Source organism: Trachurus japonicus, chromosome 9, assembly GCF_045865225.1.
Source record: "Trachurus japonicus isolate A0001 chromosome 9, Traja_1.0".
Lineage (NCBI taxonomy): Eukaryota > Metazoa > Chordata > Actinopteri > Carangiformes > Carangidae > Trachurus > Trachurus japonicus.
In genome coordinates this window covers 38890897-39467612 of record NC_140915.1, presented here as the reverse complement: position 1 = coordinate 39467612, position 576716 = coordinate 38890897, and the positions used below count along the sequence as shown (strand labels likewise).

General features: G+C 43.3%; 13 protein-coding genes and 1 non-coding gene across 76 annotated transcripts in view; 8 read left to right on the top strand and 6 right to left on the bottom strand.

Annotated features, from left to right (window-relative positions):
* fbrsl1 (fibrosin-like 1) overlaps positions 1-113725 on the top strand; it is a 271719-nt gene extending 157994 nt beyond the window's left edge. The window contains exons 5-21 of one of the 15 annotated variants that reach the window (XM_085787867.1): positions 12701-12730; positions 24802-24831; positions 79333-79381; positions 96889-97207; positions 97238-97342; positions 98150-98412; positions 100054-100304; positions 103793-103843; positions 104044-104139; positions 105743-105814; positions 106049-106078; positions 106376-106447; positions 107241-107373; positions 108154-108237; positions 109513-109596; positions 110394-110664; positions 111225-113725. In XM_085787867.1, coding sequence (XP_085643993.1) covers positions 12701-12730; positions 24802-24831; positions 79333-79381; positions 96889-97207; positions 97238-97342; positions 98150-98412; positions 100054-100304; positions 103793-103843; positions 104044-104139; positions 105743-105814; positions 106049-106078; positions 106376-106447; positions 107241-107373; positions 108154-108237; positions 109513-109596; positions 110394-110664; positions 111225-112524 — 3240 coding nt within the window. In that variant the 3' untranslated portion in view covers positions 112525-113725. Of the gene's footprint in view, positions 1-12700; positions 12731-24801; positions 24832-79332; positions 79382-96888; positions 97343-98149; positions 98413-99719; positions 99881-100053; positions 100305-103792; positions 103844-104043; positions 104140-105742; positions 105815-106048; positions 106079-106375; positions 106448-107240; positions 107374-108153; positions 108238-109512; positions 109597-110393; positions 110665-111224 lie in introns of all 15 variants that reach the window. The other 14 variants (XM_085787866.1, XM_085787865.1, XM_085787864.1 and 11 more) reach the window with 14 other exon arrangements.
* Positions 113726-130495: 16770 nt separating this feature from the next.
* On the top strand, positions 130496-141605 carry chfr (checkpoint with forkhead and ring finger domains, E3 ubiquitin protein ligase). The gene is made up of 18 exons (XM_085787882.1): positions 130496-130617; positions 131653-131773; positions 132506-132605; positions 132790-132899; positions 132997-133056; positions 133150-133338; positions 133788-133850; positions 134072-134246; positions 134358-134512; positions 134682-134844; positions 135498-135697; positions 136453-136569; positions 136882-136965; positions 137259-137329; positions 137533-137620; positions 137825-137932; positions 138105-138177; positions 138817-141605. The coding sequence occupies exons 2-18, from the start codon at positions 131668-131670 to the stop codon at positions 138857-138859; spliced, it is 1905 nt and encodes a 634-aa protein (XP_085644008.1). The 5' UTR covers positions 130496-130617; positions 131653-131667; the 3' UTR covers positions 138860-141605.
* Positions 141606-142204: 599 nt separating this feature from the next.
* On the bottom strand, positions 142205-163088 carry LOC146982212 (uncharacterized). 2 transcript variants are annotated; one of them, XM_085787880.1, is made up of 8 exons: positions 162878-163088; positions 153193-154169; positions 150634-150685; positions 150049-150081; positions 148890-149013; positions 147154-147296; positions 143974-144219; positions 142728-143679 (listed from the first exon to the last, which is right to left on the bottom strand). In XM_085787880.1, the coding sequence occupies exons 1-8, from the start codon at positions 162956-162958 to the stop codon at positions 142963-142965; spliced, it is 2373 nt and encodes a 790-aa protein (XP_085644006.1). In that variant the 5' UTR covers positions 162959-163088; the 3' UTR covers positions 142728-142962. The 2 variants fall into 2 exon arrangements, with proteins under 2 accessions (XP_085644007.1, XP_085644006.1); XM_085787881.1 differs by lacking the exon at positions 150049-150081 and having other exon boundaries at positions 142205-143679.
* A 2292-nt stretch (positions 163089-165380) lies between these two features.
* On the top strand, positions 165381-181356 carry golga3 (golgin A3). Its single transcript, XM_085787862.1, has 24 exons — positions 165381-165440; positions 166579-166879; positions 168048-168329; positions 169255-169367; positions 169996-170714; positions 170868-170976; positions 172067-172373; positions 172468-172670; positions 172799-172936; positions 173479-173640; positions 173740-174108; positions 174975-175052; positions 175947-176210; positions 176338-176432; positions 176709-176925; positions 177266-177409; positions 177562-177759; positions 177865-177981; positions 178078-178217; positions 178359-178491; positions 178806-178928; positions 179157-179321; positions 179630-179796; positions 179910-181356. Exons 2-24 carry the CDS (start codon positions 166708-166710, stop codon positions 180100-180102), a joined length of 4608 nt encoding a protein of 1535 aa, XP_085643988.1. The 5' UTR covers positions 165381-165440; positions 166579-166707; the 3' UTR covers positions 180103-181356.
* Positions 181357-182551: 1195 nt separating this feature from the next.
* Positions 182552-194738, top strand: ankle2 (ankyrin repeat and LEM domain containing 2). 3 transcript variants are annotated; one of them, XM_085787855.1, is made up of 13 exons: positions 182552-182654; positions 184786-185292; positions 186732-186926; positions 187326-187510; positions 188851-189039; positions 189143-189265; positions 189633-189696; positions 190278-190457; positions 190600-190702; positions 191369-191559; positions 191716-192571; positions 193171-193302; positions 193792-194738. In XM_085787855.1, the coding sequence occupies exons 2-13, from the start codon at positions 184797-184799 to the stop codon at positions 194000-194002; spliced, it is 2925 nt and encodes a 974-aa protein (XP_085643981.1). In that variant the 5' UTR covers positions 182552-182654; positions 184786-184796; the 3' UTR covers positions 194003-194738. The 3 variants fall into 3 exon arrangements, with proteins under 3 accessions (XP_085643981.1, XP_085643983.1, XP_085643982.1); XM_085787857.1 differs by having other exon boundaries at positions 182558-182734; XM_085787856.1 differs by lacking the exon at positions 182552-182654 and adding an exon at positions 183559-183698.
* Positions 194739-195753: 1015 nt separating this feature from the next.
* On the bottom strand, positions 195754-201042 carry pgam5 (PGAM family member 5, serine/threonine protein phosphatase, mitochondrial). Of its 4 annotated transcripts, none has more exons than XM_085787860.1 (6): positions 200506-201042; positions 199621-199793; positions 198644-198769; positions 198195-198283; positions 196704-196837; positions 195754-196301 (listed from the first exon to the last, which is right to left on the bottom strand). In XM_085787860.1, exons 1-6 carry the CDS (start codon positions 200745-200747, stop codon positions 196151-196153), a joined length of 915 nt encoding a protein of 304 aa, XP_085643986.1. In that variant the 5' UTR covers positions 200748-201042; the 3' UTR covers positions 195754-196150. The 4 variants fall into 4 exon arrangements, with proteins under 4 accessions (XP_085643986.1, XP_085643987.1, XP_085643984.1 ...); XM_085787861.1 differs by having other exon boundaries at positions 196704-196834; XM_085787858.1 differs by having other exon boundaries at positions 198195-198290; positions 198645-198769; positions 200506-200797.
* A 779-nt stretch (positions 201043-201821) lies between these two features.
* Positions 201822-269466, top strand: zdhhc8b (zDHHC palmitoyltransferase 8b). The gene is made up of 11 exons (XM_085787846.1): positions 201822-202140; positions 253400-253521; positions 257233-257390; positions 258097-258269; positions 258399-258501; positions 258986-259077; positions 260949-261081; positions 262642-262747; positions 263949-264055; positions 264976-266027; positions 266543-269466. The coding sequence occupies exons 1-11, from the start codon at positions 202037-202039 to the stop codon at positions 266673-266675; spliced, it is 2283 nt and encodes a 760-aa protein (XP_085643972.1). The 5' UTR covers positions 201822-202036; the 3' UTR covers positions 266676-269466.
* A 235-nt stretch (positions 269467-269701) lies between these two features.
* Positions 269702-274226, bottom strand: ranbp1 (RAN binding protein 1). The gene is made up of 6 exons (XM_085787853.1): positions 274118-274226; positions 272423-272556; positions 272102-272259; positions 271594-271722; positions 271326-271394; positions 269702-270919 (listed from the first exon to the last, which is right to left on the bottom strand). The coding sequence occupies exons 1-6, from the start codon at positions 274130-274132 to the stop codon at positions 270774-270776; spliced, it is 651 nt and encodes a 216-aa protein (XP_085643979.1). The 5' UTR covers positions 274133-274226; the 3' UTR covers positions 269702-270773.
* Positions 271093-271220, bottom strand: LOC146982207 (small nucleolar RNA SNORA77). Its single transcript, XR_015036728.1, has one exon. It is a non-coding gene; the product is annotated as a small nucleolar RNA SNORA77 (small nucleolar RNA).
* Positions 274227-275066: 840 nt separating the features above from the next.
* trmt2a (tRNA methyltransferase 2A) lies at positions 275067-281214 on the top strand. The gene is made up of 12 exons (XM_085787847.1): positions 275067-275126; positions 275638-276312; positions 276500-276608; positions 277218-277399; positions 277945-278059; positions 278154-278269; positions 278353-278464; positions 279339-279461; positions 279771-279846; positions 280174-280290; positions 280373-280469; positions 280609-281214. Exons 2-12 carry the CDS (start codon positions 275645-275647, stop codon positions 280784-280786), a joined length of 1893 nt encoding a protein of 630 aa, XP_085643973.1. The 5' UTR covers positions 275067-275126; positions 275638-275644; the 3' UTR covers positions 280787-281214.
* Positions 281204-292428, bottom strand: dgcr8 (DGCR8 microprocessor complex subunit). Its single transcript, XM_085787844.1, has 14 exons — positions 292291-292428; positions 290925-291891; positions 288404-288566; positions 287906-288048; positions 286337-286676; positions 286049-286246; positions 285580-285681; positions 285365-285463; positions 285099-285181; positions 284803-284903; positions 284542-284648; positions 284166-284293; positions 283633-283746; positions 281204-283110 (listed from the first exon to the last, which is right to left on the bottom strand). The coding sequence occupies exons 2-14, from the start codon at positions 291606-291608 to the stop codon at positions 283027-283029; spliced, it is 2346 nt and encodes a 781-aa protein (XP_085643970.1). The 5' UTR covers positions 291609-291891; positions 292291-292428; the 3' UTR covers positions 281204-283026.
* Positions 292429-294873: 2445 nt separating this feature from the next.
* Positions 294874-313602, bottom strand: tango2 (transport and golgi organization 2 homolog (Drosophila)). Of its 5 annotated transcripts, none has more exons than XM_085787848.1 (10): positions 313479-313602; positions 312857-312920; positions 312465-312588; positions 307364-307452; positions 304939-305058; positions 304619-304736; positions 297746-297813; positions 297445-297598; positions 296226-296330; positions 294874-295730 (listed from the first exon to the last, which is right to left on the bottom strand). In XM_085787848.1, exons 3-10 carry the CDS (start codon positions 312518-312520, stop codon positions 295610-295612), a joined length of 831 nt encoding a protein of 276 aa, XP_085643974.1. In that variant the 5' UTR covers positions 312521-312588; positions 312857-312920; positions 313479-313602; the 3' UTR covers positions 294874-295609. The 5 variants fall into 5 exon arrangements, with proteins under 5 accessions (XP_085643974.1, XP_085643978.1, XP_085643975.1 ...); XM_085787852.1 differs by having other exon boundaries at positions 297445-297595; XM_085787849.1 differs by having other exon boundaries at positions 313531-313602.
* Positions 313603-314409: 807 nt separating this feature from the next.
* arvcfb (ARVCF delta catenin family member b) lies at positions 314410-539803 on the top strand. Of its 39 annotated transcripts, XM_085787821.1 has the most exons (22): positions 314412-314776; positions 361500-361584; positions 403840-403935; positions 457440-457598; positions 458082-458102; positions 460441-460584; positions 463418-464058; positions 472398-472903; positions 484646-484829; positions 493090-493207; positions 493329-493500; positions 495454-495471; positions 497937-498008; positions 524748-524875; positions 527026-527176; positions 527826-528018; positions 529287-529398; positions 530348-530435; positions 531677-531730; positions 533471-533562; positions 536049-536161; positions 539687-539803. In XM_085787821.1, the coding sequence occupies exons 4-21, from the start codon at positions 457473-457475 to the stop codon at positions 536148-536150; spliced, it is 2922 nt and encodes a 973-aa protein (XP_085643947.1). In that variant the 5' UTR covers positions 314412-314776; positions 361500-361584; positions 403840-403935; positions 457440-457472; the 3' UTR covers positions 536151-536161; positions 539687-539803. The 39 variants fall into 39 exon arrangements, with proteins under 39 accessions (XP_085643960.1, XP_085643963.1, XP_085643965.1 ...); XM_085787834.1 differs by lacking the exons at positions 458082-458102; positions 460441-460584 and having other exon boundaries at positions 314410-314776; XM_085787801.1 differs by lacking the exons at positions 314412-314776; positions 361500-361584; positions 403840-403935 and adding an exon at positions 411525-411740.
* Positions 539804-544233: 4430 nt separating this feature from the next.
* txnrd2.2 (thioredoxin reductase 2, tandem duplicate 2) lies at positions 544234-566853 on the top strand. Its single transcript, XM_085787843.1, has 17 exons — positions 544234-544333; positions 544933-544998; positions 545096-545152; positions 545245-545389; positions 545789-545863; positions 547230-547308; positions 547656-547718; positions 547944-548014; positions 551740-551759; positions 552171-552262; positions 552356-552530; positions 557703-557839; positions 561073-561168; positions 561743-561835; positions 563449-563520; positions 563950-564047; positions 564449-566853. The coding sequence occupies exons 1-17, from the start codon at positions 544258-544260 to the stop codon at positions 564576-564578; spliced, it is 1545 nt and encodes a 514-aa protein (XP_085643969.1). The 5' UTR covers positions 544234-544257; the 3' UTR covers positions 564579-566853.
* Positions 566854-576716: the final 9863 nt, after the last annotated feature.

Below are 576716 nucleotides of genomic sequence, written 5' to 3'. Positions count from 1 at the left end.
TAGACTTAATAAATGGCTTTTTCCTTGGCTTCCATCTCTCCTCTCTCTTTTCCATCCTTCTCCCCCGTTCTCTTCTACCCTGCTCCCCTCGTTCTCCCTGCTCCTGAGCCGATAACCTGACCTCCCCAGGGGCCCGGCCCCCATAATCGCGTCAGTTCACGGCCCTCTTATTCCAGCAGAATTGCTTAATTGGTATGTGTTCTACATAACTGTTGGAGTATTAGACTCACAAATGAAGGTTAGAACCTCAGTGCTTGTAATCGACTGAAAGAAATTGATTTGTGCTCAGCTGCCCTTCTGGGACGAGACTTTATGGTTCTCTGAAGAAATGAAGCTTTTATAATTGTGTGTTCTTTCCCCCTCTCCTCTCCTCTCCTCTCTCTCTCTTTCTCATTTCTTCCCTGCTAACTACTGTGTTGACATTCATCAAAAGGCAGGACGCCGGCAACTTAAAGGTGATACGTCTGGTCTTCCGTGTCAAAGTGCACTTGGCATTCGCTACATAAGTTCCCTGGTTGTAAAGCAGGTGCAGATTGCTGAGCAGTGAATATCGGTGTGTCTTCCCCCTTCTCCGCACGGGAAATCTAATCATAGTTTAGGTAGACCGTCAATGGAAATCTGATTGCATTATGTGTGATCATGCAGAAGGCGCGAAGCAGCGTTGTATTAACCAGGCCAGACCAACCAGCATAAATTGTTTTATGATTGATCCTCATAGATTGTGTGGCGCTTTAAGGCTTTGCATCAATAGCTGAATGTGTGTAATTAACAAGGGCCTTGTCACAGCTTTGTGGTGGAGCAACTACAGTGGTCAGCAGGGGAACATGCAGGGACGCTGACCAACTGGATAAAATGATACTCCCTTTCAACTATACAGTTTCCTCTACATCTGTTTATAATATGTAGCTTAATGATTCACTTGGGTGCTTGAGACTGACAGGAAGTGTGCTGAATTACAGGGGTTAGGAAGTGAGACAGACCCCCCCTCCCATCAGCAGGGATGAAATCAGCTGAGTTTAACACAGTTTACACTGCTGGACTGCGCGGCCGCCGCTGTCTGGCGAGTGTCTTATGCATGAAATCTCCCTCTGACTTAGGTGACCGTAGATTATTCATGCCCGCTTTCCAGGTGGGCAGACTCAGATGTGCTCTGTGCAGAGGTTTGCTCGACGCTAAATCACATTTCACGCTTGCGCTAATGTCACCTGGCAAGAGAAGAGGAGTGAGAACTGGCAGGTGGTGTTTACAAATGAGAACACCCCAAACCGCAAGCCACCCTGACACCAGATGCTGATTTGATTATGGGATGGCATGTAAGTGAGTATAAATGTATAGAGCGGGCAAGGTGCTACATTCAGAGTCGATTAAGTGAAACAGAATGTTGCATTTATTTAGATTTTATCCAAATGGAGCTGTTGTCGTTGAGAGCGACACAGCTTTTCACAACGCTGAAGAGACGAGGTGCGGAGATGTTTCTGAAGTTTTTGCTTTGGGTGCAGTCTGTTTGTGTTCAGATAAGTTTTGCAGAAAATTAGCACCTTCGTTAGTTCAGTACTTTGATGTATTTTTATGCCCCTCAGTTACTCAGATTGTAACAAAGAAACTTTGTTGAATATTGACAGCATGTCATTATTCAAACACATACAGTAGGTGTTTACGACTCATCTGAAAACTATTAAGTCTTTTTTTAATTATTTGTGATTCATAGAGAAGTTTAAAAGCTGCCATGTTGTTTTTGTCAGAAACACGTGTGAAACATTTCATGACATTTCAAATAAACCTTTAAATAAAAAATAAATGAAGAGTTTACTGATTATGACATGAGGCTGAATGATGAGTGCGTTTAAAACGCTTCTTAAATGCAAGGTCAAGCATGCAACTGTCCAATCAGCCAATCATCTGCTGAGGCATGCAGATGGTAAGAGCTGAATTTGGTCCAATCTGCCTTGTGTCAACAGGGCTGCTGGATGTGTAATGGTGTAGCAAAAGTTCTTTTGGCAAACACTGGCCCCTTAATCCCAATCAATCTGATCAATCTTACTGCAAATGTGTTGTTGCCATGACCATTTGCATCTCTTTATGACTCTAGTGTACAACCCTGGCGCTATCTTATCAATGTAACAATTTTCACATGACATAAGATAATATAAATGTTTTTATATGTGTGTGTGTGTGTGTGTATGCTCGCTGAGTGCATACTTCTCACTTAACATGTGATAAATAGTGTCTGTCCAGGTTAATGTGCTGAGCGATGTAGTGATGTACATTTTCTCCTGTATTAAAATATGTTGGCAGTTTTTAAAGAACGATCGTTTATAGACCCTGATGACCCTCTCACATCCAAGCACTCTCTCTCTCTCTATATATGTTACCATCCATTTTGCTTTAGTCCTTGGTAATTAGCAGCAGATGCAAATCAAGTTTTGACAGCCCGTAGCAGCAGCACCACTCAAACCCAACCCCCTAATCAACTCTGTGTGATTTAACTGAGCATCCTGAGCATTAGTATTCCAGAGCCCGATCCCTCTTGGATCCAGGCTAGGATTATCCAAGCTCTTAACATCTTAGCTAAGCTGGTTAACACCTGTTTTTATTGACATCCGAACACCATCGCAGGCGCCTCGTCCTCTGTGGTTTTAAAAGATCTTCTCTCACTCTCTCCAGTAGGCTTGTCACTTCTCCGGCAGCTGCATAAATGACTGTTTTTCCCACCACATGTATTGGTAGCAGGTCAGTGGCTTCACTCGGGATATTAAGAGTTAAATATGTGAATTTACATTCTCGCAAGTATTCTTATTGCAGCCCTATTTGTAAAATGGCTCCATTAGTGGGGATGTTTAGAGCTAATTCTCGTGAACTTAGAGTGATGTAGTTATGTCTTGCCGTGTCCAAGTCTAGACATGAGCTACAATTTCAAGAATCCCATACTTGAGTCTATATCCTTGCTCGTGTTTCATAGTAATTTTCCAGAGAAAAAGAAAACAGGCTCTCTTTCTGTTTATTATGCTTAATATTTCCACTGGGGCCCATGTTTGCCCCAGTGTAACTGATGTAATATTCTATAAAAAACCATTTAGGCTGTTGATACAGCATGGGGGGATTCTGGTTAGCAGTGGCTGTGCAGACCCAGAGAATTCCTCAGACTGCTGCTGTGTGTATGTGTCTCAGTCTTTCCAGGGTCAATGGGGAAAACTTTCAAGAATGTCCCAGGATTTGTCTAAATCATGGGGTATGGATCCTCTTAAGCGTCGCTGGCATGAGAACTGAGCCCTATCAATGATTCCATTAACCTAAATTCCAAACCAGGCTTCACAACATGACCATATTAACCCCTCGGATTTCACCAAGCTCTTGATCCCTCACTATTTAGACAGACGAGAATGAGCGGTCACTCATTTGTCTGGCTACCGGCTGTGTTTCCTGCCCCAGACAGGGAATTATCTGTAATATGACCCCGTGTTTATCTTTGGCCTTTATGTGTCCACATGTTTGCTGATGTTCTTTTTTTTCCTTCCCTAAAACTGTGACAGAAGCTGATTAGACAATGGCAGTGGTGATGGGAGATGATAAGGTATTTAGAGTGGACATGAACAGAATCCCAATCGGCTGCTTTTTACCTTTCCTCGATGAACAATAATCATTCCAGGCTAACGGCGCTGTGAGGAGCTGAGAAGAGAGAGAAGCGAGTGTCTGCCTTCATTAGGACAAAGGGAGGGTGAGCAGGAGAGCATCTGACAAGCCAGTAACGCCTCATTGTCCCTGATCTCAAGTTTCATAAATTTCCACGGCTCTCGTTAAAGGACGTGTCGCTGCTGTCACCAGGCGCTAACTCGTTATCTCCTCAGCACCGTAAAACGCTGTAATTAACATTCAACAACTGTAACCGATCCGGCATTCGTCCCCTCTAGCCGCTAATTGCCACACTATTGTGCTTTTTCATAAGTGGGCCTTTTGTGTGTGCATTTGTGGGTACACATTCCTGTGGTTCATTTTGATTGTAAATAGAAGTGAGGAAGAAGTTTGTTTGAATTTAAAGGTGCTCGCTCTGTTTTTCCTCACAGAAGTCGCAGAGTTTCTGCCTCAGTCAAAGATTCCTCTGAAAATTCTTTTTGCATATTTTTGCAGACATCTGGACATTTTTAGTGGCTTCCATCCAAGAGCTTTTTAAATTAAAGCTTTGTCGACGGATGCTTTTGGTAGACTCCTCATGGATAACACAACCTGTATTTTTGCCGTTGAAGAGCGTATTGGAGACCCATTTGTCGAAATCACAATTACTGTAATTACAAATTTCAAGGCAATGCCTGCCTGTGGTTGTGAGGACACAGTGTGTGCTATTATTTAAGGAGCTGCACCATTTTCCTTTCAACCATGCATGAGCACACCTCTTAAATCACATCTTCCATTGCATCAACTGCAACCTCCATTTGGGAACGTATAGCTGTCATGCTGCTATCCACTTACAGCACACAGAGAGCTCACTACTTTTAAGGATTTTTTTTTCCTTTTGAGGCATCAGATTTTCTGTCAGAGTTTCCTGTGGATACCCAGCGGTGTCAACTCCGTTTTGGAAGGAAATGTTTTTGTTTTCCTCTTAACTGCACCTGCCTGACCTTACTGGAGCAGCAGCCATCACAACAAGGCCTTATGAATAATTAGTCTGGGTCAACTGACACTCGGCAGCTCCACGCACCGCCGTCATCCACCCCGCCAGCCCCAGCCAATAGCCAGTGTACTGTGTGCAATTCCACTCAATCGAATCAGTTTAAGATGATGCAGCTCTTGTTATTGGAAGGGAACCGGTAAGTTGATACGGGGGCTACCCTCGAGGCCAAGTGCAGAACAGGAGAAGGGATGTCAAATTAGCAGTGTCACAGGGGCCACGTCTGGGGACTGCAATGGTGGTCAGTCACAGATATACAATCACTTGATGCTTTATCTGTATGCTGCTGGCCCTGCATCTCATTCTCTGGGGATTAGAGCTAATGCCAGGGTAAGGTTTCCCAGAGCCAAGATGGCCCCAGGAGGACAAACTAAACCAAATGGTTGCATAGTGTTCCTTGTCCAGGTTTCATGTTCGGGTCAGAGGAGATGTGGTGCAGGTGTCTGGGGGTTTATGTTTATATCTTGAATCGGTCTTAGCGCTTTCTTGTCAGGCACATGATGTGCATGTCCACTGTGTCTACCCTCGCTCCTTTTGAGAAGAACAGTTTTGCTCAGCAGAAAATGTCTGAGCCAGGTGCTACAGGAGGATGTCATCACAAGCAGCAGCGTCGCTCCACGGCAAAGTATCTGGAAGTCTTCCCTACATTATCATGATCACACAAAATATGTACATGTCCTATACAAGACAAACCATCCTGTACATAGTATAGTAGACGTACTCTTTTATGGTTTTGCACTTTGTGTACGTGAAACTGCCAGGAAACTGAACTTGTGTTTCACAGGATACAGCTTTAGTTGATTTGGGGTTGTGACCTTTGTGGCTTTATATATACTGTAGATAACCTTATTTTTTAGTAACTCACCCTTTTGTGGGTTCACATGTCTGTACAATAGTCACATAGCATAGGTTGTGGTCTCACATTCTCACAATGATTCAATTCCAGCATCAGAGTTTGAAATCTCACCGCCCTTCCTCCCTTCACACAGTTAAAGTTCTGTGAAAACACTTTCTCAGAAAATATCAATTATTCACCACAAAGCCGACATCAAGAAAGTGAAACAACTTTAAATATATATATCTTACATGTTGGTCCTCTTGCTGTCAACTCTGTGGAAGACACTGAATAACGGTATATTTTTGATAATGGAAATAATAAACTAATCTGTAGTTGTTTACCTAGTGGTAAAACGCTTCATGCCTCTGTTCATTACAGGCAGACCTCAAACTCAGGCCATGAAAGAAGCCTGCCTTCTTTTTAGCTTGTTTATTAGTGTAATCTGCTGAATACAGTATCAATGTCAGCTGACGTGTGGTGAAGACACAAAGACATGCCTTAAACCAGAGTGCTAAATTGTGTGCTTAATTCATTTTCGTGCTCATATTGCCTCTAATTAGACCTGCAACATCAACAAGCACTTTCCACACTTTGTTGGTTGGACATAAATCTGGAAAAAATTATCACTGATGAATTTTATAGATAGGGACTGTGCTGGCACAGTAGCCAAAGGATCTTTTTACAAGCACTATGAACAAAGGAGAATTTATTCTCTTCAGGGGTTTGCAGAGGAGAAGATGGAAAGCATAAATGAGGGAAAGTGTCATCATATGGCTTTTTTTTTATTAGGTTGTTAAAGATAGATCTAATTTTAATTTGGGCTAATGCGAGGAACACTATCAGCCATTGACAGAGGGTGTCTTATGACTGACTTGACGTACTTCGCTCAACAGTCTTGTGCTTTTACTCTGCAGTTTCAGTTCAGAGACCAGGCCAAGTCCGGAGACAGGGTAATTTTAAAAGCTCCTGTACCCGCAGTTCAGTTCATGAACTTCAGTGCCCCACCTCTTTCTCCCTTCAGCTCGTAGAAGCACAACTATATTAGTATCTCCCAGAGAGCATCAAGCAAGTCTGCTGCTTGTGTTTACAGGCTGTTCAATCACTCTACAGTAAGTAGCAGACTGATTTTCTTGGAAATACATTTGCCCCAGTCCCCCCTGGCTCCTTACATACAAGGTATTTATCATATGAAAATTTGGAACTGACTGACTCGCCTATTTTACTAGCCTTGTCCTAGAGCTGGGACTGGTAAAACATTGTAATATATGCACTGCATAAAAAATGAACATAAAAATATCCCAGAATACTGTGAGATTTACACTCTGTCAGAGGGAAGTGGTTACTTTTATAACACCATTGCACTGGAGATAACATCTCACTGCTCACATGTAGTCAAATGGTAAAAATGGGTCATTCGTTTTTATTTGTTTTAGTTCCCAGTGACACACACAGAAAACAGTTGTGTACTTTAAGCAACAATCCAGATGAAAAAAGTAGCCGCCGTGCCAATTTTTTTTTTTTTTTTTTTTAGCCTGTTTTGCATATGTGGCTGCTGGAAATGCTGCAGGGTGCCACCTCATATCACACATTGTGCATAGCGTGTGTGTGTGTGTGTGTGTGTGCGTGTATGACCTCAAACCTGGCGACAGCCCCGGCTAACAGCTGGTTTTCTGCCAGTTTTTCTGCAAGCCTATGAGAAAATGAGCTGAGCTGTGTGGTGGCTTGTAGCACCTTAATATAGCATTAAGCAGCGTGACCGGGCTCATGGAAGATTGATGACTGTTGTCTCTGACCACACTTTACATCTTTAGCATAACGCCTTTGTTCTCAAGGTCGCAGGTCACATTCATAATCCGACATGCATGCAGTCTCTTCACGCCACAGCGTGGTCACTCCCAGAGGTTAGACAGAGGCTAAGGTATTAATAATAACAGTGTCATGTAGGTTATTGTGAGGGGATTGAATGTCGCCACTTGGAAGTATAATTTCACATCCACAGTCTCTGTCACCACTGTGTCATAATAGCAGAAATGTCAGTTTAAGTCATCACAGAGCTGTAATAAAGGGTCAACACGTGGACCCACCAGCATCCATGTAATAAACAACATGCAGTGAGTCTCAGCATGTTTTTAATCATGTCGGCTCTGTCTGGCGTCATCTCTTTCAGCTTTGCTCTTTTCTCTTTGTCCGCCTCCCCCTGACCTGCCTGTTTACCCAGCATCCCGCTCTGTAATGAGGAGCATTCGTTCATCAGCCATGTTTAAACTGCAGACAGGATTAACTTGGCTAAAGACTTAATGCACATGCACAGTCACCCTGTGCTCTGTTTGCTGTTTCCAGGCCACAAATCGACAAGACTCTCCGTCAGGCTTCCCTCCCTTCTTCACTCTCTGTCTTTCTGGGCTCCCTAGACTTCCTCCTCTCTTGTCCTCATTTTGCCTGAATTAATTGAGTTCTCATTTTTGTGAGAAAGCTCACAGGAGGCCCGTGTGAGGAGAGAGAGAAGACTGATAGAAGAATGAGAGAGACAGAGGGAGATCAGTGGCAGAAGCCTCGGGGGCACCACTCTCCCAGAAGTAGGCAGTCACCGGGTTCCTGAGGGATGCCCAGGCCCCTCAGCACTGACTTATATCTTTATCCTCTCTGCAGTCCCCCATCAGCACTTCAGGGTAGTCCTATAGGCTGGTGGTCAGGGTCAGGCAGATGTGCTTCATCAACCCCCCACCCCACCCCACCCCCATGTGGACTCAAGGGAAGCTGCTACCTAATTTAAGCTCCTCGTTTCTGTAAAGCTTAGAAGTGGAAAAACTTGAAATGTTTCTGCTGAAATAATAGAACTACTTTGTCATTGCCTCAGTAAAGACGCAGTAAGATGCACACAAAAGTAGGCTACACACACATAAGGTATATGGTGCTGTGTTTCTTTTGCTGCAAGCTGTGAAATGAACATATTGGGCTCTAGTTTCATAGACCAGGCGCAGTCTAGGCCCAGTGCAGGTGAGTCCAGGTGAACGTGCACGGCGCACCCCGGCGGTTTAACACAGCCGACTCAGATCTTCACCAATCAAATGAGCTCCTCTCCTCACCTCTAAAAGCGCTGCGGGCGAGGCGCACTGCAATTTTGTCATTTTATATTTCAACATGGATGAATTACAGGAGGAAAGTGATGTTTTGGTCCGGGAGGTCCAAGCTCAAAGTGGCGAGACACGAACAGACCTGCACGGAAGTCTGGGAGAGGTTACTCAGCTTTGTCCTGATGCACTAAGAACCGCTGCCCAGTGTGAACAAACAAACAACAAAACACACCCTTCTTCCACTAATAAAGACACTCACATGTAGTAACCTATATTTAAACCCTGTGTAACAAAGATGGGTAGTGTGCACAGATCACAACATAAACAAATACCATGCGTAACAGGGATGAAATCAGAAGCAGCTGTGCGTAGAGGACGCATCGCTGAGCGTCTCTCTTCTTCTCTTTTCTTTTGAATTTTCTGAGATGAGAGATGGTGAACATAACCTCACTCTCTGAGGCCGAGGCTGTTTGTGGTTGGCTGAGAGAGATGGGAACTTGTTAGTTTGCATCACATTTTAATCTGTGTTACGTAATTCAGTCAGGACGAGTTCCCATTACGCCTTTGATCTGAGGTCGATGTGACGGGAAAATCGATATAGATATAAATTTACGTGCTGATTCCATTAGTTGCATTAAATAGTGATTGTTGTGATTAATTATTGCATTTAAATGTGCCTGAAACTGTGGAAACTGCCTGTGAGGTCTTGGTGACGTGAGCACACTCTGCACCGGTCAGCCAAACTACCACTGCGCCGGCTGCGCTTCGCCTTGTGCCAAGAGTAGACCAGGTTGGAGCAGGCGAGCTTTCAGCGCACCTTCACCGCAGCTTTTTGGTACGAAATTGTCGCTGCGCCAAGTTGAATCTGTGACCTGATGCGCCACCTCATCCATCTCGGCGCACCGCGGCCTACCAAACTGACAGTGCACCGCGTTGCGTTGCACAAAACTTGCACTGCGCCACCTTACGCTGCGCCACGAAACTAGAGCCCATTAACAACAACCGAGCTGACTGTATTTAGTTCAAGTGAAAGTACATTACAAACAGCACTTTCACATTCAGAGCACCAAATATGTGACTCATGGCCTGGGTGGGACTAAAACTATGGAAGTGGCTGACAGGCATGTTGTGATATTGTACGTTCCCATAATTGCACCCATTACGAATACAAGGGCGGGGGCATGATATGCACCCATGGACTCTACCTTGGTCTGAACCCTTTCAGTTATGAACCATTACAACTTCTCCCCTTGCAATATTCATGCACGGGCAGATCACGCCTTCAGATGTCTTAGGTTGCTGTAAGTTGAGATAAACACTTGCTGAGTTGTTGCAGCCAATCGCCCGACTCAGTTCCTCAATGTCACTGCCTTAGCACTCAATAATTCAAAGCTTGGCGGTAATGAGCTCCCTGTAGGCCCTGTCCCCAAGGAGCCTCCCCACTGAGCCTCCACTGTAATGTAGTTATATCTCATGTCAGCTTTCAAATCAATTACATTTCTATCTGATGGCTATGTAATTGCGCCTGATTGAGTTTTTGGCACGCCAGCCAAGTGTGTGGTTCCCAAACTCAAGCCAGTCAAAACAGGAAGCTTCATCAAATGAAACTGTATTTCATCCTGATTGAGGCTGCTTGCATGATAAGCACAGCTGTAATTATGATAATAATAACAATAGCAATCTGTGTTTTCTCAGCTTTGTTGTTTTTTTCCCCTTGCTCTCCAGATGAAATTTTGCCCTAAGGACTGCGAACATTTGCTTTACTCAAGATTCAAAAGGCTGATTTGATTGTTTGTAGCATGTGCAATTTAGTAGATTAAATGCAAACCATAATGCTTTTGTGTAAATATAAAGTGTCTGGAGTCACGCTTTGTTGTAAAGCAGCAGAGATTTTCTCCAGGACCAACCTTTTTTGCTTAGTGATCTTTACACACTTTGCTTAGATTCAGCAGAAGTGATGTTGCCCATAGTACTCAGACATAATGCAACCTCTTAGCTGCAGCAGCAAGCTGACAGCCAAGGTCAGAGCAGGGCACCACTCGATTCACACAAGATTGAATAGATTGATAGATGAATATATGGATGAACAGACACATGAATGGATGGACGCATGGATGGACGGATGGACAGGTGGGCAGGCGGATGGATGGATGGATGGATGAATGGATGGATGGATGGATGGATGGATGGATGGATGGATGGATGAATGGATGGATGGATGAATGGATGGATGGCAATACAGATGGATGGATAGATCAGCAGAATGCATGCCTGGATGGACAGAAGGAATACTCTAATGGAGTGGTATTGAGATAGATGAGGGGGAGGATGCTGTGGTTAGGTGCATCAGCAACTAAATAGTGATGAATTGTGGCTGCTGTCAGCAGCACTAAGTATAACAGACATAGTAAAGCAGCCTGGCTCATCCATAATCAGCAGACAGAGATTGTCTTCATGCCAGAAGAGAACTTCTCTGGAAATAAAGCACTGAGAGTATCAACGAATCTGTCTTGCTATCCTCACTTCATCATCCCCTTTTCTTTTTATATTCTCATACTCTTGGTGTTCTTGCCCTTTAAATCTCTTCACTTGTATTATTCTCTCCTCATTTCTCTTCTTAAAGCCTTGCATCTCTCCGTCTGTCTGTGTCTCTCTCTCTCCCTCTGACACTGTCTTTTGTGTTAACAGCCTTCCATTTTTTTGCGGTGGGGGAGCCACTGGGTGCACATCTACAATCTTGCCTTTCATTTCATGGCTTCTGGAAATGGATGTTTTACTGCCTTCATTAAGGCATGCAGCAGTCAGCGCCGTGTTTTCCCTCTGAAGTTTAGCTCCATGAACCTCGCCATTAGAAGACATTATGGCCCCAGATTTCAGGGCACAGTGGAACACTGTATAATTTGATTAGTGTTATTAATCAAGTGGAATACCGCTCCTTTCACCCCCATATCCCTCCCCTCCTCCTCCTTTTAGCCATTTCATTTCTGCTTTCAAACCCTTCAGACATCGCCTTCCGTCTTTCTCCTCCCCTTATCCGTGCACCTCTCTGTCGCCTGCACTGTAGCACACATGCATGTAGCACACATGGAAAGTGACTGTCGGCCTTATGCCTTACCTTTCCTTTTAAAAACAATGATTTACCACTTGTTTTTTCTCCTCCTTCACAACCTCACCCCACCCCCTCCATTTTTAGCCTGGGACATAAATCAATTGAGATGAAAGTTCCATAATTGTGCTTGCTGGGAGGGATTTGAGCAAAATTGCACTATGAATTTTTTAAAGGGAATTTTTACTAGCTGTTCAGTGAGACTTGGGCGACGGAGGAAGGTGAGGCCATGAGGATTTATGGGCCTGGATTCTTCATTACTGAAGTAATTTTCCTGCAAATGATAGTGCAGCACCCTGGAGGGGGAGCGCTGCCCGCCTGGGAGAGTACAAACCTGCTTAATCTCTCGTGGAGAGAGAGCAGCTCAGAGCACTAATATCATCTGTAAGGGACTGAGACTCCATTTGTTCACATCTAAACCGCAGCTAGTATATTTGTGATTCATAGTAATTGATTGCTCAGATTCGTTCCAAGAATAGCTGTACAAGTTGATTTCATTATGAAGCACAGTTTTGTTCGAAGTACTAGGAAGCAAAAAGGCTCAAGCATTGTTTTTATTTTTTTTATTCTTTTATCATACACTGTTATGCACAAAATATGTATATATTTTTTCAAAAAGATTAAGATTTCAGAATAATTTGGTCTAATTGCAGACTGGCAGGTACATGAGCTGTGCTCCACAGCAGCTTAAGGATTAACTGGGCTAGACATTACATAATCTTTTGTAAAAAATAAAGATGGGGGTGGGAAAGAAAAAGGAATTTAAAGGGGGAAGATCACTTAAATGATACCTGATGCTTTCTCCCTTTTCTCTCAATGGTTGACACCCTGTCATCAGTTTGTAGTGTGTTTGTCCATCCTCCTGCTGACTTAGACCTGCCTTGCCAAGCTGTTATATTGTTTTTGTTTTGTTTTTCAGGAAGGCTTTCCACCTTTCCCTTTACATTTGGTCTGTCCTCCCTCCTCATTTTAACCTTCCTCATTCCAATATGGTTGACGTTCTGTCTCCATCTCTTTAGGTGCAGCCAGCAGCAGTGGCCCTCCTCAAGGTTAGTGCGTCCACGATGCCAGGTCTCATTCTGTATCCTGCCTGCCGTCCACTCAATTTTACAGCTCAGTAGGTTGAGAAGCAGAGGGGGTAAATCTGCTGCAAAAAGGAGAAAGGGAGAGAGGGGGGGAGGAAGGGAGAAACAAAATTATTGTGCACCCTGTCACAGATTGAAGTGGATCTCATTCCAGGCACACTAACAACTCAAGACAATTAGTCACTTCTCACTAGGCCAGACCTGAAACTCACTTTAGGGCCAAAAAGAGGCAGGGAGTAGAGAACCCACTAGCATGGCTAAGCACTTCAGTTACAGGAGTAGGTCAGTGGAGAAAGAAGCAACTTAGAGATGAAATGGCTCTGAGTTCAGCTAGAACAGTCCTCTGGGAATAGAGAGCTTGGAAAATTGGAGTGTTGCACTGATACGTCATAAAGATCTGTTGAAAATACTGCACCTTAAAAATACATAATTGTCTTTTTCATTCCTGTGGTCAATTGATGTTAGCAGATTCTAATGTTAAGATCACATTTTCCCAAATCTGAAAAACGTTTTTCATGACTATTTATCTTTGTTGAGTGGTAAATAGTGTGTCATGCACCAACCCTTTTCAAAGCATTCTCCCAGATAAACAAAGACAGCAATGTCAGTCGTCTGTAACATTCCACCTATTAGTCTGCAGCCAGAGATAAGCCCCGAAGCTCCAGCTACCTCATGCTCCTGAACAAAAGTGAAGCATGACTAAGGTGGGTGGTGCATGGAAGATCAGGGGGTGGAAAGAGAGAAAAGTTTGTCCTGGGCCCTCTGCGGAGACGCAGCATGACCAATTGTGGTGAAGGGGATGAATGAGGCCATTCACTGGGCCTAATGAAAGAGCTCCTGCGGGGCCCTGAATGAGGGTGGGCGCATCTGCACCACATAGGCGTGCACAAACCAGTGACCTCGAAAATTACCCAGGAAGCACTTTGGGACAGTCACCCCAGCAACAGGCTGGGGTTCGCATGGTAACCAGGCGCTTCAATCAGTGCCTGGCAGCTTCTTAAACAGAGCAAGGTTTTTTCTCTGTATTGAAAGAACTCCGTGTGAAATCAACTTCGGGGGATACCCCCCAGTTTTTTAAAGGAGCGAGCTGCCAGTGATTGTCCCATGTGAAAACGTCCAGGAGCTCTCACAATCTTTGAGAGGTGTGGGATGCTGCCCTCGGGACTTTTCCTCTCAAGACACAAAGATGTGTTTGTCCAGGCAGCACATTTACATTTACATGTGCTGCCTGGACAAACACGTGGACCGACACCCAGGTGTGCCACCCTGGCAGCACACACACACTCTGCCTGGTATTTATGCAGGTTAATTAGGTTCAGGGGATGTTCGGCGGCATGTCTCGGAGGCTGTGCAACCGATGCGATTAGAGATCCCAGATAAGGAGAGAAATTCCTTCAACAACCCCGGGGACTGGACATTAAGTTTACAAGCATCTTCAAGGATCTGGTTCACTGGATTTTATCTGTGTTATTTGGTTTAATATATTCAGTCTTGATGAGCCAGAGGCATGCAGGTCATTGAAGTTCCCTTCCTGTCTCCGTTCCCTCACGGAACTTTTGACAGTGTGAAATGACAATCCGCCCCTGCATGCATCTCCCACGTCAAAAAGTAATGAGATTGTGCTGCTGGAAATATCACTACAAAGCATCAGGCCTGCACTCAGGTCTGACTGCACCTTCAAACAGCGCTGCCTGCCAGCTCGCCTGCCTCGTCTGCCTGCTGAAAAAGAAGCGAACAAAAACAATCAGAATCAGAGACACAGAAACGGCAAGGGAAGCTCCCCACGCTGAGACAAACGAACACGCCAGGGCCTTTCATCCTGAGAGTGATTAGCCATCCGAAACGTTTTAAAACCCCGCTTTGAGTGTGTTCCTCAAACGAAAGAGTTCCATTGAGGAGTGGTGGTGAGATGTTTCTCGCTGGGAAGCGCCAGTGATCTAGTCTCTAATTGTGGCAACGCTGACAAGGCTGGTGTGGCTGGGAGCTTTTTAAGCGGGGCTTTTTGCTACGCTCTTGTTCCCCTCCTGTCAGATCCACCACCAAAGGCACCAGGGAACAAAAAGGCCCCTCAGATTCTGTTCTTAGATCCATCTGCCTATTGTTTTGTGCATAAACACGGGCCTAATTTAACACGCTAATAGGCCCTGATGCTGGCCTAATGTGACCAAAACTACAATAGGTGCTGTAAACGTGGTGTTTGGTTACAGATATGTGATATTATCTAACACAGTTTTTCGATCTGTGTAATAGCTATCTTTGTCTCTCTCGTGTTCTTTCATACTTCATTGATCTAAGTCTCCCGGCTTCATAGAGGATGCAAAGAATCTGACACACTAGCAATAGCGTTGTGTTTCTTGTGCACTATAGCAGGAACACAGTCATTTTCAAGGTCTTTGTGTGGGATTCAGTAGAGCTGGTAGGAGCTTTAAGAATTGGAGTGGAAAACTTTTTAGATCCTCAACTGTTCAGAAGCCAGAATGTCGAAGGTTTGAGGAATCGAAGAGAAGCCGTTTGAAGAATCAAAGCCGGGGGGAGGAGGGAGGGAGGAGTTGTGGGGCTAGAGAGGAGAGGAGAGGAGAGGAGAGGAGTGAAACCCTAGCTCATAAAAATCAGTATTATAACAACATTAATTGATGCTGCTGAGTGCCATATGTGACGCCATATGGAAAAGCTGCCCCAGAGGCCTGCTATAATAGACAGCCTGCAGTGGTGCACACAACTTGGCACATTTACAAACAAGGGACGTCCCATTAATATCAGCCACGCAGACCAAGCAGAGACAGCAGCGAGGGAGGGAGGGAGAGGATGAAGCAGGGAGGGAGAGGGTGAGAAAATAAAGAGAGGAAACCAATACCTTGTGTTTTATTTAGCTGACATCTTTAGTCCTCATTATTTATTATGTATCATACTCCCATCATGCTATCACTCCTACCAGAAGAAGCGGTAGCTACTCTGAGTGCACTTACATTCTGCTCTCATGGTTCTTTAATTACTGTAATAAATGGCCCCTCCCTCCTGGGTTGATCAGACTGCCCTCTGTCCGCCCAGCTGACACTCCCCCCACAGATGCCCCGTGGTTCTTTCATCACTGACACACACAAAGACACACATTTCAGCAGGTGAGGTGATTCATGGCACCTTGACAAAAGGCGGTGTGAACGAGCTCTGTTTAACCTCTTCTGTGCCTAATCATGGGGCAGCTGTTATTTACTGCTGCTGTCCAGAGTGTCCGCTGCTCGGCTGCTGTCGCCCCCCCCCTCACTCACTCACTCACTCACTCACTCACTCACTCACTCTGACTGTGTTGATATGGCTGCAAGTCTGCAAGAAATGAGGAACTGACTGGGTGGTAAACATTAGATTAATTATATATTCATTAAAATAGGATTAATGAAGTGAAGTGAATCATTTATATCTCATCAGTAATTTTAAGCTTTTAAAATGCAATGGGCACAATGTTTGGGGAACAGTTATTTTTTTTTGCAAAGCACGTGCAGCTAATGATTATTTCCATTACCGAATAATCTCTTTGTCATCGTTTCCTCACATTTAAGAGGCGCGGTGTTAATATAATGCATTTTGTTTGGTTAAGATTCATTTAGAATTAAAACTAATTTGTTTTAATATTATTGGATTGTTAAAGCTGACACAAATGTTAACAGAAGCCAGCAGCAGCAAGGTGGCTGAAATCAAGTTTGGTTTCTTTAAAGCCGGTGCTTTCAGCTGTTTGTGTAGATGCTCCCTCTCATATGATGTGATGTTGTCATTAGTCCTGTATGTGTAAGGTGATCTGTAGGCCACTGGCCCATATATAGCCTGAATTTATACACATCCATTTTGCATAAGGCTCTTCCGACTCCTGTGATGTGCCCAGAGCAGGCAGGGAGAAAGAGAGATCCTTGTGAAACGGAGTTGTCAGCCATTCTGTTGAGTTTCATAGAATGTGAGGCGAAACAAGAATAGCGTACAGCTGTTTCCTCCCTGACACAGAGGGAGGCAGATGAAGAGCAAAAGAGAGAAAAGAGAGAAAGAGGGAGGGAGGAAAAGGCAGAGTGAGAGAGAGCTCTCCGCTCTGTGATGTGCACTGATGTAGCTGCAGCTCTAGGTCAAACGCTGCCAGTGTTTTGTGTTCATCTTCGTCTCGTCTCCCCAGTGCTCCTCTAAATTATTCACAGCCTGAAGATGTGCAATGTGGCTTGCCTCCTCCCTTCCTCTCTCCTCCTTCACTCTACATTGCTCTCTGTCTCTCTTCCTCTGTTTCCCATCCCTTCCTTTCTCTCTTGTGTGACGGCTTGTTTCAGAGGCAATGAACAGAAGTTTCTCCTTGCAAGCTGGTTAATCCCTCCCCCCCTGCCCCCCCTCATCCCTTCCCACATCCACTCATCTTCCATCAACCACCCAACTTTCATCACTTGACTTCATATCTCACACTTCTGCTTTCATCCCTGCTCATCCCTTGCTTCCCTCTCCTGGCTGCCAGACTAGAGCCAGTCGCTTCTTTTTTAAGGGGAAGGCAGCCAGCTGTTAGCATCCACTCCTCCGTTCCCCTACTCTCCCCCCGCTTCTCGCTACCTTCCTCACTCTCTCTCATTTCATTGGATCTACAATGGAGGGGTCGGTCTGACAGGGTGTTTTTTCCCTCTGTTTTTTTTCCTCGTCTCAGCTCTTTAATGATTTCCAGTGACTTTGTGCTCATTTTATCTTGGCGAGTTGAGAGATAAACCCCGAGTGCACACCAAATCCTCAGGGCAGTTGATGGCGCTGATTAAAGATTCGCCTGTCAATCATTTCACCTTTAACGGACAGTCCTGTGAAAAGGGAAGATGGAAGAATCCAAGGACATGTTGGGGCTAGGGTTAGGATAGATATGATGGTACTGTATATATTATGAGTCAATCCGTTTGTCTGCCATCAGAGATTTCCAAGTAATTTTTTACTATTTTTCATATAGAATATCTGACAGAAAGAGACTGAGATTTTATCCATACTGCCCAGCCCAAATTGGGCCAAAGTGAAATTCACGGCATCTCTGTGGCTGAGTGTGTGGGCTTCTAAACAGTCTCTGTGGCAGATTATTATTGTCATGTTAACCAGGAAAATGCAAGTATTAAATGGTGTTGGGCAGCGGGGGCTGCAGGATGAGGTGCTGGCCTCATGGCCACCTGAGGAGAGAGCAGAGCAGTTGCATCCAGTTCCAGCCGTTGCCACAGGACACTCATTTGTAATTCTGTACCCTGCCTACAATAACGTTTGATCATTGCAGAGGGGGGACAGGAGGTACAGGGAGGAGGGGGGGGGCTGAAGCTTTCCTCCCTCTCACTTCACTCCCCCCTCCCCAAACCCCCTACCCGCCCTCTCGCAATTGCTGTCACCCAGTATGAATGCCCCCTCTGGCCCGATGACAAGTCTAGCGTGAAACGCTTGGCTGCCCCCTGAAATTAGCAGTAGAGCCCCCCGGCAGCACATGCTTCTCATGACCAGCACACAGTGGGCCGCCGCCAGATTCTTTTCATTATGGCTGTGGCCTGCCAGCCCCCTGACTCTACCTCCTTCTGCCTCGTCTTCCATCCCACCCCCCCACTCCCCCTCCTTCCCCTGTGAGTCGGCCAGAGCTCAGTAAACAGCATCTGTAGTGCTCATCACATTACTGTCGCTGGGAAGAGAAGGAGGGAGCCAAGCTCTCTGTGGGTGTTGCTGTTATTTCTGTGTGTCTAAGTGTCTTTATGTGTGCATACAGTATGTGATTCTGTGTGAGCGTGTATAGCATGTATATGCATGCATATGTGCTGTGTGTACATGTCTCTGTGTGTTGACTTGACAGGATTAGAGAGAGTGAGACAGAGCTAGTAGTAGCAGTACAGAGAGTGAGAAAAAGCCAGAGAGGAGGGGAGTAGCAGTACAGAGCGATGCCTGGAGGCTCAATCTGTTCCTCACTGAGCTACATCAGTGTTAGAGACGGCGGCTCGGGCCGCGGGGAAGCCTCCACTCGCTCCATCAAACTGTCAGGCAGCCAGCGGAGCTGCACAGGGAGACTCTCAGCTGCCCCCGGGGCCACTTCAAGTCAACATCCCATTTCCTTGCCTCCTCGCCTAATTTCTCCTACGCCCCGACTTAAATTTCCAATGCCCAGTGTCTGCTGCTGCAGCTCAGCTGCACCGGGCCCGGGGCCATGTCAAAACACTGGGAGGTGCTGAGGGCTGTGTGTGTGTGTGTGTGTGTACGTTTACCTCTGAAGGAAAGATAGCGAGCTAGCTCCAGCTACAGTCACACAGTCAACAGAGACAAGACCAAGCAGAAGGGAGCCAAATGAAAGACGAGGTGCAAACAGAAAAAAAACATAAATCAGTGGGTTTTTTCTCTCATTCTCCCCTGCCTTTGTCCCCATTTTTTTTCCATGACTATATTCATAACACAGTTGTGTATTCCCTGTCCCATTGGGTTTCTGTCAGTTTTCTTCTTTCTCTCCAAGCTGAATAAATGCTCCCTCTCCCCTCGTACATCTGCCATTACTGTCTGTTTTTTCCTCGCCAAACTGCTCCAAAGATCACACCAGCAGCCCAGCCGGCACTGAAGGCAAAGGTTGAGGGATTTCTTGTTGGAAGTGACAAGGCAGTCCTTTGATTTAATGAAGAAGGGGGACAGCTCTTCAAGTTTACCCCCACTACTATCACCATCAATCTGTCTATGGACCTCCTCCTCCTTCTTCCTCCTCCAGCTAACCACATACTTTGCATGGAAGTGAAACAGAGCCCTGCCAGGACTCAGTGCTGTTTACATGGACTCTGGGTAATGTTAAAGTCTGCTTAGTTTGGCCTCAGGTCAGGACTATATCTTTCCTCACCCCGGCTTGATTTACATGGCCCCCGCTGACTCTTCCCTTAAGTGTGTCAGCCCTGAACCAGAGGCCTCTGTGTCTGGCTAATGCAAAGAGCATTTCTCTGAGCTTGTCTTCTTCAATCCTCCTTCGCTCTCATTCTCTCTCTCTGGCCTCTTTCAATGGGCCTCTGTGAGAAGAGCTTTCGCTGAAGCCGTCTCTCTGTTTGCACAGTCTCCTAGGTCCCAAGCTCAAATATGGTTTTACGTGCGAGCCTGTCTAGACCTCTTCTACTGGTCGATATCATTTCTACCCGGCAGAGCTTTTTCTCTCAATCTCATTCCCTCTGGAGCCTACATCTTCACTCAGATCAATACTTTCCTAATCCTGAGCTCCTAGGCTGACCCAGGGTAATCAGCTGACTTCCCATGCTGCCTGCTGGGGAGGTCAAGGGTCAAATGGCTGTATAGATTTGATCCTGTGATCAAATCACTTTGCTAGGTGGTGCTTTCTGATACAGCGAGTGGGGTCAAGAGCAATCACTTTTTCTCTTTCTCTCTCTGCGGTTAACAGAGTCATATGCAGTGCTGCTGCGTGAGCCATGTAAACACTGATATTAATACACCACCACTCCAACTCCCATAGACTTCATTTGTTTTTGCCCCATGCAGGTGCACAGTATGTGTTTGTTTATGTTTTGATTCCAACCAACAACACACATGAGCACATGTACGTGCACACACCACCTGCTTTAACAACGGCTTCCTAACTTCGTTGGAGAGGGTGAGAACATCAGAGTATGCACCAAAACATCCCATCAATACATTTTGAAAGCTGAGTGGAAGTAAGGCTTCACCCTTCTCCACACGGCTACAGAAACCTTCAGACATCCTGCTGATGTTTGTGGCCCAGCGGGGGCCCCCCAGTAGACCCCAGGCTCTGCCTCCACGCCCTATCAGAGTGGTCACGGCGCCTACGTCCCCACACCTCATCCCGTCCTCCGCAGGAGGGAAATTGCAGAAGGAAATTGGTGTTGTTCTACTAGTATCCGACACTGCTTTGGTCCTCGACTATCTAAATGGACCATTACCCCCTCTGTGTGTTCTCACTACAGGAGATCTGGCTTTCTCCCTTACAATCAGGGGTATCTCAGTCTATGTCCCGGGAGAGATGAATTCTGAAATGAAGCCACTTCTTTCCCCTCAGTAAGAAGTTTTTGCATTGTTGGTTTGTCATGTTACTCACTTGGACACAGCATTAAGTGAAGCAGTTGCTGCCTCACTGTTCAGCCAGTCAGTGTGGCCCTTTTACAATATGCACAGAGTTATTTTTTCTTCTTGGTTACCATGTTAATTAATAAAAAAGATAGACACACAGACACACAGACAGACACACACACAGACACACACACAGACACACAGACACACAGACAGACACACAGACTATCTCTCTCTTTTTTATTCATTTGATTTGCTTTATTTATTTTGAGAAAGAAATGACAGTGACAGTTATATGCCAGCAGCTCTGGCAGCTTTTTTTTTTCTTGCAGCGAGCACAGGGCTGCGATCAGTATTCAGACAGACAGTCGTTGACACCATGCCAGCATTTGCGTAGCCGGGCAAGTTCCTCCTCTGTTCCTCTCTCTATCTCTGAGGCAGAATTCATGGCAGACTGTCCTCCGAGTGTGACAAGTGGAACTGTGTGATTAATTTGGCCAGTCGTTTTAATGTGCTCTGGGATGCGCAGCGCTTATTGTCTTCCCCTTGCACGTCTATCGGAATCTGCCAGAGAAAATGTCCAGGAGAATCGAGACATCTATCCCTGCCTCTCACTGTTTTTCCCTCTCGCTCCTCTTTCCTCAGCTCTGCCTCATTTCAGGGCTGAGCTACAGGGTCGTCATGGGGGCCAGCCCAGGTCGAGGCCTGGCTCCAGCGAGGGCCGCTGGCGGAATAAATCTCCTGTCTCTGAAGTGTTGAAAGCTGTGTAAATGTCAAACTTATCCGTCTGATGTGCTGGCTGCAGGGAGGAGGGGCTGGGGAGAGGGTGGGGGAGCCATTCGCTGTAGCTGGTCCCCTGTTACCCTTCGTAGCTGGCGGTTGCCAGGTGCAGATGTTGCTGCTTGCTCCCTGCCTCTGAAGAGCCAGGCAGTTTTCATATTTTTTCTCTTTTTTTTTTTGGTTTGTGAACATCTATGAGAGACACAAACCACAAGGGGCTTGGCTGCTGTCAGGCAGCTTAGTGAGCAGCATATCTCTCCGATTTTAACAATGTCCCCTCTGACCACCAGACATGCTGTTTGGGGAGGCTTCTATGTGGGGTTGTGGTTTTGCATTTTCACCATTTGGTTTTCTTGTATAGGCTCGCTGCAAATCTTTTCCCTGGTGCAGACATTTGAAAAAGCACAGGGTGCTAAATGACGTGGTCCTCTTCTCACACCCACGCATTCACAAACATGAGCCAATCTTGTACTTTCATAGATTCACTGAATCTCTTCCCTCGACTCGACCAAGTGTAATAGTCCAACAGGGCAATCACATACAGTCCTGACAAACCTGCTCTAATACTACTTCCATCTGTCCATCCCCTCGTCTCTATAGCATCCCCCCTGCCTGCTCTTACTGTTGTTTTGTTCCCCCTTTCCCACCTGCCTTTCTCTCCCCTGCTGCGCTGTGTCTCTCTCTGTGTCTGTCTGAGCCGTAGCTAGTATTCCTCTTTATGCTCTGCTGCAGTGCATGCTTCTTGTAAAAGGATAAGCACCATGCTGTGCTCTTTTGATATTATTTTTCCTCCTCGCCAGCTCCAGCCTTGTGAGGCCTCATCTCTTGTGTCATGGCTACTGCTACAACAACAAGGCCAAGCATGCACCCAGGGAATAGACTGAGCCAGTTGTTCATCTCCATCACCTAGGGTTTAAACTCGTCCCCAGTAATAGAGAGGCCGCTGTGAGATGGAAGTCATTCGTTCAGCTGCATGCTAAGAATACATCTACACCAGTAGGGTGAAGTTGGAGATTAGATCAATTTTCCTTTCTTTTGTGTTTTTTTTGTCTCGATGTGTCCAGAAACATGATTTTGAATGTGATTTCCTTCAAATGAAATGAAATGCTGGACTGGTAGGGGTAGAGGAACAAATGGGTAGTGATTACAGGTTGTGATGTGCCCTTAACAAGCAGTATAGAAATGGCTGACAATTAATTTGTCCAGAATCCGCAGTCTGAATGGGGAATTGATTGACAAGAAGCCTAAGCCACTTTCACTCCTTAATGCCCTGCACTCTGTAATGACGGTCTTTTGACAAGCGAAAGCCCAGAAATTAGGGTTTGCAAACATTCCCCTGGAGAAAAGATGTTGTGTAGAAATGTGGCCAATTTCTAATTTCCCATTCCAAGTGCATGTGGGTTTGTTCAGCACTGGAGAGTTCTGTTTTCTCATTCATTATCATCGGTCATTAACTATATGAGCCATGTCCTTTAGTTTTAAGCAAGTATTCAAGATTTTTTGATAAACTTGGAACAAAAAGACATTTTTCTGACATTTCTAATTGTCTTACACAACTACACATTCTGCTCTGTTCACACGCAATTACAATAAAATTGTTTGGCCATTTTCTCTCAGGGATATTTTCTACAATATTACGATGGACCCTTCCTTTGCTTTCACACTACTTTTCTTGATTCTCACTGACAGTTTCCTGAATCATTAACAGCAATCTCCTCAGCCTGCAGAAAGCCTCATATTGAACATATCACTTTACTGCACTTGTCTTCAGACAGGTGTATGTTCTTGTTCTTTACCTTGTGAGAGAATGCTTCAGCATGAACAGTGGGAGCTCAGATATTTCTTGGAGTCATTATTCTGCAGACAGAGATGCAAACACAACAATAAACCCTCCTTAGGGATCAAGTCTCAGCGTTTTTCACTTAGAGTTTCTTTTTTCCAGCAGGGACTCCTGCTGTATCTCTTCTCTTTCCAGTAGGCTGAATCACGGGGCGCTGAACCCCCCACTACCACCCCCCCACCACTCTCCTCTCCTGAGAGATCTTGGCCACTGAGCCCTTGTACTGATTACTCTCGTTACTTAATTATACATTTGGACCCACCGCACTTTCAACAAAGGGCCGCTGTGGCTCCATTGACCCAGCTCCCTCCTCATTGTGCTCAGCTCTGAAAGAGAGTCAAACAAAATAAAGAGGGTCCACTTAAATATGTTGCCACAGGGACTTAATTGACAGATTGAAGGCAGTTTTTCACTGGGGGCCCTCTCTCTCTCTATGTGGCTCTTCGCTTGAATTGCTCTGCTCCTCATGCGTCCTGCTGGGAGGTCCAGTGGGACTGGCCTGCAGCTCCAACACTCTTGTTTCCACAACTTCACTGTCCACTGTCAAATAAGAAATAAAGATTTTAAAATGTCAATCAAAGAAAGTAGTTCAGGATTATTGACTTTTCTCTAACTTCTCAATGCCTGTGCATCTAATAATATATTTTTTAATTATTTGCTAAAAAGATATTCCTGCCTGTGAACATGGGAGAGTTACACCTCTTCTCAAGATATTTGAGCCAGATCACTACATTTTAATGGAGAAATGACTTTTGAAATTTGAAGTGTTCAAGAAAAACTGTTTCATTTCTTAACTGAATAGAAGGTGATTTGGCCTTTGACTGTGCCAGACAAGGCATGTTTCAGAATACAACCTCTCTTGTTATTTAGTTCCTTTATCCTCGTCAAAGTCTGACATACAAATTAAATACTGGTTTGTCACAAGGCGAATTTGAAATACCACATTTAATAGGCACTGTGTTTGAGTATTCAAAGAGTCTGAGCTCTCTGTGTCCTTGAGATACTATCATCCAATTTTAAAGCACACTTAAAAGGCTAAATGACAAGCCGCAGCTGAATACAAAGTCATTGAACAGGCTCTTCATAATAGAACCCAGTGTATAGTATTATCCAGTTTTTCATCTTTTGTAAATCTACAGCATTGAATTTACGACAGGAAGACCACAATGGCATTCTGTGCGGCTGTGCTGCTTTTGAAACTTGAAAAACTCTCTTAGACTACCACACTCTACTTTCCCTCTTCATCCTCCGCCGTTTGCAGTGAAAGCTGTCAGTGAATGAGAGGTTGCACACAAAAATAACATCTGCACTGATTATGAGCTACTGGAGGGAGCCAAATGAATAATTCCTAATATTTCCTGTGTCTGTCTCTTTTCTGTTACAGTGTGACAGCGAGAGTGACATTGACGACAAGGTAAGACTGCTTTTCCTTGTGTTTATTCACCCGCCACATGAAGTGGCAGAGAGTTGTGAATAACAAATTTGAGCTCTCGACTAAAGCAGGGAGACAGTCTGGGTGTGTTGTTAGCAGAAAAAGACGAGGGGTAAAAGACCCTCTGCCGGTCCCACCACCGTTTGTATCTTACACAGAAAGAAAGTGAGAAAAACATGCGGTGCGAGGACAAACTGTTTAACAATCCTAGTTTTCTGTTTTGACGAGATGCCATCTATTATTGTTGAGGCACTTGCCTTTAAACTTTCCTTCTCACCAACATCATAGCATATACAACAGTAAGGATGAGTATGTGTGTATTTAATCTGATCACACGGCACATATCTCTGCTTGTTTCCCCGATAGCAATATCACAGCTGTTATGTAATCAGTTCAATATCACATTTAAGAGTTTTGCGACGTTGATGATGCTTCAGTCACCCAATTACATCCCTGTCTTTCTCAAACAGAGAGCAAGTTGTTGAACAAAGCGAATTTGAATGTGTTTCCCCACCCGGTTTAACAACCGTAAGCTAATCAAAGATGGCAGCCAGAAATCACAGCTGCTCGCTCATGCAGTTTCCTTTTTTTTACTAAATGAAGTAAGGAAGTCACCTGAGCTTCGTGAGTATTTCTTTGAAAGCATTTCTCACTTTTACTTGCAGTGGCTAAATGTGTTGTCAGTGGACATGGAAAATAGTACTACAGGTTTCACCAATGACTTGCGTGTGTAAACACCATGACAGTGGTTATATTTTATGGTGATATCATCAAGTTAGTTAACCATTAGACAATTTGACAGATGTAGTCTATCAGTTCATGTCTGTGTGTTTGTTTATCACAGACTTGGAGGTGGTTAGCTGATGGCAGCCACCTGGTTACAAGATGAAACGCCTTTGGGGAACCTCACGCATCCTAATTCCTCCACAGTTTAGCAATTACTCCCTGGTAAATGAATGAGATAGCATGCCTAATCTCCTGTAAGCTTAGCTCCCAGTTCTGTGGAAATGTCTGCAGCTCTCCCTATAAATAATACATTGATAGCAGGCCCAATTTGCATTAACTGTAGCCTGGCAAGTCAATAGGCTTTTATCTCTTCATTGAAGCGAGAAGGAACCGAGGGCGCTAGCTAGTTGACACGACAGAGAGACGTAGCAGGCCTGTCAGTCTCCATACGGCTCCCTGCTATCACTGTGGGGGGTAGAGGGAAGTAGGGAAACTCTACCAGCATTTCCTTTTCAGGGCTTTGTTTTCCCTCCTGCTCTATCAGTTGCTCCAGACTTGTAACACTTCTATATAGTGTCACAGATTTTGACATTTAATATCTAAAAGTTTGATACAACAATACTAAACAGCACTAGCAACAGAAACACGAGAGAAACAAAACAAGCAATGCTTTGGTGGTTTTGTAGAAATTCAGCAGTGTTGCTGTGTTGTTGGTAAGCTGTCAGCCTCTGTCTGTTCAGTAAAACAGCTCCATATTTGGCGTTTGGCAGCAGTTATATTAAGCAGTTTAGGTGGACTGGGATATAGTTCAAGACACAGTGGACTATCAGACACCGCTGCCAAGTTTTCAGCTGTTTGTTAAATTTTGTACCAATTGTTACACAGTCCACTGTCAAGAGCCAAACGTCTGTTCAGCCCTGTCTCTTCTCATGCTCTTGTGTGTTTTAACACAATCTGTCAGAGTTAATGCAGGATGCATACTATGAAAAATACCAAGGTCATGTTATTAATGTCACTATTCACTATTCAGTATTGTGTAGACATGATTTCTATACCACTAATGAAAAACCCAAACCATAGGCAATATAATGAACCTGCTGCAAATGAAAAACATAATCACTAACAGGAGTGTTGTAACCAAGGCTGCATAAACTAATCTGTGTCCTTGGCTTCAGTTGGTAAAACTACTGATTTTCACTCTTAGATCCATTACCTGTTTTTTCATGTCTCTTCAAGCTCTGCTCTCAGTTCTTAGTTTCCATTCTCAGTTCTGAGCTTCTTAAGTTTGGTCTTGAACTTTTTGTAGAGATGGGGCCTGCTGCTTAAAGGATAATTTCCGTTTTTTACAACCTGGACCTTATTTCTAGCATAAAATAAGATCATTTTACTCACCCAGACAACTTTGGTGTCATTTGGAGTTGTTTTGACGAAATTAGCCCCAGTGGAGCGGCGCGTATATCCGTATAATGCGAGAACACAGGGCACGCAATGCAGCCTGTAAATAACACATTATCCACCGCAAAACTCGTTCATTTCGCCAATATTTTGTTATGATACACTAGTGCTATTCCCCTCCGAGCCTGTGGTGGCATGTTAACAACATGCTGCGCCTGTAGGTTGACCTACTAACCTCTGATCTGGATGATGTCATCTCTGACCGCTACCCGGCGCGGCTAACTTGCTACCGCTAATGCTACGGTTTGTTTCTGTGTGTTTCTGACTTGTCAGAACAAAATGAGCAGCTGGATGAAGTTCAGCTTCCACAGGCTTCCTCTCCTCAACCTGGACTCACTAAAGCTCCGGCTAGTTGAGATAAAAATGGACCCGAATGCCGAAGCAGAATGATTATTATCAGAATGAGCCGGGCGGCGCTCAGAGATGACATCATCCAGGTCAGAGGGTCAGTAGGTCAACCTACAGACCCCGGATGTTGATAACAGCTAACCCCGGACTCAGAGGGGAATAGCACTAGTGTATCATAACAAAATATTGGCGAAATGAATGAGTTTTGCGGCGGATAATGTGTTATATAGAGGCTGCATTCTGCTGCCCCGTGTTCTCACATTATACGGATATACGCGCCGCTCCACTGGGGCTAATTTCGTCAAAACAACTCCAAATGACACCAAAGTTGTCTGGGTGAGTAAAATGATCGTATTTTATGCTAGAAATAAGGTCCAGGTTGTAAAAAACGGAAATTATCCTTTAACGGTTGCTTAAGAAGAAATGATAATGAATGAATAAAAACAAGTCTATAACAAATCTCAGGCAAGCCATAAACATGAGCCTTTTTTCAGTAATGCGTGCAATGCCACTAATACAGAGAAAAAATAAAACCCCAAATATTCCAGCTAAAATACTGCTGTCCTTTAATCAGCATGTGGCAAAGCAGTGATGCAGGAACACAAGGACCTCAGTGCATACATGGACACAATCATCTCATCTCAAATCACATTATGAAAAATACCAACAGGAAATACCACAACAAATATGTATGTATGATGTCCCCTTCATAACAACATCATCACACAGAGCAATAAGAAGCTGTGCCTCGCCTCACATAGCAACACATCAACAAACACAAACAGATTTGATCGCATATTGTCTAAGTAAGAATTGATGCCCAAAGGTAAGTATGAATATTTCCATTGTTATAATGATGGTGGCCATTCCCTGGAGCACAAATAATGAACAAAGAACAGCTTTGATCTGTGGCCAACAGGAAACGGGACTGAGCGACGGTTAAATTCCAAAACAACTTTGACTGTTGTGGAATCTGTGAAAATACACAGTTGGTGTTTTTGCCAAGAGTGCAAGAAGAAAGGAACATCTGGATAAAGGCTAAAGCAGCGCTGACCTTTTCATTTCCTCAGAAACGCACATTATCATAATCAAGGTGATGAGAGTTGCGAATCATCCATGTCAAATTGCTTGGGGAAGAAGAACACTGGGGAGAAATACTCTGACAGGCCATCACCATAGGTAGAAAAAATGAGATGGTGTAAAAATTGGGTTCCATGAGGAGAAAGACAAACACTGTCATTTGTAATTGGCTGCACTCAGGATAACTCGACAGCGATAATTTTCTGCAACGTTTTGCTGAAACAGGTGCCAGCTCCTCCCATATCTTCCCAATGAAAACAAAGGCTCCTTTCACATCAGATTACCAGCCACCTGAACACCCACATTGTCAGGATTTCACAGATTAACTTAATTAGAATATTGCTTCCAGGTGTGCCCCCAGGGTGCAATCAGTTACACTGTATTTGAATAAAACTGACGAGATGCTGCTACAGCAAAGTCACTTTAGATTGGTGCACCTTGTGAAGCTTGCTTGTATCAAAGCAACGCATGCGGTAATGTGTTTCCAGAACATGTCAGACTTGAATTCTTCAGAGACTGCCGGGTCACCTCCAGTTCAGCGCGAGGCTGCTGCGAGGGGGATCTTTATGTAGATTAGTGCAGCCTTGAAGAAACAAGCAATCAGAATCTCAGCGCTGTGTTCTCATCACTGACATTTCTTCTTGGGAGGCCTGTCGTCTGATGTCCAAGATTACATGATGAATTTCTAAGAAAAAAAATAAAAAATAAGAGCCTTGACCTAGCATTGCCATGCTTATGTCTACACCTTGGAGGAATAATCATGGATTCCATATGGAGGAAAATGTTTTCTTTGTCTTTACTGTTACTAAGGCTACACTTGGTGTGTTTGCATATAGCCATGCTAAATTAGATACTGAAGAATGAACTCATCATCACATGCTGGGTAAATGGCTTGCAGTACAAGGACTATGTGTATTCATGTCTGTTTGAGGCCATGCTATGGAACTGGGAACGCCATTCATTCATTCTTTAGTGGTCATTCAGATATTTTGAGTCACTTTATGTGTCTGTGTGACTGTCTGACTGACTGTCTATAATGTACTGAAGAGCTCCGCTCCACGTTAGCTGTGCCTCACAAACATGAATGGTTCTGCTTGTTTAGTGGCGACGGCTGTGATACCAAGGTGTCACAAGGACAACATTTACTGTGTATGTGAATGAGATGTGTTGTTTCACATACAGTCTGGTGAATGTTTTTATTTGGCTTGTGACTAATTTCAGTTTAATGCTTTAACTTGAACTTGACATTTTACTCTGAGGTTGTTTTCTTTGCGCATTCGCTTTCATAACACCAGGTATTATTCAGAGTATCTTTCCAACTACTATAAATGTAGAGACCCAGTTCCCACCCCTCCCTGCTCCATGTGTAATCTATCAACCAGCCAATCCTTGTCAGCCTCTGACATGTCTGAGATACTCCAAGTCAAGACGGTCATTTTCTTTCATTGGAGAGGCTGAGAAATACATAGAGTGGGATTTATCCCTTCTCAGTTTGTTCATGCACTCTCCTGAAGTGTCATCCTATCTCCATTAGGCCCCACTTTGCCATCCTCGCAAGCTCCTCCAATTTCCTCTGTATTCTTTCTCCTGTGCAAATAATATAGTCACTGTCTATCTGTGAGCAAAACGTTAGCATGAGCTTATGTTCTCTGGAGCCCTTAACGCAGCGGCCTCGTGTCAGGTGCGTTACCACGGCCACCGCCGCATCACCATAGCCACAGCGGAGGACACCCGGGTCGGCTAATTCTATTTGGTCCTATTTGCTAAGCAGTCACTCAGCAGAAAGTGTATCTGTCTCCGGGGGAGTCTCCGAGGACCATTACCACATCCTGTCTATGAGCTCTTTTATGGCTGCGGTGTACTCATCTGCCAGGGCAGCACACAGACTCTGATTGACACATTAATTCCTCCTCTACCCCCTTATCTTCCTGCTGTGTGCAGAATGAATGCCATATCACTGCGTCGGAGCGTCTCTACCGGCTTATCGGTAATGGCTCGTCAGCTAGTGGTATCCTCCCTGCTGACGTGTCGGGGGGCTCTGCCCTGTGAAGCTAGTGGTGCACCTGCAACAAGAAAACAAGCACGCAGCGGGGATTTAAATCTAACACCACCGCTATCCTCACCTCTATGTTTTTCTCATCCACTTGTCTACACTGTTTTGTTTTTTTACTCACTACCTGCTCCCTGCCTGTCATTACCAGCCAGTATTTACCTCTTCACCCATGGCGCCATCTTGTAAAAGAGAAATGCAATATAGTCATATATATTCATATAGGTATGTCCTCCCTCGCTCCAGACCCCTCCCCATCCCCTGCTGCTTTGTGAGATCCAGATTGGTCTCTGAGAGTCATCATATTCAATAACAAACAGACCACCCACCAGGCCGCTGACAACCTTAACATTTTTTTATGGACGGGAAAAATGGACCAGCTTAATGTTTCGACACAAGTGATCATCCGTCCTCATCTCTTTAATGAAATTAGATTAAGTGCACCTGGGAAAGAGCTGAGAAAGCAGAATGCCTCGCCACCTCCTTTAATCTAAAACCAATTTGCCAGTAATATTCCTTTCCCCCCAGCTTGGGAGTCGCCGGCCCTGATTCAAAATGGAGGAGGAACGAGATGAGACCAGAGCTGACTGGTTGCATTCAGCTCCCCACAGGCACTGTGAAATTAGAACTGACACCGGCAACACAGGCCTTAATATGGAGATGTCATTTTTCTCCTCTTGCTTTTGTCTTTCTCTCTGCCTCCTTCCTTCTCTCCTCCTTTTTTTTTGTCTTGCTCAGATACTTCCTCTGTGCACTACGACGCCTTTCACTTTCTGGCGAACCCTAGAAGAAAAACAAAGTGAAAAAAGCAGTGAAAAACAAGAACAAGCGTCACACGGCTTGAAAGATTAACCATTCCCAACTAATTTTTGTAAAGTTGATGGATGTTAGGCCTCCAGTAAGTGTAAGGGTCAAGGTTAAGATTAGAGTCATGCTGTAATCAACTTTAAGAAGAAAATGATGATGACTTCCAACTTTCTAGATTAGCCAGAGATAAACATATTATGTTTCCATCAGGTGGTCTCATGATGTTACGCACATCCAGCTATTACAATGAACCTGGAAACATTTATCTCTTTAATTTATACTGAGCTGTTTGCAATATGCTCTCATTCATGGTCAGCTCCAAATCTGCTCTGCAGGCCCCTTTTTTTTTCTTTCTCTTTTCGTGGTTGTGAAGCAACTCATCTGTTGTACATTTACCAAACAAGTATGCAGTGATCAGGGAGCACATTTGGATTTGTGTCTGAAGTAAAGAAGGACGCCCTTAGTCTTAGCAGTACGTGATGTGTGTGTGTGTGTGTTTGTGTGCAAGCTTGGAGGGAAGTGATTGTAAGGGCATGCTTTGCGGTGAAACCAAGCCCCAGTGCATGTTGGGAAGAAGAGGCGTGATGACAGAGAAAGACTTGGAGCTTCTGCAGGGCCAGCCAGCAGACACAGCCAACTGACATCAGCGAAGACGGCTTGTCACTAGCAATGCATGTCATACAGCAGCGCAGGCACAAGTCAACATGGCCGTGGCGTCATTGATGTGGCACCCAATAGCCTGGTCCAGATTCTTTCTTAAAGGTTAGCGCTGATGTTGGCATGGCAGATGAAAATAGAAGGGTTGCGGCAAACAAAGCCATGTCAGCCACTCACAACAGAGGAGGTGTGAAAACAGGGCATGGCTTCTAAGACTGTAATCTTCTTTCATTTACTGCCTCCTCTCTGTGAAGCTGTTGGTGCTGGCAGAGCCTGTTAATAGAACAAATAGTCGGCCCTTTGTTCTGTTAAAATCATAACACACACTCTACCCTTCTGTCTCTGAAACACCAGTGCTCTGCTAACTCTTTGAGAAAATCCTGTCACCACTCAGACATGTTTAACAGCTCGTGATCATTGTTATTGAGGGAGTTGTTGTTGCCTCAGTGAACACTGGGTTTTTGGTATGTGTGTTTTTTTCTCCAACTTGACCAGATCCCTTTTCAGAGGTGGTTTTGTTCAAACACTGTTTTTCCCACCTGAGAGCCCTGGTTCTGTAATAGAGGAGTTTTCAGCCACGGCCAGGTGAAATGCTCGATTGCCCAATTTTCTGCTAGAGATCTCGTCAGTTCAATGATACAGTGATAGAGAGTGTGGCATGCCATATCAAACCAGACAAGTTGTGATGTATTACACCAGCTGTGGTGCTACAATACATCTCAATGCTACTGCTTGTATCTGCAGGATATTGTAAAGTAGAAAAGCCCAAGTACAATTTATTATTTTCACACATCCACATTTTTCTGACAACACTGTTAACAAAAGGTTTGTTGTAGAACTGCTGCTTTAGAACTACATTCATCAAGATGAACATTGTATGACCTCACTGTGTAACCTCATTAAATAGATGGACTTTGTCGACCAAAATAATTAATCACAAAACACAATGTTAGACACAAGACGTCTTATTAACCTGAAGTCCCTGTATGTGTAGTATGCTTCAGGTAATGCACATCAAGTAAAGTGCAACACACAACACAGGGAATAATGCAGTTGTGTGACACAAAGTTAAACAGGCAGCTAAACTGACTAACCCTGTTCTCAGTGTGATTCCACTGTGCTCCAAAGCGGCATGGCACAGCATTCACTGCTTTTCAAGTGGCCTGTGTTTGAATAACAATCCAAGCACTATATACATTTTTCCACATGAGTAATAAAAGTAAAATTGACTCCGTATTGGGTGCAGATGTTCTGTGGAAACAGGAAAAAAAGACAAATGTTTTTTGTGTACGTGTAAGATGTAAGATTTGAGTGTTTCTGATTGTGCATAAACATAATGCCTAAGTGGGTTTTTATTCAATAAACATGGTTGGACTGTAATTACTTACACATTTCTTCTGGCTGGAAATGCAAGACAGTCTTTGTATGCGTTTAGAGCTGGCGCACCAAGACTCATGTCTGTCCCAGTCTTGGCTTGTCTGCACAAGACTTCCTAATGCAAGACGACTTGCTTTTCCTCCACAACAAATGGCATATGCAATCAGGGATAAATATAGAATTCCCTGTTGTTATTAGGAATCAGTGCCATTGTGGATAATGTTTCCCTGAAGAAGCGTTGCTTCCTCTTTGGCCAGGAACACATCAGTAAATGAGCTTAGGTCCACTGTGGCTGCAGCAAGAATGTTTAGAGAGCCTCAATTCCCTTCTCAGACAAAGAGGCCAGTCAGCAAAATAGTACGCTAGTCATATTTTTTATAGAAGTTTTATAAGGAAAATCAACACACATTAATCATGAGGTCATAGACCATTGTTATTTCGTGAGGCTCTGTATTTTGTCTCCGTTTACTAAAAATTTCCTTCTGAAGGGCAGTTTCACAATCTTGCGTCTTTATGAGCGGGATCATCTGCAGGGCTCATAATAGTGATGATGGACAATAAAGGGGGTGAGCTCTGAGCCTGAGCCACTCTCCCACCCACTGAGAGAAACATACTCCATCTCTCTCTTTGCTAACCACTTGAGCATCTCCAAGTCAATCTAAACACTCGGATGCCTGTGGATGGGCTGGCGACTGCCAGACCTCAAGCCTCGCAGGCCCTCGTGTCACTCGGGCTCTGGAGGGAACTTTCCGTGGGCGAGTGTGTATGTGATGTGGAAAGCTGAGAACCCTGGAGAGCACACTAAGATCAGGCCCAAACACACACAGGGGCCAGCTGCCTTCAATTAAGCCAGAAACCCCAGCCTCTGCAGTCCCTTATGCACAAAACCAGCCGGCTTTGATCTGCGCCAGCCAGGGGAAAAGGTACCGAGCTTGAAAGATTACAGGAAAAAAAATAATTATTGTATCAAAGGGTGCTCCATAAAAGTTAACGGGGGGATTTTTAGGCTCAGGGGGCAGCGGGAAGCAGGTATTAACGATGGCTGTCACTCATGTTCATTTGCCAGTTATTTTCCCTTCGTCTTTTCTCTGAGCTTTAATTAGTGGACACACCTGGCCTCTCTCCGAAGGTAACTGTGGAACTCTCACTGCCACTTTAGGTTTTATGGGCACTGAAGATCAATTCTGAGTCATGCAGGGTGCATTATTGGCACAACTGAGGCTGACATGCTGCTGCAGTTGTGGCTTGTCACACAGTAAAGGTATAGCACTTGGATATGTATGAGGCTTTGGAAACACAGACAGAGAGAAGCATTAAAACTGTCCCCCTGCCAAGCACTACAGACGCAGGCGGCATGGGCATCCATTAAATTAATTTGACTTCATTAGTGCAGACTTGCTAGGCCTAGAGTGCCCACAGAGATGCCAGGGGGTGGGAGGTAGGGGGGTGGTGGTTGAGTGGCATCAGCCGCTGTGCTCTGAGGAGAGCGAACACATGGCACTGACAGGCGGAATATGGCCCCAGCTCTTACACCGGGACGGCTGCCAAACAAAGGCAACATGCGTCACTGGCTTTAGGGGAGCTCAATCAACACCCGGTCGGAGCGTTAACGCCGTGCGCGCCGCGCCACCGCCATCAGTGAGGAGGCCGCGGGTCGCTGGGCAGCCTGCAAGTCATGCGTGTGCACACAGTGAATGTGGCAGCGTGATATGATACAGAGTCGGTGCCAGCGGGTTGAGCCACTGCCATCACCTTTGTGTCTGCTGCCAGGAACACTCCTGTTATTAGATTATAAAGCTCATATTTATTCATTGTCATTAAATATTTTATTGTCGTCATTAGTTTTAGCATGCCGAGTGATTGTTCCATACTTTATTCATACTGCTGCATTGTGTTGACAAAATGTCTCTGATAGTATTTAAAGATAAGATGCTTCAAATGGCATAAATGCTGCCATTTCATCAGTGTATGTGGCTTCTTTGTATGATATACTGTACTAAAATATTTTTCTTCATAGCTAATTGACCAAGCATGGGGAATAAATTACTGTTTTTGAATTGAAAGTTGATCATAATCTGTTATTGTTTCTGGATATGAAAATCTTTTCAGCCCAGTTGCATCCACCCTCCAAAAATAACATTACTAGAGTAGGAAGGGTCAGTGGCTTGGCTTTACCGCCATCTCCTTTTAGCCATCAACTGTTTAGCCAACGTGAACTTCACCGGTCAATTAAGTGAGGTTATTTGCTTTGCCTAGCAGAACCTACATGGCATTTCTAACCTGCAGCCTCCCAGTCACAAGCCGGCTCCCCTAACCTCAAGGCAACAGCTGCCAACTTCTGGAGCTGACCCCAGTTCTGTGGGACTGGTGCACCTGATAAATACAGGCGTGTGGAAATAAATAAATAACAGGAGGCATTAAGTCCGGATAGGACTGGAAGGTAGCCTGAGGGTGGTAAGTGTTCTGTCTGACAGCAGCAAACACTTTGATCAGAGGGCCCCGTCTGAAGATCGCTTCCACATCTGCACAGGGGGAACGAGCTGTAAACTGCCAAGAAGCATTTTAATGACAGTTGGATTATAAAATGAAAGAGGGCTCCAGATGGCAGGCAGTGCAGCGGCTGCGGTTAGAGGGAGGCTGTTTAAACTGCTTTTTTATTGATAAAATATGGGGTGAAAAATTGCGTAGGGCTTATTAGGCGTCCCGCTGTGATGTTGCTCAGCTGGCCAAGCTGTTCACCGTGGCCCTCGTCCAAACATGCCTCCATAAATTTTTAGCTGTACCTTTAAATCTGTAAGATCCCTGCTTGTTAAGTTCACCCTTGCTCCCCGAACCCCCCACACCGTATTTGTCCTTTGAAAGACTTGCTTCTGTCCTTTTTTTTTTCCAAGACCGGCTGGATGAAAGCAATGTTAGTAGCTCCACATAGACTGGGGAGGTTAGGGGAAGGAGGGGGGGGGGGGGTTCCCGCAAAGCATGCTCATTACCGTCCAGCAAGAACCAGAGTTTAGCCCTTAAACAACTTAATTCCTGAATGATTTCATTAGCTTTACTCTCCTAGTGATAAAACGAGACCAGCCTTATTAATTCAAGACACTGGTTGTGCTTTCCACCTCAATCCACAGGGCACTGTTCAAGGCAGAAATAGTCATCTGGGCATTGGCATTTAGCAACAGGCTGCAACAGTGGCCAGAAGGGAGAAACAGTTGGACTTGGTGTGAATTGTCTACCGAGCCCAAATTGCATGAATAGTAATCTGCAGCAGACTATAGTGTAATAAAAGAGGTCATTTTAGGCCCTCTAGAGAAGATGTGGCAAGACGAGGGTTTGTTCAGTAATGAATTCCCTTTCAGAGGTGCCAGCTTGAAGCTCTGGTAATGCACATGCTGGATGGGAGTCGTGATGATTCATTAAGGAAAAGGGCACAAAAATGACATTTTTCTGTGATTTACAGTGATGTTGGATAAATCAGATTGTCATCCTTTGAATAAGTGTCTCCTTGTTAATATTACCTTACAATAAATTGGTCTTAGGCACCACTTTGATCTGGAGCTCAGATTGAATTTGCTTGAAATGTGAATTGGCCTGATTCAGACGCTCAGGGGGAAAAAATCATGGTCTCAATAGAAGGGATCAGTGAAAGCCATCTTGACTCTATCAGAATCCATACATGTCACACGTATGCTTCTCTCTCCACACAGTGGGCTCCTCTCAGCTCAGATATGTTGTTAGCTCTCACTGCTCTCACTGCTAATTTAAAATCCATTTAAGCTGATAGGCTGGTTGACTAAAACACTGTCATGATGGTTTCACAAAAATGGATGCCTGAATTTGTCCCCTTACCTTCAGAAAACCGGCAGCCCCAATTTATATTCCATAACTACCACTTCAAGGCCAACCCGCCGCGCCCCCATTCCACCGGCGCGCCTACCCCGCAGCATCACAGACAATTACTGTCGACATCACATCAAATTACAACTGTTGGTTTGCTTGTTTGCCTCGTTATGTGACTTGAAAACTGCCATCTCCCACCCAAGGAAGGTCCCCTCCCATCTGCTCTTCTCCCATTGCCCACCCTTAAGGGCCTTCACACACACACGCACACACACACACACACACACACACACACACACACACATCCCCTTCCAGCTCAGAGAGGAGAAGGGACAGGCAGCCGACAGCCTAATGGACTAATTTGTAATTGCGACTGAGAAAAAGCTGAGTTGTTGGACGTGTTATAATTTGACAGAGAGTGGCAGCTCTGAGCCGGACCATGACGCTTCAACCACAAATCTCTCACCCCCCCCCCCCCCTCCTCTCTCTGTCTCTCTGTCTCTCTCTCTCCTTGAAATGCTTTCTTTCTTCACCTCCGTGGAGAATAGTCAGAAAGGAAGGTGATGGGAGAGATGCTTTCGGCACATTCTGCTGCTCAAAGCTCCTGGCTCTGTCATATTCCTTTTCTTTCCTTTCCACACAGCCCCCTCACACCCCCCCCCTCCCTTTCTACTTTCACGTGGATCCCATAGGATAGAATAGGGAAAGTATCTCAGAGCATTCAGATGCGTTTGAAGTGCAGGACAGATGTGGGGCCCCAGAGACTGTAAAAAATGAATCGAGGCTAGTAATAGGAGAGATGTTTTGAATCCTCTCCCCCATAAGTTATTTATCAGGGGCCCTTAGTGGTGGAGGAAGACTTCAGAGTGCTCCCTTAATGTAGCATCTGATGACTGGTAGGGGGGGGGTTGTTTCAGGAAGTACTGCTGTAAAACAGGAGGGGAACATTAGCGGGGAAGTCTCTCAGGGCCCAGGCAAATAAGAGGAACAGCACACAGGGCAGCTCGTTCCCAGCATGCAACACAGGACAGAAAAGTGAGTGGCACAAGAATATGTCCCGGAGCCCCCCTCCCCTCAGACAGCGATATCACAAGAGGTACAGAGCAAGACACTCTGTTCTATTCCCACCGGCCTAGACATGTTGGAGTGGAACAGTTGTGAAAATAAAGACGCCTGCCTACTTTAGAAATGTCTTCAGAAATGTTTACCATGTCATTTTATCACTTACCAAGTGGTCATTTATTTATTTGTGTGTAGTTTTAAGTTGTTATATATTATTCAAAAGTAAATACAGATTGTATAACATAGTGACTCTGTTTATTATTTTTTATCTCCAATAGTCTACTTTCTTATAAAGTTAAACAGGTTAAAGTTACAACTTGAGCAGTAGTCCAGTTAACTCTTCTGATAATCAATGATAAAACACTGACTTTGGCCCTTGTGCACCATGGTCATTTATCTCTTAAAGATACACAGACTTCACCTTTGACCTTGATAGAGCAGCTGATAGAAGATATTTAGTGCAGTGACCTTTTTTTGTGTAATCGTGTAATTACATGTTATATTTTTTCCCCCAAAATTATACTTCTGTAAGGTTGCAAAAAATGTTTTAACACATGTGCACACCGATCACAATGATCAGTCGACAAACAGGATAATGACTTAATCAGTCTTAATAATAAAAATAGTATTTTACTAACACTCAGTGTTTTTCTACATGTAATCACTGAACTGCTTCACATAAATGATATCAGAAATGTGCGACTGATCAATAGATATTTAATTTTACTGATAATCACACATCTGACCACCTTGAAACACTGAACACACATGATGACAAATGGCAGTAACGGGCGAAGCCATCCAGCATCTACTCTGATCACAGGAGACTAATGGCCTCTGAACTCATCACTGAGGCTAATAAAGACCAGCTAACGACATAGTCGCTTCGTTTGTGCTAATTGCTCTCCCTGGACCTTTGCCGTGGCCCGTGTCTCCCGAGCATCTGTCACCAGACACATTCCCAGACAAAGCTTAGACCCCGGCCTCAGTCTCAGAGCTGGGCACACGGCCAGAAACAATTGTCCTCTGGTGTCCTTTTACTGCGTTGAGGTGTGAAAAGACATTGTCTTATTCTGTTGTTTGTTTTGCTTGATTTACATGTTGGTAAAAGGTCCATGTATATGTCCATCATGAACTCTAACCTGGACCGTCTAAATATAAGTCAACAGGAGGATTACATTACATACCTAATCATTATTGGGGGCAATATTGACTTATTGATAACCTCTGGAGGCTGTGCATTCTTTAAGGATTCTCTAGGCACATGCTCTCAACCTCAGCATGCCATCACTCTGTCCAGCCAGATCAATATCACTTTCAATAAAAGTATACAAGAATTACAAGGTTTAGTGAGTGTAGTGACAGTATGGAGTCACCAAAACAACTCATATTTACATACCACACTTAGTATATGCTATGTGTACTATACACAAGGCAAATACTCTCAGTCTTAGGAAAGTACTGATAAAAAGCTGGAAGCTAGGTAATGCTTCCAAACAAAGGACATACCGGCTTTATGTGAAATCTATTACGGACAAAATGCAGAGTAAATAGCCATGACAGAGATGAACTACAGTGTAACACTGTTACACTCCTCAAATGAATACAATAAATAACCATACATACCATAGGGTCTTTTAAATGTCTGAACATACAGTAGCACCATTGGATGGAAGTGGGTGTCAATTTGCATATTGTCAAAGTGACAGTGGTTAGTGGGAGGCTGCTCTGTGAACCCAGGTGCCATCATTTGCACAGGTATCATGTCTGGGGAGCAGGTGTGAATGATTAACATCTTGTGGTCCAGTTTCCTCTGAACAGACCCTGTTGTTCTGCTTCTGTTCATTCAGCAGATTTAGAAACATTTGGTACATTTTGAAAAGCTGCCATACAAATCAGACTTTCTAGTTACAAATATTTTCAGATTTCTTTTGGCAAACCAAGCTGAAAATTGTTTATCAAAAGTCATTTTTCTCTGAGTGGCACTTAATCATTAACACACATAATTCTGTGCATAATAAAAGTATTGTGCTACATCTACATCTTCTGTAGCAAGAAAAGCAATGCTATTTGTGTTTGATGTGTGCCATATTAGTGAAGTAGTTGTATAGAAAGAAAATGTGAAGGTTTTCTGAAGCAGCAGCTGCTTCACCTTTAACAATTCTGGTGAATACAACAAGGGCATCAAGGATAGTTAAAGGCGTCTTTCACCCAAAACCTTGCAAATGTCACAGGAAACACTAACCCTGTGTGGGTTTGAACAGTGGTCAGCATGATAACAGCCAACTCTGAAAGTGACAAATTTTCACAAAAGGAAAACAAATCTGACTTTAGGCTGGTCACAGCTACTGCTCTCCATCAGTATACTGTATATGAACACACTGTTCTTACACAAGTTATGTAAACAATTTCCAGCCCAAACCTAAATGTCACTTTTTGATATTTGCCTCTGGCCACCGTTGTTAAACATACCTGCTTTGCAAAATGAAATTCACATATATCACAGTGTTAAAGATCAGCTACATTTTATATGGAGGCATTACGTGTAGGGTACCTATATGTTTTCATTGTGAACCTGTGATGCAGATGCAGCAGTGGCCATTTTGAAGCACTGACGCATGGTGCAGCATTACAATGGGCAGCAATTTGCATATCATTTCATGTTGGGGATATTAGATTAATGGCTTGTGACTGGTGTGATGAATACTAATTTAGCCTTAAATCATGTTACCGTTCAAACATCAACAGCCTGCCCAACAGGCAGCAGAGCAGCTGTGCAGCCAGACATTTTATAAGGTCAGGTAACTTCTTTGGGCAAGCTCTTCCTGTCCCTCAATCCTTGTAGCCAGTTATGGCACTTGTAAATGTTTGTTATTCCAGGGACTGTTGGCTTCACTGCTAAGGGTATATTGGCTCACCATAGGGGTTTATGCCATCTCCATTTATCCTAGCAGACAGTAAAATCTGCTGATAGAGTCAGGCCAGCAGTGACAGCCAAGCTGGGTTTGATAGAGATCATAAATGTTGTCCCAGCCCCTCCCCCCAATGGCCCCAGTTTAACTCCCGGTGTGTTGGTCCTCGTTGTAGCCAGTCTCTGTGGCCGCAAAGTGTAATGATATTAATGTTGTGTGAAAAGGTTACATAGATAGGTAGGAGAGCGGAGCATCGTGCTGTGTTTTAATGTCATCACAGACTGTTGTGACTCACCCCAACAGGTTTTGAAGTAAAACAACATGGAGGACATGGATCCAAAGTGAAGGAACCACCGACCAAAACAGTATCACTGACTGTCTATATATGAGTGTGCTTAAAACTGATGATCATGCTGTTATATGACAGCCAGTATGATATTTAAAAATATATATAAAAAATAATATATAAAAAAAAGCTTTTGATTTTATTCCTTAACTTTGTAGCAGAAGTACTGTGATCCTAGAATGTGTTATACTAATGCAGCAAGTGTTAGTCGGTTCTACTCTACCATTTAAAGAGATAGTTTGGGTAATCTGGTGTGGGGCTGTGTGAGGTCAGTGTGTAACCTTCAGTAGATTTGGATGCAAGCTTAGTTAGGAGAAGCAGCATGTGACAAGTTGCACCAGCAGAGCGATGTGCTGCCGTGCATATGGGCCTTTATGTTTTAGACACTTTAAAAGACGCCCACCAAAACAGACCTACATCTGTTTAAATGCACATGGCATGGGCATGAATATTTTCAGCCCATTTTCTTCTTGTCAAAACTTCACTTTCCTCTGGTATCACACTTCTCTCAACCGCTAGACTACCATAGTCCTACACACAAGTGCACCTGTAGTGCAGACTGTATAACACCACAGCCGCAGGTCAGCTGAGTGAATCACAAAGAACTAAACTTCACTCTGTTCCGATGGGAAGACAAAGCGCTGAAAATATCTCCTCTTGGTGAAGGGTACATCTTAATGGATATTGGATTGTTTCAGTGGACGTCTTTCAAAAGCGTCTAAAACGTGTCTCTTCTGCACCACGGTAACACATCACTCTGCCTTTGTTCTGGTGCTTTTTGTAACTGGCAGCACACTGATCTAAATATACTACAGGCACTACACAACCCCACGTCAAATCACCCAGACTATCCCTTTAAATGTGTGTAATGTAAATATGAGCACACAACTAGACAGCTGGATATTGCCAAATAGCGCTTGACCAAGCCGTATAGTTCAGCAGCAGCCAAATTAGACAATGTAGCTGTCCCATAATAATGCTTGTGCATTTAAAACCATTGTCTCTAGTAGCTGGCTTAATATTGCTTTAGCACCGTTTACTATGTTAAGTTACCTATGGTGCTTGAGACGTCTCATCAGTTTGTCATTTTTTTCTAACAATACCACATAATTACTTGTTCACTTGGTGACACAATATTTGAAGTGGGTCCATATGCCGATGACTTGTTTTGTTGCGATCATGTTTATGTCTCTATCTGCTGTCGAAGCTCTTCTGCATAATCTAGGTCCCACCTGCTGGAGTTTCATGTAAAGTCACAGGGTAGACAATAAAACACAGTGCAGCTATTCAAGAAGAAGAATCAACACCATCATTTGTGAAAATATAATTGATTTCATTACAGTTTTCATTTTTAATCATCTAAATAATTTTCATTTTTGTAAACTCCGCATTATAATGTGGAGATTCAGTCATAGTGCATTGGTGCCATATCTGACATCCTTCCTCTTTCTAAAGAGGGTGAACAAGCTCTATACACAGACATATGCATGTATAAGACATTTGCTACCATAGGCAGAAATGTTACTGATGCAGCTCGGTTCAAACCCAGACAACCTAATATACAGCATCATTAAAAATTACTGAAGTATACCTCAATAATTATAAAGGAAGATTTTGAATCTCGGATCATTTTAGTGGCCATCCCTCATGAGCACTAAGAGTGATGAATATTCACATTGGTTTGTCAAGGAAAAAGCCATTATGAGCCAGTGTAAGATGCTGCTATTGAACTATAACCATAGTCTTTGGTTCACATGGTATGACTCTCAATGGTGCAGTAAAGCTTGACTGTGGATTCAAATATGTAGCGCTCATTTCATTATTTTATTCCGCTGCAATAGCCATCTTATCCATTTTGCATGAATTTCTAAATGTTATGCTAAACCGCTTCTTTATCAGTATGTGGAGATTTTATTCTACACACAGGAAAGAGAGAGAGAGTGTGTGCGTGTGTGTGTGCCTGTGTGTCCGTGTGCGTGTGTGTGTGTGTGCGTGTCACGTCATGGCTAGCTGGGAGTATGGAGGGAGGAGATGGGAGGGTGTCCAGAGGGAGCTGTTTGATTGATGTGTTTTGGGGGTAGAAGAAGGTAGTGAGGGGGAGTTTTCAGAATGAAGAGGGGATGGGAGCTTGATGGGACTGCAGCAGGAGGGAGGCAGGGCTCTTAAGTGGGGGAGGAAGGGATGGGAGCTTTAACAAGCACTAGATTGTTAGTGACAGGCAGATACTTCAACACTTAAAGTAGAAGGTTTGATTTAATCACAGAGCTGTCATTTGTTATTTGTCTGGCTTGCTCCACCGGGGCCATGGCTGATCAACTGCCTGGTCCCAAGAGAGCCCTTTTTTCCCCCTGTAATGTCTAAATCCCCTGCACAAATTACAGGTCTGCACCACCTACCATCCCCACCCCCCTACTCCGCTCCCGCTTCAATCCTGCCATGTTAAGAGACGAAGGCCAGAATGAGGGGGGGGGGGGGTCACACAGAGGGAAGCGGCTTGGCGGGTTGCGAAGCAGGGGAGGGAGACAGGTACAAGGAACAAGAGAGAGGGAGATAGAATGGCCTGAGGGCCACTAAAGATCATTAATAGGACTGTCAGGGAGGTTGCCAGTTGGTTAGTGTCTCATAAATAAGAAATGAGCTCCTCCCTGCTCGCCCATTCCAGTTCATTAATAATGCCTGCTGCGGTTATTTTGTTGCATCGTACTTTGAAGGAAGGAGAAACAGAAAGATGGAAGCACGATAAAGGCGAGTTCAGGGGCCTCGCTTCCCTATGCTCTCTGGTCAGCCAATACTGTAGGACGGCCCTCCACCAGAATGAGTCCACAATAGCAAAGAAAGTCAATTATCCCACAGCTGATGAGAATGACTGAAGATGAGACGAGGATTAGATTAGACTAGATCCAAAATATCTGTCTAGTCTGCCACCTTTATCATTACACATGTTTCTTCTGTGAGTGTTTGGTAGAGAAATATATATGACATCAGTTCCCATCCTCCGTTCTTTAGGGATCTGGACAGAGAGGAGAAGAAATTGAAAGTGATTAAAGAGGTGGGGGAGGATTGGTTGTTAAAGAAGGAGAGGAAGCAGGTTCAGAGGGGTCACACTCCAGGTAAAAGCACTGCCTTTTAATTAGGGTGAAAGGATATGATTCTTTTATAAAGGCCAAGAGCCTGGGCACTGTTGAGGCTGATAGCAGTCAATGCCGCTCATTAACCCTCTCTCTTGCTCTCTCCTCGCGACATGACTCCACCTGAGAAGGCGTAGATAAAAGGCTCAGCTGGGCCACAAATGACAGAAGGTTTTCTGGGTTTATGCCCCATAAACCTTCTACTACTCGCTTTTCTTTAACTGTTTATCCACTCTTGTAGTCAGCAGCCGCTCTGTCTGTCACAGTTGATGCTCCATCTTTCCAAGGTGAGCTACGCCAGGGAGGCAACAAACCTTCACTGCACAAGCTCTGTTAAATTTGGTAGCTTCTTTCTTTCACTGATGTTTTCATTATGCAGATTGCTACACGCCAGACTTTCTCCACGGCCTCTTTCATTTGCTTGTTTGGTGAATATCTTCGATGCCATTCATCCGACTGATGAAACTGGGAAGGACACATGCCACTGCTGCTTTCAGGGATCCTCAATAGCACAGTGGTTCTTTCACATGTCGCGTTACAATAGGTCAAAAGAAGGTGACATATTTGTTGCAGATTGCTCTTGAACAGAGCTGCAGAGAAGCACTTGTACATGTTTCTTTCATCTTTTATTTCTTGCTTGTTATCTTGTGTTTTTTTGGTGGGTCCTTGGTGCTTTGTTTTGACCCCCCTCCTCCTTCCCCCTTTTCTTTCTTGCTTGTTATCTTGTGTTTTAGGGTTTTCTTTTTTCTTTTTTTTTGGTAGGTCCTTGGTGCTTTGTTTTGACCCCCCTTCCTCCTTCCCCCCATCTCTTCTCCCTCTATGCAAAGGCTTGCTCTTAGCGCTTCTGGATGTTTCTAGACATCAAACACAGTCAAGAGAGTGGCAGGGGAAAGAGAGAGAAAGCAAGGAAGAGAGAATAGCATGAGGCCAGCAGCCAGCCAGAGAGCCATGATGTATGATTTTACTTATTCCTCCTTCCTGTTCCTGATTAGGGGCCTTTAAAACTGTGATCGATCGAAGCCCAGACCAGCCTCAAATCAAAGGCAGATACTGTATGTGCTGAGTGAGAGGGAAGCACATGGAAGCATTAGAAGCCCGTGGCTCCGAGGTGCACAGCAAGAGGTTGATTCACTTTGTGCAGGCCAGCTACGGAAAGGATGACAGGGAGGGGGTCTCGGGGTGATGAAAGACCAAGGCTCATGCTCACATGCTGATGGATAGAAATGCATGTCTGGACTCCCTATTCCTTCATTCTCGGCTCCACACACACACACACACAGATCAGCCTGACCTCCCTCAGCTCATCCTGTCTGCTGGGTGTCTTGCCCCAGTGGCCATGGGCAGGTGGGATTTCTGGCCTCCACATTAAACTGCCACTAAACAACGGGGAGGAGGCTGGAACAAGCATGTTCAGACATTCCCTCCACCCGACAGCCAAACCCAGATGCTTCTACTCCCCATCCCTCAGTTCCCCACATTTTCCTTCACCTCATCCAGTCGCTCTGTATTTCCTCCAACACCTCCCCTCCCCAACCGCCTCCATCCACTTGAGATGAGCCTCAGTCTTCAATAGATGAACACACTGCAAACAATTTATGATGCTTTTCTAAGGAAGTCAGATCTGGCCTCCATACCTTGGGGACCTTTTTTCTCCCCCCCTCTCTCTCTCTTTTGCGGCGCTGCCAAAAGAACATTCTGATATGTAATCTCTGGCTGGAGGAATGGCAGACAGACAGACACATGTGCACAGTGCACATTTGTTTTCCTGCTCTTGACCTACGATCGACTGTAGAGCTGCGGAGAGAGAGTGAGAGAAAAGCTGCCTTACAACAGATGGTTCTCCTTAAAGAGCCGAGATGAAACTCTTTGTGTTACAAGTGCTCTTTGGTCTTTTTTGAGACTCCAATCGGTTCAGGCTCCCCTGCTGGGCTTCGTTCCAATGTGCTGAGGCCAAATGAGTGCATAGGCATGCATACACATACACACACACACATGGGTATGTGATGAATGGTCTCACCTGTCTTCTCGCTTTGAGTTATTGAACAAACTGAGTTCCAGTCAAGGCTAATAAATTGTCCTCGGAATTGTTCTGGAATCAGACTGTAATTATTGGTCTTGTCATTTGACATTTCAGATAGGTGCATTGGGGCTATGAATTTTCCCTAACAATTCAATATAACAAAGATTAGGGGGATATGCATGGCCAAAATGCATAAAGTTGTTTGTATAGCTGTAAGTACATGTAATGGAAAATGTTTTGTTCTTATTGTGTGACATAGTTGCGCATAACAGACTTCAATATGCATCCAGGTCATCCAAGGTCATATAAGTAACCTTGTTTGCCCTCTGAAAGCAGCCATGTTGAGAGTTCTGCAGACAGACTCCTGAGAGTGATGCTCCTTTGTTATCAGAGTGGCTGTAATGAGTGATCACTGCACACATCTCACCAGCAGCTTGTTAAGACTGATATCTGGAGCCTCGTACAGATTGATGTTGAATCTGAATAGGAAATGGGAGTGCGTCTAGCAGCCAAGGCCTGTCTCACAAGAGTGGGGGGGGGGGCGGTGGGAGGTGGTGGAGGGAGGTGGGGGGAGCAGAGTGATGGCATCACTTCTCAAAGCGCACACACTCGTGACAAGTAAACTGAAATCATCATTGATGTTATTTATTTTCAAATGCTCCCCGCTTGACAGGCGACATCTTGTTCGGCAAGCATCCCAAGGGAGGCCGCGGTGCTCAGCGCTTCTCGGCTCCATCACGCGCAGACAGCCGCTCAGTGCTGACACCAAAGCAGTGGGACTCACTAGAGACTTGCTCTGGAATTTGTCACAATCCTGCACCACACGAGGAAAACACAAATGCACTCAGCTCCTTGTTTACACACATCCAGATCTGTAGCGCTGCTTGTCTCCCACCTCAGCATCTGCCAGCACACTAGAAAACAAGAGATTATTTGCCCTCCAAAAAAAAAAAAAAAGACAGTCCGTTAAAGATTTGATTTTGTTTTTTTATACAAGACAAATACCAACAAAAGTTTAATCTGCAATAAGGAAGTGTGCTACGGACGCGGAAGCACCAACTTCCTGTCTCTGTCTGATGTATGGAACACATGGCATTCTGGTAAACTGATGTGTGTGCCAGAAGCCAAATCAAATCTTTGTAAATTGTTTTTATTGTAATTTTTTTTCTTGATCAAATATTTATCCAGATATTGACTAATGACCAGTGCTAATTGCTGCATCGCATGTGAAGCTCTTTCTCTTGCGCTGTTTTTCCAGAGACAGTGTAAGGTTTTCCTCGCCAGTCCTCTACTGTAATCTATCAAAGACATCCCAGCAGTGGTTCCAACAGCACAATTCCATGCTACTAACAACGTCGGCCCATCAGCGCTGCCTATCTCGGCACAGTCAGGCTCAGCGTGTGTGTGTGTGTGTGTGTGCTCGCACATCGGTGTGTCTTTGGAAGCCGGGCCCATCCATTCATGTGTACATGGCCTCATTATCAGTCAGTAGCTGTCTGAGCTCAGGGGAGGCGGTGCAGATGAAGAAGCGAGCATGGCGGTGGGCAGGTAAACCAGCCATGAGCCAACACCACAGCCCAGATCCCCCCAGCACAGCTCCGCTAAAGGAGTCCATTTGTCAAATGTGCCTCCACCGAGGGCCGCCAGGGAGTACATTACTGGCTGGGGCCCCTGCCGGGATTGGTCCTCTGACTCCCAGCCTCACTCACTCACCAGGCCGGCCGCCCAAGGTGCTTCCTACAGTCAGCAGTGACCAGCCCCCAGCCTGCACCCATTCGATTGGCTCATTAATAAAACAGCCCCCACTCGAGAGCAGAGGGGACATGCTCCAACGCTCTGGACATCGCTCTCTCCGGCTAATGGGCCAGCCGGGAGAGGCCTTTGTCTGCACCTGACTCCCTCACATCTTTCAATGTGTCAGACAAGACAATGCAAGGAAGGATGGAGGGCTTTGACTGTGTAAAGCCCAGATCATGTTGTATGTAAGCCTGGACTGGAGCTCAGTATTCATAGTGGACCTCAATGTATCTTCAGTCTGGGCAAGCGCCTGAGCTTTGCTCCATCAATCCCACTTAGCCTCACTTGGCCGAACTCCCTCAATTGTGTCTCGTCTCAAAATGATTATGGACTGGCTTGCATGTGTCACCACCATAAAACTATCTAGTCATTCTGCAGTGCAGTGATTCCCGCCCCTGTCCACCAACTCTTGTACCTCCTCCCACTTTGTTTAGCCCAGCCAGTGTGCAGCCAGTTTTTCTCTTTCTCTCTCTCTCGCTCTGTTTTACGTGTTGAGTTCAGATAGAAGCTGCTCTGATTCACAACTAGGTTCCTGGGGGAGAAACAAGAGTTTTGTTTGTGTTGTTGTAGGATGTAAATCTAACGAGAGGTGGAGATGGAGCACTAAGGCTTATGGATCCCTCAGGGGTCTTCCCGAGCCCCTCACTAAATAAATCTGAATTGAAAATACATATGGAGCTGTAAACCGTTCGCATAAAGGAGCGCTTGTTCTCCTGGAGGAGAGTATCAGGTTTACTGGCTGCACAGTCTGCGTACTGAATCCCACCCTCTGCACATTAACACGGGGAAGACATGCGAGAAAGACACAGTTAGTGCACGTAAAGTTCATTGGCTGGAATGTTTTTGTGATATATCAAAGCCGTGTCTGCTCGAAGCGTCTGTGCTTTGACGTTCATCTTTGAACCTCTGCATGAGGTTCTGGAACTGAATATCTATCTAGGTTCTCCGCAGCAGCTCTAAAGCCAAGTCTCCAGGGGGCCTCGACCAGGGCCTGTTTAGAGAGCAATTTAGTTAACGCTACTTCCTGTTTGACGAGCACAGGGACAGCAAGTGGAAAGTGCAAAATTGGTGCCATAATAACACCAGACATAACTTAAGGGGAGAGGTGGCTCTCCTCAATTATTAGCTTAAGGAAACAGTCTAGAGATTTATGAATATCCCCAGGTGACTTAGAACAGCTCTAGTCACTTCCATATGTGACCCTGAGGGTGAGTAGCTGACAGGACCCTTCCAGGCCGATTAGGCTCCCAGGCCCTAGCTGAGAGGCCTGCCTTGTTGGCAGCTGGGGGCCAGGGAGCGAGGCTTCTTGAGCTCAATTGGTAAAGATCACAGATCTAGAGGCCCAACGAGGGTAGCCAGTTGCTGCGCTGCCACAGCCACTGAGGCCCTCCTCCTTGACACTGGGTTTACTGTTACCCTCAGTCCCTTGAAGAGGAAATAACAGAGGCGCCAATTAAAGCTTTAAGACATTAAATAAAAACCCTCTGTTGTTGCCTTTAAAACATCCCAGTTAATGCTTGTTTGTCTTTACGATGGAACCCCAGTCAGCTGCCATCGCTCTGCTTTCTATTAAAGTGGGATCGAGTGGTTTTTGTGTTGGGTTTTCTTCCCTCCCCCTTCTACAGTCTCTCCCTTGCTTTCCAGCTCGTGGCTTGATTGCTATATAAACAACCTTTTTATTGCTGAAATACATACTGTTCGAGGGGAGGAAGTCCAGATTTTGTAGACTTTTAGGTAGTAAACCTTACCTCTGTTAACATCTGCAGACTATAATAAGTAAACTGTCTGTACTGTTTAAGTGATTTTGCCAATCAGAATACATTTGCACACCAAAAGGCCTCCTTGATAGAGGTCTCATGATGAGCCATGAGACATCCTGATGTTTGAAGTTTTGTTTAATGAATCAAGCCATTTCTGGAATTCCAGGAATTTGAAAGCTTTTCTCAGATTAAACAGGTTTTAAGGTAGGGTAGAGAAAAAAGCTTTATGTTGGGGGTAAAAGTAGATCCCACCTAATACTCTTAAATACTCATACCCAAGTCCAAACAACAATTTAGTATTTTGAATGCTTTACTTTAATATTTTTTCTTCCTTTTGCTGTACAGCAAGATGTCTACTTTTGTTTTGTTTTTTTCCCTTTCCTCTGTACATCACTTCTGTCTAATGCAGCACAGCATGCATGCACTTAGTTTGGGGATTTCTGTGTTATTGAATTTAGATAACCTGTAAAGTGGAAAGTCTTTACAGGACAGAGCTGCATTATCATGCTCTGCCTATGTATGGGGAAGAGGAAAGTAGAATTCCTTGAGTTTGGAAATAGTGAGCTTTATGCATTACACTTCATTTCATCAAATGAAGCTCGAGGTAAACAGGATATTATAATCATAATATAGTTATATGTCCGTGAAGGCCCAGCGGAACAAAGGAACAAAAGACCAATATGAGACCGATGTCAAAGGCTGTCTGCTTCTGTCTCTGGAGCTATATTGGTGTAATTAGCGAGGAAGGCCCTTGCCCTTGCACCACTCTTCTATCAACCCCCCTACACATCCCCGCTGGGGTCTGGCATGAGGAGGGCCAGGGCAGCTCACTTGGGGGAATGGAAGGAGTGGTTGTGTAGAGTATATGTCCCAAGGGGGTGAAGGGGGGGTGGGGGGGGTCAGAAGTCATGGCAGGCCTGTGGCCAGATGAAGGAGGGAGCTGTGATACAAAGAGGCTTTTCTGGCATCATGACTGAACTCCCTGAACCAAAGTGCCTAATCCATATTACACGCACAAAGGCCCTGCAGATTAGCAGACATCTTCATCAAAATGAATTAAAACTTATCAATTTGAGCAGGGCCATGAGGATCTAGAGAGAAAATGGGCTTTTACCAAGAAGTGCTGAGGAGACATTTCCTTCTAAGGCTCTTTGTAGGTTAACATATTCAGGTTGAGAACCTTAACCTTTGATGTGGAAGCCATTAGTTTGGAGGGGAAGGGTCTTCTGGCTAAAAATATGGGATTTAGGATACAGACACACACAATTATAGGCTAAAATGGAAACCATCTGACTGGTGTTAATGTCTTAACTCATTTGCGGCGACTCTTTTTCACACTGGCTGAGGTTTGATAACTAGGCTAGCAGTAAAATGTGTTTCTTGTCTTGCCATTACTTCCCAAACCCTCACATACAAACTCAATATTGAGTAATAACATGGTCTTAGGCATGACCTCAGCTGGACTGTACTTTATCTAATAATGAGATGTGATTGAATCAAGAGAATTTTCTGTTGATGTGCTGTAAACGGTTGAAATCTCATTTCAGTAATTTTCTTCGTCTCTTCATCATTAATTTGTCATTAGATAGATGATATTCCAGACTCCTCATGCCTCCAGTATAAAGGAGGTATTCTTCAGCCAAATGCCAAACAAGAGTACAACAAGGGTAGTGTATGAAGAGTGGATTCACAAGCTTTGATTTGTTGGTTGATTAAAGTAAAAAACAGTTCATGTGGGTGGTGTTGTGAAATGGCCAAAATATTCCATTTGAAGTTTTTACACTGGGCGCATCGTTGGCTCATGGTTTGGCAGTGTTGGGATCCTCACTTCACCTGACTGCAATTAGCTGACCTGTGGTTTGTTTACCTTGAATTTTCCAAGTATACTGGAGTTTAGAGCAACTCTGAAGTTTGAAACCAGTTCAATAAAGACATCAGTGTAACCAGCTGGCGTCTTGGTCCATGATTAAATTTGAAATCTACTGTTGGAAATTTTATTTTGGATGATAATGTGATATTCATAACTTAATTTAAACTCATTTACTTGCTGTTGATTTGTATTTTGCAAGGGGGACTTTTTTGACCATTTTCCTATGTGATGGAGGTTTGTTTCCTGCCCCAACTTGAGTTAATATTAGATTACTCGGCTTCTCTTTTTTGTTTTGTATGCCACACTCAGAAACTAGGCAGCTTCATGGCGTCTATCATGAGAAAGTCATTGAAACAGTATTATCGGATAACAGTCCGCACACACCATAATAAGTTGAAAACAACATTTTGTAATGACTTCATAAGATTCACTAACTTTATCATCCTTATCTTGGAGCGTCATTATTAGAAACACTCCTCCAGCGAAATGGGCCAAGGTCACTGCATCCAGAGAAAGCTGCAGCATACTAGCTTTTTCTTTTTCAAGAAGAAATTGGCTCCACACACAGAATGAAGAGCACAATGTTCTTGTTTCACATCTCCTGTGAGACAAAACTGTTAATCAATAAAACTGCACAGGACATAGTTAATCTACCCACCACCATCTTAGCCTCTATTTTAAGCACGAGGGAAGCCGGCAGCCATTTTGTTTTCCTGAATGACTCCTGTGAAAAGCAGCCGCCTGCGCATGGAGTTAATTAAGCCATAGTTTTAGAGCCATAATTGATTGAATCATAGAGTCATAATAGAAATTGCGGGACCCCAGCAGCTGTGTCTTACTGAATTAAAACCAGTGGCATCCTCTGCTGGTGAAAGGATATGTTAATAAGGCCTTGAATGCAATCAGATTTTGTTGTTTTTGTCCTTTTTTAAGCCTGGGTGCTCCTTTTTTTCCCCAACACTTTTCCTCAAGGGGTCTTATTATACACTTCTGTAACACTAGAGAGTTAGTGTGCTACGCAGTGGGAAGCCAAAAGACCCTCCCCCAGCTCCCTTAAATCTGTCAAAGCATCTGCCTCATCCACCCTGGCAAATCCTTTGACGTGTGGGGCTAAAGAGCAGGCCTTGTATCATTCATGAATGCTGCTGGATTTCCATAGCTGACACTACGCTGACTTACTGCTGGGAGCACTTGTGTCCACATTCAATCCTCCACCAAGAAGCGCGGCGGCATATGGTGACCGTAGAGACGTTGCATGTGCACAACTGTGCTCCAGCGTACGCAATTATGCACAACCAACAATTTCGCACACGCATCCGCTCAGTTTCTTTTATTTTATTTTTTTAACATGAGGATAATTCACGATGTTGCACCCGTACAATCAAAACCAGAAAGTGGAAATTCCAGGAAAAATACACACAGGGCTTTACACAATATGTAATGCGCATCCTCTGTGGTTTCCATCATCTCTCTTATTTTGCACTTTTCCCTGCTCCTACTCCCTCTGCTGCTTTCCCTGACTGACCCTATCTCAGCAGTGCTACAGTACAGGGAGGTAATGATGAGGAATGGAGTTATAATGCCAGTTGTTAAACCCCAGGCCGCACAACAAATGTGCTTCAGAGACCCTGTATTTGTCTCTGAACGGATTAGGTCTTTGCTGTGGTAACCCTATATTTAATCTCACTCCGGTCTCTGCAGGCAACTCTGTGTTTCTCATGGTAACAAATATTCTGTCATTTTCTTCTCCTTATGTCTTTAACCATTGTTGCACCTGAACCACTGCAGAGTCTTTGTTTGCCCTCCATTATCTGTTGTTTTCTAATACAAGAGAAATGGAGGGTAACATACTTATCTCTGAGAGTGTCTGTTATCAGTGCAACTTGGCCGTGAATGTCAGACGTGCATTAAAAAACAGCTTGTCTGGCCGTGCAGGGTGTTCTCAGCCAGCACCTGGACGCCATTGCTCACCTTGCTCTGCCTTATCGCCTTGTAGGATTCCTCTGTTGGCTCAGGGAGTATCCATTTTTTCCAACAGCTCAGTGTCTACGTATTAGTTATTTCCTGCATGTTTCCATGTTTTCAAGAGCTTGTTAATACTCCATAATAGGAGGTCAGGCAATGTAGTCAAGTTTTCTTTCTTCTCATGAGAATAATGTGTAACTATAATCAGACTGTTTACATAGTTATTAGGAAATCATATTCACTCACAGCCCCCAGCGTTGCCTTTCTGTATTTCTTTTTTTGACAGCACCAACCTTTGACCACCTGATCAGGCAGTAATGGCGGTTTCCTCCAAAGAGCCACAGATTATATGGTTATTATTCTCAGAGCGCAGAGAGAAGTCATAGAATGTTAATAAACTGGTGCCAGTCTGTATTAAATTATCAATGTGCATGAAAAATTCATCTCCAAACGTCTTTCACACTTTCTGAGTCGGAGCACAATTCACTTTTATCTTGTTAAAGGAATGGAAATTTTATTACAAGGGAAAATAACACCACTTGTTTTTCATTTTCCGTTTCACATCCCAAGCAGGGGGTTAGACGTGAGATAGCTCTGATTACTGCGAACACTTCCAGCGTTCACGCATAATTTGGTGGGGTTTTGGTTGTCCTGCGTGTAGGCTCTATAACTCAGGAGCAAGTGGCATGGCTGTCCTCTCACAACGCAACACTGCAGCGAAGCATATCAGAGGTTGTTATTGCAGGCACCCTGCTAAGTGCCCGTAAATTACTTGCTAATCTCACTTCTCCAATTTCCATCTTTTTTTCTTAGTGTAAATTATACCCTGGTGGAGACAAATCAGCGACAAGACCACACAAAGCTGCGTCTTCTGTTTTCATGTTTTCTAGACAAGAGCAGCAAAGTGTAGTTTTCTGCTTCCGTCAATCTTACAAACAGCTCAGGAGGAGGGAAAATGAAAATGCTGTGGGTCCATAAACAATTGTGTATCAAATCCAAGATCTAGTTTGCACATTTTCCTCTGCCAGCACTGTGAAGAAGATAAAGAATGTCAAGGTGACATGTGCATGCTTTTGGAGGGAGAATAAAGACAGCAATGTCCTTGCTGATTCTATCAATGGATGCCATTCTTTACCTTGTTCAGTGAAAGAGGAGGGAGTGGGGGAGGAAGGCCATGAATAAAAGCCAGAGAGAGCATAGCATCCCTCCCAGAAACGCCAGTCTAACGCAACACTGTTATCAGCTCCCAACTGCTTTTCCTCCCTGATCGATCGGTGGTGTTGGGCAATGCAAATGGCTGCAACTAGCCCTGGGTATTCTAGCATCAATGGAGAGTAATTATCTTCGGCAACAACCAATATTGGATTGTTAAGCCTCAGGATAAGGTAGCCGGCAGAGCCTTCAAACAGTCACTCACCTCTGTGGGCTTGAAGGCTGATGGATGGATCAGCTGGGACTGGCTGCTACAGGGGCTCCCGAGGCAAACTAGCAGAGTTACCAGCTCTCATCTCCCTCTGCCCTGGCAGCGCAGCCCTTTGAATCCCAGAGAAAATTCATTTTTAATGTGCCTGGCGGAGGGCGCTTTTTGTTCTACATTGCCTTGCTCAATCAGGACGACTTTTCATGTCGAACAGGAACCTCCAGAAACATTTGCCACGAGGGCTTTGATGAGCCCAACTTTAAAGACGGTTAAAAACCAGCGGCCTGACAAGCTCTATGCATGCAATAGATACAGAAATATGTGCAGTTCACAAAGAGTTGCAAGCTGCACATAAGTGAAAAGCCATCACCACCACCCAAATTAATTTCAACATGGAGTATTATGTTGCTGTATCTTAGTCAATCGCTTGTGTATCTCTACGGCTCCTCTATTACTGTAAAGTCCTTTACTTCTAGTTGGGTCTCCTGAGAGTCATTCAAAGTGTCTGACATCATCTGGCCTCTGTTCTCAGTAACACTACTTGTATTTTGGAGTACGCTGGTGCTCCAAATGGATGACCTAGAAATGTTGTCCGTATTGAAAGATGGGAGTCATTGAATAAGGTGCTCATTCGCACATCGTTGGTCTATGCTACTCGAGCCCCCGTAATGAATAAATCATGGGTTCTGCAAGGCACTCTCCAGATAGAAATTACAATGTACAGCTGCAGAAATAAAATGGAATAAAACATGACTGTGTTCCGTTTTTTGGTGGTGACTGCCTATGTTGTGCCTCTGCACCATCATTACTGATAATGGTGAGGATTCAAAGTAGAGATAGCTGAGATTCAGACTTCCAGTGTAGTTTTATAAGTCGAGCTGGAGTAACTGCCCAGTGCTGTTGTTTAATTGAACAGGAAAAACTACAAGTAATTTTTGAACCAAATTAGCTGTGTCTGTGTGACATGTGATCCAGTATATAGGTTTTGCCAGTTCAGTGAATGCCCCAAGCTTGTATGTTCATCAAAAAATAAACATACTCACTGTAACTATATGTATACATACATACAGTACACATTACATATATACACTTGAAAGCATGTTTGTCCCTGAATGCTACCTCTGTTTCTGAAATTAGCTGCTGGGCTAATTTGTTTTGTTGTCTGCCGGATTGATATCATTAACTTTAAAGGATTGGTTATTTGCTCTTGATAATGTCTCAGTTTTAAATACAGGGTGATGAGCAATTAGCAATAAAATATCATCCCCTAAGTCCATATTCAATGTTCTTTCTGTGGTCACTATTAACACCTGTCAGCGTCTGATCCTGAATCACCATATTTCTGTCTACACTACGAGCTTCTCTCTTTACATAACAGCTTCTACTGTACATGGACCTATTTTAGGAAGCTGTTGAGGAGGGGGGTATTGTATGCCAGATGCTATTTCCACAAGGCAGATATTTGGACCAAGCCTCTAGATCCACTCAGTCAGTGCAGGCTTACCTGAGATTAACTGTTCTCCTGGCTGAGGCTGGCAGCATTAGCGGCCCATCGCTGAATGGACATGAAGCTGAAAGCTGGCTGTTAAAGTGCTGAAGGACAGAAAATACACCCAACCTTTCTCCCAGAGGTGATGTAGTGGTAAGACCCCTACCCTGGGAACTATATGTGGCCTCACCAGCTTAGGTCTGAATCCTACTAGAGTCTCTCTTGTGTCCATCTCAGCTACCTGAAGAAAACGTTAAGATTCTTTTGTCATAAATCGAACTCTACTGAAATAAAGTAGGATTTGAGTTAAAGTTTTTTTTTTTTTTTACACTAAGATGCCTTATGGACACTTTTGATTGCATAAAATGTGATGTAGAAATGTTGCTTTACAGGATATTACTGTGCACTGACTTTAAGGAGCAACAACAATCCACCAAATCCCAATGTTCACTCCAGATTTTCTTTATTGGGACAGAAGAGAGCTGGGGAAAGCTGATATAAAACATCCCCTAGGGGTGGTGGTGCCTTTATAGCTTAAACATCCATTGTTGTTGCTTCTCTAGTATCTAAAAGGCCAGTTTCCCAGGATGCCCTGCTGGTCCAGCATCTGCTTTTCTCTTCCATACGTTGTCCTGGAACATTTCCCAAGTTCGGCGTCATTGACTGTATGTTTGACCTTTTTGGTCACTGGCTTTTCTTAGCTACTTTTGCTAAAGCTGTGATTTTCTAGGATAAACAAAATCACAGCCAACTGCTCCACTGACCAAGGTCCAGTTTAGTGGCGTCTAGCTTTGTGCCGTTGAGTTTGAAATGCTCCCACAGCTTTTACCCTGGCGTGTGTGTGCGGGTTGGTGGGTTGATGTGGGTTTGTATGTCTGTATGCGTAATGCCCGATGTTTTTAAGGGAAGTCTGTAGGCTTGGGGATGACCCTTAATCACAGTCAGCTGGGAAATAATTACAAGTCTTGCATTCCTGACACAAACCCGCAGAGTAAGCCACAGCTCTTATTGTTGTTGCATGCAAGATGGTGCCTAACCTACAGGCAAGATGTGTAGATGCCCAGTTTTGGGTGGATATAACAGTATGTTGTTTATCCTTCCACAATACTGTATTTATCATTCTTTATAAAAAAGGATTTGTTTCACATAACAGAGCTGCCATTCTCTCAGGGGTATCTGTGGAGTGTAACACAGCATGGCAGAAAGTAAACACCAATCTTCTTCTTGTCTCTAGAAAACTCCACAGGGCGCTGGAGTTGTAAAGAAGCCCCTCACTCTGCCTTGGCATTTTGCAAGCACAAGCCTCTTTCAACCCGACTTCAATCACGGCTAAGTTACGCAGGTCATAAGAGTGAACAAGATAACCACAGGGCTAACTTTGTTGGAGACGTCAAAGCCCTATCCTCCTCGTCTTTAGCTTCAGAGAGTCCTCCTCTAAAGTACATTTTAAGAATAACATCTTCACTGTGGAGAAGGAGCAGATGGATAGCCCTGCTTGGCCAGGACCGATGCCAATCCATACTCCCCAGGCTACCCAGAGTTTTAGGGAATCATTGCCGACTGGATGGGTCAATAGGGGGAAATTTTAGATTTTTTTTTAATCATCAAATATATATACATATATATATATAATAAATGTTTCAGATAACATATTTTTTCCACTGAAAGAGTTTAATACAGGAGACTATATATTGCTGTATTATGTGCAGTCAGAAAGTATGCGCTAACTATTGCCCAGTATATTTCTGAGTAGGCTGATACTCCCACATATTCAGCTCCATTATTGAACATATACAGCTCTACTGCAAATACATAATAATAATAATACATAGTGTGGTGTAGTGAAGCTTGCACAGGCTATATAAAAAATAGTTTACATGCTGAAGTAAGTCTCATGTACAGTATAATCCGTATATTAAAAAAGAGTGTGTATACAGCATTGCTCTGAACAGGTCCGTCCAACCTTGCAAAATTAAAATAAAACTGTGGAACACAAAGATGTAGAAATAGATTAAAAACATCCTGGATCCATTATTGGGAATAGTGTTAACAAATCAGATCAAGCCCTCGTACATTGATTGCTCTGGTCTCGTCCTGTCCTCATTTTCAACAGCTGCTGCCACACACACACACACACACATACACACACACACACACCCTGGCTGGCTGACGCGCAGAGCAGTCCAGTCTCTCTCTCTGTTGCGCACGGAGAGCAGGTCGGAGAGGAGCTGAGCGCACTGCGTTTTTCGGGACTCCTCGTCTCACCACACGCGCCCGGATCTTGTGGATAACCTTAAGACAAAAACCCTGATGCACGACCAAGCACCCAGGCGGCTCTTGGATTTCTATTTCGTCGCGTTTTCTGTTTGAGATCGACAAATACTTTGGGGAATCTATTGTGGACGATCTGTCATCGGCGCTTTCACTACCCGAGTTGGAATCGTATGAGCGGTGCTCCGTCTTGACAAAGATCCACTGTGTTCACTCCAGGAGCACAAATAATTGCCCACAGAACTTTGGCGAAGTAAAAGAAACTGAATTTTCATCGTATTTCCTGAAGGTCTCGTCGCTTTTTCTTTCGAGAGCGGAGGAGAAATCCCCTTAGTGAAGATTTATTGTTCCGGCAGGTTGTTCAATATTGAGTTTTCTCATCGTGCAACCGTTGAACAATCTTTTTTTTCTTCTTCTTCTTTTTTTTTATCCAAACTGGATTTAATCTCCAAAAGGTTCGCTCAGATATCTTAATGAATGCGTGTTGTTATTCGCTCCAGTCTGGGTGATTTGGATATCCTCCGCGACCGATCTCAGCGCATTCGGACTCGGTAAGGTTTAATGAAATTCCACCGATGCTTTTTGTTGCTTTCATTGTTTTTCAGGTTCGAATATTCTCTGAAGGGGATTTTCGAAAATAATATGCTCAGTTTTCGTCGAAATGAGTCCCTGTTTTATTTGAATAAGCTGCTCATTGTTAGGGCTTTTTCTCTTCCAGCCGTCTCCGCCGGTGGCAGGCGCATTTTCCTTTCTAGCGAGAGTCTCGCCCTGCACTAGTATTCTAAAACAAAGATGTGCTGCCTCCAATAACATCCAAACTTAGTGTGCGCAAATTTATTCCACGATAGATTTTGTTCAGATTTGCACTGTTTGTAATAATTATGTGTGAACTTCATCGCAAATTGATTGATTGAAATAGGCTAGAGTTACGTAAAGACGAGCGGGTGTTTGGGAGAAAAGAATAAATACATAGAGGCTATAATGTGTAGGTTATTTATTACACTGGTCTACACTGTGTGTTAGAGTGTCCTGGTATAATGTCAAATGTGAGCTACGTGTTTATTTATAATTGTACTATTTACCACACAACATCTCTGGTTGTGTCCTGTAGCCACATTCCTTCTTAAACTCCAGTCTTCAGCTGTTTTGTAGCTCGCCGCCTTGTTATTGCAGTGTACAGTGGGCTGTTATCACGCACTCTTAAATCCACCTCGCAGGACATTAACACAGTGTGAGTCTGTCCCGTGTCTGACTTCCACAACCACGGGAGGAGCTGTTTAATTAGGTTTTCTTCCCCCATCGCGCCCAAGAATCTCAAGCATCAAGGTCAGGCTGGATCACATGTCGCCTGTTAATATTAGTTCAACACTTCGGCCTTTTATTACTGGAGTCTGTCACTTCATCATTGCTCCCACATATCAAAGTGTAGGCTACTGTTGTTTATTAGTCCATCCCACTGAGAAGAATCCACTGCTATATCCCTGTAATAATCCTATAGGGGCTTAGACACGCGTCCCAATTGTGAGTTTATAGTGATTTGCCCTACTTTATGCCCTCCCAGGGTATTATTATAATATTTCCATAGGGACATAAAAGTGTTCAGTAGTGACACCATCCCTTGTTTATCTGTGCTGTATTTTTGTGTCTTTTAATAATCCCAAAGTTGTAAACAGCTTGTCTGTGAATATAAAAAAAAATCAGCTGCAGTGGCTTTTTCTGTCTCTTGTGATATTTCTATAACTGGTATTTTTCTGAGCTAGTATTTGTATTGACTTTTTAATTTTTACACTAGGTACTCACTGGTTAAAGGTAGCTGCTGATAGAAAATCTATCAACATTGAAATAACAAAGATTAGGAGAGGAAAGGATATATTGTTTTTTATATACAGTATTTCATACTGTCTCCTGCCTCACTGAGAAATATTTTTAGGGTATGTGATTGTAAGAACTCTGGTCAATAATTCAATGAAAATATTTAAATTATAAATTATCAAGTTGCAATTTAAATTGTCACTGAGACAGATGGCTGTAGCATTAGTTCAAAATTGGCTAATTAAATATTATTTATGTAGGTGGAAAATGTAACAGAATAATTTTTGAATCATTCTTGTTTTTGTTTGCTGAACGTCCCACACCTCTTCACCTGATAAGACACATGCAGAAATGTGTCATTGTGCTCATTGTTATGCCTGCCAATCACTGTCTTCTACTGTGCTGCAGGCTCTAGATAGGCTATGTTGGAAATGTCATTATGTTCTCATCAGGGCTGGTGCAAAACCAGCAGTGTAACTGATGCGGTCAATGATGAAGTCTCTATAAAATATTCTCAGTCCATTATCTCTTGTTATTGCCTGTTAGTTCTGCACGTCTTTGGCTTGTAGAGTCTATGACATTGTAATACCAATCACTCTTCAACCTGATACTTCTACCACCTACATATTAAAATATGTATCTTTTCCCCGCTCCCCAGCACCTATCTGTAATCTACTGCAGATGGGGCTCTGGAATTAGCTTGCAAAAACCTCTCTTATTCCTATCTTCAAAAGCCCATTTATCTCTAGCGGAAAGCTGATAAGAGACAGGCCTGCTTGCCAAATGTGATAAGAGGGTGAAAAATCCTCCAGCTATTTGTAACGTAAGAGTTCAGGCAGATCGCAGCTGGGGAAGACATGACAAACCCAGCATCATGAGACTAATGCCTTGTGCCCCCTGAAGCCTGGATACCAGATAGAAGAAGAAATGGAGATTTATTCTGGATGTGTGCATGAACTCGATGTGAAAAATGACCTAAAGACACATTCAAGAAAATAGCCCAGGCGCTTGGATACAACACTATGTTCTCTGTATGACAGTGCCTAAAATTTCACCATTTTATCGGTATTGTAAATTATTCTTAAACCTGCTACATTATGTTGTCTTGCTTTAAATATACAACAGTCTGTGAAATAGCAGGGGGAAAAGCATGTCAGTTAAATATGTTGTTGATGCATGTAGAGTCAAAGCTGTGTTTAGGGAGGAACGTGTTTTAAAAGTATTGTAAATCCCAACTGGAACCTGTCTAAAATGTGGAGCTAATCCAAATTGGCTTATACTCTGAGACTTAAGCTGCCCTCTGCGAGAAAGTCTAAGACATATGGAAGCGGGTTGTGCTGCAGAATTGAAAAACAAGGTACCATGCATTCTGTAGGCCAGTTAAAGCCATCGGTGCTGCTAGAACAGTGCTCAGACCGTGTTATCCTGTCTGTGGCTGGTGTTCCCTTCTGATTTACTGGACACAGAGCAGTTTCATCCCTGCTCCTGACTATAGCCGCCCCACTGCATTAAAACTGATGAATGCTTCCCTGGTGCTGAATCTGATGTCTGTAGGTCCACTGACACAGCTTCACCCTTGCTGCCTGTTACATGTAGCGTTAATTCGTTGGCGCAAATAGAGCGTTCATATTCAAACAGGAAAGATACATGAACTGTATTTGTCATAATGTATATGGCCTTTCACAAAACTCACTGTCAAGAAAGCAAGCAGTTCTCTCGTTCACAGACTTATGGGCCACAGGAGATGTGGATTGTTCCGAGGACATGTCATTACTGTATAACAGATGACACATAGCATGTGATGTTATTCATACTTCAAGGACACTCCCCGAGCTCCACCACTTGTGGGTCCACAGTGGGAGATGGAGAATTTATGCTCGTCTCTGTGGCACTTGGATCTACATCTTAATCCTGACAAGGGACTTGCCATAAAACACTCTCTCTACACCAAAAGCAGAGGGAGACTTTACAGAAGAGGAAGCTGCTGTGGAGCGAAGCATTTGGCAGGCTTGTCTTTTAATGCACACTGCAGAGATGTCTCTGTTTTTAACGTTAAAGTTATAAATAACGCAAAGGGCCGCGCAAGGCCAGTTGCTGTAAAGGGACAGGGAGGTGTTGGCAAAACAAAATATATTTTTTTCTCCCCTTTTTATTGCATGGCAGCTCCTTCAGAGCTGGCTGTGTTATTAACTGCACCGGACAGTGGGGGATTTATGTGAAGGTCCAAATGGAAGTGACCAGTGACCTTTCCTGTGGTGTTAGCCAGCTCTCAAACTGCCAGACATTGGACTGCTTCGACAATGAGCCGCAGCTCTTTGTCCCTCATTTCTTCCTATCTGATGTTATTTCCTAGATGTGGGCATCTGCTCGCTGAGAGACCTGGGGCTCGTGTCTCCGTTCATGTTTTTCCTCCTTTGTTAAAATTTTTTCTCTCTCGGCTCAAAATGTCAGCCGTGTGCTGCACAAAGCAGCCATCCATGGTCTTTTGAATACCTCCAGGTTCTACTGAAGTCATAGGTCAGCCAGTCACTCAGTCAGTGGGTAATGTGTGTTTCATGCTCTTGGCTGAATGTGGCGAGCTCTTTACAGGGGCTGCTGAGCAACACAGTGCCTAAGAGACAGGGTTGAAGTGTGCAGGTCACTACACCAGGCCATAGCGCTTTTACATGCGTTCCTCTGTGATGCTATTATTGTTTTCTCCATCCAGCCTTAAAACGAAAGTCTCTCTTGAGTTCAAACAGCTGATAAAATGTATACATATTTCAAAAGTGCTCTTCCTTTAATCCCCCCCAAGTCTTTGTGCAATTAGCCAAGGACAGCAGCTCCTAGTGCAGTTCATGATCTAATAGAGGAAGGGGAGACAAACTACAGGTCCTTTGATTCTCAGCCACCGAGTATCTCCTCCTCTCAGCCTGCTCATTGGGACCCATCTCGAGGAAAGGTGGAGACACTTGAGTGAATTCCCCCTCTTTGAAGCCACCGACCTGGGTCAACCTGTAATTCTGGCTGCTGGCCAGCTCTTCGCCTTCCCCCCATCGCTCTCCCTCTCTTTCTGTCTCCCTTCATGATTTCCAAACAGTGCTTCCCCGAGAGCAGGCTGTGTCTTTTGTTACCTTTATGAGGCGTAATTAAATGTGCACGGCGTGGCACAGTGTTTGAGCAGGAACCCCAGGCGTGCCATTAGCCAGATGTGGCTGCTCAATCCTTAATGATAGAGGAACAGAGGCGGAGGAGACGAGCTCAGGAGTCCTTCATCACGCCATCCCGAGGTGTCGTGTGGGCCTAATTGCGCCATCGTTTTGTGCACCATACGAGCCCCCGTGACACCTAGCTTGATGCATTCATTATGTAGTCTCCTAGTGCTACTTCAGGCGCTGGTGTTCATGTATAACTGGAGGTGGGTGGTACACTGCAGCTAGGCTTTTAGCCAGCAAGTATAATTCCTGAGGGGAGTTCTTAACACCTTTGTTTTGAACATTGCATGCAAGGAGTGGGGTGATGTACTGTGTAATGCAGTGCATTAACGGTTTACAGAGTCCTGGAGAGGGATCCATTGTCATGTGCTGTCATCATGTGAGAGGGTGAGAGGAATAAAAGGCACATTTCCATATGCAGCTGCTGTTAAACATCACCAAAGTTGTAAGTCATTATTTGTGTTGGGTTCCTGTTGGATCGCTGAGTGTTTTTGGCACCGAGTAGAGGCTGTTGAGTTGTGTCACTCCATGTTACACTAGTTGAGAATTGATGTACATGTCCTTGGAAGAGGGGCCAACCAGGAGAGTTAAGAAGCCACTTTTCTAGAAAACAGCCTACTTGTCTGTCTCTGCCTGGGGGCTTTGGAAGTGCTAAGGGATCAGACTGACAAACGCTGACTGATCGGCTCACATTCACACAGCGTTTCCTTCCAGCCTTGCCTGGGATCTAACTATTGAGAGTTCTCATATTTCCTCCTAAGCCCTTTCACTTGCAGTGTATTAAAGCTCCCCATCCCACTCCACCCCTCTCCCCGTCTTTTAATCCAGCCCGCGTGTTTTTCCCCCTTAGTAAGCAGATTTCAGTCGTGAGCTTTAATTAGATGCGTCTTCTCCGGGATGCGGATGTGTCGGGTGGTCCATGCACAGCCTGGGGAGCGTTGGGTGGAAATGGGCCTACATACCAAACATACGGCACCCTCGCTGGAAAGCAGGCCCCTTCGTTAGTGAGGAACTGACGAGCTGCCGCTCACATTTGGGTAATTAACACCACCACAGATTGTGGAACAGCTGTGCAATTTAGCACTGTGGCAACACCAGCGAGTCAAGAGAGACTCTGCAAACAGAGGACGGCTATGATGTAGATTCATAGAGCACCTCGCTCAGGCCTCATCCGAGCTCTCTCCAGTGGCCAAACATAACGCACATTCTCAGCTACTTGGCAGAATGGCATGACAAATTATTAAAATGACATTATTGAAGGAAATTTTAGATGATGAACTCTTAAGCAAAACAACAGAAAAGTATGATTATAACTTGGACGCTCACTGGCTCGTGTATGCTATAAAAACACTTTTATAAAAGAGGAATGGTTCAGTCTTTTTTCGTCAGACTGTGGTCAGTATATTTCAACACCTCTCTTAAAATCGTATCCATGTTTAGCTTCAGCATGGCTGCATCGAAGTTCTGTATCCACGGGCAATGTACAGCAAGGGTTTGGGGTTAGTCATCAGCCTTGTCTACAGCTGTGGAGAATAGATGGACCTTGTGTAAAAAGCCTCTGCACTTTCTCTCCGTGTAATTTAAGTCGCTTTTCATCTTTCTTTTCTTGGCAGCGCATGGTTTGCCCCCACAAAACCAAATTATATGTGAGAAGTAATTAAAGCATCCTGGTCTCCTTTTTGTTTCTTTTTGATTATAGTTAATGCGTACCATTCCATCCTCCACTTTTATTCGCCTTGTTTTTTATCCCCACTGATCCACAACATCTGGTTTTGGGTTTAACCATCGGGGAGTGGTGAGAGTGTGGGGGGAAAAAATGCTCGTACACATGCAGTTTAAGCTCAAGTATTTCTCTGTCGGCCTCTACCTGATTATTACTGCAAAAACACAAACATCCTGGGATATCTGGCTTTCTGTCAAGTTGTAAGCATTTTACAGTGACAGCATGAAGATACTCGTTACTCATACTCATTAAAGACAAGTCGTGCATGTGAGATTAAGGCCAGTTTACATTTGTGTTAGATAAAGTCAGGCTTGGTAAGGGTTTTATGGTTAGAGGCAAAGTAGCAATATGAAGCCGTATGGTTAAGTGTGAGTGCTGTAGGGTTGAGCCCTGTTGCCTCTCCTCCTTTCTCCGGCCTATCAAGTGTCAGTGACAGTGACATGCCCAGGGCTGTCAGCAGGCCGTGTCCTGGCTCCCTGCTCCGTCAGACAGTGAATGGAGAGAGCCCAGGGAACTTGTTAAATTTCTGCTAAGCTAGGCTATGCTTACTTGACAAGAGACATTTCCTTCCAGTCTCCTCAGGTCCTCTGCCGCCATCATCAACCACAACTCAGTGAGTGAACAGGGCAACAGAGACGATGCAACGATAATAATGTGAAAAATGTCTATCTGCAGTAATGCCAGGTGAAGGCAAACGGACAGGCAGCCAGCCAGCCTCTGCAATGTATTCTGGGAGGCTGGGCCAAGCCCCAGCGGGGCTGTCATTTATTTATCTATCTGCAATGTCTTGAGAGGTGAGGAGAGAAGAGATGGCAGAGGCTTCGCTCTACCAGAGGGGGCTGGCCGGCTCTTGAGGGATAGGAAATATAATTGGGCTGCTCTCACTCTTGGCTATGGCACCAATCAGACATTTCTCCCTCCCTCACCCACCCACACTGCTCGCAGGCATAGCTGAGGAGATGAGGCAGTGCTGGCCTTTCAGGCCCTGAGCAGGGACAATCCCAAACAAGACTTGTCACTTGTGCTTACAGTGGCATTTATTTGATCGGAGGAGGTTTTTCCTCCCTCCCTCCCTCCCTCCCTCCCTCCCTCCCTCAGCCCTCTCCTCTGCATCCTGCCTCTGTCTTTCTCTTTGGCCTGAGCTGTAATGCTGGAAACCTGAATGCAGCTTGGCTGGTGCTACCCATGACTACTGCTGTGCAAGGCAAATGACTTTGCTGTGAGGGACAGGCCACCTGTTAGTGACAGGGTGGGGGCTGAGCTGCCTGAACAAGTGTAACTGTCAGAGAAGCAGGTTGAAGTCTCTCCCGGCATGAGGCTGAGGGAGATGGAAGAATTGTTTCCACTGGCCTATCACCACCACATTGGCCCACACATGCCCTCTGCATTCTCCAACTGTGACCCAGTCCTCTGGAGGCATTGCCATAGCAGCTCAAACTACTGAAAGTAGAATTGTCTGCATAGTCTGTGGGAGGAAGTTCCCAGCCTGCCTGTTTTTTGTGAGTGTGATCACACATCCGTGTCCATGCATGTATGTGTTTGTGTGATGGGAAGCAGGGGGTGTCACGGTGGTGGATAGTGAGGGTAGAGCACTGAAGCCTGTGAGCACATCTGTTTCAGCTCCTCTAATTGCATATGGAGGTATTGATCTGTGGTGGGTTTAAGGGAACTGTACCAGAAGTTCCTGCCTCAGCGCACTGGCATCCCACTAGGATGCTGTCAATCATGGCCGTGGGCGATGTCCTGGGCAGAGATCTCAGTATTCAGAGAGGCATCACAGCAACGAGGTCTCCTGTTACATTGTTGTGGGGTGGCATGGGGTGGGATGCCGTGAGGGTTCACAAGGTCAAGTGGGGCAGCCCCCTGCCGCGATGCACCGCAGCATGTTCATGTTTAAAAAACATGAGCAGTAGAAATAGTAACTGGGGTTGGAAAAACACATTAGTCTAGACCCACACCAGCCCACCTTCCTTTAGGGAAAGCTGTGGATCCTTGACTGACTGTGCTTCAACCAGCGTGTTGGGGAATAACAAGAGCAGCATGAATAAGGCATAGCTTAAGCTAACCTCCTACACCCTTTATCGTCCTACTGTGCCCTGCCTCACAGCTTTTAACACTCTATTAAACTGTCTTTTCACTGATTAAATCCTTAATTGTACTGACAGAGAACTGTAAGATGCTCTGAGGGTTTTTCCAAAGGACCCTGCATGATGGGTCATCTGGTTTCTGCCGGCTATAATGTTCACCTTTTTATTTGGGATTCTGTTTACATTGGCCAACAGTCCAACCCCACACATCTTTGCCACTGACAGACATGAAATGCAAACACACTTTTTTTCCTTCTCTGCTGAATGAATAGCATGCAGTATAAAAGCCCCGGAGCCCCAACTAACTAATCCAAGGACTCTCTCAAATGTGAGAAAAGGCTGCTTGAGCACACAAGCTTCTGCTTTGACTTCATCTGTTTGCATATCTCTTATTCAAATACAGACAGGAGCCACCTGAGCCAGGCTGAGTGTTTCTGGACGTGAGGATGTTGAAATGAAGTTCAAGGAAATAGAGGTTGCCATAGAATTACCTTAGAAAAGCAAGCACAAGTTTTTAAAAGACGCAGCTAATTCAACCAGTTATCAGCGCGGCATAGACAGTCAGCGGCAAGTACAGGCGTCCTTTTGAAAACGCAGACAGCTCAACATTTAAGAGCTAGTTTAGGAGTGTAATTGTCAGGTTTGTTTTATTGACAGGAAACTGGCTTGTTAAGGCGATCTGGCGCTGCAGTAATGAGCTGTTTAACCTTGCCTCTTCCCATACACTGCAGAAAAAATCAATCCAGTGCATTATGTACACACACTCCAATAATGTCACTGAAGCCAACATACTGGAGGTGAAAATGACTGGCCTGTGAATGTGACTTGGCGTCCTTTTTACTCATTTAGTCCACTCATGTGCAGAGACTCCCAAGGAAAACAAAGCTTTTAACAAGTGCTAAGATATTCATTGTTGCCATCATGAACAAGCCCAGAAAAGGGTATTAGTGCTCCAGGGAACATTCCTTGCCTGTTGTTTTTTCTTTCCACTTGAATAATTTAAGGAGTTGCATGTAAGACAAAGTTGCTTTCACTTGCTTCATTATATTTTAATCTAGAGCAAATGATGCTCTGAATTTACTTGGCATGGCCAACAACTTTTAATAGTACTCTCTGCAGTGATTGCTCATAAATCTGATCTAGCAGTGCAAACACATTAAATATATCCTCCACACCCTGCCCTTCTCTTCCGTCCAGGGATTTGTGTTCAGATGGATGCCAGATCAAATTCCTCCACAGGTGCTACGTTATTATCGGAGATACCAGCCAGTGGGTTTACACGGAGTTCACCAGGGCTCATAAAAGAAGAAGCAAAGCTCACAAAATAGTCAATTACAACACATTATGGTGTGACTAATTAGTGGAAATGTTGGTTGCTGTGAGTGCTCAGTAATGATCTGAGCTCATGTTAAGGTTAATAAAACTGACCTTTACTCAATAATGACAGGCTGTCGTCACTCTCTACGTGACGCTTTAAGACCACAGATATTATGAGCCCATGCAAGTCAGGGCTATTTCCCACAGAGTTGCAGTAAGCGATGGTCATTGTAACTGAAGACCGCTAGTAACGTGGCCGTTGTCAAGGTCAGGTCACAGTGCGATTTGCTAGAATGACGTTATACAGTAAGTGTCGAGTCTAAAACCATAAGCTCTCTCACAAGGTCTCTGCAGTTGTCCTGTTGGCATTAAACTAGCTTGTGCTGGATTCCCTAGAGGTACACAGTAAGCTCAGCACCTCCTCCCGTACAGAACAAAGCTCCTGGCATGTCCCACTAATATGTCATCATGGTTATTTATATACTCCCACCCACCCCACATTAAGTCACACATCTGGACTGTCAGTGACAGAAGAGCTCAAGCGCTACACCGTGTCACAAGGAGGGCGGAGGGTTCACAGCTCAGTTAAAGCCCTGCACTCTCCCATAGTAAAGAGCCATCACATGTCTGCATTGAGACCATATCACGCATTCATGTCGAGAGAGAAAGGTGTAAATGAAAAGACAACATTAAAGTGCAAAAGCTGCATTGCTGTGAAGAAGCAGTGGGCATACTGTCGGCTGCTGGGGTCTATGATCTATATTAAATTGCCGCTGTAACCTCAGAAAACATCACACTCAACCCACTAACAGCTCGTATACAGCAAGTAGCAGATACTAGAAATAAACATGTTCTCTCTTCTTCAAGTAGCAACCCCGCCATCTCTATTTGGCAACGAAATTAAAGTGTAAACAGTTCCTTATACTGCAGAAAGCGACCCCCAGCAGCCACCCGCGTCGGCCTCCCCCTCGTTTTATAAGAGCAGCTGAGCGGCGTAGGTATTTCTAAAGGTGACTGCCTAGGAGTTGGGTGTCCTGTCCGACCCCACACTGAGGCCCTGGGGAAGAGCTTGAGTTACAGCTGCCAGAAACCTGAGGCCTGATGTCTGCATCAAAAGTAAATTCCACTTAACGTGCCACATCCCTTTCCAACATGACCTGGGGGCTTTGGAGGTTTGAGCCTCCTTTATATAGTACATACCATGTTTGTTTGTGCTAGCAGCGGAGATAGTGGCAAGGGCATGGAGGTGGTGTGTGACCAAGGGGACATTTGGCAACAAGTGCTTGTCTTCCCTGCCTCATTTCCAGTTTTCCACTGCTCCTCTTGCAAGCCGCCTGTCCTCCACTCCCCCCCACCCCCCCACCCCCCCATTCCTCTGCAGGACAAGTGGCTGAATTGACCCTGAGAAGCCCTGGCCGACTTTCATGGTAGCAGCTGACATACGAGCAGGATGCAGAGATAAATTCCTTTAGCCTCATTTCAGCTCCTGTTGTCGTTTAGGAGAGATGCTGTTACTAAGCCAGCATCAACAACTTCGCACCCCGCCCATCGCACTGATAAAGTGTGAGCTCAGCAGAGAGCCAATCTGAAAGGTCAGGGGTCACGGGTGTCCAGTGTGTGTGCACGGTGTAGGGTTTAGGAGGCGCTGGGATGCAGGATGAGTGGTGTGGAGGAGCTTAGATCCCCCGTTGCTTTCCTCACCCAGTCAGCCTCAAACTCCCACTGGTATTAGAACAATATTTATTTGTGTTAGAGGGGAGCTGATTCATATTACTCAAAATCACTGGCATAGTATGGGTGAGATCTGCCTTTTACTGCACATTTTTTCCTCTCATTAGAGGTGTCCGTGCCCAGAGGAAAAAACCAATGCCTACCACACATTTCCATGTAGTGCCAGCTCTGCCTTTTCTTCTCTTTGTGCGCTGTCTTTCACAGCAGAAGAAAAATTCTCTGTGTGTGGGTTGAGGCAAGGGAAAGGGTCACAGCTTTTTTATTGTTGCATTATTTAAGATCCTGACGAGTTTGTTTTTTTCCCCTCTTAGCAAATTCATCCAAGTCAAAAGTGAAGTATAATCTTAAGAGAGAAAGAAGAAAGGGAGACTGTAACTTGTGTAGCCTGAGGTGGGATATGACTCACCTAGACATTGTTCAGATAGAGTAAAGGAAAAAAAAACAAAACAAAAAAAAACACAAGTTCAATAGGAGTTTTCTATTGAGCGGCGCTTAAAGCCACCTTTCTCTTAACAAGCTGCAGTGAGAGGTGGTTTGCCTACCAAGCTTGCCTGCAGCTCTCCGCAGGGCGATTATGTCATGGCGGGCCAGTCAGAATGATGTGTATCTATCTGTTAGAAGGCAGCTCGACTGCAGCAAAGGCTCTGACTAGGAATATTATTATTATCTCCTCCAGGATCCTCTCCACAGCAACAACGCTGCCGCATTGTGAGAGCTCTGGAGAAAGCTGTTTTTGAAATAATCCGCCTGTCTGTTATCCTGCCTCTCAGACAATAACATCCAGAAAGGCTTTTTTTTTTTTTTTTTTTACTTTCCACCACCCACACTGACAATGGGGTAAAGGCTTTACAACAAAAGGATGATGTGGATACGGGGACAGTGAGTTTCCGTGACCTGTCCTATCATACCTCCTCATAGCGGCCTCGAGAGAGCCAGGATTTGGTTGTGGCTGTTGACCAGCCAATCAGGGAGCAGTGAGCCGTGTCTTAAAAAGCTATCTGCTATCTCGGCTGCAGAGAAGCCTGGAGAGCCAGGAGAAGCCACCGGTGCTCTGATCTATATCAGGGCCAGAGAGTAATGACGAACGGCCCCCCTGATTCCACCGGGAGATTACCTGCGCCTCTTATCGCTGCTGGCACACATTTTGACATTAAAAAGGAAAGGAGGCCACACCCTTTCTATCGTCAGCTGTGCTGCGCTGAGCAGAGCTACTGCTATCTCCTCGCTTTTGTTTTCCCTTTTCCCATTGCTCCTATCTCTCCATCTTTCTCTCTCTTTCTCCATTTCCATGGTCCTAAGCAGGACTTAATCAAAGTGCAACAGCTACACCACACTTACCATTATCTAATCCTATGAAAATAGGTACTAACCTTTCCACCCCCTCTCCTCCTCCTCCCCTTCCCCAATTCCCCAATTCTCCAATTCCCCTAAGCCTGACAAGGGAGGAGAGCCACGCATGCTTTTAAACCACTGAGCTCAGATCTGGTGTTGCATTAATTGAGTTAAATGGATTGCGATGGTCGAGATGATTTGTCTGTCGGCTTTTATTGCTGCAATTTAGACTGTGCCTCATTGCATTATGCCACTTAATGAGAGCCCTTCGCAGCCGTTTTGTCTCCGCCGGTATTAACATGCACAGGTTCACTTCACGGGAGAGAGCGGGAATGTGCTGGCCCTAATTTCCTGCAATTTTTAGATGATAATCGATTGAAAGCACTTCCTCTGACTCTCTCACTGACATTTTAGAAATGGAAGTTCTGGACATTTTTTTCCAATCCCATACCTGTTTTTCATGTTCTTTTTGTTACTCGGTAATCTGTGGGGTTGAGATTGTGATTTGTTGCCTCCTCTATCCTTACAACCCCCCCACCACCACCACCACCACCATCAGCCCACCTCCATCCTTCATTCCAGGCCCTTGCAGGGGAGTTTGAGCTGGTCTGGATCCTCTCCGGTGAAATATGCCTTGTCCTTTTTCCTTCATTTCTCCTTATCTGGTTAGTGCTGGCTGTGGGCCCGCTGCGGTGTTGATTTGTGACCCTCTCTGTCTGCAGCAGCGAGAGGCTTTAATGCAGTGCGTGCCTCTGCCCTTCTCCCTCCTGATGAAACAGGCCCCTGCATTCCCCTGATAGACTGCTAATTTGTATACTAAACTGACAGGCAGCCGTGATAAGGGCTAGCAACTGCTGCACAGCCGGGGGAGGGGGAGGGGGAGGGGGGAGCGGCGGCGCGGGGTGCAGTAAGCGAGGCGAAGGGTAATATTTTACACAAAGCTCAAGCCCCCCCCTGCTCCTCTCTTGGCATTCGTTTCCCTGCGTCTGTTGCTAGGGGGAGAGGGAGCAGGAGTTGTCAGCCCCGGCCCACTGTCACACACACACACACACACACACACACACACACACACACACACACACACACATTATTCGCGGCTATGAAAATGGCACTCGGGGCATAAAGAGGTTTCTGTGTGTTCTGTGTGTGTGCAGGGGGGGGGGGCACTTCATTCTACATGGTCACTATGGAATTCATTATCATCTTAATGATGCTCCAGTTGAGGCGAGTATCTGTTGGTTTGACGGTTGCGTGGGAGGTTTCTTCTCTCTTTCCCGTGAATGCTGTACATCCCATCATGCTCGCCGGGGGTTTTTACAGCCTCGCTGGCCCACACCTGTTCTGACAAGCAGGCGGTGGCAGCCGTGGCGGTATAGCGGTGGGTGGGAATCGGAGGTAAGGTAGCTGGTGGCTGTTCCCTACCCTGGGAATGCGTAGCGCTGCTGCGGCTTATAATAAACGACCGCTCGGGAGGTCATTAAGTTTCTGGAACAGCGCGAGGACAAATGCAGGGGAGATAATTAATTTGGTGTCTCCCATTGCAGCCTGGGAGCTGTAGGCTCACTGTGCATGGCTAATGCGGCATTTATTGCTAAAGTAGCATTAGCGGGCGTCTTGGGTGAAAGGTTGACAGCAGTCGACGGCCCTGAGTGGGTGCTGATAGAAGTGTTTATCAAAGCATCAAGCTACTCCCACATGAACAGAGGACCAGGGCCCTTTTTACAATATCACCACTGATAAGCTTCTTTATGTCAGCGTTCAAGATCATTACCTTAAAAAGCTTTCTGAACAAAAACAAAAGAGACAATCAATAGAGTCGGATCAGAAGATCAGGTTAAATCATTGAGGGAAGACGAGCATTTTGAGATTAGTCGGTTCAGCAGTGATTATACACTAGAATAAACCTCATCATCGTGATTGGAGGTTTTTGAAAAAGATTTATTGGTGCAACCCAGAAAAGAGAGGTAACACTGAACTCGTGGCAGCAGCTACAAAATTGGAAGAGAGGGCAGTGAAGGAGGAAGTTGACAGTGATGAAACACCGAGTAGGGAAGCAGATTAACACTGTGTTGGTGTGTGTGTGTGTGTGTGTGTGTGTGTGGAGGTGGGAGGAGGTGTGGGGCGTGTGGCTCCAGGTACAGACAGGTTAGGCCAGGGTAATTGAGAACCTGATCGTCCGTGCCAGGATGTGCCCTCTTGCCCCATCCCTTCTTTTCTTTCTCACTCTCTTTTTTTTTCCTTTAACGTCTCTTTCTTTCTTTAATGCTGCCGGACAGCTCTTTCAGTACCAGGATCATATCACATCAATATAGCACACAGAAACCGTGTATTCTTATGCCCCCCCCCCCCCACACACCAAGACATTCGACCCTCTCATTTAACTGTCAAGGAAGCATGCGTGGTGACGTGCTGCGCTGCTTACCTGTTCTGTTGCTGATGATTACACAGGGCGACAAGACATTCTATCTATACCAGCAGTAGGGATGTTAATTTTCACCTGCCTGTATGTCGTTTGTCCTGTTAAATTGGTTTTGATTCTGAGCTGTCAATCATTTTACGAGAGTTTCCTTTTTATGCAAAGTTCAAGTCATTATGAAAACTCACTTTCTCACATTTGGTTTGTGGTACGTACGTGTTAGAATTAGCCACCCAACCACTTGTCCTGCAGCAGTCTGTCAAGAACAGAACATGTGCCAAATGACTGAAAAATGAATTGTAATTACAGTCTTTGCAGACATGATCGCACAATAAACCCCGCTAACACATTTCTTTGTTTTCACACCACAGCTGTTGTGATAGCACCGCCAGTCTGTAAAAGAAACAACATGTCGACCTGGGAGGGGAAAGGCTTAATGTGCAACCTCTGTCCGCAAGAGTTCCTCCTGTTTTCTAGATCATTTGCTTCCAGAAAGAAAGAGAATGCAAGGACACACAATAGTTCTCAAATCAAAGGTAGATGGACGGCCCTGCGGATCGTTTGATATAAAGCGGGGGGTTGGTGGGCAGGGGGATGGTGGGGAAAGAAATTGGTCTCTCAGCAGTCTTTACTAAATGAGGTTAACTGAATCTTGGTAATTGCTGACTTTCCTGTCTCATTGAAATCACCAGCCTTAACTGATCAATGCCTTTCATAAATTTATGCCTGAAGGTCATTCAGTTTATTATGCCGCCCTCCCTTGCTGCCTGCATCGCCTCGCTCAGTTGGCCCATTGTGCAAAAATTAAGCGTGGAAGCTTTTTAACGCTAAAAAAAATGCAATTAAGCTTGTCTCTGATTTTCTAAATTAATTAGCTTGCTGTGTTGTTAAGTAAAAGCGATGTGGACATGGAAAATTTGCAGATTTTTTATTTTTTTCCCTCTTGCTTCTTTGCTGTGACAGCAAATGCATTTTGCCTCACAGTAAATGTCTAACTTATTGCTAGCGAAGGTTTCTGCCTCTCTGCTCTCCCTTTGCGGCTCGGCTATTATCTGGAGATTTATGCAGCCAATAAGTCATTGCTGTTCAGGGAAGTTGGGGACTTTTTAAAACAAACAGCAGTGTAATTTGTAATTTGGCATTCCCTAAATCTGGGAATTATGGTTGTGCATGTGGCTCTTCAGGGAGTTAGCACTCAGATGGTGGGTTTACTGGCCCAGCTCCCTCCCTGGCCGCCTTCTCTTTCTTTCTCCCCCTTGTTCCTTTTACGACTGCCGAGGAAACGGGAGGATTTCACAGCTGCTGAGAGCTGGGCCCCGGCTGGGCCCTATGACCTCCTTCTTGCTTTTTTCCCCCTCCCTTAGTCTCACTCCCTTTTTTCTCCCTCTCTCCAGCAGTCTCTTTCCTCAGGGAGCTCTTGTGTGGCTCAGAGGAAGCTGAATCATAAAGCATGGCTAATGAATAGAATAGGGAAGGAAAGCTGAGGCCTGCTGACGGCCCTCCAGAGAGGAGGCCAGCCTCCCCAAGCCCCAGGCTCAAATAGCAGACGGCCCCCACAAAGGTCAGGCTTCCTGCGGCCCACTCCAAGGGCTTTTGGCTCCCAGGCAATGTGGCTTGAATTTCCCCCATTATTTTTTTAAATGGTTAAATTTCCCTGTTTCCTTTGGAAAACGTGGCCTTTGCTCTTCTTTTTTTTCTTTGTCTGTCTGCCTCTCTATATATATATTTCCCCTCTGTCTTGTGTTTCCCTGTCTGTTTTTAATGGCACCCAGGGTTGCCTCAACAAAGAGAGTGTGAAGAATTTGTTATACATGACCTCTGCACACCACAACCACAGGCAGCTCAGACTGCCAGCAGCACAGCCCCATGAAAATATGTCAACTTCACCAGCGAAACCCAGAAAGTTCTACAAAAACAACAGCTAGCCAAATCAGGGCTCTGCTTTGACATGCCTTTTTAAGAAGTGCTTTTGTAAACCGGCCTTGTAATTGTGGATTATGCGACTGACTCATGCAGACTTGGCAGGTGCAAAACACCGCATTAAAGGCTAAATATCGGTTGTTGATGTTACTTGGAATATGTTTGGAATATAAAACAGCTCACTGCACACACAAAATGGCCAGAAAAGGAATAAGGAGATCTAGGTCGACACATGGTAAACTCAGCATTTTCTGTTCTCTTTCTCAGGAACATGTTATGTCTGCTCTGCTCTCTGGATAACCACTTTGGTTAGAACAATTGTTTCAACTGTTAAAGTGAGTTATGGGCATGACCTACGCTGTCTTTTTTCTTTTCTTTTTTTTGCTTTTGTGACCCCATGCCACACTAAGCGAGTCCCTGAGCCAGCTCCCGTGTCCATTTGACAAGCTTCATTTCATTCTGAGCCCATATTTTTCTTCAAGGGCCTCCGGGGCCGTGATTCAAGGCTGAGGTTGTGCTGCTGCGCTGCTGAGGCTTGGTACTGGAGCGTTTAATGTCGTCCAAAGCTAACAAAGAGCCTGTGTTGTAGCCTGGCGCCCTGGTTCTGGGAGACTGAAAGAGGGCAATGCACAACACTCTGTCTCTCCTCATAGTCTTCCACCTCGCCTACTGTAGGAGGAAACAGGAAACATCTCTACTCGCTGAGTGTTTTCTCTCCTCTGAATGTTCCGCTCATCAAGATAAAACTGAAGAGATCTCATTTGACCCCTTGTTACATTTCAGATACCTTCAACAACCTGGTTAACCAGTCTTTCTATTTATATAGTGGTTTATCGATCTGACAATCTCACACAGAGAATCTGATAACTATTGTTGCAACTGCTCATGCAGACAGGTCACAGCTAGAAACTGCACTTAAGATTTTAATGATAGAAAGTTGGAACAAACATAACAAAGATTTAAGGCACTAAGTTGTTAAGCTTCTCCATTATTTGTGGTTGTTTGCATTGTTGTTTGACAGTTTGCCTCACGGCTTATATAATATTAGATTTTTTATGTTGTAATAATGTGTTGAATACACATAACCGATTACACGCACGCGGTAAGATACCTGTGATTTACAAGGCTGCAGAGAACCAAGCAGATTGCTGAGAGGTTGTTTGGGCAGGCGTTGTGATTCGAGCTGAAACAAGACATCAAGCGCAGACAGACAAACACTGCGGAGAACTGTAACACAGTGGCAGTGAAGGAGAAATTGGGAGGTCTTGGAAAGAAGAGGACGTCCTCAAAACACTTGTGAAGAACTAACAGGGATGCCAAGGACAGCCATCTGTGTTTACAAAATCATTTGCTTTCTCTTTCTGTCTCTGTCTCTCTTGCACTCACTCTGATTCACTGTTCATTCTTTACATATGCTCCCTTTGTGCTGCATAAAATACATCGCAGTTAAGGACAGTAAGGCCCTTTGGGTGGAACATATGTTCAGCTCTTGCAGTTTTTTACAAGTCAGTGGAACCCAGATGAGAGGAGCTAAAGCAAAGGGAAACCTGGGCTGTAAACAAAGCCCCTATAAGGGCTGATGTTATATGCTGAGGAGGATTTTCATTGTTAACATTATCTTCCAAGCACACTGGCTTTGTGCTACGCTGTTTTGCACAATGACATTTCTTTAGTGTGTGGTTTTACTGCTTTTGGGTCATAGTGTTTAAAGATGTCCAGTCTGGCCAGTGGATGTGTATTTTTGTAAAAATGTATGGTGTGTTTTGATTTAGGTGGTGCCTGCCAGAATCTACATTCATCTAAAGGAGAGAGGAAAATACCTTGCAGTGTTTAGTCTAGAAGTCTCCACTATCACTTCATAGTCAGATGCCTTTCTTCCTCAACTATTTGACTCAGCCTCCGTCTGACTGCAGTCCACCAGACTCCCACCGCTCATTGTCAGTCACATCAGCCAAATCACTGACTGTTTTTGACCCAGGAAATGCTCATGTAACTAACATATCACAGAACGGCATATTGTCTTTGATATGAATGAATTTGTGAAATAGATGTATTGCTTTTACAGAAGAACCACATTCTATTCATGAGATAAGTTTTTTTCCATTCAAAAATATTGCAGAACAAAATGTGGTTTCTGAGCAGGCAGCATGTACGCCAGAGCCTTTGTGCTCGAACGCTGCAAAGCTACATTACTGACTTCCTCTGACTTTGACAGCGTTTCTTTTGAGGGTTTTCAGGTGGCACAACAGTGCCACCTAATGTTACCTCACAAGGAAAAAGCCATGCAGGGACCATCAGGTACAGAGGGAGCTCCTCTTGTTGGCAGATTGGAAGATCTTGACTGACTGTGGGTGTATAATGTTGTGTATGGGATCTGAGCTTTAACTACAAGCATTTGTGGTCATGTTTGTGACTGAATAAGCCTTTCACTAGGCAGACAAGATATGTGTCAGTGCTTGCATTGGGTTTGATGAATGATCTTAAATTGTGTGAGTCATTTTTTTTTAAATAGGATCATCCAAAGTTTGCCTCTGATTCAGACAAATCCACTAAAGGCCTGCCTTCTTGTTTTTCCAGGTGTCTGATGTAGGATCGGAGAAGCTCTTTTCCCCCACCACACCCAAAGGTAAGACCCTACTCTGTTCTCTCCACTCCCTGCTCAGTGCTAACCCATAACAACAACCAGGGTTTACAAATAAGTCAGAATCTAGCCTGCTCTAATCCTGTAGCTCCCATTCAGATTTAAATGTCAGCAGACATAAGCAAGGTCTGGTGACTACATATGCATACATTTTTGCCTGGGTGCCGAGTGGCGTTTCTTGGACGACCCCGCCAAAGGCTTAGCCCTCCTACATATTGGTTCATTAGAGGGGATTTAGAGCCTCCCTGCCACATGCTCCCACAAATGGGAACTTCCCCTCAGGCAATACAAGCTCTCTGACAGCAGGCCTGGAACATAATGGATGCCAAAGGAAAGAGAGAGAAAGAGCTTTGTCAGCCCCCCAGACAACACAAACTCAGTGTGTGCGCATTCACATATGCACATATGTGGATTATAAGGCCTTTGTATGTTCATGTGTGATTTTGTGTGACTTTTATGCATTTGCGTGTCCAACCACATACATGTGTTGGCGCATTTGGCACGTTGCAGACGCCATATGGACGCAGACATTCAGCTGTGTCTATATATTCACTAAACACAATATGCTTGCCAGGTCAGAGCAGAGAAAAAGGTGTCAATTTGTGGATGCAGGGAGGCAGGGAGGGGAGGAGAGGTGCGAGCAGCCGACTAGTGACAGACAGCAGCATGCAGACCATGTCCCCCCAGGGCAGGGACCAGGAAGGAGGGCTATTAACATAAGCAGAGTTAGAAGGAGGTGGAAGTGCAGAACAATGTCAATTATGATTTTTTTTATATTTTTTTCTCTCTCTCTTTTTTTTGGACATAAAGGACAGAGTGGACAAATGTCTCAGCAATAAAACTGTAATAGTAGTGAAACCTGGATTGTCACATAAGCATATTTTATAATTGAGCATATTTTATGATTTTAAGACTATTATTAATGTGACCAAGATCACATTCATTGTCTTGTTGTTGCAATTACTGTAATACTGTAATTACTTGTAGAGCATCAGAGTGAATCTACCCCCTGCCTTTTCACAAGTAAGAGGTTTCGTTATTATATTCACCTTCGCAGCAGAGCATCAGCTGTGAACGTTAGATTTCCCCTCGACAGCGTCTGAAGGTGTTCCTTGGTTTAGTGCAGTAGCTCTGACTGCTGAGTGGAAAAGCGTAGCTGACAACAAGAGAGAAAGCAGGTCTGCCCGGCCGTGTGATGTAGATGACCTGTGACCAGCGTTGGCCTCATGAAACCAGCGTTCACAATGACAATGACTTCCAGACTTGCATGGTTTAGAAAACAACTAGACCACGTCGGACTCCATTTATTCTCCACCGGGCGGCTGGACGACTGCTGCTGTCAGCTGTCAGAGTGTTGACTTATTTTCCCTGCATGCCCAGCGTACACAACATGGCTGCTTATACACATATAGTCTGCCGCGCAGAGCAGAGCTGATAGTACAGGCACATACACAGCCACCGTCTCTTTCTTCCGCTCATCCACTCAAGACAGCTGGTGGATGGAGGCCTCTGTGGATCTTGCTAATGTGCACACACAGGGCTGGAGCTTAGGACCTTGGAATTACATCCAGACAATCCAATCAGAGTCTCTTGTGATTATCACACAGATCAACTAGATCCTGTTTGGGGCAGTGCGGAAGACGGGTACCAGATTAGAGTAAAGGGGTTAGACAGGGTGAAGCAGCAAAGAAATCAGCAGTTTGATGAAGTGATTTAGGGACGTTGAGGAAAAAAGTTATCATGCTACAATTTCAGAGATGCCACCAGCCAGCTGTCATCTGCCATTACAATGTTGTTGTTTTCAGCTCTAATGGATTCTCGGAGAGTGTTTGTTTTTGGCCTAGACTGGTTTTTCTGTGTGTGTGTGTGTATAATGTGTGTGTAATACAGAGCAGCCCACAGGCTCTTTTCCTCTGGTTTAGAATGCAGCGTATGTGTCCCATTACCGGTCTCGCTCACGGTCCTGTGGGATCAATGAAAAGCCTGCTTTCCTCTGATCACCAGGCCTTTTGAGCTGTTGGCTGGGAGACAGATACGCACACACACACACACACACACACACACACACACACACACAACACACATAAATACATAGTGCTGCGATGATGTTTGGCCAGATAGTAAGTCTTGTTTCTTTTTCTTCTTAAGCATGGTGCTCTGAACTTTATTTTTGTGAGCAGTTACGGGTACAAACAGTTGAGGTTAAGTCCAAATTGCACACAGGCCCACAGTCTGTCATGTTAATGAAACGGTTCAGGGTTAATAGAGGAGAAGAAAGACCAACATTGTAATCAGCGAAGGCAGAGCGCTGTAATTATGCACACAGAACATGGTTTTGGGCAAAACCCAGACACCCTTGCCTTCTTTCTCTCATATTTACTTTTCATCATCTGTACATTGTGAGTCTGTTGACAACCTGTTATGGATAAAGGTAGCACTACTGGTGATACCACTGGCTAATAGCGTCTGTAATAACACAGTACACTCAGTACAGTCCTATTTGGATGATGTTACCAAAGTGCCAGCACAGTTCTGCTCAACGTTGGTATGTGTTGGTGGTTATGAGGTAGGAAGGTACAGAGTAGGGCAAGCATTATCTAACACGTATTGGTTTTTGTTTATTTCCTGTCTTAAACCTCCTGCAAATTATTGATTTCCTGGAGGACGGCATGTTTAAGTAAAAGCGCTGTGAGGACTTGTGCTCCACTCAGGCCTAGCCTTATTGAATTGCAGGTCAGAGTTTACTCTTGTCACTTGCTGGAAGGCAAATGAGAAGCTAAATGTAGCTGCCGAGCATGTACACGGCACCTCCACAGAGCACAGATAAACACTTCACTGGTAAGCCTTCTTATGACATTTCACAATGCTGCGCCTATGGAAGTGGTGGGGAGTTAACACCGAGCTGTCAACAGCTAGAAATATTTGAGAAGAATCTACAGTCACCGTGTTGAATGTTGTATCTGCGCGTTTCAGCGTAATAGGTACAGTGTCCGTATGTATAGATGTGTATATAGTCTCTGAGGTCTTGTTGTTCCAGCTAGGTGCTACCTGCCGTGGGCTGAAGGTAAAAGTCATGCAGCGTGCCAACCAACAAACCTGGGGCATCTTAGGATAGCAGGAGGAAGATTGGTAGAAAACCCATTTCTGAAGTGGATTTGTGCCCTTGTAATCCTGATTAATTTTGACCCGTTGTGCTCATTTTAAACAGAGCATTACAGTAAGCGTGAACACAGCAAGCTCCGGGGCGAAACCAGGAGCTTAGCGGCTTTGGGAGGCTTAGCTGCAGATGGCATTTTAAGCCGGACTTAATAAATTGTTTCCATTAAACTTACCGGCCCACACATACTGGATTAGACCAGTGGAACAAAGAAAGGAGAGAGCGTGCAGACGAAGAAGAGAAAACACACACACACACACACATGCCATCGTGCACAGCTAACTCTGCTAACATCTCTCTGAGACCACATGAAAGGTGAAGACAGGGTTACTGTGCGCTTCAGAGAGATAGAAGCTTTTGGACATGAATGCAAAATCCACTCACTTTAGATCTCTTGCTCGTCAGGGATGTCGGACCAATTTGCTTAATTGACATAGAAGTAAACAAACAAAAAAGATGCATAAACCATTTAGCTTGGCAGTGGATTTAGGGCTTATCCTCTAACTGTTTATATATAAACACATTGCCAATGTTGTAGCTTAAGGATTTAGGATCTGGCCATACCCCTTGCTTTTTTTTTTTTTTCTATGGAGCCTTTTTACTCATATATCCATCTCTGCTGTTGTGGGAAATCTATTCCTTCTGTCTCTGCTCTCTCCTGTCCAGCCTCCACTGTAGCTGCTTCCCCCCGTCGGCTCATGGCTCGCTCCCTAAGCTCTCATTATGTGCTACACAGTCCAGGGTCCCCGTGTCGAATCACTAATCAACCACCCTGTCTTTAGGCCCGCTCTCTCAATAGGTGCTGAGTGGCCTTTGTTCCGCCACTGCTGTTTGCTGCGTGTCAATAAAAGAACTATGGCCTCCTCCTCCTCCTCCTCCTCCTCCTCCTCCATCCCTTCATCCCTCCTCTTCCGTTACCGGGGGCAGCCCGAGCTACAGGCCTGCTCCTGCTCCTGCTCCTGCTCCTGCTCCTGCAGTGCAAGCTTACAGGGAAAAGAAACACAGTCTCACCTGCTGGATTGCGAATGCCAGAGAAGGGAGGAAGGATGGTGATTGGAGAGGGAGCAGCAAGGTCAGGGGCAGGGGGGATTGAGGGCGGCTCAGGCATAGAGAAGTAGATGAGAGAGCATGTTTGTATTCGGCCAAGCAGCTCTCTTCTGGCCAGGTCAGTGTAATGTATCACTAACCTCGGCGGCCGGCCTGACTGTTTGCAGCCTCTCACCCATTAAATAATGAATGGAGGTTGACCCTCTGACCAACTAATCAGCTTTTCACTGCAGTTGAATCAGGATAGAGTGGAGGTAGACGGAGAGTGTGGCTGGCTGGCTGGCTGGCTGTCTGGCCAGTAAGCAGACTATATGACTGCAGGGCAGACATGTTGCTGGGAAAACAAAAGGGGCTCGGGAGGCTTCACACGGCCAGATTAGCAAGTGCTGGAATTGAAAGCAGGCATCACTGCTGTGGAATCTAAGCCTGGAGAATCTCCCCTGCTGTACCTACTGTGATTTGTTTGACAAAGTCCAGGCAGCTTGCAGGAAACACTTTCTCTATCAAGAAGACCAATGTTCCCGTATTGACATAACACTTATGGTCAAGCTCTGGAGTGTTAAGGTTTGGTGACAGTCATGCTGTGAGCAAAACAGAGCCAGAGGTCGGTAGTTTGAGGGCGCAGAAAAGAAGCCATTCCTCTTGCTCCTAAATCCGCCTCACTTGTTACTGAGCCTGAGCAGCAGCTCATCTGTTTTGCTGATTTAATTTAGATATTAAAAAGGTACGACCTCTCCAACAGAATACCGACAGCAGAGGGTACGCCAGCACTCTTAGTTCAGGAAGAGAAAGCACTTGGCCGTGGCTATGACTTGTTTCTTTATTCATCTTTGGGATATTACTGTTCACAGACATGGGACAGCTTATGAGCTGGGTGATTTGTTTTTGGAGAAAGGGGCTGATAATAATGCTCCCTTTATTGATGGTGTTAATGCTGTTTGTGCAGCCATCCCTGTCAGAGAGATGAAAATAAATAGGGGGAGCTTGGCGGAGATAAGACATGTGTTTAATTATTAATTGAGCCATTACTGACAGAGATTGCCTTTTTTGATTTAAAGCAGGAAGGCCTGCTTCAGGGACAGAAAAAGCAATTACAGAATTCCCAGCTTGCACCGCTGCTGCCCATCGTTTCACCGCGCGCTGCGAGAGAGGAGTGAAAGGAGACAAAACACCCCCACACACACGTCCTGTTACACTGCGGTGTTCCATAAATTATTTTAATTCTTCTTCAATATTTATAGCGTTTTAAATTACGATTACAGCGTCATGTACTATTTATGTAGAGCGGCAGGCAGTCAAAAGGACCAAGCCACATTACCCACAACCCCTCCATGGCCTGGCACCTTGAAACGCTGACAGGGGGGAATTGTTTGGTTTTGTGTGATTCAGGAAGTGATTTCAAACTGCACCAATTCTGACAAGCTGCCTGTTTTTCAGAGACTGATTTTCTATGCACGGCAATTAGCCGGCTTGTAAAGTCATAGCATGTCAGGCTATCCCCGTGTGCACTCTGCAGCCCCTTTAGAGCACTATTACATCCATTAGAAAAGTGTCTGCTCGCTGCAGAGAGCCCAGCGTGCATGAAATATTAACTGTTCAGGGTACTGGGCCGCTGCTGCTGGAGCTTCAGTCTTGAACTTGAGGCTCTGTGTACATCCACCCCTCGTCCATGTTGGCCACAACATGTCACAGTGCTCGACAGCTGTCAATCAGTCCTATCAGCCTGTCATCTGTGTCAGCAGGCCCGTGGGTGGTGATCAGCTATTGTGACAGAACATGGGAGTCTCGTTGAAAGCTGTGTGATTAGGCTCCATTGTGTGTCTCTGTGTTCATTGACTGAATATGGATTCAGCTTCAACTGTGTTGAGGGAGCAATTACAAAATCACTAAAGGCCATGAGGGACTTTCTGCTGAACTTTTCACCATACATCCGCTGGTTCTAATAGCAGGAGTGTGTCAACCCAGAGCTGTGCTTCCCATCTGATGGTCCAGAGCAGGCTGGCGTATACAGAGAGGCTTTCACACAGTATCAGATAAAGCCAAAGTGAATATATTGAATCACTTCAATACTGAGCATTACTGTGAAGCCTCAGAGTCATCTCCTATATACACAACAGAGACCAGCGCTCCCCTGAGGCCTTCCACTGCTGTCTCTCCAGCTCAGGTTAAATGATAAAACGCGAGGTACTGCCACCCTGCCCTTTCCTTGTGCATGATACCCCTCACCTACTGCACCTCAGCTACCACACCATCAGCCGCGCTTCACGCTAGACCAGAAAAAAAAAGCCCATGCGAATTCTGCTGTGGTTGTAACTCAGATGTGACACTTACACCTCAGCTGACATTTCTATTTGTGCAGCCATCAGTCGCAAGCACACAGCAGCAAGACGGTGTTCTGATGGTGAAACCAGGAAACAGCGTTACTGTAATGGAGGCAGTGGCTGAATTATTATCTGCTACAGTGTTTCAGCTAAGCCGCACACACCGAAGAGAATAGATGATGCAGTAAATATAAATAAACAACAACAACAACAACAAGGCGTCATGCTGGCTGCAACCGGTGGTGAGAACCCTCAGTGTGACGGCCTCTCTCTCTGCAGCACTGACCGGTGAACCAGATAACCAACCCTTCAACTCTTCATCCTGAAGGATTGAAAGTGTTTTTCTTCATCAATACTTTGCATGTTCTCACTATTTTCCCACATAGCCATGAGGCAGAACGTGTAAACAGCACAGGATTGTGGGAAACATAGGAAATTGGTACACTCGGCTATGAAAGACTTTGAAACCTCGACTGTGGACAAGATTTGACAGATGAGCTGAACTCCCTCCAGTTAGTTGACCCCTGTTGCCACTGTTGAAAATGATCTTCTTTATTTTGTTATGTTTGTTTTTTACTGGAGATAAAGAAAAGAATTTAGAGAGGATGACTCCAGAGAGCAGTAGCTCTCATCACATCTTATGTCTAATCTTAATCCACCTCCTCCTCCTCCTCCTCCTGACAGCACAGCCAGCTGCAGTGTAGAAGGCATTTTCATTGTTTACTTGTGAGAATACATGACCAGCGTCTTATCACTGCTGTCAGGCCTGAAATGTAAAGCGTGTCGTCTGTGATCACTCACAGGTTTTCTTGTTTTTAATCCTTTATTCCAAGCTCCAGTCATTCTGCCAGCAGGAGTGGGTCCCCCCCCCCTCCCTCCCTCCTGCCGCCCGCCCTGCATTTGTTTGAAGATCCCAGTTCCCCACTTTTAAGCTCATCTGTGTTGAGCAGTTCAGAGCCAATGTTGTTTGCAGATGAGGCTGTAACGCTCATTGACAAAGCCAGATGGTAGGCGATTGTGGCCAAACACGACGCTTGGATAATGTACAATCTCTGGCAGGGGGACAGTCGTCAGCCTAGATGGATATTACAAACATGCTTGTAATGGATTGGACATTTTGGGAAGCAGTTCACACAGGCTTATAAAGATGGAAAAACCATCGCCAGGAACAGAGCGGATGTAAAATGCTTCAGATTCCATGATGGACAAGGACGTCCATGCATTAGAAGAACATGCCAGAGAGGATTCTCGGGAGAAAGGAGATGAACCCAGGAAACAAGATCCCAGATCAAACACAAATATCAGCCAGCCATGTACATTAGTTTCCAAGTATTTCTAGATGGGTGGTCCTCCTAGGCTGTTTGTTTAGCATTTCTGAGCCCTGTACCTCTCCAGTTCTAGCATATTAGCATCCATGTTTCTATCAGTGACTTATCAGAGACACTCTGTCTAGAAGTATTACCACAGACTTGGACTAATACAGGGTGTTTGACAGAGAGCCGGGTTTGGAGAGGTCTGCTACAGAATTTAGATACAGCCTTGAAGTCAACACAGTAACCTGACACGCACTACTGAGAAGGAGCTTGTGTTTTGTCCTATATTTCACTGGGCGTTAGCACCATTAATCAAACCAGTGTTTGTTAACAGACAGGCGGTAATTCGCTGAGACACAGGGGCTTGCATTTTGGCTCTTTCAGGGTGGGTTTTTTTTATAAAGAGAACATGCACAGTGTGGTCTCCTCCAATATTCAAGCGGTCATCTGTTTGGCTGTTGTTTTTGGCTGCTGCTGAATTCCCTGCACTGGGCCCTGGTGGTGGGGCCCCTAATGGCCTCTGACTGACTGTAATACCCCATTCAGCAGAGCATGGGCTCCAGCTTCCCTGGCTGTTGGGTCAGTGCTGCTGTGTGTCGAGGGCTGAGCAGCAGTAGGACTGGGATTTCACTGCTGTTTGCTTTGGGAAGAAGCAAGAAAGTCTGCTCCAAAGCCACATGACCCATGGAGTATTGTGCACAGAGCTCCTGCAGCAGCATCTACCAGGGTCAGACTCATATATGCTGATATGCTGATACTTGCCTTTTGATAAGATATTTTTTTCTGTGTTTTTATAACACATTTCTATTGATAGTATTCAAATTATGGAACTTATCTGTGCTCTACTCTGATTTAAAAAATAAAGTCCATAACCCAAATTGAGGAATCTTGATTATAATCCACCTGTATGAATTAGTTCTAATACTCTTAGGACTTTTTTTTTCTTGATCTTTATGAGCAAAATGAAACATGTAACATTCAAATGTATTTGGAAGCATAAATAAAAGCTAGTTCTGTTCACGCTCCGTCCCTGAGATCAACCATGAAGAGACCACATCTGTTGTAGCTCACCAGTGACAAATTGCATCAAAATCATGGCTGCCTGTGTTATTGGAAAAGATCAATATACAGCTATTGCTATCACTAATGATACAGGTATTGACTCATCAGCTGTTAAGTGCAGGGCTGGTGCTGAAGTGCCCTGGGCTCCTTATCAGCTGCAGCACACTGTATTAGTGCTGGGTTGGCGTAGCACTGACCTAATCCTGGTAGCAGGTGCTGCTGCAGCCGAGGTAGAGTGGACATGTTATTCAGGGAGGATGAGCCATCTGGGTCTTGATACTTTATGGTGCTTAAAACACACCATCAAGTGTGACACCCCCAGCACTTACCTTTTAGCTGCACACAATAATCTAAGCACTGGCTGCTGAAGGGAGAGAGGAGGCTTTCAGGAGAATTTACAGGGTTTGATGTGGTGTGGAGCCTCCGCTTCGACACGGATTCATGAAACAGCCAGACACATTTGGTGGTTTGATTTTGATTCCTCTAACTCGTTCAGTGTTGTTTTTGTCATCTGCAGTCTGAAATATGTCGAGCAGAAAGAGAAGGGTGTTTGTTTTGCTTTGTTTCCGTCTTTTGCTTTCGTGCCAGCCTGCGTCGCTCGACACTTTTCTGGTGCCTTGTGTTGTTGTTGTCTTTTTTTTTTGTTGTTTCTGTTTTTTTTTTCTTCCTGGTGTAGTCTGTTTCATCTCACAAGCGATTTGGCTCGTTTTGGAGTCCAATTCCGCTCCTGTTTCACCACGCGCCCCCCCCCCCACCCACCCACCCCCTCTCCTCACAGACATACTCACATTCACACATTTCCCCAAACTGACACGCCGCCTTCACACTCCAAACAAATCAATTCTGCACTTGCCACACTTGGAACACCGCAGCGAAACGCGGCCGCTCATTGCAGCCCTGAAAATGTGCAGGTTGTTTTTTTTATGTTCCTTGTCCATGAGGCTTTGGGGGGGCCAGACCCAGATTCTCCTACATCTCTGTGGCCACCTGCATGTGCAGTGAGGGCTTTGTGCAGATGGGAGTAGACAGTGGTAGGTTTGGGTGAGCGCAGCCCCCCCCCCCCCACAGGTCAGCATCCCGGCCTTGTCTCCATTAGTTTACCTGACACAACTCCCTGCCCTCTGCTCTCCTCTGCCTTATTAACTAACCTCTCTTTCCCTCTTTCTCCCCCAGTCTGGGTCACTCTATCCGTCTTTCTCTGTCATGCTCTCTGTCGCTTTAATCAAGAATGATGAATGGGGTGCAAGGAAGGACATTGAATGTTTGCGAACCTGATACACCCTCCAATTGTCATTCTTTTCCTGTGGTGGGTGAGAACATGGTAGTTGGGACAGGGGACAGGGTGTGGGGGGGGGGGGGTTGAGGCTTTTTGTGTGTGTTTGTCTAACTAAGCCCTGTATGACAGCTATTTCAAACATCTCCACCTTGGTCCTCTAAGTGTGTCATCAGCCTTGACACGTAATTCATCGCCCCCCCAAAAAAAGAAAACAAGATTTTTTTTTCTACTTTCACATATCACAAGCTCCGACTGCAGCAGAAAAAAGGCTTGTGACTCATAAGAACGCAGCTCTTTTGGCACGTAGCCATTAGAAGGGGAAAATGGCAGCTCTAGTCTAGTCTTCAACAGCTGCTGGGTCTCCATCTGTAAGCCTAATTATCCAGCAGCACCCCAGGAGCAGCTCAGCAGCAGCATCCTCGTATAGAAGAGGCATTGATTACATCAGTGGGTCTATACCGGACAGTGTGTTTCCCTGGGGGGGCTTACAGATATGTGTAACTTAACCCCAGGCGCTTTAATGCACACTGGGGTGCTATCTTTAGACAAATACGATCTTAACCTATCGCACTTATCATCCCCGAAGATCATGTAGAGGATGCTTCAGACTATAGCTATAAACCAGTTCAAGTGTTTAAGTTGTCAAACTGTAAATGATGCAAGTATGAATTGATTATGTTGTTGATTGAAACAATGGCAAATATTATCAACATCGCTTTTAATTGTCAGTTCATCATTGAAACCTACTCTGGTGATAGTTTTCACATTTGAGAATTTGCTTGTTTGTTTGATATTCTTTTAAGTGGTTGAGTTTTAGAAGGTGGCTCAGAGAAATCATTTCTAATTGCAGTTTGAAGGACGTTTTGTTGGCCTCCATGAATGTCATTTTTAACCATCTGCATTATGGGAAGTTAAACCAGGTGAAATCTTGTTCTTTACGCAGCTGTTTGTTGATGTTGTGGTTACAGGGTTTTTAGTTGAATGCTTGTTCTGCGTACAGTGAAATGTCCCTGGCATTCAGTAATGTACAGTGTGAGAGATGGGACTCTGACAGGCTCTTGAATGACAAGACAAGTAGCCCTGAACTTTGATCGGCGTAGTGAAGATCAGCAGCCTATAGGCTTGTAATAACAGGATGCTTTAACATGTAAACATGACAAAAAGAAGAAATGTGATGGTTGATTGATGATCTGGCTCCCTGGCAGCTGTTGATACAGAGATATTTGTTTTTAGCCGCAGCCACCTACAGAAGAGCAGCGCTTGCTGCCTCAGCATTCTTGGCTATCAGAGGGTATCATATGACGTTATGAAAATGACTTTATACGCATGTAGCAGGTGAGTGGTCGAGCAGCGTCTTAGCTTTAACTTGTGATACTCGTGGTGACAAAACCCTGCATCTGCAGAACACTCAAAAGAAATATGATATGTCGGCAAAGATGTTTGTCCTTCCCCTTTCATGGCTCTAAATTGCAAAGGCTGCATATGTCAAAACAGTGAATGAGGTATGGAGAATGGTTAGGAGCTGTCAGCTTCCAATTGTTGTCTTGCTTTCAGAGTGGGGAGTGAAAATGGAGATGGAGGAGGAGGAAAAGAAAAACATGCAGGCTCTTTCAGCCCACTGTCATGCCACTTAGGATTTGTTGAAGGATTTTCACCCAGCCATTTCCCTTCCATTGAGAAGTAATCAGTACGGCACTGAAAGATAATATTATATCCACTTAGAGGCATGGGGGCTTTATGCATGTTCATACATGAAATGAGGCTGGAAAGCAGTGCCTCTGTTTACATTGCTGAGCACTTACCTCCTCCATTTGTGCTTGGACTTGAAGCTTCCTGGCAAAAGCTCCTGTGTCTGTGTCTTTTATATCTCTTTCTTTCTCACTCTCTTTATTTCCTACCTCTTCTCCTTCCATTCTCTATGGATTGTCAGCCAGCTGGTGGGCTAAAAGAGGATGGTTTCCTGTGGGGCACCAAAGTGATACTGTTAAGGCGTTATGCGAGCTTAAGTAAAGCTGACACGCTGCTCAAGAACTACAGCCCACACTGAGCACCACGGCAGCCCGTAGAGAGACTCTGAAAAGGTCTTAAAGGTATGGGAGACACAGGGAGGCTGCTACTGTCCACTCACCGCTGTGCTGTGATGTGGGAAGCGGGAGTTAAGTCCTTTATTAGAAGTGGCAGGCGTTGTCTCTAGTCACCTCCATAATTGCAGCAACACGTCCACCGCCGTAATCAATTGAGACAGCTGCCACTGCTGCGTTCAAGTCCATAAGGCGGGCGTGTCAGACTAATTAATGAAATGATAAGGCTGGTGCTCGCAGCATTGCACAAATAACTCCTGAAGGCCCCCCCCCTCTCTTAAGAACAAAATTCATCCTTAAAGTTGGGGTGGCCTCTCCCTCTCCCTGCCTGTTGGCTGTCTGTCCTCAGCGGCCTCGGGGTAAGAGGGGTCGCCCGGGTCAGTGACAGTGAAAGGGGTCAGATTCCAGGCTGGCAGGGTGGGCCACGTCAAGAGGAACCATTAGACTTGAGCTTTTCTGTTGAAAGTTCCAAGATGTCCACCCCTTTTATTTTGGACGGCCCAGTGGCACTGACCTTAGACGACCTGGTTGTGTTCATAAGAAGCTGAGACTGATGGCTGTCCCACATGAGCTCTGCTAGAAGCAGCTCTGCCGGGGGGAGGGGGGATAAAGAGATTCTGGGAGAGTGTGAGTGTGTCCCCCCTTCTCTGTGGCACATTCTAACCAGGGGTTAATGAAGGTTTAACACTGTGTTGGAGCACCGCTGGACCGTGTGCGATATAATAGGATTTGGACAGTCAACATCTAGACCTCTGTATTTCTCTCCCCCCCAATCATTTTGTCTCCCACCCACAACAGTGGTATATGTGCCATGAGAGGTGAGTGGCATATGTGTCCTGTACCATATGGCTGGGATTTGAATCGGGATCCGATATGCGCAGGAAAAACTGATTCATCCCACAGCTTGAGCTGCCAGCTCTCTGAAATGAACATTAGGTTCTCAATTTATGCCTGGGCTTTGACTGTAAACGTGTTACAGCTTAACACCCATCCCCATTCTGCTGCCATCCACTCCTTTTGTCAGCTGCAGCGAAGAGACGGAGAGAAATAATTGAAACGTGCCAGCTGTCCCCACTCTTTAGCTATCTTGGCCAGCTTTCTGCTCGTCCACTCCCCCATTAACATCTCTGAGTGATTTGCAAAAACGTCGCCTTGGCTCCCCTCGTTACCAGCTTGGAGATGCTCGAGGCAGATTAAATAGTGTGAGGGAAAGCAAGCCATTGCAAATTTCTCCTATGATTTTATTATTAGCACAATGATTCAACACTGCTCAGCCCTTCTGTTCCTCTCATACCAAATCATTTTGTTGAAATCACCCCACCTTTTTTTTTTATGACTGAATACCTCACAGCAATGAAGTGTTGATTGGCAAGACTGCGGTTTCCTGCCTTCTGCTGGTATCTGTTATAGCCATCTTCCACAGTCACTCACTCGTGAGCTAAGCCTTGGCTCTGTGCAGATTGCTTGTCTAGAGACGTACAAAAACCAAATCATTGTGAGCTCAACCGTCAAGAGCAGCAGAATATTCTGTCAACCAGAGCCAGCAGGAGACGGATCAAGGCAGCGTGCATTCTCACATACCTTCTGCATCCCCCAACGTCTTTCAACAGATATGCCGCTTTATTTATATATCTACCTGTTCGTGTCCTTATTTTATCAGTGCCCTGCCTGTTTATGCTTTGGCAAGACCATGAAGGCGAGTGAACCGCAGTGTTTGCCTAGTAAATGAGAACACCCAGTGGCCTTAAGCTACTCTTAGCCCCTACCCCCTTGTCACTGGTAAAAAATTTGCATACCCTCGTATCTAATCTGAAAAGGCTTTTTGCATACAGGTTCTATTTCCATGGCAGTTGTATACACTGGCATCAGTGTTAGCACTGAGCAGGTAATTTATGTAACATACTGGTTTGCATGCACAGCATTCGTTTGCAGAGGCCACATGAGAATGTTCTCTAGGGCTCTCGTCTCATTGAGGAGGTTGTTGCGTCCATTTTTGCAAGTAGCTAGGTGTGTGTTTCAATTAAAGTGGTTAAAAAAGCTTCAAAGTGAATGCTTTTTAAAGGCTATGGTTTTGTAAAGCATTTAAAATTGTGCAGAGCTGTCCTCCAGGGCCTCCGCATTATGTTCTTGACACGCCGTGTGTCAACAGACCTTACTTAAGTGGGATATCCAGGTCACAACAAGCAGCAATTTTATCCTTTATTGGGGTCTCCTGAATGATGGCAATTAGCCCATCCTAGTCCAATTCAGGGCCAAGCCATTCCAGACTGGTCCAAACCATTCAGAGTGGGGCCATCTGGCTGCATAAAGGCCACAGAGGACCAGGTCTGTGCCAGCTCTCCAGATGTTCCACAGGGACAAACAGGGTCACAAGTGAAGGATATCGGAGGCAGGAACAGCTGTGTAGCGACACTGCGTTCACCCCAGATTCCCCGCTGGACACATCAGTCATCACCAGTGAATCCCAGCGGCCTGTTGTCCGTCTGCTACCTCAGTCTCCGTGCCCCCCCCCCCAACCCCCAACCCCCTACCTCGTATCACTGCAAACCCAGGCACGTGCACACAGGGCAAGGCCCAATTCTCCTGAGTAAGCAGGGCTGCAGGAACAACTATAAAAAGATCAATAGTGGGATGAGATGTCATCTGGTGAGCAGACCTGCCAACACCCCCCTAGGGAATGTCCCTGTCCCCCCGGTGCACTAACCCAGCTAACGGGAGAGGTGGGAGGGGGGCCGCCACCCCCCACCACCGGGCTGCCCTCCAACCTGCCTGACTCACTCGCACCATCTGCTCAGGTTTGTGGGGCAGGGCTTCAGGACAACACATTTTTTTGTACATACACTCGTATGGTATTTGTTTCACATGACTGCCTGTGGCTTGCCCACTGTTTCCCTCAGTATGAGATTGCAGCGTCTTCCATGTCCTGAGGAGAAGACGAACAATACAATGACAAATTTGTCAGTTTGTTGTTGAAACACTTGAAACCCCAGCTGACAGTCGTGTGTGGTTTTTCCGTTTTTGAAGGTTTGTTGAAAAACAGCAACAATACAGCCAGTGGGTGACATGTGTCATAGAAAGGTGTTCCTGTCATCTTGTTATCGCTGTGTCTTTACCCTCAAAATGGCTTCTGCTTTCAGAAAACTAGTGAAAACGGTCATGTGTTAGGTTGTATTCACAGTAAAGGTGACTTACTGATGCTGCTGCACAAGCTGGAGCACCTGTAGTTTAAGGAGCTATCTCACATTAATACTTAATGTGTTTCCATAGCAAATCCACATCCTCGCATTAAATCATGGCATTATGGACATGATGTACCTATTCTGTAGCTCACATTCTTCCTGCTTTGTGCTGCCCTTTTCCGAAATGTAGACTATGGGACTCTCTATGTGTGCTTGTGTGTGAGTAATGTGCCCAGACTGAAAACTTTTTCTGTGTCCACCCTCCGTTGTCTCCAGTCGTGGGTGTGTGCGCGAGTGTGAGTGTCTTTGCTTGCAGAGGGATTTTAATGAGGGATGGGTTGGACTGAGCTGATACCTCCCTGCCTCCATTAGAGCCCATTAGAATCATCATTAAGATAACCCTGGCCCCGGCTTCCCAGCATTAGTATTAGAAACCCCTCTCTATCTCCTAGTGGTCGTAGTGAGACTTCATTCCATATCACTCGCCTCACATTGTGTCTGGGAGAACAGGTTGCCACGGCAACATCACCCAACGGCGACATTTCGACTGTGGATATTTGCTTCTTCGCCTCTGTTTGTCTGTCGGTGTCTCTCCGTCTTTGCCTTCAGTCTTCCTCTTTCTCCTTCGCCTGCAGGAAGAGAGACCTGACAGTTTAATCCAAATCCCAGACCCCTATAAATCTGCAGGTCTATATACACCCAGACCCCAGAATTCATTTGAAAATCGTGACACCTTAGCCAGCCCCAGTTCTCCCATAAAATGCAAGGAGCAAGGGAGGGGAGCTCAACAAATAAAAAAATAAAAGCTCTGCCCTGCCTTTTTATTGGGCTTTTTATGGGTGTTAGGATCCTTGAAAGATTAAGCAGGCTGTTAATAGGGACTGGATATTCCATTAGTAGGCTGCATATCGAGTTCTCACTGGCTTGACAGCAGCTCCCGGCTCTTCTCATTTTTTGTTACCGTTGAGAGTGCCCATGGAGCTTTTTTAATTGCAGCTCTAGTAAGCCTTCTGACTGAAGTACTGCTGCGTCTTAGCTGTAGATTAGAGCCGCCTAGAGAGCCTCATCTGCACCGGGCTGTCTGCTCTCCGCCTCTGTCTCTATCTGTCTCTATCCGTGTGTGAACACATGCTCTTTCTCCGGTTTCTCTATGCATATGATGTGTCTGTACTTAAAACAAATTCCACCACTCACCACTTTGATGAGTTCAGTGTTTTCTCCATTGTAGTTGTGGCTCTAACATCTCCGCAAACTCTTTTTTTTTGTGGCCCATTTGTTCTCCTTTTTCACTGTGAGAGAGCTAGAACATCACCAAATATCTCCATGGCGTTTTCATTGATGCATAAGTGCTATGACATTCTTTGTCTGTGTAAAGGTATCGAGATGCTGCATTTTCTGCCACTTCCATTTTGCCGCTACAACAGCACATAATTACAGTGATTAAATTGCAACAGCCTAAGTATGAAAAGTCGTTGTTGAGTGGAATGCTGATCATAAAAGCTTCTTGTCTGGTGAAAAGACCCCTGATGAATGGTAAAGACAAAGTGGCCAAGTTCAGAGTGCTTTGCTGCGGTTTCCCAAATCCCCTGAAAGATCAGGAAGGGAGGACAGAAAAGCACAGTGGCAGAGAGGCCAAGATAAGGGGCCATGATCTCTCTTCACAGCACAATTGAAACATAATTATTTCATGCCAGATTGTGTGCTCAGCAAAGCCCTGAATAGGGGCCGACATTTAACTTTAATTAGCTGTGATTTATTCATACTGACTGGATCGCGAGAAGAAATTGGATCATCTGATTATAGTCAAGCATGAAAATGACCTGATTAAACACTTAATGGAACCTAGGGAGAGGGAAACAGGAGGAACCTCAGGCAGGAGACATGTGGAGAACATTATAACGGAGGAAAAGGGACTATGTGTTACTCATCATTGATCATATATCATATTATCTGTCATCAGGTGGTGTCAAATCAAACAGGAATATCTAAAACAGGTGAACTTCAGATCAGGGTTTCAGACTCTCTTCTTACGTTTCACTGTTTCTTCTCTTCTCAGGTGTGCCGACGAATGAGAGTCCCGAGTCCAAGACCTGTAGCTCAGCCAAAGTCTCGGGGCTTCAGCGCAGCCAGGAGCAGAGCCTCAGCGAGGTGCCCTTCGCGCCCCCCGTGCCCAGCCCCACCCCGGCCTCGGCGCCCACGGGCTCCCCCGCCCCCGCTGCAGCGGCGGCCCCTCCAGAGCCTCCGAGGTCCCGCCTCCCCACCCCGCCTCCCCTCAGTGTCAAGAAGGAGCTGCCGCCTCCGCCCCCTGTCCCTACCCCTCCCCTGCTGCTGAGACCACCACCCCATCCCCAGCCCCACCCTCCTCACCCGCACCCTCACCCTCACCCTCACCCTCACCCTCACCTGCACCAGGAGCCCCGTGTCCTCCCGCCTCCGCAGCACCACGCGCGGCCAGTAATCAGCCACCAGGTGCATCATCCGCTGCAGTACAACAGCCTCCACGACATCAGGTGGGCAGTTACACGGGGGGTGTTTGTGTCCCGGGGCAGGGACACGCACAAGACTGCAGACATTTGTGCTTCGTTAAAAGTGGCGGGCTACCCAGAGTCAGCAGCGGAAAAGAGGCCAATAAAACACACACTTCTTAATGTGGTTATGCTGAAACTGTAACACTGATGTTGGCTTAGTGGTATTCAGCAACATCTCAGCCTCATGGGGCCAGATGAGTTGGGTCTGTGTCAGACCACTGAGACTAACGGTTACAGAGCAGAGATTATCACTGTACCAACGTATGTACCAGGCCAGGGTGTCACGCTGCTGCTAACCTCTACTTTGCTTTAATGTGTCAGTTTACTGGAGATGGCAATAAAATAAACTGCAGCAATTTAAAAATTAATATAGTATACTCCAACAAGATACTGTGCAATTTATATTCTACACGATATTGGCTGTTGTGAGGTGGATATAGATTCTTTTACCACACAAACTTGCAATAACCAGCTGTCAGATTTACTGTATTTCATTGAGCAGCTCTCTGTTTCCCATTTTATCAAATTTTCTCAGAATTTGCTCTCACCCCTTTTTTTTAGATCAACGTAAGAAGCTTTATTGGAAAATCATTCTTCCGTTGTCAAAACAGAGTGTCAAACATATCAGTAAAGCTGATCTAATACTGAGCTACCAACAAAGCAAGCAAACTAGTGTACTATACCAACAAATGGAAGTTCCACATGCTAGAAATCCTTGCATTGCATACATCATCAGTCCATTAGCAGTAAAATTATCATTCACTAAATTGTATTTTTCTACCTTTTCAGCCACAGCAGCAGTCCAGTGGGACTTCCCAAACAACACTTGCCCCCATCCCCTCACCACCATCACCTCAGCGGGCTCCCATCCTCGGCCCCCGCCTTGCCTCTGTCCATAGCCAATCTCTCTACCTCACACTATTCCTCTCTACGGAGCCCGGCCCATCGCCATCCGGCCATGTTTGCAACCCCAGCCACACTGCCTCCACCACCGACCTTACCGACCAACAGCTTAGTTGTGCCTGGGCACCCCGGCGGCACCCCCTACCCAGGTAAAGCCGTGCACCTCACGTGTTAGATGGTAGCATGCCAATGCAGACACAAACTCATATGTTTATATATCGGTCCTTTGTCAACACCTTCTGACTAAAGGTGCAGCACAAAAACACTGTACAAGTTTCCAGCATTTCTTCCCATAGTTCCCATTTTGTATAAATATAAAATATAGATAGCACTACTATCTTTATGTGACAAGCATGTGACCTGACACTCATTAACTAGTTTTCAGCCATAATAATTAGTTGGTTATTACAGTATGTTGTTAATATCATAATACATGTGTTATATGGTGTTGAAACTTGTCAAGTTTTGATTTGCTGACCAGGTAAGTGCTCGTTCTTTACTCTTTTATCCTTTGATACTGCACAGAACAGTTTATCCAATCATACTCCTGTACTGAACAGAAACAGGTGGTTGCACTCACTTGTTAGAGAAAACACATTTTGGTAAATCATGGTTTTGTCTTTAATGGCTAGTATATGTCAGTTCCTATAAATAGTGAATAGTAAAAAATACAGTAATCATTTTGCATTGATCTTAAAAGCAGTGTATGTCTCATGTAATATACTAAAGCTAGAACAGTAAAGGCAAGTTAAAGAGGTTTTCCTTAAAACCTCGACATAGTCCTTTAATGTCTGCCCATAAATATAAGGAATGTGGTCCACTTAGTGGAGCAGCCACAGATGCTTCAAATAACCAATTACCAGTAATCAATAATTTGACAAAAGAGCCTCATTAGCCAATCACCCTTGTACAGCACAGAGTGGAAATACATCTGATTTAAATGTAAAAATCAACAGTGAGCTGCTTCTCTTAAAAGTCACATGCTATAATGTCAGGTTTTATTTCCACTGGAGAATATCCTGCATCATTTTCTAAGATGGATTGTATTTATAGAAGCATGGATGAGGTCACAGTACAAGGACTTGGATGCATCATAGGAAAATGTCAGTTAACAAGTGGACAGTCATCACAGCTGGAGACGTCCCGAGCACTGGGCTACTGAAAACAGGGAATAAACCTGCTGAACAATGTCATGCAATCTGATCCAAGACCAGCAACCAGATCTGTGTTTTCTCTTTCCAGTAATGTGTGCATTGAAGAGATTTAATAATATGTTTTACAATTTCCTCAAAACGAGCAATTTTATTCTGCAATAGCAGGAAACAACCGTCTCCAGCGACGATGGGTGTCTCCAGAGTGTGTGTTAAATATGCCAGTTGTGCACTGACTTTCTCATAGAGGGCAAGAGTGTGTGTGTTTTCTGCTGGGATGACTCTTGGTTCTCTCTTGTCTTTAGATACCAGTCTGTTGATATCATTCAACCAACCAATCATGTATTGCCAGCCTCATTCGGGGATTCTGATTGGCACATTGTCACAGGCAACTCTCTTACCACCACCAATGAGTCCCCACGTAGAAAACCCTCACAGCATGAGCTGGAGAAACAGAGAATGCCAGGTGACTATTTTCTCTTCTCTTCTACCCTTGTTGTGAAGACTGACTGGGCGCCCGTGCCTTTTTTTTTCTTGTGTCCCCCCCTTCCTTCCCTCCCCCTCCCCTTTTTTCTTTTTCTTTTTCTTTTTTCTTTTATTTCTTTCCTTTTTTTTTTTCCTCGCTCTCCTTTCTTGCAGAGCATGACCTCCTGAGGCAGGAGCTGAACAACCGCTTCCTGGTTCAGAGTTCAGAGCGGGGCCGGGGGCCGTCCGCCTCGCCGCTGGCCCCCGTGTCGCTCCTGAGGGCCGAGTTTCACCAACACCAGCACATGCACCAGCACCAACACACCCACCAGCACACCTTCACGCCCTTCCCCGCCAGTCTGCCCCCGGCCGCCATCCTCACCCCGCCCACCGCACCCCCCATGGTGCGTACCCAAGCCAGAAATGTGAGGATAAGTAAAAAGAAAATTCCAGTAACTTCCCACCCACCCACCTGTCACCCCTCCCGATCTCCCCTCTTCGATCAGTTTCTCCCTTTTTTTCTTTACCCCAAAAATTCACCAAATATGTCCCGTAGCTGTTAGGAACCCCTCCCTTCACAGAAAATAATGCCACTGACTCGGTTTGAATTTTGCTCTTTGATTTCTGCTTCTAAAGCCTGAGAGCTGACAAGAAGCTTAAAGCGTCACATCTGTTCCTCTGTAATAAGGACAAATGCAGGGCAGACACGGCCCGCTGGCTGCCACCTCCCATCACACACATTACATACATCATGCCACTTCCTGCTCAGGCTGCTCAAACCTGACCAAGCACATGTTTATTTTTACAACTTTCAACTTATTCATCCATAGTAGAATCATATATAAAACCCCACATATACAATATAATCATAGAGGTCCTTCCCTGACTCGTAGCACGTCTGCCAAACCAACATTACCAAATTTCATTTAGATTATTCATCTTCTTCTTAACTGTGACATAGATTTTGCTGTTCAGAGTTTGCTGAGGATCAGAAAGGGAACTGCCTGAAGGCAGGCTTCTCAATTGTTTGCATATGGATGTGTTTTAAATGGTTTTGAATGTTTTCATTTGCCTGTTAACAAAGAGCAACGAAGGCGCCGTCAAACAGATCTGTGTGTGCATTTCTGCAGACATAGTTGTATGCACACTCCTTGCTGTTCATGTGTGTGTGTGTGTGTGTGTGTGTGTGTGTGTGTGTGTGTGTGTGTGTGTGCGTTAAAAAGCAACCATACTTGCCAATGACAAATTCAAAGCCGGTCAAATAACTTCAGTGTGGATGACATCACTGCAAAACTGTTTTGATAATGTTTCTAATTGCTTCCGTGCTTTGACTGCCATCAAGTCTGGATATGGGGGGGGGGGGGGATCAAAGTCTGGCAACTCTCAGATTATTGCTGAGGAAAAAAGGTTAGAACTATTCATCCATCATTTGAAATGCACAGCAATCTCTCACAGTCGATTCAGACGGGGGCCCCATTTGTAGCTTTTTGGCATTAGTCTAATAGATCTAATCCATCATGTCATGACCTCTGATTGAGAGCCTGTGGTCCCATTAAGGCCCCGCTCCAAGATTATCCCCATCCTGTACATTAGAAATCAAAGCTCTGGTATTTATGGCACAGTCTCAGATAAGTATTGGGAGCGTTTAGGCCGTCCTTCAGGCCGTCAGCCGACACACACGCCTTAATCTGCTCCTCTGTTCGTTCCTGACATGGTAGGAATTATATACAGTACGCAGTGCTCCCTTTGAAGATGAAAGAGGCGATTTTCCCATCTCACTAATGCTGGCATTATGTAGCCCATGATGTACATACTCCCCCATCTCTTGTTGTGTTGTTGCGATGGGATTTGAGACTGCCATTAATGTCTTCTGCTGTTTTTTTCCCTTTTAATTGAAAGTGTGTTGTTACTTAACTTATGTCTTTTCCCCTCCCCTCCTCTCCTCAGTAACAATGCTGTTTTCTTCTCTTTGGTGCTTGCTTAAAGAGGCAGCAGTAATGATGATGTTGTGGTTGTCTTACTGTTTTGTTGTGAGAAGGCGAGCCACGTATAGCCCAGTTGTGCTTCTCTCTCTCTCCACTCTTTCTCTCTCTCTGTGTCTCTCTCTCTTTTATTTCCTCCTGCTCTCTAGATGTCCCATGTCATTTCAGCTATGTAACAGCCCTTGGCTAATGGCTGTAATTAATGAAATTATGAAGCCTCTATATTTGTTTATTGTTCTACGCCCTCCAGCAGCTGGCTTGCCAAATGGCAGCGGTGTCTTTGCAGCCCCGCCTCCTTGCCCCAGCCTTGTCTTTGGACAAGGAATATCCTTAATTGTTATAAGATGAAATATTAAGCTTTAATTAGCCAAAGCTGTTTACTATAAAACTGTGACAGGCACCATAAATTACAAGGGCAAGAGTTTTTTTTGCTTTTTCCTTTTTCTTTTTTCTTTTTTTTTTTTACAAGGCCATAAAGCAGCCAAAAGCCCTCTCCCAGTGTCAGACATTAAACAGGCCGCGCCTTCAGAAATGCAGAGGAGCTTTTTAATGAGCTCGGAAGCTGGCTCGGCGTTTCCTCTCAATAGGCTATCTGTCTTTGATTTGGGCCCATTATCGCCCACAAACAGGGCCGTCAACACCATCACTGCTGCCGCTGCCATTTTGTGTGCATATGTGAATGGCCCTGGAATGGCCCCTGACCCGGCCCCTGCCTCTCCACCGGCAGCTCAGCCAGCCCCCACGCCCGCTACCCCCTCAGCCACCCGTGCTGCAGCACACGCACACACAGAAACACTGATTCATACCCACTCATTTTCTTGTTTTATGTAAACCCAAAACGGCTGCGCCTGCCAAGAGAGCTTTGTGAAAACACTCGCAAAAAGTACCTGCAAATGGTTTGTGTATTTGCGGAACAGGAATAAGTTACTGTCACTTGTAATTAGCCCATTTCAAAATAGAGGGCCAGTGAACAGACACACAAAGCCCCCTTTCATACGTGGGGCAACATTCGCCGTTCTCGCTCTCCCTCCTCTCCGTCTCAGTTTACTGACTAGATTCCCATGTGTTCGGGATATGATCAGAAACATTTCTTTCATCCAACAACACAGTTTTTATATGGCAAATTCTAACTGAGATTATTCTGGTAGGCAGAAGCTCTGCCACAGAAATGGTTTCCTCACATCAGTTCAGCATTTCAAGGTTATATCAGTTTCATGCTGATCTGTCCTGAATTAGCCCCTAACCATTGCAAATGTCGTCTACTCGATTCAGTTTCAGTCATAAAAGACAGACTGCTCTCACAAGAGGTTCCATATATTCTTTCCATGATTTAATGCATGGAGAATCTGATTCTTTTCTTCACTAAATCTCTTTTGAAGTCTGGTTGTCTAACACCCAAAACAAGCTATATGTCTCCGTGTACTCCCCTCCCGTCTATACCATCATGGAGCATTGTAAAAAAAAAAAGAAGAAAAAAAAGGCCATAGCAGTCAAAAGCAATTAGATTCACATTTCTACAAATTTTCCAGTGAATAGAAACAACTGGTCTGGTTTTAAAATGGTATGATTCTCGAAGCTGGGCCTCCACGCCCAACCTCTGTATGCTCAATTGGAAAATCATGCAGGCTGCCTTCATCTTGGCAGTCTGCTAAAGCGGCTGTATTGTTAGTAATTTAACTGCCTATCTGACCATGCAGTTTAAGTAAACCCATGACTAGTGCAAGCCAGCTGCTTTACTCCTGGGCTTATTATTCTGGAGCACAATCCTGCTTATTACCAGTTACAGATGTTGATCACATGTTATGTTTTTATGATGTAAAAATAATGAGAGGGTATTTTTAAAGAAGGCTTTTGCTTGAAGGATTTTGGTGAAGTAAATCATTTTGTGGACTCCTTTTTTTCTAATTCTTTCTCTCTCTTATCTCTTCCAGTTCGACAAATACACCCCCAAACTGGACAATCCATTCATCAGACATTCAAACGTGAGTTCCTCCTCATACAAATTTAAATTTGTTATTTGCATTCGGCAAATCAAATATTTGACATATTTGAATGTTGCCATGACAGCATTTATTGTGTGTTGTGTGGTTTTGTGTGTGCATATGCTTGAGTCCTGTATGTATCTCTGTTTGATTTTGTTTTGTGTCTTTTTGTGTTTCCCATCCTCCTCTTTTCTCCCCAGTTCTTCCCCTCCTATCCCCCCACCATGCCAGGCATGCCCCCGCTGCTCCCACACTCAGGACCCTTCAGCTCGCTGCAAGGAGCCTTCCAGCCCAAGGTCAGCCCCACATCCCTACCCTCAGCCCACGGTCTACAAACAGACAGATCATGTTAGGAAGCATGGGCACAAAACAACGCACACAAGCTTGTACACAACAAACAAAAACTCAACTATAGCACGAAAGACAGAGACAAAGTTTTTAATTCTCTCAGTGTGGAGACTGTGTAAATGCCCTGCTGCATATAAAGACTTTGCATGAGTGACAATGGCTTCATGTTCCTCACTGAGGGAATAATAAGTAGACTTTTCATGGGGGTTTCAAAGGCAGGTGTGTAATATACTGACATGCCAACAGCTCTATGCCATGTGCCTCTATGAGCCAGTTTTCTGTAGGATTTCAGCCTCACCAAACACTGAAGCAATAGCACCATGGATGATTAGTACACCTCTAACAAGGAGGTTTAGATTTAGATTTAAAAAAACTGTATGCAACTATGTAGTATATGTGAGTTAAGGATCCTTGGAGAGTAAAACCATAGCAGAAATACAGTTTCACACTACACTTACAGTACATTAGATATTTTGATATCAGATATTATGAGTTGAATGAGCGAAGCAGCAGAGCTCTGTTGCTGCTGAGTGTCGATGAAACAAGATTCTAATGCACTTGGCCACATCCCATCGAAATCCTTTTATCATAATCTGTTAGACTTGACTGGAACTGAACCAGGGTCAGAGTCGCGCGCTGACCCCAGCCAGGACAAGCAAGACAGGAGAAGATGTGGGGCGGCAGGGGTGTGAGGGATGGGAAGGGGTGTGAGGGTGTGAGTCTGTCTGGCAGATGCCCAGCGGCTGTGACCTGGTGTAAGCCCCTAATCAAAGCTGCCCTAAATCCGCTGGCCCTATTCCCAGCAGACTGAGTCATGGAAGGGGCCCTTTTGTCAAAGGTCCCTCCAGATGGTTGAAGGAACAGTTTAAAACCCCTGCTAAGTATTCTTGGAGGGGAGCTTGGGGAGGCAAGGCTTGGGATGTGTGTTTGTTTGTGGGGGGCTGGTGACTCAGGTCACCCTGCAGGACCCTGCAGGACCCTCCTGTCCCCGGTATAGGGATGGATTAAGGCTGTTGCGCTTCAGTGACTTAAAGAGGAGATGTGTTACACTGGCTCAGCACCTTCAGCATCATTCCAGTTTAATCTATGACATCAGATATATAACAGCTGTAGTTGAGGATTAGAGATGTATAATGCTACTGAGGGAGGATATACTGTAGAGCTGCGCTGATGTTGGCGTCTGTAGCTGGAGGATCTCCTGCTGCCACTTTCTGACATGCTTCCATGCCACAGACGTCCACCCAGCGCCTGGACAAGGTTTAGTCTCAGTACTTCTGCTATTTATTCAGAGGGAAAAAGTCCAAAATGAAAATCTCTCTACCGAGGACGGCGCAGATGCCTCCAACCCCTCTGAGAATTACTGGATTAAGAATGAATTTACCTCCTGCATAAAGTAGTTACGCAACATGCTTTGGTTTATTTCCCTTAGTGCATTTCTGCTTTATAATGTCTTTCCAGGCTTTAACTACTTAAAGGACTACAGATCTGATGGGTTACCATGTCCCTCTTTCTCTCTGTCTCTCTTTGTCTCTCTCTCTGTCTCTCTCTCAGGCATCAAATCCCATCGACGTAGCTGCTCGTCCTGGAGCGGTACCTCACACACTCCTACAGAAGGACCCACGGGTAAGCGTCAAGTTGACAGTGTCCCAACAAGTCTCTTCTTGCTCTGTCCCTCCTGGTGAACACTCAGTGTGTGTCTCAGAGAGATGTGATGGCTTTGTCTCTGCATTAGCATCTCTCTGAGACTGAATGTTTTCTCCTCATGCCTGTCGCTGCACGCATGTATCCACAGTGCCTGCACTATTTGGCCGCGTTGCTTTGTTGTTGATGATAACGCTTGTCTGTTTATCCATACAGATAACAGATCCGTTCAGGACATCTGTTAGGGTAAGTGGTTGGCTTGTCCATCTCTTGTTAAATGTGACATCTCTCTGGCCAGGCCACAAAGTCTAAAACTGCAAATTCTTCAACAATTCCTGCCGGCTTTTGGCTGCATTTACAGTTAGCTTTGAGGTTTCTGTTGGGTTAAAGTCAGGGTTAGATTTTCTTAATCCGTTGCCTGGTTGAAAATTCTGACGAGTTCCCGCTTTGTAGTTTGGCCAGAAAATCACAATGCCAGAATCCATATTTAGTTCCCCATATTAAAGCCAGCAGGCTAACCTCAGTTTCTCTCTAAATTTTTAGAAACCTGGCAAGTGGTGTGCAGTGCATGTCCAGATCGCATGGCAGATCTACCACCACCAGCAGAAAATGAAGGTGCGTGAGATGGATAATGATGTCTTGCAGGAGTTTTGCTGTCATTTAAACCAGATACAGTATATTGGTAATGGAATAACGACCCAAATAACATACTTGCTCCCTGAATACACAGTAGGTCTTATCATGTCATAGTTGGATCTTTACCAGTGAAACTATCTATAATCGTGTTACTGGGTTCAGAAAGACCATGTGGGTGGGAAAAGACAGATGACAAAATAAGAACAGAAATCTGTTACATGTAATAATGATTCACAATCCAACAAATTGTGTTTCCTCTTGTTTAGTGTTCCCTAAAGCAAAGTAAATGTTCTGTGCGTCGCTCACTCAACCCGAAAAAGAAACGGGCAGATCATGACCTGACACATTAACAGCTGTAACACAATCAGTGATCATAGTGATGGCTGCACTGACCAAATTACAACATGTGAGCACAGACAAATGCTTGTGTGGAACTACTCCTCTCACTGACAGAGGATGGTGTGGCCTCGCCATGGAGATCCTCTGCTCAGGCCTCTGGCCTAGTGATGTCAGTCCTTCTTGGGCTCTGAACCCCCGTAACCAAGGATTTAGTGTCCCTAATCAGCTTACAGATATTTGTTATAACACAGTTGGCCAGAATTGGAGACATGGATCCATTGTTGATGTATCTGTATTCCTCTGATCTCTCACCCAGTGTGTAGCTGAGGATAAATCCCTCTCACTGTTGTTGGAAATGTTAAGTACTGTTGCCTACCGACCTAATTTTCTTTGTGCGTCTCCCTCTGTTTGTGTCTGCCTCTCTGGACTATAGCAAATGCAGCTGGATCCTCACAAACTAGACATGAATGGGAAACTGGACCTGTTCAGTCGACCCCCAGCTCCAGGAGTCTTCCCAGGGTTCCCGTACCCTCATGACCTGGCACGACCCCTTTTCTCCTCCACAGGTCAGTAGGTTCTCTCCGTGCATCTCCCAATTCAAACCTTTCAAAACACTAACTGTAAATGATCCCATTCTCAAGGCTTTTCAACTGCATTTTTGTCTTTAGGCTAATACGCATTTAGAGCTGCATGTCATAATTGTCTCCCCGCCAGTGTGAAGAAATTGTATCTTTTTTTCTCTCTTCTCATGTAATGTTCACTTAATTATAGTGCTTTTGTAGCAAATGTTTTGCCAGTAAAGGGAGTCAGCTACGTCTATGAATATGGATGACTCCCAGTTAGGTAATTGACTGATTTGGCCTGCGTTGGAGGGCAACAGAGAGGCGAATGGCCTTTGACTGGTAATTATGCAGTGGTGTGTCAGAGGCACTCCTGTAATTGGTTCTTTCATTAACCATTCATGGAATATGGGTGATGGTAGCTGTGTTTTGTGAGAAAGGCCAGCATGTTGCACACTCTGGAGCTGACCTCAATAAGCAGTTATAGACCTGAACACAAACAGGCAACAGCTGCAATAAAAACCAAAATATCAGTTGCTAATTCCCTCAATGGCATCACTCAGCCGCCTCTGTGCTTCTATTTACAGCACATTCAACAAGTTTGTGATGCTGTTGCAGGAAAAACACTTCGTATTTACTCACATTTACTTTTTTTTCTGTTCTTGTCTAATCACGGGGGTCAGTAGTGTGATTATCGTGGGTGGACCATCATTTTGTCTAACTGTATGCTCATTAGAGTTCATGAGAGTCTGATAGCAACACTCTTCTCTCCCCTGTCTCCGATAGGCTCAGGCCACCCGGCCCCCTCCCCCTACGGCCCTGCCCCACATCCCAGCGGCTTCCTGCCTCCTAGCCATTTGGCAGGTAAGTGTAAGTAACCCCATGTTCAATTTTTTTTATACATTTATCTCCTCTTTCCCTCTGTCTCTCTCTCACCCACTCTCTCTCTTTTGCTCTCATGTTTTAAACACATTACAAGCCACCGGGGTGTAATTTGAAACTGAGATCCTTCTAGTTTTGATCTCAGATTCGTTTGAAGGTTAATGTGGAATCCAGTTGGCCAGCGTAGACAGTCTGCTGCGGCACTTCTTGAGCAAACTCGTAGGAGAGTGTAGCCATAATGTAATTGGACAGTATGATTCATAACATCGCCTTAAATAACTCTGTGTGGGGTTATTAAAAAGACGAGGCTAGCCTAGTGTTCACTCTTCTGCCCTATTTGTCATCCCTCATTTGTTTGGAGAATGTAAAGGCAGTGCAGCAGCGTATATGACACTACTTCCCTTTAAGCTTGCAAAGTTGATTTCATAATTCGCAGAAGGAGTGGGGTAGTTAATGTTGCTGGATTTACTTGTGCATGTAATTATTTTCATTCATTTGTGTATTTTGCACCATTCTATTTGAGACACTGTTTGGATTCAGAGTGGCAAGTTGATTTCATGGAATAAGCCCTTGAGTCAATCCATTTTGCGCTTGTGAATACACACGGTCCACAGAGGACGAAGACTTAGCAGACAGAATTTTCCTGCCCAGGGAATTCATGTGTGAGGCAGAGGAGATTTCTCAATTGTTGTCTTTTCTGATATATTAACAACCCCCAGAGTTGAAAATCCTTAAACCCTAATCTGTTGATAACTTCTGCATTTCTTGATGGATTTTTGCTGAATTAATATGGGACTGCAAATAATCAGCAGATGAATGTTGTTCACTGACTTCTCAGGGTAAATATTTGTGTCATTACTCTAAATTGAGAGTTTGCACCAGTTGAGCTCATCAGGCCCTGCTTCTCCAGTCAAAGCATTATGGTCTGTCTAGACTAATTTCTGCAGCTTCTAATTCCCCTGCCCTACCACAGTCCATTTTCAGCCAAGCTCCAACAACTCAAAACTAATTTCCCCATCCAGCAGCGTTGTTCCGCTAGGCCCAGCAGGGTCAGGACACTCCACTCCAGTTAGTGGCAGTGAATCCAGCATCCAGTGCCCGGGCTGCTGCAGGATTACCAGGCAGAGAGCTAAGGTGGCAGCGCTTTAAAAAAAAACCACAGCTCGCTTGTAAGAGAAAAGCCGAGTGGAACGGGTTGGTGTTGGGGTGAGCACTGCTAGCCAGCACCCCCCCTTTTGCTAATCCCTGTTTGGCATTTTGCAGATCCTTTCAGTCGCTCCAGTTCCTTTGGCGGCCTCGGCAACCTTTCAAGCAGTGCCTTCGGAGGATTAGGCAACCCCTCGCTTGGTAAGCGCTGGCCCCCTCTCCTCCTCCACCGCTCCCCCCTTCAGTCTGGCCCCTGTGGCCAGTGACAGAACAGAGCAGGACATAGTTAGACCACAGGGAGAGCCAGGAGGGGAGGAAAAAAAATTAAGACACTTAGCTCTAGTTTCTGTGTCAAAAGCAGCCCTAGCCCAGCAAGGCCCAACAAGGCAGCACAGCACACCACAGCAAACCTCCTCCCTGCCTCCACTCCATCCACCAAGCATGGCCCCAACAGCCTGGCTTTAATCTGGCTGCTGCTGCCAACCGGCACTCTCAGGTCTGCTGTTTGGTGGCAATTCATCTATTAATTATTTGACAAGCCCCTTCTGCACCACCACGGAGGGCTTTCTCTTTCCCCCCTGCATCCTTCTCTCTACGCTTTCTCTCTTTCTCTTCATCCCTCCTATTTTTGTGTGCCAAATCCTGTTGTGAAAATGGATGTGATTGGAATAGACATGCCGTGGAATGCTAAGGTCTCCCTTGGCTTTTCACAGCCCTCGACTCCAGAGGGCAAGTGAGTCTCCCCTGTTCATCCGGTGCAAATAGGGAGGGGGGTTGGGGGGCCCTTTAGTCCAAAAGCAAATGAGTATTTTTTTTCCACTGGTGGGGGGAGCCATTAACCTCTAACTCTTTCAAACAGCTTCAGTGAGAGAGCCTCCAGAGACAAAGACAAAAGCAGCTTTTGTTGTTGAGTCTTTCTCATCTTATGTGTCCTCAAGAAGGTTTTGTGCCCAATTAACTTACAGTGGGTCCCACGCCTGTCTCCCTCTTCCCCCCAGGGTCCAACAGTGTGTTTGGCACCAAGGAGGGGCCAGGAGGACTGCCCACGTTTGGCAGCCCCCACCACGACACCTGGAACAGACTTCGACGCACCCCGCCGTCCTTCCCCACCCCGCCACAGTGGCCCAAAACCGCAGACGCTGAGAGAAGCAGCTCGGCCAACAGCCACGAGAGAGAACGAGAGAGGGAACGGGAAAGAGAGAGGGAACGGGAAAGGGAACGAGAGAAAAGAGACTCTTCCATTGGGAAGGAAGAGAAGGATAAAGACAGGTGAGTCTGTGCTCTTATTATCCACCTGGAGAGTTTTATTTGGAGTACATTAGCTTTCAGATGTGTTTTTTTTTGTCATTTTTACTCCTCTACCATATTGTAACATTTGAGATTTCACCTCATTGCACAGGATGTTCCCCCAAGAGGTTAACAAATCTGACTATACACACAATGCATCCACAAAACAAAACTATATTAAATACATTATAACATGGCTGAGTATCCATTTTCCAGCAAGCACACACACACATTCATCAATGAACATCATCAAATCCCCTCTGTGGAGATAGATGCAGTGTTTAAGACAAAAGTGTATCCACCGTATCCTTGGAAACTGAAATAAACTCAAGGCATGGGTCCAATAAGACACACACAAATCAAACAGGCGACAAGCAGCTCAGAGAGAAGGAACTCACATTTAAAGGCAGTAAACAGTATTTGAGGAAGAGCCTGGCAAAATGGGTTTTTTTTTTCCTGTGAGAATTAAAACTCTTATGTTGAAATTGAATACAGCCCACCTCCTTTAACTGGTACCAAACTATTTTATTATGTCATTACAGGGATTCTGTGGATCGCAACCGACACTCCAACCGTTCATCTCCGGCCTCAGCACCGGTCAGCTACCAGATCAGTAGCTTAATCCGCTCCAACAGTCAGAACTCCAACGATTCGGGTCGGCATCACAGCGGCAGCGTGGACCGGGTCCGCGAAGCAGAGAAGGAGCTGCTGGAGCGCCACAGAGAGTCTTCCACACTGGCCGACATCAAGGTGAAGGAGAGCCGCTCGCCGGGCAAGGAGATGCTGGAGAGGAGACCCTCAGAAGACTCCATCAAACCCACCCAGCGCTCCCCCTCTCCGTACTCCAAGGCAGTGATCAATGAGCAGAGCATGAAGATGACAGGTGGGCCCCCCCCTACGCTCAAGGACAGCGAGAGGAAAGAGCCCCCACCTGCAGATCTCCTCCACAAGGTGAAAAATGACATGAAGATTAAGGAGGAGAGGAAGGAGGAGCAGGAGGTCATGGTGGTGAGCTCCGAGCCCGCCCCTCAGCCCCCGTCCCAGTCTCTTTCTCTTCCCGTCGGTCAGCCTTTAAACCCCCACCACCACCACCCGCCTTTGTCCCAGCAGCCCCCCATCCCCTCGCCTCGCGGCAGTGACATCCCGGCACCCGGCCTGCACGGCGTCCCCATGGCCCACTCTCTGCCCCTCTCCATGAACGCCATGCCCCAGATGGGCAGCCTCAACGTGCTGGACCGCGCCCGCATGGCCCCCTTCATGGGGGTGAGCCCCCTGGCAGGGAGGGAGCGCCTGCCCCACCCGGCCTTCCCCTGGGACCCCCTCAGAGAGGCGTACCGCAGCCTGGACCTGCAGAGGCGCATGGACTTCCAGCTCCGGGCCGAGCAAGGACACCGCTTCCCCAGCGTGTACGAACAGGAGCGGGCGTACCGCGAGAGGGAGGCCCACGACTACTCCCACCACGAGCACCTGCTGGAGGTGCGCCGGGAGCACGAGAGGATGCGGCAGCAGGCCGAGGAGCGGGAGCGCCTGCACCTACGGGAGGAGCTGGACAGAGCGCGCCTGCATCAGCTGCACCAGTCCCCCATGGAGGGCCATCTACCCCACATGCCCCCCTTCATGCCCCACCTCGGTGGCATGCCGTACCCCAGACTCAGCCCGTCCACAGGACACAACGGCCCTCTGAACAGAACACCCCCTACTGCTGCACTAAGTGCACCCCCACCCCTAGTGCCAGCTGGCAGTGCCAGACCAGCCTCACCCCGGAGGACTACCCCCCTCACCACACAGGACCCACGGGACTACTCGCCATCTCGCAACCCAAAAGAGGTCGAGGCTCGGTAGCTCCTGAGAAAAGTGTACCAGGTCTCACTAGACGCACTCACAACCCCCCCCCCCTAATCTGACATCCTCTTGTGAACAAAATGCACTGCTCTTCGCCAGAGAAGAGCAAAACTCCCTAAGGGAAAGGGTATGATTGTACAAAGTAAAGGTGTGTAAGGCTGATAAAGCACATGCCATGACTTTACTCTTAGTGGACTGGAGGTTGAATAATGTCGGTAAAAAGAACACAATGTGTGTATGTTTATATCCGACTTAAATATTTGATAATTATTAATATATTAATCCAATACCTTTTTTCAGCTTTGTGCAAAAAGAGAGGTCCTGAAATGAGTTTGTACATTTCCTATCCTTGTTCCATGTATAGATATCATTTCTATGAATTTTATGTATTTTGTGCATCAGTCACACCTTTTACAATATTTATCCCAGTTGATTGTGAGACATATCCATTATGACCCACTGTAAAGACTGGACTTTGGTTTCAACCTTCAGTAATTTAACCTCATGGTACCAGGATATCCTCAATGATTACAATGTACAATTGTTACATTACCGATTTGTTTTGTTCATTTGTTTTGCCTTTGAGATATGCAGATAAATATATATTATGAGGTCTTTGTTCAGTCTCTGTAAAGAAAACTGATGTAAATAACTTGTTGATATTCCTTCACTGCAAAATTACCATGTAAATTTATTAGGCTTTTTAACCATTTCTAGAAAAACAAAATTAAATGAAACATGGGGAATCACTTCCTCGTTAAATATCATGGTAACAGACAAGCCTGGCCAATGGATGTTAAGTGTGACAGGAGGAGCAGGGTGTTGTAAAGGGGCCTACAAGGATCATCTGCAATCTATGCAAAGCAGCACACAGCACCCTAATGAAGAGATCACATGGAGGGAGCAGACGATGACGGTGATACTGAGAGAAACTTGGATCGACACATGTTTATATTTACCAATGAAATAATGATGAATTATTGAAAGACTTCCAAGTCAGAAACTGGACCAGCCCCAGACAGACAAGAAGGACACTTTTTAGTGGGTGGCAAAAGGACTTTCTCTGTCAACCTTGTGGTGTTGTGCAGTTGTTTTTCTTAGACTCTTGTATACAAAACAAGTAGAGTTTTAGGCCTGCAAAAAAATGAAAATGAACATTCATGGTTTAAAATGTACGGAATAAAGTTTGGACCTAATGTCATACATTTGCCGCCTGTCTTTTATCCCGGTGCTCGCTGTCAGCGCCGCCGACACCACTACTGAACGTGTCTGTAAGCCAAACCTGCTGAGGGGAATGTTGATGTTAGCTTGATGGGTTTGCCAATAACGCTCGAGCCTCAGGTTTTCAGCATTTAGAGTATTTGCTCATCTGATATCAAGCTATTACTTTGAAATCATAAAGGCAACAGACTTGGCCGGCAGAGTAGCCTAAGCCATCAGATCATTTGGCCATAATCTGTCATACATGGGCTGCAGAGCTCTTCAGAGGGGATCGATGAGACTGAGCCAAGGCAATACAGGGAGGGACTAATAGGACATTGATTTTGTATGAAAGCAGGTTTTGAGTGTTTGTGTTGCAGGTAACCGGTATTGACTGGCAGCCCAGTGGCATATTGACCCGTGGTCTGGACTCATTAAGAGGAGCAATGCCTGGGAGGCAAGCTATCAGATGGTGGAGGAGAGGCTGCTCTCCCTTCTCACACACCTCCTCTCCTCGTGCACACCACTCATCTGCTTTTCTAATGAGGCCGGAAGGCGCGGTGGTGGGGGCCGCGGAGGGAGCCCCCAGGCACCCTGTCCTCCTATTGACAAGACCTCGGCTGTGCTTGCCGCCAATTCATCCTGATAATGCCCCGACTACTCATCTCGCTGCTGTGCGCCGTGAGACCCACCAATCCTGTCCCATGGTATCAGCCCATAATAACAGCGTGGATCAAGCCGTGGCCAGGTCATTAGGGGATGTTACTGAAAATCAATGGCGCTCCTGTGTCTCACACACTCCAGCAGGGTTTTTTAAAAGGGCTTCTTGAAAAGGCTGCTTGCCAGAATAGGGCTGGCGTATTGGGAAGACTTAAATCACTATCACTTTCAATTTAGGCGCCCGGTAATTGAGCCACATATTCCTCCAACGGGTAGCATCTGTCAGTGGCCAGCTCCGCTTTAGTGCTGTGTGCTTTTAGTCCTAATCATCTAGTCAACAGCAGGTACTTAACCTCTGTAGTTACAGCGTAGTGATTTTTCCTGTAACTATTATTTACCAAGCAAGCATTGGTAGAAGAAAAATCCACACCTTACATTTCCCCCCCGACTCAATCACTCTGTCCTATGCTCTATCCATTTTACGGCTGAGTGTGGAACGGCCCTCCGGAGATGAAAAGCTCCATCAATTTCACTCATCGTCTGGCAAGGTCAATTTATTTCAACACACAGTCCATCATCAGATGGGAATCAATTGACACATTGCCTAGCATATCCAACCCAAGGTGGGTTATTATAGCGTCTCCAATATTGTCAGCTTTTCCAGAGCTATTCTTCATATGTTCAGGGTTTTTTTTAATGCCATTGTTTATGATTTTCTATATTTACTCCTTTATTATTTGGAACACATTTCCCATTTGATGAAACGTTGCTATGACAGTTCTTTATGTATCAGCTTGTCACAAAGAAGCGACTGTGATACAAGATTGTGGGTTGGTTTTTTTTACACATTTCTCCACTATAATCCCAATTAATAGGATACGGTGGTATCTGAGGTAAGACATTGTTTTATTGTTCCACTAATCCTCTTCATTTATCTGTGAGAAAACTCAATGCTGAGGGTTTGGGATTGAATTTTCATGCTCTCAAATACCTCCAAAAAGCGCCTGGCACAGAGCTCACCCCAGATTCAGCGAACAGTGGAACAAACCTAAGGGGCTTTTGTGGAGCACAATGGCCGCTAATAACACAGTGCCAAGCTAATAAGATGGGCAACAAATGAATGGTTCAGTCCAAGCTCCTTTTCTCTCTTGCTTGCTCTTCCCCCGCTGATAAAACATGTATGAAAGCGTTTTTGAGCCGCTATGTAGTGGCTCCCTAGACTTTTACCCCAGCGAGAGCTAATGCATTAGTTCCCATTTGAAGGCTGTTTTGAAATGGAGATTGGTAATGAGACGGGAGGCCCCCACCACTATCACATTTGGATTGCCGGGGCCTCCGCTGGGCCTGGTGATTTGGGAGACCGTGGCTCTGCTCGGAGTTCCAGCCCATCTCTCTGCGGGGAGCAGCAAACCCTAACAACAGCCTTTCTAAACCTCTAAACTATATCTGAACTGTGAACTGAGGGAGAGAGCTCCTAGTCGAGGGCTTTGGCAGTGGAGCGCGGTCACAGCGCCCTTCTTAGACTGCATGTTGTTTTGACCACCTAAAAAGGCTAACAGCATAGATCCGTCCATGTTGCCATCTTTTTTTAGCTTTCAATGTCAACAGAGCGGCAGCTGACAGAAAGCAGGCCAGTCAGCGGTTAAGGAGGTGACTTGGAAACAGCCAAATGGTGTGAATTCCAGACACTGGTGACAAAGTGCTGTCTAATGTCTTTGCACCTCTGGATCTATGACAAGTATTCTGGCCGCCTCACACCACCACGGCTATGGCTGCGTAAGGAGAGCAGCCAGTGCAGCCTCGGAGAAAGAATATGTTGTAAATCACTCACAGAGGAACCTCAGAGAGCCCCATGTGAGACAGGGAGGAGTAGGAGAGAATTAAGGGAGATGGAAAAGGAGGAGGTCCAGAACAGCTACCAGCCAAAATAAGTTTTCCACTTTGATTCAATTTTGAGTATTTTTCCAGCCTTTAGTGGAACCTCACAATCTCCCACACTGGCCATATTATGTACACAAGCCATAAAAAATGAATAACATTTATGCAGCTGGGTGCATCTGGCAGCGATAGTCCTCTCATTCAGGGACCCACAGGATGGCACCGTGCCGCCACACCACCCTCTCTGTTCTATGTATGGGCACTAGACAAGAGAAGACTTAGGGGAGGGGTGGGTGGTGTAAAGGGAAGCTCTCAAACGCTTCGAATGAGTTTTTTTTTTTTAAAGAGAGAGAGATTTCAAGGCAAATGGAGGCCATACGTGGCTCGTCCAATTTGGCACAGCTAATGCACATGATTAGCCGTAGAGACGTTAATCAAAAGTGGCTCAGTATTTGAAGAGGCGGTGAGAGGCACTGCCAGCTGGTGACAACATGGCTTGTGTGCACGGGCCAAGAGTGAAGTTTATTTGAATATGGATCTTGCCGTGACCGTATTTCTCCAGAGCTCAGTTAGCAGAGCGTTCCCTGGCTCATCACTGGGATCGCCTCAGAGCCGCTTGGCACAGGGGAAGGCGGAAGTTTTTCCAAGCCGCAGAATGAGAATTACGATTTAGTCCATCCCCTCTGGTGGTGCGGGCATATTCATAAGCGTTTATTCAGTTTGACGCTGGCAGAGACGCAACACCTAGTTCTTGGCTTCCATGTGTGAGGATTTCCTTTCCAATATGACATTATGAAATTGACAAAAAAGGTTGTTTTTACAGCTTATGAATTAATAACACATTTAAAAATAAAACATCCTATCTTTCCACATAAAACCATGCTATCCACAGAGCTAAACACAGAGCTTACATTAAACTGTCAGTGTTTGGAGCCAGCTAGGGTTCGACTGTGAGTGAGACCACCAGCAGACAACCGGCAACAGAGCACAGTAACTGTATTCAGTTGTGTAATGGAGATTGATCACATCAAGACTCTAACATCTCAGGTACACAGTAACTGCAGTCAGATCACACCGCACCACCACAGGCGTAAACATGATGAGGAGTTCCCTGGAAGCTGGCCCATCTACAAACAAATAGTTACTGTGATAGTTAACCCAACAAATGGAGTGCTGGCTGAAGTTAGCTGTTAAGTGTCTTGGCTTGTATTGAAAATGTTTTACAGTCATCTGTCAAATTTTCACTACTAACTTTTAAGATAGCTACATTTTAAATTTAGGTATTTTTGCAAGTTTGCACTTGTGCTCAAGAGTTCTTTCCAATACTACTGCTGGTTAATGTTGAGTCTGTAAGTTGTTCAGTTCATTTCTTTCACCAGAGAATCTGGTGGAATTGTAACTTGTACAACCAGAACAGCACGCAGTAGAGTGTGTACAGTATGTATCTCTGCCAAGGCCAAACAGTCAGGTTTCTGTTATTATCTGAATTATTATCTGACAGACACATGGGATTACTAACTGGATCTGCACCAGACTGTACAAGCTCATAGATCTCAACACCACAAGAGTGAAAATCTTATTCATGGAGAAACTGACAATTATACTGTATATATGTAGGAATGAAGAAACTGAAAGGAATGTTATGAGAAATTCCTGGATCCTTCTTTTACTGGGTAAGTACCTAAATTTAATAGATTCTTCCCTGGTCCAAGCTCATCCCTCCACCAAGCTGCAAATCTGTTTTACAAAATCCTTGACAAACAAACAGACAAACACAGATGAACGTGTAATTCTCTTGGTGGTGGTAATAAAAAAAAGGTGTTGAAATTAGGCATGTTACAGCTTTGGAAGTGGCTGTCGAGACATAGAAAAATTATAATGGATGTAGAAACTGGAAGCAAATTAATGTTTTTTCATTAAACTAGAAAAAAAGTTTTTTTTACGTAATTCATACATTTTAAAATTGATTTATTTCTGTATAAACCTGAACTCTTTTTCTTGAAGGTCTGTTGCCCCAATGTTACCAAGAAATGGAAATAGGCAAGGCAAGGTTTGGAAAGTTTATTTGTATAGTCCATGTTTACAAACAGTTTGTTTCAAGCGGCTTAACACAGCATCAAAACAACATCCTCTGCCTCCAGACCTCTAAATACAGGTCATATAGTGTTTAGGCAGCACTTGGCCTGACAGTGGTTACTACTCTTCAACATCCAGGTTACAGTGGCAGCAAATGTGAGTGGACAAAGAAACAACACAATTCAGACATCAGTGCTGATGCTCATTGATAACTATGGCTGTGTGACATCACAGTTACAGGGAGAGACTATTAAAGGCTATTCACTCCCGAGCATTTGAATAATATATAAACCAATAAAAAAAGACTACTCTACATTCAAACTGCAGTTACTATTTTATGATTTTTTTCAGGTGCTCCACAGCCTTGCATGAGGTTGCTCTCTTGGTGCATATTGGATTGTTATTGCTTTCATACAGTCTCAGTGCATTTATGTCATTTTCGAGTTATAACCCTCTCACAAAAATACCAAAGGAGGTTATAATAAGGTGGAAAAGGGCAGGAGGATCATATTCTTCATGAGACTGGCTTGAGTGAAGCTCCTCTGCATTCCAGGCCTGGCTTTGCCTGCCTCCCATGCTTCTTTGGAAATTTGTCTGGCAGCAAACATGCTTTGAATGGCTCTTATCTCCTATCTGGGCAGGAGTTCCATGCACCAAGATAACAAACCCTATCTTATCTCGCTGTGTTCGTTAATGTCACAGCTTAAGGGGCTTGTTCTTCCACTTGCAATGGGGCTTGCAGAGCGGATTGTTTGCAGATTAGTCAACAAAGGCCTCTGGAGGTCTTGGAGTGAATTCAAAATGCTTGTCTTGTCACACAGACGTTTTTGTATGCGCACATTGGCGTATTGGCTGCCTCCTGCTTTCCTGTGTCAAATGGCTGGAGTACCACACAATGGTTGGTAGGCATCATTACACACAGAGAGATCTACAGTAATACTTATCTCATCAGACAAGCTCGCCATGCAAGCCAAAACAAAAATGTCCTCGACAGCCACCCAAGGCCAACTATGTTGTTGAATGTTTTGTGGATGACTTGTTATTATTCTGTTGCTGATTAGCAGCGAACCTTAATCAGTGCTACATTTTAAAACAACATCTATTTGAGCTTATCAACCTCGGGAAACACTCAGCCCGCAATATTTCATGTATTTTGTCCAGGCTGTGTGGCCAGATTCATGATCATCCCTTTGTAACACAAGAGACCAGGCAAAGCTCCATTGACTTCAGCCATCTGGCTATCTCACAGAACCCTTGGCTACACAGTGGCTCACTCAACGATTGATTGGGGTGTTGAAGGCCAGCTATTTAACACATCAGAACAACAAGTACTGCTATCAAGCTGGCCCTTCTCATGCCTCGTTTCTGTGCCGCCCAAGAATGTCTCTTATCTTTTCCCTTCTGCTTGTTGGTTTAAGCCAGACAGCATATGCCCACCTTCCCCCTGTAATACACCGTTGTGCTTTTGGTGCAACCCTGACAGACAGACCGGTTGCAGCTGAGATATGATGGGGGGAGGGGCAGGAAGAAACAGGCCTTAAAAAAAAAAAGCTTCCATTTTGCAGCCTCTGGGAGGAATGAACGCCAGAAAAAAGGCATTTTCCTCCGACATGCTCTCCTGTTGTTGAACCAAAAGACTGACAGATGAAAATAAAGCCCCGTGTTCCATATCATTAAATCCTACTCTCTCAGCTGATTACATTCTTATTAGTGCCTCCATTCTTTTCCCTTTATTGTTACTTCTAGTGAAACAGGCCTGATAATGTGCACTCACTCGCTAGGTGCGCAACCTGCTCATTCCCATCTATGATGCTTTGTTGTCGGCGAATGGTTTTTAAATGAAAAGTGTGAGCGCAGTGTAATTATAATTCCGGGGGTATTATGAAATCAAATATCACAATGAATGTAATTTTATTTGCTTGTAATCTCTCTCACCCAGGCTAATAGGCGTTTTCAAAGGCCATGCTTGGGGGGTTTAAACGGCTGACCATCTCTGAATAGAATAGCTGCTCTGCTCTCTTGCTCTCCAGCTCTGTTCTTTTGTCTTTGATATGCAGGCAAAGAGCTTGACAGTCTGGGAGACGTGGGAGATTTGTCGGCCTGTGATCTCCATGCCTCTCTGACAAATGAGCGCCTTTGGCAGGGCTGCTGGAGGTACAGCTTCTCTGCCCTGCTGGAATCCTGATGAGACTTCTCTGGAGCTGCTGGTAATGAAGTCAGGGCACAGGACCAACCTGCTGCCAGAAATGACCTTTAATCTACACACATGCAGGTCATTTGGCATGCACTGACTCAAAATTGCACACACACACACACACACACACACACACACACACACACACACACACCTTTGTGCAATTATATTTAGCCCATTTTCCAGCGAGATGTTACAAAAACAGCCCAAAACACACAGTTGACATCCTTACAGCGATGCATTCCCCTTTGTTTAAAGAGGGAATTTTGACTAGATATAAATTCTGCTTGTTCCATTTTACATCTTGCAACAAGCAGTGATGGCTGATGTTGTATCTGTATTCATATTTGACTAGTAGGGTAATTTCGGATGCAGTCGCCATCCAGTCAATCTTCATTACATTGGACTCAACTGCTCCACCAAGCACACAATTGCTTGTCATTGATTTTGCAGATTCTCTCAGTACATATAATTCTTCATTACAGTGTCTGGTGAAGATCTCTCCTTTGGTGTGTCTGTGCAAAGTAAGATGTTAGATGTTAGCAAATTACAGCCAAAAAATGTGAGTCCCCTGAGGATAAATGTTCCCATTTCAGCTCCACGATGAGCAGGAAATAGCTGATATTGATCCTGACCGTCCTCCTACGACACTGAGGAATCTCAAAACCGAAACGCTCACTCAGTCCAATTCAACATGGTTGCCTTTGATTTCAGCTCCAGGCTTCAATGAGTAATGATTCATAGGAAGAACAAGCACTACCCCTTGTGGCCCTGTTGGCCCAGTGCAGCGTGGGTAAATGGCACCTCCAGCTGCTCATGGGCCCCTCCTGATAAGTTAACCTTGTGATAACATGCTAATGCCTGATTAATGTTGCAGTAATTAGACACAGCTTTTCACACTCAGTTAAGAGGACATCCTCCAGCAATTAGCCTGAGCCGGAGAGAGATAATTTCAGAGAGCAAAGCGGAGTCACGTTCCTCAGCTCGCTTCCATTCCCACTTGGCAACATTAAGGTTTATTTTCTCATTATTTCATTTAATTACTCGTTTGATGTTTTATACAGCTGCCACAAGTAATCTTTGATCCAATTAGGAAATGCTGATTGACAGTGTGGTTGTGGGATTCAATAAGCTGCATTCAATTTGCCATTGTGACCTTATCAGGGGATCTTTAGAGGATTCACTGTTCACACTAAATGCCAGCTAAAAATATAATAATTTCCCCTAAGAATATCCTCTGCCTATAGATGGCACACCTGTGTGTCTATGCATGTGCATGCGCCTACATGCACGCCTGTAGGTATGAGTGTGTGAGAAGGCAGGATGTGTGTGTGTTTTCCTCGCCAGACATCTAACAATGAGGAATGAACGCATTAGTGAGGAGAGGCCCCTGTACTCACCAGCGCCGCACTGCCCATTAATAATGCACTGCCAGGGAATAGATGGGGGTTGGTGCTGAGATTAGTCCTGCATTAAGGACTCGTTTGCTTTTTCTATTAGAGACATGTTGGGCTTTCTAAAACAAGAAAGATCAGCCCTCTTGTAATTGGACTGTAAAACCCTATATCAAAATTGTCAGCGGTCCAGCAAAGCCAGCTGTGTAATTCCTTTTCAGTGTGAGCAGTGACCAGAACTCCACTGGGGTTTTTCTGTGTGGAATTAGTGAATACAGTTAATATCAAAAAACAGGGTTTTTTTTGTGTTTTTTTTGTATTATTGCAACTGCACAGATCACACTGGGACGAACATTTAAATCAATGTATGTCTGTAATTGAACGACATTAGCATTCAGAATTGACATTTGGCATGAATTGCAAAATGGGGATGTATAAACATTTGGAGTCGGTTCAGACAAGGCTCTAATGCTACACTTACATTAGCCTTCTTGTTTCATTCATGGAAAACATTCATCAGCTGTGTAGCTATCGGCTGACAGCACCCGTTCATATTCCTGCTGTTGTGCAGTGTGGCCATCATAACCCGACACTGTTACCCTGCCAAGACCCCCCTCAACCTTCATTTTAATGCTGCAGCTCCCTCCACAGAGACATTCTCCTTATATGATATACTGTCATTTGAATATTAGTGATCCAGCTTTTCCAGCTCAGTGTTTATAGTGGGCTACTTGTTTATTAAATGGGGTATTAAATGTGTTTGGATTGAAGATGCACAAGATCCTGCATTCAAAATCAATCGGCAAGGGTAAAGTATAAAAAAAATAAAATAAAGATCACATGCTGCAGAAAAATGCAAGTCATACATTACAATATTTGACATTATCAAATTATTAATACTTATGCAAAAGAGTGTATGTAGCATTTTCTTGTTGCAGTGACAGTTTGGTATTGTTGCCCCACATCTGTCCACCATTTGACTCTCAGGGTTAGCCTATAGCCTCAAACTTTTGAAATGGCACAATCTTACAAGGTTTGGAAGGGAGAGCTTTGTCAAGTGGAACTGCTGGCAACTCATAAACATTTGAAATGTGACTAAATGTCTAAAAGGAAGAAACGTCATCTAGTTTCATCTCTCCACCACATCAGCTAAGTAACATAAAATTGCATTTGAGCAGTTCTTCCGTTACTTTCTACCAAAATCTAAAAACCAGAAGCACAAAACATTGCACCAGTTATCTTCTTTAAGCCATAAATGAGTCTTGAGCAGCCAAAATGGGAGCCCCCTCTGTCAATATTAATTCATTGCCTATTGACTTTCACTGCCAAAGTATTATTTGTGAATATTTCTTTGTCAACTGGCATGAAACTTCAGTGAAAATGTCTGATTCAGACCACCTGTCTCCTTCTGCAGCCAGGGAGCTGTAGGCTCACTGTGCATGGTTAATGTGGCATTTATTGCTCCAGACATCTGAGGTGAAAGGTTGACAGTAGCTGATTGCCCCGAGTGGGTGCTGATGTAAGTGTTTATAAAGCACCAAGCACTCCCACATGAACAGAGAAAATCACCACTTGACTGACTGGTGTTTTTACCATAATCCTGGTGAGTATTTCATGTCACTGTCAGACTGTTTCTTTAAAAACCTTTTTAAAATGGAAATTAGAACAGAGGGCAATGAGCAAGGAAGTTGACATTGATGCAGATAAACACTCAGTTACACAGGTTTCTGAGAGTGAGCAGCACCACCGTTGCCATCTTGGCAGTTTCTGACTCCATCTAACTCCCTGGTAATCCAAAAATGGGCAAGGGGACTAGATTGATAATTGTGGCATGCACATGCTCCTGTTCGTATTGTTAGCACATCTGAGTATCTGGACATCCCGCTGAAAGGCTAACCCAAGCCTGATTCATTTGCTTGCTAATTGGTGAATTAACAAATTAAGCCAGATATGGTAAGTGGAGCCACTAGTAGGCTACTAGCTAATTGGAGCTAACACATACACACAAAGTGTATGATTTCCACCTACCCCCAAAAGCCGGAGCACAGAACAAACCTATTTGTCTGATATTTACATAAAAATCCTCCAAAAGGTTTCCATAAATTTGAAAATGGCCACACAGAAATAAACATTACAGCATGGAACAAAATAGATTTTGTCAAGTTCATTTCCCCCCATGACTATTGTATTATAATCTAATTTGGAATGGAGAGTTTGTTCAAGCTAAAATGGAGAATGTGTTGAAGCTAAAAACCCTTTCTAAGATGATACAGTTGTAGCTGTGTTTTCTTTCTTTCTTTTTCTTCCTGTTTGACAAAGTATATGTATTTGGTTTAAATTAATCACACTCTGATACAATGAATGATGGCAACATTTAAATTATTGTGATATTATGTTTTGTTTATTTATATCATGTATTTGTCTCACATGTATGTATCATTTCATTCATCATTTATACTCTACTTTAATATGTACTTTCTTTGTTGTACATTGTTTTTACTGCCAAATGTACTGCTTTTGCAGTCTTGTCAGTCCTATACGGCAGACATAGGTACAACATTTGAGAGGAATTTGTCTAATGACAAGGTCAAGAACAGTTGACATTAGAGGGACCCTGTCGTGTCTGAACAGTGACATTGCCTGGGAAACATCCACAACCCAGGAAACAGATAAGGCTGGAACAGACAGAGGCCACTTGTAGTGTTTAAATAGAGGCCAGCTATGTCAACCAAGAAGGAGGTGAAGAAGCCACCTGTTGTTTTTGTAGAGAGGTCAGCATCCTCGAGGAGGAAAGAAGCTGTCACTGCCTCCAGAACAGGAACACTAAACCAAAGGTGAACAAGAGGGGCCTTGCTGCATCTAAGCTGCCTCCTACTCATCCTAGAAGACCTGATGGAGAGAAACCAAACTGTTTCAGTTTGATTAACACCATTATCAGAGGTACATTCATACTGAGGACAGACAGGAATCCTCGTCTTTGAGAAGGCCATGTTGAGGCCCAGCTCCTCTTCTCTGCTACATGCAAGCATGTGTTGCTGCATGCCTCATGGGGGGTGAGTCACTCATCTGTTGCTATAGATAAAAAAGCTTGTTTAAAGACAAATGAATCAAAACTGAAATTAAAATAATTTTGCACGTTTAGTCACATAAATGCAATGGAGAAGTGGGAGGGAAAACACCAGCAGATGCTTTCTTGACAACAATCTGACCCTAAGTCTCTGCACATGCAGCTGATTCAAACCAGTTGTTAGTGCTGTTGCCTTTTAAACCTTGAGGAAATGAACAGAATCAATTTTTAATCTCAGATTTGGTGTTATGTCTTCCTTTAGAAATGTCTTCAGAAACTAATTGAAAATGTCCAGTTCCATTTATGGGCCTAACGTTTGGGTTCTGTCTCCCTCCTGTGCTGCTCGAGTACTATTAGATAATAATACTTGCTTTGTCTTTTTTGATTAGACCAATCCGGTGTTTCTGAACCAGAATGCAGTCCAGTATTCATGTTTACTTGCAGTCTGTCTGCAGGGGGATGAGCACGTACAGGTGCAGCCCAATGAAACCATGGCTTGCTAGAGTTTGGTTGCAAATATCTTATTCATCAGGGACCTGTTAAAAACCCGTCTGACAATGAATGTCATCATTCATGACTGCATCAGTCATTTGTCTGATTCATCCCCTCAACATCAGCGGCCAACAGCTGGATCTTATTAAAGCCAAGTGTCGCACTGATGGATATTTCCACAAGCTGGATGAGATTGTCAAGACTAGGAGAAAGACCTCATCCAGGATTAGCTGGATGCTGCAGGAGCTGCTGGAACGCAGGACACACCGAGTTCCTGGCAAAGAGGGAGCAGTGAGACAGTTCCTGTAAGTCTGAACCTTGCAGACTGCTTCACTGAACCAACTAAAGCCTGAAGACTGCAGCTGTGCTCCAGAGCTGCAGCCAGCAGTGGGCCTGCCACAAGAGGCTGAGGACACCGGCATATTAGCATCACAGCTCTGAAGAAGAAGAATGAAGATGATGGCAGTGCTCCTCAGATGAATACCAGTGCTCCCCTGGCTGTTTCCTTTGCTCTAGCTGGACAGTATTTAACTCAGTAGATGGAGATAGTATCTGAAGAAATCACAACCAATGTCCTCAACAGTGATGATGTGCTGGAGGCAGAGTAGCACATTGTCGACCTTATCAGCACTTTTTCCTGCTATAAGCGCTTGTGAATAGCTATGAATGCAACATTTGAGGGCAGTATCTGTTCTTGAGAGCCTCTTATTCCACAGTTTGCACACAGCCAGGATGCTGCCACCCTGAAAGGCCTGCAGGAAATCCTTCACTGATGCAGCCCACCATGGAAGCAGGAGGTCCCAGCGTGTTGTAGTTAATGAAGATCCTTGCACATATTCTGATACCTACTGTCCTGATGGCACACACATCACCAGCTTACCATTGTTCACATGATCATGACCATCATTGTCAGCTAATGTGTTCCCGAATACATACAACAAAACTAAGTCCACCCATTTCCAATATCAGGAAATGTTGAATGAGACTGTGATTATACCTGTAGTTTCCATTTAAAAACAATTGCTTCCTTAGGTTTGGTCTTGTTTGTGTCTGGTAAAATGCCTAGAACATGGATCAAATAAACAAGTAAGACACCATATTCTGAGTATTTGTTAAATGTGCCTCTGCACTGAAAAATATGACATGGATTATTTGTGGAAATTGGCGTTTCAGTGACTGATTAGACAGTGCATTGTGTAACAGTTCTTCACGAAGAAGAAAGAAGAAGAAAACTAATGCTCCCAAAACGGCAACATTAACTTTGCTGGAAACCATGAAAACGAGGCTAAAATTAAAATAAATCAAATAGGCAGCCCAGATGTAGCACCTTTGGGGAGATTAAATCATAGATGGGATCTGTTTTTGTTGTGGACCTAGCTGGGATTACCACGATGACTGCCAAGACCAAACATGAAGGCAGAAGGCGGGAATGTTTTTCATTGACAGGATGATTCCTGGCATAGTCTAGAGGAAAGGAATTTAGAACAACAATGATCCCAAACAAACTGGAAAAATCAGACATAAGCACATAAAAAATAAAATAGAGAACTATGACCTGGCCAAGTAGGTGATGTCCCTGGAGGTGAACCACATAGAAGCAGTTATATCCAGGGGTGCACATAGCTGGTACGCAGGTACACATGCGCAGTGGCGTGCACAGACTTTTTGAAGGGCACGGGCGAAAAGAGAAAAAAAAGGGCACATACAGCGCGTCCTCGCCACTAAAGAGGGCACTTTAGCATGCAATTTTGGCTCCCAAATACATTACAATAAAATAACATTAAATTGCAGGAATACAGAATTAAAAACTAAAAGAGTTACAGCAATAAGAAAACAGAACCAGTTAAAAAAAAAAAAAAAAAAAAAAAGGCCAGACGATAAAAGCGAGTTTTAAGAAGTGATTTAAAAGAGGATTCTGAGTACAGTGCTTTCCACAGCGGAGGGGCCAACGAGGGGCCCGGGCAGCAAAGGCCTGGTCACCCCATGGTGTTATGTAAGGGAGGAAATAAAACAATATCTCCCCAATACTGTCTTGTCTTTCCGGTGTTAAGATGAGGTTTTCAAAATAAAGTAAAGTAAATACTCGTTTAATCTGACTCCATTTAAAAATAACTTTACTCTTAAATCTTGGTAGAATTAAAAGTTAATCAATCATTTAAAATATAAACCCTTTAGAATTAATTCTATTGTTAAGAAATCTGGAATCAGTCTTAGTTCAGTGATGGAATATATACCACCATTATTAATGATAATAATAATGATTAATTGATTATTAAAACCACTCAGTGACCTTCTTAACATAGAAGAATATCCCTGATGCCTGGGTTGAAGTATTCAGAGGTATAATAACATGATACTCAGTCTTGTCTGTCCAACTCAGAGGTTAAGGGTGTGAATAGTGCCCAGTGAAACTTACCATATAACTAAGATCTTTTAGACTAACTTAGTTCAGGGATGGCAGATATAGACTTAAACTATTCAGTGACCTTCTTAACATAGAAGAACAGCCCAGACATCTAGGTTGAGATATTCAGAGGTCATAAAATATAACTCAATGGTTAAAGGACATGATACTCAATCTTTTCTATTCAACTCAGAGGTTAAGGGTATGAATGTTACCAAATGAAACTTACCATATAACTAAAGATCAAATAAATATCCAATAGCAGATTCTTAACTATTTAGAACAAAAGTCTCAACAAGACAATTTTTAGAAATGAAGGGTTAACATTCCAGTTTATTGTGATATACAAAATAAACAAACCAATAGTAACAATACTTAAGAAACAGATAATGCAACACACTCGACTGTGTGGGAGCTCTGGTAAGCAGATCAACTCAAAGTGAGGTTCTTGTTCTTTCCCTTAAGTATCCAACCAGAACAGAAACACCTCTAATTCACATAACATAACATAACATAATATAACATAACATTACATAACATAACATAACATAACATAACATAACATAACATAACATAACATAACATAACATAACATAACATAACATAACATAACATAACATAACATAACATAACATAACATAACATAACATAACATAACATAACATACTGTAACATAACATAACATAACATAACATAACATAACATAACATAACATAACATAACATAACATAACATAACATAACATAACATAACATAACATAACATAACATAACATAACATAACATAACATAACATAACTTGACTTTGCATGGAGACACCATTCGCATCTGACCTTTGCTCATCAGGGGGTCTTGATAGATATATGACAGTGTATCACCTACACCTTTATACTTGTCGCACTGAGACACTTGAGAGTGATTAGAGACAGTCATCAAATGGTGAAACTCTAACAAAGATAATTGATTAAATCACTAATAACCAAAGGGTGTAAATACACAAAGTGGTTACATCCAGTCTGGGGTAAAACGTCCATTGTTTCAGAGACAACGTTTCAGGGTGGGGGTCTGACTGTCTTACAGTTACTGAGTAATGTTAAATTGAGCAGCTTATGACTGTATGCTCATCTGTGCCTAATGAGCTTGAAATTGTCATGTTATATATATATTTTTTTAGCATTTTTTTTAACACCAAATGAGGTCTTTGAGGGTTTCTGGACAATATTTATTTATATAATAGAATAGAATGCCTTTAGTGTCCCATAGAGAAATTCATTTTATTTTTGTATGTAATTAAGTGTTATTTGAATAAAGCAAGAATCTTTTTCTGTTATTAAACGCTAGGAATATGCCTTTAAGGTACATTTTGAGTGATCTTTGGTTCCTGGTTACCTGTCTTACCAAGGCTCTTCTCCCCAAACTGTTCAGTGTGGCAGATGGCAGCTCTAAGAAGAGTCCTTTGACCCTTCCTCCATGTAAGAATGATGAGGCCACTGCGCTCTCAGAAACCATATCTGAATCTTTTCCTGCAACCTCATGGATCTCATTTTGCTATATGCAAATAAGCTGTAAGGCCTTATTTAGACAGGGCCTACCCAAACTATTCAAATTATCACATCTGGACTCAAATAAAGGTGTTGAATCATCTCAAAGATGAATAAAAGAAATTAACGGCACCTGAACATGCATGCATGCAACGTTCATGTGATTTAGTTTTTCTAAAATTCTAAAATTCTGGGTTTGTGCTGTCAAGATGGGGTGGTGAGTGTAGATCTCCATCCTGGCCTTCAAAGACGCCATCTCACACCTTTTTACAGATTCTTGCAGCTGCTTCCCTACTATTTAACTATTCAACTATTTAACCCTTTTCCTCAGTTTTCTGCTTGTTGCATGCCCATAGCCTACCTGCCGCTGTCGGCCTAGGCCACTTTCTGTGACACACTGCTCTCTGAAGAATCCTGTAATGTCTGTAAAAACCTTGGCTATTTACTCTTTTATGCTTGTAAAAAAAATCTTGTCTTTTTATGCTTGAATATCCTTGTTATTAACTTTTATGCCTTGTTTTCTGCTGAATGTCCTATAGTTGTGCATATTTGCTATTGTCTTTTAATCCCCCCCCCCACCCCCACCCCCCAAGAAGCTTATGCCTCTTGTCAGGCCATCATTGTAAATAAGAACTTGTTCTTAATTGATTCTGCCTGGTTAATAATAAATAATAAAATAGATGGATGAGGGAAAAAAATGAATGTTATTGATTTTAACATAGGCCTAAGGCTGCTGCAACAAACAAAATTAAGGGAATCTGAATATCCTACTTTCCATAATGTAGGCTATGTTAAATAGTGAAACTCCCATGTAAATTTTAGCTATCCCGTGAATACTTCTACATCATGAAGTTAACCATGTGTTACTGTGGCCCAGCAGCCCAGCAGCTGGCTGAGTGGATGGCAGCCTCAGCAGCAGCACATGGATCACCGTGCAGGTTTAAACACCAGCCCACCCTGCCCCTCCTGCCCCTCCACCCTGCCCCTCCACCCCCTCCTGCCCCTCCACCCTGCCCCTCCACCCCCTCCTGCCCCTCCCTCCTGCCCCTCCTGCCCCTCCTCCATCAGCTGATCATCTTGTCACCCTGAGCCAGGCAGGAAGTGCAGCATCTGCAGCTGTAGCTGGATCATGAGGACAAGAAGCGGGTTTGTTCAGAGCCACCGGGACAGCAGCCTCATCTGGTGACGGTAAAGTGACGGTGATAGCCTGAGATAAACACACCGGGGACGGTAGTTGTGTGAAGCCTACCGGTGTGTTTTCTCCTGGGTAGATACTCGGTGCGGGGGGATGCTAGCGCTAGCTGCTGCGTTAGCTTAGTGTCAACCAAGTTGTGTGTTCACGTCGACTGTTGTTGATATCAGCAGCGATGAAACATGTCCCACAGTGATTTCTGATAGAAACCAGGGTTAGTTTCAGTCTGTTAGGTTCAGTCTGTTAGGTTCAGTCTGTTAGGTTCAGTCTGTTAGGTTCAGTCTGTTAGCTTCAGGTTGTGACGGTGCAGGCGGCTGAAGACTGAAGCCCAGGAGCCCAGGACAGGACAGGACAGTGAAGCTAGGTGGTTAGCGGACTGGACTAAGTCCTGGGGATTTCTTTCTTTGCCAAACTTCGTGAGAAACTTCTTCAGTTTAATGTTGTGTTGTGTATTTGAGAGGCTGTGTGTCTGTATGACCGGTTACATTGTTGTATCTGAGTCCATAAAGCGCACATGTGAGTTCGGCAACACAACACCGGAGGTATTTAAAAGCAATGGCGTCAAAATCAAACTCAAACTCACAACTGGCTGCTTCTCATATCTGTGTTTTGGCTTAGGAGAAAGAGAATTAAACATTTCTCAGTTCTATAAATTGTTATCTTATTGAAATAATCACATTTAGTTTTTGGTTTTTGTTTTGTTTTGAGTGAACAGGATTGTGGTTTCTTCTCTGTAAGTGTTTGTATCTTGTTTTATGAGGGTGAGTTTCTTCAGAAGTCAGATTTCTCTACCTAATCAGACATCTGCCACCAGGCCAGACAGAACCGCCTACAACATAAATGGCCAAATAAAATGTTTGATTGTGGTGTGATACACTGTTTACATAATTTCACTTTCTCTTTGTTACCATGTCATGCTCCTAGTAGACTATAAAACAATGGCACAGTGGTAACAATTATGTCTTATACCTACACGGAGAAGAATATTTGTTTAAAACTGTCTTGTTCTGTTTTCTCCTAATTTCCTACAGAAAAGGCCTCAGGAGATGGACGGTAGTCGGAGAGGACGACCCTGGGGGAAACTGGTCAAAGTCGACTCTAGTGAGACTGTCCTGCTCTTCAACAGGGAATGCACCGTCGGTAGAAAAAAAGGTCAGTTGCTTCATGGATGCCATGGAATGAGCAACAGAGATTTGCTTCATATCTTATTTCAGAAAACTAACATTTTTTGTTCTGAGAAGTTGAGAAAACGGGCTACCTAGTAATAAAAGACAATCCTGTCTGTAGCGTAGACGTTACCGCCAGTGTCTAGGACCTTTGAAACCTCCCCCTTGAAAACACAAAGCCTTCTTTAGTGCACCAAACTTAGACAGCCCCTTGTGATGATAACAAAAGGCGTCCATTGAGAACGTGTGTGTGGAATATTAAGTAGAGTTTTTTTTGTATGGGTTTTGCTTTAGAAAAGGTTAGGCCTATATTTCCCCCAGTGTCTGCTTTGTTGGGAGCTTTTGGGGGCTACTTCTTTGCAATGCAAAGCAACTAGCTTTAATTGGTTAGCTTACGTCTGAGCATTAATAGATTTAAAAATGGCATGGCAACAGTTTCAGGTGAATCACAGTGGTGTGAGGTAAAATTTAGTATGTATGTATATATTTTTATAAATTAGGCTGTAGAAGTGCATTGACATATCAGATACAATCACAGAGAATGTGTTTTGTTGTGATGATGATACACACAATATAAATATGTATTATTCATTACACTCCCTTCAGGAGAGCTGAAAACAATTAGTAAGTTGTGGAGTAAGATAGAGAGCCCTATAGTGGTGTTTTATTTAATTTACATCTATTTCTTTCTTTTCTTTTAAAAAAAAATCCTTATTAGGATGTTACCTGTCATTTCCGGCCAGCAAGCTAGTCTCAGGGGAGCACTGCAAGATTGTGCAAGATGAAAGCTCAGGGCTGGTGTGGCTTGAAGACATGAGGTACTGTATGCTAAATGTCAACTTACCTGTAAAAGAGAGATGTTGCATGTATCATGTGTTAACTAGAAGCTTCACTAAACAAACTGTTTGTAAATGTGAAACCATACTTGTCCTTTCATGAAGCAAACACAACACATCTTTACAGTGCACAGGGAAAAATAATTGCACATTTGTTTGTCTGCAGCACTAATGGCACCGTGATCAACACATCTAAACTGGTCAAAAAGCAAACTCACATGCTGCAAAATGGCGATGTCATCTACTTTGTATATAGGAAAAGTGAGCCAGAACAAAGTGAGTTCCTCTTGTTAAATGTTAAATGTTAAATGATATATTTATATGAATGTGTAAGAAGGACAGATGGACAACCTCTTCTCTTGTCTCCCTGTAGACATCGCCTATGTTTACCACTCAATCAAAACGGAGCAAGCTATTTCCCAAGATAGCTATGGTAAGCAGAGTGGCTCTCTTTGTCCAGTTCCGTCACTTTACTTCCACAGCTACACCGGTAACCCGAACCCCTCACTCTGTATCTGAACTTCAGAGATGGACAGACCAGCCTGCAGTCCTGATCCTGTTCCAGCTTCAGATATGGTGCTTTCTGTGGAGCCCGTGATGCTCACAAAGGCTCCAACTCAGGAGGAACCTCGGCCCTCCACCTCCACTTCCCACTTCTGTATCGAGAGCCCTCTCACCTCTGGCCCCATGGCAACCCCCGCCTCTCCTGCCTCTGGTAGGTCCATGCTAATGTACAGTGCTGTTAAAGTGGGGTCTTTAAGGCAATAATAATATCACCATGTCTTGATATCGCAGCATATTGTAAGATCTACAGTGCGCACATATAACTGTTATAGCAGATTCATAGATGTTAAAGGAGTAGACAGATGCAGACAGAGCTTCTTCTTGAAATTACTTTTTCCTCCTCCCAAATCCCAGCTTGATAGTGATAGATTTAGCCAATTCCCTCAAAATATTTAGGAACAAGCTACCCTTACAGTCATCAAACATAATTACTAGATGGCAGGGTAAATGACCTTTGTGTTTTTTAGTGTTTATTCTCTTCTTCTTTGTCTCTTTAACATTCATTAATCATGAATTGTATAGTATGACACATCCCCAGTGTATCACCTATGGAAGTATGACTGTTTGACCCAGGTCTGTTGGTTCTCTTATGTTCATCAGATGAAGCTAAAGAGGACTTGGATAACATGGAGCCAGAAAGCAAGCGCAGGAGAAAAGATGATGGTTGGTTGCTGTTTTTATTTTTATTTTTATTATTGATATTAACCTGGTTTTCATTGATTATTCACAGGAGATTTAAATTATATGGGGGCTCTACTAGGAGCATTTGTTCTAACCCTAAACATGTATTTTCAACCATACAGCTGGCTTAGGAGTTTTTTGTGAGCAAATCTAGTCAATTCCCATAAACATTTAATATAACCTATATATTTCTGTGTCCACAGATCAAGACTTTGGTTCTGGTTTGCCACATACCTCCAGTACTGAAGTGGCTGGTTCAGCCAGGGGAAGTCTTGGGAGTCTTTTGTCTAAACCTCCAGTGGAAGCGACTAAAACAGACAAGATGGAGGAGACCCTGACATGTGTCATTTGCCAGGACCTGCTGCATGACTGTGTTGGGTAAGATCACAAGGGCCATAGAGGAGGGGTCGCACCACATGGATTCTGGTCTTGTAAGGCACTAACATACATAATATGTAAATAATTCAGAGTGTGTTGTTGTTGCTCCAGCTTGCAGCCCTGCATGCATGTCTTCTGCGCTGCCTGCTACTCAGGCTGGATGGAGCGTTCTTCACTTTGCCCCACCTGTCGCTGCCCTGTGGAGAGGATTCATAAGAACCACATCCTCAACAATCTGGTGGAGGCCTACCTCCTTCAGCACCCAGGTCTCAGCACATCAGATCATTTAACACGGTGTAAAACAGGAGAGGAGGAGTTGCACCTGGTCTACTTACGTTATAATTTAGTGGTATAGACTGTAGTGTAGTATATTCCCTCAAATTCTTATTAGATATTGACCCTTTGAATGTTTATGTGCTCCTTTCTGTCCCACAGAAAAATGTCGAAGTGAGGAGGATCTGAAGAGCATGGACAGCCGTAACAAGATAACTCAGGACATGTTGCAGCCGAAAGTTGAGCGGTCGTTCTCTGATGAGGAGGGCAGTTCAGATTACCTCTTTGAGTTCTCCGATAACGACAGTGACTCCTCAGACTTTAGGTAAAAGCTCTGACTTTTTGCATTTACAGGAAACCCAATATCAAATATTTCTAACAACTTGTTGCATAGGTAATCATTAAAGGGATAGTTCAACATTTTGGCAAATTGGCCCATTGCCATAATCCCTATAGTTTTAGGAGTAGGTTCGTTACCTTTTGACGAGACAGAGTTGTTTTCGAGGCAAATGCAGAGAAAAACATCCCAGATGGGAACGTGCATCAGCGGTTTCGCATGAATTTACCTCGAAAACAACTCGGTCTCATAGCGTTCGGTTATTATCTCATAGCGTGGTGAATGTGCAGGTCACAACTTGTCCACCAGAGTGTTTGGAGTTGTTGGATTGTGTATTTGATTAGTTTGATGAGGGAAACCAAGAAATCTCATGAGCTACTGTAGCGTAGCTCTGAGCAGCTTGTGGCTCTGCTCCACCGTTCTAAAAATAACTTGCACCGACAATTAAAGGTAACGAACCTACTCCTAAAACTATAGGGATTATGGCAAGGGGCCAATTTGCCAAAATGTTGAGCTATCCCTTTAAGAATCTATATAGAACAATGTATGTAAAATATCGTGGATGGATCTGTAGTGGACTGATTGATCTAGCAGTGAACCATTTCTCCATGTGCTGAGTTTCCTGTTGTGTCTGTGTCCAGTCAGCCTCTGGTGGTGTGTCGACAGTGTCCCGGCTACAGGAGGGAGGTCAGTCAGGTGCTGTTCGCTACAGGTTCAAACTACTGGTTCCCTGGTCTGCCCGCTCCACCGCCTATCCCTGCCCCTCCCAAAGCAGCAGCTGATGAGGGGGCTGCCAAGCCTGCAGGGGAACAGCCCTCAACATCCACTGATGTCCCCTTGGGTGATTATGAGTGGGGATTAGATGGGATGGTTATTGGCTAAAGTTGAACATTTTACTCACTGGACATTGCAGGATACAGTAGATTCTTCGAATCCTAATACCAGAAATGGTTAACAAGAATTACTGTGTGCTAGGGATGTCACAATTACTTGTTTTCACAATTAATCGTGGTATTAAACGCCACAATGAATTGATTGTAAAGATTCCTAAATACCGTCACTTCCCAAATAAGGTTATGTTGGAACCATATCGGCTGATGTGCGCAAAAATATAGGTGAATGCTCAGATACTGGTCCATTTAACTAACGCAACATTGAATCGGTAGGAATTTAAATGTTAGCGTGTCATTTGTATTAAAAAAAACACAAAATAAAACAAAAAATGATTAAAATAAATGTGAACATTTGGTATAGATGACAATTTATGACCTGAAGATTTCAAACACTTCCCCTGGGGATTGAGAATTGGTCATATATTAATAGATACTTGAAATATTTTGTGTAAACAATGAGTAATGTAATTATATTTTGACTATATTTGATTTTACACATTCATAGTGCTGTGAAATTAATTAATGCATAATAATCGTGATAATCGTAGCACCGTGATTATTTCTCTGACAATAATCGTACCAAGAAAATTTGTAATCGTGACATCCCTTCTGTGTGCTGTGGAAATCGACCTGCCGTCCTTTCACATCACCGAGCTTCAGCACCTGTCTGAAATGTGTTTTCCTGCCCCTGTCCTGTCTGCAGCTCCTCAGGAGTACCGCTGCCCCCCTCAGGGCTGCCATCTCATCTGCGCCTGCTGCCTCCAGCCCATGCCAGACAGACGAGCCGAGCTGAACAGCCAGCAGGTTACCGCTCAACAATGTGAGTGGTCCCTGAACTCGTTGGACCCTCTGAACAAATCAAATGAATACAAATATACCCAGCCAGAACACTAGAGTGAAACAGGCAGGGAGTTAAATGAAATGGAAATGGAAATTCATTAACAAAAAGAAGTCAGTCGGTGTGAGTACAGTGTGATATTATATTTAATAAAGATGTCAGGTTAGTGTTTTTGTAGTAGTGCACATATAATTTTACAGTACAACTTTTCCATCCAGCCTATTCATATGTGTTTAGATTGTTTCATAAACTCCATTATTCACCTTGGATGCATGATGTGTTGTGTGTTGGCAGGTGTGCTGTGCCAGCGACCCTTCTGTCATATGTACTGGGGGTGCCAGAGAATTGGCTGTCAAGGCTGCCTGGCACGATTCAGTGGTATGTATCTGTTCCAGCACAACAGCCTCGGGGGGCTCTCAACTGTTGGCCTTATTACTGGGTAGCAAGCACTGAGCAGGGCTGCATTTGTTTTTGGCTGTAACTAATTTGGCTTTAATTGAGGTAGATACTGTTCTGAATACTGTCATCAGCATCTGTAATTTGGATGACTGTCATTCTCAAATTAAAAAGACAGTGTCTCCCATGAATATTTAACCTTAACACATTGGAAAATTAATGAAACATTTATGCATTGTAGTTAAAATTCACTGTTGTGCATGTTTTTTTTTCAGAGCTCAATCTGACAGACAAATGCTTGGATGGAGTGCTAAACAACAACAACTATGAGTCAGAGATCCTCCAGGTGAGATGGACTTTACATTGGTTTGTATATGGATGACTTAAAGGTCGCCATTTACGTCATCTGTTAGTGGGTGATTCTAAGACACTTTGGGTTTGTGTCTAAACAAAATAAACTGTAAATGTCACTTCTCTCTGCAAACTGCCAAGTCTGCACACACTGCGTGATTTTAAGATGTTTTTCATGTCTCATCATCCTTCTACCAGAACTACCTGTCCTCCAGAGGGAAGTCATGGAGAGATGTCCGCCAGGAGGCTCTGGATGGCTCGCAGCATGGAAACAACTACCTGACAGGTGAGCTCTCACATCAAAACTCAAGGCACTTTCTTTTCTGACAAACTAAGTCAACTTTATGCCGTAGAGGGTTTTAAAACTGATACATATGGAAGCTTTACCGTGACACTCACAGTGACTCATTCACTAAAATGTAACCACACAATAAATACACTGTCATATAAAAGAAGGAACGGTATCATTTTTGTCCTGTCCGACTCTCAGATTGCCGCATCTCTGCAAACACCATCCTCTGCTTCTGCTGCGGCCTGCGGGCGTTCAAGGAGCTGGCCTACAAGTACAGACAGAACATCCCTACATCCGAGCTGCCAGGTCAGTCAAATCTCAATCATTTTTAAGAAAACAGGCTTCATAGGCAACTGAGACAAAAAAGGGAATGCAGCTGTTTTCACTTCAAGATATTCATCCATCCGGAAACAGTTGTAAAAACTTCACATAAGAAGTTGACATGACTTCTTTTCTTTTCTTTTCTTTTTTTTCTCAGCTGCTGTTGCGACTCGTCCTGACTGTTACTGGGGACGCAACTGTCGCACGCAGGTGAAGGCACATCATGCAATGTAAGTCTGATTAGAAACACAACAGCACATGAACTCACTCAGACAGGTGATGGTGGTTGTCCAACACTCCTTTATGACAATGTTCCCTTGCTCCTTTGAGGGTCAACGTTGTCACATTATATTAAAGTGCTTCAGGGTGTTTTATTTGTACGGAATGATAAGTGAATAACTTAATTTCTTTGGGTCTCTTTTCTAATATTCATTTTGCACAGCACAAAAAAATCCATTGAGTTGTAATTGTCTAGTTTGCCCGGGAGCTAACTGCATGCATGCATGTTAACATATCTGACATATTTAATAGATGACTTGGGTATAAAATAGATTCTGAGCCACAGTATTTTACTGACAGTGAACATAGTTATTTGTGAGATTTCAGAGAGATTCCTGAGCATTTATAGTCAATTATTTAAAAAAACAAAACAATTTAAAGCCTGTCCTTTAAGCCATCTGGATGTGACCTTGGTATACATATATTAGTGAGACACGGAGTACAACCTCTCTGCATGTAGTTCACTTATTTTACCACTAGAAGGAGTCATTGTATAAAGCTAATCCCACTGTTTCTTGCTGTGTTGTTAGGCTGTGCAAGGTGGTCAATCATACATTTATATATTTTGCCCTTTTTTATTTTCATTTCAGGAAATTCAACCACATATGTGAGCAGACACGTTTCAAGAACTGAGAGGCATGTTTCTTCACTGTCTGAATGAAGATAACTGAGCATCTAATGCATTGGAGTGATACGACCTTGTTCAGTTTTGTTGTGTCCATTGTAGCAAACTGCCTTCAATATTATGCAATAACTTGATGCAGAAATTACAATCAACATCCATTTACAATAGAAACCAGTGTCTTACTGGACACAGTGAAATATTTCTATGCACATTCAAATTAAAGTTCAGAGTTTAGTAAGGTCTGAAGTTGTTGTGACTTAACAACCTGGGTGGGCATTTCACACCAGCCGCCATTTTTAATCTTGTCAGTGGCTCATGCGTCTGTCAGATTTACCTGATACCCAACCACCTCTTCTTTGTTTTGGGTGGTGAGATGGTTAAAGGTGCTTCCTCTAGCCTGCGTGACAAAAATGTTAGTTTTCCTCTCAGATATAGAGCGATAGAGGCAATCTGTCTGGATTATGGCCATGTACTGTATGTACACTTACAAATGATGGTGCACATTTTTTATATTATATCCTCCACTCTTGGTTATCAAGGCTGAGAGGACCTGATGCATATTTTCTTTTCTTTTCCTTTTTTACTTGTGATGTGTTTTTAACAGTCTTAGAAAATATTGAGTTTAGAATCCAGGTCTTCAAGTAGCATGATGGCAATGAAAACATCTGTTACCTTTACTGTTAAAGTCAAATGACAGATGGTATTGCTGTAACAGTAATACTCTTCCAAGATCCAAAGTGTTTAACTTTAAACAAAACAAACACAGGAGTGTGTCGCCTCTGAGGGTCTGTTCCTGTTTTGCCAAGGCATTACTTTGTTCCCAGGCAAGGGCAAAAAGCCACGTCAAAGCCCCACACACCAACTGATTCATAATCCCATGTGATATTTGTATAGGATTTCATGTCTGTGGGAAGGGGATCAATGTGTGGTAATGCTGTCAGAGGGCACAGGGGCCTCTGTTGTATGCTTTGCTCTGGATAATCATCTCCAAGGTGATTAAAGTAGTGTAGGAGGGACACGTTCTCAGAGCCTTATAGTAAGGCTCAGTAAGCTGTGATGAGAGAACAGTTGCTCCACGTAGACTCCAGGTAGGACAACATAGACGAGCAGCCACTTACGGCTGAATATGCTGAAGCTGACGGTGAAGAGAAATGTGCCAATATGTTCTGTCATTTGGGTTCTGGTTCAGAGTATAGTACGGTTTTGGAGATATTAGTTGATCAGATTTGGTTAGATCACATTGAAGTGAGATAGTTTTTCTCTGGTTCCTCAGGTACACAAAGCTGCTGTTTTGTTGGATTAATTGCAGGTTAACCATGTTCGGTGGTTAGAAAAGTTATGTGTCAAAAATGCAAAAGCTGTCACTGAGAGACGTGTTGAATCTGATAACGTCTAATTTATGACTATCATCATTATCATAGTGTCAGTAAGCCCCCATTATACAGACATGCACAGTATTGTTGAGTGTAAAAGAAATTGACAATTTACTTATTTAGCCAGGTGAAATAAGAACATCCTTTGGTTTCAAGAGGCCTTATATGTTGAAATACCAGGATGAGATTAGTCTTGATGTTCCCGTTATCTTTATTTGTAGGGTCACTGTTGTTTGTGTGTAGAATAGAGGAGTAGAAACGGTTGAGGGCAGGCCTTTGCTTGCATGGCTTCATTGTGTATTATTCCACACGAACGTTAAGCTTGTTTTTCAGTGTTTATTTAGTTTTTTCCTGCTAGTTGTGTTTTTATAGTACAACTGAGGATATTTGCACGGATTTGTTTCATGCATATTTAAAGGCGTCTTTTCTAGTCTACGAGGTGAACCCATGATATGAAGCCAGCATCCTGTCTGTATCCAATGTGTGGGATGTCATCACTCTGGCTTATATCTCATTTGTAATCATATGAAGGATTTTTATTCCAAAATAAGACATCAATGAGAGAAGTGCAAATTAGAAAAATAGACTTTTTTAAAGGTTATCTATAGAGAGTGCTGACATTTAAGAAATGATGTGCATTTAGTATTTATTAGCAGTAGCCTATGTGTTGTTTTGGAATACAATTCTTCATATTTCCATTACAAGACTGGCAAAGTGGGTTTGTGAATGGGCACTTTCTTGGCCTGTGCCTGAGCTCCTTAGTTAATTTGTAGTGTTAGCAAGGTGGTTTAGGTGGGTTTTTTTTTTTTTGGCCCCCTAAGTCATAGTGGGTCCACATTGGCATTCCTTAGCGGCTCAGGCCCTCAGCACAAGCCCAGTCGATCCCCCCGACGGAGTGGCTGAGTTTTAATTATTCCCTACAGGAGATCTGGGGACCCTAAGCCAACAACAGTCTCAAGCCGCTCCAATCAGGAACTGGTATTAAAGAAGCTTTGGAGGAGTGTTTTGCATTCTCCCTGCGGTGGGATGTGCAGGGTTATGCTGTATGTTGAGACAAATATTTACTCACCTTGTGTGCAAAAGTCTGGACCAGGCTGCTCAGCAGGTTTCATTCTACCTCATCACAGCTTCCAGGAATGTGGGAGACTAAAAAGGGCATCAGTCACATCAGTTCACCGCCGGGCATGGATGTCGCAGTATGAGGGATGGACGTCCTCACTGATGCCTGCAAACTTTGTATGCAATGCACTATTTGAACAGTTAGTCTAGATTATAATCCACTTTTAGTTAAATCACTATAGAGTAGCACTAGGCACATGGAAAACATTGTTGAGGACTTAAGTTTGAGAAATATGTTTGAGAGTTTGATAAATGCTTCTTTTTCCTTAATGTTGTATTAGCAATGCTAAAATCTTTGTCTGTCTTAAAAATGCATATGGATCTGATTTGCTTGTTTATCTTAACAAATTAAAAGACTGCTGTCTGTAGAAACTGGCTTGCGGTTGTCAACACTGTAAATGCTCCCCTCTACTTAAAGAAATTTGTGGCTCATTACTTCACTGGATGTTTGGGCTTCAGTGAATTTACACACTTTGACACAAAGGAGGCTGTTTTCACATTCATCTTGTAATAGATGATTTATTGACGTCACAACCAGGCCAGAAGCCAGCTGTGGTCCAATATGCGACTTCTATGAGGGAAGAGGAAACATCTTGCATGTATGTTACAGCAAAGCTAAAATTGTATTTGTCCATTTTAGTAAAAACTGTAGCATCACCTAATGCAATCAATTTTCTATATTTCTATTTGAAGTTAAAGTCAGTGTGAGGCCTCTACTTTCATAAAAACATCTTAATGGTTTTAAAAAACTCACAACTCAGCCAAAAGATCAGCATAAGATCCCGACTTACGATTCCTGTTATGAGTCTGAAGTTCCTCCTCAGTGAGTAAAAACCTTAGTCAGATCAAGAACAAAACACGTGGAAGACATAGCCTTTATTAAACCTTTACATTAATTCATAACTCATTTTAAATACTATTGTGATTGCTAGTTCTCTCTTTATACTAGATAATAGTGTATTAGTGCTGTATATGCTTTTACATTATTTTGATTTCCCTTTTATAATCCAGTATCAGCCATGGGAGTACATACTCTATGCATACACTGTTGCAGCATTGATATTAATGTATGATCTATGCTGTGCAGAACACTTTTGGATAATTGTATAAGCATTCATTAGCCTGTGCTAAAAAAACAAAAACAAAAAAAACACATGAAGAACCACATTAAGGAAAGGTGGAGAGCTGGCACAGCAGCACAAAACCCACAATGAAAGAGCTATTGAAAGCAAAGTGCAATGGTTGGAGTATTATAACTCACTGAATAGCATCAATCTGTTTATAAATCTGGTTGAAAGGTCCTAAGAGTTGGGGGTTATGGAGTACTCACTCACAAAATACTTTTTGTGTTCATGTTTGCAATCAGTCATCTTTTTTCAACATATAAACACGTAATATCACAGCAGTCGGTGCCTGGGCATAGTAAGCAGCATATTATTCAATCTTTGTCCAAACACAACTTTATAAAAATAAACAACAACTAAAGTGAGAAGAATATGTGGTAATTTTGTAAAAGATGATTTCAGAAAGTAGGTTATATATATTTCACAAAGTGGCACTAACAGAGTTCAGAGATGCAAAACCGACCCCCCAGAGTCCCTCCTCCTGTCACCATCTGGTCACATCTGGTTGGTCACACTACACAGTGCTGTCGACTGACCAGTACACAGCTGGCTGTCACTGGCTGCGTGTGACTCGGTCCCAGTGGTGGGTGTGGTGGAGGGGAGTGGGCCGGCCCCCCCTGATGCCTGGCTGCCCCAGGGCCTCCACTCGGGCCGGGCCCTCTGGCTGTGGGGGCTGAGGTCTGAGCTTCCTGCTGCAGGCCCCTTCCCCTCATGAGTTCCCCTCACCAGTCCGTTCGACACAGCGGGGGCAGACGTCTGGTTCAGGTGCTCGGCTGAAACCAAAGGCTGCCGGTCCTCTTCCTCCGAGATGGCGAACACCGGCACGCTGACGTGATCGCCCTCGCCTGGGAAATCCCGCCTCTTCCCGGCCTGGCCGCTCTCCATCTGACTGTGGGTGGAGGAAGAGGAGCCGTTGCTGAGCTCTGAGGGGGACCCTCCCCCCCCCTGGGACTGAGGGACCCCCGAGACGTTGACTGGGTCTGCTGTTCCAGAGAGCAGGCCGAAGCACGGCCCCGTGAAGCGAGAGCGCCGCAGGTTGCTGGTGGAGTTGAGGCGCCGCTGCCTCTGGGCGGCCTGGGACAGAGGGTAGGAGGCGTTGCTGCTGGATGAGTCAGAGTGGAGGCTGCTGTCGGCCTTGGCTTCCAGATGAACCTGGGAGAAGACGTTCCTGTTGCCCCCCCCCCGGCCGTCTGCCGTCAGACTGGATGCAGCCTGCAATGATACGAGACAGTTTTAATGACGGATCAAACACTGATGAGCCAACACACAGAACACAAGGACTGAGTTGTTGTTTTTTCCAAAACCAGATTTTTATCCATGCACCACAAAAGGTAAGGGAAAAATTAATAATTTGGTATTCTGTAATACATTGTAATTTTACAGATTAACTCATTTATATTGGGGGAAAAATGAATTATTCCAAGCAACTGCTGACACAGTGATCATGCCTTATTAACCTCAAATCCCCCCTGGGTATTAAAACAGAGCAAAGGCCGTAGTACTGACGCTGTCCACCAGCTTGGTGAATGGACTGGTGGAGTTCCAGCTGCACCACTTCTTATGCAGCTGTGGGAGTGGAGGCAGGAAGTCCTGGAAGGTGCGTACGCTCCAGGCTCGTGGTCTGGCGCAGCCGCCAGCGCTGCAGTCCTTAGCGGACCGAGCACCAGTGGATGGGCTGCTGCAGTCTGGGGAAGGCCAGTCACCCACAGGGCCGGGACCAGTGTCACTGTGCCGCAGAAACCTCTCCCGTTGCTATGAGACACAGAATACATGAACATTTAAATGAGTATGTCTGTATGAAGCGGGTCCCACAAGAGGGTTGTTGGTTCATGTATGTATAGTAAATAAGGAGAGACAGGTGTATTTCTACATGAGGAGAAAGATAAAGAGGATGAACAAACTAATTGGAAATGAAGGTGACCACACAACATAAATAGCTCATTATCAGAGGTGCATTATGCTCAAGCACTCAACTGGCCACAATGGTCAATGACCTGCACTGAGCAGGGGGCTGCTCACATGCATCTCTGGTATTGAGCATCAATGGAGAAAACTGTACTGTACTACAAATGTTGATGTAAATGGCCGGAGATGGACAGTCCAATCAGGCCACAAGGGGGGGGGGGGGGGGGATCAGATCTGGAAATATAATTGTCTAAGTAAGACATCAAGAAACACAAACACTGAGAAAAATGACCAAAATGGCCAAATGATTACATCTCAAACAGAAAGAAAGTCTTTGTTGCCCAACACGTCGGCTAAGAGCTGTCAATCAGAATTACAACTCTAACAAAAGTATCAGTGCATGCAACAACAACAACATAGTCCTTAGAGTAGGGATATTAGCACCGACAGGCTGCCAGTCTGCTGGCTGCACCTGCTGCATTTCCACCTCACACCTGAATTCCTGCTGACAGATTGTGTTGTGTACTACATTAATGGATTAACAAGAAGGAACTGTGCTGATTAGCTTGGCCCGCTCAGTCACACAGCCAGCCAGCCAGCTGAGCGTGTGTGTGGCTCATGTACCAATCTCACTCATTATTTCTATGAGTCTAAGTATATTAAAGCTGTCAAGAGAATAGCAGGGGCTTTGGAAGCATTTCAGTCACTGTTGTTTTGCACAAGTCTTATCGTCTGAGGAATACATTCCAGGTATAAACAAACCACTATGTGATAGGGAACTGCACTGTACTGTAGCGAAACTTGTGTAGGTCATATTTGTTAAAGCAGAAACTAGTAATGATGGATATGTTACTTTATCCTCCCTGGTCAGTCAGCTGCTGCTGGTCAGGGGAGGGTGGAGGTTTTAGGGGCTGCACCCAACAGACAGAGAACTGGTCCAGATAATCCCTCCCACAGAATCACTCGTTGCTAGCTTTGTCTAGACAAGAATTAGCTAGGGGTTTAGATAAAATGTTCTTTTGCTCACTAAAGCCCCACAAACACAATGGAAACTTTAAGGTTTGACAAATGAAGTGAAAGAAATCAGCCAGCTAATGCAGTCGCTTATAAACCTGGTTCCAAAGGTTGGCTATGAGATCCTTCTGAGATTCAGAGGAGGAACCACATGGACATTTGGATATTTTGATGCAGACTTCCAATATTTGATCTCATGGCCCTGGCTCCTTGAACTTTGTCCTGGGGGTACACAAGAAGACGACCCCAGCTTTATTGTAACTAAATTGAAGTCTTTCTTAGAAGAGGTCCATCGCAACAAAATGTTATGAGTTGGGGATGAATGGCGTAACGAAGCTCTACCTATCTGGGGTGTAAGGCAGGAAACCACCGCGCTAACCTGGAAGCTCACCCGTCAGTCAGCAGAATTAGGCCGTTTTCTCCGACCTTTTCCACTGTTAGCTCATGTAACATTTCTAAAACATTATTTACATGGACCTCTGCATTGAGGACACACACAGGCAGACCACACACTGTGTGCCAAAGTGTGCACTCACCGACACACAAACACACACACAATTGGAGCTGGGAATCTGGCTCTGTAGATAATACTCCATTAGCCTAGGCTGCAGAAAAGCTTGCCAGTCCTTCAAAAAGCTGCCAGAGCTGTTTTATGCCAACTCTTATTCCAAGAGAATACAAAAGAGAGCAGAGGAAAAAATGCTTGGTGGAACCGTTGCTTCTTCCTCAATGCTCCTCCCATCTTTTAATTATCCTCATTTCCCATTTATGTCCTCGTAGTTTTCATAGCTTTAGACTGTACCACGCGTACACCAATAAAATGGTGTCAGTCTTATTAGGAACACTGGGTCAATTCAACGCAGTGAATGCTGTGTCACCTCTGATGTTCAGGGATCATTTGCTTGGAGCGAGGAGAACACCCATGGAGTTTGGCCTTGCGTTTAATTGACAAATAGACAATTAGTGTGTAAAATCAAGGCTACTGCCAGATCCAACTCTTCTCTCTTTTTACCTGGAGAATGAGGAGACAAGACAAGAGTCCACAGCGGTGCTGCTCTGTGAGGCACAGCGATGCTTTGAGCTACAAGTCAACACCAGCATCCTAACATGCTCATAATGCTGATGATAAAGCTCATGTTCTGGCTTTACTGTTTCATATGTCTATTATCTTAGTTTATTGTGCTATGATGCCCAGAAGGTGATGCTACATGAAGATTCAAGGGTTACTAAAGTCACTGGAAGAAGTCATCTCCATGAATGTCTGCACCAGATTTGTGCTGATCAATCGGTGGATGAGGAAGACAATTGACAGTACCATACAACTGATTTAACATATTGCCCCTGGTGGCGATTCCAGCAGCGTATGAGTGTGTGTATGAAGGGATGGATGATACTTTGAGTGGTCAGTAAGACCAGGAAAGCTCTGTAAATGCAAGTCCAAGTCCATTTACATGCTGCTGGTGCTTCAGTGATCCCAGAACTCATTAGGCTTCATCTTTTGGGGATTCTGAATGTGAACTAAATCTCACCGTAATCCATCCAATATTTGTTGAAATGTTCTTGTGTGCCCCAACCAACCAACTAACTCACGCTGCCGTCCAACCTGCCCTGCTGCCAGCATGCAGATTCTTTCTTTCTTTCTTCCTTTACTGTTGTTATCAGCATGCAGGTTTTTAGACTCCTGTGTCTCTACTTCTGGACGCTGCAGTCAGTGTCGTACTTGGAGACAACGTGGACAACTGACATTCTCATGGAAATGGTTCTTACTGTGTGAGGGGAGAAGGGTAGCCTGCTCGGGCTTGGGGCTGAAGAGACAATGAAAACCTCGTCCGCACCGAGGTCAAGTTCAGTCAGACCGCTGCAGGAAAGGTCCAGCTCTGCATTCTGGGAAATGTCGATGGAAGCGCTGACTAGGAAACACAGGAAGAATAAAAAGAAAGGGTTAATCTAATCTGTTGGCATCACTGCCATTGTTATTGACATACACCTGTAGTGATTATACAAATAAGTTAGAGCTCAGAGCAGTTTCAGTAGCTACAGCAGCATGGTGCTGTCTTGATTTAGTGTTACATGTAAAGTCAAACGTTGTACATTTTAATAGATTCTCTTTTCAAAGAAATGTATATTAATGCTCAACATTGATTTCACACGGCCTTCTTCTTCAAGTAGGGACTGTTTACTACTCAGAAATAGCAGCAGAGCTTATGATGCTTTACTGCAACTTCAGTGGTTGAGTGAAATAACATGCAGAGTAGGCTAATCCCAACTCCTTCACCTTCTCCTTCTCTGTTTAGAAGTTGTGTGTTTTGGTGTAAACTCCTAACACCATGACTAGAGCACACAGAGAGGGGGACTGTACTCCTCTGTTGTTCAAACTACTCCCAGGCTGCTTTGTGGGTTAAATGCCACAACCCACAAATCTCTCAGCCTGTGTTCAGTCCCACTGGGGGAGAGAAGGAGAGAGGGAGAGAGGAGAGAGGGAGAGAGACTTTGGATTGTTCCTGGATCAAGCCTGTGTGTGTGCTGCACTAAATCGAATGCAATTTTCCTTTCCATTGAAAACCCGACTGACACACCCCGTCCACAGAGGGCTCCTCATACACAGCTTGTTTTTAATTTGAAGTAACAACATGTTTGTGACCCAGAAGTGATTCAACCTTAAACCACCTCATGATAACTTGTTACACTCAGTGTTAGGTAAGTCTTTCCTAGGAAAACTCCTGTAAGGCAAGAAAGATTTCCTGTTTTTCATTTCCAGAAACAGCTGTGGTAATTTGTTTGAATAAATAGCAGAAGAACTGGGTGGTTTTCATAAGCAGAGATAAACACGGTGAATGAAAACACATAGAAAGAGCACCACCTAGAGATTCTCCTCAGCAGAATATCTACTCTGCACTGTTTGACTGACAGGTCATCTCCTGAGAAACATTCCTCAAACCCTAGGCCTTCTACTTTTGAATTACTGCACTCGCACATTTAACAGATCACCACTTCACCAAGAAATGAATTAATGGCAGATTTATACTCTTGAAGGTGTTATTATCATTCCTGAAATGATTCTAGTAAAGAGTCTAAACATGTGGTGCAAATGTAAATCAAGATGAATGACATCCACAGTTATGAGCATGACGCAGTGCCTCTTAGAGATGTTCTATGTATCCTCTGACTGAAACCTTTGTCATTATTTGAATTAGTAGTTGATCTCTTTTGTTTAATTTATTTTTTTAAATATTTATTTATCTATTTTTTTTTTACTTTATCACATTGTATGATTATTCTTTATTATGTTTTTCATTGTCTGTCTGTTAGTTGGAAGAAAAAGATGTTCTACTGAAAGAAACAGATTTAGCAAACTCTGAGAACATTGTAAAGACAAATGAACATTAACAGCTCTACTTTTTACCTTTAAAAAAACAACAACAAAACACAAAGGTGCACATTGGCATTACAGTAAATCAGCCTGGCTATTGTCTGTGTGTGTGTGTGTGTGTGTGTCCCTCCACCTGTGTGTGGCGGCCTGTCGTCGCTGCTGCCCTGCTCTGCGGTCGTCTCCAGGTTGACCTGATTCTCGGCCATCAGCTGTAGCTCGCGGACCTCGGCCACTGTGTTGGGGGCGCTCTCTGGCACCTGCAACACAGAACAATTCACCTTCAACACACATCAGACCAACACAGACACATGTTCTCCAATTATAAAAACAGTTTCCTTGGTTGTTTATTAAATCATGCTAGTGTTACATCTTATTTCAAGCACACTCAGTTGGCAGTTTATTGAGAACACGAAGCTAAAACTACTGAAGTCTAATCCAACAGTTGTGTAGTAAATCTCACTCCAGGATTGTTATAGTGTTCAGTTTTTGTTGAAACAGTTTTAGAGAGGTGTTGAATCAACTTTATGGCCATTTTGGAGGCTACAGTTTCTAGTGCTGCTGAGCTGCATTGCATTAAACTGACAGGTGTTTCTATTCATGTGTTCATGCAGCGGCTGCACAAACTACAACCTGCCTACGTCCTAAAGTCATCATACAGTCAGACCTGACACCTCTTGAAAACAAAAACTGAACATTTTAACCATCACAATGGAAGCATTTCTGCTAGATATGGCTGCATTATCTGGAGTTATACCTACAACTGCAGATGATATGACAAAGACCTACCGGTAAATGAATTAGGGAACTCTAAAAAGACCATTTCATCTATATTTCAGCCTGTTTTGTTTGTTTTGTTTTGTCTTCATTTTATTTGTTTTGTCAGAAACAGAAATGCTCCTGAAATGTCCCTTTATGAAGATCTACTGTGAAGATGTACTGTTGTTTCCAGAGGTGAAAGTCACCCAAACTTCTAAACAAACACTTAGTGCTGCTGTTAAAATACCTGCAGCTCTGTGTCAGACAAAATGTTTTATACATATAATGTGATTGTTGAATAAAGTTATGTTTGACCAACAGTCCACATGTTTGGTATTTTCTGCTAAAACAAAAAATAAGAAAAAGAACAATTAATTTGACAAATTGACAAATCGATTGACTAACTGCTGCAGCTCTAGATTAGGACCTTTGTAGCATTACACTCCATTACACTACATGTAATAAACAGTTTATACAAACAAAACAGGAAAACAGAACTAAAACTGATACATTAGTACAAGAGATATCATCCTCACATTTTTCACATTTGCAGCAGTACTCCCTGTGACCTGTGAACAGATGTTGATGTGTAAAATTATTTAGTTCCCCTTTAAATAAAAAAATATATCTGTTTGATCACATGTTAAATGTATCATAAAAGGGCAGAGACTTGATCTTACCTTCCACTGACAGAGAAATAGGCTATAAAAGTACTTTGATGTAGTTTTACAACTGGTAAGGATAATGAGTCAAGTCATGTTATCATTATGCAAATGAATGTAAACTATTTCTAATGTGCCCGTATGTCATCCTCACATTTACCCTCCTTTTGTTTTACACTAGTGCGACCTGGTATGAACCCGAGGTGGCGTGGCTCAGTGGGGAATGGAGGGGCAGTGCTGCAGCAGTGTTGGCTTGAGAGGCAAAGAATATTAAAAGAAATGTCCAGTGATCCAAGGTAAAGCTCTGTTTTCAGAGGAATGTCTGGCCGACAAATAAGGCAAAAGACAGAAGAACAGAAGAGAGAAGAAGACAGGTAGGGGAGGGGAGAGAGCGACGTGTAGATCATATGACACGGGCCGAGAGAGATTGGACGAGAGGATGCACGGTCGAGTCTGTACCTCAGAGTTGGTGGACGCACAGGAGCTGGCTCGCTTTGGACACAGCTTGGGCCTGGAAAACATGAAGCACCACAGCAACTCAGTTTATAATTACAGACATATCTGAAAACCAGCTTTTATGAATGTCCTCATTTTTTTCCCCCACTTTTGGCAGTGTTTTCTCAAGTAAATAAAAATCCCTCCGGTGGTGTTCACAATTTGACCAGAAATGTATAAATGAACACTGTTTCATGCAACGGTACTGAAATGGGATCTTTTTGACACAGTAACCACCTCACTCAATTTATAATGGTTCCAACATACCCGTGGCTATTTCTCCCTCAATAGATGCTCTATTGTGGTGTTGAATGATGGAGCAAGATACACCACAATGTTGCATTCACACACATGCCACAACTCCAGCAGTTCACATAGTGGTTGTTTTCTGAGATGTCATTGCTATGCATTGCTTTTTACAGTCGGGATGCGCTGCTGTCTGCTGATTCTCATCTGGAAAGATGTGCGTTACTTAGCAATCCCTGACTGTACCCAAACCATATCGCATATAACACCCAAGCTGCTACCAGTGGTACGCACAGGTACTGATATTAGATCATTCATTAGATTAAACCTTCTGTTTCATTGTGGCATTTTCTCAAATATTTGATATCAGTGGCTTTTCATCCAGGCTTCCTGTCTCATTCTTAAAATCCATATAAACCAATGAAGCATGCAGAAATACATGAGCAAGTGCCCACTTATTAAAAAATTACTCTTATGGCTGAATGAGTTCATTACCAGCAGCTGAGGGCAACCCCTGCTGAGACCCTCATCCACCTTTGGCTGTTTTCTGACCAGCAGGGACCTTGTAAGTTAATCTCACTGCTGCTTTAAACTTCCGAGGTCTGGCCTAGCTCGCCAGGCTCGTTGTTTTCCATTGATTTCTGTGAACTTGTTTAAATTAATAGGGAACAAATGAATGAGGAAAAAACCAGCTACTGAGGGTGCTCATGAGCTTGACGTTTCATGGTAATGCATTTCCTGGCTTCTGAATGACTCGTGTTGTTGTTCTTGCTAATTACACTTTCATTTTATTGAACACATGTTTCCAATTTCCCTGTCATTAATAGTGAGACCCTGTGGAGTTATTGTGCCTGACGGATGAGTTGGAGACACTGAGCTGCATTTGTAATTAACACAGATCATATTAAACAGGGGTGTTTCTCCCAGAGAGCTAATAGGACAGATGCAAATGTACAGTATACCGTTCTGGATGCTGGACATCTGGACATGTGGTTTGTCAGAACAAGTCAGAACAAGTCTGCCAAACCTCCAATCCCAGCTCAACCTACAGATTTACGTCTTGGATCCCAGAGAAAACAGCTTGTCAACTGCATCTTTTGATTATTTGACCATCGGTGCTCACATTCGGTTTTAATTGTCCTTGTTGTTGTCCCCTTTTCCCCGTTTCCCCACCCATTCACTTTCATGCAGCCTGTGTGTTTTTGTGCGCTGGAATTGATGCCAGGTGCTGTACCTTGAATGCCCCGCTGTATATGGTGAGAACGCTCCACATCAAGGAAGCCGCACAGTCGCAGCCAAACCCAACTAATCACTACGGGTCACCACATCAGGGACTAGGGCTTCCAGCTGAGTCAACACAGCAAAGTGGTGGATGCGTATGTGCAAATATGTACTGTACGTATGCGTGTCTGTGTGTGTGTGTATTCACTGTTGGACTACCCCCTTTTCATTCATGATGAATCAAAGATAGGATTTATGAATGATTTTCAAAAACACACAGTTTACTGAGGACTTACTGGGGGTTAGTTTCCACAAGGCAAAGTCAATCTGTTTTCACCAGGCACTGTACATTTTTAACCAAAACTACGATTTAGCAGGAGCTCTGTTAGACACAGCAGCGTTTTGAGCTAAATGCAAACATCAGCATAACAACACATGGAAAAGTGAGCTGAAGATGCATGACAGATCAATGAATAACTTGATCTTGTACAGTCATCCAGTGGGGTCTTTGAATATCTGAACCAGTTTCCATCCAACCATCCAACAGTTGTCCAGACACATGAGCAACAACACTGACCTTCTTGTGGCAGCAGAGCAAAATGATTTATTCTCTGGAGATCACGAATGTAGCTAATGTGATTGAAGTCAACTGAGATATTGTTGTTAAGATATTATGTATTGAATCACAGAGGTAGACTGAGAAATTAAATAAAGTTTCAATCTCAAAAACTTAACTCACCCAAAATCTACATACCTCCTGATGATTCATAAATATGAAACAGAAGCTTAATGTAGTGGTGGATTTCTGGATTTTAAGTTTGAAAATGTAAAAAAAAAAAAGGTTAAAAATGGTCTAAATGTGACTATGACTGATGACAGGTAGCAATTTAATCCAAAAACGTTGCAGTGTTGTTGCTGTTCATTAGTGGCGAGTCGATGACCAACAGTACTGGATTAAGACGACCATCTCGTGGCTTAAAGCTCCTGACCTGGTTGGTTTGTGATATTTTTGTATTTCCTGTTCTTTTCTAAATACAGTCGCTGTGTTTCTGTTACCTGAACACGATGCACAGGGCACTGGTAAGTATCATAGCGAAGAAGGCCGCTCCGCTGACGGCGGCCAGCAGAGAGTCGACCCTGCTGGCCGTAGGAGCCGAGGCCCGGCTGGCCCCCCCCGGCTCCGTCAGGTTGTGGTAGTGGAAGAGCAGAGCGAAGCCGCGGCCCCAGTGCGTGGTGGTGATGAGCTCCATGATCACCTCCACCATCTCCTGGCTGGAGCCGAACACCAGCTGGCTGCTGGGGGGCCGGTTGGACCCGCAGAACCTGGAGGAGAAGGTGATGAGGTCTGAGATGTAGAGCACGTCGTGGGGGCAGGCGTCCAGCACCGGCTGCTGGGTGTCGGGGCTCACGGCTGGAGCGTCGGTGGTGTGTGGCGAGGCCAGGGTGGTCTCCTCCACGGCCGTGCTGGGGTCTGAACCGGGGTTGAGCCCCCCCCTCAGGTGAGACAGGGAGGCAGAGTTAACAGCCTTGTCTTTAGAAGGCGCCGTCTCAGGTAGGAGGAAGAGCGAGGAGGGAGGGGGCAAAGAAAGGCCAGAGGGGGCATCTGCAGATCTTTTGGCAGAATTTGAGACTTTGGTAATTTCCATCTTAGTGGACTGTTCCTGGACCACGACCTGCTTGACCTCTCCGTCCTGGGGGGACGGCTCAGTCTTTGTGACATGGCCTACACTCTGAGGCACTGGACCTTTAGCTGCCTGTGAAGTCTCATCTGCCACCAAGCTGCCAGGGGTGAAGGTCATATCTTCATCTGCCGCTTCCTCTTCAAAATGAGTGGCAGCTGAGTACTGTGCTGCAGAGTCGTGGCTTTCAAACACATCAAAGTCAAATATCTCCAGAATGAGCTGATAATCGACGGGCACGATGAACAGCCAGACGCAGTGTGTCCCCGAGGAGTAGTTGTAGGGGAAGCCAGGGGACAGAATCAGGCCTTGGACGTCCACCACATCCACCTTGGCGCCACAGTCAAAGTACACCTGCAATAGGAGTTACAGAAAATCAGTTGTGTCACAAATCTGAATCTGCTTTTTGTTCCTTTCTTTCTTGTCGGCAGACAGTTCTTGATCTAAGAACCTTATATTTTAAATATTTCAGGCATTTAACGACACCCAACACCCTAGCTCAGAGTAACAACTAACGTGACTCACACAACTCAACAGGTTGAGCACAATACCAGCTCTGCCAAGGTGAGTGCTTTTGATTCGCACCGGTGCCATTCACGTTTTTCTTTGGCATTATGTTTAAAAGTGTCGACTGGTATCATATTACACTCTGTCTAAAATTCTGGGGTGAGTCACGTGTTCAGATAATGGCCACTAGGTGATTGAGTTCACTATGACAAAAGTACCAACAACCGTGGTGTCAGTCAACAAATAATACACTCGACTTGTGGTCTGATTGCTCACTGACATAAACCAGCTTGAAACTAAACTATTCGACCCCACCGATCTGCCTTTATATCAAAGCCTGTGTTCTGTCTGTGTTGCCGGTTGGGTAACCCTAGGGAGGGCATTTCTTCAAACATGCTGGCTATAATTCTTCCCAGGTGTGCGGGGATGTGAGGGGGACTTAGGCCCTAAGCAGCGGCAGATGTGCGGTTGGGCCGGGGAGCTGACGACCAGACCTTTGTAGGGGGCCTGCGTGTTTATGAGCTTTCCTGTTGGCCTCGGTTCTGGGCGGTGGGAATGACCCAGACTGGCAGACCCCAATACCAGACAGGTAACAAACCAACACCCTCGGGCGTCACTTGTGCTCTGGACTGGGCTAAGAAGCACAAGAGATCACTCTGAGAATGCAGTTCTGATGGGAGGGGAAAGAAGGGCAACAGGAAACCTAAAGTCTACGGAGCCAGACAGGCTCTCTGATTGCTCCATGGACCATCTATCCCCCATCTGAAGCCATTTATCACAGGCATTTCTCAGTCACTATATTTTAAGTAGCAAAATCTACACATAATTGACAATCATGACAGAGAGAGGAGCACTCACTCTGCCCTCTGGTCATTCCAATCAAACCCAAAGCTCTCTCCTCTATAGCTGATAGAAATGACAATCTATCATCCAGGCAAGGGCATATAACAGGAGGGCAGAGAGGGCAGAGAGGGCAGCATGGCCTGTGTGAACGTACGTACGTGCGTGTGTGTGTGTGTGTGTGTGTGTGTGTGTGTGTGTGTGTGCTCTGCTGTGTGTTAGTAAGATGTTAAGACTTACTTTATTTAGAGAAGATCAAGAGAATCAGAGCTTCAACTTCTGCTAAACTTCAACCTATTTAATTGACATGGTGATCATGATGACTGTCTACTGTCTATCCAATATTTCTCCTGAGGCAAAACCTGCATTTACATTCAATATTTCTGTATCTCTGATGATCAGGTCTGTTCTTCCTCCATGACGCACCACATGCAAATGGACAGAACAATCCTGAAGGTACAACAAGCTGCTAAAAAATGTGCAGAACATTATTGCATGTGCAGTGCACAAATCACTGGACTGTTTGTGGTAGTGAGCAATATATTTCATGAAATGGTTGCCCCGCCCCCTCATCCTAATATTTATATCGCTATAATTACAGTCCTTTATCATGGTTCTATTTTTCTGTTTTTCTCCCGGACTGACACTTGGAGACAATTAAATTAGCTCTTGACAGGCTACGCTTGCACTGCCCACACACTTTGCTAGAAATTAATGTGCTACAGCAACGAATTACACGGATGGCATTTGAACAGGCCAAATGCCATTCCTGCTGAGGTTAGAGGGAGTAAGCTGATTTGGGGTTTGCAGTGCTTGTAGCGAGGTTGCGCAATGAGGGGAACCGCCTCACAATATGGGGGGATAACAGGGGGAAGCATGAGGACAGCGTGTCCTCTTTTTAAGACAAAAATGACCACAGAGAATTTATGCTTGTTCAGTTTTGATTTTTTTTCCAAATTGCCGCTTTGCTAGCTATCACAAATTCATTTCACACAATATTGCATCCAAAAATGTAAAATCACATTAATAGTCATAATATTCTCATGTATGCTGAGAATGCTACATATGAAAGAAGAAAGTGGGCCATGGGCAGAGACTCTATCACTGGTCCCACCAGGACAAGGTGGCCAGGAGGTCCCCAGCAGCATGGGATGTGCATGCTAGACTACACATTAAAGGGCCCCAAAGTGCCACAGTGTCAATGGAAATAGGACATTCTTATAATGCCAAACATCTCAGTTCTCTTACATCACAGGCCGCTTCACAGGCAGGCCGCTAATTATTCAAGGATGCCTTTTCTCATGGCGAAACAATGGGCCGCAGTGCCGTATTGGTGAGCTACTCCACAAACGGGAAGGGCAGATAATATTTTAATGAAGTGATGCTAATAAGTCCAAGGCAAGCTGGAAGTTTACATAAGAGAAGCCTGGTCATTGCGCCCCAGTTATGCCACTGACAAGGGCTTTCCTGGACAGAAGTAGATCAACTGAGCTCATAATTGTCTGAAATGACTTGTTCAGTGAAACATCAGACCAGCTGCTGTCATTGCTAAGAGGCCCAAAGAGGCACAAATGCTATTGTTCTATTGTTTTCACTTTGTATCAGTACATCTTTAAGAAGTGTTCATATGTCTGTCTAATTACCACAGCGCCAACTTTAAATCCACTGACTTGATGCTGCAGAGCTGATTTGTTTGTACAACACCATTCATTATGCCATATATACAATTACATCAGTTATTGTTTTTAAATCAATCAATTTATTAGTGATTTTAATTGTTTCAAAGTAATTAACACACTTTTTTCCAGTGTTGTCATCTAGGTGAATGGAGAGAAATGGTCAGAAAAGATGAGACAGAAACAAAAAGGAAAACAGTTCCTCTGGTTCAAAACGGTGATCTGCAGTCTGACCTGATTGTTCGCTGTAACATGGATTTTTTTTTTTAAACCACCCAGGCTGACGACACCACTGTGAAAACTCTGCAACACGAGCTGGCTTCTGCTGAAGTACTGTTAACACACACAAGCACACACACACTCTCTGCCTCTCATGCACAAACAGCTCCGGACTGGCTCATAAACAGGCAGGCGGGCCCCTCAAAAGGGGGCAGGAATCCTCACTAGCCCTGTTTACTGGAGGAGAAAAGTGACACTGCTTCACAGGCTAGCGCTCAGGCAGCAGCAGTCCACTCGGGATGCATTACAATCGCACTCAATTTCTCAGGTCAGGACCAATATCAACACTGTAAGGCTTTGTGGACAAGCGGCACGTAACCTGAGGACAGTTTCAATTATACTCATTCTCAGTTTGAGAGCCCTCGAGTGTTTTTAAGTGTGACTTGATTTGAGATCCAAGTGATACACACCTGAGGACAAAACAATGTTCAGAAAAAAATAAGATTAAGAAAACAGCGCAGCTACACATTCATGTGATGGGCTGCACATTAGAGGGGACGTGAAAAGTGAATACTCAACTAGAAGAGTGACAATATGTACTGTAAAATCAACAATAAAGGCACTCATGCCACAAATCAAATCAAAGCTGGGACTATTTTTGTTTAACAAGATTAGGAAGGCCACTAATTTAATTACATTAAAAAGGGCCTTCATCTCAAAGTGCAACAAATGTATAGGAATTTCTCTGAGTTGCACTGGTGAGTTGCAAGATATAGATATCCTGAAGTAATGCAGCACACAACACAACAACTCACCTACTGTAAGACGACAGTGTTTGAGGGCTGAGGTACAACGCTGCGTTGAATTTAGGTGAAAAAGCACAGATTTTTCATAGAATATGTGGGTTAAAGAGAGGAGTAAGCAGGTAAAAAAGACACAGACTAGATCCATGTGGACAAACCGAAAGCAACTCAGTCTCTGCAAGATGCCTCACTTGTGTTTTCATATTTTGTACAGCTGCCTGCAAATGCACAGATAGAAAAGAAGCAGCTTGAGGTCATTCTGCACAGCTGTGAAAAGGCACTGATACTCGAGCCCAGGATTTATCACATATCTCCCCTGTGATGTCAATGCCTCTCCTGGTGGGCTCGTGTCAGCCCCTGCACGTTCAAGCCAGGCTGAGTTTACAAACAACCGGTGTGGCAGTCTGGGGGCATTTCTAGGGTCACCCTGGTTAGTAACTGTAGCGCTGCCTCAGCACATTTTCACCGCCATGAGTGACTTATGAAAAGCCTCTCTGAGCCCAAACTATGTTTGATCAACATTTTATTTACTGACCATCCTACATGGCAATGTGGGACACTGGAAGTTATTCCCCCCGTGGTCCTCAAACTCACACTGATGTGTCACTATGGGTGGGCGAGAGGACGAGCAGATGCAGGCTCTTTCTTCTGTGTTTGTGATGTAAAAGCTATTGAAAAGAAGTGCTGCTGCTGTGGTGGCTTGTGAAAGCCTGTGGTGCATCATGACCTTATCTTTATGGTGGTTTCAACCAATTTGGTGAAATCATTTCCAGATTTTGGAATGTAATCCACTGAACGCATCCATGATAATCAGTCTTTTGGGCAGCACCTTAGTGAGAAGCCCAATCATGTAAACTGGGCTGCACTGCACTGACGCAGATGTTGTAATCACAGACTTTAAATGGACACAATAACATTTCCCTGCGTAACCACAGCATCAAAATGCACCAGCAACTCTGATAGCCGCTTGAACAACAGGATGCTTCCACATCTGTCTTCAGCATCACTGAAGGTCTCTGCTGCAGCAGACCCTTTACTCCTCTCTGCTGTAGACCCTTTACTCCTCTCTGCTGTAGACCCTTTACTCCTCTCTGCTGTAGCAGACCCTTTACTCCTCTCTGCTGTAGCAGACCCTTTACTCCTCTCTGCTGTAGCAGACCCTTTACTCCTCTCTGCTGCAGCAGACCCTTTACTCCTCTCTGCTGTAGCAGACCCTTTACTCCTCTCTGCTGTAGCAGACCCTTTACTCCTCTCTGCTGTAGCAGACCCTTTACTCCTCTCTGCTGTAGCAGACCCTTTACTCCTCTCTGCTGTAGCAGACCCTTTACTCCTCTCTGCTGCAGCAGACCCTTTACTCCTCTCTGCTGTAGCAGACCCTTTACTCCTCTCTGCTGTAGACCCTTTACTCCTCTCTGCTGTAGCAGACCCTTTACTCCTCTCTGCTGTAGACCCTTTACTCCTCTCTGCTGTAGACCCTTTACTCCTCTCTGCTGCAGCAGACCCTTTACTCCTCTCTGCTGTAGCAGACCCTTTACTCCTCTCTGCTGTAGCAGACCCTTTACTCCTCTCTGCTGTAGACCCTTTACTCCTCTCTGCTGCAGCAGACCCTTTACTCCTCTCTGCTGTAGCAGACCCTTTACTCCTCTCTGCTTCAAAATGCAGAGACTTAAAGCAGAAGTAAGCGATCCGGTCGTTTTCGCTAATGCTGCGTTCCAGGCAGGCTTTTGAAACCGTAAATTACAGCTTCAAGTCACAACTTACGACTTTGTAGCGTTCCAGGCAACCCACTCGTGTTTCTCCGACCTGTTTTACCGGTGAAAGTCACTATAACGGCCATTCGTAACTTCTGACCCGTGAACTCGTACCAGATCGAACTGGTACGACTTCACAGGTCGGAAAAACACGAGTTACGAGTTTCCTTGAACGCACCATAACAGTCCTCGTCCCTACGTCGCCACATTCACGGCGTCCCTTGGCTGCACACACAGTCCTTTATGCCGTTCTCTCTCCTCATTGGATAAAGGTTGTAGGATACAAGGAAAGTTTTCTCCTGGGCTCAGAGCAGAGCAGAGTGACTGACAGACCCGTGTTTCAGACCAAACACTCTATAGAAGTGATTGCTGTCGGAAGATATAACTATTTAAGACTTATATTAACACAAAAATATCACTTACTTCTGCTTTAACTCACTCTATTTCTCAAGGCAAGGCAATTTTATTTGTATAGCCTGTTTGTACAGTTTGTCTCAAAGGGCTTTACACAGCATCATAACAACATCCTCTGCCCTTAGACCCTCACATCGACTAAGGAAAAACTAAACCCGTTGAACAGGGAAAAAATCGGAGAAACCTCAGGGTGAGCAACAGAAGAGGGACCCCTCACCCAGGACGGGCAGACGTGCAATAGATAGATTTTACATTTGTGAAAGTCTTCAATCAAAACAATAAATACTGTACTTTCTTTAAAACAACAACACATTACTCAAAAAATCTTCCTGCTGCTTGAATGTCTGTCAGTAATGCAAAAAGCCTTCCAAGCATATGGATGGAAAATACTGAAGGAGCCTTCTTCTATCCAAAAACAGAAAAAATACAAATGAAAACATGAGGTTAAGAATGTTACATCAAACTAGACAAGCATACATTAAATCCCAGACTTTTGCTTCATGTTGTTCACCTCAGGCATCCTGGATGTTATTTTCAACTGCCATGTTTGTTTGGCTCAGAAAACAGTGACAACTTAGGAAAAAGACCTAACTCTGGAAATTACAATAGCAGTTTCTGCTGCTTTTATTTTGAAAGCTAAAATGTTTTTATCAGCCATTAACTCATCCTCACCCACGCCTCGGTCACGTGGTGATGTGTTTATCTGTTGACAGACTGTGGGTATCTGTTGTCCGATAACTCATGGGAGGAATAAGTGAATTCACAGTTCAAAAGGGTCCTACAATTCAGTTCAATTAGAGATGAATGTCCCCTCTTTCCAAATAAAACCTTCCAGAGGACAGAGCGGAGCAACAAAACAAGGATCAAATTCACTCGTCCACAACGCTGAATTGTGGACCAACAGACTTGGATGCCTCCCATTTTTTTCTGAGTGGGATAGAATAAATTCCAAGCTTGTTTATGCTGTTCCAAAAATCAACTTAATACAAAAGGGGAGCAGAGGACAAAGCCATCATTTACCGTGCCCCCTCAGGCAGATAATTGCAAAGATAGTGAGCACCCTATGCACACAGGAACTAAAGCTGGAGACGCTGACAATTCAATATACCAGGGCTTTTGTTGTCTAGTTCCAAGAACTGTGCTGCTGAGCCGAGCGCATCAGCAGAAGAGGACGGCTCTTGACAGGTGGAAGCCACAGAGCTTCTCCTGGCTCACAACACGGTCTTCATGTCCTGCAGGCGATGTGTGCCAGGGGTAGTCTGTTTGTGTTATGACACCAGCTACTGTCACACATGGGGGCATTATGCTGCTGCACACATGATTCACAAATAGAAGAATATGGGATCAGAGCACTGAGTGGGTGGCACAGTTTACAGCTCGGGCACAAAATGTGAAGCATACATCCCTGTCTGTGATCCTGTGACAACTCAGGTTCATCATCAAAACAACTTCTAAACCTCAACCAATCACCTGTGAGCCCCCACAGGCAGTTATGAGGCTGTTAACCTCACAGAGAGGCTACAACATGTCCTGCATGGACGACAGCCGGGCTGGATGGAAAACATCCCCAAGTAGCAATCCCTGACTGTTTGCGTTCCTGTTCATCAGAGACAAACTGTTGTTCAGCAGCACCTCGCATGTCAAGAGTCAAAGCTGGGGAATTTGCTTCAATGAGTTAGAGAAGTGCAACATGAGGTTAACATGCTCTCAATGTGGTTCTCATTTCAGCAGTTTGGGCTCCGCATGCCATTCTCTAACTCTGAGAAGTGCATAACATCAAAACATGCCTGTGCCATCAAAACATCCCTTTAAAAGCCCCAGAGCATATAATGTGCCACATTCCAAGGTTAGACATTTTAAAATAAAGCCCAAACTTTAATAATTTAGTTGTGGATGAGGGTGCGAGGGGAGTCAGTGAGGATGATGTAACGTGATTTAAAAAGTCTGGATATGGCTAATGTTCAAGGAGTCTATTTTTCCAAATTTGACTGTTTTTGGTGGTCAAATAACCACATGGAATATTTTAATAAAATAAAAAAAAATGAAACTGAACTTGAACCTCCCCTTTTGAACTGCGTACAGCACTTCAAAAAAATAAAAAGTGAAATAAAAAAACACCCTCAGTTGATGAACAGAGTTTGCAGGCTACATGAGGCGGATGTGTTGACTACATGTTGTGGACTGACACCACCGGAGCATTTTGACAACTGTTTCATTCACTTTGGTTTGTTTCCTGCACAGATTTGGTCCTTTCAGAGGCAGCATGTGTAAGTCTGTGTTCATGAGGAGGTTAGTTTAGTCCTGCTGTTATCGAACACATCGTGAGCAACACTCAATAGTAAAAACAGTCCATTTTAAAGGCCACCCACCAGCTGCCAGACTCACCTATGCTCTAACACATCAACTTGGACTTTTTCTGAAGAAACGTGTTTTTCTAATACAGTCGGCCTGGCTGTGATTTAACAACAACGTCTGCAATATTTAACTCACAACTTTGGGGAATTGGCTCGTGCGACGTTAAACGCTTCTGCTGCCGCCTGCAACGCTACTGTGTTTCTGAACACAGACCTGGTACATAACAGACTAACTAGATTATAATTTAACATGTAGTTGGTAAACCTGTTCTGTTGTGTATTAAACCTATGCCGAAGTGGACGGTGCAACCTGTTTTACCTCAGGATAACTTCACTAAACTTCTCCCAGGTCATAATATTTGTCGTGAAGTTAAACAATGTTAAATATCAACATTTAGCAGCGGAGTTGGTGACTTGGTTTTTACTCCAACACAAGTTGAGCCAGGGCTGGAGGTAATGCTGGTAAATTATTTCTGCAGTAAACAAATGTCAACTTACTTTCTGTGCAACGCATCCCATCACGAAGAGAAGATAGGTTGTAATAAACACATGTGCCCCAAGCGACGTAACACAACTCATTTTCCTCTAATTGTTCCTTTTTTTTTTCTTTTTTTTTTAAATGCGCCGCACAGTGAACCGTGTCCCGCTCCGCTGCTTCCCTCTCATTCACCTGAAGTGTCGGGAGCGCGCTTCCATCTCATGGGCGAACTCGAACACAGGACCAGACCCCTAAAAACTCCCCTGTCCTCGACCTCACACACACACAGCCTACGTAACCACCCAGTCTATGAAACTGACATGCTTTAAAGCTGATAGGACTATAAACTGCACGTCCAATAAACTGACCAGGTCTATCTATGACATCATTTTGTCTGTTTTTCCCTACCCATCTTGAATCTGAAGAGAAACTTTTTATTTTCATTTTGATGGCCATATAGTCTATCTGCAACCTAATGCATTCTCCAGTGTACACTGTAATTGTTGAATTTACAACCTGAATGTAACTAAAAGTCTAAAATCTAAAAGAATGAATTAGTCCTGTGGAGTCTGGGTAAAGCCATGTAAACAAACTCTATTTCTTAACATTCATTTAGAGTAGGCTATAGGCTATCTTGTTTTGCAGTCTTATGTGATTAACCTATGTATTTTACAATGTGTGTCAAGATTGGTCCAGAAAGGTTAAGTCTATAATATAGCATTGTGTCTGTGTGCCTACTGATGAAACAATTCTATCTGGAAACATCAGCTTTTAAGTCTAAACTATTATTTTATGAGACCTCAAATAATCAGAACAAGTGCTTGCATTTCATTGTGTAAAGATCAGCAGCCCTGCACAGAGAGATTAATTTTTATCCAGACATCTGGATTAAAAAAAAGAAAAAGAAATGCTTGTCTACCTATGTTCTGCAGCATGTCACAGGCATAATAAGACCAAATAATTAATATTTAAAATGTAAGATCAATGCTGTAGATACGCATCAAAACAAAGGCTGCACTTTCCTCTGATCCATTAGACAGTGTCATCATCATCATCATGTTATATCTTCAAGAGAGCATCACAACTTCTGCTAAATCAATCACTGTCACTCAGAATCTCAGACTGGCAGAACATAAGGGAGATGGATAAAAGGAGAGGCTGTTTCTTACACGGACTGCAGACTTTCACTCCTACTCAGTTCATACTCTGATGTCTTGAAGTTGGGAAAAACAAAACCTTCATGGTGAACAACTGGTGGTTGAATCTGATGTTTTCAGTCCAGTCCCCTGTTCACTGTGTTGTCCTTAAGACTGCCACTAGATGGCGTCAAAGGTAGAGAGGTTTAAATCCTATACAGTAGCTTTAAATGAGTCTCATTTTCATGTAACACACATTATGTATTAAAAGTGTTAGTCTTAACCTAAACCTTAGTTTACATTTTATTTGCATTACAAAGTGTATCAGTAGTGGTAATTATATTTTGTAAGGACAAACTCTTTTTGATGATAATGTCAGTAATGTGGACATTGGAGGTAGGATCTAACTTTGTGTCATGTAGGCTGTAGACATGACCAGAGAGCTGGATGTCATATTCCCAACACTTTGCACCTTACACACAGACTCTTCCTTCTTATGGCCTATAGGTATCCTAGCTGGGCTGTGACATATGACCGTCTTATAACCTAAGACAATAAACCTTAGGACTTTATTGTAGCTTATCAGTTGAATTATTGCTTCTTCTTTTTTTTCTTTTCTTTCTTTCTTTCTTTTTTTAATTTTTTTTTAATTTTTTAGAATCCTATATGTGTGAATACCATCATTTTGTTTGTTTATTTTTCTATTTTACATTCCACATGCCAAATGGCATCAGTTTTACAAATATGAACCGAATACTATTATTAGGCCTGTTAGGTCCGGGCCAGGTCAGGTCAGTGGTAGTGTGGTGTTATTTCTGGACAGATGTAATCAAAATTCAACCTATAAGTGATGCTTAACCCAGACTAAAGGGAGATTTAAAAGGAAAGAAGACCAGTGCAATAACTAAATTTAAATCCTTTATGTAGAATCCAGTTTAATCCCATTATACTAAGTAGTGCATGATACAGTGTGCACATTAATGCAATCCATGTAGGCCTACTGTGTGGACAGTATGGCACAGGGCTCAAGAAGTGGCAGCTATGACCTGTGTGTAGTCAGTCACCTCTGCCAGTGCCACCCTCGGTTTCAGGTTCATCGTTGTAGCACAGGGACGGGGGGACGGGGGGAATAAGGCGCTGCGCTTTGGCCACAAGGGTGAGGCAATGTACCACATCCGCCTGATCCAGCAGAACTAATGTAGCCTAGGCATTTCAAATATATATTTCTAGAATAAAATAACAATACAGTAGTTTTTATTTTATTTTATTTTATTTTAAAATTTTAAATCCAAACGCTATGAGCAGGCACAGCCCCTGTCCGCCCCCTGAGCCCCCCCCCCTGCTCTGACAGATAGGCTTGGTCTGTCTGCGCCCTGTGTTTCTAGTCGGACAGGTAACGGGACGGAAACCAAACAGCCACGTAGTAAAAGGCGAAGCTCGCAAAAAGGTGAGCATTTCATGTCTTTTCATACATTTACCGAACATGTCATTTTATCATTTACACGTGGGGTGTGTGACGCCTTGACGCGACAGCAGAGTAATCCGTTGAATCAGCTGAACTATGTCAGAAATCACTGCTGGAGCTGCGATGGCGAGCCGAGCTAACGAGCTAACGAGCTAGCACTTAGCCCGACAGCTCCCGTCGTAAACACAGGCAGCTAGCTTTGTGGCTAGCGCCGTTAGCTTGATTCATTCGCCTCCCATCAAGTCTGTTATCTATGACCATTAGCTGCTAGAGCTTATCCAGCGGCAGGGACATGTAAAGCTGATATAACAGCTAATATAACAGCTAATATAACCACCGTCTATCAGCGACTGTCCTGGTGAAGCCCAGCGACATGATGTGAGATGGTGCTCAGCGGCGGCTAGCAGAGCAATCCTGCTACTGACACATCACAACAACAACTTAGCATCACAGTCCTGCAGTCATCTGTAACATATGGCAAATTATCATAATATAGTGACAGATGTTTAGCAGTTTTGAACAATATCGCAGTCACAGCAGGACAGATGTGCACCTAAGTCTCTAAATCCTGATGTGCTAATCTCTTATGGTCGCCGGGGTGCCGACAAGTGTACAACATTATGTAGAGTTGTTGGTGCAAATTCAACAAACTCGTCTGCATCATTTCTAGCTGACAGTCCTCAGTCTTTCCCGGCTGAAGGGGTTAACTCTAAATGCCCATCCTCTGGTTGACAAGGCGCGTGTCTGACTTATCAGCAGATTCCTGCTGTAATCTAATTACATTTTTACAGACTGAACCTTTTAGCTGATCGTCACTTTCTGCCTGTCATATGTGTTTGCTCACTTGTTTTCTCTGTGAAAGTGAAAGGATTCAACACGAGTTAGTTGCTAGTTAATCTATATTTAACGAGCTACAATCTTCTTAACCACCAGGCCATCTTGTTAGCCCTTTACTTGGGCTTAAAACCAGTTGTGTTGTTACATAACATTAGCACTGTCTAAATGAGATCAGCAGTAAGGAGTCCCACCTTCTGAGATGTGTATTGGTCTTTACTATGATTCATGTTCTGCAAACAAAACCTCCCAATTATACCACATACGAACTGTTTTCTCTCTACAGATCTGCCAGTATTCAGAAGTGTTCCTGGACACTGACACACGCCCAGCTGGCCTGCCTCCTAAGAAAATGGTTTTGTGAGACGTTTTTTCCAAAGCGGCACCAGAAGGACTGTGACTGTCCAGTTTCTTAATGGAAATGGAAACTAACCATTCAGAAGTAGCTCAAACAGAAGCCAATGCTTACCAAGAAGGCAGAGTTATCACATCCAAAGAGATTGAAGCCCATGTCATGGAAGGGGATACACTACTGAAACAACAGGGACGCACAAACACAGAAAACACAAAAGGGAATATTTGTAATGGTGAGTCTGGTCTGTGTGTGTCTGTTTACATGCATATTCATTCTATGCAAACAACACCATGGTAATGTTAAGATATACAAATCCTGTGCAAAGCAGAATGTGTCTTACCAACACCGTGGAGCCTGGTTAAGAAAGTCTATTTTGTTATCTGTGGATTTGTTAGATTAAAAAGATTAGATTAAAAGTATTGCCTCATTTTCACTTCTATTAAATTCATATTATACAGGTATGTTTGCAGCAGTGAAGCAGTGGTTTTAGGTTGAAGTGATTTGGTGACCTTCATAGCCTAGAAATAATTGTTATTTTTTTTGTTGTTGTTATTTTTGATATTCTCCCACTGAGAACTAGCTTCCTAATGCGTTATATGAGCTTTCCAATTTGAAAAGTTTGTTTCCCTTTGGGGATATTACTAGTATCTATTTTATCTAACAATGTGTGCTGCCACGCATGACCTGTTTAGTTGGCTACCACCGGGCCCGAGGCCCTCTGCTGCTATGTGTTACACCGCTCTTTGAACTAACGTGTTAAATAGCTGAGCTGAATTCTAATTAGTTTGCCATCAGAAGGCAACTGTGTTTATTGCCCCAAACACTTAAGTTTTAGGAGAAGAAAACCAAACTGAAAATGTGAGCTTTTAGTACAATGTAGAGTTGGGTTGTGCACGAGAGATGGTCCAAATCAGAGATGGTTCATTAATCAGAGGATCCTTTTCACTAACTTGCAAAAACCTCAAACAATGATAAAGACTTGCTGTGTTTTCCTGTGTTTTTCTCCAATTAGCAATAAATTAAAGCTGTAGAATGACTATACCCCTGATAAATATGCAATGATGATAATTTTCTTTTAAGTATTACCGGTAGATATACAGTAGTATATCCAATGTCCATGACTGAATAAGCAGCAGTCAAAGTTGAAAAACATATTTAGTGCATATTTGAATGTGATTCAAATTTTTTTCTAGCACAAAGAGCCTGGTAATTATTATGGTAATTGTTAAGAGTAGGTGCAGCTGGATGTGCTTCAGTTGCCATATGCTGCATGGTGCTGTAGCTTGACAAAGTTGTCAAACCAGTTTCCTAAGAGAACTGACTACTGCTCAGCGTAGCTCTTGTCTTATCATGGCTAACCGTCACATTCCTTGGGGCTTCTTCTTCCCCTTCTCTTCCAGGTCCTGTTAGTTCAGACCTGATGCCAAATGGAGATGGACTGGCAGAGGGTCTCGTCGCTGCAGGGGATGCCTGTATGAATGGGTCCCTGCTGCCCACGGCCCCCCCACAGAACAGCAGCTCCCCCGTCGACTCCCAGACTCAAGGGCCCTCCCCAGGTGTGGCTGCTTATCCACCCATGATGCTAGAGAAGTCTGAGGGGGCTAGTGCTGGGGTCACGGTTCACACGAGTGATGCATTGCAGTCGCTCAGACTCAGTATGCCTATGCAGGAGACTGAATTGTGTAAGCATAAACTTATATGGAGTGAATGCCCCCTCTATGTCCCCCGTATTTAAACCTCATTTTGCTGTGGGATGTTTGGTTATGTGCATATCCTTTTTAACTCCCTTGTCTGTGTATTATCTGATTAACAAATGGATTCGGTGGGAATTTCTTTTTAGTTGTTTGAGTTTGCTTCCTTTCTGCAACTCCCAAGGCATGTAATTGCCTGTTTAGACTTTGGTGTGGGTGCTTCATTTGGATCACTGTTTGGACTAATGGCTGCATTTTGGAACTAATCCCGCTGTTATGTTATCTGTTACGTGGGATTTCAAAGGCATCAATGCTGTGAGCACAACCTGAAATGTATTTTTAGGGGCTTGTGGTGAATTTGTTTGGCTTTATATTATAGCTCATACACACAATCTATATGTGTTTCACCACATGAAGAATCCTATAATTTACTGACTACAGATCGGCTGCTGTCATAACTGAGGTCAAGTTTTCTATGTGAGTATTAACAAACCAAGCAAGGAGAGAGTGATATAGTGTAGGGAACCACCTCAATAATTCACATAGCCTTTATTGGTGAAGCTTGTGCCTGACAACACCAATGCTGTCACCTGTAGGTGTCATGTAAAAACAGTGCAGGTGTAATCTGTAACTCACTTGTCATTGTTTCCAGCCTGGAGATTAACTGCCTTCCATTTTGAATTATTTGTTAATTGTTGGTCGGAGTTCAAAGCAGTTTATTCTTCTTTACATACGGCCGACATCGTACAAGTATGCCCGACCAGGTATACAGCATAGGGATCACTGCCAGGATTTCCTCTTTTACAGTTGTAGAGAAGCTCGTCCCGTGTAAAACTAGAGTACTTTTGTGTACTTGTGCATGATGTTATACAGATTTCTTTTTTTTTTTTTTTGGCCTAATGTACTGTCCCTTTAGCCAACCAGAAGCCATCACTGGAGATGGAGAACGAGGAGAAGATCCGCCTGGAGGCCCGCCGGCGCCTGGAGGAGCAGCTGAAGCAGTACAGAGTGCAAAGGCATAAGGAGAGGGTGAGTGAGCCGAGCATTCAAAATGTATCCTGACTTAATAATAATAATAAGACTTTATTAAGGACACAATCAGAGGTCCATAGGGACTAGAAATACATAAAAGACAGATAATAAAAAACATGGCAACAGTTAATGTAAAACAAACATGTAGGTTAGCCCTCAGTTTCCTTTCAAAACCCTAGTTTCCTCACCCACCTTTGTCATCCACTCAGCAATCGTTGCCCGTCTATTAGAGATATGCTTCCAAAAGCAATCAATACAATTTGAAGAAGCTTGATAGATAGAGTTGTGACCCGGTGTATTAGTGTTTTCAGCTTTGGATTTCTGCTATTAGATAAGACGTGTGTTCGAGTTGGCATTCAAATCATGTGTCCGCTGAAGCGTGTTATTTTCTTGTGACCCAGGTGATTCGCAGTTTAAACACATTTTCACACTTTGGAGAAAATATTCTGCAAGTGCAGCTTTGGCTCCAATAAGTGTTCTGCATTTGTGTATTTGTTTTATTGATTTTCTGTCATTGCTTGGATTTAGTTAGAAGTTACTGATTTCAAACTGTGCAACCTTCAGATTTCACATTCAGGTTTTCTCAGCGGTGGAAGACCATTGATTCTTTTCATCTGCTTTCCAGTCTCACCGCAGCACCGGCAAGACCAGGCCTTCCAGCACCCTGGACCCAGAGCTCATGCTGCATCCTGAGGCTCTGCCTCGGGCCAGCACCGTGGCCATGACCACGGAGTACTCCTTCCTGAGGACCAGTGTCCCACGTGGTCCAAAGCTGGGCAGCCTGGGGATCCCTCCCTCCAAGGAGAGGAAGTCCAGGTCCCCCCGGCCCAGTAAGATCCACTCCTTAGCCGACTACAAGTCCCCTGAGAGCGACGGAGGTGGAGGAGGGGGAGCGAGGGCAGCAGACAACACTACCAGCTCCTTCCAGTCCACCATCAGCTCCGTGTCCACGCTGTCTGAGGTCAGTGTGGTGTCAGAGGGCAGCGCCTGCGAGGCCGAGTCCCAGCCCGGCGCTCCGGGCTCCATCGTCGGGGACAACGCCTCAGAGATCGACGGCAGCGAATCGGGGACGAGGCTGGGGAACGACGGCAACGACAGCGACAGCTCGTCTTACAGCAGCGTGTCCACCAGGGGGACGTACGGCATGCTGGCCACAGCCGTGGAGAGGCAGCGGGGGCCCTACACGGTGGAGGGGAGGGAGATCGCCCCCGAGGCCATGGGGCAGTTCCCCTCGCTGCAGGAGGTGCTGCAGGCCGCCAGCGAGGAGCAGCAGCTGCTGGAGCTGCAGCAGGACAGGGAGGGGACCGGGGAGCCTCGCAGCCGCAGGGACAGCTTCTCCAGCAGGTACTGCTCAGAGTCTCTGAAACCAACTGTTGACATATTTTGAGAGACAAAAAAACAAAAGAAAGACAAAACAAGAAAGCTTACAATGCCTGCTTAAGGCCGTAGTTTTAATGATATTAACGTTTATCATTTTCTCTCAATCATTTGTTTTAGTGTTTCTTTGGAGAGCTCAGTGATGGGCCACGATGAGATGCTGCAGGTGATGAAAGAGAAGATGAGACTGGAGGGCCAGCTGGAGTCCCTGTCATCTGAGGCCAATCAGGTTATATAACACATTTCTTTTTCTTTTATTTCTTTTTTTTAATTGAACATTTATGCACACATTACAGCAGGAAGTACAGAACAGTATGGGACAAGGGGCAATTACAGAACAAAGAAAGACAGAACAAAACAAAGAACAAGGGGTGGAATTGTGATAAGGGGTGTTGAGCAGGCAAATTGAATTTGTTGGGAATAAAAAGAGAGAGAGAAAACAAAAAAGGATGAACAGTGTGGAGCAGTGGTTGGGCATTAACATGAAATTAGGCATTTCTATAATCATAATACTGTATCTCTTTGTTCTGGAGAAAGTATCCATCCATACACATTTTGTACGTACTACCGACACAAATATCTTTATTCTACTTTCTCTAACAAGCTGCATCCTCAAAAATGACCATAGAGTTGAATAGACTTCTCAAACACAGTTCGTTTTGTAGTAAAATAGACCTTCTTATCTACAAATTATACACTGCACTGAGTGGCATAAACAGCAACCGCCCAAGCTATAATTAAAAAAAGTGTTAGTCATGCTGGTGGCACTAGATAACAGCTTCCTTTCACCGTGAGATACTATGACATTTTTAGGGAACGTACATGGGTGCAAAATGTGTTACAGATGTTCATGGTCGCAATGTATTGTGATTTCATACTTTTAAGTTAAAGTTGAGTTAAAAGCAGGAGCAAAAAAAAAAAAAAAGTAAAATAAAAGAAAATAGATAGAGTTTTAAGTTCTTAAATGCAGGAAGAGAGTGTGGAGGAATGACTGAGTGCTCAGGGCAGGTGGTCGGCATCCCAACCATTTGGCTATGAGGTCGTCCACTTAACAGTTCTTTCTTGCACATTAAGTCTCACACTTCAATATGCTAACAAGGCTGTGTATCATTTGACTTATATCCAATTAATTAGGATCATTTAACACCATAATAAATGTCTGTTCTGCTACTGAGCCAAGTCATGTATCACAGCATCCCAAAAAGATTTATCTTGATGGTTGTTAAGTTACCTGGGCAGGCTGCCCAGATAATAACGCCGTCTTCAAAACAGCGGGAATAACTGAGCGTAAGTGCTGACCACACTGTGCCGTCCTCCAGGCTCTGAAGGAGAAGACGGAGCTCCAGGCCCAGCTGGCCACAGTGAATGCTCAGCTACAGGCGAAGAAGGAGGAGGCTCAGGTCAGCCAGGAGAAGCAGAGCACCCTCACCACCGAGGTCGGCACGCTGCGGCAGAACTGCAGCCAGCTAGAGAAGGCCATGGTGGAGCTTCAGGGAAGTCTGGAGAGCAAGAATGCCAGTCTGGCTTCTCTAAGCAACGACCTGAAAGTGGCCGAGGACCAGTACAACCGGCTGATGGGGAAGGTGGAGGAGATGCAGAGCACTGTGACTCTAAGAGACAATGCAGGTAAGTGATGGCAACCCAGAGAGCTGTAGTGTAAAAAAGAAACCTTCATCATGCCACCTTCATCTGTGTTAAAAATCTATGTTTACTTTTGCAGTTCAGGAGTTGCGTCAGCAGATGGGCGGCCTTCACAGCCAACTGCAACAGGTCCAGCTGGAGCGCAGCACCCTGCAGAGCCGACTGAAGACCTCGCAGGCTGAGATCGACTCGCTGCAGCAGGTCAGACTGTGGTACCAGCAGCAGTTGGCCATGGCCCAGGAGGCAAGGGTACGACTGCAAGGAGAAATGGCAAACATGCAGGTAAGGCTGAGGTCGATGCATTTGGTTTTGTCATCATGTATTGTACTAGACAGACAAAAGTTGTTATGTAAAAGACAAAGCATCCTAAGTGAGGTGTTTCACCTTGGGCTTTTTTTGTTCTTCCCCAGGCTGGACAGATGACTCAGATTGGTGTTATGGAACATCTGAAGCTGGAGAACGTGACGCTGTCTCACCAGCTCAACGAGACCCAACACCGCTCCATCAAAGAAAAAGAACGTATAGCTGTTCAGCTGCAGAGTATCGAGGTACATTCTTCAGGATCTGTTTTTTGACCTTATTCCATCATCATGTTTGTGTTTATATCCTCCCATACACGAATCAGTATGTTGTCAGACTTTTCTAAAGAGACAGCACTGGTTTTAATAAGGAGTGTCGAACTCATTTTAGTTCAGGGGCCACATTCAGTGCAATTTAATCTCAAGTGGGCCGGGCCGGTAAAATAATAGCGTAATAACCTATAAATAATGAAAACTCTTAACTTTTCTCTTTGTTTTAGTGCAAATAAGTACATTATTAAGATGTTTACATTAAATGAACTATTCTTTTACAAAACATATAATGAACAACCTCAAATCTCTGGAGAAAAACAAGTGCAATTTCAACAATATTATGCCTCTTCTGTCTTTAATGTAATTTTCACACTTGGCAAATTCATCCTTAAGGGCCGGATTGGACCCTCTGGCTGGCCGGTTTTGGCCCACGGGCTGCATGTTTGACTTGCACATAAAATGTAGTATGAAGTAGATGGAGCGTATTGTTGTAAACCTTTTTACTGTTTGTGTCGTAGGCTGACATGCTGACCCAGGAAGCTGCTTACAAGCAGATCCAGGATGCAAAGAGCATGGTGGAAGACGACCTGCAGCACAAACTGGAAGAGTTTGAGGAGGAGCGAGACCGTTTAGTGAAACTGGCCAACACAGCCAGCAGCCTGGAGAGGGAACTAGAGCAGGTAGTTACACCGAGTGTAACCACAACCTCATATGTTCAGTAAGATTCTTACTGCACACCGTCTTAAAACTCCCTTCACACCATGCTGCATCTCTCCTAGGTGAAGTTAACCCTTTCCCAGAAGGATGTGCAGCTGCAGGCGCTCCAGCAGGAACATCTGGAGCTGATGCGCCAGCTGACCACCACTCAGGAGAAGCTGCACACCAAAGAGCAGTCCATCAACCAGCTGGAGGCCCGCTACCTGGAGCTGGAGGCCCAGCTGGCCGAGCTGCAGACGGAGAGCAACGCCAAGGACGACAACATCCAGTACCTCCAGAACGAGAAAATTGTCCTGGAGGTAGCACTGCAAGCTGCTCGCGCTGACAAGAGTCAACTTGACGAGGGCGCCGAGCGGCTCGGAGAGGACGTCCTGGTGGCCTCGGACGTCTTAGACCAGCTCAGACAGGAAGTCCAGGTCAAAGCCAATCAGGTATGACATGGGTGGGAGGTGAGCAGAAGTTGGTTTGGCTATTAAGTATGGCTGTCAATCAATTTTTAAAAAATTACAAATTAATCGCACAATTTTCTGTAATTTATCGCGATCAATTTATCGATTAATTAATTGCATTTGTCCACTTCAGAATGAAGCTAATAATGAATATTTATTTACGTAAAATCATCAAAATAATATAGAATAAACACAAAGAAAGAAGAAATTTAAATTCAAAGACTATTTTAATGGCTTTCTTTAAACTTTGAACACAGTTTCTCTCCTGTGACGTACAAATATGGCACAAAAAATAATAACATAACCCAGGCCTACATGTGTTGAAGTGCAGGTTGAATATCAAAACCATCAAGACCACTCCAGACCGCTTCTGCCACACTGACCACATATTGGGATCTAAACGGTTACTTTCTCACATGAAAAATATTAAAACTTAATAAAGTGACGTATTAACAGCTCTACAGGAGGAATTAAAGCAGCTTTTTAGCTGCTTAGCTGCTTTACTGCTATGGGTCAGCCGCCACCGGAAGTAAACCAAACGACTTTTTTTCATGCAAGGTTTAATGCATTAAATGTTTAAAAATGAATCTCCAAAATGAACGTGTTAACTTTGACAGCACTACTATAAAGTACTGCAGAAAATGCTGAGCTACTTGTGACTTAGTCAGAGAACAACTTGCACTTCTCACAGAATTTCTTTTTATGCATGTAGTTGAATGTATCTGTTTTCTACAGTTAGTATTGTCATTAAGTTACTTTAATTTAAATATTATGTAGCATTTTATCCCATTGAGACTGCCTCTCTGTAACTACGTAGTGAATAATAAAAGGCTTTTACTTTGTTACAGATTGAAACGCTACAACAAGAAAATAGTGCCGTGAAGAAACAAGCTCAGAAATTCAAGGAGCAGTTCCAGCAACAGAAGGTAAGACATCTCCACTGCTCCTATGTACAGTTCTCTCCTATTGTGTAAAGATAGTTGAAGGCAGAACAAAGCGTGGACTGTGTGGACTTTGTATAGACATTAGAAGACTTGTCAGAAATCTCCCAGCTTGATAAGACTGACAGTGTTGTGGGAGGATGTATTGTAGACCCAGATGGCTGTCACTGCTGAAGAATGCCCAAAGTGCTGGTTGATAGGTCTCCGTGGACTCGGCGGTGGAGGATGCCATGCGTTCTGGCACTGACAGGCTGTCATCAAGAGCGTGCACTAAATTGACAGAATGACAGAAATATGAATGATATTTTACAGGGTTTTTGTAGACCATCTTCGGACTCGTGCATTAACTTTCCTCTTTGAAATCAGACTGCTATCAGAAATTCATAAAGGGAAAATTGCTGTGCCCCCTCAGGTGCCGAACAAGAAAAAAAGAACTGTCTGTGTTATCAGTATTTGACAGTTTCACTCGCTTTCTCTGTCAATGTTTGATGTGGTCATTTTTATAGCACATCTACATTGAAATCTGTAAATCAGTTTGAATATATTAAACAAGAAAGGAGCTGCTTCTCAGCTCTCCTATGGTGGTTTCCCTTTAACATAATGTGAAATGTCCTTCTTCCTTTAGAAACAAACACAAAGGCTGAAATTTGGGCTGAAAAAAGCACATCGAGCTCTAGACATGATGCAGTGTGGGATTCAAATGTTGTTGCAGCACTCTCTCATTGTATCTCAAATGTCATTTAGCCTGCTGCTTCGGTGGAGACGCATATGAGCGAGCCTACTCCATCGCAGGCGAAAATACTCACTTCATTAACACTTGACCGGTGTTTTGTTTTGCCGTAAACCTCCGTCAAACACAAAATGTGGTGTACTTCACAGGTGATGGTGGAAGCGTATCGGCGGGATGCCAGCTCCAAAGACCAGCTGATCAGCGAGCTCAAGTCCACCAAGAAGCGTCTGTTGGCAGAAGTGAAGGACCTGAAGCAGGAGCTGCTGGGCGTGCAGGGGGAGAAGCAGACGGCAGAGCTGGAGCAGGCCCGGCTGCAGAGGGAGGTGCTGAGAGTCCAGGAGCAGATGAACAACCTGGAAGCTCATCTGCAAACCATTCAGAAAGAAAGAGATCAGCTGGAGACTCAGATCCAGGTATTACATTGATACCGTACATTTCTCACTGAGTTTACTTCATACCATATTTTAAAAACAAGATAAAGAAAAAAAGAAATGTTGAAATTCTTGTATTGTAATGTTAGTTGTTGTTTTCCTGCTGCAGTCTCTGCAGTTCGATCAGAGCCAGCTCGCAGCAGTGACACAGGAGAATGAAGGCCTCAGGAAGCAGGTGGAGCAAATGGAGGCTGGAGCCAAAAAGTGAGTCATGTGCTCATCCAGATTTGCGGAGCTTCAATGATTCCTACAGTAATGACTTGGATCATGTTGTCAGGGGCTATTTATAAACAGTAATGCAGGACATTGATTATACAATTCCTGAATCATTACACGGTTGAAAAGCACATCCATCCACATTGTTACACTCTTTGTTTATCACCTGTATTTGTCAATTAAATGAGATTTGTAACATGCACACTCTTCATTCCAACATTTCCCTGTTGTTAGTAACATTTATTTCTTATACGCATCGAAAAGGGCCATCTCAGAGCAGAAGGTGCGCATGAAGCGGCTGGGGACGGACTTGACGAGCGCTCAGAAGGAGATGAAAGCCAAACACAAGGCCTACGAGAACGCTGTGGGCATCCTGAGCAGGAGGCTCCAAGAGGCCCTGACTGACAAGGAGACGGCCGAGGCAGAGCTGGTCAAACTCAAAGCCCAGGTGTCGGATGAGGGAAACAGCCAGGCATTACAGGTACTGGAACATCCTGTCAGACCTGGGCAGTCACTGTGACCTCTGACCAACATAACTCAGGAATTAATACATTAATTATGACGCTATTTAAAACATGGGTTTAACTCAGGAAGGAGAGGTTGTGGCCGTATTTTCTGATACTTAGCTGGTCAGTTGAAGGCGAACACCCACAAGGCAATGATACTTACTGCAATAAGTAAGACACTAGGATGCTGCTTTAAATTTGCTTTGATGTCCCTTCATCATTAAGATATCTTTCATTTTATTGTGAAAAATCCTGGGTGCACCTGTTTAGTATCAGAAAAATGAAACTCAGTGTGGCTGTACTTCTGTTGTCCAGGAGAAGATTAAGGCCCTGCAAGCTGAGCTGCAGGTTGTGGCCAAAAGCAAGACTATGCTAGAGAAGGAGCTGCAGGAAGTGATCACCCTCACCTCCACAGAGCTGGAGGAGTACCAGGAGAAGGTCATGGAGCTTGAGGATGAGGTAAACTATCAGTTTGTGATAATCCAGTCAGGTTTTGGGAACACAAAACTGCTCTCTGTACCTTTAATAATACAGATCACGACCCTGTAGGAGCTGGAATCACTCAGTTTACATTTGCCGCTTTTTATTAATGACATGAATTCATTTCACAGCTTCAGGAGTCGCGATGCTTCAAGAAACGGATCAGAAAGTTAGAGGATGCCAACAAGAAGTTAGCACTTGAGCTAGAGCATGAAAAAGGGAAATTAGCAGGACTGGCGCAGTCCCACAATTCACTGCGGGAGCATTCCAACATTTTGGAGTCTGCCCTAGCTAAGAGAGAAGCCGATCTTGTTCAACTCAACTTACAGGTGAAAAAACCTGTTTACATCTTATAAATATTGGAATACTTATTTACTTAACAACAAAAACATCCTTTAACAGAACATTGTGTTGACATTTATCCTTTTTTACAGGTTCAAGCTGTTCTGAAGCGTAAAGAGGAGGAGGACCAGCAAATGAAGCAAGTGGTGCAAACTCTACAGCTTGCCTTGGAGAAAGAGAAAACCAAAGTCAATGATCTGAAGGAGCAGGTAAGAGCTCTATGTCATACACCAGAAAGACTTTAAAATAAGTTAACAATGTACATATGTTTGAATGTTTGGGTCTTTATGTGATTTGTCCTGTAGGTGGCAGCAGCAAAGGCTGAAGCAGCCCATAATAAGCGCCACTACAGGGCAGCCATGCTGGAGCTGACAGAGATCAAGAAAGACCTGCAGGCCAAAGAGGACCTGGTCAAAGTTCTGCAGAGTGAAGCGCACAAACTACGGTACACCAATTTGTTTGATGAAAGAATACAGTCAGTCATTTTTGAAAGATACCTTTTTAAAAATCCAATACTTTGTTCCAAAGTCTGTACTAGTTGTACATCTGAGAAGTTATTTATCAGTGAGTGTATGATCCTCTACAGGGCTGAAGATGAGCAGCACACTCAGGAGGTTTCCAGGTTCCAGCAGGAGCTGGCCGAGGCTCACTCACAGCTCCAGATCCTCCGCAAACAGCTGGACGAGGAACTGGCCAAGCAGCCCCTCACTCACCAGGAGGTAGGGCTTCTTAACAAGCAGCCCCTCACTCACCAGGAGGTAGGGCTTCTTAACAAGCAGCCCCTCACTCACCAGGAGGTAGGGGTCCCTAACCAGGGTCACACTGACATGTCTGGCTGATGAATATTGTGACTGCGAGAAGCCAAGCTCATCCATTCTGAAGTTATTCTAATACAACTCTTGAATCGTTGCCCTGGATGATCGTGAAGAGTTTTAAGATCCCAGTTTTTTCAAATTCCATCCAGTCTTTGATCCACAATTTGTTGTTGTGGAAAACAACTGATAACTAAAACTGACTGTTCGTGTCCATACAGGTGGAGGACCTGAAGTGGGAGGTGGAGCAGAGGCAGAGGGACATTGACGCTCAGAAGCAGCAGGTAGAGATGATGGAGCAGTGCCATCATAGGGAGCTGGACAACCTACAGACCGCTCTCCAGGCAAGTGTTCACTTCATTATAAAATATAGGCACAAAGCTGCCAAGTATCGATCGCTGCTTAACCAGATGTTAAAAGTAATTGAAATATTCTTGGATTTATGAATGCACTGCGTTACATGTACTTCATAAAAACGTTAGCCCAGTAAACCGGTAGAATCCAGAGGGAATCGAGATGGAGTGACACTCTAGTCACTCCTCTGTACTAAGAGGATTGTGTCTGGGGTCCAGAACATCAAGGTGGAGCTGGAGTCGGTGCAGGAGGAGCTGAGCAGCACCAGGAAGGATAAGTTCATGCTGCAGGCCAAAGTGGGCGAGCTGAGGAACAGCATGAAGACAGTCCTGCTGCAGAACCAGCAGCTCAAACAGGACCTGAAGCAGAGCCGCCTGAGGAAGGTAACAAACCTCCCTCGCCTTGTGTCATGTGATTATTTTAATGCTCTTGAACTGGCAGTTTGAAAATCCTGTCAATGAATATGAGCAGAAATTGACATCAGACAGTATCACTGAACTAAGAGTATGTAACAGTTTGCTGTTTTGCTGTTACCCAACTGGGCGTACCCTTTAATTTCTGCAGCATGAGTAATGCTTACAATGCCAGCAGCCTCTCTTCAGACAGTTTTAAAGGCCAGTGTTTTCAGTATGATGCAAAATAAGAGTTGCCTACTGATGATAAATGACTAAATACAATGATGTTGGAGCAGCAGCGTATGGAGCTGAAGACTGAGGGGAACCCATCCAACCCAGTGACACCGGTTAAGATCCCAGACTGCCCAGTGCCGGCCTCGTTACTGGATGAGCTGCTGAAACCATCAACTTCAGTCAACAAGGAGCCTCTCAATAACCTACACAACTGTCTACGGCAGCTCAAGTAAGCCCATTTCTGTTGCACATTATCAACATACCTACATTGAGCTTTTTGTTGTGTTGTGGTGAATGTGATTGTACATGAAATGTTCTTTTCTTTCCTTTTTTCTTTCGAAGGGAGGAGATGGACATCCTCCAAAGGCAGATGGAGGAACACACAGTAACAGTGCATGAGTCAGTGAGCTCATGGACAAACACAGAGGAGGGACTGGCTCAAGTGGAGCTTCAAAACAACATCTCCAAATCATCAATGCCGCTAAACAATACGGTGGCAGAAAACAACAACGAGGCAGAAGAGCAGCAGTCATAACAGAAGAACTTTTCTCAGGCCATCAGAGGGAGAGTGGAGTTTTATCCACAAAGGCACTTTTAGCCCCATAATCCCTTTCTCTTTTCTTAACAATTGCTGCCAACATTTGGCGTTCTCCCATCAGCACAGAAGTGCTTTCGCAGAGTAATACTTTATATACCATAGCTTTATTCTTTTCTCTTAATTTGACGGTTGTTTATATTTTGTTATGCTCTTGTCACATTTATTTATTTAGAGTTAAAAGGAATTACAACTTTTATTTGACGGCTTCTCCGAGAGGACCGTTCATCTTCAGTTTTGTTATCATAGATATTAATTAAACTGCTCTGTTGGGCCAGTTTTTCCCCGTTGAATCAGCAGTTTTACTCACTAAAGGGTATTTAGTCATCCTCTTATAATATTAATTCAGCAGCTTTGATGTTGCTTAATGATGACTGACGTTATTTTAAGAAGTGTTCTTGGTGACAGAAACAACTCTGAGTCTGCCACCAGACTGGCAGCGAACTGTTCTTCCATGTCTTTGTGCCTGTGTATGAGTGAAGTCGCTCATCTATGATTTAACTGACATGCTTCTACACTTCCACATGGTTTCCAAGCAGCTTGTGATGAAACATCATCACTTACTTTCATGAAGTTAAAAGTCATACAATTGTGGTCAGTTTTTTGTATGGTCTGTTGTTAAAATGCAGTGTCTGTTGTTACCATATCACCCTGGGTTCTTAAAGTCTAAAAATATTAATCTCAGTTACGTACGGAGGTGTTTTGTCAAGCATGGACTGCAGTAATTCGCACGCAAAAAAGCCTTAAGCAATCTTTAATACGCTGTAAAGGACTAAGTCAGTTTGGAGAAACGTATTTCTGCTGAGGGTGTGTGCAAGATGTTATATGTTTTATTGTTTATGTGTGGAAATCTTTACTGAAGAGTGGTTTATCGTAAAAAATAAGTGGGTGGATCAACTGACATTGCACATGAAGTGATTGCACCTAAACTGAGTGAGAGAGAAAGTCACAAGATAAAGCAGAACAGTTACTTCTACTGCAGGTGCAATCAGATGTGTTCATTTTCTGATGTTACATTTGGTACATACTGTATTTACAAAAAAAAAAAAAGACTACCCTTGAATCAGATGTCATACTTGTTTTATCGTTGTTTCTTGGGTTAGGGCATAAGTTTATTGTTTCCAGAAGTTAATATATAAATACACTTTTGTATGATTGTGAATTCATCATAATTGTTTAATAGTACAAAGAAGATTAAAAAAAAACAAGATCTGAAAATGCAAACCATCAGTCAAAGTGGAGAACCTAATTTTGGTACAGCTGCACTAAAATGTCAGTGTTGAGGGTTCATTGGATGGTATAACTTTGTGCATGCAACTGAGCTGCAGCTGCTGTCAGTGCTCATTCCCATACTATAATTTTTTTTAGACAACAGTGTATGCTCATGAATTTCTAAAGGGACAATAAATATTTTAAGGAGAATGCTAATGGGGGCTAATAACAATAAAGAGATTGGTATAATGTATTCTGAAAAAACCTTTTTTGACTGTATAAACTACCTTTCACTATACGCAGTATGTAATAACATGTACTGGGACACCTGCGCTGTATGCATAACCCTTGCTGTACCTGCTGTTTTTTCTTTTCTTTAAAGATTGGAATCGATTCATTCCTGTTTTAACATTTGTTTGGGAGATGTGATTGTATTTATCATAAAATTGCACTATTCATCCATCCATCATCGCAGCTTGTGCTCATTGCGGGTATACTGCCTGCCTGCCGTCAGGGCCGTTGCTAGGAATTCTGGGCCCCCTTAAAGAATACTAAAGTGGGCCCCTCCCCCTAACTTTTCCTTTTTTTTTCTTAGACTACGTATGTATTATCGTTTTTTATTTAGCCTTCTTTGTTTTGATGCTAATGCAGCATTACACTGCAAAAACTCAAGTATCTTTGCAAGAATATTTGTCTTATTTCTAGTCAAAATGTAATTTCTAGTCAAATGTTGTTGTTTTTAGACACTTTTTACTTCTTTCAAGCATATTTTCACTTGGAATAAGTAGAAAAAATCTGATAGTGGAGCAAGTTTTTCTTCCTTATTACAAGCACAAAAAACTTACTTTCACTGGCAAATTTTTCTATTTATTGTGAATTTAAGTGAAAATTAGCTAAAAAAACAAGTTAATTTTTAGGTAATGAGTCTTATTTTAAGTGGAAAGAGATTAGTTTTGACTAGAAATGAGACATTTGGACAAGAAATAAGACAAATATTCTTTACAGTGTACTATGAGTATTAGTCAGGGTCTTAGGCAGAATAAATCAGTCATACAAAGATTAGACTACTGGGGTTTTTTATGGGCCCCACTGGGCGCTGGGCCCCTAGAGTTATCATCACCTTTCTCCGGCCCTGCCCCCGCCACTCGTCGGGGACCGCCAGGCTGTTTTAGCTCAGGCGCGGCGCTGGACGGCCGCGGGGTCCTCGCCCTCTGCAGTTTGAAACCGTCGCGGACACCTAACGTTACACCTAGCAACAGTAGCCGGGGAGAGAGGAGGAGGTGGGCATGCTGCTGTAAAACCCACCGTATTTCCAGCTTCAGTGTTAAACTGTGGTACGGGTTGAAGTGTCGGGTGTATGGTAAGAAGACCGGACCTGTTCTCACCGTAGCGTTACGTGTTTATCTAGCATGCTACCGCTAACTAACTGGCGGCTGGAGTGGTTAGCTTCTCGCCTTGCTACGCGGCTAATGCCTGTTAGCATGCCTGTCCAGATGAGCTCAGCCCCCAGAAAGGCTCGTGTTGTTAACGTCAGGCTGAATTGTCTTTGCTTTATGCCTTTAAGCGGACAGACACTGATCTGTAAGTGTACCTGCTGTTTGTCCTAGTATATGTGTGACTACAATGACAGGTCGTCATATTATCTTGCTTTGGGCTTGTCTAATGCACGCCGCCTGAGTTGGGTTGCATTCATGGGATTGTGCCAACAAGATATTAAAAATGGTGTTTGCTGTATACTAACATGACATTACATCTCGATCACCTGCCTGTTATTTTTAATAGTTAACATGTTGTTGAGCATCATTTTTTAGACACGACATTGCTAGTTGACCGTTTCATGGATTAGGCAGAGACGTTCTCAAAATACAACCTCAGGTATCATGTGGTGGTTTTTTAACAATGGACCAGTGACGTTCAAATCATGTGTCGTGCTTCATTATAATCTTAATTCCTAAATGGGAAACGCAGTGGCACCGGTTTGTAGAGGGAGTTTAGTGGTGGCGCTCCTCAGTAAAGTGCTGCAAGTCGACGTTAGTCATCGCGCATAATGCTGTTGTATGTCGCTCCTGTGAGTTTAAGGAAGAAACGTCATAATTAACTTTATGTTTGGCGCCTGTCAGTTTCATGTCGTCCGGGTTTGAGTTTTCCCACTGGTCTGAAATGCAGCGTGCGCCCTCCCTTACGACTGAGCATGCGCAGAACATGTTGTAAACAATGAGACTAGTCCAGACCGTCTCAGCTTTGTGTCTGTCCAACAGTTTATCTGTGCAAAACTAACCGCGGTTTCCCTTATCTCTGCGTATACACAATAAAAATGTTCCTCGGTAAGTATAGGGATACATTTGTTACTAGATGTCATCACGTACACTTTGATTTCCGTCGGTATCATCACCAAGAAGACGTATCAGATGTGTTACGTTGCAGCCCGAAAACACCACCTCGCATGACATACTTGGGCGTGACAGTGTGGGAATGAACCGACTAATGTTGTTATCATTTTATACAGTTTTCTACATATTTGTAATCGTTAACATTTCAGTACAGAATGACCGACTTGACCATGTCAGTCCTGTTTTTCCGTCTAAGCGGTTTCCCCTGTGCTAGCTTCGCCCGGCGCAGCCCCGCTGCTAAAGCTGCTGGTTGGTGGTTAGCGGGCTAGCTAGCAGATGCTAGTCCCACAACAGTGCGGTGTGGTCTTCAAAAACATAATGTCTGGGGTTAATAATGTGAAAACCTAGAAGTGCAGTAGCAACTGCTGTGCCATTGCATTACATGTACTTATAGTTGTAAAAGATAGTGTTTTGTTTTTGTACAGATATGTGAGCTACATGTTATGTAGTTGTGTATTAAACATGGAAATATTCGTAACTGCAGAGTACTTTTTATTTTTTTGGGTGAGATCACTCTTGTATATGTTTCAGAGTGCGTGACTACTTGCTGTGGTGTGGTATTTATGTGCAGGCACAACTGTTGCAGGCTGTTGGATGTCTTATTATGAGGAATACTGAGGAAGGGAAACTTACTAAACTCACCAAGGATGTCAAATACACGTGTATGAGCTTAATGAGTAAAGTCAAAGCTGTATTGTCCACTCAGTTATACCAAACCTTAAGAAACTTTATGCTCAGAGTGGTAAAACGTTTCAGACTGAATGGTTTGCATTTATCTGTACTGGCCATGATAATGACAAAATCAGGGGACATTCTCATTTTGATATACAAGTACTACAAATTTGAGAAATGTGACACCTCAAATGTAACTGCAGCTGTGATGTAGTGTTAATTGTGTTATATTTAGTCTGCAACCCTAACAACACTTGTGCTAATTATCACCTTTCCCTGTATGGTAGTTGTACAGCTTGTTAACAACAGCTGCTCCTGATGCTGATGTGTATTGTGTGATGTGTTGCAGGGAGCTGAAGTATGGAGGCGGTTCTGACCAGGCTGAGGGGGCTAAGTGCCGAACAACTGCGGGAGGAGTTCGCCCGAGCGGACGTCAAGTGCGGCCCCATCACAGCTACCACCCGAGCCACCTTTGAGAGGAAATTAGCCCGAGTCCTGGCCGGGCCAGAGAGCAGCGCCCCCGAATCGGACAACAGCACTTCAGCTGGAAGTTCAGACAGCACAGCCACCGTTGCCAACCATGCCAACCCAGTGCCGAGTGCCACCTCCGCTCCCACCAACGCCGCTACAAGCAGGGGCCGCTCCGAGGCCGCGAGTGAAGAGCTGGACTTTGGCTACGGTCTGGGTCTGAACCCCCCAGAGGAAGAGGAGATCTCTGTCAAGGCAACCGCAAACAGTTCTGGTGAAGGCAGTCACATTCAGTCAAAAACAGAAACCCCCTCGAAGCCTGCACAAGTGTCCCCGACCTTTTTTTATGGAGTTTGCCCACTGTGGGAGGACGTCTTGGCTAGAAATGGTGAGAGACACTGAGCTTGTTACTTTGTGTGCTGTTACGTTTGTATGTCGTGTGATTATTGAGTTGACAATAGTTGCAGCAGCATTCAGGATTACTAGCCATGTTGGCGAGAATTTTTAGAAACTGCAGGAAAAAGTTTCTGTAACATGGGCAAAAAATATTTTCCAAAGATAACTACATCTCTTGTATGCTTGTACTTTATCTGCACAATATGAAACAATCTTAAAGATTAATCTTAAAAATGACAGCAAACTTATTACTGATCTCATTGTGTGATAATATGCAGATAATTTTCAGTGGTTGATATTTTTTGTCCATGTAATGCCCATTCTAACTATGAGAAAATGGGACATAGTCACATTGCTTGTTTCTGGTCAACATTTCTGAAGCCATAGTGAGTTTGTGATACTCAAGGAAAAGCATTAATTGCTCTAATTTGAGAAGCTGAAACTTTCAAATGTTTTGCACATTTATTTGAACGAAATAGATTTTTTGTTTTCCTGTTAAGCATCTAGTTATATCACCAGTATCAAAATTAAATTAAAAACAATAACTAAACAATAACTGGCAGGTTGATTAGAAAAATTATTGTCATGCGTAGATAAAGTTTCATACCCAGAACTTTTATGTTGACTTTAGTGCCACACAACAATGATATTATAATGAGGTTAAGGAGTCGATGCTTTGAAAAGACTAACAGCTGGAATTGTAAACATTTGACTCCCATCATTAACAAATTATTTCCATGTTTCTTTTCCACAACAAAAGCTGTAGTACATCAATGTACAGTACTTTCAGCACATTGAAACAAGCATATTGATATACTTTCAATTTAAATATTTATCATAAAACAGTTGTAAACCATTTATCTGTGTTTTTTAACTGATTGGTTCTCTAATATTTTTGTCTGAGCACTATTTCTTTTACAGTTTGATTTTGGCCTTATACTGAAAAGAATCCTCCGAGACAGATGATCCTGTCGGTTGTTTGTTTATTGGTGATGTAGTGTGTGTTGTCCATTTTCAGTATTTATGTTGACTTACTTGCTACTGTCGTGGTCAGACATGCACGTTTGTCTGTTCAGTGGATGACATAATTTGCTGTTGTTTCCGTGGTGGTCAGCAGCAGGGCAGTCCATCTGCCTGACCTCTCTGAAATAGACTATTGATCCTAATGAATCTTGAGCTACTATAAAAATCAATTCTGTTAATGTTAATATGTCAGGGGAAGCGTTTGTTCCAGCTACACTCTGAAGATCCTTATCAAAATGTGACTCTACGGGCTGACTTTACAGAAAAGGAAATAAACACCAACCTCTAAAAGGCACATTAACAATCTGTGATGAGTAAAACAACACAAACAGGTAGTCACTGTGTAGAAAAAATGACAATATGAGAACATTGCTAATTGCTTTTTTTGTTTTGTTTTGTCTTCTTTAGAGAGAGCACATGTATACACAGATAAAAAAGATGCACTTCAAGCTGTAAAGATGATGAAGGGAGCCCGCTTCAAAGCTTTTCCCCACCGTGAGGATGCTGAGAGGTTTGCTAAGGGGATCTGTGATTATTTCCCCTCTCCCAGCAAATCTACACCCTGTGTATCTCCTGTCAAACCAGGCCTGGTCCTTAGTAAAGGTAAGTTGAGAAGATTTAAGAGACGTCCTTGTAGAAATGGCCAAAGTTATGGTAATCATTCTCTAATAAAATATATAACAATGGATCTGTTATATATTTTATTCAACCTTCAGCCTAGGTTTCTTCCTGGTATGATAGTGACCTTGTGAATATTTTTTGCTGCCTTTGATGTAAGTGCCATCTTTGATCTAGTCATTTTAATTTTTAAAAATGTCAGCACAGCGTCAAGATACATCATTTTGCCAAGTTGTGCCAAAGTCAGGTCTGAAGTAGCTGAGACAGCATGTCACAGACAGATCGAGCCAAATCTACACACTGTTTTTGGGTCATTAAGCAGCCTTGAACAGTATTTCAGTAGCTATGCTCATCCTTCATCTGTCTCTCCCCTCTCCATGCTAGACAACATGGAGGTTGACACCATCAACCGGGAGCGAGCCAACAGTTTCAAGAGTCCACGCACCCAGGACCTGACTGCCAAACTGCGGAAAGCTGTGGAAAAGGGTGATGAGCTGGCCTTCAGCGAGCTGGTCCTGAGCAACCCGCGCTATCTCATTGGGTCAGGGGATAATCCCACTATTGTGCAGGTGTGTACTGCCCGTTTTCCTGAGGAATTCATAAAAGCTATAGATAAAGTAAAAAGGATCATTGTCTAAGTGTGTTGCAGATGCATTTGCTACTTATAGATGCATATTCTGACTTGAAAGTTATTATTTGTTCGCTCATAACCCCCTTTTTTTATTTTTTTTATTTACATCATTGCCAAGCTTTTAGCCACTGCATTTGTTGAGAAGAGAGTTTCTAAAATGAAAACATATCCGATCAGATGTATCGAATGACTGCATTCAAAACCCTGACTAGGTCAACACCCTCACTTCATAATTGCGGCATTATCTGACAAAACCACTAAACACATAAGTTAAATGCACAGTGCTGTGATTTCAGCTTTGTTTTCATTTGTTAATGGAGAAAAAGTTTGGGGACACAGACCATCTTTCTTTTTTGTCTCACAGAGAGCACATCCTTCCTCTGGGATCCACAGTAGTTTTGCCTTTATTTACTTTTTGAGGCGGCCTTGTCATAGATGTAGGTCTTTATTTCCATTTTCCTCTTTTTGATATATTATGTATAATAGTCATAGCTATATTTTAGTGCAAAGCTTTGTTTTCAGTCACTGCTCTATATATATTATGGAAAAAAACATTTCCAAGCTGTGACAATGCATCAAGTTGGCATCGCTGTCACTGCAGACTGTAAACACCCCTGTAATAGAAACTGTTTGTGCCAGAGACTCAAACTCGGTGATGAGGCATTCAGCTGACTGAAGGTGGAAATTTGATCAGTCGGTCAGGGCCGATCCAAATCATAGGGCTGGCCTCACCACTGTGGTCCAGCCAAAAGTCTGTATTTTTGAACTCCCCTAGTGTCACGAAGTCGCCACAACAATGTCCAATTCAGATTTGAATGATAAAAATCACATTTAATGTGCATCAGAGGTGGTTTTCTTATCCTGTTAGTTTAATCTTTAACTAGATTTAACTGGTTTCTTAAGTCAGGTCAGATCAGTTTTTTTCTCTGTTATGCCAATTCACAACAGAAGTTATCTCAAGGATCTAGACCTTTCCTCTATAGTGTTTACAGAAAACCAACAATTCCCACCAACACAGCAACAGTAGTGAGGAAAAATGTACTTAAGAGGCAGAAACCTCGAACCACACCCGGGGTGGGTGGTCATCTGCCTCCAACAGTTGACTCTTAAGATCTAATCCTTAGGGGGAAAAAATGGTGAGTGATAAATCCCTAAGTAACTTTAGAAGGTGAAGTTCAGGACAGATGCTGCGTTTGAACAAAATGAAGCATCCTTTCCTGTTGGTTAAAGAAGATTATGTCCTGATCTACACAGCTGTTCCTCTGTTTGTCTGCTTAGGAGGGCTGTCGATACAATGTCATGCACGTGGCGGCCAAGGAGAACCAGGCAGGCATCGCCCAGCTGCTGCTGGACACCTTGGAGAATCCAGAGTTCATGCGCCTCATGTACCCAGATGATCAGGAAGCCATGCTGCAGAAACGTATCCGCTACATTGTAGATCTTTACCTCAACACTCCAGATAAGGCTGTACGTTCTGTCATACCAGCTGAAACCAGATAACACTGTTTCCAAACGAAGTCACCGGACCGTTTTCACATTGTGTTTTGTTGTGTATCTCTGCGTGTTCCAGGGGTTTGAAACACCGCTCCACTTTGCCTGTAAATTTGGGTGCCCAGACGTGGTCAATGTTCTGTGCTCGCATCCTGACGCTGATAAGAACTGTAAGAACAAGGATGGCCTGAGACCTTGTGATGTAAGGAGGTTTATTTAACTTTACATGTACACTCACAATATTCAGTATAGCCTGGACCGCCACTGTGGGAGGTTAATACAAAATATTTCTGAATGTGTGGACATGTATACAATAGCTGTCTGGAAGCTCCTCAGCCTCACACAGGACTGCTGAACACAGAGGACCTGGCAGTATTAGCTGAGGGAGATAGAGTTATGCTCAGTCAGGTTTTGAAGTTGTGACCTTTAAGCTGGCTTTTCAAACCTGGCAACAGTCACTCTGCACATTGTAAGCTAAACTTAGATGAGCAGATTCTTTCCTCAATTGATTCAGCAACAGCTGTATGGCTCTGCACGTACAATTAACTGTTTATTTTTCCTTTCCACAGGTTATTTGTAGCAGAAAAAATAAAACCCAAGAGGTGAGGCAGAAGATAAGTGAATATTTGGAAGGTAAGGGTATACACATATTTATTAAAACAATTTCATCCATGCTCCCCTGTTTCCCGAAGGACACTGTCAAGTACCATTTTGTCTACAAACACCCAACAGTATTATTAGTTTTTAACCTTTTCAGTCTGTTATGGTGTCAGCCCTGTTGGCTGATGGAAGGATTTAGGATTAAATCATCATTAGCAGGTTGAGGTGCTCTGGGCTGGTGTCATGGGTTAGTGTGGCTGCCTCTTCATGAATTATGTTTGTATTCCAAATCCCTTCACAGTTGCACTTTTGGGTTTTTTCTTCTCCACAGAGTCAGTCTGGGGTGTGAAAATGATAAATGAAGCAGTGTAAGACAGGCACGATACTGGATTTGTTGTCTGAGCTTGCTACTTGGCAGTGAGCTCTTTATACAGTATCTCTTGCTGTCCTGTGCAGAGACTGACAGCACCATTTGCAATAGATTTCACAACACACTAAATTAGATCTTGTCTTGAAGTAGACATCCAGCTTGAGCTTTGATTCTCACCGCTGCTCTGTAAAGTGCTGTGAATAAAAGTCTTCTCAATCAAATTTAAATTGTTGTTTTCTCATAGACCGCTGCTATATCCCTTTGTTGAGGGCAACCGACAACACCTCCCAGCCCATCATAGGGGCTCCGTGGTCCCCCGAGGCCTCAGAGAGTCTCTCCCTGATCCAGCGGCACACAAGAAGCCCCAAGGATCCACTGATGACAGTCACCGCCTTTGCTGGACCGCTGAGCCCGTCAAAAGCAAGTTCTTTACCTTAAAATCTGTCTCTCTGTCTGCTTCAGTAGATCATGTCATTAAGTTAGGAGGTTTTAGACCCAAGAATCGTTTGAAACATCTCCTGGCTACAAAATATAATATATAACATACAATATCTCCTTGTAGGCAGATGACTTTCGTCGGTCCTGGAAGACGCCACCCAGAGACCGAGCCGACCGTTTTCACCACATCCTCAAGTCCGATCCTGACCGTGGGGCAGAGAGAGTTGGAAGGTTAGTCCCACATGGTTACCTCACTGCAGTGCTGCAGCGAAACTAAGTTTTAATCTTTTTGAAAAGGTAAAATATTTTAAATTTATTATGCAACTGTCTTTGGACTTATCGGATTGGCAGTCGGTAGTAGGAGAGCAGGTGGTCCTTCAATGCAGCTACGATGTTCAGGTCTGATACATACAGCAGATAAAGCTCCCTCCCTCTCTCTCTCTGCTGAGACTGTGTGTGCTCTTTAGTCAACAACATCGAATTCAATGTGACATTTAATCATGTTTTTAAAAAGGAAAATGAATAAGACTAGCTAGACTAACTAACTAGAGACTTTAATGGCATGCAACACATCCACTCATTGCTTCAACCTACATATTGCACATCTTCTTTCACATCTGTCTGTCATCAGCCACAAGGAGCCCTACTGTAATATAGGGTGAAACCACTAATTGTTTATCTCTACTTTATCTCTACCATCTGATAAATGGTTCACTGCCATGGTAACGGCAAGTGATTCACAGACAAACATGTATAAAGCTACAGAGTAATTAGATCTGATGTTGATTTTAAGTTGGTTTGTGAAAGTAGGTCAGTGCAGCAGCAACATGACAACACCATCTGTGACTAATAAATACAGAGATCATGTTGATTCATTTATGTAATCATGTTTTACAGAGACCTGGCACATGAGATGGGCCACCCATGGGCCGAGTACTGGGACTTCCTGGACAGTTTTGTGGATTTGTCGTCGACCGAGGGCCTTCGAAAGCTCGAAGATTACCTGAGCAAGAAGGATTTTAGCCCACGGGCTCATGAGGAGGCTGGAGAAAACGAGACCAGCAACAGGTTCAAAACCCCCTCTCCAGGTAAACTCACCTGCTCTGAGTGAAGCTTCACCTCCTGTGTTCATTGGCTTACAGCCTCGTGTTGGATATGAAACAAAGCAAAGCTAAAGCTACATGATCTGCTGTCATGAAGAAATGTAGTTGGAATTAAAGAGTTTCTGTCATCCCTCGTTGCAGGCAAGCCCAAAAAATTCTGCAACTCCATCTCCGTCGGTGCCTTCCTGGACGAGGGTGACGACATCAGCCTGGAGGAGATGAAGAACCGCCAGAACGCAGCGCTCACCAGCATCACGGCCTCCGCTGCTGCGTGTAAGGACGGGCTGAAGGGGGCGGTGGGCGGCCACGACTTCCACATCCTGCACCACCGCGGGGCCGACCTGATCGAGACGGCGGCCGAGCAGGACCTGCTGTGCTGCTGCGACGACGGCCTGCTCTCGCCCGGCGCCGTCTGCAACAACGGCCTGTGCTCCTCCTCCTCTAGAGACAGGACTCACAACGGGGACCAGGTCTCCCCCCGCGCCTCCCCCTCCCCCTCCTGCCTGCTGTCGCCCATCTCCAACCTCATGGTGGAGTTCGAGCGCATGTCGCTGCAGGAGCCACCGGACAGCCCCCCCAGCAGCAGGGAGAGGAGGAGCAGCGGCCACAGGGACCCCTACAGCCCCTCCTCGTCCTCCTCGGCCTCAGACCTGAGCTCGGGGCTGAACCGCCTGGCCCTCGGTCAGGGTCCCCAGGACGGAGAGGCCTCGGAGGGTCCCAGCTGGAGGACCGAGGGAGGGGAGTCGGAGGAGAGGCGCAGCAGCGGCAGCTCGCAGGAGTACTTTGACGCAGAGGAAAGCCTCGAGTTACTGGGCAGGACTAGGGGGGCGGTAGCAGGGGGGCGCAACTTCTGTGCGAGGTCCAAGTCCTGGGACCATGGGGGCAGGGACCTGAGCAGCTCGGGGTCTTCTGGGTCTTCTTATAAGTCCTTAGATAACTCCCATGAGTTCCTCCCCAGGACGCCACCGCACATCAGAAGAGGACTTTTCATCGACGGGTGAGTCTCCTTTAATGTGTCATTGGATGATGATGATGATATCTTGATGATGCCCTTAACTTGAAGTTGTGATGACAATGAGGCAGCGTGATCAGTTCTCCATTAGGGATGTCACCATTACTTGTTTTCACAATTAATCGCGGTATTAAACGCAACAATTAATTGATCGTAAAGATTCCTCAATACCGTCACTTTCTGAAAAAGATGATGTCGGAACCATATCGGCAGATGCCAAAGTGAAGGAAAATGCTCAGATACTGGTCCATTTATCTAACGTAACGCTGAATTGGTAGGAATTTAAATGTTAGCGTGTCATTTGTAATCTAAAATAATGATTACAATTAACTTTTGGTATGGATGGCAATTAATGACTTAAATATTTCAAACACCTCCCCCGGGGGATTAATAACTGGTCCTATATTAAGAGATTACTAATGTAATTATATTTGGACTATATTTGATTTTACACATTCATAGTGTTGTGAAATGTATTGATGCATAATAATCGTGATAATCGTAATACCGTGATTATTTCTCTGACAATAATCATACCAAGAAAGTCTGTAATCGTGACGTCCCTGTTCTCCATGTTTTCACAGAGATTCACCAACCAAGTTGGACAGAGAGGTCATGTCGGCAATAGACGGCTTAGACATCGATCCCCAGAAGTATCCCAGCATTCAAAAGTGGAAGAGCACAATGACGTCGTTCTCTATGTCAGACATGCAGAGGTTAGTGTACATTTGACATGTTTACTGGTTTAGGGATCATGTAGAACTGTGTTATCATTTCATCAGAACAGTCTTTGATAAACTGGCTAGTTAAATATCTGAAGCATATTCTTTAAATGTTCATGCAGAAGGAGAATTGTGTAAAAGTACTGAAACTGCAGAGCGGTCCATTAAAAGTTAAAATTCAGAAATTAGGCAACATTAAGGCGAAGAGAAGCCCCATTTTGAATGAACCCAGAAAGACTTAGAGGTTTGCAATTAAAATGCTCTGCAACTACACTCACAGGACGTTTCAGGAGTTCATACTGAGGTGAAATGCCGGTGAATTAAGTGTTTACGGTAAAGACAATTGCAGAAGGTCAGCACTCTTGAGGTCTTCTGTGCTGCAGACTGTAAACCTGTACCGTACTCATTTACCTTTTAGTATTAGTAGCAACACAGCAGTATTGTAAATGTAACCACTGACCAGTGTTGCTGTGTGTCGTCCAGCTGGCCCAGCCCTGCGGTGGTCAAACCACGCCTCAGGATGCAGCATCAGACCCCTGGCTCCCCGGTCGGCGGCCTGATCTCTCCCAGCGGTCGCTTCAGTCCTGCCCGGCACGCCGCCTCACCAGACTTCAGCCCCGGCCGATACAGCCCTGCCAACGCTAGCTACATCCAGCGCATTCGCCTCAAGCACTTGAACGAGCCACCGGTCTAACCCCTCCCCGCCCCCCTCCGCCTTTTATCCCACTGCGGCCATACCCTAACCCCCACCGCCCCCCTCCCCACTACAAACCCAGCTGCACCAAGGTGGCTACACCAACGCTCAGAAACCACATACCTAACAGAAATATGCACAATTGTCTGGAAGAATTTGTATTAATGATGTATGGTACTACTCCTATGTAAAACAGGAATCTCATCACGTTGGGTTGTGATGTACACTCAAGACTTTAAAAAAGAAAAAAAAAACCTTGGTAATTTATGTACTGTATGGGTGTGGATCGTGTGGAATTGACGGTGATGTTAATTGTGGCAAGTGTGAAGCACCTGTAGTCAACTTTTTTGAATATCGTGAATTCAAGCCGCACTCCCCAAAGTTAGTTGGTCACTAAAACCTTGGTGTGCAATCCTCAACAGGAATCTGTCACCGGAGATGTTCTTAAAAAAAAGAAAAAAAAAGTAAAATGTCAATATTTTAAAAAATTATTTTTTGTATGTTGGTCAGTAGCACAAAATTTAAATGTTTTTATTAATGGTGTTAAAACCGACTGCCATTTCCTATGTTTTTCCTCAGTTCAGGAATTGCCTTAATTTTCTGAAGTGATGGACTAGTTCTCTGTCAGTTTGCATCGGTCACAGACGATTACGGCAAACATGGGACAAACTGATACGACTGAGATCTTCCATGTTTTTATTTTGTTCTTCAATAAATGCATACATTTTCTATCTTTTCTCGGTGGTTCCTGGACATGTCTTGACTTTTCCTTTCAGCCACTAACGGCGGCCTTAGACTGTGCAATTTTTATTTTCATGTTTTCCTGAAGTTATCTTTCAATCACCACCATCTCGCACAGTGTGAGTCTGAGTGACAAAACACACCCATCAGTAAAATATATTTTCAAATTTGTCTTGTCTGGGCTGAACCTTCAAAGTGCTCAGTTTGAGACGACCTTAAAGCTGTACTAGGAGATTTGTAACTGCTATGGGGCAGAGAGATGGAAAACTAACTCAACAGCAACAAAATCCTGATATTTTCTGTGGCCTGTTGTGGCCATCTTGTTAACAAAGAACTGCCTTAAGCTTACAGAGAACACGCCTGATACTCGCAACCCTTTTTACATCCAAATAGAAGTGTGATTCAGCGTTAATTTAACAATTAGAGCTCAATAGATCTTGAATTACCATAGTTGTTAGGCTTGAATCTCAAACGGACTCACAGTGAACTCATGCACACGCAGCAGGTTCCTGCACAGTGTAGAAACCTGCTGCACCCAAATTATTTGTAACTTAGGGGGAAATTTGCTGCCGTATCAGGGCTCATCAGATACGTCGAGGACAAAAAAGCCAATCATGTTAAATATTCAGATTGCCACTCTATTTAGGTTGAGAGAAACAAGTGTTCTGAATGTAAATTTTTTTGTGAACTAAACCTTTATCTGAGAGCACAAACTACTTCACTTGAGAAGATTGTATCGTCATCCTCGTGCTCTCAGGTGACAACAGATCTATTTCTGGTCGCTGAATGTTTATGAATGTGGAACTTTGCAAAAATGCACCTAAACAACTTAAACATGCTTCTTGTGCTTTTAGCATTCTGTGCTTTATTACAAAGTAATGGTGAACTCTCTTTCTGTATGTCTAGACCTCATTTGCTTTCAACTAATCAATAAAACATCACTCCTACTTTACTGCCAACGTGTCTACGTGCTTTCATTTCAGTGAGAAAGGAAATGTGACAGAATCTGCTGCAATTATAGTGGTAGTTTATTTACTACAGCTGCACTGTATCACACATATTCCTCACGTCAGATACTGTAAAGACATGTAAAGCTAACAGCATGATTTGCATTTACAACAGCTATACAAATACAACTTTTTTTTTTTTTTGGTTTAAAAGTCAGTCACTTGTGTAAAAATCCTCAGTTACATTCAGCAGGAGTTGCTATGCAGCTGTTAATCACTTCAGTGGGCGTTGTATGGCACAGAAGTAATCACAACATCACCACCACCACTGAGTCTCATTATCTGATGGTAGTCCACTTACAAAATAATAAACATCAAAAAGTAATTTTCAAGACACTTAAGGAGAAACTGAGCTTTGACCCTGCAGCCGACTTGAGTCCGGTGAAGTAGCGGTCTTTACTTAGGTCCGTGTTAGTTTGTCTGGAGGCATGAACCCTGCGTCTCCCAGAGTCCTCAGGGCCACGCGGCCGCTGGGCCGGATGGTGAGCCACGTGATGCTGCCGTTGTTCAGACCCATGCGTAGCCAGCCCTCTGGAGGGAACTGCAGCGCCCTGAGAGGACACGAGACAAGTCTGAGCAGCTGACAATGGACGTCCACGTACATGAGCTACTGTATATTAAAGGCGTTTATTTTATTACTTGTGTGTGCTGTTGTCAGATAAGTAGTCGTATGGAAGATATTTATATTTAGAAGAATGCACTACATCTGCCTTTAACCAGAAGCACAGGACAAACAGTCGCCAAGAAAAGCACAAGGCCGCGTGCAGCAGCTGTGATATTTATATTAAACAGGAAAATTTCCTTTGCAGTGACACAACTGAAGCACGGATTCAAATTAAAAACCTCGTGAGACAAAACTACAGCAAAGTTTAAACACAAAGGTTTAGCAAAGCAAGAGGCCGCACTCTGGCCTCGGCAGAGCAGCGATCACCACGGCCGCCGGCGACACAAACCTGCAGACAAAATAACGGATGACATTGGCATGACACACGATGATCTCATAGCTGTCCTCCTTCTGCTTGGGGTCAGCCCGGTGGATGTAGCGGCGGAAGGCTGCCTCAATGCGAGCTCCATCTTCGTGGTACTGCTGGAGGACGGTAGAGAGGTTGAAAGCCACCGTGTCACATGAAAGGGGTTCGAGTCTGAACCCCTCGGTCAGTATAGAGTCAATACATGATGCCGCTGGGCAGTGCAGGGAATGGACCAAGAGCGTCATGCCAAAATATGGCCAACAACGTAGAAAACATCATTTCAGATCAATCTGAATCACCACTGAATCGCTGCTGCCGCTGCTGCTGCTGCTGCTGCTGCTGCTGCTGCTGCTGCTGCTGCTGCTGCTCTGGCTATTAACATTCATATGAATAACCCCATGTCCTACATTTAGGGTAAGGTAAGACTGACTAACACATGGGTTCTGTATAGGAGCATTGTCTTATGTGCATGAAGTTTTCCAGGATAAAAACATGTTGGTATACAATTTTCAATGCCTTTCGATTCTGTTAAAAAGGGATAGTTCAACATTTTGGCAAATTGGCCCATTGCCATAATCCCTATAGTCATAGCAGTAGGTTTGTTACCTTTAATTGTCGGTGCAAGCTGTTTTTAGAACGGCGGAGCAGAGCCGTGAGCTGCTCAGAGCTACGCTACGGAGGCTCATGGGATTTCTTGGTTTCCCTCATCAAACTCATCAAATACACAATCCAACAACTCCACAACGCTCTGGTGGACAAGTTGTGACCTGCACATTCACCACGCTATGAGATAATAACACAACGTTACGAGATGGAGTTGTTTTCGAGGCAAAAGCAGAGACTGCTTGCGGGAACGCGCATCAGCGGTTTAGCATGAATTTACCCAGAAAACAACTCTGTCTGGTAACGTTGTGTTATTATCTCATAGCGTGGTGAATGTGCAGGTCACAACTTGTCCACCAGAGCGTTTTGGAGTTGTTGGATTGTGTATTTGATGAGTTTGATGAGGGAAACCAAGAAATCCCATTAGCCTCTGTAGCGTAGCCTCCATCATTCTAAAAACAGCTTGCACTGAAAATTAAAGGTAACAAACCTACTCCTAAAACTATAGGGATTATGGCAATGGGCCAATTTGCCAAAATGTTGAACTATCCCTTTAAGAATGACAAAACTACCTGTATGAATGTTAATAAGACTAATGAATAACCTGTATTAACTACAGCTTCATGGCTGCTGCATCTCCTTTAACGTTGGCATTTTGGAAGTTAACTCTTCGTGTGGTCCATCCCCAGACATTGCCCTGATGTATTGGCTCATTTTTGGAGCTGCAAGTGTAAAAAAAAAAAAAAAAAAAAAGCAGTCGACAGGACACCTGCACAGACACACAGGTGGCACAAGGTTGCCTATACAGGGATATGTAGAAGATGTGGCCTACAGCCCCCCTAGAGGCAGAGAGGCTGTAGCTTCTCTCACCACAGCGTCGGGCTTCCAGTGGGTGACGGGGGGGACGGGCTCGATCGGCGCCCCCTCCCTCAGCAGATCACAGCTCACCAGCTCCACTCCTGGACCCGTACCACGGTTGAAGCAAGGGAAACAAATGTTAATATACGTTTGTGACTTTCGGCATCTCTGCTTCAGCTACTGTATGACTCACTGGGGCTGATGCTAAAACATAATAGTGACAGGCACAACAAAGATCAACAGTGACAAATATTTTCTACAGAAAGTAAAGTGAATTACAGTCAATCTCAACACCAGAATGTGTCGGGGGGGTGTGAGTATGAAGAGTAAAGCTAGAAAGTTGACATTTTAAGACCTTAAAAATAAAATATAATTTACTTTCCACAATTTCCTCATCTTGGAGGAGTAAGAAGCCTGAGTGATTGACAGCAGCGCTGAAAGGCAGCGTATCTTTTTACTACCTGGAATGTGTTTGCTGATGATATTTGCGGTCTCTGTGGCCCTGGCCATGCTGGAGTGAATCAGAACATCGTACTTGAGTCCCAGCGCTGCCAACCTCTGGCCCGTCAACTCCGCCTGCTCACGACCTGCAAGTGGAGACAACTGTCATTGTAACAAAAACTACTGATGTGTCAGATTAATATGAATCATCAAAATGTTGGGTTAAAACGAGCAAGAGAAGGATACCCTCACAGAGCAGTCTACAACAACGCCAGACATATATCTAAAGTTGTCTGACTAAAATTACTCCCCAGCCTGCAGAGTGGCATACCTTCCAAATGACATCGACGTACAAGTTTATGGAGCAGTATGTAGGATTTAGTGGCATCCAGTGGTGAGGTTGTAGACTGCAGACAGATGAACCTCAGCTCACCCCTACCTCTCCAAAGGTTCAGAAGAACTAATGACCCTCGGGTAACGTACGAAATTAATTCCACCCTGCGTTTTAGCTCTGACACACATTGAGGTCGAAGCTGCATTTACAATTTAGTCAAGTAAAAATGTAACTAAAAGGATCACAGCCACCAGGAAACACACATAAAAAGATGGTGATAAAAGATAATAAAAATAGCAAAAGGCCAAATTAGAGTGAAGTAAAATAGAAAAGCTTTATGAGTAAATAAAGCCAAGTAAAAATAAAGCAATAAACACTGTAGAGCAGCATGGAAGATGACCTCTTCAGAGTAGCTGCACAGAAATACTAACTTAGCACATTCAGGACTAATCACAGTGCCTTCTTTTGTTTACCAGTCAGGTGCAGTTAACATACTCTAGCCTGGACTATGGCCACAATCCCACATCATAAAGGCTTTATTCTAAGATAATGAAAACTTTACAGTTCTTAGTTTCTGTTTGTGGATAAATATATCCTCTTCTGTCAATAGATGCCTCTAAATCCTGTACACTAGTCCTTTAAGCAGCCATTAAATCAGTCCACCTAGTGGGGTGAGGACCCTCTCCTTGTCGCAGAGCCCACTCAGGTTGTACTGGGAGTGTCTGATGAGCAGGATGTTGCGTGTGGCCTTGGGTTTCCCGTTGTCCTGCTCGGTGCTGGGGTCCTCGGTGGCGCTCTCCTTCTTCTTCCCGTTGGTCAGGACAGACGGGTCCCTCCTGCAGGTCAGACACCACATCTACAGGTTAGAGCTGGCCTGGCCTGTCTGACACGGTCAACTTCAGGCATGGACAAGCTGGGTTCATGTCACTGTGGCTTCAGATGAAAGCCGGTGCATATTCTCATGTTTCCAGGTCATAGTATTTAAAAGGAGGTTGTTTGTATTGTTTGTTAAGTGGATGTTTGTGTTTTTATTGCGTGGCAAAGCAGTTTCCCCTTGGGGATCAATAAAGTTTTCTAATCTAATCTAATTCTAATCTAAAATCGAAAGCAACTGGACTTAGTTATTTGAATAACTAAGTCCAGTTGCTTTCGATTTAACCTCCTTTTAAATTTCAGATGAAAGGTTCAACAACTACAACACACATCCAGGTCTGAAGTCTCCCTAGTCGTTTTCCAATTTGACTATTTATAGCTGAGGTGGCTGGTCAGCAAGAGTCACTCCAGGAGTAAAAGTATCCTGACATCTAACTTACAACAAATCCTGTTAGGCCACTCGCCATGCAAAAACGCCAATTAAATATAACAATGCGAAATGTGTCCAATATAAGTTATATTGTCCTTATCTAAACCAACCTAATGGTGAGCAGCAGCTGGGTCATTGGACTCAGATATCTGACAGAGATTTTGATTGACGTGCAAAAGAGAAAAGGTGGAAACAGAGACAATACAGCAGGAATCATGACACTGTGTGTAACTAGAGGAACATACTTGTCCCAGTTGAAGTCCCAGGCGTGTCCCGTGGGGGCTGGCGTGTGTTTGGCCGCTGTCCACGCCGGCTGCGCAGCTCGCAGGACGGCCAGCCCCGGCCACCGAGCGGCCGGTTCCCCGCCGCGCTGCTCCCCGGGGTGTCCCCCCCCTCCCCGGGAGTCTGCGGCCGCGGCGGTGAGCAGCAGCACGGCGGACCCCCCGGCCAGCCCACACACCAGTCTTAAAGTTTTCCTGTACGACATCCCGCCAGCCGCAGAGCAACACACTGCTGCTAAGCTAGCTAATTAGCTCAGCTTACCGGGTAGGACCGTTACCGTCACCGTCACCGTTACCGGGGCTATCGCTGCTCTCCTCACTAATCTAACTTGTGGCTTCGGCTTCGATAAAGGTTAAAAAAGGCGCCTGGGTGTTAGTTTCACCTCCGGGGAGACCGAGCTTCCCGTGGCAGCGACCGCGCGGCGACTTGGCCAGAAACTAAAACTACAGTCGGCACAACAGACAGACAGCAGGCTGAAGCTAATCTACCAGCTTCCTACAGCAGGACGGTGGCCGGCCGGGGCCAGACAAGTGGCTTCGCTTTTCACACACGTCCCACGGAGCGCCACGCGAGGGCGCTCTAGTCCCAACATCTAAAGCCATAACCACACTATTAATTCAGCTGTGTTGAGGAGGCTTTGCTTTGTAAACGGTCAACTCCTCATGGTGTAGCCTACATGTTTGAGCATCTGAAACTGTAAACCAGACACTTATAGCTAGGCTACTCATACACAATAATCATGTTACCACTGGTGGTTTCCACTCATCACTTTGGGACATATACACAGTCAGAGGAATAATGTCATTTTAACAACTGATAGGCTATTTATTTGTTTGTTTGTTTTTTACAGTCAGTGGCCCTACATAAATGAAGAGCACAGACTGTATCATGCCTGGACTGACCATCTGTTTAAAAGCTTATAGATCAACCTGCCACATTTAAATGCAGTTTGGTTCCTCAGTCAGGGAGCCACCTGCACTGCAGCTGAGGGGTTGATATTACAACATGAGGACATCACAGGTAAACTTTTAGACGCAATGTTTTCAAACTGATTAGCCTATCATCATGTTCGTTTGTTTTTTAATTTTTGAGCATTTTTGGGAAAGCGCTTCAATAAAATGAAAATACCAACCATCATCCTACAGCTACACTTCTCTCAGCAGCTCGCCTGTCGCCTGCCGCCTGTCGCCTGCACGGTGCAGAGAGGCTCCTCCTCCTTTAAGCGGTCCAGTGACCTCACTAGTGGGCTGGATCACTAGTGGGCTGGGCTGTGAGAGGGGGCTGGATTGTGAGGGTGGGATTTCCAGGCTTTCACAGAGCTCCATGTATTCCTGCCTCTTCTATCTTAGGATCTATGCGGCTTCAACAACGATAGCACAGACGGACTGGTTGTACCTTCCACTGCCAGAGAAAGACCAAATACAGGACCCTGGATCATTTTCTCCATGCGACTCCAATCGGGAATAAATAATTGAGGAATGTGGAAATTACAGAATGCCCAACAGCGCTGGAAAGAGATTTAAACCCACCAAATACATCCCAGTGTCCACTGCTGCCACACTCCTGGTCGGTTCGACCACTTTATTTTTCGTTTTCACGTAAGTTTGCGCCGCTTCTTGTTCTTATTCTGTGCATGCTGGGGGATTGTGTGTAAACCGTGTGTGTGTTGAGATTACACAGACAAGAGTGGATTGCAGCTCGAAGTTTGCATGGGTGGATTCAGTCACTTCGGTGGAATAAGTGTTTTTATAGGAGTGTATCTATCCCAGTGGAGCCTCGCAGCGGGTCTGAAACAGAGCAGCTTCAGATGCTTCAGATGCTTCAGATGCTGCTGCCCTCCTGTGCAGCCCCACACACACCAGCAGCCCCGGTGCCTGCAGGGCAAACTTCCAATAAGCGATGCAAGTTCAAAAATGCTACGGGGCGTGCACGAGACCCCAGTTTAGGCCGCAGATACTCACTTTCCATTGAAGAAAATGCCGCAGGCGGTTGTAGGTGCAATTACAATGGTTGCGTTGGTGCAGCAGGCGGCTGTGTCCGACCGGGCGACTGTGTCTGATTCGTGCGCGCTCAGTTGGGAGTCACAGACAGGCACACCACTACAGGAATCGTTATGGGTATAGGGGGGGTTATAGGGGGGAGTATAGGGGGTCCCAAAGTGGGGGGGTCTCCACCTAAGGAATCAGTGCATCTACTACCACCACGCCCCACCTCGGCTCTACACCCTGATCTGATGTTTCCTCTGGAGAAGATGTGCTGAGCTGAGGTTAACCTTCTGCTCCTGACTGCAGCCAACAGGTCCTTAGCTGCTATCTCTACAACAGGTTTTATTTCAGCTGGTGACACTATGGGCTGTCCACACCAGCTGCAGTCTGGATGATTACATAGTCTCAGAGCCTCACAACCATGCCAACAGGACCCCCACGTAGGAAGCTTTCACCCTGTGCCCCTCCATCTGATAGATGAGGAGGTTAAAGCTGCTGCTGCATGGTGGACGCTGACAGAGAGAGGCTGATATCTCTGGTCTGATCTCTGAGTCACCGTTCCCACATCCATCCTCCTCTACTGCTGCTAACCCCCCCAGGTGAACGGATTATCAATGAAATCAATGCCATGTTCAGTCTCACACCCACAGGGCGATCTGAGGGGACCTGATCGTCATTAAGGGCACCTCTGATCTAGACTAACACCTTAGGGCTCCATCATCCCAATTAGTAATTGCTTCATATCTTCACATTCTAGTTCAACATTAGCGAGTGGCAGCACAGGCGATATGCGGCCCACCTCCTGGAAAAATGCATGGACACAGAGAAGGTTTCAGCTGCACCCTTCGTGGTTTTGCACTCTCAGTCTCAGGTCAACGACCGAGACTAAAGGAAACATATGGTGTTTGTGGGATGTGCCAGGAGGTCGTATCTTTAACAATCCCAGCACTCCTTGTGCACAGTCTGGGGCTTTGAATAAACATGTATTCTGATTTAATTTGAAATCAGCCTTTTAGCCATGTTGTTTGCAAATAGCAGAAGATTTTTGCTGCTCTTATCTTTTTAAATTATTAGTAATCCTTCTTTTGCTGGGGTTCAGGTCACTCTCTACTTTATAAGGTTCATCTGCCGGCAGATGGTTCAAGGGTGAGGATTAAGACTTTACTCTGTTGCTCCTTTATTTCCCAGTAAAAGGCCCAGAGGATTGAGCTGTGTAATGGAGCTCCCTGGGGAGCAGTGTATGTCCAAACTAGGCCATCCTCCTCATCCTCACACACACATCCACTCCTCCATTATGTTGAACCCAGTCATCTGTCATCTGTGACTGGAGTGCAAAGCTCCACATTTACAGCACGAGCCACTTAGCGGTGGTGCACCTTTATCTAAAGTCGCCTAAAAGATAACATGCAGCGAGTGCAACAGTAGGAAAATGACAAATTTTCATGTTATCAAATTTGCAAAACAAAACTATACCAACCGTTCATATGCACTCATGTAGAGCAGTTAATTCCTAGGCCACAGTGTGTTAAAGGTCTCAGTATTGCCAACAGGCCATTTGGTGTAACAGAGGATGAGACTTGTGGTCAGCATTGGCTCTCTCTCTCTCTTTCTGTCTTTCTCACACACAAACACACACACACACACACACACACACACTGCCCGTGGTGTGTTACTGTGTTTGGCTTACTGACGCCTGACAGTTTGTCTTTCCCACAGAGATTGAATTAGAACACATTAGTGCAGAATTATTTATATCTTCACAGGATGACCACAACTCATCATAAAAAATACTGAAGATAAATGAAGCTTTTAGTCATGGTTTAGCCATCATAATATTATTCCAACCTTATCTGGGTCTTATAATGAGATCCTATTACACAGTAGCTCAGAAATCTCACTATGTCTAAATCTGTCCCAGATCTGTTGCTAGATTGAACAAGCTTTATTCTTCCTTTTTAGTCAAACGGTCTTCAGAATGGCTTCATCACTGGCCTTGACCATATGCCAAATGTGTAACCTGTTCTGGAGACAGAACAGCCAGACTGGCCGTTCAAGTTTGTTGCCAAGCCTAATAGTCCACACTGGGGCGTCTGCACGGATAGATGGGTGGATCAATCAACTTATCACCCAGAGAAAACCTGTGTTCAGCAGTTTGTGCTATGTGGCGGTTGAATGATGAGAAAGGTGGTCAGTGGTGGCATCTGAAGCCAGCGTGGCAGCAGACTGGGAGCAGAGTTGTTCAGGAGAGCAGCCTGGATCCTGACAGGAATCTCTAATCTCCAGCTTCCACATCTGTTTCCTCCTTTTCACTGTACATTGAATCACACTTCATTTAGATCCCGAAGCAGCCATTGTTTTGTATTTGTGCACCACTCTGAATGTCTTGCAGAGAGTTTTTAAAAGGTATTTCCGATCTGTTAGTGGAAAGCGTGCAGACTTGTCAAAAGATGAGGAAGAGGGGGATGACAATCACCCATGATCGACTGTTGAGACAAATGCTAAACAATATTAGGTTCTATATCTCAGTACACACAGTACCTCTGTTTTACAACATGTTTGTGTTGGGAGGAAGTGTTTACACAGACTACCTCATTTACACAGTACAAGAGCAGGAAATGATCCAGGGAGCATTCAGCAGGCATTTCAATAAGACACAACCAAAACCTTACTGTGTTGGTTGAAACTGGTTGTAGCCTACAATATGGCGGCTGTAATGCTCCCCACCAGTATTTGGCAACAGGTACTAGGTTGTACCTGTGGCTCCAAAGGACAATATAATGATTTATTTTATTTTCTGTAAATTGTAAGTACCTTTTTGCTGCAAATATTTCTTTATTTTAGGGATTTACGCCTGGGTTTCCTTTAAAAGCCTTTTTATTAGATCATTTAAAAGAACAGGATTCATGTTTAAAAAAAAAATCTTGATTGTAATTTATTTTACATTGAACATTAATGTGGCCATGTCCTGTGGTGTTTGTGAACTCACCCTCTCTCAGCGTTCACCTGTCCCTCTTCACTTGTGTGTAACATCGTGGTTTTCAGTCTCTTATTAATTGAAGTTCTAAAGTGTTTGCTCATTGATCCTAATCTGCGTCCTGCGTGTGATTATGTAGCTGCGCCGCTGTCATCTTTTTGTGCAGGGGTCCAGTTAACAAGCTTGTAATCATTGATGCCTCACTGCTGGGTATTAGTGTCCATTAGAGCCGGTCCACCTTCCTCTTTGTGACGATGGTGGCTTCGAGGCTTCCTATGTTTGAATGTAGTTAAATGAATTGTTGGTTTAACCCGTCTTGTTTATGGTTGGTGTGGCAGCCAGACCGTCTTGGCTGCATGTTTTAAATATTGCCCATGTGACACATGGTCTGATTTGGGTTTTGTTTGTTTATTTAAATGTATGATTGAAGGTATGATGTCAAGTTTGAAAAGTTGCAAAGGCAGAGTGTGTCTCCGAAGAAGGAAATCACAAACTGGCATGTTATTATTATGCTCAAATAGCTCAATAAAATCTAGAAACCGGAGAATCCCAGCCTCACTGATGTGATACTCATGCACAGCAAGTGAACGGGGCTTTCTGACATGCTTGCACAACTTTAATCTGCAAGGAAGCTTCACAAAAAATATTCCACAATTCCCACGAGAGTAGCAAATTACAGGTCTAAAGGCAAGCTCATCACTATTCCTCTTCAACACACTACCCATCTTTCCATTTGAAACATTCGCTGAGATATTACTATTCTGTCCTCACACACTGTCACAGCATTAGGTTTCAGCCCCTCAGCTGAGGTGGATAAGGAGCTATCCCTTCCTCCTGTCACACAGAGGATAAAACTTTGATAATCTTGACATGGCTAAAAGTAGCAGATAGACGTACAGTACGAGCTCACCGGGGCCAAAATATCCCCTTGGCCTATTCATAAAGTCCACATGTCACAGTCTGTTTGTAGAGATATCTACGTCATCTGATCTCTGCTTTATTATATCATTATTTTCTACATGGATAAAACCAGTAGCAGGTTGGTGTGGCTGCCTATCTCTGTCAGATTAGATAACGATGTAATTTCCTCTGTAGGTCCTCATCCATCAGCACAGTGGAGTGAGGGCCTGGATATTGACACAGTGCAGGGTTGTCCCTTCAGCTCTCGGGGGGGGGGGGGGGGGGGGGGGGGGTAGCTACTGTAGGGGACACGCAGTAATGGATGAAGAAGGACCCTTATTTCACTAGCTAAAACAGAAGCCGTATGTTTACTTTACAGTCAATTGCTTTTACAGGGTATTTTTAGTGTCTGTGGTGGTTTATGGTTAATTTTCATTCTCATTATGGTTTATGGTTTACCACAAGGCATAGTTCCAGCCTTTATTGCTATTACAGATTGACCAGTGAGCGCCCCTGCAGCTTCACAGCATCAAAGTTCAGACCAGCTCCATCATGTGGTAGTTACAAAACCCTATGTCCGTTTTCTAAAGTATTATGGTTAAATAAGTGCTTGAGCTCATTGACTGTGAACTATTTATACAGTATCGTCCCTTCCTGTGTTGTTTTCCATCCTCTAAAGTTGTGATCTCATCAGTACTTCTTTTTTCTATTTGTTTGATGCCATGCAGCTCCAATCTGAGATGCTTTCTATTTAAATCCATCAGCACTGTGTTGTTTCCATTTACAAAGCAGAACATTGATACTGAAACTCAACATATTCTGCTGCTAGACATCCAGGGGGCCCGGGTGGGGCTCTGGGGATTCAGGTGTCCTTGAGAATTATAGCAAGTCCCTAAATGAGAAAATGGTCAGTGCAGGAGAATTCATTTGAACTAACTATCCCAGTTAGTGTGCTAGTTAGTGTCAGTTTTCACTCAGTTAACATTGCCTTTATATTGTACAATTTACCGTTTAATCAGAGTAAAATACCTTCCTATATATTTGTCCCCACATTTTTTCTTTGACCAGATGTGTGTCTGTTTGTATCTCCACCGTACTGACACGGCTGTGGGATGTTGCTGTGATGTCGACAGGCTGGTGCTCCACTCTGGTACAAACTTGCCAGGAAAATTTATATACAGGAATTAATGGTCTCCAGGATGGATCTTAGTGACTGAATTTTCCTTTCATGTGTCATAGTTGCTATGTCTGCACCAAGTTGATTCAGACATTTATGTCCCCATGATGAATTATAATTAATTTGGGAATTCTTAACCTGCAAAACAAGGCGGTGAACAGTCACATCATATTGCTCTGAGCACTGTAGGTAAAGTAAGACCTCCATAGCAGCTGTCAACTCTTTTTTTTCCATTGTGGACTGTTAGATGTTGTCAGATTTTTCAAACAAATTAAACACAAAGGCCAAGCTCAGAATATTTTTTTCTGGAATACTATGAATGTTTTCTGGATTCATTTTCATTACAAAAAGCTATTTTAGAATTTGAATTTTTCTGTAATGCAAACAGAGAGTGTCTCTACTCCAGTGGAAACCCATGCTCTGTATCTGGACTCCATTACTCATATATTTTTAGCCGCTGACTGTTTGACAGTAATGGGATCAAATGTGAGTTTCTGACAAATGTCTTGATCTAATAATGATGAGTGTAGATCTTAAGGGACTTCTGAATGGGACATTTTTGGCTTGGAGCAAACCATTACCAAACAGATAATAAAAATACACACACACACAAGTCAGTCCCAGCCACTGCGTCAGGGAACTATCATATATCAGCTTGTCTGTTGAAGCACGGTATGTCCAGCTGTTGTGTCTTCTCTGGCTGAAGCTGTGGGGTACTGGTCCTCATGGGGGGTCATAGTCCAGCAGACCTTCTTTCTAAGGGAACCACAGGGAAATAGAGAAGTTAATGTCATTTGTCTGTTATTATTATCTCACTAAAAGAATTACTCCACCAGTGTGCTGCACTACCTTTCCTGCTTACAGCCCTGTTCAGGCTTAACCATTGTACCTGTGGCTCATACCTAAACTTAAAACTTAAAAGGGGAAAAGTGTCCTGAGCTTCCCACCACCAGAGTTCATGCGGGCGACTTGCTGAGCTTTCATACAGTCAAAGTGATCTGCCTCTGTCAGTATCGATGAGCGAAAGAGGCCCGGAGAATAAAAGACCAGGTCATCTAATCTTATTCCATCCAGCCTTCCTGTCACTGCTCGACAACTAGGTTAAGATAATGCTGACAGATCCTCTTCCCTGGCAATCTACCGTGCATGGTTGAGCAGGCGGACTACACTACATGGCGCACAAACACAAACCAAGCCAAGCCAAAATTACATTAAGCGTCAGGTCGAAGCAAGTTTTTCCTGATTTGTTTCTTCTGTAATTTGTATGATCATATTTGATAGCTAATAAGCCTGTCTGGCTCCATAAAAGACTAACAGTTTCCTGTGTGATCAAGTAAATGCCAGTAGCTATATATTACAAGTTTGTAAAACTGCTGTTACTGAAATAGATGTATTACATAATTTCTCCAAATAAACCAGTGTGTTCCATGTTTTGTGGCGTTATCCAAATGGATGCAACAACGTCCTGATCTCAGGCAGAAACCCACTTTCATGAGACAATTTGTGAGAAACAGGGTAAGAATATTGCTTGCTCTTAGGCACCATTTATCATGAATTAATAAAGACATTGATGTCTTAATGTTCAACAGCAGGAGATGAGGAGTCTTAGGAGCTTTAATTGAAGTCACTGCTTTATAAAAGTCCATGATCTTTCTGCCAAGTGCTGAACTTTTGTAATATGCATGGGTTAAACAAACTTTATAGGGCTTGAAGAATGTGGAAGAAATGTCCTAAATTTGTCCAAATGTGTAATTTCGGCTGCAGATCAATAGAACTGGAGGAACATTGAGATTCTTTTTGTTTCCCACTGAAACTCGTGACTCTGCTCCTTTCTCTATGTCTATTTTAAACCCTTTTGGTTTCTCTGAAGCACCGGCTCTCTGCAGTTCTGGCGCTTGCCAAAGAAACTAAATTGTGCCTTGCGATGCCATAGTTGAGGTAAAGGAATACATGTGGATTCGGCGCACAGCCGTGTGTGGGTGAAAAGTGCGGGAACGTGCAGCGAGGTGCTCTCAGAGTTTGCTGTACTCCATCGGCCTCCCACCAGCCGCCTGGAAAGACTCCTCTTGGGGAACATGTGGGATTAATTTAGACCTCCAGCCTCTCCCTCCATGGGTGTCTCCACCCTGTTTCCCCTCGTGTTGTTTTGCCAGAGGGAGACCATGACTCGTAATAAGTAGAAACAGAGCTCTGTGTCTTAACACCCTCGGCTGGACTGGCTTTCTGAGAGATCGAGGAGTGTGTAGCGAGCCCAGGCTCAGTGTTTACAAGAGTGTGGCTGTGTCCATCTCTGGGACGCAGAGGAAGACAAGCAGATAGACTCTGTGATTATAAGGGCAGTGTCTTCCGCATCTTTTAGCCACATTTCTCAAGTAAAAGTCTGTGGAGATGAGAGGGCTGATCAAACAAAGCCACCACTCATTCATCTGTGTAGTGGAGTTCAACCATCCAGCTACCGTACAGGCCGACACATATCAACTCAATTTTGAACCTAAAGCCACGATAAGAAATTGAAGAGGTGATAGCATCTCTCAAATTATTCTGATTAAAATAGTTTTGGTAGGGAAATGTTGCTCTTAGTTGTAAATCCACAAACAATTTCCACTTTTACTTTTTAGCATTTTTCAGGTCATTTTTCCGCCCCACACCTTTACTGTGTGAAGAAGCTGTACTGTTTTCATCAGACTCATTCCCCGATGCAGCAGGCAGCTGACCAGTGACAAAGCTTTAACATCCCAGTTGATTTTTGCTTTGGAGTTGCAGTAAAAGCAACTGTTTCTTAACACATGTCCATGGCAACATAAACGTTAATAATCTATAAGTGTTGTATTTCATCCTGTTTTGCTAACACCGAATGGCCAAAATATCTTAGCTAACAACTAATATACAAGTATATCTGTATACTGTGTGTGTGTGTTTGTGTATATAAATACGAGTGTCTGTCTCTTTGAAGCCATGAATCCATGGGGCTCCAGCCAGGCTAGTTTCTTTTGCCCGTTCCCTTTGTACTTCAGTGTAGAGATGACCTTATCCTGTTGCATCTGTCACATGCTCTTATTTCACACCTCTCTGGACAGTTTATGAATAGACATCAGTTTCATATTAATATTTATCACAGCTCCAACCTGCCAAAAGCCATGTACTTATAGACAGAGATGCCCCTTTTTTTGCTTGTAACCCTTCATACAAATTTACTCAACAAAAGCCCCATCATCATACACTTGGGTACTTTTCTGTGGTATCCAGGGAATGTGCTTTTTTTCCTTCATATTTATAAGTTGTTTAGTTCAAGGCATGCAAAACCTATTTTTATACTTTTAGTGGTCCATTGTGTCGTGCATCAGCTGCTGTTTGCCTTCCACACAAGCCTCACCTTTTTAGCTTTCACCCACTCTCCATCCTCCACTTTCACATCTAAAATAGTGAGTGAACTCCTCTGGCTCCAAAACAAATATAAATACCCTTTGATTTATGCTGGACTTAATAGATTTAGAACGTAGGGACAGAAAGTAAAGTGCAGTGAAGCTTCACCATGGGCCCTTTAGTGAGAGAACCACTGGGCTCCACTCAGTCACTCTTATCCTTGTGTCATATACCTATTTAAAAGAATGGCATCATGGTTGGCAGTGGGGGTATTTTTAAATTGGCTTTAATTCACAAAGGACAAATGTGTCCAGCCCTCAGGCTTCCGCCATTCTCTGTGGATTTCAGGTCTACTTCTTCCTAATATAGTGTGCATGTCATGTAGAGAGAAATAACACTCAGGGTCTGGATCTTCAAGCTTGTTTTAAAAGATCTGGACATGAATATGGTCACATTTTGTGTTTGCGATGTAATGCTTGACTCTGAATTGACTGTGAGGGTTGTTGTAGTTAGCAGTAGTTGTTTTTTCAGACTAGTAAAAGAGACTTACCCAGCTGTGATATTTTTATTACACAATTTGACACACAATAAAAAACGTTTCACCAAAGGAAGTTGTTGACGGCATCGGTGACATAGACAGGACTCTGTGGGAGAGTAGCCAGCCGCCCTGAGCTGTGGATTTCCTCTGTCAAACTGTTTTCTTTGGCACAGCAAAGTGCAAAATTCTGCAAAAAGCTCTGCAGTTTCTGTGAGTGTCGTCTATCACAGCTGATGAAGTCATGGTTGCTCTATCTTTGACTGGAAAACAAGGACAGGAAGTTTGACTTTGGATCTGTCTTTACTTCTCAGATACAACGATCGTCAGTGTTACACAAAAAGCAGACGTGGACGTAAGTGAAATGATAACAAAGTGGTTCCCTTGGCTTTAATAGAGCTATTTACACAGCACCTTCTCACATGTTAATGTGATACGGGTCAGTCCAGCACTTTAATTGGGTGGTCTGAGTGTTTGAGTTGGGCAGTGTGCAGTGGGGTTCAGCAGCTGTCTGCATGCTTTGGCTTTGTGCTACCTTATCTCCTCCAGGATGAGGCTGGGTTTGGTTTATTTAGCTTCTTGTCTCGGTTTGCTAAACCTCTCTCCTGAACAATGATTGGCAAATCATAGCGTTAGCAGGCACAGCAGGTGTGTTCATGGAGCTGTAGTAAGGGCGATACTTGAATTGAAAGAGTTTGGAGGATAAAAAAAAAGGAGTGGATTCAGTCTTCAGCATTAATATCCCTTCTCCAGCAGCCAATAGATGAACACATAGACCCTGGAGCAGACATTAAAAACAGACTGTCATCAAATGTTTTTTTTATTATTATTATTGTGTGAACTTAAAAAACAACAACATGGTAATTGTGTGCATCCAACTGCTTGTAAAGCCTCATTAACTCGTTAGTCCTTAATTGACTCATTAGGACTTGTAAGGCAGGTTAAACATTGTCATTAGAAGTTCTCAGCTGATGATCATTTCTGCAGTAACTCTCAACAGCCGTGGGCTCTGAGCGAAGCAGTCGACTGAGAATCTGAACATGAAGCTGACTGATGCCTGGACAGCAGGAGAAGCTAAAGGGATCAAAGCACTTCCAGCCTGAGACGCCACTGTTCAAAATGTCAGGGAATACTGCGGAAGTCAAGACCACATTTTGAAGACCAAGGAAACATTCAGATAAAAACCCGCTGGGCAGAAAGTCAAAAGCAAAAGCCCCAGATGACTGGAAAGAAGCTGCAGGGTTTAGTTGGCACAGGACTGGTGGTGGAGTCAGTCCCTGTGCAGTGTTGCTCCAACAAAGAGGGTCTAAAATGGAAATCCATCAGAAGGAAACCTTGACCGTTACCTCAGCACAAGGGTTTCTAAATCTGCAAAGCAACATCTGGATGAGCTAACGGGAAACAAGTGCTGTAGATTGATCAAGTTAAAATTGACCCACAATCTACAGAAGAGTATTAGGGCCACTCCTGAAAAAAAAAATGAGAGGAGAAATAACTTGTTTCGTAAGTTGAAATATCGAGAATAAAGTCGAAATGTTAGGTAAGTCGAAAGGTTAAAAATAATTACCATTGACTGTTGATACACGTGATATGATATCAGTTAAGTATGCAGTTGCATAACTTCAGAGACCTACTCTGATCAGATCTCCCTTTTCTTTTTCATGAGTGGCCCTAATAGCCTATTCTTCCTTAACAATCAGCTAAATTGTGTTTCAAGACAAAAATTGGCAGAATTTAATGAAAAGTAAACCTTCCATCTGTTCAGCGGGTGAAGGAAATGTTATAGGACATAAAAACACAGCACAGAAACAGGACAGAATGGATTCTACTCAATATCAGCAAAATCTGAATGCAAATGCCGTGCAACAGTCAGGACAGTGAAAGTAAAAGTTAGCCAATTAGCACAACACTGATTGTGATAATAGGTTACAGTCATGTTCACAACTACTAGCACAGTAGAGTTTAAGCTAATGTCACTGGAACTGGAAACATGCCTTGTCAACCAACATTTCTTTAAAAAGGAGATCACTTTTAGCATTTTAAAGTGCATATGTGCTGTAGCAGAGCTGGAGATAACTCAGAAGGTGAAACCATAAGCACTTCTGGTCCACTACGAGCTGAAGGCCCAGGGAAGGAGCTTTATCCTGCCTTATCTCTTTTGGCATGAGGATGTTTTTTGTTTGTTTTGCTGCTTCTCTCGGAGGAATTGAGTGAATTCATCCATCTTGGGCGATGAGATAACGGGAGCCTGAACCTTTTGCTAAAACGGTTAATGCAGGCTGAGACCTCAGACACTATCTACTCAGGCAAATTATACTGTGCCTAATGTGTAAAATACCAGCAGACCTGGAGCCAAGTGAGTGGCGAAGTAAAACAGAGCCTTATGCTGCACCGCAGTTTCACTGCCACTCAACCATGGCACTTTACTCCAAATGAGAAGCATTAGGTTCTTGGTTGGTTAGATAGTTCCTAATCTGCAGTGATTTAATTCACTGACCCGGTTGCAACCGGTTGGTTCAGCAGCCTTTAAGCATCTGATCAGAACTGACATGAACAGCAGACTCTGCTGTTCCCAAAGTCTGTTGCACAGCACCCCACTCCTGCCACCATGTGCACTCTCAGCAGTGTGAATAATTGCTCAAGTACTGATTAAACTGCTGTGGAACTACGAGCCACCCGGCCAAATCCAGCTGATCCCTCAAATGGTTTTATGGTATTCCCTGTTGACAGCAGGGCCACCATCCTTACAAAGACCAGTTACAGAGTCTAGACTGACACCTACTGCCCTTATTTTTCAGTCATCTTCCAGTTTCTGAAGATAATGGCTTTAAAATGGCAGAGGTGGCGTAGAATGTCAATGTTCAGTATCCACTTGATGGCAGATATGGACACATTCCTGTCCGGCAGGGTGTTATGTCATGTTACTAACTGCACCACTCGGGGTGCCACATCCTTCCCAGTGGGTCCAGCTGTGTGTTGTGTGATGAGCAGTGTCTGTGAATGTGCAGCAACAGCCAAGTTTTCCAGACAAGCTCCAACCGAACCATGTTGAAGTTCCAGCTGAATATTTGCCCGGCGCAGCGTCTCAGGACACTTCCCCTCTCTCTGACTGAAACTATACTTCAGTTTCTCCCACAGATGCTGAATAATGCAACAGTTAAAATGTTTTTTCTTTGCATTATACCCACGAGAGCACTGGCTTTTAGCATCACTGAATGTCAGGCAGGATAATATGTGAATATCAATTAGTTTGTTTTATCGACCTTTATACGAGGCCACAGCCTGCTCTGTACTCGCTGCCCTCCTTCATTCATTTTACATTCTGATCCTGCACTTCCTCCTCTGCCATGTGTATTATAAAGATGTTGGCTTGCGTCATTTCCCATTTTCCCTTTGGCTAGATTCACCACTCTGGAAGTATTAATCTGCCTAAAGTCTTTGGCAAAATGAAAAGCAGGTTGCAGCAGTCAGGTTGACAAGTGCTGCACAGACACCTGCGATAAGCATATTCATAGGCTATCTGTTAAACCAAAAACCCAAACACAATGCTATGATTCAGTCTGTGCATTCAGGATGTGACAAGAGGAGTTGTCTGAGGAGATGTACACGTTTATGGCAGTATGGCAGGTTAAAGCCCCTCCAATACATGCCTGTAGGTTAAGTCTGTCTTGCTGTGTTAATGAAATCATTCAGGGTGGCGGCGCTTATCTGCAACAGGCCTGGCGCTCCTCACTCTCATGAGCATATTTCTGCTGCACTAATGCGCTGGGAGAGGCTCCCACTGAGAGTGTGTGAAGAATGTTATTAGTGACTCTTTGGTCTTTCCCCAGAGACCTCATTCACATTTTACCCTCAGAACAAACTTTTCTTCCCTGATTTGAAAAATGTCTATTTTCATTTCATTTTGTTAAGTTAATTTTAATTAGAAATAGTTTTTTTTTACTCCAGCTTTACATATTTTGACCAGTTTTTTTCCCCACATTGCTGTACTTTGAACATTAAAGGGACAACGAGGAGTTTTGGAAAGCAAAGTGTTTTCATAGCCTACTACATTTACCATGAGCCTCCATGCGCACGGTGAAATTGTTGGACCGGCGCAGGACGGACAAACTCCTCGTTGTCCCTTTAAAAGTAACAGTGTTTATCCAGTGTGATAAATCAGACTGTAATGTTGGCAGTGTATCCAATAGTTATGGTGTTGCAGGCCACAGGCATTCCTGCAAGAAATTAACTGTGCATTTTGTTGGTCTTGAGGTGGGCTTGGTGACTGACAGCTATTTTTGGGGGTGTTTTAGGAGTCTGAGGGCAAGAACAACTGAGACAACCAAACAAGAAGCCACAACTTCTATCAACAATGTTGGAAGACTGATTTGACTGAAAGTGTAAATGAATAGTTTCCTGGAGAAGGTGGGGAAGAGGAGGAGCAGGAATCTCTAAGAAACTGCTGAGCAGTCAGAAGCTGCACCTGGTTTCAGGAAGCACTAGCTACATAAACAATTGTTCAGGATGGTGTGAACCAGCAGCAGTACAGCTGTCTCACCAGAGTACAGGCTCAAAGGGGCGCGTACGCAAACTCAGATGTCACATTTCAGCCCTGGACTCCAGAAAAACGTCGGCTCAGCTGTGGCAGTGATTGGTCCAGGAGTTGATGTTGTTGTGTCTGGAGTGGCTGAAACAGGCTGCGCTCTCAGCAGGGGGGACAGGGAATGTGACAGCAGCTGCCCGCGCAGCCGGCGCTTTCATGTGGCATGGCTGAGGTGTGGTGGCAGGTGGAACTGGAGAGTGCTGCTGGCTCAGATGTGCAGAGCTGAAGCTGAAGAAGACAAAACAAAACAGAGAGAGAGGAGCAGCGTTTGTACATCAGCCTGCTGCTTCTCCTGTAGATTCCCACAGAATATTTTTAGACCATCTCTAATATAAATCAGAGCATCTGTCTGGCAATTTCAGGGGCCTGTCGAGATGTTAGTCCTGTTGACTTGAACAAATTTGCCACTGTCTACGCGCTGTACAATGTTAGAAATGCCATATTTTCCATGGTAAAAGATAGAAAGAGGTTATTCACATGGGAAAAGACGGTAGAAATGAAACTCAAGCCAAGTTTGAAATTGTACAAAGATGTCAAACTATGTGTTTATATGCCTACAGCAGAAAAACAGCTGAATGTTCTGTCCCAGCTCTGTCAAACAAATGGCAAACCAAATCTGGAAGAAACAAGCTCTCTGCAAAACATGTTAGCAGTGCAATAAGTATTTGAATATGATCATGTTCCTCCTTACTGACAGGTTCAGTTTTGGATCGGCCTTATCTTTGTTTAAATTTGATGGTTTTCATGCCAGAAAGTCTCCAGTGTTCAATGTCCTCACATATTTATGTTGTTGGCAGGGAGGTAAAACCATGTGAAATGGCATTTCCACCACACTACTGTATACCCATGCTCTGTATGATGAAGGATGGCATCATATTTACACATTTGTTCTGTGCCTAGAGAAACAGAGCATTAGGGTCAGTTCAGATGGATAGGTTTCCCACAGACGACAAGTGTATAGTCTTTGCAGGATATTGGACATGGCTTTCAGTGACTGGCCGATATCCGTTTTGTAATCCAACACTGATCCCAGCGCAGTAACGTAGACATCAGAGGAGCATCAGCTCAGCCTGCGGCGTAACATGTGGCTGGGCGACTTAAGGCCACATGGCAGCACAGGAACAGGTTGCTTCTGCTAACAGACTCTCAGGTCACACCTCAGGTCACATCTTCCCATCAGCCTCTTTGCCTGACATGACCTCACACCTTCCTACACACACACACATACGCACACACATTTCCAAAGCCAAAACAATAGACTTTAGTTGCTTAGGCCTAGACAGACTTTTTCTTATTTTATGCAGCCTGTGAACTTTTAGTACTTTTTTAGAACAACTATAGAATTTGCAGGAACATTAAGCATGGCTGCAGGAAAAGTGCTTTATTCTGTGACCTTCCGCACCACTATCCGTTTCATTAGTATAATCACTGTATAATCTTGTCTTCATAGCTCGCGGGGTCAGAATTCAGTGTGACTGAGCCTGTGGGTTAGCACGAGCAGTAAAACATGTGCTGCTGTCGGCCTCGGATGCAGGGTGTCTGCAGACATGTGGCTCTACACCCCGAGAGCGGCGCCGTCGACGAGGAGGGAGGCTGCTGCCGCTGCTGCCAACACATTTCTCAAGCCCTGTCGCAGCGATGCCTCGTGGTGCGCTTAATGAAGCACAGGCTGAACGAGCAACGGTATTGATCTTCCCTCTAATGGGCTATGCATAAGCAGGAGCTCATTATTTAGATATAGAGACAGTGTTGTATAGAGAGAGTGCATGAAGGCAGTCAGAGTGGCGTAACGGTGCGAGTCCATAGCAGCATACACTCGACGTAGAGTTAATGAGTGACATGAATTTATATCCTCTGCTTTAAATGTAGCTTTTACTCTCTTTTATGAGCTGTTTGGCTTTGTGAATGTAATAGAGACTGCAGTGGGATGTCAGTGTCAGTGTGGCACTTGCAATTGACTTTTCATTTTTTGGTGGAGGCCAAAAGTCATCTGTCACCCTCTCTACAGTACAGCCCAGACCAGCCACTTCTCTCCTCTGTGTCAGTGACGATGCTTCACCTACAAGGCTCTCTGCCACCGGCTCATCAGTCTGGACCGCTGTGTCGGACTCTTCTGGGAGCTCAGCACCTGTCAAGCACTTGTTTCAGAGGATGACGCGTCCTCGGCTGCTTCACGTGTGTCACAGAGCTATAGTATATAGTATAGTTGGAGGCTGTAGTGTCGTTGTGGCGGTCCAACCACACAACTGAGCCTAATTTCTTCTCACACTCTTAACACAGCAACAGAGCGGCTGTTGTCCTTATCTCGCCTCGCGTACAGACCCTTAATACAGGATAAGTGTGTTTACTGGTCAGTCGTTAGCAGTGTGCGCCGCTGCTTTACATTCAGTGTGCGTGTCAGCGCCCAGCGAGCCAGCGACAAGGCCTGCCATTCAAGCACTTCACTGTGCTCATTTACAATCTGCTCTCCACATTGCCAGGCTAAGTGGTGACTGAGTGAGGCCTATTTTTAACTCCCCCCTGTAACTGGAGCACTGCGCTCTCTTACTGAAATGGGTAACAGGGCTAAAAGACAGGTAGTTGTCAATCAGCAACTATAGACGCGTAGTTGTAGATTAGGTTGATTCCCATCTTCCTCTTTTCCTCCTCTCCTTTTTTGTGTGACAAAAACAAGTGGATGAAGAATCCAGTTTTATCTGGCACGTATGGGATCTGCACTTAACTATAATGCTGCTGCTGCAGGGAGAAATTAGGAGTTGAACTTGTCTGTGGGACTCTCAGGAATCTCAGTTGCTTTTTGGGCTTCAGTGAGCTGGGCGCCTGCCAGTCCTTATCTTCAAACCATATCACAGGACCTTTTTATCACTGCTCCATGTGCACAAACTCAACACAGCCCGGCTAGTTTACTGAGATTACCTCTTTTTTTTATCTTCCTCCTCTAGAACAGTTCAACCATCATCATGCTAATGGTGGGAAAGTGAACACATGAGTGAATCTTGAAACTTTGGAGCATCTCGATGGAGACGTTTACTTCTTGGTGATAAAGCTCTGTTACATCTGATTTCTGAAAGAGTCCTTAACGTCTGAGCACCTGGTGATCATCGGTCCACTGGTACTGCCTGGCTGTGGCCGTGACCCGTCTGCTTTGGGTATGAATGGAACAGATGGGCTGATCACCTGTGCATTATGAAGGGGATTCGTGGCCCTGGAGATACACACCCACACACACACACACACACACACACACACACACACACACACACTGATCTGATAATGTAGGCTGAGGTCGGATCAGCCTCAGCCAGATGGGCATAATTAGTTGATGTGACTATATTAGACTGTGAGTGTTTTGCCCCAAACAGAAGTCACACAGTTGAGGTGATGTGTGTGTGTCTTCTGTCCATATTCATCCTCATGGTTTCCATTCACAGCAAAGCCAGTGTAGAAAGAGTAGAGAAACTTGACTTGCTAGAGATAGATAAGGCTGACTTACTATTTTATTTTTATTTGTCCACTCAGTACTTCCTGACTGTCCTAGTCCAATCCTGTTTAAGATTTGTAAACAGGTCACAGATGTGTAGTTTCATTCATCAAAGGCTCTGTAATTTCCCCTAACAGCTGGATTTTTTTAACCCTAACCCACAAGTGAAGGGTACAGTATAATAGAGACTATTTTCAGCCGTGGGTTTATATATATTGTGTCAGCGTCAAAGAGTCAAAGAGTGTGGCTTTATTATGAGTATTTGAGGCTTATAGTCTTTGAACCATAAGTCTGTTAACAACAAATATAAGAAAAATAAACACAGATACCTTTTATATTGATGTGATGTGGCTTAAAGAGCAAGCCCTCTTGTTCCCTGCGTCATGGTGGACTGGACTTGACATATCAGTTGCTCATCAAATAAAGATATTTCATTGTTACGGAGCTGTGACACCGTTGGAATCAGTCTGAATGTTGCTGACTTCCTCATTAGCCTGTAATGGAGATCAGTCCTCTGTTCTCATCTTACACCTGCTGCATTTCAGAGGAAATGAAGTGTCTTAGCGACACTCTGTTGCCCGGGCACTGCCAATCTCTGTGATGCCCCGGCCTAATGAGGCTTGCTTTATGCCACCGCTGGCAGGGGCCCAGTCCCAACACTGGACTGACTCAGGAGATGAGGGTCAGGGTCCTGATGGAGGCTTGTCTTCCTTCCTCATACCATCGTCCATCTTGCATGTCATTTCTTTGACTTGATCTCTTAGATTTCAGTATTTCAGATCTATCTGGTCTTCCCTGTGTCCCTCCGGCTGTAGCCGACATTTTTAACATTTGCAGATCTGTGAGGTTACTGTACAACAACACGGTTAGGCTAAGGACGGGTGATTAATGGTTGCCTAGTAACAATAAAAGAGCACTCTGTCTGATCAGGGCCCATGGCCTCAGTAGTACTGGCTTGTTGATGTGTACAAGGACAGTAGTCCATCTACACTCTGCTTGGAGAACATGGACGTCCACTCCAGAGCTGCACGTAGGCGACACTCTGCAGCGACAGCATCGATGTCACACACACCTGGTGGACCTGCAGGTCTGGGAAGTATAACACTGGCATAAGGATGGAGAAGTGTGTCACTGAAGGGGTCGGAAAGGTCAGTTAATCCGGTAACAAAGGCAATAAGCTGCCATGTCGCCTGACAACATGATAGAAACGGTTCATGCTAATTCATGTTGAAGGACTACCAATGAGAAAACTACAAGACTCTGCCTGTGGTAAAGCATGGAAAACATTGTGGGTAGCCGTCATGAATAGTACATGTGATTATTTAAATGTCTCTGTGAGTGTAATGATTTATATGTATTAGGCTCCAGTACCTTAAAATCCAAATGACTGGCTTTAGAAATACGTGCTCGTTCTGCCATTTCTTTGTATCCATGTGTCTATGGCTTTGGGTTGAGTAACATATTTTGCAGTTTAGCGCAGCCATTGGAGCTCTGTGGAGACCCAACCCATACATAACACTCAGCAGATGCACCTGGCCTAAGTCATGATTATGCACACACAGAAGAGCGCCCAGGGACACACACAGAGAAGGCAGTGGCTGGTTGTTATGTATGACCTGAGTCTGCTGGAAAAACAGAGGCAGAGGGAGAAACTGTAGACTGCTCTGCTGAGTGAGCTGAGGTTGAATAGTAAAACGCAGCAGGTTGTTGTAACATTTTGTCCCACATCTCTCTTCATGAATAATCTATGATAATGTTGCTCCAAAGCCAACACTTCTCTTCCTGCTAGTCGACACAAAACAACAATTCCAATCTTTGTCACACAGAGGAAATTAGTTTTGATCATTGGCAGTTTAACAAAACGCATAAACAAACACAAAGGGATCACCATTACAATTACAGAGGAATAAAGCTTTATAGCAGGCGTTCAGCTGGAATGATAACCTTTGTTTTACATAGAGTTTATTCCCAAAGCTGGATGCTCAACCCATTTGAAATAATGACATTGGAGGAGATTCAAGTCATTTTATTGGGTCTTTTGTGAAGCCTGGTAATGGAGCATTTAAATTACTGTTGCTTTTGAAATTGGTAATTGATTACCATTAGCACAAAGGTGTTCTGGCTAATTGGAAGACTTTTAAACTGAGGGACCACAATCTTCTTGTTAATTTACCGTATTTCACTTAATAATGCACAGAAATTGACACTAGCTTTTATGGGTCTATAATAAAGTGCTCACATTTGCAAACCTTGGAAACCCACTTAATGGCTTTTCACCCACTCAACCTTCTCCGTGTGAAACTGTGACAATCATTATGAGTGTGTCAGCAGGTTGGAGACAGTGGCAGCCCTCTTGTATAGTGATGTTGACTTGGGGTTGTTGGTGTTTTATTAGACTGACCCCGCGGGCCAGGGGGTGACCGTCGAGGCAGACAGATAAGCAGAGTCAGCGTTAAGGAGAAACACGACAACTGTTCCCTTTGTGCTAAACTCCAGATATAAGCATTTCAACACAAAGATGCACTGACATTTCTCCCACTGTGAGACCCCACAGCTTGAATGGACAGAACAAACACACACACGAGTTTACAAAACAAGCTGTTCACATACAATGCAGGGGCAAGCCGGGGGCAAGGTGCTCATCCTTGCTGTGGTTTTTTGGCTATGCAGCTGTGTTTGTGTGTTTGTGTGTGTGTAAGTGTGTGACCTGTGAACTGTGACCTGTCACAGCTATAGAGAGGTGTGAAGTCATGGCAAGGTGACATAACAAGCAAGGCCCAGTTTTCCCTGACTAATCCTGCAGCATGAGACGCCTGTCTCCACATAACAACAGCACACTGATTACGTTCCTCTTACTGCCCATTGTATCAGCACATTGTGCTGCTTTCTATAATATTATCTGCTATTTAATGGATGCTTTTATCCAAAGCACATTCCTGGAGCCACCCATACCAAATGTGTATAGACGCTCTCCTAGTGCTGTAATGTACTGCTTTTATCCAAAGTGCCTTCATTAGAGAGTGCACATATTCAGTATGGGTGGCTCCAGGAATAATGGAAACTATCTGTGGCAGCGCAAGATTAACCCGCCTAAAGTTAGTCTGTGGCGCTTCAATGGAAAGGCATGGGTCCAGTTTAACCTTAATGCCAGTTGGAGTCTATAGAAGGCCGACATTTAATTTAGCATCAGCTTGTGTGTGTGTGTGTGTGTGTGTGTGTGTGTTGTGTGTGTGTGTGTGTGTGTGTGTGTGTGTGTGTGTGTGTGTGTGTGTGTGTGTGTGTGTGTGTGTGTGTGTGTGTGTGTGTGTGTGTGTGTGTGTGTGTGTGTGTGTGTGTGTGTGTGTGTGTGTGTGTGTGTGTGTGTGTGTGTGTGTGTGTGTGTGTGTGTGTGTGTGTACTATTTACCCATTGTACTGAATATGAGCGACTGCAGCCAGTTGCAGCAGCTGTTGCAGCTTGGCTTAGTTCTAATCTGAGCGTGCACTAAGTGGATATTAGTGGATATATTTATGCATCACCAAAGTAAAAGTACAGCACACAAACTAATTCTTATGTAGGGATTACTAGATGTTTTCACCTACTAACTGCCAAGTGTATTTGTTGCACACTGACTATATATAGGATACTGTTGATGTACCTTATCCAGATGTTGTTAAATATGTCATATGAACTGAGATTATATGAATTTAAAATGAAATGTTCACTAAGTATGCAACATTTTAAACATGTTCTGCACATAATAACCCTGGAAAACTCATGTCCATGGGTAACCATACAAATCAAGTAAAGTAAGGCCTACATTTATGGGGGATTGATATAAGTAATGTATTGTCTCTGGCATCTAAAACTGTTGAATGTGGAAGTATTGTTCTTGCTCCATGTGGGCACTCAATGAACTGCTGCTACACAAGGTGAGGGTCACATACAGACCAGTGAAGGTAATCAAATTTTGAAAAATGAGTGTGAGAACCCTTCAAAGTATAGCTGATTATCACCTACATTTGGGGTGTGTCCATCAGTGAAGTCGGTGCAGTAGCTGAGGTGTGTGAGTGGAGAAACGCTGCAGTGTAACGACACCTCTGTGGCGACGCCGGTGCATCACTCCACTACACAAGACAACAGAGGCTGCACAGTGTCATTTTGTGTCTAATTAATTTTTAGGATTATTGACCCGTTGTGAGTCATAGCACTGACATCAATCAGTGCTCAGCTGGAAGTGAAGTCGGAGGTTGAATGTGATATCATGCACAGTAAGTTGTGTAATTAAACACACTTGAAGCGTCTTCTGTACTGGTGCGTGTGGTCTGAAAGGACTTCAGGCACCTGAGTGTGCGTGGGTTACATCTTGCTAAATGCCACATTAGCAGCAGCTCTGACTCAGTTAGAACAAGTTCCTCTTACATTTGGCAGCTATGAATATTTCACATCCTTCAATGGAAATGTCTTTTTGTCTTTTGCTCTGCACAGTTCAAACAAGACTATGCTCTCCGTCTGAATGAGCAGCGGCTGTGAGGTTGACGGGTTTGTCTGATGTCAGACTTGTAGACGGAGGGAAGCCGCCATGTTGTTTCCTCCACCGTCTCTGAGAAGTCATTTGTTTTGCTCGGGTAAGAACTGATGGATGGCGTAACCGTTAGCAGCAGATTGATAGCTGTAGAAGATGCCGTCTATGAAATTACATCAATCACTCATAAATAATGTTGGAGGGTGTTAGCTGATGCTGATGATGTGTGCAGCACGGCGTTGTCTGCTAAATTGCCTTTTCAAAAAATGATTACAGTGAAGCCTGGCTGATATAACTCCATTAACGTTCATCGAATGCATCTTTAAAGGCCAAAAACATTTGAAACAAAGCTGAAGGCAGCTGATACCTGAAGGTGGTTTTGTGGTGAGAAAATGTTGGTATGAGCTGGTTCTATCACAAACAGATCAGTCTAACCTAGTTTTTTTTTAAACAGTTTAATGTCGTCCTTTGTGTATTAATTACTCAGACATGGTGCTGCTGCTTTCTGACTGTGGGCTGCTCTTTTTTTTGTGGAAAATGTGTCAGATTATTACTGTACTCCCCCCAGTTAAAATGTCACTGTGCTCTCTGACCACAAAGCTATTTCACTGCAGAGGAGTGAGACATTTAGGGTGAAGTCCCGTTTGTTTACGGGCTGGGCAAACGTTCAGTCGCGCGTTGCCATCGGAGACGGAGCGTGTAGGTCGGTGGAAAGAGGAGCGGGAGGATGGAGGTGGAGGGAGGCCAGACGAGAGGTGCTGTGTGTTGCCAGTTATCTCAGCAACCTCTTGCTCCAGAGCGCTGCGCTGGAGCTGCTCATTACCTGCGCTTGTTGTCATGAGAACCATATTAATACCTTATATTGATTCTCTGCGTCGTTACACTGCATTCATAATAAAGTGAGAGGGAGAGAGAAAAAAAAGATCTCCCTCACCTCGCTGGTTGTTTCCATTACCAGGTAATTTAGTGTTATTATGTGTGTGTGCTGCAGACAAAACCTTTGCTCTCTAACAGGCCACGCAGCCGCCACACTGGTCTTCACCTCGCACTGATGGGCCTCATTTCTGCCTCTGGTCAGAGTAACAATAAGGCTCATTCATGCTGCTGACACTGTACGACCATCCACAGAAACATCAGGCGTGTTTGATAATGATCAGCACAACTCTGCTGAGGTCAGAGAGTGGGTGGAGGAAGAGGAAGAGGAGGGTGGAGGAAGAGGAAGAGGAGGAAGCTCTGACCTTCTGACGGTGAAGTTCACAAAGTTTCTAGAGGCTGTCGACCGGCGCGCTCTGTTAGTGGAGCTGTTTCAGATATGATGAAATGACGTGAGTGTTAATGTGTGGTGGTTATATCTGTAAAATCATTTGTACAAAATCATTCCAAGAAAATCTTAAAGAGATAGTTCAACATTTTGGCAAATTGGCCTATTGCCATAATCCCTGTAGTTTTAGGAGTAGGTTTGTTACCTTTAATTGTCGGTGCAAGCTGTTTTTAGAACGGCGGAGCAGAGCCGCGAGCTGCTCAGAGCTACGCAACAGGGGCTGATAGCGTGGTGAATGTGCAGGTCACAACTTGTCCACAAGAGCGTTTTGGAGTTGTTGGATTGTGTATTTGATGAGTTTGATGAGGGAAACCAAGAAATCCCATAATGAGCCTCCGTAGCGTAGCTCTGAGCAGCTCACGGCTCTGCTCCGCCGTTCTAAAAACAGCTTGCACCGACAATTAAAGGTAACAAACCTACTGCTATAGGGATTATGGCAATGGGCCAATTTGCCAAAATGTTGAACTATCCCTTTAAATATATGATCTTTTCATTTGCTTGTGATAGTTGCAGGTTTTTCTCAACCAGTGATATACAGTGGCCAACTGACACAGTGCATCTTGTGTGACAGCGTCATCTTCTCTGTGGCTGTTTGACTGTCACCACATGTTAAAGTGTGTGTATCACAGTGGGAGAACACAGAGAGTACGCACAATGATTTATCACCTGAAGTGCAGTTTCCCCTCACCGTTACACAGCTTTACAGGGAGTTTCAGCTGGGTGTTTATCTGTCCGCCCGCTGCTCTACACTCACTGCTGTCACGGCTTTGTTCTCAGCTGCAGCCGACAGCAGCCACCATGCGCTGGCTGCCGAGCACCGATCGACACAGTTGGTGATGAGCTGGTGGACACGGTGGAGCATGGGACAGTGACGGGGACATTTCTCTTAGGAGTTAGTAGAGACTAGATAGATTCACTTAAATAGAGTGTCAGGTTGTAAAAAAAAACTAAACACAACCCAACAGAAATGCTAATGCTGCTTGTCTAAAAAACACCTGTTTACTAGTAGGTTTGCTACACTAGCTTAAAGGGATAGCTCAACATTTTGGCAAATTGGCCCATTGCCATAATCCCTATAGTCATAGCAGTAGGTTTGTTACCTTTAATTGTCGGTGCAAGCTGTTTTTAGAACGGCAGAGCAGAGACGGAAGCTGCTCAGAGCTACGCTACAGAGGCTCATTATGGGATTTCTCGGTTTCCCTCATCAAACTCATCAAATACACAATCCAACAACTCCACAACGCTCTGGTGGACAAGTTGTGACCTGCACATTCACCACGCTATGAGATAATAACACAACGTTACCAGATGGAGTTGTTTTCGAGGCAAATGCAGAGACTGCTGCCGAAAAACTGCCCCCGACGGGAACGCGCATCAGCGGGTTAGGGTTTGCATGAATTTATCTCGAAAACAACTCAGAGCATTTTGGAGTTGTTGGATTGTGTATTTGATGAGTTTGATGAGGGAAACCAAGAAATCCCATAATGAGCCTCCGTAGCGTAGCTCTGAGCAGCTCACGGCTCTGCTCTGCCGTTCTAAAAACAGCTTGCACCGACAATTAAAGGTAACAAACCTGGCAATGGGCCTATTTGCTAAAATGTTGAACTATCCCTTTAAGAGGAGACATTATATCAGTGCTCAGAACTAGTAATGCTGTCAGCTGTTTGCTGTTATCCCACATAAATGGACACAGTGTTGTTGCCGTCAGTGGTGAAATACACTAATTCTCTTGTGTTTGCGCTGCCAGACCTGAAACACGGTTCGACCTGCATCAGATGGTTCACGTTGCCTCGGCAACACTCTAGAGAAGTCACGTCCATTAAATGCACGTGTGGGTCATGTTTCTGCCCTGGATGAAGAAGTTCCCATGTTAGGACTTAATGTGCCCGTGTTCTCTGAGCTCAGTCACTCAGTCTGGAGACGAAGCTGAACCTTGAGCCTGGGAGTCGCCACGGCTACAACATCATCATAACAGCTCAGCATCCACGCTCACGCTCACCCGTACTATCCCAGAAGCCTCTTTCTCCTACCTGGTGCCGGGTCGTCACATTTTCCACTGTGGGCTGCAGCAGCAGACCATCAGGCTCAATAGAGCCTCCATTCATCCATTGAACCGAGGGAGGGAGGGAGGTGGGGAGAAGTAACGGCTGCTTTTCTCTTCTCCCCGTGAAGAGGTGTGGATGTAAAAGCTTCTGACTCATGAACTGTTCTTTATACTCGTGGCTCAGGAGAGGCCGGCGCTGGTCATAATCCAGACTCCAGGGAGGTTGTGGGGAATGAAAGAGAGGCTGCATTGTTGCGTGGAGAGAGAGGCAGACCTCTCTCTGTCAGTGGTCACTTCTTAACGAGACCCTGCGTCCACGTCTGTGTGTTTACTGTAAACTCGTCTAACTGCCGGTTGGTCTGAAACGGACCGATGAGCCAGGTGTCGGCCCCCTGAGGGTCTACAGGACACAAGAGAAGACCCAGTCACTGCTGATCAAATACACACACCATATGAATCAAAATGAGCTTTTTTCTGATCAGACTCCTCGTGTTACAAATTGCCTTCATGCATATGTGATTCTGGCCCTGCACCCCTCGCCCGCCTCTCACTTTATGATTAATGGTTCTTGGATGAGATGAGCGCCCGCGGTCGACAGTGCAACAATTAATACCCCACTCTGCCACTTTTCTCTGCAGACAGAATGAGACTGAGCCCCTCCACCCCCACCACCACCACCACCACCCCCATCACTAAACACAACCAGAGAGCCAGAAAACAAGAGAAATAATCCTCTAATTAAATCTGTTCTGGCCTGATGCTGGATCGTTAAGTTATTTCAACAGTGTTTGATTTAAAGTCCGGCCAGGTAGGAGCAACAGATCAAGAATATTTCTGTTTAAAAGGCTCACGATCATCTGCCATTTCTCCCCTTCTCACCGATAGGCACCCCCCTGCCCCAACACACACACACACACACACACACACACAGACCACCCCCAGCTCTCATAAGAGACGCACTGTGAAGTCTGTACTCCAGCTGGCTGCCAGCCACCATCACAAATTGAATGAGAATTGAATCTCTAGTCAGTTTAAACCCACTGAAAAGCTGCATTACTCTGGCAGATGCAATTTTTTTTTTTTTTTTACATCTTTTTGCAATGCTATGGAAGAATTTTAACGTTCTCATCGGCCCTCCATGAATTTGCAGCTCTCTGTATAAACTGTAAACATCTGATATAAGCCCCATAATTCAACCTTCCTCTGGGAAGCAGTATTTCACTTCAAGGAATCCCTGTGCTGATTCAGTCTTCTTAAATCTGCTGGAATATGATTTGAATTCCTGCATGTCACACCAGCAGGGAGGTGCTTCAATAAACAGATAAACTGTTTGGCTCCCGCTTCCACGTTTAAGCCGATGCTCTTACCCAGAAGAGATCGCAGCGAGCGCTCAGTGAGTTTTATGTCAAGAATGCAAGACTCTGTAGATAGAAATATCAGAGAAAGATGTAGAGATGGAGTGATTTCAAGTGATACATGGTGTCATGAAGTGATACCTGACAAGACTAAGGCTTTAAAATTGTTGCTGCTCCGTGCTTTCTACAAAGGAGGGGGGGGGAACGGAGCAAAGCTGGAGTCATGGCCAGGTTACCGCGGTGAAGAGAGGGCTGATGAAGCAGCAGAGCAGAGTGGAGGGTTGAACTTTTCAGTCACTGAAGAAAAATCAAAAAGAGAAAGTCTCCCCCTTGTGCTTGACCTGACGGGGAGTACAAAGTGCAAAAGGAAACTTTTGGCCCAGAGACTGATTTCTTTGGAAGCAGGATCAGAAAGTACCCGCTGCATCCGGCTGCGTCAGCCCGGCTCGTGTGAAACGACTCGGTGTGTTTCAGCTGCACGGAGCTCACACAGACGAGACGCTGCTGACTTTACTCATATGTGTTGTTGTACTTCTACTGTCGATGCTGTTAAACCGTCCCAATATATTCCCGAATTATACTTCCCAGTTATAAAAGTCCTTCTCTCACATGTCAGTGGTTGTACCTCAGGTGGTTGCTTCGGCCTTCTGATGGAGTGTCATGGGACATGCTGGTGATGCCAGGCCGGATGCTGTCTCCTCAATGAGGGTGCTGTTCAGTCCAAAGCCTGGTGGGCAGATGCATGGTTCTGACTCATCATTCACTAAGCACAGTCCTCGTTGATATGTTGATACAAACTGAAGCAATGTAAAGTGATGTCCGTGCGGGCATGTCACGATGAATCTCAAATGTTAGAAACTGTCTGCATACAGTTACTGTGGAGTTTCATAAATATAGCTAATGTCTTCCAGATTAACTGCAGCTCATTTATTCTTTTATTGCCTCGCTCTGCTGTTATTAGATTCGCACAGAACGTTGACTCAGTAAACCCATGTTCGGATTTAATTGCCGTTTGACGGCCTGTTTAATTTTTATGAATTATGTGCAAATGCACGCAAAGAGAGAGGAAAGATAAAATGGGAACTATTACCAAGGTACTCTTATCTCTTGTGTGCCTTCAGTGTCTACTTCATTTACAGTTTTCCCCATCTTGGCTCACTGTATTTGCATGTTTCTGGTGTCAGCAGACAGATATGGAAATGCAACAATATCAGCACACTTAATATTTGCATTGCACAGCTGATTATAGATAAGATTGCACTATGAATCCATAATTTCACACTTATGTCTGCATAATGCTTTTTTTTTCACAAGGTAGAATATCAAGCACAGTTGTGTAGCAGTAGCTGGTACCAGGGTCTATGTTGTGTTTGTGTGTTATTTTAGATACTGAAGAGTTGATGAAGTAGAACAGCAGCATAGCAAAGTTCACAATGTTCTCAAAGCAGAAGTATTGGTTGAAGCCCGGTGGCTATTAGCACTTAGCTGGTGAATTACTTTACTAACATGCTATTGTTACATGGGAGTGTTGTCAGTTAGTTGAATGATGTCTGAATGATCTGTAGCTAATGGTCACATAGTGAGCTCTGTTTCTACCAACTATCAGGCCTTATCCCATGACTCTCTGTAAAAACACGACTTTGTAGTGGAGCAGCTGAAAGTTTGGAGGAGGAGGTTGAATAAAAGACGATGGTGAACCACAGCAGCTGCCATAGTCTCTTCTATCTTTGATGTCTACGGTCAGCTCCTTTAAAGCTGCATATACTTGGTCAACATCACACATTTTGTGACCTCACCACAATGTTTTATACTTTTAATATATTTATTTCTGAAGTAGGTAGATTTGTGTGATGTACAGTATGTGTCAGGCTCATTCACTGAGGCCACAGTTTTGTCTTGAGCGTCAGATGGGAGAAGTGTGACCTGCAGTCAGGCCACCGAGGCAGCTGCTCTGTCCGGTCCCTCTTCACCTGGGGGGGGGGTCTGTCTCTTCATCGTCTCTCACTGGACATGGCTGAGATTTAGCACCAGGAGAGAGTGTGGGCCCAAAATGCTCAGTGAATCTCAGCCAAGTCACGAAGTGGACAGCACACACACACACACACACACACACACACACACACTCTTTCCCACTGATTTTTTGGATCCCATGGTTGGGGGTGGTGGTTTTGGTTTTAATAGGTCCCAACTTTTCCCTCCCAGATGGTCCTCTCAACGGTTTGACAGTCAGGAGGACCATCTGCTTGTGCCACCGTTTGAAAGGATGATTTTATTAACTGCTCTTCATACGACGGTCAGAACACACAGCCTGGCTAACGGTAGCTATTGTTGATGCTTTTTAATGAAACTGTATTGTTGTATGTTAGCGTCCATTTACCCTGCGTTATATCAGCTGAGTGCATGAATAACTGTATGGACTGAAGGCTTTAGAAGACCTGCTAAACATTAGCATGTGCATCATGTTAGCATGATGATGTCAGCATTCGGCTCAAGGCAGTAGTGTATAGTCTTGTGGAGCTGGTAGCATGGCTGAGCTCTGATAGGCCGTATTCAGAGCTTCATGTGAACCCAACATGGAGAGCTCTGGTAGATGCATAAATAGTTGTCTACTACTACAGTACAAACTTGAACCTGGCACAAGTTTTGCCACAATGCAACTTCATTCTCCCAAACACTGCGGTGACAAAGATCCAAGATTATATTTGTACTATTTAATTCATTTCATCTTTCCTTGTAAACATTGTGAATATTGTTGAAAGTCTGTATTGCTTTGATTTTTGGTAATCCAGCTCATCACAGTGTTTTGCCACAGGCCTGATTTCATTCTGAGTACTTGCTTTGTGTTTCTGCATAATTTCATTAGTATTGTTATTGTTATCTGTCTGTCTATCCTGGTCTTGGCTATGTAATGCCCTATTTTTTTTTTTGGTGAACTCATCAGTTCAGGTCACAGAAAGAGAAGCAGAGCTTTTAAGAAAGCCAGGAACACTGTCCCACACAAGATACCTCCAGCCTTTTCCCTTCTTTTTGTATGTCGCTGAGCCAACACAGCCCATGCATGACACATTGTGTCCACAACAAAAGCCAAGACTGCACAGGCCGTACAACATTCATATTTAGAAAGGTCGTGATTGTGCTTGTGTGAATAGCTGGCTCCCCAGACCAGCCCCAGGGGCCTGTCAACCTTAGTCCCCCTTTAACTACATAACACACTGGGACTTCTACAATAGAATTTATGTCTGCCTGCTCCCTGGCTCCCCCACCCACTCACAGCGATAGGAGAGGAAGGATTACGCTTTCTGCAGACCCCAACCGTTACTAGAAGAAATTGTTTTTATTACAGCTTTTCAAACAGGGCCCAGGGCCGTTCTGTCAGCATGATAGGAGAAACTTGGAGGTATTGAAAACGAGACAAATTGGTTTCTGGCCCAAGGGGAAAATTATAATTAGCAGACCTCAAACTCAGCTGCTTTCATGAGAGCTTTGGTTTGCCTTATTGTGCTGCCGTGATGATCCCGCACTCACAGGGTGCCATCAATCTGTCTTGTTGACGCTGTCAGAGCCAGGCTCGCGCCATATTCTGCTGTCACTCAGTGTCTGCCAGGTGCTGCGCTGCCTGACAGGCCGCTCAGTTCTTCAAGAGGTCTTGAGGTCAAACTAAAACCGAGAAGAGTCTAAAGTAAACCTTGTCCCCCTCCTCTTCTCTCCCTCCTGTCCTCCACCCGGGCCCCTCTCTGTCCTCCATGTTGCCTCAGTGCTGTGTGAACCTTTCTAAGATGTCCTCTCAGTCTGGGAACAAGGAAATCTCCACTCTTCTCTGTCTGGGTTGTTAATGACTCAGCTTCATACAATGGAAGTAGAAGTGCAGATGGTGCAGATGGGGCTGATAAAACACTGTATCCTCTCTGTCATCAACTGTTCAAATGGAAAAAAGACAGGTTTATCTATTTCTGACATTCAGAGAGGTACACTGACGCTTTTTTTTTAGTTTTTTTTTTTAGAAATTAACAGTATATAATTTTTGAATGTTGTTTAATTTGGATTAAAGCTATGAAGTTATGACAATCTCAGTGATTTACAGTAACAACTGCCAAATTCAAGAGTCTATGTTAAGGCAATGCAAAAAAAAAAAAAGAAAAGTTGTGCCACACATTAACTGATGCAATTCAGTTTAGTGAGCTTTACAGAAAAAAAAGTTAAACATGAATTAACAAATTAAAATACACACATAAACACTTCAATGTGGTATTATGCATCCAGCACCATTTTTAAGTAGTGGACACTCACTCCTCTTTAGCTTCATTTTGGTCTCACCACCACCTGGATATCTGGTTCACTGCAGCTACCACTGGTTTCCTCACCAACTGGTCTCTGACTGTCTTCTTGTTGGATTATGCTGGGAAGGAACTGCATTGAGCAATGAGAGCTGTGAGACTGACAGATTAAAGTTGGAGGCTGGAAGGCTCAGTAGAGCCGTGGTGAGCTGCAAAGGTGATAATGTCATATTACACAGTTATTTAATCTATTACTAATATTAAAATACTGATAATTGCAGCTTGTTCCTCAGCTGTTTAATGTAGTCATGCTTCTGGAAACGTATGTAGAATCAAGGCTGTAAGGCGTTTGTGGGTGTGACAAGTTAATATTGGTCGTCATCTATAGGTTTTACCCTCGTTCAGTATAAAACAGATTTAATGACAAATGGGAATTTAGCACTGTATTTGACAGTACAGTATGTGTAGGAAACTGTGCAGCACTCGAGGTACTGGGTGGCTGAAGTGGTTTTCCTCATGCCGATTTCCTCGGCTCATTCAGGGCTCAGTGCTTTTGTTTCTCTGTTCATAATCCAGAACCAGCTGAAAAACTGAGGGAGAATTGTGAAAAACACACACACACACACACACACACACACACACACACACACACACACACACACACACACACACACACACACACACACACACACACACACACACACACATACAGTAGAGAGTGGGAGAGGAGAAAGAGGGTTCAGATTCCAGGGGGTGGATTGGAGAGGATTTGGTCCTTTAAATAGAAGCACCTGTTCATCTGGGATTAGTAGGAAGCCAAACTCTATTTTGGTTGAGTGGGGATGTTTCCCCATCACACCCTGGGTCCTAATGGCTGCCTGGGTGTGAACCAGGGTCCTGGTGCTTTCCTTTCTGGTTTATGCTGTGTGAGAAGTCTCTGTCTGGCTTGAAACCAAGACATCGCTGGTGCAGATGCCTGAACCAACTGGGGAAGCTCTTCTCTTCCTTAGCAAATGCCAGTTAGATGCCCTTGAGTGAAACACATCTACTGGTCAGATCCCTGATGCAAATATTCACACAACTATGTTATTTACAAGTGCTGAAAGAGCATGTATAATTGGAGGAGTTGGATTAGTCTACGGTGCCTCAGGCGAGGTGTTGTGATAAGGAGGGAGGCTGACGGCTTAGAGGATGCTGGTGAGAGCAGATCACGTCACAACAGGTGAGGAGAAGGTCAAATGCTGTGTTAACACTTACATGAGCAAGTCACTCATTCACATTCAGATACAGATTAGAGGTATATGTGACAGCTGCATGCACAAATGTGTGTCCATTGTAGTCAGACTTAGCTTTTCTGCTCTCAGTTGTTCAGCTGGAAGAAAGAAAGTGGCCTCTTGCTGAGAGCGAGTGAAGAAGTTGTGCCTTTTTTTTTCCTCCATTGTCTGCCTTGGTGATGATTTTTAGCCTCCACCTTTCCTTATACTGTAACTCACCATCATCAAGAAGTCCCCCTCCCACCTGGCCAAATAAGGATTTTCTGGTTTCAGTATCATTTGGAAAAGATGACTGCAAGTGGAAAAAATCCATATCCAGAACCCCTCCCTCTGAGACCTGATAAAAGGATGCACATGTGCGCTCAGCCGTACAGCGAGGCGGCTCTTCTGTGTGGACAGGGGCAACTCACATGCAGCACGTACAGTGTATGAACTCTTGAGTGATTGTGCATTTTGGCTGAACTCGTAGGATCTCACATTATTTTTGCCCTTTTAGCCTCATGTAACAGTTACTGCCTCTGTGACATATCACTGAGAGGCTTTAAGACAGACACAGGTTTAAGAGTATTTCTAAATCAAACTCTAGAGGAACACGGATGTCTGACTGTTTCGTTTTGACTGTATCCAGCTCTAATTGTTTTCAGAGCGCTGGCTAGCCCCACCCAGCCTACTCCAGGGGATTTTTTTTGGCTGGCTTCAAACAGTCTAAATCACAGATGCCTCTACTCCACCTATAATTGGGTTAGCATGTGTATTTATAGACAGAATCTGTCTTTCCAAACACATTAAACACAAAACAGAGCTAGTTGCACTAAATGGCCTGAATTGTGCTCCAAGTAAACACCATGCAGCGATTATCAGTTTCTTTCATTAGCGTCCTGTGAAATAACCAGTTTGAGCGTTAGCCAGAATAAAAGGCTCGGCGGCTGGAGCTGAGGTATGAGCTGTAATGAAATGGAAAGACAGGAACGAGGAAGGATAGAGTTTTACTCTGCATAGCAAATAAATCTTATTCCCTCTCATCGTCTCCAGGGCTGTTCTCTTATAGTAACAGGAGCTGATACGGTGAAAGAACAAAATACATTTATCTCGATAAAATCCATCAGTCGTCATTCCAGCATGTTGCCAGTTCGCTACTCCCCATCCCTGCACCGAGCCTTTCAGCAAAAGCTACGCCCAGGAATCACTTAACAATTCAGTAATGAAATCCCACACCATTAATGTGAATGTGTTGTTATTGTAAAAGCCCAGCAGAGAAGCCCTGGAGTTGGCATTATTGAATCAGCAGTGACCTGACATCAGTGTTTATCCCTACATATGGCCCCAGCCAGGCTCTCTCCCCTGCTGCGGCTGCAGGGAGGAAGACCTCAGCAGACCCCTAAGCGGATCAGACCTTACATATTGCTCAACAATTTCATTAAGGGTCACAATTTGCAGGGCTGTCAGCGCTGTAACAAACTCCCCAGCGCAGGCGAAGCAGATGGTGCAACCCGAGTGTCAAGGGAGAGGCATCCAGAGGAATCCCCTTCATAGGGAAGTAGGCCAGCAGCAGGCGCTTCAGAAGATAACTCCTGCCTTTTCATATGATATTCACAAGATCCTTTTGGTGTGTGAGCAGAGCCAGATGAAACTGTAAATCCTGCTTTGCCTTTTGAGGGAGCCAGAGGGCAACGCTTTTCTTTTCTTTTTTTTCTTAAAATTGTTGTAAATCAGTTTCCATCAGCAATTACTGAGCTCACATCCCAGCTTTTGTTAAATCTAATCATTTTTTTCAATCTTACTGCACTCTCAAAGTAGTTATGGACATAATCAAAGGTTGTAGAATATCTATTCTAAAACCATCTAAGGCCTGTTATCTATTATGGCCACTAATGTGTGATTACTGATTAAAATCATTTTGATTTCCTTGCACTTGAATTTACACATAATGTCTCCTGTGTGAATTAAACCAGAATTTCCACTTTTCAGTCTTCAGCCCCGTGATCTCCATCCTATAACGGTCCATTGTGATGTGATTCCTGCTCACAGCTGCCCCCTCTGTGCCACCGTTAATGTTGCCACAGGACACGTTTTTAGCCTGAGCTCCTCTAGCTGCCATCCATCCCTCTGCTGTTTCCGTCAGCAGGTTTATAAACGCTCTCTTGGAAAGAATGGATTCTTCAATTGAGTCTGCATCACAGCAGAGGTTCTTTTTTTGGGGGGGTAGGCAGTGCAGCTTGGACGCTGTCACCGTCCCTGTGAGGGTTTAACGTCAGCGGCCTATATTTACATCTGTCCACTGGCAACAGGTCTGCCAGCTAAGCGAGGCTGGTTGGGCGGCGGCGTGTGAACTGGCTCTTGATGTGAAAGAACATATTGACGCTAACGCTGCTGTAATATTAATGATGCAACTGTTCAGTGTTGGCGTGAATGTGCCCAGTCATGTATGTGCCATCATGCTGCTGTGTGCCGCGGCTAACAGAGCTAGCATTGAAGACAGGTCAACCCGGTTTACTGACCCCCCCCCCACACCCTCTGTCTGTCTGTCCTCCTCTTTGTTCCCCGTTCCCAGAGAACAGTGGTGGGTTTCTGCCCCGTGCTGCCAGCCTCTGCTGCTGAAGGGAATCATTGTCTTGTCTTGTTGCAGCGCGCTTCATCAATGGGACTCTTTGTTTCCCCTCCATGTAGGATGTGGAGCTCCGGCCCAAGTACTGACACGCTGAGCGGAGATCCAGCAGATCATTCTGTCTGTGTGTCGCTCTGAAAGGTGGAGAAAAGGAGCAGCAGATAGTCACATCTCGGTCTGTGTAGCTGCTGAAACAGAGGAGGAACAGGGAAGTGTGATATCACAGAGCTGCTCCTACTCCGTCTCCTCAGAGGCCTCGAGTCCATCCTGCTTCTCTCTCCCTCTGAGCCTGTGAAGGAGCTTTCCATCTATAGATAGTGTCCTGTGTGTGTTTACATGAGTGCTGTGTTCATGCATCAGTGAGTGTTTGTAGATGTGTGTGTGCGTTTGTGTATGTGTGAACGTGTACAGTCCCTCCAGCCCTCCAGCTGATCTAGATCACCCCCTCTGACTGGATAAAGGGGGGAAAAAATCCCCATTTGACAATATACAATTAAGATTCCTGCAGATGTGAAGGGGCCACTGATGAGTTCCTTCAGTAGAGAACAGGGAGGTGCGGGGGCAGAGATGAGGGGGGTGGGTTGGGGGGGGGGGGGGGATCTTCAGGGAGGTTTAGTGAAAGCACCTGCCTCAGCTCTGGGGCTCATGATGGATGAAGAGGAACAACTGAGAAAGGAAGGAGGGAAGGAAAGGGGGCGGGGGGGCAGGTTTGAGCTTGAAGTGAAGGACATTTTGTCCTCCTACAAATTCTCTGCTTTATCCTGTTCAGCACACACATCTGTGCAGTGCAGACACAAAGACACTGGGGATGGGGTTAATTCATGTTAAATCCACATAGTTCAGGAAAGAGGTTCTTTTGAAAGGTCCCAGGATGGATTTTATTTTTTTCTTTCTCCCCTGAAAAGCTCCACAAATCCAGAGATGCTCTAATTTAATTCTCTTCTCCTGTTTAAACCTCTGAAGATTTGCTATGATTCCATTTCCATTTTCAGCGGAGAGAAAGTTGACGTTCGTATTTCTACATCAATAAATCATTACCACATTCATTTTTACACGGAGTATATTCACTGCAAAGTAACAAGCAGATTGGCAGCTTCCTCTGTGTCTTAACTGGATTCACATTTGCCAACTGGCTGGGATTTTTAAAGTTGTTGTTTTATTGCACAAATGTTCATTAATTGTCCAAATAGTGTTTGTGCTAGGAAATGTGCTCTCAATGGATTTGACATTTTGGGTAAAACTTTTTTTGTCCAGAGTGAGATACATCCTCACATCTGTTCATTTAATGAGCAGCTACAGCCAGAACGCTTTTAGGTAGGCTAAGCCTAGCATGAAGACTGAGGTAAATAGTGAGTCTGATTTACTGTAACACTTAGTGAGTTTCAGAGGAGCTAGTAGACAGGCTATCTGTTTTACCCCATTTATGTTGCCTTTATACTAAGCTAAGCTAATGGTTTCCTGGCTGTAGCTTCATGCATCTTCTCTCACTGCAAGACAGTTGATAATAGATTTCTTCAAATGTCAAACTGAGTGAAACACTTACAGAGATTAAAGCTAGCTGCATTTTTGACATTACTTAAGAGTTAATTTTACCAAATATAATAATGGTCATAAAGGCTACAAACACCTCTATAATAAGATAGACTCCTGCACTCCTACACTAACCATAGCTATTTCCACCTCCAGTGGTCCGGCAGGCATCAGACCAAGACCCACAGGGAGGCACATCTGGACATCAGCAGTGAGGGTCTGGTCCCAGGCCTGGTCTGTCATAATGCACATGGCACTGAAGGGTAGGCTGTTAGGGAGCCCACCACCATACCACAGAAACCTCCCTTCAGAGTTCAAGGCCGTTCGATGCATGTGGGACACATGCACATACTGTAAATGGAAAGAAGAAAAAACATCAGATACACTTTGAAAATCCCACCCAGCCTCATGAACAAAGACTTCTTGTGCAAGCCACTATGCAAAGTTGTGCATTTGTCTTTAGTTTTATTCAAAATGAAGTTGCTTATTTTAAACTGTCATGTTAAACTGTCACAAAAAGTACATTTATGGAAAGAGGTGCCCCCCCCCCCTGTTTCAATTTGAATATCAAGTCTTTGTATCATTCTGCTTAGCTGTTTGTCAGCACGGTGCAGCAGGACTGCTCCAGCCTCGCTCACACTGCACCATGGTAATTTGTACTAAATATATATTCAGTCTGACTGTGGATTCAATCTCTTTCTAAATCTGTCAGCGGCTGTATTGAATTGGAAAGTACAGAATTATGAGCTTCGTATGGACAATCACTTAGGATTAAGAATTTCATATTCTTAAGTCTGGTTCTGAATATCCCATAGTAATGTCTTTAGGGAAAGTCCAGTGATGACTTTTTGCCATGATGTCAAACAGTTAGAGGTGAGTGGAAGGCCAGATGAGTTGCAAATGAAGTCTGAGGTGTGAAGCCTGGAGACAGGGTTTGGCTGGATGCGTGTTGGAGCTGAAACTATTTCACTTCTTGTCTGCACAGCAACTATTAACTCAAAGTAAATCCATGTGTATTTAACTCACTGTTGTGGTGAATGGAAAGTTAATGATGTTATCTCAGCATACTGCAAGGCTGGACTTGACTGATGTTTAACTGCACCCAGTTCAGAATATTTTGTTCAGTACTCATTTATAACCCAAGATACCAAGTGAATCAATAGGACAAATAGTTGGATCTGAAACATATTCTACTTAAGATGTGATATTTCATCAAAAACTGAAGAGGGTGTGGTTCTGTTCTAGCTTTAAGAGTTGGTCTGTTTGTTTCTTAACAGTTTCCAAAGAGTATGACTCACCTATCAGTTATAAACCAGCTGCTCTTTTTAACACATAAAGTGAGACTGTATAACATGACACATCTGAATAAAGCACAACCCTGCTCAGTTTGTCAGTCTAGCTGCTTCCTTTGGTTAATGTTAGCCACTGATAGCAGACTTAAAACAGCTATGACTGTGTAACTGACACTGCTGTGTGTAGTTAGCTGACTTGTGTTCTTCTGCTACAGCTACACCATGTTTTATCATTTATATAACTGTCACCTGTGGCGACAATAGCTGCCACTCAGCAAGTTAAGCTACTGTCTGACAGTATGTGCCACATCATTTAAGAAAAACTACAACAGTTATTCTGCTCTATAGACCCTTTCAGAGAGTATAAACAAAGACAGGTGTGGCTCATTAGAAAACGCTCTGGTACACTAAATGGAATGGAGCCTTGATTAGTATTCTTGGTAACACCTGTCTTTGTTTATACTCTCTGAAAGGGTCTATAGTGTTTTTCCACAACAACTTTAGTCTTTACTATTTTCATTATGATGATATTAAGATACTTATAACAGTTTGAGATGGAGGCAGTACATCTCACAATATGGTAGATGTTATATCTGTTAAGTGTGAAGGTGTTGTGATTTAATATTGATCGGGATTAGTCAGGTTGTGTGATTGAATTATTGAACAGGCTGCAGCAGTCGGCTACATGACACTGGCCTTTGTTTCTTTTGTCTTTTTGTGGCTCTTCTGCAGCAGCATTTTCTCACTTTGAGGCCTCACCAGGTGGAAAACTTCTCCATCTTCTTCTATTGAAATGCAGCTTGGGCTGGAAGGGAGGAGGAATGTGTGTGGACATCTCCCCTTGTTTTATTAGCAGCCGGGTCTTGTGCCATCCATCTCTGCCAACCTCTGTACCAGCCAGGGCCCAGCGTGTGTGTGTGTGTGTGTGTGTGTGTGTGTGTGTGTGTGTGTGTGTGTACATTAAACTGATTGATGAACGCTTCATTAGGCTGATGGGCTCTGCAGGGGCAGACACGCATCCAGCGACAAGAAGTGGATTTAAAATACAACCAGAATTTGCTGTGGCTTGACACCAGCTGCGTCAGCGTTTCACTTCAGCTCGGCTCCGCAGCTTTTGTGATGGATGTCACGCTCTGAATTTACTGAATGCAAGAAATACATTCTTGTTAGTCACCTAAGTATCTGAGGTTTGTTTGCACGGCTTCTGCCATTGTGCTTCTCATTCTGTGGGGCGTGTGTTTCAGTTATGTGATTAAGTGGATAAGCGGGAAAGACATTCTTGAGCTGTGAAAATTACAGTGTTTACCCATTCCATTTAATCAGGGATTTTTTGGAAAAGGTGGGTGAGTGTTGTACTGTAAATCTCAGCAGGACCAGAAGGCAGGCCAGCAGCTGGTCCGCCACCGACTGCCAGCACTGCCTGCAGAGAAGCTATGTGGTTGTAGCATGAAGAGAGCACGTGTGTTTGTGTGTTTAACCTTCATTTATAAATGGAAACTCAACCATTTGTTTTCTGACAGAGGTTCTGTACCACATCATATCATATTCACGTAGCTCCACCTCAGCTACCATCAGCTCCACAGCCCAAACATTAGTATTGGTTGTGCTCTTCAAGGACCTGTTATCTCAAGGTAGTTCATCTACACACCACTCTGCTGCCAGCGAGGCCTTCACCCTGTGATTACACAGGTTATCTGTTCCAACCATATGGGAGGTCAACCACCATGCCACCCACAAATATTGTGGTTCGGTATAGAACCATCACATCTTAGTTTGGTTAAGCACAAAGCCTACTTGGTTTGTGGTTTGGGTTAAAATAAGTAAGTAAGCGACAACGATATTAACACTATTTACAGTAATATGGCTGCTACAGGACGCCTAACACCAAAAATGTACAGGTAAGGTGAACTATAAAGGCTTGATGTTGTTGTTGTTGTTTCTACAGCAGGGGAGATTATTTAGTTTCCCACTGTATCCCTGATTAAACTCTCCAACATTTCCACATGGTGTCTGCTGTAGACTAGAGGACTGCTCCGCTCTCTGGAGAGCAGCTTGTGTGTGTGTGTGTGTGTGTGTGTGTGTGTGTGTGTGTGTGTGTGTGTGTGTGGCTTCCTGCAGGAAGTGAGAAGAGAATTGAACTGACCTCACTAGTGTGGATGGAGTGGCTCGCAGATGGCGCTTACAGATAAATACCCCGACTGAGACGGTGAGGGGTCATTGTGCGTTACAGCGTGGACCTTCAGGTCAACAAATAGTGTTGCTGTTTAAAACTCTGTCAGGGGTTTGAATCTGAACCCTCTTTCTCCTCTCCCACTCTCTACTGTGTGTGTGTGTGTGTGTGTGTGTGTGTGTGTGTGTGTGTGTGTGTGTGTGTGTGTGTGTGGCTCTACCATCTGCTGTATTTCTGGAGCAGCTCCTCAGGTTTCAGATCAGCTCCTCTTATCACCTCCTCCCCTCATTTTCCTAGAACTGCTGAGTCTTCACCTTCGCCTGTTGCTAGTAAAGGCGATTTGGCATCGTCGCCCGCTGTTTTGGCGAGGAATAAATCTAAATTTACCAAAGTGCTCTGAACTGACATGCTGTCAGCAAGATGTGCTGCATACGGAGCAGGAGACTGTTGGAAGCTTAACTCATTCAGTTTTCTAATTGATGCCTTCGCTTATTTGTTTTACAATGAAATAATACACAGATATGTAAAAGCTTTATTTTTTTAATTTATTTTTAATGTAAAGGCCCATCACTGTGTTAATGTGACAGTGATAGGAATTTAATTGTTGTGGCCGGCTGGACCACTTGGCATTCTTGTGTACTATGTCAGTCTATATTCTTGATTACGTTCATTATAAAAGTAGAAAATCAAAATGCTGGTTAGCAACAGCTTAAGAGTCAAGAGAATCGACAAGTGAGCTCTCCTGTCAAAGTAAAACTGATCCTCCCCTGCTTTCAGCTCGACTCTAAATGTTCATTCAGATGAAAAACGCAGTGAGAACTTCCTGTTTGCCCTCTGTACTGATCCAGGGTCAGATGTTTGCAGCCTGCAGCTCCCACTGGGCTCTGAGCTGGAACAGGTTGGGAATCTGGAATCTGCTCGGTAACACCAACGTTCAGCAGTCAACCGCCTGGAAACAGATTGAACGACTCTGCCTGTCGCCTCTTTGGGTCATAACTCTCTAAGTTCTTGACAGTGGCTACACACACAGGCCGCAGCGCTCGGGGCTCAGACTAAGAGTGGCTGGGAATGTGACACAGGGCGAGCCAACGCTTCCCCTCCCTCTATCAGCCATGGGAACTGATTGGTCGTTTGATGCGGGGGGCATCTATGTTCGCTGAATCCACCCACTCGTCTCCCCCACAAAAGCCAATCCGCCGGTTGGGTTTCATACAGATGCGTATTTAAAAGTGGAAGAGCTTGATATGCTACACACACACACATAACAGAAGCAACAGTTGCGTTGCAGAGGGGCCTGGCCGTGCCCCGGTGGTCTAAAGACCCACAGATATTTACTGCACTTGTCTTGCTAAGCCTCACTGTCTTTGGCCTCCTGTTTATTCCAGCTGACCTAGGACCTGCACTGATTTCCAGTTTCCCACAAAGAGGCTGACGGGCAGGCAGCACATGTGTCACCCCCCCCCTACACAGCAGCCCACACAACACACTGTGGTTGTTACTGTGTGCAGATGGGAATGTTACTTCAGTGACACGTGGTTAATGTGAACTGTTTTTCATCAGGAAAAGCGATCAGGACTTGATTTACTGCTTTATAAGAGGAGACACTGTTGATTTATTTGAGCCTGAACAGAACACACGAGGAAATCTTTTGGAGCGTGTGTTTGTGAGGTTTGTGTCTCCAGATTCTCCAGAGGGATAAATAAATGGGGAGATTAACAAAGTGTGAGTGTATTATGTTAAACTACACAGACAGTGAGTAGGAGGATAAAAGGAAGAAAGGTGATGCTAAAGCCCTCCCCATGACACACACCACTACCTCATCCCTCTCCCATATGGAAATACTGTGACATCTGCTCCCACAAAACGCTTGCCCACATAAAGAGGAAACTCTGCAGGGAATATGAGTGAAACTTTGTTATCCTGAATCAGATTATGTTATCTTGGCCTGACACTGGTGATCTTGAATCTTTGAAATCTGTCAAAGCTCAAGGCTGCATGAGGTATCAACTGCAAATATAGATTTTGGAACGTGTGAATGGAAAAAACTGTTGATTTAAATATGAGCCTCGTACGTACGTATGGAGCCAGACAGCATCTGAAATAGTATCGCTGCTCACCGTGCTTATTTATAGTGATGCAGTTTACTGTGGTAAACCATTTGTGGCTGCATGAGCCAAGTAGAAATGTTTTTCCTGCTTTCCTCTTTCTACAGACAATAAAAATGGGGTTATGAATATGTAAAATACTAAAGGGCGTGTGCGAGGGCAAAGCATTTTATTTCATTTCAAATAGACCTCTTATGTAATTATGAAAATGCAAATGACATTAAGCTCTCAGCTGAAATGCAGATGTAATAGTGTGCCATGCAGCTACACAGCTCCCTTCTCTGTTCTGCTGTTTTACAGTAAAATCAACTTCTTATCTCTTCTCGCTCCTCATCACCGTCTGTCCTGCTCTGTGAAATCTGTATTATTCTCTGAATCCGCCGATACATAATCAACATTTAAGAAAAACACAAAAAACCAAAATATGTTTCACTCAAACTGGAAACTGTTTTTACAGTTTTATCCTGAGGGTGAAAAGTTTGTGTAAGACTTCAGGCTTTTGTGACGTCACAGCTGGTTTATGGGCCAGTCACCGTCCCGTAAACACATTACCCAATGTGACTGTGTAAGCTTCCAGTGAAGATACTCTGAATAATGAGAGCAGAGCAGAGAAAAGGAATGTATACCTAGAGAGTTCAACTCTCAAATCATAAAAACTGAAATTATTGTTTCAGAAAGAAAAAGATTGTAGTCTATGTGAAGATGTGTGGAGGCAGCAGTTGAATATACAACGGTTCTGATACAGGTTTGTTCTTGAGTGTTTTATAAGCCCTATACTTATACTTGCACCCCAGCTTAAACCATTAGTTAATTAACTGATTTGTCTATTGGCAAGTCTAAACATTTCAGCCTGAACTTGTGATAGTCACCATTTTCTAGACTAAAGGCTAAAGACTATGTGGGGAAAAAAATCTACAATAACGCTCCCTTATAAATAACTTAATGACCGGAGGAAGTGAATTTCATGTTACTCAATCAATCCGTGCAGCTCTGCTTCTCGCCTGACCTGCCTTGAACCGCTCTGCTCCACACGTCCAGCTAACATCACTGCTGTCTCCACCGGCAACAGGCCTGCTGCTGTGTGTGTGTCTGTGTGTGTGTGTGTGTGTGTGTGTGTGTGTGTGTGTGGAATACCAGATGACATGTATGTGAATGCGGGGCCTCAGGGATGTGTTTGCGTTGGGGATTGGCAGGTTCCAGAGGAGCGAGCAGAGAGTGGATGATGCTGCCGTTCATGAATCCTGTGAGGGGTAAAATAGGTGTGACAGACTGTGAGGAGGGGGGATGAATATGGGATGTAACCCCAGCAGTGTTTCAGCTGGCGCAGCGCTTCACAGGGTGAGGATGGGGGGGCGAAATTATGCGACAAACCAAATGTGAAAAACATCTCAATATGACATGAAGATCAGGACTGAATATCGCTCTTATTTCATTGTAAAATATAATTTATAATTTGTAATCATGAAGGTTCACTGCCATTGAGGTGAGACAACAGAGATGGGATGGCTCGGTCTCAGCAGGCGGTCTGCAGGAGAACAGGCCTCCCACGAGTGTCCCACTGGGTTGAGCCTTAATGAACTAATCAATGGGATGGCGTTCTCACCATATGCTGAATACATTACACTAAGTACTCCCAGTGGGCTCATGGTATTGTCTACGGTTACAGGTGTCACTCACGCTCCGATCCTGCTAGAGGAACATCTGCCATGAAAAGCTGATGATATTTAGGTTTTTTCTGTTGAATACATGTTATATTAATACTCTGATTTCAAAAGCGAGGTAGCATCTGTGTGTTTGATACGAACCAGAATGAGAAGCAGAGAGACAAATATCTTCTTTTACCTGGACTACCTAGTGTTGCATCACTGATGGGGGAAGTCACGCTGTACTTGTGCACCCTGGGTAACACTTGTACATTACTGCAAGATGAGGAGTTAAATCAGCAGCTGAGATTAGCGAGGTCACACACTGCTCCTTGGGTTGAGAAAGCAGGTGTTTAATTTGTTCTGTGGCTCTGTAGAAACAGCTGGAGTTGGCACTAGACATGTCTGCAATACAAACTGGGGGTGTGGACTTTGGCATTTTCCCTACAGGGCAGTAGTTGGCTGTATTATGGGAAATGTAGGATCCAGAAATTGTTCCCTGCTGTAACACATTTGGCAGCTCTCATTTGAATCTCTCCCAGTTTTATTGAAGTGTTGTACTTCAGCTGAACACCTGAGTGAGTGGACAGCATACTGTGTGTTAGTATTGGCCATCACACCTCATTCACACAGAGTGGCATCTCCTAAAGGCGTCGACCTTCGTGTTGGACTGGGGGAAAGTGCTACCCATCAGTGTCGGTGCCAAAAGCTCCCTGGATTGACTCAGTTTTCTCTTTGATGGTTGTTCTGTCTCTGCCCACCCCCTCAACCCCACAACCCCCCCCCCCCCCCTCTCCCAGAGCCACTAAGAGAGAACAGATAAGAGCAACTTCAAAGAGAGGGCTGCTTTTTCTGCTCTGATCCAAAAGCAGGCAAATAAAGGACAGACAGATTTGAGTAGTCAAATGGCTTTGGGATGTGTAGTAGTGAGCATGTAGATGCTTCTCATGGTAGATGTGATATTACAGCCAGCTGATCAATCCTTCCAGAGCTCCAGCTTCTAATGACTTCACATGGACCATGGTGCTTTTCCCCTCTCTCTATAGGTTTTCCTCAGCAGTGGGATTAGATGCCTCTGCCCAGATTTAGTTTAATCAACAGACTGAAGCCTGTGTGTTTCAGGGTGGCTGGCAATCAGCTGAGATTTTAAGACAGGATTTGTGTCCTGGATTTTTCTTTTTTTTTTCTTTTTTTTTTTTGTAAAGACAGCTGGGTTATCATCACCAGGAAGCCAGGGTGTTTTCTCTAATCTTAACACTCAACCACAAACAGCCCTGCTGCTGCTGCTGCTGCTGCTGCATGCGACAGGGAAGCTATCACACACCTGAGGCTATAAGACTCTGGACTAAGCTACGTGTCCGGCTGTGTGTATTACATGATCTCAGGTCTTTGGGGTGGATAGCAGATGCACCATCATCGTTTTTATATGACATGTGACATGATAGAGAAGGGGGGGGGGGGCTTGAATGAGTTAAATCTGCACTTCACACAAAACTGGTCCTGGTTTGTGGCGATCACTGCTGAGGGGATCTGTCAGATCTTTACTGATCACGTCTGGACATCATGTTGATAAGTGGTTATACTAAACAAACTGGAAAACAGTTTTCTATTCACACATCCAGCAGCGCCACATAATTATTTATTTGGGGTCCAATATTTGATTTGATTGGCTCAGTTCTGGTCTCCACCAACGCCTAGAGGAAATAATCCTTGCTGCTGAATGCCGCAGTGTGACACCACCAGTCTGTGGCTGTCAGTCTGCTGCTGCTGCCGGAGAGAGGGCTGATGGGAACTGGGAAAAACGCACAACCCACCCCTACCTGCCAATCCCTAACACAAACACATCCCCGAGGCTGCATTCACACACTGCACAACTCTGTCATTACAAAGACCAATGAGCCGAAACACACTAAAACATTCTCTGACGCTGGTATAATAATTGGAGTAACAAAAAGCTCTTCCAATGTAACATTTGATTAATTTGTAATATTAAACATGTATTGGTTTAACTTTTTAAAATATACACTTATTCAGCTTGAAAACATATGGTGTGTGCCTCTGTTTCCCTTGTTTTTTTAATGATATTCTCCTCCTCCTCTCAACCAGGAGATGATATTGGATTTTCATTCATTTGATTCCTCAGCTTGACCTTTTACACCTCTGTTGAACAAGTGAGCAGTGCATGTTCCAGGGTCCCACAGCTTCCATTTTAAATGCTGATTGGGTGGCGGCTGCTTGCTTTGAGATCCTGCCAGCTCCTGTGTGCCGGCCCTTTAATTACCACAGAGAGTCGGAGCTATTCTTCCACTTTGGCCGGCCTCAGGACTGAAACATAGACAGAAGCAGACTCATTACTTTACTGCACCTTTGGCAGGAGAAGTCCTCTCAGCTTGATAAAGTTCTCCAAAGTTTTTTGACGAGCCGAGGGCTTTTCTTGTCTCTTCGGACGTATCACGGTTACACGAGTAGTAAAGAAAGTTTCTTGTAAACAGAGTTGATAAGCAGTCTGTGGTTACTTGTTACTCCTACACAATTAACCAACGTCTGGTGCTTTAATCAGGCTTTCTCCCAGTCACATTTTCCTCCCACGCTGTCTGCACCCAGGCTCCTAAAATGGTCGCTGTCAGCTGCACTCCATTTGTCCCTTATCTCCGGCTCCTCTGTATCACATTGTGGGCACAAACACATGATCCTTTGACAGGCCAGTAAATTGGGATTTTGTAAGATGGTGGAGCTGCATGCTTTTGCTTTTCTTTGATCAATTTTGTAAGGGTTTGTACCTTGTCTACTTGTTGCCAACGCAGCATGGTGCTATACTTGCTGCAGTCGGCTGAGTCAATGTCACTTCTACTGAAATATACTTTGTGCTTGTTGGCTTGCTAAACTTAATATGTGCCATAAATAAGCTTCTGAAACTGTGTTCAGAGAATATGTGGCAGCAAAACTTCCATTGCCAATTCAGTGTGAACGTACACTGGTGGTGACTGAGCTCACAATCAGAACCAGAATCAGTTTTATTGGCCAAATATGTGCACACATACAAGGAATTTGACTCCAGTTTTTACATTACCCTGTACACACGTATACAAAAAGATGTACAGAATGAGGACAACAACTAAACAATAAGTTAAAGGAGACATATTATCCCCCCTTTCCACAAATTAAAATAGTTCCCAGGTGTCATAAAGACATGTCTGTGACATGCTTTGGTCAAAATCCCCCAAGAATCAAACATCACAACCCTGTTCAGAACGGCTGCTTTCAGTGCCTGTCCCTTTAAATACAAATGAACCACTGCTTGCCCCGCCCCTTCTACCGGTCCCAGGTAGGGGTGGTATTATAGTGGGGCTGCTTAAGTCCATTTTTGAGCCGAATCGTTCACTTCATGGTACAAGCACCAAATTTGGTACAAATGATGTCCAGGACATACCTTCTAATAAAAGTACGTTGCCCAGCTGAAAATCCAAGAGGGCCGCCAGTTTTCAAGATGGCCGCCTCGTCAAACGCCAAAAAAAGGTTTTCGAGGTAGAACTTGAATTAACAGAAGAATGTTAATGATCCAAGCATCAAAATGAATGTATTATGACTGGAATAACTCCATGGTGTCAATTGAATTCCAATATGGCCACCAATTTTCAAGATAATGGCTATTAAATGACTAAAAAGTAGCGTTTTCGCGTTTTTTTCTTCAGTTTTCTGCAATGATCTTAAGTGAAAATCTGCAGAATTCTGAGGGATGTGTTTTTTGTGTGAATCATTTGTGAAAATGTGTCCAAACTTTTGACTGTCACTCACCACACACACACACACACGCACACACACACACATACAGCAACACAAGCGTTCTTTACTGAAATAAAAGTACTAATTTAGCAATATAAATGATAATTCATTAAAATTCTGTGGTCAACATTTATTGGTTAGTAATTTTTTATAAGAGTGATGTCAAAGCACAACCAGGGCACACTGGTGACATCACTGCTGTGAGACTCAGCATGGGGTTCAGTGTCAGCTTGTAGTGTACTAACTGTAGTTGTAGTTTACTAACTGTTGTAGTGGTGTACTCACTGTAGTTGTAGTATACTTTAGTGTCCCAAATGCTATCTAATAAGCCCCTGTATAGACTCAACTAGAAGTTTAGTTAGTTGTAGTATTGTAGTTAGATAGCCGCACCTGAATTGACAGGATGTGCCAGCGCGGGATAGCCGAGCCAAGGGTAACGGGGCTTTAGTTACCTGGATGGTGTACAGATCGCACGGGATTTATGGCACTGGATGAACGATCGGGCTAGGTGTAGGGCACCAGATACTTGAACCTAGTTGCATCCCATATTCCAATGTGCTATGATATTTTGTATGTTTGGGTGGTAAAAGGATAATCCCTCGACCTTCAACTGTATAAGATGTCTGCCGATAATCCATTGAGTTGTGCTACTAAAACTGACTGGAGCAGTTGTGTGCCTGTGCATGTGAGGGCTAAGAAAATAGAACAACCAAGTTTAAGTTGAATGTTTGAGTTGGATATTTGTATTATTATTTTTTAAGTTATGTTGATTCAAGTTCTGGATCGTAAAACATGCAGCCTATGCTTTGACACCTTTTCTGTGTTTTTATACCGTTATCTAAAAATTAAAAAAAAAAAAAAAAATAGCCTATACAAAAAGAAAAAAAAAAAAATGGGGGAGACAAAGACAGCCTCTACGTGGCCTCCCCTACAAGTAGCTTACAGGTCCAAAAGCTTTAAGTGAAACTAATGTCTTTGTTTGTGAGTGTTTTTTTCATTTAATTCACATTGTATCATCATAATATTCAATAATTTTGATTTTCTAAATGCAGAGTTGTATTTCTCATGTGCAAAAACACATAGTATTTCAATGTATAAACCATCAGAATAGGACTATTCAATCAAAATATAGTTCAAACGCTGTTTCAAACCACTTCGAATGGCAGCCATCTTGAAAAATGGTGGCCACTTTGTTTGTTCAAGTGGGCAACGTACTTTTATGAGATAGTAGGTCCAAAAGCACTTGTGTACCAAATTTGGCGCTTGTACCACAAAGTGAACGATTTTTCATTAATGTGCTCCACTATTACCTATCACTGGAAGACAACTGAGGGAACAGCTGGTAAAACCACGTGGATTTCAACCTATAGGGAGCCTGCACATTACTTTTTTTTTTTTGTCAATTCTCACATTTTGTGGGCCGGAAGGCAAGACAAACACCTAAATATGTTAAAGAGCCTTCAAAAAGTGATATTTCCAAAATATGTCCCCTTTAAAGGATAATACAAACAGGTAAATAAAAGTGGTCAGTGGCCAGATTGTACTGTTACAGACTTTACTGTAATGTATCTCATATCTAGTCTAACAACTCAACTAACCTTTTAACCAGTCAAGTCCAGGTGTAGAGCTGTGTGGTCTGCAGTCTTGCTTGCCTATGTGAAGCTGTCGCTGTGGAGCTATGGAGCGGTTTGATCATTAGCACTGGACGTAAACTACAACTGAAGCTGATGAATGTCAACAATGTTCTAGATAATTGGTCATTAATCTTGAAAAGTTATGAAACAATTATTACTAAATCCTTTTTTCATCGAGTTGTCTCATCTACGTTCGCAGAGATATCATAGGGATTGAAATGGACACACACACAGATCATTAACACGTAATATACACCTCGTGATGATATTAGATGAATCATGGAAACTGTCAGTGTGGTGGCACTAGAGAAAGATATCTCATATATTAGATATGCATAATCATAAGTAAAAATCTACAGCAGCTGCTGGTGCTGGAGGAACGGACAGGGAGCCAAAGTCATTCAGGTTTATCATGGGGAGTAATAAATGACTCTACGGAAAAATAGTGCCCAGTAGTAGTTATAATAATCCAGTTTGGACCAAAGTGGTGCAACTGCATTGTAATTCCTCAAGCCACACTGTTTTTTACTACTTATTGCGTGTTTCATTCTCAGGTAGTTATCTTCACAATTTGAATGATGATATCACAAATTACACTTGGCAGAGGATTTCCTGAGAATTGTCTAATTAATCTCTGCCACAGATGAGTTTATAATGTGCTTGTGATACATCGCTGGAAAATAGTATACATTTGAGATGTGTTTTCAGATGATGTGAATAGAGTTAATCAGTCCCACTGCTGCCCTGACATGTCGCAGTGATATCTTAGAAGAATTAATCAGGCCTGTAGCCCGGTGTGGACTGGATGTGCATGTGACAGGCCAGCTCATCCCTGTTAGCGCCTCTCTATCTCTGATAGTGGCTCTCTGCAGCCGCGGCTCTGAATTATTCAACAAAGCAAAAGAGGTGCCGGTGGAGCAGGATGAAGATGTGGATTGAAGATGATCTCGGGGCACGGGTGCCAGGAAATTGAGTTTTTGACGTCAGAATAAGCTAGAAAAGCATTTTTGAATGTGCTAAGTGTGCGTGTTTCTCTTACTTGTGCAAGTGGGCGTGGGCGACGGCGTGCTAGTCATTACTTCAGGAAAGAGAGCAAGAGACATTCTCAAATCTCTGTAAAAATAACTCTCTCCCCCTCCTCCCTCCTCCTTTTATTAATTCAGAAATCCTCTGAGGGTGTGTGACCTGCAGGTTCTCTCTGTAGAACATCCAGCCGTAGGCGTTCACACCTATTTTCATTCTGATGGTGCTTCATCTGAGACCAACAGTTGATTTGAATATAGCGTCCTGGGAAGCTCATGTTGTCATGACAGCTGAGTCCAGGTGATTGAGTGGGGCCGTGGGCGTGAGATTCATGAGTTATGGTGAAGGTCAGTCCTGACACATACCATTGTTGACTTGCACTTGCACTCTCCCAATTGATTTTCTATGACTGTTTTTACTTGTGTTGTGAAGCACATTGAGTATGCCTTGTGCATTAAATGCGCTTAAATAAAGTTGAATTGAATTGAATTGGTGCTAAAACAGTGGTGGAGTTTAAAGCAGGATTCCCATTGATAACTAATTTGACAGGTTGCTGTTAGCACAGCAGCGTGTTCAGACACAGGTATGTGAGATACAGGCTGCTTTCCAGTGAAGGGACCATACTGCAACTTAGTGGCATAGTGGCACACTGCCAAACGTATCATGTATTTGTGTAATAGTAGTTTGTGTAACTGGGTGCGGTTTGGCTAAAAGCTGGTTGATTAACAGCGCACCGCTTCTTCTGTTGTAAACGCGTCACTGCAGCAGCTTGGCTCACATGCTGGGATGGGCTGTGACCTGATGCTGTGACATTATTCATTTTGTTGGTAATTCTAAAGAAACCTTCAGGCCAAGGTTCAACCCTTTACTGTAAGTGTTTCCACAGAAACTCACAGCGTCTGGGTGATTTGTAAAGAATTACAGTTTATTGTTGTTTGACTTTCTGTAGTATGTCACAAGTTGTACTACTGTCTACGCTGCTCTCTGATTTGGGTTTTCATTATTAGACTCATAAGAATCATAATATGAATATATCTTGATTAGGGGCTGATATGTTTGTAATGCTATTCAAGTTATATTAATGATTTTTTGTGTGTGTTTGTTTTGCTTTGTTATTTGTGTAATTACTTTTTACAGGTGAGGTTTAAAATAAGCCCAGAGTCGGGTTTCTACCTCACCCGCACATGTTTTTTTTGTTTTTTTTTTCATTTATTTTGTTGATTCTACAGTTGTGCAAATAAAACGTAACTTAATATGATACCTCACATCCTCATCTCTGTCCCCTCTCTTGTGTCTCTAGGTGCCCTTGGTTGACGAAGGTGATCTCTCCCGCTGTGCCTCTCTACAATGGCCTGGTCTTCCTCTTTGTCTTGGCCAACTTCAGCATGGCAACCTTCATGGACCCTGGTGTTTACCCCAGAGGTTTGTCTGCATGTTTGTGCGTTTGTAAGAACTAGTTTTCAGCGTCTGGTCCCACATGTTTGAGTAATGTGTGTGTGTGTGTGTCTGTGTTTATTCCTGGTGTAGAGGGCACACACACACCACATGTATCAGAGCACCACTCTCCCCGATGTTTCACTAGCCCATTATCGTCCTGTTACAGCCTGTAAAGCCCACATGCTCCACATGCAGCACGCTGGGGGCAGTTATACAAGCCTTCATACTGCGAGGTGTACTGAGTATCTCTCAGCTGTTGAGCCTGTCAAACAAGCAGCTGACTGATGCTTCTGATGCAGCGAGCTGCTTGTCCTCAGGGCTGTCTGGGTGAAGTAATGATGATTGAACCAGTCCCCAGGGATGTTTGTAATGTGCCTGTAAATGATAAGCACCTGTCTTTGGAAAGAGCTTTCTCTGTCCATAAAGGGGGTAATAATCATTAGGTTGTATAAAGAGCAGGTTATCTTCCTCCTCAGAGGTGACAGTGGCCTTCTGCTGCTGCTGCTGCTGCTGCTGCTGCTGCTGCCCTGTTGGGTTTATAGACTACTGAGGGATGGCTTGTTTTCTAAGCTCTCCATGTTGTATATCTCTCCAAGGCGGCAGGATCTGCGAGTGAGGTTATAATGAAGAAGTGACATAAATGACTTCTGCTCAGAAAAATCACTCTGTCATCCGGACTGTAAAAGTTCAGATGAAAGGTTGATGTGTACTCAGGATTTGTCTATTTGGATCTTTGAGTTTTGGGGAAAATTCAAAGAGATAACTGCAAGTAATAATGGTAGTTGTGCAGTTTTCTTACTGAAAATGTCACTTATTGACTTCAGCAGATTGCAATTTACTTTAAAAATATATATATATATTTTACTTAAAGGGATAGTTCAACATTTTAGCAAATTGGCCCATTGCCATAATCCCTATAGTCATAGCAGTAGGTTTGTTACCTTTAATTGTCGGTGCAAGCTATTATTAGAACGGTGGAGCAGAGCCGTGAGCTGCTCAGAGCTACGCTACAGAGGCTCATTATGGGATTTCTTGGTTTCCCTCATCAAACTCATCAAATACACAATCCAACAACTCCACAACACTCTGGTGGACAAGTTGTGAGCTGCACATTCACCACGCTATGAGATAATAACGGATGTTACGAGACAGAGTTGTTTTAGACTTTTAAGACTGCTTGCCGAAAACCTGGTCCTGACGGGAACGTGCATCAGTGGTTTTGCATGAATTTACCTCTAAAACAACTCTGTCTGGTAACGTTGTGTTATTATCTCATAGCGTGGTGAATGTGCAGGTCACCACTTGTCCACCAGAGCGTTGTGGAGTTGTTGGATTGTGTATTTGATGAGTTTGATGAGGGAAACCAAGAAATCCCATAATGAGCCTCTGTAGCGTAGCTCTGAGCAGCTCACGGCTCTGCTCCACCGTTCTAAAAACAGCTTGCACCGACAATTAAAGGTAACGAACCTACTGCTATGACTATAGCGATTATGGCAATGGGTCAATTTGCCAAAATGTTGAACTATCCCTTTAACTGTTAAAAGTTTCCCAGATACTTAAAATGCTAACTTTCTTCCTATCAAAACTGCAGTTTGACCGTAGCTGTTAGCTCTCAGCGTTTGGTAATCACAGGCTAAGACTAACATTGTAAACCAGCGATGCAGTGAGTTTTATTTCAGAATCCTGATTCGATCCTAAATGATGTTACAGAAAGTGTCAATCAGTTGCTGCACGAGCTGAGGATAAAAGACTGTCTAACGCAGACCAAGTCTCTTGGAGTGAGGAACCAGTGGATTCCTGCTGCTCCGCTCTCCAGAACATTTGAGCATGTTTCACTTCACTGGTTTCATGGCCCGCAGCTTCACTGTTTCTGTTCAGTCTCACCGCTCTCATCCGCCTCCTTCTCAACTTTATAGCGAGCGGTTATTTTTAGAAGCATCCAAGTGTCATTGAGCAAAATGAAGAGCTATTGCATCCTCACTGGAACACATAGACGCACAGTTCACCCTTTCATGAGGAATGGTATACTTTTGATCAATAGCAAACACTCGTGCATGCTAGCGCTGAAATAACCAACAGCAACTTGCTCTTCCAAACAGATCACCCAAATGATTGCACATGACCTTCACACAAGGAATTGTTGTATCAGGGTTGCAGTTTAAATTCTGATCATTTGAGGATTAGTGGATTTTAACATGAATGATGAAACAGGATTAAGCCTTAAATATATTTGATACAGTCTGTACCTTCGTTTGGATATAATGTGGTGTCACACCTCACTCTGCAGTGCTAAAAATACAATCGTGAACAATGAGTGATTATGTGTTTAATGCAAATCATCAAACCTGGCTGCAGTTGAACTGAGGTGCACGTTATTGTTACAGTGTAAAGGTGTGTTATATAAAATAGGCCACGTCTTGCACTGAGCATTTGTAGAAACAAAGCTGTCAGAGGAGATGCAAGCACAACCGCTGTGTGTGTGTGTTGCTCTGGCAGCAGTTTACCTTTCAAATCTGTTTGAAGAGACTTGAGAGCCGTAATAACAGAGCTGGAACTGTTTATTCCTGCGCTCTACCTTTGTTTCTGTTTTCTGTGTGTGCTCAGCTACCTGGATCGCCCCGCAGTTACTATTGTGCTGTGAAATTATTTTCTTACGTCGCAGCTTTGTGCGTGTCGTCTGAATGTGGCCTCTGATCAGCTGCAAAAAACATTTTATTCTCCACAGCAGAGAGGCACAAAGCTTCACACCAACAGTTTGATTGGCTGCAGTCGCACCAAGGGCAGTGCAGCCGCTGCTCGTCTTCTCACACTGCAGTTTAAAGGTGCAAGGTTAAGTTACATCAGTGGTTCCTAACCTTTTTTGGCTCGTGACATCACAAGTTTCTGGCGACCCTGCGTCCGTCAACCAAGATGCACCAGCTCAGATGTTTTTACATTTTATTTGAATTCTTTTTTATATTCCGGGAAAGTGAAAGTATAGAATACATTTGTTTAAGATTGTCTGTGGTGTTTTTAACCCTCCTCCTTCTGGGTAAAATTGACCCAATCTGTTCACTTCCTCCATCCTTCCTTCTTTCCTTCCTTCCTTTCTCCCTTCCTTCTTTCCACAATCCTTTTTCCCTTCCTTCCCTTCGTCCTTCTTTTTTGACCCAATCTGTTCCCTCCCTCCATCTATCTTTCCTTCCTTTTTTCCCTTTGTCCTTCCTTCCTTCCTTCCTTCTGTCCTTCCTTTCTTGAACCAGGAGAACAGCAGGAGCGTTTTAATCATAATTTAAAAAAGAATAAGAATTAGTTTAAAAAATATTTTTTATTAGTGTTTTTTATCAATTACTAGACATTTCAGGCGACCCCATTTAAATTCAGCTTCTGCTCCATGAGTCACAAGCTGCTTGTTAATCAGCCTAAATGCTGAAAACAGAGTGAATAGGTCGTGTTTGTCTATAAAAATGTAGACTTGTCCCTGTGTTGGCTCTCTCTGCAGACAGCCAGCAGCAGGGCTGAGCTTCATTTAAGGTTGCTCCCCTGTTGTTCCTGTCAAACTAAATCAACCCCGTTCTTCTTACCATGTGTGTGTGTGTACTGCACTGTTTTTCCCTACACACACACACACACACACACACACACACACACACACACACACACACCCCATCATGTGCATCTGCATCTCTGTTAATGTGTTAATGTCTTCCTCCACAGCGGACGAGGACGAGGACAAGGACGATGATTTCCGAGCGCCGCTCTACAAGAACGTGGAGATCAAGGGCATTCAGGTCCGGATGAAGTGGTGCGCCACCTGCCACTTCTACCGGCCGCCTCGCTGCTCGCACTGCAGCGTCTGTGACAACTGTGTGGAGGTGTGTGTGTGTGTGTTGTCTTGTGTATGTGTAAACAGAGGGACTGTACATTCAATCTAAATGTGCATCAAGATGAGACTGATATAGAGTATACAGTACAGTAGGTCGGTATTAGCATTGAATCAGTAATCTGATGTTGTCCTGTTTGTGTTTGGAATGTTTTATATGAAATATGACGCATTTTGTTTACGTACATTTTTGCAGCTTGAATCCACAGACTTTTCTGTCCTGCCAAGAATTACAAAATGAGATAAACACTGAATATAAATATATAATTTCTTTTGCTAAAAATCTGTTGTTTATTGGCAAGAAAAAACGTCATCATTAGGGATCATAATTACCGGCATAAATATCAGCCTCTGGCGGCTTTAACAAAAACACTGTCATTAGTATGAGCTTTAAATCCTTGTGTTGGTCCCACAGTCTACTAATAGAATTATACAGGTCGTACTACATCCTGTTTTTTTATTTTATAATCAAAGTAATAGAAAATCTGTGATGATATTGACTATTATCACAATCTATTTTTTGGAGATATTATTGACGATTGACTAGTCAAGATATCAATAATAAAAGTCGATGCCTTGGTGAACATCGATTTAAATCACATTTGAAGCCCAAATCCAGATGTTTTGTTGGTCACACTGCAGATGTGTCATGAACATGTTGTGTAAATGTTGTAAACTACAACTCCACGCCCCCCCAGGACTTTGACCACCACTGTCCCTGGGTCAACAACTGCATCGGACGGAGGAACTACCGCTACTTCTTCCTCTTCCTGTTGTCACTCAGCATCCACATGGTTGGAGTTTTCTCCTTCGGCCTCCTCTTCGTGCTGCACCACCGAGAGCGGCTGGGCGCGCTGCACACCACCGTCACGTATCCTTCCACTGCCAGGACCTACTTCTGTCTGTCCGTCTGTGTAATCTGGGTTATTCTCATCGTTTATCTGCTCATGTTCTTGTTGTGTACCTGTTATTGTTGCTGTTGACCTTGACCTTTGTCCAGTCTGGTGGTCATGTGTATAGCAGGGCTTTTCTTCATTCCAGTCATGGGACTCACAGGTTTCCACATGGTGCTCGTGGCTCGGGGTCGGACTACCAATGAACAGGTGAGGAGACATGGACACACACACACACACACACACACACATACTCAGTTATCTGATTCTGAACTGACCGGTGTGGTCTTTCTTCACATTCACCTATAGATCCAAACATTAACAGCTGCAGCAGCTGTTGTGAAGCACATTGAGTCTCTGCCTTGTGCATGAAATGCGCTTTATAAATAAAGTTGAATTGAATTGAATTGATAACTGTTGGGTCAGTGTAAACCTCTGGTCGCCACGGTGCTGCGATGTCCAATCAACCTGTGTGGACAGAACTACATAGAAAAAACACAAACAATCATCACCACACACAGCTTTTGCGTATTCAAGCCCTGGACCCCTGTGTGTGTGTCTGTGTGTGTGTGTGTGTGTGTGTCTGTGTGTGTGTGTGTGTGTGTCTGTGTGTGTGTGTCTCTGTGTCTGTCTGTGTCTGTGTGTGTGTAGTTTTTTTTGCTGCTGACTCTAAACAAGCCGTTGTCTTCCGTAGGTGACGGGCAAGTTTCGTGGGGGAGTAAATCCCTTCACCAAGGGTTGCTGTGGCAACGTGGAGTACGTCTTATGTAGTCCACTGGCACCAAGGTAAAATGCTTTATTTTACTGCAGGCGTGTCTGTGTTGTGTTGTGTTGTGTTGTGTGTATGTGTGTCATGCTTTTCAGGATTGTTAATATATTTAACTCAGTATTGATTTTGAATGAATTGTCCTGCATGCATGAGAGAATATACTGTGTATATGTGTGTGTGCAGGTATGTTCTTTTGCATATGTACAGGATGTACAAGTTATGACTCATCAAGGCCCATGACATCTATGCCATGGCTCCACCGCAGCATCATCTAACTGCAGGGATTCTGTCCATCCATCCTCTCTCTCTCTCTCTTCTCTCTTTGTGAATGCGTGTGTGTGTGTGTGTGTGTGTAGTGAGTATATTCACGTGCTCTGAGGTGGTTGTGGAGGTGTGTGTGTGTCCAGTTCTGCCTGAAAGCAGCCAGCAGCCCTGGGGAAAGGCAGATGGCTGAGAGAACTGAAACAGTCTGTAGAACAAGAGTTAATGGGAAACAGAGCGCAGAGCTAGTATACGTCCTTTAACACACACACACACGCACACACACACACACACACACACACACATCAGAGACCAAGAATCCTGGTTTTATATCCCACTGGGACAAGTTTCTTTGCGTCTACAACACCAGTGTGACTGCAGGGACGGCAGCAGGTGGGGGTGAAACGTTGTGTTACAAACATCTGTCTGCAACTTGTTTCACAGTCGGTGATTGACGGTTTCAGATTTTCTAAACCGCTGACTCAAGAAGAATGTTGGACCTGCCCTTTAGTGAATGATCTGTTTTTAAATCAGCAGCAACAGCAAATCAGTAACATTCATTTAGTAACATGGATTTTTTATGTCAGGGTTGATTACAAAGATGTAAAGAGTCCATGGGAAATACATCACATATTTCTTCCCTCGGTTCCCACGCTAACCATGAAACATTAAAAGAACTCAGTGACAACCCTTTTAATTATGAACAAACCCTGTAAGACTCACTTAAAACCCTGGTTTTCTGTCAGGGAGTTGTGTCTGAAATGTCTTTTAAACTGTGTAACAAACACAATGGGATTGTGCAGATGTGAAATTCACACATCATCAGTGTAACTCCAAAGGCCAACAATGAATTGATAGGGGAGTATTACAAGTTTATGATAAGTACACAATCAGAACATTGTAGATTAAATTTCTGCTGACACTAGAATAAGAAAGGCTCCAAATCAAATAAGCTTTGGCATGAATGTTGATTTTGTGACATTTTTAGATAAAAGATGTCTCGTCAGTGTTGGTAACTGATGTGTTTAAATCCATGTCAGTGAGCTCTTCCTCTTTGTCTATATAATCCATCTATTCATACACAGCAGGTGTGTCTTGGACTAGTCACATTCAAAGGACCACTATAAAATGTGCAGAATCATCACGCAACACAAAGCCACAGATGTCGCACTTGTTGAGAGAGCGAGCACTCGGCACGTCTACCATAAACAGTCTTGTTTGTTTTTTTGTCAGCATCTGAGAGAACAAGCCTTTTGTGTACTTAGAAAAACTGTGAGATCCTTTATGGTAACTCATGAAAAACAGGAGAAAAGTGTTGCATTTATATTCTTGTTAAGTGCATATTCAGTTTGCAGTACTGGTCTTTACTGTCTGCTGGTGCCTCTGTTCAGATATCTGCTGTGCTCTTTGATGTGAAGCACTGTAATGGTTCGTTATGTGCTGGTGCAGCTGTGCAACAGAGATATGAACTTCTCATCCTGCTCGTTCCCAGTGTGGCAGTGGATTACATTGTGACTCTAATGACAATGCTGTGGGACTACAGTACATTAGAGATGGTTAAACAGCCAAAGTGGCACAACATGACAGGAAAGGTTCTGGTTAAAGCATGTTGCCCATTTCCACACAGGTACACGATGGACCCCAGGAAAAAGCCCCACATCAAAATCCAGCCTCCTTTCATCAGACCAGACCTGTCAGAGAGACAGATCACCATTAAGATCAGTGACAACGGTGTCCACGGCACCATCATCAGCTCCAAGGTGAGTCGTTCAGACCTACTACAGACCTGCTCTTTCTTGTTATCCTGTGTCTTATTATGACAGGATAACAAGAAAGAAAGCTAATCCTTTTTCCTAAGGTGGTGTTTTTCATTTTCAGTTTCAGTTTTTTTTAGGCAGGGCAGGCTAATAGTCAATGCAGCAAATGGGAGGATGCAGTTAGCTCACTTGAGTCAAGTCAGATTTGGGAGAAACTGATTTCATCATATTTGATAAAGATGATGAAATAATTAATTAGATAATAGATAAATGATTTAATATGCTTTTCTATTTATTGGTCAGTGTTGTCATTAAGACCAGTCTGGAAGAAATGTTGTGAGTTCAGTATCAAACTGTCTCCAGAGGTGGGAAACAACCCTCTAGCTGCTTCTATCTCTTTCAATACTTCTCTTCCACTGGTGGGGGATGCTAACAGCTAGCTCCAGCTAGCTGCAGCCTGCTCGGCCTACAAAGTCACTTCTCCAATTCTGGGTCACAGTGGAGTCTCGTCCACTCTGAAGAAGTAGAGCGTATTATAACCTCTTGTGCTGTAAATGCAATGATGCAATGATGGCTGAAGCTCTTGGCAGAGCTGTAAAGTAAACAGCTGTTATTGCCAAGGCTGGGTTTGTACTTACAGATAGCTCATGTAAAGTCAAACATGTATCCAAAAAAAAATATATATATAAAACACCCATGCTTCAGGGGCAATTGTAGTGGTTTTGTATTTTTAAGACCATTCATAGCCGATTCTGTCGCTGCTTGTAAGAAATAGTCTCATTTTATCAGCGTCAAGTACAAAATGTGGCTCCATTTCAGGAGAGAGTCCAATTCCCCTTCAGAGTAACATAAAGATCAAATCATTTCTGATGTTCAGGTTCAGCGGAGGAGTCTTTTTCTGTCAACTAGGTGGAATTTAGAGGCAAAATGGAAAAATCTCTCTTGACTTGAAGATGTTATATTACTCCATTCTCTGTTTACAGATGTTGTGGGTTTGACATCAACTAGATTAGAGGTTTTGTGGCTCCACAGGGGAGCTGTGAAAAGACTACAACAACTACAAGTCTGAAAATGAGAGTCCTGATGTGTGGAGTAGGAAAAGACTGAGTTCACCAGACCTCTGTGGCCTGCTCCTCTACCTAGCTCCACCATCTCAAAGATATATCAGATGTTTACAGCGTAACACAGCCAAATCTCAGATTACACTGTCAGCAGTTGAGTTGCATTATGGGTGATGTAAGTGCTTGGATTGAACAGTAAGAGGACCGCATTGGAACGAAAAATGAAAACGATATCTGGTTGTGCTGCATCGACTTTCACGCAATCAGACAGTGTAGGAGTGCAAAGTGTAATAGGTGGAGTACTGCTATGAGATAAATAATGACCTGTCCAACTCTGACATAATGTTCTTTCAACATTTCTACTGCATTAGCCAATAAAAAGAATTGAAGATGAGGTGGAGTAGCTGTGTGAGTTGTGTTGGTTTATCCCTACAACGTGTGCTCGTCTGCTGTTCCCCCACCTGTTCTCAACACTTCTAACACTCTGTTCTTCTCTCTGTAGTCCAAATGCAGCCTGGATGGCCTGGATGACAAAGAGACCCAGCCGCCACTGCCACCCAAAGCTGACAGGTACAACCAGCTGAAAAGCCAGATGACCTCCAGTGAAGGTAAGAAACACAGAAACACACTCCCGTGTGTTCACCCACTGTACCTCTCCTCTCCTCTCCTCTCCTCTCCTCTCCTCTCCTCTCCTCTCCTCTCCTCTCCTCTCCTCTCCTCTCCTCTCTCTCTCCTGACAGTCATCATCAATTCCATTTCTCTTTCCTGTCAAGTCTGCACCAAATGGCCGTTCCCCAGTCTGCCCCTGTAGATCATCAGAGTCCCAGTGTGTGACTCGGTGCTAGTTTAGCCAGATATATGTGTGTCTCACTGGCAGGGCGATGGCCCCTTCATATGCCAAGCCAGAGAACAGGCGTGATTTGTAGTTAGGAGGCAAGCCCAGTTTACTGAATCAGCATCAGATTTGTGGATAAATTTCAGAGTGAATCATCGCAGTGTTAATCACCACATTTTTTGTTGGTGGTGTGTCGCCGTGGAGTTCTGCCAGGTGGAGGGATGGGAAAGGAATATGCTCTCTAGAATGAGTGCTCCAACTAATAAAGGGCCGACTGCCTCTGCAAGTCATCTCTGCAAATTAGAAACTGTGAGGAATCCAGTTGTGCTGTCATCTGGAGCTGCTATCCACTGCCAGTGTGTTCTTTATCCTGTTCAACAGTATGAAGTGTCTGTAATATAAAGTCTGAACCTGAAACAGGAGGTTCCTAGAGGATCTCCAGTGTCATGGTGCATTATGTCAGGGAGTGAACACTCCCTGCTCGCCCACGCAGCACTACTGCTACCTGCTGGTACTTTAAAGTAATGCATCTGGTTGAAAATGAATTCCCTCTGTCTGTAAAAGAGGTTTAGAGGACTAGTAAGGGTTCTTTACATCTCCCTCTGAGACTCTCAAGCACCTCTGCACAAGAGCAACTACTTGTGTAGGAGTACCTTAAGGGTTTTGTGTTTTATTCAAGTGGTTTGTTAGCAGTGGCCAGCTGGCTGCAGCACTCACATGTGTTACATACCAATTACTGACCGGACTGTGACTGCCGGGCTTCAGCCACTCCAATCACTTTCATCCTGTAGGGATGATGATAGCGTGAGAATCAAGAACTCCCTCCAGCCTCTTTACTCGTGACAATAGAAGTCACTGCTCTCTCAGAAGTCTTTTTTCTCCCTGAAAGGACTTTTAATCAGAGCTGGTGTAACAGTGTCATTTCAATTATCTCTGTGTTGTTAACTGTGGTTTTCTGTCTGTGTGTATTGCAGAGAGTTCCCTTTCTGGTAAGACCCACCCCTCCACTCCAGCCATGTACAAATTCAGGCCGTCCTTTGGCACCATGCCGAAAGTCCACTACCACACTGCTGGAGAGAAGGTAAGAGGATTTGTTTTACACTCATGAACAGTGGCAGTATCACTACTATTCCGGTCATTTTCTAAATAATGCTCTACTGCTCTAGGTCCCTAAGTGCGACCATAGGAAAAGACCAGAGAAAGATAGTGTATGTGCAGCCAGGACCGAGCTCTCCTCCTGCTAGCTGCGCAACATTACAGTTAAACAGCAAAGTAATGGGGGCAGACCTTTAAAACCGCGACTTTGGCCTCTGTTATGCTCAAAATATCACTACACATGCTTTGCAACATCCACCAGTGCCTTACCACCACACAACACTGTCAAGCTTGGGACTGTTTCCATGTCAATGAAGACTGCTCCTCATCTCTATGTTCTGGTTTGAATAAACACACGACCATCAAATTCAAAATGTTCCTCCATCTCTTCAACATCGGATCCGGACATTTTCTCCTTCTTCCACTTTCTGCACCCATGCAGACTGGGCATGTGCTTGACAGTCGATTAGTAAGGTCTACCAAGGAAGCCAGCATGAACAGAGCTACATGACAAAAACACACACGTAGCACTGCTCTCTCATATTAACAGAGTTTATGCACAGTCAGTGTTGTGTAGTAAGACACTGGTGGATGTTGCAAAGCATGTGTAGTGATATTTTGAGGATAACAGAGGCCAAAGTCAGGGTTTTAAAGTTCTGCCCCCATTACTTCACTGTTTAGCTGCAATGTTGCGCAGCTAGCAGGAGGAGAGCTAGGTCCTGGCTGCACATATTTATCTCGGGTCTTTTCCTATCATAGCACTCGGGGACCTAGAGCTGTAGAGCGTTATTTAGAAAATGACCGGAATTCTCCTTTAATAGCCAGTTCTGCCACCAAAGTGGTTGAGCAGTAGCTGCATCAGAATTTCACTGAGATGTTTTGACCGTCACTCTGTTGGCTCCTCAGATCATCATGCCAGATGAGCGTAAGACGTCAGCCATCTTGGAGGAGGGTGTTCGTAGTCATGACTACCGATCTGAACCCAATCTGGACCTGCCGGAGTACACCAACGCCCCCCTCCACCGAACCTTCCAGTCCTCTCCCCTGCAGCTGGACACTGAGCCCATAACCCCCCGCTCCCTGAGCCTGAAGCCGGGTCAGCGCCGGCCCCCCGCCCTGCAGCCCCACACCGTCACATCCACCCCCTACAAGAGCGTCTTCTCACCCAACACGCTGTCCAACCGTAACGGCAGTCTGTCCTACGACAGTCTGCTCAACCCCAGCATCTCCCCGGCCGCGGCCGGCGAGTGCGTGAGCCACCGCGGTGTGGGTGTGCCCTCCATGGGGTTCCACTCCCCCTACCTGCCCACCAAAATGTGCCACATCCGGGAGCCTGAGATGCAGCGGCAGCAGGTGGTCCCGGCCTACAGCCCCGTGCTGCCCCCCAGAGTGGGCAGGCAGTCCCCTCACCTGAGGGACAGGGACCCCTCCCCGGTGCGCTACGACAACCTCTCCCAGACCATCATGGCCTCCATCCAGGAGCGCAAGGACATGGAGGAGAGGGAGAAGCGGCTGCTGCACGGCCGCTCCCAGACCCTCGTCTACGCCCAGGACTCTGGCATGTACGACGGGGGCTACGGTCTGCCCCCCACTGCCTGCTACTCAGACGGGCCTCGCGGTCCTGGCTCCAGAGGCCCCACGCCCCCGGCCTACGGGGGGTCCCGGGACAACCTGATGGGGGTGGGGCTGGTGGGCTACGGCCAGCGGACCCCGGTGCTGCGCCACGGCGGCTCCACGCTGGGCCGCGCCCCCAGGACTTCCTCCACCTCCCTGCACACGGATCACAGCAGCAGCAACAGCAGCCAGACCAGGGCCGCGGGCATCGAGGGGGTCTACCGCTCCCCGGCCCACCAGCCCCACTCCCCCGCCATGCCCCGGTCCCCCTCCTTCACCCATCAGAAACTCTCCTACATCAGTGCCCTGGAGAGGACAGAGTCGCCTCGTCTGGGGGGTCCCAGGTATGAATCCTAACGCTCCCCCCTGTGGGGCTGCATGCTCAGGGTGGGGGGTGAACGTCCTCCCACTGGAAACCAGCTCCACCTGCTGGACACAGCCAGGACACTAGTGCACTAGTCTGAGGCAACATGTAGCACAGGGATATTTCTGTCTGTCTGTCCATTTATTCACAAGTTGTGTCTGGTGTGACCTCCTACGTGTCTGTTTGCCTTTCTAGGAAAATACTCTTTTTTTGTATTGTTTCACGAATGTCAGATGAATAAAGTTGTGTGACTCCTCATTTCTTTTTCTTTTGCATGTTTTTTCCACCCACTGCTCTAACACTTCCACGCCTTTGTCTTTACTAACAAGTCCAAGTAAACCTCCATACTTGCAAGTCTGTTTTTGTCACATGAAGTTGTCCTGCTCCAGATACTTCCTGTGCATGTTGTCATCACCCCTTTCTGTTTGTTTTGTGTTGAATCTCTTTGGCTTTGTGTTGAACATCGTCTCTGTTTTCTCTCCTCTTTCCTTTCAGAGAGGCCATGAAGGTTAACGGGCAGATGGACTGCCACCCCAGCACCCAGGGTGTGACCCTCAGCCCCAGTCGCCACAGTAACGTTAAAAAGGTGACGGGCGTAGGAGGCACCACGTATGAGATATCGGTGTGAGCGGGGACACTGCATCCACCTGCATCGACAACATCTGGATGATGACCCGTTGGGGGCACGCAGCACTCCTCGGTGTTGGAGTTATTGTCCAATCAGAGGCTGTCTGCTCCTGTGTCGGTCTGTCTGGCCAAATGCCCGTGTGTGTTTCTACCTGAGGGACTGGTTGTCGGTTGGTACCGCTGTAGTTTGTACTGTGTGTGTGTGTGAGGAGTGTCTTGTCTTAAACATCTTTGTGGCTCATCATCTTGGTTGTTAAGAGTGGACCGTCCAGGGAAGAAGATCATCAGATGTTATGTTGCCGTGTTGTCTCTCAGATGTGGTCATGAAGCGTTCGTTGTTCAAAGTGTCACACAAACTTTGCTCCAAGAAGCGCTGAAGGAAACAAAAACACGACGGATGAATCAAACACCGGCGTCCTCCCTGTGGACGTCTGTGAGAAGAGATGAATGTCGATTCACCTCAACAAGTCAAGGTGCTTCACGTTAACCCGACTGCTCTCGTTGTCTCCAAAATACTACGTGGTGGAGTTGTGTAGCTTTGAGAAGCGGTGGAGGACAGATTAGTTACGTTAACGCTAAGTGTAGGACACACGATCCAAGGAGGAATTTCATCCAATCATGTCTGGTGGTTGCATTCAGAATTCATTGAGAAAGGCTTTGCTTTTTAATTAAAGTAAACTGCAACAAACTGCAACTACATCTTTGTGAAAAAGAATTTTCTCAGGAACGAATGCAAGCGGCAGAGATGTTAGGTGATGTGAGTTCATGAATTATGAATGTCTCCTTTTTTTGTCTCAGTCTAGTGCAGATCTTTAGGGCTTGCGTATAGCTCGGCCCCCCTTTATTCCCTTCATGGCGGTGCAGTACATCATCGTAGGCTTCTGTTTATTTTAGTGAAGTTCAGTTAGGTGAGTTCAACGTGATCCAAGAGCTGGGCTGAGTTACAGTATGAAAGATCAGAATACCTCATCCCAACGGTTCTCACGTAGATCAGAGCGAGTCCAGCCTTGCACTACCAAAACAACTATTCTGTTCATGTTTTGTGCTTAAAAAAGTGTTTAGTATGTAAGTTATGTTTGTTATTATCATAGGATTGGAAGGGTGAAGAAAAACAAGCCATTGTCCCATGTGGTAAAATGAAGGTAGATGGTCACCCATTCGTTATTTTGTAGTTTTTTTTTTTATTGGTTTGTTTCCTTTTTATATACCCAACCTTTAAAAACTATGTTTGATACATCTTTTTTATACAGATACTTAAGCCTGGAATGGATGTTTTGAGTGGAGTTTTTTTGTTGATAAATTATATATACATATAAATAAATGAGAACATGAATAATGGGTAAAATAGTAAAAAAAAAAAAAAGAGAAGTAAATAAAGCTTGTTCTACCTTGCAGTGTAAAAAAAAAACAATTATGACGAAATGTTAATTAACTGATGTGGTCTTGAGGAAGTGAAATAATAAAGCCACAACCTTGACCAGTGAACAGTCACATGGTCCACGCTGAACTGCCAATAAGAAGTGTTGTACACGAGTCCAGACTGGGCTCGGTGGAAGCCTTCAGATTTCAGTGCCAAAAGTGGCAACAGCCCCTTTATTTGTCAAAGACAGCAAACAGGTGACATGGCTACAATGTGCAGCAGCTGTCTGGTACAGCTTCAGTATTACTCACCACTCACCACCAATGGAACTTTTTTTTTTTTTTGCGCTGTTAATAATATTACTTTTGACCATTAAAAAAATAAACTGATAATGTCTAAGTGGAGGCTTTTTATTAATATTTTGCAACAACTGATTATGTCAAAACATGCCACAGTTGACTTGGATGTGGAGAGGCAGATTTGGTCCAGCTACATTTACATTAATAATAAACCATTGTTGCCTTTTGACAGGGAAAAAAAAGCGGTTTCGTGCACAATGAAATGTGGCTGGTGAAACATTGTTGTACCTTAGGGGACAAGGGTTTTGTGATGAGCAACAAATGGCAAGTGACATAACTTAGACTGGGTTAGATGAAACATTTTGACAACAGAAGTTGTGGAAGGACAGCCAATGTACAAAGTGAAACGTATTAATCTTAATTATGAAATGACATTACTTTTTACAGGTCTTTTCTTCCTGATTTCTGATATATTCATAGTTTTCTTTCTAGAGATCAATGTACAGGCTGGTGGCTGTGGTGGAGTCTTGCTTTCTGACGAGGTTGGATGTTACCAAAACTGGCTGTAGTTACAACCTTCTGACTAGTATGGTCTCCCTTTCAAGGTCTCACCCAGCTGCCTTACCACGAACACAGTGATGTGAACTGACAGGATACTCTATTCAAGTCATGGATTTCTGAATTGTTAATAGTTGCTTTTGGTCTAAGGCTGAGGTACACAGGGCTACTTTTACATGAGTCAGTCACACGGCCAACAGGAGCACCTTCAAATACCTGAGCAGACTGTTAGCTGCTGACTTGCCCCAACATACCCCAGTCTGTGATCATTTTCAGACCCTGGTTTGACCACATATCAAAACACTGTCGATGTCATTCCTCTTTAAGATGACTGCCAATAGTCCAATGTTCTTGTTTCTGGGATGGACATCACTGCAGGTCAGGGACCATTCCTGACAGTGAGCAATGAAACTGGTCTATCAGCCACAAGGTGATTTTTGTTTTCTGAAACTCAACTAGAAAATGTATCAAAATATAGAATATACTATAAATGTACATGCGTTCCTATTTTTGTGAAGAGGAAATATTTCCCAGTGACCTGAAGAGTAAATAAAGTTTCCATCTCTTTGAGTGAATGAGGTTGGTTCTTGATGAAATGGTCAAATACTTGCACACTCACATAGCTGCTTGTCTGATCACAGCAATCACTTAATCTTCATCAATCAAGGATTGATATTTTGCATCCAACCAGTTTCACAATCTTGTTTGAGCACAGTTTTGTTTAAATAAATAAGCAGCATTATTTATATGTGCACATTCAATCATTAGCTTTCCCAGGAAATAAGTGATTTTTCTATGACTGCAAACATGTGGTCTTTGACAGCTTTTATTCGAAGGTGGAGGAAACATTTCAAATCATTTGAGTGCAAATGAGAAGTAACATTTCATCCATATACATGTATTTACAGATGCACTGGCACTTAGATGGACTTTAGAGGCAAGGTTAAGAACTTAATTAGTGGAAAGAAAAGGAGAGGGAGGTGAGCACACAGATCAGATAGGGCACACTCTGTTACATATACTCTACATGCTTTAAAGTTTGGGAATGTTATGATCTAAAGAATACAAACTCGGTTTCCTGGTCAGAAACTTAAGTCAGAGCGTAGCTGCACCAAACTCTGATGAACCGTTCACTTTGGACTTCATGGTTTTCTGATATTTAAAACAAAAGGAAAAATAAGCTTAGCTAAGTGCATCTGATCTATCAGTCAGCTATCAGTGCACACCGATGTGCAGCATGCATCTGATTCCCCTTAAATGTCTGGAGGGAATTCCTCTTCTACTCAGTTTCTAGCAGAACTGATGGAAGAAGGAGCTGAGACCCAACTATTTCTACAAGGCATCCACTGAGAGGTCTTCATCTTATTTGCGGTTTCTGACAGTGGAAGCATAGACAGTGGACAGGTTGAGAAGGCCCACTGAGATGAATGATGGGATTTTATATTAATAATGCACCTCCATAATGCCTGGTCCCTGACCCTGTGCTGCTAACAAGCAGGCTACATTATCCTCTCCCCCTACAAACAAACTCTGCTTCAGATAACAAAACAACAGAAAACCCAATGTGGGAGTTATCACTATCACAAGCCTCTTCACAGTTTCTCAAATGTAACATTGAACTGTAGGTGACAAGATGGAAAGTGTGGCATTCCACGATGCAAAGAGGGTAAAGGATGGGAGGGGAAGGGCTTCTTTTTGTCATAAATTCTCTATCTTGTATTTTTCTCCTCAGTGGCATCAAGGACTTGTGATCTTGAGGCAAAACAGAATAAAAAAAAAAAACTAATAATATGCAAGTGTCCAAATTCAGTTCGTTCAGAGTCTATTGTAGAAAAAGAGGAAAACTGATAATTTGAAGATCAGCAAAGCAAGTTCTTGGTTCTCAATTCTTCTCCTCAGCCTTCACCTCCTTTTTCTCATCTTCTTTCTTCTCATTTTTGTCCTCTTCCTTCTTTTCTTCTGATGCCTTGTCTTTTACGGAGAGCTCCTCCAGCTTCTCTGCTACCTTGTTTGCAGTATCAGTGTCGCCTAGGGCAAAACAATGAAATGATCAATAAAGTAAGACGAAGCTAGAAAGTCTGAACACAGTTCAAGTCAGTTGAATGTCTGCCTGGGACGCTCGTTTGTCACTAATGTACGACTATTATACATCTTTGCTGCTGAGGTCAGACTAGAAAAAAATATTAACCTAAAAGGTCTGTTGTCATGTAGCAGAACATAATGACACCAGCCTTTTAGAAAGCCAGTTCAGTGTTACATTCTGCATGTTCATGTAGCAGACAGAAAAAGTTCTAGGCTGGAGGAGCAGCAAAGAACAGAGTGAGTCTGCATCATCAAAACTGTTGGGTAGTAGCAAGTGGATGGATTAAACATTTTGAAAGGCATATTTAAATTGATAATCAATAATAAAAAAAAATCTTCAAATTTGACATACCTGTGCTCTCTAGAGTTTTTCTGACCTCCTCCTTGCACTCATCAAACTTCCCCTTGAACTTCTGGGCATCTGTAAACAGAACAGAGTCGTTATATATTCCCATAATGCAGCTGCTGCACCGTTGGAGAAATGGAGGAAAACCAGTAAAAAAAAGAAAGAAAAGAAGTTGGTTTTGATTTAGAAAACCAAGAGTCTCACAGCCGAAACCAAAAACAGCATCTGGTCAGGCTTTCCAGTGTAATATTGGTTTAGATGTATAAATACTTACTTTCTGCGTTTAAAAAGCGTATTGCCAGGAGTTCAGGCTTGGGGCATTCATCAGCATAATCTGCTAGTGTGTTCCACACCCACGCCCTGTCACTGCCAGCGTTGGGCTTCAGCTCCATCATAGGCGTAACTAAAGTTTACAGGAGGGAATAATTACTATATAGCCATATAAACTGTGGGGTAAGTGTCAGACACACATGATTCTAATTATGGCAAATGGTTATTTCTATAGTTTAAAAAAAATCTATTTTAACTGTGTGTTTGGATATGTTTTGATCCCAATTGGAATCTGTTTAAGGAAATAAATACAGCAAACTCATTTACAGATCTAAGTCAACTGGTAACATCACCATCATAGTTTGAGTATTTGTAGTACGAATACACTTGTGCTTCAGGAAACATAAGGCTTTGCTATATAAAAGTAGACTACAATACATATCAGGATTTTTTTGTTTTGTTCCTTTATAGTACTAACAACTATCCTATCTATTATGGCAAACTTGACTCACTGTGATGATTGGCACAAATCTTCAAGGTCCGATCTCTCCTCATCAGGAGGCGGATTGTGCCTTTCTCTTTGTGTTTCAGCAGTTTGACGTCACCTGTTCCCCTCTCCTTCCACTCTGGGGGGTCGTTCTCAGAGGCAAAACGATATAGCTTAGCCCGCCTGAGGAAACCACAATACACTTAATGAACATGATGCTGTGCTATGTGAAGATGCCAATGTACATGCTTACCAAATAGTCACATGCAGGCCATTTATGTGTTTATTAGAGAACATCTGTATGACAAAAATGAGCGAACAAATTAAAACCGTTTTAAAAAATTACATTTTGAAAAGTTCCTCCTCATCCTCTTCTAATGTTTTCACATCTTGCTCTGGAAGGGACACGATCGGTTCGAACTGGGGATCGTGATTTGATTCCTCTGTGCTATCTGCAGTGGCATCGTGGTCCTCTTGGTCCTAAAAAGGAAAAGTAGTAATTAAATTAACCCCCAACAAATCCATTTGCATGTGTCCATTGTTCAGAGTGAGTTTAAAGTATCCGGGCACATGTTAGCTCAGAGACTCTTCAAACTGTCTGGCACAAACTAACTTCTGATGACTGACCACCGGGCCATGAATGCTTCAATAGAGGGATTTAAGAGCTCATTGGTTAAGTATAGCTTTTGTGAGGGGGAATTGGCAAAGCCTTTTGTACATCACTGTTGCTGAGCCAAGCATCTTTAATGCCATTTCGTGTTAACACGTTCTCACGTTTGTGTATGTAAGAATAAAAAACATATTGCCAATATGGCCACGCCACATATTAACAGTTATTCTTCACGCAAAAAGAAGTGAAAACAAAGACGGTCACTGTTTCAAGTGTGCAGCTTCGTGACCAGTGACAATGCGTGACGAGCACTGTGTGAATAGTCATGTAGCATCGTTAAGTTAACACGTAATTGCGTGAGATTTTCTTTTCCGCCAAGGCGGCAAACTCCTGTCTTATTACGCTTATGATCTTATAGTGAGTTATCGCTGGCTATCACTGTGTAAGTTAGCGCTCTTTGCGACTCGGCTAACGGGGGTAAGCTGCATTACTCATCCTGAAATTTAAACAACGCAATGGCCGCACAATCCGTCTCATTGGGCAGCTGGCGTGAATGAGCAGGTGGGCATTTACACGTTCTGCTGTTAATGGAGTTACATTTTACTTCAGTGAAGTTAACACATAGTTGTTGAACTTTGTTTTGCCCAGACAACTCATTGTGAAGTTACCTAGCCTGGTAACGAGGCCTCTGGCTAGCAGCGGGCTAGTCGGGAGCTAACGGCTGGGGCTTCTCGCACCGCGGCGGGTAGTTGAGTTACTAGCTGACGGGGAAACGAAGAGCACTCGGGGTGACACGGTCTCCAGGGCAACTGTAACTAAGTCACCGTCCAACTAGTTACCGTTACCGTTACCTGCCCGACAACACGGGGGTAGTTAACCGCCCAGCGCCCTGCTAGCTCAGCTCACATTAGCCAACTGGTGTTAGCAACTGTTGTGCTGGCCAGACAAAGGCAGCAGTAGACCTAACTAGCTAACCTTATTGTGTTTGGCCAGCAGGTCGCACACGTATTGTTAAACTCCCCGTTAAATCGACTGACGGCCGCGGTAATTCGGTGAACTTCTCAGCCCCGTGTCCGCTGTCTGTCGTTTACGAGCAGGATGAGAGGCTAATGCTAACATGCTGGCTGGCTGCACTCTCTTTAGGACTTCTGTGCGAACCGACGCTAACTCCCAGGAAATGTCCCGCAGTGTAAAAACATCACTAGATATGTCTAGCGGCATGTCAAACACTCCTGCACCGTACAGTTCATCTCCCAGCCTCGCATAAACACTGATTAGCTTTTCTAGCATCACCAGGGGCAACATCATTGTCGGCATTCTGCCTTGACCAAACTTTGACGAATTATGACACGTTAAACACGACCATCGGCGCAAAATTCACATTTCAAAGCAGCCACGACATGTTAGATGACCTAAAACGTGTGACCTCACCTTCGGGTCTGCCATATTAATGTAGATGTTTGTAGATTATGGAAGTAGTTTGATAGATTCAAATCCCCAAACTGGCCGCCGTTTCCCTGCTTCAGCTACTCTCACTTCCTGCTACAGCTTTCGCGCGCCGAATTTCCTACGCATGCCCGCGCCCACTGTGACGGCGTGCACCGCCCCTCCCCACCAGGACGGGACTTTTTCTCTAAAAAAAATAAATAAATAAAATAAAATAAAATTTAGAAGGAAATACAGGCTAAAAAAGAGGGACTTTTTCTCTATGAGCCTGGCTCTACACACACCGAGGTTTCTCTTTATATTGCCACTGTCCATCAGAAAAGGTGACATTTTGAACGGTGCCCACTTCACAATATGGTAGAATTGCACATAAGTGTAAGGGCATAATAATTAAATGTATGAAAACAAGAAGTCAAACTGAGACGAATAGGAGTGGAGGACACACACACATGCAACAAATGCAACAAAGAACTGTATGTGTCGTGCTTTTATTGAAATGAGCTACAGTACATGAGCCTCTGGACCTCATCCCCATGTGCATTTCTCTATTTTCTTTTTGTAATGAGTAAAATGCAGCATTTGAGCAAAGACTAAAGGAATTCCACTAGATTTTATTTTTATTATGTGTATATTTCTGTGATGTTGAGGGTTTTTCTGATTTCAACCTAATGCCATCACGAGCTGCAGTAGTGAGAGATCATTGTATTTGACAATTAGTCATTTCAGGATGAATCAACAGCAACTCTCTAAGGCCTGTTGAAAATTACAGGTGATATATGTTCAGCTTTCCATTTATCCATCTAAATGTAGCTATGAAAGCGTAGACAAAGTGCACACAAAGCTCGAGCCCCAGAATGTGGACTACCCATAGACTGTTAAAAAAATAGGTACTACCGCTTTAACAAAGTTCAAAGTTCATGCTCCACATGGTCACATCATCATGGCAGCGCCCTGTGCGTGAGCGACAAGCAGAACCGAAAGTGGAGCTGAAGAGGTAAGGCTCACTGGAAGTATGTGCACTCGTTTCTAAGTAGTTCAGAGTATAAATACATATAGATGTGTAGTATAGTGTGTATTAGTGTGTATTGTTGTGTAGTGAACAGATGGTGACGGAGTATTTTCTCTGGAGAAGAAAGAGCGCGACGTCAATGAACAGTAATAATATCCACCTCAGTCTTTAGCCGACATATGTCCGGTGATAACGTTATAGCTGAGTGAGCTGTGTACGTGACAGACAGATAAAGATCCGCTCTGTTCAGCAGTTCATGCACTTATATTATATCACTGTTTTATCTGTAGTCGCTGCAGCAGCGGTTCTTCTAGTGCGTAAAATTGTGACTGTGGAGTTTTAAAGAGTTACAAAGTCAACTAAACCATGACAAGTCGTTAAAAGGACACAAAAAAGTATATTGATTGATTGATTGATAGAAGTTTGTTTTCCCCACATATAGTGTGTGTGAATAAAAGATAAGTGCAGTAACTGGACTGTGTTCCCACCGACCCAGCAGAGTGATGGCAGATGTCAGTGTCGGTGCCGTGGCTGAGACCCAGCAGCCCCCAGAGGAGCAGAAACCCCCCCAGACCCCCAGCAACCAGGCCCCCAGCAACCAGGATGGAGCGGCTGATGGAGCGGCTGATGGAGCGTCTGAAGTCAAAGCTGAGGCAGAGAGCGAGGCGACCTCTGACCCCAGCAAGTACCGCTACATCAAAGAGGACCTGTTCACCTCTGAGATCTTCAAGGTGGAGATCAGGAACCTGCCCAAGTTCGTGGGCTTCAGCGACCTGAAGAAGTTCCTGGCCAAGCACGGCCTCGACCCGCACAAGATCAAGCTGTTCGGCAAGCAGACCTTCGCCTTCGTCACCTTCAAGAACGAGCAGGAGCGCGACAAGGCCATGAAGGCGGTGCACGGCGTGCAGTGGAAGGGCCAGCTGCTGAGCGTCAAGCTGGCCAAGCCCAAAGTAGACCCCATCCTGAGGAAGAGGAGGCAGGAGGAAGGGGAGGGGGCAGGGGGAGGGGGGGGGCAGCCGCCGGCCAAGCGGGCCGAGGGCGGCGAGGAGGAGGAGCCGCCGCTCAGCGTGCAGATAGCCAACGTGGTGACTCCTCTGTGGAAGGTGCCCTATGAGGAGCAGCTGAGGAGGAAGGAGCAGGAGGTGGTGGGGGTCCTGCAGCGGCTGGCCAAGTAGGTGGTGGGGTCACAGGGTCACACCGTACCAGCTGCAGGGTTGTCTCATAGCAACACTACATCTGGACTGATACCATGTATTTTTATGGAAGCATTTACTAACAACAGCTTCAACTTTGATCATCTTATTTTTTGCTGTTGAAATGATCCACATCCTCATGGTAAATGCTTGTTTCCTTTTCAGAGAGATTGGAGGCACCAACAAAGCGATGCTGCCCTGGCTCTTTGCACAGAAAGGGAAATACAACAAGATGTGTTGTCCCCTGGAAACTATTAAACCGTCTCCTACACTGGTACAGTTTTAGATCTCTGCTCTAAGTCGGCTTTCATTTTACATGTGATCCACATATGAGATAGATGCTTTACCAAACCTTTTACTTAGAGGTCACATTGACCAGCCCTACTTTCATGGTCTTATTATCAAGTTGTTGAATGCCAGAACACAGTGATTTACAGTTATCATAATTGCTGCCAATTCCAGTTTCCATATTTTTTTCTCCATAATTTATTTCAAACCAGACCAGAATACATTCACATACAACAGATGCACAATTAGAACAAAACAAACAACAGTACAACCAACAAGAGCAAAAACAGCCAAACAATACATTTTCAATACAGAAACAATACAATAAGACAGTAACAATACATGGTTTTAAATCGGTTACTTAACTAACTAATAAATTCAGCTTTGATACTTGAATACCATTAGATCACATTTCCAGCGTGTTATAAAATGTTCATTCTTCAGAAGTTTCACTGTGTCAAAGCTATTCTATATTTAAAAACAGTACCTGGTTTTATTAGGTGCTGTCAGTGCCTTACAACATTTCATAACATGTCTCAGATGTTGAACCAGAGTAGTGTCTAATCTCCCCCTGACCCCGTCTCTATCACGGCAGACAGAGTATAGAAACAAGTGTGAGTTCCTCATCTCGGTGGGTGCGGACGGGGAGGACAAGACCATCGGCTTCCGCCTGGGGAAGTACAAAGGAGGGTCCTGTGCTGTGGTGGGGCCGGCCGAGTCCTGTCACGTCTCAGCCCAGGCCAAGAGGGTGGTCAGCCACTTTCAGAAATTCATCAGGTATTATTGCGTCATAGTTGTTTGATGTGTGCCAAGACCACCACGTTCTCACAGACATACAGTACAGGCTAAAAGTTTGGACTCACCTTCTCATTCAATGTGTTTCCTTTATTCTCACTGAAGGCACCAAAACTATGAATGAACACATGTGGAATTAACAAAAAAGTGTGAAATAAAAAATAACAGGTCTTTTTTCTTTGTCTTCTCTTTCTTCCAGTTCTTCTTCTTTTTCTTCCTCCTCTCCTATCCCTCTATCTCTGCCCCCACCAGTTCTAGTTTCTTCAGAGTAGCCCCCCTTTGCTCTGATTACTGCTTTGCACACTCTGGCATTCTCTTGATGAGCTTCAAGAGGTGAACCTGACCTGAACATGGTTTTCACTTCACAGGTGGTGTGAAGCCTTGTCAGGTTCATTAGTGGAATTTCAGTCAGAATCTACAATGTAAATAGTCATGAAAATAAAGGAAATGCATTGAGTGTGTCCAAACTTTTGGCCTGTACTGTATTTCTTGTATTGTATCCGATCTCATTGTAATTTTGTGAACAGGACCACCCCGTACTCGGTGTACAGTCCTGAGACGTATGAAGGACACTGGAAGCAGCTGACCGTACGGACTACCAGGACCAAAGAAGCCATGGCTGTGGTGTTCTTCAATCCACAGGTGATGAAACGTCCTCATTTTAACTTTTCCCACATGAATCTCAGATTGTTAGATTTCACCCTTTGACATCTTTCGCTTGTTCAATGACTCTTAGAAACTTGCAGAGGAGGAACTGGACGCTCTGAAGAGCTCCATGAGGAAGCACTTCATAGAGGGAGAGGGGAAGGACAGCGGCGTAACGTCCCTGTACTTCGTCAGAGAGGGTCAAAGGTGAGAGAGAATGCATTGAATGACTGAGAGTCGACACAGTTATGCAGGTTTATTCAGCTGAACCTGTGTTTGTGGGTGTGAAGGAAATCTCCCAACCCAGAGGACCTGCCCTGTGAGCTGGTGGGTGGAGAGAACTGCATTCATGAAGAACTGCTGGGTCTGAAATTTCGGGTATCCCCTCATTCCTTCTTCCAGGTGAGAAGATTTTCACAATCACATGCTCTTCCCCCCCCTGCAAAATCATACTTTGTGTTTACATTCATATTTTATTTTAAAGGATAGTTCAACATTTTGGCAAATTAGCCCATTGCCATAATCCCCATAGTCTTAGGAGTAGGTTTGTTACCTTTAATTGTTGGTGCAAGCTATTTTTAGAACGGTGGAGCAGAGCCGTGAGCTGCTCAGAGCTACGCTACGGAGGCTAATGGGATTTCTTGGTTTCCCTCATCAAACTGATCAAATACACAATCCAACAACTCCAAACACTCTGGTGGACAAGTTGTGACCTGCACATTCACCACGCTATGAGATAATAACACAACGTTACCACACAGAGTTGTTGTAGAGGCAAACGCAGAGACTGTTTGCCCTTTCTTGTCCCTGACAGAAACGCGCATCAGCGGTTTTGCATGAGTTTACCTCTACAACAACTCTGTGTGGTAACGTTGTGTTATTATCTCATAGCGTGGTGAATGTGCAGCTCACAACTTGTCCACCAGAGCGTTGTGGAGTTGTTGGATTGTGTATTTGATGAGTTTGATGAGAGAAACCAAGAAATCCCATTAGCCTCCGTAGCGTAGCTCTGAGCAGCTCGCGGCTCTGCTCTGCCGTTCTAAAAATAGCTTGCACTGACAATTAAAGGTAACAAACCTACTGCTATGACTATAGGGATTATGGCAATGGGCCAATTTGCCAAACTGTCAAACTATCCCTTTAAAATGCACACATAAAATTTGGTTCCAGCTGTGTTTGTGTGTGGCTGTTTAACAGCTATGTCAGGAAGAAAAAAAAACTATGTGCAACAGGTGTTGAAGTGTGTGTGTGTGTGTGTGTGTGTGTTACCTGGCAGGTGAACACTGGCGCTGCAGAGGTGCTGTACTCTGCTGTGGGGGAGTGGGCCCAGCTGGACCAGGACAGCACGCTGCTGGACGTGTGCTGCGGGACGGGGACCATCGGCATCTCTCTGGCTAAGGTACGGTCATCTTATGCTCATCTTCTCGCTGCATGAATTGCTTCTTTTGGACAATCTGGGTTAGAGTAACTCCACACAAGTCAGCAGACACCCAGCACTGACGCACTGTTAGTGGCCTTTGTTATCCATCAGCAGACAAGGAGATATACAGTCGACTTGCTTGTAGGCATCAGTATGTAGAAGAAAGATGAGCATGTGACAGGGGCAGAGTGAGATTGTGGGGAGTTGTGACCACATTTCCTGCAACCTGTTTGGTTGGTGGATTCGCACAACTGCAAGTTTGTAATTGTAAGTGACTTTTGTCTCCAGAGGGTGAAGAAAGTGATTGGGATTGAGATGTGCCAGGAAGCAGTGGAGGATGCCAAAGTTAATGCAAAGCTGAATGGTAAGTCAGTAGATGACATCACACCTCTGCTAATGACTCTGAACTTTCACACTTCACTGTCAGAATAGTAACACAATTGTTTGTATTGTAATTGATGATTAGATGTGGGGTTTTTTTTACTGTTATCTTCCCTGAAAATATTAAGAGAAACATTACAATACTGTTACACAATGCAATGTGAAGATGTAGAGGGTTTAAGTGTTTGGGTACCATGTTTTTCTGAACTGAATCATCCTGTTGTAGTTTATTCTTTGTCCACTCTAGCCATGCTGTATATTTCCCTCCTGTTTTGATTGCCTAGTCACTTCTCCCTTTTTGTATTTGAAGGTCTTAGTAACATTGAGTTTCACTGTGGAAAAGCCGAGGACGTCTTCCCCAACATTCTCGGCGCTCTTGTGTCACCCAACCTCACAGCCATTGTGGATCCGCCGAGGGCTGGCTTACGTGAGTGAACAGCCTCAACCTGAAAATGCCTTTTAATTTGCTTTAGTGTTGCATTACAAATACCTGTTTTAATGTGACACAGATTCTAAGGTGATACTTGCCATCCGGAGAGCAGAGCACCTGAAGAGGCTGGTTTATGTGGCCTGCAATGCAAAGGCAGCCATGACTAACTTCATTGAGTAAGTTCATTTTAATTTGGCTGCTTTTTTGGCTGTCAGTGTTATTGGTACATCATGGGTACATGAAAATATGAAGCTGTGCTTTTAAGTGACCAGTTCTATAAAATAATAAATGTTACGTTGGCATTTTCTCTTTCAGTCTGTGCAGAGCACCATCCAACAGAGTTCACGGAGCCCCGTTCCGTCCTGTACGAGCCATGGCCGTGGACCTGTTCCCTCAGACCATGCACGTCGAGATGCTGCTGCTGCTTGAGAGAGTGGACTACGACTCCCAGAAACAGCAGAACAGTGGAAATAAGGAAGAGACAGGCTCTTAAGTCTTAAAAACAAAACAGATCTTTTACAGCTAGCATGGGTTTCCATACTAGAACTGTGCACGGACTCAATACCACGCATTAATGCTAACATTCTTTCATCTGTCATTTCCTATTGAAAGGACCCGTTCATCCAGACAGTGAAGTCCTCTTATGTCATGGTGCAGAATTAAATGTTTTTGTAACGATTAGTTATTACAGTAAGCACTGTATTATATTTGTTTAACTGAGCTTTATGGACTGTATCTGCAATGCTTTTTAGTTTAGTTTGAATTTGTGTTGGCTATGTCTTCAGACCATACAGCTACTTAGATTTAAAGGGCAGTTTTCAGTATGCTATACTTGGTCCACACGCAGAACTACGGAATAAATAGCTCCACCTTTTCCTCTTTTCTCATGTGACTGAATAAAACAAATCTCTTCTCATCATTAGTCAAGACATTTTTTATTTGCATAACAAGTATCACAAAATTCATGGAGCTCAGGTTGCAATACGTACTTCATTTTCTAGGCAACATCTCAAACAGTTCATTGGTACTCAACAGTAACACATCTAAAAGCAGTAATTCTTTTTCCGGTCTTCTCACACTGACACACACTTGGCAGGACAACACGCACATAGGGCAGAAGCACATTCTTAAAGCAATCTACAATGTCACAACAGCCTGGTGTTTAAACTGTGACGTGTACTTTTATGTTTTGTAGAAAAAGCACAGACCAAATACTTGACCGAATGCACAGCAGTTTTCTATTTTGTTCCAGCAAGTAACATGTCTGTATTTTCCTGTGTTATAGATGTTTACAGTTTGCAGCAACATTAAGTATTCTATAAAATGCATAAGACTGTATGGAAGCTTTGGTATACACAGTTTCATCAGCTTGTGTTGGACTCAATGACTCGATCGCATTTTGTTCATGTCAGTGTGCCAACTAAATTTAGCAAGGCTGCCTCTTGTAAAACGTCTTCTACTGGTAAAAAGTCTGAACGTGTGTCACAATGATGGCAAACGTACACAAACAAAATACACAATCCATATAGATGAGTCTTAAAAATCTGCACATGCTGTATGTAGGCATTTCTCCATAAATTTTGTTTTATAGGCTGTTGTCTTTAAAAATACTAATTGACTAAACAATAAATGCTTTATCAGGTAAAGGGGGCTTGGTCTTTCCACTTCCTGCCGAAGGGTTTTTAGGTCCAATGTACTGTTTATACTCTGAGCCCTTCATGAAATGGATTAACTAAGGCAACATGTAGCCAACAGGGTTTTCTTTTTAAGGGCACCAAAAAATGAAAAGCAACTGAAATGTATGAAGTGGTTAGTTGGTGTGCATGGCATTAATACTTTAAAAAGAAGCTAGACAAAAAACTAAGAAGCGATCTTTTACCTTACTACACTCTGTGGCCCCAGCAGGTCTAATTTGTTGTATTGCCACAACAAAACAACAACAGAAGTAAAAAGGCGTCAACTCCCTCCAAATACAAGGAGATGATGATAAAAGCAGTTATTTCGGTACCAACAGCATTATCAACAAAAGAAAATCTAACAGGACACGTGTGCATGTGCATGACGATAGCTCTGAATAGTGATCACTTCACAACGCATGGTTTTAAAATCGTGCAAACCGAGACAGCAACTGTCCATTCCGAAGATAAACAAAACGGGCTTATTTTGTGTTTCACCCAAAATATCTAACACCTACCATTAAAGTATCCCATGGACAAGTAACTTTGTTTTCCCAATTAAACGAATGGAATAAATACACAAGTATTAGTAGTCCCTTTCAAATACTTGAAGCACAAACAAAACTAAGAGGTGCTGGTACTAAAATGTTGCGGCTGTTGAAAAAAACATCACTTCAAAACGAAACCAACCAAGTAGTGGCTTTTTGCAGTCAAAGAAGCATGCATTTTTATTCCGATGTGGTTTGTGTGTTGTCAAGTCATGTTAACTTCTCTGCACCCTGGGTGATTTGTTTTTTCCTAGTGCCATAGTGAGGGTGCATCTAGAGAGGTAGACGATATTTGCTCTAGGGTCTGTTAGTGCATTTAATCCTACCTTTAAAATCTACCGGCTGATCCAATATAGGTGAATGAAGAAAGCAAGCAGCTCTACTGGCCGGGTCAATGTCTAATTATATTGCCATTAGATCTGATGCATAATTAAGTGATGGATGGTGTGTGACGAGTCTTGACAGTGACTGGGGTTTTCAGTGCTGTGGTTCATCAGTGATTCCGAGACTTAGACGTCGACAGTGCAGAGAGGCTCGCTCCCTGGCTGAGCTGACTCCATTATGGTCATCTTGGGTTTCTTCCTAGTTTCCTCCTGGTAACAAAACAAAACACAAAAAACAATGATACATGAGGAGTAGATTTATAGAGAAAGCTCAGTCATTCAGAAATATACAAATACTGGCAGCGACGATGTCATTTAGTCAAGCAGGGACCGACAGCTACACTGTGTAACAACATGTTCTCGTCTTTACAGCCTCAGGTATCACGTGTGGCTACAACAGAGAAAACCTCACAGCCTCTAACTGAAACCCTGTAGATTCACTGTTTGGCAGATGAACTTCTGTTGTTCTGTCTAGATGAAAACGACCACCTCGTCTTTCCTCAGATGAGCTCTAGTGAGAGAACTTCCAGTGTTCACAGAGTACACCCCTCAGGTCCGTGGCCAGAGATGAAAGGATGAGTGCATATCAAAAACAGACAACCCTCAACTTGATGCCAGAAGCCCTTCACTCAAAACAAAAAAAACAAGTGATAAATGTTTCACAGCTGCTAGAGTTACAGTTTACTTTTTAAAACTTCTGCACGGTACAGAACAGAACAGAAGTCTGCTCACCCTCTGCGTGGCCAGCTTCCTCATTTCTTCTTGCAGTTTGTTCAAGATATGAAGGTTTGGCTTGTTCTTTTTGGCAAACTGCTGGAGCTCGATCACACTCTTGTCCGAGCTCTCCTGCAAAACATTGTGTAACAAGTCAAATACTGGTGTGTTCAAGTCTGGCTGTCTGCTGTGTGATGTGGCAGTCAGTGTGTAACATACCAATTAACTGTTCTAACCAGTAACTGCACTCGCAATTGACAATCTGACAAAAAGCCAAAGCTCCAACTAACTGCAGTGAGAGACTTTTATGTTGAACAGACATTTTAATTGCTTTTTTTTATTTTTTAGGCTTGGCAGTTCATAATTTCTGTTGGCAAGCATCACACTGAGATGGAAAACAAATTCACATCATCATCATCATAAATACAATTATCATCTACACAGATATATCATTCAGTCTGACCAAAGAGCAGTTAACAAAATCTCTCTTTAAAATACTTTCTAAACTTTCTATGATCTGACCCTTCATAGTGGCTGAGCAGGTTATTTACCTTCTTGACCATCTTATTGCTCTCTCTGCCATACATGCGCAGCAATGAGCCCCAGTTCTTCACATGGGGGTGAAGCATCTGCAAAATCTTCTGAGATGCTAGTTGTTTACCAACCCTCTTGTTCTTGCCTGTTGGAAAACACAGTTAACATACAGAATAAGAGAGAAAATTGACATTTGGTGTATATCAAACTTATTTTGAAGGCTCCAATACCCAATTAATTCGATTCTCATTACATATCTGTCATGGTTCAATATTAATTGTAACTGTTTACATGCTAGGCAATTCAAGGAACACTTCACTTTCATTGAAACGCATCATGTAATGTGAAAGTTTGATTTTTGTTGTGTTGTGATGAGGATCAGGGTCTACTTACACCAGCCACGCACAGTATGTTTCCCACATGTCATCACATATTCACTCTTCTGGTTTTTCCCCGGGATCACCTCAAATTTAATGCTGGTGTCTCCCATCCCATGGTTTCTGCAAATAACACCAAGAAATACATTTTATCAATGATTATCTCCAACCTGACTGCTTGGTTCTAAGAAGATGCTTAAACTTTGTAATACTAGCAACAGATAAGAGGCTTTAACTTACACAACCACAAACATTTCATAAAAGTTCACTTTCTTACCTTTTAAGGCACTCATGAAGAATCTGATATGGCGAAAGTAGTCCTGCTTTGTTGGTCAGCTCATACACCCTCGAATCTTCAATACTGATATGATTAAAATACTGCAGGACAGAGCACATTAAATGTTATCATTGTTGTGTTATCTATAATTTATTTTTTTAAATGCAGTAACTTTAAGGGAAAACTGTCTATTTTTTCTCCTAACAATGCTTGTGTTTTGTAGCTTCAGAGGTGAGCTTCATGTCATTGAAAATGATTCAGAGTAAGAGTCACTATCAAGAAGGAGAAACCGGTACCTCCAGTTCATCGCCTTCAACAGGCTTCTCCTCCGAGGTCTGCTTCACAAAGTCAGGGATGAGGATTTCCAGTGTGGCTCGAGCTGCAGTGGACATCACATCATCAGTGAGTGCAGGTCAAATTACAACATGCAACTTTACCAGAATATGTATTGAAAGATGCCACAAAGACAACTGGCTGTGAGAAGAGATGAACGCTATAATACATCAGTTATGTTTAATACCAGTTGCATAGCTCAGCACTTTAAAACAAAAAAAAGAATTACCAGCTTTATTCTTGGCAAGTTTTTTACTGCTTGCGGTTCCTGTGCCGTAAGTTACTCCATCTATAATGACTGATGCTCCAAAGGGTTCACTTGGGTTCTCTGTGAGGAACAAAGAATAACAAACCTTTATAAGAGGTAACAGCAAAAAGGAATACTGGGCAGATTTACACACATTTATCAAGAGACACTAAGCTGAGCACCTTTAAAGTACTTACCACATTCAAAGAAATTGTAAACAGGTCGGACCTTGAGGACACGTTGCATATATTCGTGCAAGATACAAACTTCAGACTTTCCATTGGGGTTGATGACAAATTCTGTTGAGAAAATGTAGGAAAAAAGAATTGAAACCCATCAGCAAATAAAACACTACAAGGACATGTAGCAGCATATTATCACTTGGTTTTGAGTTCCAGGCTTTTACAAAAAAGAGATATAAAAGATGACGGTTATTAAGTTCCTTCAGCAACGTGAGTGAGTTCAGACAAACAAAGTGATAAATCTTTGTGAGTTTGACAGGCATATGGAAAAAATGTTATGGCCAAAAATGATGTCACGCAGATGCAGTGTAGTGCATTTAGCTACACAGGCTACTCTTTCAATACTAAAAACTAAAAGTATTCATGGATTCAGTCATTGCTGGTAATGAAAACTAAACATGAATTGTGTCTCTTCATAACTCACCTTTCTTAGTGGGAGCATCTTGGACTGACAGCGTGATGAGTTTCTGGTTGGCGGGTAGGATGGGCCTCTCTGACTCGGCCTGCTTCCTCTTCATGTCTCTGTTGAACTGCCTTCGCTCAGCCCAGGTGCGAAACTTCTTGACAGTGACTTGTTCAAAGTCAAAGCACTTCTCCAGGTACAGGCGGAAGTCTTCAAGTTCTGGGGAGGGTTTTACAAAGTGGCGTTGGCTCGATGTCAAGCGGCTAACACACGGTATAGCGGTAGCACCAGTACTATGACAACCCTTACCTATCGACTCGTCCTTGCACACCTCCACCTTGGCCTTGACTTGTCCCAACGCTCCTTGGGCGATCTCAAAAAGCTGGGACTCTTTCAGCTGCTGGCTGCTGTCGGCGGCCCCCTCTCCGTCTGGGGCGGCGTCAGTCAAAGCAGAGGGGGGGGCGCCGTCTTGATCCTCAGCTGCAGCGTCTGACTTGCCTGCTGCGTCTTCTCCGTTGGCTTCCTGCCGGGGCTTCACTGGAGACTCCTCTGTGTTATGAGTCGCATCTCCGTTCAGTTCTTTCTCCTCCACCTCCTTCATCTTCTTGTAATGTAGGCAAGGGATGCTGCTGGTGGGAGGGTCGTGTTTCTGTCAGAGAAAACAAGAGGGGCATTTTTTTTTAACAAACTGTGTCAACATTAGCATCACTTCAAATGTAAAAGGAGTAAAGTCTAATTAAGTAATGGATAATGCCCTTCCAGGTGTCCACTATCAGAAATTGATGGACGACACGGAGGCTTGAACCGGTTGCTTCCGCGAAGTCCATTAATTACTGATAATCAGACACCTTGAAGGGCATTATCCCGCTTATACCATGGCCACTTAAGAAATAAATATTAAATCAATTACTAATACTATCAAATCAAATCATTTTATTGTCATTGTGTAGTTAAGAAAAACAGAAACAGCACAACAAAGTTTCCTTGTGCGACCAAAAGAGCAGCCTATAATGTTGTTTTTACCGTTAAAATCATACGTTTTTCACAATAAGCGGCTGAGCGGACTATTTAATATCTCTCGTTGGCAATGAAAAAAAAAAGAAGAAAAAAAAAAGAGCGTGACCCGCTGTGGCCGCAGGGTAGAGCCACAGCGACTCTGCTGCAGCCTGATGGCTGATCAGTGAAGGGAGGCGAGGTGTTGGCTTAAATGTTACGTGACACAAAGTTTTATTTCAGAAGGCGAGTGCTTCTTACCGCTTGTGTGTTTACAGACTCCAGTGTCATGATGTGCTGAGCGTTTGAGCCTGCGCAGTTATATTTAGAACCGTAATCAGGCAATTTGAACGTATTTATGGGTGTCCATTATCACTTTTTAATGGACACGCCGCAGCCAATCAGAATCGAGTATTCACCCAGATCATGGTATAACTGGACATAACCTAGCTTGTTTTCTAAGTCCTACCCATAATCCTCAATTGTGACTTTGACTCCAACCCTCTTGTGCTCTGCTCTCTCTGCATTAATGCCAACAAGGCAACAAACAAATGATGAACACTGTCGTTTGCCTCTCTTTTAGTCAGACTTGCAGTTTTACCAAGATGGAAGGATGCTGCCCTGCCCACCGATGCTTAGCAACTGAGGGACATTATGTCCTGTTTAAGACCTGAAAAGACCTGTTGCTCTCTATATAACTCATAACAAAATGTTCGTGACCTTTCCTTGAACTCTCACAAAAGCTTCAAACAAACTAAACATCTCTTAAAATTCTGTTGGGAGAGTTGACATAAATGAGCACTGATCCAATGATGAATCAAAACCCCATCACTATTCAATCAGTACTACAGCTTATTTAGACATGTGGCTTGTGTTTCGTCTTACCCTAATACTGCCAGTCCCGAGGAAGTAGGGCCTGGACCAGGTCACCACCCTGGTTTCTCGGTGCAGGTAGACGGGAATGCCTGAGTTATGGAATGTCATGATCCATCCGTCCGGTAGAGGCTCAGTGGGGGGGCGCCCCCGACCTGGCAGATGGGAAATACACGTGTAAGTGCAGGCAATAATTACAATGTTACTACCTCAGGTTAAGTTATACATACACTTTCATGACAATATAGATTATTTCAAAGATATACAACAAAAAGGGGAGTAACTGGTTATCCACTTTGACTGTGAAGAGCTTAACATTTTTGCAAAAAGAGTTCCCCTTATAATTTTATGTAACACAAGACTTCAAATTAAAAACACACTGTAATCCTATTACTTCATCAGGTCGCTTCATTTACATAAACGCAACTGATGTTACACGTATCATGTTCTGAAACCACATCCTACACCACGGTCTTTGCCCAACCCTTAACAGACGGACCCACCACTCACTCTTCAGGACAGTCTTAATTTTGGTCATCATCGGCTGAACACCTCCCTCGCCATCTGACTGATGATCGCTGTCCCCGCCATATTTGTCCTCTGCAGGGCGCATCTTTTTGGGGACCGGCATGCCCTCCTCCAGCAGAGCATCAACATCATTGTCAAACTCCTCCTGGAAGAGTCAATGTTTAAGGCTGGGAGAAGAGGATGCGTCACCAGTATCAAAGGAGGTTTTGAACGCATCACCTGAGGAAACTTAAACTGTGATGCATCAACTAAAAAGTAGATGAAACCATAACCAGTCCTCAACTACAACAAAAGTTATCTGCTCCATTTGAGGGCATAAAAATGAAATACTCTTGGATTCAGAAACAGAGTATACTGGACTCATAAACACCTACTACAAATAAAACCATACATTTAGCAGGTAGACCCTCCTTTTGATTACAATTGATTACTTTTGTGTCAAAAGGAAACTCAGAATTTAAAAAGAAGAAATTAAAAGTGGCACTAACCTCTTTGAGCATCTCACTTCTCATTTCAGTAATACAAAACAGAATTAAACAAAAAACAAACAATTCTCTATAATTAGGCTGCTTTAAGCAGGGCTCCAAGCAGCCATCACAATAGGCACACACGTGACAATCTTTTGTGTGAATTGAAAATTATACACATGTGCATATATGTGAATGATTGATCATTATTCATTAGCTGATTTGTTTCTTCCTTCACTGACTCAGTCTCTCTGTAGCTGCAGATAGAGACACTGAGTTCCCCCAGTGCCTGTGGATGTGGTACGAGTGCAATGCAAAGCAAAGCAAACAACTGTAACCTTGTTACCATATCAACACAATTTAACCTAAAACTTGCAGCACAAAACCTGTTAGAACCAGATTGAATCCCTCCCTCTTCTTTTCTTTTAAATGGTCAGATTCAACAAGAGGAATCACACAAGTGTGGTGGCTTTTCTGCTGTTTTGCTAACCCTCCACCTGGCCATGTGCATTTGTTTTTAACGAAGCCGGCAAAAAAGCAATCCATGGAGCAGCAACGTTATATAACATATATGATGTTACAACGTGTGTATTTGTGTTAGTCTTAACTATCATAAACGGGGTCACGGAGCGTGTTTGTGTCGCGGTGCGCAGAGACAAGAGCTGGGACGGCGACCAAATACTACACTGATGTTGCCAGGTTGGTTTTCAGCCATGAGACGCCAGGTGGAAGGCAGAGTCATGTATTTATATTATATCACAATCGCTCTGGAGCTTTTTAATTAAAGGTAAAAATGTAGCATAGCCAGTGGGATGACCCTGCTTAGTTTCTCGTCTACTACTTAAATATCCTACAATATCACACTTTAACATTAAATCTCTCAGTCAGTAGACTTTATAGCGTATACACAGTCTGACGGTGTGAACGGCTCAATTTAACACTCAGTAAAATCATTGTGTTCTGTGGTAAGTTTAAGGTCGCTGCACAATTCAGGGCCGAGCGCACACAGACAGAAAAGACGGCAAGTTCCTCACATCACCGGGGCAAAGTGAGAAATACCCATAACTCTATTCATTTATTCCCATTCTGCTGCTTCTCTCAGACCATTGTGCACACAGGCAGGTGTGACGCTCTGCACTCTGCAACTTTCTCCTCACTCATTATTAGCTTTTAAGGTGTACTTTAGCTACTTCATTACAAAAAAAATTGTGATATTGACATTTACTTTGACACAGGTAAAGGTGAGGAGTCTCCTTCATGAAGAAATATGTTATATGCAACCTGAACATGTGCTGGTGCAACCAACTGAGACTGAATGCACAGAATTTCTCAAGTGATGTGAAACCACAAAATCAGAAATTCACTTGTCATTTTTCTCTAAGTGGTTGGGTTTGATTCAGCACCAGCTATACCTACTCCATAATAAGTACTTCTTTCAATAGCCTATATTGTTACTTTATTAGTAGCAGTGGTTTCAGCTATTTTCCACTAACCAGACATATAAGTACAATGTACAACCTTTCCTGTACCGACTGATGTCACAACTTCATATTGTTCAGTTTTTACACTTTGAAGGCTCTAAACTCGAATGGTATTCAGCTGCTTTAAGAGGTGGCATAAAGCAGCATAGAGGAAATTTAAATAATCTCCATGACTACAAGTAGTAGTGCTTTTGATGACGTATGATCTCATCTGACACCTACAAACAAAATGTCTTTGGCACAAACACAACAAGGTTAATGGGGGTGCTTTCTCAATTGTTATCCAGGCATGATGTAGTAGTCATTATTTTCTACAAAAATGAAATACTGTTCATCCTGCACCCCACTGTGCCAACTCAGTGGTCTCACTGAAATTAAAGGGAGGGTTGTAATTTAATGGCGCTGCCCTGATAATGTCTTTTTTTTCTCCTTTTTTTCTTTAACAACTGCTCTGTGCGAGCTCCATGAAGTGTACAATATTTTTGTTTGAGAATTGAGTTCAATCGGGCATGCTGCTGACACAAAGAGGGGATAAACAGACATAAACAGACATACCTCATAGGGGTACGGCCCAGCCTCTTCGTCTGCTTGCTCCTGCTGAACTATGACCTCAGACTTAAAGCCGCCATTATCTCCATCGTCATGATCCAGGAAGTTGTCATAGAAGTCATCCAACTCATCCAGGACAGCAAACTCAACCTTGTTCTCTGCGTCTAGCTCGGCCTCCTCTGACCGTCTGCCTGTGTTTCCTGCTGCAGAGCTGCTCTCCGCTACCTCCTGCTCCTTAGTCCAGTCATGCAACTCACCATTCAGACCGTCTAAGCCATCATCACTCCCTCCTTCCTGCCCTTCACCTGTGTACTGAACCTTTCTGTCTTTACTATTGCTGCTTTCCGTGAAGCTTACGCTGATCTTAACGTCTCTGAGCAACTTGAGTTCGGGTAGAAACGTGGTGACCGGGGGAGCGTGGCGGGCCGTTCTGGGGCAGGGTGGGTTGGGGTTGGCCTCGTCTGAGAGGTGGCTACAGAAAGTGATCGAGCCCTTGCTGAGGGGCTGCGGTGGTGGGGCTTCCCCGTCCCCTGGGGTGTATGTGTATCCATCACCACCAGAGCTAACGTCCATTACCTCTGCGTCACTGGACGTTTGCAGGGGAGGTGGTGGAGGTGCTCTGCCCTCATCTTGGCCAAAATCATCAGGTGGCTCCAAGGGGAGAGGGGGTAGAACATCATCTATCTCCATGTCCTGTGTGTTAACAACTACTTCATATACAGACTAGTGTTTAATTAAAATACAAATCTAACCTGTTGATTAACTTCCTTCTTATCTAAACCCAGAATGCATGCAGAAGCACATCCCTGTATAGACCACGTACCAGAGGTGAAAATGCTAAGCTGACTACATTGTTCTTTTCATTAATGTAGACAGCTTTCAGAATCACTGTCTCAATTATTGGAAATCACAATGCATTCAGCTTAATATGGGATCTAGGCACTGCTCATCCTCCAGTGGGATCTTCTGGGAGCTAGAAGAGAAGACCAGGGAGAGCAAAAATGTCAGTCACTACAACTTAATGGCTAACAGCGTGAAGATGTACAACATTTAACGTGCTACCAATAGTAGTGCAAACATGTGAACAAATGACTTAAACGTTAGGTGCTGGTCATTTTACCCCGGGATATGATTTACGTGTGCTCAGGTTCAAATGACAAGCCATGCCGTTGTACAATAAAATGGGGAATGAGCTGGTTTTGTCGCATCTGTGCTGAGTGCAGCTGCACCGCGGGCCCCTGGTAACGTTACCATCCATGCTAACACGGTAGCTAGCAACCAGAGGGGCTAACGCTAGTGTGCGGACCTCTACGTCTGCAACAACCGCCAGCTGGACCAAAAACAGCCACGTACAGGTTAAATAAACACTCACCGATAAATGTGACACGGCTGTCTCCTACTAGGCGCCTATAACTACCTCACTAACTTATTTTATTCTCGACGAGCCACCACAAGGACTCACTCGCAGCCCCGCCATCTTGAAGAAAACCACAGAGAAACCCCAGCTCAGCGCCCGCCCCCCAGTACCGGCTTCTTCCTGAGTGACGGACCTGCGGGCCAATCAGGAAAGAGCGGCGGACCTGCGGGCCAATCAGGACGTCCCTCGCCGCATCCACTGGCACCATTCAACCAATCACGCGTTTGACATTTTGGTGACAGCGTAAGCGCCAGAATCATCACCATCACCACCATCAGCATCATCATCATCATCACTCCCGTCATTATCATCATCATCATCATCTTCTTTTCCTCCTTCTGTTGTAGTTAAAAAGTCTTCACAACATAAGAAACGCTTTTCTTTTATCTTCATCTTAAAAAAAAAAAAAGAAGAAAGAAATTCATAGAAACAACAAATTAACTGATTGGTGTGTGTGAGGTTGATATGTTGCAAACAAATCTTGTATTTGCCGGGTTTTTGTTTTTTGTTTTTTGTTTTTTTAAATTAGCCTACTATTCTCAGGCCTTTGGCATGCATAACCTGTTAAATCTAGGTGCTTTTTGTTTGACAAGAACAACAGCGAGAAACTGTCTATGACACTGTTGCCATAAATGTTCATGAAGTCAAGTGGCATGCTTATTATCAGACTTTAGTTTCAGGGGTCACATAATAAATATATTGTATGTAGGCTAAGGCACAACTTCAACATCCCCATTATCATCATCTGCTTCTTTTCCTCCTTCTGTTTTAAAAAGTCTTCACAACATAAGAAACGCTTTTCTTTTATGTTAATCTTTTTTTAAGAAAAAAGAGGAAGGAAAAAAAAGAAATTCATAGAAACAACAAATGAACTGATTGGTGTGTGAGGTTGGTAGACTAAATGTTCCAAACAAATCTTGTTTTTTTAACTAGCCTATTATTATTCTCAGGCCTTTTGCATGCATAGCCTAACCGTTTAACAACCTGTTAAATCTTTTGTTTGCCAAGAACAACAGCGAGAGACTGTCTATGACACTGTTGCCATAAATGTCCACGAAGTCAAGTGGCATGCTTATTATCAGACTTTAGTTTCAATGGTCACATAAATATATTGTATGTAGCCTAAGGCACAACTTCAACATCCCCAGTCTTGAGAGCAGACTACATGAACATCATTTGAATCCACAATATCTCAACCTGCCAGTTGGGGTCAGTACTGACTAGCAGTACCCAACCTGGAATAGTGTATTACTCTATTCCCTGCCTGGCTTTAATGCTAGCATAATTATAGTAGGAGCTGGATAACAGAGATACATTCTGTTGTGTCTCATTAATATAATACTTAGTTCTAATTCTATGCAAAAGCTACTTTTTAATTTTTTTTGACATTAAGATTAATGTTGTAATATTTGCTATATTTGTTTCATTAAAAAGTGCCACAGGTTATTTTCTGATTAAATAGCCAGGCTTATGAAAGAAAGGAAAAATGACAGTTGTTATGAATGAAATCGACATGCATCCAGACACCAAGGCAGCTAAAAGGTATTCAGGCATCCTTTATTTGAACTTTTACATCTCCTTGTATGATATGCCAAAAGAAGTGAAAAAGACCCACTGACCCTCTGTAGAGGATAAAGCCTATTCCTTCATACATAATGAGACAGTAACATGGCACAAAGTGACAGTATAAGTGCATGTGTAGAGTAGAAGTACCACGGTTGTCTGTCTCTGCCACTTGGACTAGTTTCAGGTTACATCCCTGTCGACCTTTGACCACCTAATCAGTTTGTCCTTGTGTCGAAGTGAACGTTTGTACCAAATCTGGATAAATTCCCTCAACGTGTCACAGAGATACTAGTCACCAAACCTTTGAACTTTGACCCCCCCAAACCTGGTCAGTTCATCCTTTAATCTTGTTTATGCCAAGCTCTGTCAGTATGTCATTGGTTAGTGGGGGTGTTCTGTGGCTGAATGGTTATAGCACATCTATGTTGGCATAGCCCAAAGCAGTGATCACCGGTCTGGCTCAGGACCAAAATGATCTTTACTGCATGTCATTCCCCCAGTCTCTCTCACTGCTTTCCTGTCTCTCTTCACTGACCTATCAAATAAAGGCATAATATAACCCCCAAACACTTAAAAAAAAACATGGCATTAGTAAGTAGAGAAATCACATCCACAAGAATGGGATGGATGGGTTTATGTACAGACAGAAAACCTGAAAACAATATGCCTGCAGCTCTGGTTTCATCAGCAGACAAATGAAAACGTCTTCACAAGTCTCATCAGCACTGGGCTCTTGAAGTCTGACCTTAACACAGGAAGCTGCTGTTACAGTGCATCCTCACTCATCGTGTTATGCACAAGATTTGACCAACATTTTGGTCAGGTCCATTTTAAACCCCACTCAGAAGTAGTTGGTTTTAAAGAGAGTAAAATGCAGAACTCACCTGACAGGTGCTAGAATACACATGGTTACTAAACAACTGAATGCCTCACAGTGTGTTTGTGTATTGTCAACAATCATTCCATGGTAAGTCATTGTTTGGATATTGTATTTATTGTCAAGCAGCTGTAAAAGCCATTATCCTACCATGGAAGCAGTCAGAGTTCCAGTGCCTGAAACTATTTGCATCCAGCACGGAGATAGCTGCTGTAACACTGACACTGTAGTTGTGCAGGGATGGAGAATGACAAATTACCTTTGACTGTGATCTTACATCAGATTACACATTCTCTAGAAAAACATTGGTGACCCTGTGAAATCTCAGTGTGTAAAATGGAAAACAATAGGAAACATTTCAATCTGTTTTTTTCTTTTACTTTGTAATAGCTGAATAGTCATTTTGTTGCTGGGAAATGTTCAGTAAGTGTGTATTCACTTCATATAATCGATTTAAAAGGTAAAAACAGTACTGATTGAAGTTCATAGCAGGTTACCTGCGATCAGTAATGGATTACACTTTTTCGAGCAATGCAACCCTGCTGTTATGTGAAATATTTTCCTCTACAAAATTATACATGTTCTTTGGCAATCTTTTAAATTAGAATATATGTTTTAAAAAGATGCATTTTAACTTAAATCGAGAATAAGAAATACATATCACTGAAGTCAGAGAGGCAGCTAGTGCCGACTAGCTGAAGAGAAAGTGCAGATGAGTGTTCATGTTCACATGGCTGCTATGATGAGGAGCAGCTGGCGGCGGGGGACCAGGGCGACGGAAGGAAAGGTGATGCAAAAAAAGGCACAGAGTGGGTTTCCTCCATCGTGTCTTCACCCCTGCAGCTTGAACTGGAAAGAACTGGTGCTCCATTTACTTGTATCACAGTTGAGCATGGTGCGCTCTGTGAAGGTCACATTCCCTTCAGCGTCTATCAAGATTATTGTATTGGTCCTGAATGGGAGGGGGCATGGGGAAAGGGACACAAGCACACAAACAAAATGAAATAAAAATTACTGAGGGAAATAGCTTGAAAAGTAACACACAGGCAGATGGGAAAGGTTACACTGGGCAACTACTGAAGGATCATTTAACAGTCAAATGTTCACATTTGAGGTATTTAGCCAAACAGCCTTATCAGAAATGAGCAGCCAGAAGCAGATAGTGCTCTGCAAAATGACACTTTGATGGCTGTGACAAAGACTGACCCTCTGACCTTTTGGCGACAGGACAGTCTCTGTATCCGCTAATCCACCGTGGCTTCACCGTGTAGACAATCCCCTTTCATTTCCTCGCTGCGGAGGATTGATTTCACTGGGGATTTTTATGTACCAACAGTTCTCTGCTGTCTATGATCCTGCAGTCTAACCCAGTCCTGTCAGTAACTCAGGTGGAGGGAAACAGGGGGAGAGAACAGACAGTGGTTTTGTGTGGGTGGACGACACTGACCTTGTGCCATAATGAGGTGAGCGAACACACACCGCTGACAGAGCTTGGATCATGGGCTGACTGTAACCATCGCCCTGGCTCTCCTGAGCTGGATCAGGTGCGTTCCTGTTAAACAAACACACTATTTACTTCAACAGTCATGTGCCTCCAGTACATGCAGTGATGATACATAACACCCAAATATACTTAAGTACTGGACATTTATTTCAGACGCTGAGTCTCTCAAGCCTAAAAGAACAAGAATGTTTGGAAACTTTCTCTTAACTCATATCTCACTAAAATCTGTTTATGAAAACATTTCCAGCCAATAGGCCATGCATAGCAGCCTTGATTCATTTCACAATCTATAAAAACAACAGTTACTTCACAAGCAAAACTGATGAAGCAGGTGCAAAATTTGCTGCTCAGTGTTTCGGTAAATATAATTTCATTTCAAGATGGTCCACAGTAATGCATATGCAACAATTGCTTGTTTCATATTTGACTATTTCTTTTTTTCTTTCTTCTCTCTCCATTGTCTGTCTCAACCAGCTCCCAGTGGCACTGTACCGCTGTGCAGAGGTTTTTGGGTTTAGTCCACAGGCTTGGCCTTAAGGTCTCACAGGGTGGTAAGACATGCTGGGTTCACCCGATTCATTTCTTCGGTCAACTCAACTGTATGCTCTCCTGTCAAGAGTTTGATATTTCAAATTCTGCACATTCACTGGTGCTAGAGAGAAGTTCTTTCTACAGCTCGGACTGCAGGCCTGGCCATCTTTCCTATGAGTTCACACAAACAGACTACTCTACTCTGTTGGGATACATCATGTGGCTGGCAGGACTAAACGCCTTTGCAACTGGAGATACCAATTCAAGGAGAAATCATCATGCTGCAAATCGTAAACATCAGTGATCAGACAGATTTTATACACAAGTCCAACCTGACCGAAAAAACAAGGCAACCAGAAAACCAAGATTGGACTGAACCAGGGAGAAATAATGAGATCAGTGAAGTGTCAATGTTTTCCTCTTAGCTAGGAATTGAACATGTCAAAATCGATTGTGATACATGTTCACAATCAGAGTAAATTGATATTTTAGTGAATATACAGGTAAATACCCTCAATATGTCATCATAAAATCCCCTGAAAAAAGTGTATAAATACAAATGAAGATGACAGGTTACTGTGGTGTGTGAATCTATAGAAGGAGAACTGATAGGTGTATGATAATCACTCACAGCTCTTCATTATTGAGGACATTGAGCAGCTCCTGCACCAGTCCATCACACGACAGGGACTGGTTGTTGACGACGCTGGTGAAGTGACGCTTGCCTTGCAGCAGCTTCTTCCAGGGAGTGTCCAGGAGTGAGTTACTCAGGCCGTAGATCCCTGCTGAGGAGCAACATGCAGGACGCAGACAGATACGTACACCGGTTAAGGTCTGACGGTGACCACGGACATGAAGGGGCCATGGGGCCGAGAGGAGAGGTTAATGTGGAATGAACGGTTTCTACAGCAACCATGTTAAAAAACACAGACCTTGTTTTAGATGGATGGGCTCGGGGCTGCCTCTGTTTCCATAGTAACACACAATGTCTTGTTTGGCTCTACATGGGACACAGTAAGACAGAAAATTAGAGACTGCATTTAGTGATGATTAAACTTGTTTATATCTAATTATGAAGGCAGAGTCGTAATGTGTCTACGCTCTTTAAATGAATGCAAACACAGCAAAGATGATGTTCAGAGCAGCCCCTCTGAGGGAATGATGTAAAATGGGTGCTCGGGGTGATGGAGAATATCAATACTGCACCATACAGTATTCTTTAATGACTGATTTTCTTGGCAGTCCTGGAAAATAGGAATTAAGAAGGCTGTTTAACTGGTGGATGCAATTCAAATGGGAAAATACCAAACACCACAGTAATTTGCAGCATTTAAATCTTACACCAAAGGGACAACTGGGTAACATTAAGGCATCAAAATATAAATTAGTGATGCAAACACCTTTGACGACCACAAAACCATTTAGTTGCGGTGTTAGATCTCTTTGCAAAGTCCTCAGTTAGAGGGAATTTATTCCGCCTGAAAAATCAGGCTGACATCAAGGGCATCTGTGACGGCTTTGGTACAGGAGAGTGAATAATAAATTATGACCAAATTCCTTTGAACCAGTACGGGAATGAATTTTTTGATGTCAATTTTATGACAGCCATACCAGTCGCATCAGTCAATCTGAAATGTGGTGCAACACTGCTTCAACATCTAACTTGGAAAGTTTCCCAGTCAAGAGCTGCCAAGACAAGATCAGAATATGCTGCTGGGCCTGTTGCTCTGCAGCTAAATGTAGCGGATAGTTGTAAAAGGCAGAAATACAAAGCAGGACACTGAGCCACGCTTCTGGTCTAGATACCGTTTATCACCAACTGGTGGCTTTAGAACCCACTTACAAAGATTTCATATTTGCTCAAAGCTGAAAAAAAGTATTAAACTATGTTTGTTTGGACCTGAGTCTGACTGTGGCTCATACAATACCACAATTGTCCTCTTCTTCTTGTGCCAAATGTAATAGGAGCAGGGAGGATCATTATCTGATGGGTCCACCGAGCTCCAAAGACACTGATGTAAGAGAAGATCTGACGTGGCAGTAAATACACTTTCATTTCTCATTTTTCACATTTAATTAAAATCATCTGATGCCATCTGATCTGTCAGTTAGTATTTTGTGCATCTCTCAGAATTCATTCCGCGCTTTCCTCAGGGACATTACCATTTCTTTTAACCTCTGCAATCTACCAAGGACCGGGGGAATATGATGACACAGACTGACATGAGCCAACCTCACACACACACTCTCACTTTCATACCCTTCAGATGATGAGATAAACACACTCTGCCCCTGCGCAGAGGTCATTCTTAACTGTTTGCGCAAGAGCTTCGGTGTCTTGTGTACATTTCCTGAGGCAGAGCGGTTTCTAAAGGCTGGACAATATGTGTCCAAGCAGCTGTGAGAGAATCCTCAAAGCTGTAGGTTGACATTACACCGTCCCTTTGACAACAACAAATCAAAGACCTTAATATTGTTGCCATCTTGACCCCCCCAGAGCCCAGCTGAGCAGCCTGGATACACAACCACTGTTTCTGTTTCCTGTGGTTACCATGAACACAGCGGCTCTGGCCAGTGTTGACTCGGCTGATAGCGGTCGCCCTCATCCTAGCATGTGCACAGTTGCTCAATGGAAACCAGATGGCACCACAACCTGAAAGGAGATGAAGTGTCTGTGCACCCCCTCCCCTCCCCTCCCCTCCCCTCCCCAACCTGTTGTCAGTCCTGCTGCAGCAACAATATCAAAGACTGTTTTGATGTTCTGACCAGAGACGCTGTGGCCTGAACACAACAATCCCCAAAAACCTTTAGTGTTGACCTAATGTACGCTGTAAAAAATAGGCATTTGTGCAATATAATGATTCTGGGTTTCAGTTTTTTCATAATAAATCTTTTTTAGATATTTATTTATCACTGTAACCTTTTTATTTAAATATACAGTATTAAAGGGACAATGAGGAGTTTTGTTAAAGCAAAGTGTTTTCTCACTACATTTATGAGCCTCCGCACCGTGAAATTCTTTGACCGGCGCAAGACAGACTCATGTTTTCATTCATCAAGAATTAAAGTCAGAGGTTGGAAGACGATCACATACCGTCGTAGTTCCCACCATAAACGGAGATTCATACGGCGGCGTTATTCTCATGACTCGCCACGAAACCGAAAGTAAAGAAACGCTGGTCGGCTCGCCCAGCATTTCCACCACCACTAATAATAACAAAATAACCATAGAGACAAAACCATAGATTTATCTAAAATGGGCCCATTAACAAGTGGTAATGTAGATTAATCCACATTAATGTGAGACTTTTTTATAACCAAATAGAGTTTTTTTTTTTTGGTGATGTTTCTGTCTTCTGCCTTGTGTTTTTCATAATTTTGTTCGAGTACATATAAACGTATTAAAATGAACTCTGAACTCTCTGATATACACCTTCCCCATGCTGAGCTTAAAACCGTCCATAGTGGCAGCAGGTGGAGGATTTGTGGAAAGATAGCTCTATCTCTGCCTTTTGAAAGTGGCTCCAGTATCCAGAGCCCCATCAGGTGGCTGTGGCTTGATTTGGGCTGAGATGAGGGAACAGCAGGAGGTCAAGGCAAATGGAGAGAGAGAGAAACCAGGGTGGGAGAGTCTTTTTCAGATCTCTGTCAGAGAGTAATCAGTATGCTGGCTGGGAGATGTTCTAATGAAGAGTCCTCTGTACTGAGGCTGCAGAGCAATTTCCCCCCATCGCCAGCTGTGGTTTAGTTGCCTGGAGATGGTTGGACGAGCTTTCAACCTTATCGGCTCAGAATGTGGATGGACATGTTGTTACGGGCTCCTGGGTAACGACATGTACAACATGTACAACATGTACTCTCATTCCCAATCACACACATCTGATGGAAGGAACAAAGTTGGCTTGTCCATTTTTAATCATCTTTCTCCATGCCAGCAAAAGCGGCTTCACAGATGCACTGATCCAGACCGAAATATCTCCCAAACTATTTCACATTACCCATAGGCCGCTACACTGTAAAAACATCGGTGTAAAAAATTCAATTTTCTATTGCTGTGGTTTATGATTAATCTTACAAATGGCATTCCCATCAGTCTTGGCTGTACTTTGTATTTAGTCCTCATAAACCAGTGTTAGCGAGCCAACATGCTGAACTGCAATGCTGAACATGTTGAGTGTATTAATTCATCCCATGGCTGCACATTCTTGTCTTGTTATGATGAGATATATTACACAGTAAAGACTATTATCTTGATTGAACTGTAACGAATAATACTGATTCTCCTATTTCAGCATTAGTTACTGTACGTGGCCTTCAGGTGATCTCTGACTTGATAAACAGAGCATAAAACCATAATGTTCTTTTATAACTCTACACCCTACCACACCTGACCTTCGTCTTGTGAAACCAGCTCATTAGATTGGTTAGGATCAGGCTGCCTTTCATAGCTGGATAGATGTAGGACAATGCAGAGGGCTATAGATCTCCTGTCTAATAAAACCATATGATCCTATGTGAAAAACTACAGAGCCAGAATCAACATTATTTTTATTTTTCTGGCCTTTTTTCTTAACATCTGGATTCACTCAATGAACAATGAGAGCTAAATTTGAACTATTTACAGTGAGCATCTATCAACAGTTACAAAATTATATATTATATTCCACAGAAAGTGCATGTGTTATCATATAAGTCCCCTTATAAGCACTAAACGACTTTTGCTGATAAAAAATGTTCCTTTTTAAAACGTTGGGAGTTCATCCAGCCCTGAAACTCTGGAATGTTTGTATCTGCTGTGCTGCTGTTTTTCTTTTTTAGCTCGAACAACTTTCTGCCAAGAATTACAACACATGGTTTGAGGCCATAAGACTGAACCACTTTCTTAAGTTGTTTTTATAAAATAGCCATACTCTGCTTGACTGAAAATGCATCAGGGGTAGCGTTTCTTTGCAGGCAAACATCAGAGGAAATATTCATTAAAATGGATAATCTCTGGGCACTGACTTTAAAGCAAGAGTGACATAAAGTGGGATCAAAAACCAACGTTATAGAAAAGTCTAGATGAAATGTTGGATATGGAGCCCTGAGAGCATCAAGCTGAGAATATCTGAGATCTGAATTTAAATATATATGGTATTAGCTCCACTGGGAGAAAGATCAGTGTAATGTTTTGGAAATGCGTTGCTGCCACTGAGCAAATCATTCGCATGTACTGTAGATACTGTATGTATGTACTGTAGACTCTTTAATAAGGCCGATCCTGATTTAACAAGTACCACAGTTAATGACAGGCAATACATGCATCCACTGGGCCAGCTGAAATGTTCTGATGCTTCTGGGTTGTGTATTACGACGAGTACACCAAGTCTCTCATAAGCATTTAAATGACGGTCACACACACATTCAATAACTGGGTGAAGACACATCCTGTCCTGCATCAGCACCACATCATAAATCACTCTCTGGTTACAGATGAATGAGAAATCCTCTATTCACAAGATGTAGTTATTGATCTGGAAAGAAACCAGACGCCTGATTTCCTCTAACCTGCCGGGCACGTCACAGAGGAAATGAATGGGCTGGTAATGACGCTGTTTATTTAATAGATGTAGGTTGCTGTCTATTACTGTGCCATCTCTATCTGCAGTGAATGTGGCTCTTAGATGATCTGAGGGGAAAAAACACATTTGTTTCGTCACTGCAAGATAAACACAGGGCACTTTCACTGTGTTGCTGTATCATGAGCATGAGCTGGCACTTTATTTTTTCATTAGGGTGGAACACTGCTGACAAAAACAGTTGTTGTTGTTTTCATGTACTGGTCAATTTTGACATAGTGGGTCATTTTGATTCTATAACATCTCTCAGACGAGTGGAAAGCAAACATCTAAAGTCACTTTTAGGTGATTATTATTACACTTTTTTTGTTGTTCATCTGACTCTGTATTGTTGTATTGTAAAGCTCTTTCCCCTGCACAATGTTGTTGAAGCCAAACACCATCGGTTGCTATGTGTTTGCAGCCACTTGTTAAAGTGAAACTTAGGAAATGAAGAAATTTAACAACATGCAGTACATAAATACAAAGTACAAAAATGTTTCTCACAGTCTGAGGCAGAAATCTCCACCTCCGTAGCCCTTAGATAAACTTTACTTTTATTCCTATCTCTATTCCCAAGATTTTTGAGCAGGGTTTGTTCATATATCATTTATAGCTTGATTTATTCCTAAAAACATGGTATAAATTGGTTAAGAGTATATATTCAGAGTTTTATATGGCATGTTTGCACATTAAAAAGTAAACTTTTAGTAAAATTGTAATACAAAGAATAATTGTCTTATTGTCTTAATGCAAGTAATCACTTGAGGAGGCCCTTAAGAGGAATGCCACTGGGGCAGTGCAGGGGCAACGACAGTCACCAGTTATGGTCAGGACATTTGCTACTTGATGGCCTCTTCATATCAGTGACAGCTGAGCCATTTAGCTGCTGTTATGTGTTTAGTGGATTGTGGAGGGAGAAATCAAAGGATTTCCAGGGGCTGAAATGAAAGTGATAAAAGGCTGAAGAGACGCAGGGATCCATGAATATTTTGTGCAGGTATTGCAAACCTGGGACTACTTTATATGAATACCAATAACATAACGAATGCCTTTATTGTCGTTACACACTGCAACGAGATTGGATGGCCACTTTTGACAGTATATGGAGAACAAAAACACACACAGACATAATAGTGTGTGAAGATACAACCCTAATGGGGCTTAAACAATGACTAGAAATAAAACCTCTTCCTGGAATCATGTTGACTGCTGAATGAGTGAATTCAGCATAACTTCAGACTCAATATTATAGTTGCTGCATCATGAGCAATGCACCATAGTTTGAAGATTATCAGCTAAACAGTTGTTAGGAAAACTGAAATACCGACAGAGAGACAGAGATTCCTCCACTTATTGTGGTTATAAAATGTGTAGTGTATTTCTGTAGCCTCTGCAGTGCTAAGACTGTCAGGGAAGGGATGTACGAGCATAAATAAATCCCTTCTGAGAGGAGATCCTGCTTGAGGCCATGTTAACAAAAGGCACAGATCATGACACCAAACTCCACTGTGGAAACCCTGATTTCTCCTCTTCTGCAACAGGGATGTGCGTGCTGAAGCGCCAACCTCTCGCTGGCAGAAACTGAGACTTGTTTCCATGCCAGTTGTCTACAGGGCAATGACAGCTCCCTCAGAATGCACTGATCCCACTTTGATTTTTCCCTCTTAACCAGGTTACTAAATTTAGTCAAATCAGTCAGGCCTACAAAGCAGAAGAAGAAGTAGGAGGAGAAAAAACTCATTATTTTTAACGCTGTCTCGATTTTCTGTGTTTGAAACCCTGAAACATGAGCAGGTATTCCTTTAGAGCTTTAATGCTGGCTCTTCCACAGCTCAACATCTGAGATTTCCTTTCAGCTCTGCCTGCTTTGCACTCCAGAGATGAACACACTGCTTTTGTTTCATCCCCAGGTTAGAAAAGGCCAGAGGAACAGAGTAACAACCTACTCTCAGCAAGCTTAAAACTCTTTGAATCAAAATGCTGGTGGTGTAGGATTTGGCCACTGTCCCTAGGTGTCATGAGGTGACCAGAAGTCACCACATGACACCCCCACAGTACAATAAACAATGTGTCTTCACATCCAGCAGCCTCATGTTGGAAGTCCGTTTTTACAGGCAAAACGTGGTGCAAAGATTCTCACAAGTGTTTGACTCTCACTTTCCACAACACTTAATACGGCTTTCACCACTTCTTTCATTCACTCACTTGAACTCTGCTGTGATGAGGTTGAAGCCATTGTACAGATGGCTTTCTGTTGACACCTTCTTCAGGTATGAGTAGCTGTCCACGTCCTTGTCCATAAGGTAGTTAGACACTAAAAATCCTGCAGATCAACAGCAGCAGAAAAGAAATGCCTCTTAAATCATGCACTCAAAACACCATCTTAATTAAACACTTGTATGAGTAGACTGAATGCATTAGGAGCAGTTAGATCATACATCTGAAGTGGAAAAGACTGTGGAGACTTGAGATGTATGAGTTAACACTAGGCTTGCTGACAGTGATCATATCTGTGGCTGCTTCACCTCTCCCTTGTGCATCAGGGTTGGGGCGTCCCTCCATATAGTTAGTGATGGCAGCCAGCTTTCCCCTCTTGGTGATGCCCAGCCACGATCCTCCTTCCTTTCCATACTCCTGGTCCAGACCTGGTGCACAACAGAAGTCGCTGAATGTTTAAACGCAGCTCTGACTTCATCAGGAGTGAACAAATATTGTACATCACTGTCAGCAGTCAGTGAACGGCCACGATATAGAAAATGACGACCTAGATTTCAATGTGTGGTACAGTATTTATAAATGTTTCCCTGTTCTTTGAATGATTGTGATAAATGCAATACCCTGGGGGAATCCATTTAGTGATGTGAAGTGTTTGTCATGTTTTGGCAGATTTCCCTCAAGGGTTTTAGGGACTTTTTTCTCAAACCAAATTTGGATTCTTGCCGGGAGCAGTTGGTGGTGATTGCCATTTGACAAGAGCTTTAACTACTGTTGTGTAAAAAGAGACTCATTCGGAAGTGCTTTGTCTTCAGGGCAGATTAGAGGCTACTGGCAGAGCTCAGACAAACCAGTGCTGACTGGTTTGCACACTAACTTCAGTAAGAAAATAAATCATATTTAACACTGGCATTGTTTTTCATCATTGAGCCCAGCTATTGATAAGAATGAAAGTTTAACACTGAAGTTTCTTCTAGACTGGTGGGTAAACAGCTGTTAATGCTAATGCTAGCTATATAGCAATAGCAACACTTAGAAATAATGTTCTTTAAGGTTAGTCCCAACTAACCACACGTGAGTCTCAAGAGGTCAATGGGGTGTTTTCATGATGTATACAGCAACAGCATACAATATAAAAACCATGGTAACACTTTATAATAAGTAAGTACACACTATTAAGCATTAGTTAAGCATTAATAAATACTGAATTTGCATGAATACTCATCAGTATGTCGTTTATAAATACAGTTAGTGCTTATCAACAATGAGTAAAACATTTTTAACTGTGTTTACTACTATGTATAAAATACTATGTGTTATAAATGATGAATTCGCTTAACAGTGTGTACTTATTATAAAGTGTTACCAAAATCATGTTTCTACTAATAAACCAATTATAAGTAACTATTATCTTTTTTAAGAAAATCCTCCTCAAGTAATTCAGCAACTAACAAAGTAACTACTTAAAAAAATAACAAAGTAAGGCTTGGCAGAAAACCATTAAATCATGAAGTGAACACTGACCTTAATCTCATTGGAGATCTTTTCCCCCATTATCTACTTCTGTGCTAAGGCCTCAGTGATGCAAACCGTGAAGCAAAATGTCCATCACCCTCGTACAAAAGGCAGTAAGAAATACACTTAACATGGACTAGCCTTCATTAAAATAGATCCAATGAGATACAGAACTGCTGGACTGTATCTATATAAAACAATGTAGCAAGTATATGAAGTGCACATTGTTTAATAGTAAGTCTTTTTAATAAGTCTTATGTCAATAAATCAGTTGTTTACTTTCTTTATTCCTCCTCCAGACGTGACACAGAAGAGGTGGGGCCTGGTTAAGTCGCCTGTACCTCCTGGTGATCGATAAAGACAGGTCCACTTACACAGACAATGGCCAAGGCGGCCAAACACTCTCAGTCCTCTGGGCTGGGTGGAAAGCTATAGCCAGATCCCACTGGGAGCTATAGCTTACTTCCTCTCTCGTCATGCTATGTCTCCTTCAGGGCCTTGCCTCTGCCCCCCACAGCCCCACAGATAAGGCACAGCCATTTATTCCTGTCACATCGCATAAAAGCAGCCATCAATTAAAGGCCCACTACTGGAGTCCTGACCCCTCTATTACAGAGGGGAGAGGAGACTGATGAACAACAAGGCTATCTCTGTGTTTCCTCCTTCAGCAGAAAGAGGGAATGATTGATTTCCTCCGCTTGCCTATAATGTGTATTGCACATCAGTCAATTAAATATAGTTTACCATTGGGGGGGGGATATGTCCTGTGACGGAGAAGGAGGAGCACTGGTTTCAGAGGTGAAGGAGACAGATTTTTTTTATTATTGTGAAAGGCATTTAGCCTTGAATTGAACTGCTGCTAAAACCCAAACACCCAGTTTTAAAGCTCAGCATATATTCCAAATTGCCTAGATTTAAATGAAGGACAGGGAACACAAAGTTGTAAGTCATACATTTAAAAATCTAACTTTTGTTATTGCTTCCTTTTATTTTTTATTTTGCTTCACCACATCAGATAGAACCAAACAGGGTTAATTTAAGACAGATCCATTTAAATCAGTTAAACATGTGTTTTTCTTCCTGATTATGTTTTATTGCCAGTTTAATCTTTTGTTAGATCTCTTTCGCAAAGAGATGTGAAAGGTTAAAGATTCAAGGAGGCAAAGCCAGAACTTGAAAACAGGACTAACAGCTCGGACTTGCTTCATGTTTACGACTTACCACTGAGGATCTCGCTGTTGGTCCCCCAGTAGTCTGCAGCTTTAGACGGTCTGTTGTAGAACTCATCTCTGTTTGCAGCCAGAATCAGCCTGAGGAGAGAAGAGAGAAGAGAAAAGAGAGGAGTTGGACGTGTCGTTGTGTTGTTTCTGTTCGTGCTGTGGGTCTTGTTCATCTGCTCTTGATGTGAAGCACCGAGGTATTACGGAAGGTCGTCGGTGGTCTGAGCAGCAGATCCATCACCAGTGGCTCATTCATCATCGTGAACACATGACATCCCATCTCCTTTATCTTTATTCTCAGTTGGCAGTTGATCATATCTTTATATCCTGCAGCTCTTTAGAAAAAAAGATATGTTTTGTCTGTGCCTTCTCTGTGACTGATGTAGACCTTCCTACTGATCTACAACATTTACACAAGTGATCATTACACAAATAAGTTGCTGCATTGTTTGCAACAGACTCAGTTTTTTTTCCCTCTGGGCACACCATGTTGTAGGTTTTTCCACTGGAACAAAAGGTCTCAGATGTGTCCAGGTGATTTCAAAGAGAGTGTGTCATTTAACTGAGCAGGATGTGTAGAGGATATGAAAGGTCAAGGTTGGAAGGAGATGGGTGTCCTTTTGATGATGACGACCAAAGGAAAGAGGATCAAAAAAGAACAAGATGGTCAAAGGATGAGCCAATATAACAGTTATAAAACAACTCATCTCAACACAGGATGTAAGGTGAGAAAAATGTGATCCAAATGGTCTTAGTGTTCTGACTACATCAGGGCAGTTTGGTGCAATTGATTTAATTCATATTTTTCATTTATATTCATTATATTTTCATTTACTCTAAATTACTATAAAACTTTCCACTGCTTTTACACTCCTCTCGAGACAGGATTTCATTTCCCTGCATTATAAAAATCCAACTACCGGTAGTTTTTTAGGGCTTTGTACAAAAGCTAACAACATGATGCTATCACAGTGTTATACCAGTGCTGATTTTATGATATTATCTGAGGTATTCACAAAGTACAAAAGTACATTTCTGTTTTTCCCACTGAAATGGACGTCCTCCTTTCCTGGAGCAAACCACAAAATCTTTTAAAATTTTTATATTTAATCATTTAATTTTCTAAACTCTTGAACCCCAGTGACTCATCATTAGCAGTCATTAAAATCATGCTGTGCTGGCAAACACTGTCTCAAACCCACAGGGCTTTTTCCCCACACATACATCAGGCTGAATTTTTAGAAATGTCTATAAAATGATGTGCAGTACATCCTGAACACTGACCATCTGAAAAGATACAGACTAACTTACAACGGGTCTAAAATATTTCACTCCGAGAAAAACATCCTGTAGTTTCAGTAAAGGGTTCAAATGAGGTGCCAGTGTGGAAAGCTATGAAACTACTTATTTTAAGATATAAAATGTTCATGCAGTGGGTTAAAAGTCTTTGAATTTTTGCAGAAAACTGTGGCAGATTTAGGTAAATCATCTAATTTACATCTCATTTTGCAAAGCTGGCTGTGCCTGCCTCGCATCGGTAACCTCTGCAGGTGTTTTATCCAATCCTAAATCTGTTTTTATTGCTAAAGCACTGCTACAACACAAACATTTGCCACTACAAACAAGAGTGAACAGCCTGAACGAGAGCGTGAGCTGATTTCAAATAAATCACCCTGGATGCGACTGTGCGGTCTGACAGAGGCTGCCTGTCAGTTCAGCGATGCACTACACTATGACCTGCAATATTACTCAGGGAGTCGGTGAGTAATTACGCCATTAGACTCCTGACCATTAACTGCTACGAACTGAATTGTGACCTGTATCTAATGCAACGCTGACCATTACTTACTCACTCCTGTCAGTTGTGGGGCAAAGAAACATAACATCACTTAGTGGCTCTCTATCCTCCCTCAGCATCTGTTACCTAGTATTCACACAGTGACACGCACGCACAAGTCTTCATCCAGCTCATCTCCTATTCTGCAGTTATGAAACAAAAAGAAAAACAACTGTTTCCTTTGCTTAGAGGAAAAGATGACCTCTTTCTATTGTACCATGTGAATTTTGTAAACATAAATTAACATCTAAGTATTGTGGACGATTCTAGTTTATGGTGTGTATAAAGGGATTACACTACATATAAAGGAAAGCCAATACAGCCACTTGCTATGCATTAATAGAATAAGAGTTCAGGTCATTGACATATAGATTTAAACACAGCAGAGAGGCACTTAAACACTCTTTGGGCTAACTCCACGGGCCAGAAAAAGGGCAAATGAAATTTATTGACTTGTACAATGGCCTTACATTTCCTCTGAGCCTGGCAATGGTCCTCCTATTAATCTTTCAGAAAAGGGAGCGTGGATCCTGTGTAAGAGCAAACAGATAAACCTAACTGACCTAATAGGAGTGGACCTCTGCGCATCAAAGGCTAATGACAGGCATTTCCCATGGCGCTGTGTGAGCCACTGCTGCTCCTGAAAACAAAGCTAACACTAATGATGCCGCGCAAGAGAGAGCATCTGCTCTCCGATCCTGCGGGGGAAAATCGCATGTTAGCAGCTCAGATCACAGTGACAGTCGGCCAGCTGCATCATGTACGAGGGATGGTGAGCAGCAGAGAGGTATCAAAGCCGGCCTCTGATTATTTTTTGTTTTTTTAATTCAACAAACACAGACTTGCAGACTTGGGAGCAGTCTCAGTGGGTTTGTTGATACCAATAGAATCATTTCATATCATTTTGGTGCACCTTCGACCTTTCATCTCGCATTTATGTCAACTACAATTTCCTCTTGATCAGCAAACTGTGTTTTAGATGTGGTCATTTGGAGCAGAAGGACAACTCTGTGTATTAAGCTGTAGATATTCATCGTCAAAACTGTTATGAAATGTTGAGATATAGCATTCTATCAGATAAGTGAAAAGTTTAACCTGCTGGTAGCACTAGGAGAGTAAGGGGCAGTAAAATGGTTTATTAGGGCTCATCCAGTAGGAATCATTAGTGGGAATGAATCTGAGCAAGATTTGATGACAATCCAATCAATAACTCTTAAGAAAATTCAGTCTGGACTCTGGACAACAGTGTCCCTCTGCAGAACCATTGGCACAAGTCTGAAGATATTAAATACATATGGTCAGAAGTTGCACACTTCTATTGTGATTTCTTTTTTTTTCTTTTTTTTACCTCCACTGATGTAAAAGCTCCATTAAAAACTGTCATAATGGTTTGTGTTTGGTCCATGCTTTTCATCTTTTTGGGTGCAAGCTCCTAGAGACCACTAAGTGACATGGATCAGCTACAAAAAGAAGTGCTCTAATCAAGGGTGAAATCAAGTTACGATGCTAGTTAGTTGATTGCAGCCTGACTCTCATTATGAGCGGACAGAAATGTTGAAAAAAAAGAAAAAGAAAATAAAGAAGCAGTTGTATTTCAGAAATCTCAGCATGTGTGTAATCATGGAGCCATTTGTCCTTAACATGAACCCATTTAACCCCTACAGACATTTACTACTATTTTCTGCTGTGGAAGTTCAACAATGTGTCGGTCCCGTGGTAGACTGCATGTACCCTGCCTTTGCCCTACATCAGCCTCCCCCTCCCCCCTTTACGATGCATAGATAGTATAGTGGATGGGCTGGGGCTTAAATAATTGTGCATAATGAAACTTTAATGTTGCCTTCAATCCACTTTGGTCTACACATTTGTTTTGATTAACACATCACTGCAGCACACAAAAACTTGGTCTGCAACTGGTAGTCTATATATAGCACTGATGTAACCGCATTAGGACACAGTACGTTTCACCTCTCCCCAGGTTTAGGTCTGAGTCAGTGCTCATAACACACCTCTGATGTGATCTCCTTAGGCGGGGTCAGACTCCCAGCGGGAAGGACAGAGATGGACTATGGCCAGGTAGAGAGCTCACTCTCGAGCTGGGGGGATTATAATAAGCTGGACTTCACAACACACTGCATCTCGCTTTAACTGCTAGGACTGCACATGTCTGTGCCTCCCACTGAAAGAAGTACGGTACACATTTACTGCTGGGTGGTAAAAGGGTGCAGATAGATCCATCTAGTATTTAAAACGTGATATTTGATCTTAACATTTTCCTTATTTTCCGTAATACGTAAGAACATTATGTGCCAGATATGACTGGAGGTGTGTTGCACAGCTGTTTATATTATTTCACAGACGCCTATGACAGTGTACAACACTAAAAAAGCATCATGCCTAAATATATACTATACCATAACAGAGGAGGCATTTCCTTTCCCTCAACTCCTTTGTCACAGCTATTTGTGTGTGTTTGCAACTGCTCAAAGCCCAAGTGGCAGACAAAACAATCCTGCAATGAGATGAAGTAGGGCACATTGCAGCATTGTCAGTGTATGACAGAAGTGATGTGAAGGCTCGCCGTGTCTTCATACATCAGCCTCAACAGTTTTTGTTTTGTTTATATTCACTTTATTCTAAAAATGTTCTGAGGCTGCATGTTCATGTGAGCTATGGCTCCAACTTTGAGTCAAAATTTCAGACATGCCATTGTGTTTCTTTTGCAGTGGTATATTTATTATTTGTATAGTTTATATTTATCAAGATGAACACAACAGTGGTAGTTCATGATTGGAAAGGTCAATATACTTATACTAATGTTCTGAAATCAAAAGTGATATTTCTCCACTTCCTGTTGAGACTATTTCCAACTATTTCATTTCCTTATCAAAATGTTCATGAGAAACATATTTCAGCTTGTCCAGAATGTGCTCTCTGACCTGTGTACATGAAGAGGGGTTGTTTCAAGATATGTGTGTTGAGTAATTCTGCTGAGCTGTTATGTCTGTCAGGGGTTTGGAGGCAGCTCCCTTGTTTGGATCTGTGAATTTGCAACTCAGCTGTACAGTACAACACTGTGATTGTAAATTAACTTAACATACATTCTCCGTGCGTGTGAAGCATTTCATGATTTTCCTGAAGCATCTGTAATATTACCATTTTTCATACAAATCCTTTCCTTTCAAAATTCCCCTTCTACTGCATTGCTGACCTTGTGTGTAGCAGAATTGGTATCAATATATAATCAAAGATATATTTTCTCTACCTGTAGGCATTTTTGGACGCAGGCCGGGGGTCAAACTTGAAGAATATTATACACATGGATGTACTGGGGGATAGATGACCAGGTTTTCACTCAGTCCGCATCTGCCTTGAAATCTTAGTCACATCTGACAAAGAGAATCAGAGATACAAATAAATCAGCACCCGTGTTGGTGTGTACGTGGCACATGACAGGACAGTGATTGGAGAGATGAGGACATTTGTTGCCACACCAGATCATGGCCTGAGCCTGGGTGGACGAAATTGTGCAATGTTAACTGGACAGAGATGACAGCTGCAGCTAAATGTGCTTCACATAAACGATATACAATGAGGAAAAGACTTGATAATGATGCATATTAATCTTTAGGATACCCTAACAGTCAGAATACTTACACACTTTACTTGGCTGCAGTAGGACAAACAACTGGACCATCCAGAGTGCATGCTGTGTGTAACCCTGTGAACACGTTCAGATTGGCAGCTATGAGCAGGAAGGCAGAAGTAAAGTAACTGTGGTTCAGTGGTTCCCCCACTGACTGACCACAGTTACCATTCAATGATGTGTCAGGTTTTGTATAATAACCATCTGATAGTACCATGCTGGTAGGTTGGAGCTTCTTACTACACAGTTAACATGTTATCAGTGTGATAACTTGTGTGTAGTTTTGTATAACAATCATCTGATAGTACCATGCTGGTAGGTTGGAGCTTCTTACTACACAGTTAACATGTTATCACTGTGATAACTTGTGTGTAACGTTACTTTAGCTTTGTGACAGGCTATTGATAGTTACATAGCTAGCCAAACAGCATAGCCTCTGTTTGTTATGTAGCTAGCCCTGCAGTGCACACCCAATAGTGGTGAAGTAACGCTTTTGCATAAGTAGGTAGTTTCACCTATCGACAAACTAGTTTCAGCATAACTTGGTAACGTTAACAGTAACTAGTCGCTAAGCACCAGTCGTTAGCATGGTTACAGCCAATAACATAACGGTAACAAACGGTCGATACCTACCTAAACTTAGCTACGCGCGGCACATTACAGTGGAAACATTAGTTCAGCTTACTGTTTCCCGGCTGACTGCTACACTGCTACACTGCTGACTGCTGTGTGTTGTCGGCTAACCGGACTAACCGTCCCCCTGTCCCTTTACACGGGCTGTTGACAACCAGAAGGAAGTGCTCCGGTAGAGTGACCTTGTTTTGATCCCCCGGCCGCGTCATAAGCCTCTACACCGGGTGGGCGGGGTTATCTTCTGTTCGTTCTCCTGAGCCCCGCCCACCGGGCACTGCACACACACCAAAACGAGTGCTTCTCCAGCAGGGCTCCCAGGTTCACTGTGATTGGCCAGTTTACAACCATCAAGCTGAACGGTACATTTCCGGTTAAGTAGTTACATTCAAAATAAAAGCTTTACTATATTAACCGGTTTGCTGCAATTATGTGAACCATGTTGAGACAATACGAGAAAGAATATGATGATAATACGATGATAAGCACATAGAATACTGCTACCACAAGCAGCTTCTGCTTTTGTTTTATTTTGTATCACTTCGACGACTTTTATTTTGAAAAAATATTCACCAGACATGTTTTTTTTAATATTTCTGCTGACTTGACAATGCACAGTAAGCTAGAGTAAATTATTTTCACAACAATGTGCCGAAAATAGACAAATGAGACCGAGGAGATGAATAAAAAATTTTTTTAAATAGGGCATATTATCTAAATGGTTAATCTGAATGAAAATCATATTCTGTGTTTTGCAGCATTAAATGGGCTGGTTAACAATGTAGTTTTATATATTAATAGAAACAATGAAAGCATACTGGCCAAATCGAACAGTTTAAAGTAGTCTAATAACGACAGTAAAATACTTAATTGATAAATGTCCAATAATCAATCACCAGTTTCCTCAGATACAGTGCGAGTGGTGATGGGGCGGAGACACTTGGTGTGACCAACAGCATCCAGCTCTGTAGTGGATGAGAGGGATAAAGGCTGCTCTGCCTTTCACACAACACTACGTCGCAGACACTAATTAGTAATTATTAGGGACAGAAGCTGCGTAAACACGTAGTAACTTTTACATCTGTGAGGACACGTCGGTTTATGCGTAGTGGCGCGTGGTAAAGAAGGAGCAGGAGCGGCAGCCTGGCGACTACACATTGAGATTTGGATTTGGAGGTTGTAACAGTAGTAGGTAGGCTATCCCTGCAGCAGCCAAGTTGAATACACAATAACGACTCGGACTAACCTACTGCACACATTCACTTCGCCTGCAACAACAAGGCGGAACAAGAGAAACTGAGGTAGGCTCATATCATTGCAGCTCTTTCTTTTCCAGAGTAAATCCATGTGGTAATTATGTTGCAACGCCAAGTTTTAGCCTGTGCCATTAGGCTACAACTCAGGGGGGGAGGAGGAGGGTGTGACAATTTGTAATAATAATAATGTTAAGTGACATTGGAAAATCTGAAAATAAACCGTCGGCTTCCTTACAGGCGGATGAGCAGGTGCTCGGGTGAAACATATTGATTAGGACATAGGACCCGGTGTGTTAAAGCGCTATTTATTTATCTAGGCTACCACGCTTTGTTTAATAGTAGATATTTTTAATGCGGTGCGACAGGGAGAGACATGCTGCTGCTGGGTGGTTTATTGGAACCAAACACCTTGATAAAATGTAGGTAATATATGTGTGTGTATTGGTGTGTTGTTGTGAGCACTTATTGCTAATGGATGCGGTCAAAGGCAGCGAGCGCGAGCCGCAACGAGCTGTCAATCATCCCATCCTTTACTCGTCCATTGTTTTGCCCCTCCTGTTTGTGAGTGAGTTACCATGGAGAGTCTTCCGGTTACTCTCTCTAATTACCTTATTTGGAGAAGGGGCGGCTGTCAGTGGCTGGACCTGGACTGGTAGTGGTTCTGGGTAGTAATAGTAATAATAATAATAGTAATAATAGTAATAATAGTAATAGTGCTCTAGCCATGTCCCATGTGAGTGAATGCTTCACAACAACAACCTGAGCTCAGGTCATTAGAGGCTGCAAATGAAGTTGTCAGTAGATGTTGAGTGGTGCTGGTCATGCAGCTCTTTCACAGCCAACTGGGCAGTAATGGTCTCGGAGCATGGTTGGATGCAATTAAAGTAATTGAACTTGTACAATTAATTTGCATTTATTTGATACTGTAGCCTATTTCAATGTGAAGCAGTCAATGCCTTTGAAACCCTCAACTCACAAAGTGCTTTTAGCCTCTGGTTATAGTAGAGTGGTGATAGGCTGCATAGCTACAGGGAAATAACTCACCCACTGTGTAGCATGCAACCTCAGCGAAATGTAATTACATATATGATGTGATAATATATTCTTCTTAATATATTGAGATAACTTTGTGAAAAATGACTTATTAATTTTTCATTCAAACACCATTTGATCCATGTGCCCATGGTCAGTGCATGTTGCAGGTTAGCCCTTTTTGCAAAGGATGCTCGAGAGTGAAAACAGACTGAAAATATACTTTCATAGTGCTACTGAACATTCTCACTTTGTTTGAAGTGGAAGACAGACGTGGAATGCCAAAATGCATCAACAAGGTGATCTGTGTGCACGTACAAATGGTTGTATGGCATGTCGTTAAGGACCAAAACAAATAAACAAAACCAGAAAAAAGTGGCAGGTGCAGGAAAAGGGAGAGACTCTATCTGGTTGCTGGAGGATTTTGTCTGCCATTGTAGCTAGCATAATCTGGTCATTGAATGAGAGAAATCATCACTGCAAAACCCATTTTTGATCTGTGTTTCAGAGATTTAAATATTTCTGCCAGGGAAGTGGGGACTTGAATTTAGACTATTCATGCACTGCAGGAAGCGTCAGAGAGTAACAGGGAATCCACAATGTTTCATTACAAAAATCAAGTCAAAAGAATTCATGAAATTATCCAATGTTCAGTTTCAGCATGGACCAAATTAAGACTTGGCTGTTGCAGATATGAATCCTTACTGTACCAACAGATGTTGTTGTAAATGTTTGAGAATCTTGCTTAACTGGAATTAGACCATTTGGAAAACAAAACATTAATGTGAAAGACGTTACGGTCTCTCTGGGCAGGACTGGAGTCTCAGCAACACCTGTGACTGTGCTGAGAAATGAAAAATGTTCAGGAACTGGGGCCAAACAAGAAGACTTTCTACGACTTCCTATTTCAATGGTTTCCAGTTAAAGTTATCCCACATAGGCTATTGCTACAGCAGCCGTTTTGTGTCCTCTGCCTCTGTTTTCCCTTGGCAAAAACCAGTTGTTAATTTGTTGTTAAATAAATGACCAACAAAACATACCTCGCTGTGGTAAGCACGTAATGATATGTTTTTTATTCTGGAGAATCTGGGGTTGGCATTTATATTCTGGTTAAAGGAGACTACCACCCACAGATTTGGCCCTGGCTTTGAAATGGGGTCTTTTTGTCACTGAACTGTTTCTTTTGTCACAACTTGAATATCTCAAAGGTTAAAATGTGATTTTTCTAATGGATTTGACAAGACCTGAGGTCAGTTTTAATCTCACATGCAGTTCATGCTTTAATGCACTAAGTTATTTGGCAGCACAGTGCCTGAAGAAGATGTAGGATTCAGCTCTGCAGTGTGATAGTAATGTAGGTTTAATGCTTGTTACTGTCAGTCAGATCCTGTGTTTGTCTCAAATCTGCAGGAACTTAAAAGCCATGGCATCATGGCAATAGGAATCCTTGGTTTGGACAAAACGCTTTCACTCTGTTCTCCCCTCTATCCATCCTCTGGATTGCTTATTCAGGGCTGTGTCTGCAGATATTGACTGGCCCTGCTCTCTTATACCTGTGTGAAAATTTCCACTTATATATCAGAGAGACGTGTGAATCAAGCAAGAAAACAAAGCATGAAGGCTTTTTCATGTGATGAATGTTAAAAGGCTCTTGGATTTTTCACTCATGTGTCTCTGAAGGCTGGTAATATTTTTGTGCACAAGCCGACAGTAGCCAGTATTTTGTATTATTATTTATGTCAGACGTCTTCATGGCACTTCAGAAAGGAATGTAGTAAACAGGAGAAAAAAAGTCTGCACGCATTAATTGGGTTTGCAATACACTGCAATATCAGTTGCAATGTATTGCAGTAGAGTGTATTAAGACAGAAACTTCCAGGGATCCAGGATGAGTGTTTCTCACATTATTTCAGACTCTTCAGATTGGATCATATGATGTAATTCAAAACCCCTCTGGGCTGTGTGATTGAATGGAATAGTAAGCATTTGTTGTCCTCTAAAATAAGAACTACACACACACAAAATATATATTTTTAAATAAGCCATAAAGGCAAGAAATGTGCACATTAGCCTACACCCTTCTTTGCAGAATTTTCAAACTTTTTTTTTTTTTTTTTTTTTTTTTTGTGTGGGTGTGGTCAGGGGAGACATCCATCACATTGTTTCTGAACAACAGGGATGGCAGATTCTTAAGAGCGATTAACTCCAGTTGCTAATTTACCTTTTATTCAGAGAGCAAATGTTGGAAAGAAAGTGAATATTTAGGGGGAAATGGTTTAATGACTGACAACAATCAGTTGTCAGTCATTAAAGATTTTACATAAAGTAAAAACATCATGATTCTTGAGATAAAAGGCAGAACAAAGTATAATTTTAGTTTTTAATCAACTGCTAATTCAGTTAAAATCTATTAGACCCTCTTCACAATACATTTTTATAGTAGCCTACAGGTGGAACTGCAGTAGAGGTGCAGGTAAAGCTTAATGGAGTGCATTCAATATAATCATCTGTTGAATTGAAATGTCCCGTGTCGTTGTCAGTGGACACATGTCTGTAGTTAACGACCACTATAAAACCAAGAAAATAGAAGAAGAGAAGAGGAAGAGGAGAAAATCTAATGTGTGACTGCTCAATGAGAGAAGGCCAGAGAGGGAGCCTAATGCCACTGCTGTCTTTGTATTGCTTTAAAGAAGAATCATGTAACACTCACTCACACATCCTAGTTGATTAGACTCTTTTTAGCTTGAAGTTGGAGCTACTCTATGGAGCCGAGTGATTTCAATCAAATACCTTCTGTACATACGCTCACAGTGTCCAGGAGAGACCTATCAGTATCAGTGAGAGCACCTGTTATGTGTGTGAGGCCTGAAGCTCCAATAGCTGTTTTTGATATAGCTGCTAAGTTTAAAAAACGATTTAATAGGTTTGATCCCACCACCAGAGACCTTTGCCAGTTTACAAATCAAACACCAACAGTTAAGAAGAAATTACTTAGTACCACAGAGGAGGAATTATGATCTGTCATCTAATTTCTTTAGTACATATTCCATAAATCTGTGTTCAAAATGTACGGTATATGCAGTATTGCTTGACTGAGTCAAATACACCAGTAGTTATCAGCAAGGTTATATCACGGTGCACATTACAAGTGACACAGGCATATTCCTCAGTGTTTTTATTGCATATTGATACTGAAACGACTGTGATCGAGTCCTTCTGCTGCGATGGATCATGCATGAGCTGTGTTTTGGGGCTGTTGTGAGCTGACTGAAGCGGTCTGTAATTGCGAGTGGTCGGGCTAAAGCCGGTGCAGGCTCAGAGTGAATGGTCCTTTGTGGGACAGACACCTGCAGAGCTCTGCCTCCTGCTCCTGAAGTGATTAACATGCACCTCCAACCTCCCCGGCCTTCCCACTCTCCAGTCCCTCGGCCACCCATCCTGGCGTTGCTCTGTTGTCTTGGCACCTGTTTTGCACCTCCCATCCTGCATAGGATATAACTTGTGTCTGTGTCTGCTCCGAGCCAACACAGCATGACTGCAGATTTGTTGAGGGATTGTACTGATTTCCTCTGTCAAGGGGTTACATTTGGAGGGTTTGTGAGAAGTAGACCTTTTTTACTAGGTACTCATTGTAACCCAAAACAATGATCTGTCCCTAAACCCATGCAAGTCAGTTTATCTGGTATATCATCTGGGGCTTCTTTCTGGAAACTCTTCTGTGGGTCAAATCAGGGGTTCTGTAAAACCTTTTGATATAAGTACATGCTCTTAGTTTTCTCCTCTGTTCGTATTGACAGACTCATGTTTGGGCCACACTGTTTTACACAGTTGTCAATGAAGTGTTCCTCTGTAGCGCTCTGATCTTTTTGCTCTGTAATCTTTTTCTCTAAACTGTTTTTTTTATTGTAACTGAGAGCAAATATTCATTTTCCTGCTGAGTGGGGTTGGGTGCAGCTGGGAGATTCATTGTTACAATGTTGATATCAAAGTGCAAGAGGAGATTTTATCAAGGATTTGAGTAATACTATAGGCCGTCATACGATATCGCCTACATGTGTTTTCCTGATCATAAAGATTATATTACGGTTAAGTGATACATTTGTCTCTTGCAGCTGAGTGTAATGAAGAGTTTATGCTTGTGCCCACGTATCACCAGTTTTTATTACCAGTCTGATGTCAACTCTAATCACCCAACCAAAGATTAGACCACAAAAAAATGAAAGCATCAACAATCCTCAAATGTCATAGTTTGATTCAGTCAATGGAAACAATCAGCTTGTAATAAAAAAAGCAGACTTATTATGCATTTTCAGAATACCCATCACCACTTTCTTTTATACAGTACCAGCAGAGTTAATCATTTGTTTTGAGTCATATTCTCAGTAGGTTTAATTTTTTTCTCGGTCTGATGCTGTGTTGTGTCCTTAAAGCCGGGGTCAGTGCCGGCAGCTCTCTGCTGCCAGACACACGATGACGCTTGTGTCAAAATTGGTTTTAAATCAGATTTTCGTGGCATCATCTCCCTATCCGATGGCTGGGACCTCGGGTTGCATTGTTATTAGAATATCAGCTGGCCTGTGCTTTGTAACATGCTGACTCGTTGATAATCCACTCCCCTTTCTTGCGCCCTCCCTGTGTCAGGGGCTCTGCATTAACATAGAGCAGAGCGCTGATTGAATTCTTCTGATTATTCCAGAAGCCTGTCTCCCTCCGTCCACCCTCTCCTCCCTCCTCCCTCCTCCCTCCATGGACTGTAGTAGCTACATTATACACCTTTTTCATCTTTTTGCTAAGCATACACACACACACGCATTCCCAACAGTCTGTATGGTAATGCAGTGTTTATCCGGTAGCCTCCACTTGAGACAGTGACCAACCAGAACCGTGTCTGTCAGCTCATCTGTCTGTGGGTCTGTCTGTCTGTACTAGTCTGTACCCACCCCCCCCCACCCTTCCTCCCCGCTCCACTCCCAGACTTGGGTCTCTGTGCTACAGGAGGATTAACCCCACCGTCTACATTCTGGCCTGGCTTGATTATGTCCAGGGATAAGAGCTGCTTAATTGTAATCACTGGAGCTGTCCTGAGCAGCGTAAACACAGGAGTACGGATCAGCTCGGGCCACACGCTGAAGCCCAGTACTCAGCAGAATGTGGAAACACAACATTCACCTGGCTGGCCCGCTAGAAAGATCCCAGATGACGGCACATATTCTCACTAACGGCCAAAAAAGGTTCTGTTTTCAGCCTGTTTGTTGATAGTTACTGATATCTAAACATATCAAACTGAAATACACTTCACACATTTAATTATAGAAGTTGAGCTGTGAGGTGTGAAAGAAAAACCATGTTGCGTGTGTTCTTCCATTTATTAACGGTGCTTCATATGAAAAATAAAGTGTCAAATTCATAAATGCATTCACTAATTAAAACCAAGATTAGATGACACATCAGTAGGCTATCCCCGCAATTGCTACTGTATTGCTTTTTTAGAAAGGTAATATAACTCACTTACACCTTTAAAAAAAATACATCAGGAATGTTTTCTAAACCTATTACAATGGCTACTTTGGCAGCACAGAACACATTTGAGTTAAAATAGAAATAAATCTCAATCTTAAGTTTTGACTGTATACATCTATCAGCTATGACCTTCTTCACAATTACACACTTGATACATTCTTCAACCACAGTGCCAGTAGTAATTGAGGATTTGGTGTGTGACTGAGCACCTCTGCAGCAGCTCAACACATCTAGATCCACTGCAGTCTACTGTCTACTAGTCTAATCTACTGTCCCTTTGTGGTATCTACCCATGCTAAGCTTTGATCAATATCTCAGTGACAGAATATCATGTAATCTGGTTCAAATCCATTCACATCTTGTAGTTGCACATAATTTGCCTGCAGCTGTAAATTGTGATTTTGTTCCTGTTTGATGTTTGCAGTGGAGCTGGAAAGTGTGAAATGAAGTTGGCATATAATTAGATGGTTGAAGGGGGATTAGGCACCTGAGCACGAGCAGTAACTATCATTTATTTGCTTCAGTACTTAGTTGGTGGAACCTCATGATGTCAGACACTTAGATATTTCTCAGCAGTGCCTTCAGGTCAGCATGCCACGACCTTTACCTCCCCGATCATCACACATCAAGACTTTAATTAACCCTTTCATTTGGGGGCGGTGAGCCACATGGCAGCAATCCTTCAGTGTTTTCCTCTACTCCCAATGAGGCGCCTCTCTGGACTCACTCTTGGTCAAGTGTATTCTCGCTTGAAGCTGTTTGTTTTAGATTTCCAAAAAATGAAAAGTGTCAGTTTTTGGTGACACACTGTTTTTCCTGCTGGCTTCATTGGACCCAGATAAGAAGGAAAAAGCAAATCATGGGTAGGTGGTCCGGAGTGAGCTCCAGTGTGGGAAAACCGTGTCCTCTTGAACTTTGTGCTGTGTGAAGCCCCAGTCCTCTGGAGAGGAGGGCTTGACAGGGACATCTTCATGCCAAAAAAAGCCTCATGCCTCCAGTGGACATTTTTAGCGAAACAAGTAAATTAAGGAAATTCAAGTGTTAAATGAAGTCTAGTGGAACAGGTTGGCCATCTGGCATTTAGTCATGTCAGAGCTGAGGTCAAATCTCAGGCGACCTGTCCCTGGTGTACGACAATGTCAGAGCCAATTACAGTACAGCCCAATCCCCCTCAAATGCACTTTGTCCTATTTTTCCTCTATAGGAGGGCATGTAACTATTTAGAGGAAGTTACAAAGGCCACTAGAGTATGATATATCAGTATGTTTTTATTGTTTGTTTCTTAACATTAAGTCTAACTGAAAAATAGCTCGCCAGTTTTGATTTATTTATTATAATAACTAATAAGTGACTACTTTTTTTTTGGCAGAACAGCAACAGCCCAACCCTACAAGTCAAGTTAATGTTGCCAACTTCGTCCCTTCTCAGACCCCAGTTACAACATTTTTCCCCCCAGGAAGTAAATATTGCAACATGGAGACGTATTTAGTGACTTTGTCAGATGACATCATGAATATGAAGTCAGTGCAGAGCAGCAGCTTTGTTGCGGAAGTGGAAGTGACTGCTGCTTAACATTTAGTTTTAATGGTTTGCGTATCAGTATAAATATGGTGACAGTCAGAAACATTTATTGCGAATTGTGTTGTATAACAGTAAATGCTTTAAATGTGAGCACAGACTTCAGGAGAGAAGCAAACAGATGAAGGGCTGACATATGTTGACCCCAAGTAGCTTATGATGTAGTGCAGCCATACACTAGGTTAGGGGCAGGAGGTTGAGGTCAGAGTCCTTCAATAAGCAAAATCCCAGAGCGTACTAAGAGGTAATCAGTCATTTCATTCCAATTAAGATGAGAGACGGAAGGCTGCTTAGAGATGAACACTATTGTTATCTGTAAAATGTACAGACACACAGTCCGCTGACCGCTGTAGGATTCCTGGACCTGGACTTGAAAGGACACTGAAAGGCATTCAGCAGCAGTTTCAGTCCAGCAAGAAGAAAAAAAACTCCTTGGGGGTGTAAATGTATGCAGATATGTGCAAACCTCATTAGAGGCTCAGATAGTTAAGTTCTTTCCTCTGACTGCATTGATGTTTGCTCTCCTGCTGCGCTGAACCAAACTATTTAGTTTTCCTGAGCTTTCACAAGATGAGTAATTGAGGTTTGGAAGGTAAGAGAGAATACATTTATGACTTTGAGGGATTTAACTGAAAAATCACAGCACAAATACTCCAAGCAATTACAGCGTTCTGGAAGTAATTAGCCCAATCTCACAGAATTCCTTTTTGAAATAAGTGGTGAATACTTCTTTACTTTTAATGAGCGACAAACACAGCAATTCAACAGAGACCCCAGTTTTCACAGTCAAAATCGAAATGTTCATCACTAAATGAAATGAGTCTGAATCGTGTCCATGACGTCACTTTGCTCCCTGTACACATGTTCCTGTTCTGATGCTGTATTTTGGGAAATCCTGACCTAACTTAGAAGAATTGTCATGAAATTTAAGGAAATGCCTCTGGGTGCGAGTCAGATGAGGAGATTAATATCACATCAACTGCTTCAAGATGAAGTCTTCTATGAGTTAGTCTCTGCTCCCTTTAAAAAAAAAAAGAGAAAAGAAACATTGGTCTTTTGAAGGCTACACTGTTAGACTTTTCACTGTAAATTTACAGTATTATACTGGCAGCAGCTTCACCAGCATAATACTGTAAAATTACAGCAATTTGCTGTATCTTATAATTACAGCAAAATACTGTAATTCAAATACTGTAAATTTACAGTATTATACTGGCGAAGCTGCTGCCAGTATAATACTGTAAATTTACAGTATTTGAATATACAGTGATATCCTGTATTTAATGATGATTACAGAATATTACTGTAATAGGCTACTACTACTACTACTACTAATAATAATAATAATAAAGAAATGACAGCAAGACAGTATTCATTTTTCAATTCAAATATTTATTGCAATAAAAATGTATTTCAGTTACAGTGCATAATGACATTTGGTAACTCACTGACAATTTGTATTTGTGAGGCAGGAACATCAAATTGTTTTAATAATCCCGTAATATAGGAAATGCAGAAAACAGCCAGGACAAATGCCTGGACTAAACGTACATTTTTCTGGCCACTCGAACTCACGGACACGGCGAGGAGATGACGAGGAACTGCTTGAAAGCGGACGTCTGCCTTGCAGAATGGACACAGGCTCTAGAATGAGAAAAATGTTGCATCAGTACATGGATTATCCGTTACTCTTAACAACGTTTTTTCTCATCACGGCGATTTCACCAACATAAACAGATATATTTTTAAACGGCTAAAAAAGTGGAGTAATAATAATACCGTAATAATTAAAAAGAAAAATCCTGTTCAGTGTAGCACCGTTCTATTGTTAGGTCAGCTGCAACTTGTGGCAGAAGCCAGAGGACCCACGTGCAGAAACCGGTGGAGAAAAAAAAAGTCAAAGTCAAGGACTAAATAAAAAAAATGTCACTGTCTCTCTCACGAGCAGTGCTGTCATTCAAATTTCAGCACTGACACAGCGGACAGCGCGCCTGCATGAAATGCATGCTCCGGAGGCGATCTTTTTTCAGTTAGTTTTGCCTCTTCACAGAGATTTTTCTGTGGAGATTTTTTCTATTTTTTAAACGAGTACGAAAAATACCTGCAGGCTATTCGTGCTAACGTTAGCTACTCCAGGCATAAGTTAGACCAGTTCTGCCAGTAAAATCGTGTTGTTTAAACAGGGTTACACAATGCTATGCTCTATAATTTCAGCTAAGCTTGAATGAAAATTGAGCTAGCTAACTGAAAATGAAAAGATTCAACAACTTTGTCCAAACACGGTTCTAAATGACAGAAAATTCAACTGGAAAAAAAATCCAAACCTTCTCCTAAGTCCGGAAAAAAAGATAAATTTATGTGAACTTACTCAGTGGACAGCTCCAGACATCAGAGGTGAGCAGGTAGCCTTCCTGTGACTGCTCACACACAAGCTGCAAAAAAACTGTCAACTGTTGATTTTCAAATTTATTTTTCCCACACTTTTCACCTTCCCACAATGCTCTGCTGTTTACAGTAATCCTGTAAAAAAAAAGGGCCTTCTCTTAAAGTGCTGTAATCACATTTTTTTCTCCCAGATTGCATTGCAGTTTACAGTATGATACTGTATAACAGTTTTACAGTAAAATACTGCTCAGATTTTACTGTAAATTTACAGAAAAGGGTTACAGTGTAACACTGACTGAGGATGGAACAAAAACCGCCAAAACGTGTACTGCCATTTTAGTTTGTATAGTTGCCCAAAACATTTTAAACAAACCTGTGTTGGTGAAAAAGAAGAAACCAGTGATGACAGTGTTTTACTCCAAGAAAAATACATTATGTCCATTTCCATGTTTGTTGCTCCGGCCAAGCAGCAGCGTGACAGCTAATTTATGTGGAGGGCATGCGAGATGGCCCCATGAAGAGGCTGTCATAGAAAGACAGGAAAATGTTTTTCTCCCCTACTTAAGAGCTGGCAGCAGATATAAAGGGGACACTGTCAGAACATGAATGTGGCCGAGGAGATGCCAGCGCATTCATCAATACCAGGCTTTATGTGTGGGAGAGTTTTTGATGTGCAGGCCGAACGCTGCAGTGGTCTTCTGTGGAGGGTGAAAGCCAGGAGCTTCGCCCAGCTGGGACTGCACGGCCATGGATGAAGCTCTCTCTCTCTGGCCTCGTACAGCTGAATATGCTTCTAGGAGAGGAATGACTATAGAGCGTGGAAAGTAACAGTATCCTGATCCTGTAATGAGGAATTTGGGTGATTGGAAGTGACTTGTTTTAAGTTTGTGACAGCTTAATTGGGAACCTCTCCTAAGCACTTTTTGGCTGCTGGCTCATTAATAAAGCATGTTTTCCTTCTCCACGTCTCTCCCTCTATTTGAAGTGGAGATTTCTCAAATGCAGAGCTCTGTTCACCATGGAGGAGCACTGCAAATGAGAGTCTCTATGCCACCCAATGTTGTGGTTGCAATGAAATCAATTCTGGCTGCTGCAGAGCTTTGCAGTATAGAGGGCAGTACTGCAGTGTCTTTGAGGCTCTTTCAGCCATGGAACTATATGTACTGCACTAATGCACATGCTACACACACATACATGCATAAACACACACACAAAATAAAAACAACTGCCAAAGAAGACACGTGGCATGAGACTATAGGACAAATCAAGCTCAATCAGCACTAGAATCCACATAATTAGCCTGAATTCAGTGGCTGATAATTCTCCAACAGGAAGCGCTTGGCTAAGCTTTTTTGTGCCCTACTTTGACAAGTATGTTGAATAAATCCAACCACTTCTCACGTCCTCTGTTACTGCCGTGGTGTCTGCACCAACTTGTCATCATCATATTTGTGGGAAACACAGTAATCCTCTTATTCTGCTGGTTTCCCCGCCGCAGAACTACAGTTCACCCAGGGGCCTGGTCCGGGGGGGGGGGGCCTGGTCCAGGTCCAGCTTACCTCTGCTCTTCAGCAAGTTGACTGAAGTCATCCTGTAGCATGACTACCACACAGCATCCTGGGAGCTGCAGGCACCACCATGGCATCCAGTGATGTGGATCGATCAGCGAGCCAAATGTGCCTCTCCTTTCCTGTGTGGAAACGAGAGCCGCTGACAGCATCCTCCTCCATCTCAGCTCAGCTCTTTGATAGCGCTGCAGGCCTGCGGGGGGGTGGGGGGGTGCTGCTGGATGGGTGATGGGTGTTCACTATACAACTCTAAGCCACAGACCCAGCAGGAGGCCTGAGCTGCTAGAGGTCTGTAGGGATGGAGGGAGCGAGGAGGAGAAGGAAAGAGGGAGGCAGCAGGAATGGAGGGAGAACTGTTGGCATCACTGCTGCTCAGATTGATTTAATCATTCAGAGCATTCCTTCAAGGTTGTGTAGTGTCTCTGTGTGTGTGTGTGTGTGTGTGTGTGTGTGTGAGTGTGTGAGTGTGAGAGAGAGAGAGTGTGAGAGAGAGTGTGTGTCGGGTGGGTATAGAGGTTGAAGAGCTGCTCTGCGGGAAAAAAAGGTTCCCTCATAATGATGAGAGAAGCTTTAATAATATTGTGATTCTACTTTTTGCAGATGTTGAGATGATGTGATATTGTTTTGGGTCTTGTACCAGACGCATAACAATACTTTGTTTATTGTAAATTGTGATGCAGTTTGAAGGTCTTGTGATTTGGATATTGCACTTGGCCATATTGTGTTTCTGATCAAATTTCGATCACTAGTTCAGGGTTTGATTCCAATTCAATGGCACTTCTGGCTTATTAACAACATGTTTGATTATCTGAATACTTGTGATATGGCTTTAACAATGTGACTGTGTTCCCAGCAAATACATTTAAGGAGTAGGCCTACAGCATTATCATAACTGATAGAAGCCACAACAATGACATTTCTGTTCAAATAAATGAAAATAGTCCTGTATTAAATGTCTATCCTTATCTTGCAATTTTGCCAAACCGTACCAAGTGGTTTTTATATTTTCTCTTCATTCATTCAAAAAAGAAAGACATAAAAAATAGTGACATATCTTAACCTCTGTGAAAGTTGGGATAAGTAGGTAGAGAAAGGCTTTGGTAACGACATGATAGTGAGAAGTGTGTGTTTAGATTTTAGCTGGCACAAAATTGTGAGTACGTATCCAACAATTGTGGTTTTAGTGTAATTTATTCATTTAACCCACATCCCACGCCCCCGCTAACACAACATGTGTGAGGGAGGTGTGGGTGGAAGCCAACAGTCCTACAGCTTCATATCTACAGCTCTGTTTCATGCTATAGTGTCGTTGGTGAAGCCACGCTCCCTTTAAGTGATCCAATTATATTTTAAGGATTTGCTTTAGATCCCTGACAAACTAAACCTCGCCCCCACGTTACTGACGCTAAAGATACTGAAAACTACGTTGACTTCAGTTTTCTTCTGACCACAAACTATGAACACATTAACATATCATCATCTACAGTACTATACAGAACATATCACACACCATAGGAAACATAAGCATTCATTTGAAGTTGTGTTTCAAACAAATTGATACATGTATCTACAAGCAGCCGCTTTGAAACCACTTTGACCTCAAATAGTTTATTGTTAATGCAAAATTAATGAGCGCAGTGTTGTTTACATCAATAACTTCCACAGAATAAATAACACATTTTTCATTTTTTTTTAAAACAAATCTTTCAACAAATATGTCTTATAAATATTTCAATAAATGATGTTAAGAACTTCTTATAGGTTGCATGAAAAAAATGTGAAAAAAGTGCAGCACAAAGACTGATTCCACAGCACTGACTTACTCATCCTCTATACACTGATATCAATACATTGTGTCACCAACACCCTCACCACCCCACCCCCTTTTCATTACTGAATCACTTCAAACAGATGTGTGCATAGGGTGACAGTAGAGGGAGTAAAGGGGGGGGGGGGCAGGCGTGAGGGAGGGGGTAATGGGATTGCATGGTAACTGATCCCTCAGTGTTGCTGGCATGGCATGGTAGAGGACAAAGCCCTCTCCCAGAGGGACCCAGTTGGCCTACAGCATTTGTCATGGTCAATGATATAGCGGGTTTTGTTAAAGGATTGTGTGTGTGCTGATTTATTTGAATGAATGCACTACTGTAGCATACTGTGTGACATATGCTGAAGCTTCCTTCCTTCGACTATGAGATCACATCAGAGTGTGTGCTGGCTGAATCAGTGTGGATCTCTATCAGTACTACTACTCCATCTCTCTCTATCAGTACTACTACTCCATCTCTCTCCATCTCTCACATTATGCACCAGATCTGCAAACAGTCCACGAGAAGAAAGCAAAATCTGTTCAGACCTGTCACTCAAAGTAAACAATCACGGATTGGCCGATAAGAGTTGTGTGAAACCTTAGCCTTTACAGCCTGCAGAGATTACGTTACATAGTGAGGAAACTCCCTTTCTCATATTCACCGGCTTTAATGAGATGGCTCTCCCTCTGTGTTTGTGTGTTTTGAGATTGACTAAAATAAGGAGCTTCTGTGTAGGAAACAAATTTTGTTTGAGGAAAAATGTCTCATAATTGGGCTTCAAAATAAAACATGGCCCTCATATTAGTCTTCATAATGTAGGGAGAGAGGTTTGTTGGTACACTCCAGTCATATTAAACCTGCACCTGCTAATACTTAGAATGGATCAAATCACTACATATAATGTGAAAGGTGCTGCTGTAGTGCCAGACCCACAGAGAACCATCCAATATGCTCATTTGATATTTCAATTAAGTGTTTTGATTGTCCAGACTGTGACCTGACTGTTCTTGCTCATTGTCCCTGCTCAGAGAATAAAGGTCTGATGAACCCAATTTATGCTTCCTGTGCAGTACTCAACAGCAGATGTGCAATGTTAGCCACTAATGGTGAAAATAGCAAGTTACCATCTGGAATTCAGGAGGATTTTCTCGACAAAAACACTGTTAAAAGGAGAAGGGAATTGAACTTAGATTTAGTAGCAGCCTAAAGCACAAAGATGAAGTGATAGTAAGTATGTTTTAGGTCTGGTAGGTGTGTAAATAGGAATCTTTGCAAATCATCTTCTCATGTGATTTGTCAGTGTTTACAGTTCACTCCACTGCCCCTAGTGGTAGGCAGTTTTCTTCATGTTCATTGTTGTGAATTTGCACTATGAAGTCAGAGCTCTAATTCATGATTTATTTATTAAGTGCTTTACAATACCTATGACAAAAGAAGGAGTTGGGGTTTAGAGTTATCTTAACTCAGGTCCTTGCATGAACCTTTCAAAACTTTGCCAAGTTCAAGAGGAGAAATGTGATTTTGTTAATGCAATCCTGTTTGACCTTTTTGGGGACTGCATGTACTTAAACTCCACAACCCCAGTGTAATAAGCCTACCCCGTATGCTGGGGTACCTACTTCTAACACAAACATACACTTCACCCCATGACTATTAAACCCCCAGATGTTCCTCTGCCAGGTCCTGTTTAATATGCAGAAAGAATCTGAAAAATAATTAAACTCTACGACAAGTGATATGACCTCAATTACCTCACTCTAACCACGGCAGCAGCGTGGACAACAGGCCTGCAATGCACTTGAATGGTTTTAGCACTGAAAAAGCCAGGATTCTTGCAGAATCACAGCATGTTTTCTCTAATCAGGATTATGCATTTAGGCACACAAGGTGTAAACAGCTCATCAGAAAAAAAGATTGAATTTGCTCTTGTGATGCGCTACTATGTCATCTTTGTTTTTCTGTCTTTTATTCCCCTGTAGAGATAATATCCAGAGTACAAAATGGTGCAGATTAAGTTAATTCTCTGAAATTACAGCGCAGTCAAGTGTTTAAACAAGTTTCTAACTACAGAGTAATCCTTTTGCCTGTGTTTGTTTAAAATGTTTCAGGCAAGAATGGTCACAGCTTGAAGTGGCCTCAAATAATCTCCTGTCTCAGTATAATAGCGAATGTTAATCTGTTGTTTCCTGTTGTTCTCCATCTTTATTAAACTGCTCAGAAATAAGTAACAGAGGGATTTAGAACATATATTACAGCACTGCAGATCAGTGGACTGACTGCAGATCAGCGGACTGACCGCAGGCAGCACAGAAGTGCAGTTCGACACCGATTGCAAATGTCACGCCAGGTTCTTGCATATCTCTCCCATCTTCAAGCTGCTCCCGCTGGTTTTACAGTTTGCATTCAGATGTTTGGGACTGGACATGAATATTCTGAGCAGGTAGTTTGCATACACAGCAAAGCAAAACCACCACCCCTCCAGAAAAAGAAGAAAAAGATTCTTGTTAATCGTGGCCTTTGCCAGAAGATGCCAAGAGGCAGACAGAGTCAGAGCTCACTGTGCGAGGCCGCATCGTGCCTCCTCCGCCCAGGGAGCCGTTTCTCTGCATGCATGATTGACAGGGCTTCAGCACTGTAACAGCTTTTACCACGTTGCATATTTGTGATGAAAAATCGCCCCTGTCGTCCTCCCCCTCATCCCCTCCTCCTTCTTGTTCCATCCTAATCTGCTCTTATGGGCCTGAGCCCGTGGCGTCTTAAACCCCTCCGTCTCCAACATCTGCTGAGTACAGGGAGGTATGGAGAGATTAAATGAGTCTTCAGCCCCCTGAAGGATTCCTGCATGACTCTCTGCCTCTAGCCGCTGCTCGTGTCTTTGATCCACTGTGTTTTCAACCCAGTCGAGTCCCACTGGGTGCGAGGGGGTTCCTACACATGCCAGCCTACATGCAGACCTCTTTAGACTCCATGGTGGCTGTTGAGCTTATCACTGTTGTTTAGTTCAAGACAGATAAAAGGCTCTGCTGCTTTCAAACTCATACTGCTCCAGGACACTAGTGCATTGCTTACGCTCCAAATTTAATAATATTTTTGTCTTCCATTTTCACTGTAGTATATGCTGGTGGTGATGGAGCTACCACTCATACTGTAGATGCAGCCCAATTAACGACTTCCTTCACTCTCTGTTCTCTCATAGAAAGTCTTAAATGCAGCTTTGGGTACAAGAGCAGGATTTGGGTAAAGCAGCAGCGATCAGTAAGATCCAGTCTAGTGCAGGATGGAACAGACACGATGACTGGCCTCTGGGGAATGCCTGCCACCTCATATTAGCCATTTGTAATTAATGGCTGTGACGGCCCTGGATGATGTGCAGCCAAATAAATAAGAGTGGATGTCCTCTGCTTCACCTTGTAGTGAGGGAAACCCACAGACCTGTTAACAGAGATGGAAAGATACAGTAGCAACTCTCCCTTTCCATTGCTTTCCCCATGCCTTTCATCCCACCTCTTTATGAAACCGTATTCCCTGTTGGCCATCCCTGACACTCACATTTAAACCCTCTCCATAAGGGAATGATGAACATTACACTAATGACACCAAACAAAGTCATAATATAAGTTTAAATCTATTTTTTCCATAGCTTGATACATGTACACACCACAGTGTTGACAATGACAAAACAATGTTGAAGTTCCTCTGTGCAACTAGTTTCTTTAACATACACAGAGCAAAGCCTCACCGGCATACAATGGAAACTGAGGCGGTGCATGTGAAAAATCTCAGGGCTGCCGTAACCCTGGTAACGTTCAGAGGGAATTTGGAGGATGGGTGATAGATTATTCTCAGTGAGCATCCACTAAGCTAATACAGTCTGTCCCTCAAGTGTGTGCAATTTTCACATTTGGTCCTCCATAAGCCTCCTGTGGCTTTTAATTTCAGTGGTGAAGCCGAGACACCAAGATTTAACAGTAGTCGTAGTGTTGCAAAATATCACACTGCAGCATATCACACTGCAGCTTGCTAATAAAACCTCTATAATGTGATGTGTAATATTTTATCTCTTTTCACCTTTTTCATCTCATCCTCCCTGACTACATGTGTTTAAAAGATTCATTTCTAAATGACTCTTACAACTTGCCCTGGGCAATAGAGATTCTTGCAAAAAAACAAAACAATCATGATTATTTTGATCAATCATGAGTTCATGATTATTTAACACAATTACTCATTGAACAGCATTCTCAACAGTGCTTGAGTAGTGGTCTTTACATGCTCTTGGAAGCATTTCACCACTCCCCCCTGCTTTGCAGCCCTGTAGATTTCCTTCCATAGAGGATTAAGCAGAGGTAAGACTTCCATTCATCTGTCAGAGTTAGAGGGTCACACAAACCCCTGACCTCAAGGTGCTTTCCATTTTCTGCCTGCCCTCCCCATGTCAGCCCTCATACACGATAGTCCCGTTCACCTGAGCCATCAGGACCATCATTACACTGAGTGCAAAAATCCAGCAGCCCTTACTAGGAGCCGCTAAGCTCACACCCATCTGCTGCTAGCAAGGGATTAATTAAACGATTCTGCCTGGCCTATTAACTCATTATACCTTTTGTCATCTGTTTGGCGAGGAAAAAAAATCACAATATATAAGGCTGATGGACACTTTTCTTACTGGGTGTCGACGTTAGGTTGCGGGTGTCATTTTATAGCCCATTTACCTTGGGCTTGAACAGGTAGATGAATACAGGGTGCAAAGGAAACCAGTAGGCTGCTGAAGGACAGGAAGTGTGTTCATGACTGGCAGCCATTTATTACAATTTGCTATAATGACAGAGACCTTATTGAAGTCAGTAACAATCATGCTTTTATATTTGAGTACATTATAAGTCCCTCATTGTCCCTGTGTGCTCCTTGCTTTGTTCCACATCACAATGAGGGATACAATCTGTCATCATTATGTGCATCAGCCCGTTCTGCCAAAGCTCAGTGTAGGGTTGCATTATTCCAGTACCGGACCGGTGGTTGTTTGTTACTTGATAGATCTCACTCAGCAGCAAAACTAGTCATGGTTTAGTTTACTTGAAGGGTTCTGTACAGACTGTAACACCTCTTTGTTAGTACTTTCTTGTTCATGTTGGTTCATTTTTGCACTGTAAACACTTACAAAGTATAACTTGTAAAGAAAGGTTACACAACAACAAACTAGACATTTTTTTGTTTGTTTTTTGCAGAATTTGATTTTAAGATACAATTCATTACGACATTTGAGCTAACAGTTGATTAGCTTAGCATTATGGCTCAGTTGGGTCAGTTTTCACTCTTTCTGCCAACCCAGGCAACCCATCAGTAGGGACCAACATTAGATTAAAGGGCAGGCATAAGAATCACAACTCACTTTCAGCATGACCGTGGTGAAGCCTGTCTCCAAAATGTCAGTCTCTGTCTTTATTTGATCGACCTGAGAATCAGAGGCTTTGTGTTTTACCTGGGCTGTGAGCAGAGGGATCATCTGGCTTTCAGATATCTACCTCTATCACCTGATACCCTTAACACTTGAGGCTTTGGTATCATTATATATCATTGTAATATTATGAAACATTGTTACATCATTCGATGTGATTACTTTCTTACTTCTAACACAATGCTCCAAAATATATCTGGACCCATTTTCAAGCAGCTTACTGTAGTTATCTAGTGGACCCTACAACAAAATGTCATGTTTACACTTGGTCAAATGAGCAGAACGAAAGGACAAATCCAGAGTTTGCATAAGTGGCTTCAAAGTGTGTACCTGCAAAGAGGACCATCAGCATAACAAGACACGGAGCTGCAGAGATGAAACGGGACGGCTGACAGCGATGTTCACGGGAGAGAGGCTTCTGGTGGATTCAGTCTCACAGCACCTGCGGAGCATGGGCATTATTCAGATGACTTAGAGCCTGGTGATAAGAGAACTTAAAGACTTTCCAATTAGCACTGAGCCTTTCTTTTTAAAATCTTTCCATCAGATAATGTTGCTCTTTGTGACTGCAGCCATTGGTCAAAGCGAAGAGGATGATTTCAGAGACAAGGTCCATTTTGTATTTGCTGCACTCTCCATGATTGTGGGTGTTCTTGAGGCAGAGAGAATGAAAAGCGGATTGGCACCAGTCCTATAGAACATAATGGTTTTATTTTGAGCACATCATTTCTTTTACATTTCAACGACTGAGAAAATGGTCAGACCAAAGGGAAAGAAATACCCTTCGGGGGGGGGGATGTTCTTTGAGCAGTGCAGAAACACAATTTTACAGTGATGGAGCTCAGTATTTAGATCCACTGCATCAGAATGCAAGCGTGCAATTCTAATTTGGGCTTAATTTGATTTGCATTTGTTTGGAAGTCCCACTTCTCCCCAGTGACCGTGTTACTGAGCTGCCATTTAGGCAGAGGATGCTCTCTGCTCCTGTAGACCTCCCAAGATCCATTCACATTTCAAGGCAATTAATTGAATTAGCCTATTGGCTGGTTGATTCATATATTCATCTTAATTTATGTATCTTGGTTAATTATGTTCCATTCTGAGTGCTTTTTGAAATACATTTTCTTGTAATGAAAACATCCCAGTGTCTTAGGAATTGCAACCATGCTATGCATCTTATGTCCAGTGCCAACGTTCAGTAGAAGGTGTGCTGCTATGGTGTATAACATAACGTAGCCTAGTGGAACATGGTGAGCAGTAGACAGACAGTAGAGAAGCTTAGTGGCATCTGAAGTTTGTATGGAGATTGACATTTACACTTTTACAAATATTTTACACATCATTTTCCACTTTATTAATTGATGGTTTTTGAAATTATTTTATTGAAATCCTTTTAGATTTATTCTTGATGCTTTTATAGATACTTTCATATTATACCGCAAAGTAAATACAGTACACAGGTTGGTCACATGCACAAATGAGAGTGTGTGTGTCTGTGTGTGTGCATGTGTGTGTGAGAGTATGTGTGTGTAAGTGATAGCTCTGTCCAAGTGTTAAAGATTAATCGGTTTAGTGAAAAGAGAGCTAATTATAGCAGACTGGGACCTGCACTCCGTAGCCAGATCACTGTCTCTCACTCGCTCTCGCTCTCTGTCACAAATGTGCACATGCACGCACGCACACATACACACACTCACACATTGGCCATGTAAATACAGAGCAATTAAATGACTAATTGCGACCTGGAAGCCCACTCTCATAAGTGGACCTACATTGCATATAAATATGTTTCTGTGTGAGTAAAGCCAGCCATCTCTTTAATCACTGTATAGCAACATGCACTGAGTGAGTAAAGCCGTACTCTGTTTAAACTTTTCAATTTGAAACAACCAACGAGAGCTGAAACCTGCAAGGTGCCCGACAGCTCCAGCATTCACTTGTAGTAATGTCAGAGTGTTATTCCTTGCAGACTCTGCGTTAGAGACTTCAGTTTGGGTATTGTTTGCTCCATATGCTAGTTTAGTCTGTTATGATGGGAGTCTGGCCTTCTACTCCCTGGAGGTCCTGTCACCATATGTGTTCCTCACGCCGGCCTCCACAGTTGGACTGCTCCTCCTGTACACACACACAGAAAAATATATTTAGCTTCTTAATAAGACATGTGAAGGAAGGAGTGATACTTGGGTGTTTGGTGTTACTTTTACTACAACAGAAATCTTTGTCGATCTCTTCTGAAATATTTAGAAAGAAGAAATACACTGAAGCCAGGCTCAGTGCGTGCAAATATTCCTTCCTTTCTCTCAGCCCTGGACTTCATCTTTCTGTGTGACCTCTGTAATCCTAAAGCTGTTGACCCATCCCCTCCCCAGCAAGGCTTAAAGCCCGCTTCTTCTCCCGGGCCCCTGGTGACAAGTCGTTTAACAACGCTGACTCCGGCCACGGTCCCCTGTTTGCCCAGCAGCCATCGATGTGGCCTGTCTGGAAATATCGAGGTCAGACTAAGCCACTCTGCAGCGGTTTCTAGGGCACGACACATATCAGAACTGCGGTAGAGTTGAAATCTAGTTCAAACAGCAGCTGGGGGAGGTAGGGGAGGTACGTGACGTCAGCTAAATTCCCCAAATACCGACATTACAAACTCATGTAGGCACGGATGCTTCCCCCTGATGGGGTCATTATCTCTAACGGGGCCTGTCAATCGGACCTGCTGATGGATGTGTGCAGTTAGCATGCGTCCACTGTGGACTGACCCTTTCATAACGCTGTTTGACGGCACCTACAAGCACAGAGAAATGAAAGGGAGCAGCCGGATTGAACCCTCCTCAGATCCACATATGGACAAGTTGTGCTGTGCTTCTGAGCATTAGCCACTCAGATTGTTTGCCGATTAAAGCTCCTTATGTCCTGGCCCACATTTTTATCCTACACTAAGACTGTGGTTTTTAAATAACACAAAATCTGCTTATTTTTTCATGAGCAGGAGTTCTTACTCTGTCAGCCTTTTTTATAGTAACAAAAAGTGTTATGTAAGGAACTTAACTACAAGGAAAAATGATCTCCCTGACTACTATTATTATTTCTTTTTTTTGTTTTATGAGAAAATGAAATGGGTTGACACCCGTAAATTGCCCAAATGTTCTTCCCAGCCTCAGGTGAATATAGAGAATACACATTGTGGCATCTTTCCTCCATTTTTTTCCTGACAGGCCATAAGCGTTATCATCTCACAGGCTATTATCGCTATGTGAAAGGTTACAAATCAAAACTTGTCATTACAGCAAAGTCCTCTTCAGCTGTGCTGCAAAATAAGAATCTTTAATCTCTTCCTGCTCCTTCATAGCTCTGGACATTATAATCTGACGGAGAGTCAGGGTGATTTTTGATACAGTATGTGGATTTTTGGATTTGTGATATAACGACAGTCTGAGCACAACACAACCACGACAAGCAGATCTGTCAAGCTGTCAGCGCAGTGATTATCTGACAGTGTTTGTGCTGGTGTGGTAGCTGCAGTGGCTCACAGGACAGGACTTTACTGAAGATTTAGACAGTGATCATTTACTAAACATGTTGGATAGCTTCTAATCAGCGAGGACAGTCGGAAATCTGAATATTGATTTTTCTCCAAGGGCTTCTGCCTCTGCTATGTTGAGCCCCCACTCTCTTCTGATTGGATTAGGGCTGCAGAACAGTGATTTTAATCATCATTTATTATTATTTCTTTTTAGATTTACTCATCCATCAGATTGCCCATAAGATGTCAGGCAATGGTGAAATAGTTTACATCATTAAATCCCAAGGTCATTTTCATATTCCTGCCATATGATCAAATGTGACCTGCTGCTGCACCAAAGGACTGAGGCAAGGCAAGGCAATTTTATTTGTATAGCCCGTTTTTACAAACAGTTTGTCTCAAAGGGCTTTACATGGCATCGTAACAACATCCTCTGTCCTTAGACCCTCACATCGACTGAGGAAAAACTCCATGGAAAACCCTTTTAACAGGGAAAAGTCGGAGAAACCTCAGGGTGAGCAACAGAGGAGGGATCCCTCACCCAGGACGGACAGACGTGCAATAGATGTTGTTACAGACAAGAAAACTGAGAGAACACCGGAGAATTTAGAAGCTGAGGAGCCAGCTATTGTCCTCAGGTGTTTATCATATCTTAAATATCATATTTGTATTATACTATATAGCTCTGTATTGCACTGCTTCACACACATGTTGCACACCAATGTTTCCCCGTTACCTTTGCCACTGTGTTTTTGGCTTCTCCATCCATCCTACCTTTGTAAATGTGACATCGCAGCTTCTCCTAACTTCTTACAATTTGACACAAATATTCACTTGGACTCAAGTGATAAGAATAGTTGATCAAAGGTCACGATCATGGTGACTTCACAAAACACTGTTGAATGTAATATCAATAATACCTTGAGGGGATTTGCTTAAATTTGGCACAAGGATAAAGTGGTTTGATGGTCAAAAGTAAAAGAGGTTAAAGTCACATCTAAAAACCAAGGTCCCAGTGAGTCCAGAATTCATACTAATTATGAGAAAATTAAACTCAAATGTTTAATAGGATCAAAAATGAAGACATATCAACTTTTCTTTATCCAGATGGTCAAAGGTCAACTTCACTATGACATCATAACGCTCTGCAAAGTCACTCCTGTGTCGTAACTCAGGAAGATGAGATTGTGACCGTATTGTAACCTGGCTGAGGCACGCAGCCATAACTCTACTTCCTTCAGTTTCTTGTTGAATTGATTCATAGTGGTTCTCGCTGCATTGTATTCAGCTGCACCTCGCTCTACGTCCTGCCATTCTGTATCAGACAAGATCAGGGATGACAGCAGCTACAAAAGTCAATCACATCACAAATATGCTGAGAGTGCTCTCAAATTGTGCTAAGAATGGCAGTTTCACACGTCTTCTCTGCCTTTTATGTCCTCCGTGTCTGTCGTTTCACCTTCATCTTTGCTGTCCTTTTCTTTCTCCACTCGCGTTTTCTCAACCTTGATGGTTGCCATAGCCACACTCTCAAATGTGGAGGAGCTTTCAGCATATGGCGTGGTGATCGCGTTAGAAATTCTCACTAAGATGAAATCTTGCTGCAGAAGGATTTCCTTCCGACCACAGTGAAAGGATCTGCTTCTCTTTATAGTAGATAATATTTCCATTCCACTATTGCTTTAACATTTTCTATTCCAGAGAGTTTGATTTAAGATTTTGATGTTCCTTCTCAGTTCAGAAGGTACCTTTCCTCCTTGAGATGAGGTGGTATGTTTTGTTGTAAAGATTGTTGTGCTCAGCTTGTTGCAAAAAACTGGATTAGATACAGTGTATGTAACAGTTTAAGGTTTTGAAACATGATTGGATTATTTTGGACATCATTCGTTTTGGGCAATATTCAGTTTTATTTTGATAATCTTGAATAGTTTCCTGTGCCCTGCGGATTTCCGACGGGTACAGCGTTGCTGCTCGGGCTCAGAGCCCGGGCCAAACTGACAGGTGTAGGAGTTTTAGGAACGCCTAGTGGAGTTAATTTGGATTACGTGCCTCTGTGCTGAATACGAGGCGTTTTCACAGTGGGCTTCATCTTCAACGCAGTTCTTCACACAGGATTCAGCCTTCACTTGTGCATCTGAGGAAACGTCAGGCGTGAGCACCGCCTGTCTCTGCTGCTTTTTGCACCTAGTCAAGGCTTGATGTTGTACAGCTGTGACACTAACAGGGTCACTGACAGGGAGCAGTCATGGCTGCGTGCCCTGTGACTGACAGGAAAAACATGCAGGACTGACACCACCCCAATGAATATTGAAGGAGTAAACAGTGTATACATTGCATTATCATTTATTTTGCATGCTCTCTTTGACTGTATTTGAAACCACTGAACTCACTTGCCAAGAATTGCCACACTGAGACGCAGTAGGATGTAATTGAAGGTTGGTTTTTGATACATGGTTTTGCATGCATGGGACCAGGTAAAGCCTCGACAGTGCTTTGGCCCTGGACCTCCATCCATCCATAGCTAATGAGGCAGAGTGAGTGAGGCTTGCAGCGGCGTCTGACTCACCTTGCTTGTATCCTCCATGAAATGCCCACAGTTCCTTTCACCTGCATTCCTGTTGGCCTTGTGCCTGTTTGAATTTGGTGATGTGTGGGATTGTTTTTGGGCTGCTATTTTAAGAGGTGCCTCCCCGAATTCATCACTAAAGATCAGCGCAATACTTCGGCTACTAGATGCATACTGTCTGAAATCCCACTTTACAATAAGTTAAACCTGCATCAGTGTGTGTTTTTGACCTCTTGGTGGAATCGAACAAGCTGACAATAGACAAAATATTACCATACAAACCTGTCATGGTGGATGTGTTGCCTGTTTACAGATGCAGAAGACACAGAGCAACATTAGCATCCATTTCGCTGTGTGTCTGCCAACTTAAGAAATGTAGGTGTTGTAGCCACTTCACCTTTAGCTCTATTTTGGTCTGTTCGAGCTCCTCACAGAAAATATCAGGCTCCTCAGCTGCTAAATGCTTCTCTGTATTCACCAGGCTAGTATCTGTCTTTTCCCCCTCAAGGTGTGTTCAGACATATAGTGGCATTTTAACTCCACAGAAAGATGCAAATAGAAGATTTGTCCAACTTGAGCAAAAACAAGAAAAATGAGAGCACTTGGAGGAAAGTACCAGAAAAGACTGAAATTCTAGGTGAGATGGATTGAAGCTTTTCAGAAGCACACAGTGACTGCAGCTGCTAGCTTGCAGACAGCTAGATTTTCACTCATCTAATCTATACAGTTGCTACACTAGGGGATTTTGGGAGACTAACCACAAACTAAACAAAATGTTCAACAGTCTAATTCACACAAGCAGCATCAGACTTTATATCAGACTACACGTTGTGCTTGATGAGAGCAGTAAAAGTGAAACAGTAGAGTCAGGTTAAAGGAGCCAAGTGTACGTTTTGCCATTGCTATGTAGCCAAGGTTAGCAATACAGTAGATGTTTATTTACCAGTCTGGAAGAAACGCGAGTTCAGCATCACGTTTTGTTCCTTTACTCATCCAGAGCTGTTGTCACTTCACGTAGCAAATCACTGCTGCATCCAATCTGCCATGAAGATGTTACGCTGCTTAGAGGATGTGTTACAACCTCTGGTCTTATAAAGACAACAATGGCTGAAGCTCTTGTCAAGCGACAGTCACCACCACCAGCTCCTAGCAAACCATGGTTGGCAGAGATAGCAAACATCCCATTTAAAGCCAACACCACAACAGTGCAAAACTATGTGGTTTAACATTGGCCTTCATAGAAACTGACTACTTATGGGATATGGACACCTATCAATTACAATTTTACAGTCATGTTTGCCACTGACAGTTTTTAAAGGCCAATATCAGCTGACAATACGCCTTTTCCAATCAGATTTAACAGCTTTGCTATAGCTGCCCATCTAATTAACAGCTTAATTGAAATGGTCACATGGTACAAGCATTATGCATGAAGCCAAAACTGAGTGATTCACATGGTTCTGAGTCACTCGTCTCTGGATCTGAATGAGCGCCGCCGTTCCTCTCCGATCTGCTCTGCCCACCTGCTCCTATAAACAGCGGGGCCCTCCGATCCCACTTTACACGCTCAAGACATCTGGCAGCTCAACAGGTTTAAACCTATATCCACTGTGTACTATGTAAAGCTAAATTGCCTCATCATAAGTGATCCTTTCATGCTTTGTCACTCATTTTTTTTCCATGCAAAATTTGCTCTGGTATTATGTCAGGGAAAGGTGGGCTCGTAGGTTGCAAATAATTTACCCAGCATTAGCTTTGGAAAATCGTTCATGATCTCTGCCATCTGGAGAAAATTAGTCAGTAGCAAGAATCATCAATTGAAAACATATGATAGAGCATTTGTAATGTTGTAGTTCAGGTACATAACAGGTGTTCACAGGGTTTTCTTTCCTGCAGCAAAACAGAAATGCAGAGGAAGGTAGATTAAATATCCACAGATAAGAATATGGGATAAGGTCAATAATGGGAGTGTGTAATGTAATGTCATGCTTTGCGGATGAAGCAGTCTCCCCTATTTGAATCTGTAAGGCATGCTGGGTTTGTATGTATCATTATTGACGTAAAATGATTCTATAATGTACTGCTCAGAGAAAGGGCAAGCCATTTTCCATCATTTTATTTAAAATGATGCAGAGTGCTGATTTGCAATGATTCAAACCAACCTCTCTTATAAGGAAATATGCCCGGATATTGAAGGCTAATGGGTGTAATCAGATATTAAAATCCTGTTTTTTTTTTGCAGCCAAGTTCGAGGTCATTAAAATACTGAAGACATGGAATGAAATGTCTGCATTTAAATGGATGATTTTAATATTGCAGATGAGGACTTGGAGCCTTCACTGAGACATTTGAGGGTTTAATTATAATGTCAAATAGCTCTCATTCTTTTCAAATGCAGAATCATGTGTGGAATTCAAACACACATGTACAAGTTATGAAATATGAAAATGTAAAAGAAAAGAAGAGTGAGGTTTTAGTGGTCAAGAAGTATAGAAAAATATTTGGAGGATGACTGCTTCAGTTCCTTCAGACGAGAGATTTTAACTGTTGTTTTAGCCACTGGTTTCCTCTCACTGTTGAGCTTGGAGCAGGCCTCTGCATATTTCTCTTAGAAAAATACAGTAAATTAGATGTATGTTTTTCTTGAAGTAATGCAGGGTAGGCTACTCCACTCTGCCTGGAGCACAGGGTTATGTGGTTTCTGCATTTAAGATACTGGCTGTAACATTAGGTATGTTTACATTTAGATGATATCTCAGGCATTTAAAGAGCAATGTTAATTTGGATTGTGGTCACAGTGTTTCAGCGTATGGCAAAAACAAGCTTTTCCTGCCGTATTTCATCCTGAATGATAGTAATGAGGACACTTCAGCAGTAAACATGCCATCAACCGCCAGTGATGCATTGGCCCACCCGTCTGTGTAGGGAGAGCTGTTTCTCAACATACTCAGCACTGTGGGAATCCTGTGGTGTACAGTGATAGTGAACTCAACAAAATGAAATACCCCCGAGACTCTGTCTGCTGGAGATATTTAGAAGTATAACATACCCCTTCAAATCCAGACAGTATATTCTTTGGGACGTATAGTACATCCTATGGTGGGAAGTTGAACACCATTTCATCAGTTTTCAGTGCCTGACTGACATATAGAATAAACACAATGAAGAAACATAAACAACCTCAGGAAAACAACTGGTACAACAGAAATGATCCATGCTTTGGAAAATGGGACATTCAGCTGCAGTGGTAACAGTGCAGGAGAAATATTTTAAATGTGAGGTAAATATAATGCTGTGGAAACTTTTTCACTCACTAAAGTCACATGAGGTGGCTTCCTCCAAGTGAAATGTACTGCGAGTTCCCCCTCGGCCGTAGCGGGCCACATTCCCATCCATGCACTGTCACTCATTTTGATGTGCTGTGTATTGAAACAGTGTGTCGCCATGGGCTGACGTAACCTATATAAATAACAGACACTGAAGCCTGGCCTGAATCAGCTTTAGAAAAATAAATGAGAGCTCATTGTGTTTTCAAACAGATTTGTTTTTTCTATATTCACTTTCATCACTGTTGTGGCTTCCCTGCGGAGAGACCATTAACTTCACCTTCAAGTGCGAGTCTGGTCATATCCCGTATTCTTTTTCTTGTCAGCAAATCCCATGAAGACCAAAACCACATATTGATTCTGTAGCCGATGCCTGATATATCTTCTCCACTGTGCAGTGGAAATCCATCGCTACCCAAAACACATCAATGACCCACACTGTACAGTAACACTATTGTCCCTTCATCTAAACAAACACAGCAACAGACTGTAGTCGCACTTCATCCATCTTATAGTACACTGTTCTGCCGCTGTACGCTGCAAACACAAGAGCACCAAACCATTATTTCAAACCTTTACCTGGCTTGATTACATTGGCACTCATATTAGGCAGTGCAGATGTTTGTATCATTGTTTTCCAAACAATGCAAACACAGGAATTTTCAAATTAAAGAGGAACCATGCAGGCTTTTAATCTTAACTATGCTACATTTTTACCTTAATTAAACAGCTTTGGAGTAATTGTGATGGTTAAATAAATGACTAGTAACTTGTTTCAGGGATAAAGGAGGCTCTCTGCCTTCCACCTAGTGTCTCTTGACTGAAAACCAACCTTGAACGACCGAGCCTCTGACCCGGTGTCCAGCTCTCGTCTCTGCGGCACCGCGACACGAATGCGCCCCGTAACCGTAATCTCTTGTTTATGACAGATAAGACTACACAAATATACACATTGTAACATTGTACATGATAAATAATGTTATCCACCGCTCTATTGATTGATTTCTCGACAGCTTTGTTGTAAACGCACATGGCTAGCAAAACAGCGGAAAAGCGACTGGACTTGCAGAGCTCCCCTTTAAAATGGGTCCAGGAATTTAAGGTCATATTTTGTAAGAAGACAGTATGAACGCATTGGAGAGTATGAACCAAATAAACCAACATAAGCAAGATTAAGTAAGTGACAGACCCTTACCTGTCACTTTTTAAAACACATTTTCTGTGAATGGCACCATCCTATCGCTATTAATTTAGTCTTTTTTAAAGGGATAGTTCACTCAAAATTCTAATTTCACTCATTATCTACTCACCCTCCTGTCAACTAAGAGCTGTGAGAATTTTCAGAGTCCTCCGTTCCTTCTCTGAGTTACAGGGGGCTCCACGCAGCAGTATTTGTCCATATAATGGTTGTGAATGGATACCAACTTTCTTCGTCCAAAAAGACACACCAAAAAACATCCAGATACCTCCATGCTGCTTGTCTGTAATGTCCCTCTTGTATTGAAGCCCCGACATGAGAAATTGTTCCGAAAAAAATTAAATAAGTCTATATTTTAAGCTTGTTTGTAGCGGAAGCTCCCAGTGTCTCAGTTCACTGCTCTTCCTGAGATTTGCACTGACCGGCGGAACAATTTCTCATTTCGGGGCTTCAATACAAGAGGGACATTACAGACGAGCAGTATGGAGGTATTTGGATGTTTTTTCGTGTGTCTTTTTGGACGAAGAAAGTTGGTATCCATTGACAACCATTATATGGACATGCACTGCTACGCGGAGTCGCGGACCCCCCCTGTAACTCAGAGAAGGCACGGACGACTCTGAAACTTCTCACAGCTCTTAGTCGACATGAGGGTGAGTAGATAATGAGTGAAATTTGAATTTTGGGTGAACTATCCCTTTAATTATTAGAGTGAAAATAAATAAATCATCAGTTTTAATAGTCGACCTATAGTCACAGCAAACACAGGTGTATGAACAGTGTTAAAGTAAACACTGAACTACATTAATGTTACTATCATGGCTGCTCAGAGTTTTAAATGTGCCTGATGTGTGGTGATGACACCTGATGGTTTCTTTTCACTAGTCGGCTTTACTTCCATGGGTTTGTATTTGTAGCGTGATGTGTTTATACCTCGTGCTCCCATACAGGAGGGTTTGCGTGTATCTGCGTGTGGGTTTGTGGGCGAGTGAATGAGGAAACCGCCGAACGAGTGCACGACTGAGCGAGCTTGTGAATGAGCAAATGAGCGAATGAGCGAGTGACTTAGTGGAGTGTGTGGGTGAGTGACTGAGCAAACGAGAGGAGTAGTAGCGTTTGAATGAGTGTTAGAGTGAGTGATTCATTATTATTGATACAGTGGGTTTTCTGTCAGTGTTAGTGTAATGTATTGAATGTTGTCTGGCAGCCAAAGGTCTACAGTCCAGTATAATGGAGCGTGGTGTTGCAGTAACAGTCTGAGTGGCCGCTCTGCCTGCAGCTCTCAGCAGTTCTTAGCCTCGCTCCACGCTGCACTGATCTCTGCTCACATTCCTCCGCTCACTGGAGAGGCGGCTCGGCTCGGCTCGGCTCGGCTCGGCTCGGCTCCGGCCTCTGGTAGATCTTTGCTACGGATGACAGCGCAGGAGGAGCAGCAGCCAGAGCAGGCCCACGTCCCATTACCTGACTCCTGCAGCTCTAATGGGGGAGTTTTGCTGCTTTCCTGACACTGGCAGAGGGAATTTGCTTCATCTCTGCTCTGTTTGATATGCAAAGTGGTCTGATGAGGTGCCAAACTATATATTCCAGCAGTGTTGGGTGAACACAGCATAACTTCAGTCTTGAATGTTTTCTTTTTACTCCCACTGAATGCATCTGACCACACTGCACATCTGCATGCCCATGGACAGTGTATCACACTAATGATGCTGTAAGTTACATCTACAGACAGAGGACAAGTTCTTTTATGACAACCCGTTTACCACTACAACTACAGAAGCTCATTCAGAATTTCTTCTGATTTCGACCAACAAAGTTAAGAAAAATAGAAAATAAAGTCTTAATACATTAGAAAGTCTGACAGAATACTAATTCCACACAGTCATGCCCCCTGTGTATCTGTCTGTGACTCAACAATGACCTGTTTCATTGTGACTGTGACCACAATTAAGGCAATCATGCTCGATCTTGAATTGGTCTCATTGTGAAATATTGATGGTGTGACTACCTGCAGTATGATGCACTCAGATTCTCAGATTTCTTTTCTCCAGTTACTAAGACACTGTAGTATACAGAATATAGCCTTATTTGTCTGCATTATTAACTGATGGAGCAGAAGTATTATGGTAAAGGTGGATTTGGTCACTGTGATTGAACTTAAAATGTTTTTACACTGTTGGAAGCCCTAACAACATACCAGGCATTTGCACTAAAGAAATTAGTTTTTTAATGCCCCTCAGGAATTGAGTCTAATCTTTAAATACAAGCTACAGTCTTTAGCAAGCCCCCTAAAGTCCAAGTGAGATGGTTTCTCCAAGGAGAAGCACGTTTTCAGTAACATTTTCTCTGGAAACCACAACTCGATTGGCTTTTATATGGTTATGAATGTTTTCATAGATATAGATCTTAGATATCCCTTTCATCCTCTCAGGTCTTTGCTGGATCACACGCCACAGCTTGTAGGGTGTGATCAGGGGCCGGACCCCTGAGTGGCTGGGAGGATTCCTAAACAGCCTCCCTCTGGAGCAGCATGCCTCCTGGATCTCCAGGGGTCTCTGTGGTGCAGCAGAGGAGCCGGCTGACTTAGAAATACGAACTGTGGCCTCCTCCACCTCCTTAAAGCTCAGTCATATACACACAGGCCCATGCTGTTTAGGCCCACTCTGTAAAATCTATTATCAGACCAAACATGTGTGTTTCCACCTTGTTTTTTATGGTGTGTGTCCTCCTGCTCGGGGGCAGCGAGGACAAAGCAAAGACAAACATGAATGTCTTTCCTTATGCTATATTGAACTTGGCATGCAAAAGTACAGAATTTGAACCCAGAGATAATAGAGCAGTGTGGAGGAGGAGTCAGGGGGTGATGTGAACGCACGTCTGATGCTTCAGATTAGAAGCAAGTAAAATATACTGTCTGACACTAAGAAGCCAGGTCTGATGGCTGCTACTCTGCAGTGTTAAACATCAGAGCTCTAACAACACTGCCCCTCTTGTTTCTCTCCTCTGGTGCTATAATGGAGCAGTATAACAGAGGAAGTCAGGGCTGCTGCTCTGCCAGTGTGCTGGGATGTTTTTACACCCATAGAGGGCAGCTGTGCTCTCCACAACGTCTCCTCTCCACTAATAGAGTCGCAGTCAGAGAGAGAGAGAGAGAGAGAGCTACACCACAACTTATCTGCAGAGGTGGAGTGTATTCCTGTGTGACTGCCCTGGCATGCTCACACTGCTCTGAAACAGTCCATTTCTCCTGTGTTGTTTATGGCTTCAGCCTGTTGGAGTGTGTGTGTGTGTGTGTGTGTGTGTGTAGCAGCATGCAAGTCTCTAATGAAGTCAGGCATCTGCCAGACACAATACAAGGGTTTGTTTTGATGCTGAGTTCTCTTATACTCACTTTATATCTCAGTCTGCCTCCTCTTATCGGAGTCTCACAACTTAAAAGCTTTTTAAAAGCCATTAACATGACTGAACTGGCAACGCAGGAGAGAAATCATTGATTGCCCGGTACCTTAAATGATTGGGGCTAATGAATCATAACTCTGCGAGCGGTCGGTTCATCTCACTAAGGCATTCATAGTGCAGAATGGAAAAAAATGGCAGCTCCTTTCAGAGCGGGGCTACAGCTGAGCTGCTGTTCTCTGCTGATACAGTCGGTTCAGGAGAAAGACTTGTAGCAATATGTTTATGTCAAGCAGAGAGAGAGAGAGAGAGGGGGGGGGGGGGGGGGGGGGAGAGATGGAGCGAGTGCTGGCATGAAACCAGCTCTCTGTAGTCCCGGTCCTGGCAGACGCTGGACTGTAATAAACCAAACAATATCACATTAACACTCAATGTCCGCCATTAATGGGGCCCGGCTTTGGCCAGAAGATGATATTGTACATACACCCCCCCCACACACACACACACACACACACACACACACAACCGTGCCCACTGTCTCTCTCTGCTGACTATTTAATTCCGTGCATGATAATTATAACTGTTATCTGTTGCCTCTGAAAAATTATTGAGCTTGTCAGTGCCCATTAATTTAGTCTGTATCATAAATTAAGTGGTGCGCGCTGCGTTTTATCCCCTTCTTTCTGGAGTAAATGGAGGCAGTTTTTTCCAGAGGCGAAGTCTGCTGCTTCACTGTACTGTACGACACACACGGCAGACTTTTGTTCTGTTTCCCGGTTGTTTAAAAGCCTGAGGAAAATGAGTCCGAGATAAATTAGCCACAGTCGAGTGTGTGCAGCACCAGTATGAGGATGTGTCGTCCAAGCCGGAGCCGTGGTGGGTTCACATGTAAACCAACAAATCCTTTCTGGAGGTTTTGCTTTATGATCTATGTCAGTTTATCTTACAGTCGCCTCTTCACCACCAGAGCAGGGACGTCGTCGTCCAAGACCTGAGCTGCAGGCAGCATTCATCAGCAACCAATTATACACTGCTGTTGCCATATGTCCCGCCTGTTGCCCCACCTGATTGGTACTCAAGCAAAAATGAATTATGGACCTGAAATCAGCCAGTGAACAGCAGCAGAAGCATGTGGCTACCAGCAGGGCAGAAGAAACATGATTTATGGTCCCTTATTGTGTATTGTGTACCCAAGCCCTTCATTGTTGCGTCCACATCCGTCTCCCCGAGTAGAGCGATCAATCAAAATGCTAATGCTCACAAAATGTCTCGGGGGGGGGGGGGGGGCGGCGAGCAAGTTTGCACAAATGATTCCACGCGTGCAAAAGGTTGTGTCAAGGTTTCACACATCTCAGAGAAGTTGTCAGTCCCACCGTGTTCCAGGTGATGAAAGGCAGCTTCACTCGCTCTGACGCGGGCTACACGCAGGTCAGGGATTACTCACAAAAATATACCTGCTGAACTTTTAGGAATGCAGCGACCTACCCAAGGACACATTAACTAGTTGGAAAGCTGCTCCTCTAGTTCCCACATGCACCGCCTTTTATAGGAATGAGTTTGGCCGATATTAGAGATGTATTGGTATTGGCTTGTTGCAGAGGAAAATGACATACAGAAACATAAATAATGTTTCAGTTTTTACTGCCAACCTACAAACAAAATAGCCTTTGGCATAATAAAGCAGCTCAAGTCTGTTAAACATACTTCAAACATGGACAGTCTTTCAGTGTCAGCCACAGAAATCCAGTATCAGTAACCTGGCTGCACAGTAAGTGTCTAAGAGCCTATTTGATCTGTCTGGGCATTCTCTACTAGTTGTATTATGTCTACATTTTGGGAGTGATGCATGTCAGGGCTGCAAAGAGACATCAGAGTGGGTTTACAAGTCCCACGCCTTTAAATCTGCTCTCTTCGCCTCATCATTCAGTTTATTTATCCATTGTGTGCAGGGTCAAAGGTCACTTGTGGCGGGATGGGGTAAACCACTGCACAAGGCCCAGACATGGTGAAAGACAACAATAGACACACAGTCAGATTATTTGTCACTTCTATAATATGCACTGACATTCAGGGGAGTGAGATATCGTTCTCCTCTAGGACAGACACATGTTCATAAAAAGACATATTAGAAACCAGATTCATATTAAAGAGAGAAGCTGCTGCAACTGGGAGTGCCACCATATTCATGGTTTATTTTATGGGCTTCATAAAATCACAATACAAGTATATACAATAACTTAATGAAAACATTGTGTTCCATAAACAGCTGTGTCAGCTTGTAAACATGATCACTACCCAGCATTTTTAGGAAAGTGTGCCACCTACAGTTTCTACTCTGTTGCCTGTTCCCATGAATACAGTTCAGATGGATAAACAATCACAACTCCTGTTTCCTGAGAGAAGCAGGGTGTCGGTGCTGTTTGACAGACACACTGCCATAAAACAAAACCTCCATTATGTGGGAAAACCTTGAGATGTGGAAGTCTGCTACTTCTTCTACTCCCTAAATCCCTATCAGTGCTTCTTTCATCTCTCTCTTTATACCTCTTGCCCTTCTCGTCCTTCTCTCCTTTCCTCCCACCACTTTCTGTCCTCCTCCTTTCTCCTACTTTGCTTCCCCTCCTCTGGCAGCTGCACACACCGTCTTAAGCGGATGTAGCATGTGCAGCCGATATGACACCAACAAAAGGTGAAAGATGCTGTATTCATTTGTCTGTCTGTCGAAAGATGAGAGTGTCACATTGTGGCTGTGGTGGGGAGATGCTGAGTTGTTAGTGAGCATTCGTGAATGGAATAAATGGGTCCTGTAGTATGTGTGTGTGTGTGTGTGTGTGTGTGTGTGGTTCTTTATCCAAACTTGTGAGGCTCATTATCTGAGCACTGCGCTATGATTTCTGGGAGAAAAAAAAAAGGTCTGGCAGCTTTTGCGAGACATCTTCTACACTTTACTCTATAGTTTGGCCAATTTTCCTCCCGGCCAAAGGAAGTCATCGCTGGAAAAACTAAAACCTTGTAGTTGACTTTAATCTGCTGGGCACATTGTGTGTCTGTCTGTGCCATCTCTCTGTTCCTGTGCTCTTATTGTTTTCTCTTTGTGCTTCCATCACAACAACTTTTGGCCTGTCCTCCACCACAAAGATGAATGCTACCAGGAAACACATTATTATACCATTTGAAGAGCAGAGCAGCCTTTGTCCATATATCCACCTGCTGCAGCGCAGAGCTGATACGATTTGGCACAATGTGGTTTGTTTACCTTTATGTAATAGTTTGGGCTGTTTATGCAGCCTCAACTTTGGAAGCTGCCACTCTGAATACCAATCTGTTCTTTAGCGTTGCAGTGCTGCTGTCTCTGCATGGGTATTTACAGCTCCTGGATGGGGTCCAGACTTAGATATATGGCTGAAGGCTTAAATAGATGTCAGAAAGGTCTGCACTTGCACTTTATATTGGGAGAATTCAATATGGTGGAACTCTGTTGGGTGTGAAAGGAGAGGTGAGTTTGGGCTAAGGATATAAATGGACTGAAAGCCACTGAATGTGCAAAATATTTGGGACATGATATTGAGTTGCGGCTCCCTTTTGTGGAAATCTAACTCGTCTGCTTCTCTTTTTTGATATAGTGAAGGAAGTCAGTGGGGAATAAAAGCTTTTACCTGAATTCACCTCATGCGTGTACTTACATTATGCACAGTTCTATATTTTGACTCCTGAATGACTGCAGCTTCTGAGCGCTCAAACCTTCGAATCATCAGGTTGACATGGCAATTAAATATTGAATCTTAAATGTAGGGAGACTGATTGGAAAGGGAGGGGCCGTTGTGAGGGTCCGCGTGTGTGTGTGTAAAAACCTGTGAAAAATACAATGGATTTCAGTTTGCATTTTTGAGTGCTATAGATAGGGGGTCAGGGCGGGGAAGAGATTCTGCGGTGCATTAAGTCCGTCTGAGTGGGTTTTCACTCTGTCATAGCACGAAGCGCTCCAGTTTTCACAACAGAGTCAAATCACCATTTCCATTTCTCTAATTCTTTCCATCTTTTGTTGCAGGCAGCAGACTTGGCAACTATTGTTTGACACATTGCTTCTGCCAGAGAAAGCGTGTGTGTGTGTGTGTGTGCGTGTGTGTGTGAGAATTTCGACTGGCTAATCCATAAGCCATAATAGGAGACTGTTGCTTTTTAATGCCATATCAAGTGAAATGTGTCTTTGCACATTTCTCTCTGGCAGTATCTGTTCTGCAAATGATCAGAGGTGAGGCAGGAGGTGGGACCCTGGCAGGAGTTTTCATTTAGCTGTTGCATTGATTCAAAGAGAAAGAGACATTTTTTTTCTGAGGCTGTGTCTTTATCATCTGCTGGGATTTGTAAGACCCAATAGTAGGAAATTAACCGTAAACTGTGTTAATATGATAATAAGAACAAAAGATTCAGATTGGCGTTTGAGGATTTTCAGGAACAGCTGCGATGAGCTTTATATTAATCCACGTGCCCTAGATAAATGAATATTTTATGACATGAGACGGAGAAAGAGACAATAGGTCATAAAGTCAAACGTTGATGTACCTGTATTAAATCTGTTCCATCGTTTGAAGATTGGATCCGCAGTCGACTGGGAGCCATTTTTACACCAAAGGGAATCACGCCAGAAACTTTTTCACTTCAAAACCATTGAATCTAGCCTTTGAGGCACTTTTACTAGTTTCCATTATGCCTTGGCTGAATTATTTTTTGAGGAGAATCTATTCTATGGAGGTGGGCTTGGGTAGAGGCGCTTTAGTATTAACATTCATAAGAATATCAATCAGCCAGCCACTCTAAGTGGGTGGAACGGCAACGGAACAAAAGTTCTGATGGTTTTCTTTCTCCCCCGCAGGGACTTTAATTCTGGTTGCTTCTTATACTGAAATCCAGTAAGACCACCACTTCCCCACCCCCACTATCCCTTGATCCCATTAACAGTGAACTCATTGGACCTCTGATCAACCATGCAAGGTCCGTGAGCCATTGACAAAGCCACCAGTCAAAGTAATGGATTCTTGGTGGTGATGGTCTAGTAACTTGTAGAGCTAGATAATGGCATGAAGTTGTGGGGTCTCATCTGTGGCTCAATAAGACAAAGTTTAAGGGATAGTTGTGAAATTCTTTCCTGGATTTGGGTGAAAAGACACAGCTCCCATTTATAATGAAGTCCATGAGACTGGAACCATAGGAAAACTAGCTATCACATGATCAGTGAACTTCGATTGGCAAATTGTCACCAGTGGACAGACCCACTCAAGCTGTGTCCCCCTACAGTATTTTCAGTCTGAGTTCTTTGCTAAGCTTGCTAGCATCTAGCTATAGCTTCTTCCATATGAGTCACATCTTTTCATTTAACTCTTGGCAAAAAAGAAAAGTGCGTGAGCATATTTCCTATAGCTTTAATTCTGTCTGAAAGTGATTTAGCTAAGCTCGGCATGGCTGGAGTCCTCAGCCCTTTAACAGTGCGTGTGGGAGCATAAGCCTTCTGGACACAATCACATCTGTTAACTCCCTCCCTCCCGTCTGTGTGTGTGAGGAAAACTGTCATTGATAAAGAAACCAGAGCTCCCTACAAATGACTTCCACGTTACGTCACTTGTCAGTGTCAATTAACCTCCAGCCACTAAGTCTGAGGAGGTCTGAAGCCAAGCTCTGCTGCAGCCAGGAGCTGCAGACAGTCAAGATAATCAGAGGAAGTGTTGCTGAAGGCTAGAAAAGTCCCTGAAAAGGACTGAGAGTGTGAGCCCAGTGTCATGAGGGGGATGTCAGTGCAGTAAATGTAGAGAGATGAAAAGCACAGCCACTTCTGCCTCCTATGCTTCAAGTGAATTAGTAAAAAAAAAACTTAAGAGTTCATCGTCTGTGCCGGTACAGCCTCCACTGTCACTTAAGGTACTACCTGTGTTTCTATGGTAACAGAGAGCATACTCCCTGGTACCTCAAAAACCGTGTTTATCTTTTAGCTCTGTCTGTGATCTGTGTAGGAACCCCTGCTGATGGAGATGGAGCTGAAACTCCTACCGTTAAATGTGAGGTAGATTTATTTCAGCCACATTTAACAAACTGATGCAATTTTACCACGAGTGAAGAAATCGATCTAAGTGAAATGATCAGACTGCAGCTGTCTTCGAGTGTGAATGCAATGCTATAGCCTATTTACAATAAATAAGGTTGAAATTAAGGTTTGTTAAAAAATCTTTTCACTGAACTGTGTACTGTGTTGTCAATGACAGTGTCCTCTCTCGCAGCCAAACTGTACAGCCGGCCACTTTCCCCTCTGCCCACTTCATTTTCACCCCTCTGCTCCCAGCAGGCGATCACACATACACATACAGTGGGGGGTCACACTGTGTCTGTGGACTGTGTTAATGTAGGATACTTCTTATACTGCAGATACAAGAAGTTGCAATAGAGCTTCAGCTACCAGTTTGTTTTGTGGTGATGATAGAAAGCAGTGAAAAATTAAATAAATATCAGTTTCTTATTGGAACACATTTGACCAAATGCATCCTTATATTTGGGAATTTGGAACCAGTTTTACATTTTTTCATGATTAATAATTATTTCAGCTTTAATTAGTGGTTCTGTGAAACACTGTGACACATGTTAAGTAAGAGATGTTACTTTATAGTTGTTTTACAGCTCTGCAATTTAGGAGGACTAAATTATTCTGTATAATCAGCTTCTTTAAATAATAGGTTAAAGGCAAGTTTGGATGTGTGTTGATTAAAGCACAATGCAACAAAGGGTAATGGAAACAGACTCAGCTAATTAGTCATGAAGTACATAAAGCATGTGATTTTAACGTCCACTGAAGAGAAAAATAATGATGGATGAAAACAGGTCCATTGTGTTCCTCAATTGAACAGGAGGCCTGTTGTGTTGTGTTTTTCTGCACTGGATTAAGGCGAGACGCTAACGGGCAAAAACACTGTTTTTTCATGCACTGATCAATTTTAAGATTTTGGGCTATTTTTCTTCATGAACGTGTATTGTTTCAGAAAAGTTGAAAGAAATGGTAGAAAATCCACATTAAAGGGACAATGAGGAGTTTTGGAAAAGCGAAGCGTTTTCACACTACATTTATGAGCCTCCGCGCACACCGTAGAATTATTCGACCGGCGCAGACAGACTCATGTTTTCATTCATCAAGAATTAAAGTCAGGGGTTCAAAGAGGTTCAGTTACCGTCGTAGTTCCCACCATAAACGGAGATTCGACTGCGTTATTCTCATGACTCGCCACGAAACCGAAAGTAAAGAAACGCTGGTCGGCTCGTCCAGCATTTCCACCACCACTAATAATAACAAAATAACCATAGAGACAAAACCATAGATTTATCTAAAATGGAGCCATTAACAAGTGGTAACGTAGATTCATCCACATTAACGTGAGACTTTTTTATAACCGAATAGAAACTCCTCGTTGTCCCTTTAAGGTTTTTATTTTTTCACCGAAAGTTACTGTGACATAGCTACTGTGCTGTGCCTGTTGTCTGACCCATGTCATGTCAGGTATCATTGTAAAGCTCTCTCTCCTGATATAGGCGTCTTTCCTCATTTCCTGCGTATCCACAACCAATCGTAAAAGTACGATTTACATTAACAATCTATGGAATTTTACAGTACAAATGAGTTTTTCCTCAGACTCTGAGCCCAAAATCTCACTTCAGCAGCACTACAGTTTTATTCCTGTCTATATTCTAATGGTTTTTACAGAGGGGATTGGTGATATATCATTCACAGCCTGATTTATACAACTTTTTATTCCTAAAAACATGATGCAAGGGCTGGTGACAGTATTTTCTCATTTACAGAGTGATAAAAAAAGATTTCCAAATTCCCCTCTGTAAAAACTCTAATATGTCAACAAAATAAAACAAGAATTTTGAAAGGGGCTTTATCCATTGTTCAGATTTTGGTTCTGGAAATGTATGCAAATCAACGCATATTTCATTAGATATTGCCTCATTTACATATTTATACATAAAATGTGACAAAACTTGTACTACAAAAAATATTTGTCTTAATGTAAGTGATACAATTCACAGGAAAAAAAAGTTTTTATGCTGTTTTATGATGTTTTGTCTTTATGTAAATCACATTGAGCTGCCTTGGTATGAAATGCGCTATATAAATAAAGATGCCTTGCCTTGCCTAAACTTGGGAAGTTTCATGGTGATATCTGTTAGTTAAATGTTTTTTTACCCTATTCACCTGTAGTGTCCCCCCTTAATGGAACCCATCAGGAGAGTTTGTGCAAGCAGCTGTTAATCTTGATGCAACAACTCCTAATATTCACGTAACACCAGTGGATGGAAACTGTTTATGCTAATCTGAAGTTTCTGTTCAAATCTGCGCAATATTTGGATGGAAACTCACAGAGTGACTGTAGACATCAGTAGACGGTAGACACTCTCCCCAGTGATCCTCGCTCTGCTGGGCCTTTAGTCCGGTCTTCAGTAAGTGATGCAGTTCAGTCGGACTGAGATCAGGTGTCTGACCAGGCCTCTTCACCTGTCAGAGCTCTTTGACTGCTTTGTTTGGACGGCTGTCCTGCTGAATGATGAAACGTTGTCGGGTGAGTTTTTGATGCATTTGGCTGAATCAGAGCTCACACAGAGCTGCCGTAGCTCCCGGTCCACTCTGTTGGCTCTGTGAGCTGTGAAATCATCAGTAAATGTCAGAGTCTCAGCTCCACTGGCAGTTCTAACACAGCCACCATCATGCTTGACAGATGAGATGGTGGCTTCGGGTCATGAGCTGTTCTCTTTTTCTGCTCTGTCCATTATTTTGATAAAGGTCGATTGTCCAGTCCAAAGAACTTTCCTCCACAACTCTGCCTGTTTTTTTTATGGATGTGTTTGCAGAGGGTAGCCTGTCTTTTCTGCTTCTGATGCTGCTCACAAGGAGTTTGCATCTTGTGAATCCTCAGGGGTTATGATCACAAAGTCCCGTCTTGGTTCATAGGAAACATGTCTGCCTACATCCTGGAGAGCACACACACTCACACAGCTATACAGACATACATACCATACATTATGTTATATTTATGACACGTTTCTCCCTCCATCAGAAGAGAAGCTCCTACTACAACATGGTTTTTGGGGCCTAAGTGAGGATCTGCAATTTTAAATGATGCCTCTGAGAGAAATAAGTGAAGAAAAGTCAAGGACATAATGTATAACTTCATAACAACACAGAGATTGTAGCTGTGCAGAGAGCAGGAGCTGCAGTGTCGGCAGGTGTTGCTCCACTGCACCCTGGCTGAATCGAATCCACGCCTGGTCTTAGACTGTGCCATGCGGCGTTCTCTTCCTGTTTGTCTTAACCTGCCCCGTTGCCTCTATTTCAGCTTTCCCAAATCCCCTGTATGTTAGAACAAAGTCTAGGTTTTCTGTCAGCCCAGCAGAGGCTGCCTGGATGTTTCTGCCTGGTCGCTTTCCAAGTGCCCAGCAGACTGTGACCGAGGCTGGGGCTTTAGAGGGGAAGCTCCGTGTGTGTGTGTGTCGTGTGTGGGGATGGGGGGTCTGGTCTGGTCTGGCTGCTGGAGATGGAGGAGCAGGTGGGGCAGGCAGGCGGCCCGCTCCTCCGACCCCTCCGAGCTCCATCTGGACTGTGGGGGGGCTGTCATTTAGGAGTGCAGGGCCCGCGCGAGGAGCAAATTGCTTTTTAATCGATCATATTCCCCAGTAAAAGCCACTCCCGGCTGCCACTTGCCTACTTTCCATTCTATTTATGGTAGCAGCCACCCGCCTCTGACCACTGTGTGTGTGTGTGTGTGTCACGAGGAGAGAGAGAGAGAGAGGGAGGAGACACTAGGGGTGAGTTTTGTTGACCACTTCAGGTCAGTAAAGACAGCATCATGTTTTCCACTCTAGTTTTAAGTCAAAGCTTGCATGCAGATGTGCTTTTGCTCATTAAAACCAAGGCACTACAAGGACCTTTTTATGCTCATGTGCTTAGAGATGACATGAAGCTGTTTTAATAGCGAGCTGTTCCTTTGTATCTGCAGAAGGCAGCGATACAGGGCACTGAAACACGAGCATCACACTTTCTTTCTTTTGACAACAGAGAGAAAACCCTCACCACCGTTAAACACCGCTCACTGAGCCACACTCAAACATGTCATGTGCTTTTACAGAAGTGTTCCCTGATTGTCTGACAGAAGCAGGCCCAACAGCGCTGTAATGTGATTGTTTCCCTATAGCTTCTGTGTCTTGCATCTTTTTTTCTTTTTTTTAATTTGAGTGTGATGCCCAGTGTTGAGTCTCACACTAACAGGTACTACTACTGCACTACCACGCAGCGCACAAGAGTTATAGATTATGACTCAGCCCAGTGCTGCCGCTGATTGTTGGATCCATTTCCTAAGATGCCTTTGTTTCTAACTAATCTGCCCCTGGGGGTGGTTGAAAAGGAAGTTCAAGTCTGTATTTGCCTGAGCTGTAGAACATTTTTTTTGTTCTTTTCATAAAGCACTGAATCACCCCCTTTATAACAACAACAACAACAACAACAAACCCCTTCGGCTGTAATGGTGTCACATAAAGATCCTGCAGAATGAGCAGCACTAGTGAATGAGGCCGCCGCTTGCGAGCACAAACTGACAGTTTTCTTTTGCAGGCCTCCCAGGAATTGTAAATGTTGTCACATTTTCAATGAGACAGGTTTTTGCTGTTTGTCCAAAATTAGTTTTTGGGTGTTTTTCTTTGTCTGCAGTGAATCCAATGAAATTTATGACTTTTGTTTGACTTTGTAGGAGTCGCAAAAGAAAGAACCTCAATACTTATTAGACTAATGTCTCTTTTATGGAGCTCCCCACTGCTGGTCTACACAACCAACTACAGAAATATGCTACAATCATTGTCCCTGTATTTCACTTTAATTTATTTTAATTATTTATACAGGGTTTTGATTTCTGCCTCTAACACAATGCCTTATTATCTGTTATTTATTTGCTTGTATTTCATTGATTTGCTTTACACTGATCTCCCAGGGTCAGCGTAGTGCTCTCTCTTAGATCCTGTGGATATCTGTAACACATCTCATCGTCTGTAATTGACCTCTCACATGTAACTGTACTGCTGAGATAACGTTATTACAGAGGCGGGAGACAGAGTGAATCAAAGAGCTGAGAGTGAGGAGGGAGAGAGAGAGCGGATGGAGAGGTGTGTCAGGTACACAGCTGGAGGTCCCGTATCCTCTCTGTCAGTATCTTGTAGCCGGCTCGACCCCCTGACCAAACGCTGTGTCAGGCTCTGCTGCCGTCCTCGTGCAGCACTCACAGCTTTTACTCTGGTGTTTTTACCACTCCTCTCCATGCCAGGTGTATGTTACCACACAAAGGTACTCCAGCAGCCTTCTTATTAAAGGGATAGTTCATTCAAAATTGAAATTTCACTCATTATCTACTCATCCTCATGTGGACTAAGGGTTGGGAGAAGTTTCAGTCCTCCGTGGCTTCTCTGAGTTACAGCGGGGCTCCGTGCAGCACTGCATGTCCATATGATGGTAGCAAACGGGGCTCACTTTTCTTTGTCCAAAAAGACACACCAAAAAACATCCAAATGCCTCCACAGTGCTCGTCTGTAATGTCCCTCTTGTATTGAAGCCCTGACATGAGAAATTGTTCCGAAAAAAATTAAATAAGTCTATATTTTAAGCTTGTTTTGTAGCGGAAGCTCCCAGTGTTGCTCTGCCAGAATCTCACGCGATTTGCGGAGCACAGACACAGGCAAAGCAGTGAACCGAGACACTGGGAGCTTCCGCTACAAACAAGCTTAAAATCTAGACTTATTTAATTTTTTTCGGAACAATTTCTCATGTTGGGGCTTCAATACAAGAGGGACATTACAGTCGAGCAGTATGGAGGTATTTGGATGTTTTTTGGTGTGTCTTTTTGGACGAAGAAAAGTGAGCTCCGTTCTCAACCGTCATATGGACATGCAGTGCTGCACGGAGCCCCGCTGTAACTCAGAGAAGCCACGGAGGACTCTGAAACTGAAGTGAAAAGTGAAATTTCAATTTTGAGTGAACTATCCCTTTAAGACTGGCACAGCGGTACAGCCACTCAGTGTTGGTCTTAAAGAATAAATCTGATCGCTGCCACTTAATAGTTTAATGTCCTTCATGATTCATGATTATTATTGTTGTAACATTCTGTGACAAAGGCCTCTGAGACTCATTAATGGTTAACACAACACAACACAACACAACACAACACAACACAACACAACACAACACAACACAACACAACACAACACAACACAACACAACACACACTTTCCCACTGTTATTGTGGTGAGTGCATGTACCACACTGTTTGTACCACACTGTTCAAAACATCATACATCCCTCACAGTATCACAAAAAACACACACTACACACCAGGTCTGTTATTTCAGGGTCATTTATCCAAACATATACCAGTGCTGTTGCCATCTCGGTCCTCTATTCCCCTGTCTTTAATGGCTGGCTGTACCATGTCCCTCTGAGTCGGCCAGGCAATTTTGGTTGTAATTAATATAATGTATGGTATGGTGAAACAGAGTTGTGTATTTGTAGGCTATTGCAATGATGGATTATGTTTTTGTCATACCAGTTTCATGTGGGGCCTGATTGTGAAGATGTGGAGGCGGGAAATATAATTTAATGTGCTAATTTGACTTTGGTTGGTCTTGGGGAGGGGCAGTATGACTCACTTCATCTGATTGTGCTCAGGACAACCATCTGCAGATTTCAGAAACATTAAATGAAATGTTTTGGAGGCAAAAAAGGTTTTTTTGGTTCGAAATTAGGGGGTAGTTGACTCTGGGTCACACTCCAGCTCAGAAGGTGGCGGTAATGCGACTCAAAAGCTGTTGCCAAAAACGTGCCGCTTCTGTCACCAGCTCCTGAGCTTGTGTGTGAGTTGAAAACTGAATTTGGGGCCAATAGGTAGCAAATACAGAAATGACAATTCAAATACTGATCTATGATGACTGATGATGATACAATCCTTTGTAAATGAGTTCATTACCTTTCCTTAATGAGAGTGAGAAGAGAAGGTTGATGCCACCCTCACATCTGTACGCTAAATATGAAAACTACAATCGGCAGCTGCTACTTTAGCTTAGCATGAACACTGGAAACATTTAGCCTGGCTCCGTCCAAAGGTTACACAATCAACCAACCCCAAAATCCATCCAATTGCTGAAGTGTTAAAAACAACATTTTGACATTTCTCAGAAGATTATGCAACAGACTTTTCCTGCTTAACTTTGGAATGAGCCAGGATATTTATTTCCCCCTCTTTCAATCTTTGTGGCAGGCTAACACTTGGCAAGGAAGCAAATGAGTGTAATTCCCAAAATGTCAAATTTGTCCTTTAAAATCTGAACAAATCTCCCTCTGTTTTTCAGGTGTAGCAGCTCCAGTGTTGTGGCTCTGCCGTGATGAATGGTGACCTGCCCTGATATTTGTATGGGTCTTTCTCATCATCCGAAGGTGAGTTAAGCTTCTTTTCAATCAGGTCTGTTGTGGCTGATTGTTATGACAGCGGCTGCACACAGAACAGTGCAGGGCTCAGATTTCATCTCAAGCACTAATCTCGTCTAAATGTACAAACCCAAAATGCTTTAAATGACAGGAAATTAAAGACATGAAGGGCTCATGAACCTCAGACTGAGGATTCATGGCTGATGGCATTAACCCTCCACACCAAGAATATCTGGGTTGTTTATTGTGGGAAAAAAACTCCTTGAGGGAATTTCTTCAAATTTGGTAGAAACCACTCATTTGGACTCAAAGATGAACCAATCTGATTATGGTGGTCAAAATTCATAGGTCAATATCTCAGTGACCTCACAAAACATATTTTTGGGATCTTCACTGTGGATGTCAATAGCTTGAGGGAATTTCTTCAGATTTGGCCCAAACTTTCACTCGGACTTAAAGATGATGTGACTAGATTTTAGTAGGCAAAGGTCAAACTTTGCAACGACCTCATGTTCTTGTGAATACAATAACACCCAGAGGAAAATTTCAGTACATCTGACGCAACCATTCAATTTGACTTAAGGATGAATTGAATAATGAGTTTGAATTTGATGGTCAAAGGTCAAGGTTATGTTTACCTCACAAAATATATACAGTATAACTCATGAATGAACATGCTATTTTTTTTTACAAAATTTAACTCAAATGTCTAGTGCGATACAATGGTGAAGTCATGACATTTTGTATTTAAATGGTCAAAGGTCAACTTCACTGTGACATCATAAAGACCTCTGGCCATTATTCAACACTGTAACTCAGGAAGGGGAGGTTGTGGCCATATTTCCTGATACTTGGCTTGTTGGCAGAGGAAAACAACTGTGAGGCGATAATTCAAGTTTTTATTACAGGAAGTCCAATGGAGTGAATTTCAAAACACTTGAAATGTATCAGATTTCTCGTGTGGATTATTCAAATAGCTGATGCCTTTCTTGGCACGATAACCTGCCTCTGAGAATAAAGTGAGCAAGTCAGTTCTTAGTGATGCTATGAAGTCCCCATTTACTCCCATAAAACAGTCTGAAGGCAACAGAGACAATTTCCACTGTTACATCCTGTTTTGCAGTTCTTACACAGATCCTAAGTTACTGCTATACTACATGTCCAAGATCTTTTTCTTTTTTAAACAACTTTCTTGGTTTGCCCTTGCTTTCACTGTCATCCAAAGCACTGATGTCCTGGTTTCAAAGAGTTAGAGTAACATTTTGGTGCCACCTGACAAACAATTCAAGCCTTCAGGTTGGTTGCCCAGGAGCTGTAAACTGACGTCGAACCAATCTGTGGAACGTCAGTTTCCAACAGGCAGAAAAAAAACTGTAGGACAAACTGGTCAGCCTTTTCTTTCATCGCTTTACAAGAGGACTCTCTTTAGCCGCTGATTTACTACAAGTCGCTACAGTATGTTATTTCTTTTTTCTACTGAGGTTAATCCCTTCTCTGGCAGCTGAAACCGGTCATTTGCATAGTGTGACAGACAAAAAAGCAGATCCTAACTCCAGGTCATGTTTTGTTTCTGTCTTGGTCTTGTACTTTTTGTTTAATGGGGCTGAGCGATGGCGCTGGCTGTGCTTGGGGGAGCAGTACATCACCAGAGCTGCATCTGTGCACCTCCACCAGGAGTTACGGCCTGGCCTCAGATGAGATATCAGTTTTAAGGCTTGACATGAAAGGAAGATTTAAACCGCCAAAAAAAAAAAAAAAAAAATCACACAAAATGGTGAAGACAGCCAAGATGTGACATGCGGTTATTGAAAGCACTGGGATGGGAGATAAACCCACCTCCGCTGCCTCCCTCGGGCGATGATTCCTCCCCGGTTGGTGCCTTCTCTACCATCCCCCTGAGAGACAAGGCTGCTGGGATAGAAACCACTGATCATGCACTGCCTCGCTGCGATTTAGCATTTCACCGAATATAGCTGGAGGAACAAATGCTGTCAGTTTGTTTCTGTGACTTCGTATTTCATTTTCTACCTTTCCAAACTCCTAAAAATCCTTCCTTCATGATTCATCGGGCTCGGAATAAGTGGCCACCATTGAACCGGCAGTTTATAGCACATTGGCTTTGAGAGAGGTCAAACCATGGACACACACACAAGCACAATGGAGTCATTCAGTGGATGATGTTGGAGAACTTGCATGTGCACATTATTTTTCGGAGCATTTTTCATCTGCCCTTTTTTATTCTTTTCTGGAGACCTGCTCAGAGCTGTCTGTGTATGATGTTACAGAGCATTCTTGAATTGGAGGAGGCCAATACCTTATCATTTTTAGTGGGTCAGTGTTTCCGCTATAGGACTTTTTAAAGTAGTGGCAGCGACCCCCCTCCAAATAATAACCAATAATGTTGTTTATTGATACTTATAGACATTATAGACACTTTAGGGGGGTTATTATTTATGGCCCTTTTCCACTAGCGGATCGAAAAAGGAGAGCGACACGACGCGGCCGTAGCTGCCGTGATATGACGACCCCGCTCCCGCTGGGGAGTAACCAAAGAGTAGATACTGAGCAAGATAGTTAGTTTACCTTAGTAGTCGCGAGTCCTTTTACTGAAGGAGTGGTGGCTAGGATTTAGGAATGGTGACCCACCACTCCTAAATGAATGTAGAGGAAACACGGTGGGTAGTTTTATGTTTCTCAGTGTCTTTAGTTGTACTCGCTTGAAAATCAAGCAGAACAGTCTCGTTCTGTTGTCCACATGTAGCAGCATTTTAGCAACTCCAGGCCATCCAGGCCTCAGCAATTTCTCAACTGTCTCATAGCAACAACAAATGCAGTGTTTATGACCTTTAACTTGTAGATTTGTTAGTATAGCAGCCAACACTCAGCTGCTCTTTGCATTTCAGCATTGCATGTGTCACATCTGAATGGAACCTAACCCAAGGATATTTTCCTTTTTAAATACCATGTTACTAAGCGTGACCTTTCTGTGTAAAACTTCAGCCGCTGCCCTTCAGTTATATATACTGTTCCCATCACCCTTTGTTATACCAGAAGAAGTCCTCAGGCGGCTTCGGCCTGCAACCCTCGCCGGGTAAATGCTAGTCAGAGGAGGTTAAGTGCACCGACAGAAGGACAGAATGGTTATCCATCCTGCAGCTCCACCTCTTGAATCAAGGTCATTTTATCCTTAAATCCTCGGCCCTCCAAAATGGCATCAGTTTAATTAACTCTCTGGAGCCTCACTTAGAAAGGCCATTTTAATAGTGTGGAAATGCATATTAATCTACTGGCAAGGGGCCAATTATGACTGACTGTCACTGACTGCATGCGTTGTGTGGACTAATATGACCTTTTCCAAGTCTACGCTCGGTGATTGAAACTCATGTAACCTAACTTCAAAATACAGGAGAGCAGGTTGCTGAGGATCACTGAGTCCGATATTTCAGACACCTCATATTTTGATGTTGTAAATGCAGATTTAATATACTGTACATGTAACACGGCAGCTTATTCTTCTAACATATTACATCATTGATTCAATTAAATGTCCTTTGTTAGAAGATTAGGATAATGGGTTGAAATTGACTTAATGAGAATTCCCGGCCTGTACATGTGAGTTGCACGGGGAACAGAGTTATACTGTAGTGTGTGTGATACTGTAGCTCACAACATAAAGTCATTGGGTCTCATTCATGAAACGTGAGTAAATCTGTGTGTAGATTTGCACATAAAAGCTCACTCTACTAAAACTCTACTCCGGATTCATGAACGGTGCGGGAAACTCAGATTTGATCGTAAACACGTGTGTAAGATGATGAATGCCAACCCATCGTAACCTAACAACACGCCCCCGGTGATCAGCAATTAGCATAGATCTCCATACATGAATAGCCATATAAGGAGATCCTGACCACCATATTAGGAGATAGGTGCATCCTGCTCACCTGCGGCCATGACGCAAACGAGGAAAGAGGGAGAGAGAGAAAAAAGAGAGATCACGGATCAAAGTCATTTTGGGTGAAGTCCAGAAAAAATATTTAATTCTCTTCTGTTAGTGGTGGTGGTGTGACTGGGACAGGTCAAAGGCTGGAGGGAAGAAACAGATTTAGTGAATTAAGTATCTTTGGTTTATTAAAGAACCGTTTAAGAAGTAAAGCCAGAATAGTTCGATATGAAACATGAAAAAAAAAAAAAACTGAAACTGAAAAAACTACAGAGCTACAGCAGCGACGGGAGGAGGAGGTTCTTCACAGCCTCAGCTGTAGAGGAGCATGGTTGTATCAACACATGAAGTTATATAGGCAGGTTATATTGTTACAGAAGCACCAGCCGTCTGTCACAGCTCCATCCAAACCGGTGCCGACTGCGCTGCTGCGCAGGGTGAAGTGTGCGCCCACCGAGCGTGTAGCAACACAAAAAAGTTTTTTCTGGTTTTATATCAGATTATTATCATCATTAGATGGAGCCTTGACGTGTTTGTGCGTGTCCAATCCCTAAAACGTCTCTCTCTCCAAATATTTCTAAATTACGTGTTTCAAAGGCGTCGACTTATTTTGAACATGAGAGAGAGTAATACGGATTAAAATTGTAATTTTCAACAGTGACAAGCAGTATTTATTTGCATTCCTACATTTACACAAGCGCTACACACAGTCCGGAGCAGGTGTAGATTTTGTGAGTAGCTACGAAAAAATCAGCACTACTAAAAGTTTGATGAATGCGGAAATCCACGTAAATTTGCGCTGCTCAGGGTTTACACAAAAATCCGTGCTGCTCACGTTTCATGAATGAGACCCATTGTGTGTTCACACGTGTCCTGTCACTCTGCCCAGATGAATGGGGCTGCAAGGATAATGGGTTAGTTGATCAACAGGAAATGAATCAGCAGATAGATCATATCCAGTTCATGAAATGGGATTATTATCAGTTCACTGTGAAAATAATTAGCATGTTAATGAAAGTAACTGTTAATTGTAGCCGTATTAGGATTGTATACTGGACATGTTGATGTATTTCACAGAACAAATAACAGGTTATAGTGTGAAGTGGTACAGTACAGTACAAACATGCTGAATTGTTGTAACTGAGACAACTGGTTCATCTTGTAGAGTGTACAGCAGTGATCAGCAGCAGTGATCAGCAGGTTGTTGAACCGACTACATGTGCTCATGTTATCAGTTGCATCATTAACTTGGCCAGTTCAGCACAGACATCGATGCTCCAGTCGATCAATAGCAGCACAATACAGTAACAGAAACAGACGTCCTGTCCATTAATACTCCACACAACACAAAGTAGTCAACTGAGTCACAGTCGGTCTGAGTGCTGTCTGAGTTAAACCGAGTCACACAGTAAGAACTGTGACAGTAACAGTGGGAAGCCGGTAACTGGCTGGTTGGACTGTCAGCTCGCCCCGGCATCACCCTGGCTTATGCCATTGTGGAGAACAGTGTTCACCGAATGGCATACATTATAAGTTGGCTCAGCTCTGTCCTGCACTTCAGCTGAATGGAAATGAAAACTGTTACAAAAGGTTTTGAAGTTACTTTCCTTGACATTGGTGGTGGATGTGCAGAGGACTTTTAATAAGGCAGCCTCAGTCTCCAAGGGCCAACAGGCCCTTAGCCATGAACTCACCAGCTTTCTCACTAATGCACTACTTTATTTTCTCTCTCTGTTCCCCTCTCTCTCGCTGACACCTTTGAGAAGCTGGTGTTTTGTTTTCATTTGAAGGAAGAGGCACGGTTGGCCCACAGCCCGGTGAACTGCAGTGGCCTGCATTCCAAATAATTAAGATAGAAGAGAATTTATTAAAGCTAATCACACTTCATATAGTGGAAATACACACTCATTCAATTTCATTTTGATGCCTTCCCTGCCTCCCATTCCATTTTTACATGATTAATAAGAACAATTGCACAAGAGAATTGCTACTCCTAGTGACATTTAGACCATGTCGCCTTCAAAATGATTTCTTGTCACCCAGTCCCTCAGCTTCAGGAAGTGTTCAAATATTGTTTATTACTCATTTTGATTCATTCAGTGTCAGAATGAGCCTGAGGCTGCTGTTTATCATTTTATGCACTGAGGGCATATTAATGGTCTTGGGAAAACGACTTTAATAAGTTAATGCACAGCAAGTGAGAGGACTTTTTTTATGGCTGTATCCGCCAACATGAATTGGTTGAGACAGGGTGAAATAGGTTTGCAGTCATGCAGTCAACTCCAGTCTGCAGTCGTACATGCAATCTTTTTTAGGTAATTACCGGTTGTAATGATACAGCAAAGCCCTCAAGTTCTTCCTGTCTGCATTTAATACGGTAATGAGTCTGGCCATACTTGTAACATGACTTTTTCAACATTTTATCTCCAACAAAAGGCATTTGAATTTTAAAAAAAGAAAGGTTTTTAGCTGGATTGCACATGTGACATGGAGCTGGAGGTGTGGCTGCTGAAAAGATGATCTTTGCAAAGGTTGCAGGCATGAATGTGGTCAGGTTCAGTTGTAACTCTGAACCACAGCTCCTATATATTTGCTGCACAATCAACCTGCCACGTAAATATGTTCCTATTTTGTCACTGTACCACATTACTGCTTTCAGACCCAGTGGATTTATTTGTATAGCATTGAGCCACATGTTTACAGCTGCTTTCACCTGCAATTACATCCTCCATACTATCGCAGAGAGACTATATGCACTTAGTTTCAGTGGGCCTTGCGAATGGAGGTGTTTAATTAAAGGGTCACAAACTATGGTGCCACCTCGGGGGGGGGGCTGCTGTCGTCAGTTTGGGACATAGCCACACTTTCTTTTATTGTGTTGCAGTGGAGAACAGCGGGGTCACTTTCTCCCGTGGGCTTTTTCTCAGTAGCATTGGTATGAGGCGTGTGGACTCGTGGTCCGGTGGCAGTAAAGGTCACTGTCCACCCTGACTGTGTTTTTAATTTCTCATCTTCTCAGAGTTTGTTGCCAGTAATGAGGTGAAATGTAACTTTTCTGGTTCTCGCAGTGAAGATGCATCAATACAGGCTGGTAACAATTTTAACTGTATTAAAACAATGTTATATTATATCAGTGAACACAGTGGGAGCCCTCAGCTGTGGCTGGCTTGGTCTGAGTTTTAGTGAATAAGTTACATGAGTGGACAGTTATTTAAATTCCTGAGGTATACATTGGTTGATACTGATTTAGTCAGATCTTGATTACATTTTTTTTCTTGGCATGTTTTCCAGGGTATCATAAGGAAAGAGTTGGTCGACAGCTACCAACCATATTCCACTCTCGTACTCCCTCCAATGTGTCCACAGCCACAATATTAATAACTGTTAGGCCCTAAGAAGGCAGTGGAGCTACAGTACAGCTGTGGTCGAAGTCAGTGGCTGTATACTTTGCCTATTTAAAGCAATAAATACATAATGTAACATGTCACATCATCTCTCCTCTCTGTGGTATCTGCAAACTGTTGCAGTTAACTGGCAGTGGCAGTTTATATAATTGTCTTGAGGACTCGCTTCGTAACTGAAGGCAAAACTTACTGTGAGGTAGTGCAGAAGTAGTTCAGAAAACAAAGCTCAGTGTGAGTTCTCGTGGTCCCTAGGGTACAGAGTATGAAATCCGGTTAATGAAATTGTGTTACAGAGTGACTGATCCAAAATGCATTTTGCTCCTTTTCATATAATACTGTTAAGGAATAGTAGTTTAATTAAAGCAATGTCCAAATGAAACTGCCTTTACGTGTCCCACCATTTCATTTTACGCTGCCAAGTATAGATCCTCCTGGTCAAATATTATGAAAGTGCCACTTATGAAGTCAGATTTTCACCTCAGTTAAAGTACTACAGTATAAATATTAAAAATACTTCAGCACATCAACATATTGTCATACTGTTCCACGTTTAAAGAGCTCAGTTACTTAGAAACAACATATTGAATGCACATATTGGCATAAGTCATTAGACCAACCATACTGTAGCATATAACATGACAGTAACTACAAGCTATATGTTTAAGGCGAGACACTGTTTTTTCATGCACTGATCAATTTTGTGATTTTGGGCTATTTTTCTTCCTTAACATGTATTCTTTCAGAAAAGTCGAAAGAAATGGTAGAGAATCCACATTAAGGTGGTTATTTTACTTTGTTTGTCTCTTTCGTCAGTAGATTTCTCCCTAATTCACCAAAACATGCTACTGTGACATACTGTGCTGCGCTGCCTGTTGTCTGACCCATGTCATGTCAGGTATCATTGTAAAGCTCTCTCTCTCCTGAACAATTATGTAGGCTCCAAAAATTGTTGTTTCCTCCGTATCTGCAACCAATCTTAAAAGTACGATTTACATTAATAATCTATGGAATTTTACAGTACAAGTCTTTAAAAGCCGTTTTCTCGAAATGAGTTTTTCCTCAGACTCTGAACCTGAAATCTCCACTTCAGCAGCACTTAGAGACACCAAACCTTCCAGTTTTATTAGCGCATATTTCATTAGATATTGCCTCATTTATATATTTAGACATAAAACAAAAATTATTTGTCTTAATGTAAGATTATATTTTTACCCTATTCACCTGTAGTGTAGCAACTATAGCAAGTGGACTTGAGTTGAGGCTGTTGTTAGTCTTTATCTACTGTAGCATCGTTAGGATACTGAAACGTGATGAGTGCAGGAATTGATTGATACTGTATTTTTAAAATTCAATCTGTTGACTGAAAACTTTGCTTTAAAAAGAAAGTACGGCATTAAAATATAGTGGAGTCAAAAGTACAATATTTGTCTCTAAGTGCAGTATAGGGTAAAAGTTTCTAAAAATCAAACATGAAGTAAAGATACTTGAAAAATGTACTTAATTACCCTACTCAAGTAAAGGTAGTCTGTTACTGTTCACCCCTGCAGTCAAGTCCTTTTATACACATTTGTAACAATAATTACCTTCTATTTCATGCTGTGACAGAGCTCGCTGTTTATTTGCAGTGTGTGTGTGTGTGTGTGTGTGTGTGTGTGTGTGTGTGTGTGTGTGTGTGTGTGTGTGTGTGTGTGTGTGTGTGTGGTGGCGGGCAGTGCAGTGTTGCCCTTGCTGTGGTGTTTTGAGTCTGTATTTGGATGCGTGGCACTGATGCAGCAGAGGGTGGCAGCGGCAGAAAAGCAGCGAGCGTGACTAATCCAGGGATCTCCTGTGTGGTGTGTGTACGGCTGGCCGTCCTTCACACACCCCTGATGGTGATGGCCTCACAGTTCTGGGGGGCTGCATGTAGATTTCAATGCATTATCACCACATATTGTGTAGTGAGGTTTAGACTTTCATTTAGGGGCCCAGCAGGTAGTGGACAACATGTCTAGTTCTTTTGGATACAAGTTGGCCTGAGCATGTCATATTTTTACATGAGCTCATAGTGGTTGTTATTCATAATAGCCAATACACATGCACATTTGTTATTTCCAATCTCAGCAATTCAATGGGCTCACAGAGGTAAATGTCACTGCTGCTTCAATTTCAACACAATTTTTTTTTCCTCATACTTTTCTATGAATATCTGAGATGATATTAAAGGCTAAACGGATGTTTTAACGTGCCATCTTTCAGGCTCTGTAACTTCTTTTGACTGCAAAGTCTTCACTTTATTCAATTCATCGTTAAAGCTACTCCAACCCATCATAGAGCTGCTAATTCTGTTTTAATATTGCAGTTTCATTTCGTCTGTCATTACACAAATGACAAAAATGATACATGAGAACACTGAACAAAGCCTCTCGCCTTCTCAAGTGCCAAAGAAGAGAAACTGGGAATGTACAGAGCCTTTGAAAAAGAACATAGTTCTCTTTCAGCTGCAGTTGCCTTCAGTTGCCTCCAAACTGGCTTTAGTGTCTCATGTTTTACACCAGTGTGGGGCTACTAATGTATTCACTGGTTGTGTGAACAGCAAAAAGCAAAACAAACCAACTATATCAGTTCATTTCACACAAACTGTTGCTGTTGCCAGAAAACTCTTTATAATAAAGACTCAATTAAATGCACAATGTCACTGATATGAATTCAATTGTTTTTGTCTCCTGTGTTATTTTGTTATAATACTATACATATGTTATTCTTCCACTTTTTTAAACTATCTGTGTTCCTTAGAAGCAACTGTCTCTGTATAGTATAGTATACTATAGTAGCCACGAGTAAGCTCAGTTTTGGTCTCCACCATCTGTCTCTTCAGCTGTTAAATGTACTACGCAGGGTTATTATAGTTAACTCAAACTAAAACTAGCAGTGAAAAAATAATTTAATTTAGTAAACTGAAATAAATATAAAAAATGACAATTTTTCCAAAAACAAGAACTACTGTAAATAAAAACTACAATGAGCAATGCAAAACTAACTAAAACTAAACTGAATTGCAGATGAAACATGATGATTTATGGGATACAGCTAAAAGTGAAAAATCCCACAAATTTGGAAGTTCATCTTCAGAGGTCTCACACAGGTTTTCTCCTAATACCTGAAAAACTAAAACTAAGACTAAATAAAAACCAGTAAAATCCACAAAAATATAAACTAAACTAAAACTGCTTAATCACTTGTTGAACTAACTAAAACTAAACTTATATAACTATAACTATAATAACCTTGGTACTACGCTCTGTTCGCCAGACATTTGTTGTGTTTATCTGCCTTTTTGGGCAACACACAGTGATTGTGTTGAGTTGGAAACTCAATACAATGACCAAAAAGATTCTGTGACAATCTATACAGCTGAGAGTTTAGCGACCCCACTCACAGTGCGTGTAGTCTTTTCTTGTCAGTTAGCCTTTAGTTTGTTGTAGGGAAAGCAGTGTACAAATTCTAACAGAGATCTCTTTGGAAACAATCTGCTGTGAATGAAGTTGTTGCTTTATCCTCGGATGCCTCTTTCCAAAGTTGTACCAATAGGTCTGTGATCCATCTGTTTCTCTTTTTCACTGTTTGTTCATAGATAGGTTGACTCAGTGAAGCCGGGCCAGAATAAATCCCTCATTGCTGACTCGGCCCATGCCAACCCCAGATACAGCTTCTTACCTCCATGCTTCTTTTCACTGAAAACCCAAGTGTGGTTTTCTACAGTGAGCTGAAAACAGTGTGCTTTCATCACAACAACCTTGATTTTATGTGAGTGTCTTACAAATGTACTTTTATGATGGTATTGTGGTATAATGACCTGGTAGAGTGTGCCTATGCTCAAGCATATATACGGTATGTACTGTAGATGTACAGTATGCATAACTGGGTGCTTGTTAATTGAACATATGCTTTTGAATGTGTGTTTGTGTGTGAGAGGAAGGAAGGGAGTTTAGCCTCCTGTTCTCTGCAAAAACGCTGCACTGGAATGTTAATTGGTATGACTGGTCTGCCTCACAGATAAGACACAAGGCCGCTTTTAATAAACCAAAGATCAGGATGTCCCACTGTCTCGCCCCGCTGAGACGAGGGAGAGGAAGAGGGTGTGTGAGCGTAAGGAGCGGCGTTTGCTGGAATCCTTCCTCTCCCCTTCCTGCCTCTCTCCTACTCAACTCCACATCTCGTCGCCTCATAACAAATAGAAAAACAGAAATATTACAGAGCGTGAGGTGATTCACGGGGAGACTCAAAGCGCATATATTATTAAGACGGGATAGGAAAGGTTTTGAAGTTATGCTAATGAGGATCCTTTTGGTGCTACAAATCTAACCGTTATTTGAATAATTTCTCAGCCTGTCCCTCCTCTTCTCCCCCCTTCTCAGCCGTTCCTTCTTTTTTCCATCTTCTTTTCATTCTGCAAGAGTCACGCATTCAAGGACGCAGCGTTGGCATGAAGCTGTGTTCATGCTGTTTAAGGGAGGTGATGGTAGATTAGACAGCAGCTACTGAAAACTCACACACATCTCTGACCGGAGGCTTCTCCTCCCACATGCAACCTATGATAAAGAGCTCATTTTATGTCTGCCCCCTCCCATACATGTCCATACAGATCACATAGGAAATATACTGCAGACATATGAAGATAATCTGTACGTATGGATGTACATATGTATGCAGCAGCACATACATAACCCCTCTGCTTCAATAGAGCAGAATCAGAGAATTATGTGAATCTCACATAGCTCTGGCAATAATGAATTTAGTTCGCATCCTTGCAGTCAGGCAGTGAAGTGCTGTATTGATTAGCTGAACAGCTATTAAATGGCCAGATCTGACTATTTGCATCATATTATCCATCATAATAGAATAAGATGATGCTGACTGGCTGATGACTTATTCTAAAAAAGTAAGATTTGGTCATTCGTTCAAAAGCCAACTTGCCAGGCTCAGAGAAATGTGTCCTTATCCATGTTCTCTAGTCAGTTTTTTGAATAAGTTGTAAACAACATGGAGATTGTTGTTAAAATAGTCCAGCGTAGAGGTACACTGTCAAATAAATACAGACAGTAGTGCTGAACCACAGATTGGATGTGTTTATCTGGACTGTTAAAGATGACACAAGATTCTTGCAATGTGGAATTAAAGATTAAGCCAAGAGAAACTGAAGATAAAATATTTGCACTGTCTGGACCTACAGTATGATCAGTGTCCTTGTCTGGAGGAAATCCTGAGACAGTTTTGGAATGATAAAACTGGTTTGGATGGTCTCATCTTAGATTAATGACTGTGTTTTGACTTATTGGAACTGAAGGCTGTTGTGAAGTTTGTACATGAGGTGATTTAGATAAAGTTTTTTAAATTGGAAAATGCCTCGCTGGGCCCCACACTGAATACACAGACAAGCAGAGCATTAGCAGCTACTGCCAAAGAAACAGCTGTCTTTAATACAAAGTGCAGCGTCATTATACACAACATGGTTTATTGATTTATTGACTGAGGTTGCTATCATCAACAAAGCTGTGCCCTAATCCAGAGGAACAAAAGAGTGAAGGCCAGCAGCTGGTAACAATAAGTCATCCATAACCATGAGATGGGCAGTTTCTGTAATATGACTTTTTAATAAAACCAATACAGAATGATCTAAAGATTCATATATTTTTTCAATAAAAGCCAGCAGTTGATTTTTTCTTTTCTGAGATTGGCCTGCCATTGGAAGATCAGTGGCCATTATACATTAAAACACTGTGGATTGACCTATGGGAAGGTTGATGTGTGACCATATAAAGTACAGTACATCTGGTTTTCTCATTTCTATATTTTCCAAACTATTCAAGTGTCACTTTAAGTCAGTGTGCAGCTGCACTGTGAGAAGTTACATGAGCCAGCACCCTGGGCCCCATAGTGAGGCTGCAGTCCAATCAGGGTGGTTCCTATATCATTATGCTCCACACTGTGTAACTCTCTCTACTCAAAGACAGAATCCAATGAGTTGGAAAAAACAACAAAAGCAACCGTGTTTGGCCTCTGCAGTCTTCCAGTACTTCCAGTGTCAATTTACTCACCCACATTTGATTTGGTGAGCTCCGCGAGTCATTCTGCAGCACTGGCACTCCGGCTGCTGGTATTGATTTATGTGAAAGAGGGCCAGGGATTATACTGTGGTAGAGGCAGTGTAAACTCCAGGCACAGGATGAGGCATGCCTTGATTGTAAGTAATAACTAGAAATTGCAGGAGGGTGTTGACAGATGCTGAGCGTTGTGTGTGTGTTGTTATTTGTTTATTCACAGTTGGTTGTAAGCAATAGTTTGTAATTTACCCACCTAAACTCGCCTGAAGTTACTGCTCATCTAAATATGGAGACATTTGCTGTGGCAGTGTAAAGCAGTCTCAGATGCTCTCCCACAAAGCTGATCATTCTTTGGAAATCTCTTTTCAATATTGACACAAGATATGTAGTCAGTCTCTGCCTGTATGTTGAATGTTAGGCTACATCACTGAGTTAGTTCTGGTTAGCATATAGTAGTAGTATAGTAGTTAGCAGCACAACTTGTGACCGATTTTTCCCATAATGCTGAACTTTTCCTTCAAGGTTAACCTGCAAGAAGGTAACAGTTCATCAGGCAACATAAATCAACATTTGAATAAGGTGTGCAGGGTGGAAGTGTGTGTTTGTGCATTTGCACAATATTAAATTGGCAGTTACTTTCCCACCCTCATAGCTGTAATTGTAGAGAACAGTGAGGGAGTCCCACTCATGTACACAAGTTCTAATTTCCACAAGCTCAACGCTGAAGAGACCCGTAGAAACACCCTCTATTATCTCCTCCAAACAACAGAACAATGCAAATGAAGAGCATTTTGTATGTGAAGGATGCACACGCAGGTCAACAAGGACTGTATTTATTCATCTAATGGAGTGCACCTTATATTTTGTAGTAATGTCTTCCTTCCTGGTTGTATTCACACCCAAGGACCTGAGGACTCATTAGCAAACTTTATCTTCACTCAAAATCGTTGTGTACACCATAGGACAGAGACAGATCCTTTGTACCTACAGCCATCAGGCTTTTTAATCTCTCTCCAAATGGCTGCCAGACAAATGAATTTCCTTTTTATAATATAGTAATTCATATCTTTTATGCTCAGAAATGAATGTGAGAATTTGTGTTCCTTCATGTCTGGTGTATACACGTGTCTAATGATTTTAGTTAGAGGCGATGCAGTAACTACATGTACTAACATTATAGGAACTGTAACACATTGTTAACAATAATACACCCATTTCTACTTTAAAAAAATATATATTTGGGGCATTTTTGCCTTTGATTGACAGGATGGACGGGAAAGTGAGGAGAGAGACTGGGGGAATGACATGCAGTACAGATCGGCACAGTCAGGAATTGATCCGGTGATCATTGGGCATTGCCAACATACGTACTTGACCACTGAGCAGCCCCACCTTGTGTAGTTAATAAGGGGACTTAAAAGCATGTGCAATAGGATGCAATATATAGTAATTGCAGCATGTCGTTATATACAATATATATATAATATATACTATATTGCATCCTATTGCATATCCATACATCCGTATGTACAGATACACATTTACATCATACACAGCATTCCAGTTTCTCCAGTTTTTATCTGTGTTTCATGAGTTCAGTGTAAGACTTTGATGCCCCAGGCCAGTACAAGCAGCTCCTCTCACTGCTGGTTGGTCAGATTGTCTTGATGAAGGGCACCTTGTCAACAGGAGCCTAAATGTAGCTGATCCATTATCTGCTGGCTGATTCATTACTGGCTTCTTCTTCTTTTTTTGTAATATATTTCTTTCATCCCACAAATAACTGGTGAGGGAGGATGAAAACATAACACTGTGAAGTTTTCCAGGCAGAACTTGATTTTGTGTGACTGCTGACGTGTGACGGCTTCCCCCTCCACTAACTCCTGGTGTGGACCCAGAGCCAGACCTCCGGGGTCCAGAGAGACCACACAGGGAGGTGGAGCGGGGGGGCCCAGGTCGCTGGAGTCATTGATTTCTGTCGTCCTCTTCCAGTGGCTCGTCTGTAGCTCCTCTGGGCCTCTGTCAGATTAGATCACCAGCTTAATACTGGAGGCTTCCGTACAATCTGGGGCTGTTCCTGATGAAAGTTGAAGGGACAGAAATGTGCTGAGATCTAATCCAACTGGTTCTGCTAAGGCGTAATCTGAAATACATCAAATACCGATTTGGTGCTTTGGTGACCAACGACAGCTTGTGTAAAATTCTGACAGCGACAGAAATTTAGGACTAAATTCACATAATATAACGGCTGCTGTCGTACTCCCACCATCTGCTGGAAAAACCAACAAACAAACAAAAAGAAAAAACACATCCAAACAACAAACAGTGGTTAATACAGTGTGAAACGATCCAGAATACATTGTCTGATGCAACATTTTTTGGATGCAGTAAAACCAAAAATATTCCATCAGCCCAGAGAAATGGCGCAACAACTGTATTTTTCCTTTTTCCTGTTCACACACAAGCACTACACACTAGAGTACAAGCCACCAGCTATTCATCACACAATCTGACTCTAACAGAGAGTGCTATCAAGATTTTATTAGACTAGTCTCACAGAGTGTGACATGCAATGAACCTGCAAGATTGCTGTTATTGCACAGTCTATAGGAGCCGACCTGAGAGTGTGTATAGATTGGGTTTAGACTCAAATGATGAAGGTAGCAGATGCACGGATTGTCCAGTGACCAAGCAATACATTGAGTTGATCAGTGCGGACCGAGTGATATTGTTTTCTCTCTGCAATTTCTACATGAATGAACATTTCCGCATAGCACCTTTTTAAAGGAGCGCTCATGTTGCAAGAGATTTAAAAATGAAAGCTCATAAATCCTGCATCATCTTCAGTCTGCAGTATTGATCAGGTTTAGAACAACCTCATATCTGTGTTTGTACTGCGAGGCGGCTTTCTGTAAGAAATGTAATGACAGAAATTTGATCCTGGTTATATTCTCTTGGCAGAGCTCCTGCAGAGCCACAGACTGACTGTTTTCTCAGGGTGAATAGTAATGAAAATTCATATTGTAATAAAGATGAAAATGATCTATATCTATAAGAATGGTAATATTACCATTACGCACAAAAAAGGAACTTTAAAGACAGTCAGCGTGATGCATCGTATCCATTTCACAGGACCGGCTGATATGTATAAAGTCTACACCTGTTCTCCATAGCAGGAAGATATGGAACAGTTGGGGAGCATGAACACCCTGTCTGAGTAAAACAAAGTGAAATGAGCCTCTGACTCTCTCCTCTCATCCTCTGAGTGAGGGCAGCAGAGTCGGACCAGGCTTGACTGCCTCCTCTGCCCCCCCCCCCCCCTCACCTTCATTGTCCTCCCTTTATTCTCTCACTAAACGCCGCTGACAGCATCACTGCTCACATGAATCCCCCCTCTGCTCTCCCCGTCCCCCAAGACCCGGCGTGGCCGCTGAATGGCCGGGGTGTCAAAAGAGGAGGAAAACAAAGTACGGAAGTATTAGTGTTACTTCCCCTCGTCTCCTGGGATACCGGGGGGGGATCAATAGTTTTTCATTAACCTGTCTTCCTCCCTGTGAACGAGCAGGTCTAGCCTCGGGTGTGTGACTGCTCCAGCAGAGATGGTGTTGGTGGATGATATCTCTCTCTCTTTTACACTCACACACATCCATACACATGCTCTCTCTCTCTCTCTCTCCATCTGTCTCTCTCTAGCAGTTAAACTTCCTTTTATTGACATGTTGTGCCAAACCCAGACAGACCATTTATTTCAATATCTGTAACCAGTGTGAATTGCAACCATAGTGAGATCACAAATACTTGGAATGCATGTGCATTAATCTGAAGAGATTCCAGTGTGTGTCTGATAAGAAAACCCTCGTTATTCTTCCTTTGATTGTTCACGCAGAACCAAGCAAAGCAAATCAGTCTAACTGTTTTCACTAGGAGCACAGTGGCCCCCTAACTTCAAATCTTGGGAGCGCAAGCAGGAAATTTAGGGGCACACACTGTAAATCAACTTGCAAAGAAAATATTCACATTTCCTTTTCATGCATGATCCCCACAAAACCACTGGCCTGACAGATTCCAGATTGTTTCCAGAGTGTTAAAAATAAAACAGCAAATTTGCTGGTTGCACGTGTGCAAGTAGATGAAAAATTTACTTGCACTGTCTCAAATTTTAGGGGCAAATTTCCCCCATTTAGGGGCAGTCTGGAGCCCTGCAAAGCCAATATAAAGTCGGCCCAGAGAGTGATTTTAGTAGCATCTTGTGCTTGAATCAGAGACGTGATCTGTGACACAACAAAGTCAGCATCTGTCCCTCCACTCTGACTCGATCTGGCCCTCACTACTGTACCTCTGCTGTTTGCTGAAAGGCAAACAACAATGTCTCCCCATTGCACAATCATGCTGATTATACAGAAAGACAAGGCTGGATGAAGCACAACATTCCCCAGTGTGTAAGACTGGCTTAAAACAAGTTAGAGACACAAGTGTAGTGTGATATAAGAGAACTACATCAGGCCTTAAGCTTACAAGCTGCAGCCTGATGCATAAAGAAGTGTCGTTTTTTTATGAGTTTGTGTTCAGTCCTGCTGTGATGAAGTAGGCTACTGTAAAAAGAAGCGTGTTTTTACGTTGGGGCAGATCAACTGTGATCAGTGACAGTGAGAGTGGTTGTAAATAGGTGCTGGTTGTGACTGTTCACTATCAGGGTGGGGAAGGTACTGTACTGTAGGTAAAACTGTCCCATTGTGAATGACCTACAGTACAATAAGCTGCTTGTTAACAGTCACATATCTCATATCACTGCTTTGTTAGTGAGTGTGTATTCTTTGAGCTAGGTCCGGGTCAGCCCTCTGAAACCTGAGCAGTTCAGGGGATGGCTCAGTCAGACCAAATCCCCCCCGGTGACATTCACCCAGGAAGCGTCCACAAAGACAGGAGAGGACAGGAGATCGTGTGGGTAGGGTTGTAAACATGTAAGACTGAAAAAAAAATATTAGAGCCAGCATGGCTTTTGTGATTACAAGAGCAGTCTGTCATAGTTGTTAATTATGCAGCGTTTCATCAAACACTTTACGTCATTTGGCTCCGGAAGAAAATGTGTCTCATCCTGTTCCACATGGAAATGAATGGGCAGTAAATTTGGCAAAATTCACTTTTACTCAGTTTTTAATGAGTTTTCATTCCTTCATAATTATGGCTCGTTCTCTGGTACTAACAGACTGGAGCCGATATGCAGTTTTTTGGTAGGAAATGTCAATTTTCTAAATGTTATATTATTCCAATTTGTAAAATGCTTCCAAAAAGTTAGTTCATGTCTTTCTGGGTGTTTTGACCAGTCAATGGGAGACTGTGAACATCCAAATTAACAACTGAGTTAATTTCCGCCAAGGAAAATGCAGTTTAACAAGTAAGCCAGCATCATGGTAGCAGTAAAATCAGCTGCAGATAGGATTTACTTATCTTTACTGACAACAGAAGAAGGACGTCATGTCATGTAGGTGATGATGATGCCAGAAAACCACGTTTAGTTCACCTTTATTGAAAAGATCGACCAGCAGTATAGACACTTGCGTTGTTTATTACTATCTGTATTTTACAGACTCCAAAGGTTGAACACAAAATTGAGATTTTGGAGGAACTGTGAGTGTAGTCCAGTTGATATTCACAACATAATTATCAACATTGAAAAGGTGTTCAATAGATTTGCCAACTGTGATTAAATTGTACTCTTTTTCTTTTTCCATATTTACCATATGATCCATTTAACATACAGTTTGGTGAATTACTTTTATTGTCAAGCATCAAGCCTTAGTAGCCTACCTATCTTGTGTTCAAGAACAGCAACGTTTAAACATTTCTGTTATTGATGTTGTTGATTGAAGCCCATATAGTCATAGTCTTGTAATTAGTAACACGTTTTGATATTGTGTGTGTTGCTACTGTTAACATTCAGCCCAGGTATGTTCCAAAAGCGCGACAAAGCAAATCCTCACAAATAACTTCATTTCACATTCAAACTGCAATGATTTCAGCAATTGGCAGCACTGGATGAGGGCAAAGGGGAACCTCGCTGTGACAGGACAAGCTTCCATCATAGAGACTGAATGTCCAGTGCGACGTCACTGTAGTAACAACTATAAACTATATGAGAAATGTCAAATTATACTCAGTAGCTAAGTGGGTGTAATGCAATGGTGTGGTTGAGAGGTTGACTCTGAGCTACTGCAGCTGTCCAGAAGTGATGAATGTGAGGTGTGAGAAGCCCAGGGGCCTACACTCACCGCCGGTCTTTTATGTGTGTGTGTGATAGTTAATACAGTATGTAAACAGGTTCACAGTTGGAGTCAGAAGCTGTTGTTAAGTTTCTGTAAAACCATATAATACACTTTTTTTGTTACCGTTTAACATTAGCTCCCACATGCTAACTTCAGCTAATATGGAACATTAGTCCTTACTGTATATATGTGATATTTGCCAAATGTGGATCCCTTCTTGAGGATCAGATAAGAGGATAAGAAGATTCCTCCAGCTCTTCAGGTAAACTAGGGGAGGACCAACCTCACTGAGATTCCCCAAAAACATCACCACTGGCCCTCTCATAACACCACCGTGACTCTTCCTCTCTTTCTTTTTAATCCATTCATCTTTACTGCCCACTCTCCCTCTCTCCCTCTCCCTCTCTCTCTTTGTCCGCCTCCTTTAACATCCTTCCCCGGGGCGACACAGTGGCTCAGTCATCACTGCAGCCTCACAGGAATAAGGATGAACCTCCATCCATAGTCTTCTTCCTGTGAGTCTGCATGTTTTCCCCATGTGCAGGGTTTACTCGCTTTCCCCTACATTATATTGTCAATAAAAGCACAAAAACAAAACACAATAACAGTTGAATGTTCAAAATTTTCTTTGGTTATTTCTCTTTTGGTAAAATAAGCTGCTAAAGCTGCTTTGTTAAGGAAATAACCATTTTTGCAAGTGCACCTTTTTTCCCAGATGACTGATGTAGGTGTTGAATCATAAAAAATTAACAACTTAGAGGGTGACATTTGGTACAGCGTTTGCATCTGAGTATATTTCAGCAAAAAATATCTTGCTAAAATGTGTGTTCTGCAACATGTATTTCTGTCAATGAACATCTTCATCGATATGCTTCTTCAACTCTCACTTTCAAGCTGCCAATGTTTCCTGCCTTTATATGTGGTGGCGGTGCTACAGTATTTATGAACTGATCAGTCTGAGCTTAGATGGGTTCTCTTGACTTCACTTTAGTCAAAGTCAAAGTCAAAGTCAAAGTATTTTATTGTCATTCCACATGTCAAACATGACAGAACGAAATCTGTACCCAGGTCCCAGATAAAAGCAAACAAATATGAAAGCAAGAAATGGGCACAATCTAAAAAACAGACACACCTAAAAAACAGACATTTCTATAAATAGAATTAAATAAGATAAAATAGTACATTCATAAAAAGTGGCAAATAGTCAAATAGTCAGTGCAAAGAGGGTGTGTGTGTGGACTAAAAGTGCAAGTCAGTGCTTTGTTGCAGGTAATGATGGAAGGGAGTTCATCAACCTCACAGCCTCAGGGAAGAAGCTGGATCTCAGCCTTGATGTTTTGGCTTTTAGGCTTCTCAACCTTCTGCCAGAGGGGAGGAGGGCAAACAGTCCCTTCGCGGGATGGGTAGGGTCCCTCATTATGGAGGAAGCTTTGCTCCTACACCTGCTGATGTAAATGTCTTCGACACTTTTACACTCTTTCTCTCACCTGAGAAATGCATGAGAATAATTTGAATCAAATGTGTTACTGCATTAAAAACAACCTAAGCAGGTTTCCTTTAACAGGTTACTGTTATGTTCCTCTAAAGACGCAACACTTAATGCCACAGGGCTCATGCTCCAAGGCCCTGACCTTGGAGCCAACTATAGATTTCCAATAGAGAATGAATGGGAGGAAAAAAATGATTTTTCAGATGTCTACTGCTCTGTCATACTTTCACCTAGAGACTATATTTAAACTTTAAAATGTAGACACAAGTCTCATCTATGTATGTGGTTTCCCATGTTTTGATGGATTTCCAAAACATTTACTGAGAAACAGCAGAAGCTCAGTGTGCTAGGGGAGGCCTCTGGCCTCTTGTTCTGATGTGAGCTACCGTTTGGTCACAATAAGCCCAAATGTGAGACCATCGCCAAGGCAGAAAATCAACCCCCTGCTTTTTTACCTGCCTCTGCATGGGGTCTGTTGTCGTGGTAACCCCTCAGTTTGTCATGGCAACCTCTGAGGCTCAGGTCAGAGTCGCAGCTGAGACCAATTTATTAATTAGGGGCTCCTCTGATATCTCTGCAGTTTATCAACTATTTCACTGATATCTCTGACCCCTTTTTCCTACACATTTATACAATGTCTCTGTGAAATACAACCACACACAGAACTTTTCACTTTATGTGAATAGTAAACCTGAGTTTGAGAGGTGCAGCTCAACTAAATCTCACTCAGAAACTCTGTCTGATTAGCCTGTGTGTGTAGAGTATGTTCACTTTAGGTGAGGCCACCGATTTTCAAAATAAAATCAGTGGAAAAAGGTCACGACTAAGATTGTGAATTGTGATCGTGGCCAAAAAGGTTGTCATATGATCTTTTTTGCCAGATTACCAACCCAGAAATATAAATAAAATATACAGTATAACATTGTTAAAGTGCTTTACTGACATTACTGTGGAAAAGTTAAATATATATATTTTTAGGTTAGAGATGATGTATCCATATTATGCATGTTTAAATATACTGTATGTATCTCCACCAATACAAAAAATAGCAAACCACTAAACCTGTGGTTACTAAAACTGTAACGTTTAGCCTCAGTCTGGAGGTCCATGTGTTGTTCTCTCATTTAGCTCTTTTCTCCCTCTCACCCTGACAGATCAACCGTCCCTCACATCTCTGTCTCTAAACACAATGGAGCCAGTGTTGGGGAATGACCTTGGTCCTCCCACAATGCCAACTCCCCTCTGTAATAAATTAATCTTTCTTTTCCTACGTGGGCTTGCACACTGTGTCCCATGAATTGCAAACCCAAGGTGATACAGTTCAGCTTCGTACTCCCTAATGTTGTTTGTTTCGCTCGAGGCTCTCTGAGGACCGGAGCACATGCTTGAACAGCATCTGTCATACGTGAGAGCGGGGACGCGTCGCATTTTGTTCATGCACACCTGCCACAGTTGCAGCTGGCATCGTCAACAAGTGCTGTGCTGACTGAGTTATAGGAGAATACTTTTATCTAGGAATACATAACTAGTGCTGCTTTTCCTCTCATCTGCAGTGTGGTAGTGTCTTATACAGGGGGAGTTGAACAGGAAGGCCGGCCCTGATTCCCTCGTCTGATCCGTAAGCCCAGGGGGAAAAAAATACACTGAATCTCACTATGATGAGAAGCTAAACATGGAAATGGTGCAGAGCCTCAATCATTTCTCACAGAGAACAACTGGTGAAATAATGAGTTCAAATTATCCAAGATGGAGAGCTGATTCAGAGGAGGTGATTATCACAGCCAATGAAGGCTGAAATTGAGCAAATGATTAGGAATGAATGCATTATTAATGCTCATACAAGTGTATGAAACGGGGAGTTTTGCTGCTTGTACAAAACGTTTGTCTTGGACCACCATGGCACCCACAAGAACAAGGGAGCAGGAAGGTTTCTGTCAAGTCAATCAAGCAAAGAGAGACTCCACTAGCTCATCCAGCCTTCAACTCCACCTAAAACCTTCAATAAATTGCAAAGTGTCCAGATATTTAGAATAGAAAAGAGCCTCCAAGTCAGGTTGGTGACCTGCCAAAGTGGCTGGTAGAGCAGACACATCCACTGGTCCCATCCAAAATGTATCCACATTTGGCTGTTGGTAATTTGCTGCCCTGAAGGGGAGATGAAGACGGGACGGCTGCCATGGCGTCGCCTGCATCCAGATGGCCCAAGACAGAAGGGGATGGATGCAAGCACTTCATCAGCCTATGTTCCATAAGGCACTCAAAGGCTCAAGTACAAACAAAGGCAACTATACGTAGGTTTGCCAAAGTGTCGCCATCTATTTCACTCTAATGCTCTGCGGCCTGTATGACAGCAGAGTACTCACCGCTGAGTCATCGTGTATCCGTTACATGCAAGACATGAACTTTAAGTCGGAGCGGCATTGTGCACCCTCTTTTACTGAGCAATAAAATAACACACTGGCAGAGCACATGGACTAAAAACTCATTTGTACCAATTTGTTTAATTTCAGTCATCACATGCTTCACTTGCTTCTCGCTGGTGGAAACAGGAAACAGTCTCTGCAGAGGAGTTGGAGGCTGGTTTCCCACCACATCTGCTGTTCTGCGGTCCATCTCTCATCCACAGTCCTGCTTATTTCATGTTGACATGGTGGTTTGGTTTGGCAGGCTGCTTGTTGCATTGTGTGAAGATTTCCTGGGGCTGTGATTTCTGATCAGAAGTTTCCTCACGCAGAACACTTATAAGAATTTCACAGTTGTAGGCTCCAGTGATTAATCTACGGTGACCTGCAGGGGTCAGTAGTCAAATAACTACATGCATATTTGATTTGAAAGTCTGAACTGTATGCAGCTGAGAAGAGCTTCTAATTATTCATGTGTGTTGTTTTTTTCTTCTCAAGTGGTCAAGGCATGGCAAATTTATTTATATGGCATTTTCCATATACAAAAGTCAATTCAAAGTGCTTTTCATAATGCATACAGTAAAGGGGCATTTAAGATTAAATAAAGCCTGAAGTAGAGAAATTAAATAGCACAGAGAAAATATGGGCCAAAGTGCAACTTGATGTCTGTCTAAATTTTACTGAAATACACTAAGGAACATAAAAGTCTTTAACATGCATTTAAAAGTAGTCAGATTTGGGGCACATCTGCTCAGAGTTTGTTCTTGAAGCACAGACGGACGACAGAGGGGCTGTGTTTTTACTGACATCATGTTTATTACAAGATGAAGCAAAAGGAGAGAGAAAACAAAAGATCTGATCACATTTAGCAAATCAAGAAAGCTCACCACCCATCCAATAATGTGAATTGTTTCGCTGCACTTTTAAAAATCCTCTATCACTTTAAGAGTTTATCTCAGAGTCAGTGAAAGTGTCTTATAATAAGAGTACTGTAGGTCAGACTAGAAGAGTTATGTTGTCACATTGTAAAATACTCCACTAAAAGGAAAAGTCCTGCCCAAATCATACTTCTTAATCTTAGTAGCTATAGCAGCTAGGGTTTCAATAGTAAATGCAGCCAAGTTGCTGATGACAGCAGTCATAGTATGAGCCAGCTTCAGTTTTGTAGCTTGATCTAAAGATATGGAAATAAATGTTTGTGAAATCTTAATCTGCAAAGTAATTAGTATCTACAGCTAATAAAGGAATAGTTGGACCATGGGACATTGGGCTTGTTACATTTCTTGCCAAGGTAGCGGAGATGATCAATAATGTTCTCATGTCTGTATGAAACTGGAGAAGACAGCTTAGCTGAGCATAAAAACTGGAAGCAGCAGCTGTGTCCAGAAGTAGTTTATTGAAGTCTACCTGCAAATAAATGAAATTGAGTAGAGAGTACAATATTGTCTCATATTGTTTGGAGTAAACTACAAGTATTAGCTGAAGGTCTACAGTCCCCATGACTGATTGCTGTATATTTATGAGCTTTGTGTTGGAAGTGACTCATGTTTTGTGTGATTTAATGCACCGTGGACACCCACAGAGTCTGCTTTGGCAGTGAGAGGGGTGGAGCAGCATCCCGGGGGATCACATGAACTCACCTCACAGCTCCCTTAGAGGTGCATCCTGCGTCAACCAGGCTGCACATCAGCAGCGTGATGAGTTCAAGTCATGCCCCGTGCTCCTCTGTGCAGCGCCGCGCCCCGGAGGATGCCCCAAAATAAGACGCCACAGTGTGGAAAACAAGCGAGGGGTGTCTGCATCAAACTGCGACGTGAGAATGGCAGATTCAACCTCGCATGACTGATGCTGAAGGAGAACTGCAACCTCTGTCGCTTCACACACGCTCTGTGATCTTACCACTAATTAGGAGTTCTTTGTTTGTACCAACATTTGAGATTCACGCAGGCTGAGAAGTCTGCTGCAGATTTAACTGTCAGCGCTTTGATCAAAGTGATCAGAACGAGGCCTCCTGTCTTAGCGAACACACTACAAACCTAATTCCTGTTTTGTTTTGGCGAAACCCTCCAGCTGTGAACTCTCAACCAGCTGTAGAGCTCAGCAGTTACAGGCCGTTCTAGCTTTTGACAAGAATGACCATGTTAGGTTGCCTTTATATTCCTACACGTCCGTTATTGCCTTACACCCCAGAATCTGTGTCAGGCAGTTATGCACTATTGACTCCATGTCAGGAATCATTTGGTTCATTCACTGTGCGAAACATTACAATCCCATATTCCAGTACGTTATCCGTCTGATGTTTCTGAAAGCATGAAGCATATCTACCCGTGTTCTGATTTGATTGTGCAAATAGGATACGGTGATGAAAGCTGATATCCATTGAAAAATCTCTCTTTGAACTTTATCTTTCTTATCAAAAAGGGTGATTCAGCTCCTGTGACTGGGTTTGTTTTCGCTGCAAGTCTTGAATGACGTCTTATCTCTGCTCCGTTAGACCAATTTCACTGCCATTTGCACCACAAAGAGGTCCCTCCTCACCAGTCGATACTATACATTGTGTGTGTAATCACGACTCTCGTAATACACTGAGACAACCCTGAACAAGAGCCGTCCCAATTCAGACGCGGTAAAAGGCCTCCTTCAGATTCTATCAATACCCAGGTGGACCTGTTAAGATTTTTTTTTCTCCTTCTGTTTTTGTGTCATTAGACCTTATTAGAGTGTTTTTCACAGGTGGTTGCTAGGATACATACCAGCGTTTCTCATTGTCATTGAAAGCGACTGTCACAAACGTGTGACAAGTTATCAATGTTTATGAATGAGGGCGGACATTCACCAGTTTAATCATCGCCTTTTCTGTCTCGCCTCATTTCCATCTCCTCCTCTTCCTCCTCTTCTTCCTCTTCCTCCTCTTCATCCTCCTGATGATTCTCACCTTCCTTCTCCTGCATGTGCAAGAATCACAGCAGCTTTGCTAACAAACACAGAGTAATCCAGTGACTGGCCATACCATGGTGAGGGTCTTTGGATTAAGCTGTTTACACATATCTTTGATACTGTGTGATTGAGTCTTACAGCTTCCATGAATAAACCTATTACTGGAGTGTTGCCATCCACCTTCCTTCTCTCACTCTCTGGTGGTTACCTGTAATACATGGAGAATAAGTAATCATCACTATCCTCTTTGAGGCATGCTCTGTAATCCACAAACATTTGAGCAATTTCTCTTTTTGGCTTCATGTTTGAAAAGAAGTCCCAAGTAACTTATCCCGGTTCTCTGTGGCCGTTTGCCTCGGGATATATAAACGTCTACAGCATTTCCACATGGCTCTAAATACAGTGACACTTTCAGTAAAGGGACACACATGATTATGACTTTCTTAATTAGTTTTTGTGGAAGACACAATCAACAGGAAGTTGCCTGAAGCTACTCTTTGATAAAGGTTATTTTGAAGCAGCAGACTGGATCTGGGAAAAAAAAAGTTTCTGTAAGCTTCATGGGGCACACAGGCCGCAGTGCTTGTACTAATGTAGTAAAAAATAACTTTAGATTGCCTGTAACTGGCCATCCTGTCTCCTAGCAATTATGTTTACATAATATTAATTTGCAAAACCACCCAGATTACATTATTACAGACAATGTTTGCTGACGGATCATTTTTATTCATTTTTCCACAAATCTTTGCTCCTGCTGTACAGCATCCACTCGCAGAACCTAAAGCATGGTAGTCCTTGTTCTGGTTCTGTTTAGGAACTCATCACTTGGTTAGAAATCAGGTCAAATAACCTAAACTATTGCTTTAAAGGAGACATGTTATCCCCCCTTTCCACAAATTAAAATAGTTCCCAGGTGTCTTAAAGACATGTCTGTGACATCTTTGGTCAAAATCCCCCAAGGATCAAACATCACAGCTCTGTTCATCCTCTCTAAACAGCCCTGTTCAGAATTGCTGCATTCAGTGCCTGTCCCTTTAAATGCAAATTGCCCCGCCCCACCTCTTCTATCAGTCCCAGGTAGGGATGGTATTATGTAAATTCGAATCCTAGTTGCATCACTGGAAGACAACTGAGGGAACAGCTTGTAAAAATCAAGTTCACTTCAAGTTCAAGTTCACTTTTATTTATATAGCACAGTTAAAAGACCTGTGACAGTCGTCCAAAGTGCTTCACAGAGCAGAGACAGAAACAAAAAGAAAACGATGCATGTACAAGAAACAAGAAAACATGCATACCATCACACATTCTCACACACAAACGCATTTAGCACATGCACATATACGAACATACTGTATGCGCATTGATACACATACGTATACGTGCACATACGCATACGTGCACGGCTACAGTAAATCGTGGATTTCAACCTAGGGAGCCTGCACATTGCAGATTTTTTTGTCAATTCTCACATTTTGGGGGCCGGAAGGCAAGACTAACACCCAAATATATGTTAAAGAACCTTCAAAATATTTCCATAATATGTCGCCTTTGATAGCTTTTGTTGTGTAGCCACATCATGCATGAACACTGAAAACTGATTCCAATGCTGATGTCCTGCACCTTGTCCACCCACATCCCTATGACTTCTATACTATACTAATATACTATACCTTAGTTTCACTCCATGAGAAACATCTCCAAAAAACATCATTGATCCAGTGTTGTTATCTCCAATATGTTCTTGGTGTCAGATAAGTAGCAAACAGATGAACACAGAGCACTGTTATAGATATCATCTGGGCAGTGTTAGATATTCAAGAGTAAAGTTTGCCACTTTTGACTGGAAATGTAATCATAATACAATTTGCATATAAAGTAAAAACAGTATTATCCCCATGAGGGAAATAGCTGGTAAAAAAGAAAAGAAAAGAAAAGACAAAACAATATTTGAATCCCACCAGGACTTCCATCAAGTCAAAAGCACATCCATTTCTTTGAATGGAATTTGTACTGTAGTGTATAATAATACAATGTCTTTATCTATCACTGCTGGAATAGGCCAGTACCTGTCTGAAGTGCTTGTAGTGTAAGTGGGGGTTGTGCACATTGTCGAACACGAGAGTAAGAGGGTGTTTTCATTGCACTTAATAAGTGCTGATGTTAGTTTCATTTATCCAAAGCCTGCTCACTTACATAAGACTCTGACCCTCATGACCACAGTTTGCATATGTGTGAATTTGTGCACTTGTGCAGTTGTCTATACCTCTCTCAGTGTGACTCTGTTAATTCCTATGCTGTGGTTTGTGTGTGTGCGTTTGTGTATTTGTTGCCTGCGCCCCAACACAGTCCCGTTGAAAAGAGCAGCGGTACATTTTATCCCAGGAGGGGGCGATGCTCTGACCCCAGAGGGGAGCCGAGGCGGTGCAGGGTCAATGGAGATGTAGCGCCTCAGCTGCACAATCTGACAGACCTAATGCAGCTATTTGTAATGGGATTCTCTCCCTGTTATCAGTGGCCGAGCCAACCGGCTGCAGCATGGCTGAGGCCGGCTCATCGCTGCACCGTCCTCCCCGTGTCTTCTGGATGCCGAGCCAACGACCACATCAGACCGAGTGGACTGTGGCAGTGACATTATGGCCGTCTGTTACAATAGCAAATAGATTTTTTTGCAGAAAGCCACAACCGTCAGTGTTATAATCAACTCATGTGGTGAAATACTGACTTGATGTTTATCACTTCACACAAAGAAGTTACTGTTTCGCCACTGTATGTACAGTAATGTCTATAAGTTTTTACTTTGTAGAGGGCCAGTGCTTGAGATTTAGGACCCTCACTGCTGGGGAATAGAACGTCACCTAACTCAGGATGACCTGTGTTTGTCAGATGAATACCTAGGGTTGATATGAGTTGGTCTCTTTGTTTGCCTGTATGAAGAATCATGTGATAATGTTATTTCCTTGGAAGAGTGTGCCGGTGCCCTAACGCCCTAACGCCCTAATGCCCTAATGCCCTAACGCCCTAATGCCCTAATGCCCTAACGCCCTAACGCACCTCAGCACCAAACAGATGTTGAAAAAGACCATTGTTCAAATTTGTGTTCACTATTTTGTGTTTTTAATTTCATGAACTAAAAAAAGTCAGACTGGTGGTGACCTCCTGCCCAGTGTTTTCTGGGGTTGGCTGCAACTCCAATACCCTTAAAGGGATAGTTCAACATTTTGGCAAATTGGCCCATTGCCATAATCCCGATAGTCTTAGGAGTAGCTTTGTTACCTTTAATTAAGATCTGTCTCGTAATGTTCTATTATTATCTCATAGCGTGGTGAATGTGCAGGTCTCAACTTGTCCACCAGAGCATTTTGGAGTTGTTGGATTGTGTATTTGATGAGTTTGATGAGGGAAACCAAGAAATCCCATAATGAGCCTCTGTAGCGTAGCTCTGAGCAGCTCACGGCTCTGCTCCGCTGTTCTAAAAACAGCTTGCACCGACAATTAAAGGTAACGAACCAGGGGTGGTGTTTAGCTCACTTGGCAGAGCTGCTGGCCCATGTTGAGGCTACAGTCCTCACTGCAGACGCCCCCGATTCGAATCCCACATCGGGCGGCCCTTTCCTGCATGTTGTTCCCCCTCTCTGCCTCCCCATTTCCTGTCTCTCTCTCTCGACTGTGCTATCGATTAAAGACAATAAAAAGCCCAAAAAATATATATTTTTAAAAAGGTAACAAACCGACTCCTAAAACTATCGATTTGCCAAAATGCTGAACTATCCCTTTAAAGCAAGGCAATATGGCTCATGGATGGATGGAAGGATGAATGGTACTTGTGCCATAATGCACAAGGCTATAATCTATGAATCTTTTTGACACCAATGTATTCACTGCAGATCTTTTCATCTTCTGAGATGTTTCACATGGTGTGTTGAACTACCAACAGATTTCCATGGATCAGATCAGTGTAAGGGTCTTTAGGCTTCAGCTTGTACTTCTTCAAGTAGTTGATGGAGGGTGCTGCCTTGTTGCACTCGTAGTCAGTTTGTTCACCATACTTTCCTCTGCCTGTGCAGTGTTTCCTCTGCACTCATAGGACAATAAATGGTAACATGAACATTTGGTGAGCGAGGTTTTAATGACCTCTTTTCACTTCAGTAACCGACTAAATATGGAATTAGCCCAAAACCTTTGCACATAAACGTATCAACCCTCCACCATCTCTTATCACACATTGTAATATCCATGAGTCTGTGTGCATTTCAGCTCGTCAGTTCTTCTTTCTGTAAGGTCTGTGCCTACCTTCACGACTCTGCCCTTATCTCTGCTATATTAACTGCAGCTCACACACCGGCCTGCTCCACCTATTGTAGCCAGGGAAGCTCTGTTTAATCACCCAGATAGTGCAGAGAGATTCTTCCAGGCTTTTAACAGATTAAGAGGACATTACTTGGAAATGAGGGAGAGAAAATGGTCTATGGGTTTTTAAATACTCAGAGGAGAGTCTCGGTCTTATGGGCTTTTATTTTGATAATTTCCCTGCTGCCCATATTTCTCCACAAAGGTTTTTTTTTTTGCAGAAGTTGCCTTGCAATTACAATAGAGGTCGGGTGCCTTGCTCAAAGGCTCACCTGTCAGCAGTAGATGAGGTGGAGCAGTGAAAAACACAGAAGACTTCTTTGAAAAGTACTGTACTTAAAGCAGAATAAGTACAGACTGTACTTATTCTGCTTTAAGTACAGTAAGTTGTTTTTGATCTTACAGTCTGACAAATTCCCTGAAACACACCTGCTGTTATTTTTTTGTCATGTTGATTAGTTTCTGTTGAGGGCCGTTAGATTTAAGATATATTTCATTTCATGTACTCTCGCTGAGTTTTTCTTTTTTTCCTCAGAGTGCTGGAGGTAAGTTCAGGTCTTTCCTGTCAATGTCGGTGGGTGTTGGCAGCAGAAATTACTTCTGCCTCCCCCCTCTCTCTCTCTCCCTCTGACTGACTGCTCTTTGCTTCTCGATCTCTCCTCTCTTTAATGGTCAAGTGTTTGTCAGTGCTGATGAATGTTTGTCACATGACGCCTGTTGGGCAGCAGCTCTGACCGGTTTTCATCCGGCCTGATAAAGCTGCAAACACCAGCCAGAGAGCACAACAAAGGACGGACGCTAAATCTTTACAAAGGCCATTTGTAGATTCATCACTGGTATTCTGGTAAACACGATCAACAATAGCCTTTTTGTAAACAAAATGGACGGTAGTAGCGCTTCTCCAGAAACAGCATGTGTTTTTTCACTCAGAATAGCTAATAATTCATTTGGGTAAACAGAGATTTAATTGTCTCTCAGTGAGCAAAGCACTGACATTTTGATGTTAAAGTATAGCTATTAAAGCTCTGCGGCAGTGGTGCGCATCTCCGTGCCAAGCTGGCATAGACTGTGGGACCTGTTCGATTAAAAGCTGGACTGGACAGAGGTAAGGCGAAATGGTCACATTGACCTCAGTCGTCTCAGAGGAGCAGAGCACATCACCAATACTGGCTTTGCTTTTATCGTCTTTAACTGAGCTTTTACCTCGGGAACATGAAAAACCTGCTGTATTGTTTTCAGTACAATGAAAGAATCAGTGGTTTTTGTTTGTGTCAGAACATCACCTGTTCTGACAGCAGTGACATTTACATCCAGCTGAATCGGAGTTGGATTGATCTGAAGTGTGAGTCCGCAAACACACTCACAGGTAGAAAAGGGAGTAGATGCAGTGTGAGACTTTTTCATTAGAGGCGAAGGAGCAGAGCAGGCAGAGCGAGGAGTGATGGACTGAGGCTCCTTGTCTTGCAGAGTGACGGCTCAGAGACGGTGCGTGTCCCCCCCCCCCCCCTCCATCAGCCTCTCTCCTTGCCCCCCCCCCCCCCCCCCCGCCTCTCTCAGCCTGCTCAGAGAGGAGAGATCTTCCACGGCTTTCATGTCCACCTCCGTCACTAAACTACAGCCTTGCGTTACCATCTCATAGAAGCTACAAGGTAAAAGAGTGCCCCGTGAAACTGGCAGTAACAGCGTAAGTGCAGGATGAAGTGAGAGCTGTCAATGAATACTTTATGAAGCATTTCTCATCAAGCTTTCAGACAGAGGAGCTCAGTCTGCAGACAGGAACGCTTGACACTCCATTTCCATTTCATTCTGCTTTATACTTCTCACTCCAGTACATTTACTTGACAACTGTACTCGCTGCTTTTTAGAGGAAGATGTTACAGAAAGAGCATCTGAAAATGTTAAAGAATATGTTATCTAATGATTCAACCAGTCGTTTATACCCGAACCTTTAAGACCCTTAGGCCCCTTGTCACATTTCACAAGTATGAGTTGTAAGGATTTCCACCACAGACTGATTCCCCTTTAGATGTTTTAATGAAGACAACTGTCAGGCACAAAAGGCCGAAACAACAAAAGGTAAATCAGAGAATGACCCCAGATTTTGTTCCACTGAACCTTTTTTCTCTTTCTCTTTCATATCCTGTTACAGAAAGTTTTTGGAAACACACTCATTCATTTTCTTGCCTCATTTCCTTGCGCTCTCATATCTCTACAGTAAATCTGAAGCTACAGCCAACAGCCGGTTTGCTTAGTTCAGCATAAAGACCAGAAGCTCATGTTAAACCAGCATGTGTATTTTTGTGCACTTTTGGATTTTGCTCCAAAGTGTCAAACCCTCCCTTTGTTCACAGGTTTCAGATCTAGACTTTACTTTTCCTATCTGAGCAGCCGTGATGATTCTGTCACGTCTGACACATCGGTGTCTGACAGGTTCCTGTTTGAGCGGGTCCTCATATAGAAAACCACACAGCTGGGGCGAACTGTGGTCCCAACTGGATGAATATAACACAAAATGGATTCTGTTACAGTGCACATTTTCTTTTCTCTTCTTTGGATGAGGAATTTTCACCGCTGGAGTCAATCACTCTCTGAAAATGGCAATATGCATAAGTACAATAATTGAATCCAAGACCATGGAAATGTACGCCTGGAAGACTCACGACTGGGTTTTTCTATCTGCAGGAGGACTGAAAGCTTTGTGTCACTTAGCGGTGCACTCATAAAGTACATGTGTAAAAAAAAAAAACAAGACAAGGGCCCCTTGTGAGATGATGTAGCTGTTACTCTGGCATGTTCCTCTAGTCTCCAGTGGCCAGTTTCACTCCAGTTGAGCTGCCTCAACGTGCCCAGTTCAGGAAATTAGGCCTCATACTGGTGTTTCTAAAAATAGCAGCTTTATTTTACTAAAATATGTGCTGGTGTCCAATTACATTTGGCTGAATTCCCTTCCTGCTCCTGGCTGAGAGCAGTTATTATAAGGCCCAAGCCGTCACTCAGAGGATGTTTGAGGCTTTGACTGATTAGTGATTGTGATGCCGGTGCAGAGCTCTGGAGCTGCTGAGATGTAGATGTGATGTCAGATGTCGTTTCCACTTCCCCTTTTTTTTTCTGGGAATTTAAGTTAATTATCAAGGGTGACTTCATGACAGGAGATGTCACTGTCAGTGTGGAGGCACCAGTGGTGACCTTCACACACACACACACACACACACGCACACACACACACACACACACACACACGCTCAGGCAGTTTCAAGCCTCACTTCGCTTGAATGGCTGTGTTGTTGTTATGTTTTTTCACCAGTTAACTGCAATTAGACTTAGGATTGTCAACAATTAATCAGTTGTTCTCCCTTGGAGTGTTTATCCACTTGCCACAGCAACAATATGTCCTTCTTAATTACACAGTAATGGGCGTAAACAAAGTGTTTATTGTTGTGTAATGAACTGTGGCTCAAAGGGAAAAAACAAGAGAAGGAGGTAAGGAGGGAGGCATGTTGGTCACCTAAAATTCATGTTTTTATCAAGGACGATTCGCATCGTCGTAACAAAGCTGCAGTCGGTTTCCTGTCGTCGCTTTTCTGAATATCTCCTTTCAAATATTTCAGACTGAGATGGATGTTAAGTCTTTGTCTGTGTGATTTGAAGTCCTATCAGTCAGACTCTGTTGAGGGAAATGGCTGTAAATGAATGCTTTTCAGACAGTGTAATTCGTTTTTTGTCCGTATCAGTGTTTGCATTGTGATGACAGTCCACAGCGTACCCACTTTTTTCTTTGACATGGGTGATTATGAGAGTGTGTGACTGGCTCGCTGTGACGGCTGCAAACACAGGCAGCTGATAATATCTGAGTGTTTGATCTCTTCACAACTCTGACATCACCCAACACACACACACACACACACACACACAACTGCCTCCTCCTCTGAGCATCTCCACCTCCCACTTCTCATTCGCGGATCCTCCAGATAAAGTCTTCTCCTGTCTTTGCGGAGACCAGAGAGAGGTGTGTGCATTCGTCAAGCTGGGGTGGGACACATTACATAACTGACAAACGCAGGGTTGGAGGTGTCGTGTCCATTACGCACAAATCCCTGCATGGATCTTTTATTCAAAGCATTAATGCATAAAAAAAGATTCTCAGATTGTGTGGACCCATCAGGGAGACTGATCCTCCACATGTCTCATACCACGCAGAGGATGATGGACTTGAATTCACAATCATGCTCTCTGGTGTGGACACACATACACATACATTCTCTCTCTCTCTCACACGCACGCACGCAACAGTTGCAAAAATCTATGCCCAGTGCTTTAATCAATCACTGACTCTTATCATTTAGTCCTGCTAAAGCCAAGATTACCTGATATACTGTAGTAAACCTACCATTCATCAAACTGTGCCAGCATTTGTTTTGTGTTTGGCATTATTAATCAGTTTGAAGGAAAATGTGTCTTTTTTTCCCCCTGTTGTTACCCAAGGTCTGATGTCTTCATTTTTATTCCACTTTCAACACAGACAGTAAATAGAACAGAGAAGAAAATCTAAAAAAAAAAAGAGTCTAGTAGTAATAATAACTGAATGCACCTTCAGTAGATAATTCAGAATGTCCCTCAGCTGAAAGAGTAAAAACTCTGTCAGAAGAGAACCAGTGGACTCGAGCAGCAGAGTGAGTTTGTTCAGGTGGGAGCTGAATCCTCACTGTGCCAGAGCTCTTATTAACAACTCTGCAGCAACCAGGCCATCAGCACCTGCTGACTGGCAGACAGCCAGACAGACAGAGTTAGCTTCATGTATGATGGACTAGGTTGTTACGGTTTCTTTGCCCGGTTTGGGCGCAACTGGGTCAGAACAGAATGGATTAGCCACATTACACAGACACAGAGAGACGGAAAACATCTGGTTCAGTAGCCGAAACTCTTTCTGGCATAAACCATTCTGTCTGTGGAAATAGTTGTGATGTCACCAGCATGTAGCTTTAGTAAACATTCACAGTGTGAAGATTTACTATCCCCAAACATAGGTATTTGAAGGGACATACATAAATACATAATGTAAGGTGCAGTATAATGAAATGTATGGACTCAATGTAATTTGTCACCAATAGGCGTTATGCACTGCTCCACTACTTCCTGAACTTAAACAAGTTCAACTCCTTTATTTCCTGTTTTACATTACTGGACAACCTGATTAATCCAGGTGTGTCTGACCATTGTGACTACTCAGACACACCGAAGTAAAGGAGCTTGTTTAAGTTCAGGAAGTAGTGGAGCTGTGCATAAAGCCCATTAAACTACAGATGATCAGAAATGAGGGTTATAATCAAAGACACCAGTGTTTTTCAGAAAGTCAAATTAAGTCCTTCCTGGGGTATCTGACAAAAAGCTCAGTTTCCATGGCTGAATGAGTGTCTCCCCAGTACAGTATGCTGCATGTGTCAATACGACACTTTGACAAAAGAACTCAGTGTCATGATGGAGTGAAACTGCTGTGAAAACGTGAGTTGTATGACGCTCCCCCATTATAGTATGTAACCAGCTGTGCAGATGACAGATCACCAGACATATGGACCTATTACTCAAACTGACCTGAGGGTCTGACCGACCAGGGGGCTGCAGAACTCTCAGCTTTACAGATTTGCTTTAGTTTAAATTGTGAGATTGCAGATAGTTGATGGATAAAATAGCCCTATTTTGGCTATATAATAATATCACACAACAACATAAATGAATCTCCAATCTTCCTCTAGCTGAGCTTCTTTCCTTATAGCAAGTTAAGTGAGAATGAATGACCTTCAGTCTGTACGTACGTAATTTGCTCCAGGTTTATGAAAAACACTCAGAATCTATAAATCTTAGCTGCACAATAAAACAAGCTAATGGCTTTCTGCAGGCATTTTCAATACACTATGATTTACTTAATTGCAGGTTGTACACACCACTGTGGCAAATGATTTTATTCTGATACAACACATGCACATCTACCGTGGATAAAGGTTTTTGTTTTTCAGATTATTGAGGCTACAGTCAGGTGGACAGAAATTAGAGTGGGGAGCTCAGTTACTGATGCATGAGGATCAGCATGTTTCCTTGTTGGTTTGTAATACCTGAGTAATCATTATGATTATGGGCTGTATTACTGATCACAGTCTAATGAATCTGGAACAAATTAAACTTTCAAAGTAACCTGCCAAAAAAAAAAAAAAGCTAGAAAAAATAAAACTGTGCAGAGTTCAAAAGAACAAACAAGCCAATCAATTTCTCCTCCCCGTACCCTTCAAACTTCTCTGAGCTGCTTCGCTCTGGCAGGAAAATCCCTCTCTCTTTGCCAGGGCTTTTTTTTTTCTGTGCCTCGCGTGTCTTTATTTACATCTTGGGAGGCGGTAGACTCTGATGAGACAGAATCGTTTCTTCTTGCCTTAAATTAAAAGAGTGTTCAAGTTCAACTCTCTGGGATGAGTGCACAGAACGGTTTGTAAAACCCAAACCACCTCTCTTCTTCATATGACACCAGCCTGCCTGGTAGTCTGGACTAATGATGATGGCCTGTAATTTTCTTTTGGAATATATAATGAGCTGCTGCACCCTGCAAACACATCCTGCACACACTGGATGAGCCTCTGCAGTACACCGTGTGCTCTGCTTTCAGCCGAGTTACCTGGAGTTGTCAGGGCATTCTGTCAGAGCACAGACTGCTCCAAACCGTCTGCAACAATTGCATTTTTGCAGTTTTATTAGACGATATACTGTGGGGAAATTAAAGAGAAGAACAAAGTAGAAGAAGAGAGAGGATGGATGACATGGAATATATGTAAAACAAGAGGCACAGTAACGCTGCATCACTCGGCTTTGGCTGCTGAGATGTGTCCACATATCAAAGTCTGTAGACTGTAGATATGAGTTGGTTAATATGAATACGATGGTGTGCAGAAAGATGGCCTCTGTGCTGAGCTTTCTACACATCAAAACTGCCAGATTTACATTTTCATTGTGGTATTAAGTCAAGACTGTTATTTGGTCAAAACAACTGATGCATACACACTGTTCTGAAATGAGAATTAAAGGCAGACGTAGCGTGACATTGTGGTTTTTCATAACCAGGCCGGATTGTCTGGCATACCAAGTGTTTAGCTCTTGTACAGTATTTATTTCCTCATAGTCAATGCTGGTTTCTTTCAAAAGAATAGTCTGACATTTCAGGAAAACACACTTATTTGCTTTCTTGCCGAGGGATGAGTAAGTCGATATCACTCTGATGTCTGTGCGCTGGTAAAACCAGGAGATAATGTTGAGTTTACTACAAAACTGCAAAGTCGTGCTACTTCGACAATGTACACATCTGCCGTTTCGACCAAACAACAGATGTTATTGATTCTCTGTTGAAGGCGCTTGAGTTGATGTCAGGACGCAGCAGCAAATCTGGCAACTACACCTATCTTAGCATTAGCTTAGTTTTATGCTGTAGCTCTTTTAGCTGCTGGTCCCCAAGAAGCAATTACTGTAAAACTCTCAACATCTCTACACTTCTGTTTGAGCACAGATCAAACAAATTATATGAAATACTGATACTTTACTTTATGGGCACTGGAGTCTAATATGTTTTACTTTGTGTAACACGATCGCTGTTCATTTCCTCATTTCCTAGATATATTCAATACATAGCTCGCAAGTGTGAGTGGGATATTGATCTTCTCATCAAACCACCAGTAAGATAGTTGAATTCGAATGAATGTTGAATGTTAACAAGAAATATTTTACAAAGTTCCTGTGTGTCTAAACCAAAGCAGAGGTTGCAGATAGTTATGAGTCATAATTATGCGTCATTTTCAAAATGTATTATGTGTGTTTTGGAAGGTGATGACAAACAGCGGCATCCTGATAATTGCGGCACCACATCAAACACACTTGTATTGGCTGTTTTGTCTGTTTTGTCACTTTGGTTGGAGGACTTGTTGGAGATTAACCCACATGCACAGTGGTCTTACATAATTAATACCTCCACTTACATTTTCATTTTCACATTCATATTTAGCATTTCATTTACATAGTTGCTCGGTTAGTCAGGTTGCTCACTGCACTCACGGGTAAACTGTCTACAAAGAGCGCAAATGCAATGACACGCATGCACACAGGCAGTGTCTGCTTATCCACATGGTCATTTATACATGATTGCAGCTCCTCTGTGTGAGCATGCAGAGGCACTGACAGCTGAGGAAAGGCCTTGATCAGTGTCGCATTCCCCTGACACTCAGCCCTTTAGTCAGTCAGCCAGCGAGCTCACCCTCACTCTGCATTCATTATTAATCACAGAATTACACTGGGGCGTTCTCCAAACGATGTGGGTTGAAGGGGGACAAGCCAAGATAGAATATGCAATTGTCTGCATAATGCACAGCAGGTGAGGAATCAGGCTCTGATATGAAGCACAAATATTGCATGAGGGTTCTGCAGTTATTACTGTCAGATGACGGCGGCGGCATCAGGGGTAGTGCTGACAGAACCGCGAGCAGAGAAAATGTGTTTGACTGGCTGCTGTGTAAATAAATCTGATTGGATGAGGATATTGTGAGTATAAAATTCTATCTGCTTGAGGCAGGTCATATAGGCTATGTCATCATTTACGCATGGCTTTGCTGTGTTGAACATGAAAAGATCCACATTTATTCCTCACAGCGGCCCTGTGCTGCTCTTTGAAGCGCTATGACCTCTAACATGCAACGTGTCAGAAGTGGCCATTTACCAACACCTCTTTAGCCACGGGAATCCTCGACTGCCACCCCAGAATAATCTCCTGGTATTGATTTGCGATCAGCTGGGAGTTTAAGTGCCATTAGTTGAGGGAAGCAGCAACATCGTTCATCCATTTATCAACACCAACCATCAATTTTCTCATTCCCAAAAGCTTGTTGTGCCGCTAACCTGCCACCCCAGAGGAAAGAGTCACTTACAAGAGTGTTGCATTATGTTAAGTCGAATGAAATGCACATTAACCAAAGTGCTGCATGTGAGCCGTGACTGTGTGTGTGGAGATAATCTCCATTCAGGAGTGATGTAAGGTCTCGTCCAGAATCCGGAGAGAGAGGGAGACAGAAAGAGACGAGGTGATAACTAATGCAGCCAGGTTTAGCTTCACCTTTGATGTTTGTACCAGAAATCCAAGGTGCTCAGAGCCTATCTGTCCTTGAAGTGAACACACCCAGGAATCCCTGGAGAGAGAGAGATATTTTAATCCCAGAGCCGGCTAAAACCCAGGGAGGAAAGTTGACTTTGTATCGATTTTTACTTCTAACTCTCTGTGGGTGTCTTCTGATCATAGTTAATAAAACATTGTGTAGCTTCACTTCTCACTGATGCCTATTTGGCCTGAAGTCAGGGCTGCATCTGGAAATACTTAACATGTCGGAGAGCTGCCTGTACATTAAAGCTTAAAACCAGTAGTTCATATTTCCGATTTTATGCATAAATCTGTGCGGTTTAGAGCCAGGAAAGGTCAGCTGGCAATAGGTTTTATATTCAGTGAACACAAACTGGGTAGAAAGGTCCAGAATGAGTCCAAAAAGAGTCTTCAAGTGGCAGTTATAAAAAATGATGCTACATCAAAAGCGACTTTTGTTATTTCTCATTTCATCCACAACATAGTCCAATAACTAATGCTTATTTTTCATCCCAAATCAGTCTGAGCACCAGCTGCATCTTTGCATAATAGCTAATATTTGCGATGAACTGTTGATGAACTCAGTTTGGGAATTGTATTTTTTTTCATAAATAAATGTTCCACTAGAGCAAAGTGTTGCTTGATGTATGAGGCAATTTTTAAGGCCCATTACATGCTATTAACCCCATAGTAATGAACACCGGTTTGCAAGGAAGAAACCATAAGAGCAGGTCTGATTTCATCACCAAGGGGGCAGTGAATCCAGTTGTTTTGTTGCCAGGCTTTTGTTTTCTGAGCTATTAAGGGCAACAGGGGCTCTGGACAGGTTGATGCACATGGCACAGTGATTCATCCCATCATAGAGGCATCAAAACCAATTGCAGTATTTGACACCCGCCTATTTCTTCCTGTGTGCCTGTGATGTCTATGTTTCTGGCAGTGCAGTGTGACTACTAATGTCAGTCTGGCATATCGGTTTCTTGAGGGTGTTGCCTTATTATTAAGAATCAGATATTGGCAGGCAACCCCCTGCCTCACATATTTAGTGAATTATTGATTAGTAGACGAGATCTTTATATGATGTTCAAAGCCTTTCATGTTACTGTAGCAGCAGTAATAGTGGATCTATAACTTGTTGCATGAAATTACACGTGTGTTAAATATTCTTTAGGCTTTGTGAATGATATTAATGTGTGTAGAACTGTTGATTGAATTGAGCTCAATCTGTATTAAAAACCACATGAAAATCTGTCTGAAGAAACACGTCTACTGAGCGTTGACATCAGGGACAGGAGCTCAGATGTGTTGTGATACTTGACCTAAATTGGCCTTGAATATCATCAGTGAATATATATCTAGTGTGGGTTGCAGTCCCCCAGTCAGACTATAAAAGCATAAATAACTTCCTTTGGATCAGCAGAGAATGGAAAATGTCTAATTTTGGATGCTTCTTAAGTGAAGGAAGCAGCCTCTTTGACTTCTTCAGCATCGGAACTGACATCAGAGTTGAAATTGCCTCCTGCATTTCCAGACACAAGTTTTATATATTGACAGGCTGCCAAGGTTGTTACAGATAAGATGAACAGAGCTGAGAGGGAAAATTATTGTTGTTTGTCCGCATGAAAGCATTGGACACCCATCACTTAACAATCCACAGGGCATTGTCTAGAGACCACATGTACAGGTACATTAAGGGCATGTCCACGCCCTTCATGGTTTTAAGAACTCTAGGGTTGATCTCCTAAATATTCATGGGAGTGTTTTGGAAGTTGCATGGACTGAACCAATTAGAGTGCCATCCCCATCTTTTTTAAAAGACAGGTGTGCTTGCTTGCACATTGCACCTCATATACGGTCAGTCACAAATTTAGTTTGTGCTGACTCAACACACAAATCCTCATTTTAACTGGAACTAGCAAAGACACTCAAGTCTTTAATCATCTAATCATCTGGGTGTCATCTGAATGAAAATAAAAAAATCACAAAACACAAACAGAAAGCAGTAGTGGTCCTGACATGAAGCCCTGTGGTGCACCAACAGTAAGATGTGCAATAGAAGATCAAACATTTCCAGTAGATGCCAAGAGTCATGGTTAAGAGTAGAAGAGTATCAGATAACTGATGTGAACTCGCTGTGATTGTACTGTACATGTGTGTCTACATTACATAAGAGCCCATTATAAACAATGCATTGTCAGCAAGTTGGCTGAATACTTATTTTCACAGCCTTGTTTTTTATCCACAGATCTCCCCTGGCGGACTGAACAAACGAGTCGACTGTAACAGAGCTACGCCTGTCCTCAGTCTACTTGTGGTCTGACGGCACTCACCGACATCAAAGGTACCCCCACCTCTCTCTCTACACCTCCAGCCTCCTTTAATCACTTTGTTCAGCTCATCATTGCAGTAATTACATTTCTACATTCCTGACAGTTTTTTTGGTTTGAAAATTCAAGACCCCACTTTCTCTGTTATCTCTCCTCGAGGGAGCTTCACTTCACTTTGTCGCCGAGGTGCCTTGTATGATTTTTATTTCAATACATTCAGGAGCTTTTCCCTTCAGGAAATGTGCTCTCATTTCAATAATTCACACAGTTATATCAGCTGAGGTAAATGTCAGCTGTGAAGCAGTTTTAGTTCTCTTCACAGATTTTAGCATGTTTTAGAGCCGAGCTGGAGAGGACGTTAGTTCTGGTTGAGTTTCTAAAGACAGACTCTACTGTGTAATTGACTGTTTGAAGTCTGTCACATGTAGTTAGATACAACCTGAGACACTTAATTGCAATTTGCTTGTCTTACAGAAAGTTAGACCTGCTGCTTTTTGCACATATTTGCTTTGAAAAGTTGGACACACTCCTTTTTGCCTTTTCCCTCCTCAAGAAGTAGAACAGAGTATATGTGGGCTAATTGAAATACTGACTGCTGCTCATGTCTTTCAAAGCTTTCTTCATAGCTGTAAGTCTGGTCAAAGATATCATTTTGTTGCTTCTTTAAGTCTTATTGACCTCGGGTCAGGGACCGACTTCTGTCTCAAAAATGTGTAGATGCTTCTTGACTCTGAACCGTGAACTCTTCGTCTCTGACTGCTTGTAATGTAAGACTTGAAGTATCTTCTATAGACCCTATTCAAGAATCAGAGAAAATCCCATAATGCAATGCAGTGTTAAAATTTAGGATGAAAGAGAAAGCATTTAAACAGATTACTGATTTTAGAAGCTTTGCACATTGCATATACAGCATTTTGTAGCATGTTTCTGTTGTGATAAAGTGCATTAGCCCATAAGTCTTCATGAACTGTTCTGTCCCTTCAAAGAGACTAACAAAGACATGAATTTGCCTTAAAAAGTAGTTTGTGTGTGTAGGCCTATGTGCGTGTGCGTGTGCTGTGTGCGTACACACTTGTTAGTATTTTTCAGCCTGAAATCCTCCACATAGTGGGGGGGTTCAAAGGAAAAGGATGAAATAAAATATGGATGGTAAACAACAGCTGCATTTCTTTTCGTCAAGCTGTGAAAGTGATCAGCTATGGACTCCACGCACCTCGCTAAGCTTTGCTTATCCTGGCATCATTCAGCAGTACCCCTCTGGGCATTAACACTCACTTTAATGTTCCTCAAAGCAATGAGGACTGGAATCCTGAATCGGAGGGAACAACAGTGCATTTCTTCTTTTTTATGTTCTGTTGCATCTTTTTTTTTTTTAAAGTTTAGTGACGTACTGCATCACCCCTTTTTATAGAATTATATTTTTAATTGAAATAACAATCATCCTTCAGTAACTATTCATTAAATAGTTATTAGCCTGAGATTGGTCATTTCACCTGTCACCGATGCCAATGCATTGTTTCATTTTCTGATAAAATGTCAAAAGATTCATGAAACACATGGCATTCTTTCGGAGACAGACAAGTGCTTGGCTCTGCTTTGCTACAGGCACACTTCTTAAACATTTTGGAAAATGGAAACACTTACGTCATTACGTGCAATTGTCAAGTCTGGTATCCGATGCTGAATAAAAGCTTTGTTTTTCTTTACAAGTCTACTAATTCAAACTGACTTCAGACTCATGAGTAGCACTTTCGAAGAGGTGCAAAACTCTTTTGTTGGTGAGCAGAAATTCCCAACACAGCAGACTGTCATTATGATGAATCTCTTACCTGTCAGTCACTCAGGGTTTAGATGTGTTGGACAGCTTAGCCAAGGATAAAAATTCCCATAAGAGGCTGAAATTAGTGCCTCTGAAATGTCAGTTTAGGGTGGAGCGATCCCCCTCTGTTATCACCAGTTTCCTGCCTGTATGCCTGTATTATTCTACAACAAAATAGGCAAATTGAAGACTTCACCAATTATGACATTCACACACACACACACACACACATGCGCACAGTAGGGGGAGCAGGTGTTTTTAAGTACCCAATTGCGTCCAATTGTGCCACCAAGAGCTGCATCCTCAGATGGGTTTAGACAAGGAATTAATTTGAGCTGCAATTACAGTCTCTAGAAAGGGGCAAATTGGTGGTGAGGGGGAAGGGAGGAGCCCACCACCCACCTAGTCCCTAATCATGTGAATGTTTCTAACTTAATATCAGGCACTGATGGTCACACTCAATTATCCTCATCCTTTACCACCCAATCTGTTCCCCTGTACCCTTAATAACCCCCTAACCAAACCCCTCAAGACCACCACATGCTGCCTCTGCCCTGAGCAGCCTCCTCTCAAGCTACCGGTCTCATTTCTACTCCTGTAGTAAGATAATAGTTAATGCAATAGTTAGATATTTAGGGAAATTATGCTTTTTTACTTTCTTTCTGAATAAGATGAATGATACAACTCAACCTGGTAGACTGACAAAAGAGTCTAATACTATTTTTAGCTCTGTCTACTGATAACAAATCTGCCTACTAGCACCTCTGAAGCTGTCATACAGTATCTCATTAAAGGGTGCTGTAAGAACGTGAATTTATTTGCACTAATCCTTTTTTATTGCCAAATCTGAATAGACTGTAACATTTAAGATGAGACTTTTTACGGTTGCCTGTTACAGTATGTGGGATGATTTCCATGGAAAGGACATGGGATGAATTATCAAGACTTACAGCAATATGCAGCACTAGCTAATATTAGCTTAGAGAAGAAGTACACTAATGCCGACAAACTACCGTGACACAAAAAAAATATTTTATCTGGTGAAGCCTATAACCAAACTGGAATGTGACCAATATCAAAGGAAAACGAGGGACGATATCAGCGGATAAAAAAGCATAACAAACTGTAGTGTTGAATATTGCAACCACTGTATACAGTCAAGTATACTGTCATTCAAAATGTACTTTATAGTCCAACTATAATAATAGTGCAACTAGCGTACCCAGTTAGGCTACTTCATCCATCAACGTAACCCCAGGAAATGACAAAGCCAGACTGGACAGCAGGACAAATCCTGGGCAGTTGCATTGGTGGACTGGGGGTCCAAAAAAAATCCATTTTTATTTTCCCCTTCAGTGTTTTTACTGGCCCTGTCCGTCTGCCTGTCATTCAGGGAATACATGAAACTATATGTGCGTGTTCCAGCAGATAAGTCCAGGGAATCACCACAGATTTGGCATTTGCTCACTTCAAATAGGACATGAGCAGCTAAGCTAAGCTAACAGGATGATGGCAATAGCTCTGTATAGCATACAGACTTAAGAGCTGCATAAATGAAACTGAGGATGTTGGCATTTTTCCTCAAGATTTGGAGCTATTGCTTTGAGCTCAGAATATTTAGATACAGTAGTAGAGTATGGCTTTCTCCACAGTGCATCACCTCATTTGACTCTCTGTAAATCCCCCAAACATCCATAGACTCTGAAGCATGATAAGTCAAACACCGAGCCCTCTGTGGACTGACAGGTTATTTATGCAGATAGTGGGTGGCTTTGTGGCCAAAGCTGCACTTGGCATCTTTCCCCCACCGGTGGTCTCAATTGGCAGCGAGAGCAAAGTGCTGGAATACAACATCACTGACCATAAATCCAGTTATATATCAACTGTCCAACTTTGTGATGCTTTTCAGGAGAGGACACCAAAGGAATAAGAAGGGCAAAAGATCAGATGTTGTCATTCCAGCTTGTTCTGGGTCTTTCCTGCCTCTCAAGGCAGAAATGTTTCCATGCACACAAAACAGACATTTCATCTTGGCAGCTAGGGAATCACAGAGGTTTTAGTTCAGCCTGATATGGATATTATTCTCCCTTGAAGCCTTTTCTTATGATTTAGTTGTTGTGTTATATAGTCAGACAATCAGACTTTTATTGGCTTATTCAGTTAAAATTGTTCTTGAGGATAACATTAGTTAAATGTTCTCTCATTTACTCCAGAGAGGGGTTTGATGGCACGGGGTCTTGTCGTTGGAAAATTTGTTTTACTAGAATCCAGCAGACCTGATGAATAGGTGCCAAGGATTTATTCCAGGATTTTCCAGCAAAACCTTTGAAGTGAACGACCGCTGCATCTCATCTGCCGATCCACTCTCAAAATTGTGGCTGCGTGCTCGTGGATATATTTATTACTGGGCTATTTTTAGAACAGAGGGTTTGTGCTGAAGTGCATTTATCCTTGAGGAAAAGCCTTAAAACAGCACAAGTGGAGCTTGTAGTGAGGTGCCGCATCAACTCACACATGGAATATGCGAGCTAGTTTTTCCTTTTAATTAAAAATGTTTACGCCTTAAGAATAGTAAAAATCTAACACACTTCCCTTTGTGGATTTAATTAAACATTTTCTTTTTCTTTAAAAAAAAAATCCTAATCCTAATAGTGGCATCTGCAAATGACACTCAATGACACTGGCCATAGGGTTGTTTTTCAGATATGTAGCCACCACATAAAGCTGACTAACGAGGAGCATGTGTAATTAGTGATGAGGTTAAACATGCAGACCTTGGCTGTGTTTTTATTCCCTCTGACCGAGGCTACGAACAAACATCTGCTGAACCAAAGCTTTAAAAAACCAGGGCTGTCATGGGTGCAGAGGGGAATTCTTCAGATGCCCCTCCCTGTGCATTCTGGGCTATTTTAAGTCGTCCCAGAAGTTGGTGTTTAATGATAAGCCGTGGGGCGTGGCTGACATGCCTGCCATATTATTCCCTTTATGACTCAGGAAGCAATGGCTACGTTGCCCCCCCTCCAACCCTTTAGGAGTGTGAATCACCAGAGTCCGTCATCAAGTATGTCCAATCAACATGGCTCATGGCACCACATCGCTGTCAGTTATCTCAAGTAGTGGAGCCTTGAAAATAGACAAGGATGCTATTTTTGCCAGGAGTCATTACCCAGCACTGTTTCCACTCTGAAGCTGAATTACCAGCTGACGACTGTAAACTCTCCAGTAGTGAGAGCAGTGTTTCACAATGATAGAGCTGAAAATAAAAGAAAATGTCTGTGAGGCTATGAGGGGCCGTGTTCCCATGTATGAGAAAAGAAACAACAGGAACTTTTTTTTCTTTCCTTCACATGGATGTGGAGTTTAACTTTGAAAACACAGGCTGCTGGAGGTGTGCTGCTTCATGAGGAAGAGTGAAGGAAGAGCGGTGTCAGACCAGACTCCACTCCAGATAAATAAATGATCAGCACGCAACAAACATCAAAGAGGGATTGTGCACTTCAAAGGGAATAAGAGTCTCACAACTCACAAGGTCCTATAGTGAAGAATGAACTCTGTTTATGCACACACACATATAGACAGAGAGAGACACACACACACTGCTCGTGTAATCCGACCTGTTTGAGATTCTAATTGTTGCGTCCTCATTGATCACCCTGACTCCAACCACTCGTCCTTGTTCTTTGTCTTTTTCAGTGGAGACGTCAGCTGCAGAATACCCAGCATGCTCTGATACAATGTGCCTCTTGAGTCTGAGCCAGGTCTTGGTTTTCATCAAGTACCTTCTCATTTAACCCCCTGCTGCCCAAATAACCAGTCTCGTTCTGAAGCTCTAAGTTGTAATCACCGCCTCTGAGTGGTTTTGGACTCATCTGACAGCAGTGTTATTTTGTGATGCTCTCTGGTCTAAGTTGATCTTGCAATGACATGTTGCCTGCTGCATCTTGTGACTTGTGTATCTGCAGCCGATCGCTTGACAAACGTCTTTCACCCTCTCACTCAGAATGTAATAGACTTGAAATGTTTTGTAATTTGGTTAAAAATCGATCATGGGCCTTTGCTGACCCAACTTCCAGCCCAACCTCACTCTTTTTTTTTTTTTTTTACATTTAAACATATTACCATTACATATAAACAGATGTCTTTGTTGATAAACCTCGTGTAAAACAATACAGTCTGGCCCAGTGTCCTAGTATATTATTTATGTATTGTAGTATAGTGTATGTTATCACAAAATCTTTTCGCGGAACACGACCCAGCAATTGCAGAGTCCAGAATCAACATTTATTCCCACTGGTACAATTTGTCAAATGACCCATGACCAGCTGACAGAATGAATTTAAAGCGTTTGGAGGATTCTTCGGGTCTGAGGCTCTGGGACAGCTGCACCATGTTGGACTGATGAGCCGGATAATACAGAGCAGATTTCACCCTAAAGAGAATACGATTGACAAATCTGGGATTCTTATTTCAAAATATACACAAATTATACTGTGCCAATTTTCTTTCAACTTTTTTGTATCTTTTTAATTAGATCTGGGATCAGGGAGTCAAATACTTTGGCAGAAGAACTATGTGCTATTTATTGGTCTGTCTGTTTTAACCTCTGGCTTTTTCTCTTTTGTCTTCCCTTTGTTTTTCTTCCCTTTCTTCCCCAGTTCTCCGTTCTTCTTGCTGTCTCGTCCCTCTGCTTCAGTTAGAGTGGGGGATGTCTGTTTTCTAACACCTCTCAGCCTGGTTATCTACTCGGTCTGTATTGCAGTCGATTGGTATTTCCAATCCCATTTGTTATTGTGCCGTCAACCCTCTCGATATTGTGCCACCATCAGTTATGGATATCAGGGTGTGTGTGTGTATCTGTGTGTGTGTGTGTGTGAGAGAGTGAATTGCAGCTGTTATCTGCAGAAATCATGATTGTTCATGATAGTGTGTGTTTGTGATACCAGGCCTTGGTGTATGTATAGGTGGTTGTGGGAAGCTTGCATGTGTTGGATTTGTGCTGCAACAGTGCTTGTGTGTCAGAATGCATTACGGCTGCGTGCATGACTATATCCAATGACAGCGCCATTCCTCCATGCCGGCTCTGATCGCTCATTTGCAGGGATGCGATCATTCCTTCCCACCAATTGGATGTGAAGAAACAAGAATCTTTGTTTTTGTGACTGTGCACCGTGCTGTTTCATTCCCTCTGTTGTACTTGGAATTGGTGGATCATGTTTCCATTTTGCAGCGCTGATGTTCCAGTATATATACAGTAGTGTTATAGAGTTTTATCTGTGGTGCCACGATTGTCTTAATTACAAGAAAGGCTCAAACTTCTGAAAGCAAAGTCATAATTAGCACCCAGCAGAGCATCCTTGTTATTGTCGTTGCTATGCTGGGCTTGCAGTCAGCCTTTGTGGGAAGATTTTCGGCTCGTCCCCTCAGGGAATTGGCTCCAGAAACCAGTCTAAATTAAACAGATTTGATTGTAACAGATAGACCCTCCATACTGTGACGCTCCCTCCCCGCTCATCCACTCAGCCATTTTAATTGTTCCATTTTAGTGTGCGATGTTGGTCCTTTTTGTTCATGATGATCATTCAAAGCTTGTGCTCTATGCCAAATCATCAATGTCGTATCTCGGTCAGTAAATAAGTCTTGTATTTGACTGATTTGAGGCATGCGTTAGCCTGTTGATGCCGCTCGCCCAGCTTGTTGGGTCTGGGTGTCTTTAATGACCTGGTGCCCCCTCCTCCTCTTCCTCTTCCCCTTTCTCTTCCCTCCCTTCCCAAAATGGAAGATCTGTACAACCAACAACCAACACTGGACATGGAGGACTATGACGTTCGCTCAGCCGCCAGCATCCTGGCCTCAGTGAAAGAGCAGGAGGCGCGTTTTGAGCAGCTGACCCGAGCCCTGGAGGAGGAGCGGCGCAACGTCACCCTGCAGCTAGAGCGCGCCAACCTGCCTCCCAACCCTCCTAGCAGCCAGCCGCTGGCATGGCAGCAGGTGGTGATGCAGGTAAATGATGCCAGCGTGCTGGCCAACCTCCCCTTGTCATTTTTTTTTTTTTCAACCGCCAACTCGACCCACCGTGTGTCTGCCTCCCCGCCTCCCGCTCTGAAGTGACACTCACCTCTCCTGCTTCCTCCTTCCATCCGAGCAAGCCCATCCCATCGTCATGTTTGCTCACGGTCATTGCTTTTCATTATCGGTGGAACTCAATAATCTCTGTGTTCAATTTCTCTGTGATTGGGAACACTTGTTCCCATTGTCTGAATCCACTGCCCCTGGATTTTGTGCAGTAATCTGCTCTATGGTGACTCATCTTTAAAAGCGAGCTGATGAGATTCAACCTCTCATTCTGTCTTCCCTCACCTCCCTCCTTCTTCGCCACCGCTTGCCATCCAATCCCATCTCCTTTCGCCCACTGGTCTTTGATATTGTCTGGTGGTGCCACTGATTGGATGTGGCCTTTCGCCCAGCACCGGCCAGCGTCTGGGGGATATTAGAGTCTTGGCCAAGTCTCCTGTCAATGCTGGCTGACTCTGCAGGAGCAGGAAATGTAAGATGTAGAAATGAGACAGCTGTAATCCCCTAAAAATGTCAGCAGTCACAACAGCCCATTGATTTACACACTTCAAACTGTTGGACGCAGAGGGAAAATGTTACAGTTAACGCTTCTCTGTTAGTAACTCCCAAGGTCAGACAACATAACATCTAATCATTGGGATTCTGTTCAGCCTACGAGGAGCCAGCTGATGCACGTTCCTCTGCTGTGCTGATGTTCTTGTGTTTGCTCTTGATCAATCACCTCTTTAAAGAACCTCTCTCTGACTGTACACATGTTTCACTAACAAGAAATTCGAAAGCACAATTTGGTGATGCAGCACCTGTAGCACTTCAACACATCAGCTTTAATCACTGTAGAGGAGGCAATCTCATATATTATTGATACAGCAAGACCCGAAGAGATGGAACTGCTCTGCCTGGGTTTGCCTTGCAGTTATATTTGTGCGCAGTCACATTTTGTTAATAGTCGGTGTCAGTGTTCATTTTTAAAGGGCGTGCTGTCACTGTGGCCTCATAAAGAGAAAATGAAGAGGATGCGGGGAAAGTATGGTACGGTAAAGAAAACCTGACGTCCCCTCGCCCACGACACAGTGCGCTAATGAAATGCACTTACATGTCTGTGTGTGTATATGTTTAAGAGAGAGAGTAAAACCCTCCACTCTTCATAAACTAGTCAGTGATTTAGTGGACAGTGCTTAATACGACAGGCAATGAATTACCCTGCTTTCTAACGCTATCCCTCGCAGATCAGACTCACAGATGAGTGTTGGCGCGCTGTACCGTTCTCTCCATCACATATTGTGGTGCTAAAAGCCATGTGTCCATCATCTTTTGGCTTTGTGTCCCTGAACATGTGCACACACAATCCCCCAGGTCGCATGATGGATTAGAATGGAGCATGGATCAGTAATTTAGGGTTCAGATTCACAACCCCAGAGGCCAGACTCAGTGATCCCCAGCATTGTTTGAGATTGGGGTCACAAAAGAGAAAGTGGACCAAGCACTGAGCTGCAAGTATCGCTGCACCTGATGAAGGCGATAAGCTACTGATGCTACAGTAGATAGCGCTCGGCTGCACAGTGCTCACCTCGGAACAGCTTGTGTGTAATCATCAGTGGGCAGCGGACACTTTTATCTGCCTTCATCATTCAAGACTTGTGCAGGTAACTTCACACACATCAGCACGGCCCTGTATGATCGCTCACTTCAAACAGCGCACCGAGATGCTCGACGCCGACCAAAGCCCAGCTTGTTGGTTTTAACACAGCAGGCACTTCTATCCTGTACAGCCTGGAAGTGCAGAGAGGCACGGGGCTGGACAGCAGCCAAATGACTCAAATAAATCATACAGTGATGGCCTGACAGTGTTATGTGGAAATAAAGCAGTCATTTCCTCCTCAAACTTGAAGTCAGGAAGATTTGTGGCCTGGCTAGATTGTGAGTTTGGTAACAAATCTTCTGGCTAATGTTCATGTGAACATAAAGTTTCTGCATAATGGGGAGTAGTTTTTAGCCACACAGTGCAGTGGGGTGATAGGACACTGCTGGTCCAGACTGAAACAGGTCAGCAGTTGTTAACGCCTCACAGTTTAGTTCAAATCATCTCAATCCAAAGAGAAACTGATTGACTTTGATGATACCTTGATTTTTTTTTACCTTGGCACCACCACAAGTTTGGCATTCTGGTCTTTTACTGAAATATTTTGACAAACATGAGCATATGTTCCTTGTTCCCATGTTATGAATTCCAATGACTTTGACACACTCTGACTTTTGATGGTGTAACCAGAATATGATATTGATTGATATTTGAGACTATGATAAAGATACTATATTGGCTAACATTCATTTCCTTTATCTTAGTCACCCATGATGTAAAAACATTGGTTACCCTCTAGTATGAGACAACTGTCAGCTTACTCGGCTGGAGAACTGAGGAAGATTCAAGAATATTGTGTTTCAAATATTATTTTGTGTTATTTGTCTTGGCAGTGTGTGCTCTGAGGATGTAAAAAGGAAGTTTGCTTTGACCATTGTATTGGCATTAAGTGTGGGTGAGGTGTAACTGTGAACAGCGCTGGCAATACTAATTGAATCCTGATCCTTGTTCACTTCATATAACTTTATGACCTGGAGAATTGTTGTTTATGCTGCGCCGTCCCGTGAGGAGAATCAGAACGCTGCTCTCAGACACTCCATTAGCCTTCTTTATGAAATTATCAGCAGATTCAGTGACACGGACTGAGGCGCCTTTACAATCCACATTCATTGACACCAATATGTGCCCACTTACACACTAGGATCATACCCTTTCTTCATTTGATATTGCGTTTCCCCTTGGTAATAGATTTTTGCCTGAAGGAGCGTTATCGCCACGGCTCTGAAAGGTCAAGTGGTTCATGGTGACAGTTCAATGTGTGGAGAAAGGCAGACAGCACTCAGACAACCACGTCTGTCTGGAGCAAAGGGAGAAGGTGACCTCATTTCATATACAACAGACGCCTAATCTATTTACCCGCAGCCATTGCCCAGCACATGCATAGATTCCATCTCCAAGCGCGTACAATCACCCGGCTTCATCCAAAAAGGAGACAGGGGATAATTTCTCGCACTGTGGATTTCGTAAAATGTTGGTGTTTGGTATTCAGATGTTATATTCAACAGGCTTCTAGCAGCATACCATCCCTTGTGAAAATGTTTTGGGAAGTTTTCAAAGGCTTGTGAGCTTTAGAGAGAGGGAACAGTGCAGCCTTTGATCTGTGCCTCTGTCTGTGGTGAAGATGTACAGGCCCCGGTCCTGCAATGGCACCACAGCACTCAACCAACAATCGCTTCAGTCGCCCTCCACCCACTTTCATCCCCGCAGCCCCCCAGCCCCCCAGCCCTGCCTAGGCACAATGGATACAAAGGGCTGAGGATGCAATAGCGACAGAAGATCTATCCTTCCACTGGCAGAGCCCGGGAGCTCCTGTGCCCTCGTAAATCACCTGCCTAACAATGAGCCTTAGTCCCCCCCCCTCCCCTCCTCTGTTGTCCCCTGTCTTCTCTCCTCGCTGTGCCATCAAGAACCTTCTCGCCTCTCATAAACACCCTAATTACATTGGTGTGAAAGTGCCTCCTTTGTTTATTTTTGTATACCACACTGTTCCCGTGATCCTCCTACACTTGTTTGGTCTCATTTTGTAGTTTCGTGTTGCAGCCTGCAGAGAAGTCACATTTAAATTCTAATGATGTTGCTGTCTGCTTTCCATGTTTCCATATGGAACACCTAATCATGTCTCGCCACAGTTTAAAGATTACTTGGTGAACTGGATGTGACAAGATCTTGAGCTGTAAATGTTACTGCTTGTATTTTTAAATAATCTTCAGAGACTGATGCAAATGAAACAAATGGAGCAGCGGCGCTTTAAGGTGGTGGGGCACATCGTCTCCTAATCTCAGTGTTTGAAGGGGCAATTCCTCCTTTGCATGTCGATGTCTATGCAAAGGTTTCCAACCTGCAAGATGTTTATATCTCAGCTACCAGTTGATGGGATGCCATGACATTTCAATCACTATGAGGGGGCCAATGGTCAAAAAGACTCAAAAGTCAATGTGATCTATTTACAAACCTAATAAATGTATCATACATTTTGGGAGGCGAAGACTTCTTTTCCACTAAGTTGCTGCAGCCACAAGTAAAAAATGCAGAGTGCGTTTGCTATTTATGTTCAAGATAATCTTTTATTCATCCCTTTTTCAACATTAGGAGTCAAGTCTAAGTCGATGGCCCATGAATCACACTGCTAACCGCTCAAGGAAGGGGGCAAGTCCTTTTTCTACCTCGGCTCAGTATGAGGGCTGACATGGAAGGACAGGAATTTTTACTCAAGGCTGGGGTTGTACATATTCCTGTCATTCAGATGAACAGAGAAGGAGAGAGAGGGCTGAAGGGAAAAGCTGTGGAAAAACCTTTTGTGCTGCGGTGCTATTTATATTCCCCCGAGGCGGCTCAAACCTTCATCCTTCAAATCAGCCCCCAACGTTGGTAATGCTGTCCTGGTGCACCTCCCTGCCATTTGATCACAATCCATTAAACCATTACGTTCACTAAAAGCACTGAGAGGGGGTATCTAAGAACTGCTTCCATTTCCTTTACCACACATCCTGTGTGTGTACTCACAGAGGTGAACAGCCAGGCTAAATATCTTTGAAGGGCACTGCCTCCGCCTGAAGGTTTCCACAGAGCGTGGACGTCTGAACTTGAGGATGACCACCATGATTGGCTAAACGGGCCGTTAAGTTCAGAGACTAGACTGTATAGGCCATGTGTTTAAAATAAACCCCCCCTCCTTCATGGGACACCAATGGCACCGGAGGAATGTGACCTCACCCCTCCCAGTGTCCAGCAGGATAACCAAACAAGGCTGGACGCTGACCCTGTTCAGCTGGGAAAAAAAAATTAAATTGAAAACAGTTTTAGAAGTTTGTAGAAGGGCTAGAGGTGTTCTTCAAAGCCTTGATTTAATTATCCTCATGAGTTTAACATGCTGGTGCGACATTTTTACGACATGACTTACAAGCATGTAAATAGTCTTCAAATGAGGACCAGAAGCTGCACCGAGCTTTGTTTTGGGTGGTTTGCAGTGGAGTACGTTTGCACTTTATTGGAAAGAGCATTCCTAAAGGCTGCAAATGCCTTAATGGCAAAATGTGACTTAGAGCTAACATTTCTTTTCAATTTCACCCCAATGTGTTCTTTAATAAAGGTTACTACATTGTGAGTTTCCAGGTGCATTGCCATGTTAATCAAATCAAAGAGTTTCAGCTCTCCTCTCCACAGTCTAAACCAAAACGTCTTTCACGTTATTGTTCCTTGGCAAACACATGCAATCTTGTGAATTGGTCCTCAGATCTACTATTAATTAAAAAATACGAATGAACTTTAGTTTTTAAAAAAAAGTGTTTGAATGCCAGAGTTTCATTAATCATTGCTGGAAAGCGACTGAAACTTTGCATTTAAAACACAACACAGGCAAATTAAATAAAGAAGTCTTGGATAATTCCCTCAAGCCATCAATTAAGCAACAGATTAATTAACTCAGACAGCGACGTCTTGACTCAGATGTGTATTTTACATGGGATTAGCCAGAATCTCATCTATACTTAATGCTTAGAGAAGCAAGTCTTCCGCCAGTAAACCATCAGTTTTCCACCTGTTTGCATCATTGTGGTTATCAGCATGTGAATGTTTGGCAACAGTAGAGTACAGTTGGTATTGCATCTGATAATAGCAATACAATCAGAACCATGTAGGCTACTGTAAATATCTATTGACTTTGCGTTCTGGCTGACTGACTGTATGAGTCCTGGCACTGCTTCAGGGTGAAACACACCACATACTGTAGCTGGACAGACTGTGAAAGGACTGGACATCTGGAATTTGCAAGCCTTTGCTGTTTAGTGTCACAGAGTTGCTCACACACATTTAGTCCAGAAATCATGTAATTTGTCTTAAGCTAAAGCGAGGGGGCTGTGGGGCCCTCTTTGTATGTGGCCCTATTTAAAAGGGGTGAAGTGGAAAGAGGCTGGGCTTGGTATGTGAACTGCCTCACACCAAGTGTCTGAGAGTGATTCTTGTTGTGTAATGGATGATGGTGATAGTGCAGGAATGTGTGCAAAGATGGGAACCACTCCTGACAATTGAGGGCTACATTCAAGCAGATCATCCTGTGCTTTGAATAAGGGCAAATATACTGAGCACAGATTGCATGTATGGGAAATAAATCACCTTTGGTCTTTAACGCCTTTTAGATTATTTTGAAATTAATCACAGAAACAAATGCAGCTGAGGTTAGAATGAATAACCCACATGCTTATCAAAATATATAGTGAGGCATGTAGGAGAAATCATTTTATACATCAAACTGTCTATTTACATTCTGACATATAGTTGGACCGCTTGCCAAGAAGAAATGGCTTTCTCATGAAAACTGGCAGAAAGGAAGGTATCGGGCCAAGGAACAACTAATTACATATTGTAATTTTTAGACATACCCTTCAGCTACCAATCATACAACTCCATAACGAATCCAAAGAATGAATTCATCCAAAATGAAGGTGATGGGAAAATGTTTTTGTGAGTAAAAGTTGATGATCTGCTGGCCTCAAACTGGTTCAAATGCCGTTGTTTGTGCCTCTGTCAGCGTCCCAATTACACACGACAAGATGGAAAACTCGGAAAAGCCTAATCCTGTTACAGTTGTATTTCAAATCTTGCTGTGCAGTTACTGTTTTGCAACAAAAAACAGAAAATAGGACCTTTGATCTGAAGTGATGTCATTTAAACAGAGCTTTATTTTCGTAAATGAAGGGAAAATTGCCTTTTTGCAATACAAAACCCCCCAATAGATTGGACTCTAATCCCCTGCATCGCTGAGTAGCCATTTTTCAAGGGGAAAATAAAACATGATAGTAAAAGTCATTAGATAAGGGCTTTTTTCCAAGCTGTGCCATTGTTAGAATAAACAGCAGTCGGCCTGTAGCAGAGCAAGACATTCTGGCCCTGTACACTATCACACATCCATTATTGTTGTCATCAGGCCTCTCTAACACTGTCCAGTGACTGCTGGAAAGAATTCACAGAAGAAAATTCAGTATTATCTTTGCATTAATTTTTTGCAGACCTGCTTTATTAAAATATTTTTTGTTTAACTTAATTTGTGTAAGTTTGAAGGTGAGGTAGTGTTCCCCATGAAATGTATTCTTGGCTGAGTGGAGAAGCTTTTGAAGCACTATCCAGAATTACATGTCATTAAAGTTTCCTTTGAAAGTGGAGATTGTGAAAACATTACGTTTTGTAATGAAACACCATATATACTTTCAGTCTGCTCTCTGTATCCTCTTCTTGCTCCTCTGTTTTTCTCTTCAGCTGGCATCCAGAACTGAAGAGAAAAACGCAATTCTAACAGATGCAGCTTCATTGGAGGTGTCTGGCTGTCAAAGCGCGCCTTGTTGCTGCACATTAACCTTTCTACCATCTGTTTCACACCATACGTCCTGACAGAGTACGGCTGACTTCAGGAGCTTTGATTACAACTCCTGGATTATTCATACACCTTGTACATTTATTTTACAAGGCCTGGGTGTGGGTTGGCTAGACTCTAGAGAATAGTGCTTTTGTCTGACAGTGGCAGGCTTTCCTGGAAACATTATGCATCACCAGCCTGTGAAGTTGAAGTTATTCCAGGAATTAATTTGAAATGAAATGTTGAATATTCTTTTATACTTTTTCATATATTTAATTTACTCCAACCTGTCTTGTCTTTTTACACCCGTTATCAATTTTCAACATTTCCCTGTTTATTGATAACTCCAGTGGTATGGTCTACCAGTCAGTGTAAGAAAAGAGCAATAATATTTTTCAACTCTGCTTGCAACGTGGTCCTAGGAATGTAAATAAATGGGGACATTTAGATGCAGTTTGGGCCTAGACTGAATTATATACTGCATCTAGAAATATCTATTACTGTAAGTGGGTCATTTGTGTCCCTGTACTCTCTCATTTTGACCTTGTGGCTGACATTTGTGATGAAAACTAGGGAAAGGATAGATAGATAGTTAGATAGGCTTTTTGACGTGGGGTTGTGTGAGGTAGTCATCCTGCAGGCTTTTCTGATCTCCTGATTTTAAATTAAGCAGCAAACCTCTGGGGCTGAAAAATGAAGCCAACACTGGCAGCTCCAAAAACTGCAGCTCCTCAAATGACCACTTGAGTCTGGATCCAAGAGTCAGTCCCCATAGACTCCCATGTTAAAATATCCAACTATACAGCACAAGATAATGTGTTTACAGCCTGGTATAAAAAGAGTTTGTCTTTGTCATGTCTATTTCCTCCTTCATGATGACTGTACAGGGGGACGATTTCACAATTTATATTGTATTATTATGATTTTATGGAGAGTTAAAGTTATGTGTAATTAAAGGCGTGTTGCTTTGAGTGACAGGTTGGTGAGCGTATCCTCATTCATCGGAGTCTGGCCTCCACCACAGACGCCCCAACTTGTGATGATGGCGACAGTATAGAGCAGCCCGCTCTGGAAGATACATTCATCTGAATATACAGTTTATGTTTCAAATCTACTCTACCAAAGTATAGTATCTATGAACCGCAAGTATAGACTTAAAGGTTTCTGAAAGTCCAGAAAGCATCGACATTTTGCAAATGTTCCGTAAAACAATAAACACACCATTAAACTATAAATTGGATACATGCAAAACACAATTATAGAGATTTATAGAGAAATCACATAGTAATTCTTCTTTTCTCCTTTGCTCCTACGAGTATTCCAAAGCACTTAATGGATTTTTAAACAAGGTTATGAAACTCACTCAATGCTTAAATGGCATAAATGGAAAGTGATATTGCAAATCACACAAGAGAAAGGAATGCACCACAGCTGAAGTTACGAGATTTTTTTTCAAACCACTTTTGAAGGTAATGTTGGTTGGATGAATTCTTAATCGTATTGTTGAAAGTAAATAGATCTAAATGTAATGGTGCATGGCGGGCCAGGTCTTTCATTAAGAACAAATGGAGCAGTAACATTCGGGGAGATGAAATAGTACTGCCAAGCTTGTGGAATGCAAAACCTCAGCCATTTCCCCTCCGTTTGGGATTTCTCCTTTCTCTGTTTTTAGTTCAGTCATCCTTTTTCTCTCTCCTGTCTGCCCAGGCTTCGCTCAGAGTTTGTCCTTAGTTAAGCTTCCATCCACTTTATTAGATTAACATTCCTATTCAGTCTTGGTCACAGTCATAGATATTTGAATGTGAATTCTTTCACGTACGTCCCACCCCTCCCTTATATCAAGTGCAGTGAGAGGAATGGGACAAAGAGCTGGAAAAAAGGAGCTGTGTGTGCATGTGTGAATGTGTGTGTGTGAGTGTGTGTGTGTGTGTGTGTGTGTGTTGGGTGTAAAAATCTGCAGAGTATGGGGTGCCTTCGCTTCAGTAGGGGCAACTTTTGTTTTGTGTGTGAGCCCCTGTTCCCCCACCCCTTCCTCCTTTTTTTCCCCGTCTCTCTCTGTCTATGCCAACAAGGAGGAGGGGTTGACGGGTTGACAGACAGACGCAGCTGGAGTGCATAGAGGGAGCTGGTCCCACCCCACCAAGATGCCAGAGATAGAGCGAGAGACATAGACCCAATGAGGGAGAGAGAGAGAGAGAGAGAGCAGGTGAGAGAGATAGAGAGCGAGAGAGAGGACGAGGAGGAGGAGGAGGAGGAGGAGGAGGAGAGAGAAAGCTGCTACACAGTTTTTGCTGCCTGTCTGGGAACCCTCCTTTCTGTTAACACACCTCCTCTTTCCCCCCTTTCTCTCAGCCCTGGAGGGTTTTGTTCTCTCTCTGGCTAACTTTTTGTTGAGTGTGTGTGTGTGTGTGTGTGTGTGTGTGTGTGTGTGTGTGTGTGTGTGTGTGTGTGTGTGTGTGCAGTTCAGTTCCATTCCTTTTCTGGGATTCCTGCTTTCGTTTGGGGGTAGGGGGTGGAGGGTGGGGGGCGATGTAGGGGCAATGGCTTCCTCTGCCCCCATCTATCTCCATTCCATACATCCATACAGCATCTCTGTAAAGGAGAAGCAGCCCCCTTTTCAGCTGTGCTGAGTAGCTTGTGTTAGCCACAATTACACTGGATGTAAAGGGATTTTACTTTCAAAATAAAGGCACTAGCCTACCATTACTATGAAGGGGATGTTCACATCATGGGTACAAATTCTTCTTATTTAACAATTCCTTAACGACATGTCTGTTGATGAATACATGAAAAATACATTTGTGTGAAAAATTGATGTTTAAAATGTAGTGCACCTACCCCTTTATTTTATGTTTGTGCCTATAGACCTCCAGTACAGCGTGATGTGGAGAATCCTGGGTTTACACTCCTTGTTTACAGTGTAATAAAAGCTAATCATGACAAATAATAATGTTTTGCTGTCATGATACAACACTATGTCATTTCATATAGCCTATGCATAGCCTATTGTAAAGTGCCCTGGCATTATTTTTCCATATGGGCAATGTAGTAGTATGTGACTTAAAAATGTCTATAAACAGTAGGCTTGTAGACACATTAAATTTCTAAGCTGCTTCATTTATTATTGATAATGTTAAGCTTACATGTAGCTATCTTGCCTTGCTAGGTTAGGTGCTTGTGGGACATTTGTTGTGGATTTTGGACCTGGATAAGAAAACAAACAACAATAAAAACAATAGGCTACTGGACCATTTTTCTGTAGGTTGAGCAAAGTCTCAGTCTACAGCTAAAGAGCTTTTTTTTCTTGTTTCAACAGACTTAATTATAGCGGGCGAGTACGTGTCGTCTTTGCGCTTTAATTTTGAAAGGCACACCGGCTGACTTCCGGTGTTTCTCGTGCTCAGTGCGCGCGGCTTGACGCAGCTGAGTAGGGGATGGCTGCCTGAGTCTGAGCTGCTGCCCCTGCGCTCACAGAGGGAAAACTCAACGTAAATAGACGAGGAAAGCGCGAGGAGACGAGTGGAGGAGAGGAGGGAAAGGAGAAGTTTGAATAGAGGAGGAAATAGTTCCCACACGGTTCCCTGGGAGGTTTTTTATTTTTTCGGGAACGAAAGGGGGGATTTTGGACCATGCCTGCTGAAGTGAAACAGGTTAGTGTTGCTGTTCCTGCCGGTCTCCTCTCTCCTCTCTCCTCTCTCCGTATCTTCAGCCTGTCTGACTCCTCTCATCTTTCTCCTCCTCCCTAATTGGATCCTGATTGTTTGGATTCTGTTGCAGCTTCTCGTTGCTTTATTTTCCAAACCCTGCAACAACATCTTTGTCAAATATCCTCCACAAGCTTTTAACATATGAGCGCAGTGATTTCTCAGATGAATCGATGTCCTTCAGGAGGATAGTGTGCGTGTGCGTGTGCGTGTGTAATACGTGCACACATTGATTTGGTATCATGTGCATGTGCTGTACATGCCTGTGTACAGGCTGCTGCATGACATCAGATACAGTAAGGACTTCTACTAGACCACTTACTGACCATTTCATGCTGTAAATAGTCATGACCAGGAGTTAGTGGTGGTCCTCTGTGTGTGTGTGTGTGTGTGTGTGTGTGTGTGTGTGTGTGTGTGTGTGTGTACTTGGGCTCCCTTGCAGTAATGCAATGCTATGAGTTATGAGTTCCCTGACACATTCATGGGCTCGGATGTGTCCGCACCACCTATAGAATGCCTGGTGTGATCATGGGACGAGCAGGGAAGTATTGAAAGTTTGTCACTGATGATGGCCTGTGGTGTTCGGTCTGAATGAGCCCTGAGACAGGATTTACTGCCTGAGCTGTAGTGCCAGTTTGTGTGTGAGAGACATGGCATTAAAACCCTTTTGTCTTTCACTTGCACAGATACCGCAGGAATGTGCTTTTGTTAGCTCTTGCGAGTGTGTTACTGTGCCTGTGTGTGGGTGTGTACGTACCAGGGCATGATGTGCATACATTATTGGATGTGTTCCCTGTGTTTGAAGCGCATCCACAGGCAGCCTACACCATCACAACGCTCTTTTCCCCGCCGAGCTTGGCAGCGCTCAGATGCACAAGAAAGGAAGACAGCTATCCAAAAAAATAAAAGTAGGAAAAGTGGAGGAAAAAAAAAAATCTGATTGAATAAGGTCAACTTCTCATCAGCGCTGCTGCTCCTCCACCGGGCTGAGAGGGGAGGAGTTACCAAACCCCTGTCTGACTGACAAAAACATTCTGTCAGCTCCTCACCTTGCTCTGATGATAATATGTTAACAGTTGCCCCCACCCCCCCTCCCCTGGATGGGTGCCACCCGATAACTTGAGGAGCCTCCGCACACACACACACTCACACACTCACACACTCACACACTCTTTGTTCTTTCCACCCCCTGGTTTTGATAAGTTTGAAGGCTGCCGTCCAACGAGGGATTGATGGATCAAAAGCAGGGCAGAATTGCCTGTTGGAATCTGTTAGCTTGGATTATGTGAGTGGGATGAAATGCATGTCCACAACCTGAGAGCATGTCCTCTCCAAATGTATCCCAAAATGGGTCAAAGACCGTGACCCCCCCATCCACCCCCGTACAACTGAGATAGCTGGCATACTTCAGGACAGGCATCGCGGTATCGTGGCGTGACCTTTTCAACTCGGCGTTGAAACATTCCACAGGAAGCACCTGCTTCGGCAGTGCTGGAGGGGGCACAGGGGTGAACATGTGTCTGAGTCACACCTATAAGCTGGAGATGGATCCATTTCAGTGTCCATCTTGTTGTTTTGGTTTTCATCCTCCTCCCTCCTTATGGCTATCATGCCAGAGGGCTGGAGAAGAGGAGTCGAGCTGTCATATGAGCTCTTTCCAGCTGCCGCTTTTAGCAGTGATGCTCTCTACACTTGTACTCGGTGCGTCCCTCGGGGTATCCAGTAGCTTAAAATCAGTTTTTATGCTCGGAAGAATGTAGATGGAAAGTGGACGATGATGAGAGAGATGCTGCTCTGCCTTGACCCCCATCTTAATGCTGCAGCAGAGCTTACAGTAAATGAGTTTTAGCCCACTGCAGATTACTGCATAGCCCTCAATTAGTGGGGGAGCCTGCACCACGCCACGTCCGAGGTTAAATATAAACTGGTCTTTATTTTAGAACTCAACACCAGCAGGATGGCGCTCCGAATCCTCCAAATTTAGTCGGGGAGGCCGTAGCATCTTCAGCTCATGAAAAATAGAAGAACAGATTTGTCGTGAAGGAGAAAGGAAAACATTATGAATAATCCAGCAGTCATCGTCTTGCCAAGGTCTATCAAAACACCGACTTTACTTTTCCTCCGCAAGCTAGAAGGACCCGTCTGAATAACAAAATAATTCATCAGTGATTCAGCCAGAGACTAAAGAAGGTCTTGTCTTCAGTCTGCGGGTTACTGCCAGATTCCTGACAGCTAGAGGGGCTTTCAGCTGCAGCGACTGAGCCTTCCCCCCTCTCCGATGCTGTTTGATTTCTTACCGAAATTAAAAAGCTGTCAAACTTCTCTCCATGTTTTCTTTCTGCGGGGGTGTTTTTGTGTGACAACTCGGCCGTCCTTGTGTATTCTTTTCCATTCCTTTCCTTCAGGCTCCCCTTGTGTGACTGCAGAAGATGTGCAGATCAATATTTGAAGACATTTAGAGCATGAGGAGTGGCATTGTTTAAGGAGTGGAGGTCATAGAAGAATAATGCCAATGACCGGAAACATATGAGCGGTCAATAGCTGTGGAGAGTGCATCACTGCAAGGGGCATTTACTGTGGGGGTGGGGCGCGATATTGGAGTAGTGGGGGGGCATGAGTGCTGTGGTGTTTTAAAGGCAAGTTGGTCTTGGATGAGGTATATGATCATATGGTGGAAGGCGCCTGGTGACTGGTGATACCAGATGGCCTGTTATTGCAGCTCTCTATACGTATGTGCTCCTCAGCCGAGCATGAAAGAGCCCTGTCAAACAGTTTATAATACCACTCCGTCATGTTTTAACTGGAGTGAAGTTCCAAACAGATATACGTATGTTGGCAATAAAAGCTAAATTTTTCCGTATCTCTATAACTTCTTCGTGACTTGATATTCTCAATATCAGGAGTTTTATTACCTCAGTAGAATTAATGTGTTTCTGTAAAACCACTGTCCTCAGATAAACAAGCACAAATGTAGCAAAGTAGTTTTGGTTCCAGTTTTCCAGATCTGAGGATTTTCGGCTTTTATCTGCTTTATAACTTGAAAAAAAGAAAGAAAGAAATCTCTCTGGACCATTTGTCTGACAAAACAAACAATTTAAAGGTGACACTTTGGGTTATAGAGACTTACCTACTTTGAATGTATTTTAAGACTGATGAAACTGTTTGGGGCTACGATTATTGCTCAATCTGTTCAGTTGCCTGATTTTGTCCTTAAGCCCTCAATTCGAACAGTTATTTATCAGAATGTTTTCTTTGTTTTTAATTTTACTTTTCTGTTGATGTGCTGTTGATGATAAATGTAGGGGTGTCACACTTGCACTGAAAGTTCCACAATGAACTGATTGATTTGACAATTTCTCATCTAAATAGATTAATGAAAACGATAATAAACTGGTTGATTTATAATGAATATGATAGTTGCACATGACCCTGACCCCGTCTGTGTTTGTTAAGTGATAGTCATATATTATGCTTCTTTAATCCCTGATACAGTTACTATAATAAATCTCCGGATGCAACACTATACCAAACATCTGGTCTGCCAACTGGGTTTAAACAAACACTGAGATATATGTGCAGATGCTATTTGACCCCGGCAAGTATTACACTGTACTATACATAGAACACTGTGGTGTTCTTGCAGTGGATCATATGAATACACCTTCTAGTTTTTGGTGTGGTTATGTTCTGTGGAGCACGAGGGGGTCTATGCCAGTCAACCCATGGCACCCCAGCCTCGGCCCTCCCCCCTCTGCTTTGGCTTCCCCTCTCTGCTGTCCTAACCCATTTGGCTGGCTGACAGTGTGACCGATGCAGGCCTGCACTCGTTCACTCACTGTCTGACCACTGGCGAGGACCATAATGCTCTCTCAGCTTTCATCATCACGCTGATGGAATTAAAAAAAGGTGAGTGGCAGTAAATTGGAAGGCTGGAGGGGGTGCTGGAGATGGATGCTCTCACACTGCTATGTTTGGAAACGGCACTGGGGAGAAGAAGCAGCGCATTAATGAGATGGCAGCTTATTATCTTGCTTATTTTGTGTGTGTGGGTGTGTCTCTGTGTGTCTGTGGGTGTGTGTATGTGTGTGTGTGTATTTGGGGGGAGGGTTGCCTTTCAGTAAAGCAGTGCTATGACTGATGAGTTCCCTGACATGTTGCTGGGTTCAGATGTATCTATTCCACCTATAGAATGACTGGTGTGATCATGGGACAAGAAGTGAAGCTCTCATGTTAAACCTCAACTATACAGTTTCGCTGTCACAAATGTGTGCATATACTATGAAGCCTAGATGCATACATATTATATTGTGTTAGCCTGGATTAGATTGAATTTCGGTTTCTTCCCTACTGCTGAATGTAGTCAATTACCCAGACATGATGTGTAGACACACGATGTCAGTCCACTCTCCTCTCAGCACACACATGCATACATGTGGTAGAGGCTACAGAGGAACATCCATTTCGATTGCAAGCTTATTTACTCGCTCCTTGTCTACAGGTCACAGACAGGCTAGTTCTGTTTATAAGGGAGTGGGATTCATGGGTTCCCTGTCTGTATCTAATAAACACCTTCCTATCTGCCGCTGGAAGCCAACAAGAGCCATGTTTTCGATCAGGGTTAGATAAGAAAGCCTCTCGCCCCAGAGAAAGCTCAAGAAACGTTGTGATAGAGGCTGACCAGAGGTAGAACCATGTTACACTCTAAGTGAAGTTGTGCTTGCAGCCAAATCAAGGGTGTAATCATTATCGTGACAACATATACACAATAATCTCATATCCTGCTGCTGGTGTGATTACATAACAGCAACAGTCTGGTTATTACACAACCTGATGCTCTGATTTACGAGTTATAAACATCATTCTCTTCCAGAATGAAAGCATGATCAGAAAGGACTTATTGATGCTGTCAACAGTGAACTGTGAGTTACTGAGCAGATTAGAAACAGGTGAGTATAGGGAGTGGACTCCAGTCTACTGTCTCATACATCTGTCCTGACTAAACAGCAGTGTGAGTGTGTGTTTGTGTGCAGATTTAGCAATGCATACGCTTGCTGTTTGCATGTGTCACCGCTGTAATTGGCTTTCCAGCAGGGACTGTGGTTAAAGTTGCAGATGTGACAGTTCTCTGGGCAGCACCATGGAGCAATGAGGACCCCAGTGATCTTTAGAGTCGGTGATTTATGACAGCATGGTGCCGCAAATTCCCATTTTCTCAGCATTTGTAGGTAATAGAATCGACCTGCATTGTGAGTGTGGATGTGTAGAAATGCTGTGGCTGGATTTGACCCCGGTTGACAACCAGACTGCACTGTAACTGTCTGATTATAATACTCAATATTTCCTCAAGAGGATGAAAACAATCACACAACTCTATTAGATCGACTGCAGAAACATCAGAATTACTCCAGATATCCAACAGGATTAGTGGATTAATTGATATCATAGGTGTGATAGCTCTTTATTGAAAAATTGCCATGAGTACATGCAGACTGTGTTGAGGAAGTACTGTCCTCTTATCCCTCCCTTCTCCCACTCTTGTTGTGCTGGGAACTCTGCTGCCACCCTGACCTTCAGTGGGAGATGGATCCAGTTCCGGGACCTTCTCAAAAGAACTGGGACTTCTTTCTTTTTGATGGATACGTGTAGTTCATACAGGCTCCACCCCCTCCGTGCTGCAGCTGGGGACCTCTTAGAGGGGCCCTGAGGGGGAAGGTCAAAGTCCTCGTAAAGATTCCCTCAGGAGCAAACGCCTCTCTGCTTCTCCCTTTCTCTTTTTAACCCCCTCCAGGACCATCCACATTGTACCATAGGCAGCACATGCAGTGCAGCTGTGGGGGCTGGGGGGAGCGGTAGACGGCTCAGGCCTCTCTTGCGTGTTTAGTCTGGAACTTTCTTTTGAGGGATTAGCCCACTTCCTGCCTCTGGCCCCGGCCGCTGGAAGCAGTCGCGATGCCGGCGAGAGCATCGATCCTCCGTCGTCGTACCATCTGTCTCATGCTGACGTTTGGGATTAATGATTCCCTCTGACAGCTCTTTAGTAGGGCTCCATCAGTGCCGGCCCACCATTCAGATTACACTGACATGTGGCAATGCGAGGAGCTCGTACGAGGCATCCTCAGTTTATTTAGTTTAGCTGCCGTGAGGAGTTTCACAGCCAGCTGAAGCCAAACAGATATGTTTTTGATGAAAGCTCCCGAATATAAAAGTGAACGGTAACTGTGCTACATTTCAAACTTAAATGGAGAAAATAACCACAGTAAATCTACATGTTTTCTCAAATATGTCAACACATATCTGACTAAATGTTACCAAAAGTGTGGCTCAGAGCCAGTGACTGGTTGGATGAGGCATCCACCTGTGATCATCTGTGTATTCACCACCTTTAATGTTCATAAAACATTCAATAGTAACAAACCTCAGATATAAAGTTTTGGGTTTTCACATCACATAACATTCACCAGCAGTTGCAGTGAAAACCTAATTTATAATTGCTTTGAAGATGTTATATTGAATCAGTGTCAGATAATCTGCTGAATCAAGAACTGACGTTTTGATCTGACTTTGATTCTGTGGACCGGCTCACGTTAGGCCACTGTATCTGAAAAAGCAGAACGCATGTAACATAGATCCGTGTTTTGCTCACTCAGAGCACAGTCACAAAGCCTGCTGGGAGTTTGAAGCGAGGTCTGACCGTTACTGACCTGCTGGTTTGTTGAAGTTTGCTGATGAGGTCTTGCACTTCATTAGAATGCTGCTCTCAGCTTCGCAACACATAATAGTTGCTGTAACTGCTGATGGCTTTGGTCCAGGGAGAAAAATAAAGGAGGATGATAGAGGAGGAAAGAGCGAGAGGGAAAGTCCAGACCACTGTAAACCGACCGGCCTTGGGGGCCGCAACGGCCCCTCGCTACACACAGCAACGGCTGCCACAGCTTTTGGCCCCAATCCGGCCTGTACACAAACATTATGGTAACCAGAGCTAAGAGTTCAGCCAAGCCAGGAACACAACCTCTTAAAATGAGAAAATAAACGAGTTCCTGGCATTTGCAGAGCTGCCAGTTCTCCTCACAGACAACAGTTTGTACAGTTCAATGGTTTTTACAATAGAGGCATCGAGACCCTGCTCTGGCTGTCATATGCCATTACATGTGATGGCACAGCATTGTTACTCATCTCCTCATCTTCTCTTGATATGCGCTTAGTCCATTCCCAGAGGAGCCGCTGGTGAACAATGGAGTGATGCGCCTACTCGCACATTCCACATGGCTCTATTGAGTTGTCTAATGAACCTCTACCGCATGCATGGCCTGCTACTGGCTGCTGGGGCTCCACCAAATACCATCTCGGCCCATCACACCCCCTCATATTTAATTTGTTTGGAATGTGTAATAGGCTGTGAAGTGGAGCGTGGTGCAGTGTTGATCTGTGCCAGCAAGGTCTGCGGATACGGAGGGACAGGTGCCAGCCATCAGAGGAAGGTGTTGTACTTAACACTCTGCGCTGGGCTGGAGAGTGTACAGTCCTGGCCCTGTGGCGTAGACTTCCAGAGCTGCCAGTGTCCTGTTGCTCTGGCCAAGCAAGCTTTTAGTTTGGTAATGGGACATCATAGCTGTGTGTTCTTTTTCTGAGGAGGGGGGGCAGTTGAAAGTTGGAGGGAAAAGGCTGCGTCCGGAGTGGCAGGCCAGTTAAACCACAGAGGACATGGAAACTCGGCACAAATTACACTCTAACTCAATCCTGTGGGATTAGAGGGAAAGCATACTCTGGGATGCGAAATGAAAATTAACCAATTTTCTCAATGTATTTTATTTTACCGCTATTACACTCGGCTTTCAAAATTAATTAAGAATTATAAAATAATTAAATCACATTTGACATTTTGAAATTCTCCTTGTAGTTGCCTAAAATACTTTTTTTTTTTGCTGGAATAGATAATGCACCGGGATGGTGTCAGTGTCTGAGGGCATTCATGAACTGATGGTACAGGTGCATTAGCCGCTGAGTCACTGGAACACCTTGTTTTCCAACATTATTTGTGCTTTTACATGTCTCACAAAGGCAGATGGCGTCATAAATAGCTGCAGCCTTTGTACATAGACGTAGACATACAGCTCTGAAGACTGATGCTGCCATGCAGGACATTAGCTCTACAGTACTGAGGAGTTGCAACCTTTGTTTTCCTAACTGGACCTTTGAATGCCATAATCATTACACTCCTGTGTGTATTTATTTCCCTATGGCTTATCAAAGCTGCGGTAAGTTACCAACCTGCTTTTCAGGAGAGATTCAAAGGGGGGGTCTCAGTTCAACACCCTGGTTGGTCAGGAGATGCACTAAAGCATGTTTTTATTCTTTCTTTCTTTTTTGCCTCCTCAGGTTTGGGACGTGTGGAAAAAGGGTTCACTAAACCCTGTGAGGTTTTCAGAGTTAAGCAAACAAGTCCTGTTGACACAGACCTCCTTGAGTTCCCAAATTCTTTCCATCATATTCTAGTACAGTTAAGAGAGGCTTAATCCAATAAAACCCACTCTTCTCCTGTTTTGTGCTTCGTGTCTCTTGAATCTGGCTCCGAGTGTGTGTGTGCATGTTGAGGGGGGGTTCGACTAAGTTCCTGTGAAGGAGTGTCCAGCTGCAGCCTCTGTTGTTCAGAACACAGGGAGTGTTTTTTGGGGTCACGGAGCTGCTACATTCCAGACCCGAACGCTCAGATGGGAGTAGTCGTTCCCCTCTCCGCTCCGAGCCATACCCCACCTCAGCTCTTTCCCCCGTGTCACTTATCCACGGTCCTTCAAGCATGATGTCCCTCAAACACTGGTGCTAATTAAGGCTGCTGGTGTGTGTAACCGTCCAGCAGAGCATGTATCAATGCTTTCCTTGTGCAGTGCAGATGTGTCACTTACCGGCGAGCTGGAAGTCATGGGAGACCAGGCTGAGTGCACCCTCTCCTCCACCCGTCATGTTCTCACGCCGCTCATGTTGTGACAGGGCCTTGTTACGGTCTTGTAGTGCTAATGGCTCTGAAAGTCTGCATAGTGCTTTACCACCTTCTATAATTACCAGCAATGAACTAAAATGAACATTTACTCCAGAACTTGTGCTGGTGTCATGTACATCTGCCTTGTGGTTGACACATGGGGCCCAGATGAAGTAGCAGAGGTTTGTTGGGGAATGACTTTTCTGGAATGTGCAGATCCCGTCTCTAAATGCTCATATTGACTATTTAATTTAGTCAATTTAAATTTAGACAACTCCACTGAATTTAGAGCAACTAAATGAAGACCACACGGTGCCTATGGTTGCACAATGTCACTTCACAGATGGTTGATCCATTGACGCATCAAATTCTGTGACAATTCAATCCAGACACGGATAATAGATGAAATAATCAAATGGGAAAGTTGATCATTGGCTGAGTGACAGATTTAAACACCCGAGAAACTGGCGTTCATGATCAGAACCAGAATCAGAAACATTTAATCGTCCTCACAGGAAAATGACTTCCGAACACTTTGGACAGCAGCATGAAGAAAGCAGAAGTAAACTGGAGAGCATCATGGGATGGGCAGTACAACAGCTGTGAACATGTTGATATTTCAGTGGTTATTACTTAGTACTACCAATACTACTTACTGTTATTCTAAGCTGCTACTCTTCTCTGTGGTGGTCACATCCATGGTACACTACACCATGTTGCAGCTGGTAATAAATAAATAAAGTGAAAACTATAAAGTGATAAATTATAAATACACAGTAAATGATGTTGAAACATACAACTGCAAATGTGCACAACATAATATGTGAGGTAGAATCATAAGGCCTCTTTAACATTAACATACCTCTTTAACAGGCCACTAACTGAGTTAAAGTGGGAGAGTTTTTTTCCCAGTTGAATTCCCTGGAGATTATCAGAGCAGGAGTCTGGAGTGTCACTGTAACAGTGGAAAACGTCACATTCAGAGGTCCGGGTTAACTTGGGGGTTGAGATAACGACGAAAATGGCGTGTGGAAACTTCCAGGTTATGGTTCTAATGGCGTAGGCATGCTATTATGACATTAATATTAAATTCTATAATCCCCACTTTTTCCTCATTGTCCCACCACAACAGGAGACAGTGACCTGAACCTTCAACATTTCCATCATCTCACCGATACCCATTGGACAACACTGTAGATTGTGTGTGTGAAGTTACACAGTACTGGCACTGTCCTTAAACTGTCCTTAAACTTCCTAATCTCGCCAGTTTTTTTTGTTCCACCAATTTATTGGTTTGGATGGTTGTAGATTTCAACTGTAATTCATAGCTGCTGTATTTTCTTGTTTCTTGTTGTGCTTAATTTACAAACGATGAATATGCAAATGTGGTCATGTTCTGCAGTATTAGACAAATTGCCTGCATTCTGCAAAGCTCATTCCAGCCACTGTTTGAAATATGGTCGTTGTACAGGGTGTGAGAGTTGGATATCTATGTGGGGCCGTCTTCAAAGGGAAAGCTATTGTGTCCCCTGCCACATTGTGGTGTGGAAATCACAGTGGGCACGTGCACAGGGACTGATCTGAAATTACAGGCCTCCATCCACGCTCTGCAATCTGAGGCTTGCAGGCAGCAGGACTGGCATGATGTCCCCGGTCCTCCGACTCTGGAACCCTGAAGCCACAAGCTGCTGCTGTTGTGCTGTACTCCGGTCTCTGTGGCAAACAAGCCTCCTGTCTTCTCTCTCCAACACACACCAACAAACCTAATTAACTTTCCCTCTCGGCTGAACGCTCCTGCTTCTGCTCCGCCACAGCTGTGCACTCTGAAAAGTCCTCACTACTTTGAATATGCTTTCTTCCCGAGCGCGCGGATTCCCAAACGCCGGTGATGTCGTGCCAGTTCGCGGCACCTGATCTCTCAGAGGTTTGTTTCAAAGTCAAACTTATTACGTTCAGCTTCCGATCTTCTGGGGGTTTGGGGGGGGTGCAGAGGTTTGCAGTGTCTAGAGCAGATGCTGCAGAGGAAAACTTTGCCTGTCTTTCTCCACTGCAGATAACCTCTCCAGGGAGGAGCTGAGATCTGCAGGATGGAATTTAAAAACAATGCTTCCTTGCTATGTTTACTATACTAGAGTTTGTATATTTTTGTTTTTGTGCAGATGCCGGATCCTGAGTGAACGCTGCTAATATGAATTCCTGTGTACTGTGTATATTTGGCAGTGTTTGTGAACTTTGTTAACAGCAGCACTGCGGTATTGTGCGGTGAGGTTGTGAAGTGGGTCAGCCTCTCCACAGTTTGCTCTCAGAGGAACGACTTAAGTCCAGGTTGACTTCACCGTCCCTGTGACAGGACACATTTCTTGTCCACAAGGGACAAGAAATGATATAAGATACCTGCATACTGGATGAACGGTGATTTATTCAGGAACATATCCATCTGTCTTCACCATGCATATTCAAAAGTTCACTGCACATCTACTCACTCTACTTCTCACTGGTCCCTTTGCAGGTCCAATTTGTCCAAACACAGTTCTGGGTTGCCTCTGAGCATGTTTCATAATGAAGCCATGATAAATGTGCAGCACAATCATTGTAGACAATATCACTTTTTATATTTATTTTTATATTGGATATTTTTTCTCTTGAGAAGTTACATCTTTTGGCTCGGGGTTTTAACTTGGCTGCTTTGAATGATGAGGATTTGGCTGCCCATGGATCTTTCAGTCTTCCCTGGCAGGCAGAGCTGCCTTAATTGTTGCATGCCTCTGGAACGTGCCTCGCTAATGGGGCTGTTGGAGTCCCAGTCAGTCAGCGACTGGGGTTTCTCTCTCTTTACATCCTGGCTTGAGCATACAGGGCAGCCTTGATGATGCAACAAACTGCTTTGGTTTGGTGACGGCACTCAGGAGGCCGCGGCCTGAAGGAATCATATCTCTTTCATGCCTCTTTTGGACCGTCTGATGTCAAACTGGGATCCAGCAGAGATGACATTTTATGTTAATGTTTGCTGGGTCTGTTTTTTTTTTGTGCGTGTCGCCTGGCTGGTGTTGTGAAACAACGGGTGTGATGAAATGCGACAGCCATGCACCCAGACAGTTATACAGACTAATTTCTCAGACTGTGACAACCTAATTCATCGGTTTTGATGTTACTCCAGAAAAACCTCAATGGGGGTTTGTTTTGTTGATGTCATTACCGGAGCTGCCACACTCTACTAAACACTTGATGATAGCGGCCACTCGTGCTCGACGTTACTGAGCACTCACACAGGTAAAAAGTCCTGTTTGGAGTGCGGGGAGGGGGTGGGGCGATTCCCGTAAAACTCCAGCTTTTTGCATAATAGGAGCTCATTGCTTATTCCCCGGACTCGCTTTGGACTGAACTGGGAATTCCTCTGTCTTTTCATTCAAAGTGTCCAAGGGGCTGACTCATTGTGTTTTGTCCCGTAAGTCTATTGAGGTGATTTGACTGAAACACCAGTGGCCTCAAAGTGAGTCATTATCCATGTGACTGCACCCCCACACCCCCACAAACAACCATCATTATCCTGCCGTACCTTCCCTACAGTCCTGGAGCAGTCGATAAGACCAGTCAGACTTAAATGAGCATGATTTCACTTCACACTGCTGCTGGTCTTCTCCGCGCTCCCCTCTGTTGCTTAATCTTTATTTTGGCTGTAGAACAAGTGCTGGAACTCCTGGCAAAGAAAACAAACCTCTAATAGGGGGAGATGTGAGCACCTTCTCGCCATATGGGGCTCTGAATTCCACCGAATTGCTCTCTAATCTCCACAACATGTTAGGAATTTGAAGCCCTTGTTTTTCAGTAGAAAATAGCAGTCCGCTCCCCACGTGGCCTCTCTTTTGGCGTGCAGTGTGAAAGTGCCATTTGTAGGGCCCCTGTGGCCCACGGATGCTCGCACGTAGGAGATGACCATGTCCCAAGACGGGGTGGAGTTGGCGAGGGGGGGCTGCTGGTTGGGTGTCTTGACTTGTGGCCTTGGCTGATAAGGGGGCTGCTCCAGAAAGCAGGTTTAATAAACTCTGAGCCCGACCCTGAACTCTATTCTGACCGACGCTGAGATGGGAAACTCCAGTGCAGCTCATTAGAGTTTGTTCTGTCAGCTCTGTTCACTCACTGTTGTGGTTGTGCTATGAATGAAAAAAAGCCATCAATGGAAAAACAATGATTCACCAACGGGTAAATAAAGACCAGTGTCCATTGTTATCACTGTGCAACACTGGACATTTTATCTGGAAGCAACACAGCAGAAAAACAGTGACAGAGCCTGAGCTTGAGGAATGAGTCACTCAGTTGGTTAACACTGTTAATTTCATTCAGTGTGGTCCACTCAGTCTAGAATTTCCTTAATGGAGAATAAAGCTGGGATCCCACTGTTTAACACAGTTCCCTTTTATTAATGTATTTACTCAGCTGTATAATAACGAGTGAGGTCAAAGTGCTGGTGGCAGCACAAGAGGAACCCAAATATAAAACACACAAGATCATTAATAGACTTGTGATTCTACTGTATACTGTACCTTCAGTCTGGCCCACTAACAGCTGTGAGACTCTAGTCATTTGCAGATGAAAAAGTGTTCAGGAAACTGATTGTATTTTCTTTTTTTTAATCTTGCTCAGCATTTATAGGCTAGATGTCAACATAATATACATACATAAACATAACAGACATCCTGTTAAGAGAAGATTTAAGCATGTGGAGTTTATATTTAAAAACTCTCCTTTAAAATGAATTGCGTCATGTGTGTTTGAACCTTTCAGCTGCTCTTCAGTCGTCCTCAGTCTCCATATGGCATTATGACTATAATCATCAGTGCAACCGGTCACGACCTGAGAGATGATTATTTATAGACAGGTTTCTGTGCAGTAAACATCCCAGTGGTGGTGGTGATTAACAACCTGCTGGTCGACTTAATGTCCACACAGTCACATATAGATTTTATCCTGCACTGAGGACGAATCTATGATGTAAGCACGTGTACATGCAACCCATGAATAATATATACACAGAGTTGGCCGTCTCTGTCTTCACTCTTGTGACTCATTGATCATAGAAGTGGCGACGTTAGTAAAGACAGTCCTCGGGTCACAAACTGATATCCAGCTGGGATTTTGATCTTCACCCGATTCAACCTTCACTCTGATATTCGCTTTGACATCAACCGTACGACCGAGGAAATGAAGCAGAGTGTCAGACAGCTTCTTCAGGCTCGGCAGGAGGAGGGGGGGGGGCTGCCAATGAACAGGTTAGGTTCAGGTGAGTTACTACAGAAACCTCTGGAGCAGAAAACTCAGAGTTTCTCTCATCTCAGGGTTTACATGCGTAGAGTTTTCACGCCCAAGGTGACTGCAGTGCTGAAGTGTAGTCGTGTCTCTGTGGTGCGATGCAGCAGTTTGGGCTCTGCTGTTGTCCTGAGAGGTTCACTGACTCTCTAAATATCTGCTGGTGATTCAACACTTCCCAGACTAACTGATGCTCTCAGCTGGTGACTGTGACTGAGAGTTTAAAGGGATAGTTCAACATTTTGGCAAATTAGCCCATTACCATAATCCCTATAGTCATAGTAGTAGGTTTGTTACCTTTAATTGTTGGTGCAAGCTATTTTTAGAACGGCAGAGCAGAGCCGCAAGCTGCTCAGAGCTACGCTACGGAGGCTAATGGGATTTCCTGGTTTCTCTCATCAAACTCATCAAATACACAATCCAGCTTTGTCAGATAATAACTGAACATTACGAGACGGAGTTGTTTTCGAGGTAAATTCACGCAAAACCGCTGATAAAAGTTCCCACCGGGGACAGTTTTTCAGCAAGCAGTCTCTGCATTTACCTCCAAAACATCTCTGTCTCGTAATGTTCCGTTATTATCTCATAGCGTGGTGAATGTGCAGGTCACAACTTGTCCACCAGAGCGTTGTGGAGTTGTTGGATTGTGTATTTGATGAGTTTGATGAGGGAAACCAAGAAATCCCATGAGCCTCCGTAGCGTAGCTCTGAGCAGCTCACGGCTCTGCTCCACCGTTCTAAAAATAGCTTCAACTGACAATTAAAGGTAACGAACCTACTGCTATGACTATAGGGATTATGGCAATGGGCCAATTTCCCTTTAAATGGGCCCAGACCAGAGTGCTGTATTACTCATGTTCATGTTCACATGTTGTTTTCTCTTGAACTTCTTCTCCATTTTACTTTCTAGGTTCATATATATTTTCAGTTTTTCAGCGTCCAGACAGTTTGCACACAAATTAAATGCAGAATTTTGAAAGTGAACATGTGTTTATTTAGTAGCAGTTGAAACAAATTGTGTGCAATCTTTTATCAACATGCAGCAGCTGCGACAATTTCATTATCGAGTCGGTGGCATGTTTGTTCTTTTGTAATGTTGTTTTGAAAGATACGGCTTTTTTGTTTGTGTTGCAGCCTGCAGTCAGCACAGATGATGCTCTCTCTGGCTGTGAGACGTTTTCCTTTCGTGTGGGCATCAAATCTGGAAGAAATATTTTCTCTGGGTTGTGCTGCTGAGGCTTTTCGGGGTTGGGGTCTGTCGGCGTCTTATTACACGACTCAGGTTTTCATTCCCAGTGTGTGGAGAATCATTTGTGGGGGTGTTGCAGACAGTTTCTCCTCACGTCCTTTAATCATAATGTGGAACAGGCTGTTCCCTGTTTGATACATTCCGCAGGTTTAGCCGAGGTCTTCAGATATCATCCTTCAGTCTTTGTTCACTGCATCACTGGCCTGAAAAAGTTGTTTTCATCATTTTGAGATATTGCCTAGTTCCTTCCTGAGGCCAGTGGACTAATGGGCTTTGGTCTGTGGAATCCACTCTAGTGTTTTCTCCCTCATTGGGCCATTTGCTGAGGCCCCAGTGGGGCAGACAACAATAGGCTTCATATGAAATATTCACCATGACTGGGACATTCCAACGAGCGGTCGATCTGTTCGCAGCAGTTTAGCGGTTGGGTGAAAATCTGCACCGATCGAAGAGAAAAACACAACTCCAATGCTTCCAGGGATCCCAAATAAGATTGAGTGTTCATTCTGTTATTGGATGGTGCCTGCTGCTATCTATATAAGCACTTCTTGGCATGCAACACTCGTGGCCCCGTCTTGTCTCGCTTTGTCTCTGTCAGGATTTCAGTCTAATGAAATGATAGTGCTGAATCTGGAATGCTGAATTAGAAGTGAAACAATTGTTACACATCGTATTTATTTGCCGAAACCGCCGAGGCAGAGGGAGCGGCTCCGTCAGGCTGAGCGAGAGGCCGCCACTCAGCCGTGCTCAGCTGGCCGGCTGCGGCCTATGCAGCGGTGCAGATGCTCGCAGTAATTGCGGTGAAATCTGGGGATGTCTCAGGTAGAGGAGGTGTGTGTGTGTGTGTGTGTGTGATTCCCCGTAGCGTCGGAGTTGTCTCTCTCTCCAAATCCAGCTGTCAGTCATGAACTCGCTCTGATTAAGGAAGCGCCTGCGCGGCTGAGCTGATGCTGACCGTGGATGTCAGGTGCCGAGCCTGACCCTCCTCCACGTGAGCCTTAGATGTGAACCGACTTTTAAAGAAATCAGCTCCATGGCATGTCAGGGTAAACATCTGACTTTAAAAGATTGAGCTTCAGTGTTTACTTTAAGGTTTTGTTCTCAGCAGGGTAGAAACCATTGCAATCATTAGGTTTTAAGGGGATGAAAGTGAAACCTCTAAATTACTATGTATGAAACCAACATTGTACTGGTTTGTGACAGTAGTTGCATCATTTCTGCTGTTGGTCCATCCACAGTAGGGAAAACTTTCTATTGTTATTTAACCACAGATTTTTTTTTCTTCCCGTAAAGCCACTGTTTTTTTTTTTTACTTTGTAGCTTCACCAACTATTTTTCTGTCCCCTCAAGGACACAACATGTCCGTGTGCACTGCAGCACTGTTTCCTGGACAGTTTGCGTTGTGTCACAGAGCATCTTTGTATATTATGAAGCTGACATTCCTGCAGAAGCACAAAGGAAGAGGACAAAATGCTAAAGCCACAAAAGCACAGGATGTTAGCGGGTATTGTAGTTAATGCTGCTGGTGTCGGTCCAGCCCTCCAAGTCAGTTCCTACGCAGTGCTTTTGTAACCTCTGCAATCCCGTGTGAAAAGCTGACAAGGACCTTTTGAGAAACTTGCATATTTGGCTCCTTTCTTGCAGTGTAAAAGCTGACAAAAAGCCCCGTGGTTATATTCCGTTTTCCCAGAGAAAGATTTGCTTTCGATTGTGCGCCTGCTTTTCTGTTTTGCCAAAGCTTGCTTCTTACAGCTCTTTCTCCTGCAGGATTATTGGAAAAGGCTGTCGCTGTCCAGTAAATTCTTTTTTTTACACCCGCAAATAAAAGTATTGTGGCAGTGGTGGGTGTGAGTGTGCGTGTGCTGCTTCTGTTGTGATGTGCATGGCTGTGTGTATGTGTATATGTGTGAGACAGAGAATTGCCCTGCTGGTTGGCTGCTGTTGGCTGAAACATCTTGTGATAGAGAACATGAGTGTGTTTGTTAATAAAATATTCAGACTTTTATTAAAAATCAGATTTTGGCCAGTCAGCTTTTGTCCACCTCTAAAATGAGGTGTTGGCAGCCAATGACAGTTTTTATGATTACATACAATGATAATCATGAAAACGGATGTGTAGTTGTATTCCAGTGTGGTGTGGTTTTACTCAGCACCTTGAGGAGTCTGTGGAAGCTGCAGTGCTAACACACCTTAAAGCAGTGGTCCCCAACCTTTTTTGCCCTGTGACCCCATTTTGACATCACAAATTTCTTGCGACCCCGCGATCACGTGCAGTCACAGCCGTCAATCAAGATGCGCCAGCTCAGATATTTTTATATGCTGCATTTTATTTGAACTTGAGAGAGTGAAAGTATAGAATACAGTTATTTAAGATGCGCGTGGTCTTTTTAATCATAATTTTAAAAGGAATAATAATTAGTTAAAAAAAACTAGACATTTGAATTCCAGGCAACCCCACGTGGGGTCCCGACCCCAAGGTTGAAAAACACTACCTTAAAGTATTTCATGATTAGGATATAACTACATTAGAAACATTCACTGTCTGATTCTAAGTGTTGAATGGGGAAAGACTTCCCAGCTCAGTCCTCCTTGAACCATAAAGGACCTGAGTGTAACTGAGTCTACGCAGAATCTGGATCTGGATCCAACATTGTCGTGAGTTATTTTTGGGCTCCACTTACATGCTGCAGAACTCGTTGCACAGCACTGCCTGCACCCCCTTCAGCTTCACCCAGCCCCCCCCCCACCCAACCTCCTCTGACAAAAGCTCCTCCAACTGGGTCTGGCTGCAGTCATCTCACACCCTCCACTCTATTTTAAGCCTTCATACAGGGGGCCCCCGTTCCCCCTTGAGTGGACCTCACTCTCTCTGTGTGGGCCAGAGCGTGGGCCTCTGCTCGCCCAAGACATTCACACGCACAGACACACACCTACACACACAGAAGCACACACACAAAGCAGCTCCTGCCAGCTGGTGCAAATGTAATAGCAGAGGTACAGTATAACGTCCTGAATGGTGCGGCCTCAGTAAACCTCTGCCCTGGCCATACACTCCAAGTCAAGGGAGGATGCTCATTAAACTCTGCTCTCTTACTGGAGAGCTGACATGTTTGTCAGGCCTGTCCCAGTGGGTCACAGCACAACACTGTGTGCTCTGCTCCGAGGAGTTGGCTTTCTGTTTTCAGCTTGTAAAGTTGGGCTGAAACAGGATGAACTTGAACTGCGTTGCTAGAGAGATATTGTTTTTTTAATTAGATCCTAAATTATTTGCTTGTGTCATTAGATAATGAACCATTAAATAAACTGCAGCAGCAACAGTAAGAAACTGATGTATATCTTTAGATAACTAAGGATGGTCTCTTGTTTTCCACTGCAAATGTTACCATAGCTGCTTAAGACACAATAATGAGAGTGCACTGTACCAGCCCCCCCCCCCTCCTCTTCATAGGTTTAGCCTGCCAGGGTGGGGCTGGATTCCACAGTGGGCAGACAGCAGGAAAGCAACAAGCACCCGTGCTTCCTTCCCGTCTGCGCGCTGTTTTCCCAGCGCCCACTCTGTTGAAAATGCTGTGCCAGCAATACGCCACTTAGCATTAAAATAAGATAAATAAGTACCTGAGGTTAAGGACATTGTCTGTCTATCCATTCTGTGGACATTAGTATGAGTTGTCACAGCTTATTGACTTGGCTATAAAAGCTGTTTCATATTCACAGCAGTCTTTTAGGTTGCTGCACTATGGCTTTTTATCAGATGATATTTACCCACTCCAAATGTTAGGTGAAAGCCATCATTTAGAAGAAGTTAGAATATGATTTGAACTTGGAAAGTACCCACATATCTCACAAGATTATAAATAAATCCAACCACAAATACAGTGGAGTGAGCAGCCTGTTGTTCCCTGGGTTCAGGTTTCATCAGGTCTGCTAAACAGCCGTGGTCATCGACTTCTGGAAAGTACCCATATTTCTGTCAATTAATAGAGGAAGATGAGGCTAAACTAATTTAGAGTTGCAGCACGGCATCAGGATTGCAGGGTAATCAGATGGCTGGCCCGCAGCGGACATCCTCTGTCTGACAGAGACAAAAACACACAAGCTCCTCAGTGTTCCTGATAATCACAGCTGTAGACAGGGAGGCGCAGCAGCTCAATCAGCTGCTGCTGCTGCTGCTGCTGCTGCTGCTGCTTCCTCAGCTTATGGACCAGCCTGAAGCACCACTCACTGAAGTGTGTGATGATGACTGTTGTTCTTTGCATAATTGCTCTTACATTACCCACGGTCCCTGGGGTTAAAATAGTTGTGGTGTGGATCTATCACAAAGTGGACTGTGGGGATCCCCAGAGGACCTCGAGGGTCTCCAGCAGAAATGAGCAATAGTTTTAATGTTTTCATTGCTCACTCTCTCTAAACCGCATGTGTTTCACAACCGTCTTCCCCTAATGGGCAGACTTCTGCTCTAATTTTCTCATTTCTCATTCCAGCTCCAACCTTCAGGTGAATCTACACATCTTAAGTGGAGCTGCGACAATTGATCAACAGCAATTATTCATTTCAGTGATTCCTCGAGCGAAAATGTGAAAATGTTTGCTGATTTCAGCTCCTCAGATGTGATGAGTCACAGTTTTTTGTAGTAAATTGAATATCTTTGACTTTTGGGAGAGCGAGTCAGGCAAAACAAGAGGCACTTTTCATTATTTATTATGTTCAATCAGCTGTAATCGCTTAATTATAAACAATTAATCAATGAACCAAGGAAGTAACGGCGAAACTAATCAAACAATAATGAAAAAACTCAGGGACCTCACTCTTCACCTGTCTCCTCTGCCTCTTACCCTGCAGATCCTCTCGACTACCGAGCGTTATTTTCAGAGGAGAAATGTTCAGAAACCCCCTAAAGAATCATTTCTGCTTAGCTACGTCCTGGATGTTGTTTTAATAGGTTTGGACATTGTTTCTATTGTTGTCAGCAAGATTATTTAAAGTGCTTTATTAGAAGGTAAGGCTGGGAGTAACTGCCTTTCAAATGTTGGTAATAGTCCCTGTGTGCACATGAAACCTGTGTGTGCGTGTGCAGCGAGTACAGTGCAGTTCCAGTTGGAGCCAGTGAGTTGGTGTGTAAAGTGTTGGAGATGTTTATGGACAGGTTGGGTGATGGTTTTACCTGTGGCCTCTATTTTACATTTGGTTAACACAGGAGTTTCTTTGAAGTCCAACGGCTTATGTTGTCACCCTGTCCAACGTCTGTGTTGTGATGTTGATGCATTTACACAGTTCAGCAGCCTGATGAATGCAATGCTGTTATTACCAAGATGAATGATGGGGAAAACTGAAAAAAAAACAATAACAAAAACACCTGAGCTGTGGAAAAAAATAATATTTCTTTGATATAAATCCATAGTGTGAGAAGGGAAAGGGCGATATCTAGAGCCATGTGAATGACTGTGGAGCTGTGTGGGTTTAGGATTAGAAGCAGCTCTGGCTGATCTCCCAGAGGACTCTGAAGGGCTGGGCTGAGATTTCCTTCCTGTACAGTCAGAGTCATGTCTTCACCGGGGTTTGGATGATATCTGCCATCCCAGCCGCCCTGACCTATCCCCTAATAGGACAGTTTGGGAGTCTGCGAGCTGTCACCGCTCCTCCTCCTCCAGCTAATGGCTCGTTTGGTTGGAGATCCTGTTTACTGGATACCTAAATCTTCAGAAGTCAGCATTTCCTGTTGCACAGAACAGCAGCAGCTGATGCAGGAGGGGGGGAGGGAGGGGGGGTGTTGTTTCAATGTAAGGGTGGGGGGAGATGGATAGAGATGTTTCTCTGTGTGTGTGTGTGTGTGTGTGTGTGTGTGTTTGCTTGATTAAAGGCTGAGCGGGGGGTGAGCAGACAGATGCTGGGCCTGCAGCTGGCTGGCTGAGTGGGAGGGGAGCTACACTGAAAAGCAGGGGTGCCAGCAAAGTGGGGCTTAGCCAGACACTGAGAGGAGATAATCCATATTTCATCTGCATCCTCCTCTTCCTCCCAACCACCTGCAGAGCAACACAACACAGACCCAGAGCATGAATAGTGCATGACACAGAAAACATAATTTAAGAAGTGCTAATACTTGAGTGGAAGAAAGAGATGCCCCCTCATATTCAAACGCCTTAAGGAGCTTGTCATAGTTTTGGAATGAGTCTTTTTAGATGGTGAGATAGAAGATCGAGGGGGGGGGCAAAACAACTTCTGGCCCCACCCACCCACTCCCTTGTTATGCAGCAGTGCAGCAGTTTTCAATTCGGATCCAGCCAAAGGGCTTTACTCTGCATTCATAACATATAGTCTCTGGAGTGCCATCCTGATCATTTCAAATGTGTTTTCCTGATATTTTTTAATTCAGTCGACAAATGTTTGGAGTGAAAACCACACTTGATAGTGAATGAGCCACAGCTTTAAAGATGTTATTTATTTTTACGCCGTGGCTCTCGCTGAAAATGTGCTCTCTGTTAATTTAGCATGCAAAACAAAAAAGGCACAGTACCAAAACTATATTTCACATATCTGCCTGGTTTTAAATATTCATGATCAGCTCGCAGCTTTGAAAGTGAGCTTAAAAGACTATCTTGCTCTCTCTCTCTCACACACACATACACACAGACACACAGCACCAGAATGAGGGCTGTGTCTATTGTCTCTCTGCATTTTTATCCCCTGCTCAATATTCAGAGGAAATCAGGTAGACTTGTTTCCATTAGTTTGTAAATGAGCTGTTGTTTTTTTTTGTAGTGCTGTTAATCTCTGATTAAAAATCTTAACTGCAACACAATTTCATCTGCAGCAAACCAATACAGATCCTGTTCAGATCCAATTTAGCCTGTTTTACCTCTTGTGGAGGCAGTGGAATACATAATGTGCAGCCACGGTGGCCTCGCCTTTCTCTCCCTCTCACTCATGTTTACTGCTGTAATGAGCCTTGTCGTGAAAAATGCTTTGGTGCAGACTCAGACTCATTGTTTTTCACTTCCAACGTTGTGAGATGAGAAGGAGCTCTGTCTTTGTTTTGGAGTGATGCAGAGGGCATGGTGTGTGTGTGTGTGTGTGTGTGTACTCCAGTTGACCTGCACATTTCAGATCAGTGGTTATGTTTAACAGTCAGCTCTGGCTCCAACCTGCTCAGACTCTCAGGGACTGTGTTTGTGGAGACGGCAGCTCCGGTCCTCAGTCAAATTGATCTGACTGTCTGCTGAAGGGAGCGTTTTTTAAACATAGACTTAGATAAGGAAATTATAATAATGACTGTTTTTGTACCTTTAGGTTCAGACAGAAGCTATGTTCACATTAACAGAGTTTTTTTTAATTTTAATTTACCTTTTATTCATTTTCTTTTAGTAATATACACATATGTGCCAACTGGACACAAAACATACAGCATACCAACATGACAAGAGGAGGATTTGTTCATTAAAACCCCAATATGTAACTTATTTGGCTTTTTATTAGCAAAAATCAAATATTGCTTCCATAAATACGTATTTCACATAAGTTGAATCACACCCACATACAAATGAAAGCTTTCTCGTACCTTAAAATTAGTTGTTACAAGTCGTTACAAATACATAAGTGGGCGACGCACCGAACTGAGGCGGCCATGTTGCATGCAGCGTCTGTTGTCTGTCTGACATCTGCCCGATTTCACGTGAATGCAACATCAAGAATACGTTCCGTCCAATATGCAACCGCACTGCTAGATGGGAGTAATTCCTACACATTATACCTGTGAGTAAAACAGTCAAACATCATAAGCAAATTATACATTAAAATATAAAGATGCTTCTTGAGAATAGGGAAAAAACATTTCTTATTAAAGGGTTTGGCCTTATCTTTGTGATCTATATGAAATCAGGTCTTACAGTTGACATGTAGCTGAGCCATTTTGACCAGTTCTCTTCAAAAGTATCAACATATCAGAGTTTTAAAGTCTCCATCCATATAAGTGTATCAAAAATCATCTCCATCCATACTAACAACAAAGACACATCACATGACCATTAATGTACACTGCATGCTGATGTAAAAGAAAGAAGCAGATTGTCTTCTTTGCACTTAGTTAGTTAGAGAAAATACTATGAATCAGGAGCAGAAAATGCAGCTGCAGTGTAAAAAAAAAACAGAATTTTAGTGCAAAACAGCTGCTAGCAAATATAACAAGGTCAGCAACTCTTACAATTCATTATCCACATTACATTCACCACTGGTATTACTGACTAATAAGACCCAATTAGGGAGCGATCGTGGGTGTCTATGTCATAGTTTCCAAAGATCTCCTTTTCTGCACGTTCACACTGCAACACAACCATGGAGTTGTTAAACTCACGGGGGATCAGTATTTTTAAGTGATGCTTTTTAAAATCTATTGATGTGGATGTGGCCTTATGTCATCACTCAACTAACCAGACGCCAGATGCTCACTGTGGTAATCATTCAATTCAGGTGATTATTAACTGGCAGATCAATATTCTATGTTAATGTTTTGTTATTTAGTGTTAGTGTTTTTACTTTGTCCATCACACCTCGGTTTAAAAAAAGTCTTGTCTGTCTTGTCCACATGGAAGCACTCAGAATCAGAGGACGGTATTGTCCTGGTGTTCCTACACACATCTATTTAAGTCCTCCCACACACACACACACACACACACTACACAAGGCCCTCTGAGCAGAGCGGGGCAAGGTAGACGTGATATCACACTTTTCATCTGACACAGAGAATAATAAATAAAGTATCTGGGCCATAGCTCAGGCCTCCTGATAGATTTATCCAAGTGCACAATGGCCCCTTTATGGGAGACATATACATCCGGCCTCACCTTATCTCATGAACCATTGAAGGTTAGCAGTAAATTGGGAGGGATTTCTCCACCCGCCAATTCTTGTACCTTGTCCTCCGCCTCCGGCTCTGACGCCGTGCCATTGCCCGCAAAATGAGCCCAATCTTTTACCAGGCGGTTGGCACAAGGCCGTAAAAATGTCCCCAGAGGGGGGTTAATCACGTCTGACTGAGTACATATTTGAAAAAGCATTCGCAGTTATTGTGATGGACTGTGTTAGCTCTGCGAGGTGTTATCTACAGTACGTGTGTGCAATGACAGTTTTTCAGAGCAGACTGGCTGGTGTTGTCCGGGCTGCCTCGAGGGCACCGGGGGGCTCCCTCAGCAGGTTATGGAGGTTTCTTGTCAAGATGAGGAGTAGTTTAATTTGGTCCAAAATGTCCTAACTAGAGAATTCATTAGCACGAATGCAGTCGCGGGGGTTTCACTCTCATTCCTATTACCTCCTGAGGGGCTATGCAGACATTTATAGAGTTTGGAAGTACATCAGTATAAAAGCACAGGTTTTGCCAAACAGGTTCATTGGGTCTGTTTTGAATTCATGACATGAAACAGTTTGCGAACTCTTAGCATTTCCAAAGAAATATGGCTCTGGTGTGCTGACATCCTGCTCCTTGTAGAGAATCCCCTCCACACTCCTCCACTCAACTCCCAGAGGAGGACATTTAGTATCTTTCCTAAAACAGTGCGGGTACCCTGCTAAGCCTGTTAGTAGTCCTCCATTATAACTGCCCCGGGCTTTACTGTTTTCTACACAAGAGAGACAGAAAGAAAGCCAGAGATGGAGGGAGGAGGGAGGAGGGAGGGGGGTACATTTCTGTTAAATAGGAGACCCTGCGGCTCCACATGCAGACAGTTTTTTGGAGAAAGGTGTCGGAGGGGGGACAATAAGTGTTGCACTGGTAGCCTGACAGGAAGTGGAACATATGTCCCCTTTCCAACTCCCTAAATCTCCAGTAGACCTCACATGAACCGAGCTCCTGGCAGAGCCCGTCGCACAGCCTCCTCCGCACGCTGCGATCCAGCGCTCCGAACAGCAACATCTCTGACGGAGCCGCGCTGACAGGGATCCAGAGGCTGGGGGGGAGAGGGAGGGGCACTGCCAAAAACAAACCCACCCTCCGGGAACCCAGAGTTACGGCATCACGGTAAACTCGCCACCGCCCCACACACACACACCCCGCCTGCCACCCGCCGACCGCAGCCAGTTACCGCTAATCTGCCTCTGCAGCCGTGAATTCTTCTTTCTCTCTCTCTCTCTCTCTCATGGCCGCGCCCGCTGTCCAAATAATCAGACCCTGGCCATGAAGCTGACCCCCCTCCAAGGCTCATTGTTTTAGTTTTACTCTACAGGCTGCGAGTAGTTTCTCCTCCCTTTGTGTTTTTTTGTTTTTCATCCTCCTCTCCCTCTCGGTCTCTTCAGCTACTTACTTAGAAGCTGCACAACTTATTTATCCTGCTGCTCGTGTTGCTCAGCGCCGCCATGAATCTATTGTTGAGAGCCACTTTCTGCATGTTTGACGCCTAATTTGACTCCAGGCTTTTGAATTGCGAAGGAAAAGCACATGCGGTATGTGACTGTGTATTTGTATGTGTCGTGTAATTGATGGCATATGCAAGAAATTACCCAAGGTTGCAAAACATCTGCTGGCTAATTTGAATGAGAATATCAGTCTTCGCAGAGATTAAGGTGGTGTTGAGTGTTGCCGAGGGTCAACATGGGGTTTCCATTTGTCGCTAGATAGTCCCTCACAGTGGGAAAATGTGTTAGTAATGCCCTGTCGGGAAGCAATCAAGCTGTAGCTGCAGGGTTTTTTCTTTTTCTTTTTTCTTTTGGCTGGTTTGGAGACCTGGAGGTGGCCTCTGTCTTTGAGGGCTTGTGTCTGTCAAGCGGTTTGGCTAAGCAAAGTTTTGCCCTGTCTCTTCGAAACAAAGGGGCACGTAGACAGAAGGTGGCATGAGGGGAAGTACGCGGGGGCTTCTGGGAAGCAGTAGAGCAGGAGTAGGGCGGGAGTTGATGGAGGCGTCTGAAACCAGGAGGCCAAGCGTGAAAGAGATGAGAGAGGAGAGAAGGCCAGATTTGGCCCAAGATCAGTCGCCAGAGACGAAGAGATTAAGGACCCATCATTCCCAGCTGCATCGTCAGGATTTTGGCCCCTCTCCCCTCCAGTTATTTGTGTCTGTTTGTGTGTACTTTACCCCTTAACACTGTTGACTGGAAGGATATTTTAGAATTGAAGCATGCACAAATACACAAAGATCACCAACGCTCACGCCCTGCAGCGGGTCAGATGGGCTTCCAGTCATTCCAGAGAGCTGGGACCTCTGCCCCGGGTGTAAGTGAGATGAGTCCTGCCTGGCTGGCCTTGGATGGGACTGAATTCCCCCCTCCTTCCCCTTCTTTACCCTGGGAGAGCATGCTGCTTTGGGTCTTTGCCATGCATTGTCAGCCTCTCTAGTTCCCCTTCCTCTGCTCGACTTCCCTTCTGCCTCTGCCTCATCCCACAAACAAGCCTTGTTTTGGCTGGATGTTTGGGTCACATGGGCACGTTTCACTGTTTTTTTTTAAGGGTAACCCAAGTGCACTACGCTCTCACACGCTCCCTTCACTCTCTGTTGAACCGTCGTCATGTGATTCTTGGCCTGCGCGGAGCCTCCAAGAGGGCAGGTGGTAGAAACAGAAGGGGCTGATGGAAAATTGGACGACCCAAGGTTAGCCAGGCGATCTTTGCAGGAGGATTAATTGTGTAAGAGCCATGTAATGATTGCTGGCATGACTCTGCAGTGAAATCCTGTTAGTCACTGCACAGGGGTCAGGATAAGACTGAGCGTGCCGTGTGTGTGCGTATCAGGAAGGAAGGTGACTCTGATCACGCCGGTATGCACGACCAGGTGGCGATCTGACAGGTTCTGTTGTCTCGGCCTCAAAGTAGCCACAGGATGCCTCTCACTGTGTTCCGCCTGAGACCTGCAGATCTCATTTCTGTTCTCTGCAGTTGTGTGGGAGTGATCGGGGGGATGTACACCTGCAAAAATTGAAAAAGAAGGGAATATATTGTACTATTCATAGGAAACATTTCTTACAGACAAATTAGCTTTCTTGCTTTCAGTGTCTCTTTTGACCCCCCCCCCCCTCCCCAATTACTTGTAAAGTGTAAGCACAATTAAAGAATACAAAACTTAGAAATGCTGGTATTTGCAACCTAGACTCTAGAGAGTGGCCCTAATTAGGCTATCCCTTTACTGTATGTGAAGCTGGGTAATGAAACTCAGGATGTTTTTGGTTCTGGCTCAAAGGTGTTTGTATTTTAATCAGTTGGTGAACAAGCAGTTGCTGAGATTAAAAAAACAAGTAATTTTGCCATTTTTAAGACCGGAGATTAGTATTTCAGTTATCAAAGTCACATTGAATGGAATATTATTCAGTTGTGTTAATACTTTGTTTCCAGGCTGAGCTTTTCACTCCTCACCAAACACAGCCAGGTGTGGGAGTGATGCTTTCCAAGGGCAGCTTACACTTACAGGATTTACAGGTGGATGCTGGGATGGAGGCGGAGCTCCCTGTGGGGCTGAGAAACATAGACTTCTTTTAGCAAAAAAGGCTTTTATATAGAAAGACATGTCCATGCTCCTCAAGGTGTTGTGGTAAAAAACTGTTGATTTTGATACACAGATGCAGACGTTAGGTATCATGCTGGAACTTGTGCTGAAAAAGGATGTGAAGACTTCAGTCTATGGCTGGGAAAAGATTGAAATTTGCTCTTTATAGAACGAATTGCCTTGTTGTTTACACATACTTCTGGTTAAAAAACCAGCATGAGAACAATAATGACAGTCATTTTTCACGCCACTATATCAGCGTTTAGACTAATCTGATGTTTGTAAAGTCTTCCTGTTTAACTTTAATAACTCAGTGACTCAATTAACGGTCCATGAAAAAATATTTTTTCCAGCGGATATCTGAGTTACAACATGATTGAGCTTAGCTACCGTTAGCTGTCCCTGTCAGCTGAGCCACTGATGCTTTCTAGACACCGTGATTCCCCAAAACTGGATAAATACCACACAAAGCAACACAAAACTGCTTTGTTCGTGCACACAGAAATAGTAATGTTTCTTCAATCATTTCAGATCAACAAGGCGATATAGTTTGTTCTATAGTACCTATGTTGTTCCAGATGGCACATACAGGAAACAGAACTAATGTCCCTTGTTGGGATTGATTGGGGATGTCATCGTGCCCCTTATCCAATAGGCCGCCAAAACGCACCACTCTTTTTTGTTTGTAACATCAAATCTTTTCTTTTTTCTCTTATTTCCCCATAGCAAGTCACTGTAGCTTCAAGTCCGTTCTGAAGATGCTGCTTAGACAAAGTACTGTATTATAACCTCTTGACTTGTAAACGTCTCAATGGCTGAAAGTCTGGTGAAGCGCCACTCAGCATGTCCATCTGCTCACTGATACAAAATCATATTTAAGTTAATAACTTTCCTTCAGTAACATAAAGTTTGAAGTTTTCAGATTGACAGAAAATGAGTAATTGGGTCTTGAGATCAAAGATTAATAAGTACTCATATAAAGAAAATTCAATCAGCAGAAGTCAAAACTAGCATTCATACTAGCTACAATATGAATGAAATGCCTGCTGTTTGTACCACACAACTTGGACAGCTACTGCAGCGATGACTCATTCTCTTAACTCCAGCTGAAGTTTTCTTGTTGTGATTCTGTCCCAGGGGAAGGAAAGCCCCTTATCAGTGTGCACCCTCCCCCTCTTCCCATCATTTTACTCTATCTCTCCATTCTCAGACAACACTGCTCAGCTTATTGAACACAGATGATGAATGGGTGCAGATTGATGGGAGATAGCAGGCCTGATGCTAATTGACACTGCTGTATCACTTCATCTCCTGCTTTTGTATTCCACTTACTCCCCCTTTTCTTTTCAGACCAGAGCGATCCATTACAGTTGAGATTAGTCACTCTTAAGGAGCCGCGTGTCCCCTCATGATCTATTGTAATGAAATATAATCCTCAGGAGATTGCTTAAGGGCTCTGTCAAGGGCATTGCTTTTGGGAGGCATTGATTGGTGGGACATTGCTAGGAGCTGGAGTTCTTTCGTCTCTTCATTCATATAGACTCTGTGCTTTCCTGCCTTCAATGTAATGTTGCAAACAAGAGATCTGAAATTTTCTCTCCTTTGTGTAGTGCATGTACAAGCACTCTCCAAGCACAATCCATTCAGGAGTCAGCCTGTGTCAAGGCACTGATCAGCAAGATGAGGTTTCATTATCCACCACCTCTCCTCTGTATACTGTCAGTCAGAGCCAACGGCAGCACACACTGAAGAAAGTGCAGGCTGTACAAATCCTCAGGCCTCCTCCAGAGCCAAATCCCTGTCTGTTTGACATCCCAGCCTCTGTGTGCTACCACTGGACGAACAGCAGAGATTTAACAGGCACAGCTCTCACAAGCCCTCGACAGAAGTTGGGTCCAGTTCTTGGTGAGGCTTTTTAAGCGAGGCAGTAAGACAAATGTCATTTTGATTCTTTACCAGGTTTCTTAATGTGTTCTGCTCCTTTTTATCCATTTTTCCAGAGTCCTGCTGACACATATTGTCACATTTTCATGGCATTCTGTTGAATACATCCACAGTTGTTCCAGGGAACAGGTTCCCCGAAGTGCTCTGTTCAATGTATCCGTGAGTTGTTTTTGACTGAGAGACATTTTCCTTGTGTTTCTGATCCAGTCGATTGGAGAATTCTGCTCCTTTATCCAACTCAGAGGTTACTACTGTACTGTTCCACTGGCTAACACAAACCATTACTACATAATCTGCATGTGCAAACTTCCTTCCCCTCCTTATCACATTCTCTCCTGTACCCTTCTGCCACTTTATCATTCATCTCTTTGAGATGGGCCAATAACGCAACTGTGCTCCACTTCTCCCGCCCTTGACTAAAGGATACGCTTTCCTGAGTCTCCTCGACTCTGAATCAGCTTCATATTCCCCCAGGACCGGCAAACAGCCGTGCTAGCTCACGGCCAGACGGCTTTTAATCATTTATTTAGGGGCTGGAACGTCAAGTTCAAACTCCACACTCCCACTTAGTGTACGCAGAGACGAGAGGGAGAGAGCAGCGGGAAGTGAACGAGAGACACCGCATTAAGTTTGGATCAAGACGCCAGTTTGTCAGCGAGCCTCTTGAGGATCCCTCCCACCTCCCTGTCCAACGCTTTGCCAAGCGCTATGTTAAGCTAAGTGTAGGATGGTGCTGTTGTTATTCCATATTGCTGTTTTGATGATGGTGTCACCTCTCTCTCCACCCAGAGAGACTTCAAAGGAAGGAAACAGTCATAGGAATGCAGTTAATTTGTCCAGATTTCATTGGCAGGGAGCCAGAGAGGTGCTGGAGAAGAAGATAAATCATACACACACATGCCTAGCAAGTGCTAAAAAAAACTTATAGCAGTGGGATGGGCTGGAGCAAGGCTGCATGTGGTGGAGTGTGCTATAAAAACAAAATAGAGCAAGTTAAGAAGTGGCAGTGAGTGACAGGAGACATGGAATGACCATAAACCTTCTGAGAGACCTCGTGTGTTCGATGAACTCATTTTCACACTTAATATTGAAGCCTTACATCTTAAATGGGGACTGTACACACTTGGAAACTCTTAAAAACAAGGTGGACTGGACAACTCACATCAGAAATAAGACATGGTTGTTAATTGGAGGCAAATAATCAGCGCCAACCTTTTCTGAATACCTGTATACGGCCTTGTGCTGCAGAGTGGGGTTGTTTAGCCTGAGGTCAGTGGTAAAGAATGTCTTTTCCTGAGCTCAGCAACAGTTGGGTGTAAATAGATGTCCCTCTTTCTATACAGCAGATAGCCTTTCCAGTCATTAACCCCAATAATGGGACTTTCTCCAAGTGTAATGACCTACCTCAGCTCGGTTCAGAGTGCTAATTGGCTTTAAGTTAGTGGATGGAGTGCAGCAGGTAAATAGAGAATGTTTTCACTCTCTTCGTGGAGCTGAAGGAGACGAGGCTCACACATACACTCTAAAACAAGAGCCCAGGTCTTTTTCCCAGCAGGAACACAGAGCGGCTGGAGAGTTGTGGGATTAGGAGGAAATATCCTCAGCATAAAAAGTGCAAACTTTTGACTGATCAGCAAGAAGGACTGGAGATCAATGAGGACTGTAAGGAGCTTTGAAGCCTGAGAGGAGCTGGCCAATCAATGGAGAACTGTTCACTTCTTAGTGTCTTCAAAGATGTGAAGAAAACAAGCAACTCTTCCTCCATTAGGCGTCGCTTGTAGTGTTTAAAAAAAAAAAACACTGAGAGGAGACTGAAACAGAAACTTTCCCTCTTGGTGCTGCAAATTGGTTGGATAAAAATAGCCTGTGTGGATCAAGTCCACCTTACATTTAAGCGAGGTGAACTTGTAAATAGCTACAATTAAGAGGTGAATAAGGGTTAAAGATTAAAGTAATGCTTTTCATAGCACCCCCTTATATTTTTGGATTTAGGTTAAAAGGGGTCAAAAAGTTAAAGGCAAAAATTTGCATTTAAAACATGAATTGTTCCCACAGGGAAGTGAAAAAAAGGAAGTGCACAAAAAAGACATCAAACACCTTGTTAAAAAAGAAAGTACAGTCTTACTCATGGTGTGGTACTCCCTGTTTCTCTTTTTTCCCCATTTGCGCCACACCGTTCTGTTCCTGCTGTTTTCCTCTCCGCCCTCTCCATTACCTTCCATTTCCTCTCTCTTGCTTGGCTCCATACTCTTTTGGTTATCAGTGATTGCCTCATATGCCTTCCTCCCCCTCTCTCCATCACCACCACAGCTGTAATTTTGTCACACTCATGCACAGCGGTGGGCCGAGCCGGGGCGCTGCACCGCCAACCACTGGCTTCGTATCGTTTCACATCGGGCAGGAAGTGCAACGAGAAACACATTTCTCTCATGCCGTCGTGCAGTGTCAGGTGGAGGACGGGGGGGGGGACTCCGCTCACTTTCATCCTCAGCCCATGGACACGTTTGCTTCAAATTCATGGTCTCCCAATGAAATATGAATCAAAAACAGTCCTCCAGGCTTCTGGTTTGCCTTGAAAGAAGCTTTAACTCAATTTAAAGTCTCAAGAGGTGAAGAGTTGCTTGCTACCCTGCATTGCAGTGTTTGGATATAATACTGAGGCCAAATAAATCACCGACTGTCAGGGGTAGAAAACAAAAAATGTGTGTACTGTATTTATAGCTTCATTCTTGTGTACTGTATAGGTGCTGTCTAGGATGTGTGTGCTTACAGATGCAGTTTTTTTTATGCTGCCTTTAAGCCTTGCTCTGTGGAACCTGGCCATGTTGTGAGGCAAGGCGGAAGGAAGTAAGCCTGTGGGGGGACGGTTTGCATTGTGATCCACTTTTACTCTGGAGAACCAGGTTCCTTTAACCATAAGCATTATTTTTCTCTTCCTTAACAAGTTCTGCTCTTTTAACAGTTAACAGTTTAATAAGAACAGGGAATAGAATAGAGATTTATTGTCATTGCACAGTAGATACAACAGAATTCAGTGCACTCACGTACTGGGCTCAGTAGTAAGGAAAGGGCAAAAAACAAATAACAAGTAAATACAATAAATAAATAAAATAGTATATTCTCATCCATATATCATCTCATCCATTCAGTCACATTCATGTTATCAAACACCATATAATGACAGAACAGAATGACAGAATGACAGAACCATTAGTGTATATTCCATGTGTGGATTTTGTCATATGAATTATTTCAGTAACATTAATGTTAATCAGAATTGCTGGTATTTAGAGTCTGAACACAGCCTCTGGATGCTGATGGGCATGTGAGTGTCTTTTCAACAGTGCACATCAAACCAGTCCAGTATAAGATATCCGCTTGGATTGATTGTATATCTGTGGCAAATGTGCAACAGCAGAGCTCCAACTACAGATGCAGTTGTCTCTGACTGACTGACTGACTGACTGACTGACTGACTGTGTCGAAGTGCTGGAGTTTCCCTATTGGCTGTTGCCCTTTCAAAATGTATTGGCACAAACAGCTTCTATTAGGGGCTCGTTTACAGCCTGCCGTGTTGCCAACTAAGCACATTTGTCACTAGATTTAGACACTTTTTTTTTTTTCAAAAGAGCACCTTGTGACTTTTTTGGACTAAGGTCTTGGCGTGGCTCCCTGTGAGCGGCAGAGAGGCGGAGCAGCAGTTTGTTATCAGAGGCGGCGCTGCATGGGGACTAAATAAGAAGTTGCTGACTTTCTCTCAGAGATCATTTTACAGTAAATATAGCTGATGTCACGGGCCACGCCACGGTCTTTGTCTTTAAATGTGTTGTGGTGATTTTGTCTGAACTTTAGCAGCAGCAGTGTGGAGTCTTAATGAGCCATGTGTCAGTCACCGTGTCAGACCTGTTCTGTTGTCTGACACAGTGACTGTGTATGTGAAAACAGAGAAGCATGAGGAGCTGGAACCAGCTGATACATGGCAGGATACAGTGGTTCAACAACAGTTTTGACCATTTGACTAGGTGTTATTGTGCATAATAGTAAATGATATAGTAGAAATAATAGTGATGAATGAATAAATACTCTCAGTTGTTTTTGAATGACTTGTCATGTTATATTAGAGTCCTTATTATTTTTGCCACCAGATTCTCATGCCTATTTTTATATTAGCAACACTTGCATTCATCTCCTTGTCTCAGTCACTGTATTTTAATGCAGTTATTTTCCACACATTATTATTCACATGTTCCATCCCTCAAGCTGATTCTCAAGTGTCTCATTGCAAATTATGGGGTGCATTATATTTAATACCCTTATTTTGCAAAGTTCTCACTCAAGCTCTATGTTTCTCTGCCGGACTCTGATATCATTTGTCGCTGCAGTTGCCCAATTAAAGTTTGACCCATCTAGTATAAGATCACCTGTTGTGCTGTTTATTCCTACGACTGAAAGTAAATGAGTAAATTGTGTTTGTGTAACCGTCTTTCCTCTCCTCCTCTGGTCCGTGCAGGAGCAGAGTCCCAGCAACGCCACATCCCTGGCCATGATGCAGGAGCCCCAGGAGGTGGTGGAGGAGACGGTCACCATAGAGGAGGACCCTGGCACCCCCACCTCCCACGTCTCGGTGGTCACCTCCGATGACGGCACCACACGGCGCACAGAAACCAAGGTAAGAGAGGTGGTAAACAAACAGCAGAAAAGTCAACACATAAACACAAGTATTGTTTATTATTGTACCGGTGTCAGACAGTTTAAATCCCTGAGCTGCAGTTAAAGCCGACGCTCCATTTGTTGTCCTACCTGATATTCTACCTGTAATTGCATTGTCGTGGCACAAACATCCCAGTGAGCTCTTTGCTGCAGAAGTCCCTTTGATCCATTTCAGTATTGCTTTGAATGATGCTTATAGGTCACTGCTTCCAGACTGCACAGTACCACACCAGCACTCCCAGGCTGCCATCCTTAAGAACTCTAAATCCCATAATCCTACAGCCCAAAGTGGTTTCATATCCCTCTCATGGTTTTATTTATTTGATTGTTGTGTTAGTATGAGACAGCTCCCCTGGTGTTTTTCTAAGGTTTTTCTTTCTTTTTTTCTTAAAAACCCCTTTGTTGATTCGTCCTCTATTATGTTCTGTTGTTTTTCTATAAGGATTTATCAACTAACGTGAAGGTGAGTGGACTTTTATACCACTATAGCTTCTCCCAACATGCCACCATTGTACACGTGCGCCCATAGAGGCCACAGCAGCAGTGTGCAACACAGTCTGCTTCATCACAAGCCCCAATAATGCTCAGTCTGTACTTAAAAGTATTTAAAGTCACCGCTTGCTGCTTCCACCTCCTGGGATGAGACTCATCCTCTCCTTTTTAAAAAAAAATCTTCTGCATGGTCTTTTTCTCTCTGTCTCTCTCCTGGAAATTTAATCTTTCAACATTCCTCCTCTACAACAACATACTGTAGCACCGCTCTGCACATCCCCACAGGAGGTTTCTGATATGAGATAAAGTGTCTTTAATTGTAGTATGATTTAACAATTAAATCATGACGATACACTATACTTTGAACAAGTTTTAGTTGATAGTTTTTAACAATAGCAAAAATCACTGTCGTCTTAAAACATGTGCAGCGACACATTCAGTCACTTAGAGAAGAATTCCCTCCAAAATCTGTTTGGAAAAATCCAGCAAATCCACCCCATCTTAGAAGTATAGTGTGGCGTTGACAGCTCTTTCCCTTAGCCTCTGCGTTTAGAGACATGCACTCAAACGTAACCTAAAGTATGTATGGGGATTCATCTTCTGTAGCTATAGTGCGGCGGCGGCGGCGGGCTGCTGGAGTAGAGAGTGCTGCTGGAGCTCCGAGCCTCCAACTCCAGGGACTGTGAGACTGTAATTAAAGAGCCTGGTCTAATCCCTCATCAGGGAGGACCCATTGCCCTCCAGCCTGTTTACTGCAAGGGGATTGGCCACACACACTCAAAAAGATTTTATGCGTTCACACACACAGAGCGTCTTTGGAGTAACTCACATAAACACAGTAAAATATTACACTAAAACATTGTACTAATCAAGGGCTGGGAGAGAGGAAGGACGGCCGCCCTGCTGGGAGGAGGGAAGCCACTTTGGGGAGAAAAGCAGATTAATGTTCAGGGTGAACTTGGTGGTAGCCGACGTCTCTGAGGCGGGAAATGGATCCAGACCCAGCTGAGAATTTACAGAACGATGCCCCCTTCCACACGTCTTCTTCACTTTCCCTTTTTCTCACTTTCATGTGTTGTTTTTTTCCCCCTCTCTCCTTTTTCTGTCTCTCTCGTTGTTTCGCAGTAACTCACAGTTTTATTTATGTGCTTATCTGTTCTTTTGAACCAAAGTCTTGCCATACTATCTAATGCTAACGCACTCCTTTCCCCCTTGATGGTTATCCCCCATCCGACTGCTGGAAGATGAAACAACAAGCTTCTTCCATCTTCCCAGATTTGCAGGCAAAAAAAGTTTTTTTTCTTTTTTTTTCTTGGTGGTAAACATGTTTGGAGCTGATTTAGTTAGTTAAGATAGTAGGAAGAGAACAACTGGCACCAAAACACAGTGACTGTACAGTATGTGACAGACTGGACTCAGTAGTATGATTGGAGCAGGAGGTCAAGGTAAGTTTGAGCTGATGAACTCAATCAAAGTTTGAGTTTTGTTTTTTTATGCACAGTTTGAAAACAACCATAGCATGAATGAACTTTCATTAGCTTAACTGCTGCTTCTATTCACGTTTTCAATCAATGCACCTCACAGGGAATTGGCCCAGACCAGTTCACAGTGTGTGCATGAGTCCCGAGCACATGTACGTGCTCAATTAGATCCACGGCCGTCCTCCTGTCCCAGCGTGCCGTGCTTCCCCCTTTGGCAATCATCCAGCCCTCTTTTCCTCCTGGCAGACACACTGAATGGAACAGCGGCAGCGTCGGAGGAAGAGCTCAGTCCGGCCAATAAAAGCAGCATTCCTCCTCCTTCCTCTGGATGTGAGCTAATGAGAGTCCAGGCAGACCACACAAACAAATAAAAAGCACTCTCACTACCCCGGCACCCACCGGGAGAGCCGGGCTACAGTGGGCAGGAGTTAGTTATTAACTTCTCCGAGGAAAATGCCAAATGGTAGCTCCATCGGATACAACTGTTGTGCGAAATGAAGTGTCACTGTTGAACGGAAAAAGGAGAAGGAACATAAACTTTTGGCTCAGAGTGTATTACTTTATATTTATTTCAGACAGGCTCCAGTCTCAACAAGCACATTTTTGCAGGCTGATTTTAAAAATAGTTTCTGGAGCACAGCAAGAACACTCTAACCTCTCTCTCAGATTGCACAGAGTAGCTCCACTGAGCAGCAGGGCTGTGTCGTTACTCTAAAGCCTCTACGGGGCTGCAACATTACAGATGATATTCATATCCAGTACTTCCATGCAGTGTGTAATCTAAAGCGGTTTTCTGAGAGCTCTACCCACCCATCCCTCCAACTCCAGGTCACCAAAGTGGTCAAAACCATTACCCGCCGCACCTACCACCCAGTGCTGCTGACTGACAACTTGTTAGTGGAGTCCAGGCCTGCCACCCAGACCCCCACCCCGGTCTCCATGTCGGCTCCCACCGCGTCCGAGACAGACCCAGTAAAGGACGTCGACGCCTGTGTGGTCTTTGCTGTGCTTCCCCCCCCCCCGCCTGCATTTCCCCTTTAACATGATGTTTTTTTAAAGAAGCCCACGTTCATCCACTTTGACTTCACTGAAACTAACAATTTCTACTTCCGTCATTTGCTGGGAAGTGAATCGCAGGGTTCACAATAACAGGGTGTTTTAAAAAAAACTGAATTACCACCTCATCCTCTGCCACTAACCTCCGGCCACCATGTCCATTTAAGCTCTCAATAAATTGAATGCCGCAGAGGTTGTGAAACCTTTAACAGTTCCATAAAGTGGACAGTTTGACGCCTGCTGCCTTCCCCTCCACTTTTTAAAAGCTTGGTAATCGGGTGACTCTTGTGTCTAAATACCTGTGGCTTTTTTCTAAACGCTGTCGAGTACAATAACGACTCTCCATGTTTGTGCAAAAACAAACACGCATCTATCGATATAATATTCCTACATGTTGAATTCCTGCGAGTATTTCTACATGTACACATAGTCACACACTCGCTCTCTCCACAAGTTTAGCAATTCTCTTTTAGCTCTGTTTACCCCGCTTCAGCATATTTCAGAGGCTCCTCTGAAACGCAGGTCCCTCGCCTCCTCTTGCTTCCCCTTGCGTGACGGTTTAACGCCTTGTGAACTTGAGCATACATCAAAGAGTGTTTGAAACCTGTGTGATGGTTCCCTTTGCAGCCCTTGCAAATCACCTAAAAAGCTGTGTTAGTACAAGGCAGCTGGGCATGTCAAGGCTGGGAAGCTGTTGCATTCTCCATGCTCTCCTCTCCGCGCTGACAGCCAGAACAGAACAGAATAAAATATGATGATACTGTATATAACAGGCGATAGAATATCCAGATATGAACAGAAGCATCCTGGTGTTATTCTCTCTGCGGGGGGGCTGAGCCTCGCTCACAGAGCTGTGCTGCTTGGGGAACTCAAACATAAATACAAAAACACATAAGTGAAGATGTTATTTCATTAATTAATGATATTTATTACAGTATGTCAGTGTAGTGCTATAATTCATACAGGGTCTTACGTTCAGCCCTGGTCCCTGTCGGCCCCCAGAGTTCCCATGATATAAGCATCAGAACAGACATGTTGAGGTTCTGCCTCGGTGTAGCTACCACTGTGACTCAAGAGGACTATACATGGGCTTCAGCTAATGTGAATCAAACAAAACGAGCTCTTTATTTTCAACAGTGCAGAGCCGAGGCAAAACAGCATCAGAATCCAACGTAAATTACTCAGTAATTACTCGAAACATGGAAATGAACCTTGGCACTCCTGAAATAGGCTTTGTTATGAAGCTCACAGTAAGGGAGTAATCAAGAAACAAGGTCGGTGTAAATTTCTATTAGTTTCAACCAAGTTAATGAGGATGCCGTGTTAACAACACAACAGATATGTGGTTTGTGCGTTTGCTCTGGGCCCCTTGCTCCCTACTGAGGGTTAATGGTTCGTTGTGGTCTCATGATATCGTTACATGTCTTTACTCCTTCCATATTAAAATAAAAATGATGGCTTAGATGAGAAAATAAAAGAAGCGTATTACAATTAAGAGGACTGGTGTCAAGAATTAAACCCATCATAAATAGGAATGAGCATAGCTGCTTCTTTTCCCCTCGTTCCTGTTCCCGTGTAATTCTGTCGATGTGTGCTTGTCAAGGGGGAATGAACCTCTCTGCAGCACCTTGTCAGGCACAACACGAAGTGCATCAGACCTGTCCCCCTGCAGACGCCGATTAATTTTCATCAACCTCATTAATTTTGAAGATGAATTTATAGCCGCGGACAAAATAGCCAATTATCGGCCACAGCAGAATTCACTGGGCAGCAAATTGGTTTCTGTATGGGCGGAAAAGCCGAGGGAGGGAGGGGAGCTGCTGTCTGCAATTCTCCAGTCGAGACAGCCTGAGTGTCAGCACAGCCAGTGGAGTTACTTAGCTATAGGATGGAGGGAGCATGAGAGACAGATGCACCCAGGTTTGGTTATCACAGCCCACCTGCCACAGAGCGTGGTGCTGCCCTATCACGCTCCCTTCAGGGACAGACAGGATTCAAGGTCCAGTGGAGCTGTAACACTTCAAGATGGCTCAGTTACAGCACAATCCAGGAGACTCACTCACTGTGGAACAGTTACACTCTGGTTTACAAGTTGTTTGTCAGCAGATTACAACATGTGGGGAGTTTTATTTCCAGTTACACGTGTGAAACCCAGTTACACGTGTGAAACTGGTCTTATAATATAGTTGGACAATGGTCAGGCAATGTCCACCTACAATGCAGGAGAAGTTCCTCTCAGTGTAGCTAGAATTAAAATGTTAGGATGATGAAATGAGTCCCAATCAACCTACGGTATGTGAGCCTTAATGCTCATACCACATGTGCTACTTGGTCTGAGAAAGTGCGTCCTGGTTTGACTCCAGACAATTTGTTGCACGTACTCCCCCACTCTCCCCCTGACTTTCCTTCCTGTCTCTACTTTTTTATCAAGTGAAGATATAAAATGGCCAAAAACACTTGTACACACTTCGACTCTACAGGAACTCATCATTTTAAGGTATTACAGTGCACAGTTGTCACCAGGAAATGAAGCTAAAATGAAGTAATATTGAACTAACATAACCGAGGAGTGTTTCTCTGCATTAGGTTTGAAATACAAACATTAATCTGGACAAGAATTAATCAGTCATTTATTTCCCCTGTTTATTTTTCTTTTTCCTTTGTGCTGTGCTCTGTCTAACACTGTTCCCTTCCTTTAATGTCACTTTGTCAAGCCAAGCTGTCTGTATGTACCTGTTCTCCTCTGCAGGTAACCAAGATGGTGAAGACGGTGACCACGCGGACGGTGCGCCAGGTGCCCCTCGGCCCCGATGGATTGCCCCTGCCTGAGGGCTCGTCCCCGCTGGGCAGCTACACCGACTCCATCGACAGGCGCTACCTGAAGAACGGAGGCGACCGCTTCATCACTCCACAAGCGACTTCCACCCTGACGCGCTCCTACAACAACTCCTACAACGACTCGTACGGCGAGACGCCCGAGAGCCAGTACGTCCGCCACTACGGCCTGCACGACGGCTACGCCGACCTGACGGACAACTACGGCAGCCTGTCGCGTGGCGTCAACTTCCGGCCGCCGCGCTACCCCTACATGCCCAACAGCTACCGGCCAGAGAACAGCTACACGCTTCCCATTCGCAAGGACGACTACGGCCACGTGGCCCAGCCCCAGGTTCCCATGGGGACCAGCACCGTGGATCTGAACCGCTCGCAGCCCGAGCGCTTCCAGGCCGAGCCGTACGGCCTGGAGGACGACCGCCGCAGCCTGGGTCCCGAGGAGGAGGAGCCGTATGAGCTGGAGCCCGATTACTCCACCGCCAACCGACGCACCCTGCAGGGGGCCAACCGGGGCCGCACCCACCGGGAACCTCTGAGAGATGGACCCAGAGTCAGGTGAGGAGAAACCCAAGATTAGAGGTTTTTGCTTTCTGTGCAGATCTGTTTATCTAGCTCAAAGCAAATACGTTACTAGGGCTACCCCCAAATAGTCGACCAGGCATCAGTCGACCAAAATTTCATTGGTCGATTGGTCGCAGGGAAAAAAACCCAAACATTTAGAGCCGTGTCTTGTCAAACTTAAGTTAAAATCAGTATGACTGAACTGTATATGAAAGTCTGTAGGGCTTTTAATTTGAAGGGCCAGAAACAAGAAGTTGTGACACTCACTCGCTGTCAGTTTTTTGTTTTTTTACACAGCACGGCAGGTCCTTTTTTTTTGGTCAAAAGCAACTTTTTCTGATCTTGTTACAGACGTTTCTGGTTTGGAGACTCCGATGTGAAAGCACGTATCACTGCTGTTGATTAGCGGGTGATGCTGTGAGCCCCGTCCCCATCCCAAAGTCCCATTAGTCAACTAATCGCCCCTAAATGACGACTATTGGTCGACCAAGAAAATCTTTGGTCGGGGGCAGCCCTATACGTTACACAGATAAGTCTGTATATTAGTTGTTTGTCTACATCAGTACCTGATATTAATACGTAAACACCTGTCGGTTGCGTTCAGGCTGAAGGATTCAGCTTGCAGTAGATAATGCTTTGCGGATGAGGGAGCGACTCGTTTTCCCAAATCCTTTTTGAAGGTGCTGAAGTTCATCCAGTATACATGTTTTTCTTTTCACATCGGACAGCGTGTTCTTGTTCATTTGCATGAGCACAGACTATGCCTCGACAGGAGGAGATGGGGCTCGTTTAGATAAGAGAGAATAAAGAATACTTGTCTTGTTCTTGCCATGAAAAAGACTACATTACACTGTTCTCCAGTAAACAGATGTCTCTTCTCCTTCAGCAACATGCTTGAGAAAGGAAGCGAGGCAAAAAAACAAAAAAAAACAAGCCTTTGATTGCCATTTGTCCGCAAATGGACAGCGAACATGTGTTTGTGTCAGAGGTAAAGAGGCAGGAATGCTCTGGGATGTGACGAGAGGGGGTCGGGGGGATGAACGGGATGGAGGGAGAGCAGCAGAGGACAGGACGCTGTTGTCAGTTATCGCTCAGAGCCGCGATCCTTTTTATGGAACCTTTGTGGAGAGGAGTTTGACCTCTGCCTCCAGCAGGCAGAAGAAAAGCCGGTTAGCTTCAACAATAACCTCCCTCACTCGTCCCCTCTTAGCTCCCAATCAGCTCATTGCCACCCAAAGGGGAGGATGGAAAAAAGACGTCCACCCCCCGAGTGGATTGAAACAGGATTTTTGACATTGAGTTGATGGGAAGTGTGTTTTAAAGACTTATTTTTGAGGAGTGATATGAAGCAGATGGATATTTTCAAACTCTACAATTTTCCACCAATCTGAGGGTTTTTACAAGTTTGGGCCGTGAGCCAGATCTCAGATACCGAGCTGAGGAGGTCCAGACTGGAAGACTGGAAAAAAAGTCTGTCTCTTATAGTCTGTGTGTGTATTTTTTTTGTCACGATCAAAGGTGATGCAGAATCCAGGTTTGCTGCCAGCGTGATAGCGTGCGAGTTTCGCTTTTCCCTCTTAATTAAGCTCATCTCACACACACACGCACACATGCAGACATGCGCTCATGCATAAGCAACAAGCTGGATTTCAAGACCCCTCCAACGCTGCGTATGAGACACGAAAGAGCAGATGCCTAATCAGACTGTGTGTCTTTACACACTTTTGACTTTTCTCTGACACTTAGACACACAGTATCTCTTTCACGCACACACAAACAGTCAATAAGAATCCACATCTTCAGAAAATGAGTCACTCCCCCATCCGCCTAGTGAGAGGCACTTGCTGTGACAGGCAATTTGTAGCTTGCCTTACATGTGTCACAACACAGCCCTAACAGCCGCATACACCCACCCCCCCTTCAGAAACACACACACAGACGGACACACACATGCGCGCGGTGACAGTCTCTCACGCGAAACGCTCACTTCCCAAACACACACACACACACACATTTTGAAGCCTCTCTTGACTGACTGCTGCCTGACTAATTGCAGGAGAAAATAATTCACAAATATTTCCTTCTGTCTTCTTTCATCCACTCGCCCTATCAGCTTACATCACAACACCGGTGTACTACAACTACAGGCCTTTTCTTCCCTTCTCCTTCCCGTGTGCTCGCACCGCCATCACTATTCTTCCAAGAGGGGGAAGCGGCGGCTCCAAAGTGTCGTAATGAATCTTGGAATTCAAGTGGTTTATTTGCAGTTTATCATTGCATTGCAAGCTCTCAATTACGCGGCGACCAAAATGAAGATGTTTATCGCCATAACTGCTTCACGCATTGGCACCGAGTGAGCGCTCGTTTTGTCACGGCCGCGGAATCCGTCGAGTGTCGGCGTATGGATGGGAACGCTGACGCTGAGGTTCGCTGGGTTGTGCGAGAATGTCTCACTCTTGGATTTCAATGTTAATATAGCTGCAATGTACAAATGGGCAGCAAATGAGAGGAATCCTCCTGTCAGGGCTCACTGCACCAGCTGATGAAAGTGGCCTACACACAGTGTTCATATTTACAGTTATAGGAGGTTATAAATCTGGATGCATATGTCGCTGTTTCTCTTCAGACAACAGCCAGTTGAACAAACTTTACGACTGAAACCTTGAATCCAAAAAGCTTTGTTCAACTCTGCCACGCATGCATTTACTATGTGTCTCCTCACAGTTACTCAAAGTTTTCTTTGATGATGTGGGAGAATAATTGGTTGTTTGTAGTGTACACCAGAGGTTTTTTTTTTGTTTTTTTTGTGGTGGGTAGACTGTCATGTGTGAAATTAGAAAGGCTTGATGGAGACAAAGAATTATAGATTAAAGCCCCTACAAGGAACTTTTAACTGGATATGCAAAAGTCTCTGGTTTCTGCTGATGTCTCTGTGTGGCCTGCAACAGCAAATGAGCCAATCGGTGTGAAGATACTCTTTTATATATTATTTATAATTATACTATTATATCTATTATTTCTAAATGATGAAACCAGGAGGGAGTGGGTGGACGAAACGATTTGCGGCACTCAGACCGGAGACGGCATGTGTGGCAGGGCTCAAGACCTCAAGTCCTCCCGGGGACGTAAAATATGTATTTAGGATGATAATTAAAGGGATACGCCAACATTTTTTTTTTGTGTCTTGCCTCACTCCCGAGTCCATGACAAGCAGATAAACACCATCCTTTCGACTGTGCCTGCAGTAACAAGGGAGAGCCCATATCGTCCGTAATTAGCTTAGCTCAAACGCTGGAAGTGCATAGGTAGTGTTAGCCTGCCTCCACCTAAAGTCATCAGAGAAACTCTAAGGCATCTTGAGCGGTCAAATCCGGTAACAGGACGAGATCGGTCAAAACGGAGGGTTCAAGCAAAGACGCTTTATTTTGGTTCAAGCTAGCTACATCGAGGGTAGGTTAGCTTCCTGTTTCAAAGTAAAAGCACAAATTCTATCGTCATGGTTTTCTGTATGTAAAGGGCAATGGGTGTTTTATTTTGTGAAAGTAACTGGAAGTGCATTGGTCACAACGGCTAGCTTGAGTAGCGCCTTATTTGTCAGAACAAAATTATAAACAGCTGGTATTTAGACAAATTAACGACACACTGCTGATCTAAACGGCTACTTTCTCACCTAAACATGTTTGAAATATTGATAAAGTGATATATTTACAGAGCTAAGAGCTAAAATGAAATCAGCTTCTGACTGCTGATTTCGGCTCAGGTAGGAGGCAGGCTAACGATACACTTCCAGCGTTTGAGCTAAGCTAATTACGGCGATACGGCTCTATCTCCCTTGTTACTGCACGCACAGTCGAAAGGATGGTGTCTATCTGCTTGTCATGGACTCGGGAGTGAGACACAAAAAAAAATGTTGGAGTATCCCTTTAAAAACCCCCCGGGGCACAGTTGGGACAATGTTTTTTTTTTCTTCTCTTTTCACTGAAAATGCGTATAACACTGTCACTACACAAACGGTGCACAACTTCTTGCGGCAGGAGAGTCCTGCAGACTACCTGTCTGCCTCAGCTGCAAGCCCCACAATGAGTTAAGCTCCTCTGCATCTGAGACATCCGAGGCAGCCGGGGAGGCTCGGTCTCACTGACCTCAGCGGTCCTGGTGCGCCACAGACTGAGACTCGGTTCTCCTCCATCCTGCTAGAGGCTGTTTGAAGTATTTTAAATACATTTACAAAGTAATTTGCCTAAAACTGCTTGCAAAAAAAGTTAGTCTGGAGCCCTGACGCGAGAGCCAGATGAGCGTTTTTACGACAATACGCGCTAGAGCTCATGGGAAATGCAGTCTTCATTCTGACAAAACGCTGCAGCTTTTGGCCACAGGGACCGCCACAATCAACACAAACTGAAAGTTCCTTGTAGGGGCTTTAAATTGCAGTGAAATGCCAGTTTCTCTGATGCCGGCTGCTCTGCTAACCCTCCATATTTTATTTTAATTGGGACTTTTTTTTATCTGCATGTCTGGACAGCTTTTACTTTTTCTGTTGGTCTCTCTGTTTACAGAGTTTAGTCAGTATTCAGTTGTGATTTTTCTTGATTTTGAAGCACTTAAAAACTTTGCCTAGAACAGCCATGCATCAATAAAGCTTTATAGTATTTCACTATCGGAGCTCAGCTTCTGCAGATAAACTACTCATCTCTCTCTCTCTCCCTCCCACTGTCTGGATGTGAGTGCATCTCACTCCCCCATCCCAATCCTTTGTGTGTGTGTGTGTGTCCATGAGCGGCGTCCTGTATGTGTGTGTGTGTGTGTGTGTGTGTGTGTCCTCATGCCATCGTGATTAATAGCTGCTTTTGAACCCTGCCAGACTACAGGGGCGTCTTTAAGCCAATCTCTAATGGTTCATCTCTCCTTGGGCGACCTGCTCTGCTTCACCTGCCCACCTGCATCCAGGAGTCACCGCCATCACACACACACACACACACACACACACGGTTTGACATTTAATTACACACACACACAAAGACACATTCATTCGGTGCTTGATTGAGGGGGGTGGGGCGGGCCCTTCTAATCCAGTGGTGTCTGTTGGGAGCAGCCTATGGAAGTGATCTGATACTGGCCAGCTCAGCCCTCCTCCATCCTGCCAAGAGGATTTCACTGAAAGCCAAATACTGTGTTTAATATGATACTCCCCATCTGTTATGTTTGAGGTTTCTCAGAAGCATCCTCTAAATTATAGAAGAAACTTCTGAGCGATGTCACTCTCCTTTAATTGAATGAAAACAAGCAGAGCTGGCAGTGAATAATGCCGTCAAAACAGCCTGAGAAATTAGGAAGTGGTGAGACATAAACACTCCAGCTTTGCTGTCTTTTTTCTTCTCCTTCTTCTTTGTTCTCTGTCCCACAAAGACTCTTGTGCATCATAAAATAATTATTGCCCATAACTCAAAATGAGCAGCGTGCTCGGCAGGGACAGTCGGTGAAGAGCTCATAAACGCCGCAGAGATGTAATGTGTACATATGAGATGCAAACATCTTCCTCGGAGTCTCTAATCCTTTTTCAGTTTATCTCCTTTTATGGGCGTGCCAAAGACGAGGGGTCAGGCACGGCTGTGATTGATGGCTGATGAAAGTAAGTGACAGGAGATGAAGGAGAGGAAGACTATTGAGAGAGTGACAACGTCCAGATTGTTTATGAATCTGTCATGTCTACTGTATCTGCTTATCTTTTATCTTGTTCCTTTATGTCTTCGAAGAAAAAAAACAAAAAAACTACCGGTGCATCCATTGACAAACACACAGATACACAGGAATAGCCCGGATATCCAGCGGCTCGATTAACATGAGGAGAGTGATCCGCTGTAATCATGCTCAGAGCATCGCGCCTGGCAGTGGAGAGCCCTTTCACATCCTATGAATACACCCCTCCCTGTACACACAATGGCGCCAATTTAAATGCAAATCCTGACATTCCCATCACTCAGCCTCACGACGCCTGCTTTGCCAAAAGCCCCGCCGCATCGGCCCAGATCTAAATGAGCCACCATCTACACAACTGTACATCTCATCTGTGTGTTAAAGTGTGTGTATGCGAGACAAAGTGTGCGACAAACGCAGCGTGACAGATAATGAGAGGGATGCTGAGGTTGTGTGCTGCCCTTTCTTTAGGACGGCCCGTCCCCGCCTCTCTTTGCCTCGTCATGTCCAGTGTCCCACAGGCAGTTGAAAGCCGGATGACGGGCCACTGAGAGTGTGTATTTAGATCTCTGTGTTTGCGAGGAAGCTTTTAGTAACCACCAGCACGTGCACACATGCGCACGTCCTCGCAGATTTCCCTCTTTTTTCCACACAGCCTGTCATACAGTTTAGTGTTTTTTTGCCAAACCTCAGAGCAGCAGTCGTTCTCCAAATGATGTGCTGTAATCAGGCTGCTCGTCGGTCCCTCCTTGCCTATGTGGTCACAGGCCTGCTGCATATAGGGGTTTGTGGTTGTTCATCGTGTTCCACAAAGCTGTAAAAAAAAAAAAAAAAAAAAGAGAAATAAACAACAGAGATAATCCAGATCCACTTCAGTTTAGGTTAGCGTTTTGTTTTTCAGTCTTGGAAGAGCACCTGTCTCTGAAGACCTCCAGTTACAGCTGCTCCTGACATGTGCCAGTGACACCCGAAGCTCGGCCTGCAAAGTTTGCCACGGCCATTGGGCAAACGCGGTTCTTTGAACTCGGTTCCCCCGCTGCTTTCGACATTTCGAGGCAGGGCCGCGCTCGACTGCAGAGGTGCCTCACTCTCCATCAATCCTCCTTCCACCAGTGTGAATAGGGGATTTAGAATCTCGTTACACTGCTCGGTCAGGAGTTGTTTTTTTTCTTCTCCTGGTTCATCTCGTATCAATTTCCCCAGCATGCCTGGGAAGAACTGTAAAAAAAACCCCCCACATAATTAACATAAAACTCATTAAAATTAGAGCTCGGTTTGGAATTCCCTGCCAACCAACAGCATTGGCCACCATTCTGTTGCACCACCAACCGCCATACATCAAAGATGGTGAGAAGAGACCAGCTGGATTATGTAACGAGGGTAAACAAGTCTCAAGCTGCGGGGTGGGTGGGAGGGGTGATAAAGGCTGTGCATAACTACACAACCCTAATTAAATTCCTCTCCCCGTGTCATAACTTTTCCTGCCAAACATTCTCTCTCTAAACAACTCAGTGGTGTGCGTTCAAAAACAGGAATTTTTGTGAAGTTTCAAAAATATTCTGTGCAACTTTTTTTTTTTTTGAGTCAAGTGTGACTCCATCTTTGTGAGAAGTCGTTCTTGTCATTAAAGAGCCTTAAGTAAAATAAGTATCCCGCTCTCCAGCAACAAATGATCCGTCATTGGAATTGAAGGCCTACAGTACAGTACAGTATGCTGTGATGGAGAATGGATGAGGTTTCCCTCGAGAACACTAGAGAACAGAGTGTGGCTCATAGATTCACATAGAGAGGCTGAGGGAAATAGAGGTTCAATGAGGGAAACTCTCCAGAGACCCTCAGAAGCAACTCCCATCTTCCACGGCACACAACACTTATTTTTGACAAGAACTCAATACCGTTCGTTTCCCCGGCCCAATAGAGCCAGCGCCAGTGAGTCTAATGCTAGCAGAAACATCCCGCTGAGATGGTCGTTAACATTTTAGCAACCGCATGCTAGTGAGCAGGCGATGTGAGCAAAGGCAGAGCCCTGGGGCATGGTGGGGGCTCGTAGCGCTCCCTGGGGGGGGCAGCACAGTTCTTTTCTCTGTTCCCCCAGGGAGAAGTCACCACATCCTCTCTCTAAGGTGGCTTCCTGAAAAAAACTTCATAAGACTTCTCCTTCAAAGCTTTTTCTTTGCAGTTGCCTTTGTCTCTGTGTCTTTGTGAACTGTCTAGTTTTTCTTTGTGCATTCTTTTCCTGTCTCTCTCTATCACGCGCTGCAACTTTATGTTTGATGAAGTCTGACATGTTTGTTGCTGCCACCAGGGTGGAATAATAAGGAGAAAGGTGCTCACCGTGCCACCACAGTCCTTCTGACTTAGCTGCTAATAACAGATCCCAAACACGGATCAGCATCTCCCCTTCACTGTCCTGCACTCTTTCCTTTTTTTTCTCCTTCCTTCCATCACCTCTCTCTCACCCCATCCCCTGCTTTCCCTTTTTCCCCTCATTAGTCAGTGGCTCTCACCTCGCTTGGCTTCCCGCAAAGTCTTTCCCGCGGCAAACTAATTCTTCTCTCAGACAAATCTGTCTGAGTCACCCTCCATTTACCTCGTCCATCTCCCTCGTCCTCATCGTCCTCTCTTCTCTTGTCTTCCAGAGGTTACCCGGACGACCCCATCGAGGCGGAGCTGATCGACGAGCGCCACCCGTACATCCACGGCATGTACTCAGCTCCTCTGGCCCAGCCGGAGAGGGGCAGCATGGCCAGTCTGGACCGCATGGGCGGCCGGCGCTCGCCCTCCATCGACAGCATCCGCAAGGACCCGCGCTGGCGTGACCCCGACCTCCCCGAGGTCATCGCCATGCTCGGCCACCCCATCGACCCGGTCAAGTCCAATGCCGCCGCCTACCTGCAGCACCTGTGTTACGAAAACGACAAGATCAAGAAGGATGTGCGCCAGCTGAAGGGGATTCCCGTTCTGGCGGGGCTTCTGGACCACCCCAAGTCTGAGGTCCACCGCAAAGCTTGTGGCGCCCTGCGCAACATCTCCTACGGCAAGGACAATGACAACAAGGTGGCCATCAAGAACTGTGACGGCATCCCAGCCCTCGTCCGCCTGCTGAGGAAGACCAATGACATGGAGGTCCGAGAGCTCATCACCGGTAAGAATAAAGTAGTCATCAAACATTACACAGAAAACCATGTGATGAGGATGAAGCAGTGAGACATGATGAAAACACAAACCATTATCAGAGGTTAATTATTTATCCAACTATCATAAAATCACAGATGATTTTTGTGCATTTTTGCACCTATATCAGTAGAAAGAGCATATCAGGAAACAAAGACTAGGATGGAGGGTTGTCACATGGAGACAGAAGAACATTCATGCTCATATTCACGCCTATTGTCAATGTTTACAGTCACCAGATCTGCTGTGGTGTGAGACTGTGGAGGAAAACAGAGACCCCACAGAGCATGAACTCATACAGACAGGCTGCAGTGTTTCAAACAGAAGCTCCTAGCAGTGAGGGAACAGTGTTTACCTCTGCACCACTGTGCAGCATCACCTATTTAAATTTATGTGTGATTTATTTTAAAACATGAAGTCTCATAAAATTTTCCACCAAACTACATTATGACAACTGTTGTGTGGGTGAAGTTATCTGAAGTCAGTGCTGTGGATGTATTCCATTGCTTGCTTTAAATCAAAGAGCTTCCCTGCTCAGGTAACAAAAACCACCTGCATAGCACCGTTGTAGCCCAGTGTGTTGTCTGTCTAATAAGTCTCCAAACACGTTCACACATAGTGTGAGTATAAAAGTGCTAATAGAAGTGCAGTTTAAGCTGATAGCTTAATTTTTTCCTGTCTTTGGCTGCAGATTTCACATCACTTCTAAATTCCATCCAGGAATATACTAAGTTGGTTGCCATAATCCTATACACTGCATGGTAATGCAGCGCTATGAGTCATACTCATAATAAGAAGGACTTTTTCACACCAGTGTTATTTATATCAGAGATAAGGCTTTTTACTCACTTGTTTGTACCACAGGCATCCCATTGTTACAGTAACAGAGTAACACATGGTAATGAGTTAATTCTTTTGACAGAAAGCCATTTTTCCTCCAATAAATGGTCACAAGGATCACAGTTTAACCACAGTTTGGAGCACAGACAGTTGATATTGAAGGCAAAGCAAGGCATCTTTATTTATATAGTGCATTTCATACCAAGGCAACTCAATGTGCTTTACATAAAGACAAAACATGTAAACAGAACAGCATAAAACAGCATAAAAACAAACATTAAAAAAAAAAAAAAATGTAAACATTGAAGGAGACAAAGAAAGTGGAGGGAATCTCCATGGAAAGCATCTGGGAGATAAGAGGGAATGAAATGTGTTTTAATTCTTCAAAGACAAACTATTGATTCAGACACTGTGATAGGGTTTCTTCTCTTTGACCCGGTAAATGTCAGCAGGGGAATATACTGTAGGTGCATGTATATGTGTGTGTGTCTTTCCAAGTACTCGGCATCTAATCCCCAACACGATTGGTTTGACCTGACACATTTAGGCTGGTATGCACATGTTGCCATCTGGGAAGGGGCCTTTGTTTTCACTGCATGTGAAAGACGAGAACCACTTCAACGTGATACACTTGACCTCTGTGAAGTAAAATACAGTACGCAGTACAGTACAGTACAGTACAGTACAGTGCACCACCTGAGACTTTTCAGGTAAACTCACGTGGTAGAGAGGGAAAATAAATAATCTCTATATAGATGTTGTTTTGTGAAGGTCTGTGAGGCTTTGTGAGAGCATGGTACTGACTGACAGCTTCAATTCAGGTATCGACAGAGATACCGGCCTTCAAAAACCCATGCTTGTTGTACTGTAGGGTGCATGCAAGTGTAAGTGTGTGTGTGTGTGTGTGTGTGTGTGTGTGTGTGTGTGTGTGTGTTTCCTTTACTGTGACAGAGATGTCGTGGTGAGCGATGACTGTGCCTCAGCAGAAATGATTGTCTTTACAGCATCGTGTTGCTCCCCATCGTAGCTAAAAATAACCCTGCACCACAAGAGAAGGAGGACAGAATGGAGGGAGCCTCTTCTTTTTTCCTGCTCCTTCCCTCTCTCACTCATTATCCACCCTCCTTCACTCAATTTAATTTTTTCTCTCCTTCATTCACTATCTACATGCTGGCTGTTTGTCTTCCTGTCCTCCCTCTCTCTGTCTCAGGCTTTAGGTTTCCATTGCCGTTGCTCTGCATGGCCCCAGTGAAAACAGACCAGTCACAATGCGAGCTCAGCTTACAGCCTCGGCCCGTGTGGCTGGAATTGGCTGTGTTTTTCTACAATTAAATATAATTGGGGGTCTTTAAATAGAGGCCCCTTTTCTTAGCCCATGTGTTTTAAGAGTTTGCCATTGGAGTGTGTGCCGTCCCTGTAAAACCACAGAGAGCTCTGTTTTCTGCAGGGGAAACGGGTGACGTGGAAGAAACCGAGTGGTTTTATTTTCCAACACACACACACACACACACACACACACACACACACACACAGACAGACAGACAGACAGACAGACAGACAGACAGACAGACAGACAGACAGACAGACAGACAGACAGACCAGTGGTTCATATTTTTAGAGCTTTGTGCTGTTCAGAGTAATTCTATTTATCCCTCCCAGTATGCTCGGGGCTGTTTGTGCCTTCCAGCAGTTCCCACTGTGGAAATGTAGATTATTAAGCGGATTCGTCTCCTGTTTTTCCTGCGGGATGTGTGGAACTGGGGAGCTGCCAGTCAGGCAGGTGCTGCTGCACACCTTTGTTGTTTGGATGAAGAATGCATAAAGTGCAAGTTGGCTTTAAATATAAAGACACAATGATGAGTAGTCACATGTTCATGTCTGTGTCAAGGCTTTGTGTTGTTTTGTTTTGATTATGACCTAACGTATGCACCACTGTTTAGTGGATGTATTTGTCTAAAGCATAAACATGGTAAATGAGAGCGTCCAACACACATGTTAATAAACCAGCTGTAAATACACTATTACCCTTTTATCAGTAAAATTGTTACAGGTTAATGTTAGTGAACAGTTATAAGATCCAACATTTAGACACTATTGATTTGCAGTCATGTTCCTGGTCAAATGAAGTCCAGCTTCACAGGACCAACCTGTTAGAAACAATCAGACTCTTTACTTGTGAAATGCTGGTTGATGTTCACCAGTTAGTTTCCATCAGGTTCTGTACAGTGGATTTTTCTGCAGATAGAAACAGATAGAAACAGAGAACACCACCAGGCTCAGTGACCTCAGATGTTTGATCCTTGACTCTGGTATTTTGCATTCAGTGGCTCACTGAGACACTTGATGAGACTTTGCCATTCTCAGGGTCATTAATTCCATTTGCAGTTTTTCCTGTGATGGCAACTCTGAATGTCTACTTAGAAAATGATTTTCAGATACTATCGGCCAATTTCAAGGCATATATCAACATATATTTTAAATTTCAAAGTGGATGGAAAATGCATCCAATAAGAGACACGGGTTTTATCGTATTTGATTTTTTCATTTGACCTAGAACTACTCCTGAAACAGAACAAGCTTCACGTGCCCACTTTACTGCTTCTTGGAAGTTGCTAAATTTGTGGATGTGGGGCAGCAGACACAGCCGTTACTTGTAAATCACCACTTAGCTTGTTGGCAGCGTTTTCTCTAAGGGCGTTACAAGGACGGTGAAGGACAGTGGTTACTGCTCTCCTCTGTATTTAAATCTAATCCTGAGAATACTTGATTGTGGAGAATATTAATGTAATTGAATTCCCAAAGACACGAGCAGGGCTGATCAATGAGTATAGTAATAAGTACGTGATCAAACACACACTGCGTCACATCCATCCACTGATTGTAAACAACAGGCTGGTTTGGGATCAGTGTTCTGCCACCGAAGTCATTCTGAGAAGAGCAACCTATCTGCAGGCCCCCCACCATGATGCATGAGACAACCTGCAGGCTTCATCATCAGCACACTGTGTCTGCATGTGTGTAGCCCCTCCCACCTTATTTCATTATCTACTTCCTAGGGATTCATCTCTCACACACACATTGTATAAAAGCAGTTTTTTTTATACCTCAGTCGTTGTTCACTGTAGCAGAGAAGAGTTTCTGAGCTCTGCTGCCTTTCTGGCTCCCTCCATGTCTCCAGTATACTGTTTTCTTTTTTTTTTTTAATTCCAAATGCCTCACCCTTTGTCCTCACCATGGAGAATGTAATGAATGGCGTAAGGGGTGAGGAGGAGGAGGAGGAGAGAGGGGTGTGGGGGGGGGGGGGGTGAACGGTAATGGGCAGAGCTAAGTTAATAGTGCTGCTTGAAGAGCAACATGCCTGCCAGTGGTGCCTGGAAAATTGAATTAGCCTCAGCCACAGCTCCACTGGCGTTCCCGTTCCCAGCCGGCCCCCTGTCCCAGTCCCTGCAGCCAGGTACCAGAGAGGGAGGGGGGGGGGCTGGGGGAAAGGAGAGGGAGTAAAGAACTGGTTTACACTCAGCTTACATCGTCTCCTTTGGTCGTCATCCCACCATTTGCTTTGACAAAATACACACACGCACTGTTTTGATCTAAACGTTGTTGACTTTATGTCAAGCCCTGACGAAAATCCGACAAATCAAAACTGCCTGTTTGCTGCGATAAAAGATTGAAGAGGCAGGTACAGTAATAATGTGCATGTTCAACTTGCCCTGTGGCTGGATTGGGTTCAAGACAAAAGAAAAGAAAAGAAAAGAAAAGAAAAGCAAATCACAGGTATATGCCACAAGAATGAGAATGTTGCTACAGATGAAAATGTTTTCTTCATGAGCGCCGTTTATGGAGATTCAAGCACCACAAATGTAAACATAGTTTCTTAGAGCTCTGGAGATATTTTTCTAGCTGAATGGATTCTGTTTACATGAATACATCACAATATATTTTACAACCTGTTTCACACGTTCACTTCATTACATGCTGCTTTTTGAGATGGCTTCCTTCTGGACCAGCTCAACCAGACGGTTTACCCCTTTAGAACTTCTCTCAGCAGATAAACAACATGAATAAACCAGAGAGTAATAACATTTTCAGATCTTGAAAGCAGTTTGACTTAGTTATAAAAGGTCATGGAAAAGTCTTAGTATTTAGTGTTGATGGCCCTGCTGGGAATCCTGTCTGTGTTAGATAACAACGTTGGGATGGAGCTATAACCTGGAGGTGGAATAACACTATTCCACCAAACGGAGCTAAACATGTTGTTTGCTCTCAGACTGTTGCAGCAGTTCACACAGCATCATTTGTGAAGCAGACGTGACTTTGTTCGGGCGGTTGAATCTGTCGGTGGTGTCGGACTAGTTTTATTTCATGAAATATTAGGAGAGCAAAGGAGATTGACTTTATTTTGGAACAAGCTGTAGCTATTAATGAGCAGTGCACTGCAGGACAACACAACACAACACAACACAACAACGCTGCCCCTGGCTAATATGGTGCCATAGGCAAAGCTGAGGGCTCCAGTATTGTCACAGTCAAATAACTTCATGGTGTGATGGCCTCATTCAACTTGATTCAGCCTCACTCAACACCTGCTCCACGTCCTGACACCAACAGGATATTCAGCAGCATGTCAGCATAAGGTCTGTCCTGAAGGAACTCTTTCTTTGGACTTTATTAGTTTTTATTTTTTATTTCCTGTCCTTCATTGTGAGTCTCTGCTTTGCCCTAATGTGTTACACCTGTGTCTTGGTTCCTACTCTCCTGGTGTGTGTTTAGTCTCCCGTGTTGCACCTGTTCAGTAGCCTCACGTCACCAGGCTCTTCATAATAAAATAGACAATAACACAATAATACAATAAAACTTGATGGTTCAGAGATTTTCTTGTAAATTATATTCCTCAAATAAAAACTTTTCACCACATTTTATTAGCTTAGTGCTTTTATTTTGGCGGAAGGCCTGTCTCTCTCGCCCTGGTTACAGTTTCTTACCAAAACAGCGAGTCAACGGCCCCAGACCACCTGTTCAGTGCCCTGTTGTCTCCCGTTGTCTCCGTTCCTGTTGTCCTTTGATGCTCCTGAGCTGCTGGTCTATAGATTTTGGATTTCTTGCTTTGCTGACTGACCTGGCTACATTTAGGTCCCGAGTCGTCATGGTTTGTCCTGTTTTATTTTGAAGTTTCCCGTGTCCTGTCTTCCTGTGCTCTCCCTCCTGTGATTGATTATCTCATGTGTCTCACCTGTGTGTGATTGCCCCACTTGTGACCCAGTTCTCCCTCGTGTATTTAACCTCCCTTTGCCCTCTGTCGGTTCATACTGTCAGGGGTTTGGTTTGTAGTAACTGGATCCAAATGCAGGAGAAGATGAAGCTAGAGATATTGGAGTAACAAAAATATTTATGGACTTACAAAAGAAACACAGAAACTGACTGGGGAACAGTGAAGAAACAGATATACTCAGTATGAACGCAGGGCATGAACACAGATGAACCAACAAAGGACAAAGGGAAAACACTTAGGTAAAAGACAAGACATGGGACTTCAAAATAAAACAGGACATGACAAACCAGGACACTATTTACTACTTTATTCTGGCACACTAGCAGTCTACTGTGAATCTGATTGTAATGTCATTGAAGTGTTTTGTTCCTCGGCTTTCATCACATTTCCCCTCAACCCAAGATGAATTACCTGTCAGGCTGTGATGTGTACTTGGATACTTTCTTGTAATATTGTATGCATTAGTCTATATTTAGCTGTTGTCCAACTGTAAACGACTGTCTTATTTAATCTATTTGGTGACTGTGGTTTACTTGGTAATGGCGCTGTGTTGTTTCATGTCTTTTTAACTTTTAAACATTTCAACATTGAATGCCCGATAATCAGAAGATTGATACCACTCTCATAACATATGTCTGTGTCTCATAGCTAATGCTGCTCTTAGAGCTCTGTATAAATATGTATTTCTGAGCTGACAGCCTCCAACTTCCTAATTCAATATATTCACTATACATCTATGGAGCATTGAGATCAGGTGTAATTTCTATCAAACTCCAACTCAGTGTAAACATGTTAACATCAGGTGTAAGATGAGCCCCTGACATCACAGTTGCTTAGCATCTGCCTCAGCCCCTGTGGGACAGCAGGTCGCCCCCACCACATCCACCTCTCACAGGCTGATAGAGGACAGAGAATGGACAAATGGACTCTCTGTTCTGAGACAGTGGCAGGACGTGGGATGGATATCGTCACTTCCCCAGCTCGCTGTCATCTTTAATAACGTTCTGTCTGTGGGCTGTATGCCTGTCCTACTTGATGGATCACAGCCACATGCCTCTTCCTCCCCTCTGGCATATGTGATCGGTGTTGAGCCGACTGATTCCTGCGGCCTGAGCTGTGTTTTGTGTTTGAGCATGAATACTGCATGTGATGGGGGGGCAGAAAGAGTTTGCACGGCTCGGTGGTACTTTGTGCATCAAGGTTTAGGAATCTTTCTTGAGGCTTTGTTTGTTTCTGTGAATGACTTCTTTGTTTTAACAATGGAAAAGACAAGTGAAAGATAGATGCTGATACATTTTACAGGACACTCTTCCAGCTATGTTGGATTTGGATTATTGTTTGTTTATGATCTAGAAATAACGGCCCTGTAATAATCTCTCTGCAAGACACAAGGCTTGAATGTTGTCATTTTAGTAACAAGTCTTCTTTATGCGCTGCTTGTCTTTGTTAAGCCATCGCCGGCTGCCGCCTCGTGTGTCGTCTGCACGTTGGATGTTGCTTGTCACATCTAAAACTGATGCTAATGACACAACAGTGGGGGTAATCAAGCTGTCAGCCTGGCGGGCAGGCACGAGTGTTAGCTAGCTGTCATCATACCAGACTACACACACACAAACACACACCCATTTGTTGTTAATGTGATTTGTTGTGGATGCTGATACTCACTCTCATTGGCTTGGTTGGTATAAATGACAAAACGGATGTTTTGATATGAGAGAGGACAGTTGACATAACATGCACCAGACAAAATGCCAAATGATGTACATATGAAAGGGCTTTAATTATTAAGGTGGCTTCTTCGCATTCAAATGTCACATTGTTATTACTGTTTTATTGAAATGTAATTGTGCTGGATAACTCAAATGAAAAATTGCATTAAAAAAAGGAAGTGTAGCATTGGCTCTCTCATGCTATGACAGGAGGGGGGTTATGCCTTTATTTGATAGGGATAGTGAAGATTGACAGGAAACATGATTTCTACCAAAGCTTTTGAAATCCAAAAGCAGGTGCTGTATATTTGTGATTTGAAGTACCAGAAACCATCTCAATGTAGTTTTACATCTCTCTCTGGAGCTCTATAGGAACAACATGTCAGTCAGTCAGCCAATCAGAAGAGAGGAGGCTCGGCGCCTGAAGCAAACAGCAGAGATAGGAAATCATGAGGGGCATATGAAGGTAGCACAAGCTATAGGCCAAACTACAATACAACCTACACACAGCAACAGAATCCCATCTAGCTTTAATAATAGATAACGCTGGCTAGGTATAGGTAACAATGTGCAGTGAAGGCAAACAACAAACATGACAATAATACCAGTGTCGTCTCTTCAGTCACAGCTCCAGATCACTGCTGCTGATAGAGGAAGCTTCCTGTCTTTAAATAACATCTTGGCTTGTTTTCTTTCAACTTTAAGCCGCCATGAAGTGAACTGAATCTGTTGAGACATGAAATTTACAGTAAACGCATGAAGCACAAAATTAAACCAGCCTTCATTCAACAGTGTAATCACCTGAACACTCACTGTTTTAGACTTTGGGAACTTTTTGCTCTGAAAGTCAGTGTGTACTCTCAGGACCGTTCTGTACCCAAATAAAAGCTCTGTGAAGCCAGTGGATAGTTAGAGATGGGGTGTGATGTTACTGATGGTCGGACAAGATTTGAGGAACAGCAGAATTTACCACAAAAGAACATCCACACTGTCCAAAATGTTAAATCTCTCCCTGCACTGAGCTCTTTTAAAGTCCCATAAACATGATCTGTTAAGCACACAGGATTATATAAAGTTGGCCCGAGAGCGTGTTCAATATCCTGCATCACACCTCCAGGGTTTGTGTGTGAATGTGGCCGAGAGTGGAGCCAGACCTCAGCTTACACATCTAATAGCTTCCCAGTCAGATACTGGCGGCCTGCTGGCGACGCACAGGAACCAGGGCGAGCCATCAGCTGTAAACACCGAGGGGACGGAGGTACAGCATCACTGCTCGGTCTGATTGAACCCCATTCAGACTTTAAATACAACACAGTATGTGGATTAGTCTAATCTTTCTTTTTTTTCTTCCACTTTCTTGGCGTGGGTTTTCTCCAGGCACAACCGCACCAGAAGGAGCAGAGTTATTTTTAGTGTGGGTCTGTCTGCAGAGACTTTTTTTTTCTCTGTGTGTGGAGAGCATGATTTAACAGAGGAAATATTGACCGTCTGGAAAATGTACAGAACCCTTTTTGAAGAGCAGCGCGAGGGAGTATGACAGTTTCACTGCTCCGCTAATGGTCTGTTATTGTGAGGCAAGAGGGAATCACAGATGCAGGTGGCTGCATACGTGTGCACAAGGGCCTTTCCATAATATGCAGAGTACATGTGCCTTTGAGTACTTTTGCCAGTGTGTATCTTTGTGAATGTATGTGTGGATAATCTCTGTTGTTCCTTTGGTTCAGGAGCTTTCAAGCAGGTGTGGGCATACTGTAGGAGAGCATTGCAATAAAGCAAAGAACTGAATGAGTGTCATATAGTTCTAAAAAACAGTGGAAAGTTATTGGAGTTTGGCCAGTTCATAAACACAGCCAGCACTTACAGACCACAGTAGTGGCTTGGAGGCAGCTCATGGAAGCAGTCAAGGTTAATTAAATTCTTACTCTAATAAAAGAAAAAAGTGTGCAATTACTGTAGTAAGTATCAGAAACCACCAGTGACATCAAACCTGAGCACACAGACATGATACACATATTTTAAAATCAGCAGGACATTTTCCGAGGATATAATTAACTCCACTGAAGTTAATTCCACTGAAATTAACTCTGGAATGTGTCTGAAGATTTTTTCAGTATCAAAGAGCCCATTGAGAGTTGTCCGTACTTCCACTGTTAAATCGCTTATCAGGCATACATCTAATACACATGCTTTTGATGTTTGACACACTTCTGAACCACGACTATAGAGCCCACAGCACATCCCACTGAAGAATCCAACATTATACTTCTGTCTAAGTCCCACAAACCAAACAATGAGTCAAGTCTGAGTCTATATAATACAGTATGTACAAGAAAATAACCAACTGTGTGAGCAGCTTAGAGAGTGTGCCAGAGCTGACGTCAAAACCCAGAAGTTTAGCATTGCTCTGGTTCCCTGGAAAATAAAGTGAATGGGATTTTTGCATTTCGTCTTGGATTATGTCAGAGAATAAACTCTGTGGCCAACACAAATTTATGATACAAGTTTTGTTCAGCGAGATAATCTCCACATATGAACACCTTTTATGCCATATTTGAAGCTTAAATGCGATCACCAGAAGTAAAAGCTGACTGTTTTTATTTGTTGAAGACCCATAAATAACATAAAATAACATATAGGAGCACTCTCACCTGTTCGGGGGTGATGATGTTTAATGTCCCCGACAGGGTTTGTAGTTGTATTGAGCAACTATTGGCTATGTGAGGTAGTAAATAAAGAGATAAAGAGAGACATACCAAACATGGACGTCATTGTGGTTTTGACTGAATCACAACAATAGGGCTAGCACTATAATCAGATTGACTGATGAAGCTTCAAGCATTTCTCAACACACACCAGTGCAGAATTGCAGCAGCTAGATGCATGCTGGTGCGACACCTCTACTTTTTTCCCTTTTGCCCCCTGTTCAGATTCTATAGCAGCAGTAAAGTAAAGCATCAGTGTGTAGTGATGTGTCGCGGTGGCACTGGTGAGGTTTAACTTCCGTGGTGTTCTAGGTGACTGCAGGGAAGCAGAGGAGCACTTCCAGTACAATGGAGGCGTAGTGTAAACTACTTTCTAGACACAACCAGGTTTTGACCTTGTCTTTTTTTTTTTAATGTGACATTTTTGCTCCTCTTACTCTGGGGTCCGCCTCTCTCCACAGCCTCCCTGTGTCTGATCATCTGATGCTGATGCTTAAACACAGCGCTTTATTTATTTTTGTTTGGGTTGGCTGCCTGGCCTCCTCTCTGCTTTGTCTGCCTGGCTGCCTTTCTTTTAGTGAAACCTCTGGATGCACATATACAATATAAAAAAACAGGCTGCCTGTTATAGAGATGTGCAGATTAATAAAGAATATTCTGCCTGGATTGTTTGGAGTGTGTCTTGTTTATGTTAAAAGTATCTGTTTTGCAATGATCCTATGTACACAGTATCAACAGACTATACAGTACATCTACACTGGCTGAAGTATGACACAAAGCATCATGAGGTGAATAAAACTCCACTATACTATGGAGTTCTATGGAGATGTCACACTGATATGACTTCATACAAACCCAGTATTGATTATAACATGGTTTTCTGCTGTGCTCTCATGGGAGAGTAATAAAAGTATAGCAGTATTATTTATTTTATTCAGTACAATATGTCTTGTTGGCAAATGCACAACTACTTTTTCTCACTTATTTCTTTTCAAATGTGGTTTACTGCCAATCTGAATGTGGTTTTGATGGCAGTTTTACAATCTGTCCTACAATGTGTGTGTGCTTTGCAGCTGTCGGTATATAACATCAATATCAATTTCTCTCTACATTATTTCTCACTCCTTCCTTGTCATTCATACCTATTTCTTGTCTTTTAATTACTTTTTTTGCCCCTCCCTTTTTCCTCACAGGAACCCTGTGGAATCTGTCCTCCTACGAGCCCTTGAAGATGGTGATCATCAACCACGGCCTGCAGACCATGACCAATGAGGTCATTATTCCCCACTCAGGCTGGGAGCATGAGCCCAACGAGGACTCGAAGCCCCGTGATGCCGAGTGGACCACCGTCTTCAAGAACACCTCTGGCTGCCTCAGGTCAGTTTATACATAAATCAAGTCATGTATTTCAGCATTATGTAGATTAGTCATATTGTTTGATATTAATTTATTCATGAACATCATCAATGTTTGAGAGGAGCTTTACCATCGGAGACCACTGACAAAGAATTGAAAGAAAAGTGCATTATTTTAGAACAATGATTATTATTTATTTCATCATACGTGACAATAAGCTGGGAAACTGTTTTGTTCTTATAAACAAACACTATAGAGATGTGAAATTGGGAAATAAAAACAAGCTGTTTTTATTATTCTGATATTTTACAGCCAAATCCAGTTATCAATAGATTGAAATTCTAGAATAATGGGAGGTTTTTATCCTACTCTGTAAAGTTCATTTTGATAATGTTTGTTATGATTTGGCACTTAATAAAAACAAAGTTAAACCGAACAGAAGAAAATAATTGGCAGAGTAAAAATAATGAAAATGGCATTAGCTGCCATGCACTGAAAGCCTCCTGGTTATGAAAGTCTAAAATGGGAATGGCACCAGAAAATAAGCAAACAAATTATCAATTTGAACAGGGAGATCAACACATTCTTCCAAATATGAGATGTGAAAATTTAGTAGCAAATTTTTCTGGCTGCCTTTATCAAATGGATGAAAGCCTGGAGCTGTGTGTTGGAGCTCGGGCAGATGGACAAAACTAATTTTACATGGAGAAGGACATGGATAGACGATGGGCTAAATTTTAGAGACAGATGACAGATTTATTCAGGTTAAAGTTTATTCAGGTTAACGACATGTGGACAGAGATCATTCTGGATTTTATATTGGAAACCATTCACACACCCAGAGCCTTTAAAGACTGTTTTCATTACAATAGCAGTTGTGGCTGGGAACAGGTGTCGCATATATGAGTCTATATATGTGCTCGTGTTGGCTTGAAGTCACGGTCAGATTTGTGTTCTTTGTAGAATTTATGATGTGGCAGATGCTGTGTTCCCCCTGTCTCAGTCTGTGTGTGTGTGTGTGTGTGTGTAATGTGTTGAATGTCTGTCTGCATTTGGGTTGCTGCGTGACTCTAAGAAAACAAACTATTTATGACTTCTATATCCCTACTTTTGACCACAGAGGCTTTGGGTTACCACTTTAGAGGACATCTGCTGTATCTTGGGAATTAGCCTGTAAATGTTTCTCAGTTAATCCCTCATCATTCTGATGTGGGCTGTGTAAGTTTGTTACCACTCCACCCAGAGGCCAATGAGCTGCATTAGCTGCAAACTAAACAAGTTACAATTAAATAATCACACAAATGAAGTTAGTCACCAGCTCATTAAGGCTGAGTGAAGGTAGAGACCACAGAGGAAATAATTGCCTCAGTATGTTGAGTTTTTTCATGCTATGGTTAGGCCCTAGTCTGTTTGTTAAAGTGTGTAATAACTAAACTACATTCAAATTGGTTGGTTAAAGGTCAAGTCGAGTCTAAAAAGTGAGTGTTACATTGTGACATACTGGTTTACTGGTGTGTGTTACTAGCTGTGACTGTAGCTGCTTGTGGCACTCGGCTCAATGTGTTGTCACCATGCTAGACTAATTAAGCTAACATTTGCCCTTTGAATGTAGTGTGCAGCATTGATACAACAGTTGCCCGCTGCAACATGCATGTCCATCAGCCCCGTGTGTATTTTAACACGACTTGCAGTGGACCAGCATGTCCCATACCTCCAATATCTAGAGTACCTACAGTACTATATAAGACTGTGCTCAGCTGGTGACAGCCCCGTGTGAGCTGCAGTCATTCCTGTCAATGAAAGAGAAGTCCCCGTTTTAACTGTAACTCACCGACTCAACGATCCAAATCTTGAAATGTGCTTAAGTCAGTCATCCAAAATTGTGTTAATATCTCCATTTCCACACTAACTCACCTCAGGGTTACAGTGGTGTGACTCTCATGGCCTTTTCATCTGACCTGTTCTGGTCCACTTGTTTTTCAGAACTGAAGGTCTGCTTTAGTCCTGAGGAGCTGTAGTTGAGATGCAGCTGAAAATAAGAAATATTGAACCACAGCTTCTCTTCAAGCTTTCATGGTCTCTGCAAACCTGCTACTCTGCACTTGGCTGATAATACAGAGCTATATTCAGCCTGTTAGTCATTCCAAGTTATTCTGAAACCACTTGACCATTGATTTGTAATTAAACCATGTTCACAATAATGCAGATACATTTGAAGATGTGGGAGGGAAAGGAAACATAGGTACTATACTGCCCTAAAAAGTCTAAACACCGGTTGGTCACCAGAGATCATAAGGTCCATCACCACTCTATCATCATCACAATCACAAACCAAAGAAAAACTATAGCGCATAATGACATACAGTATGTCATTTACATCATTTACATTGAAAGTTGTGCTTCGCTAACATGCATTACTGCCTGCATGACAAATCACCGATGTACTGTGTAAAACCAGCTACAACCGGTAGACTGACAAACAACAAGAAAGTTGAATAGGAACAAACATTGTGCCCACTAAATAATATGTCCATAAGAACAGACCTGTGATCAAACTGTGGAGCAAGGAGTAAGAATTATGTTCTGAAAACTGTTCTGAAATCAGTAGAGCAGAAATGATTGCTCGATTAATCCATGAGTTGGAAAATTAACAGACAACTAAGTGAGTAACTTTTCAAGCCACAATAACGTGACAGCTGACTTAATATCTCTGGGATATGGACTGTTGCTCAGACAAAACAAGCAATTTGTTTATCTGCCAAATTATGAATTAATTAAAGAAAGTAACTGCCACATTAATTTGTCAGAAAAACAGCACCTCTACGTCGGTTATCTAAAACCTTCCTGGATTCAAAATGAAGCGCTCTGCCTGTTGTTGGACAGACACATCAACTAAGTATCTTATACAAAATAGAAGGCAACATAAACATCAGACAAACCTCACTCAGTCATCCTCTCTGCCTCGTTCATTTTAACGCTGTCGCCCTCTGAGGACGACAACTTGAACGCAGCAATCTTGAATTTCTGTTATTAACTTCCAAGTAGTTTCTCCCTCTCTCCCCAAGTTTCTCTTCACTTCCAGCTTTCTCACTGAATCTGTCATTTTGTCTTCAACCCAGAGTGACAGACTGTAGTAAAGTGTGAGACGGGGAGTGTGTGTATTGTGGGTTATCTCGCCTCACGCCTGGCTGCTCCGTCTCCTCCGGGGGGCCGGCCAAGCCCGTCTAGACTGTAATACAGCGAAGACGTTCTCCTGCAGTAGGCGTTGGTGGAGATCCAGGACAATACAACATCCAAATCCAGCTCAGGCAGAAAGTTCCACAGTGTATTTCACACATTTTTTCACACATGGCATTAAATGATTTCCAACCAGCTCTGTCAGACGGCAGAAAGTGCGGAAACTTGCTTGTAATTTTAAAGCATTTTCTGCTGAGTTGAAGAGCAGCATTAATGAACCAGGAGGGAATAAATGAAAGCACTCTGATGGAGCTGAGGAAAGTCATAGAGAAGTCATGGAATTTAACATCAGGGCCACAGTGGGAAACCTGCTCTTTCTGCTTCTCTTCATTTCTTTCATTATGAGTCACACACTCTGACTTTCCTTTTGTACACACTGTTTCTTTTTTTAAACCTTTTTTTCCTCAAACATTTTCTCAAAGCTCATCACCCGTGATGCCGCACATCTCCTCTCTGTCGAATATCTCCCAATATCTCCCCATCACTCTCATCCCCCCGACCAGCGATGGCGCTGGCACAGACGCTGCTGACGAGAATACGTCTCCATGGTAACTGTAACCAAGCCCGCAGTTGCCTAGACGCAGGGGGAGAAAGCGCTGATGCCAGGGAGAATCTGTTTACTTGTGCCAGCAGAGACGCAGCTTACACCTCAATCAGCCAGGGATGGTTTTATTCTAACGGTCTGCTGTCCATAGAGGCCATCTTAGTTACAGTGTTTACCCTGTGGGCTCAGTTAAGGGGAAACTGAGTTTGTGTGTGTGTGTGCGTGTGTGTGTGTGTGTGTGTGTGTGTGTGTGCGTGTGCGTGTGTGTGTGTGTGTGTGTGTGTGTGTGTGTGTGTGTGTTGGGGTTGGAGGTGGGTATGAAGAGCTTTTTGCAGATTGGAACTGGTCCCAGTAAAAGAACAACATCATAATAATGCTATACAGTTTCAGAGGGAGAGTTTACTAATGTGGATCATTTTAACAAAAAACAGTAAATCACAATATTCATAATAATTATTTTAATCTCACTCTGCCTCTGGTCTGTCTGAATACTACAGGGGTCATAGCCTGACTGTTTTATGCCCTGTAGTTGCTATTTTATCTTTTAGTGAATGTTGTAAGGTGTCTATGAGCACCCTGTTATGTGCCTGTAAAATGTATTATATTATTAATATCAGTAATGGTCCAGAATCCCATAATGTTGAGAAATTTAACTGAAAAACAAAAACAAATGTCCAGCAACAGACTGTATACCGTATGTTGGTCTTTTTGGCCTCAGTGCGGCTCTAGGGAAGGAAGTGTTGGTCACTCTGTCTATGAAATACGGCTCAGATATCCAGATTGACCCAGAGGACTTTTAATAGAGCATTACCAGCAGGTTTAAGTTTCCATTTATCCACTGAAACATGAAAACATCAATTTCAAAATAACCCCAGCTCACAAGCAGTAAAAAGCCTCAGTGAACCAAATGTCAGGCTGTAGCAGCCTAACTCTGATCATGATCGAGAGCTGCTGGGCTTCCAAAACACTGAGGTTTTTCTCTTTTCATTCAAATAAAATGGGAAAAATCTGAATTTGAATAAGAGGCTCAATCAGAATCAATAAAGCCTTAAGGATGTCCCTCCTTAGTATACACATATGGTCTTTCAGCGTTGTCATTGACCTTGCAGGGCGATAGCAGAGGTCAGCTGTGACTCCATCCATCTCCATCCATCTCCATCAGTCTCCATCAGTCCTGCTCCAGTCTATTTCTCCCAGCTGCTCTATTGTCCTCTGGTGGCCACATGACTCTGAGTGACCTTCACACCCACACTTCATCTGATAAAGCAGACACACCATGGACACATCCAGATCACAGGCTGTCTGTCTTTTCAGACACACACAGACCCACTTCTTTAGCCTCTCATAATAAAGTGAAATAATGAGACCAGAAAATTGGCCAAATTGTCCTAGTTTCTGTGATGGCACCAAAAACTGTAGTGTGAATACTGGAGTCATTATTTCTTTCTACCATTAGAAAGGACAGTACAAGCACAGCACACTGACGATTGTCTAAACACTTTCTTTCATGAAGCTGTGTCCTGGTTGATAATAGGAGAGGGAGGAGATCTGTACCACTTCTTCACTCGGTCCTCACAGAGATTAGTGTCTTTGTTTGTAGCAGAACTGCAGCGTCATTGTAATTTCTCATTTTGTTATTCTTGTTTAACTGTCAAAATATTAACAAACATCATTTTTATCATTGTTGTCATAGTCAGAAAAGCATCCGCTGTTAAAGGAAGAGAGAAAGAATATGTTGAAGATGTGAAAATACACACAGTACTGATGATAGAAATGACACAGACATCACAATGACAGAGCTAATGTGCTAATGTTGACCACGTACAGTGTAGTTAATATGGAGCTAAATGAAAAGTCAGCGGACCTCTGGAGTTATTACAATTTACCCTGAGGGCAACATTAATTAGTGTTGTGTGCAGTCCATTCAGAGCTTGCTGAGACATTTCTCCTCAACGTCCTGTTGAGTCTTGAGGACGAGTCCGGAGGAGTCCTCTAGACTGACTGTCCAAAAGACCAGCCGTGTTATCAGCGTGGCTAAAAGTCTAGTTACATGTAGCTAGGATTAGTGGCATCATCATGATCTCTGGTTGTCATAGCAACACCTACAGTAGTATGTGAGTTTTCCATCCAGACAGGAGATCAACACACCTGTTTCTGACCAAAAGCCCTGATAACAGTGATGGGGTTCAGCTGAAAGTGGACTCTGGGCTGTGCAGCTGAACCTGATGTATTCTCCTGTACTGAGCCAGACTCTTGGTGCTCGTAGCGTTGGTTGGTGACTGGTTGGAGAGGGAAGTGTGGTATAACGACAACAGATGGTTCACTGTTGGTGGAACAATAATCGTCAGTCCCGACAGACCATAACCTCCTCTAAACACTGAACATTACAGCAGCATGATAACCTGTCCAAAGACAACAGCACCTTCCCACCCTGTCTCCACTGACAGATGTACTGTCCATAAAACTTCCACCAAGACAACTGCTCCCTGAAACACTCGTGGAAATGAAACAGCTGACAATAAAATCCTCCTGTCTGTCCGCCCCGACCACGCTCCTGTCAGATAAATCCAAAGCGGGCACTCCTCTGGATTTGCTTACAGGGACGGAGGTGACGGTCTTCTGACAGCTGAAGACGGGTGCGTTTGGTTTATGAGCGGGTCCAGATGGTCGGGGCTGTCTGCCCGGGCTCTAACAAAGATTAGTTTTAATTAGCACGGGGTGTGCGGGTCTGCACTCCATAGACAAGTGGCAGACACACTCAGGTACTGTAGGTGATGTCTCTCTGTGTGTAGGTGAATGAGTGGATATGTGTGGCAGTCAGTCGTACATTGATAATTGACCACCAGATGGATCACTCAATATAAAATATAATATAGACTGGCCTTGTACTCGTGTCCTTCGTTGTCAAACTGAAACATGGACATGTGAAGCAGCGTTGGATGTGATATGTGTTTCAGTCCACACAGCACAATGAAGCACTCCAGCTCTGCTTACCTCCGCAAGGCTGCCACTCTGCCACAGGACTAACTGGGGGTCGGCTAATGGGATTATGCGGGTTGGAAGCCCTCATAAATGAAGTCCCTGGAGAGGAGCGGGGAGCCCCAGCTATCCCTTAACCCTCTTTAAAACCTTGCTTTTCACAGTCAGTCAGACAGCCGCTCTAAGACTGCACCAGCTCTGCTGCTATGCTTAGAAGAGCTGCTCAGGGCGCTGGCTGACGTAACATGGATGGCATTTCCCTTTGTACCAAAAATGAAATTTATATTCATCATTTTCTTAAGATTATTTCTAAAGCAGGCGGGATTTCTTACATTGTACATGAGGATCAGGAAGGCCATGGGTCACATGCAAAGACAGCAAATCACATGGTGGGTTCAGTAGATCTGGCTGCTTTCAGCAGTTGTCTGCCAGTCACTGTGAAACAGTCTATACACTATTATCACTCCTGAGGCGATACTAATGTAGCACGCCAGGGAAAGAGAAAGGTTTGATGTTTTTATGTTCAGTTGATTTTTATACTTAATATGTTGTTGTCATGTTTTTGTGAACATGAAGACAAAATTAACTTTAACTAACCACTTTTCATAAAGTAATAATAATAGTTGTTAAAGGAATAGTTCAACATTTTTGGCAAATTGGCCCATTGTCATAATCCCTATAGTCTTAGGAGTAGGTTCGTTACCTTTAATTGTCGGTGCAAGCTATTTTTAGAAAAGCGGAGCAGAGCCGCGAGCTGCTCAGAGCTACTCTACGGAGGCTAATGTGGACAAGTTATGACCTGATGGAGTTGTTTTCGAGGTAAATGCAGAGACTGCTTGCCGAAAAACTGCCCCAGACGGGAACGCGCATCAGCGGTTTTGCATGAATTTCCCTCTAAAACAACTCCTTCTCGTAACGTTGTGTTATTATCTCATAGCGTGGTGAATGTGCAGGTCACAACTTGTCCACCAGAGCGTTTTGGAGTTGTTGGATTGTGTATTTGGGAAACCAAGAAATCCCATTAGCCTCTGTAGCGTAGCTCTGAGCAGCTCGTGGCTCTGCTCCACCGTTCTTTAAATAGCTTGCATCAACAATTAAAGGTAATGAACCTACTGCTATAGGGATTATGGCAATGGGCCAATTTGCCAAAATGTTGAACTATCCCTTTAAAGTACCCATTGTAAATGATCAATTACAGTGAGTATCAGCAGTTTCCGAGGTTTAATGTGACAATTCAACATTTGAGTAAAAACCCAAAGGGTCTGAGTATCTTGTACTGTATATACAGAACTCTAAATAATACAAAACCTCCCTCTCCTCCTGAAAGTTGAATGATCTGCTGCTGAACGGCTGCACAAGCTGCAGAAGAGCAAATTCACAACAGCTGTTACATGTCTGATCAACAGTGTAGCTGATGCTGCTCTACATGCCTCTTTCATGCTCACTGACAGTTTGTGTGTGTGTGTGTGTGTGTGTGTGTGTGTGTGTGTGTGTGTGTGTCCGTCTGTCTTTTTCCTGCAGAAATGTGAGCTCAGATGGAGCGGAGGCCCGGCGCAGACTGAGGGAATGCGAGGGATTGGTGGACGCCCTGCTGCACGCTCTCCAATCAGCTGTAGGGAAGAAAGACATGGACAACAAGGTAGAGGACAACATTACATACATTTACACAGCTACGGCCTCTGCTCTTTATCTTCAGGAATTAGTGAGCTCATATTGAAATACTTTATGATGACGATGTCACCGCTTCTCTTTCCTCCCAGTCTGTGGAGAACTGTGTTTGTATTATGAGGAACCTGTCCTACCACGTCCACAAAGAGGTGCCAGGGGCAGAAAAGTTCCAGGACCCCTCAACGCTGCAGGCCCCCGGCTCAGCAGGACCACAGAGGAAGAAGAAAGATGATGCCGGCTGCTTCGGTGGCAAGAAGGCCAAGGGTGAGAACCAGGAAAGAGGGAGACAGATTAAAAAATAAATAAAAAAACCAAGACGGGAACATCAAAAATCACAGTCAGACATTTGAGGAGCTCCAAAAGGAGATTTCTGCCTCTTCAGTGAAACACCTACACTTGCAGCTCTTACTCTTAGTTAATTTGTTATAGTAATGGATAAACACATTATGGAGATTTTTTTGTAATAGTGAATTTGGGACAAATTACAAATATATTATACTTGGTAGGAGATGCATGCACAGTTTTTATAGCCTGTAAATGTAAGAACTTGACTGTTAGCAGTGCGCTAATGACAAGACAGGGGAAATCGACATTATTCTCTCCTTCGCTGTGAAACCTTGCTAGAAGTCCAAGGGCAGACAGAAAGCAAACAGCTGATTACATCCTAGAAGTATTGTCCCTTGAGTTTCTATGTCATTTCATTTATTGGAATTGTTCAACATTTAATATCCCGGGTGATATTTGATTTGTGTACAGGACTTAAAACACATCTATCAGTGAAGGCATCACACACATAGAGACACTAACTCACTTCAACAATAACGTAAAAGTCATCGGAGCGCTGACAATTCACTAGGTGTCAATGAACACAAAGAGATTTATTCACAATAATGTTAAAATTAACATTTGTACGAGCTACACGTCACATTTTATGTGTGTGCGCTGACATTTAAGATGAAGCAGTTTACTCTGCAGCTTCCATACAAGACCACGTCGACATCCAACTTCTTGTAGATGGTTTCCTTAACGTTGGTCCATCATGGCACCGTCTGCTGCGTCAGGATGTTTGTGTCTTTACTGATTCGGCGTAACAGATGTGCCGTGAAACGTACGTGTTGTTAGCCGTTTCTTAATCAGCGTTCTCCCAGGCTGTTAGCTAAACGACACCGTTATCTCCCTGCTGTACAACAATAATGGCTGCCATTAATCAGTCAGCCAATGAGGCGCGACTACCAGCCGCTGACCCCTGACTCCTAACGACTCATTGGAGAATCAGGGTTCAGGGGTCGGGACAACAGCAGCTTACATGTATACAGATTTATAAAGACCCCCAATTAGGCACACAAATGTTTCAACACAAGTACACACATACAAACACACACACACACACTAAAATAATGAGATGTGTTGAGCTGCTGCAGACCCTGAAGGTATTCTCTGAGCAGAGAGGCTCAGGTACAGAAACATTAAACGCAGCTATAAAGGAGCATGGAGGCGGGTAGTTAAACAACACCGTCGGCAAATGTGCTGGGTAATTTGTTACCTTAAGCAGGCTAAGTTTGGCCTCCTCTTCAGTTTAATGTCACTTTCAGTGTAGAGCATTATGATCAGCACGCGCTCAGCAGCTCTTTGCTTTGTTTCAGCTAATAAACAGTCTGATTCTTGGCTTTGAGCACATTTCTCTTCTGCCCACACACTGATTTCAATGGAGCACTTATACAAAGGCTGTGCTGTGTTAATGTATGTGTTTCACTCTGTCCTGCTCTCAGTTCCTTCCTCTTCTCGTCCCCTTCTTCTCGTTCTTACTCCCATGTCACTATACGTCTTTATATCTTTCCTGGCTATTTGACTGTTTCTCTCCCCCCTGTCCTCTTCTGTCTAAAAAGCCATTCCACTGATGCCAACTCTATGAAATCCCTCCTAGACAACACCTATGGACTGCTAATGGCTTCCTATCTTGCCTCTTTTTTATCTCAAAAACACCCCTTCCATCCTCTCTCTCCCTCCCTGCCCTCCATCTTTCTCTCTGTAGCTCCTTTTCTCCTCCCCTTCACTCTTCAGTAAAAGATGACTCTTTTTTGTGTTTCATATGTACTGCGCAGCTTCTTGAGACACACACACACACAGACACACACACACCTTTTTCACCATGCCTCTTCTCTCTTCTCCCTGCTTTGTGTTTTTTGGCATTGCTGCTGCTTCCTTGGCTAACTATAGAGGAATGGTTTAATCAAGGTGAGTGTCCCCCCCCTTCAACCCTTCTCACTTCACTTCTCCTCCTGCTCTCCATCCTTCCACCTCCCCCTCATCCTCCTCTTCCTCCTCCTGTCCCCCTGCTGTAGTGTGTAGTTAAAAGTAGGTTTGGGTGTCCTCCAAAATCCCCAGAAACTTAGAAGGACTTCAGACAATCTGGGTGTTTGGCTCATTCCACATGCATTCCTTTACCATACCTTAATACTTGTTGTAGCACAGAGTTTTATAGACCCCGTCCTCCCAGTGTGTTAGAAGTAGTCATTCCCTGGTCTTATAAAATAAGTGAAGGGTAATAAAAGCTCTTGATGAAAGAGGTAAGTCCATTGGGTTTCGTCAGGATGTAAGTAGAGCTTGACGAATCAAATGAATCAAAGGCGCAGAAATGAAAATGAAAACCTGAAATCTATTCCCAAACTGCTTTTTGTCTCAATCCATGATTGAACTAAGTTGTGCAGGCTTTTACTACTGACTACTGACTGTATCCAACCTGAGCCGCTCACCTCTGATCCCTTTGTGTTGTGTTTAAGCATAAATGTCAAGCTCTGCTGAAGGCCCTGTTAGTGTGTGTGTCTGTGTGTCTGTGTGTCTGTGTGTGTACACATGGTGTGATAGATTTGTACTGAAGGATACTGTAGCTCACTAATCTTAAAAACGTAGGGGTTTCCTAGAAAAGTTAGTGGCTGTCAGTCTTATACTAAAGAAAGGGCCGAGCTGAGAATAGTGTGACATTTTATGAAATAGTTTTATTCACATTCTTACAGAGAGTTGGACAAAAAGATTCACTCGTAAGTCTGTACAGTATACGTATCTCTGATGAAGCAAGACCACCTGTAATACATTTATATCAAAACGAGTCAATATAAGTGTGTGTAAACTCACTGAGAAGGATGATGACTCCTTTAAACCCCCAGCCGAGGACACACACAACTGTTTCCAGACACATGTCAAGAGCTGCTAGACACAAGTTGAGGATGAAAATGAACATGTTCAGTTTGTTCTAACCACACCAATAGCCACATCAGTGGCAGAGTCATTTAACTCAGGTGTGGATGCCAATTGAACCAATCACTGACAGAAACCTGCCTTAGCAGCACCAGTGGAAATGGTGTAGTTTCTCCACAGACTAGAAGATGTACAAACATCTGACAGCTTGCACACAAGAAAGTAGCCAACTGCTTTTGCCAGAGAAGTGGAACTTATCCACATACTGAAAAATAGAGAAAAAAATCAATGTGTGCTCAACGGTTCCTGTCCTTGCCTCTTTTTTGTCTTGTTCCTGTACCCAACTGGGGCTGGAATCCATCTTTTTTGCATTAAAAATGTTTTACCAGTAAAAGTAGCTCAGCACAGTTTTTTTAAGCTTGCTAGAGTATTTCAATGAGCTGCTGAAGTTCAACCAGGGGCAGCAGCCAGAACACGGAGGTGTCTCTGCTCTCTGTCTGAAAGCACTCTGACTTTGGAATAGCAAAACCGTCCTCTGAGGCCCGCATGCTGTTCAAACCAGACCTCAAAATATGTAAACTGAATATTATATTGATCCATATTAGAATCATTCATGATTCGGATTGAGGCTCCCATCTTTAATGCAGCACTGATCCATTATACAGTATATCATTTCACAGGAGGACAGCGGCGCACTAACTAGCTAATATCTTATTTCACATTAAAAAAAACTTCTTACAAAAATGATTCCCTTACCTTGATTTAGGCAACTTAAATGTATGAGCCTCTCTCCTGGAGGAAAGTGGGAGTTGAGCCCAGAGGGAGCGCTTCATAATGTCTTTTTACCCCCGGCCCGAGTGGCCGTAAATTTCACTTCCATCTAGTTAGAGAATCAGCCTTTTTACTGTCTCATGGGCATGCCCATGTGCATGTGAGATGACCATTAGCTGCTGCAGTCCACCCCACCAACACCCTCCCATTCCATTTACCCTCCAGCCGCTGCATTATTCAAGGTGTGTTGCCTCTCAGGAAGTGCTGCTGTTACATTAGAGAAGTGTGTATATGTGATTGTGGAGAGAAAGTGTTCAATATATAGAGTATGTGGGTGTGTGGTCGACGTCGTGAACTCATTTCATTCCTGTTAAAACACTGGTGTATGATGGTAATAGTGTTCTCCATGTGTGTCTGAACGTATCATGCTTCTAGCTTTCTGTGTTGTGCGTACTGTGCAGAAATCCATGTGTTATTGTTACTAGATATGTAGTGTAGAGCTGGATTAGACCCATATGTGTTTTTTTTTAATTCTGCCTCAACTTGCTCTGATTTAAATATAGATTTATTATTGGTCTTCAATTGTTTTTGATGCACAATGATCAAAGATAAAGATTTCACCTTCTAAACTCATATCGGTCCAACTCCAGCATCTACATCATTGTCCTTTATAATTCATTTGTCTCAGTACATGACACTGACATCGTCTCTCCTCTCTTCTCTCACCCACCCAGGCAGGAAAAACGGTGAGAACGACAAAAACTACGACACATTGGACCTGCCCAAGCGCACAGAGCCCTCGAAAGGTAGGCTCTCATCTGGAAAGCAGCACGTCCCCGTGTTAACGCTTTCACTGCTGAGTGAGAGTGTCCCAGAGGAGAGCTATAGTATAGGCTGGAATAACTCGCTGTATTTGGATAGTCATTCCACACAAGGAGCCAGAGGAAACGCGTGTACAGTACAATGTTGGCAGACAGATGAGTGTATTTTGTTTGGTTGAAAGCAGGTCCGGTGTGTTGGTTGTCAGAAGTTTGGGAGGCCTTTGCTTTGACAGATAACGAGTTAATTTTGAAGGTTTTGTGCCTCCAACGTTGAAGTCGATTGTTGGCAGCTGGTGAGAGCATCAGTTGTGGAAGATGTCTTTTTTCTAAATACTGCAACAATGCATCAGGGCACCAGTCAATAAGACGATGATCTTGATCAGTGATAGCTTACAGCTTAATGTTGAGATGATGTTTGGACTGTGGTTTGTTTGGTGTGAGTTGGGTCTGTGCTGCGATTTAACAGAGACTCAGATCACAGACAGTCACAGCATCGGTTTATCTTTTTGTAGTTGTGGTAAGTAATGATTGTGAATGTTCTCCTGTGGCCATGTTCAGTCCAAGTTCAGCGTCCTCAAATGTCTTGTTTTGATTTTCACTTGATTTGATTATTTACTCAATTTAAAGTCACTGTGAACTGAATATCTTTGATCTGTAGACTGTGGAGGATGAAATGTTAGGACAAATAATTGACCAGTTCCTGAATAACCAAGAAGGTAATTGACAGATGAAAGGAAAATTGTGATATTTTTGGTGTTTTTGCTTTCTCGAGAAGTTATATGAGAAGATTAATACCTCTCTCATCTCTCCTACCTCGTATACACAGTACATTAGTATGAAGCCAACAGCAGCTGCTGCTTAACTACAGCACAAAGACTGGGGGTGGGGAGCAGGCTGGAATTCACTAAAGGCTGAAAGCCTGGAATTCATTTCTACTTAAATATTCTATGCAAATATTATTCAACAATATTGAGTATTATTGCCAATCCCAGTATACTGTCTGTACTATCATGAATGGACCATTGTGGACCACCACGCCACATCAGGCCTGCAGCACTTTGCCAGCTCCTAATTGTCTTAATAATGCTAATTCGCTCAGCGTGTCTGGGCTCGATCGGCGCTCGTGTCAGGCCAAAGAAAACAACCTCCACGTTGCCCTCACTGGTTCAGACTGTCGGCCGGTGTTTCTCTAAGGCTCCAACTCTTCAGCCGTCAGTCAAATGATGTGAACGGAGTTAATTACACTCCAGAACATTGTAGTTTCCTCTGTTTAACATGTTAACTGTCATTGGACCATGGAGCCTTCAACCACTGACTGTTGTGATGGTACGGTTTAATGACATTCTGCAAATAATATCAATCATATCATCTCTTTTGTATTTTATATCATGTATTGTGACAAACTTTGTACAGTATGAACAGTATAAATGTGTATGTGCACGCACTCATGTTTTGCGCTGACAGGCATTTGCAACAGTCATACTGTAAAACCAAATTAGCATGCAGCATTATACAGCAGGACATCTGGATGGTAATTGAATGTGTATTTGCTTGTGTGTGAGCCTAGTACTTCCCTCTGTGGGGTGTGTGGTGCGGTATGGTATGGTGTGTGTGCGTGCCACATAATGAGGACCAAAAGAAGTGTTTTTTCTAACAGAGTGAGGAGATAGTTGCTGGTCCTCGCCGTCAGACAGACTTTCAGGCTGAGGTGGTGCTACGATTCCTCTCCAGTGTCTTGGTAATAACCTTGCACTTGTAACACAGACACACTCATGTGGTATTTACACATCAGCACCTTCATCAATGTTTAGTGGCAGGCTCTCAAAGTCAATATCACTTCCTGTTGGACTGTTAATTAACCACATTAACACGGTAAAGTGGGCTGTCTTTAAACTAGATCGCAATTAATTGTTGTGCTCTTCCAAGTTCAACTGATTTTGCATCTTTTTTTTTTTTTTATCATTCCTGGAACAAAGTGAAGCAGATGAGCTTCAAAAATGCTAATTAATATTTTCCACACACTGGGTTTTCATGGGAAAAAGCCAAATTAGCACGCACACACTGTGGTCCTATCGCTGTTACAATTGTGGTGCAATTACGTTACATAATGGGCAAACTACACCCTTCTGAGTTTTGGATCCAGAGAAAACAATTATTGTTATAGACCTAAATGTCAGGCGCAGTTGAAATGTGTGTGTGGGTTCACGACGTTGTAGAGAGCACTCTGCATTTTCTCGCTCGCCGACTGACAAATCATATTTGACGTTTATTAGCTCGACACACAGGCGAGCAACAACAGTGAGATGCACGGATGATAAGCTTCATCACTGGAGCAAAACACACAGTGACTTTTAAAGCTCATTTATCACTTTTTCCTTTTGGGGACCCGTCAGAGCCATTTGGCTGCTGCTGTCTGTTTGTGTGGGGCTCCACCCTGCAGACACACTACCACATCCCCTGGTCACACACACACACACACACACACACACACACAGAGAGAGGGCGATGGCTGAGGCAGATACAGGAGATTACATGTGTATCCTCGTCCTGATCTGATGTCAGACAGAGAGAGGTCAACACTGGGACCGGGCTACAACCTGGCAGTGGGCAATGATTAATGTTATTGTTTGTGTGTAGATCTTGTCTGTGTGTGTGCCTGCGTGACGTGCAGGTGCTTGTGTGTGTATGTGTTTATCTGTGTGTGTGTGTATGTGTTTATCTGTGTGTGTGTGAAGGAAATGAAAGGTGGAGAGAACATGACATGATAACCACCAGGCCTGTTGGTTATTTTAAGTTTCACAACAGATAAGCTGTTGTTAGATAAACGCCTGAGGGTTGGAACTTGTAGTTTTTAATCTGAGTTTTGAGAATCTTTAAAGTGAAGTTTTGTTGTTTTGTGGCCACTTGAGGCTGTAAACATATTTGACTTATCATTTATATTCATAGTTACGGAGAACAAACAGGCAGCAGTTGTTTATTTCAACATCCAGCAGACACAGAGCTTCATGTTTCAGGCCACACGCATCTTCATCTTCATCTTCATTATTTATTCTCCGACCTCTCCTGAGAGACACATGCCTCTAACTGCTGAATGCTACAGTATGTTCAACAGACAGTTAGCAAATTTGTTGTAACTGTTTGCTTTTTCGGTGCTGTGGAGGTAGAGTACACAGGTAGTTGATCACTTTTTGCCTGCCGTCTATGACTGGAGGGAAGTTAAAAAAAGAAAAAAAAGAATGCCGCACACTCAGCTCCAGTTGCAAAGAGTTTTATTTGCAACCTTTTCGGCCGGTTCGGCCTGGAGGGAAATTAAAGTCAATGACATTAGTGTGATCGAGCTGTAAAACCAAAACAATGAGCTAAAAGACACTGAGATGCTCCTCAGAGCAGAGGTGGCTGTAGTTGTGTCTGCAGGCAGCACACTGTGGTATATATACATTAATCAGTACAATGAGTGAGTACACCTTGCAAAAATAGTTTTGAGTGCAATAACACAAGGGAATTCAGTTATATGAAACATTATTTGCCCAGTGAATCAATGCAACGTGCATCACATTTAGATGAATGTGTAAAGTAAACTCCTGAACCTTCACCCAGTAGTTTCAGTCAGAGATGTAGGTGACAAAAATGTTTTCATCAATAAGGTTTTAGGAATTGTTGGTTGCACAGTTTGCCAGGCCATATGTCACAATAATATGTTTTCAAAATAAAAGTCCAAGAAAAGCGTGACTCAGTGTTATGAGACAAACATCACTGCTCTTCTGCAGCTACTACAAACTCTGTGGATTGTAACTCAAGTAAAATCTACTCTGTGTTTCTTCACCTAGTATACTAATGTTGTGATTGATTATGTGGCCACTTTGTCCAGAAGTCTAAAGTTACTGGCAGCGCATTATTCGTCCTGTCCAGAACAGAGGCAGAGAGAAGAGAGGGGGGTGGATGTAACAAAAGTAATTAAGAGGTGTGAAAAGGAGCTTTTCATTAAAGAGGCGGCGAGTCCCTGAGATGATGAAACATTTTCCCGGCGGTTAATTGAAACCACAGCTTATAGATTGGAGAAAGGTCAGGTGAGGGGGGGTGTGATATGTGATTACTGAGAGTGTGCACTTGTGCAGATCTTTACTAATTCTTCTGATTAAAGAAAAAAACACAGCCGAAATAAAAAACTGAAAATGAGGGGGTTTTCTTCTTGCCGAGGTTTCCTTTAGCCTGAGGTAGAGGATGAGAGAATACAGAAACAGTTGTTGGCTGTCCTCAGAGTAATATAGTGCCTCACGTTAATTAGCCTTTACCCTTTATGCAGCCTTCACCGCCCCCCATTCATCTGCTCTCTGTTACACTCTCCACTGGATTGTCAGAGAGCTGTGGCATGCGAGTGTGTTTTCAGTGAGTTTCTGGCAAAACTAAGACCTGAATCATTTGACCTTGACCGATAAGGAAAGTGGGCTCTGGGTTTTTTTTTCTCTAGATGTTCTTTAAGTACGCAGAGCTCGGCTTATAAAAGCTGCTTCAGATTAGTGAGTTGTTGACGAAAGCTTTGGTCGTACTCCAGTACCCATGCAGATAGCTGTGGGCTGGTACTGTACATGGAGACAGCACACACTTTTATCTACACACAGACAGGTTCTGCACGTACACTAGAGAAGATAAGAAGTCAATAGGCTGAAAGGAACCGGACCACCGATGCTGAACATGATGCATCGACGCAGTCCAAGAGGATTCCAGATTATTATTGTAATACACTCACAGTGTGTGCATCTGTAATGTGACAGGAATGAATGTCACACATGCCCTTGCTGTGTCATGGATGCAACGACCATGACTGGGCTTAGGGAGTGCAGCTTAACCCTATAATGTTAATAATGTCTGTCGTCTTGGCATGAGATGATGCACATTAAATATAAAGTTTAACACAAGCCAAGAGAAACATCCTTAATTGTACTGTATTCACATGTTGGGCATTTTTCACATGATGATGGCATCAGATTTAAAGGACAGGAGGAAGAAGCGAGCACTCACCCCAAAAAAATATTTTTAAAAAGGATAAATCTTGTAGAGGTGCACGGCTACAGCAGCAGACTGAGAGGGGAGAAAAAGCCAGCACACTAGTATCCCTATATATTGAGAGGGATATTGAGAGTGTGCTGGCTTTTTCTCCCCTCTCAATCAGATTTAAAGGAGACGAATCCTAGTTACATCACAGGAAGACAACTGAGGGATTTCAACTATAGGGAGCCTGAAAATTACAGATTTTTTTCGGCAATTCTCACATTTTAGGGGCCGGAAGGCAAGACAAACACCCACATATATGTTAAAGAGCCTTCAAAAAGTGATATTTCCAAAATATGTATGGAAATCACAAGCTCACTAACATCAGCAGGATGCATCCTCTGGAGATAACGAATGTCTGCATAAGAAAGAGTCAGGTGGGAGGTGTTATTAAGGAGGTTCCCTTCTCACTGCAGTAAGTTCATACTATTTATCAGCTTTAACTTTGTGCTCACAGTCCTCATCAGCCGAACCCTGGTTCCTGTCACCTCTGAGCCAGCATGTTCACTACAAGTAATATTCCCATATGAGGGAATAAAAGGAAACTTTGATGGTGAGTGCTGTTTCCCTTGGCAGAGCTCATTTCCACCACGATGACTCTGCTTCACTAGGAAGTGTTAATTAGCCAGATCTGACAGTAAGGACAATCTGACTAAGCAGTAAAGGTCTTGAACCTGCCCTCTTTCTCTCTTTGTATTTCCTCTTTGTGCCTTCTCTTTTCTCTCGCTCTCTGCCACTCCACTGCTCCCTCCATCCCTGGGAGATTTACTGTGCTCCTTTCACCTTGCACACACATATCACGCAGTTGAAAAAACAGCAGCGTTTACCAAGACAGCAACTGTGTAACACGTCTCACTGCTTTGTCTTGCAAGCCAAGCATTTAATTTGTGCAGAGGTCCTTGTGTTGACAAACAACAATAGTGCAAGCTGTTATGTATTTCATTGTATAACCTCCTTTGATATGGTCCCACTGAGGATCTGTGTTTGTAGTATAATGAACACTGACTGTTCTGCTATCGGAGTCATCTCTGTCTCTGATGCATCTGAGCTCTTGAAGTCTGAAAAGTCAGAGCCCCAATTGAATTAAGGGGAGCGGAGCCACGTTTTCATTGTTTGTCTCTGCTATTGTCGCTGCACATGGAGGGGAAATATTTCACTTAAAGGCTCTGTGGCACCAATCTGATTCGTCTAATCCTCCCTGTAATATCTCAGTGGCTCGGAAGCTGCAGAGGGGCGAGAAAAGCAATCGTCTCGCCGAAAGGCACGATGAACGTCCTGCCACAGCGAGCAAATATGTTCAAGCAGATCCATTTTTCAAGATAAAGGATCTCTGCGTCATTAACTGCTGCCAAGTCGACTTCAGCAGAGCACAATTCCAACGGGAGGGAAAGTTTCTGGCCTGTTCTGTGTCTACTTTACACCCAAAGTTAAAGCAGAATATCATGAATAATTTACTGTGTGTTGCAGCTCCCAAGCAGCAGTCTCATGTAGGTGCTCTCCATTTCTACGCCAGTGGAATTTCACATCCAGGTAGCGAGCGGTGAGTCCAGGCCTCTCCGGAGCAGCCGGTCGCTCTCCTGGGTGAATCACTCGCTCCCTTTGTTGAGAATGAACACAACGCTCCCTCTCTCCCTCCTCCCCCTCCTCACTTCCCGCCGTCACATTTCGCGGAAGAGTGAGACCCCCAAAAAAGCTGATGACTAGCTACCTCACGTCCGCACTCAGACACACACAGATGTCACATACACAGTGCACACACAAACAAAACGCGCGCCTGTAAACATGTAACACTTGCGTGGACACATGCTCGCAGACTTTCACACGTACTTTCTCACTCTCAGCTTCTCCGCTATCTCGACACATAGCGTCCACTCTGCACAGGGCTGGACCCAGACAGTCTGGCACCTTATATCCTTCTCCTCCTCCTCGTAGCCTCGGTCGTTACATTTCCCCCGGCATTGCACCTTCCTTATGCCAAATATACAGGGTGTCACTTTGCCTCTACAGCTTTTCTTCAGCGGAGGCTGTCACGTCCAGAGGGAAGTCAATCCTCCTCTAAGAAAAGGAGGCCAGTGTATCACGAGGCATGATGAGTGACTAATTGATTTCCCAGTTTGGCTCAATTTCAACTGTAACCTTTAAATGGGGGGAGCAGCTGACAGGGGCACAAACAAACAGAAATCCAAAAAAAGATCTCAGGGGATGTCCTAGTTAATAAAAGGATAAATAGATATAAACAAAAGCTAAACCCAAAACATCCGATAGAATTGTACTGGAATTTTCCACTCTGTATATTGTTTATATTCACAGTTTCCTTCTTGGAAGCATCTGCCCTGAGAGATAAGTGATGCCTCTGAGTCAAGGCAAAGATGTATTACCCCATTTACACTTAGTAGTGGATGGCTAAGTCAATTGGAAGCACAGCCAAGAAGCATTTGAGACAGACTTAAATCAGATTATTGAGATGTATCTTTTGGGCAGTTTTTGCTTTTAATGTAATGTAATGTAATGTAATGTAATAGACCGAGAGAGAGAGCCACAGGAAAGCTGTGGATGAGAGAGAGAGAGGATGAGATGCAGTGAAGATTCAGACCCAGGCCGCTGTGGTAAGGTGCATTTCAGCAAGGTGTGGTTTCATTCATGTATTCAGGATGCATTAAAGGGATAGTTCAACATTTTGGCAAATTGGCCTATTGCCATAATCCCTAAAGCCATAGCAGTAGGTTTGTTACCTTTAATTGTCGGTGCAAGCTATTTTTAGAACGGCGGAGCAGAGCTGCAAGCTGCTCAGAGCTACGCTACGGAGGCTAATGGGATTTCTTGGTTTCCCTCATCAAACTCATCAAATACACAATCCAACAACTCCAAAAAACTCTCGTGGACAAGTTGTGACCTGCACATTCACCACGCTATGAGATAATAACACAACGTTACGCGTAGGGATGCACCGATCCAGTTTTTTCCGATCCAATCCGATACGATACCTGGGCTGAGCATATCGGCCGATACCCGATACCGATTCCATACTACTGTTGAATGAATGAACTGTATTGCCATGTGAGTGAAGGCATCAGTCTTGACATAAACATTTAGCCTTGTTAAAAAAAGGTAACAAATTAACACAGATATAAATGTACTTAATACTATTTATTAACAAATAACAAAGTGCACATTAGCAGCAAAAAGAAATAACACTAGATCGCTGTAACTGTATTGCTGTGTATGATATTAATAAAAAAGAAATGACTGGATCGGAATGCTGGATTGGCCTCATTCATCCGATATCCGTTCCAGCTAATTAGTCAATATCGGAGCCGATATCCGGTCCGGGTATCGAAAACAACTCCGTCTTGTAACGTTCTGTTATTATGTCATAGCGTGGTGAATGTGCAGGTCACAACAAGAAATCCCATGAGCCTCCGTAGCGTAGCTCTGAGCAGCTCGCGGCTTCGCTCTGCCGTTCTAAAAATAGCTTGCACCGACAATTAAAGGCAACAAACTTATACTGCTATGACTATAGGGGTTATGGCAATGGGCCAATTTGCCAAAATGTTGAATTAGCCCTTTAACAATTGTCACTCTGTCTTTTTGTAATTATGTCAGTTTCCAGTGCCTTAGTACAGTGGCATTCACAGCTGAAGTCATCCTAAGATTAAACAGAAATGAGTCATCTCTCTGCCTCTGCTTTCAAAGTGGCTCCTGCGACTTTTTAAACTTGTGATGCAACGACTGAACCATCCGTGTGTTAGTGGCTGGTTGTTAGCTCGCTGTTTCTCACGCGCTGCTTCAAATTCCACCGCCCCACGGGCCGACCCAGATTCAGGATGCCTCATTAACATGGGGGACATAACACAGCATGTATACATTTCTCACAACTCCCTCCCCACCCCAACCCCTCACCTGAGATTAAAACTGAATCCCACTCTGCCACACCAGCTGTTGGCAGTGCCACCGTCCACTAAGCCTGCTAACCTGATACTCACATGCCAGTCACTCTCCCCGCTCTGTTGTTGATAATAAAAAAATAAGCTCAGTTGACATTCAGCAACTGGAACCCCCTCACCCCTTCTTCTCCTCACCCTCCTCTCATGAGCCAGTTCACACAGACAATGATGAAAAGGCGAGGAACAGTATAAAAACAACAACAACAAAAAACAAAAGAGGAGAGCGAGAGGTTTATTTAAGTGGGACCACCTTGTGTTTTGTTGGAAATACAAAAAGGTTTGCATAATAATGCTATTCCTAGGAGGTCTCGTGGAAAGTGACTACTCCACACATCATTAGTGGGATGAAGTCCTTGCAGATTAGCGTGTGTGTGTTTGTGTGCGTTGATTCATGGCAGCATTTAGCCACCTGTGTTTGGCAAAGGATAGTGGGGCGTCCCTAATTCCCAGCACTTCCTCCGTGGCGATGCATAAACTTAACGGCACTTCCACCCACTCTTCCCCATGCAGTGATCAACTGTTTCTCAAGTTCCCTAAACTTCCCTCGCTCCCCAAATCTAAGTGGCCCTGATCAGTGTTTCTCCTCCTACAAGGCTCTGTGGGATTTGAGAAAACTGCAGGGAATCCACATTAGCCGGCAACATCAGGCTCTTCAGATGATTAACCATGTCATTCGCCTCCCCCATCTCCCCCCAAAACCTGAGCGGTTGGAGCAAAGTGATAATTATGAGACAAGAATGAGTCCAGGGGAGTAGGAGGAAGCGCAGTGAGATTTACTTGCCAACTCGAGCTTTTGTTTGGCCCCGTTCGAGGCAACAAGAGCGCTGCTTCCTGTTTCTGCGAGAGATGCTTTAATCTAATTAAAAGCAGATTAATGGCACACTGACTGGCATCACTGAAGCTACAACAGAGGCTTAGTGAGGGGGGGAAAAATGTCCCCCTCCCTTCAGAACTCACCACTGTCCTGTTGCTGCTAAACAGTAGATGAAATATTGGATGTAAACAGTGTAGCTTGTTGTAAACAGGAGCTCCCTAAATGTACAAATGTACCCTGAGCACGGCTGTCCTTGAAAGGGGGGGGTCACACACGGAGCAGAGGAGATCCAAGGTCTGGCTGGAGTCTATTCAAACTGTCCCTCCGCTAAGCTTTTACTCTGAGCATGAAATCCAGCTGAGTTACTCTATATATTATCCTTTACATTACATGAAGTAAGCTGAAGAGTGGAAGTGACAAGGTCTCAGTCCAATTTCCCTCTGACAATGTCGGAGCCATGAAAGAGATGAATAGAAGGAGGAGGGAGAATATAAACAGTTTTTAAAGAGAAAGATGCAAGAGTGTGTTTATGTAAGAGAGTGAGTGGGAAGAGGACGACATGAAACACTTCTGGTGGAGAGTTTCTCAGCTTCCACAGCAGCATTCACCTGACTGGTCTATAATCAGAAGTATTTTGGATTTTAATGTGCGTTTGACTTGTTGATGGGTTCGTTTAAGCCGGCGGGTGCAACTCATCTCTTCCTCACTGCCTTTCATTTGACTCTTAAAGGGATAGTTCACCCAAAATTCAGAGACCTCCGTGCCTTCTCGGAGTTACGGGGGTCCACGCAGCAGTATTTGTCCATATAATGGTTGTGAATGGTGCTCGCTTTTCTTCGTCCACAAAGACACCAAAAACATCCAAATGCCTCCATACTGCTCGTCTGTAATGTCCCTCTTGTATTGAAGCCCCGAAAAGAGAAATTGTTCCGAAAAAAATTAAATAAGTCTGTATTCTAAGCTTGTTTGTAGCGGAAGCTCCCAGTGTCTCAGTTCACTGCTCTTCCTGTGTCAGTGCAAATCTCGCGTGATTTGCACTGACCGGCGGAACAATTTCTCATGTCTGGGCTTCAATACAAGAGGGACATTACAGACGAGCAGCATGGAGGTATTAGCATGTTTTTTGGTGTGTCTTTTTGGATGAAGAAAAGTGAGCACCATTCACGACCATTATAGAAATTTGAATTTTGGGTGAACTATCCCTTTAAAAGCACAGACAAGCGCACACACATTCATTCACATTCATTCACATTCATTCATACAGCTCTCCATAAACATAGTCTCCCTCCAGTGTTTCCCCTACATTCATGTAGGAGTGGCGGGTTGCCATTCCTAAATCCTAGCCGCCGCTCCTTCAAATTTCTTTCTTTCTTTTTTTGTTATTGTCACAAATCCACCACCGCTGCATGTCTACTCCTTCACAGCAGAGTCCTGCACTGGGTCGGGTACTCGCGAGTACTAAGGTAAACTACAGATAACTCTGTTGCTCAGTATCTACTCTACATCGCGTCAAACACCAGAGAGTCAGAGGAGTGTCGTCTTGGAAAATAGGGCAGCGACTTACCGGAGAAAAGGTAGACTTATTAGTGTAAGATAACTCTTTTTTTTAGATGTTAAAACAATGTAAAGCAGGGTTTCCACTACCAGTTACCATTACTTGGCACCCCTTCATGCTACACAGTTAGTTACAGCTCTAGTCGACTTGGTTTAGGTTTTTCCATCACAGCTGAGTCCTTCACAGTTCCTCCTTAGCGGGTCGGGGTCGTCAGACCACGGCGGCTACGGCCGCGTCGTCTCACTCTCTTTTTTTCTTTCCTCTCGTCAGCTCCAAACTCACTTGTCTACACCTTGTTAACTCAGGTGAAAGAATAACAACAGTCTCAGTACAGATCAGTACACATCACTACCACTACTACTTCAAAAAATCCTAGCGGAAACACACACACACACACACTCAAACACACTTGCACAGAAATGCTAATATAAAAACTCTGTAAAACTTTGTCTATCTCACATACACATGTACACATAAAGGACATCACACTGCCCTTGAGCATGAGGGGGGGTATGATGTGGCTATTAGAGGAGGTGCTGTTTGTCAGGCTGTTGCAGAGAGTATTACCTTGGAAAATTGACCACAGCTGTGTGTGTGTGTGTGTGTTTGTATACAGAGAGAAAAGCATAGACTGTCATCCTCCAAGGCGAGACTTAATCCAGAGTATCCATCACACTTCAGTGTGCTATTTCATGAAGGGGGGGGGGGGCTGGTGCGGCTGGAGGAAGTATTAAATGAGAGATGGGCGCTGACAACAACACAGACACAGGAGATCCCTCCGCTGTCCAACACCATCACAGCCGTCATCCTGCATCCCAGACGTAGAGCGTCTCTGGAGACAGAGGGTGCGCTTGTTGAGGGGTCAGGCTGCGGTGCAGCAGCCGGGTGGAGTTCAGCACCAGCCGGGTGGAGTTCAGATTTTACAGCCAACAACAAAACCAGGAGCCATGTCCACTTCCTCATGTTTGATCGTGTCTTACAGGGGTTCCTACAGCATCTAAATCAGCGCTCAGCATCTCCTACTGTTTCCTCACTGAGTCACATAAAGGTAAAATGTACTTCTCCGCTGCTGCTGCTGGATTACAGAAGTGTTAATTACTTACATTCATGTGATGCTAATGAATCAGAAATGAGAACAGCCAGAGCAACTGCAAGGTCATGCACACCCACACAGGTGTTTCCACTGATCGGGGTGGAGCTAGTTCAGATCACGGAGGGGGTTGTCGGCCCCAGCAGGTTAAAACAAAACAGCAGCAGAAAAGCCAGAGAAAACACCAGCCAGTGTGTACTTAACCCACACAGTCGTTAGAGGACGTCTAAATGGACAAAAGGCCTGTGTGGGTGTATGTACACACTCGTGGCTGTGAAGAGGCTTTGCATTCTATAGACACAACACAACTGAAAGCTTTTAGACTAATTAAATACACAAAACAACTGAACCAAGAGGATCATCAGAGACAAAACAAAGAAATAACATTAACAGCAATACCCCACTGTGACACACAGCCACACACTCCTATCACACTCCATCTTTATAATTATAGATGTGTGACACGCAGTCCATTAGGGCGGTATTTAACACATCATTGGCAGCAATCTTTACATAACACACAGCCATATGGTTTGATTTGGCAACTCATCATTTAATCAGACAATGGAGCGATCTCTGAGCCCCGCCCCTCTCTGAGCTACTGCTGCATCACAATGCACCTCCCTAGTTGATTTCTACAGTTTTTGTCTATTGCTAACAAGCATTGGTCAATAGTAAAGCTACTTTTTCAAAACTCTCAACACAGTCTGCATTACCAACATGTATCTCAGCTAAACAGTTCATCTCACCCCAAACACTCTCCCTCACCAACAAAACACTTCACACATGTCTCAAAATAAGATCATCTAATCACAGCACTGGCAACAAGTCTCACTGTCACTCTTAGTACACTGAACTGCAAAATACAGTAATAACAGAGAGCATTACATGCAATTGATTTAAAGTTTCAACTTTTTTCATACAAATCAGTATTTTATTATAGAAACACTCCTTCATCCTCATTGAGTGCACTAAATTATTGTATGTGAATTGCCACAAGAATGAATCAGCAACGCAGCATTTTGCTTCAATTCCATGTCTTAAAGTTTATTGTAAATAAAGAATAAAGCAGCATCACAAATTTACAGAATTCCAAAGGCCTCATGTTTTCGTCAACATCAGCGAACCAGACAGTGACTGCAGCAGAGTGGTGGAACGCCACATTATTCCACCAACAGCTGAAAACTGCACTCGTTAGGAATTATTCTTATTATTTTCATTTTATTGTCGAACAGTCTGGATGGAGAAGCAATGTACAGTGTTTTTTTCCCCATCATTATATTTTGCCTGTGTTTTTAACTCTTTTGAACAAAGTGTGTTAGTATTTGAAAAGCAGGCTGCAAAAGTTTCGTGTTTTGCAGGTGGTGGACTAGTAACTGAATTGAAAAAAACTGTAATATTAGAGAGAGGTAATCAATAAATGGTTATTACATTATACACAGTAATATATGATAACAGCCCCAAGAATGAGGTTTAAGCTGCTTGTCCCAGTCATGGAAATAAATAAAGAGCATTGTTCTCGTTCTGCAGTGTAGTGATCATTGGTAGTAGTATTAGTATGAGAAGTAACATAATATATGACAAGGTAAAGGTTATTTCATTCTAATGTAACCTGTTTGGCTGCTTAGCTTATGTAATTGTTCATATTTTCAAATGCTATTTTTCACCTTAAAGAAAAAGAAGCTTTTAGGATTAAGACAAATTGGGAAGCTGTCTCTGGTAGGCCTAATGCTTCCCCTTATCTTTCCCCTAACCCGAACCAACCCCTGGTCCCCTGCAAACATCAGCCCCAGTCCTGATTTTCTTTAGGGCACCACCCTCCAATATGCCTGATCTTTTTTCAGGTTCATGCACACTTCATGCAACTGTGTGATGGTGGGACTCTACCTGGACCACAGGGAGCTAATATGTATATGTGCCAGTCGAGGCAAGTCATTAATAGCAACCTGAACCTTTAAATTCAACAATAGATCCTTGTGTGTGTTTGTTTGAACTATGTTTTGAACTATTTTCCATCATCCAGGCCCCAGTCACACTGCACCTCTTCTAACCCCCCATCTGCTACAGTCTAAGGCCTTTATCTCCAGTCTTCGTTCCAGTCACTGCCCTATCTCTCCATGCACACACACACACACACACCATCAGGCCATAGGATTATAGGCTTATTCCCAAAGGCTGGACACCCAGCCTCCGAGCCCCCTCCCCAAACTACCAAGTGTAGTATTTAGCTTCTGCTGCAGTGCATCCATTTTTCTTAAGGTGGATTGCAGTTGTGTTCCGGTCTTGCTGTCCTGACATGATCCACACATCTCTATGAGCTGTTTACTAGAAAGCTGTGCTGTCCTCCATGCAACATTTATAACTTAAATCCACTCAGTCACAATTTCCTCCTCCAGTCCATTCTTCCTCCCCCATTACCCCTTCTACTTTTTCTGTTCCCTTTTTCCCTCTACTGTATTATTCTTCTCCTTCCTCCTTCCTCTCACAGCCTTTATTACTCCTGTCTTTTCCCTTTTTGAGAAGACCAGTCATGGTCCAGCGCTACAAGCTAATGACGAATGTCCCCATTTTTTATGGGCAAATTTTAACTACTTTCCTCAGAAGAGGGTCACCAATCAGGGGCAGCAGAGGAGCAGCAGCATGGAAATGACTTGGTGGCTGCTGGTTAACATATCTTAATGGGCTGCAGTCACCATTTCTAACCCATACACAAGCATCTGACCTAGTCTTGATGCCTCTACTCCCCCTCCTCTCAGCTTGTCCCCATATCTCTCTATTGCCTCTCTATTTCACATCCCCTCGGCTCTCCTCCTCCTCCTCCTCCTCCTCCTCCTCCCTGTGAAATCCCTGTCAGATGTGGAGAGGTGTAGCACTTTGGGAATTGACTGTAAGTTGGAATTTGTGGTGCACGACACTGCACTGACAACTTAAGCTTGTTTTTCAGCCTTTCAGTCTCAGGTGAGCAACTAAAACTGCCAAACAGGAAATAGGAAACATTGTCCACTGCCCCCCACTGCTTCTCTCTGTGGGCTCCCTCTCTCCCTCTCTCCCTCTCTCCCTCTCTCCTCTCTCCCTCACTCCTTCTCTCTTTCGCTCTACTTACGTCTTCTCCTCCATCTCTTCCTCTCTGCCAGCCTCTTGCTGTTGCCTGAGTTTGTAGCTTCGTTTGTGTCTGGATTAGAACGTGACTTGCCTGGATAAGGAGAGCAGGTACTCAAGGTGCTGAAACACACTCCACTTTCTCTCTCACACACACAAACACACACACACACACACACACACACAGTCTTACACATATTATGCTTACACACCCCTTTCCCCTCCTAAACACTCGAGTGTCTGAGGGAGATGTTGATTTGCAGGGCTTGGTCTGTAATTGCAGCCTTCGGGCAAAGCGTTTCAGCCACTCGCCGTGAAATGATGGGACTTGTAGGTGAGGATAAAAAAAGATCTCCACATACTGTACATGTACATACATCACCACCTATACGGCCAAGTGCAGATTGAAATGCAGTCCCTTCCCTTTTCATGTTCTGCTGCGGCCGGGCCCAACTGTCTCGCATGAACATCAAAGGAGGAGATTTGTTAGAGGTGATGGAGAACAGGTTTCCATGGCAACCCCGGCTGGCACCATCATCATCCTACTCTTTCATATTGTCCACATCAACACAGAGAGCAGTTTTGGCATGTCTGCTGCATTTTGCATTTTTGGTAGAGATGATGGCAGACAGAGGAGAGAGAGGTTGGGAAGGGAAAAAAGAGGAGGAGAAGGAAGAGAGGAAGAAAAGTTGTTGTGTTCTATATCAGCAGCTAAATAAAGAGAGTTCAGACAGTGTGTGAGGCATGTTGTAGACTCACCAGCAGCTTCCTGGCTCAGTGTGTAAACCAGTATGATGGAGACTTTAAAGCTGCATTCACATTATTTAGGATCAAAGGCTGCAATGGGAAAGACTCCCATTTGTAATACTTGGACAGCTGAGTGTCATGGCTGCCATTCTTCTTCATTACAACATACAGTATATTATAGTTGATAAATGCCCATTATACTGTAAAATAACATACATATTTTGTCAAAAAAACATTAAAAATCAGATACCCTTCAGGTTAATGTATATGTAGTGAGGGATAATACCATGTTTTACTTCTCATAAAATGTGTATTGGATGAAAAAACACCCAGCATGTAGTGGAGAGGGGTTTATTTGTATGTTAGTGGTTCTTAGCTGTTTTTTCAGTTGCTCTTAGTGGGTACATAAATTATACTAGCGCCACATTCCTTAGTTTAGCTTCTGAGGCGAGTTTTTATTTTGTCTGGATACCAGGCGATATTGTGTTAGAGTGGATATTCTGTCTTAGTCCTGTTTGAACAGTGTGAACCCAGAAGAGACTCATATTATTAACAGTAGTAAAACAGAAAAAGAAACATAAAGGTATTAGCACTACACAAAAACAAGCACAACTGGTAACTGTGTTCTAATTCATTTAGTTTTAGTGCTGCCTAACAGCACCTGGATTTATGGGATGCAGCTCCGAGCAGAACCTGCTGACAGCACAGAGAAATGGCCTGCCGTCCCTCCAGACTGAGCTGTCTTGACAACTAAGTATAAACATAAGGTGATATTAACGTTGAAGACGATTTGTTCAATAGTAATGAAAAGCTCTTTCGTACAACACCAAAAGTGACATATCGCGTCAATATGTTTTTCATCCAAAGGGAAATAACATCTCCAGGTTGTAATATAAAGGAGCACCTTCACCTCAGGCCCTGGCTCTATTACATTAGCAGGAGGAACATTGGAAACAAACAACCGGAGCATTACCACCGCTGATCCGCTGAGGGGCTGGATGGCTGTGAGGCACATTCTTGAGTGAGCCACAGAAAAACCTAATACAACTGTGTCTGAAGAGTGGGAGGCCCACTGACTCTGTGTAACCATCCAAAGTTCAGAGGTTGACGGAGCATTTCACATCGGACTTTCTTAAAGGACTGCTTGGACGTTTCAGACAACTTGGTGTCAGTTTCTCGGCGTGTTTTTGCGAGCGGTGTTGATTTGTCCTCTCTGGGCTAAAAGCCCTCAGCAGGGCTTTGGTGGCTTGTCAGCGGAAGAAAGAGGAAGTACTCCCCCGACACCGCAGCAGCAGCTTGCTGAAAGAGGCTCTATTGTGCTAAATGGTAGGAAACATGCTTTCATGGACCAGACTTTTGGTACCGCTGGAGCAGAACCCCTGTCGTGAAATGGCAAAGATGGAGAGAGGGAGGGACAGAAGTGTCTGTGCTGCAGAGTCGCCTCTTGCTGTCTGTGGTGTTTTTCTCTTTGGTTCCCTGTCTCTTGCAGCATCTCCCTCTCGCCTCTTTACACCCAGCGCATCACACCAGGACATCTCTGTGGCCCAAAGCTGATGGGGTATGCTGTCCAAGAGATGGGCCTGCTGCCACCCTCGGCCTCCCTTTGTCAACATCCAAAAAACTAAGGCCAAACCACCATGTGGGTATGCTAATGTGCGCTGCCCTGGGGCTGCCCATAGAGATGCCAATCTGTGGCAGAGGCCAACCGGGTACGAGGGGGGGGGGGGGGAGCTTTGACTCCTGGAACCTGTCAGTCTGGAGGGGTGAGCGGGGGGTGAGCGGCCTATGCAGCCTGGCAGTGCTCTCTGGTTTGGCTCTGCTCAGCTCAGGGACGGACAATGCAAAGCTCCATTACATGTTCTCCCTCCAGTGTAGGATGGAGACACATGAATGTTTAAAAAGTCAGCTGCGTGCTAGTCTGGGGCCGTTTAGTGTTAGTTAGTGATGCAAGGCTATAGCTACACGCAGCATGGGTCGAACTGTATTACCTAAAGAGTGTTTGTTTTCATTTGAATGTGTGTTGAGCTGCACAGCAGGTTGTCACAATGATACTAGGAGGAGCGGCGAAAAATCATTGATAAGTCAATTAATCTCATTGGATTTCAGTGCCACTCTCACATCCTCTAGCAGTACTCAAAAGAATTATGTCACTCATTTAATCTTTTTTCTTTCTTTCTTTCTTTCTTTCTTTTTTTCTTCTTTATTTTATTCAAAGGCTGATGCTCAACCTGGTGTAGTGCTTGAAAAATGCTCTTTTGCAGTAGGTGGGTGTACTGCCGGTTATTTTACAAGACTTACATATTTGTTTTTATTGTGTCATTTTATTTGTTTCCACAAAGAGTGGCCTTGGCTTAAGATGCACTTAATTACATTTATGCAAACTTATCATTCTTTGTTCTGCTACTTGATTTTTTTTATATTAGTGCAATCTGTTTCCTAGATTCTACAGAGTAAACACAACTATTCAGTAAAGTCAGACAAACTTGGTTTACTTAAGTTGATAACACTTATTAAGATCAAGTTCATTGTACTTGCTATTTTTAAGTGTGATTAACTTCCTAATTAAGTAAATACAAGTAGATATGAAGTAAACTTAGTACTTTCTTTTTTAGTGCAATCGGTTTCCTAGATTTTTTGAAGTAAGCTCAACTTGTCACGTTTTAGAGTGTATCTTTCTTTCTCTTCCCAAACAAATAGAACCATAAGTAAGTAGTAATAAAGAATGTTCTGATATATTTTTAGCCAAAAGTCTTCATCAAAGTATTTATGCTCTTGCCCTCTATGTAGATAATGTGACATAGGGTGAATATACAAGCTGCTCCAGATTGAACTGCATGCCTCGGCACTGCCGGCTCCATCTGGTTCATCTCCAAGCAGCAGTATATTATACACAAAACTAAACAAAAAGCATTATGTGCAAATGTTATATGACCCAGACTGAGGCCGAGCTGTTGAAGAGATTTCTTAAACCCTCCTGAACCTGCCAATTTACTTGTTTTGTTTACGTGTCTTGTTTACCTTTTGGTTTTTAATGAGCCTGTGAGAGTCCCAGCCATTATTAAAGGCAGCCGACCACCGGTGGCACTCTTTTACACTTTTAATGATGTGCTGTTTTAACCATTGCCCTGCTTTAGTTGCGGTGACTGTGCCCCGCAAAAGTCTTCATTAGCCCTATAGCATTCCTCCATGTGCCTCATATAAAGACACTCCTACAGTACATAAAACAGGGAGAGTGGTAGGGTTAAATGTGCATACGTTTCAGATGTGAAATGAGACTGCAGACTATGCGACTTAAGGATTCCCAGGTGGAACGGCCTCATTTATTGATGCGGCCTGTCTTAGGGGGAGGGAGGGGGCGTTGAGGGGTGACCCTGTGGTCAGCACTGCTCTAAGTCCTTCTCCTCTCCTTGTCCAACCCTGTCTTCCATCAGTGACACTTCCCTGGAGACACTTATCAATGCGAGTAACAATAGAAAGCTTCTTCCCTGACACTACTGGACACCACTGGCAGTTAAATGAAACAGTAGTGAACAGGGGCGTAACCAGACATTTTTGTTAGGGGTGGCCCAAGTGGGGCACTGACTTATGGTGGGGTGGCATGAAGCGAGAGCACATGCACACACAAACACACACCCACACAGGTTCTGGCCATTTTGTCTGCAAAACCCATATCTACTTAAATTACTAACACTGCAAGAAAAACTAGACAGGGAAATACAGAAAATACAAAATACAAGAGTGGCAACATACAAGTGTGATAGAAAACCTCAATAGCCGTTTTCCCACTAAAATTAGCGGGTCGACGCAGGTTTTTTAAACGCGGGTCGACCCGCTAACAATCAGCATTTGGCCCCTTTCCCATTGACCAAAATGAGCCGAGTCTGACCCCCGCGGGGGGATCAGACAGAGCATAAACCAGTCGCCCCACTCTCATCCGCGGTGCAAGAGACACACACAGTCATGCCACAGCCGCCCGCTGCGGAGTGTCCGTCGGCCGAGGCAGACTCTCTGGCTGGCTGACCTGGAGCACCAGGACCGCGGAGGACAGAGAGTCTGCTGCGGCCGGATGACGGACGTCAGCGGCACAACACGTCAGTTAAACAGACTGTCGCTTCTTTTCTTTTCTTTTTTTTCTATCGTTTTTGGTCAGTGTTCTCTGATGTTTTGATCCCAGTCTCGGATGAGAGCAGAGCGGAGCAGAGCTTTGTTTTGGTGATATGAGACGCGACTGGCGCGATGACGTAGCGTCACGTAACGTTCAGTGTCATCACGTAAATTAGCGGGTTGACGCGGGTCTGGCGTTCCCACTGCAAGCCGATCGGAGCTGAGCCGATTAAAGGCGATTTTAACCCGCGTCGCTTGCCGAGTCGTTTGACCCGCGTCGACCCGCTCGGTGCGCCTTTGCCACTGCCACCAAAAGCCGATTGTTAGCGGGTTTAAACGGGTTTTTTGGCCAGTGGGAAAGGGGTAAATGAGAAAAGAATTACTTGACAAAAGCCAGTATAAACAATGTATAAAATGCCTCTGACTGGGCATATAGCCCATTATATTTTGGGGTGGCACCTGGGGTGGCCAATCAGATTTCAGGGGTGGCCCGTGCCACCCAAGGCCACTCCCTGAATACGCCACTGGTAGTGAGGAGTGCAGAGGTCAGGAGTGTGTGTGATGATGACAACAGCATGAGAGTAGGAACCTTTTATGGAAACATAAGACATTTAGAAGAACAAACATTTCTGCTGTTTTGTAATTCTCTCCTTATATTTTCCCTCCAGTCCTTTCATTTCTCTGTAAAACTCCCCCATGGGCTGTAGGGAGTGATGCGCCGTCGTGTACGCCTGACTCCATACAAGTGCTGCACGCTGGAGAATAAATGGAACACGTACAGCTCTTGTATAGAACCAGGAAGAGACCTTGTACATGATGTGGACACACTGGATCGAAGAACATCACTTTTTGACCTGCCAGGACAAGGGCTCAGTGTGTGTCTGTGTGTGTATTTGCACAAGTGCAGTTCACGCATGAATGCAGCCAAGGAGTCCTGGAGTAAGGCAGATGGCTGAGAGGATTGAGTCAGTGAGGTGTTTGTCTCAGTGTGTGTCTGCATCTTGGTTATGTTAACACCCATGGATGAGTGTGTGTGTGTGTGTGTCTGTTCCTCACACATCAATGAATCTATCATCATTTACCAGCCTGTCACACTGCTACACTTTATTTTTAATTGCGGCCAATGGTGAAGCTGCTTGAACCATATTAATGCCACAGCTCTGCACTGAGCGTCACTCAATCAGTGCGACTCAACTTTGTTTTCTAACCCAGTTTCCATGCACCGCAGCGCCACAAAGCCCCTTCTCTTCAGTGCCAGGGCGCTAATTGAGCTTTCCCCTCGATTGTGGGAGTTGTTGCCGCCGTCTTCTGCTTTGAAATATAACCTGCTGCTCCTCCCCTCTCACCTCATTTAGGGATGAGCTCAGATCTCCGGAGCATTTTGTGCATGTGTTGCCAAATCTGCCCATTTGTATGTGTGTGTACGACTCGAGCGCATGTGTCGAGGTAGAGCTGCATGTGTAGGTGTGTGTGTGTTTTTGTGTCTATTCCTCAGCACGAGTTAGGAAGCAGGGCTCAGCAGGGGTCTTACAAGGAGGCCACAGCTGTGTGTGATGTTTGCCACAGCAACAGTCGGTACAAGCAGGGGAGTATAGTCACGCTGGGATGAGCACACTGGGAGTTAGTACTAATGTTAGTCGTACTCTGATAAATTCATTTATAAATGATAAATTGATGTGTTGTCTCAGTGTGTGTTGTAGGTGGTTGGATGAGGCTGCTTCATTTACATGTTCTAACAGTGAGGAAACATTTCCATGTATATTTATGAAACTGTTTCTAAAAGTCTGCCATTGTGGAGCTAGTAGCTACTACTGGTTATTTTACCAATGAATGCAGACATGTAAAATATGATCAGATTATAAAATACAACATAATCTCATTGACCTGCTTCAGTATTAAAATGCTGCTTAAGTACTGTATGCAGGCATTATTAATGCTGATCTGGTATGAAAAGTAAAACATCATTTGACTCTAGCAGGGACCGCTCTGTTTTCAGTCACAAGCGCTTTCACTTGTGAACTTGCATTTGTTTAGTTTCTTAGCCACACGGTCAAGCAGCGCAAACAACCGATAAACTTCAGTAATGTCCGACACATAGTCACCTTCCTTAATCCATTATTAAACAGTTGTCTATGTAACACATCCAGCAGACACAGAGCAGCATCAGCATTCATTTAGAGTCCTGTTGAATATAAGTACAACAATGTACTGTACTGTAGCTCTCCTGTTTTCACCTCAGCTCCTGGGGATTATGTGGCTAAATGCTCCACTAGCAAGGCTCTAACTGTACTTCTGTCATCTGGTGCTGTGTAGTGTACAATGTGTTGATTAGAGCCTTTTCAAGAAAACTGTAGCCTGCTGCTCCTGATGTCAGTGGTTAGACTGAACCGACTGTAAGGCAGTGTAACGTCGTGTAACATGTTGATTACACGATTTTTACTTGCAATTTCTGTGCAGCTTTGGTAGATTAATGCTGGTTCGCTCACATGTCCTCCACACTACACAACTGGATGCAAACACGATGCTATCACTCAGAAATGGATGTAGTAGTAAGAGGCTGCCCTGAGCGAAGCTGAGGTCACATCCAGTGTTGGAAGTAACACGTTACTTTAACGTGTTCACATTACAGTTCGCCAAGCTCGTTACTTATGTTAGGTTAATTAGTTTTCAACAGGATAGGCGCAATTTCGCAAGACACACATCACACACTACAGAGGAGGGCAAGAGTACATGGGCTGGGGGGGGAGGGGTGGCCGTCAATAATGGAACAGTGGTTGGTTGGGGTTTGGCTCGGGGTATCTTTCACCATCACCGATTGGTTAGTCGCCACCCGCAAGTGGAGATGGGAAAAAATGTATGCACTGTATGTAACTTATTAGGCTTTTTATTAGCAAAAATCAAACATGTCTTTCATAAATCCGTATTTCACTGAAGTGGAATCACACCCGCATACAAATGAAAGCTTTCTCGTACATTAGAATGAGTTGTTACAAGTCGTTACAAATACATAAGTGGGCGACGCACCGAACCGAGGCGGCCATGTTGCATCGCCATTTTTTACGTGGAGTGGCAGCGTGACCGTAGGTAACCATGGAAACTGAGCGGAGCTGTGGGCTCGGCCTGTTAAAACTGTCACCACTGTGTAGTGTGAGGAAGGATGGAGGCACTGGTGTTGCATTCAGGTGCAGTCAGGCAGACGGCCGTCGGCAAACCAACCGGATGTCATTTTACTCCACCAGAGAGAGACGGTAAAACGTGGGTCAGGTAAACAATACGACATCACCATGACAACATGTTGTCACGCCTGTATTGTTTTGCCTCGTGCTGGTGAACCTCTTGTTTACATAAACGCTTGTTTATCCTGTTACATGCAGCGTCTGTTGTCTGTCTGACGTCTGCCTGATTTCACGTGAATGCAACATCAAGAACACGTTCAGATATGCAACCGCACCACTAGATGGGGGGAATTCCTACATATTATACCTTTAACAACATTGGACAAAGTGACATCATCTGATTGTTGGTTGTCCAAGAAATGGCTTTTTGGCTCAATGGTAATAAAGAGCCTAAAGAACACTCCTTGGTATGTTCTCTTTCCATCTTATGCATCTCAGGCAATTTTACAAAGTAGAAAAAATTTTATACGTAATGTAACTAATTACTTTCTCCAGGGTGTAATCAAGTAATGTAAGGCATTACTATTTTTGAGAGTAATGTGTATGTGTAATATATTACTTTTTTGAGTAACGAGCCCCAACACTAGTCACGTCACACTGACATCTCATCTCCCCCTCAGAAATGCAATTCTGCCCAACAAACTGAAAGCTATAGGCCAAAAGGCAACACAGGACTGGTGACCACAACAACAACAACAACAACAACAACAACACAGTATACAGTTTCCAACAGAGCCTGACCTGTGTGGTGTCAGGAGGCTGGAGAGACCTGAGCTGCTCAGTGCTGACATTAAGCCCTGGCTGAGGATGCTGACTGGAAGCTCAGGCAGACATGTTCTCTGGCTCAACAGCCAGAAATTCCACTAAGGATAAGGGAATTAGTTTAAAGGCCCAGTGAATTTCCCTCACTTCTCTCATCCTCCTTTGTTGAGCAGTACATCTCTTTTTTTGTCTCCAGTCCTTCATTTGTTAAATACCAATTTCATAAGTCACTTCAGTTGGTTGCCAGACCAAAAACCCCAGGAATGACAAGATGGAGGAAACGTGGCTTTGTGGATTACATTACCAAAAAAAAAAAAGCAGTCATCATAGACACAGTGTTGGAGCCCAAGCAAACTTGGCAACAGAGGTTCAACATGGCTGACATTTTGTGCAGTCAGAATCTGCCTTGGAGATGAAGTGTCTGTCAACAGGACTGCCTGCAAGATGGTCTCCAGTTTGCTGAGTGTGCACCCAGTAGGCCAGAAATCTGAGGAGCGAGCAGAGCAGAATGTTGCTGAGTGTCTGGTTTGCAGACTCGTCCCTCTCGCGTCACCGCCTCAGAAAACCTATTGATGTGATTCATGTTGGAGCACATGGTTACAACTGGAACAACTCCTGCGTCTGCTGCTTCTTTTGAAAAGAAGATTTCTCAAGCAGCACCTACGGTAACATCCACCGACCCAGCACCACACACCCCCCCCCCCCCCCCCCCCCCCCCATCATCAACACACCCACGCGTACACACATTGTGGTGCGGGGGGAACACCACAGAGATGAAAAACCCTTCCTTTGGAGTGTTAACAACTATGTTGCTGTGTCTGAATCTGGCAATAGCAGGGTACGCACAGGCTTCCGCTTTCTGCAAATTATGGGTGTGAGATGTGGATTTGGAGGCACAAATGTCAATTTGTGTGTTTCCGTTGTACTTGTCAAGCACAAATCTGACACTGTTCCTCCCACACTGTTCTTTTTCCTTCTACTCAACAAATGAAGTCAATAAAAAAAAGGAGATGTTACCTGAAGATGCCCTTCTGAGGGTTGTTATTCATACTTTTAAGTCACATTCATTTTACAAAAGCATTCTCATTTTCCACTTCTCACAAATGTACTGAGGGCTTTGTCAGCCCTTGCGCATCAATCAAATAGGGTTTTCATATATCTCTGCCCACATAATACAGGGGTTTTCAAATAGAAACCTTGGAAGCACATAGGCCTCAGAAGATATAGGAAGAAACAGTGGGTTATGTTTTCTTTAATTTGAGCCTAGAGGGATAGAAAAAGGGATTTGAAATTGCTTGTGTCCTGTTGTAGAGGATAGGAAGGAAGCTGCTGGTGAAACGGTATTTCTGTAAAAGACGATTTTAGCCACTAGTAGTTCCAAAGCATCAGCTAACTGGTGATCCACGCAGCAGAAGCCTGTTAAAGCCTCGGTGAGTAATAGCAGACTGCGCCCTTGTTGAAGCTTTACTTCTGGCTTTGTTTGGATTTCACACTCTAAATACATGTACTTAACACTTCATGATATGCCACCAATTATTTTCCACATTCACACAAACTACTTCTCAGCGACGGATGTAAAGTAAAGCATCCCAGTTACGAGGTAGCTATAGAAATCTGTCTGGGTGTGTGTGTGCTTCCTCTGGTCTGATGTATCCGGACATAAAAAATGTATGACTCCTCCTCCTGCAGACGTGTGAACAGCTGAGAATGACCTTGAGAGAAGACAGAAGCAGACTCTGTCCTCTTAATTGAATTATTGTGTCTTTCTGATTCTTTATAAAGCACTTAGTGTTGCACCTGTTTGTGCGTAATTAAGGGGAAAAAAACGCTGGATGAATGAATTTGATTTGATGTGATTTGGCGCCTCTGTCTTTCCCTGCGCCTCCCTCCACTGTCTAATAGCTGATAATGTAATTAGGCTTCCATCACAGAGGAGGCCTGATGATTGACTGTTGTGAAACGTGTCGTGCGCTGGCGAGATAAACGTCCCTCTGAAACACTTTGAGTTTGGTCAGAGCTGTCAGATCAATAACTTTCTCCTCCTAGTGTTCTGCTCATTTATAATCCTCAGCCATAACATGCTGTCATATTACTACCAAACAGAGTGCCAGCATTTCTTCATTAAGGTGTTACTATTGTGGGAGTGAATCGACAGCTTCTGCTTTCCAGACTCGTATACATTTCCATCGGCGGTGGTTTGTTGTCAAGGTTTTTCTGCTGTTATCAGACACTTCTCTGTTCCCCCGTGCCAGAGAGCCCTCCCTATAGTCTGGAGATAAATCTCAGCGCTGTAACTGCCCGTACCCTCTCTCTCAGCCTAATTGGCTTGTGTCGTGCCTGGGAGTTTTGACCGGTCTGTGTGTTTCTGCTGTATTTCCCTCCAGGCTTCGAGCTGCTGTATCAGCCTGAGGTGGTGAGGCTGTACCTGTCTCTGCTGACCGAGAGCCAGAACTACAACACTTTGGAGGCCGCTGCCGGGGCTCTGCAGAACCTCAGCGCTGGACAGTGGACCGTGAGTTCAGGGTCGGGTCGGGTCGGGGGAGGGTACACCATGTGCACACTGACTTCTTTATTCATGTATTCCACCTGATCTATCCTGTTCTCATCATTCTGTCCTTTCAAAAGCTGACATTTTGGAGTGAGATCAAAGAAAAAATATTATATATAGTCAAACAGGATCAAAACAGACCTGCCTCCAGAGATGCTTCGAGACACTTTAACTAGGTGCAAATACACTGTGTCTCTGAAACCATATATTACACAGCTTCTATAGGGTTTGCATTGTGTCTCTAAAGCAATATATTGCACAGCTTATAGGGTTTATATGTATCTATAACTATATATTACACAGCTTCTATAGAGTTTGCATTGTGTCTCTAAAACTATATATTACACAGCTTCTATAGAGTTTGCATTGTGTCTCTAAAACTATATATTACACAGCTTCTATAGGGTTTGCATTGTGTCTCTAAAACTATATATTACACAGCTTCTATAGGGTTTGCACTGTGTCTGTAAAAATATATATTACACAGCTTCTATAGGGTTTGCATTGTGTCTATATATTACACAGCTTCTATAGGGTTTACATTGTGTCTATAAAACTATATATTGCACAGCTTCTACATGGGTTGCATTGTGTCTGTGAAACCATATAGTGACTGTGTTACAAGAGGTAGAGCTGAAGGAAAAAAGCACAACACCAGCAGGCAGCAGGCTGCTCCGCCAGTGAAATCTTTATCAAAAATTGATTGCCAGGATGTTTGGGGGCTCAAAACAAGAAAAAGGAACATTGCACTGGCAACACAGAGATCTGAGCAGCCAAAGTATCTCTGAGAAGGCAGCACTGGAAATGTAATTTTACTTTACAGATGTATGGTAGACAAACCCTTTTCATTGTTAATACCTTTCTTCATATCATGCCTACATAGTGTAAGGGCTTGCACAGCGTAACTCATCTCTGGTAGATGTTTGTCTGTGATGATGGACGGTGTGAGCAGCTCTTCAGCGAGGCCTGGACATTTATTCCATTTGTCGCGGCTGTGGAGCTGCTGAGCGTCCGTCTGGCTGGTCGGCAGCAGTGAGTTATCAACGGGGAAGGCCGGTTGTCAGATGCCAGTTTACACGCAGCACCGCAGGCAAAGAGCGGTCACTTATGTTTTTCAGCAGACTGGCTGCACTCAGCCCACGGCAGCATTATCATGACGCCACCTCTCTTAACACCCGTGTGTCAGACTGTAAACACATCCCTCTGTCCTCTGAATCCACCAGCAGCTGGAGAGGGGGAGGAAAAAACACCTCGACTCCTTTTTTCTTAGTTTCATGAGTTAACATCCAGCCCTGACTCTCACATGTAGCGCTCTGAATAATTCAATAGTAGTGATTTTCAGCTAAGGTGGGCATTTTGAGGAGAAATCCTTCCTTCCTTTGGCGTTCCTTCTCCCAGTGGAAGCTGATCGGGATTCTTGGCCGAGCTCACAAACCCATGCAGCCGGAAACCCATCACACTGGCACATCTGGTCGCTGGACAAAGCGTGTCCATGCTTCCCGGGAGGATATCAGAGCTTCTCCTTTAAATCCTCCTCCTTCTCTGCTACTGCCTTTTTTTCTGTGTCACTGGATCGGTCTGTTTTCCGAGGCCCTCTACTGCCACCTGGTGGCTCAGCTCCACCTGTCCTCTACTTAATTACATCTCTGGGGGGGGAATCCGTGCTTAGATGAGAAACTCTTTTATGTAAATCTTAATGTTTCATGTTACAAAAAAAATGAGAAGTAAAATCTACTGATGTTTAAATTAAGAGAAATTATATCACATGTCCATTCAGAGCCCCACTGTGTAATGCTGTGAATTAGTCAGGACCGGGGAGCGGTGCTGAGCCGCCTGGTAGCTCCTGAGTGAATGATTCTCCTCCCTCGGCCGGTGTTGTGGAGGTGACCTGGACTCCTCCACCGGAGCTTTTCCCAGTGCTCTAGAGAAGAGACGGGTGGTCATGCTGGGCAGCTCCTTGGTGGGATTCTGTAGGTCCGCATGAATATCAAACAGGATGCTGCCGACAGCGTGCGCTCACTCAGCCTCCTCCAGAGGTGAAAGGTTGAATCCATAAAAAAGCAGTCACAACACGCTTCTGTCTCTCTCTCTCTCTCTCTCTCTCTCCTCCGTAGTGGTCCAACTACATCCGAGCCACGGTGCGTAAAGAGAAAGGTCTTCCCATCCTGGTGGAGCTGCTGCGCTCCGACTCCGACAAGGTGGTCCGAGCCGTGGCCATCGCCCTGCGCAACCTGTCCATCGACCGCCGCAACAAGGACCTGATTGGTACAAACTCTATTACTGTAATACCACACACACATCAGACGCCACTGTGATGTCCTTAGTCTTGTTGCATGACCACTGCTTACACACAAGTGCCTCAGATTAAACTGTACTTAAAAAAATTTGAATAGTCATTACAGTAATAACTGTTAACATGGTGTTACAACAACAGTTAATGAATGATAATGAAATTTAATGAAAATACATCTGATACAGGATATAAATCCTCAAAATAATGACAACATTCAAAAAATAAACACAAATATACCATTAAAAACTTCAAAACCCTTACATAATATCACTTAAATACGTATATATAACAGAATAATCCAAAAATTATCTCCCCAAAAAAACTACTAAATGTATTGATCTGTATAACTACCACAGAATTAGATCATTTAAGGTCTTAATCTTTCAGTCCTGTCAACAGAGCTGCTCTCATATCCATTTTAATAAGTCATTTATTCATTTTTGTAAAGTTTATCCATCATTGTTTATCAAATGACAGATACAAATCTTCCCATTGTGTGTAATAATTAACTGTTTCCTGAAAGATAAGGGTCTTTAATTAAGTTAGACAATCTAACATACTGTAATCTGATGTTCTTAGCCATGTGATAACCATAATATACAAATAAACTCCACCTTACAGGAAGTTATGCCATGCGGGACCTGGTGAGCAACCTGCCCAGTGGTCAGCAGCGACCAGCTAAGAACCTGGAGGAGGACACGGTGGTCGCCATCCTCAACACCATCCACGAGATCGTCACCGACAGCTCTGAAAACGCCCGCTCCCTCATCCAGGCGCAGGCCATCGAGAAGCTGGTGGCCATCAACAGGACCAGGTGAGACTTCACACACACAGGTCTCACATACAGTAGCCTATTGTAACAGAAATGAAATTACAGTCATTTCTGGAGTAAATCTAAAGCTTAATGTTGTTTTATTTGGATTAAATTAAGTCTGTTGTTCCTTTTTGATGAGGATTAATTTGGCAACTTTATCACACATGTATGAACCCAAAAGGCACATTCCCAATTATACTGTCAACACTGGCAGTAATGTGTTTCTTTATTACACACTCGATTATCCAAACACACACTCATTCACACAGTAGCTTAGGTGATTGCCCTTTTCTTTTTACTATCAGTCATTCATGTTTACTGTTAAAAACAGTTTGCGTTGCTGGCAGTGAACCTAAGAGACTTTGTGTGTTGATGTTTGTGTACACCATGCCAGAGTACTGTGGCTACACCACAGAGACATGTATGTATACAGTACTGATAATTACAGTGTGACCTTGAATGCAATTTGCATTATAAGCCTTTATATTAGTATTCATGGAGGATAATGTAATGTGTCTCTAATAGCCTGAGCTTGGCTACCACACTACTATACTCTAACAAGCCTGAGCCCACACACACACACACACACACACACACACACACACACACCACTATCCTCCACACATTAATTAACAGGCTTTTAGAACTGGAGGGCATTGTTACACAGGGGCGCCTCTGAAGCTGCTGCATATAACAGTAAGCAAGTAGTTCCTCTAAGTTCTCCTCAACAACCTGATAAGAGCAGCTAACAGATATTATGGCCGATGTTTTAAGAAGTGCCTCAATCATCATAATGTCAGCCTTTCCAAAACGAAGTGGCTCTGCACCACCCCACACTATTAATTTAAGATGAAGAGCACTTTTCAAAGGCTCGTCCTCTTGTGGTGAAGTATTGATCATACAGAGTCACTCTAGCAGCATGAATATACATCGTTCATTCAAACACTAAATAGCAGTGATTCCTCTCACCCCACTGAGATTAGCTTTCTTTGAAGTGAACCCCCACCCACATGTAATTAATACTGGTGGCTTAGAGGTGGCTAATGAAGGGAAACGTGCACTCGTCTGGCTATGAATTAAAAACTAGACCCTGAAGCCACTCAGGGGACTTGAAGTCTTTGAATGAGGAGATTGATTACTGCAGCAGCCGCTGTGTGATTATGTCACCAACCCAGCCATCATAGTTTTTGGGGATTAGATGAGGTTTCTGATTTTGATTGCTCTTGTTGTTTTTTAAATTTTTTTCTTCCTTGTTGTGGTTCTTTCAGCCAATCAGCTCGTGAAACGAAGGCAGCGTCCCATGTGCTGCAAACGGTGTGGAGCTATAAGGAGTTAAGAAACGCTTTAACCAAGGACGGCTGGAACAAGAGCCACTTTCAGGTACAGTAACATATTCCTGCGGAGGGATTTGTCAAGTTTGTTGATGTGATATCCCGATTAAAAAAAAAAGATTCAATCAGTTGATGTTCGAGAAAAACACTTTTCCATGTTTGAAAAGATGGTATTTGCTGAAAGGGATAGTTCAACATTTTGGCAAATTGGCCCATTGTCATAATCAGTAAGTTCGTTACCTTTAATTGTTGGTGCAAGCTATTTTTAGAATGGCGGAGCAGTGTCGCAAGCTGCTCAGAGCTACGCTACGGAGGCTCAAAACGCTCTCGTGGACAAATTGTGACCTGCACATTCGCCACGCTATGAGATAATAACGAAACATTACAAGACACAAGACAGAGTTGTTTTCGAGGTAAATTCAAGCAAAACCGCTGATGCGCATTCCTGTCAAGGGCAGTTTTTCAGCAAGCAGTCTCTGTGTTTACCTCGAAAACAACTCTGTCTAGTAACGTTCCATTATTATCTCATAGCGTGGTGAATGTGCAGGTCACAACTTGCATTGTGGAGTTGTTGGATTTTGTATTTGATGAGTTTGAGTTTGATGAGGGAAACTAAGAAATCCCATTAGCCTCCGTAGCGTAGCTACTAGCTACGTATGAGCAGCTCACGGCTCTGCTCCGCCATTCTAAAAATAGCTTGCACCGACAATTAAAAGTAACAAACCTACTGCTAAAACTATAGGGATTATGGCAATGGGCCAATTGGCCAAAATGTTGAATTATCCCTTTAACAGAAAGTATAAGCAGCATTGTTTGGTGTGTGTCTACTGACACAGGCACACTTATATGGCATTACATATTCATCACTTCAATCTTTTTATAGCCAGAGGATGTTTCATGTTACACTTGTGTTTTGAACATATAAAGAGACACAACAAGTTGTGTTTGAGTTGTGTGATGTTAACATGTTAACATGCTGCCGCTCTGTCACCTCTCAGCCCACAGTGACAGCCACCCCTAAAGCAACAAAGAACGGCAAGCCAGGCTATGACGACACCACCCTACCCCTGATGGAGAAGAACCAAGGTGTGTGTGTGTGTGTGTGGATTTACAGGCATGTTGCCTGTTTAGAGGACCAGTGGGTGGGATTAGGTAGGAAATACTGCAGGGAAATAAGGAACAAATAAATGTTATTATTTATTGTCACCACCAAGTCCAGGGACCGATGTAAAGTATTAGCTTGGGAAAGTCCTTAAAAAAACAGTAAATATCCTTTTTATAATATTCTGTCATTTCCACTGAAGGTTTTAGACAGTCTCACTCAGACTGAAGTTAACAACACACATTGGTGTTAAACAATTTCATTCAGCAGCAGTTTGGTGTACGTGGAACTCACGTGGAATAAAGTACAGTGTCTATGTTCACTTGATTTGTTCACTGAGTTTCATGACAACTGAAAAACTGTATCATGTAACCAGACTGATCCTTTAAGAGGCCCTGGCTGCAAACACAGTACAAGCTGTCACATGACATCAATGACCTGTCATTTTTATCCCACCTCTGGTCCTTCAAACAGGTTTAGACAAAATACTAACACATGCTGGAGAACAGAACTGGGCTCAGTGTGTCCACCCACTGAGGACGAGTATGTTTTTTTAAAATTTTTTCATGGCTCTATTTAAGCACCATGCTCGCCACATTATTACTCATCTCCTGTGTGGTGAAGCTGTGGTGTGTTACATGTTGCAGTAATGCCATTCATTGTTGGGGAGTCAAAACAAAGATAAAATAAAGAGCATTAAATGGGAAATGGAGCTTTGAACACAACATCCTGCTGCTGTTGAAACCTGACATCCTCAAAAAGTTTGCGTTGAAGGAATATGAACAAATGTTGAAATGTTGTTTTTTGTTTTAAATTGATGTAATAAGGTCAGGGATAATAAAATGAATGTTCCTCCGCTCTTTAATGAGTCTCTGGAAAAGCGGGGGTGGAGGTTATCTATAACAGCAGCAGTATGTGTGGGAGAGGGAGGGGGACTTTGGCCCAACTACAAACATCTTTTTGACAGAGGAGTCAATAGCATAGCAGAGGTTAGTGTCCTGATTTTCTGACTATATGGCCCCCTTTTTCTATTTTCTTTTTTTTTTTTTCTATTTACATCCATACATACACATCAATCGTGGTGCTCATGCCTGCCCACTCTCAGTTTGCTTTATTCAATCACTGGCCGAGAACCATTTACCCTGAAAAGCAGCAGCGTTTTGGCTCAATGACTCAGTTTGTGTGTGTGCCGCTTTTGTACAAATGGCATATGAATGCTTTTCAGGCACCAGGAAATGTGGCAGTGGTGATATGATACCTATGGATGAGCTGGGTCCAGGTAAGAGCCAGACTGCATGATCGCCCTTTTAGCCCAAAAAAAGAAAAAAAAAGGCTAGCTCCCCTCTAATCTGCCTGCAGTGTCCCGTAGTTTCTTCTGTGATTCGACATCTCCTCTAGCACTAAGCGTTGCCAAGATGTGTGGGTTTTTTTTATTTAATTTTTTTAATTTAATCTCAAAATTCAAATAACTGAACTTCCTGATCTCGGTACGATGGCTTCAGACCGAGCTTCAGACATGACACCCTTTGATGCTGTATGCAAGACCCCTCTCTTCACAAGATGTTTGTACAAAGCTGGGCTTTGATCAGAAGCTTGACACTAAAGGATGTGGGTGGTTCTCCACTTATTGCATAATAAACACTGCGTGAATATATCTGCGTGCACATTTCCTGTGCTGTACTCAGAGTAACTAATCCTGTGGTTATAGAAGTGCAACTCTATCAGTCCTTCTTTTCTTACGTTAATAAAAACCTCAGCAACATTGAGCCTCTTGGAGGTGACAGAATAAGGGTTTTTATAATGAGGAAGTCATCTGATTTACATATGTTGCAGTTGTTGTTTTTCACAGTCAACTGAAAGTCACCTAGGTGAGACAGCATCATGTCGCTTCACCTTCAAGCCTCTGGGTCTTTATTTATCCAGCATCTGAAGATCCCCGCAGGAACTGTGCTGAAAGTGACACAAAGTCGCATTTCAAACTTTTTGAGATTTGATTTATTTTTGAGGCTTTTTACATTTTCAACAAGGAGAGAGATGGATTACCCTGAGGAAAACACTCAGAGCTGCAAAGTAGAAATTATGATTCTGTGCTGTATTTTTCAAACAACTTGAAATATTCAACTAATACAATTTGAAATGCAAAAAATATAGCAGCATTTTTATCTGTAGGCTTGATGTGTATGATCAACTAATATACCAACTTTATTTATAAAGCACTTTAAAAACCCAGTGGACCAAAAGTACTGGTTCATCTTGGATTTATATGAAAAATCTAATGCCAACATTGGAAAAAACAAAAAAACAAACTTAAATCATAAATATTTAAAAATTAAGATTTTTTTTTTTTTTTACAGATCTTCATCCAATCACAGTGCTTTATACTGCTAATATTTGAGCCACATCTCGCATGGATTCGTTGCACAGCACTGATGTCCTCACATATTAACTTGTGTGGTCTCTCATATCAGAAAAATGATTTGTGTGATGTCACCCAGTGTGGAGAATACACTGTGACAACATATTTGTATTGCTCTGCCATCAGTAGTTTTAATGAATATATGAATGAATGAATAGATAACATGGTGTTTTGTGTGATTGCGCTTCACACTGAGTCATGGAGAAGTGATTGAATCTGACTCCGTCTGAGCAGATGTACAAGTGATCAAAGTTTGATTTATTACTGCTGAAACTGACGGATGTGACAGACTCAAGTTGATACTGTTACAAAAATATGTTTTTTCTTTTACATCTCAAAAATGTCAATCATTTTGTGGATTAGAAGGTTAATAGGGTTCTTTTTTTCTTTATTTTTTTGTTTTGTAAAGTTGTTGTTTAAGAGGTACAGAGGTGAAGACTTTGCTCAAACTGGTATCTTATTCTTTCTTATACTTTTCTGTGTCCAACAGAAAACCTCTCTGTCATTCGACACAAATTAAAACAACACGATGCCTTTCAAGGTTTTATTTCTCATCAAGGATGGAGAGAGAATTAGCTGACTGTTGTTCTCTTCCCTCATTAGATGGTTACTCTACCATTGACCAGAGGGACAAGGACTGCAAATACAAGGCGGGCGACGGCTCAGTGGACCTGACAGAGCGGGAGCCATTAAAGGTACAGACCGGCCCTCTCTGATCTGTGGTGGGATCGAGGGATAGAGGACCAGATAATGATGCCTCACTGAACTATTATCTCTCATTCTCTCCATCTCTTTTTCTTTCTTTCTCTCTCTCTCTCTCTCTCTCTCTCTCTCTCCCTCTGTTCCTTCCTCTCTGTCTCTCTCTCCCTCCTCATGTTTTCTGTGGTGGTCCTCATTAGAGGCTGTTAATCCTACTGATTCTTTAAATAGGCTGGAAGTTGTCGTCCTCTGTTAATGTTGCCTGCTGCAGCTCGGCGCTGTGGAGAGCGTCAGATCTGCGAGCCACCAGTTAATTGAGTGTAAGCTTTTGGTGTCTGTAAAGTAATTAATCGGAGACTGATTAAAAGAAGCCGCCAACAAGCGCTCCTCGTGGAGACGACCCTTGCCTTGGCAGTGAACAGACTGCCGCATTATCAGGTGGCTGTCTGGTGATTATACAGCAGCAGCCACAGTTTGTTTATTGTGGAGCTGATTGGCAATCCACCCTCGACAAGGAGTCGCAGGATAATGGAGAGAGAACATCTGACGTGTGTCGGAAGACTCTCCAGCGCTTTTTCTACTTTATATTTGATCTTCTTTAGAACTCGATTAATGGGATGTGCCTGTGGGATTACAGAACAACCACAATAAAGAGTGCATAATGTTAGTTGGTACTGTAGGCGTCTCTTTAGTTGTTAGTCATATACAGTGTCTGCTTATCTATGCATGTTGAAACTAACACTTGAAAATCTTTCCAAGGTTTTAGTGGCATTTTGAACGGATTACAACAAGACTTTGCTGTTGGTGGACAGTTATTCTACTGTAGTTCTTGTACACTTGTTATATTGTTTATTAAACAAAAACTAAAAATGTGCATAGTCTTTACCATTAAAAACTGAGTCAAAATGTCTGCTATGGTATTAGTCGATATCTGGGATGCTATCAGATAATGTACTCTATACCATGGCAAGGCCCCCATCTGGCTGGGGACCCCCTTTGCAAACCCACTGAGTTTTGAAACAGTTAGCAGTTAATAGTCATGATGTCATGAATGATAATTTGTCTGGCAGGCAATTAGAAAGATGAGCATGGCAAGTAAGGTTTCAATGTTATATTATCATAAATGAGATTTTATAATAATGCCCAAAATACAATACTTTTTATTATTTTGTTATTTGCATTTGTTCTCATCTTCCCGCAAATTTGCTGAGGACCCCCTAGGAACTCCTGGCGGCCCCCCATGGGGCCCCGGCCCCCACTTTGAAAACCACTGCTCTATACTGTGACTACGAATGCTTTAAACTCAGAAATCTCTGTGTCAATTGAATATCAGGTTATTGTATGAGCCATGTTTGCTCCTTAACCTCTCACAATCAAACTGACTCACTGAAGTACCTGAGGTAGCTACTGCTGCAGAGGAGCTTCACACCAGGCTGAAGATCACTGTTCACCTACAGTACCTGACTGAGCAGTTCAGTTGTGTTTCACCTTTGTATCTGTGGCCACACCATTAGATATCAGCCGGAGGTCTTGATGAACAAGATTTTCATCTGGTGTGAAGTTGCTCTTTGCAGTTTTTATGGTCATTGACGATATGTCAGTGTAGCTGTTTGAAAATGTTGACTGGAATCAAAGATGCCCGCGGCGTCAGACTGAAACTGGAAGTTTACTTCTTCAGAATGATTGCAGCTCTGTTATGGAAGAGCTTCCTCCAGTCAAAAATAATAACATTTATATACAACACATATGTGTATTTAACACAATAGATTTGTTTATTATTATATAGGGCTACAGTATTTCAAAGGATAATCTGAGGAATCATCAGAGTTTCGTGAAAGCTGTTTCTAAATCCTGTATTGAAACCTGTTTAGCGACACAACTAAAGCATCATCTTCATCTTCTGGGTTTCAGTGACAGGTTTCAGTGTCACGTGGTGTTTTCTTACTGTCCAGGAGGTGTTCACACTAAAACAAGAACAGAGTTAAAGAGACAGTTTGAGCACAACATTTAGCAGGAGAAAAAAAACCCAGCTCAACACTGACCGTTAAGCTACTAAACCTGTTAGAAATGAAGTCATACTGTCAGCTCTTACATGGGCAGATGCTTTTAGCAGCTCTGAAGCCTTGAACTGGAGCACAACATAGTCGTGTTTGTCTTCAGAGTCTACAGACCTTCGAGCGTAACTCCAAAGCTGTCTTCTAAGTCTGCCGTCTGTACTTCCCAGAGGTGTTCTGCCCGCTTTGAATGCAGCTTGGCTGTGAAACCTCTCTCTCTCCCTCTTTCATTTGCATGTTTTGGTATGCTGTTTTGTAATCACTCTGACTTCTTTCCAAGCTTTCCTGAAGGCAGGGAACTAACACTGGCTTCTCTGATCCTGGATGCATGTGTATTTATGTGCGCGTGTGTGTGTATTTCTGAAATGTATTGACCTCTTTTTGTTTTGCTGTGTTTTTTTTTTTAACCCGTCCTCCTGTGGCCACAGAATGACACAAATAGGAAACACTATATCAGGAGTAACAGGCCTGCGGTCAGTCTGGTGGACGCTTGTGATGTTAAGCCCCAGCCTGTTGACTCCTGGGTCTAAATGCATGCATGGTAGGTCTTAAAAAATAAAAGCACAACAATTAATAACAACCTTCACCTATTGAGTTGGATTGTAGCATCCTGTCATCCCTGTTTGTTCATCATTTCCGCCTTTTTCCCTTTCATCCTCACATGTACAGTAGTTCTGCTGCACCCACAGCAGCCAGCTGGTGAAGTCACCTTGGTTTTTCATTGAAATTCATTTGGAAATGACTTGTAAGGTTTCAAAATGTTCGATATTATCGACAGTTTCATAGTTGCTGCTTGATTGAACTCCTATTGTGCGCCCTTGAATGCTTAGATTGAGGGAAAGGTAGTGCTCAAAACAATTTAATTATAAGATTAAAAACTTACAAAAAAACCCACAATCACAGCCTGACGTCGGGGTTTCAGTTTAACAAAATGCTGGGGTGGATTTTAATTAAAGCATGCTTCATTTGTAACAGTTTAATTGAGCGCCAGCTAAACTCCTTTCTCAAACACTGACAGCAGCTGGAAGTGGGAACAGAAGCAGTTTTCTTCCCATGTTGGAGTGGTGTGTGTGAGCTGGAAGAGCTGCAGCGCCTTGCACTTAAAGGAGTTTTGAGTTTGAAGAACTTTTTTCTCCAACTTGTCCAAAAACCAGTAGAATGAATGCCATGTTTGTACATGCACATCCACTGGGTGTTATTCACCCAGTGTGTGGAAGCTGGCAGCCTAACTTTTAACATTTAGTTTGAAAACACAAAAAACTATCTAACTGGGATATGAGAATGAGATTCAATATTTCCCTCACAGTACTTAACTTCCTTTATTTCCATGTCTACACAAGCTGGTGAGGGTACTGATTAATTCCTGGTGCATTACCTATGTGTGATAAGAATTCCAAGGGGAAAGTGTTTATGAACAACTCAAGGAGCCAAGATTAGTGTGAGTTGCTACCAAAACTAGCAACATCTACAGCAGGATTTTTTATCTTTTTCTTGTTTTAGCCGTGCTCTTGTGCACAGTGAAATCTCTGTAGTTTCAAAATTTACATTAAATTTCAAGGGCCAAACATCCAGTCAGTTTTTGCACCTGTGTGGAAACAGAAAGCTAGAAAGCCATAGTAACAGTAACCAAGGAGTGCAGGGCTCTCTGGATACTGAGTTTGTGTTTTAATATTGCTTTCGCAGTAAACACACATTTTCAACACACCTGTTTTAAAAAAAAAAAAAAACGACATTGTGACTTCTCCTCTCTGTAATACACAGAAACAGCAGACAGGCTTTGGTGTGTGTTTACAATTCAGCACCACCTGTCTGATTGAAATGTACGCCCAGCTTCACTCACTGCTTCCCCTGACAGCCTTTGCTGAAAGTGGTGGCAAATGATGAAGGGGAATCATTCTTCTGCACTCCAGATGGATCCTCCAGAGACTCAGTTATCCCTTAATGAAAAGCGATAGAGAGAAAGGAACAGATTTGTGCTCATGCGTACAAACACACACACACACACACACACACATGCATATGCATACACACAATCTCTACATTTCCGTACAGACAATTTCCTGGGTCAAAGCAAGATGAACTCAGATAAATAATTCATGTAAGCTGATTTGGTGATGAGGAGAGCCAACACATACAATGCATTCACACACATTCACACATTATCAACTCTCATATAATATGCAGGAGACAGAGTTGTAATGTGAATTCATGTGAGCACGAGGCAACATGAATTCAAATGACATACAATGTGATATCAGCAGTTGTTACCACAGTTTGAATATTTTATATAAAATCTATAGTATAAAGGATTTGTGAGTGGCTTCTTATGTACAGTAACATACTGCAGATGTCTACTTAAGTTGGACAAAGATAGAAATTCAGCTTCTCTGTGGATTGAGAGATTTCATAAAGTGTCTCTCAGAGAGAGTCAAGTGTGTTTCAGCAGGAGGCTTTCATCAGTTTCACAGAATAGAGCCACTAAAACCACTAATGAAAGCTTTCTGTTGAGAGGGTTTTCTCTATTGAAGACATTGTTTTGTTAAAACGTCCCTACGGATCTGAAGGCAGGTGAATGTCTTAGTTTGTTTCATTTTTCATGCTCATACACCTCAGCTGCAAACTGCTGTAAAATCTTAACACAATTCATAAGGATATCCATGGAAGAGAGGAACACTGTCCGACCTCAGACTTTGCAAGTGTCTGAGTGAATTCCCCAAACTGACCCACTATTTAATGACCAATAAATGGCTTTTGCGAGACTGCCAGTGCCAGATGATCTCGGTGACCTTCAGTAGTTGTCGTTGTTGTACCTGCAGCATCTCTATCTCCTCCTCACCTCTGTTGTCGTCTCCTGTGCTAGCAGCCTCCCATCAGACCTCCCCGTCTTCCTCGTTGTCATCTTCCTGTCTCAGTCGTCTCTGTCAGTGGCAGTCTGTCCAACTCCTTTCATCTCCATCCATTGCATTAGGAAATACATCATAGTGTGGCTCTAGAGAAATTAGATGATTTTTTGGTACACATTATGATTTTTCCACTTTATTAAAAACAACCGCTACAGGTAAAAGAAAGAATTAGCATCAGGTAAGTCATTTCCACTCCAGCACACGCAGCATCTGTTTTGCCGTCTCTTTTCTCCACTCCATTTGCCATCTGGACTGTCATTATTAGAGCATGTTTTGACAGTTATTATGCCAAGTAACAGTCTAGCCATCGTACAAGTGGAATTGAACTGAGAATTTCAGTCCAAATTCTTAATCAGTGATCCAACTATGAAAAACTGAATTTTAGTATGACATTTACAGGATGATTATTTTTCTTATTGTCAACAAATCCCATGAAAAGACCAAAATCAACAATGACAGTAACAAGTATTATCTATTTAGCCAAAGCTTGATATGTCTTATTCCTGTATCGCAGTGTGTTAATGATGAAAACAGCGTTCACTAATTCTGTCCTTTTTAAGAGGTGTTTGACATATTGTGGGTGACAGGGATGGAAAGAGTTGTTACATATCTGGTTTGGTAACTTCAGTCACTGGTGAACAGAAGTTCAGCACCTTCAGTTACTGTATCTTCCCTTGGCCATGAAGGCAGCACAATTAGATGTAGACACAGCACAGGCATATTATCACCTCATTGATACAACAACACTAATTACATAAATTTCAGGTCTTGTTTCTTGCCAACTGAGTATTAATTCTCTGTGGGTTTGTCTGTAATTAAGAGTGGCTTGTTTCACATTACACACACCTGTTTTCCACATACAGATCCCACAGTTTTACATTAGACAAAATGAGGTTGGGGATGAATGCCACACTAAGGAAGTCTTGAAGGTGTTGAGAGACACATTTGATATTGGTCTTTTCATGGAACTTGAAGACAATAACAAACACATTTAATATTACCAGCCTGGTCCTTTAAGTCATTATACATACATATTTTACATTTGTCATTTTTACAGTGTATATATAAGCAGCGTTTGGACTGAAACTCTTCACTGACTGTTACTTCTAACTCTGTAGAAGTGTTCTTCTGATGTTTTTTTCTCTCTTGTCCATTTGCTCCAGGCTTAAAAGTGCATCACCCCAGCTAGAAGAGGATCTCTCATATCACCACTGCCATTTCACATGGAGCTTATCTTTGGAGTTGGACTTTGTACAGAAAAGAGGATTTAAAAAAAATAATGATCACAACAGCGACTACCCAGCAACAGCCAGCATTCTCATGCTTTTCAGAAAAATGAAAATAAAAAAAGAGTTAAAAGTGACTTCTCCTACTACTTTCTCATATCTACATTCCCACTGGACATCATGTGAATTTTACAGTGTTGACTCTTGGTGAGCTCTACCAGTGACAAGAAACGGACAGAGGCCGGTGCTGTTGAAGGAATGGACATGTGGCGGGACGGCAAAGTGAAGTGAAGGAAGTGAAGGAAGTGAATGGAAAAGAAACGTGTGCTGGAAGGAAACCTGTGGGAGAAGAGATGGAAAATGGATATTTTTACCTTTACTTTTCATGTATGATAGAAGATTATCCCCCCAATGTTCTGGGTTTTGGAGGATTTTAGTTTGATGCTGAGCTTTGGTGTTTTGAATTGAACAGGTTTGGACTGGTTGTGTTTGAAGGTCACTGAATGTTTGTTTTGAGAATGGTGGGATGGACACGAGTAAGGGAAGGTAAAAGGAAAGAAACCGAGCCTGAGAAGAGCTGTAGCATAGTGGATAAACATGTTCTCCCAGCAGCTGCTCTCATAGATTTACAATCCATTTGGTTCACTGTGTTTTTTCAAAAAAAAAAAAAAAAGTGCACTGAGATGCTTTGAAATCAAAAGTGGTTAACTGGTGGTTATTGTTGGTGGTTATTTGAGAAAATATGGAGTCAGCAAGTTGTGGTCTAGAGCAAGGAAAGTGACAAAGTGTGTACGTGAAATGGATCAACAGGTTTTGATTACACTGCATTGAAAAAGTAAGATACAATGGAAAGACTTTCTGTTTTATCGTGATCAACATGTATGAGCCAAGTTGCATGTTGACGTTCAGTCACAGAGCGGTGGTTACGTACTGTATGTAACCACTTCAGTTGTGTAGCGACATGGTTCCTTGAGTATCCTGGTTGGTTGTTCTTTGTCAATGATGTGTATTAAAGAGGATATAAGGCATTTTGTTTATAAATGATTTGTGTTTTTGAACAGAGAGGCATAAGATTGTTCTCTTGTTGAAAGGGTAGATCTTAAAGCATTTTTATTTTTTGTTGGGTTTTATATAAATGTATATTAGGGTCAAAAGGAACAAAAAAAATGAAAAATGAAGGAAAAAAGCAAACAAAAATTGACAGACTTCTTAGTTGTATATTAATATCACATTGTTTGGAAAGCACATCTCATTTGATAAAGGCTCACCATGTTTGTAAGCAAGAAATAACAACGTAACTTAAATCTGTGTCAAATATTGTCGCGTTACGCAGACGATCACCTATTTATATTTTGTATTTGTCAAAAAAAAAAAGGTTACAGAAAAAAGTTTATCTGCAGTGTTCTTTCTAAAGGCGTTGACTACACATTGTCTGGTAGCCCCTGCCTCTCTGATCCAGAAAATATGGAGGGTCAAGGGGTCAGACAGAGGTGATGGGATAGACAAGAGATGGCAGTGTTAATACAAGCCCCTTCATTTTTCTTCCCAGTGCATTCAGACCAAGTTACCACCAACCCTGAATCCTCCTTCACCAGTGCATCTTAAAGAGAAATATTCGTGAGCATGAAGAAAAATCTGTACAGATGTTTATATTTTATTCTTTCCAAGTGCCAGTTTTTTTGTGGTGTCATTTGGATATTAACTAATTCATTCGTATGCAGGAAGAGAGTAAAGGTGGACGAGTGGATCTGGATATTCAAAATTAAAAAAAAAAAAAAAGTTGTATCACTGTATAAATTAAAACTTCAAGTTGGGTCATATAGTATATATTTTTACAACATTATAGGTCAGGCAGTTGAGGTATAGAGAACCACAGAGATACAGATCTTATTGCCATTTTTCTCTTTCTTGGTGAGGGTGAAGAGCACTCAGAATCCAGTGGTCATGTTTCGGGTCTCCTTTCCAGTCCCAGTTGGTGTCACTCATGCGTCATCAAGGTGAACGGCATGTGCCTGCATTGAAGTCTGATTTTTCTTTGTGACGTATGTGACTTTATAAAGCTTGCATATTTTACACAGTGTTTACAAAAATGTACGTTGTGGTTAAAAATCAATAAACTACAAAAAAACTTACTGTATAAATTTTAATTTCAGAGGTTAAAAAAAAGTTATAATACCCAGCATCCCTTATGTGTGTCCTCAGAGGTGTGTGCTTTCATTGGACAATACTGAACCCTCACAACAAAGACCCATATGACTGTCTATTCCTGACTGCGTTATGCAGTACCACAACCAAAGGATCGGAGGTTTATTTGCATGTATTCAGAAAAAGGGGTTTTGTTTTCGTGGATGTGCAGCTCATTGTACATTTACAAAATAAAAAGCGAAGCACCTGTAAAATAAATGCAGGACAGAGACACACATTGGATCAAACAGACCTACCTATGTAGATAGAACTGATTCAAGACCGTCAAAATAAAGTAACTGTACTACTCAGTAGCAGATGTGTTTGTACCTATCATGTGCCTTAACCTTTTCCATGGTAGATAAAGATAAGTGTGTTTTATATAACTTTATTGCTCCCTTTCAACTGTCATCTCTCCATCCCGTCTGCTCAACTCTCCCCTGATCTCCTCCTGTGTCAACCCCCCTCCCTTTTCTCCTCCGCTCTGCTCACTCATTCGTTCTGCACCCCCCCCCCACCCCCCAATCCCAATCCCAACCACACCTTCCTTCCAAATCCGAGTAGTTTAGACTGTTGGTGCGGTTTCTGCCTTGTATTACATTGTATTATAAACTTTTAAAAAGATAGACTCATTCAAAAAATGGTTTTGATTTCCTAGAGGAGTAAAATTGTTAATGCTTTCGTAGCGAGCAGAAGCGATGCCACAGTGACAGAATGTATTATGTTAATTTTACTAATACCCAGAGGCAAATATTACGCTTGTTAAACATAACGGAAAAATACTGGTTTGTAGAGTATAAATTTGGTGTGTTTTCAATAAATCATGCCTGGAAAGAAGCTGTTGCCTGCACTTGTGTTTTATTTCATATGATGCCATTAATTTCCAGTAAGATTCAAGGTCTTCAGTCATCTCACTGTACCTGACAGACTACAATGCTCAAATCAACCGGTGGTAGAATTTTAAGCGTTAAAGTATTGACTGTGGAATACCACTTTATTGTTGGAGTATATAAGTATAAATGCAGTATACCTTGAATGTTTTGGTCAGTTCTTCTGATTTTAAACATTTGGTCTTAACTAGGAGAGAAAAAGTGTTCATAGTATTGTAATACCATATAGCCTATAGTGTATAGCTACTGTGTAAGGCTTGTGTCCTAAGCAGAGCAAGTATAAACCTTTTGACCAGGGTTTAAACCTTAGCGTTACATGTAAACGCCTACTGAATTATCCTTGAACAAACCGTTAGATTCCCTCTAACTCCTGCAGCACTGAGCTTCTGAAGAACATACACTTTCCCAAGGGTCTGAATCTTTGGCAGCCTGATTTCAGTTGGTTATATTTTTAGTCATGACAGAAGGAAGTACAGGATCTGAAAATTTAGACTATGAATATGAAACAAGTGACAATTCAAAATCCCTATGATAATGAGTGACAAATGAGTGCAACTGGGAAAGTGTCTTCAAAGGCCTCTTCAACATCCTGTCTTAAACCATCACTGTTTTATACAATGGACTGCATTTGGCTCAGTTATAGAAAGTGTTTGGGTAAGCTATGACATCTGCCCTGGAACTAGAAGCCATTTTGAATTATGTTTAACGTACAAAGTGTTCTTATTTTGCACTGACACTGACGTAACATGCTTCACGCCACAAACCAAATTTCTGTAACAAAACTGTGTACTGAATCATTAAAGTAAAGGACATGTTACTTTTTTGCATGTGATTCTGTTGGTTTTGGCATACTGTTTTACATTAGCAGCAATAGGCTACAGTAGGCTATATACAGTCATTTTCAATCTTGACATAGGCTATATTTGTACATTCATATATTTGCCCCTCTGATATTAATGTCTTTACTTATTTTCTTAAATTTAACAAGATAACAACTAAGTCTGAGGTCATCTGGGCTGATCGTCATATCAGAGCCTCTAAGGAATGCATTAGTCCTTTATACCTTCATTAAACTTTAGTTTTGTTGTTCCTATTTGTTCATTATTGTTTAACTTAATCTGTTATAAATTATTATTATTAGCCTATTATTATTATTATTATTATTATTATTAGCTATTATTAGTAGTAGTAATAGTGGTAGTAACATCATAACAGAACATTACATTATAAACAGACATTTTCATATATTTTCTACTGGGGTATTTATTTTTTTTTCCCTTTTTATTTATTTATTTATTGAAAGATATTGATCTATTTAATACATCACTGATCAACGTCTGATCAACGTCTTGTTAATATTAATGTAAAAACCTGTTTCCTGTCAGGCAGCTCTCCGGCCACCACAGACCCGCCGGGTCCTTTCATAACAACATCATGGCCGCCCTGTGCAGAGGCAGACACCGGTGGAAAAGGACTAATAGTTTCTATGTGTTGACAAGAAGCTTCACAGGTAAAACAACATGTAGTTGTGATGTTGTGTGTAGATAGGAGGGCCAGGCCGGACTCACGCTCACAGCTGGAGCTGTTTCCGTCACTTCACGGCTCTAGATCCCTCCAGCAGCTCTTCATGCTGTCTGCATTTCTATCTAACCTACGTAGCTACGTGATTAGTTTAATGTCCTCGGTCTCCGTCAGACAGCCTGTGAGACGCCTGTCTCTCTGGGTGGTGCTGTACTGTCATGTTGCTGTAGTTACTGGTTATACGCTGCTTCCTACATGACTGCATGTGGCTAATGATAAGATGGGAGTAACTCCAGATAAAGTCAACTGCCTTGGTGATTTGTAATCTATGCTAAGTGATTTAACACCTCTGTGAGGTAGATGCACCATTAATGTTTAGTCATTTTATTCATGATTTGTGGAAAACATCCTTTTCCAATATAGATTATGCTTTTGTGTTTCTGCTTCAACCTGTGTTGTGCTATTTACAGACAAAGGAACAAACTGAAATTGTGACTTATTTTGTTTTACATGTTAGAAATAGATATTCATATTACACTCTGCTATTTCTATGTTGTGTGTTATTGGCCTTTCTATACTCTCCTATAGGGAAGTATGACTATGACCTGGTGGTTGTTGGTGGTGGTTCAGGAGGCCTTGCCTGCTCCAAAGAAGGTGAGATGTTATGAGATCCCTACTATTCTTAAATGTAAAACAAATCCAGTGTTTTCTATATAATAACACCATGGTATCACCACCACTCTGTTTACAGCGGCACAGCTGGGGCAGAAAGTCGCTGTTTTGGATTATGTGGAGCCATCTGTGAAAGGTTGATGGAATTTGTTGTGTAAATTAAATTTGCTGGTTTGACGATTTTCTAAACACTACAGTAACATCCTATGGAAAAACTTTCCCAAACAGGTACCAAGTGGGGTCTGGGTGGGACGTGTGTGAATGTCGGCTGCATCCCTAAGAAGCTGATGCACCAGGCTGCTCTCCTCGGCTCTGCAGTCAAGGATGCTAAGAAGTATGGCTGGCAGATCCCAGGACCAGTGAGCCACGACTGGTAGGTCTCCACCAGGAACATCATCATAGTGGTGTCTCAATGTTTCATCAGCCTGTAGGGAGGGTTAGTAGCTGAATGGCACCATCTAGTGATGTAGCTGCAGTAAGACATTACCTCAGGTCAGAAAATAATCTCTGTGTGGTGATGAAGTTTCTCTGCAGACACACACACTTCTGTTCTGTTCTCCTCCTTAGCCTCTAAGAAGAAGAAAAGAAAAATCATTTGAATAATCTCCAAAGAGCTGCTTTTTTATTTTTTCATTGTTTTTCACATGTCATTGTTCAACCGTAGCAGGTGATAGGAGGCACAGTATGAACTGAAGCATCACTGAGAACTTCCTCTGTATATATAATAGTCATACTTTGGTCTTCATGTTTTAACCTTTGATCCATCCTTCAGGTCCACAATGGCAGAGGGCGTTCAAAACCACGTCAGGTCTCTGAACTGGGGTCACAGAGTTCAGCTTCAGGACAAGTAAGAGTGACTATATCTTCTTGTGTTGTTGACTTACCCGTATTATGTATTATTTATTTAATTAAGGTAAAATGATAATGAATAGTTTCCCATCCTAATGTTTAGTTTTTTTCACTTGTATAATGGATATGATGAGTTTTCCCTGTCTTACCCTCTCAGCACGTCACCCCCTCCCTTCCTGCTTCAATCATTGTTCGTCACATACTTCATATATACAGTATACAGATATATACATGGATAGTTTCTTCCATTCTTGCGTATTTTCTTGGCATGAAGTATTGCTGAGGGCTGTGTGTTTCTGGCGGGGCACAGCTGAAGGACTTGTAGTCAGCCACCATGTGTTGATTGAGTGACTGCCTGGAAGGCAAACAGGTGTTAACGTGTCCGTTAACTTGAACTGTTTTCAGTCCAATGAGATCATTACCTGGATACAGAAAGTTAATAATGTTTCTAATGATTTCATTTCCTTTGAATTAATAATCAGCCTGAAGTGGTTGTGTTTTCAGAACAGCAAAGATACAATGTGCAGAGTAGTCATTTCACACAAGTGTATTATAATGTGGAAATATTCATATATTATTTTTCAGTAATTTAATTAGATTTAGTCTTGTGTGAGTTTACTTTAAGCTATCGTATGAACTAAAGCTTACATTTAAGTTCAGAATGAGTGTTAGCATTCTATTATGAGACTTGGCTTTTTTAATTACTTTAAAATATCATGTAAAATATACAGTTTAGATTAGATGGATGTATTAAAGTGTGGTATGTCAAATCTAACCTTAAACTGGGAGTTTTCACATTACAATCTCTACATTGCAACAGCACAGCTTGCACACCTGTTGAGCTGAATTTAATTTAATTCAGTACAAATAAAAAATGGAAAAATATAAAAATATCCTAATTAAAATTAAAATGTTAACACATGCAGATTAGACCATTGGCTGTGAAATGTTTTGGGAAACTGAACCAAGGGAGAATGTCATAACATACATAAAACATATTTGGTGCAACCTCAAGGAAATTTAAATTGAACGCAACTGGACTTGGTTAATTGTTTCGCATCTGACCAGTCTCAGCCTGGTCAGATGGGAGCATGAACTGATGAAGCCTCTTGGATGAGAAGTGAAACGTCCAGTTGCGTTCGATTTAAATTTCCTTGAGATAACCATGACCTGGACAAATGAGAATATTTGGTGCAAATGATGAATGATCTTTCTGGGCAGCCTAGGCAAACCTCTTTCCTGTGCAACTAAATCATTGGATGACATGCATGGATTTGTCGACCTAACTTTGATGCATTCATTTGATCTGCTCAAGTGTAGGATAATGTACCACAAGGAGCAACCTGTTTGTTTTGTGTTTGCAGAAAGGTGAAGTATCTGAACATGAAAGGAAGTCTGGCAGATGAACACACTGTTAAAGGACTGACCAAAGCAGGAAAAGAGGTCGGCTCTCTCCTCATTTATGCAATTTCTTAATACAGTTGAATTTTTGCTACAACTTTATATTTTATGTTTAGGTTCTTTTTCTCTTATATAGAAATGTGCATGTTTTGGTTATTATTAAATTACTCAGTTAATGTGACAAATCTAAATTTGAGGTCTTAACTTCCTGTGTACGGTCAACTCTCTACCCACTGAGAGTGCTGTTTCTTGTTTCTGTCATTTCAAAGCATTTCCATCATCACCTGAATGCAGAATACTGTGGAGACCACTTGCTTTTATTTGACATTTCCTTGTTTTTAAAGGATTTGAACAAAGACTGTTACTCACATTTCCCCCCTCTCTTTCAGACGATCCTCACTGCCAAGAACATTGTGATCGCCACAGGTGGGCGGCCTAAGTACCCCACAAATGTAAGTATGATTGTTATTATGTTCTCTGATGTTTCTCTGCTCTTGTGCTGGTTGTTTATCCGGCACAAATAAATGACAGAGAGAGAGAGAAAGACACCCTACAGCAGCAGACAGGTCACAACACAGCAAAGAGCAGGTTTTAGAGTGCAAACCTTCACTGGTAGATGTGTTGATAGATGATTGATAGGTTGATGGATCTGTTCACTGCTTTAATTCTTATTGCAGATCCCTGGAGCGGTTGAGCATGGCATCACCAGTGATGACTTATTCTGGCTGAAGGAATCTCCTGGAAAAACGTGAGGACGCTTTCATTTCCTAAACCGATTCCTCCCTACCTAGTGTGATATTTAATAGATCTTAACCGGTCGGTCTGTTTAGAAGCAGGCTCGCTTCTCCACATTTCCAAAAGCTTGGAGATATTTTCATGCATGAAGACTTTTCCAGCACCAATACAGTGAGATCATCCCTGAACACATACAGCTCAGTACAGTATGTGTATGATTGCTGGCGTCGCCGTATATACAAAGCGGTACAAGGGAAACGGAGCCTCTAACCTCTGCAGTATTAATGCATCACTCTACCCTCCACACTACCTCGCTCACTGACATGACACGTCCCACTGTCACGCACTGTAATCACTCATCAGTGACATGCAGTTTGTTTTTCTCCCTTCCTGTCAGCCTGTCCTCGCCTCATGATTCAGATTAGCGGCGTGCATCCTGACCTTTACAGAACCAGCCCTTTAATCCAGCCATTTAGCTGCTGTCATCACCTGGTTAATTGGTCTTTCCCTGATGTTTCCTCTTGGCACAACATGCAGACGGTGACTGCTGGTTGTGGTATACCTGCGTTGCTGTGGTTGTTTGCTTCATGGAGACAGATAAGCGGAAGTTATTATTCTGATATTCTAGTTGCATATATATCCGGGTTGTCTGCACCTGGGCTATGGAGTTTTAATTATTTTTTATTAGATTCCTGAGAAACTTGTAGCTGTTAATGTAATGGCTGATAAGTAGTGCTGCATGTCTTCTAAAATTGATTTGTAGCCCTTATTTTGTTCCGTTTAGGATCATCGGCTCCTCTATAATGTTGATTCTGTAAGAATAAAGACTATTCTACATTTTGACCACTTGGAGGCAATGCTAAATCATTTATAGACAGCAAATCACTGCGACTACACTGTAACCATCCAGCAGTTATCACTGTTTCCTTCACTCATTCAACAAAGCACCTTTGTATAGGAAGCAGAATTATCCACTTGAGTTCAGGAAGCGCTTTGATGTAAGAGGGTGATGGTTAGTGGAGTGCTCTACCTCCCTGCAGGCTGGAAGTGGTTAGCTGGGGGTTAGCACTGGCATTAGCTTCTTCCACAAGGACGTTAAACGACACACACACTCCCCAGAGCCGGGGATGTTGTGCTGCAGAGCTGTCAGCTGGGCAGGTGAGGTCCGAAAGGATGTTTCTGCAGGTAGGGCCGGTGTGGGAGGGGGTCCAGCTGAGTGATGGCTGTCTAATGGACCTTGAAGCACACACACATGCAAATGACAGATTGGGCCTCAGGGTTAAAGTCCAGATTTGGCCGCCATCATAATGTTGTCCTGAGAAAGCACTGGGCACATGCCAACAGGCTTCTGATACTGGCCAGGCTTGATAGGCCAGTGCTTGAATGAGTAAGACCACTCCACACACTGCATCAACACAGTGAAACTGTAGAGAAATGAAGCGCACACACACACACACACACACACACACACACACACACACACACACACACACACACACACACAGCACAGCACAGTGCAGCACAGCACAGTGCAGCACAGTCTCTGGTACATTCATTCTCTTCCCAGGGAGAAATCCATTGTATTATTTACAAACAAGATGAACAAAAGTGTCATCATATGTAAATGACCAAAATAAAAAAAATCTATGTTTATAAAACATAAAATTAATCATAGTATTAGTAGTGTAGTTCATTATTAGAAGGTAATTAAAGTGAGAGCAAACACAAAGCAGTGTATGAGTTTTACATTGCAACATATTTCATCTAATACTATATTAACTTCACGAGATCCACATAATATTTTACATGGACAAGAACATTTTAATTGCATGCAATACTTTTGATTTCATTCATTTTATAATAGCTACTGCTGCCTTTTTGCAGCCCCTCACAGCTTTTTTACTCTTGCAAAAATGGGAACATGGCACTGGAACAGAAAATAATATAAAAATGGGTTTATTGGAATTCATCTCTGAGTTCTACCATGCTCACATGCATGTAGGTCTGAATTTCTCCAACCAAACGTAATTGGACAAAATCAGATGATCAATTACTGTATTCAGGACGGTTTAATAGCTGGTTCAAGTTGCCCTCTTTTATTGCCAAGCTGTCCACGTAGCTTTGGTGGGACTGATAATCAAATCAGTGACTGTTATTCTTATGGTTGTTAAAGCAACATTTCAAAAAAAGTTTGACCCAAATCAAATCTTAACTTGCAACAAAGTCCACCGACACTGATACGCAGGAGGAGTATCCAAGCCCAGTGTTTGTCTTATCATTGTCGAGGCTTCTGAAGAACTGCCCAAGGTTAACAAGCAGCCACCGGCGATCGGTAGAAAACCCCTTTCTGCAGGACTGGGTTCACTCAGGTCTTGGCTTGAGCTTCAAACCACATGTTACCACTCCAAGCCTCAAGAGTTTACAATGTTTCAGCTTTTGTTGTGTGGCTTCACGTCCACTATGTTACCACAGATGAAAGTCAGAAACACGTGAAAGGACTGGACCTTGTTTTCTCTCACTTTTCCAGCTGCAGTTAGTTTTGACCTTTACATGTCTGTCACATGTTCCTGAATCTGGCGTACCGGTCTGTCTCACATCGATGGCAATCAAAGTGGGAGGTAGAAAATGACTACATTTTGTAGCAGCTTGTCATAGTAAGATATAATGAACTACTTTTCAAAACTTGTGATACGTCATCAAAATAATTTAAAGATGTGGTGTATGAGATGAAAGCTCTGTGAATTCTCAAAGAAAACAAACTCATTTATTGGTAATAACTTCAGCTCGACTAATTTGTCTTTGTCTTTTGCTAGAGTTGTGCCATGTTCTCAGGACAGGCTAGAGAACAGAATGCACTCAGCTAGTAAATGTGTAAAGATAATGAAGACACCACTGTATAAGATTTCAGTGTGTTTGTGGGGTTGGCTTTTTACTGCGTCTGCATCCCCAGTGCCTAAACGTCACCATTGTTGAAAAGTCCTGTTGTTTTTAGAACGCTTCTAATCAGCATCATCTTTTGGTTGAAAGATGTATTGCAGTGGTGCAGACTCCAGACCAGTGTAAAGATACAGTCACACAATAGTTAAGAAGCAGGTTTAGGGGAAAGGATAGTTCCTCAGTGATGAAAGTGGAGAATCAAGCTAAAGCTCTTTGCCTAATCTTCTTTAAGCCACTTCACAATACGTGCTAAGTGCAGCTGTGCATTACACAGACGTGGGGAAAACGGGCACTGGGGCTTTTAGTGGCTGGTGTTAGTGTGGACGAGGGCAGGATGAGCTGTCAGGTGGGGCAGAGCTGCAGGGACGGAGGTAAAAACAAGGGAGAAGCCTCCGCCATGCGGGCGACTGGTGTCACTCAGCGGACTGATGTGTGGCCCTGCACACGGCGCCCCATCTGTAGGGATTAGCCTAAATGCTAGCAATTAGCCCACATCAGCTCATAGATCTAAGTGCGGGATTAGAAGTGTGACTCACTTGGACCACACGCACATACACTGACACCACAAATCTGCGCACATACACACACACATACACACACACACCCCTCTTTCTACATTTCCTTCACACCTCCTCACTTCCCTCTCAGGTTATGAAGCTCTGTAAATCATCACCTCTCTAATTCAAGGACTTAAAGTAAACTATTTCAACTCTGGATCTGCTTTGTTTTATTTGGCCAAAGAACTGTATTTTTATGTATTATTCGTGCAGTTAAGAGCTTCTCTGTATTTGTATTTTTCAGACTTGTGGTTGGAGCCAGCTGTATCCTTGGTCTGCCAGAGAGATTTTTAATGGAGCCACCATATAAGTCCCCTGCTCATCAGTTAAGAAAGTGTTAAGTTATGAACAATTGTTAGCTTAATAAAAAGTAATTATACAAAAGACTGCGGTTTTAAATTTTTATACTCTTAGCACTGGTCTTAAATTCAGGCTGCGTATTGATCCTTCAGAAAGGTTTCCAGTGTGGGGTAAAGTCTCTCACTGTTCTGTACTTGTTACCATGATAATCATGATAAAAGAACCACTGTGCCACTTTTTCCAAATACAGTTTAACAATTATCTTGTCAAAATGTTGTGAAAGTGAAGCCACTCATTTACGTAGCGTGTAAGAATGTCAGTGTTAGTGTGTTATGGCGGAAAAAGCAGTATAATCCTCAACCTGGTGTTGATCAGATGTGGCTCTGGAGTGTGCAGGGTTCCTCACTGGCATCGGCTTGGACGCCACAGTGATGGTTCGCAGCATCGCCCTCCGGGGGTTTGATCAGGTATTGCTCCCTGTGCCGTACCTGCATCACCCTGATGCCCTGATTTTGACTTTATTATGTTTAAAGGTGGATATTCTCTTTTTACTTCTGCAGCAAATATCAAGTCTAGTGACGGACTACATGGAGGCCTATGGTACCAAGTTCACATGGAGGTGCACCCCACAGAGAGTGGACAAGCTCTCCTCCGGAGCCCTGCAGGTGACCTGGAAGGACGGCCAGTCTGGCAGCGAACATAAAGAAACCTTTGACTCTGTGTTATGGGCAGTTGGTGAGTCTGTGTGTGTGTTTGTGCATTTGTGTGTGATTTTATGTGATAATGTACTACAAAAGCAAAACTAACTTGAAACCAAGAGTGGTGGCATCTCATTGTGTTGGTTTGTGACCTGCACGTTCACCACGTTATGAGATAATAATGGAACGTTACAAGACAGAGTTGTTTTCGAGGTAAATTTATGCAAAACCGCTGATGCGTGTTCCCGTAGGAGGCAGTTTTTCATCAACAGTCTCTGCATTTCCCTCTAAAACAACTCTGTCTCGTAACGTTGTGTTATTATCTCATAGCGTGGTGAATGTGCAGGTCACAACTTGTCCACGAGAGCGTTTTGGAGTTGTTGGATTGTGTATTTGATGAGTTTGATGAGGGAAACCAAGAAATCCCATTAGCCTCTGTAGCGTAGCTCTGAGCAGCTCACGGCTCTGCTCTGCCGTTCTAAAAACAGCTTGCACTGACAATTAAAGGTAATGAACCTACTCCTAAAACTATAGGGATTATGGCAGTGGGCCAATTTGGCAAAATGTTGAACTATCCCTTTAAACTGATAGTGAATGCAGCTCACAGTTCAGTTCAGTTATTTTAAACCCTCCCCTGGGATTGTGTGTAACTCACCACCTATATTGTTCCCTGTGATGTAACAGTATCTCCCTGATATAAACCAGTGGTGTGACTGGATCCAGTACCTTCATCGTCATCCCCGATACACTGCAGTGTCAGCAGATAGAAGAAGAATCAAGGCTGAAAACAAAGTAATAAAGCCTGAGTGATGGGAATGGCCAGGGGAAGTGTTAATCACCCACTGCTCTGCTGGCTGTGTGGCTCTGTGGCTGGAGGTGGTGGTGGTGGGGGGGCAGGGGGGGCAGGGGCAGCACAGGGCAGCACAGGGCAGGATGCACCCAGGCACAGGGTCACTGCATTCCCCTCTTTGTTCTCCCTCTTTGCTCCTTCCTGCCCATGCCAGCCCTGCGGAAACCCACCCTGCATCTGTCACTGCCACCGCTGCCCGCCGGCGGCCCTCGGCCTGCCGTTACCACCGCTCCGTGCTCCGTGCCCCCTCTCTCTCCCTCTCTCTCTCTCTCTCTCTCAGCCCTCCACTCTCTGTTCTCTCTTTCCACCTCTGCCGCTCCACCAGTAGTGTGCGTAACAATGGAGGGAACATCCGTCAGAGCCACAGCCGTCACTTTATTTGTGTTGAGCTCTTTCAAAGACAACGCAGTGCTTCCGAAAATCTGACTACCAGGTTTTTGCTTTATTTGAGAGACTGTGTGTGTGTGTGTGTGTGTGTGTGTGTGTGTGTGTGAGGGGAAAGAGGATCCTTTGGCTCTATGCGTGTGACAGCGACAAGGATGTGCGTGACCCTGCAGCTGAGATGACGTTTGTTCTTCCCACCGATGACTAAATTCCCACATGGTCTCAGTGTGAGAGAGCTGGTGAGAATGATATTTGCATTGAGTGCGTGTATCAGTGGACGTTTGTCGTGACATGCGTGAGATTCTGCATCCCTCATGTTTCCGACATTCATTTCACTGAGAGCTCTCACCCCAACTCAGCCAAGCACTCGACATGTACACAAGTACCACTGGTGCATCCAGTATATCCTCGTAGTTTTCACCTTTGAACGTGACTTTTTAATGTCGTCTGCAGCAAAATCCTTAATCACCATGAATGAAACTTCGATCACCTTTGATCAAACCAGTCTTACCCAGTATAGAGCTCCCAGAACGCAGCTTCCTCTCAGTGCTACTACATAAACCCTGGCTGCATGTGTATCATGACAGCTTTTGTTCCCATACAGCGCAGTGAGAAGCAGTAACAGCGCGGCCTCTGCTCTTTGATGTGTGCATGCAGGAGTTATGAGTACAAGGCCACTTCCCTTTACTGTGACCTTACACTAGGGGCCAGGCAGGGTCCCAGGCCTCAGTGGAGTTATTAAAGGCCAGAGGGGACCGGGCCACAGTATCACCACTGCCTGCCACATCCTTCTCCCCGGCCCTGTCTCCCTCCACCTTTCCCCTGCTCCTTCCTGGCCTCATGGCCGCTCCCCTGTCCAGGTGTGTCCAGAAACAGACAAAGGAAACAGAACATTTCCACACTTCCCGTCTGCATGTGGACAGTGGACACATTAGTGTTTCTCCTCACTTTGTCTTACAGTACTCAGAGATGTCATTTAAAAACATCCAGTAGATTTAGTGGACGTACGTCTCTCTGATGTCCTGCTCCTCTGTGTGTGAATCTTTCTGTGCAGCACTAATGTACAGTAGAATAACAACATTTTGAAACTATCAAAAACATGCTTTCCATATTACAGAAATACACAAATACAGATATTTCTCCATCGAAATTACCAAACTGGTCTAACTTCAGTTTTTCTAGGATCATGTTACTCTGAGTAAAAGGCTGATTGAGAAAACAAGCCATTAAACTCTATGATGTGTACGTTCATATTACCTACTGTAAGAGAGCTCTTACACAGATCAATATGTGCACATTTTGAGTTGCAACAAATTAAAATCATGCTGAAATGTACATGTGTTGGCCATGAGTTTGTGGATCAAGGTTTAGGTTGCACATCTTTGTGAACACAGAGTGGAAAATGCTGTACATTGTGACTAGTTTTCATGATATTTCCACTTTACTTGGTGTGTCTTATTACTATACGAGCAGAAGTTTTTCCTACAGCTAGTGTAGGCGATTTGAATCTTAAAACCTGAAATGGAACAAGCTAATCAATTTTTGGCGTTCTGTACGTTCTCCTCCCCCAACAAAAACAATCTCCCCGTCACTTTTCTCTCTCCTTTGTCTTTGTTCATTTGATTGATCAGATAAGTGTCCAGCTCTCATTTCAGCTTGTGGTGGTTTGTTGTGGCTATTTAGCCTAGCGGTCTAGAGGCTTCCTCTTAATGTCACAACAGGCTTTGTTCTGATTGGACTGTCTGTTTGACCAGCGTGTGTGTGTGTGTAACGTGTGTGAGTGTGTGTGTGTTCTTTATCAGTCCTTGCCTGACAATGGAGCTGTGGTCACAGCCACAGTACAGCACTGTGGAGTGGACTGGAGTGTACAAAGAAAGTTTATACTTACCAGTCAGATTCCACTGGTAGAGATTATTTTCAGCCTAATAATGATGGTTTTACAGAAACTGATGCTGAAATTCAGTATTTTTAAAGCAGAATTTAGTGTTTGAGCTGCCTCTGCTGTCAGGGAGGAAAACACTCAGCAGGATGTAAACCATTATGGACACAAATTCCAGTGAACCTCAGCCTAATGAAACACTTCAGTTTTAGCCCCCACCCATTTAGAGTATTTATAAGTTATGTATAAACACATGAGAAATTGTATATAACACACTATGATGAAGTTGTCAGGCAGAAGATATACTGTATGTGTCATCAATTATATATGAAATAAGTTTATAAAGGTAATTAATGACTGGTAACGCAGTAGATTTTAATGCTTTAATTATATTAGTTTGATCAAATCTTAGTGTGTTTTAAAGCATTTGTTCAGGGTTTTACACATCAACAGATCATTTACAAGTTAGTTATATAGCCAACAGCTTATGGCAAAGAATGTTAAGAGGAAGAAAAACATTAATGGTCCTTTATGGTCTGACAGTTATACAACAGCACACAACTTAACTTTAGATTTCTTGCAGGATTTCCTTTTTTATGGCCTTTACCAGCAGATCAAGTGTGCTTAGTTGTCATGGAAAGTGAAGTCAAAGTGCAAACAGTCTACAGTATAAATACAAATGTTATCAGTTAACCTGTATTTTAGCTGTTATTGTAAATCACAGTAAATCAGTTACAGATGTTTCACAGGAGGACAAATACATCAGTTATCATTTTAATGTGCTCTCACCTACATTATAGTGTGTTGTAACCATTCTTTCCATAAATACATTAAAATATGGGACTGTCTACGGTGCCCTCTGTCCCTCTCCTCTGTGCTCTCTGTCCCATCAACCACCCATGCTGTGGGGCATTAGACAGGTCTCTGTTGCCCCCTGGTCTGAGAAGAGGGGGAGCACGTTGTTCTTTGGCTCCAGTCAGGAAAAAGGGTCCCGGAGGTTTGTTATTTTTGCCGTCTGATAGCATCTACATGGGTACCTCAGGGCTGGCTGTTTATTATGCTACCCAGGCAGGTTATGAGGAGCTGTGCAGAGGGTGGGGGAGCCCAGCGGTTCACGCTCCCATCACCATGGACACACAATGTCGACAGCATCAGTCAACTGTCTCCCAGGAAGTGTCAGAATCACACCTCGCCTGTCCCCTGTGGTTGATGGGATGCTGCCTCCCAGCTGCTCATCAGCTTCTCCTCCTCCTCAGCCGACTTTAAATGGTGGTTATTTGTATTTTAGGACCAGCACTGAGAGTTTGAGTGTTTCCAAGATGGTTTCAGTGAAATGACTGTTTACTCTGACCAACAGTCCAAATCCCAGAGATATTCAATTTCCAATGGAAAGCACAAAGCAGGACACTCTCACATTTGAGGGGATGGTACGAAGAAACATCTGGCAGCCTGGCTCTAGGACTGGCACCACCTGGGTCCAGACTGAAATATCCCTAAAACCCTGAGATGGATTTCTATTAAATTAGTTACAGACATTAAAGCTCTGCAGAAAGTGGATTTACCATTTCCTGTGTAGTTCCATCAGCACTTGACACAGCTCGACCTCTACTTGATATCTGCAGAATTATTAATCTTCACCATTTTCTTTTTGGTGCCATTTGACCAATTTTGGCATGCTTATGACAGTGATGCAGCTCTTTAATGCTCAGCACCGTTCCCACCATGTCAACATGCTGACTCCTGTCAGGGTGGAACGGCTCATCATACAAACCGTCTGTCTGATGACAGGTAGTTTTTTTTACCTGTTTGATAGACAGATTGACAGAGTTGCTTAGTGAGCCCTGTGTCTTTGTGTTGGAGCTGCATGCCATGGATGGAGGTGTTACCAACATTGTCCAGATTACCTCCCTTGGTATAGTATCTAGGTTTTTGATAACTCCAGTGATTCTGTAATTCACTTTTCTGTGTAGGAGGGGGGGGCATTGAGCAGAACGTGTTGTGAACACTGTACAGAGCTGCTTTCTCCTCCTCCACATGTCTCTTCACAGTTGTAATGTAGTGTTCTCCTTGTGTTTGTTTCCTCCCACTGACCTCAGGTAGAGCCCCTGAAACCAAAGCCCTGGGCCTGGACAAGCTCGGTGTACGACTCAACAGGGAGACGGGGAAAATAGTTCTGGGTCCTGATGAATCCACCTCGGTGCCAAACATCTATGCTTTTGGTGACATCGGCGAGGTAGGCGTTGTCAACAGTTGCTACACTCCACTGACAGCAGATACTGCCCTAATACCGCTCATGAATGGAAAAGCGCTCTTATGTAATTATTCGTCTTAAATTTAACTGTAAAAGTTTACTGGAAGTACTGTACACACCCATAACAGTTGGTGTTGTGGTTTTAACAGCTCGCCCAGAAGTCTGTCATCTCTGAGGGAGGAAACTGCAGGCAGGGATTGTAAACTGATACAAATATCTCATTCACATATGAGCAGATAGAATTCATCCTGAACAGACACAGAGTCCCAATTTCTTGCATTTATATTTGTGTCTTGTCCTTACTTTATCACATCGGTTTTTCTAACTGAGTCATGCATCAGTCAAATCAAAGCTACATGAGGCCAGATTCTTACAGACAAAGATCTCCAGTGTTCATAAATCCATTTAGAAATCGTCAGACAAAGGCACTCAACACATCTTACACTCATACCCTTTTTCTATCAAGAGGAACTGCCTGTAGCCATGGCAACATAAGTTTTTGTAGATGTGCTAAAATGAAAATAAATAGGCCATAGCCTAAGACTCAAAGTTGCAGATGATTTTATCTTCAAGTTTCATCCTCATTATCTTTTTATCAGTCTTCACCAGATGTGTTTGAGTGCAAGATGAAGCTCGAGTGCTGTTTCACTGGGTGGTGCCTTGTGCAACTCAACAGCTGAAAAGTGCATAAAATGTGTTTTTAATAGCATAATACATTTTATATTTTAGATATTACATGATAGGATGTAACCTGTGTTGTGAACTTGTGCACCTACATAGTTAAAACATCACCTCATTTTGATTATTTTTGAGTTGCTCAACTTGTTATAAATGGTACATATGATAACTATAAATGTCAGTGGAAATGCAGCTCTGGAGAAAAATTTGAGACCACTCTAATTCTCAAGCCTCCAATTTTTTCTTATTGAATCAACTTCTTATGGCAGCTATTCCAGTCCAGTGTTTATTGAATTCCTTCATTACTTAATGAGGCACTGATTATGTGATCACCTGAACCAAATCTTATTTAATGAGGAAAAGTATAAAAACCACAGCTGTGATTAAAATTGGGGTTATTCCACCAATGTTGATTTCTGTTCTTTTCCTAAGTTAAAAGAAAATAGTGTTGTTGTTTAAAAATGAATATGAACTTGTTTTCTTTGCACTATCCAAAGATTGAAAACACACACTCTTTCTTGTTATTCTCTAATGACAATATTTTTCTTTTGAAAAAAATTGGGAGAAATGTTGTCAGTAGTTTATAGAATAATACAGAAGTGTTCATTTTACTCAAACACATACCGGTACCTATAAATAGTAAAACTAGAGAAAGTGATCATTTTGAGGTGGTCTCTTAAATTGTTCCAGAGCTGTATTTTGACGTCCAATTTCCAACAGCATCTGGTGAAGGCCTGCCTGTTTTAGACTTCACAGATGTTTTTGTGAAATTAAGTAGCAGTTGTTGCACCTCCTTGTTGGCTCGCATAGACACTTGATTCAGAAATTAATTGTGAACAGAGTCTACTCCAACTGGTTATCATCAAAAGGTTAAAAAATATTGGTAACACTTTATTTGACGCCTACCTCTATAACGCATTATAACCATACTTATAATGAGTTATAATGCAGTTATAGCACTGTATAACTATAGTTATTAACACTCATAAATGATCATAATTCTTTACAACAATAAGAATAACACATTATAGAGCATTTTATTATTGGCTTATAAGGTCACGTATTATAATAGAGTTATAATGCTGAATGTGTTATGCTTATTGTTATAAAGCCTGATGCCCTTTTTTTTCAAATTTTTTGAGGAATTAAATAAAATTTTGATCAAAAAAATAAAGCCTGATGATAATTTATGAGTGTTTATAATGATAGTTATACACGTTTATAAGCCAATTATAACACATTATAACTATATTTATAATGAGTTACTAACAATTATAACCTATTATAATACCTGACCTAAGTCATGATAAAATGTTTTATAGTGTGTTATGATGTTCTATAGAGAGAGGCATCAAATAAAGTGTTACCAAAATATATATAAAACTATTTGGCTAAACTATTTTAAACCAGCAGATCTAATCCATACTATGAATTACTGATGTCTGGTGTCAGATGGATAAGCCCTAGATAAGAGGTTACATATAAAGTTAAAAACAAAATCCAGGTAAAATTAGTTATGGTGTTTTTTCTTCTTCATGTGCACCACAAAATAAAAGATAAGATTGAAAGTAATTGATTATAATCTCGATGGTAGGTCTTTTATATGAGCGCATACACAGAACATATTATCCACCAGTGAGTACTTGACACTAGTTGAAGCCTGTCACATAACCACTGGCACGGTGCGTTCAAAGCTGAAGCAGCCATGTTAATACTAGTTATACCTGCTCAATGTAACGTCAGTGTTGTTTTTTCACCACAACCAGCTGTGTGCTTCCTTCCTGCCTCCCAGGCTTCATGACACACACACTCACAGAGCGTCTTTTTGATTGACAGTTGGCTTTGATGAGTCGTTCTTTACCCCAATCTGTCTGTCAGCTTTTAACAACAGCAGGACGCCTTTTTTTTTTTTTTTTTTTTTTTTTTCTTTTAAAAACATGGTGGTTGATATTTCTCAGTTTGTCCAGTGATTTCTTCATCAGAAACAAGTGCCAAGAAGTGCATTATAATGACACATGCTGTCTAGTGCGTGAACAGTTACTGGAATACCAGAGCACGTGTCCACATACATGCAGAGGTGGATGTTTTGAACAACAGGATGTGCACTGGTAATTGAACAGGTTTTAGTCATGCCTGTAGAATTGCCCTGCAGCTCTACTGTTTCCTGTACCATTCAGTTGTGTGTAAGTGTTTGTCTGTGTGTGTGCATCCATTACAGTGTGTTTGTCTGTTTTGGCAGGCATCCAACATAACACAGTCAAAAACACAGAAGCTGAGTTGGGCGTGTGTTGAATGTTAACACTGACCACTTGCACCAGTCACTGACTCATGATTCACCAAGTGTCTGTGTTTGTATTTACACTGTTTCTGCTCTCTGTCTGCTCCAAAGAAAACAAGTTGAGTCAAATACTTTTAGTGAAAATGACTAATCTAACGGTTCATTCCCAGGCACGAACACATTTTGTTTAAAATGACAAATCAATCTGGATATCACGTATTTACAGATGTGCTCAAACAAACATTTTCTCTTGTTTTAGGGTCGTCCTGAATTGACCCCAACAGCCGTTAAAGCAGGAAAGCTTCTCGCCCGCAGACTGGCTGGTCAGAGCACTCAGCTCATGAACTACGATAACGTAAGACACACACACACACACACACACACACACACACACACTGAAAAGCAGGTTATTTCCCTCCATCTTTCCACAGCTTGTGTCTTTGTGGCCTTTTGATTCTATAGTTTTATGCTCCATTAGATTCAAAAACAACATAATAATTCTGATCCTTTGTGCTGTGAGTCTGAGTGTAGCTCTGACCTCTCTTCAAGATAAGTCATAGTCGAGCATTTCCCATAATATTATCAGTCTTCATCATCGTGTGTGTGTGTCTGTGTCTGTCTGTGTATGCATGTGTGTGCATGTGTGTGTCTGTGTGTGTCATATAAAACTAACTTCTGAAATACTGGGGTATTTTTACATCACACATTTTTATATTAAACCTCTGTTTTACACAGTTTTCCTATGGAATAACTTGGGTATAAAATATGTCATTATTTCTAAATCATACATTTTGAGTTTCCCTTGTCATTGAAATGAAAAGCTGAAGTATTTCTTACATATACACACATGGCTATCCTGTCATTGCTTGCTATAAGACATGTCAGACCTTGTTTCAGTTTATATTTGTGTGTGCGTATTTGTGTGACAGGTGGCTACAACAGTATTCACCCCACTGGAGTACGGCTGCGTAGGTTTGTCTGAGGAGGAGGCTGAGAAAAGGCACGGGAAAGACGGCATAGAGGTAACACAGATGTGGCACATGTGCTGTTTTAATATATATTATTATACAATATATTTTCTAGATATTTCCAGAGTTGTAGTATTTCAAATAAACATGTTTTATTTGTCCGCATCAGAAAATCTTTTGGTATTTTATTTCAGTCATTATTATTGTAGTCATTCAGTTGAAAATTTTTTTATTTTTTTATTTAAAGGTTTATTTGAAATGGGACCTCACATATTCATGAACATACAAGAAAACACAACATTTAATTGCAGTAAATATGTCGGATTTAGCTGGGAGCTAAATGACCCTATAGGGAATATAGAAAATGAAGTTGTAAAAAATGTAATGTTGTAACTTGAGGCCAGAAATAATCACATGCATTTTACAATGTTTGTTTCATTTGGCAGCTCAAGCTCCCACAATGTTTGAAGTCCTTTTAACATAAACCATTACCTTTGAGCATATGATAAAATGATATGTTTTGTTTTGGTTAATTCATTATAATATAAACAGCAGTGATTGAGGGAAAATTTTAACTCTTATTTTGATATACGAAATTAAAAACTGAAATAACATTTTTGTGTACAATGGTAGTGAGTTCTCCCCTTATGTAAAATTAAACGATGTATTAACTTATTCATTGACAAAAGTGTGTCTCTAATACAGAAATAACTCTTTTTATGTCCCATAATCCCTAAACACACATTGAGATACACACACGCAATGCAAAGGCAAGCTATGCTACTTGCTTGTATACGTGCATTGTGCGGCAGATGCTAGCCAACACCTGCACAAGGTTGTAGATAAATGGTTTAGCCGTCGAGGTGGGGCTCCCCGTTGTGAGTGACAGGCGAGCAGGAGGCCTGATTGAGGTGTGTGTGGGGTGATGACAGGAGCGCTGAGATCTGAGGAGGAGCTGCAGCACCAGCCCCCAACAGCTGCATGGCCCTCGCAACTTGTGTCGGCACGTTTGCCCATAGAATAAAACGCACTACGCACACGTCTCAGGAAAGACTTTGAAATCCCTCCGCACCGTGAGCTAGAACTGACGTAAATACAGCTTCGACACACATCAGAGCTGTGAGCAGGAAGCAGGCATCATCCCAACTGCATTTTTACTGAATGTTTGCAATCAACATGTGGTGATGACTGAATACAAAATAGTGTTTAAGATATGTGGCTATTACCTGATAATACATGTATTTCTTTTTTTTTCTGATTCTGCTTAAAATATACATATATACACACGCACACACACACACACACACATATAATAATAACAATAGATGGATGTTAATTTGCTTGCTTGAAGTCATGTTTCTCCATTTTCACAAATGAGATCTCTGAGTAGGCTTTTTATTTTTTTGATGTATTGTCTGGAAACATTTTAGTTTATCCTCCCTTTAGTCTGCTAGCTGTTATTTACAGTGGGAGTGTATGTGTCACTGTAGAAAATGTACACAAGCAGAGATCATCATCACCGCTGGAAACTTCTTTGTTTGTGCATTAGTAAGCTCCACTGGTTAAAGTAACGGCCCACAAGAGGCTATTAAAGCCTGAAATAAAACAATAATAGACTATATCATTTTTCTGTTTGTATGACTGCTGCTGTGTTTACATGCGTGCAGGTCTACCATGCTTTCTACAAGCCTCTGGAATTCACTGTTGCAGAACGCGACGCCAGCCAATGTTACATCAAGGTAGGGCTGAACTGCAGACTTTCAATGTGTTTTTATAGCCTTCTAAAGCAGGTTTTGATGGCATTTAGTCCACTATATTATAAATGCATTCAGCTGAAGGACAGGAGCAGTGAGGAGCAGTGAGGAGCAGTGAGGAGCAGTGAGGAGCAGTGAGGAGCAGTGAGGAGCATTGCCTCCTGCTGCAGGTTGTTGGGATTCACACTGTTGCTGAGCATTTTAACAAGGACTGGCTGAGGAAAAGATATTATCTGACTCTTGAATAATCCTACCTGCCTTAAATTCTGGCTCCTTCAGTGGCCAGAAAAAAACAACAACTACGAAATAAAATCGTAATATTAAAGGTGATGAAGCCATGTAGGTTATGGAACAACCACTAACACCTTGTTGGTTTCAGCTCCTTTGCACAGAAGTCTGTTTTTACCTCATCAGGTGGTTTGTGAGAGGGCTGGAGATCAGAAGATCCTGGGTCTGCATTTCACTGGTCCAAATTCTGGAGAAGTCACCCAGGGCTTTGCCATGAGTCTCCAGTAAGTTGAATAAATCCTTATAGCATTTATGTTCTATGGAACAACCATCCAAACAATTATATGAATGTGTTTCAATGTCTGTCGAGAACATTCCCTCACTCAGTACTCATGCTTCTAGTCAGAGATACATTTCATTTAAAATTCATTTCTTCCAACATCAACATGTCAGATACATGAACAGTAGTGATTCACTTTTGTGTTTCAAAAGACGCAGATTGTAAAACTACTTATTTATGCCAATTTTATTCATAGAGATAAAGATGCTCTTACAAAATGATTGATGGCACAAAATCAGAAGAAACTGCGTGAGCCAATAAAGCGTAGTAGACCTATACAGTTGTCAGTTGTGTGTGTGAATAATTACAACTCAAATGACCTCTGTGTGTGTTTGTGTGTCTCAGGTGTGGGGCAACATATTCCCACCTGTTACAGACCGTGGGCATCCACCCAACCAGCGCCGAGGAGGTGGTAAAGGTCAACATCACCAAGCGCTCCGGCTTGGACGCCACGGTAACTGGCTGCTGAGGTTAAGCTCCTCGGCCTCTGAATGTTAGTGAGCACACAGGATCCCTCAGCCACAGACTAGAAAGAGGGTGGTCTGGGTTGATCCTTCTCTCTCTCCTTGTCCCTCTCCTTCTCTAATGTGACCATGAACCGGTCCCAGTTTTACAAAGCACTCTCCGATTGTTGATGCACCTCCTCAGCAGTAGGGTCTCTCCTCAGTCCAGTCAATAGAAATGATCACTGGCTGCCCAGGTTATGTGATAGTTAAGACTATGATTACCCCTCATACATACATGTTGTGCATATGCTTTAAAAGCACACGGCCACAGATCAGGTTAGTGGGAGCCCAGCCGCAGAGTGAGCTTCTTTTAAATAAACAGGCTCATCAATCAGGATTAAGACCTGCGCTCAGGGTTTTGTTGAAACCATACGAGGAACGTGGAGCGAGCCCTAACGTTTTTCTGAATATATATTCTGCAAATATTGTTGTTTCTCTGGCTGTACTTCCTGTCCATTAGTCTTGGAGGTGACACATACCATACACCCCCCACATCCACACCCCCACAATGACACTGATGGATGGCCCCAGAGCCGTCGCCGCAGTGACACCGCCCCATTTCCCATGGACACACACAAACAGTCAGCAGGCCGCCTGTCAGTCAGCCAGCAGAGACCTAGGACAGGGAGCCCCAGCTTGTTTAGGGCCCAGCAGAGTCCAGCAGAGCCTGGACCCCTCCCTGTTCCTCTCATGCCCCTCTCCATCTCAATCCATGAGGGAATGAAGTTGGGCTCCAAACATTTGCTGTGTAAAGCTCTGAGGATGTCATAGTCCAGGCACAGAGCAGCCCCGTCTACTGATAACAGCACCATGAGAGGGCTTTTACAGCTGCACTACTCAACAACACCCAAAGGTGGCACTGTTACCCTCCAGTTCCCCAGTTTCTGTTCTGAGCCAAGAGTAGGAGGTAGGATGAATTAGTGGCTGGATAAAACGTAAGCCTGAATACATTCAGGTTGTGCATTTAATCTCTTTAATCCCTAATAGAATAAATGTGTTTCTGGATGAGGCTGGAAAGCAGAGTGGCTTTATTGGTGCCAAACTGATAAGGGTTATCTGTTGTGTATTTACATGGATGGCAGGTTAGGTCTCAAGAGTCATCACTATTCAAGATAAGACAAGTTGTTTATATCACTTAAGCAGTAATAGACCCTCACAGTTTGCCAAACTGCTCCAACGTTCACGCAGCTGCCTGTCCTGGACATCTTGGCTTTATTAAGAGGAGGAGGAGGACTGTCAATAAAAGCGGTTGCTACAGAATTTGGGGGGAACTAAGATGGTGGTTGTAGTTTATTTTTATTTGAAGTCTAATCTGCCCAGTCTGATTAATGATTTCGATGAGGGGAGTGACAGCGTGCCAGGAGATGGAGAGAGGGAAAAGAGAGAGAGAGAGAGAGCTACCAGGTTTATTTGGACCTGAGCTGGAAGAGAGAGGCGAGTTTCAGCCCCGGTTAGGGAGGGACGGGGGATTCCTGTGTGCTCTATTCAGGGCCGAGGTGCTGACTGAAGGACCCTGACCTCCGCTCAGCAGGAACAGCTTGACTCTATCACCCGGAGCACAGAGGGCTCACATGCTGCGGCGCTGCGCAGCAGGGGTCTGGGGGGGGGGGGGCTCGGGTTGTGAGCAGAGTGGGATAGCCAAGGGACGGACAGAACCGGCCGACCAACCAGCCAACCAACACAACGCCGAGCGGCAGCGGCGTGTTTGCCCAGGGTAATTGAGTCGATGTTCCTGAGCTTAACGAGCCACTTCAGAGACCCCAGGGTGGGCCCGAGGCAGCGTGAGGGAAGTCATTGAGGCCGTCAGTGAAACTGTAATGTCTGTTTGCTTTTTACCCTCCACTTCCCTCCTGCTTTGTCTCATCTTATTTTATTCACAGCGCTGCTGCTCACACGCACAAAATGAAATAGTATTTATTTTTTTTATGACATATAAGTCTGATTTGAATTTTTGATTTTTGTTGATCAGTTACTCCGGGCCGAAGACTTCCACTACAGTTCCTCACCTGTGTCCCGGGAAGGGAGGGGGGTCAGGGTTCAATTTCACGTTGGCCAGTTAATGATGACCTGCGCTAAAACCCAAAACTGGGGAGTGCAGGCCTGATGTCACCTGGCCACAGACTCTAGTAGTTGTAAATAGAGAAGTGTAATTTTCTGTTAAAGCTTTGTGATACATAATTTATATGTAAAGTAATAACATGCAGGAATGCACAGTGTCACCATTAAATTAATGATGCATCTTGACTGAGTGTTCTGTGGTCTACATGTGCACATAGACATACAGTATGAGTGTGCAGAGCTCTTTCTCACTGGACTGTTCATGTTGTCAAAACAAACTAATGTCTGTGTGATGGACAGGAAGCAAAGCTAGTCCTGTGCAGCAAATATATACATGCATGACTGTGATGCACTGACAAAAGCATTTAGGAAATATAGACATTTTACTTTCTTGTTGAATAAGATGAGAAGATGATAGCACTCTCATGTCCAATCACTAAATATGAAGCCACAGCCAGCAGCCAGTTAATGAAGCACAGAGACTGGAAAATGGAGGAAACGGCTAGCTGGGCTAACCTGGGGCTGTGTGCAGGACTACTTTTTGACCAGGTCCAGTCAGCTCATGTGGTTTATAAAAAAAAAGAAAAGTGCTGATAGTGTTAATGTAAATATGTACCAGTGTAAATCTGAATGGGTTTATCTGTGCTACATGGCTCAGTCTTGATATTAAGAACTGTCATAAGGGGTGGTCACATGTTGACCCTGAGTCGTCTGTGCTGACAGGCTGTCTGCTATGCAGCCCTGTCACTCAACCCTCTGCACCAACAATGGCAGAAATTCCACTGTGTTTGTTTGGTTAAGGACAGAGCTCTCTGAAACCCCTGAACCTCCTCAGGATCCACAGCAGTCTCACTCACCCTGAGAATGGAGCTGGTGTCAGTCCTGACCCAGACAGTGGGAGTAAAGTTCACCCACCGCCTCCAGAATAGTCAGCCCCATTTAGCAATTGTGTTTCTTCTGTCCCTCCACAATGGAGCAAACACGCTAAATCCACCTTGAAATGCACTTAGTAGAACATGTCAACATGTCAGGGTGCGCTCGGTTCGACGTTCAGCCTTAATCCAGCCCATTGAACGTTGACAGTTGTCTGTGAGTCAGACATTCACGAGGCCTTTTGTCACTTCAGGCCTTGAGCCCCGGCAGCCACGCAGAAAAGGAAGAGCAGAACCCTCAGACACACGTTAAAACACATGCTGGGTATACAGCCCCTCAGCGGCAGCGAAAGCCTCAGGAGGAGGAGAAACCGATACATACCTTGTGTAAACATTAGCAAAAAAAATGAGGCTAGGAACAGAAAAGGCTCAAGCTAGGTGAGGATTATCCCCGAGAAATGAATAGGGGCCAATTATGACTGCTCTGTTGTACTGCCAGTATCTGGCTCAAGAGCTGTCAGCCTGAGACGCCTGCGGGGCCTGAGTGGGGTGCGGTGGCTGGGGAGGAGATCATCAGGAGGCTTGATGTAGGGGCACGGAGGGGGGGGCTCAGACTGATAAGCCATCGTGAGTCTTCAAACTGGTTTTTGGTAGATTTTGGTGCATTCTCCCTCATCTTGCCCCCCCAAGTTCAAGACAGTTAGCTCAAAGCACCCACTGAAGGCATGTACCCAACCAAAGAGGTTCACATACTCAACCATATAGAAGTCATGGTGATGAGATGAAGCTGTGTAACTTTCACACACAGTCCAGACCACCTTTCTTCTGTTGGAACATCAGAGCAAAGACGTTTATTCTTCAGTCTGGATCATGAGTGGGTTCACAGTCCAAACACTCCCCACCAGGAATGTCAAGGTTGTCTTGAGCTTTCATTGATCTAAAGACTACATATCTGATTTAGCTACAAATGTACTTCTTTCCCAACATTATCTTTATTGAGTTTTCACAATGTTTCCAAAATACATAAATATACATAAATAAGAGTGCTCTCACATCAAGGAAGACTTCAGGGATAACTAAATTATTGTCCAGCATTTAAATTGTCCTTCCTTGCAAGTCAGGTATTTATGAGATAACATAGAGCAACACTTAGGTGAAAGTATAAGTATAAAAAAACAAAACAAAAACAACAACAACCCGAACAATAAAGTTTTCTCTGCCTTATCAAGAGTTAGCCAGGTTATTTCACTACTGTGCGTGGATCAAAAATACAAATGTAGATGTACAGTTCACACAGAATAAATAAATCAAATATCAAAAGAAAAGAAATTATTTTGGATCACTGCAAAGGACTACCGACAACTACGCCTCGTCAGCTTCATTCCCCACATTACTTAAATCCACACTCTCCATATTCCATAAAATGACCCCAAATGTTTTGAAATAGTGGTAGTTTTCCTTTTATAATGTAAGTTATCTTCTCCATAGGTAAAGTTGTGGATATTTCCTTAACCCAGTTGATGAGTTTTGGTTTACTGGTACTCCTCCATGAGAGTGCTATGACTCTTTTTGCAAGCAGTAAACATAAATCCAGGGCAGTGATTATTTTTCTAGACATGTGATGTCTATCAGGATATAACCCTAGAATAAATAGTTTAGGGTCAAGAACTAATTTTATACCTAGTATAGTCTCTAAAATTAATCTCCCGCCAAAACTGTTGGACTTTACTGCATTCTCCTCTCCACACCTGGTCTGGGATAGTATTGTTATACTTACTAAGTTTTTCTGGTGTCACATATGTCCTCATTAGCCAATTACATTGGAGTACTTTGAGACGAGTATTGGTAGTTTGTTACAAATGTACTTCTAGAGTCAGTCAATACCTTCTCATTCAACTGCAAAAAGCAGAGGAGGTGGACTTCTGTCAGCCTGGGGTCCTGTTGGTAGCCCAGTAGAGGTGAGGGCCTGTGAAATGAGCTTATCTGACCCCTGATAAGAGCAGGATATACCGTCAGGAATGGTCTAAATTCAATACACATGGCTGCCGCGGCTGCCTTTATCTGGCAGGATGTGGGTGTTTGAAAAGGAGCTAGATGTAGCACTGCGGTTGGGTTTGTCCTATCTAGACCGGTCCAGCAGACCACAGCCTTCGCAGAATACTAGTGCCTGTGGCCAACAGTAAAAAATGCAGCGCCTCAGTGTCATATAGTCTGTGGTTCCGATCCCCAGACATCACTAAGAGAGCAATTATGATCAGCAGCCTCAACTCCTAAATCATTTAGTCAGGTCTTTTGCCACAAAGGAAGCTGTCTTATTACCTCTGGAAGCTGTGCAGAGATTTATTGAACTGGTGTTTGATGACGGCATACAACAAAGACACTGTGTGTGTGTGCATGCCAAACCACGTCCACTGGACCGGTCTGCATACAAAAAGCAACGCAAGACACTCTGATGTTTTGATCTAAACAAGACATTTGGCTCTCTACGCTATGAATCTGAGGAATTTTGCTGATGTCGTTACACCTCGAACAAGCTCTGAATCATTGTCTCTTTGATCATCTTTAATTCTTTCATCAAAACAGAGTTGTTTAGTCTTTTTTTTTTCTTGCAATGAGCCAGTATTGCAGGAGGGCTCAATGTGAAAAGACTTGACAGAGTTTCAGAAACTAGTGGAACTAGTATCAAGATGATTCATAAATCCAACATTAATCTGCTCAGATTAAATCATTATGCCTCAGACAGGTAAAAGCAAGAAAATAGGAGCCGGAGTTTCTTTGCTGTTTGGTTAGAGCTGGAACTGCCTTGACATGGTGGTATTATCCACAGAGGATGAATCATTATGACTTTTCCCTCAGCACCATGAATATGACATCTGTGTTTTTTAGTGAAATGCCCCCTTTATTTACAAAAGCTGCAACCATGGGTCAAGATTTTTGTTCCTAATTTTGTATTTAAATGGCCTGAAGCTGAAGTGGAGCTGAGAGTTCAATGCATTGAAACTTACAGAAACACATGAAAAAACTCAAATTCAGAAACATCTTCATAAATTTGACAATTTGCTGCAGAGAATCACAGCAAACCTGTCTGGATTCTGGATTATTGAATGTTTGTGTATTTGCATGTGTTATTCTTGAGTTGCAATGCATTGAGTATAAAGCAGAGAATGTATTTATTCAGTAGGCCACACATGGAATTACACATAGACTACAGGAATATTGCACAAAATGTGATTGCTAAAAGTCTTGGGGTCAAATTGTGATAAATTATCTTTGTGCCACGGTTCAAATCCTGTTCACTATCAGTCCAGTGGGACGGCTCCACAGAGAGAGAATGAAATATGACTCCTCTGTCTTATGTAACTAAAAAATATGATGCAATGATATGACTGGACAACAACACACTGGTTGTGTATGTGTAACCATTATTCTGAAGAATATTATTATCATTCTACACAGATTAAATTATTTCTAATCTTTAGAAAGATGTTCATCAGTTGCGTTTAGATAAAACTGTAGTTCAGGACGTTGTGGTAAATATGAACAACACCTAACAAGTCTGCAGTATAACCAGCCCTCTGCATAGAGAAGAACAAGCTACTTCACTACACTCCCTAAAGCTGTTTCCAAACACCGAGAGCCCGAGACAGCATCAGTATCAACACCAGCTTGACAGTTTCCTCTCTGAATGTGTGTTCTCTGAGGCTCTGGTGTTATCAGCGTGAGTCTCATCACATTAATCAAAGTACCCTCCAGTGCCATGATGGCTTCCCACTCTGCAGCCAACACATCTGGCTGGAGATCTAAGAAACTGCTTGAGCCTAAGAATATATCTGGCACGGATCGTAATTCCAGTGGATGGCCCCGTCCATAAACATGTGCATAGTAAGAATACACACATACACTCTCACACTCACTCTCACACCCACGAGCTGAGATGGACAGGTCATGTGATGCAGAGGGACTGCATGCTGGGCTCAACCCTCTGGCTCCTGTCAATGCCTCTTTGATTGATTCTGTCTTTCCTGTTTGGCCAATAAAAGCCAACCGTGGTGGGACGAGCAGCTTGTGAATGAAACACACACACACACACACACACATTCTGCATGCCGTCTGTATTTCCTGTGTTTATTTGTTGGTCACTCATCTGATGAGAGATGGCTTGCATGGTATGTTTTGTGTGTGTATGTGTATGTGTGTGTGTGTGTGTGTGTGTGAGGGGGGCTGGAGGGGGCAGGTGAGAATGTGGATGCATGGGTGTGTCAGTAACGTGAGCTGTGTTGTGTATGGCCTGTATTAGAGTGTCCACACTTGCTGTATGTTTGAATGACATGGTTAGTCAGCCTGCATCCAGCTCTGTGCCTATAACATTAACTCTGTGCACAGCTTTTACTCCGGCTCTGTTTCCCCAAACAAACTCCGTGTCTATAACAGGAGCGTCACTGTCACAGCCAAACTATGCTGCACATACAGATGCGCAGAGACCAATGTATATATAACCAGCTCAGTAATTAGCCTTCACAGTCTAACCTTTGGCCTTAATGTCATCCTGTATGACAAATGAAGTAGCAGCAGCAACATGAAGAGTGGTCATTACTGTGTGTTGAGGCGTCTACTGGAAGAGGAGACATGGCCTGCGCCTCGGCTCACTGATCTGGGTTCTGTCCACCCAAAGGCATTTTTAGACCATCGTTATCTTTGTTCTTTTTGCTTGCCGATGGAACAAAGATGTCTCAAGTCTTTAGATGATAATGACAAACTGCAGGGTAGTCGAGCAAAACTATAATAATCCTTTTTGAACATTTCTCTAGAGTAAGTAGAAAATTAAATCATCAATCAAGAACGGTCACAGACCAAAACTTGACTCTGAACCCTTGAAAACAATTCAATATTCATTTAAAGGGATAGTTCAACATTTTGGCAAATTGGCCCATCGCCATAATCCCTATAGTCATAGCAGTAGGTTCGTTACCGTTATTTGTAGGTGCAAGCTATTTTTAGAACGGCGGAGCAGAGCCGCAAGCTGCTCAGAGCTACGCTACGGAGGCTAATGGGATTTCTTGGTTTCCCTCATCAAACTCATCAAATACACAATCCAACAACTCCAAAACGCTCTCGTGTTGTGAGTTGTGAGCTGCACATTCACCACGCTATGAGACAATAACGGAACATTATGAGACCGAATGGTTTTCGAGGCAAATGTAGAGACTGCCTGCCGAAATACTGCCCTCGACAGGAATGCCCATCAGCAGTTTTGCATGAATTTACTTCATAGCGTGGTGAATGTGCAGGTCACAACTTGTCCACCAGAGCGTTTTGGAGTTGTTGGATTGTGTATTTGATGAGTTTGATGACGGAAACCAAGAAATTCCATTAGCGTACTGTAGCTCTGAGCAGCTCGTAGCTCTGCTCCGCCATTCTAAAAATATCTTGCACTGACAATTAAAGGTAGGGATTGTGACAATGGGCCAATTTGCCAAAAATGTTGAACTGTCCCTTTAAAGCAAGTGTTTGATATTTTTTTTAGAAAATAGATGTTAATAAGTTCCATTTTTGAGTAGATGAGTATGCTGACTCTGAGAACCCTACACACTGCATTTGCATTGTGACTTTTGAAGTTAAAAGCACAAATTGATTAAGTTGTTTTCAGAATTTTATTGTGTTATATCTAATTAGATGTTGTTGTTTTTTAAAGTTACGCTGTGCTACACTCTCTCACACACACCGTAGATATGCAATAAGACACAAATAGCTTGCGGTGCATTGAGTGTATAAAAGAGTGTGTAACATGATGACTCTTCAAAGTTGACTTCAGAGTCCTGGGTGTTATCAGAGACAACAATTTTCCTTGCACACTGTTCAGGATGTGACCATGAGAAACGGCTTAATCATTTAAGAGGAGTTTCAAAAAGAACTGATAAGACTATTACACTAAGACACTGGCTGCCTCCTCCTCCTCCTCCTCATCATCCTTCCAAGGGAGGATGCTTTAGTGGTGCTGATAGTGAATACATGCATCAGCTCTCTCCTTCTCGCTACATACGGATTCATTAGAGCTGTGTTTTGTTCTATTCCTCAAAGTGACATTCGGGCCGGTCACTCCTCGCCCTCCCTGAGATCTCTCCATTCACACCTGCTCAGATGCCCAAGGAAAACATCGCCCTCACATTTTATGAAACCTGCACATCCAACACACACTCCCATAAGCTATATCTTCTCCTTCTGTGCTGATAAATTGATGCATACTTACTCACTGACACAGAAAATTCAGAGACAGTTGTGTGTGTGCGCACACACATTATAGCCTGCGTGCAGCTGGGAGTAAAAAGTGAAGTTCATCCAGTTTTGCTCATTGCCAATGTGTTCTGTAATTCCTGCTGATAATTTTAATACTTTGAACATGACTTCCAAAAATGTGTTTCAAAGGTCACCTGTTGCCAGAAATATTTTTACTTCATTAGAAACATTAACGTTTCAACTTTTGTTGTCAATCAAAAAGATAACAGTGATACAAATTTCTACACCTACACCCAAAATGCAAAAAAAATAAAATATTAGAATTTATCCGCAGTTTGTTGACAGGTCAGTAGTACTTTTCTTCAAATGGAAAATAGCATCACTCTCAGAAATGTATGATATCTAAAACTTGGAATTGCTGGAACTTGGAGACTGACAGGAACTATTTTGCCAATCTGGCCGCACAATGTGATATGAACCTGCCCAGTAAGTGTCACGCTCAGTCATGACAGCGTGACAGTGAGCCAGTGTGCAACTGGACCCTGAGACCAGTGCAGCTGAATTCCATTCAGCATTCATTACACATTTTATTATCCACACTTACTTTCCAAGTGTGACACTATGTCTTTGTTAGACGACTTCATCACCACAGTGGAGCTGGCAGTGATCTCTAGGGTACTGTTTACTGTAGTTTACCATGAAATGACATGAAAACATGACATGAACCACATCTTGATATCACTTGTCCATGCAGCTGCTGAAATGCCATGTGAGTAATAAAAGTTGATGTGTTAGCTTCAGTTTCCAAAGCTCAGGTCATTTTGTTGGTACAGTCATCTTAAGATATTACCAGACTCCATAACAGTCACAGACTCACAAGTACTACATGGATTCAGAAGCATCAAGATAAACTGTGTCTATTATGAATTCTGTGGTTATGTGATGAAAAGTCAACATTAAAGCAACACTATGTAATTTTTCAACCTTAAAATAATGTTTCTAAACTCACTGATGTGGTAGACAAATTGTTAATAGGATGAATCGTGCTGCCATTGTAGTCTGAGCAGGATTGTGCCAACCGCAACTGCACTGTGTAACTTTGCTGTGCAGGTAGGAACCCAGCACCACCGCGGTCCTGGTACGCAGCAGTTCTGCTAAGCTCCAGAGACCGAGCTCAAGCCCAGTCTCCCTGCTCCTCTCACCCACACATGAGCACTCTGTGCTGGGCCGTACGGTTGACCAGCCTCCCCTCCAGAGTTCCAGTGACACACAAAACCGTCTTTGCTTGGCACCGGCACCGGCAGACAGCACCGGTACCGGTACTGGTACCAGTACCACACACACAGGCACCGGCAACAAATTCACATAGGCTATTGTGCTTCTCTGGGGATACAGCATACGGTCCTATTTATGACACAGGTAGCAGACAGTTGCCTTTCTCAACCAAATCTTACATTGTGTTGCTTAAAGGGAACTAGTGTTGTTGTCATTCAGGTGTAAGGACTGACACCACTCTCACTTCTGCCTGGAGATGCTTAGATTAGCATCAAGACCAAAGACTGTATTTGGCAAGAAGTGTAATAATCAAAGTCCTTTCTTTGTTAAATTTGAGAGGTGACATGCAATGTGTCGGACAATTTCTTATGTGGCTGCAACTTTTGCAAATTCTACCGGTTTCCATCGTTTGTAGCTAACGGGTTGCTAGTTTTAGCTTCAGGTTGAGTTGGACGAGAGAGTGGGGTCAAACTTCTTATTTGATTCTTAACAAATAACTGAATCAGCATATTATCTCAAGAGCCAAACTAGTCTTATAAATAACTTGTAGGGTCTTTGGTTTTTCAGTATTTTCAGTTTAATACTGAGCAATCCACCTGCATTGTCATTTTTGTGTCTTTTTTCCTTTATGCTGCAGTTTCATATCTAAAAACACCTAAGAGTAGGATGTAAAATTCCTCCTGCTCATCAGTGTCCTGGCAGAGTAACTCTCAGTGTCCACACCATGTAGCCTATCCATTACTTTATGGTTTCAGGGGTCATAAAACACAGTCTAGTGTTCCTCCCTGGTCTTTTGCCCTCCATGGTGTATAGTGCAGTCCTCTACCTCTTCATGATGAGAGAGGAGCCTGGTGAAAGAGTGCCAGCAAATTCAATCGTAGCACTCCCATCTATTTCTATCTCCCTGCGGTCTGGCTGCTGCTCAGGCTGACCCACAGCCTTTCTAATTTGGTGATGAGCTGTAAAGTGACCTGCCTGCCCCCACGGCCGGGCGGCTGGAGCGAGAGTGGGATTCCAGGGATTTCCTTACCAGGCAGACTCTCGGGTTGGATGGATGCTACTGTATACACACCCCAACCATGTCACACCCCCTCCAACCCCTCTCCTCCACAGACCCACAGGAAGGCCAAGGTACGAACTCTCAAGTGCACCCTGACATTGTCCCCTACGCCCTCTCTGCCCCTGGGTAAGATGAGATGCCAGGAATAATTAATGATGATGTAGGCAATGGTATCTGTCCTGACAGGGCAGCACACACTTTCTCCCACCTCCTGCAGAGGGGCACTGTCCTGCCACCTCCATTTGCACTAATTAGTTGTAACTCACCGCTGACTTACCCTTTTCATGCATGCCATTAAGTGCTTATGTATTTGATCCATCTCATTAGTGAATTTAATACACTAGTAGCCTAATCTTGCTCCACCCTCAATCTAAAATATTGTATAGTTTAACTGGGGTGCAGTATGGCTGGTAGTTTCACATGTAGGCTAGGGGCTACTGCACCTCTATAAATACCTAGCCTACTATGACTGGTTTGTGACCACCAAATAACTTTACCCAAATAAATTCTGATGCATAGACATATTTGTCTATTTGAATAAATACATTTTGTCTTTTGGGGCTATTGTTGCTTGGGAAAATAGTTTATTAAAGGTTCACCTGACTGTC

Bases quoted from the DNA above. Each gene is read 5' to 3' on its own strand.
- chfr (XM_085787882.1), top strand. From the start codon at position 131,668: ATGGACGGTAGTCGGAGAGGACGACCCTGGGGGAAACTGGTCAAAGTC. The intron at 134,513-134,681 runs GTCTCAGCACAT...TCTGTCCCACAG, and splicing joins CTACCTCCTTCAGCACCCAG to AAAAATGTCGAAGTGAGGAG. The intron at 137,621-137,824 runs GTGAGCTCTCAC...TCCGACTCTCAG, and splicing joins TGGAAACAACTACCTGACAG to ATTGCCGCATCTCTGCAAAC.
- LOC146982212 (XM_085787880.1), bottom strand. From the start codon at position 162,958: ATGAGTTGTGTTACGTCGCTTGGGGCACATGTGTTTATTACAACCTAT. The intron at 150,686-153,192 runs GTAACAGAAACA...CATGTTTTCCAG, and splicing joins GCCCTGTGCATCGTGTTCAG to GCCCAAGCTGTGTCCAAAGC. The intron at 150,082-150,633 runs GTACAGACTCGA...ATCTGTTCACAG, and splicing joins GTGCGTCCACCAACTCTGAG to GTCACAGGGAGTACTGCTGC.
- golga3 (XM_085787862.1), top strand. From the start codon at position 166,708: ATGGAAATGGAAACTAACCATTCAGAAGTAGCTCAAACAGAAGCCAAT. The intron at 176,926-177,265 runs GTACTGGAACAT...TCTGTTGTCCAG, and splicing joins GAAACAGCCAGGCATTACAG to GAGAAGATTAAGGCCCTGCA. The intron at 178,492-178,805 runs GTAGGGCTTCTT...GTGTCCATACAG, and splicing joins AGCCCCTCACTCACCAGGAG to GTGGAGGACCTGAAGTGGGA.
- ankle2 (XM_085787855.1), top strand. From the start codon at position 184,797: ATGGAGGCGGTTCTGACCAGGCTGAGGGGGCTAAGTGCCGAACAACTG. The intron at 190,703-191,368 runs GTTAGTCCCACA...CATGTTTTACAG, and splicing joins GGGGCAGAGAGAGTTGGAAG to AGACCTGGCACATGAGATGG. The intron at 191,560-191,715 runs GTAAACTCACCT...CCCTCGTTGCAG, and splicing joins GTTCAAAACCCCCTCTCCAG to GCAAGCCCAAAAAATTCTGC.
- pgam5 (XM_085787858.1), bottom strand. From the start codon at position 200,747: ATGTCGTACAGGAAAACTTTAAGACTGGTGTGTGGGCTGGCCGGGGGG. The intron at 199,794-200,505 runs GTATGTTCCTCT...TCTGACCTGCAG, and splicing joins TGGGACTTCAACTGGGACAA to GAGGGACCCGTCTGTCCTGA. The intron at 198,770-199,620 runs GTGGACTGATTT...CTCCACTTGCAG, and splicing joins GAGGGTCCTCACCCCACTAG to GTCGTGAGCAGGCGGAGTTG.
- zdhhc8b (XM_085787846.1), top strand. From the start codon at position 202,037: ATGCCCAACAGCGCTGGAAAGAGATTTAAACCCACCAAATACATCCCA. The intron at 259,078-260,948 runs GTAAAATGCTTT...ATTTCCACACAG, and splicing joins TGTAGTCCACTGGCACCAAG to GTACACGATGGACCCCAGGA. The intron at 262,748-263,948 runs GTAAGAAACACA...TGTGTATTGCAG, and splicing joins CCAGATGACCTCCAGTGAAG to AGAGTTCCCTTTCTGGTAAG.
- ranbp1 (XM_085787853.1), bottom strand. The intron at 271,723-272,101 runs GTGAGTCAAGTT...TGTAAACTTTAG, and splicing joins GATTTGTGCCAATCATCACA to TTACGCCTATGATGGAGCTG. The intron at 271,395-271,593 runs GTAAGTATTTAT...TTCTGTTTACAG, and splicing joins ACGCTTTTTAAACGCAGAAA to ATGCCCAGAAGTTCAAGGGG.
- trmt2a (XM_085787847.1), top strand. From the start codon at position 275,645: ATGGCAGATGTCAGTGTCGGTGCCGTGGCTGAGACCCAGCAGCCCCCA. The intron at 278,465-279,338 runs GTGAGAAGATTT...GTTACCTGGCAG, and splicing joins CCCCTCATTCCTTCTTCCAG to GTGAACACTGGCGCTGCAGA. The intron at 279,462-279,770 runs GTACGGTCATCT...TTTTGTCTCCAG, and splicing joins TCGGCATCTCTCTGGCTAAG to AGGGTGAAGAAAGTGATTGG.
- dgcr8 (XM_085787844.1), bottom strand. From the start codon at position 291,608: ATGGAGATAGATGATGTTCTACCCCCTCTCCCCTTGGAGCCACCTGAT. The intron at 286,247-286,336 runs GTAAGGGTTGTC...AACCCTCCCCAG, and splicing joins GTGCAAGGACGAGTCGATAG to AACTTGAAGACTTCCGCCTG. The intron at 283,111-283,632 runs GTGAGCAGACTT...TTTTGTTACCAG, and splicing joins GGAAGCTGGCCACGCAGAGG to GAGGAAACTAGGAAGAAACC.
- tango2 (XM_085787848.1), bottom strand. From the start codon at position 312,520: ATGTGTATAATATTCTTCAAGTTTGACCCCCGGCCTGCGTCCAAAAAT. The intron at 305,059-307,363 runs GTAAGTCGTAAA...GTTGTGCACCAG, and splicing joins CAACAGCGAGATCCTCAGTG to GTCTGGACCAGGAGTATGGA. The intron at 304,737-304,938 runs GTGAAGCAGCCA...GTTGATCTGCAG, and splicing joins CCCTGATGCACAAGGGAGAG to GATTTTTAGTGTCTAACTAC.
- arvcfb (XM_085787801.1), top strand. From the start codon at position 411,549: ATGGAGGACTATGACGTTCGCTCAGCCGCCAGCATCCTGGCCTCAGTG. The intron at 411,741-457,439 runs GTAAATGATGCC...TGGTCCGTGCAG, and splicing joins GGCAGCAGGTGGTGATGCAG to GAGCAGAGTCCCAGCAACGC. The intron at 458,103-460,440 runs GTGAGTGGACTT...CTCCAACTCCAG, and splicing joins ATTTATCAACTAACGTGAAG to GTCACCAAAGTGGTCAAAAC.